Source organism: Lycorma delicatula, chromosome 6 (genome assembly GCF_047948215.1).
Source record: "Lycorma delicatula isolate Av1 chromosome 6, ASM4794821v1, whole genome shotgun sequence".
Classification (NCBI taxonomy): Eukaryota; Metazoa; Arthropoda; class Insecta; order Hemiptera; family Fulgoridae; genus Lycorma; species Lycorma delicatula.
Window position 1 is genome coordinate 81,364,771 of NC_134460.1, and position 576,716 is coordinate 81,941,486.

At 30.8% G+C, this 576,716-nt stretch overlaps 6 protein-coding genes across 10 annotated transcripts; 4 read left to right on the forward strand and 2 right to left on the reverse strand.

The window, feature by feature from the left end:
* Positions 1-37,944: 37,944 nt before the first annotated feature.
* Positions 37,945-46,635, reverse strand: LOC142325969 (uncharacterized). 2 transcript variants are annotated; one of them, XR_012756636.1, is made up of 4 exons: positions 46,475-46,635; positions 45,533-45,649; positions 40,240-40,822; positions 37,945-38,063 (listed from the first exon to the last, which is right to left on the reverse strand). XR_012756636.1 is itself a non-coding variant. In XM_075367962.1 (4 exons), the coding sequence occupies exons 1-3, from the start codon at positions 46,564-46,566 to the stop codon at positions 40,294-40,296; spliced, it is 738 nt and encodes a 245-aa protein (XP_075224077.1). In that variant the 5' UTR covers positions 46,567-46,635; the 3' UTR covers positions 37,945-38,063; positions 40,257-40,293. The 2 variants fall into 2 exon arrangements, 1 of the variants encoding a protein (XP_075224077.1); XM_075367962.1 differs by having other exon boundaries at positions 40,257-40,822.
* Positions 46,636-56,814: 10,179 nt separating this feature from the next.
* On the reverse strand, positions 56,815-73,207 carry LOC142325970 (uncharacterized). 3 transcript variants are annotated; one of them, XR_012756637.1, is made up of 4 exons: positions 73,049-73,207; positions 72,051-72,167; positions 59,841-60,381; positions 56,815-56,929 (listed from the first exon to the last, which is right to left on the reverse strand). XR_012756637.1 is itself a non-coding variant. In XM_075367965.1 (4 exons), exons 1-3 carry the CDS (start codon positions 73,138-73,140, stop codon positions 59,895-59,897), a joined length of 693 nt encoding a protein of 230 aa, XP_075224080.1. In that variant the 5' UTR covers positions 73,141-73,207; the 3' UTR covers positions 56,815-56,929; positions 59,858-59,894. The 3 variants fall into 3 exon arrangements, 2 of the variants coding, with proteins under 2 accessions (XP_075224080.1, XP_075224079.1); XM_075367965.1 differs by having other exon boundaries at positions 59,858-60,378; XM_075367964.1 differs by having other exon boundaries at positions 59,858-60,381.
* A 56,018-nt stretch (positions 73,208-129,225) lies between these two features.
* On the forward strand, positions 129,226-426,488 carry Gyc32E (Guanylyl cyclase at 32E). The gene is made up of 23 exons (XM_075367966.1): positions 129,226-129,331; positions 153,557-153,832; positions 323,007-323,189; positions 331,304-331,421; positions 333,654-333,803; positions 342,546-342,645; positions 355,822-355,906; positions 358,476-358,628; positions 365,226-365,372; positions 373,961-374,136; positions 375,600-375,702; positions 378,087-378,251; positions 381,762-381,938; positions 385,600-385,720; positions 394,074-394,265; positions 398,694-398,862; positions 400,215-400,355; positions 403,660-403,783; positions 413,613-413,856; positions 416,853-417,043; positions 418,348-418,447; positions 419,817-419,956; positions 424,619-426,488. Exons 2-23 carry the CDS (start codon positions 153,662-153,664, stop codon positions 424,721-424,723), a joined length of 3,255 nt encoding a protein of 1,084 aa, XP_075224081.1. The 5' UTR covers positions 129,226-129,331; positions 153,557-153,661; the 3' UTR covers positions 424,724-426,488.
* A 6,242-nt stretch (positions 426,489-432,730) lies between these two features.
* Positions 432,731-473,100, forward strand: GMF (Glia maturation factor). 2 transcript variants are annotated; one of them, XR_012756638.1, is made up of 7 exons: positions 432,731-432,886; positions 438,108-438,204; positions 442,490-442,539; positions 458,612-458,747; positions 461,104-461,239; positions 462,931-463,057; positions 470,748-473,100. XR_012756638.1 is itself a non-coding variant. In XM_075367967.1 (6 exons), exons 1-6 carry the CDS (start codon positions 432,884-432,886, stop codon positions 470,752-470,754), a joined length of 429 nt encoding a protein of 142 aa, XP_075224082.1. In that variant the 5' UTR covers positions 432,731-432,883; the 3' UTR covers positions 470,755-473,100. The 2 variants fall into 2 exon arrangements, 1 of the variants encoding a protein (XP_075224082.1); XM_075367967.1 differs by lacking the exon at positions 462,931-463,057.
* Positions 473,101-489,878: 16,778 nt separating this feature from the next.
* Bulli (regulator of MON1-CCZ1 complex protein bulli) lies at positions 489,879-546,393 on the forward strand. The gene is made up of 13 exons (XM_075367968.1): positions 489,879-490,142; positions 493,425-493,586; positions 498,262-498,405; positions 499,939-500,113; positions 502,125-502,404; positions 507,391-507,496; positions 510,723-510,837; positions 513,770-513,833; positions 518,861-518,966; positions 523,702-523,969; positions 531,889-532,070; positions 542,081-542,220; positions 546,132-546,393. The coding sequence occupies exons 1-13, from the start codon at positions 490,032-490,034 to the stop codon at positions 546,268-546,270; spliced, it is 1,992 nt and encodes a 663-aa protein (XP_075224083.1). The 5' UTR covers positions 489,879-490,031; the 3' UTR covers positions 546,271-546,393.
* Positions 546,394-562,097: 15,704 nt separating this feature from the next.
* On the forward strand, positions 562,098-563,196 carry LOC142325974 (3-oxoacyl-[acyl-carrier-protein] reductase FabG-like). Its single transcript, XM_075367969.1, has one exon. It carries the CDS (start codon positions 562,181-562,183, stop codon positions 562,949-562,951), a length of 771 nt encoding a protein of 256 aa, XP_075224084.1. The 5' UTR covers positions 562,098-562,180; the 3' UTR covers positions 562,952-563,196.
* The last annotated feature ends 13,520 nt before the right edge of the window (positions 563,197-576,716 follow it).

Genomic DNA, 576,716 nt, shown 5'->3' on the forward strand with positions numbered 1-576,716 from the left:
TTAGTAATTCTACTTACCAAATAACAAAATTCTTCTACCTCCGTAATATTTTCTCCTCCAATTTTAACTTTCAGTGGTCCATCTTTGTTATTTTTACTACATTTCATTACTTTCGTTTTGTTCTTGTCTATTTTCTTACGGTAGCTCTTGCGTAGGACTTCATCCATGCCATTTACTCTGACCTAGAATTACTATATCATCAGCAAATCATAGCATCTTTATCTTTTCACCTTGTACTGTTACTCCGCATTTAAATTGTTCTTTAACTTCATTCACTGCTAGTTCTATGTAAAGATTATAAAGTAATGGTGATAGGGAACTCCCTTGTCGGACTCCCTTTCTTATTACAGCTTTTTTCTTATGTTCTTCAATTGTTATTACTGTTGCTTTTTGGTTCCTGTAAATGTTAGCAATTATTCTTCTATCTCTGTGTTTGAACCCTAATTCTTTTAAAAATGCTGAACATTTTGTTCCAGTCTACGTTATCGAATGCCTTTTCTAGGTCTATAAACGCCAAGTATGTTGGTTTGTTTTTCTTTAATCTTCCTTCCATTATTAATCTGAGGCCTAAAATTGCTTCCCTTGTTCCTATACTTTTCCTGAAACCAAATTGGTGTTCTCTTAACTCTTCTTCCACTCTCCTCTCAATTCTTCTGTATAGAATTCTAGTTGAGATTTTTTATGCATGTCTAGTTAAATTAATTGTTCTGTATTCTTCACATTTATCTGCTCCTGCTTTCTTTGGTATCATGACTGTAACACTTTTTTTGAAGTCTGATGGAACTTCCTCTTTTTCATAAATATTACACACCAGTTTGTATAATCCATCAATCGCTTCCTCACCTACACTGTGCAGTAATTCTACAGGTATTCCATCTATTCCAGGAGCCTTTCTGCCATTCAAATCTTTTAATGCTCTCTTGTATTCAGATCTGGTATTATAAATCGGTGTACAATCTTTGTTTAACATGTTATTGGTATTTAATTTATGTACCCCAAAATTTTTCTTAACTTTCCTGTATGCTCCGTCTATTTTACCAATGTTCATTTCTCTTTCCACTTCTGAACACTATTTGTTAAACCACTCGTCTTTTGCTAGTTTTCACTTTCTGTTTATAGTATTTCTTAATTGTCGATAGTTCCTTCTACTTTCTTCATCACTAGCATTTTTATATTTTCTACGTTCACCCATCACCTGCAATATATCGTCTCAAACCCGAGGTTTTCTATCAGTTCTATTTGTTCCGCCTAAGTTTGCTTCTGCTGATTTAAAAATTTCCTTTTTAACATTCTTCCATTCTTCTTCTACATTTTCTTCTTTATCTTTTTTACTCAGACCTCTTGTGATGTCCTCCTCAAAAATCTTTTTTACCTCCTCTTCCTCAAGCTTCTCTAAATTCCACCGATTCATCTAACACCTTTTTTTCAGGTTTTTAAACCCCAGTCTTCATTTCATTATCACTAAATTATGGTCGCTATCTATGTCTGCTCCAGGGTAAGTTTTGCAGTCAACGAGTTGATTTCAAAATCTTTGCTTAACCATGATATAATCTATCTGATACCTTGCAGTATCGCCTGGCTTTTTCCAAGTGTATATTTTTCTATTATGATTTTTAAACTGGGTGTTGACAATTACTAAATTATACTTCATGCAAAACTATAAGTCGGTTCCCTCTTTCATTCCTTTTGCCCAGCCGTATTCACCCACTATATTTCCTTTCTTGGCTTGTCCAATGCTTGCATTCCAATCTCCATTATTATTAAATTTTCATCTCCTTTTATGTGTTAATTGTTTCAGCAATTTCTTCGTATACACACTTTACCTCATCATCATCATGGGCTCTTGTAGGCATATAGACTTTAACAATCATTGTTGGTTTAAGTTTTGATTTTATCCTTATTACAGTGATTCTATTGCTATGCATTTAAATACTCTCCTCTCTTCCCTATCTTCTTGTTCATTACGAAACCTACTCCTGCCTGTCGATTATTTGAAGCTGTTTTAATTATTCTAAAATCACCTGACCAAAATTCACTCTTCCCACCAAAATTCACTAATTCCTACGTCTACATTTATCCTATCCATTTCCCTCTTTAAATTTTCTAATCTACCCACCTTTTATAAACTTCTAACATTCCACGCTTTGACTTGTAGAATGTTATTTTTTAATTTTCTGGTGATCCCTTCCTTAGTAGTTCCCACCTGGAGATCCGAACGGGGAACTAGTTTATTTTCAGAATATTTTACTAAGGAAGGCGCCTCCATCATTCCTATATGAAAATGCAGAGAGCTACATTTTCTTCGAAAAAAAAACCGCTGTAGTTTTCCATTGCTTTCAGCTGCGCAGTACCCGGAGGACTGAGTGATGTTGAGATGGCCGTTTAAGTCGTCCTGACTTACGCCCTTAACAACTACTGAAAGAGCTGCTGCCCTCTTTCAGGAATCATTCCTTAGTCTGACTCTCAACAGATACCTCTCCGGTATGTTTGCACCTTCGGTCCAGCTACTCTGTATCACTGAGCACTCAAGCCCCCTCACCAACGGCACGTAACATAGGTGACATAAAAAAAAAAACGGCAAATTTTGAAAAATGTAAAAAAAAATTTATTGACAGAAACACAACCATTACAAATAAAAAAATAAATCAATACGCATACATATAAAAAATATAAAACATCAAATTATCAAAATACCTAGTATCAATTTTTTTTAAATTAGTTGGTGTCCTCTACATACGATTCTACCAATCTTTTGCTGTGATTCCTTATTGCTCGCTGTTACATCGCAGATGGAGTACCACGAATTTTGTTTTGATTTGCTTGTTTCAGTTCACCGATTCTCTTTTTCTGACTCGTATAGACCACATTCTTATATCCCGACAGAAAAAATCAGAAGTTGACAAATCCTGTGATCTTGAGGGTCAGGGAATGTCACTGAATCTAGAGGTGGGACGTTACCGAAAATTCTCGCACAGCTGTCATTGATGGTTTTCTCATTGGAGAGGTTGGACCATTTGCAAACTCTTTTTTTCTGTTTAGCCTTCGCAACTACCCAAATAAGTCGACCAGGTTAACAAGGAAAACGCAACCTCATTCCGGTCCGCGCAGGTGTCGGGACAAACCCCTCACTACCACCTGGTACCCGAAGAAAACCGGCCAGACTAGTCCTCGCGGATCATCCAGTTAATACGGAGATCCAGAAAGGAATGTATTCTCTCAAGTTCCCTAACAGCTTGTGAACGTTCGACCTCGTATTGGGGACAGACATAGAGGACGTGGTCCACTGCATCATCAGTCCCGCAATCCGGGTATTGACTCGAATCCACCAAACGAAACCTAGTCAAACTCGCCCGAAAGGCACCATGCCCGGAGAGAAACTGTGCGATATACCGATTGGGGGAGACCCATCCAATCGCACATAAATGAGGCACTAAAGGAAATATACCATGCGTGTAGCGACCTGTGGGGGATTCGCTCACCTTACCTGTTAATTCTCAAGGCACCAGTCTTCAATCTCCTGCTTTCGTTCTGACGTCAATAGGTTAGTTACCTTCGAAATGTAGCGTTCCATACGCTCATTAGCCAAGATATCTATTGGTTTGACTCCGGTTGTAACACAGACTGTCTCCCGCGAGACTGTTCTATAATCGCCTATAACAGCCAGAAAGAGGAGTCGCTGGGCCCGCAGCAAAATCCCGCGTAACACCTAAAAGCCATGCGGTGAGCCCAGACAGGTACAGCATGCAGCATAATAGCTTCGCTGACACCCTTGTAAATGATACGCATGGTACGGGGATTCAACTCCCAATCGGGATGAATGACCCTACAGATTCCATAAAAAGTATCAGCGGTATTTTTTGCTACATGCTCTAGGTGTTCCTTGAGCCGAAAATTCTCATAAAGGATAACACCCAGGTATTTTTGAGCCGTAACTTACCGAATAGGGAGACCAGCCATCCGAATCCGGATTCGTTGGGAACCAGACAATCGGCACTTAATCAACATCATTGTGGCTTTCTCTGGTGGGAAAATCATCTTATGTTGGAGACTCCACAATCATGCTTGTCTCAGAAGCGTGAGTAGCTCAGAACTCTCCTCATTAGGCGAATCCCCTTCAATCAGTAGCATAAGCGATAATACGACAACCAAATGGCAATCTTAAACGCAACATGAAATCGAATTCTATGATCCGAAGAAGGGGAATCAGAACACTGCTCTGAGGGCATCCTTTAGTTAATGTCTTGGCCGCCATCATGCAGGGAAACGGTCCGAAGACTGAAATAACTTGAGAGCACTTCTAATTCATTTCGTGTACACTAACGCTTCTGCTTCTGAATCAGGGCAGAGGGCCACCATAAGTTATTAAATGCCCTGGATATGTCCATAAAAGTCCCTAATACATGTTTACATGGATTAGAGGAAGCCATATCCATCACCTTTAGTATAGCATCCTCAGTGCTCTTGCCCGGTCAAGAACTATACTGGTTGCCCATTAGCAAATGAACAGTGGCCAATCTAACACTAATACGCAAGTATAAGACCTTCTCAAAAACCTTGCCAATCACAGGCAAGAGCGTTAGTGGGCAGTAAGAAGAACTAACAGTAAGATCTTTGTCGCCACCTTTGAACAACAACACCAAGCCTCAACGCTTCCAACACGCCGGAAGAGGCCGGCGAAGAGAAACCTATTATATATTCTAGTTAAAGGACCAAGGGCTACTGGAAGCACTCGGACGACAAGCTCCACTGTGATACAATCATATTCGGACGCTTTTTACCATGCCATACTAAAGATCACCTGGCGCACCTCCGTCTCAGTGATCTCAGAAGATTGTAAGTCGTTCTTTAAAATCGGGATTACCCGCCTGACACGCCGGGGTTTGAAACCACCATGGTGTCATCCGGGAGCAAATCATTCAGCAAAATATTAAGTACACGGTCCTTATCGATTACCACACCCTCGCGGGTTGACAAAGCTGACAAGAGGACATCTTTCTTGTACTTATGTCCAAGGGCTCTATACACAACACCCCAAGGTCTCTATTCCCATACTCCTGAACGAAGAAACGCCAGGAATTACGCTTTGAGGACCTAATGCTATGAAAGCACCTAGCCCTCGTTCTGCGGTAATCCGCAGTTAGGGCCTTACTATGCAGGAAGCGTCATCGGTAAACAGGAAAGTGTCCCTCATGGCCATCGCGCAGCTCATCTCCTATTTCAAAAAGTATCAACCGATGATCGCTAGAACCGTCATTGACCATAGACCAGTCAAGGATCCTACCAATGGTAATGTCAATATTTGTCCCTGGAAAGGGAATGGCCTTTTCAGGCCCGTTAACCGTACCGACGTAAGCGGCTAACTGGACTGCAACTTTAATGCCTCAATATTGGGCTGCGCTATGAAACTGTCAATTAAGCTACCGCTATGATCAGTGATTTCATTGTGCCAGAAAAGCGATTCGCGTAAACATCGGCACCAATAAGGATTGGACCATTACCCACAATAAGAAGGATCCTATCTCATTTCGCTTAGGTGTACCTCAGTGGGATCCCTGAATTGGAAATATTAACTAACAACTGTAAGGTTTTGTCCGCGAATGGCGACTCTGACCACAACATGATGTACCTAAGAAACCTGCCGTATAAAGACACTATCAAGCGACTTCCTGCACAGAATAGCAGACATACAGGTATGCCTTATACAAAACTTTTTCCAGCTGTGAAAGCCTGGCAGAGATCACTCCTAATTACATATGGGTGCTGCAGAAGAACAACATCGAGGCTCCGTCTCTCTACAACCTCACCTCACTCAACCTGAGCTACATAAGCACCTTGGGCATTTAGTTGACCGAACCTAACCATCTAAGGAATTACAGTACAGCCCAACGGCCTTTATGTAACAACCACACGCCCTACTAACAACTGGGTGCTCATGATTCTTGTGCAATCTCTTGCAGTTAGCACAGGCCGGAGCCTCGGACTTATGCGAACAATCGTCACGCTTGTGGCCCTCCTCACCACAGTGACCACACATCGAGGCCAACTTACAAAATTTAGCACTGTGACCATATCTGCAGCATTTGAAACATCTTTGGACATCCATGTACTCTTTTAGTCGGCATGGCACTAAATCGACAAATAATCTGCTTGCAGACGTACATTTTTGAAAGAAACCAGAACTTACCTCAAAGACTCCGTGATACTTTTGGGTATCACCCCTACCCGTTTTAAAGACCAATCTGCATTCCCGCCGGATGGCGGCTTCTTCCAAATAAGTGTTCGGCTCCCTAATGAGGGACAAGACATCGTTATCGGTATGGTTACGGTCAATATTATAAACTATAATATGGGGCCTACGCGTCCTCTTCGGGTCTATTTTTACATTCAAACGCTTAACCGCCGTGGAATCTCTAAGTATTCGCCAGTAATCACTAGGAATCTGTAGGTTTACATTTGACCACCGGCTCAAAAATAACACTGAAAAAGACTTTATACAACGCAAATCTCTGCTTGTGTAAAGAGACCAGAGATCCTTCGCAACCACCGTAAGGTATTACTTCAGAGCATTAAGTAATATGTAACATGTATGATTGTAAATGAAGTGTATTCTTGTACAGTCTCAGGTCGAACATGCCGGAGATGCGTGGTTAATTGAAATCCAACCACCAAAGAACACCGGTATCCACGATCTGGTATTCAAATCCGTATAAAAGTTACTGCCTTTACTAGGATTTGAACTTAGAACTCTCGACTTCGAAATCACCTGATTGGTGAAGACGAGTTCATCATTACACTAACCAGGTGGGTTACCGTTGGCAAACTGTGTTGTTCCTTAACGTGTCGGTATGAAAGTTAAAATTATTTTTTACAATCTTTCTACTTCGTATTGAATAGATATGATGTCGTCATAATCCAAAAGTACAATCGAACCGCCATATACCGAATTTCCATATATCGAACTCTTTCAGGAACTTTGAATTTTCATTAGCAAAATGGTCTCTGCATATCGAATAAAATTTCTACATATCGAACAAACTGTTTCACATAGAAAGTTATATACTCCTGTTGAAATAAAAGTCGCTCATTGATTTTGTTCATAAGAAGGATATAAATTAAATAAGAATAAATTGTTTCACCGATTCTTACTGCAATAGAAATTCACGAAAGTCTTGAAGGTTATTAACGAGTAAACACTTGTCGGTGAGGTCCTATTTTATTCTTAGCTTCTGTTCTTCGAATCCCTGTATTAACATGGAGAGAAGCTTTTACTTTAAACTCAGTTTAGCTTTTTAGATTACTTGTTATGAACATGGTTTAGGTAGAATTATAACAATACAAATAGAAATCATTAATATAACGATTCAGGATTATGATTTATTAATTTTTTGTCTGCAAGACATCATCTAACACAAAATTTTCATCTGATTCTTAATTCTTAATTCATAGAAAAAATTGCTGGTATTTTTTCAGGTTTCTTTTGATATTAAATAGTAGATGATTTGTAATACCATCATGAATAACATTTATCAATGGAAATCTAGTTTTCACTTGCCATATGTACATTTGTCATATTTTTCTGGATGAAGCTATGTCGTTGGTAATTGTTTGGAATAATTTTTTATTAACGATAGTAAAATCCTTTCGCTATCTTTACAAAAACACTACTCTTAAATTCATCACCTACCTCCCATAACAGTATTCCGACTATACGTAAAAATAAATAATACTAACAATTCTGTCCGTAAAAGTAAAATAAATTCTATTAATTTTAATGAACATAATATTTGCAGTCAAGCTGATTCTGATCTTAAAATATTACACAAATACCTGAAAAAATTTCCAAAAACATTAATTACATTATTATTATTAGTTATGTTATGTACATAGAGGAGCACATTCATTAATCCATTTTCTTCTGGTTGTATTTATATATAAATGGTTGTATATAAAACTTTCTGTATTAATCGTATGGAAATGTTTTTTAAATAACTGGGAGAGTTCCTTTTTTTAAAATACGGTAGTTATGGATTACCTTATCTATCTATTATCTTATCTTGGATGTTATTTATGTACTATGTACTGATCAGAATAAGACGTTTATTTGTTTAAAACAGTTTTCCATTTCAGCAATCATTTTATCTTTTAATTATAACTGCTTTCTTAATTGTAATATGACTTCACCAGCCACCATACTTAAAGATGTTTGCTACAACTGAGATGTTGAAATTTTGAATAGTTAGTTTTGGAAAGTTAGGTTAGGTTTTATAAATATATATCAGTTATCCAATTCTCATCAATGCGCACGAGTCCAAAATCACAGTTTTCTGCATTGGCAGGAAGAGACGAGGTTGAACGCCAATAATCTTAGGCGACATGTGAAGCGAGTGCGGAATTTCTCTTAGTGCGCTGATGACAGTGAGTGCTATTGTAACTTGTTCCTGGGTCCAGAACTCCCTGACGTGATCCGCCAAATACCTGTACTTTGACAGTTTCTTGGCATGCCTCTGCTGGATATTAGTAGCCAGTGGTATCGTCACTTCGATGATTCAGGTGTTTTCCTGTTTTTTGGCTACAACGATATCTGGACAATTGTGAGCCACTGGCTTATCTGTGAGAACTGTACATTCGTAATAGATTTTGTAGCGGTCATACTCCAACACGTACAGAAGAGCATACCTGTAATAAGGGATGGACACATCAGGAAGTTCCAGGTCGAAGGCAAGCGTTTGGTGGAGGATGCGAGCCACGTTATTGTGTACTCCTTCGCGGATAGGATCTGGCAGCTGCTAATCACGTTTTCCATGGACTCACTCGTACTCCCACATAATCGGCAGTTCTCCATAAGCACGATAGGGACCTTGACTACGTACGTACATTCATTGAGCGTGCTGATTACTGAATCCTGAATTGCAAACGCAAAACCCTCAGTGTCAGCGAACAATTTGGCTTCCTTCAGTCAATTTCTTTTCATCTAGTATGGAGGCAAACCTACCGTGAAGCTCACTCGCCCGCCATGCATATATCTTCTGCCTTTCACTTGGGATATCGTTTAGTGGTGTATAGTCAGTGTCGCTACTGCGGAGTGGAGTTAGATCTTCATCCCCCTCACCATCATTCGATTCACTTCGCTCTTGAAATAACCCTGAGGTTATCATGAACAGTAGTAGTGAGCAGTTGTTTCTCATGAACTTCAAGGAAATCCACGACACCTCTTTCTTCCTTGCCTCAAGACGTGGGGAAGCGAGCCGTGAACCCGCGCGGGTTATAGGCTCAGTGCCTGGTGAGCTCACTCCTAAGAAATTGATTTAGCTCCTCAAGCTCCATCCTTGATCATCTCAGAACCCTCTTTAAGACTTTGGGGGTTGGCGTCCCCACGGGCCTAGCCTCCGCAGCTTTCCTTCCCACTATACAATGAGCTCCGGAACACTTTACATTTTACACATATACTACACCAAGAACACTACATAAATTACAACATACACACATACACAATTACACAACAACAACCTACACTGATATTTCTTACATTTACACTCGGTGGTGTTGCGACATCTTACGAAACGCAACCGTAACCCAAGGTGGGAACAAATCGTGCCGATGGGTGAATGGCTCTACGTAGTGAGTCTCGAACGATGTCCTCTGGGCACCAGGGCGAACCCAGTTGTATTTAGCTCTAGCTCCAGTACGCGTGCGGTCTGTTGGAGTGGTCCATTTTTCGCCGGTACTCGTGGGACCAAAATTTCAGTTCCAAAAACAAATACAATGATGGTTGGTGGTCCATCTGAAAAAACCACCAAATTAAGTCTTGCGAAGAGACCTCGATCAGCTTCTTCTGACGAGGATAAAAGTCCTACTGAAGAGAATTTCTTAGAATCGAAATATAAAAATATTAGATTCGTTGTTCTCAGAAATAGTCAGGAAGGTGGCTCCCTTCAAAAGGTTTCACCTTTCTTAATTAACAAAACCATAACAGGTGCAAGTAGCTCCCAAAAGAATATCAGGAAATTACGCGACGGATCGATTCTGGTTGAAACATTCAACGATGAACAGAGTCGATCTATCTTACGTCTCCGTAATGTGGGTGGTATAAATATAAGTGCAGAATGCCACAAAACGTTAAATACGAGCCGGGGTGTAATTTTTTGTAGAGACCTTCTAGATATAGATATCTCGGAAATAGTTGATGCGCTTTGCCACCAAGATGTTGTCGAAGTGAAACGTATAATGAAACGGCAGAACGGAACAGAAGAACCGACACCGTCTCTTATATTAACATTCGATCTCCCTGTTCCACCAGAGAAGAATAAAGTGGGTTACCTCTCGGTTCGGGTACGACCACTTATACCCAACCCACGGCGATGTTTCAGATGCCAAGGTTTTGGTCATACTACAACATCTTGTACAAAAACTGAGATCTGTGCTCGATGTGCTAAAGAAGGTCACAATGACACTAACTGTGAAGAAAGTGAAAAATGCGCAAACTGCAGTGGTCCACATACAGCCCGCTCCCGAGATTGCCCAACTTTTAAAGAAGAAAAGGCAATTCTCAAAATCTGTACGGAGCAAAAACTATCTTTTCCGGCTGCACGTAGAGAATATAAAAAGATAAACAATTCACGGAACCTGGTTAAAGCAGACGTATCTTTTGCCACCGCTACATCTAAACAAATTCGTACAAATGCTAATAATCAGCAGTGCGGATCCTGCAATGAGCTTAAAAAACTTGTTCAGATGCTATCTGATCAAGTAGCTTCACTTACAGCCACTATCTCAGAGCTGACAAAAATGAATAAAAAGTCCTCCGTCGCAGCTAGTGAATCAAACAGTATGATACATACGAAAGTTCCTATTCCCAAAGTCGTACCGCCACGAATAGCGACTATCACAGCTGGCAGTAAGCCACCTAATAAGCTCCCCATAAAGGGAACCCACATAACTATCTCTTCTGGGATGTCAACTACAGCATCCCATTCAAATAAATCTCCTCCACCATCACCTCATATACTGGAGGATATAGTTGAAGAACCACCCGACCCTAGGGCATCGGAGTTCTTTAAAATAAAAAATACAAAAAAGAAAAACCGAATCACGTACAACTAATTTTTATATAATTTCCGAAATTTATTCTTTTATTTATTTTTTACACTTATGAACATTATTTAGTGGAATGTTAGAGGTATTCGGTCCCGCATTGAAGATATTAGAGTACTAGCGCACACCCATGATCCACTAATCATGTGTTTCCAAGAAACTCACCTTCTACAACATGACCGAATTACACTTAGAGGATACTTCTGCGAGAGATACGACTGCCTAGTAGACAGTAGGGAGAGTGGTGGAGTAGCGATTTTCATGAAGAATGGAGTGTCAGCTACAAGAATTCAACTAACCACTGTCATTCCTGCTATTGCAGTAAAGGTCTCTATTCCCTTCAAATTGCATATCTGCAATCTGTATCTCTCACCGAACACTGAGTTCAGTGCTTTAGATGTCTCAAATCTCCTCACACAAATACCATCTCCATCGTTAATAGTAGGAGACTTCAATGCCCATCATATTTCCTGGGGCTCAACCTTCTGCTCCACTCGAGGAAATATGATAAACAGATTGAGAAAAGATTTTTACATTTGCCTACTGAATAATGGATCACACACATTCATGTCCTTATCAACTGGTACTGTATCTAACCTTGATCTTTCCATATGCTCACCGAATGTACTCCCTCATTTTAATTGGTCGGTTTGTGATGACTTTCACGGCAGTGATCATAGACCAATTATTACTAGTTTCGGTGTAGACTGCGAGATTAAAAGAAGGCCACGGAGATGGATTGTTGAAAAGGCATCTGCCTTTTCTATGGTATCCGTTCCAATCTTGGAACGGATACAATAAAGCATTCTAATCTCAGTATGACGATGGAGCGAACATCCTCGACCAATATTCTTCTTTTACGTCCATGATACTTGAGAATGCCAACAGATATATCCCACAAACATCGGGTAATCCTAGACGTCCTTTCGTTCCATGGTGGAACGATGATTGAAAAAATGCTATTAGGAATCGACGGCAGGCACTACGTAAATTTAATCGTAGGCCTACAACAGAACATCTAAATTTATACCGCAGGGCTAGAGCGGTGTGCCGTCGAGTATTCTTGGACGCTAAGAGGAATTCATGGACGAAATACGTGAGCACTATCTCACACACTACTTCCACGTCTACTGTATGGAAGAAAATTCGTGCAATTTTCGGATCACCGAAACAATCTATTCTTAGTCTTATTGATGAAGGAGAACTCCTTTCATCATCCTCGGAAGTGGCAAATAGTCTAGCAAAATCTTTCCGCTCGGTGTCTCTCACCTCATCATATAATAACGATTTTCAACGGTACAAGATACCAATAGAAGTATTATCGTTAAACATTGGTGATTCGGTTGGTGAATTAAACACTCTCCATTCGTATTTAAAGAATTGTTACATGCACTTAAAAATTCACGGGACACTTCCCCTGGACCGGACAACATTCGCCTTTCCATGCTTTCACACCTTCCTAATTCGGCACTACAACAACTTTTGAATATTTTCAACGGTTTATTCTCCGAACAAGTCTTCCCACCCGGCTGGTCAGAAGCATTTGTTATACCAGTACTAAAACCTGGTAAAGACCAGACGAACCCCTCAAGCTATCGCCCTATTTCATTAACAAGCGTTTTGTGTAAAATAATGGAGAGAATGGTAAACCACAGACTTACATGGTACTTGGAGAAACATGGCTTTCTATCTCCAGAACAGTGTGATTTTCGACAAGGACGATCTTCTATTGACCATTTAGTGTCACTAGAAACAGCCATACAAAACGCTTTCCTAAATCGGCAGCACCTCGTCGCTATCTTCTTCGATATAAAAAAGGCGTATGACACAGCCTGGCGACGTGGTATTCTTAACACTCTCAAAGAATGGGGAATCAAGGGCAATATGCTTGCTTTTATCCGGGGATTCTTAAATCACCGAACGGCTCGTGTTCGTGTGGATGATTCGCTCTCAGATAGTGTCATCTTGGAGAATGGAGTGCCCCAAGGTAGTGTATTAAGTGCCACCTTATTTTCTGTAGCCATAAACGATATTACCAAATGTGTGCAGGCTCCTGTCTCATGCTCTCTATTTGCTGACGACTTTGCTATCTACATTGCAAGCCGTTCAGCACCTACAGCAGAGAGACTACTGCAGAACACTATATCTCACCTTGAAGCTTGGTCCAGGATTACTGGTTTCACATTTTCATCCGAAAAAACAAAATGTGTAGTTTTTTCTCGGCTACGAAACCCTTCTATTCCGCAAATTTTTCTGAACGGAGAGACTATTACTATCTCTACTTACGTCAAGTTTTAGGTTTATTTTTTGATAGCCGTCTTACTTGGGTCAAACATTTAAATGAATTGAAAACAAAATGTTCCAAACTTCTAGATATGATGCGAGTCCTTACTAACACCAACTGGGGAGCCGATAGATCATGTATGATAACGTTTTTACTATTCCTTTGTTCGCTCCCGTTTAGATTATGGTTGTGTCGCCTACTCTTCAGCTCGTCAAACCGTGCTTAAAATGCTGGATAGTGTACATCATGCTTTCCTTCGGCTTGCCACAGGCGCGTTTAGATCAAGTCCTGTCGCAAGCTTACTTGTAGACTGTGGTGAACCATCACTTTGGGATAGACGAGACCAGCTCTTATTATCTTATTTTGCTCGTCTCAGAGGACAGCCAAATCACCCGGTTCTTGAGTCAGTCTTTAGAAATCCTAATCTAGGAAAGTATGAGGATTATCCACGTCGTACTGCACCTGTAGGTGTCCGTACCTGGCGTCTGCTGCAGCAGAAATAAATGTTGACACACCGTCATTCTTTCCTATGTACCCTTGCTCATACCTTCCATGGAGAATAAACCTCATAAATTTTAATTTTGACCTGACTACATACAATAAACAATCAACACCATCTATTGTCTTTCAGCAGATGTTTCAGTGTGTTCTCTCCAAGATGAAACCAGACGCGGTTGTATACACTGATGGATCTAAACAAAACGATACAGTTGGGTGTGCTTTTGTTGTCAATGAGAGAACTTATATGTTTGGTCTCCCCGGTATTACGAGTGTATTTACCGCTGAACTATACGCTATAAATAAGGCTCTAAACATCATTAACCCTAAATATAGAAAAATTCTTATTTGCAGTGACTCGTGTAGTGCTCTCCATGCCTTAAAAAAAATTTATTCTAAACATCCTATCGTCATTGAAATTTATAACGCAATCGCTGAGTTGAATAATCGCAACACAAAATTAAGTTTTTGCTGGGTCCCTAGCCACGTAGGGATTCCAGGTACTGAACATGCAGATTCTGCTGCCAAAGAAGCATGTAATCAGCCTCCTTTCACCAACCGAATTGCTACCTCTGATTTTATTAATTGTGTAAAAAAAATCACTGAGAGCGTGGTGGAAAGGTGATTGGACGGCTACCGTTGATAATAAACTCCGACAGATTAAAGATTCTGTGTTACCATGGGACACCTCATACAGAAAAACTCGGCGTGAGGAAGTAGTCCTTTGTCGATTGCGGATAGGACACACGAGGATCACACACGATTACCTGATGATAAGAGGACAAGCACCCCTATGCGCACGATGCAACTGCCCCATGACTGTGCACCATATACTCGTGGATTGCATATGTTATGCGGCGTTGCGTCGTAAATTTAATCTACCCAGAAACATCCGTGGTGTCTTGTGCAATGATAATGAAATTTTAACCCGGTTGTTTTTATTTCTTCGTAGTGCTGGGTTAATGCAAAAAATTTAATATCTTTGCGATTATTTTTTAATGCTCGAAGAGTTTTTAATAAGTTTCTTTTTTTCTGAGTTTTTGATTTTTTTATCCGATTAGGAGCCTTTTACACTCCTTATCGGAATTTGTTAAATTTTATATAGTTATTTTTTTTATATTTTAAAGATTCTCTGTGATATTAGTTGTAAGATTTTAGTAATGTTAGTTTTATGCTTTATTTCTCCTTTTTAATTTTTATTTTTAACCTAGTTTTAATTATATAATTAGTGTTAGTTTTAAGTTTTACTTAATTTTATTATTTTAGTTTTTAACCTAGTTTTAAGTTTTATATTAGACCCTTTATGGTTTTTAGTTATCCAAGAATGGGCCCTTTACACCCATCTTGGACTTTTCATCATCTTGGAGTAAAATTCTATTTACTCTTGATTTTATATTAGTTTTTACCTGTGATATTAGTTGTAAGTTTTATTCATTTTTTAGAATAGTTTTAAATCCTTTTATTTTTTATATAAAAAAAAAAGATTCCGGGCGATGATAACGCGCAAGCGTTTTTCGCCCCCAAAAAAAAAAAAAAAAAAAAAAAAAATATCTCAGAACCCTTTAACTGTAGGCAACCTGCTGCACGGCGTAGGTGTTGATGTCCTTCACTTTATTATCCCCACTTAACTACGACTTCATGATAGCATGCACATGAGCCTTAAGGCCAGATGTAAGAGTGTTCTTTGCGTGGCTTTGGCTAATGCCCACATTTTGAAGGGGGCCAAGATATTGATAGGTTTCCCAACACTGCATAGCTGTCATAACTGCAGGGGATCCAAGAACAGTTCACTACAGTCATCTATCTGTGACCAAACCCCTTTCTCATGTCATTAACCTTACATTTTTCTAAGCCAAACTTCATGCACATAGGTCAACACTGAATTTCTCAACTAGCTTAACAAGCTGTCAGAGTCCCCTTTCAATGTTAGAAAGAAATCTTATATCGTCCTGTAAATGAGGTGGCTATAAGAGTATTGGCAAATAGCAAAATCCTTATTGGCTGATTGGATTATATGACGCTGGACAGAGAGTTCAGTGCCATATAGACCCAGTGAGCACACAGAGCATCACCCTGAAATATGCCCTGGCGAATCACCACCCCACCAGTGGTCGTTATTTTGTACTCCCATATATTTTATCACCGGTGGTCGGGCTCTTTATTAGGGATGAAATCATAAGACAAATGCATGATTTGTCCAATCTGTATCGCAGGAACTCCATGATTATGGATCAATCTTATATATTTTTTATAGCATTTAGTGAACAATCATTAAATATGTAAAATGTGTAGCAACAAGGAATAAAGCAATTAAAAGAGCAGTATTCAGGTATATAATTTATTTTACGATATTTAAATTATACATTATTTTTCTGTTAATGAATGAATAAGTGCTCACTGACTAAGTTGTATTTATTTGTTTTTACTATTTGTTTGTAGTATGTGGATAGTAATCAACACTTTCATTTAATTTTATGTAAAAGACTTTCTAACAATCAGAAATTAGTATTAAATTTCTGAATTATAGAAATGAGTGTGCGCGCGCCAATGTATTTGTTTTATATATCTATCTGTTTGCCTATAGAAATTGTAGGAGAACTTATTCAAAATCCTATGAATATGGCATGCAAGTATAAATATTTTACAAATATTAAGGAAAAATATCAACCTCAGTTTCATATTTTAATAATTAATTCTCCACTTAAAAATAAAGTAGTATCATGAAATATAGTATAACTTTTTTTAATATATGAAATATACCTAAAGCAGAGCAAGATTTGAAATAATCCTTGTAATCCATTTAATTTATAAAATATTTACTACACTGGCTACAATATTCCCCTCTCTAACTCTTCTATACCACACGTTGCTTCACGTACTCCTTGAAATACGTGAAGCAGTGTGTGGAACAGTAAATGCAATATTATTCTTTTTTAATAGAACATACTTTATTACCAGTAAGGATAGAATATACATAGACATAAGAGTCTTTTTCATTTAACTGTTTGCAACTAGTATTTGTATACACGTAGTTAAAGAAGTAATTTTGTAACATGGTTTTAGGGTCATCTATAGTGTCATGTATAGTGTATATAGGCTTATATGTACTGTTCTGTCTATTTTAGACTATGTTTATTCATGGGTGTGAATGTGTGTTATTTAATATTTAGCAAGGTCCTCATATTTTCTGCTCCTACTTGATGGTAAATATGTTTAAATTTAATTATTTTCATTAAAATTATAGATTTTTATGATCTATAAAATACTATTTCACCCAAACAGCAGTATCATTATAATTTCTGCAGCCTTATTTTTGTCTATATTTACCGCAGCTCTTTGACATTTTGATTGTGTATCTTTATCTGAAATAATTACTTTTGTATAAAAAATTACTGTTGAATTTTTGTCTTAGGAAAGAAAACATTGATTCATTCAGATATACAAGTTCTGATATACAGATTCGTAACCATTTTTTATAGAAATTATGATTTTACTTTTGTACAGGTAGTTTGCATTGAAAATATTACAAACTGTTTGACTTCGGCTTTCATTCATGAATGTAAACCTTTTCTAAGTAATGCCTTATTAAAGGAGATGACCATTTTGGTAAAAATTATTAGTTTTTTCTGGGCGCACAATGAAGTGCTGTTATTAGCACCTGGATGCAATATTAATATAGAAAACAATTTAACTAAACAACAGCAAACCTAAAAATTAACTAAAATTATTATAAAACAAATAAAATCAACAATTATAATGCTTAATATCATAACGAAAAATATTCCTCATACAGTACAGCATAGATGTGAAGTGCCTATGCCATTTACTAAAGGCAAAATAAAACCACAATAAAGTACAATATTTTTAATTTAATTTTAAATGCAAAAGTTACCATCTGGCATTCGCAAAATGCCATAAATAGATGAAAAATATTATAGAATAAAAGAGCACAATATCACAGGAAAATAGTAAAATTCCAAAACACATTTTAAAATACTAAAAATTATTAGAAAATTAAGGGTACAGCAATATAGGATTTCAATTACTTGAACTGTGTATATAGGTGAATTCTAAGATGATATATATAGCTCAGCTCTGTCAAATACATAATGAGGGATTTAACTTCATGAACACTTGTTTAAAAAATATGACTATTAAGGAAGTATCAAATAATGATCATACAGTACATAGATATATAAATAATTAATGATATGCAGATAGGTATGAATTGTTGAAAAATCTAATTTAATTATTGAAGATTTAGTTTTTGTCTTCAAATAAATACTGTATAATATGAGTTAAAGTAAAAAAGTTATAGTATTAGAAGCATGTGTAGATGAAGTGAACATTAAATAAAATTGTTCCCATGTGTATTATTTTGCTTGAAAAATTTGCATAAATATTTTTTCCCCATTAAAGGTCTCCTCATTTGAATTAACTTGTTTTTATGTCTATTTTAATTTTTCTACTTCTGTATTTCTACTTCATAAATAATAAAAAACAAAAATAAATATAGAGAGAGGAGTTATTTGTAATCTGTACAAAAATCGGTCAATTGAACTTTGTTCTGGAAATAAAATTATAAAATATTAATGATCTCAAGAAGACATTGAAACAGGTTAGAATAGGAATAGAAAAGAAATTTACCTCATTATGAAACATATATTTAGGAATAAGAAAGAGATTTTAAATGTTTTTATGGAGTGTAGGGTTGAAGACAGTGAATGTAGAATGAAAACAATAAACATAGATCACAAGAAAACCTGAAAGGAAACAGATTGGTGTTCTGTTTGAAGAAAGTTCAAAATTAAGTATATTTTCAAAGTTTGAATGAATAGATTTTACTAGTAATAGTAGATTGGTAGGTTATATATTAAGACCCCCCGTGGTAATTTAATTAATAATGATCAGAAGAGTGGAAGGTAAAAAGAACATGTAGAGAACAAAGATTAGAATACATGGAGAAAATAATTAAGGAGGAAGGATATATAATATATATGATGGGATGAATAGTGCTGAATATTGTAAAAGTTTTAGAACAGAATTTTGGGTGAGCAGTATTATTTGTAGAAAATATCTGAATAAAAAGGAAGTATTTTTCTTCAATCATTGTATCAAATGTTATTATGAAACTTCATTATCAGTCAAGGATATCTCACATAACTTACGTTTTTTATTATTTGTCAGGAAGTCTGTCTGAGTTGATGAATGAAGAATGATGATATAATATAATTTTAAAAACAGGTTTAACATTTTTGGAAATTAGAAATGGTAAAAATGCAAAGAATCACTGCATGACTGATTTTTTCTGTTCCTAAAAGTGAAATTTCAGATGAAAGAGGCCTGACTGCCACCGTTGAGACATTAAAATATCTGTGATCAATCATTTGAAAGAAATCTCTTCAGAAGACTATTCCAGCACCATGTCCATATATGAAATCCTTTTCTAAGCATGAAGTGAGTCAGGAGGATTAAGTTTTGAAGAATAAAAGGTGAAACAAATTAGTCAAGCGACTCTTTTTTTGTTTTAGTCCTAGAAATTATGAACCATGGTATGTTGTATCTTCCAGATGATTCATGAAGTATTTATTAATACATTGAGAAGATTTTAGCAGACAAATTTAAATTGAACATAATTTTTTCATTTTAGTATTTCACTAACCACATACTCATAAGTTGGTCAATGAAATTTGCTTCAGCAAATAAAATCATTGAAGGTTCTCTTCTGTAGCCATTACTATCATTGTTAGATTATCTAACAAAATTTACTCTATTGCAGAAATTATGGTATTAATGAGCTTAACACTCCATAAATTCATAAGCACACTGAAATCTCTCTCATTTTTTTATCATTGATCATGAATTCATTTTATGTATGGAATTTAGATTTATTAGCTTAAATCATTAGTAATTTATTAGGTTAACTTAGAAGAATCATGAAGTTACTTCAAACAATCTTTTTTTTTTTGAATTTTAAAGATCATTTATTGAAAATAATACTTGTATATTAAGATGTGAAATATTTAATACGTTTTTAAAGTAATATATTTATTAACTTTTTCTTTCACTGAGTTGATATCTATGCTACAAGTATTGTGCTTTATATATAGAATTTATATTTGTTCTTACTAAATTTATCATTCATTTTTATAGTTTACCTTACTGCCGCCATAAATGGATCTGAGGGGGAGGGTTTAGCTTTTAAGGAGTTTAATTGTTGAGAAATAACATGAGTGAATATATAAATGAATATATGATGAATGAAGTTTGAGAATTCAGACCATTAAGTCTAAAAAGCTTAAAAAAAAGTAAATTACATGATATCACCCTTGCTTATGGAGGAATCATACCAGTAGGGGTTCTCCTGACTAGCAGTGCAAATTTTGTCTGTTGATTTCACCTTTCAAGTAAAAATGAGCCTGATTGGAAAATGGTACAGAGGATTGGAAAGCTCCATTTTTCTTAGTCATGTCCAATTTTCTCCTCCAATCAGGATCATATGATTAGTGTTGCAGCAGTTGAAGCTTGAATGGAAACTAACAATTAATTACTAACATTACAAAGTGAATAATCTTCACGGTCACATAACAGGATGATTTCCATATGTTCCTCCTGTAACAGTATCTTTACATGGAACCAGACAAATTGGAAAGAAATGTTAGAATTTTGCCTTTGGTGTGGGACTTTTTAGGACACTCCGTAGTTGTAATCACAAACATTTTGTGTAGTAATCACCCTATGTGTAGTTTAAAATCTCTTCATTTTACACTTAATTTTGAATTCACTATTTTAATTAGTACATAATTTTCAACACTTCTATAAAAATTAATTTTAAAAAACTATTTCTTTCTGACTTTTTTTATTGTCATTGTACATTGTTTCCTATTGCTTATGTATATTTGAATTACTGTCATGTTAAAAAATATATTTTATGCAATCAACCAGATTGTTAGTTATTGTTAATTTTAATATGTTAAAAGTGATGGATGAAAGAAACTATTAGAGAGACAAATAAGAGCTACTAGTTGATAAAAATGTAGTATAAATCTTGGATCACTCATTTATTGGAACACCATCTTATTGCCAAATAAAATTCTCTGGTCTATCTTGTGTGTCAATTTTAATGTTAATTCTCTAGACAATTATAATCTTGTGATGCACAAACTATTAAGTCAATTTGCATTAGCAGGTCTAAATATTTCTATCCCAGCCAACTAACATTACCAGGACTTTGACCATCTGTATACACAATATTTTTACAAATTTATCAAAAATTTTGATCTTTTTGTGTAGATCAATTATCTTTCAGATCATAATTGTTCAATTGCAATAGCATTTATTAATGAAAAAATGCTATGAGAAAATGATTACTAATATTTTTTTTAAGAAATGTTAATGAAAAATTCAGTAATTTATATAATTCACCTTATTATAATACATACATTTTTTTAAATGGAACCTTATTTAAAAGGCAATTTAAAAAAAAAATATGTTTTTAATTTTGTTTCTGTAGATGCTAACTTTTACAGATAAAAAGTTTTATTACAAAAGATAATTTAATGTAAATTTTGGGCGGTTTTTCTCTTCTCATTCTAAATTTTTTAATTTTGAGTATTTTCTATAATATTTTTTTTAAAGAATATTGTAATGTTTAGCAGTCCCTTAAATTTTTACTTTCTTCCCCATCCTATCATTACTTAATTTTTAGCCTAGGATATGCAATTTGCCAGCCTAAAACATTTTAATATTTTGGTTTTAGAATTTTTCAATGGATTTTTTCCCACCCTATGTGGGGTTTAAAATCTCTTCATTTTACACTTAATTTTGAATTCACTATTTTAATTAGTACATAATTTTCAACACTTCTATAAAAATTAATTTTAAAAAACTATGTCTTTCTGACTTTTTTATTGTCATTGTACATTGTTTCCTATTGCTTATGTATATTTGAATTAACTGTCGTGTTAAAAAATATATGTACTTGTAGTTCTGTATTCAGATAATCTTCTGCACTTGAAATTTGGTTGTCTTAAATTAATGTTATAATATCATGTTATTTTTCAACATAATTGAAAACGTATTCATTGTTGTATCCTTTTATTAAAAATATGTGTAAAAACCATTAAACTACTATTTTTATCTTTCAGCACAAACTGTTTAAGGTTGAATTTATTTGTAAACATGTAACATTTTGTTTTGTTAAATTTTAACTGATTCTGTGCTTTGTGTCAATTTTTTCTCCAACATTGTGAAATTTAAGTCTACTAGGATAAAAGCACAAGGAAATATTTTTACAGCTGAAATACCTTTAATCTTATTACATTAGTGTTTATAAAATCTCTGTTTTCTTCTTTCAATAAACTGATTTTTTTATAAAAAATTTGTAACATTATTTTAAATTCATGTCGTCTTAAATTAAATAATTCCAGTCGTATTTAAAAGAGTCACGTATTATGATATTTGGGCCTACCATTCAGAAGTTATAGTCTCTTTATATTATTGGTATATATTCATTTTTCTTTTTTAAAAGCTGTTATTTAACTCGCTTTAGGAATAATCAAATCTTGCAACTGCTATATCTTTTGATCTATCGTATGAATATCAATGAAATTTGGTACACGTATGTAACTTCGATGACAATACAGCACTACGGTGTCGGAATTTGATATGTCCCACCCCCACATCACCTTGCGCGTCCCCTACGCTAAATTCATGCATTTAGTTGAAAATTTTCATTTCTCATGAACTATCGTATGAAAATGATTGAAATTTGGTATACGTATGTAACTTCGATGTGTAAAAATAAATATTTTTACTTTTTTTTAGTCTTAAAAAAATATAAAAAAATACAAAAATATATTTGATTACATATAAAAAATTATTTTTTAAAAAAGCTTTTATTCAACTAATATTAATATTAACATTAATAAAAAAAGTAAACAAATTAGCAAAACCCTCTAAAAGTAAAAAAATAAGAATTAAATCAAATTGAGAATTTTAAACAAAAAAATGTAATATATTAACAAATATAAAAATGCACTGAAAAGTAAAAAATAAATTATATAAATATCTAATAAATAACCAATAAATAAAAAATAAAATAAATGTAATAATTATTAAATTTTAAAATTAAAAGTAATGATAATATTTGGTTAAATAAAAGCGTGGCCCAGTTTTTATAACAATGTTTTCGAATAAGTATTTATAGACATTTGCTGTATTTTAAAATATATTTTTTGTTTAATGAGGTTGTTTAGTATACATATATACTTTATTTATCTGTAATAAAATAACTCAGTTTTCATTCTTTGATGGCTCAAAGTTGCATCAGATGACCTTTAAGAGTTTATAAGATTAAAAATAAAAATTAAATTTAGAAATCTTGCACAAAGTTATTATATTTTGACGGTAATCTAAAAAATTATTAATTATTATAATTGTAATCGTAATTATGAATTCATTAAATAAAATTTTAGCGGAAAGAGTGCGTTCAATTTGGCTTATATTACAAGCAGAATTTGAAGATGAACTTTAACTGTGTGAGAACACGTACAAAGAAAGCAAGTGGGTGCATTTTCCCAGATTGTTACTTGTATGTAGCTAATCAGTCTTAACTGGAGAGGCTCCAGCAGACCTTTCCGCCTCCTCGCGTCGTTATTGAAATTAAGATTAATTGTTGTAAAAATAAATGTTTGTGTTGTTTTAAATAAATTATAAAAACTGCGCCACGCTTTTATTTAACTAAATATTTTCATTACTTTTCATTTTAAAATTTAATAATTATTACATTTATTTATTGGTTATTTATTAGATATTTATATAATTTATTTTTTACTTTTCAGTGCATTTTTATATTTGTTAATATACAGAGTGTGTCCAATATAAAACGCAACCCAACCTTATATTGGTAGGTATTGAAATAATAAAAAGGCATGTGTAAATGTAATTTTTATTATTACCATCCATTACTTTACATTTAGAGTAAATGTTGGAAGTGGCCGCCATCTTCTTGAATACAAGCTTCAATTCTTTTTACAGCGTTTCTTGCAACTTTTTTCAAAGTTTGTGGCTGGATATTTAATACAGCTTGTTCAATATTGACTTTCAATTGTTCAAGTGTTCGTGGTTTGTTGCTGTAGGCTTTTTCTTTGAGGTAACCCCATACAAAAAAATCCGCCGCAGTCAAATCTGGAGATCTTGGTGGCCACAAGCCTCGACCGATAACACGATTACCAAAGAATGCCTCAACGAAATCAGAAGTTGAACCTGCGTAGTGCGATATTGCACCGTCATTTTGTAGTCAGCAGTGTCTGTCTTCCTCTTCCAAGAGTGCAATGAACTGAAATAAAATATCCTGATATCGTTCTGCATTAATGGTGTAATCGAAAAAAATAGGACCGATTATTTTCTTCCGCGATATCGCGCACCACACGCCCAACTTCTGCGGGTGTAATTGTTTTTCGTGATAAACGTTTTCAGCACTCCAAATTCTACTGTTTTGGCTGTTTACGTAGCCATCCAGATGAAACCGTGCTTCATCTGTGAAAAATAACGAATCCATAACATTAATTCCCTCACGCAGAAATCGACGGAACCATTGACAATATTGTAGCCGTTTTTCTTTGTCGGGCTCAAGAAGTTGATGAACCGTTTGAATGCGATAAGGTCGTAATTGTAATTGTTTGGTCGCTCGATGAACAGTTGATTTAGACAAATTAATTTCAGCAGACAAACGTCTGATCGATTTATTTGGCGAGGCGAGTAATCGGTCTTTGATTTCAGTGACTGTATCTGTATTCAGCACTGACGCAGATCTTTTGTGTTCCTTGTTATTAACAGAACCAGTCTCTCTAAATTTTGCAACTAACCTTAATACACTTACCAACAAACAAATGTTTGCTTTTATTTAACCAAATATTATCATTACTTTTAATTTTAAAATTTAATAATTATTACATTTATTTATTTTTTATTTATTGGTTATTTATTAGATATTTATATAATTTATTTTTTACTTTTCAGTGCATTTTTATATTTGTTAATATATTACATTTTTTTGTTTAAAATTCTCAATTTGATTTAATTCTTATTTTTTTTACTTTTAGAGGGTTTTGCTAATTTTTTTTGTTAGGAGCTGGTTTATCTGGGTACTTATGGTGAAACAAATCTTGCACTGCAGCCACTGATTTCGTGGTTGCAATACGACTCAAGATGAGTCAAGATGCAGGACGACTCAAGTACGACTCGACAATGACACGTTCATCTAGCGAAAACAACATCTTATCTCTAGCAATACATTGAACGTTATGATTGCATTGTTGTTACTATCGGTAGTATTCTACTGCGTCGCCGCGATGTTCAGATGTTGGACGAGTCCATTTCAGTAACGAGTAGGGGAGTAAGCTTGAATTTTGAAATTTCATGGATGAGTGATTGATGGGTTGCGTTTTATATAGGACACCCTGTATTTAGAGGGTTTTTCTAATTTGTTCCTTTTTATTAATGTTAATATTAATATTAGTTAAATAAAAGCTTTAAAAAAAAAATAATTTTTTACATGTAAGCAAATATATTTTTGTTTTTTTGTATTTTTTTATTATAAAAATTGCAAAAACCAACATTTTGCGAAAAAAAAGTTGTATTATGACATCTTATTCAGAATTTTATATTATTATATAAGATTTAAAATGAGTTAAAAAACCTAGATGGGTTTATATTCATTTAATGCCTTATGTAAATTTAAATTTCATAGTATTTATTTTTTATTAAATAAAATATCTCCTGCTTAACTGAATTTTAATTTAATACTTTATTTAATAACATTTTTCAACATAGTTGTATGATGCCTTCTCTTCAGCATCAGAATATTTTATTGTAATTTGAAATGTGTAATTGATAATTTATTTTAAAATTAATAACATTTATCCTACAAAAAGTTTAATAATGACCAATATTTTTATTTATTAACGTATTTTACTTTGATCTTAAGACTGTACCACCATGAGTAAAAATAAACTTTATGCTCATTTTTATTATTTTGTGAACAGGTTTAACGTTGGTAAGTGTATGTTTGTTCAATGCGTGTAGTAAAATACATTACATACAATCACCAAATGAATGCAGTGTGTTTGGATATTTATATAAACTGATCTATTCTAAACGCACATTGTTCTACGTAGACCAATCAGGACGCAGCTGTGCCTTTAACACAGATACAATGTAAAGGACTTATTAACACATTTGCGTTAAGCTTAACTGTACGATACATAGATACAATGAAGATCTGAAATCTCTCCAGTGCAAAATAAAATGAATAAAATTATTAAAAATTATTTTTATTATAATATTTCTTTGGTTATTACAAAAGCTTACATTTTAGAATAATTAAATATAAATTATAAATTTCATATTTAAAATTCCTTATTATCCTTAAAATTTTTCTAGTTTCTAGATTAGACCAAATAATACACAGAATAAGAAAAGTTATTTTATATTTTAAAATCAAAATTACAAAAAAGTATTAAAAGGGAGCTACCGCCAACAAATAGCGGCGTATATATTTATTTTTGTTATTAATAATTCGAAAAATTTTGAAATCTAATTTCTTTGATATAAATTAGGTAAAAAAAAAAATAGTAGCAAAATATTGGTATAATAGATAAAAATGTACATATTTAAATGTAAAATAATATTAATATGAGATCCATACTGGGTTCAAAAAGTAACTATACACCTGTCGTGCACTAGTACAACGTAACATCGACTTACTTTAAATTAATTGTTGGAAATCCAGAATATCTAGACGTTTCTTCTTGTTCTCGAAAACTTTCACAAGTTGTTATATGGAATTTTCTTGGTAAAATCACGAACAGTAATTTGACGTTCCTAGAGGCTGTGTGGGTTTCCTCGATAAACATTACTTTTTGCATATCTCCAAAAGTAAACATACAATGGGCTTAAGTTCGGAGAGCGAAGTGGCCACAAACCCTTATAAAAGATTCGATTTCTGAACACCTCTTGTAGTAATTTCATGGGCTGTCTGGCCATATGCGTAGTCGCGCCGTCTTGATGAACTCTGACATTATTAATTTCGCTCTCGGTTAGTTCTGCCATGAACCGATGAATGATTTCACAATAACGAGCTGTATTAATTGATTCTGCAAAGAATGTTGGGTTGATTATTCTTCTTGTTACTGAAATTCAGAACCCAGTCTTCTGGTTATGTAGAAGAATTTCATGTATGGCATGTGGTTATTGGCAGACCAGAAACGTGATTTCCATCTGACAAATGGAACCCATGCCTCAACGGTATCGAAAACACAGTCCAAAATATCATCAGAATTGTCGGCTAGAAACTGCTGAAACCATTCACTGTATTGAATTTACTTTCCACAGTCTGTGGTACATAACTTTTGTACCGCTTTCACTTTATATGGGATGAAACTGAGCTTCTTACAAACTTTCTTGTATGCACTTTCAACATCGATGTTTTTTTGTCGGGCCAACATTCGCATGGACTTGTTGGGACTACGTCGCACAGCAACTGATATGCCTTGCAGATTTTCTTCGAGTACTGGTGGTCGTCTACTATTTTGATCATAGTCATTTACCGATTCCGTCTCCATAAATTTCTCGATTAGCGCTCTTACACTTTGTCGATTAGCAATCGGTGTACCTGGAAATCTAACAGGAAATTGATCTTACTCTGTCTGTGTGTATTCACCACGCTTACGGAAGACGTATTCAACGAGAAGTACTCGCTGTTCTAAAGTTAACGTCATTCTTAGCTCACACGAAAAGACACGGTCTCAGTCGTTCCAAGCTAACGAACAAACAATGATGACACACAATGATTAATACTCAGTATTGTTTACCATTCAATATAATCAAAGACAATTAGGGTGAATGTTGAATACCATCCGATTATCTGTATCTTTCCATACTCTTCCAGAACTGTTATTGAAGCAGTTTACGAACTACATTTTTTACGATATCCCAGTTGAAAAATTAAATCATTGAAAATTATTTTTTTACATGAAATTTAAAACTTTTAAACTTAAAACGCTGTAATTAATTTATCAGACTATTTTCCTGCTGCTTCAAAAAGATTATTCTGTAACGGATACAGTCCACAATTCTAATATAGGCTGAAAATAGAATAATATCATAGTATGTTTACAGGTAGATAGACATGTCATTAGCGTTAATTCATTTAAAAAAAGGAGAGCCTCAAATTTGACTAGCATTTTTTTTTTTTGTAAGGTGTGTTTATGCCTTACTCTTAATTTGGCCTGAATTTGATAATCTTTTTTATTATTTTGTAGAGGAAATTGCATTTATTGCATTGACGAATAAGATAGTAAAGGAAAATGATATCGCCTTTCTTGTTTCTGGCAAACAACTATTTTTTGAAGGGTAGCGCTATTTTTTTTTTTTTAGACCTAATCACACTTTAAATATTAGTGAATTTAAGATGACCAATAAACAGCTATTCTAAATTTTTATTGATAGATTTAGAAGATAAGATTACGCCCCAAAATCCTTTACAAAAAAATTAAAATCTATCTAAACTTAGATGACCTTAATTAAAATCGAAATAATCGAATTTGAACAGTCATCATCATGTAAAGATTACGGAAAATTTATTATAAAATTATAAAAAGGTTTATGATATAAAACAAAGAAATAGTATTGTTAACTGATTGTTAAATTTTTTTGTTTAACATCCGGGACCACCGTTAGGTATTGCTTCAGAGGATGAGATGAATGATTTGTAGCGTGTGTGAAAATGCTATGCCTGACCGGGATTCGAACCCGGGACCTCCGGAGCGTCTCGGCCTTTCATCCGGAGGTCCCGGGTACGAATCCTGGTAAGGCATGGCATTTTCACAAACGCTACAAATCATTCATTTCATCCTCTGAAGCAATATCTAACGGTGGTCCCGGAGGTAAAAAAAAAGAAAAAAACTGTTATAAAACATTGTAAAACAGGTATTTTTAGCCGAGATTTTAAAATAAGACCAGTGAACAAAAATAACAAATTGTAAATTTAGTAAAAATTTACCTAATTTACAACTGGTTTTTGAATTTAAATTTGTAAATTTTTTTTTGTAAAAAGCGTAAATTTAGTAAAAAAAGTAAATATTCTTATATTTACTTTTTTTCAAAATATTTCATTAATTTTGGCTTTCAAATTTGGAAAAATTTGATTTGAACGAGACGTAGTTTCAATAGGGTGGTGTCACCCCACACAGCAGCTGAAACAATTCATTGCGTCGTCAAAAGTTTGTTAAGTCGATAATTTCACGAAATGGTAATGTCATCTGGCGACCAAGATCGTACGATGTGACTCCCTTAGACTTTTTTCTCTGGGGTTATATTAAGTCACAAGTCTATAGCAACAAACGATTGATGCTTTGAAAACAAATATTCGACGTGTTATTAGGAAATTCAAGCTGATTTGTGCGAGAGCCACGTAAAATTAATTTTTGTTGATAAACTTGGCTATGTTAAGTTAAGTCGTGGAGGCAATTTAAATGATTTTATTTTTTGAAAAAAAAGTATAATGTTATTAGTTATAAAAAAATTGTTAAAAAATAAAAAAATTGTTGATATGCATAGTTATTGTTTTATTGCAATTTTAATTTTAATCTGAAAATTAAAAACCCTTTACAAATGTATATCAAAACCGTTTAAAACTTCAATTCATACTGCCTGTCACGACTTAGTTCACGCTTTCCTCTTAGGTTTGGAATAAAAAACTTATCTCAAGAAAGATATATTATGTTTAATATATGGTATAAACTTTATTACAATTTCACCATTTTTTTTTACCGGTAAGGTTTTCAGGAATACAGTATTTACATTTTTTGTAAACGAAAAATTGATTAAATCTTTGCAAGATAATCAAATTGCCGATAGACTAGTAGTGTACGCCTGTTGTACATATTTCGAGATCAATAATTAAGTTTGTTTTGACAATTTCTTATCATTGTGAAGAAAACTTTTGTTCCGTTTAAAATAGTTTAACTTTTTCTGTATCAACCGTTTAAATTTGTTTTGATCAGTTTTCTCGAAACTAATTTCTCTAGTAGTTTAATTATAATAAAATATAATAAACAAAGTTTATAGGTAATCTAACAAAGTTAATTTACTACAAACAAAAAAGGGATTTTTCAGGCCTTGCTACAGTTTTCTCAGACACTACTAGAATTAAAGTTGTTTAGAGATCTGTTTTTTTTTTAGGTGTAGGTGTGTGAGTGTGTGTGTTGTAAATAAATGTATCTATTATATTCTACGCTATGTTAAACCCTAAAAACCAGTTTATTGTATCATTATCAATCTGGTAAACAGGCAACATTTCAGTAAGTCAGTGATATTTATTTACTATTAAAAAATGTATTTCTGCTCTTAAGCATAAGAAAATATAAAATGTTTTATAATTATAATTAGAATATGAATAAAGAAGGAAATTTTTTGGGTAATGTAAGCGATTACAGTACATTACTCCTTAGTGCTCATATAGGGCAGTCAATAACTAATAGTAGAATTTCTTCAACATACAAATTCAATAAACTTGGAAATTTTAATATGCCTTATGTATATAGCCCCTATCCTGTCTTTATAAAATTGTTCTCCCCGCGACAGATGTATAATGAACCTTGGATAGAAAAGAGTGATGACCTCCAGTGCCTTTACTAAAGATTTATTGCATTTGTGACAGCCATTACAAACACAGAAAAAGGTATTGTAAACAAATTAATTTAACCTTTTGTCTAGGAAATATAGATAGTTTGTAGTATATAAACTATCTCTATTCTGTAGAAGAAAATTAAAGCAACTGAACTATATTTTTAGTTTGTGTAATTACTTAAATTAGTATAGTATAGTAATTAGTTAACTAATTAGCCTCTGTTTTAAATTAAAAAGGTTTGAATCCCAATTTTAAACATTTTGTAAACTTCATTTTTATATAAAAAAAGTATGGCAGTTGTAATTGAGTGTCACCATGTAATTGTGAGTAAATATATAAAATAATTATCATATAATTAATATTGTTAATTTTTAACAATAACATTACTATAACTGAAACTTAATTATTATGATTAAAAAAAAAATTAATATTAGTTTCAGTTTATGTTATTAATGAGTAAGTGTTACTATTCATTTAGAAAAGGTGAAATAGGTGTATTTATAAATGTATTGAAATGTTTTACAGGTGTATTTATAAACGTATTGAAATGTTTTACATGCATGTAATATTCTTACTTTGAATTCTGTTTTCTGTTACAGGTATGTGTTTGGTGAATAGATTTCCAGCGAAAGTATCATGATTTTTTTATTTTATACTTACTGAATTATTTGAAACCATGTAATATTTTATAAGAATAAGTAGTTTTCTTCTGTGTGCATGTGTATGTATGCTTTGTTTTATTTATTATCCCCAAGTGTAAGTTGCAAGTGGTACAAATGGTTTGTGATTTGGCAAAAAAACAAACAAAATAAAACAAATGTTTAGTTACCAGTTATTCAGTTCTTATAGTGTGCTGTTGTAATCCATTACATCTTAAGTAACAGTAATAATTTTTTTAAGTAATATTTTTCAGCCACGTTCATTTGTCTGTCTGGAGTTTATAATTTTTTAACCAGATCATTGATTAATTAATTTATTTTATTGAACTGAATTTATTTTTGTATAATTTCAGCTTCTTTTATTTTGTTTAATTACAGCATAACAGTCATTCATATTAGTGTTTTTATTTCACTGTTATGCAAGCATTATCCTGCTTTAATACAAGTGGTATGTATATACTGTTTGGAATTGCTGACTTATTAGTTGTAACATAGAAAAACTCATGAAGTACTACATAAGCTGCTTTACTTTCACAATTTGAGTACGATTTGATGTAAATTGAGGTTACGTTAATGTACAGTGGTATTTAATAAACTGAAACACTACTTTTTTTTTTATTTTGTATTTCTTTAAAATATCTTGGAAAGTTTATAAGAGAAGGAATGTAACATCTTATTACATAATAATCTAATCTAATTGCATAAGCATCTAATTACATAGCTGTTGCAACATAATTATGTGTTTAATTTTCTGATGAAATATTGTGCAGTTTTATATAAATGTTAATTTCTTAGTTTATTGCACATTTGAGTTAGAAGAAATTTGCTAATTTGGGGAATGGATTTCAATGCATTATTGCAGGTTTGTAGAGGGGGATTTTAGCTATCATTTAATGCCATGCCCAAATCGATAGTACCTTTTGTCTCCGTGTAGCACACTGGTGTGCAAAATTTACCAGTCGAGCCTCGTACATGTTACACAGTAGGTGATTAACACAGTAGACTGCCTTTTTAAATGGTGATCATATTTATAAAAATTCTTAAATATTCTTCTGACAAAACATAATTTCCCTCTAGAAATATTTTTAAAATGTTTTTTAAGAACCTAAGAAATCTATGACCATCTTTCTTATAGAAACATTTTTAGTAAATGTATAATATTATGAGTAATGAATGAGCGCTTTATGCATGTATGCTCGTATATAATTTTTAATATATTATTGCAGTACTGCTATGAATATGGGTAGGCTAAACCTGTAATTTATAGCTAAAATAAATGAAGTTAGATTTTGCAGTGTTCATTGTTTACCATAATATCTGTTCATATAGAGTTACCAGTGCATGCTGAGCTCAATCTCTTAGTGAAAGTAATGGAAAAAGTTCATGTAAACAAGGGTCTAGAAATGCTTTGATAGTGAGTTAGGCTAGTGAAAGATTTTGCCATAATTCCTGGGCAGAGTGAAATAAAACCATACTGAAATTCTAGCAACATAATTTAAGAGGTAAACTTGATAGTATCTTATGGTTTTTGACCTGACAGATTGAATAAAACATGTTGTAGAACTATATCTCCATTAGTTTTCATAAAATCTGATGTAAAACAGAAAAATATTTTGTTAAAAATCACATTTTTTTATATTTGTAATGCAGAAACTTTGTGTTAAGTGACTATTAAGTTCGCAAAATTTTGCTAAATAACAAATAATTGCATAAAATCTATTATTAAAAATTGTAAAGAATTTAATTTTAAGAAAATTGATGCAAAATAGCCCATTAAAAAACAATTTGAAGACAAGAAATTTGATTTTATTATTAGCATTTACTGTACGAAAACAAAGGGATTAAATTTACAAAGCATGTTTACTTTTTTACAAAGTGCAATGGTACAGAAAGTAGCAATGGTACAAAAATATAATAAAGAAAATAATAAAATAAAAAAACTAGTACTATGTTATTCTGTTTCATCAAGTTGAATGTTATCTGTTATCAAGCTGAATGCCATGAAACTAATGTTACTAATTTCATCAAGCTGTGTGCTTACCGTAACCAGTAAGAACAAAATCCTTCTCTTCGTTTGCATTATTGCAACTGGTTGAATATGAACGCCAGTTTCATTTTATCTACAGACGAGGCTGAATTTACTGGGATGGCATCAATAACCTTCCACCCAAATACACATGAGCAGAAGTCAATCCATACATGACAGCAGAATGTAATTAACAACACTGATTTAGTGTCAGTGTGTGGTGTGGTCTAGTTTATGATTAGCTAATTTAAACATCCTCTTCCATGATGTTTAAATTCTGACATTTGCATGGAATTCCTTAAGGAACAACTCCTGCTGCTATAAAAAGATTTTCTACTAGCATCAAGAGACTGTATTTACTTTCAGCAGAATGAGGTGCCTCCCCACTTCTCATGTGTTGTGTATTGAGCAATTTACAGAGAGATGGATTGATTGACCGTGGTGGGACATATGCCTGGCCACCAAAATCACCTGATCTAACACTATTAGATTTTTGCAGTAGAGTTGGATGAAAAGTATTATTGCGTACAAGAGAAAAGTTCATACGTGTGAAGAGTTGGTTGCTCGTTAGAGATGCCGCCACACAAATTAAGGAATGTCATGGTGAATTGCGGAGAGCAACACTAGCAGTTGAAAGCCTGTATCTAAATATATTGAATTTGAAGGAGATATATTTGAAATTTTATTTTAACTTTAAAAAACAAGTACAGTTTCAAGAAAGTTGAATTTATTACTAAAACTTACCATATGAAAACTTTTATAAATGCTAACTTTAGAAAATTAAGTTAATATACAACTGTTAAAAAAAATTAAAATGTAACCAATATACTTCTTATTTTTAACAGTTGTATATTAACTTAATTTTCTATAGTTAACATTTAAAAGTTTTCATATGGTAAGTTTTAGTAATAAATTCAAATTTCTTGAACCTGTACTTGTTTTTTAATTGGCTATTTTTCATCAATTTTCTCAGAATGAAATTCTCTACAAGTTTTGATAATAAATTTTTACATTTTTATTAGACATTTAACAAAGTTTTTATATTACAAATTTAAAGAAAATGTGTTTTTACACAACAAATTTTTATATTTTATTCTTCTATTCTCTTTATTTGAGGAAGAGTGTTAGAAATGTTTTATTTTAAATTCTAAATTAATTGTATTAAATCATGACTCAGGAACTTATTTTAATGCCAGAGACTGATCGATGTCCTTTGTCATTTTTAAGTGCATTGATTGCACTGAAGTAGTCTCAGTTTTACAAGACTTTCACAGAAGTGATTCTGTTGCAAATTTCAACTGATGTTCCAAAAAAAGTCGATCCCATCTCTAAAAATTGTTCTTAATAATTTAGTAACTATTATTAGTTAATAAAGTTAAGTACTATACACAGAACAGTATATTTATATACAGAGACTAATATCATTGTACGTTTAAGCACCCATCTTTTGTAATTTTTATAAAAAATATTTTTTTTTAACGAATAGATTTCTTTGTACAGTTTTGAGTTTAATCTAAAATAGATATAAATATTTATACCTCCTTTCACCCTTTGCGAAACGAGGAATTAAACCTATTCAAATTTATTCTATTAAACATAATTTAGTTTAGTATGACAAAATTGATCACTGAAGTTAAAATCATTGTTTTTTTTTTTTTTATTAAAAAATATCAAATATTATGTTTTTTCATTAATATCAACATTTTTGAATCATATAATAGAGCCTTTGATATAGTATATTTAAATTGTTTTAATATTTTTTTCTGAATTTTTATTTTCAATTTATCGTTCTTTTTAATTTATCATTAGAATGTACGCAAAATGATGTAAAACTATTTAAATGTATATTACATATTTAACAATTAATTATTAACAGTTAAATGGATATTAATTGTATAAAAATAAAGTTCGTTTTTTAAAAACAGAAATCGTTGAGTTTGCAACTTAACTGGCGCAGTCGGTAGGACTCGACAAATTGTATCAGCGCATGTGATATCAATTTCGATTTCAATTGTTAGTGAAGGAAATTAAATAAAATAAGTCATCTCGAGAAGTTTATGAATATAATTTCTTCGATCATCATATCGTTAACGAGATGCATCGGACAATGAGAATATTATTCGTCGGAGTCTACATCGAAGGCAGCAATGACAGTAGTCTGGGGAGCTACCTGATCGATTCAATATTTGAACTATATCCCAACCTCTTAGGGAAAGACAGCCGTCTTGTGACGCTTCCGGTCACCACACTACCTGCCCCGTTCCTAGCACTGATGGGTTTTAACAGGAGTAGTCTTTCGCTCTTTAACTTTTAACATCTCACAGTAATAAGGCAGGCCTGGTAGGGATGTCACCGACGTAAATGCCTCGATAAACATTTACAATGGTGATTCTTAAACTCACCTTTTGCCTTCGCTGTAGGCTTTGTCCGGACATCTCGAATGTCCTACATCGTTGCCCACTGAACTAGCTAACCGAGTTCGCGGAAGCACGAACTCCGCGTCTAGTTCTACTGTTAGTGAGCCTCTTTATTGTAAATGTCTCATAGATTCGAGGCAAATTTAAAAATAACATACCACTAAAAATGTTCGCAACAACGAAATTTAGTCCTAGTTCCCTTAGTGAACTACAAACTTAGTTCATACCTCTTTCTTTTTCCTGTTGAGCCGCCGGTAATTACCTTTCAGATAATACTTCAGAGGATGAATGAGGATGATATGTATTATTGCAAATGAAGTGTAGTCTTGTACAGTCTCAGTCCTGAGATGTGTGGTTAATTGAAACCCAACCACCAAAGAACACCGGTATCCAAAATCTAGTATTCAAATCCGTGAAAAATAACTGACTTTACTAGGATTTGAACACTGGAACTCTCGAATTCAAAATCAGCTGATTTGGGAAGACGCGTTCACCATTAGACCAACCCGGTGGGTTAAATCATACCTCAGAGTTAGGTTAATTTACGGACTCCGGTCTGGTCTACAAGGGAGAGGCGAACAGACCTCCTACTCTCACTCAGCTCCATCGCAGAGTCCTGTGTGACATTTACTTGCTTTCTACCATTGTGGAGATGCCGCTACACCTCACGGCTGCATGGGATCAATGACCTCGGCAGTGCAGTCGCCATCCCGCCGTCGGTGATGTTTGCTCAACCCATCTTTGAACTACAGCCTATATATGTGCCTTAAATCGGGTTACAGCCAAACTGACTCGGGTCGATCAAGCCAGGACCAACTAAAACACCCCTTCTCTCATCCCAACCCTGTAGGGGAAGAGACCCGCCTTGCGACGCTTCCGGTCGCCACACCACCCCCGTTCTTAGCCATGATGAGCTTTAATGGGAACCCCTCCCTATCAGCGACATGCTAGATTCCAACCTTTCGGTATCACTCGGAACATGCCACCTGCCGCGTCACCAGACGTGAGGAGAAGGGAAGTCAAGCCGCACAGAATGGAAACCACAATGATCTCCAACCCCGGCGACCAGACAACACAATACAAGACTAAAGATCATAGATGCCTTAGCAGCTAGATTTGAACAACTCTATCTTCCATTAAAAAGGTAGAACTTAAGTAGTCCAAAGTTTCACGTAGCTTAGTATAGGCTTAAAAGCCTGTTTCCTGAAAGAATAACGACCACTTGCACATTTCTCCACTCATACACACTGATCAACTTCATGCTTGTCTTCTGTCCAAGTTCAGTGAAGCTCCGACAGCATCTTCCACAGAGGCAACCCTGTCAAGCGGTTCGACGAATCCTCCTCATACAGAGATATGACCATGCCGGTCTTCTTCAACCATCTTCATTTTTAGAATGTTGTAACACATGCTGGATACAGCATTCCAACCAGACTCTTGAGAGGAGTATCTGCTTCACAATGCATCCCTCTTCAAGTGGCTCGGTGATGGTACAGCAGAGCTGTTTACTCCTCACGTCGGCTGCAGTTAAATATCACATGCGCGGGCGTGTCAGTTGCACGTCATATTGCACTTGCTGTCCAGTATAAAATTTATTACTGTTGCATATTACTTTGTGCTTAGAAAATAATAAGTAAATATATTTATTTATATTTTTTTGGGATCTACTGAATTATAATTTAAAAATTGTGAAATATATTTAATATAAGTGTTATGTTCCCTCAACATTGTTTTATTGACATTAATGGTCTAGAAAATTATGTAGTTTATAAAATATTAAACTTTTTTTCAGGTGATAAAAAACGTTTTTCTCAGTATAAAGAATTATTTTAAACTTTATATTTAATGTCAATGACTATAATGGTCATTAGCCAGTAATAAATGGTAGGGCATCCATTGAGAAAGCACCCATCATTAATTAACAAAGAGTTCTGTGGAAATTGGTATATATTAAATGTTTCTTGTGAAATTTCTATTGCTTTCAAACAGAAGGGCTTTGAGAGTTCAATTTAAAAAAATATAATTAAAGGTGCTTTTTGTATGTGGTTATATTGTGGAAACATTACATTAGAGAAAAAATAAGAACTATCGGGGTGCTATTATTTTGTAAAAGTGGCTATTTGGTTGTATTTTACTTAAATTTTTTTCTGATTACAGGCAGTTTCTCATATATTATTTGTTACTGTTTTATTTATTGAAAATAATTTACAATTTCTGTATTTGAACATTGATTACATATGTAAAATGTAAAGGTATAAGGAAAAAAGTACTCAAAAAAGTGTTATATTCAAGTTTATTGTTTATTTTATGGTATTTGAATTTTTCATTATAATTGAGTTCTCACGGTGACATCACATGTCTAAATCAGTAGACACTATTTTGTGTTCATGATTTTCTAAAAATAAAAAGATAAAATCAAATCAGTGAAACATATTAGTCATTTACTTAAAAAATTTTAAAAGTATTCAGTTGAATTACATATTGTTAAGGTAAAAACAATTATTGTGAATGAGTAAGCGTTAACAGATAAAATTATTTAAACCTTAATTTTTCTTGTGCTCTATTTTTATTTTTGCATATTCATGTGTAAACTGTAATATCTAGTTATTTTTAATACTTCATTCTATATGTCTTTAAAAGCAACTACCGTTTTTATCCTTGTGCTTATTAACTGTTGCATATTTATAATTTTAGGTGAGGGTTTAAATTGTTTTTGAGTTGACAGCTTTGTTTTTTTTTTACTTGAACAGGTCAGTCTTTTTAATGATGACCAAGATGAAACATTGTATACATTTTTAACCTTACAATACTGAAATTCAGTGAAAAACATATCATTAAAAAATTTTCAGAAGAGAAGGCTAGAAATGAAGCACAAAAACCAGATTCATATTGATAGCCACAGTCGGTAGGCAAGGCTGTAAAAAAGGTGATATGGTCATTACCACACAGTCCTGGGAAAAAGTTAGCAGTAAAAAGAAAGCTTTTATGTGATACACATGAAGTCAAAAAAGTTTTTTTTGAGGAGAAAAGTGTTCAACAAAGACAGACTTCCCTGAATGAAAAAACTCAACAAACAGTAATACAGTTTTATTGTTGTAATGATTTGAGCCGCCAGGCTCCTGGCATCAAAGATGTCATATCAATAAAGGATCCTAACACAGGCGAAGGTTCTTCCTTACAGAAGAGACATGATAATAGTCAAAGAAGCATTCTGCTTGTTTCAAATGGAGCTTCCAGATATGAAAATAAAATGATCAAAGTTCCATGAAATTTGTCCAAAATATGTTCTTTTGTGTTCATAGATGACTCACAGTATGCATTTTTCAGCATCATTTTATTCAATCATTATCCCTATTCAACCATTACTTGGAAACAGTGAGGTGAATGTGAGAATCGTCCAAAACTCGTTGAATTTGAAGGTTCTCTAGAGGATTCCATTCATGAATTGAATGTCCAATTGTCAAAATTTGAAGTTCATTCATATGTGAAAAAGATGCAAGCTAAATCATTTTAAGAGCACAAAACAAACACTGATGAGGACTATGTAACTATGCAAATCGACTTTGCTGAAAATTATGATGCGATCTATCAAGACGAGATAGAGAGTGCCCATTTGTCTCATGCACATGTAACATTACTTACATGTTGTGCCTGGATTAAAAATGACACTTGCTCTCTTGTAATTGTCACTGATGATGTGACATATGCCAAATTTTCTGTCTGGGTGTTCCTGAGGGATATTATTACTCTGTTTAAGGAGTTCCAACACTTCTGAAAATTAACTGTGTTTTCCCCCTAATCAAAATAATTACCCCTAATCAGTGGTTTTTATTGATTTAATGAAACATATTAATAAATAACTCAGCAACTCCTGAAAATGACAAATATTGTTGTTAAAAATTGGACAGTGTCACCCAGAAAGAAAAGAACCTCTTTTATTCACAAAAAGGCAACAGTTAGTATTCTTGCCATGGAACATAATCTCTATAGAATGATTTATCACATTTACCAGTTACCAGATTAAAGTCTACCAAATTAAATAAGGACAATTTAAAAGGAATAACTTTAAAAAAATTAAGTGAGTATATACTGCTATATTTATACTATTGACATGTTATTTAATTCTAAAGAGCAAATCCTTGTGAAAATGTCACCCTGTGACATTGGATTCACCCTAATACTATTTTGGTTAAGTTCCCTAATATGTTGTTTTTCTATATTTATGCAAAACTTAGCCTTCTTATAACTATTATTATTTTTTATACCTTTTGATACGTTCTTAAAAATCTTTTCTTTTTTATCTGTTTAACTATTAATTTAATTTAGTAATAGACAACATAATTTTTGTGATTTTTTTTGTTTGTATTTTTGTCCTTTCACTAACCATCTAATTAATGATTTCTACATTATACATGTTTCTAAAGTGTATATTCAGTTTTGTTTTTTAAGTCTTTTTTATTCTATCATTATTTTATCAATCTTTCTTTTTCCATTTTTAACCTATAGGAATAGGTTATCTTCTAAGAATATAATGAATACATAATGTTAATTTTAGTAATAATTTGACTTACATAATTTTATAACTTACTCTGTAGAACAACATGCATTAGCCATCATCTGATCGGTTACCAACCACCGCCGCCACCACCACCACCACCACCGCCGCCACCACCGCCACCACCGCCACCACCGCCACCTCCACTGCCACCACCATTGCCACCACCATGGCCACCACCATGGCCACCACCACTGCCACCACCATTGCCACCATTTCTTCTTGTATTATATCCATTTAAGTAATTCCAAGAATTACTATACCTACCTGGGGCACCAGGAGCACCCTGGCCAGAACTGTTACCAGGAGCACCCTGACCAACACTGTTACCAGGAGCACCCTGGCCAGAAATGTTACCAGGAGCACCCTGGCCAGAAATGTTACCAGGAGCACCCTGGCCAGAACTGTTACCAGGAGCACCCTGACGAAAACTGTTACCAGGAGCACCTCCATTTAAACTTGTTCCTCCTAAACCACCAGTACTGCCTTCTGGACCATCAACAGTACCACCTTTACCGCCATTAATATCATCGCCATCACTTCCATTACCATTATTACTAAATGTGTTAGTTCTGAAAGTGTTTGTATTATACGTGCCTCTGGAAAAAAATTAATTCATTACCATTTATATATTTATTTTATTAAAACATTTTTAAAATTACAAAAGTAATATTGCACATTGTAAAATTATATACATTACACTAAAATACCAAAACATCATTACATGTATAAAATTTTATAAAACAAAAAAGATTACAGTTTCAAGTAGAAACATGTTTTTTAGTATTCTATTTATTTATGCTGTTACATACAAAAGGTTAGTTTTAATTTTAATATAATTAGATAATTTATTATAGTATTTAATCCCTAAATAAATTTTTTTTAATCTATGGTAATAATATAATGAAAATCATGTCCCTGATGTGATATTTTTTCTGTTTGTAAGAATTTTACTGGTAGTTGTTACCAAGTACCGGCAATATATGAATGTGTTTATTACTGTCTGGCTATGGTGTGTTTAATTTGGTAGCAGTAATTTGCTTTAGAAGAAAGTATTGTTTATCATTTCTTTCTTGTTTATCATATAACTCTTTATGATTTATGTACTTGTATGATTACTGTCATTTTTGCTTGGTTTACAATGTGATTAGTATTATTTCATCAAGAATATTTTTTGGTTCAGAAACTTATCATCAATTAATTATGTATTAAGTAGGATTTCCATATAAATTGTTCATTTAGATCTTTAATCATATTAATTGCTGACTGTTACTTAGCTGTACAATATTGCTACCTGATTATTACTATTAAAGTTTAGAGAAATATAAACGGCTTTAAATTACGATAAAATTACTGGAATATTTAAATTGATCAGAAATGGACTGTAAGTTAAGAATAAGTTTGGTTATTAACATGATAAAAAAAAAATCTAACTGACGATATTATTGAATGTCATTTAAATAAGTTGGTCAAAATAACAAATAAGAAAGGATGTAGGAGAAATACATGAAATGATGTGTAATAAGATCCTTGCCATGAAAAAGATCTTAAGTGAATTTGGAGTCATTTAGTGTGACAACATGAACAGAAAGAATGAGTGACATTTCATCAGGATTGATTGAAAGCAAAGGGTAGAAATGTAAAGGAAGTACAAGATGTATTAAGTTTAGTGTGAATACACATTAATGAAGATCAGTCTTTCATGAAATGAGTTACTTATGCTCAAACATCTGTAAAAGAGTAGTTGTTACTGTAATAATAATTTACTTGCAGCAACATTTGGTGTAGCACTAAGCAACATATTGTGTGTAACCCTTTCCTATAAATCTGTACTGTAAAGCTGTTGAGTGTAATTAGGCATGTAAGCAGGATGGGTTGAACCATAAGAAAAATAATTTTTTTCATTTGGAGAAAGATAATAGATTGGGGTGGTAGGCTAGGTTCAAATTACTTTTCATTGTTTATGGATGAGAAACAAAATGTGAAGAGATAAATATTTTAAAAACATGTCTCTCTCCATTTCTTGAGAGTAGTATTTTATCAGGTAAGAAAACAAAGCCAGCCTGACTGAACTAAGATGAGATCTACCAATATTAAATTTCTTGTAACACCTAGAAAAAGTTGTGAGTATAATATCAGTAATTTAATAGAATAGTTTGACAAAAGAAAAAATTAATTTTAAGAGAGTAGAATGCTGTTTTTAGAGAACAGAAATGTGATTGATCATGAGAGTTCTGTTCAATCTTCAGTTAGTATATAGGATAGGTTTAGAAAATCTAGTGGGCTCATCTCAGTTTACATATCTATTTCATGTCATTAAGCAGAAATGTAGCCAAGTTATATCATTTCATGTTTTTAAAAGTCTTAAAATAGTTATAATTGTGCAAACTAGTAGGACTATTATAAGTGATGGGATTTAATTTTCGAATGGTGATTATTGGAAACAACTTACTTTTAATAACAATAAGTAATCTCAGCCCTCTATACACAATCAGAATTTCTAGTCCTTATATATACAGCATTCTCTACAGTATATTATATATTCAATATTGATTATTACATCTAGTATAACAGTCCAATTAGATGAGAATTTATTCCAATGAACATTATGTGTACACATCAGTGTACATTATGAGTAAAAACTGATTATTAAATTTCATATATTAAATTATAGAATATTAAATATTAGATAAGATTATTAAATTTACATAGAATATTAAATTCTTAGTATTCACATAACTCTGTAGTTTAATTTATAATTAATAAGAATAAAGTGAATTACAGCTAGTTTTAACTTGACTATGTAGTTATATTTGAATAATTTATTATTTGAAGAGAAAATATTGCTGTAAAATATTTTATGATAAATGATTCAAATTTATTATTACTCTTAAACATTTATTAAATGAAAATATGTAGATGTGCAGTAGTTCTAACTGGGAGTTTGTGTTGGCAGTGCAGTTAATTCAGTAGAGGAGATAGTATATCATGACAGAACATTATAGGTGGCAAACCAGATGCCGGTCTAGCAATTCAACTTTACCCTGCATACCAATCGAGCTTTCTGAACTTTGATGAGTAGCACTTAGGATTTGAGAAAAAAAATTTTCTTTTATGTTATAATTTATTTCTATCCTATCTATCTTTTATCTATTTATTTCTATAAATGTTACTAATAACAATATCATATTTCAGTATGATATTACTAATATTAAATATTCAATAAAATAACTATTTCAGGCATTTTATGACCATATGAAGGAACATAATTGCTGTATTATCAATCGATCTATGGCTTAAGGCAGTATTTCTCAACCTTTCAGTATTTGCGCCCCATTTTTCAATCATAATTTTCATCGTGCCCCCCTCTCATACAATAACAATACAAATAATAATAATGTATTTTAAGTATTTTGACGCTAACTTTACATTTCAACTTTAATTACAAACCTTACAAATTACCAAGAATTAGTGAATTTATTGATATTTGGCAACATTGATCCACTGCATTGACGAAAGCAGAATCGATGTCTCTATATCTCTCTGTCTTATGTCCACTGTATTGGACATTCTCATGGCTTAATGAGAAGTTCAGTTTGTGTCAAACATTCTGGAATGTCTGTGAAACATTTGTAAATGTTGCACCTCATTCAATTTTAGTTAGTCTCAGTTGAGTCAATCCTTCTATCGCTCTCAAATCTATCGTGAATGTGTATGTTGTAATTTGTGTATTAATTGCAATTCGCATTATTAAATATTCATGGAAGTTGATTTATACAGAATCATGGATCAATTTTTAACTGGGAGTAAGTGATCATTTGACGATAGTGAAGCATCAACAAGTGCACAGATGAGCGTGGTTTTGAAAACAGAATTAAGATAATATTCTCAAGAAGTGTTAGATTTTTGGTTTACCAATACTGAAGTAAATGAAGAAGAAAGACCCCTGTGTGTCATTTACTCAAAACGTTTGCCAGTAGACAGCATGCAACCTCATAAACTAAAACGACATTTGGAAGCACTTTATGAGTACGTTAAAAAACTCGTGAGAATTCTTCAAATTAAATTGAAATCATATAAAAAGCAAATATAATTTTTAAAAAAACTTTTGTGGAAGCTATGTTTAGACATAATTTTGCCCAAAAATTGCAGTCCATACCTCTATCAAATGATACTGTTGCCCGTCAAATTGGCCATATAACTGAAGATGTACAATATCAGCTTTTCAGGAGGTTCATGACAAATTGTTTTCAATTCAGATTGATGAGTACTTCATTCAATTACAACAAAAAGATAGCAATAAAGATACTCATTTCATTGCCTATGTTTGATCTTATGATGGTATATCAGCAGAAGTAGAACTACTTTTCTGCAAATCAATAAAACTCAAACTAACAGCACTCACATTATTTTCTATCTTCAATGAATTGTAAACTGAATGAATTGTGATACAGTGATACATATTGCATGATTCACAGAGAAGCTCTAGCTTCCAGAGAAATGAGTCCAGGTCTGAATATTGTGCTAATGACAGTTGTAACTGTAGTAAATTATATAAAAATTAGACACCTAAAATCAAGAATCTTTTCTGCACTTCGTAAAGGCATGAATGCAGTATATTCAGTGTTACTATTTTATTGCGAGGCAAGATGGTTATCATGTGAGAAATTTTTGCAATGTGTTTATGAATTAAGAGATGAAAATGCTAATTTTCTAGAAGAGAAAAACCGACCAGAAATCAAGAAGTTTAGAAATGGTTTATTTGTGATGGAATTGAGCAACTTGGTCAACATATTCGAGAAATTAAATAGTAGAGTAATAAAGGGCTATTAGAAAATTAATATCAGATCACTGATAAATATAAAAATCTTAAATTTAAATTGCATTCATAATTGAATCACTTTAATTCATGGGACTTAGTAAATAAAATATGGCTTTGGTTATTGGCGGTTCATCCCTAATTTTCATCCCTTATTTTCCAGGAATAATCATGTGAGTGTTATTTTACTTATACTTTGCAATCAAAATATATTTTGTATGGGACTACATTACTGTAAGGACTGAATTACTAAGCTTAAATAACAGAACAAATTAGTTAAGTTATATTGACCTGGTTCTGAAATTGATTCACTGTGTTGGGTATATGAAATTCCATATGATTCTGTGCGCTGGGTATCTTAATGATTCATTGCTAGTCGTATTTGTTAAAATTTTTAATTTCTTAATGATGAAATTTCATTACTGAACAATTATATAGATTCATTCTTTAAATGGTCTATAATATTTTTCATTTAAGATATTTTACTTACTCTGGAGAAGAATTATGTTGATACCTGAAATCTTGAAAATTAGAGGGGCCAGATGTCATGCCATTATTTGTTTTTAATAATGATTCGAGAACTGCTGGAGGTAGGTGTTTAAACAATCTGTAACATGAATTGAAATTACATACGCAATTTAATTTTTTCCATTGAAATTGACAAAAACTGTACTTATCCAATCTCTGTACTGGAATTGAAGATTTAGTGTAAACAATATTTGTGAATTGCCACAACTAATGTTTAATGTACGTTTTAAAGTAATATTTTTATTCATTTTGTTTATCCAATGATAATTTTTATTAATTTTTTACATAAAGCTATAGAATCACGCTTTTTATACAGAGTTTACTCTCTCTCTTTCCAGATGTAAGATTTGTAAAATGACTTTTTTCCACTGCCACAAAAATCTAGTATTAAATGACTAGAAGCTAATGCAATATTTATATGTAAAAACAATTTAAACTTAGATATACATCACTGGTAAACATAGATTACCTCTAGTTCTGTAATACTACTGACTAGCAACTCTACTGAAGATGTTACTAATTACGTCTGAAAATCCTTTCAAAAATTTAGTGTACAGAAAGTGATTTTTTTTTTTTAATATTTAATATCTATAGGTACTATTTCAATGATGTTCTGCTATGAACCAGCTTTTATCAATGTCTATTGTTTTACGTTGTTGCCATTTTTCAATTTCTTTTGAAACACACATATTTAAGTTAATATCATATCAATATTTTTTAATTAGGTATGCAGTACACCAATTAGTATTTCAAATAGATAATCATAATAAGTAGGCTTTTTTATAATTTAATTAAAACTTAATATTGTGAATATCACAATGCTAGGAAGATGTGTTTTGTTTTTGGTGTATATTATTTAGTTATATAAATAAAATAATTACTTGTTATAAAAATAATTACTTACAAATTTATTTCTGAAGGTTGAAATGCATACGATCTCACTATTGTTGCAGCCAGTGTAGAGAGTAGAACTAGCAAGCATTTTGTATGCAGCATATTTCTACAGTAATTAATAACTTAGTAATTGTTATTAACTTACATGAGTTTAAGGTATTACATGTGCAACTGTATTTATATATGCTGGCCAATATCTTATTTTAATAAATTAGCTTTATGTGGCTTTGCGTTTAATGCAGAATAGTTATAAATATTCATGCCTACTTTCAACTTTTATCTTAAATAATTATTAAACTGATTTGCATTTACATTTAATTAAATATATTATTTAATCAGTATGATAAGGTTTAATTATTGAAATTAAAATCCCTTTGTTCATTATTAAAAAATATCAAAGGGAATGCTTTGATTAGGAAACATAATTTACATTTATTTCATTAATATTACATTTTTTAAGCACGTAATATTTTTTTTTTGCTTTCAGTTATTTGACTGGTTTGATGGAGCGCTCCAAGATTCCCTATCTAGTGCTAGTCGTCTCATTTCGCTATACCCTCTACATCCTACACATCCCTAACAATTTGTTTTACATATTCCAAATGTCAATACAATTTTTTCCTTCTACCTGTCCCTCCAATATTAAAGCGACTATTCCAGAATGCCTTAATATGTGGCCTATAAGTCTGTCTCAGCTATATTTTTCCAAATGCTTCTTTCTTAATCTATTTACCACAACACCTCTTCATATGTCACTTTATCCACCCATCTGATTTTGAACATTCTCCTATAGCACTACATTTCAAAAGCTTCTCATCTTTTCTTCTCCGATACTCCGATTGTCCAAGTTTCACTTCCATATAAAGCAACACTCCAAACATATACCTTCAAAAATCTTTTCCTGACATTTAAATTAATTTTTGATGTAAACAAATTATATTTCTGACTAAAGGCTCGTTTTGCCTGTGCTATTCGGCATTTTATATCGCTCCAACATTGCCCATCTTTAGTAATTCTACTTCCCAAATAACAAAATTCTTCTACCTCCGTAATCTTTTCTCCTCCAATTTTCACTTTCAGTGGTCCATCTTTGTTATTTCTACTACATTTCATTACTTTTGTTTTGTTCTTGTCTATTTTCTTGCAGTAGCTCTTGCGTAGGACTTTATACATGCCATTCATTGTTTCTTTTAAATCCTTTTTACTCTCAGCTAGAATTACTATATCATCAGCAAATCATAGCATCTTTATCTTTTCACCTTGTACTGTTACTCCGAATTGAAATTCTTCCTTAACTTCATTAACTGCTTGTTCTACGTAAAGATTAAAAAGTAACTTGGATAGGGAACATCCTTGTTGGACTCCCTTTCTTATTACGGCTTCTTTCTTATGTTCTTCAATTATTACTGTTGCTTTTTGGTTCCTGTAAATGTTAGCAATTGTTCTTCTATCTCTGTGTTTGAACCCTAATTTTTTGTTAAAATGCTGAACATTTTATTCCAGTCTATGTTATCGAATGCCTTTTCTAGGTCTATAAATGCCTAGTATGTTGGTTTGTTTTTCTTTAATCTTCCTTCTATTATTAATCTGAGGTCTATAATTGCTTCCCTTGTTCCTATACTTTTCCTGAAACCAAATTGGTCTTCTCCTAACAATTCTTCCACTCTCCTCTCAATTCTTCTGTTTAGAATTATAGTTAAGATTTTTGATGCATGACTAGTTAAACTAATTGTTCTGTATTCTTCACATTTATCTGCTCCTGCTTTCTTTGTTATCATGACTGTAACACTTTTTCTGAAGTCTGACACAACATCCTCTTTTCATAAATATTACACACCAGTTTGTATAATCTATCAATCGCTTCCTCACCTGCACTGCACAGTAATTCCACAGGTATTCCGTCTATTCCAGGAGCATTTCTGCCATTTAAATCTTTTAATGCTTTCTTAAATTCAGATCTCAATATTGTTTCTCCCATTTCATCCTCTTCAACTTCCTCTTCTTCCTCTATCACACCATTTTCTAATTTATTTCTTCTGTATAAATCTTCAATATATTCCATCCACCTATCGACTTTACCTTTTGTATTATAAATCGATGTACCATCTTTAACACATTATTTAATTTTAATTTATATACCCCTAAATTTTCTTTAACTTTTCTGTACTCTCCGTCTATTTTACCAATGTTCATCTCTCTTTCCACCTCTGAACACTTTTCTTTAATCCACTCTTCTTTCGCTAGTTTGCCCTTTCTGTTTATAGTATTTCTTAATTATTGATAGTTCGTTTTATTTTCTTCATCACTAGCATTCTTATATTTTCTACGTTCATCCATCTGCTGCAATATATCTTCTGAAACACAAGGTTTTATACCAGTTCTCTTTGTTCCACTTAAGTTCACTTCTGCTGATTTAAGAATTTCCTTTTTTACATTCTCCCATTCTTCTTCTACATTTTGTAGATGACAGATGATTTTTCCAGATACAGATGTATAATGAACCTTAGATAGAAAACAGTGATGACCTCCGGTGCCTTTACTAAAGATTTACTACATATGTAACAACCATTACAAATTCTGAAAAATGTATTTTAAACATATTAATTTATCCTTCTGTGTAGGAAATATAGATAGTGAAAATATAGTGTAGGAAACAGAGATGGTTTATATAATACATAAACCATCTCTATTCTGTAGAAGAAAATTAAAGCTACTGAACTTAATTTTTAGTTAATGTAATTACTTAAATTAATATAGTGTAGTGTAGTAATTAATTAATTAGTTAACTAATTAGCCTCTGTTTTTCATTAAAAAGGTTCTGGGTTCAAATCCCAATTAGGGTTGACATTTTAAAAACTTTATAAACTTAATCTTTATAAAAAAAGTACGGCAGTTTTAATTTAGTGTCACCTGTAATTGTGAGCAAATATATAAAATAATTATCGTATAATTAATATTGTTAATTTTTTTTAATCATAATAATTACGTTTCAGTTAAATGAATGTTATTAATGAGTAAGTGTTACTATTCATTTAGGTAAGATGAAATAGGTGTATTTATAAATGTATTTAAATGTTTTACATGCATGTAATGTTACTTTGAATTCTGTTTTCTGTTACATGTATGTGTTTGGTGAAGAGATTTCCAGCAAAAGTATCATGATTTTATTTTTTATTTTATACTTAATGAATTATTTGAAACCATCTAAATATTTTAGATATACTACTTCACATTGCAGATTCATTGCAATATTTTATAAGAATAAATAGTTTTTTTCTGTGTGCATGTGTATTTATGCTTTGTTTTATTTATTGCCCCCAAATGTAAGTTGCAAGTGGTACAAATGGTTTGTGATTTGGCAAAAAAAACTAAAGTAAAACAAATGTTTAATTACCAGTTATTCAGTTTTTATAGTGTGCTGTTATAATCCATTACATGTTAAGTAACAGTAATAATTTTTTAAGTTAATATTTTTCAGCCAAGTTCATTTGTCTGTCTGGAGTTTATAATTTTTTAACCAGGTCATTGATTAATTTATTTATTTTATTGAACTGATTTTATTTTTAATTTCAGCATAACTGTCATTCATATTAATGTTTTTATTTCACTGTTATGCAAGCATTATCTTGCTTTAATACACGTGGTTTATACTGTTTGGAATTTCTGACTTAGTAGTTGTAACATAGAAAAACTCATGAAGTAGTACATAAGCTGCTTTAATTACACAATTTGTGTACGAATTGATGTAAATTGTGGTTTCCACTGAAATCTATAGTAGTAGTTAATAAACTCAACACTATTTTATTTTTATTTTGTACATCCTTAAAATATCTTGGAAGTTTATAAGAGAAGGAATTTATAAAATCTTATTGAATATAAATGAATTGTCATCCCATGATGATAAAAGTCGCCTAATTTATAAAACATGTTGTTTTCAGGGAAAAAACATAATTACATAGCTGCTGCTATGTAATTATGTGTTTTATTTTGTGATGAAATATTGTGCAGCTTCATATAAATATTAATTTCTTAGTTTATTGCACTTTTGAGTTAGAAGAAATTTTCTAGCACTATAGTCATTTTGTGTCTTATGTTATAAATAGTCAAAGTTTAGAAAGTTTAGTTGAAATGCAGGTTGGGGATGAATTTGTGAACTGGTGACTGAAGACTGATTTCACTTTAGTATTAACAGTGCCAGCACTACTTCACAGACCCCAGGTAGAATACTGTCATATCTACATGTTTACACTTTCAGAACTTTCATGAGTAATACCGACTATATACTCCTCTGAAGAATTTCAATATACAAGTTATAAATTATTGTCAAATTTTAATGTAGACAAGTTTCGACGGAGTCCAAAATCTAATTTTTAAAGTATACTGAAATAATTTTAAATAGGTATAACTTTGTATCTTCGTGAAATCGAATAATAATATAATTTTAACTCTGTTCTTTTTTTAATGGTGTATTAATATTTTTTCACCTCAATAATATATAGGAACAAGTTTATTAAATGTGGCACTGGCTATTGGCCTTTTTTCCATAACTATTGCCTTTCTTTTTCCAGGCTGCAACACCTGGGACGGTTATTTTATATGTGCAGCCTAAAAAAATGTTTATGATTGTATTTTGTGTAGAAACATGAAATACAGAAGGAAATTAGAGGCTTTTATTTTGCATTTGTTCTAAACATGAATGATTACGCTGTGTATGTATATTCTTAATGATTAATAGGTAGTCTTATTTGTTAAAACCAACTCTGAATTTACATATATCTAATTTTTTTTTTACTGAGGAGTTATTTACAGTCAATTTTAAGTAGGGGGATCATATTTTTTAAAAGATATTTTACTTGAATTCTATGTTGAGTACTGTTTACCTTTCTTAGTTTCATTCTTTTATTATGAGACCCGGCTGATAAATTTTGCACATATATATGTAGCATGGGAATGAAAAAATATATTGGAATGAAATAAAAAATTAATATAAATGCAATCAATACCTTAGCTACAAAATGCAGTATTTATATTTCAATATTTTCTGTTTACACTGATACACTTTTCCCAATGTGTGACAAGTTTTTGCATTCCATCACTGAAAAACTCTAGTGGTATTTCTTTGATCCAAGTGGCTACAGCTTTCTTCACCTCATCATCGGTGGTGTAATTATTACGTTTGAGATCCCTCTTGCGATGAGGGAAGAAGTGGAAGTCGCACGGAGCCAAATCCCGCAAGTATGGCAGATGCGAAATAGGCTCAAATTTCAGCGTGTGGAGAGCCATCAGAAGGTTTGTGCGGTACCAATCGTATACATATTTTACAGTAACCCAATTGCTCGATAATATGGCCTGCTCATTCTTTAAATTAACTGAATAGCAATGCATTGCTGTGTAATTGATTCACTGGTTACTTTGAAGCAAATTGTCTACCTCCTTTCGATGTTTCTTGTCAGTCACAGAAACTGGTCGTCTGCTGCGAGATGTGTTCTCAATTGTCGCTTTACCAGCTTCGTATTCGTAAAATTTCAACGACTACCTATTCACAGTACGCCTGTCAACAGTTTCACTATCGACAACTACATTTAAATGTTTAAATGTATTCATAAGGATTCACATTTAACGTTGTTAAAAATTTGATCACTGAGCGTTATTTTAACCTTGTTGACATATTGGTCATACTCAACTCCATTTTAACTGCTACTGAAAACAGACCAGTAAATGGATTTCAATGCATTATTGGAGGTTTGTAGGGGGATTTTAGCTATCACATACTGCCATGCCCAAATTGATAGTACCTTTTGTCTCCGTGTACCATACTTGTGTGCCAAATTTACCAGCCGAGCCACGTACATGTTACACAGTAGGTGATTAACACAGTAGACTGTCTTTTTAATTGGTGATCATATTTCTAAACATTCTTAAATATTCTTCTGAAAAAATATAATTTCCTTCTGGAAATACTTTTAAAATGTTTTTTTAAGAACTTAAGACATTTATGACCATCTCTCTTATAGAAACATTTTTAGTAAACATATAATAGTATGAGTAATGAATGAGTGCTTTGTGCATATATGCTCGTATATATTTTTTAATACATTATTGCAGTACTACTATGAATACGGGTAGACTAAACGTGTAATTTATAGCTATACAAAATGAAGTTAGATTTTGCAGTGTTCATTATTTACCATAATATCTGTTCATATAGAGTATGATTCACGTACTGTTACCAGTGCATGCTGAGATCATTCTCTTAGTGAAAGTAATGGAAAAATTTCATATAAACATGGGTCTAGAAATGCTTTGATAGTGAGTTAGGCTAGTGAAAGATTTTGCCCTAATTCCTGGGCAGAGTGAAATAAAAGTATACTAAAATTCTAGCAACACAAACTTGATAGTATTTAGTACTTGAGGTAAACTTGATATTATCTTATGGTTTTAAACCTGACAGATTGAATAAAAGATGTTCCAGAACTATATATCTATTAGTTTTCATAATATCTGATGTAAAACAGAAAAATGTTTTTTTTTTTAAATCACATTTTTTTATATTTTTAATGCAGAAACATTGTGTTAAGTGACAATTAAGTTCGCAAAACTTTGCTAAATGACTAATAATTGCATAAAATCTATTATTCAAAATTGTAAAGAATTTAATTTTTTGGAAAATTGATGTAAAATAGCCCAACAAAAAACAATTTGAAGACAAGAAATTTGATTTTATTATTAACATTTACTGTATGAAAACAAAGGGATTAAATTTACAAAGCATGTTTACTTTTTTACAAAGTGCAATGGTACAGAAAGTAGCAATGGTACAAAATATAATAAAGAAAATAATAAAAAAAAAAACTAGTACTATGTTATTCTGTTTCATCAAGTTGAATGTTATCTGTTATCAAGCTGAATGCCATGAATCTAATGTTACTAATTTCATCAAGCTGTTTGCTTACCGTAACCAGTAAGAACAAGTTCCTTCTCTTCGTTTGCATTATTGCAACTGGTTGAATATGAACGCCAGTTCCACAGTTTAATTTGATCTACAACGAGGCTGAATTTACTGGGATGGTATCAATAACCTTCGCACCAAATACACATGAGCAGAAGTCAATCCATACATGACAGCAGAATGTAATTAACAACACCGATTTAGTGTCAGTGTGTGGTGTGGTCTAGTTTATGATTAGCTAATTTAAACATCCTCTTCCATGATGTTTAAATTCTGGTGGTGGTCGTGAGCACACTTTAACTGTGGCGACTTACTAAGCTTTCCTGGATACTCTGTTTCCAGATGTTTCGGAGTGTGAAGCAGAAGTCGGCATTAGGATGGGTGAGACACCATTCCCTGCCATGCGGGCTATGGAACTCGTAGATATTGACCGAGTGATTTCTCAAGTTGCATTGAGAAAGGCACCGGGTATTGACCAACTTGACCCGGATTGGTTTTCACCAATGACTATCTCCTGGTAGTTCGTAGTAATTCACGACTGCAATTAGAAGAGCGTGCGCAGGGGACTTTCTCAACCGCAGAGGGCTGGATAGATATTCAAAATTTAAGGATTTCTGTGCCGAAGATGAAGTTTATGTTTCTCAAGGGTGCAGACAAATTATCATACAGTCGTAACCTATGTATTAAGTAATCCGCACTCCACACTAGATTCTGGCAGTCCCTGACCGTCAATCAAAGACTCATTTGTGTGTGTTACAATTCTATTATTGTTCAGTCAAAATTTACACTTCATACAGTTAACATGTCCATACAGTAAATTACACATATTCTTCAACAACGTAACAGACATTAAATTAAATCTGAAATATGTTAATATATATTGATCATTATAACTTACGAAAATATACTCCTTAAATATAACTGAACAGTGCATTTTATTTACCATGAAATATGAACCAGTAAGATTAATACACAATAAATACACCTAACCAAGGTATGGCACCAAGGCGGTTTAACAATAATTTGACAATATGTAAGAAAGAGATACTTTACAGCTGTACAGTACAACAAAGATTAAATAATGTACATTAGAATGAAAAAACTATTTACAGTATATAACAAAATATAATATGTTAGAAAGTAATATTAATTTAAGAATTAAAATTAAGATATTACTTCCTTAAATCTCTTTTCTGAATAAGAGTTCTCTGGGGCTAAGCTTACGTATTTTAGATGTATCTTTCATTACCTATTACTTGCAATTTTACGACCAAAATAACATAATTATAACTTTCCTTGTACTTCTATCTATCATAAGTCATTAAATTTATATTATGTTTGTTTATTTTCAATTTAAATTTCTCTCTAAGCAGTGAATCCGTATGTATGATTTACTACTTTCAGTTTATTCACAACTTCAATTAAATTATCTTTGTCTATGAATTAATACATTTTTTATCACTGGAATGTACCAGTTACCAAAATTTTTCAGCAGTTCTTTTATTTTTTCTTCCATTTACAATAAATCAAAATAATTAATGGAAAAGATGAGGATAGATCGTCATCCTATATGTTTGCCAAGTTAATGTCCACCATCCATAATTAAAATTGAAATCTGTAAATATTCATCTTTAGTTGAAAACAGGGTGAGACACATGTAATGTTTCTCTTGAAAATACTTGACATTATTCTGATTAACCATATTCGTGACAGTTACAAGAAGTAAATCATAGTTAGAAGTGTCAAGCACCTTGTCATATATACTAACCCTTATGACATACACATTTGACCCCTCGTTGGTCAAATGTATAAATACTTATTTAATATGTATTAAGTATATAAATGTGGGTTCATCCTTCCTGCATGTTGTTAGTTCGATCTCTGAAAATATTAATCTCTGGGGTTACTCCTAGGTAACCATGTTAGCAGTTAATAGAACTGAATAATAATGTCACATCCAATCATTTATTGAGCTACTTATATGTCTGAACTTTGGTTGATGGTTGAATGTTTTTCATGATATCCAGGAATCGCCAGTATCTGCCTAACTTCTTTCACAACAAAGCCAAAAAATTGAACCTCTAGAAAGAGTTTCTTTGAGAAATTTAAAACAGATCACGGCTCTAAACTAACTAAAATATTAATTTCTACTCTTACCTGTGATCTTATTAGAACATTGCAAGCTTTTCTCTTAAACATTCTAGAAAATAGGTTTCAAACCCCATTTATTTAAATGACGTTTTTCTCCATGAACATTGCCTAACACAAAATTCTCTTCTTTCACCACATTTCATTAAAGTTATGTTATCCTTGTTTATTTTCAATTTACATTTCTGTCTCGGCAATGAATTTTACACATTAATTTCTTATCGCAATTAAAAGTTGGTGATACCTAATAATATCATTACATAATCCTTTACTGTTCCAATAGTAACTTTTGTCTCTGCGTCTAAACGTTTTTTTATTGTAATGGCTACAGATCAAACATCACACTATATTAAAAATGTTTGCTGCAGCTGAATATTGCTTATTTATCAATCAATGTGATCAATAACTCAATCATATAGTTCAAATCCTAGAGATTTAACAATTTTTTTCTTTTTTAGAGTGTTCAATATATGTTATTTAACTTTTCTTTGCAAGTTGATGTTAAGAAACAAAGGAACCATGTTGGAGATCAATAAGAGACATAATTAAAAATTTATTACCTTTTGATAATAAATCATTGTTGCATATTACTTTGTGCTTAGAAAATAATAAGTAAATATATTTATTTATATTTTTTTTGGGTCTACTGAATTATAATTTAAAAATTGTGAAATATATTTAATCTAAGTATTATGTTCCCTCAACATTGTTTTATTGAAATTAATGGTCTAGAAAATTATGTAGTTTATAAAATATTAAACTTTTTTTCAGGTAATAAAAACCGTTTTTCTCAGTATAAAAAAGGTTATTGTATACTTTATATTTAATGTCAATGACTATAACGGTCATTAGCCAGTAATAAATGTTAAGAGCATGCATTGAGAAAGCACCCATCATTAATAAACAAAGAGTTCTGTGGAAATTGGTATCTGTTAAATGTTCCTTATGAAATTTTTATTTTTTTCAAACAGAAGGGCCTTGAGAGTTCAATTTAAAAAAAAAATAATTAAAGGTGCTTTTTGTATGTGGTTATATAGAAACATTAGATTAAAGAAGAAATAAGAACTATCGGTCTACTATTATTTTGTAAAAGTGGCTATTTGGTTGATTTTACTTAAATTTTTTTCTGATTACAGGCAATTTCTCATATATTATTTGTTACTGTTTTATTTATTCAAAGTAATTTACAATTTCTGTATTTGAACATTGATTAAATATGTAAAATGTAAAGGTATAAGGAAAAAGTACTCAAAAAAGTTTTATATTCAAGTTTATTGTTTATTTTATGGTATTTGAATTTTTCATTATAATTGAGTTATCTCAGTGACATGTCTAAATCAGTAGACACTATTATGTGTTGATCGTATTCTAAAAAAAAAAAAAACAAATCAGTGAAACATATTAGTCAACTACTTCAAAAAATAAGTAAACATTTTAAAAGTTTTCAGTTAAATTACAAATTGTTAAGGTAGAAACAGTTATTGTGAATGAATTAGCGTTAACAGATAAAATTATTTAAACCTTAATTTTTATTTCTGCATATTCATGTGTAAACTGTAATAGCTAGTTCTTTTTAATACTTCATTCTACATGTCTTTAAAAGCAACTACAGTTTTTATCCTTGTGCTAATTAACTGTTGCATATTTATAATTTTAGGTGAGGGTTTAAATTGTTTTTTAGTTGACAGGTTTGTTTTTTTTTTTACTTGAACTGGTCAGTCTTTTTAAAGATGACTAAGATGAAATATTGTATACATTTTTAACCTTACAATACTGAAATTCAGTGAAAAACATATTAAAAAACTTTCAGAAAAAAAAGGCTAGAAATGAAGCACCAAAACCAGATTCATATTGATAGCCACAGTAGTAGGCAAGGCTGTAAAAAAGGTGATATGGTCATTACCACAAAAAAAGTTAGCAGTAATAAGAAAGCTTTTATGTGATACACCTGAATTCAAAAAAGATCTTTTTGAGGAGAAAAGTGTTCAACAAAGACAGACTTCCCTGAATGAAGCAACTGAACAAACAGTAATACAGTTTTATTGTTGTAATGATTTGAGCCACCAGGCACCTGGCATCAAAGATGTCATATCAATAAAGGATCCTAACGGCGAAGGTTCTTCCTTACAGAAGAGACATGATAATAGTTAAAGAAGCATTCAGTTTGTTTCAAATGGAGTTTCCAGAAATGAAAATAAAATGATCAAAGTTCCATGAAATTTGTCCAAAATATGTTCTTTTGTGTTCATAGATGACTCACAGTATGCATTTGTCAGCACCATTTTAATTTCAGTTTCATTGTTGAAACCCTAAACAAAGCGGTTGCAACCTTTCCTTCAAGCAGTGGAGAATTACTAAGAGCTGTGTGTTGTGACATTTTGAATGAAAAATGAGTGACTGTTGTGTGATTCTTGTATCTGTGATATTAATGTCTTGCTTCCTTATGCAAATCGACTTTGCTGAAAATTATGATGCGATCTATCAGGACAAGATACAGAGTGTCCCATTTGTCTCATACACATTTAACATTACTTACATGTTGTGCCTGGATTAAAAATGAAACTTGCTCTCTTGTAATTGTCACTGATGATGTGATATATGCCAGATTTTCTGTCTGGGTGTTCCTGAGGGATATTATTACTCTGATTAAGGAGTTCCAACACTTCTGAAAATTAACTGTGTTTTCAGATGGCTGTGCAGCTCAATTTAAAAATAAATTCACATTCTCTAATCTGTCTGTGCTTAATGCATTCCGATTTTGGTGTGGAAGGACAGTGGATATTCTGAAGGCAATAGATGGAATTGGTGGGTGCATAAAGAGATTGGTGTGGAATGAAGTAAGGACAAGAAAATTTATGAATTCTGCTGAAGATTTCTTTGAATGTGCTAAATCAGTTGAAAGAGTTCAAGCTGTTTTTGCGTCATCAGAGAAAGTAACCGAAAGTCGTGAAATGCTGGAAAAGAGGTGGGAAAAAGTAAGGCCAATCCCAACTTTGCAGTCAAAGCATATGTTTAAAGTGAACGACTCTGACAGTTTACTTTCTGTGCGAACTAGTAGCTCAAACTTGGGAGATAATTTTACAAAAACAAGCTGGGCATGTACACAGATCAGATGCTAAATCTGTAAGCAAACTGAATTCTAATGAAAGCTCAGATCACGGATAGTCTAATTCACTTGGCACATACAAATTACAACTCAATGACTTCTTTCTGGTTGAATCTGCAGGTGAGAGGTCAAAGAAATATACTTTGTTGGTCAATTGAGGGTAAAGAAACTAATGATTATCAAATAAATTTCTTACACAAGAAAAGAGATTTTTGGATTTTCTTCTTTCCACTCTTGTGTCTGCAAGGGATATTCTTATGAAGCTACCTGAGTTATCAATAGCAGGTGGCACATTAAGTAAGGGCTGCTTCCACCATAACATTCTGGATGGATTTGTTACAGTATAGTGTGGGTTGATGTTTCTGTAATTTTTATGCTAGATCTATGTTAATTTCACAGAAATAAGTATAATTACCCCTAATCAGTGGTTTTTATTGATTTAATGAAACATATTAATAAATAACTCAGCAACTCCTGAAAATGACAAATATTGTTGTTAAAAATTGGACAGTGTCACCCAGAAAGAAAAGAACCTCTTTTATTCACAAAAAGGCAACAGTTAGTATTCTTGCCATGGAACATAATCTCTATAGAATGATTTATCACATTTACCAGTTACCAGATTAAAGTCTACCAAATTAAATAAGGACAATTTAAAAGGAATAACTTTAAAAAAATTAAGTGAGTATATACTGCTATATTTGTACTATTGACATGTTATTTAATTCTAAAGAGCAAATCCTTGTGAAAATGTCACCCTGTGACATTGGATTCACCCTAATACTATTTTGGTTAAGTTCCCTAATATGTTGTTTTTCTATATTTATGCAAAACTTAGCCTTCTTATAACTATTATTATTTTTTATACCTTTTGATACGTTCTTAAAAATCTTTTCTTTTTTATCTGTTTAACTATTAATTTAATTTAGTAATAGACAACATAATTTTTGTGATTTTTTTGTTTGTATTTTTGTCCTTTCACTAACCATCTAATTAATGATTTCTACATTATACATGTTTCTAAAGTGTATATTCAGTTTTGTTTTTTAAGTCTTTTTTATTCTATCATTATTTTATCAATCTTTCTTTTTCCATTTTTAACCTATAGGAATAGGTTATCTTCTAAGAATATAATGAATACATAATGTTAATTTTAGTAATAATTTGACTTACATAATTTTATAACTTACTCTGTAGAACAACATGCATTAGCCATCATCTGATCGGTTACCAACCACCGCCGCCACCACCACCACCACCACCGCCGCCACCACCGCCACCACCGCCACCTCCACTGCCACCACCATTGCCACCACCATGGCCACCACCATGGCCACCACCACTGCCACCACCATTGCCACCATCTCTTCTTGTATTATATCCATTTAAGAAATACCAAGAATTATTATAACCACTTGGGGCACCAGGAGCACCCTGGCCAGAACTGTTACCAGGAGCACCCTGGCCATAATTGTAACCAGGAGCACCAGTAGCACCCTGGCCATAACTGTAACCAGGAGCACCAGGAGCACCCTGACGAAAACTGTTACCAGGAGCACCTCCATTTAAACTTGTTCCTCCTAAACCACCAGTACCACCTCCTGGACCACCACCACTACCACCTTTACCGCCATGAATATCATCGCCATCATTTCCATCACCACCTCTATTACTAAATGTGTTAATTCTGAAAGGGTTGGTATTATACGTGCTTCTGGAAAAAAATAATTCATTACCATTTATTTTATTAAACATTTTAAAAATTACAAAAGTAATATTGCTCATTGTAAAATAATATACATTACACTAAAATACCAAAACATCATTATAAGTATAAAATTTTATAAAACAAAAAAGATTACTGTTTCAAGTAGAAACATGTTTTTTAGTATTCTATTTATTTATGCTGTTACATACAAAAGAATAGTTTTAATTTTAATACAATTACATAGTTTATTATAGTATTTAAACCCTAAATAAATTTTTTTTAATCTATGGTAATAATATAATGAAAATCATGTCCCTGATGTGATATTTTTTCTGTTTGTAAGAATTTTACTGGTAGTTGTTACTAAGTACCAACAACATATGAATGTGTTTATTACTGTCTGGCTATGGTGTGTTTAATTTGGTAGCAGTAATTTGCTTTAGAAGAAAGTATTGTTTATCATTTCTTTCTTGTTTATCATATAACTCTTTATGATTTATGTACTTGTATGATTACTGTCATTTTTGCTTGGTTTACAATGTGATTAGTATTATTTCATCAAGAATATTTTTTGGTTCAGAAACTTATCATCAATTAATTATGTATTAAGTAGGATTTCCATATAAATTGTTCATTTAGATCTTTAATCATATTAATTGCTGACTGTTACTTAGCTGTACAATATTGCTACCTGATTATTACTATTAAAGTTTAGAGAAATATAAACGGCTTTAAATTACGATAAAATTACTGGAATATTTAAATTGATCAGAAATGGACTGTAAGTTAAGAATAAGTTTGGTTATTAACATGATAAAAAAAAAATCTAACTGACGATATTATTGAATGTCATTTAAATAAGTTGGTCAAAATAACAAATAAGAAAGGATGTAGGAGAAATACATGAAATGATGTGTAATAAGATCCTTGCCATGAAAAAGATCTTAAGTGAATTTGGAGTCATTTAGTGTGACAACATGAACAGAAAGAATGAGTGACATTTCATCAGGATTGATTGAAAACAAAGGGTAGAAATGTAAAGGAAGTACAAGATGTATTAAGTTTAGTATGAATACACATTAATGAAGATCAGTCTTTCATGAAATGAGTTACTTATGCTCAAACATCTGTAAAAGAGTAGTTGTTACTGTAATAATAATTTACTTGCAGCAACTTGGTGTAGCACTAAGCAACATATTGTGTGTAACCCTTTCCTATAAATCTGTACTGTAAAGCTGTTGAGTGTAATTAGGCATGTAAGCAGGATGGGTTGAACCATAAGAAAAATAATTTTTTTCGTTTGGTGAAAGATAATAGATTGGGGTGGTAGGCTAGGTTCAAATTACTTTTCATTGTTTATGGATGAGAAACAAAATGTGAAGAGATAAATATTTTAAAAACATGTCTCTCTCCATTTCTTGAGAGTAGTATTTTATCAGGTAAGAAAACAAAGCCAGCCTGACTGAACTAAGATGAGATCTACCAATATTAAATTTCTTGTAACACATAGAAAAAGTTGTGAGTATAATATCAGTAATTTAATAGAATAGTTTGACAAAAGAAAAAATTAATTTTAAGAGAGTAGAATGCTGTTTTTAGAGAACAGAAATGTGATTGATCATGAGAGTTCTGTTCAATCTTCAGTTAGTATATAGGATAGGTTTAGAAAATCTAGTGGGCTCATCTCAGTTTACATATCTATTTCATGTCATTAAGCAGAAATGTAGCCAAGTTATATCATTTCATGTTTTTAAAAGTCTTAAAATAGAAATAATTGTGCAAACTAGTAGGACTATTATAAGTGATGGGATTTAATTTTCGAATGGTGATTATTGGAAACAACTTACTTTTAATAACAATAAGTAATCTCAGCCCTCTATACACAATCAGAATTTCTAGTCCTTATATATAATACAGCATTCTCTACAGTGTATTATATATTCAATATTGATTATTGCATCTAGTATAACAGTCCAATTAGAAGAGAATTTATTTCAATGAACATTATGTGTACACATCAGTGTACATTATGAGGAAAAACAGATTATTAAATTTTAAATATTAAATTATAGAATCTTAAATATTAGATAAGATTATTAAATTTACATAGAATATTAAATTCTTAGTAATTCACATAACTCTGTAGTTTAATTTATAATTAATAAGAATAAAGTGAATTATAGCTATTTTTAATTTGACTTTGTAGTTATATTTGAATAATTTATTATTTGAAGAGAAAATATTGCTGTAAAATATTTTATGATAAATGATTCAAATTTATTATTACTCTTAAACGTTTATTAAATGAAAATATGTAGATGTGCAGTAGTTCTAACTGGGAATTTGTGTTGGCAGTGCAGTTAATTCAGTAGAGAAGATAGTATATCATGACAGGACATTATAGGTGGCCATTAAACCAGATGCCAGTCTGGCAATTCACCTTTACCCTGCATATCAATCAAGCTTTCTGTACTTTGATGAGTAGCACTTAGATTTGAGAAAAAAAATTTCTTTTATGTGATAATTTATTTCTATCCAATCTATCTTTTGTCTATTTCTATAAATGATAAATTTTGTTATTGTTACAGTAATATCATATTTTAGTATGATATTACTAATATTTAATAGTCAATAAAATAATTATTTCAGGCATTTTATGACAATAAGAAGGAACATAATTGCTGTATTATCAATCGATTTATGGCTTAGGGCAGTATTTCTGAACCTTTCAGTATTTGCACCCCATTTTTCAATCATAATTTTCATCGTGCCCTCATACAATAACAATATTAATAATAATAATGTATTTTCAGTATTTTGACGCTTAAGCTACATTACAATTTTAATTACAAACCTTACAAATTACCAAGAATTAGTAAATTTATTGATATTTGGCAAAAACGATCCACTGCATTGGCAAAAGCAGATTCGATGTCTCTATATCTCTCTGTCTTACGTCCACTGTATTGGACATTCTCATGGCTTCGTGAGAAGTTCAATTTGTCTCAAACAGTCTGGAATGTCTGTGAAACATTTGTAAATGTTGCACCTCATTCAATTCCAGTTAATCTCAGTTGAGTCAATCCTACTTTTGGAGTCGAATGGAAGTTTTTGTTGCTGTCGGACGTATTGTTGTGCGTTCTGTCTTATACTGTTTTTTTTTCAGATCAACGGTTTTGATATCTGATTTTTGGAATTGGGAATCGACGATGGAAAATTTTTGGAAGTGTTTTAATATAATTTGGTGATTTTTGGTTGCGGACCAAAAATTTTTATTGAATTTTTTATCTGAGTGGCGTTATTGCTATTGGCAATAAGGTTCATAGTTGACTGCTGGTCACAGTGGTTAGTGTGAGTTAGTTGTGGTGTACCTTGAGTTGTTTTCAATTCGGGTGTAGCTTATCTCTAGTGGATGGCATAGACTGTTACTCTCTAGTAACTGTCATCGATTGTGGATAATATTGTTTATTATTCCTCAAATTGATAAACTTTTGATACTGGAATTAATTTAATTAATTTCAGTTGTTGTTATCTCTTGATAAGATAGACTGCTGTAGCTTAGTTTATCAAACTATCATTTATATATTTATTTATTTATTCTACTATTTTTTTAAAGTTTTTTTTTGTCCCGTTTGTTTAATCGGCATACAAAGTGCTTGATCATTGATCTTCTGAATCCTTCGATCCATACACAAATCCTTCAGTATATTCTCGAATTTTGATCCCCAGGACCCCCATAACCCCTCCCACCCTCCAAAAATCCGGCCTCGGATTTGGGTGAATATATTTTCGGACCGCCCCTGTCCACTCCCCTTCTGACCATCCATCTCAGAAGTGACGTGTGGGTACTCTATTTATGCGGAATTGAGTTCTAAACACGTTTGTGAAGTCGGAATTTAAAAAATTTTTTTAAATAATTTTTTGTGGAGAGTTGGGACGTTTTTCTGTTTTTTCTAGTGCTGAGAGCGTGGAAGAGGAACAGGGCTTCAGACCGAGAAAGAGCCCGCCTAGGTCGCCTGTTAGAGAGCAAAAGAAGTTTGTACCGCGCGAGGAAGAAGGAGGACCCTTTGTTGTGATGAAGCCCGGGGCAACTAGAGTATTAATTAAGTCGCCTAAGAGAACTGGGTCATTGGATAGGCTGATGAAGAGGCGTAGAGACGAGACTGATGATGGAGAGGTAGCATCTGGTGAGGCATGTTCGTATGAACGGCTGTTAGAAGAGATCGAAATCCAGATTAAGAAGTTGGCAAAATTAGTGGCTGCGAATGCCAACACGAAATTGGAGATTAAGGAGTGTTCTCTCTGGCTTACTGAGCTATTGAAAAGGAGAATTGAGTTGAGGGATTCTGGCTACTCGTGTGGAGGTTCTATAAGTTGTGGTGGAGTGGACGCGGCTACCCAGACTGGGCAGATTGAGAGTAGGTAGCTGCTTCGCCAGGTGGAGGAGTACTAGAAGAGGAGATTCCTGATTTAGTGATTAAGAGATGGCCTGCCACGTTTTTTGAGAAGTGCGAGGAGAAAAAAGAATTGGTTTTTGGTGTGTCGAATGAGGACATTATTGTTGTATTTGATCTTGCCAAAGACTCTAAAACGGAGTATGGGAGGAGGATTTTTTAGAGCATACTATGTCGTTGAGAAGACTTCACAGTCTATGTCGTTGAGAAGTGGTAAATTGAAGCGAGGACATGTAGTGGTGGAAGAGGGCCACACGGAGGTGTTATTGGGTGAGCTTGAGGAAGAAAAGTTGAGGGCCTGCTATACAATTGTCGTAGATACATCTGTGGGTGAAAGATTGGTGGCTGAAGACCTATATCGGGCGATAAAGAAAATCACTGGGCTTAAATTAAATGTTGTTTACGGGGCTGTAAGTAACAATACTGGTTGGCTTTGTAAAAAGATTTTGGAATATGTGGCCAGGAGACGAAATGAGAAGGTGTTTTTTATGGAGGAGGATAAGTCACGAGTGATGGATCTCAAGGGTGAGCAGAAGATCAGAGGTGAGGGTTCTAGTATAATAGTTTTAAAGGAGGAGAGTACCTCTTATTCAGACTTGTTGAAAAAAGTTAAGGAGGTTGAACGTTACGAGAGGAATGAGAGGTAAACTGACGTCTATGGTCATTAAGGATCTTGAGCTAGACGTTACTGAGAGAGATATATTGTCGGCTGTGAAGACCAGAATGGAGAATAAGGACGTGGACCTGAAGATTGTGTTCCTTAGAATGGCTTACGGTGATACGAGGAATGCAACTGTCGTGTTATCGCAGATGGAGGCGGAAAGGCTGGTGCGTAAAGGTAGAATTCAGATTGGATGGGTGTTGTGTCGGTTGACAATGAGTGATTATGAGGTGAGATGTTTTCGTTGCCATGAGGGAGGGCATATAGCTGCCAAATGTGTCAGTCCTGATAGGTCAGGATTATGTTTAATTGTGGGGATGCTGGACATAAGGCCAGGGAGTGTAAGAAGAAGCCTGCGTGTTTGATGTGTGGTGAAGTTGGGCACAGAATCGGAGGAGTTCAATGTGCCAAGAAAAATGGTTAGATTACTACAAGTAAATATGAACAAGAGTTTAGCCTCTCACGATGCCAAAATGGAAATTGTGAGGAGGAGAGGTGTGGATCTAGTGGTTGTGTCAGAGCCTAATGTTAGGAAGATGCAGGATGAGAGTTGGCTGCATGATGCTACTTGCAATACGGCTGTACGTAGTTTCAATAGTAATATTCCAATTGTGTGGCTAGAGACTGCAGAGATTCTAGTTTGCAGTGTATATGTGTCCCCAAATGTTGAGCTTGGCGTCTTTGAAGAAACTCTGGACGAATTGAGTAGGCTGAGAAATGCTGTGGGTAAGGATGTAGTTATATGCGGTGACTTCAATGCCTGACAAGAATTTTGCGTGGGGCGGTGGTGTTACAGATAGACGGGGACTACTTTTAGAAGAGGTGATGGCGGGTTTGGGACTCATTTGTCTCAATATGGCGAGTTACCAACCCTTGTCCGGGTAAATGGAGTGTCCTTTATAGACGTGTCCTTTGTTTCTCCGAGACTTGCGAGGACGGCTAGGTGTTGGTCGGTCCTGAAGGAAGAAGAGACACTTAGTGACCACGAGGCGATATGTTTTGAAGTTGGTGCCTCGTGGTTGCTGGGTGAGGTGAAGTCTGCTAGGAGAGCTATAAGTAAGCGGGGACTGGTGAAAGTAATGGGTCTTATAAATGAAAGAATTGGACAGATGGAAGAGATTACTCCGTAGTTCCTTACGAAAGTAGTGGCCAAGGCCTGTGAGGATAGTTTGCAGACGAAGAGACCCTATAGAAAATGTGTCTATTGGTGGTCTCCCCAGGTAGCTGTAGCCAGGCTGGAGTGCATACGGGCTCATAGGAGATTACAGCGTGCTAACCGAAGGGGAAGGGTTGAGGAGATTGAGGAAGCGCAGAGAGTACTTAAGTTAATGAGAAGGCGGTATAAAGGTGAGATAATGAATAGCAAGAGAGAAAAGTGGAGAGCTCTATGCAATCAGTTAGATAAAGATGTGTGGGGAGATGCCTTTCGCATTGTTAGTGGAAAGTTTGGATGGAAGCTACCGGTGCTATCAAGTGATGTGATACAGAGGTGTTTGATGAAATTGTTTCCAAGGAGGCAACAGGAGGAGGTAGAGGAAATTGCGGCTGTGGAAATTACTCTTTTTACACAAGAGGAGTTGTTTTGTGCTGTAATGAAAACGAGTAAGAGGAAAAGTCTTGGCTTGGATGATATTCCGGATGAGGTTGTGGCGATGACGGCAATGAAGTTCCCGATACAAATATTGTCGGCGTTCAAAAAGATTTTGTTGGATGGTGTTTTTCCGTGACATTGGAAGACTGCAAAAGTTGCATTGTTGAAGAAGGCAGGAAGGAAATTGGATGACCCTAGTGGTTATAGACCACTGTGCCTCCTCAGCTATATGGGGAAACTTGCTGAGCGGATGATTGTCATGAGGCTTTTAGAAGAGATTGAGTGAGGGGAGGGTTTTAGCCCGAACCAATTTGGATTTAGGAAGGGATATACAACTACGGCGGCGATAAATAGAATCATGATGATCATTGATGAAGCTCCGTCTGGGACGTGGAGAACTAGGTCCATCCCGGCGGTGGTGTTGTTGGATGTAAGTAATGCATTTAACTCACTGCCATTCGGGTGGATCCTGAGTGAACTTAAGAGAAGAGAAGTCAGCCCATACTTGCAACGTCATATTCAAGATTATTTAAGAGGACAAGTGGTGGTGGGCTGTGCTGAGGGGGGCCACATCGGGATTGAGATGCAGGCCGGAGTACCCCAGGGTTCAGTTTTGGGGCCAACTATGTGGAATGTAGCCTATGATGGGGTGCTCTGCTTGGATTATCCAGAGGGCGTGTACCCGACCAGTTTTGCCGATGATTTGTCTCTGGTTATATCGGCTAAAACGGAGGATGAATTGGTGAGGAAGGGCAATGAAGCCATGCGGATGGTACATACCTGGTTGGAGGAGAGAGGTCTTCATTTGGCCTTAGAGAAGACTCAAGTTGTGGTTATGGCAGGAAAGAGGCGGTTGGCTCCAATAACTTTAGTAGTAGTAGATGTGGAGATTGTGCCGGTAGCCAAAGCAAAGTACCTTGGAACCTGGCTCGATAATAAGAGATCTTTTCAGCCTCATGTGGTCGAGGCTGTACAGAAAAGCAAACAAACAGTGGCTGCGGTGTGCAGGCTAATGAGCAGGATTGGCGGACCGAGTTTGGCGAAAAGGAGGCTATTGGCATCGATGGCTCGATCTGTCATCATGTATGCGGTTTCGGCATGGAAACGTGCATTGAAGAAGAAGAAGGCCCGGAACCAATTGTTAAGCCTTCAAAGACCCTTGGCTATTGGGGCAGTTAGGGCGTATCGTATAGTCTCGACCATGGCAGCGTTGGTGATGGCTGGGATGCCGCCGTGGCATCTTGTAGCGGATGAAATGGTAGAAAGAGCAGAAGGGCAACTGAAGAGTGAGGCGAAAGGGGAAATTATGGATAAGTGGCAGCAAAGGTAGTCAAGGAGTGAGGTGGGTAACTGGACGAGGAGGCTAATGTCGCAGATAAAGCTTGTCAAGAAACAACTTGTCAAGAAACATGGTGAGGTCAACTATGAATTGACACAATTCTTGACTGGCCATGGCTGTTTTAATAAGTTCCTCTATGATAGGAAGAGGAAGAGGTCGCCAGAGTGTAGGTATTGTGGGCTATACAATACAGTTGAACACAAGGTGTTTAACTGTTTTAGATGGGAGAAGGCTAGGAGGTCAGTGCTGGCTTTTGTTGGTGCCATAACACCAGATAATGTGATAGACGCAATGTTCCATAGCCCCTGAAACTTTAACCTAATTGGTAAGATGGTGGGCAACTTGCTGAAAAGGAAGGTGATGGAGGGAGTTGGAGAGGAAGAGGATGTTACCTAGTGGGGTAGTGTAGGGTGTGGCTGGATAGCCCCATTCATGAGGAATGCGATGCTGAAGTGTCGCACTTCCGATGAGTGAGCGGGGACTCCTGGGGTGAGTAGTGTAAAGACCGACTCCCGATCGGAGGTCCTGTGTGGTGTACCTCTGATTTGAGGCAGGCAATTGAGAAGACCTAGTCCTGCTGACCGGGTGGTACCCCATGCTGGGGACGGCTTAGCCGGCTTCGGCATGGTCGCCCGGAAGGTTAGAGGCAGTGGCACCCCTAGGACGGAATGTGCTTCTGTGGCAGGTACGATCCTAGGGGGATGGGATTAAAAAAAAAAATCTCAAATCTATCGTGAATGTGTATGTTGTAATTTGTGTGTTAATTGCAATTCACGCTTTTAAATATTCATGGCAGTTGATTTATACAGATTCATGGGTCAATTTTTAACTGGGTGTAAGTGATCATTTGACGATAGTGAAGCATCAATAAGGGCACAGACGAGCGTGGTTTTGAAAACAGAATCAAGAAAATATTCTCAAGAAATATTAGATTTTGGGTTTACCAGTACTGAAGTAAATGAAGTAAAAGAAAGGCCCCTGTGTGTCACTTACTCAAACCTTTTGGCAGCAGACAGTATGGAACCTCATAAACTAAAACAACATTTGGAAACAATTTATGAGTACATTAAAAAACCACTGAAAATTCTTCAAATTAAATAAAAATCATATGAAAAGCAAATATCATTTTTAAAAAACTTTGTTTATGAATGAAAACTTTTTACTAGCTTCTTACAAAGATTCACATAGAATATAGTTGTAAAAAGCTAGTTGTAAAAAGCGACAAAACCTTGGTGAAGAGCTTATTTTGCCAGCTACAATTGAAATTGTAGAAGCTATGTTTAGACATAATTTTGCCAAACAATTGCAGTCCATACCTCTAACAAATTATACTGTTGCCCGTCAAATTGGCCATATAACTGAAGATATTACAATATCAGCTTTTCAGGAGGTTGCATGACAAATTGTTTTCAATTCAGCTTGAGTTCCTCATTCAATTACAACAAACATAGCAATAAAGATACTCATTTCATTGCCTATGTTTGATCTTATGATGATACGTCAGCAGTCGAAGAACTACTTCTCTGCAAATCAATAGAACTCAAACTAACAGCACTCACATTATTTGCTATCTTGAATGAATTATAAATGAGGCAAACATAGAGTGGAAAAATTGCATCAGAATATGTTCCGATGGTGCTCATTCAATGTCTGGATGATTGCAAAGTAAACAAGCACTTGTGAAACAAAAATCTCCACAGTGATACATATTGCATGATTCACAGAGAAGCTCTAGCTTCCAGAGAAATGAGTCCAGGTCTGAATATTGTGCTAATGACAGTTGTAACTGTAGTAAATTATATAAAAATTAGACCACTAAAATCAAGAATCTTTACTGCACTTCGTAAAGATATGGATGCAGTATATTTAGTGTTACTATTTTATTGCGTGGCAAGATGGTTACCATGTGAGAAATTTTTGCAACATGTTTATAAATTAAGAGATGAAAATGCTATTTTTCTATAAGAGGAAACCCGACCGGAAATCAAGAAGTTTAGAGATGGTTTATTTGTTATGGAATTGAGCTACTTGGTCAACATATTCAAGAAATTAAATACATTGAATCTTCAACTCCAAGGAGCAAATACACATATGTTGGATACTAGTGATGAAGTTAATGCTTTTTGTAGAAAATTTGAATTGTGGAACAGAAATTTAAAGCCAAAAAACCTAGAAATGTTTGCAATGCGGATGAATGTATTAAAACTTACAAGGCTGAAGAACAACATGTGAAAGTTGTTTTTGTAATTATTGAAAATCATTTAGCCATGATGGCAAAGAACTTTAAAAAGTATTTTCTTGCTGATGACAACTTGGTAGCAAGTTATGAGTGGGTTAGGGATCCATTACAAAATATTTCTGAAGGGATCTCTGCCAGAGAAGAAATCTTCACAGACTTCACGGCTAGTGGCAAAATTAAAAGTCAATTTAGTAATCACTTTTTGAATTTTGGGCAGGGAGGGATTTTCTGCAATGAAAACAAGAGCATTTCATGACTACTGCCAATTTCCATCATTCTATCTTTGCAAAACCGGATTTTCTGCGGTGGCTGCCTTGAAGACAAAATATAGATCTAGGCTAAATATTGAAAAAGAAATAAGTGTCTATTTTTAATATTAATCCTTTCTTTGAAAATTTTGCAAGAGAGGCTCAAGGGAGTCACTAATTACTATTAAACTTGTTTTTAATTTAGTATTGATAAGTAATTATTAAATACATTATGCCGTACTGATGCAACCCTATTTAGAAGTGTATTAAATGAGTAAAAATGTGTATTTTATTATTTATTTTGTCAGATTATATTTTGTTTTGGTTTCCTTTCAGTAAATTAATAAATTTTTAAAATTATATTTTCTTTTTGATATGCTCACACCCTCATTTAGTGTTATTACATCTGTATCACAAGGCTGTACACTAAAATAATTTTAATAGGTTTTATTCCAAATGTTGATGAAGAGAAGAATTTTATGATTTGGAGTTTTTCATAAATTACAATACATAAGAAGATTAAAACATAATAATTTAATTTTAACACGTTTCTTTTTTAAAATCATTTAATACTAAGAATTATGATATGTAACATATTAACGAATGCAAATAATGGTTTTTTGTTATGCATTTTAAGCAACATTAACCTGTAGTAAATGGCTATTACAAAATTTATATCAGATCACTGATAAATATGAACATCTTATATTGAAGTTGCATTCAATATTGATTCATTTTTAATTCATGGGATTTAGTTAATAAAATATGACTTTGGTTGTTGGCGGTTCATCCATAATTTTCATCCCTTATTTTCCTGGAATCATCACGTGAGTGTTATTTTACTTATACTGTGCAATCAAAACATATTTTGTATGGGACTACATTACTGTAAGGACTGAATTACTCAGCTTAAATAACAGAAAAAATTACAGAGTTATATTGACCTGGTTCTAAAAATCATTCACTGTGGTGGGTACATGAAATTCCATATGATTCAGTGTGCTGGGTATCTTAATGATTCATTGCTAGTCGTATTTGTTAAAATTTTAAATTTCTTATTGATGAAATTTCATTACTGAACAACTATATAGATTCATTCTTTAAATGGTGTATAATATTTTTCATTTAAGATATTTTACTTACACTGGAGAAGAATTATGTTGATACCTGAAATCTTGAAAATTAGAGGGGCCAGATGTCATGCCATTATTTATTTTTAATAATGATTCCAGAACTGCCGGAGTTAGTACTTTCAACAATCTGTAACATGAATTAAAATTACATACACAATTTAATTTTTTCCATTGAAATTGACGAAAACTGAACTTATAAACACACTATTTGTACTGGAACTGAAGATTTAATGTAAACAACATTAGTGAACTGCCACAATAAATGTTTAATGTACATTTTAAAGTAATATTTTTATTCATTTTGTTTCTCCCATGATAATACTTATTAATTTTGTACATAAAGCTATAGAATCATGCTTTTTATACAAGGTTTACTCTCTCTCTTTCCAGATGTAAGATTTATAAAATGATTTTTTTCTACTGCCACAAAAATCTAGTATTAAATGACTAGGAGTTAATGCAATATTTATATGTAAATATGATTTAAACTTAAATATACTTTCTGGTAAACATAGATTATACTATAATCTGCAATTCTGTAATACTACTGACTAGCAACTATACTGAAGATGTTACTAATTACGTCTGAAAATCCTTTTGAAGATTTAGTGTTCAGAAAGTGATTTTTTTTAAATATATAATAACTATAGGTACTATTTCAACGATGTTCTGCTATGAACCAGCTTTTATCAATATCTACTGTTTTGCATTGTTGCCATTCTTTCATTTCTTTTGAAACACACATATTTAAGTTAATATTATATCAATTTTTTCTTATTTTATGCATTACACCAGTTAGTATTTCAAATAGGTAATCATATTAATTAGGTTTTTTGATAATTTAATTACAACTTTTAACATTGTGAATATCACAATGCTAGGAAGATGTTTTTTTTTTTTTTTGGTTTATATTATTTACTTATATATTAGTATCATGCTGCAGTAACTATGGGTATCGCAAAAGACTGGCATAGAATCTACAATATAGCAGTAAAAATAATTACTTACAAATTTATTTGTGAAGGTTGAAGTGGATATGATCTCACTATTGTTACAGCCAGTGTAGAGAGTAGAACTAGCAAGCATTTTGTATGCAGCATAATTCTATAGTAATTAATAACTTAACAATTGTTATTAACTCTCATGAGATTAAGGTATTACATGTGCAGCTGTATTTATATATGCTGGCCAACATTCTTTGTTTTGGCATCATGTATCATAATTTTTAATTTATTATTTTATTTTAATAAATTAGCTTTATGTGGCTTTGAGTTTAATGCAGAATAGTTATAAATATTAATGCCTACTTTCAACTTTTAATCTTAAATAATTATTAAACAGACTCGAATTTACTTTTAATTAAATTATCAGTATGATTAAAGAAATAATTTATTCAGTATGACATGATTTAATTATTGAAATTAGAATCCCTTTGTTCATTATTAAAAAAATATCAAAGGTAATGTTTTGATTAGGAATCATCATTTACATTTATTTCATTAATATAACATTTTTTAAGCACGTAATATTTTTATTTTTTGTCTTCAGTCATTTGACTGGTTTGATGCAGCTCTCCAAGATTCCCTATCTAGTCGTTTCATTTCAGTATACCCTCTACATCCTACATCCCTAACAATTTGTTTTACATATTCCAAACGTGGCCTGCCTACGCAATTTTTCCCTTCTACCTGTCCATCCAATATTAAAGCGACTATTCCAGGATACCTTAGTATGTGGCCTATAAGTCTGTCTCTTCTTTTAACTATATTTTTCCAAATGCTTCTTTCTTCATCTATTTGCCGCAATACCTCTTCATTTGTCACTTTATCCACCCATCTGATTTTTAACATTTTCCTATAGCACGACATTTCAAAAGCTTCTCATCTTTTCTTCTCTGATACTCCGATTGTCCAAGTTTCACTTCCATATAAAACAACACTCCAAACATATACTTTCAAAAATCTTTTCCTGACATTTAAATTAATTATTGATTTATACAAATTATATTTCTGACTGAAGGCTCGTTTCACCTGTGCTATTTAGCATTTTATATCGCTCCAATTTTGTTCATCTTTAGTAATTCTACTTCCCAAATAACAAAATTCTTCTACCTCCGTAATCTTTTCTCCTCCAATTTTCACTATCAATGGTCCATCTTTATTATTTCTACATTTCATTACTTTCGTTATGTTCTTGTCTATTTTCTTGCGGTAGCTCTTGTGTAGGACTTCATCCATGTCATTCATTGTTTCTTCTAAATCCTTTTTACTCTCACCTAGAATTACTATATCATCAGCAAATCGTAGCATCTTTATCTTTTCACTTGTACTGTTGCTCCAAATTTAAATTCTTCTTTAACATCATTAACTGCTAGCTCTATGTAAGATTAAAAAGTAACGGGGATAGGGAATATCCTTGTTGGACTCCCTTTTTTATTACAGCTTCTTTCTTATGTTCTTCAATTATTACTGTTGCTGTTTGGTTCCTGTAAATGATAGCAATTGTTCTTCTATCTCTGTATTTGAACTCTAATATTTTTAAAATGCTGAACATTTTATTCCAATCTACATTATCGATTGCCTTTTCTAGGTGTATAAATGACAAGTATGTTGGTATGATTTTCTTTAATCTTCCTTCTACTATTAATCTGAGGTCTAAAATTGCTTCTCTTGTCCCTATACTACCAAATTGGTCTTCGACTAACACTTCTTCCGCTCTCCCTTCAATTCTTCTGTATAGAATTCTAGTTAAGAATTTTGATGTATGACTAGGTAAACTAATTGTTTTGTATTCTTCACATTTATCTGCTACTGTTTTCTTTGGTATCATGACTATAACACTTTTTTTGAAGTCCGACGGAACTTCCCCTTTTTCATAAATATTACACACCAGTTTGTATATTCTATCAATCGTTTCCTCATATGCATGCGCAGTAATTCAACAAGTATTCCGTCTATTCCAGGAGCCTCTTCAACTTCCTCTTCTTCCTCTATAACACCATTTTCTAATTCATTTCCTCCATATAACTCTTATATTCCACCCACCTATCGACTTTACCTTTTGTATTATAAATCGATGTACCATCTTTAACACATTATTTAATTTTAATTTATATACCCCAAAATTTTCATAACTTTCCTGTAAGTATGCTCCGTCTATTTTACCAATGTTCATTTCTCTTTTCACTTCTGAACACTTTTCTTTAATCCACTCTTCTTTCGCTAGTTTGTACTTCCTGTTCATAGTATTTCTTAATTATCGATAGTTCCTTTTACTTTCTTCATCACTAGCATTCTTATATTTTCTACGCTCATCCATCAGCTGCAATATATCATCTGAAACCCAAGATTTTGTACCAGTTCTCTTTGTTCCTCCTAAGTTCGCTTCTGCTGATTTAAGAATTTCCTTTTTAACTTTCTCCCATTCTTCTTCTACATTTTCTACCTTATCTTTTTTACTCAGACTTCTTGCAATGTCCTCAAAAATCTTTTTTACCTCCTCTTCCTCAAGCTTCTCTAAATTCCACTGATTCATCTGATACCTTTTCTTCAGGTTTTTAAACCCCAATCTACATTTCATTATCACTAAATTATGTTCGCTATCTATCAATGATTGCTTTTGCAGTTAATGAGTTGATTTCTAAATTTTTGCTTAACCATGATATAATCTATCTGATATCTTGAAGTATCGCCTGGCCTTTTCCAAGTGTATATTCTTCTATTATGATTTTTAAACTTCGTGATGGCAATTACTAAATTATAGTTCGTGCAAAACTCTATAAGTCGGTCCCCTTTTTGATTCCTTTTGCCCAGCCTATATTCACCTACTTTATTTCCTTCCTTGCCTTTTCCAATGTTTGCATTCCAATCTCCAACTATTATTAAATTCTCATCTCCTTTTATGTGTTTAATCACTTCATAAATTTCTTCGGATACACACTCTACCTCATCATCATAACGGGCGCTTGTAGGCATTTTGATGTTATCAATAATTGTCGGTTTAGGTTTTGATTTTATCCTTATTACAATGATTCTATCACTATGCGTTTTGAAATACTCTCCTCCCTTCTCTATCTTCTTGTTCATTACGAAACCTACTCCTGCCTGCCCATTATTTGAAGCTGAGTTAATTATTCGAAAATCACCTAACCAAAAGTCGTTTTCCTCTTCCCACCGAACCTCACTAATTCCTACTACATCTACATTTATCCTATCCATTTCCCACAAATTTTCTAACCTACCAACCTTTTTTAAACTTCTAACATGCCACGCTGCGACTCGTGGAATGTTATTTTTTAATTTCCTGGTGACCCCCTTCCTTAGTAGTCCCCACCCAGAGATCCAAACGGGGGACTAGTTTACCTCCGGAATATTTTACCAAGGAAGGCTCCTCCATCATTGCTATATGAAAATGCAGAGAGCTACATTTTCTTGGGAAAAAAAGCCGCTGTAGTTTTTCATTGCTTTCAGCTGGGCAGTACTCAGAGGACTGAGTGATGTTGATATGGCTGTTTAAGTCGTTCTGACTTACGCCCTTAACTACTACTGAAAGAGCTGCTGCCCTCTTTCAGGAATCATTCCTTAGTCTGGCTCTCAACAGATACCTCTCCGATATGTTTGCACCTTCAGTCCAGCTACTCTGTATCACTGAGCACTCAAGCCCCCTAACCAACGGCACGTAACATAGGTGACACAAAAAAAAAAACAGGAACTTTTGAGAAATGTAAAAAACAATTTATTGACAGAAACTTAACCATTACAAATAAAAAAATAATTAAATACTCATACATATAAAAATATAAAAGATCAAATTATCAAAATACCTAATATAAATTTTTTGAAAATTAGATGGTGTCCTCTATGTATGACCTTACCCATCTGCTGCTGAGGTTCCCTATTGCTCGCTGCAGCATCGCAGATGGAATACCATGAATTTTGTTTTTAATTGCTTGTTTCAGTTCACCCATTCTCTTTTTCTGACTCATATAGACCACATTCTTAAGGTATCCCCACAGGAAAAATCAAAGGCTGACAAATCCTGTGATTTTGGGGGTCAGGGAATGTCACTGAATCTTGAGATGGGACGGTACCGAAAATTCTCGCACAGCTGCCATTGATGGTTTTCTCATTAGAGAGGTTGGACCATTTGCAAACTCTTTTTTCTGTTTAGCCTTTGCAACTACCCAAATAAGTCGACCAGGTTAACAAGGAAAACGCAACCTCATTCCGGTCCGCGCAGGTGCCGGGGACAAGCCCCTCACTACCACCCGGTACCCGAAATAAACCGGCCAGACCAGTCCTCGCGGATCATCCAGTTAATACGGAGATCCAGAAAGGAATGTATTCTCTCAAGTTCCCTAACAGCTTGTGAACGTTCGACCTCGTATTGGGGACAGACATAGAGAACGTGGTCCACTGCATCATCAGTCCTGCAATCCGGGTATTGACTCGAATCCACCAAACGAAACCTAGTCAAACTCGTCCGAAAGGCACTATGCCCGGAGAGAAACTGTGCGATATACCGATTGGTGGAGACCCATCCAATCGCACCTAAATCAGGCACTAAAGGAAATATACCATGCGTGTAGCGACCTGTGGGGGATTCGCTCACCTTACCTGCTAAGACTCAAGGCACCAGTCTTCAATCTCCTGCTTTCGTTCTGACGTTAATAGGTTAGTTACCTTCGAAATGTAGCGCTCCATACGCTCATTAGTCAAGATAACTGTTGGTTTGACTCCGGTTGTAACACAGACTGTCTCCCGCGAGACTGTTCTATAACCGCCTATAACAGCCAGAAAGAGGAGTCGCTGGGCCCGCAGAAAAATGCCCGCGTAACACCTAAAAGCCATGCGGTGAGCCCAGACAGGTGCAGCATGCAGCATAGTAGCTTCGCTGACACCCTTGTAAATGATACGCATGGTACAGTGATTCAACTCCCAATCGGGATGAATGACCCTACAGATTCCATAAAAAGCATCAGCGGTCTTTTTTGCAACATGCTCTAGGTGTTCCTTGAGCCGAAAATTCTCATAAAGGATAACACCCAGGTATTTTTGAGCCGAAACTTACCGAATAGGGAGACCAGCCATCCGAATCCGGATTCGTCGGGAACCAGACAATCGGCACTTAATCAACATTATTGTGGCTTTCTCTGGTGTGAAAATCATCTTATGTTGGAGACTCCACAATCATGCTTGTCTGAGAAGCGTGAGCAGCTCAGAACTCTCCTCATTAGGCGAATCCCCTTCAATCAGTAGCAGCGCGTGTACAGTAGCATAAGCGATAATACGACAACCACATGGCAATCTTAAACGCAACATTAAATCGAATTCTATGATCCGAAGAAGGGGAATCAGAACACTGTCCTGAGGGCATTCTTCAGTTAATGTCTTGGCCGCCATCACGCAGGGAAACGGTCCGATGGCTGAAATAACTTGAGAGCACTTCTAATTCATTTCGTGTACACTAACGCTTCAGCTTCTGAATCAGGGCAGAGGGCCACCATAAGTTATTAAATGCCCTGGATATGTCCATAAACGTCCCTAATACATATTTACATGGATTAGAGGAAGCCATATCCATCATCTTTAGTAATGCATCCTCGGTGCTCTTGCCCGGTCAAAAACCATACTGGTTGTCCAAGGGCTACTGGAAGCGCTCGGACGACGAGCTCCACTGTGATACAATCATATTCGGATGCTTTTTACCATGCCATACTAAAGATCACCTGGCGCACCTCCGTCTCAGTGATCTCAGAAGATTGTAAGTCGTTCTTTAAAATCGGGACTACCCGCCTGACTCGCCGGTGGTTTGAAACCACCATGGTGTCATCCGGGAGCAAATCATTCAGCAAAATATTAAGTACACGGTCCTTATCGATTACCATACCCTCGCGGGTTGACATAGCTGACAAGAGGACATCTTTCTTGTACTTATGTCCAAGGGCTCTATACACAACACCCCAAGGGTCTCTATTCCCATACTCCTGAACGAAGAAACGCCAGGAATTACGCTTGGAGGACCTAACGCTATGAAAGTACCTAGCCCTCGTTCTGCGGTAATCCGCAGTTAGGACCTTCCTATGCAGGAAGCGTCCTCGGTAAACAGGAAAGTGTCCCTCATGGCCATCGCGCAGCTCATCTCCTATTTCAAAAAGTATCAACCGATGATCGCTAGAATCGTCATTGACCATAGACCAGTCAAGGATCCTACCAATGGTAATGTCAATATTTGTCCCTGGAAAGGGAATGGCCTTTTCAGGTCCGTTAACCGTACCGACGTAAGCGGCTAACTGGACTGCAACTTTAATGCCTCAATATTGGGCTGCACTATGAAACTGTCAATTAAGCTACCGCTATGATCTTTTTTTTTTTGTCTTCAGTCATTTGACTGGTTTGATGCAGCTCTCCAAGATTCCCTATCTAGTCGTTTCATTTCAGTATACCTTCTACATCCTACATCCCTAACAATTTGTTTTACATATTCCAAACGTGGCCTGCCTACACAATTTTTCCCTTCTACCTGTCCTTCCAATATTAAAGTGACTATTCCAGGATGCCTTAGTATGTGGCCTATAAGTCTGTCTCTTCTTTTAACTATATTTTTCCAAATGCTTCTTTCTTCATCTATTTGCCGCAATACCTCTTCATTTGTCACTTTATCCACCCATCTGATTTTTAACATTCTCCTATAGCACCACATTTCAAAAGCTTCTAATTTTTTCTTCTCAGATACTCCGATCGTCCAAGTTTCCCTTCCATATAAAGTGACACTCCGAAAATACACTTTCAAAAATCTTTTCCTGACATTTAAATTAATTTTTGATGTAAACAAATTATATTTCTTACTGAAGGCTCGTTTAGCTTGTGCTATTCGGCATTTTATATCGCTCCTGCTTCGTCCATCTTTAGTAATTCTACTTCCCAAATAACAAAATTCTTCTACTTCCATAATCTTTTCTCCTCCTATTTTCACATTCAGTGGTCCATCTTTGTTATTTCTACTACATTTCATTACTTTTGTTTTGTTCTTGTTTATTTTCATGCGACAGTTCTTGCGTAGGACTTCACCTATGCCGTTCATTGTTTCTTCTAAATCCTTTTTACTTTCGGCTAGAATTACTATACCATCAGCAAATCGTAGCATGAAACTGTCAATTAAGCTACCGTCATGATTAGTGATTTCACTGTGCCAGAAAAGCGACTTCGCGTTAACATCGGCACCAAGGAGGTTTGGACCATTACCCACAATACGGTCGATCCTATCCCATCTCGCTAGGTGTTCCTCAGTGGGGTCCCTGTATTGGAAATATGAACTTACCAACTGTTAGATTCTGTCCGCGAATGGCAACTCTGACCACAGCATGATGTACCTAAGAAACCTACCCTATAAAGACACTATCAAGCGACTTCCTGCACAGAATAGCAGACTTAGAGGTATGCTCTACACAAAACATTTTCCAGCTGTAAAAGCCTGGCAGAGATCACTCATAATTACATATCACATAATTACATATGGGTGCTGCAGCAGAACAACATCGAGGCTCTGTCTCTCTACAATCTCACCTAACTCAACCTGGGCTACATAAGCACCTTGGGCATTTAGTTGACCGAACCTAACCATCTAAGGAATTATAGTACAGCGCAACGGCCCTTATGTAACAACCACACTCCTTACTAACAACTGGATGCTCATGATTCTTGTGCAATATCGTAAAGTTAGCACAGGCCGGAGCCTCGGACTTATGCGAACAATCGTCACGCTTGTGGCCCTCCTCGCCACAGTGAGCACACTTCGAGGCCAACTTACAAAATTTAGCCCTGTGACCATATCTGCAGCACTCAAAACATCTTTGGACATCCATGCATTCTTTTACTTGGTAGGAACCTAAATTGATAAATAGTCTGCTTGCAGACGTAAATTTTTGAAAGAGACCAGAACTTACCTCAAAGATTGCGTGATATTTTTGGTTATCACGCCTACCCGTTTTAAAGACCAACCTGCATTCCCGCCGGAAGGCGGCTTTATCCAAATCAGTGTTCTGCTCCCTAACGAGGGACAAGACTTGCTCATCGGTAAGGTTACGGTCAATATTATAATCTATAATACAGCGCCTACACGTCCTCTTCGGGTCTATTTTTTTTTACATTCAATCGCTTAACCGCCGTGAAATTTCTAAGTACTCGAATCTCTAGGAATCTGTAGGTTTACATTCGACCACCGGCTCAAAACTAACACTGAAAAAGACTTTATACAACGAAAATCTCTGCTTCTGTAAAGAGACCAGAGATCCTTCGCAACCACCGTAAGGTATTACTTCAGAGGATGAAGTAATATGTAACATGTATGATTGTAAATGAAGTGTATTCTTGTACAGTCTCAGGTCGACCATGCCGGAGATGCGTGGTTAATTGAAACTCACCTGGTTAGTGTACCAGGTAAGTTACCGTTTGCAAACTGTGTTGTTTATTAACGTGTTGGTCGGAAAGTTAAAATTATTTTTCATAATCTTTCTAATTCATATTGAATAGATATGGTCTCGTCATAATCCAAAGGTATAATCGAACCCCCATATACCGAACTTCCATATATCAAACTATCTTTCAGGAACTTTGAATTTTCATTAGCAAAATGGTCTCTGTATATCGAATAAAATTTCTACATATCAAAAAAGAAGTATCACATAGAAAGTTATGTATTCCTGTGGAGATAAAAATCGCTCATTGATTTTGTTCATAAGAAGGAATATAAATTAAATAAGAAAAAAGCTGTTTCACCGATTCTTACTGCAATAGAAATTCACGAAAGTCTGTAAGGTTATTTACGATTAAAGAATTGACGGTGAGGTCATATTTTATTCTTAGCTTCTGTTCTTCGAATCCCTGTATTAACATGGACAGAAGCTTTTACTTTAAACTCAATTTAGCTTTTTAGATTGCTTGTTATGAATATGGTTTAGGTAGAATTATAACAATACAAATAGAAGGCATTAATATAAATATTCAGGATTATGATTTATTAATTTTTTCTCTACAAGACATCATCTAACACAAAATTTTCTTCTGCTACTACATTCTGAATTTATAGAAATAGATTTTTGGTATTCGTTTCAGGTTTCATTTTGATATTTAGTAGTAGATGATTTTTAATACCATCATGAATAACATTTATCAATGTAAATGTGTTTTTCACTTGCCATATGTACATTCGTCATATTTTTCTGGATGAAGCTATGTCGTTGGTAATTGTTTGGAATAATTTTTTATAAACGATAGTAAAATCCTTTCGCTATCTTTGCAAGGACACTCCTCTTAAATTCATCACCTACCTCCCATAACGATTATTCCGACTATACGTAAAAATAAATAATACTAACAACTCTGTCCGTAAAAGTTAAATAAATTCTATTAATTTTAATGAACATAATATTTGCTGTCAAGCTGATTCTGATCTTAAAATATTACAGAAATCCCTAAAAAAATTCCCAAAAAACATTAATTACATTATTATTAGTATTGTTATGTACATAAAGGAGCACATTCATTAATCCATCTTCTTCTGGTTCTTTTGAAACCTTTCTGTATTAATCGTTTGGAAATATTTTCAAAATAACTGGGAGAGTTCCTTTTTTTGCATACGGTAGTTATGGATTACCTTATATATCTATTATCTTATCTTGGATGTTATTTATGTACTATGTACTGATCAGAATAAGACGTTTATTTGTTTAAAACAGTTTTCCATTTCAGCAATCATTTTATCTTTTAATTATAACTGCTTTCTTAATTGTAATATGACTTCACCAGCCACCATACTAAGATGTTTGCTACAACTGAGATGTTGAAATTTTGAATAGTTAGTTTTGGATAGTTAGGTTATATATATATATATATATATATATATATATCAGTTATCCAATCTCCATTGTGGAGTGGTAGGGTCTGGGCCTTTCATCCGGAGGTCCTAGGTTTGAATCCCAATCAGGCGTGGCATTTTTATATACGCTATAAAATTTTCATTTCATGTTCCCATGCACATGCTTCGAAGCTTATATGATGAATTAATAAATCATTCATAAAAAAAACAGTTGTAGGAGGTTATCAATTACCTGTAGTTAGAGGAAATAGGATGTAAAGTATGGTTTAACGATATGATTTGGAGATATTTGAAAATATATTAACATATACTAGTCTTTTTTACAATACTTAGAAAGTAATAATTAAATAAATTTATTTTGTACTATTTTACAAATGATTACTATAAATATATCTATATTTTTATGTAAATATAAATATATATTAAGATATTAAGCGCATAAAAAATACAGTTTATGTTAGTTGTGTTATTATTATTAGATCACGGTCTTTTACCCGGTGATTATACCCTTATTCACAGCCGGCCGCAAAGAGGCAAGGCATGGCGTTGAAACTACTGCATAGGTGAGAAAATTTAAGCATCATACAGGTTCAAAATTTCCAGACGCATGCGGCAACCGCGTCATGGCACTCATGGAGCTCCAGGGTCATCATCTCTAAGTTTAAAGGTTGTATACTTTTACATACGCGCACGGCCCCAAAATCACAGTTTTCAGCATTGGCAGGAAGAGACGAGGGTGAACGACAATAGTCTTAGCCGACATGTGAAGTGAGTGCGGAATTTCTCTTGGTGCGCTGATGACAGTGAGTGCTATTATAACTTGTTCCTGGGTTCAGAACTCCCTGACCTGATCCGCCAAATCCCTGTACTTTGACAGTTTCTTGGCATTCTTCTTCCGGATGTTAGTAGCCAGTGGTATCGTCACTTCGATGATTCAGGTGTTTTCCTGTTTTTTGGCCACAACGGTATCTGGACGATTGTAAGCCACTGGCTTATCTGTGAGAACCATACGATCTTAATAGACCTTGTAGCGGTCATTCTCCAACACGGACAGAAGAGCATACCTGTAATAAGGGACGGACATGTCAGGAAGTTCCAGGTCGAAGGCCAGCTTTTGGTGGAGGATGCGAGCCACGTTATTGTGTACTCCTTCTCGGCTAGGATCTGACAGTCGGTAATCACGTTTTCCACGGACTCGCTCGTAGTCCCACACAATCGGCAGTTGTCCACAAGCACGATAGGGACCTTGACTACGTATGTACATTCATTGAGCGTGCTGATTACCAAATCCTGAATTGCGAAATTAAAACCCTCAGTCTCGGCGAAAAATTTGGCTTCCTTCAGTCATGCATAGGAGGCAACATAGTCCCTTCATCCAGTATGAAGGCAAACCTCCGGTGAAGCTCACTCGCCCGCCATGCATCCATCTTCTGCCTTTCACTTGGAATCTTGTTTAGTGGGGTATAGTCAGTGTTGGCTAAGGCGGAGTGGGATTAGACCTTTATCCCCCTCATCGTCACTCGATGAAACATGCTGGATTCATTTCACTCTTGAAATAGACCCTAAGGTTCTCATGAACAGTTGCAGTGTGCAGTTGTTTCTCATGAACTTCAAGGAAATCCGCGACACCTCTTCCTCCCTTGCGTTGGGACGTGTGGAAGCGAGCCGTGAAACTGCGCGGGTTATAGGCTCAGTGCCTGGTGAGCACACTCTTAAGAAGTTGATTTAACTCCTCAAGTTCCATCCTTGTCCATCTCAGAACCCTTTAACTGTAGGCAACCTGCGCACAGTGTAAGTGCGCATGTCCTTGACTTTATTATCCCCACTTAACTACGACTTTCATGATAGCATGCACATGAGCCTTAAGGCCAGATGTAAGGGCATTCTTTGCGTGGCTTTGGCTAATGCTCACATTTTCAAGGGAGCCAAGATATTGATAGGTTTCCCAACACTGCATAGCTGTCATAACTACTGGGGATCCAAGAACAGTTCACTACAGTCATCTATCTGTGACCAAACCCCTTTCTCATGTCATTAACCTTACATTTTTCTAAGCCAAAGTTCATACATAGGTCAACACTGTATTTCTCAACCAGCTTAACAGCTGTCAGAGTCCCCTTTCAATGTTCAGAAAGAAATTTTATATCGTTCTGTACATGAGGTGGCTATAAAAGTATTGGCCAATAGCAAAATCCTTATTGGCTGATTGGATTATATGATGTTGGACAGAGAGTTCAGTGCCATATAAACCCAGTGAGCACACAGAACAAAATCCTGAAATATGCCCTGGCGAATCACCAGCTAACCGGTGGTCGCGGCCTCTTTATTTGGGATGAAAGCAAAAAGGCAGGTGCATGATTTGCCCAATCTGTATCACAGGAACTCCATGAGTATGGATCAATCTTGTATATTTATTGTAGCATTTAGTGACCAATCATTAAATATGTAAAATGTGTAGCAACAAGGAATAAAGCAATTAAAAGAGCAGTATTCAGGTCTATAATTTATTTTAAGATTTTTAAATTACACATTATTTTTCAGTTAATGAATGAATAAGTGCTCACTGACAATAAGTTGGTCATTGACTAAGTTGTATTTATTTGTTTTTACTATTTGTTTGTAATATGTGGACAGTAATCAACGCTTTCATTTAATTTTATGTTAAAGACTTTCTATCAATCAGAAATTGATATTCCATTTCTGGATTATAAAAATGTGTGTGCGCATGAGTTAATTATATATAGCCAGTGTATTTATTATATATATCTCTTTATTTGCCTATAGAAATTTTTTTAGGAGAAGTTATTCAATAAACTATGAAAATGACATGCAAGTATAAATGTTTTACAAATATTAAGGAAAAATATTCAACCTCAGTTTCATATTTTAATAATTAATTTTTCACTTAAAAATAAAGTAGTATCATGAAATATAGTATAATTTGTTTAATATATGAAATATACCTAAATCAGAGCAAGATTTGAAATAATCCTTACAGGATTATTTCAAATCCTAACCAGTAAGGATAGAATATACATAGAAATTTCTATACATGTAGTTAAAGAAGTAATTTTGTAACATGGTTTTAGGGTCATCTATAGTGTATCTTTAGTGTCATGTATAGTGTATTTATATATACACTGTTCTGTCTTTTTTAGACTGTGTTTATTCATGGATGTGAATGTGTTATTTAATATTTAGCAAGGTTCTCATATTTTCTGCTCCTACTTGATGGTAAAAATGTTTAAATTATTATCATTAAAATTATAGATTTATATGATCTATAAAATACTATTTTACCAAAACAGCAGTATTATTATAATTTCTGCAGCCTTATTTTTGTCTATATTTATCACAGCTCTTTGAAATTTTGATTGGGTATCTTTATCTGAAATAATTAGTTTAGTATAAAAAATTACTTACTTTTGTACAGGTAGTTGTACAGGTATCGAAAATATTACGAACTGTTTGACTTCGGTTTTTAGTCATCAACTATGAATTTAAACCTTTTCTAAGTAATGCCTTATTAAAGGGGATGCTCATTTTGGTAAAAATTATTAGTTTTTTTTCTGGGCGCACAATGAAGTGTTGTTATTAGCACTTGGATGCAATATAATCAACAATTAGCAATAAACAACAATTATAATGCTTAATATCATAACAAAAAATATTCCTCATACAGTACAGCATAGATGTGAAGTGCCTATGCCATTTGCTAAAGGCAAAATAAAACCACAATATTTTTAATTTAACTTTAAATAAAAAAAGTTACCAACTGGCATATGCAAAATGCCATAAATAGATGAAAAATATTGTAGAATAAAAGAGTACAATATCACAGGAAAATAGTAAAATTCCAAAACACATTTTAAAATACTAAAATTATTAGAAAATTAAGGATACAGCAATATAGGATTTCAATTACTTGAACTTTGTGTATAGGTGAATTCTAAGATGATATATAGCTCAACTCTGCCAAATACATAATGAGGGATTTAACTTCATGGACACTTGTTTAAAAAATATGACTATTAAGGAAGTATCAAATAATGATCATTTAGTACATAGATGTATAAATAATTAATGATATGCATATAGGTATGAATTGTTGAAAAATCTAACATAATTATTAAAGATTTCGTTTTTGACTTCAAATAAATACTGTACAATATTTGATAAAGTAAAAAAGCTATATTATTAGAAACATGCGTAGATGAAGTGAACATTAAATAAAATTGTTCCAATATGTATTATATTGCTTGAAAAATTGGAATAAAATGTTTTTTCTCCATTAAAGGTCTCCTAATTTAAATTAGCTTGTTTTTATGTCTATTTTAATTTTTCTATCTTATGTATTTTTACCTCATAAATAAAAAAAAATATTTAAAAATATAAAGAGGGGAGTTATTTGTAATCTGTATAAAAATCGGTCTATTGAACTTTGTTCGGGGAATAAAATTATAAAATATTAATGATCTCAAGAAGACATTGAAACAGATTGAAGAGATTTTAAATGTTTTTATGGAGTGTAGGGTTGAAGATAGTGAATGTAGAATGAAAACAATAAACATAGATCACAAGAAAACCAGAAAGGAAACAGATTGGTGTTCTGTTAGAAGAAAGTTCAAAATTAAGTATACTTTCAAAGTTTGAATGAATAGATTTTACTAGTAATAGTAAATTGATAGGTTATATATTAAGACCCCTGTGGTAATTTAATTAATAATGGTCAGAAGAGTGGAAGGTAAAAAGAACATGTACAGAACAAAGATTAGAATACATGGAGAAAATAACTAAGAAGGAAGGATATATAATATATGATGGGATTAAAGATTAATCCACAACAGAAAAATAGAGAGGGGATTAAAAGAATCAAGTGACTGACTGAAGACCAAAAAAAGTGGAGTAATAGGTATTATAATGCTGAAAATGTTTGTGTGTACAATAGGTAATTGATGAGTGGATTTCACATTTGGGATTTTGAGTAGTTAAGGTTTTGTGTTGATTTTTACTAGTGTGAATATTGTAAAAGTTTTAGAACTGAATTTTGGGTGAGCAGTATTATTTGTAGAAAATATCTGAATAAAAAGGAAGTATTTTTCTTCAATCATTGTATCAAATGTTATTATGAGACTTCATTATCAGTCAAGGATATTTCACATAACTTACGTTTTTTATTATCTGTCAGGAAGTCTGTCTGAGTTGATGAATGAAGAATGATGATATAATATAATTTGAAAAACAGGTTTAACATTCCTGGAAATTAGAAATGGTAAAAATGGCAAAGAAAGAGAATCACTGCACGACTGTTTTTTTCTGTTCCTAAAAGTGAAATTTCAGATGAAAGAGGCCTGACTGCCACCATTGAGACATTCAAATAGCTGTGATCAATCATTTGAAAGAAATCTCCTCAGAAGACTATTCCAGCACCATGTATATATAAGAAATTCTTTTCTAAGGATGAAGTGAATCAGGAGGATTAAGTTTTGAAGAATAAAAGGTGAAATAAATTAGTCAAGCGACTCTTTTTTGTTTTAGTCCTAGAAATTATGAACCATGGTATGCTTGTATTTTCCAGATGATTCACGATGTATTTATTAATATATTGAGAAGATTTTAGTAGTCAAATTTAAATTGAACATCATTTTTTCATTTTAGTATTTCACTTACCTTATACTCAATGTAATAATCAATGTAATTTGCTCCAGCAAATAAAATCATTGAAGGTTTTCTTCTGTAGCCATTACTATCATTGTTAGATTATCTAACAAAATTTACTCTATTGCAGAAATTATGGTATTAATGAGCTTAACACTCCATAAATTCATAAGCACACTGAAATCTCTCTCATTTTTTGATCATTGATCATGAATTCAATTTATGTATGGAATTTAGATTTATTAGCTTAAATCATTAGTAATTTATTAGGTTAACTTAGAAGAATCATGAAGTTATTTCAAACAATCTCTTTTTGAATTTTAAAGAAAATTTATAGAAAATAATATCTATATATTATGATGTGAAATATTTAATACATTTTAAGTAATATATTTATTATATTGCCAGATGCCTCACCACACCATTACATGTTATGACCCTTGCTGTATGGAGGAATCATAATCATACCAGTGGGGTTTCTCCTGACTAGCAGTGCAAATCTTGTCTGTTGATTTCACCTTTCAAGTAAAACTTAGCCTGATTGGTAAATGGTACAGAGGATAGGAAATTTCAATTTGTTTCAATCCTGTCCAATTTCATCCTCCAATCAGGATCATATAATAAGAGTTGCAGCAGTTTAAGCTTGAATGGAAACTTTTCCTTCCTCAGGATCTTGTAGACAGTGGCTCAAAGAACTTTCACTGGCTGGTTTACCAGATTGACTTCTTTGGACTGCTGTAAACTTTGGTGATCACAGGTTTTTGTAGTGCATCATCAGTCTGTGGCCTTCCCAATTAGGGCTAATTGGCAAAATTACACTTACCCTTAAACTTATCAAATAATCTTCCCACAGTGCTGTATGATACTGGTTGGCATTCAGTAGGACATTGATTAAACTCATTACTAACATTACAAAGTGAATAATCTTCATGGCCACGTAACAGAATGATTTACATATCTTCCTTCCGTGACAGCATCATTATCACTACATGGAACCAGACAAATTGAAACAGAAATGTTAAAATGTTGCCTTTGGTGTGGGACTTTTTAGGACACTCCATAGTTGTAATCACAAACATTTTGACAACATCCTTAAAACATGTCTGCCTAATTAAAAAACCCACCAGCAGTAATGATAACTGATACATACTAAAAAACAGCAGCACCAGTCACTGAGGGTGATTGTAAAGATTATAGAAAATGTTTTAAAGCTTTTTAAAATTGGTTATCATACAGTTTGATTTGGTGTATTGTTAAACAGTTTAAATTTGCAACTAGCAATGAAGTATATGGTTGAGAAAGCAGATACTTGGTGTAGAAAAATAAGAGCAGTCTTTGGAGAAATGATGCCAAATTTTAATATGTTAAAAGTGATGGATGAAAAAACTACTTGAGAGACAAAAAAGAGCTACTAGTTGATAAAAATATAGTATAAATCTTGGATCACTCATTTATTTGCCTGTTGATACAACAGAGAGCTTTTATCTAGAGAAAAGTGTATTAGTATTAAATATAGATGAAAAAAGACATACAGGTATACAAAAAATATATCAGCTTTTAAAGCTGTTTAATATCTCTTAAGTTTGAGATATAGTAATGAATCTCAATAAAAAAATGAAAGAGTAATTATTGTATAGTAAAATGTTCAACGTGCGCACCTTTCATCATGCAACACACATTCAACAAATAGGCGAGTTTGTCTCATTCTTTATCCAGCATATCAGGAGTAGTGGAAGCGACAACTACTTCCACATAATATGCCTCATATTGGGTAAATCAGAGAATAGTGGAGGCACATTTACTAAATCCTTTATAAAACACCAAAGAAAACATCATATGGGGTTCAGATTAGGTGGCCATGGAGGCCACCACAATGCTCTGCTATTTGGTCTATGCCGAACAATCCAGTTGTAGGGGAAAACAACATTCAACCAATCCTATACAGAGTTATGCCATTGAAAAGGAGCACCGTCTTATTGCCAAATAAAATTCTCTGGTCTATCTTGTGTGGAAATTTTAATGTTAATTCTCTAGACAATTATAATCTTGTGATGAACAAACTATTAAATCATTTTGCATTAGCAGGTCTAAATATTTCTATCCCTAGCCAACCATCATTACCAGGACTTTGGCCATCTATATAGACAATATTTTTACAAATTTATCAAAAAATAATGTTTGATCTTTTTGTGTAGATCAATTGTCTTTCAGATCAGAATTGTTCAATTGCTATAGCATTTATTAATGAAAAAATTATTACAAATTTTTTTTAAAGAAATGTTAATGAAAAATTCTGTAATTTATATAATTCACCTTATATAATACATATATTTTTTAAAGGGAATCTTATTTAAAAGACAATTTAAAAAACAAAAAAATATTTATTTTAATTTTGTTTCTGTAGATGCTAACTTTTACAGATAAAAAGTTTTATTACATTAGATAATTTAATGTAAATTTTGGGCAGCTTTTCTCTTCTCATTCTAAATTTTTTAATTCTATTTTCTATAATTTTTTTTAAAGAATATTGTAATGTTTAGCAGTCCCTTAAATTTTTTTTTCCACCCCATCCTATCATTACTTAATTTTTTAGCCTAGAATATCATAATATGTAATTCGCCAGCCTAAAACATTTAAAATTTTGGTTTTAGAATTTTTCAATGGATTTTTTCACCACTAAAAATGTAGTTTAAAATCTTTTCATTTCACACTTAATTTTGATTTCACTATTTTAATTAGTACATAATTTTCAGCACTTCTATAAAAATTAATTTAAAAAAAACTATTTCTTTCTGACTTTTTTATTGTCATTGTACATTGTTTCCTATTGCTTATGTATATTTGAATTTCTGTCATGTTAAAAAATATATGTACTTGTATTTCTGTATTCAGATAATCTTCTGCACTTGAAATTTGGTTGTCTTAAATTAATGTTATAATATCATGTTATTTTACAACATAATTGAAAACGTATTCATTGTTGTATCCTTTTATTAAAAATATGTGTAAAAACCATTAAAACTACTATTTTCAACTTTCAGTACAAACTGTTTAAGGATGAATTTACTTGTAAACATGTAACTTTTTGTTTTGCTAAATTTTAACTGACTCTGAGCTTTGTATCAATTTTTTCTCCAACATCGTGAAATTTAAGTCAACTAGGATAAAAGCACAAGGAAATATTTTTACAGCTGAAATACCTTTAATCTTATTACATTAGTGTTTATAAAATCGCTGTTTTCTTCTTTCAATAAAATTATTTTTCTATAAAAAATTTGTAACATTATTTTAAATTCATGTCGTCTTAAGTTAGTAAATCCAGACGTATTTGGAAGAGTCACGTATTACGATATTTGGGCCTACCATTCAGAAGTTATAGTCTCTTTATATTATTGGGATAGATTCACTTTTCTTTTTTTATTATAAAAATTGCAAAAACTTACATCTTGCGAAAAAAAAAGTTGTATTATGACATCTTATTCAGAATTTCATCTATATAAGATTTAAAATAAATTAAAAAACCTAGATGGTTTTCTATTCATTTTAAAGCCTTATGTAAATTTAATTTTCATAATATTTATTTTTATTAAATAAAATATCTCCTACTTAACTGAATTTTTAATTTAATGCTTTATTTTTATAACCTTTTTCAACACAGTTGTATGATGCCTTATCTTCAGCATCATAATTTTTTATTGTAATTTGAAATGTGTAATTGATAATTTAATTATTTTAAAATTAATAACATTTATTCTTCAAAACTTTTAATACTGATCAATATTTTTATTTATTAACGTATTTTACTTTGATCTTAAGACTGCACCACCATGAGTAAAAATAATCTTTATGCTCATTTTTATTATTTTGTGAACAGGTTTATTGTTGGTATGTGTATGTTTGTTCTATGCTTGTAGTAAAATACATTACATACAATCACCAAATGAATACAGTATGTTTGGAATATTTATATAAACTGATCTATTCTAACCGCACATTGTACTACGTAGTTCAATCTGCACGCAGCTATGCCTTTAACACAGATACAATGTACAGGACTCATTAACACATTTGCGTTAAGCTTAACTATACGATACATAAATACAATGACGATTTGAAGCCTCTCCAGTGCAACATAAAATGAAGAAAATTATTAAAAATTATTTTTATTATAGTGTTTGTTTGTTTATAACAAAAGCGTACATTTTAGAATAATTAAATATAAATTATAAATTTCATATTTAAAATTCCTTATTACCCTTAAAATGTTTCTAGTTTCTTGATTAGACCAAATAATACACAGAATAAGAAAAGATATTTTATATTTTAAAATCAAAATTACAAAAAAGCATTAAAAGGGAGCTACCGCCAACAAATAGCGACGTATATATTTATTTTTGTTATTAATAATTCGAAAAATTTTGAAATCTAATTTCTTTGATATAAATTAGGTAAAAAAAAAAAATAATAACGAAATATTGATATAATAGATAAAAATGTACATATTTAAATGTAAAATAATATTAATATGAGATCCATACTGGGTTCAAAAAGTAACTATACACCTGTCGTGCACTAGTACAACGTAACATCGACTTACCTTAAATTAATTGTTGGAAATCCAGAATATCTAGATGTTTCTTCTTGTTCTCGAAAACTCTCACAAGCTGTTATATGGTATTTTCTTGGTAAAATCACGAATAACAATTTGACGTTCCTAGAGGCTGTGTGGGTTTCCTCGATAAACATTACTTTTTCATATCTCGAAAAGTAAAAATACAATGGCTTACGTTCGGAGAACGAAGTGGCCACAAACCCTTATAAAAGATTCGATTTCTGAAAACCTCTTTCAGTAACTTCATGGGCCAAATGCGTAGTCGCGCCGTCTTGTTGAACTCTGACATTATTAATTTCGCTCTCTGTTAGCTCTCCCAACAACCGTTGAATGATTTCACAATAACGAGCTGAATTAATTAATTCTGCGAAGAATATTGGGTCGATTATTCTTGTTGTTACTGAAATTCAGACCCCAGTCTTCTAGTTATGTAGAGGAAATTCATATATGGCATGTGGTTATTGGCAGACCAGAAACGTGATTTCCATCTGACAAATGGAACCCATGCCTCAACGGTATCGAAAACACAGTCCAAAATATCATCAGAATTGTCGGCTAGAAACTGTTGAAACCATTCACTGTATTGAATTTACTTTCCACAGTCTGTGGTTCATAACTTTTGTACCGCTTTCACTTTATACGGGATGAAACTGATCTTCTTATAAACTTTCTTGTGTGCTCTTTCAACATCGATGTTTTTTTGTCGGGCCAACATTCGCATGGACTTATTGGGACTACGACGCATAGCAACTGATATGCCTTGCAGATTTTCTTCAACGAGTACTGGGGGTCTACTATTTTAATCATAGTCATTTACCGATTCCGTCTCCATAAATTTCTCGATTAGCGCTCTTACACTTTGTCGATTAGCAATCGGTGTACCTGGAAATCTAACAGGAAATTGATCTTTCTCTGTTTGCGTGTATTCACCACGCTTACGGAAGACGTATTCAACGAGAAGTACTCGCTGTTCTAAAGTTAACGTCATTCTTAGCTCACACGAAAAGACACGGTCTCAGTCGTTCCAAGCTAACGAACAAACAATGATGACACACAATGATTAATACTCAGTATTGTTTACCATTCAATATAATCAAAGGCAATTAGAGTGAATGTTGACACCATCCGATTATCTGCATCTTTCCATACTCATCCAGAACTGTTATTAAAGCAGTTTACGAACTACATTTTTTACGATATCACAGTTGAAAAATTAAATCATTGAAAATTATTTTTTTTCATGAAATTTAAAACTTTTAAACTTAAAACGTTGTAATTAATTTATCAAACATTTTCCTGCTGCTACAAAAATATTATTCTATAACGGATACAGTCCACAATTCTAATATAGGCTGAAAATAGAATAATATCGTAGTATGTTTCCTGATAGATAGACAGGTCATTAGCGTTAATTCATTTAAAAAAAGGAGATTCTCAAATTTACTAGTATATACTGATATTTTTTTTGGAAGGTGTGTTTAAGCCTTACTATTAATCTGGCCTGATTTTGACATTTTTTTATATTATTTTGTAGAGGAAATTGGCATTTATTGCATTGACGAATAAGATAGAAAAGGAAAATGATATCGCCTTTCTAGTTTCTGGTAAACGACTATTTTTTGAAGGGTAGCGCTATTTTTTAATTTTTTTCAAACCACACTTTAAATATTAGTGAATTTAAGATGAATAAAGAGCTATTCTAAATTTTTATTGAATGATTTAGAAGATACGATTACGCCCCAAAATCATTTACAAAAAAATTAAAATCTATCTAAACTTAGATGAACATCATTAAAATCGAATTTGAACAGTCATCATCATGTAAAGATTACGGAAAATTATTATAAAATTATAAAAAGGTTTATGATAAAAAACAAAGAAGTATTGTTAACTGAATGTTAACTTTTTTTTATTATTTTTTTTGTTTAACTTCCGGGACCACCGTTAGGTATTGCTTCAGAGGATGAGATGAATGATTTGTAGCGTGTGTGAAAATGCTATGACTGACCGGGATTCGAACCCGGGACCTCAGGATCGTCTCGGCCTTTCATCCGGAGGTCCCGGGTACGAATCCCGGTAAGGCATGGAATTTTCACACACACTGCAAATCATTCATCTCATCCTCTGAAGCAATACCTAACGGTGGTCTCGGAGGTTAAAAAAAAGAGAAAAACTGTTACAAAACATTGTGAAACAGGTATTTTTAGCCGGGATTTTAAAATAAGACTAGTAAACAAAAATAACAAATTGTAAATTTAATAAAAGTTTACCTAATTTACAACTGGTTTTTGAATTTAAATTTGTAAATTTTTTTGTAAAAAGCGTAAATTTAGTAAAAAAAAGGAAATATTCTTATATTTACGTTTTTCAATATATTTCATTAATTTTGGTTTTCAAATTTGAAAAAAATAGATTTGAATGAGACGTAGTTTCAATAGGGTGGTGTCCCCTTCACAGCAGCTGAAACAATTCATTGCGTCGTCAAAAGTTTGTTAAGTCGATAATTTCACGAAATGGTAATGTCAGCTGGCGACCAAGATCGCACGATGTGACTCCCTTAGACTTTTTTCTCTGGGGTTATATTAAGCCACAAGTCTATAACAACAAACGATTGATGCTTTGAAAACAAATATTTGACGTGTTATTAGGAAATTCAAGCTGATTTGTGCGAGAGTCACGTAAAATTAATTTTTGTTGATAAACTTGGCTATGTTAAGTAAAGTCGTGGAGACAATTTAAATGATTTTATTTTTTGAAAATAATATAATGTTATTAGTTTCAAATAAAAAAAAAATTAACATATACATTTTCTGTTATTGCAATTTTAATTTTATCTGAAAATTAAAAACCCTTTATAAATATATATCAAAAACGTTTAAAACTTTAATTCAGACTGCCTGCCACGACTTAGTTCACGCTTTCCTCAAAGGTTTGGGAGATAAAACTTATCTCAAGAAAGATATATTATGTTTAATATATGGTATAATAAACTTTATTACAATCTCACCATTTTTTTTTTTTTTTACCGCTAAGGCTTTCAGGAATACAGTATTTACATTTTTTTGTAAACGAAAATCTGATTAAACCTTTGCAAGATAATCTAATTGCCGATAGACTAGTAGTGTACGCCTGTTGTACATATTTCGAGATCAGTAATTAAGATTGTTTCGACAATTTCTTATCATTGTGAAAAAACCTTTGTACCGTTTAAAATTGTTTAACTTTTTCTGGATCAACCGTTTAAATTTTTTTGATCAATTTTCTCGAAACTAATTTCTCTAGTAGTTTAATTGTAACAAAATATAATAAACAAAGTTTATAGGTAATCTAACAAAGTTAATTTACTACAAACATAAAAAAGGGATTTTTCGCCTCCAATTTTTCGGGCCTTGCTTCAGTTTTCTCGGACACTACTAGAATTAGAATTGTTTAGAGATCTGTTTTTTTTCAATTTTTTTAAGTCAAAAACTTATATAATCACCAAATTTTATACTAGTTTAAGTCCAAAATTTTCAATATGAAAAGAAGCAGACTGATATGTACGAGGAATATCTCTAAAGTAAAGACCGCTGGGAAATTTCTCTCCTTAAGGTTGGCGAACCTGTCATTCATGACCACGCTAGTAATGTACACACTGCATGTTTGTCTGAACGTTGTCGCGTTGCAGTATCTTTGATTACGTGTGAGTTATTACGTTATAAAATGAATAGGAAAATCGATGTTGCTGCCGACTGTGAAATACGTAGACTCACGTTTTTTAAACCATCAAAACGTTAAGCCGGCTCAAATTCATAGGCAGCTGGTTAGCTGCCTATGAATTTGAGCCGGTGATAATTACATTATCACCGCACAGCAACCGCTGTGTGCGGCGATAATGTAATGAGTGAAAGAAACGTCTGGAAATGGTGTGAAAGGCTTAGAAATAACAGAATTAATGTGCATGATGAAGAATGTTCGGGGAGGCCCTTGTAATCACCGAGAACTTGTTTAAACGCGTCGATGATGAAGTCAGTAAAGATTGTCGCTCAACAGTTTCTGATCTGGCCCTTCTTTTTTCTGATGTTTCAAGAGCTGTTATCGATCACATTGTTGACGACCATTTAGGCTTCAGAAAGGTTTGTGTATGTCGGGTGCTGTATGTCTTAACGGAACGTTACAAAAAAATCCGAATGGGATCTGGTTTGGAATTTTTGATGCGCTACACAGAAAAATGTGATGAGTTCCTTAATTCAATTGCTATCGGCGATGAAACGTGGATTTTGTATTACACGCCAGAGAGAAAACGGCAGCCAAGTGAATTTTGTTATCCTCAATCACCAACCAGACCGACAAAGGTCAAGCTACAGCCATTTGGACGCAAACTGATGTCTTTTGGGATCGGTTTGGTTTACTGCTGATTGATTTCATGCCACATGGAACGAGTATAAATACGGAAGCCTACTACGAAATTCTACAAACGTTAGTTTTGCATGGTGCGCCATTCAAAATCGGCGATGTGGGCGGCTGATCGACGGCGTCGTCTTGCAGCACGATAATGCACGTCCACATATTGCGTGTCCCACACGTGATCTACTGCCTGTATTTGGCGTTAAGTTGTTTTCTTTTTATGTTCGCGTGATATTTCCAGGTCAAACTCCAATCTAGGTGCAGTTCTAGGTAACATACTCTCTGTAGCATCAAGACATTATATAAAAAATAAATGATTAATTTATCTACTGATTGAATTATTAATATAATTTTTGGATTGTAAATTACTTACCCTAGGAATTTAACGTAATAAAATAAAAGTGAACTGAAAAGAAACGCTGACTATTTAATTTTTGCATAAATATGCTGAGAACGTGTTAAAAATTTCGTATATTTGTTGGTCTTTAAGAAATAGAAGACTGTTTATAAATTCCTCCGCTTTTATAATGAATTTAATTTAAACAGATTGAAATATTTAAAAAAATGTTTTTATTCTTCACTGAAGTAAAAAAAAAAAAATATTTATTCAGATTGTAGATAAAATATGTTTTTCTGAAGAGTAAGGGAAGCATAGTTAGTGTTGACGCCTGCGTTCTAATATCTCTCTAGCCACTTTCTGCGTCGGTCTACCTGTTGAAACAGCGTTCCGTTGCTTTCTCAAATCTTTCTCAGTAGCGCCCTGAACTCTAAGGGCTGCAAAACGAATCTTTTTTTACTCTTGTCTTCCCGACTTATGTCGTTAAAAACACGTTTCGCGCCGTGATACCGTGCTCAAAATTATAGATATTCATTGGTTTATTAAAATTTTAAATATCTGAAAATCTAATATTTGGTATTTTATAAATATATATATGTATTTATTTATTCACAGTAATATAATAAATTTTTCAGCGTGATTATTTTTGTTTGTGTGAATGTTTTAATATTTTTTTTTAATAGAAAAAAAATTACTTTCTGAAAATGGAAAATTTAGGAATAATTTAGTATTTTAATAACAAAGTCAATTTAAAATTAAATAGGATTTTAGCGCAGTTTACAGAAATATTTTTCGATATTTCAAGTTTCTCTGTTTTCTTTTAAAATATATTCTGACTGAAGAAAACTAATTGTAAATACTGAAAAAGTTTGTTGCAATAACATCACAATTTTTTTTTCTTAAATTTATAAGTTATTTTTACTTAAATTTAGGCATGAAAATAAAGAAATAAAATATGAATATAATATAATTATGAACTGTCAATTCTTTAGAATAATCTTAAATAAATAAATATAAAAATAACTATAATAATTATTATAAATAATATAAAGCTATTTTGTTCATTTTTTTTTTAAAATTCTACATTTTTTTATCATCTAAGTGTTAGAATTTATTTCGTTTTAGAAAAATAAAATAAAGTAATTGTATTTCAAAAAAATATTTAAACAGATTTTTATAAATAATTGTTATGAACTTAAAATATTTCTAAATCTAGTTAATTAAAAAATAATGAAAGTAAATTAAAAAATAAATATGTATTTGTGTGCCTATGCGTATGTTGAAGGCTCGTAACTCAATCAATCGTAGTTTACTAATCCGTTTCATATTTCGCATAACGAATCAAACATATATCATAGAAATCTATTTCTTAGAAACAAAACCAAATAACCTATCGTGTATATTTTACGGAATAAAATAACAATGAGGTCAAATTCATTTATCAAAATACATTTGGATTATGCACTTTTTAAATTAATTATTTAAAAATACTTCCTCAAATTTAAGAAATATTGTTATGTTTAGAACTTTATTTCTATATACAATTTTAACACTATCTAACAGAACGGCAATTGAACCAACCATTAACTAACTGCAATCATTTACGGAAACCGGTTTATTAAAGATCGTTTAGCCGACGTAATTATGATTTTATCTATACTTCAATTTTTATTTTTTTATTTTTACGACTATTATTTTTGATACTTTTTGGTGACGTAATTCTCAAATTCTAAGGAATGCAATTTATCATCTTACCCAGAACCATTTTTTTCTTTAAAAAAAGGTTTGTACCAGCTGAATAAGGAAGTAAACATTATGTGTGTACGCAGTTCTGGTATTATCATGCACTATTAATATAAATTATTTCTACATCAATCTTTTTTTGAGTTGCTCTATAAATCTATAAACGTAAAAATGTGTAAATGTTAAAAATATATCTGGCTGAAATTTTGTAGAACACCGTAGAATTTTCAGTGTGCAAAAAAGACGTAAAGTCGCATGAAAATATATAAACGTTTTACAGTAACTTAAAGTAAAACTACCTATGTCTCAATTGGTATTCTAATAGAAGTGATTAAATTATTGAATTTAACCGACTCAGTTATGTAAAAAGAAAAAAAGTATAATAGAAATATTAGTTACATGTTGTTAGTTTATTTTCTGTTGAACTCATTTTAATTAATCTTGTTAATTTGGTTATTATTTTTAGAAATAAAATTAAAAATTATAAAGATTTAATTATTTTAATTAAACATTATTGCCAATAATGCAATTTTATAATCAACAAAACTCGTTAATTTTTTTTGTAGCAAATTTAAAAGTAAATTAACTATGAGAATGATTTTGGATAAAAATTATAGCCTACGTATTGTGTAGAAAGATATTTAAGTTAATAGATTTAAATGAATAATAATGGATTTTTTTAATTTAAATTCATATTTATCTATTTTTTCATATGTGTTATAGCGTACAGTATCACATACATTAATTGAAATTTAACTTTGAGTTAAAGCTATAGCAAGTAAAATTAGTCGTAAGAAAAGATATAACTTCTCCCTTTACACAAAATATTTCGTTTTTAGGTGTTATTTCAAACTCAGGTCTGAATGAAACATCGCATAACATTATATTTATTTATGCTAAAAAAAGAAGTAAATCATTACGACTTAATAATATGCTTTAAAATAATAAGTAAAATTTAAGAGTTTTAATCAATAAAATAAATTATTACGATTTCTTTTTTCGTTTTATGTTTTCATTTTTTACTGGAGAATGAATGTGAGGTGTTGATTGTGTATAACTACAATACAATTGTACAAACGAGTAAAGGATCCTTATACGGGTAGTTATTAATAATGTTTGATTTTTAATTTTCTCTTATAGGTTAATAAGACATAAACATTATCTTGTCTTAAAAAAAAATAAAAATTAAAAACAAAATTGCTCATCAGTATATACTCTTTTGTAAAACAAAAGAAGAGATATATTAATAAATTTATATTATAATACTTTTTTTTTACTTGGATAAAACGTTTTATGGAGTAAAATTAAAAAAAAAATATAAATAATATTAAACAATAATGGGAGATAAAATATTTATACCCTTGTTTTTAATACTTTTCGTGATTGCAATACAATGCTATGCTGGAAAGAAAACAACGTGTAACTCGGGTAAGTAATAATACATTTTTTTTATTAGTTTTTACGTAAATTTAATTTTTTGTTGTTTTTTTTTAAACATTTGAATAGTTTATAACATTAAATAATAATTGGAAAATAAAAAAGAAGATTGAATTTATAAATTAAATTTAAACTAAAAACAAAAACAATTTTGTTGTTATTTATAAAATAGATGTTCTACCGCTATTATGTACTTACACGGAAACATAAAACTGATGATCAAACTTTTACAAAATTATTGGGGAAAAAAATCACTGTTTTCTTCTTACAGTATCTTACATTAGCGTTTCTTAACCTGGGAGTCGCGGTGATATGAAAGCGCGTTCGCGAACGTAGTCTACAACTTTACACGTAAAGAATAATGAAATTATTTTAGGAGAAAACAAATTAATTTATAAACATTTCACTTACACTTATGTGAAGAAAATAAATTAAATAGATGATTGAGTTTGGTTTCATTTAAAAGATTCTCCATACGTGGATCTATATTAGAAACATCGAAATGTAAATTATTTTCAAGTGATAAAAGAGACTAGCCCATAGAGCTGGTTTAGTGGTTAACTCGATCATCGCAAATCAGCCGATTTCGAAGTCGGAAGTTGTAAGGTTAAAATTCTAGTAATCCTAGTATTAAAATACTTTTATACGTATTTTAGATCGTGAACACCGACCTGTCTTAAATTGTGGTTGGGTTTCAATTAACCACACATCTCAGGGATGGTCGACCTGAGACTGTACAAGACTACATTTCATTAACATTTATACATATCAACCTCATTCATCCTCTGAAGTAATACCTTACGGTGGTTCCGAAGGCTAAACAGAAAAAATAGGTGATAAAAGACGATTCCTATATTTAGCTTTTAGTACAAATATAAAGGAAACCTTTTTCACAGAGGTAAGACGTGGCGAAAGGGATTAATATTTTCAAAAACTAAATCTTCATTTTCACTTCGACGAGTAAGACAAAACGAGTAAGTCTGAAAATCTTCAGGTGTGGATTGTAGTTGTAACGTTTAACGGCAGACATTTCGATGAGTTGGTCGTGAATCTCAATTGGTAATTTAGCAGCTGCAAGAACGTTTTCACTAAATGGATTCAGTACTCATCTCTATAAGAAATCATTTTTATCTTACAGGAACTACTCAACCAACTGAATTTTTAGCTCACTTGAATGCATCTTCATGCTATCCGAATTGTGGTGAATAATAGCGTCGTTTTCATCCAAAGTTTTCTCAGTGTAATCAGAAGTGAGTGAAAACATCAAAATTTTTGTTTTGAAAGCGAATAATCTAGATATTCTTAATGAAACCGTGAACTGTGTCTGTCATTAATAAAACGTTTTCATCATGTCCTTGTAAATTCACATTCAAATCATTTAAATGCGAAAATACATCAGCTAAGCAAGCCAACAGCAACATATATACATTATCCTATAAAAATATTGATAATGGCGTTTGTTTATCCTGAAAAGTTTTATTAATTCATCTCGCAATTTCAATAATCGGGTTAACATTTTTCGCCGCGATAACCATCTGACGTCTGTATGGAAAAGAAGAGATTTTTTTCTTTTTGCCAATTTCTTCGCATAGTTTAGCAAATAGCCTATTCTGGTCGATTTTTAAAAAAATTAACTATTTTTACGAAAGAATTCTTTTGAGATTTTCTGGCATATTTTTTGTGGCAAGAGTATATCTGTGAAGGAATCAGTGCGTCCATTGACGATCTTTTAATTTTTTCAGACATCCATTGTTCTTTCCTGTTATCGCTTTTGAACCATCACTACATACTGCAATACATTTTGCCCAGTCTATGTTATAGTTTTAAGTAGCTTCATAAAAAACATCAAAAAGACATTGTCATGTTCAATGATCAGGTATTGATTTGCAAAACAACGTATTTTTTTATTGATCTGTTCGTAACGCATTCATATCTCACAAAACATAAGAACTGAGAAATGTTTATCACATCTGATGATTCATGAAATTGAATACTAAAAAATTCACTTGAATTCGCTTGCTGAATTATCTGATTGCGAAAATCGGCAGCCAAGTTATCATTTTGCCTTGACATTGAGTCGTTAGAAAGTGGAATATTTTTCAATTTTTTTAGTTTTTCCTCGCCTATTTTTTTTGGTTACACTGACCATATCAATTACAGCAGGCAGTATGAGATTTTCTGCGATTGCATGAGGTTTGGATGTCTTAGCTACTCTTAATGCTACGAGATAAGACGCTTCAAATGTACTTTTATCGGTATGACTTGATTTAAAAATTGATGCTTGTTGATTTCTAAAAGTATGTAATTTTCCTTCGAAATATCTGCTTCTATGATTCGGATGTTTAATTTCCAGGTGTTGAATTCATATTGATGGCTTCATCCTTTCATCGGATATTACTTAAAAGTAAACAGCTCACTGTAGCTTTCCACCCGAGATAAAAACCACAATTTAAACGACTGTCATTTTACCGTACAATTCACTGGATGTAGATGGCTCACTTCATTTTTTCACAAATTTATCGATTTACATAAGAATTTAATTGAAAAATAAAAACCAACGTTACACCGTTTGACCGCACACTAAAAAAACCAAAACCTAAATTATTATTATTTTCAGTGAACATACACTTTTAAAAATTTAAATCAGTCGCACGCTTTTTATTCGAAACTAAACTGACATTTTGCAATCTCTTACGCCTCTTATGCATCTGTCATATGCATCTTCGAACATGAAACTCTCACAAAGAATATTTTGCAAGCAGACCAAATTACAAGGATCACGTACACATCAAGTTTGAACCTGTAATTTGCCAATGTTTGTACACTTCACACATGTTTATTCATACCCGTAGCTGTCAACGCAGTTAAATAGTTTTAATTAGGTTTCATTGGGTTGTGGTTGGGCGGTCGTGAAATAGTCATTATATATATATATATATATATTTTTTTTTTTTTTTACTTGGTGGTCGTGGAGCTTAAAAGGTTGAGAATCACTTTCTTACATTATCAGCTTCCATTTTAGAAACATTGGTTGAAGATAATTATAAGTATTAATTTTCGAATTATAAGTATTAATATTGATTTTTTTTTACAGTACGCGTATGTACGAGTATTTTAGATACCATAACCTAATGTTTGATTTTAGGCGGCCTGACAAGAGGCCACCTAATTCACAAATGCACAATCCATTCAAAAAAATGCAAATCTATTCTCAAGAATAAACGTACATTTATTAATTTTACCAGGGAAAGTGAGGAATGAAATGGTTTTCCTATTCTCAGGCTAAGAATATATATTGTTTATATAGAATAAAACAATATGTACATTTAAAAGGAATACATTAATCAATTATTGTACACTAACTATACCAGTATTTCTTATGACCGAGAAGAAAGTAAGGCATTTGAGGTGCAAGAGGTATCGATACGGGTTGCTTTCTTTGAGAGTAATGAAGATCACTAGTTATCCAATCCCTTTGGTGAACAGAATGAAGGTATCATTTGTAGGGATGAAAATCACTTATATTTCGATGGATCTCAAATGATGATATGTATATTTCGCTCAGTGAAAAAGAAAAGTGGGGAGTGAAGTCGTTTCTCACTTTTCTTCTTCACTGAACATAATATACATATCGGCATATGAGGACCATCGAAATGTAAATGATATTCAGCCCTACAAATGACATCAGCCCAGAAAGACTGGTATGGATAGTGTAAAGTAACTGATAAATTTACCCCTTTCGTAATAAAACAAAACGTTATTATCATCTCAGTAGGGAAACTACATCCATTACCTGTTAAATCTTACCTTTTTCATTAAAAAACTTTCGTATAATCCACACTTTTGGCTGCCTTTTTACACATTTAATCGATTTTACCTTTAATTTATAAAACGTTTTCAAGAAAGTTGGAAAAACAAAGCAGCTGAAAGAAAAATGTTCCGTGTCAACATATAAATTTGTTTGAAACCTTTTTTCAAGCATTTTTATTTAATTTTTTACTCGCTGAGTTTTAAAAATATTGTTAGGTTAAAATTGCGTATACCGTTCAACAATTGTATTTTTCAAATCTCATGAATCTAGCGCCATTCATTCAATTGAAACAAATCATACATAATGCTTACTTCATGAAGGCGTTCTGGTGTTAAATAAAAAAAACCAAAATTACTATCAATAATATTTCTTAAAGAGTCGGATCAAAATTATTTAAAAAAATAAATCTACTTTTAATTATTAACATTTAAAATATATTTTTCACTATAAATTAATATTATTTCAAAACTACTGAAGATTTTATGTTTAAAAATTAGAAAAAAATTTGGTTTGATTGATCTATTGTTGAGTTTTAATTACAATTTAATAAATTACGGAAATATTTGTTTTTCATCAGTAGGAAGTTATTTTAAGTATTAAGATAAAAATATTGTGGTAAACCTTTTCTTCTAGTATCTTGTTTAACAAAGGATTAGAGTGATACATTGTCACTAGTAATTTTTTATGTAAACTTCACAAAAAATCTAGAATTATTATTTTATTTTTGTAAGGAGTTCGAATAAAGCAGTTGTCAGTTAAAATATTGGTTTAGTTGATTTATAATGCTATTACTAGGTTAACCACGTGGTGTGGTATGGTATTTCGTGCGACGAGAGGATTTCACAGATAGTCGTTGAAACATTTCACTCTCTTTCTCTTTATCCCTTCTTTTGTCGAATCCAGGCTCACTGTTTCTGAACACGGTACGTAGATAGCTCTCCCTCTTAACCAAAATCCTACTGCAGAGAGGTCAATGTACTGTTCTTTATACCTCACTATTTTTCGCACTTTCTTAGTCTTCTATTTTTTCTATATCTAGATGTTACTCATTAATCATTTTTTAACAGATTATTTACTAAAAATGTAATTAAAACACGTGTAAATTCGTACATTTTCTTTAACTTGAATAGTTAAAATTTTTTAATTAAAACATTTTTTCATTTAATTAAAATATTGTGTTTAGAGTAAGTAAAAATTAGGTTTAGTAATATAACTTCAATTCTAGAATTTTATTTACAAAGGGGTATAAAAAATTATTAAGATCAGGAAATAATTTTAAAAAAAAAGTTAAAAAAAAATAAAAACTGACATAAAAACAACAATAAAAACTGATTAAATATACTTATCCAATATTTTAAAATTATCAAATTTTAGATGCCGGTGACAAATTAATACTAACGATCACTCTCAGGAGAGGTTGATCAAAGTCTGTTCAAAAATACACGTTGACCGGTACATTTACACTTGCATTGCACAAAATCTGCAGCTACGTCAGTTCTGGAAAGCCAGTAGCAGTAACTGTATTTGCCTATAATCACACAACACACACACACACACACACACACACACACACACACGCACACGCACACACACACACACACACGCAAACACACACACACAAACACACACACACACACAAACAAACAAACACACACACACACACAGACCCGGCATTAGCTGGAAAACTCGTGGGGAAAAACAAAATATATATAATAATAAAAATTTATTTTATATTGCATTTGTTAGTTTCTATTTATTTCTTCATTTGTACAGGCCTGAAAAAACCGTTTGAAAGAATGAAAACACAAAAAACATGTTGCTTCGAACAAAAAAGTAAAAGGATTGCATAAAAACGATGTAGATTATTACGGAGCGAGATCTAAGGCAATCTAAAATTTAGGAATATAAATATATATATTTTTTCTAAGTTTTTCAAATTTTTCAGTTGTAAATAAAAATATTTTGAATATCAGATTGATTTCATGCTATGTATCATTATGCTGTATCAATCCTACATTATGTTGGGACACGCTGGTCGCATTTGCAGACGACCTTACATTGGTGCTAGTTAGTGACATAGAAGCGGAACTGATGGCCGTGGGAGAAGGAGCGGTCAATCAGGCGAAGAGGTGGCTGTCTGCGAATGGACTGCGTCTGGCTGATGACAAAGTAAAGGTAGTAGTTATGACTGGGCGTCAGAGATTTAGTCCCATTCAATTCCGAGTGGGTGAAATAACTGTTTACCCTACCCACCTGCAAAATATCTGAGGGTGTGGATGGATGGGCACCGGTCCTTTACAATCCATGTAGAAGAAACTGCCAGGAATGGAGGGAGGGTTGTCCAGGCGTTGATGACGTTGATGAGCAACTAAGGCAGCCCCCAACTGCGAAGAGGAAGCTACTAGCTAAAGTATACGCATCGACGGTGATTTACGGGGTGAATGTCTGGGTGTATCCCCTGGACAGAGCCCACAACAGCAAGAGATTGCTGAGTTAGCAGAGAAGACTCAATTTAAGGATTATCGCCGGATACTGGACGATAAGTACAGAAGCGATGGCAGTAACAGCCAGAATGCCCCCAATAGATCTGCTGGAAAAAATGAGATATTCCATTGTAATGGGATGTGGCAGGAAAACGGCTGTTGATGCGATGTTCAGTGCCTGGAGTAACAGATGGGAGGAGGACTACAGAAAGGTGGACACAAAGGCTTATCCGCGATGTGAGGAGCTGCGTGCAAGAAGGCAAGCCGGAAGAAGGTAGTCAATCCGAGGCAGAATAGCTGTCACCGGATGGTTGTGGGCGGCCAGTCGCGTGAGCGGGTGGCGGGGGATCTCCGGAGTGGTTGTCCGTCAATGGTCTCTCGGGGACGCTGCTTGGGCTATCCCAAGGCAACAATAAGAGCGCGCGGGTGATCGCGCAGGGGCTGTCTGCATACCATACGGATTAGGTCCGGCCCGTGCGCGATTAGAGGGGGAGGTTTTTTAGCGGGTGTAAGCCCCGCACTTGCCGACAGAGCGGACCTGGCGGCGGCTAGCAGAACTTTTTCCTCCTCCTGCGAAAAAAAGAAGAGGTGGCTGCCCCCTGTCACCAGCACTGCCTCTGCCGACACCGAGGCATATTTTTATGCCACCTTGAGAGTCATGTGACGCTGTACGACCTCTGGGATCCTCCTGTGGCGCCCCACGGCCATGGATGTTTTGTGATGACGAGTTCACTACTAGACCAACTCGGTGGGTTTCAATCGATCCTCTGCCATCTTTTTGCTTTTCTATACTTCCTTTCTATTCTTTTCTCCATAAATTACAGAGCCTTAATTAGTATACATTTCATCCTTAATCAGTGAGTGCCCTATCCAGTTCTTTTTCTGTCTTTATTGTTTTAATTATGTTTTTCTGTTCTTTAACTCTGATCAGTACTTCATTTCTTACTTTGACTGTCCATTTTATCTTTTCCAGTCTTTATCACTGAGTTTATAGCGCTTCTAGTTTTTTCTCATCTTCTTTCTTCAGAATCTATTTTTCTTTTTTCCATTGAATGACTCGCTCCAGACTAAATATCTTATCCATCTTCCTTAATATGTCGAAATTTTCTTGCACTTTATATTTTGTAACCTAAAGCCGTTTTTATTAAATTATTGTAAAAAAAATTATATATATATATATATATCTTTTTAGAATACAATTTCTATCAAAATTATTTGTATAATAATTACAGTTTTAATGAATATTGATCTGTAAATAAAACCTTCGGGTAATTTTCACAAAAATACTGAAAAAAATATTTTTTTTTGTTTTGTTTAAGAAGTATCATGCTATCGGCTACTATTTTAAAAATATTAGTGGCAGGAATTGTATTTGAATAATGCAATGTTAATTTTTATTATAATTCATAAAATAAATTAAAATCTGTTCAACCCTGTTTTATCAATATTTAATTTCCGTAACACGTGACACGTATTCTATCGTGTTAAGAATTAAGTAACATGGTCATACCTATGACCATGTTTCACCGCAGGCACCCAAGGAAGGTTTCATATTATCTGTTTAAATTTTCATATGGTAAAACTCATGAGTTTGTCGTCAGAGTTTGAGATTTCAGAGATGTAATCAGTTTCTGTGATGGATTTTTTTGTAGTATTTAGGTATGAGGTTGTCATTTAGGGCAAATATTTTTTCGGCCTTGTGGATACAGTTAAATGTCGGGAGAAAAAATTAAGTTTGGCTTTATTTTGATCAAAGTTGTATGAAGGAGACGCGAACGTGTAACTGCTTGTGAGGGAGATTTTGGGCTGAACGGTTGTTTTTGTTTGGGAGTGTTTATGAGGAAGCATTTAAATGAATTCGGGAAAATTTGACCCGATCCGCGAAAACAGCCGAGACGCGCCTTTAGGGTGAGACGATTGCTAGTTAACTGTCTAAAGTTTCATACTTGAAGATCCAAAGATTGCAAGACAATCTTATAGAAAAAAATTAGTTTCTCCAAACATACTAACTAAAACAAAAGTTTTTTTAATATTTAAAATTGTGTTAATTATCAATATAATTTAATTAGTAATAAATTTTTCTGCTCAAAAAATTTGACAAAGTTCAGTTAATATTTTTTTTCAAATCAAAGCAAATGAACTTATGAAGAAGGCTAGATTAAAAAGGTTTCTTTTAATCTTCTGCTCCACTACTGCTTTTTTACGAAATTATAGGCATATTAAATAATTAATGCATTTGATTTTTGCCGTGAAACGTATCTTATTTGTTTTTAGGGCATCTTTGTTCAGGAGGTTGGGAATTGTCATGGTGGTTTTAATTTTGAGTGGTTTTGAACAGGTTACTCTTGTATATCTGAACCATTCTCTTGACGTACGATATATGTGATTAATCATGTTCCAAGTGGTTAATACCAAACCCAACCTCGATATACAACTAATTCTTAAAACTTCCTTTTCTTGGACCTTCCCTTGCATTATTAAATGTAAAATGGCACCCTTTATTTTACGTATTACATGAATAAGTTTTGATCATTTTCAGCTCTTAATTATTTCAAAAAATTCTGCCTATTAACCCGTTCTTCTCAAATCATCAATTTCATAATTCGGCCTACTTATATATATTGTCATGATTCGTCGATAAATCAACATTTTGAATATCTGGATTTTTGTATCTACACAATCTTGTGTGGATATTTAACATAGAGCTTGTGTTGTGCGTACGGAGAAGAAAACTCCGCAAAAAAGCACAGTGAAGATATTGCATTTCTTCCCAGGAAAATATATGCTTACATCTCTTCCATACTGGTCTCGTTTCGTTGTGATTTCATCAAAGTAAAAGAGCGCTTGCTTTCTGAATAGCCTTAATTTGATTACCGGTATATTTGTTAAAGGAATCGATTATGTAGTAAAGGACATGAACTTCTTTTCCTGGTGTATTCCGTTGCCATAGATTACAATAGTTTTGTTACTTCTCGAGATCTTTGAGTTTCTTGTAAATTAATCTTCCAGATATGTAATGTTAAATAATATTACATCACTAGATTTAACCATTATTCATCAACCTTTGAAAAGCTGTAAAGGAACATAAAAATCCGAAAAACTATACTCTCTTTTATATCGTATTTTTTCTACTTTCTTTTATACAGTAACAGTATATCATTTACCATAATTTATTCAGATCATTGCCAAAAATATCAAAGAAGAAACTTTTTAATGATTAAATAAAAAAATAAAAAATACATTCATTATTTCTAATAAATAAATTTTGATAATGAGAATCTATTTTTAAAAGAATTTTACGTGTAAACTAACCGCTAATATGTTTTTTAAATTTTTTAATCAGATTTATTTTTGTAGTTTTGAGTTTTATATATTTATCTAATCTCTTTAACATAATTTTTAAATATTAAAATCCTTTTACAATAAAGCGATTTATTTTTTCTTAGTCCGTTTAAGCGATTAAAATGTGTGAGAAATTTTGTTAAATTCAAGAAAATCTATTTAATTTAAGGAAATGATACATATTTGTTATACGTATTACCTTTACGAAAGTTGTATGTAATAAATATTCTTTATATAATGAATAATTTGAATAATAATGTTAAGAATGGTATGGATTAACTATATTATTCTAATTAACGCACATACTGGTGTAATTATACAAAACATCAGACGATATCATTTCCTACGTTACCCGTTACGAGATTATATACCACTACGAAATTAATACTAAAATTAATTTACTGTGAATTACCAGGGATAATTATTTAACTCATTTTATTTTAAATTGTGTGTTGTGATTGAAAGTAATAATCATGAATTAAAATTAAAAAAAAGGAAAATTATTTTAGACGTCTTTTTTAATTAGGAATTAATCAAAAATCTCTAATTTTTGTTGCAGTAAAAATATATTTAAAGATGAGACAAATATTTAACGTTTAAAAAATAAACGATGCCAGAAATTTGAACGAATCACTACTTTATTTCATCCATTTTATTTTTTATACAAAACAGTTTATAAAAAATTTGTTTTTGACTAGCATAATTATTATTTCATATCTTTTATAGTTATTTTATACTGCAATATACAATATTGCATATACAAAATATTTGTATTTTGATATTACTAAACTGCACAAGGAATTTTATGTATTTCACAACTTTATGTGTTCATGTAAAATTTTGTCAAAACAAAATTTTTACCATAAAAATTTACAAGCTAATAATAAAAAAATAAAAGCATAATAATTTTATAAAAAAAAGTTTCATAAAAACCTTTTTACATTCGTCAATGGGGTTTTTAAAACATAATGTAGAAACAGATAAAAATTTATTTAGATTTAAAGGCTAAAAATACATATTAATTTATTTGAAAAAAGAAAAATATCCTTGCATTAGAAATTTAAAAATATTATTTTTATTTATTAATTAAAAATAAAAAAATCACGAATATCATTGGAATTTTTTGAAATGCCAGAATGTTTCTAAAAATTAATATTTTTTAGAAACCTTGGCCTGATTTTCTTCAAGATGAATTAAGCTCTGAAGCTAGACGTTTCAGAACATTTTACATCCCTACCGGATGTTTTATCCACTTAAAGAAAAAGATTAGTACTAAAGGAAAAAAGGAGCACTATCTAAATAATCACTGAGGAGCAGAATCAATATATATATATTTTGACTTTAAGGAACAGAATATGTAATCCTAATAGAACTTTTCATTATGAATTCATGTATATAAATGAATTTTTCCTTCTCCTACGGTTTTCTTTATGGTACATAGGTAAACTATGAAAAAATTGTGACAATTTACATGCTTTCAAGGAACTATTCAACTTACCTTAAAATTTAGTACTTGTTTTCCTTTCGGGTTTGGCATCTGGAACATCCTTTTTAACGTCCAACAATTATCAGCGAGTAATTTTTGTACTGTACAGTCGATGGTACCTGTTTTCCATGATAGAAATTTGCTGGTGGAAGCGTTCCCCGTACTCGTCACTGATGGAGCCTAGTTTGTCCGGAAAGAAATCCAAGAAATGAATCTTTAGGGATATATTTGTATAATTGTAATAATATACCCACAATGTCACGGTGTGGGAGGGGTTTATGATTTCATAAAACATTTTGCACGACACCTTTAAATGATCTCCACGCTGTCTTTTCGATTTGGCTTAACACTTTTTTTAATTTTTCATCTCTTATCAAGGTTCTTGTTTAGAAATCCACAAAAAGAATCCTTCCTTCATTTTAGCTTCACTAACACGAGGAAAGTTTTCTTTAAAATAATGAAATCCAACACCATTTTTAACAAAGTTTTGTAAAGTTTTTTATGGAGTGGACGTAGAAGAATTATTTCGGATTTAACTAGTGGGTGATGTATTTTTCTGTCCAGGAGTACTGACTGCTTCATGCTTTGGTCATTCATTCCTGATATAATGGTTTTTATCCCTGCTGTCAAATTTGCACAAAAAGCATCAGAATTTAGTGTAACCGAAATGCAAACTCAATAATAACTTTCAAATCAAAATATATAGTCCAATGTACTTGTATTGAATTTTTTCTAACAGGATTTTAATATTGTCACGTGTTTCTTTCATGTTAGTTGCATAAGCTAGCGGTACAGACGGAAATTTATTCCCATTGTGCAAAAGGACAGCCTTTTTAACTAGTTTTCGAAAAATGACTGAACAGTCTTCATTCTGTGAAATCATACTGTAAGTGCATCCATAACTGTATACATATTGTTAAAGTACACTAAACTATTATCTTCAGAATATAAATCTTGAAACTCTTCCTGATAATTACGAAAGAAATACACTTTAGTATCAGTATGGAAAGATTCCAGTCTTTCACTGTAGATCAAAAAATCGGCTTGTTTCTTCGGCAAGTTCAAATCTCAAATACGTTCGTTTAATTCACCTTTAGTTATCAAATGACGTTCACCGGAAGAGGATCCTTGTTCAAAATAAGGACCATCTTGCACCTCATATCGAACTTCCGAGGCTACCTCATACTTCGATTAATCTTTTAAAGTTAGACATGTTGAAGGATGCAGTACAGATAAACCCTCCCTATGAGGCACTCGCTTAATACCGAATGTTTGTAGTTGGATTTACTACTGATTGATTCTTTTTATCTTTGTTATAAAGAAATAACATTGATATTTCTTTATTCATACTGATTACCCCTATCCTAGTCTTTCAGATGTTTTATACAGGTCGAAGTAGACGTAAGGGACCCAGTTCTTATCTAGATCTCCAACTTTACTGTCGAAATACAGTTTATAACATATAATTTTTTCTAAATTGTGGAATCGATCTTCATCGTTGTCCTTTAAATGCTAAATTCCCACGCACGTAACAAAATTTGTCAAGATAATTTACAAAATTCCTTGAAATATTTATTCACTACACAACATACTTGACATAGTAATTGTTAATCACAAATAAAGTGAAACTACAGTATTTGAGTATACAGCCGACGTTAAAAACAATACTGCTGTATGAATTTTATAACTCAGAAAAATGCTCTGTGAACCCGAAAATCATTAGTAATTGAAATTTAAAAAATTAAATTAATTTTAACATAATTAAACAAAAGGTGGGCTTTTATTAACATTATGTGCGGATTTTATATTCTTTTACTAAATTGAAATTAGGAAAAGCACTGAAAACATCCTTTCAAATCCGTTCTTTTTAGATCCAGAAAACTTTAAAAAAGTTGGCAACGCAGTTGTAGGATTTTCCTGTCACGCGGTTAAAGCCGCGTTCTGGGAAAGTCCAACAATTGTGGGTTATTTCTGATGCACACTTTACACACACACACACACACACACACACACACACACACACACACACACACACACACACGCGCGCGCGCGCACACACACACACACACACGCGCGCGCGCGCGCACGCGCGCGCGCGCGCACACACACACACACACACACACACACATAATTTAAAATATTTGTCATTTTATTTAAGTATGTTTTTTCGTTTATTTAATTCAATGATTCTAAGATAAGCGCGCACGTATACCGTATTTAATTCGGGCGAATGTGTCGGTACTAGCAACGACGGTCGGCACTAACTAATGTAATTTCACAACTTACATAGAACAAATTTCGCTTGTACGGTCGACAGACTGGTGTAGCCGTGAAGCTTAACCCACCAGGTACCGAGGCTTAACCGGGCGATCGAGTTCGACACCCAGCCAGCCCGAGTTACTTTTTTTCACTTTAAATATTATTCATTTATTTTGCTCACTTGTGACGTCACAACATATCAGTCGACTACAACAACATTTTTTGGAGTAGTGGTGTAAATTGTTTTAGCAAGCATTGCTATTTTTTAATTGTTAACGAATGTGCCTAAGAAAAATATGACCTTTATTAGGCGAAACGTCGAGATACTGAGGGTGATCTTGCTCTACAGCCTCATTCCCTTGACCTTTTAAATTGAAAATTTAATGGCATCAGTGCCCCATATATAGAAGTAATTTGACCAAGTTTTGTCAAAATCGGCCTAGTAGTTCTGGAGATATAAGTTGATTTAGAGGGCAACATCGAATACACGTACATACGAATATTAGCATCCGGAAATTTTCCATCCGGTTTTTGGGTTCCTTAGGTGTTAAAACGTCAAGATCCGGTGAAAACTGCATATGCTCAAATTGAATCGATTAAAATATTTTCGCTTCTAGAGCTATAACTCTGCTACAGTGCTATCTAGACGGAAAAGTAAAAAGGTTGTATGAAAAATTATTGTTTCTTATATAAAAAATGAAAAATATTTTATTTACTTAAACTTTGCGTATTCTCTTTAACTTTGCTAATTGCCATTATTAATACCAGATTCATTAAGTTAAGTAATCTCTAAAAAGACATTTAAAATGGAAAATTAAAGAAGAAATGACCGTCTGGTCTTTTATTTGTTAATATTAGTGATTAATTCGTGCAGGAATATATAGAGTTTTTATTCCTTTCTTTTTATTTTATCCCAAACATTTTCCTGTCTTTAGCGTTTTTAATTTGATAATTATTTTAATTAATTCTGTTGTTTTGAAATAATAATGTTTCTAATTTCAACATTTTAAATATATGCTTAATATTCTAGTCAATTTTTTCTTAGTTGCGTTCATAAAAGTCAGTTTTTTCACATAGCTTTTGGTTACTAATTGATTGGTTATGTATAAATACATTCGTATTATAATTATTATTACTATTATCTAATTTAAGTTTTATCAATGGGTACTAATTGGCAATTTGCAAAAAATTTCATAGTATGCGATACGTTTGCTACAAATGTTAATTACTGACATTAAACCGTGAATGTTTTATAAGCATGATAATTTTCAAATCCGTTTATACATACGTGCTCATAAATACATTGCGGTTAATTTTAAAGTTTAATTGTTGTTATACATCTCGTCAATTGGATTGTAATTATAAAAGGATGGGAGTAAAAGTTATATTATTAGTGGATGTTGACATACAGGGTCAAGTGACCCCCTCATACCCTTTAATTTTAACATCGTATCGGCTTTGCTAGTACATTGGGTTAATTGACACTGCTATTAATTTCATAGAGATGACAGGAATTTAATGAGATTTCTTATCCATTCTTATTATATAAATAAACGGTGTGAGTTCAGATGGTAGAGTTAATCATACTTTTAGATTAGTTCTTTATACTTTATAAATTAAATATTACGTTGTTATTAAGTAAGAAAACAATTCCACCCACACACCTTCAAAAAATATGATAATAAAATGGGAAAATAAATTTAAACGTGATTTTCTAATTGTTACTCATTTAAAAAAAACTTTGTTGTTTGTTGAAAATTCTATTGGGTTTCTTTTTTATAATTTTTTTATAGTTCCTGAACTGATTAAAATAAATAAAAAAAATTATTGAGTATGTAAGATAAACAGCGGATCTAGAAACCTAACCAATGGACATTAGTTAAATTAAATATATAAGAGTTTGATTATAATAAAACTTTTAAGAAATTGGAACTGAGTGAATATAGGCCGAGTCCTCAGTTGGATAGATTATGCAAACAAAACCTGTAAATAAATAAAGTTTTGCTCAACTTTATTTATTTTTTCAACACTAAATTTTCGTTGTTTAACTTCCAAGCAAAGTAATTTTAAAAGATTTGTAATTAACTTACAATTGATGAAGTGTATAAGACAATGATGAGACATAATGAGTACAAATCTATTGCATATATTGCTTTCTTTCTGATTTTAGTTACAATTACTAAACATTTTTCGTCTAGGAATAGTTAAATTTGTGTAGAAGTTTAAAATCTAAATAATTTTTAAAACATTTATTTCACATAAGAAGGCATTCTTTCCATTAATTTTACTTTAGTTGAAATCATAAAATTTGCCATTTATTTGTTTGGAGTTTGGGATCAAAAAAGTACTCCCATTTTTTTGTTACTAACAAAAAAATGATACATAATATAATGTAAGAATATATAAATATATAGCAAATAATTTTTACCGCTCAACAAAAATAAGAAAATTAATCTATACATGTTAGATGTCATTTCGAAGCAGTCATTAAAAAAAAATACTTATTCTAATTCTAATAATTCGAGAACAGATTAGAATAACCTCGTACAAGTTCTGTTTATAAAGTAACTAATCAATTACTACAGATAATGTGATAAGATCATGCTATTATTACTTTTAAATTATTCTGTATAATTATGAAAGAACGTCTTTGTCTGTAGCTGATTTTTATTTTTGAAAGTTTTTGTATTTTGATAGAAGAACATACCATGTTTTCATTTTCAATATTTTAGATTCACTGTATAGTATAAAGTAATTTGAATGAGGGCGTTCAAAATTATTTAGGCTAATGGCTGTAATCACCGGGTTGGTCTAATGGTGAACGCGTCATCCTAAATCAGCTGATTTGATAATCAAGAGTTCCAGCGTTTAAGTCCTAGTAAAGGCAGTTAGTTACTTTTGTACAGATTTGAATACTAGATCGTGGATACCGGTGTTCTTTGGTGGTTGGGTTTCAATTAACCACACATCTCAGGAATGGTCGAACTGAGACTGTAAAAGACTACACTTCATTTACACTCATACATATCATCCTCATTCATCTTCTGGAGTAATACTTGCACGGTAATTCCCGGAGGCTAAACAGGAAAATAAAGAAGAAGGCAAAAGGCTATGCAAAAGTACATCTAGATTTATATAACAGTCGCTAATATTTATTTTATTGTCCCTATGTTGTAAGAAAGTCCGTTTGTGTGTGTGTGTGAGGGGGGGGATGCGCGCGTGCGCGTTGTATTTTGTAAAAAATAATATGAAGACACGTTCTAAGAGTAAATAATGTACTATTTACCAAGATGATACATGATGTGTTATAAGACACAATAATACACATCATTTTTCGTCTTGAACATTTTCTATATAAATAAATAAATATATATATATATATATATATATATATATATATACATATATATAGGTAATAATTTTGAATATGAACATAAAAAAGTGAAGACAGATAGTACTTGATTAACAAAGGACTATAATTTTATTATAATTTCTTATACCATTAAATAAGACTGTTTACAACAGAACAAAATTTATAATGAATTGAGTGTAAATATATAAAAAAACAGGATAAAACCTGATGAAGAAAGAACCGCTTATATTTTGATGTGTCTTCGTTGGTCCACAGTACATTGAACTTAACCGTCGACAAGTATGTTATACTAACACAAAATTTATAATAATCTTATTTATTTCTTTACCTTTATTTGTAAGCGTTTTATTATTTTGTTGGTTTTCACCCAAACAGAAAATTATCATTATTTTTTTATTTAATAGTTTATAACTAGGAATAATAAATGCATTTTTGCACGCATTCATTAAATTACTTTATGCCATACAGTGAATCTAAAACATGAAAAATGAAAGTATTGAATGTTCTTCTATAAAAATACAAAAACTTTCAGAAATAAAAACTAAAGACAGACAAAAATATTCGTTCATAATTGTACAGAATAATTTAAAACAAGTAATAGCATGATTCTTATTACATGATTTGAAATAATTGATTTGTTATTTTATAAAGACAATGCTTATTGTATTAGCCTATTCTGTTACTGAATTATTACATTTAGTTATATTATTATTAACTTTTTTGAATGATATTAAATTCAAGTTTAACTTTATCAGAGGGTACTGGTAAAATCTGTAAGAAGCCTCGGTTTTGTTGTTTCCCGCTGAAAATTAAATCGAAGTAACTTTCAAAAGAAGTTCTTCGTGATTATATTACGGCATTATCTATATGAATTTACTATACGGGATCGATTTTAGGAGACCGCAGCCAAAATTCATAAAAACGGAGCTTTCTTAACATTTAAAGTTGCCATTCGAATTATTTTGAAATTAAAATAAATAGAATAGTGCATACCAGGTTTTAAGAAAAAATTATTAAAAGTTTATTCACTTGATCAACACTTGTTTTGTTGATGTGAGGATAGTATTTTTGGTGTTTCAATCAAAATTGAATCAAAATTCAATCAAGTAATGATCTGAGAGTGCATAGTCTAATTGAAGATAGATGTAGGAAGAATATTTGTGTGAACCTTTGGTGTTAGAGGAAGGAGCGGGATTCGCGATTCCGCGAATTGGTTAATTTGATAGTTGAGGGTTGTAAGTTATGGTAGATGATCGTGGTTGGGAGAGGCCATACAAGGGCGATAACAAGTTGTGTAAATACACTTATGGACTTGTCTGCCGAAGAATTTGCATCGGTGGCATCCTGAGAGAGGCCAAACTAATGACTATGCCGTGTTATCAAGTTTAGAGGGTCTAAAGACGACCTCCGGTAAAGCCAATCAGGATGGTGTGGCAACCGGGATAATCACAAGGCGTGCGTTTTCCCCTTCCGGGGGTCAGGATATTTAAATTGAAACTGTTGGGGAACGTAAAATTGGGAAATTTTCGAATCAATATAGATAATTCATGATCACAATACCAAGAAATGTTATAATGTTCGTTTTATGAAAAGAAATGCAAAGACTGATTCAGGAATTCTTTAAATTATAAATTTTTCCTATCTTAATAAGCCTTCCTCTTATATAAAAATGTGTTCTGAAAGATCATTTATTTAGAAGTTATCTGGTATAAATTTTAACTGATAAATACTTATGTAACTGCAGGTTGTGATAATAGACAGGTTTTTTCTTTTATAACCTTGTGAATTAATTGTACATTTATTACAACTCGGTGCTTTTATATTAATATAAATTATGTACATATTATTACGTTTGTGTTAATCATTTTTTAAACGTATGCATACGTAATTTTGAACCGTATAAAAAAATAAACATAATGCCAAAGTAAAACCAAGTTAAAACGATACAAATATTACCAAGAGTTTGATGGAAATATTATCAAAATTATAAATATTATTTAAAATTTGTGAATTCTCATGTTTGAAAATATGATACGTTTCTTTTGAAAATTCTGTAGAGGTTTTTTATTTATAATGTTAATATTTATTTAATGACATATTTCTATTTAACATACATATAAATATATGTCTAATAACTAGATATGAAATCTTTAATATACTCTATAACACAAATATTAATTGGAGGGTTTTTGGGGATTCCATTTTTACCTTTTGCCAATAGACTTTCATCAGTTCTGAGAAATTCTTTTTTCACTTATTCCGCTACCGGGCTCTTCCTTGGCGTCCTCTTCTTTCACTTGCAAAGATGTTGGCATTGTGCAAGTTTTTTCTGTACTCTGGTCTGTTGTTGCATAGTTAATTCGTGATTTTGTGTTTGTTTAGTAGCACTTTCTTTGTTTTGGTGAAGGTGTAGCTGATTTTTGAGTTCATTTTGATTTAAATTTTTTTCATCCACCTTTCGTCTTCCATCCTTTTTATGCGTCCGTGTAATTTGAGTTTTCGTCTGATGATAAGTTGAGTAAATATCTTCTATGTGTTCCTATATTTTTTTTATGGGCTTCATTTTGTTTTCAACGGTACATATATTATTCTTAGTATCTTTTCTAGTTTCTGAAAGTATTTTGGTTCTGTATGTAATGAGAATATTTCTAATCCATACAATATTACTGGTCTACTAAACTGAGGACTGTGATATGTTATCTGGTTTAGAGGGTCTAAAAGACGGACTTCCAGTGAAATCAAGGCTAGGCACGGAGGGGGTTGTGTGGCGACGGGATTGCCACAATGCGGGAGTCGTCCCCTACAGGGGTCATGGTGACAGTATTATTGGTCTGAAGACTGTGGCGGCCTCAGTTTGGTTTTTCGTGATAGGTTTTTTCTTGTTGAACAAATTTCTGACTGTGTTCATTAGTTTTCCAATTTAGCCTTTCTATCCTGGAGTGGTGTTTTGTCTACAAAATTGCCTATTATTATTATTGTTTCTCCTAGGTATCAGAACTTTTTTGTGGTCTTGATTTTGCCGTACTTTGTCTTTATTTCTTCTTTAGCTGTGTTTTTAGCTACACTGTTAGACATTATTTCTGTCTATTGGAATGATATTTGTATTCCTGTTTTTTCTGCTGTTTTTTTTAGATATTCCACTTATTTAATTGCTTCCTCTTTTGTTTCGGCTAATAAAGGTACATCGTCCGCCAACGCTGGAAGTACATTTAACTCTTTTTAGACCTAATTTTACGTGTGATGTATTTTCTTTCCAAAAGATGTTCATCACTTTGTCTAGGACGCTGTTAAATAGAAATGGGAAACCTCCGTCTCTTTCTCTCAGGCCTATCTTGATTTGGAAGAGTCTGCTGAGATTTCCTCTGAACATTGTCTGTGTTCTTGTATTTGTTAGGGTTTGTCTGATTAGGTTTATTGCCTTTTGATCGACTCAATATTCTTTTCAGCTAACGAATTTGTTTAAATGTAGCATTAACATAAAACGTATAGATATTTTTCTTGACTCTCTAAGTACAGTGGGATTATCTGAATTGCTACAATTTCTAATAAAGGTACTTGATTTCCATAACAAGTTTGTGGATTATATCATAAACTTTAACAACTGAAGTATGATATCTATTAAAAGATATTTATTTTTATTGTTCTTTTGCTGTTGTGAATTAAAAAAAAAGTAATTTTTTGAATTACTAATCTTGTTGTTAATTAAGTAACGATTTTAATGGAATGTTCTCGTGAAAGATTTAAAAATTCTAATAGGTTGATTTAAATACGGATAAATGTAAAATAAAGTCATCTGTATATTTTTTTTTAAGGTTGAAGCTTGTGCGTGAGATATGGAAATGGACTTTTGTAGCGTATGAAAAATGTCATGTCTAACCGGGATTCGAACCAGGGACCTCCGGATGAAAGGCTGAGACGCTACCACTTGCGCCATGTTTTGAAAACCCTTTTTTCCATAAATAATTGCATTTCACTGGAAAATGAAATAATTTGGCTAACAATTCAACTAAAATTTCGAAATTTTCTCTAGTCTCTTAAAACTTCTAATCTTTCTTGTTATTTTTACTCATAATAATAGGAGTGACGAATTGAATTAGACTAACTGTAGAAATTTATTGCTATGACATGATGTAATTCGTATTTTTAAAGGGATTAGAAGATATGTGCATGAATGAACCTGAATTTGCCAGAATTTACCCAATATGTGCTTCATTTATGATTAAGCACTACATAAAGCCAAAATATGGTTTCCTGCAATTCAAAACCAAGATGGGACGAGAAACAAACCTATATATTTCAGACCAAGAAGTGATCAGAAAGATGGATGGTATGAGAGAGAACTACCTACCTGCAGAAGAAATTCAATCTCCGTGGCGGAGTGGTAGCATCTTGGGCCTTTCATCCGGTGGTCCCGGATTTGAATCTCGGTCAGGCAACACATTTTTCATATGCTAGAAAACTTCCATTTCCATATCCCACGCAGAAGCATCAAGCTTATATGGCGATATCATCAAACAAAAAAAAAAAAAAACAACAAAAAATCGAAAATAATCAAAACAAACTTAATCTTAACCAAATTTTGTTAATAGCGATCTTAATTCGTATTCCAGTTATTCTATTCGGAATATTAATTTACGAAAGCTAATTAAACCACTTCCCTCTCAAATGCACGCTTACCCTTACAAATAAACAAACAAGTTATCTATAAACGGAAAGGATTTAAAATCTGGCTAACGTTTATGAAATATATTTTTCAACCTATTTACCGGTTCAGTCTCCTGATTATAAGATAGAAAACCGAAAACATTAATTTTCTGAAAGTTTCTTTTATTATTTTGAGATATGGGTTTACAATAATATGATGATTTAAAACTACAAATTGAAACACTTAGAAACTTATGGCAAATTTTTAATGAAAATAAGTTATTTTATTTAGGTACATTCATAAAATTCAGGCAAAGTCATAAGGCAAATTTAAGCAGTCATAAAATCATAAAATTGAATAAAAATGAATTCTGAAGGGGTCAATGTAACAGTTATTTCCACTAATGGATAAAATTAGTCTTCATTAAATTATAAATTTTATTTCACTGTTATGAACAAAAAATATATTTATATCGGTGTTCATAAATGGTAATTTAAGATGATATTATTTAAAAAAAAGATTTAATATTACAATGTAGTGACATTTATTCTATGTTACAGTATAGAATGGGCCAAATCACAAAATATAGTTGTAAAATTATTTAGTTGAATTTACGTTTCTGGAATATAATTAAACCTTCTGCTTCATGAAAGCGTCAAAGGAAATGTTACATAATTTAGTCAGCGGATTTCATACGGTTCGTTCATTATTTTAAATTTTACTTCAGCTGACTATTGTTATTAGTGACAACATACTTTCCCTCTTTCAGATGTAATCCCTTCTAAACAAAGAGTAAATTTTTCTGTATTAAAATGTTTATCTCATTTATGCTTATTAATATTTCAGATCATTTAATAAATCAAAAATTTATTTTTAGCTGATTAACTGAAAGTTTTTTAGATAAAATTTTGGAAGTTTTACTTAAAAAAATATCGTGTTATAAATATTAAATTAATTTGAAAATTGATTTTATAACATTTAAAAATTTTGGATATCTATGAATGTGGTAGACTCTTTGTCTATATACCATGCATGACACTGATATATGAATCTTTTTTTAAATATTATGTTAGTGGAGCTCCTAAAGTCATTTTCGAGTTAGAAAACCCCAGGATCGAAAAACATATTGATTTCATTTTATCATATGATTTTTAGTGGTTGAATTTTATGATTATTTATTAAACGATTTTATTATCTTATTCTTTATATTTTGAAATTGAAAGTCTTTTTTTTTCTTTGTTTTCCTGTTTAGCCTCCGGTAACTACCGTTTAGATAATTCTTCAGAGGATGAATGAGGATGATATGTATGAGTGTAAATGAAGTGTAGTCTTGTACATTCTCAGTTCGACCATACCTGAGATGTGTGGTTAACTGAAATCCAACCACCGAAGATCACCGATATCCACGATCTAGTATTCAAGTCCGTGTAAAAATAGCTGGCTTTACTAGGACTTGAATGCTGGAACTCTCGATTTCCAAATCAGCTGATTTGGGAAGACGCGTTCACCACTACACCAACCCGGTGGGTTCAAATTGAAAGTCTGAAAATTAAAATATTTACAAAACTCACAAAAATCAATGATGATAATAAAGTTGAATTAGTAAAACTAATGGTGTTCTAATAAGAAGGAATTTTGTTAACTCGGTTTCTTCTTGTCTTAAAAGCAATGGTTTGATAAAATGTATTATAAGCATTACAGAATGTCAACCTGTCTAACACTTTTTTATAAATAAGCTATGAATTTCCCTGAAAATGGACTGTACGTAATCGGAAAATAATTACAGCAGTTTTAGGGATGTCTATTTATTTTCATTCCGTTTATAGCCGTACAATTTTTTCCCTAGTGAGTGGTTTAGTAAAAAGAAAAGTTGACAACACAGTTGCAGGACGTTTCCGTCACGCGGCTAAAACCGGGTTTCGGGAAAGTTCTACAACTGTGGATTGTTTCTGATGCACAGCTTAGATATATGTTCACACACAACATAATTTAAAATATTTATAATTTTTATTTAAATATAATATTTTTTCATTTATTTAATTTAATGATTCTAATTTAATTGCATCAATGCCCCTATATATAAGTAATATGACCAAGTTTGGTCAAAATCGGTCTAGTATTTCTGGAGATAAAAGGTGATACATACGTACATAAAAACATTAACATCCGGAAAATTTCCATCCGGTTTTTTGGGTTCCTTAGGTGTCAAAACGTAAAGATCGGGTGAAAATCGCGTATGCCCAAATTGGACCGATTACAATGTTTCACCTACTAGAGCTACAGCTCTTCTACAGCGCTATCTAGACGGGAAAGTAAAATTAAATTATGATTTTAAAATGATTGCTTATTAAAATAAATTATTATAATTTTATTATAATAATGGGAGCTAGAGTACCATTACTTCGCTGACTTCAACTGCAGAATAGTATTTATTTTTTAAAAAGTCTGGGTTCAAAATCTTAGCAGGTTTAAAACTTTTTACGAAAATTAGTTCATACTATTCATAAAAATAGAATAGTAATTAAAGCAATTGTAATTGGGCATGAACTTGTAACCATTTATTGGGTCGAAAAAGCTGTTAAACACCAAAGTGAATTGTACGTCATATTTTACCTTATAAGTTATACTCTTCACTCTGCTAATTACTGGTTGTAGATTGAATATCAATACTATCAGGAAGGGCGACTCAAACTGTGACCCTTGTTTACCAGTTAATTTACAAGCAAAACAGAAATAAGAAACATTGGGAAAAATAGTGAAAATTTACGCCCTTTTTATCAAGAAGTAATGTATTTTTAAGTACATTATTCAGTAAGAGAGTAATTATAAATATTTATTTTAATTAATCATTAAAATAATAAATATTTTATATTTGAAAATTACATTATTTTTGTTGTAACAATTTGTCTACTTTGTTTATGAAGGACAAATAATAATCGTTAGAACAGAGATTATAATTAGGATAAAATGGTTAAATCTAGAAACTTATTTCTAGAAACTTTTCTAGTTTTTCTAGAAACTTATTAAGAATAATTTTAGCCTCATATTTGATTAGATTTTTTTTTTATTTGTCATAAAGTGAAAAGATAAATTTATTTATAACGTAAAAGTATTATTATTTCCTTTTTGGAACAAGTGATATTTAAATATTTAGCTTATCTATTTACTCCTGGATACAGATGTCACTTTCCAAAACATTTGTTTTAAAGATGTCTTGTAAATAAAAGAATTTGATAAAGCAGTTATTTTGTCAAAAAATATAAGTACAGGATTTTTGAAATCCTACCGTTTGTGTTATTTATACTCGTATATCTTTCTATAAGTGAACTGTCAACCTTATCTTATTTTTCTTATTTCTTATTTATTTTTCTTAAAAAAGAAACAAAACTTAATGTTGTTTTCGTTTTATTTTTCTCTTTATTTCTTTAGCATCTTGGAGATTTAAACTTTTTTATAAATTTATTTATAAGATATTTATTTGGACAATATTATTTAGTGTTCTGATTATCTAAAAAAAAATGTGTAAAATTTAGATTAATATTCAAATGAATTTACTAATAAATGAAACAAAAGAAGTTAATTATCAAATTAACACTTATTCTTTACTTTTGTTACAGAGACGAATTCATCAATTGTATATAAATCTGTTACTATTGGATTTTTGGGAGCTTATGGAGATACACAAGTAAGGAGTAATTAATTACAAATTAAAAAATATTAATAATAAACTATTTATTTTATAAATGTTTTAGGTCAACTGTTAAATTAATTATATCAATCAAGAAATAAAACAGTATACAATCTGATGTGGATACCACATGACTTCCTTGTACGCTAATTAAATTACATATATACATTTTTTTTAAATTAAAAGAAGTACATAAAATTTTATTTCATTAATAATTTCTGATATTTTGTTATTGTTATTATTGAATTATTATTTATTGTATTTATTTTTTTATAATCAGAGCTTGATAGTTATTAATAAATTAATATATTTAAATTAAAAAAAAAAAAAAAAAGTTAAAAAAAAGGAGATGAAACGGATTCGAACCGATGTGCCTTTCCGTTGTAAGAACTAGATATTTCATTTATTAAACATTTATTAGGCTATAACTCTGGAACCAATGAAAATATGTACCACTTATGGACATATCGTCGAAAAGTTCTTAATGAGGGCTTATAACTGCAGTTAAGAAAATGTAAAAAAAATCCCAATTTTTTTTGGATTTTGGGTTTTTTTGAACACTTTTGATCCAGTCGATTGCAATCAAAAGAGGAGTTGCAGAACTAGATGTTACAAGAGTTCTAAATCCAAAATATCAACATCATCCCGCGAATCGTTTTTGAGTTATGTGAGATACATTATTACGTACGTACGTAAAGATGTCAATCTGAAACTACTCAAAATGGATTCAGGGATGGTCAAAATGGATATTTCCGTTGAAATCTGAAAACCGAAATTTTTCGCGATAACAATACTTCCTTTATTTCGAACAAGGAAGTAAAAATACAATATTCGATTAAAAAAACTTGAATGTTTTAATTAGTCGGTTAAAAATATAGACTTCAAAAAATAAGGAGGTTTTAAATTCCACCCGGATGTTTTTCTTTGATTTTTAGTATATGTTTAACCTTATTCTTTACCGATTAAATATATTTGATGGTTTTCTACTTTCCTGTCTGGTAGTTCCCTAGTAAATTTTTAAAGATAACTTTTCATCAAGTGCTTTTAAACGAAAAATGATACGGTCAGCGTGACAGTTTAAAGTTATTTAAAAAATCTAATCACTATATTGTTTAGTTTTGGATTGTTATACTATTCAGGAAATATGTATAGTATAATACATATAGTATCCCAGGATATGTTATCAAAGCGTAAGGGACTAATTCAGCTTATAAACAGAAAAAGTTCATGATGGACAATAATCGTTTCATTTATATATTTATATATATATCGTTTCATTTTCCCTCTATCCACCATTTTGTGTTTTTTTTTTTTTTAATGCAGATGTTTATTTTAAGAACAGATAGTTTTGTGTATATGTACCCAACTTCATCTTCTGAAAAATAAAAAGTTCGAAATTTTTAACTTTGAAAATTCCAAAATAATTGCTATTTAATTTTTATAATTATTAAAAGCTCTGCAAATATTCCTTATATCGAATAATATATTTGGGATAAAATATTAAGCCTCTTTTTAACAAATTGACACCTATTTGTTCAAATCGATTGATAATCTGCTGAAATTGTTAAAAAGGATAGGAAGAATTATGCGTATTTATGTGTATTTCACGAATAATATTTTGCGTAAAAGTTCACGCATAAAAAATTAATAAATCAAAATTTTCTTAAAAGCCTGCAGTTTTTAAAAGCCGAAGTAATAAAAACAAATAGAAATTTTAGAATGAATTATTTTGGAGAAGGTATAAAAACTAAAAGTTAAGCTAACTAATCAAAAAAAAAGTCATAGCTTAATTTTTGAATTATTTTGGCTGTAAGTGTTACGATCTCGGAACAAAAAGTGTTCTTTTGAATCACAACAATGTTTAGGGCAGAGAATAATTTGATGAAAAAATACAGCCATGCAGAGATCTCTGGTCAGTGTTCATACGTGAATAAAAGTCGAGAATTAGATTATGAATAGTTATTTGATGAAAAGGAATCGAAAGAAACGTATCTCATAAGATATAAAATGTATTTTATTTAATATAAAAACTGTTATGAAATATTTAAAAAAAAAATTATTACAATTCCTAAAACTTTATTAAAAAAAATTCTAAATATTAAAACTACCTGTTTAGTAAAGGTAAATCTGCCTTATTTTACTAATATTCTATGATCGAATAAGGACTGCAGAATATAATGATTTATTTTTACTATAAAAATAATTCTGGCTTTAAAATAATTTCTTAGTTTAAAGAAGTAATACTGCTTTTACTTTTTTTTGCGTAAATCAATTTCACTAACTGTCATTTAATGTAACCATTTTAAAGCAAAATGAGGGTAAAAATAAAGATATTATGGGAAAAATATTCTAATAAATGATGGGATGCGGTCACCACTTTTTTACAGCGGTTGCCAAAAAATGACCGTTTTTTTGTGTTTTTTTTTTGCTTTGTTTTAACCTCCGGGTCCGCAATTCATTTTGCAGTGGATGAGATGAATGTTTTTTAGCGTGTGTGAAAAATGCCATACCTGACCGGGATTCGAACCCAGGACCTCCGGGTGAAAGGCCGAGACGCTACCACTCGCGCCACGGAGGCCGGCCAGTTTTGTTATTGTTTATTAACAGCTAGGAAATTTTTTATACATACTATTTACTTTGAAATTAACAAAAGTGTAGAATTAATTAATTTTATTTATGTAATTAAAAATTAACGTAAATTATGGATGGGATACAATATGGTTTGTTTTTAATTTGTTTTATTACATTTCTAATAAATATTTATTTGATGAATCCAAATGAGCTGTAAAAACGTTTGATAAAAAAAAAACGATAATGCCGTTAAACTATTTCACACAAACACTGGTGTGGTTAAATATTTTCTATTTCAAACGCTTATGGTGTTGCAACAAAGCTGCTACTGGCTAAGCATAATTTCCAAACGACGCATGCTTCCAAAACATGAATGATGACATCTGTATAACACTAGTTAAATGGTATGATCAGTTACGTGACGACGCGAAATGTACCGAGCGTACACGGAAACTGTCGATTACTACCATTACGTCAGCGGACAGACAGGTACACGCCTGTATATTAACTTGTTTGTTTTAAAATGCTAACAAATACATTTTGAATAATACGAAAGGGAACAGCAACGATTTAATTTCATAAAAGGTAATACACATATTTACTAATTAATTGATTTATATAAGTAATTTAGCGGATTAAAATTATATATTTTTTATTTATTATTATCATCAGAAATAATGAATATGTTTTCATAGAATACTAACTACAACAAATAGCCGTTCTATTGATTTTTATGTTATGATTTATTGCTTTAGATATTCTGGTTGTTTTGCAAAATTAAAACAGGTTAATCTTAAAATTAACTTCGTAAACAATGAAAGCGAACGTAATAACGTATTAAAAATCGTAGTAGAATAATCCTGAACCATCATAAAAACACTGTTTGGTTTATGTTTGCTTACTAGGTAACCTCAACAATTATGAAACCGATATGAAAAATTCTTACATTGTTGAAAAGTCCTTGTGTCACATAGATTATATAATTATCACTTAGCCCAGTGTTAAATCGCAAATTTTACCCTCTTTTACGATAATACGATTAATTATAATGTATAAATTTAAAAAAAAAATTAGTGAGGAAATTGATTATCATACATCAATCGATTATGAAATCCGATAATTCTGGTTTAAAAGTGTACCATCATGAACGGTGAACATTATTAACAACTCAATTTTAAATTACTCAAATTTAAATTATTTTCACGTAATTTTATAGCAGCAAGTCGTTAGTAAATATTTATATTTTTAAAAAGTGTGTCCCGCTTCATGTTGATTAATGAATTTTATTCAAGCTAAAATGTAAAAAATAAATGGATTGAGAGTCCTTCTAAGTTTTGTCACTTAATAGTTGTTATTTAACTATTTACGTAAAAGACGTAAATAAAGCTAAGTACATAGAGCTAATTCACTTGTATTTGAAGATGTTAATTATTTATATTTGTTTTACACCAAATCTTTATTCAAATGCGAATTCTTCAATCGTGTATAAAGATATTTTTTAGCGATAAATAAATTTTTTAAAGTACTTATTTTTTGCGCAGTTATAGAAGAATATTTATCATTATGATAACACTGCTATAAATTGAAAACACGTTCCGATGAAATATTCGTTCTCTAATAAAAATATTTCTGTTCCTCTAAATTAGTTTTTTCTGTTCACATTTTACTCTTCAACAAATGAACAGATTTTGATGACGTTTTTTCTTAAATTTTTTAGAGATGGTTTCTTTGGTAGTCCTCTTGTACTTTTTCCCAGTTAACTTTTGTAGAAACTTTTTATGGAAAAATTGTATTAAAAAAATAGCCTTAGAAAATTTAAAGATATTTCAATATTTTTGTCACTTTCAAATGAAATAAGTTTAAATGTTGTGTAACAAAAAATGTGTACATGTAATTTAATATGCATACAAGGAAGTCGTGAGGTGTCCACATCAGTTTTTTTTAAATTTGTATTTCGATAATTTTATAAAATTTTAATAATTTAATAAATAAAGCTTATTTATTAAATTATTGCTAGGATTGTTATAGGGCAATAAAAATCTGTTTTCGTAGTGATATTTGAAGTGTTTATGCGCGAAAACCAAAGAAAATTAGTTTAATAGCTTAAAATAAAAATAATTCATAAACCGAGTTCCAGAGAGCTTTAGCCCTCGCTCTGTAACAGTCTTTAGTCATTTATATGCTTTTCTTTTCTTATCTTTAACATTACGCAAGTTTCTCTCCTAAGTTTTATGTTTTTGAAATACAGCTTGTTTTTATGTCCGTTTTATGACCGTTTTTGTGTCAATTTATATTTTAAAAAGATATAAAGTAAAAAAAAAATAACTATACAAAGCGATTATAAAATGATGCATAAAAAAAATTAAATTTTTTTTTTAGATTATAATTTTCTGAAGTTGATGCCGAAATTGTTGCCTTGTTTTTAATTTGGCTCCGAGTTTTTAAACTCTAAATTTAAAGAATTAAAAAATTAATATTTTTTTATTTTACAGAGGGTTTTTTTTGGAATACTTCGTAAAAAGTTTTTCCCTCCTTTTGTCCTTTTGACACAAAAAGTAAAATATTCTATAGGCATATGTAATATTCAGTTCCACTCAAAAATAAAATATTTTTTAACGTTCAAGCAAATTTTCATCAACTTTGAAGTAGTATATATTTTTGATAATACTGTTGATATACTTAATTTTTTATGATTTACATCTACGAATTAGTCGAAAAAGAGCTCATTTACAAATAAAGGAAATTATTGAATAGAAAATAAATATGCCATTACCTTCCAATGTGGTAGATAGAGAAAATTCTATAGCTACTATATACTCGTACTGCTTGTATAGAAGCTTTTTCAAAGAAGGTTTACATTAGTCTACATTACCTAAGAGTCTTAGAAGATTTCAACAAAACTAAAATAAATAGCGATTCGCATTTTCTAAAATATCTCATCTTTTCAAAACGTTAGTTACGTTTTTACAGAATAAAAACCATTATACTTGCATTAGTGTAAGAAAAATTGTACGGTCTCTGATAGGTGTTTTCGCCTTTTGAAATATAATTCAGGAACTGTTTTATGGGTAAAAAATGTTAGGATCATTCGATAAAATGTTCATTTTTTTGATGAAAAATTAACATTATTTTTAAGAAATTTTCTGTAAAATTAAGATATAAAATAAAAATTATTGAATTATCTTTATTTATTAAATTATTAAAATCTTATAAAATTATCGAAATATAAATTTAAAAAAACTGATGTGAACACCTCACGACTTCCTTGTATGCATATTAAATTACATGTACACATTTTTTGTTGCCCAACATTTAAACTTATTTCATTTGAAAGTGAGATTCAATCTTTCAATTTTTTAATAACGTTATCAATTACACAATTGCATTGTGGTGGATACCACACTGCATCACATTTTTTTGTGGTGTCCGTATCAGCATTTTATATTAGTTTATATATTAATTTTTTTTCAGCCCAGGTAGTTATGTGATGTAAGTGAGAACGTGTCGCATCTGTAACCATGCACACATCGGTTCGAATCCGATTATATATATATATATATTTTTTTTAACTTTCTTTTTTCCCATTTAAATATATTGATTTATTAATAATTATTAATCTCTGTAAACATTTTTGTATTAAAATGAAAAGTATATAAAATTGTATTTCACTAATAACTTTTGATTTTTTATCATATTTTTTTTTTTTTTTTTGTTATTGCTGAATTTACTGAAAAACTTTTTTTATAATCACAGGTTAATAATATTAATAAATCAATATATTTAAATTTAAAAAAAAGTATATGAAGTCTGATTCGAACCGATGTGCCATCCGCTTGCAAGATCTAAATATTTCATTAATTAAAATTTTATTTCGCTATAACTCTGGAACCAATGAAAATAAGGGTTCTTACGTATTAACGCCACCGCAGCGTTATGGAAAATGAACAGTCTCTTTATTAATTTTAATAAGTGGTTATTTATATTTATTTATTTTATAAATATAATTTAACCAAACTTAACATACGCTCGCTTCGCTCGCTAACCTTGCCTAATTAACAATGTAATTTTTTGAATATTTATTTAATAAATTCAGTAATTATTGTTATTTAAATAATAAATAAATGCAAATTATTTAATAGGTTAAGTTTGGTTAAATTATATTTATAAAATAAATAAAGAGTTTTGAATCTATGTTAAACTCTATATCGGCCCATTTTCCACCGAAATCCGATTGACTACTTTGTTTTTAAATAAAGCTGTAGCTGCGGTGGCGTTAATACGCAAGTACCAAAATAAGCACCAATTGTGATATATCGTTGAGAAGCTCAGCTTATTACTGCAGTTAAGAAAAAGTTCAAAATCCAAATTTTTTGGAATTTGGGATTTTTTTGACACGTTTGGTCCAGTCGATTGCAATCAAAAGGGGAGATGCAAAACTAGATGTTAGAACAGTCCGAAATCCAAAAGTTCAACATTCTACGGCTAATCGTTTTTGAGTTATGCGAGATTACATACATACGTACGTAAAAACGTCACGCCGAAACTAGTCAAATGGATTCAGGGATGGTCAAAATGGATATTTCCGTTGAAATCTGAAAACCAAAATTTTTCGCGATAACAATACTTCCTTTACTTCGTACAAGGAATAAAAATGATTTCAATTCCATTTGTGTAACTTTATATACAATAATTTTGTTATTAATGCTATAAAAATCTATACTCATATAACCTGCTTTTTTTATCATTAAACATACTGATTTTATATGATAGCATTGATAGTTAATTTTCTACATTTGACATTAAGAAAAAATACTAACTTATCTTTACAGAAAGGAAATTTGTACTAACTACATTTCAGCTATTATAATTGAATCATATACATTATTATCAATCTATCATGAAATCCCTTAATATTTTAACTTGGTTCTTAAAAGTTTTTATTTTTTGACTTTACGTTATTTATTTATTAAATTTATCTTATAATGAACATCAAAGGAAGCAAGATTTATTTAATAAGATTTTATAAGATTTATTTAATTATACGGTTATTGCCATAACTAGCGTTTTCCGTCGCGGTTTCGCTCACAAATCCGTAATCAGAATTTGAACATGAATACAAAAATTTGATCAATGCCAAGATTATTTTTTTTAAATTACAAAACATGAGTTTTTATTCAAAAAAATAAGTATTTTATATACATGTAAGGGTATTTACGATTTTCAATAAATAATCTGATAGGATTATATACATGTGGTCCAGAAAAGGACCTATTGAGTATTTAGCACTGGTAAGTGCTGTTTGATTGATTTTCATTCTAATTTACCTAAAAAGAAATGAACACAAATCTAGAAAAATGGAAAATGTATAGGTAAATATATACAATGGATGTTAGGTGTATGGTTAGCATAATGCGTCTGCACATGCAAATGAATAAGCGTGTCATGGTATGGGTGCTGTTTCAGTTTAGAGTAGATTTAGAGAAGTTTTTAATATTTTCTTGTAAACTACATAGTAGTCTTTCCTTCTGGAGCCAAAATAAATAAACTACTTGGTGAGCTCACCCTAGAGCAGCTACATAAAGTTACCCTTGAGAGAAACAGTTTCCCTTAGATCAATTCCTGCCACCTTTAAGGATTGTCCTCAAGATTTATTGATTGTCATTGCAAAACAACCCTTAAGAGGCAACTGCAACCGTTTGAACTCGAAAGAATAATCTGATTATATAATCTGAGAGTATGTATTTACATACTCTCTTCGAGCATAGCTATAATCATAATAGCTTCTGCTAAATTCACACTAACGCACACGCGCGCGCACCGCACATACAAGTGTCCATACAGTACAGCAACCCTTAAATAATTACCGTTAATCACAGAAACATTAAATTTTGTAGAAGTTTCTACTTCAAAACGATCCTATTTTTCGGTATGAGATCTCCATAGCCCAAACATCCAGGGGTTCCCATGAGAAGGTAACTCAAACATTTAAATGGAAAGGTAGGATTTTTTGACTCGCATTTTAAAGGACATTGAAAAAGATGTTTTGGCGTAAAACACATTGGAAAATCAAAATGCCGTGAAACTAGCTGTGAAAAACATTAAATGGCCATTATTTTTATTAGATTTATCATAATCCGATATATTTCACATAAGAATGTTTGTTTTTCAATAACATTAATTGGAGTGTCATAATTCTACGCTCACCATTTAACATTTTTGAGTTGTCCTCCATGAGGCCCCCATGAATGCTGGAGGGTTTGATTGTCTCATGACGAAAAATATAAGGTATCATCTGCTGAATTTAATTTTTCTTTGTTTAACAGTTGAAAAAGTTATTTAAAAGTTGTAATATATTATGAACATTCCATTATTCTCTCTCTCTCTCCGCCCCTCTTTATACATATATATATAGAGAGAGCGATATGTCCACTTAATTTGTTAGTAATATTTTGTTCGATTTTTCCTTTAATGAAAGTTACAATTTTTCTTTAAATAAGATAATTTTTAGCTGCTAATATTAATATTAGATTTAGTTATTATTATTTTTAAATTTGAGACTGATGTATAAAAAGATAGATTATTATGAAAAATCCCTATGGTATCTTCATTTATTCTTGTTTTTTTCGTGGTATTTTGTTGCAGTATGATTTATCCTGATGTATCTGCACTAGCATAGTTGATAGTCATAGCAACAAGCTATAACCACAAATATCACGCTATACCAAGAAAGGTGATGATGCAGTTATGTCGAATCATATATATAATGTGTTATTCAGCCGTTTATAGGAAATTTCTGTCTACATATCACGTTTTATTTTGCATATCGAATTTTAATGAGATACGCGACTTTCTGCAATGCGAAAAGTAAAGCTCTCTGACGTATAAGCTTTATGCTATATCTTTGAGAGCGAGAAAGAATGAGAGAAAAAGAGGAAACCGAGAAGCCTGGATAAAGAGGTTCAGTTAAGCCCAACCCCTTTCTTCCTTCCGCCATCTATCTATGAATAATACGGGAATATTTTTAGATCATATAGAGAAACATTTTTTTTAAATTTAATTTTGTTTTTTTTGTATTAACTGTAACTACGTTGGTCGCTCAGTTGGTAACGCATAACAGAAGTAGACGTTATTTGATTATTTTTTTACTTTTACAATGAATGCATTGAATTAAAAATTAGTTTGGAAAAAAGTCTAGTCAAATAAAAATGGAAAATAAAAAGGATCAACGCACTAGAGGGATGAAAATTGGAATAGATTTTTTTTTTACTTATTCTCAGGAATCAAGAGTCCATAGCAACGGTGGTGGTAGTTTTATCGGGGCGCTATAGAGGGGAAATACAAGTTTTTTGTAAATATCTGTAAAAATATTAGTTTTTTTTTTTTTTTAAATGTTTGAGGTAACTTTTTATTATTATTGTTGGGTAAGTGATCGTAAACTAATGAAGTCATTTAGAAATTATATTTAAAAAAAAACTACCGCGACAAAAGTATTGCATGAATTTCCCAGTTAATGATAATAAAGATTAAAAGTGTTACAGTCAAAAAACAAACAATCTTCCCCAATTCTACACAAGAAGATGAATTTTACTTTCCGACACCGTCACTATTTAGTAATCAGAACTCACTGATTTTCAGAGTACAACTCATTAGATACGTTCGATTAACGAGTAGACCCTACGCACAAGCATAAGTTTCAACTTACTCACCACTGTGACTTACTGCATAAGCGCGTAGATTGCATTACCTCAAATTGAGGTTATGTTGTCGACTTTAAATTCATCGCAACTCAAGAACGACTCAACTATTCTACATCAGATTTTCACATACACAACTTCAGTTACACTATCTGGAGCATATCTGAATTTCAATGAAATTGATCTAGTAGTTGGAGATTTTCGAGCCACAAATTTTATACATAGGCCCGTATATATAGGCTTATATATTTATTATTTATGCATTTATATATAAGGAAATTATATTTTAAGTGATACTCCTCATTCCTCAAAAACCAAAGAAAATTCAATTTTACATCCCAATCCCATCTGCGAGTGAAAGTAATATCATACTTTTCTTTGAAAAGTCGGTAAAACAGAATATATATTTTTAGAGGTGGTGGTTAAATTCTAAGAATAATAATTTTTCTAAGTCAACCTTAAATAAATCTATAAATTTATAGAGAATAATTTCTCTAATTAAAGTTTTCTTTACATCCTCTTCAGTAAAGCCTAAAATAAGAAAAAGAGAAATTTCAAAGAAACTTTCCTGCATTTTTGGTCCGGGGACTATAATTTAAAAAAAAATTGTAGACGTTTCTTGATAGCTCTACATATGAAGTATAAAGTTTAAAATATTTAAAAAAAGATATTTAAACCGAAGGGAGATTGAACCAAAGAACAAAAAAACATAATTCCTATTTTAAGAGGTGGGAGTTGATTTTTTTTTGGAAAAATGTGATTTGGGTGATTTATGTAAGCATTGTAGGTAAAAAATTTGCTCTAAGTTTTCTCTAAAACACCTCTGAAGAAAATCGATATTGGTTTCTGAGATATCTTCCCACCTCCTTAAGAATTTTGATAAAACATGAGATCAGTGCCTCATAGGAATAATTGAGCTAAATTTTAAGAAAATCCTGAGAAATCTCAATCCTGAGATATAAGGACAAAAGCAGTGCTACGCACATATATACATGCACATGTTTTTGGGTCTAGATGAACTAGTGGGACTGGACCCTAAATAGTAATGATTTGCAAAAAACCCGATACTCCATTTTTGACATTATCACCATAGTTCCTCTTTAATATACCTGTTATAATTCTATTCGCCGGGGAAGTTAAAAGTACATTGAAAATTAATGAACGTAACAAAATATCGAAAACAGCGAACTGCATCTAGCGTTAAAAATTGGAAATAGTTAATATAGAATAATAATGTATTAATATCAGTATAATTATCTCCTGATTAAATTTAAAAAAAAAAAATGTTTATCTACTTATGTTTTCTCATTCATTTCCAGCAGTTGTTTACGAAAACTTTTATTTTAGTATCATAAAATTGACAAAGCTTTTACTCGCGTTTGTCAGGGGGAATGCAGTGTTTGGGTATTGTTTGTGTTTCCCCATCTAGAACGGCTGTATTGATTTTCAGTAAAAACAGGTTACAGGTTATTTACATCAATTAAAAAAGTTATTCTGAGTAAAATGTAATTAAAACCAAGCATTCTGGCAGATAGTCTGCTTCACATATATCAAACTCAAAAAAATAAATTTTAAGATCAGTTAATCAGTGAATATGAAAATGAATGTAAATCGGTAATTTAGATTAAATTGAATAACTGTAAAATATTTAAATAAATACATGTGGTACGACATTTGTTGTGAAAGAAAGGAGATAGAAAAAAATATATGCTAAAAATAAAATATAAAAATAAATAAATATAAATGTAAATATAAAAATAAAATGAATAAAATGTTAATGAATAAAATTAATAATTTTGTATTTAATAGGGTTGTTGATTCACAATATTTTTAAAAATCTCGTTTTTATTAGATAGGTATCAACTATTCACATATGTACGTAACAAGGTACATATAAAATTGTTATTTGCTAGTTTGAAAAACATAATAACAAATTTTTTTTTTCAGAAAAATAAACTGTTTTTAAAAAAACCTTACAAAGATGCGTATAAAAATATTTTTTTCCATTTTTCATTAAATTTGGAATCTTATGAAACGGCGGTAAATTAAAAAAAAAGAGAAACTACTAACTATTTACTATTCTATACCACTAACCAGTAATTTGTAGTCAGTTTCAGAAAATAAAGATTTATGGAAAAAAGTATTATTTTCTACATATTTAATGTGATGTTTTTTTTATGAAGGTGGCCATCATTTTTTTCCGGATTAGGTTTAATTTTAAAGTTTTACGTTTTTAATTTTTATTAAAATATAGATAGGCCGATTAAAACATATATTCATTGCCCATACGAAAACAAACAAGCCGTTTACAAGAAATTCAAAGGCAAGAAATCTTCATGTTAATGAACTTACGAGGTCTGTAAATAAAGTAACGAGACTGAATCAAAAAAACTTTTTATTTACAATCCAATTATAGATAGACTCTATAACCTTCAAAATAGTTCTCTTGGGAAGCCGCACAACGCTTCAAATGGTTTTCCTACTCTTCGTAGCAGTATTAGAACTCAGAAACCTGAATATCCCTTCAGATGGTCGGTTACATTTAAAAAAAAATGTTTTCTACTGTTCCAAATGGTATCCTTTGAGGTGGTTTTTTTTTAAAGTCGGGAACAGGAAAAGTCACAGGGATTCAAGTCAGGTGAATAAGATAGTTGAGGAACTGCAGGAATGTTTTTTCTTAGCCAAAACTAATTAATTAGAGTACAGTGTGACAAGGTGCTCTGTCATGATACAGCATCCAGTTGTCTTTGATGGATGGTCTCATGCGGGCAACTCTTTTCCGTAGTCTTTCAAGAATTTCTCGGTAAACTTATTGATTTACAGTCTATTCTGTAGGCAAAACCTCCTTATGGACAATGCCATTACTATCGAAGAAACAAATTAGCATGGTTATGATCTGATCCATTTTTGCTATTTTGGGACGTGGTGAGTTTGAAGTGTGCCACTCCTTGCTCTGGCATTTTGTTTCTGGATCAAACTCAAATATCCAAGATTCATCACCAGTAATAACATTTTTTAGAAAATCAGGATCGGTCTCAATTCGCCCTAGAAGATCGCAGCATACTTCCACCCAGTTGTTTTTCTGTTCATCAGTGAGGTTGTTGGGACCAATTTTGCATAAACTTTTTTCATGTCCAGTTCGTTTGTAAAAATTTGATAGACTGTGGTACGGTTCAAATTCAATTGTTTTGCAATCATTATGACAGTAAATGGCCGGTCGATCCGAATCAAGTCTCTGATTCGCTCAAATTGTCGTCACTTTTTGACGTTAACTGTCTTCCAGAGCATAGATCTTCCGCAACTGATTTCCGGCCGTATGAAAATGCTCACCTAAAAAATTGGGCTCGTGACAGAGCGTCAACTCCATACACCCTTTACAATTTTGAAAAGGTTTGAATAACATTCTCGCTGAGTTTAACACAAAAATTGATTGCACAACGTTGCTCATTATTAGTATCACTCAACTTTGTAACGTACAATAAAAACACATTTCACGAAAAGTTTGTTTACATATCACATCGTGGCAGCAATAGACTAAAAATATTAATACCTAACATAAATCAGCTGTTCATATAACAATGTGTTTACTAGTAACTTTACAGTGTTGCCACTTTGGCTGCCAAAAAAAAAAACTAGTCTCATTACTTTATTTACAGACCTCGTAAATAAATGAATTTAAAGAAACGTCGTAAAGAGATTTTTATTATGTATAAGCTTAGGCTTTCAGGATAGCAAAAGTATGTTATTTTTTAGTTCAGTTTTTCTAAATATTTTTTATAAAGTTTTTTGCGAAAATATTTGAATATTAAAGTGGCATTAATATTATTACTCTACAACATATAATACTAAGCAGTAGTGTCGACAAAAAAAAAAGTAAAATATGTTCAAATTGTTTAATGAGGTTATCTAATTATTCATTTAAAAAAAGACAAAAACTTAACAACAGGCCACTTGCGGAGGATTTGATATATTAAAAAAAAAAAAAACTGACAATAAAGTCGTAATATTTTCCTGGCATTGGTTATTTATTCTTATAATGGAAAAATAATGATATATGAAAAAAAATTACCTAAGATCTATTTTTTTGTGGAGGGATAATTTGTGATGAAGTTTTATCGTAAACTTATCAATAATCCAGAAAAAATAATATTTTTTAGTTTTTCTGCTCCCCCACCTTCAAAATCACCAATAAAACCAATAAAATCAATAAAAAAAATACCTAAGATTTCTTTTTTGGTGGTAGGGTGAATTATGATGAAATTTTATTGTAATATTATTATTAAAAGTTTAAATTAACTAAAAACGTTTTGAAAAACTCCAAAAAATCTATATTTTTAAATTTTAATCGGTTCCCCCACCCCTAATATTGTCCCAAAGTATTTTTTTTGGAGTTTTTTGCACTACTACTATGCTTAGGAAGATATGAACAAAATTCGATTAAAAATATGTAATAAATAAAAAAAGATAGCTTTTTCTATTTTTGGTGTAGGGGAAAATTTGGAAGAAACCTTTTTTTTTAAACTGGTAAGATAAACACGTACGCATGTACTGAGCTTAACCTTAAAGTTAAATTAAAAAAACGATTTACCCTACTTCCTGGAGATATTGACCCCAAACTTTTAACATATCCCCATATATACGAATCCGTGTATCAAATTTCCTCAAAATCAGTTTATTCCGTCATAATTTATTAAGTTTTTTTACATGACAACAAATTTACATACGTACGTATCCACATACGAACATTACCCTCAATTTTTTTTTTGTTTCTTCGGTTTTCTCATTTTTGGACTTATTACCATGTTTTAATTCTTGCAGCGTTGTTCTACAGCTATGACGCTAGGAATGTAAATGAATATATATATATATATATATTTATAGTGTATGTGTGTGTATGTTTATGTCAAACTGAAAATTTATTTTTTTGAAGTTGATAAAAAAATATCAGGCTATTTAGTATTCTTAAAGCTCTTTACATATTTCCGAGCAGAAGAATTCTGTCAGCAAAATAATCAATTATCAAAAATAAATAATTTTTATTCTCTATGAATGAAAATTATTACGTTTAACAAAATTTTTTTGTTAAACGTAATTTAACAAAAATCGACTACCCAGCTAGAGTTCTCATATGTAAATTTTTTTGTTTGTTAATTGTTTTTGTTATACATAATTTATTTGTAAATGCAATTTCAAAATGTAAAACAACGGAAAACATGTACTATAAATCGTATATGTACTAAAATAATATATATATATATATATATTATTTTATATATAACAGAGTTTGAATTTTTTTTATACTTCAGAAGATAAAAATAATGTCTCTTTAACGCTTCTATAACACGAATTTATTGCGTTATATATGATTAATGAGGTGATGAGTATATTCACCTTTAGGTTATTACAGGTCGTTGTCGTATATCGTTACTGGTGTAATTTTGCGATTAATCTTGATGACAAGACACGTGAATTTCTATCTGAATGAAACAGGAAGATTTTAGAAAAAGAGATAGAGTTATACGGAAAGCGTAGAAACGGAAATTCATTTAACATTGCAGAAGGTGATAATGACGGTAGAGAGGTATAGTGAATATATATGTGTGTACGAATAGTGAATCAATGTGTACGTGCGTGTGGTGTTGTGTATGCGTATCGCGTGTGATTATATAAAAGTAATAAACATATATATATATATGTATGTGTGTGTGTGTGTGTGCGCGCGCACACACACACACACACGCGCGCGCGCAGGAAAAACATACTTAGTGCATCAATCACAGCAAATTATATATCATTGCTTTAATTAAATTCTTCGAGTATTCCTCTAAAACTATTTAAAAACTGATTCAACTCATCCTTAAATTTCTAACAATATTTCATAGGATATAGTAGCGATAAGGGATTTAAAATATATATACGTATATATTATTGCTAGATTCAAATAAAACAACAAAACCGCTGCTGTTATCAAAAATAAACTTTTTGAATATAAATTTATTTTATTGTATAATGTATTTTAAATTTTAAAATTATTTATACTTATTGTTTTCCGTATTTATTTATTCATACGATTTTCTATGAATTTTTTTATGATGAAGCACTTCATTGATACACACATGATAAAATATATTTCTCAGTGAATTTTATCTAAATTGCTTTTATTGATTTTCACATATATAGTTATTTTGCTAGAACCTACGAGCATAAATTTGAATTTATATAAGTCCATTTGTACATATATGAATACGAGAGCATCTCGTACACAAAGTTACTGCAAAATATAAAATAAAAATCTATTTGACCGATAAATAACTTTTATTTTAAATTCTCCCATATGAGTATCAAAACAAAAACCAGGTATTGCTTTTTTCTTAATTTTCTTGTTATACGAGTAAATTAATTATAGACATTGGTTTTTCCTCCGATGTTTTAACCAAACCCTATTACTGTAGATAGAATAAAATTTTATAAACATTTATTGTATACGCCTTAAATTTATTAATACGCCCTACAAATGTATTCACTTTTAGTGCAGATCAGAATTATTTGCTAAGTACGTAGAAAAGTCGTTTAAGGATATTTTCATGAAAAAACTTGACAATAAAGTTTTAATATTTTTCTGGAATTGGTATTTATTCTTATACAGTGGAAAATAATTATACATAAAAAAAGTTACCTAATATTTTTTTTCTTGGGTGGAGTAATTAATAATGAAGTTGTATTGTAAAATTATCGTTATATTTTAAAATAAATCAAAAGAGTTATAAAAATTAAATTACTTTAAATTCATTGTTTTAAATTTGCTATGTTAAATGGAAGAAACTAAAAAAATTCCACTAAAAAATGTACAATCAATAAAAAGGTACAATTATACTTTATGCAAAGTAATTATTAATTTGCATAATACTTCCAAAGTATTATTAATACTCTGCAAATATTATTACTATTTCTGTTTACAATAGAGCTATAATATAACTATCTTGTGCGCACAAGAAAGAGAGAGATTTTAAAATATTTGTATTTTTGATTTGGTGAATATTTAATAATTTTTTTATTGCTATATATTCATTCGAGCGAATTTTTTTGTGTATATGTACTCAGATTTAAGAAGCTTACCCTTGTTCAGACCAATTGTATGAAATAAAAAAAATCAACTGAATAAATATTACAAACGGTAATAAAATATTTATTTGAGTATACGGCCGTAAAAGATATTGGAAATAATGAGTAAGTAATCTTGGAGATGCAAAATTTACGGTTGTCTTAAACCATATGATCATCATATGATTTATTTAATGCTTTAGATGTTCATTTTTGTTGAATAGTTATGTTAGACCTTATTATTATTAATATTATTATTATTATTATTATTATTATTACTACTACTACTGTTATTTTCAAATCAATTAGCTAATAATTGTAACGCAACTGAAGTACAAACTCATTTTACTGAATATAACGTAAAATTATCGTTATAGTAGATTTTTAAAATTGCATTATTTGAATTGAATTGCATTTTTATTTGAATTGAAGTTTATTCTTTGTTCCACAGCTAGTTTATTTAAATTTGTTCCTAAAGTGCAACAAAAAACAAATTATATAGTAATAATAATCAGATGATACAGGGTTCTTAATGAACTCTCTTAATAATTCATTCAATACCTAAGGATAAACAAAAAAAAAATATCTAAAATTATCAATAAGCAAAGTTCTTAAGAACAAGAATATATTTGAATTTACTTCGTGGTTTTCAATAATAAACAAATAAATAATCGATATAAATTAACAAATAATTAAATAATAATAAATACGTACATACATTCGTACATGAGTAGGTTCCACAATCCCGTTAGCGAGACAATAGACACATAACAAGGTAGATAGTAACAAGAACAATGTAACAAGTAATAATTACCAAAATAGTAAAGAACTAAACACAAATAATAATAATAATAATAATTGCAATCTGTCATCCAGTATTCCCCAAGTGTATCTTCGGAGACGTTTCAACCTTCGGACGTCCTCGCTGTTATCAAGCATATTGATTGCCAGGTGGTCAACTTGATTTTCTAAACGCCGTTGGTATTTAATATTGTACTGTTTCACCATCTCACAACAGAGGGAAGCTCTAGGTATTCGTGAATCTCTTCGTTCTGTGTGAACCATGGCGCATCTGCAGTGGTCCTTGTTTTGGAAAATTCGACGTTATTTTTGCGTGTTCTTCCCCACCACTACACTGAAGTTGAATTTAAATTGGTTCGATTGAATGAGATAATTTTAGTTAAACTTACTTTCTTGTAAAGTGATTACAAAGTATCCCGAATTAATATGTGTTCATATTATAACAATGCTTTTTTTTAAATCATTAGCGCTAGCAGTAATGAGATGAATTCACAAGAACAATAAAAACTACAATAGTAATAACTTTTATTTATTGAATCGATCATTTCAGAAACGGACATGTCTAATCAAGCTATTTTTTAAAAGATGATATAAGAAGTCTTTTATTTATTGAATCGATCATTTCAGAAAGGGACATGTCTAATCAAGCTATTTTTTAAAAGATGATATAAGTTTTCTCATACCAAAAGAAATAGGGTAGATGATCTATGATATTCCTATCATTTGTCACTTCTTTTCAACAAAGAACATCCGGAAAATGCATGATGCAGAATAGAGAATTTAAATCTGATTTTTGGAAACGCGCTCTTATTAAAAACATTTCTTGACATGCATATTTCAAGCATTAAGGAAAAGAGATTTGTTTTACATTACATTTTCCTGAAATTTGACCCGTTTAAAAAAGTAAAATTAAACAATACATTACATTACATTATCTACCACATTATAGATAAAAATCAGATCAATTAAATCTTTTTATAAAATTAATAAGGTTTAAAGTATTCTTTTTTAAATATTTTCCAAGCAAATATATCTAAGAATATTATATTTTCTTCTGGAATAAAAATCCTTAATATTTTTGCATTATACATATTGTTTCTACTAGTTATTACATGAACTAAAATTAAGGAAGCAAATCATATAATATTTAATGGCCTTTTATTTCAATATCATTTACGTTTTTCAAACTGTCAGTTTATTACGACTTTTGGTCGTTGTAAAGAATGCATAATTGTTTTTAGAAATTTGAAAGATGAAAAATATTATTATTCTTAAAATAAGTATGTAGAAAAATAAATTTCCCAATTAGCAAGATAAAAAAGCTGGATTTCTAAATTAAAAAAAATATATATATTATTAATTAAATTTATTTTTATTTATGAAATAAAGTTTATAATGGGATGTCTTGTTTATTTTTTATATCTAAAATTAACAATACTGTTCTATATTCGAAAATAGTGTAATAAATTAAAAATAATAGTATTTAATTTTAAAAAACGAAGTTTTACATTTAAAATATCAAATTAAAAAAAAAGATTTTTTTAAAATATACAGTTCATTGTTTTTCTTTTGTTTTTGTTTATTTTTTATTAAAAAAAATAAATAACCAGCAATCTAAGTAAATGACTGTAGTATATTAATATCAAATTGTTTTCAAATATCGATAAGGCTAAATTGTCGTTCAGTATAGCCTGGTCTTCTCATCCTTTCTAAAATACAAATACGGCATGAATAGCGATTCTGTGGTTATATAATCCAAAGTTAATGTTACGAATAACATAAAACTGTATTAAACGTCTGGAAAATAATAATAAAAAACGTTCTTCAATAACCAGAAAATTGTTCTATCTTAATAAGTTAAGCTATTCAAAAGTTGGATAATGAAGTTATGCAGAAAACATCTAATTCAAAATCAAGTAAAATTTGAATTAGCTGTGTAATTTTTTAGAGAAAATATATATATTTTTTTATATACAAAAAAAAGCTGACGGTACAGTTGTAGGACTTTCTCGTCACGCGGCTTTTTTCTAATGAACGGCTTACACACGCAACTTAATTAAAAATATTTATCATTTTATTTAAATGTAATATTTTTTGTTTATTTAATTCAGTGATTCTAACTAAAGCGCGCGCGCATACCGTATTTAATTCATACTGTATTTCAGGGTGTGGTGGTACTAGCGGCCACTTTAAATACTTTTTTCCACTTCAAATATTATTCATTAATTTAATTCTACGGTTCACTTGTGACGTCACAACACAGCAGGCGACTATAGCAGCTGTACATCAGTGCTACACTAGCGCTCCTTGTTGTAAGAGGGGGTACTATTGACGCAGAATATCCACTTAGCCGCTGGTTTATTTATATCATTTTTTGGGGTGGAGGTGCGATTTTGCAAAATTTATTTTATTTTATTTTGCAAATATTATTTTTTAATTGTTAACAAATGTGCCAAAAAAAATAAGGCCTTAATTAGACGAAATTTCGAGATAGTGTGGGTGAACTTGCTGTACTGCCTCACCCGCTTGACCTTGACCTTTTAAGTTGGAAATTTAATGGTATCAATTAAATATAGAAGTAATCTGACCAAGTTTGGTCAAAATCAGTCCAGCAGTTCGGGAGATATAAGGAACTCAAGACTAAAAATACATTCGGTTTTTGGGTTTTTTGGGGTTCCTTAGGTGTCAAAACGCCAAGATCCAGTGAACACCACATATTCCCAAATTGGACAGATAAAGCTCCCTTCTAAAGCTATAGCGCTAGACGGGAAAGTAAAAATATCGAAACTATAATCAAGTTATGTTATAGGTCTTTAACTATTTACTTATGGAATTTCAAAAAAAAATAATAATAATAATTTTATGTTTCGGTATGAAGATTTGTTTGTTTTATTTTATTATATAAATACCATTATTGTTATATATAATAAAACTAATTCTTTCTATTCAAATTTAACATTATTTTTGAAAGCGATTTAAAATAATAAATTATGTCATTAATAAGCATGGGGTGTGTTCAATCCTCTGTAAATTAATTTCTGAGAACTATTTGATCTTAATAACTATCTAGATTTTTCTTGACGGTTGATAAAAAGTTTTTACTTATTTATTTATTAATTTATATACAGTAATAATTATGCATTTATACTATGCAGTAATATATTATGCATTTTATATACAGTAATAATTATATTAAAAAATGTTAATTCTTTTGTAGGTGTAGTGAAAGCAAAAGTACAAACATTTTCTATATATATTTATATATTACAATAATTTTGTTTATTTACAATAATAAATATGGATATATGAGAAGACTAATGAAGTAAGCCTGATTAGTATAATTAGTGATAATAGTATTAAACCCGAACAAAGAGTCAAATAAAAAAAATTATGTTGAGATTTGTATCACTACCACGTAATAAATAATTTATTTTCTCTTTATTCTAAAAAATAAATATTTTAAGTACAATTCTTGAACAATTTGTACAACGAAAAAGAAATTACTGAAAATATTGTTTAGTTTTACTTTAAGAGTTATTTGAATAATTGAAAGTAATTATTTTATTTTAACTCTTTAATACTTTGTTTTCAATAAAATTTAAATTCTTTTTAAAATATATTAATAATTCATGGAACATTTTCTGAACATTTTACTTGGTATTAACATATCTATGAATTATTCTGGATTTCCTTTGTAAAGAGCTTTTACATTTAATAGTGATTTCTGAAAATTATTTTTACCATGTTTTTACAGTCTTTCAAAATATCATGACACTAAACTTATCTTTTCAATAAACGTGATTAACGAGCATTTTATTTTGGGAAAGAATATTTATCTCTTCATTTTTGTTTTCGCTGTAAATTTATTTTTATATACTTTTCTTTAAACTGCCGAAGCGTTGATTTAACCTTTTTACTATCATCATAATCTAACGTTTAAAAAATCCCTTACTAATTCATTGTATTATAAATGTAAATAATATTAAAGCACTATTACAATTTTGTTGAATTTTAATTCATAAAGACTGTACGGAGTAATTTTTTGTTTGTTTCAATGTAAAACTTTCAATCTGATTACAATATTAAATAAACCATGTGTAAATATGATCATACAATTACATGCAGAGAGGCTTCTATGGAAGTTCCTAAAAAATTACATTCTAATATTCCTTTACAGTACATTGAATGTTAAGTACACACAAAGTTAAGTCAGAGGACATCAGCATTGGTGGCTCAATACAAAACAAACACAATCAAAGGATTAATAAACAAGAAAAAGATTAAGCACTGAGAGAAAATAAAGCTAAAATTAATAACGAAAGAATCACAATTAAAATTGAACAAAATGAAATAATAGGTAATACTCAGTTAATGCAACTCAAACTCAAATCGCATAAAGTCACCATGATTCAATATGTGAAGTCGTTTTAGCCTTCAAATATCTTCACTAAAAGGTTAACAGCTAAATAATTCACGTAGTATTTAGCCGGAATTTTTATTTTGTACCGAGTCTCTGTATTTCTTCTCGAACAAACGGTAAACCCAGATATTCGTGTATCTCAATGTTTCTTCTGTTACGGTTCTCAGGGCGCTTCTGTTGCACCCTCAGTGCTCCATTGCTGTATAACGAAAGCTGAATCTCGTAGATCCAAATCAGTTTCAGAAAAGTCCGGTACACAACAACTGCTCGTTAGGTGTTGAAAGTTGTGCTCTCCTGCTCAGTTACCAGTAAATTTTCTTATACTTAATATTCAGTTTTTTTTAATTTTTCCTTACAAGGACCTTCCACGTCAAACGACGATTAAGATGAAGACAAGGTACTGTACTCTTAAAGCACGCTGTATGAATATGCGATAGAGGTGACAATCTCCTCACTTCATTGCGAATGTTACATGACTCGACTTTGCTTGATTAACTTTATTCTTCCCTCTAGATAGTCATCCATTAATTTGGTCCAATTCAGATTGTAGTTTACTTGAAACTAGAGTTGGGTCAACATCAATAGCCAGGATAGCCATGTCATCGGCAAATGAAGCAACAGTGATATAATCCGGTGTCGGAACGTCCGCGTGATGATTGAATATAAAACAGATCCTAAAACCGACCCTTGAGGAACTCACAACTTAATGTCAAAGAACATTGACAACTTCTTATTATATTTTACCTGCATGCCGTTAAGTGAACTGATCTGACTCCTATCTTGATAGTTTGTGATGCTTTATCGCATTACTGATGAGCACTGCGTACCTACCTGCGCTCTGCCATCAGGGTGATTAGTTGTGTGAATTGAATATGCACGAAGACGAAAATAGCTACGATTAGTGAAGCGTATCTCGGAGAAAAGAACGAAATCTAATGACTCGGCCATTATTAAAGCTTCTAGTTCCTATTTTCGACCAGCGAGACCATTAACATCTCAGGTAGCGACCGTTAGAAATCTACACAACAACAAATTTTGCTGATCATCTTAGTAAGCAAGACCATTAGATTTATCTATTTGCTTCACTAGAAATTCTATGTTATAAGTTAGTTTTTGTAGCTGTAGGACAATCCCTAATTGTCCTTTTAATTAAAGAAGGGAAATTTGTATTGACCAAGTCAAAGGAAGCCCTTCGCTTGTTCCAAGTCTCAAGTGAAGTAGCAGTCTTCATAGTAATTTGTACCTTTTGCTTATGTTTTCTGTCCAGGATTTCCTTATAAATCCTGCATCCTCTGTAATTAGCAAGGTGATCTGATTGGCAGAGCGCACAAGAAGCCGGAGTATTTCTGCCTTTAAGGCAATCTACAATTCTATGGGTTGCTGCACATTTAACACAACGATAAGGCCTCATGCAGTTGTATTTTGTGTGGCTGTACTGCTGGCATTGCATGTACTGCACCAATCCAGAAGGTTTTATGGGTGTCTGAAACGTAACCCCACAGTTCGCGATCTATCTAAGTTTAATCACCTTCTTGTTCGTTATCATTGGGCTGCAGGTTGATGAAAAACGTCGATAACTGTTCCTTTATGAACCTATGACGGGCATTGATTATGTTTTGGAATACTCATCCGTGTTCCTCAATTTCTCCCTTGATGAAACATTTTGGAACTGAGAAGTGTAAGTTCCTCAGAACAACGCTAAGATCCCTCTTGTCTTTCTTCGTAAACGTGTGACCAATCAAATTGTTTTTACGAACCGGATCGATTACTTTCTTGTACATGTTAACATTCTTTGAGATCAAACGCAGTTGCTTAGGGATAATTACTTTTATACTGCAATCACTTTTACGAACCACCCTTTCTAATAACTCATATAGGTGCATAACGTCGGTAATACCGTATAGAATATTGGCGAGGGCCTAATGGTGAATATCGGTCTCGCCTAATATCGACGAGGCCTTTGAGATGTCTCAACGTTGTCATCCTCCATCGGGAGGTCCTAGTAACGATTTGATAAAGATAATTCAGTAGGGATATCATCGCGAGATCGCGAATCTGGGCGTATGCAAGTCTGCCACGGTATAGGAATTGTTTGTGAATCTGTGATGTCAGTATCCAAATCGCTTCAGAGGCGTCAACCAGATTGAATAAAATGTTATTTCTAATTAGTTTACGACGGAGTGTTTACTGGGATATCTGTTCGACGGTGCCAAGGGTCCAAGTTTTCTGGAAGACAGCAAACAAGAGCCATTTGTTTCGTTCTCAATATTTGGAACAGCCGGTAGCTTATCCATAATTAACCTCTCCATTACAGGCCCTAAAATTCGATTAAAAACTGGTGAAAATAGAGAGTAAATAAATATATAAAAAAGAGTTTTGTAATACAATACCCTTATGAATAGGCGTATAATAATCCACAACCTCGATATAATATTTAAATATCATAAAAAACACAAAATAAAGAGAAAAAGATTAACACAACTCCTCGTTATTAGAAACAGCTGTTTTTATGGAATAAGTGAAATTTATTTTTTTTTAATTTTTCGATTGTAATTTTTCTCTTTTACAAACCATACCTGATAAAAAAATTGGTTTTCCGTTAAAGAAGTGAGAAGTCCCTGAAAAAAATTAGGATGAAATACAAACCAGGATTAAGTCCATTTGAAATATGATATCGTACAAGTTTCATATACATCAATTATTTTTGGAAGCCTTACTTCTGGAAGACAAATTATAATAATGTTTGAAATATCGCACATACTAGCGGTATTATACGTTAAAGAACGAAAAACGATAAATAAAAGTAATAAAAAAGTAGAATAAGTAACGGCAAATACCGCTGATGGTATATTATAATAATTGAATTTCTTGTCGATTTTGCTTCCTGTGAATCTGTACGGAGAAAATTTAAGTAACGAAGATTTTGTTGGTAAAAAGTAATTTTGTTTTTATCTCTTGGTCTTTTTTATCAAATCCACATCGTAATTCCACATCAGTCTTCTTTTTTTCTTACTCTTTTTTTTTTCGTAAAAGAATTTATTATATAGCAGAATCAGTTGTAATCCATAGAATTAAATGGAAAGAACTGACGTAATAGAACATTCTTTGCAATGACGTGGAAGTGTATAGATTCCGAATTGAATTAATCCGACATAAAAATGAAAGTGGAATATTTTTACATTACCAGAAACAAATTTTCTATATATTTTCCTTTCTTGGAATTTAATAATATTTTTTCATGCATTTAAAAATAAAAAAAAAGTTGTTGAAACTTTTCCTTAGAATTGAGCTTTTGAAAAAAAAAAATAAAACGTGCTTTTCATTGTAGACAAATTAGTGGCATTGATACGGTATTTTTCGTTGAATTCGATTTTCTATATAACTTATTATCCTTCTGACTATAAACTGATTTTAGATACAATTCTGTATTTGGGTATACAAAAGGATACCCGTACCCAAAGTGTCATCTAAATTTTTAATTATGAACTTTTTTTAAGGTTATACTTTCTCACAGCAAGCGTTAAGTCCACTTGCTGTTTGAAAAATGCTTTTATCCATTTCCAGACCAATCATTACTAAACTAATACCATTATTTGAACCCCAGCGTATGCTTCCCCTAACTCCTTAGAAAAAATAATCCCTAATTTTTATTTATAAATTGTTTTAAATGATTAAATTAACTGTCTAGTTTGAAATTAAATAAATTTGCACGTCATCGTTGAAATTTATAAACTAAAACTAGTTTAAAATTTAAACTTAGAACTAATTTAAAAAATGTCGTATTTTTAAAGAATAGTATATTTATAACTTCTTAATATTATATCTTCTTTTTTTTTGGAAATAGTTTTTTACTTAAAGATGAGAAATAAAAGGATGATCCTGTCAAAGAGAAAAAAACCTATAAATAGGAAAGTAATTTTACTTTCCTATTTATAGGTTCGCATAAAAAGGAAAGAGCTTGACGTAGTATGAGAAATTTTCACCCCTTTCTTTTGGATCATGTACCTGATTATAATAATGGAATTATGTTTGAGAATTTAATATTTTTGAAATATCTGATAGTTCTTTATCATGTAATCGTATAAGGAGATAGAGTAAATGTCATCTTAGTTTTATAAACAGAAGCTGAATTATGCGATATTATTTCGTTTGTCGGTTTCTATTTATTATACAGAAGGAAATTCTGTCAAAATGAATAAAAAACTTGTATGAAGATTGTTCAAATTTTCTTTTTCTTTATGTCTTACCTGAAATCCTGAAATCCTTCATTTTTTATTATTTAAATTTTTTAAACTCCGTACATGGAGATAGAAATCGTTCAGTAATGTTTTTGTGGGAAATAAACCATAGGAACAGTCTTTTTTCTGTTTATCCTCCGGAATCACCATACGGTAATTACTTCAGAGGATGAAGGATAATATGTATGAGTGTAAATGAAGTGTAATCTCGTACAGTCTCAGGTCGACCATTCCTGTGATGTGCGGTTGATTGAAACCCTACCACCAAACAATACCGGTAATCTCGATCTAATATTCAAATCCGAAAATTAGCTAACGTTCACTAGGATTTGAACCTCAGAACCTTCGACTTCAAAAATCAGCTGTTAGACAACTGATTTGAGACGACGAATTAACTACCTATTAGGATTTGAATCTTAGAACTCTCGACTTCGAAATCAGTTTAAGACAGTTTATTTTTTTGTGGTAATATTAGTTAGTTATTATTCTCTTATATTTGGTTCATATTCTAATTGCTAAACATTTATAGTGAGGTAATTTTTATCATCTTTTTTAGGTTGTACTGGGTGCTCTTCCTTTGGCTGTTGATGCAGTTAATAAAGACGACGCTCTTCTACCGGGACGTCGTTTGGAGTATGTTACAGCAGACATCGGTACAACAATGGAAATGAGAAGCGGATTGACCAGAAAACAATCTTGGTTTGCCGCTAATGCTATTCGTGCGATGACTGAAATGAGAGACAACGGTACTTTAGCATTTATTGGTCCGGATGATACGTGTAGTGCAGAAGCTCTTGTTGCTGCCGCTTGGAATCTGCCTATGATATCTTATGTAAGTGTTTTTACGGTTTAAGTGTTTTCTTTTGTCATAACATAATTTCCCATCTATTTACTGTATTTTTTATATTAATGAAAATTGTAGTTTTTCATCTAAAAAATATTTGTTGTTAATTTATATATGCTTATTTAAGAAATATTTTATTTTGTTATTATGAATTAATGGTTTAATATTTATTAGTTACACAGTGACTTTTTTCATAAGCAATGGTGGGTGGATTCTTATCTCACGTTGAAAAGGGTGTCCGTGGGAGCTTAAATGCCAAGTTTCTCCCATTAATTGTGTTAACGTAAGTTGTAAAAGATGTAGATATAAAAGTTTAGTACTATTCTCTTTTTACATCAGTTGATAACGAGGTATGCTGCTAACGGAAACATTGTTTAGTTCCAAAAATGCTGGGTATAGTTTTATATTTAGGGAAAACTCCTGAAAAACTACTAGATGTTTGTTAACATTAATTTTCTTCATAGAAAATTGTTTATTTAAGCTTTTTTATTTTAGTAAGAACTTTTTAATAAGAGAGCACAAAGAGTGATTAGAGGTTTTTTTAAGTTTATGGCTGACAGTAATTATTTTTTTATGTTGAAAATTAAACGGAATAAAAATTATATTAAACATTAAATAAAGTTTTTACTGAATAAGTAAAATATGAATGAATTAAAAATGGGATTAAAATAAAGAAATCTAAAAAGTTTAGTTACTGTTACTGCAGTTTTTCGTATCAGTATATTAAATAGTTTAGCAAATTTTATTTTAAAAACAGACTAGAATTATTTATAAAATTAATTTTTTCACTTACTGCTTTGTTCTTTATTCCAGTCTTACTCGCTTTGTACTTTTGTACAGATTTCTGCTTCATCAGACCGTTTATTATAGAATTTAAAAACTTATTTTAAAATATTAAAAATTTAGAGAGGTATGTTTACCGTCTGAATTGTTGTTATAAAATTACTGTACAGTTAATTCATTTTATATCAGTGACTGAGATTGTGAACACTACTTAAATTCTCGTAATTCTTGGTTTATATAATCTTAATCCTGTTTTTAATTCAATTCTATAATAAAAAGCTCTGATGAAGCACAGAGTACAAAACACGAAAGGAAAAACAGAGCACTATGTGAAAGAAATTATACATCAGATAAATAAACCAACATCAACACACACACACACACACACACACACACACACACACACACACACACACACACACACACATACACACACACCGCGCACACCGTATTTCATTATCGCAGGCATGGCGGTACTAGCGGCCACTTAAAATATTATTTACACTTTAAATATTATTCATATATTTAATTCTACCGCCAACCTGTGACGTCACAACATACCACAGGACCATAACAACTGTACGTCAGCGCTAGTAGAGTGGGATGTAATAAACCCACTTAGCCACTAGTTTATTTAGAGCTTTTTTTGGGATGGGGGTGCGATTTTACAGAAATTTGTTTTTGCAAATATTATTATTTTTTAATTGCCCAAATGTGCCCAAGAAAAATAAGATCTTAATTAGGCGAAATATCGGGATACTGAGGATGACCTTGCTCTACAGCCTCACCCTCTTGAATTTTTAAGTCGAACATTTAATGGCGTCAATGGTCCATATATAGAAGGAATCTGACTATGTTTGGTCAAAGTCGGTCCAGTAATTCTGGAGATATAAGGTGATTTAGAGGGCGACATACACACTTACCGAATATACACACGTACATACAAACATCCGAAAATTTTCCATCTGGTTTTTCGGATTCCTTAGATATTAAAAAGTCAAGATCCGGTGAAAACCGCATATGCTCAAATTGGACCGATTACAATACTTTCTAAAGCTATAGCGTTAGACGGGAACGTAAAAATAAAACCCTTTTAATTTTAAAAGTCCTTGTTTTTTGGTAACTGTGTATTTAACAATTAAAGAAAGGCGATTTTTATTTAATATTTATTCATATACCCTTAATATTCTTTATATTTTTCCAGAATTAGGTTGGAAGTTTTTACAGTTTTTCTCAAATTAGCATTTTTTTTTTTAAGTATTTTAAGAATGTGTACAAAGCTGGTTCTGATATTAAATTCATATATCGGCTTATATTTTAGATTCGTTCATAAATTTTATTGTTCGTTGATTTCAGTGGGTTAAGCCATAATAATAAACCATGCGAGTTTAATAAATTAACAACAGGAATTGTTTATAAATAGATGTAATCTCTTATTTACACGACGTACATTTTAATTGTTTTTAGTTACAAAGTGTTCTTTGCGTAAGAAATACACTCCAATCTTTTACGAAAAAATATAAAAAACAATTGTGGAAAAAAATCTGATGTGATACGATTTTAAAACGTTCAATTTTTAGATGATTTATAACTTTTATATTTTCTACTTAAAAATTAAATAATTTTATGAATGATGCCATACAAATATAGCAAATGAGTACTTTATGTTAAACATCTTCTATTCTTAAAGACCAACTATTTAACTGAAATATAGCACCTTTATTTAATTAATTAAATAACAGATACTATTTTGTTGTTAAATAAATTTTATCTGCAAATATGAATAATAATTCTTGTGGTAACTAGAACTTTATAAAAGTTCTAGCAGTTTTTGTTCTGTTTTATTGATTCTTTCTTACGATGAGATGTACGTTTTTTTAAAAATAAACGTCTCATCTTGTTTTACGTTATTTCTGTTTATTGATTAATACACGTAAAATTCATAAAATCGAATAATTTTCTAAAGTATTTGTAACTTAATATTTAATATATTTTAATATTTATCTCAAAACCATAAAATAAGGGGAAAAATTGTTTGTAACTAACCTTTTTTTCTCTTTGTATTGGAATTTCGAAGAATAAACTGTTGAAAATATTGTTGTAGCTAAGCCTACTTATAGAATTTTAGTATAAGATTTACAAAGAAAAAATCTTAAAAAGTTCGTGAAAAACTTCCTAACGATAAGTGTTCGATTGACTTCCGCAGTTTTGTGGTTAAATAAAGTTTTTCTATACTTTTTCCCTTCTAAACCAAAATTATTTGCTGCCGGCGCCAACCGATTATTGGTAAGTGAGAAAAACTTTGTTATATAAGATCATTTCCGTTTTATTATTTAAGTTGAACAAGTGAATAGATTCCAAACACATTTACACACAGGACTAGCGTTCGGTTACATAGTTTTAGTCATCGAAATTTCTTATTATAACTTATATTCTAGTTGCTGTGTAAATAACTTTAAAATAGTTTGGTTGATTTTATTTCTAAAGTCCTATTCGTACTTCATTCATTTTGTATGTTTTTGTTGAATTGAGATAATCTAAGTTAATCTGTTAAAAACTTCCTATTTAATCATGTACCCAAGGAAGTAAATTAGGATTAAGAAAGTAAATTTACCTTTATTCTAAACTTCAAGAAAGGATAACCCCGTGTTGAAATGCTTACATTACCGGGAGTTTCATAGGCTATGTGTCTGTATACGATTAATAGATTTAAAAGATTTGAAAACAAAAATATATACAAAATTGTCACCCGCACGCTCTTCAATTGTCCTATATTAAAGAGAAATATTTGTCAGCAATGTTTATTTTCGGTAGTCGTGTTTTTTTAATTTTCAGTATTTATCTCTTGTGTCTATAATATTTGTATATAGTATAATTTTTTTACACGACTGACCAAAAAGGAGTGTAATGTATTTAGGGCGTATGTGTGTATATATTTATGGGTTTTCTTCCGTAGCAGCACAGTGGCTGAGCCAATTTAGATGTGTGACCCTGCGTTGTAATCCTTATGTTACGAGGAGTGTTGTAGGCTATATATATATATTATATATATATATTATATATATATATATATATATATATATATATATAATATATATATATATAACAGTTTTATATTACATATCTGAAAGGTATTTGGTCGCAGAAAGAAATGGAGGTTCTACATATTTTAAAAGAACCGGATTGTGGTGAGTTTATAATTTTTGTCCGCTGTCTTGTATTCGCCATATTGAATCAAACTTAGTTTTTTAAATAAGAAAGTTGACTATGACACATGATTCTGATTTAAAATTTTACAAGAAAAACAATGATGAACCCGTTTTTCTGTTAATGCCTTCGTTATCGAGTTTTAAGCATTCAAAATTGCATTGACGGAAAATTAGTGTTAAATAAAAACGAGAAAAAACGCGCTGCATGAACAATTTTATTGCATTTTACATTCATAATGCATACAATAACGAACTTTAAACAGTACTATAATGTAGATAATATACAAGATTCATAAATAACAAGATAGGTAATGTGCAGGTAACATACATAACAAGACAACAACAAGACGACATAACTATATCAACAACTATAGTCAACTGAATATATCAACTGATATATTTTCTAAATAAAAATTAATTTCTAGTTTTAATGTCAGCTACTATTTGTTACTTATTGAAAATGAAACAAATCAGCTGGAAATACTTTAAAAAATCTATTACAAATTTAGTTGAGTAAATCAGCTGTTAATTTACAACAATGCAGTTTGTATTACGTTGAAATGATGTAACTTATTAACTCCTCATTTCATCTTTTTACTTTAGCATACTTGTAATAGTATAGTTTGATAGTGCTAGTAAAAATTAAGTTGTAGCCCTAGAGGTTCAAATTTTTTTGTGAAAGTTTTATTACTAGTTTTCTCGTTCATTTATTTAGTTTTATTAAACATTAAATGTTCAGATAATAGTGCCTTCTTTAAGTGAAACTGAAAGAATAACTCTGTTGATGATGTAAAGGTATGGTGACAGAGTTCGGCCTTTAGAAGAGGTATGTGAAGATAGTACAGCCATTTGAAGAAACCGTAAAGAATCGTTCTCGCAGCGGTAGACCAAAAACTGTAACTGATGTAAAATCATTAGATGTATTGCAGACCTTTGTTGAAGACCCACATTCATCGATTCGAAAAACTGTTGTCCAACTTGACATCAGTTGTGTCTTAGTTCAAAAAATTCTTAAAACAAATAAATTTCAACCCTTGTAAGCTGCATCTGGTGCAAGAAATTTCGGAAGATGATTTTCACCCCGAGTTGAGAGTATTGCGATATTATAATGCAAAAGTTAGACATAGATGCAAAATTTTCTAATTCAATAATATTTACTGATGAAGCGACTTTTATTTTAAATGGCTATGCGAATAAGCAAAACTAACGACGTTGTAGCGAAATTAATCCCAGATGGATGTTGGAAGCTCATACACAGAAAGTGTACAGTACACATATACAATACAATACACATCCTCAGAAAGTGAACGTTTGGGCGAAAATCTTTGGTCATTGTATTGTAGAGCCTTTCATTTTAGATGATAACCTTACAGGAGATGCTTACTACAACTTATAAGTCGATAGAATTTTACCAAATATTCAGGAAAATTTGGACAAGGATTAAATAATAATGCATGGTTTCAGCAAGATGGGGCACTACTTCATTACTATCTAAGGGCACGGAAAATTTTAAATGAACAATTTCCAAATTACTGAATAGGTCGTAGAAATGCCATAGAATGACCTGCCAAATCCCCAGATCTGTCTCCTCTGGATTAATATTTTGAGGGGTACCTGAAACATAATGTTTACAAAACAAAACCTGCAGAGATTGACGAATTGAAAAGAAGAATAATTGATGAATCTGCAGGTGTACCACCAGGCATGGTACAAGTTATAAACGGATATTACGTGAGGCTAGCGCACTTCCAAGTTGTAGAGAGAAAGCATTTTGAATATGTATTGTAGAATGATATGCTTTCAAAATTTATATCATTAGTAATTTACGATCAAAAACAATTATTTAAAATTTTAAAATAAATATTGTAAAATTTAAAGTAAATAAACTCAGTTGATATTGCCGTCTAATTTGTTATGTTCTTAATTAATAGTTATTATTAATATTATAGCACTGTTTAAAGTTCGTTATTGCATGCATTATGAATTTAAAATGCAATAAAATTGTTCTTGCAGTGCGTTTTACCTCGTTTTATTGTTAACACGATTTTTCTGTCGCTGCAACTTTGAATATTGCAATATTCATTTTGAATACTTATTTTGAACAATTTCCAAATCGCTGGATAGGTCGTAGAGAGAAGCCATAGATTGGCCTGCCAAAACGAATGATATTAAGCTATTAATGATATTAATAATGATTATCTCCTCTAGATAAAATAGATAAACAGCCTATAATACATGTTGAATAAAACAAATAAAAAATTTGAATAAAACGTCTCATCCACTTTTACTTTTGTTTATTTTTAAATATCTATACCAAAATATTACACCGATTTAATTTTATGAAATACATGACTTACATAATCTCATGCCACTTTGTATGATTTTTATTTTTTTAGAGTAAAAGAATACCGGATATCTCAGCGGGTGATCTTGACGAGCAATTTCAATTTTTTAAAACAGTTAGTACCGTGTAATATTCTTTTTTCCAAAGATCCGATTAATCAAAAGGAATCTGCATAAATTAAATGGGAAAAATTTTTTCGAATTATATCATATTATTTGTGCATTATTTAATAGCTTATTGAGTTTATATTATATATACATATAAATAATCAATTTATAAAGATTAAGCTGCAATATCTTTATAACAAGTTAGAAAAACTGTACAATAAATACAGACATCTTGAGTTAAGTGAAAGCGTTTCTCAGAAGAAAAAATTGTTCTTACGCATTCATATTAACAGGTCTATTGCTATAGATACATTTGTATTTCCGTGATTTATGTTTAAAAAAAGAAATGAGAAGCTTAAATCAGGTGATACAATTTCGGATGAGATAATGTATTTAAGGGTAAGGTAACATCGTGGAATTAAAAAAAAAATAGTATCAGTAAATTATTTCTTCAACAGAAGTGTAACAAGAAATAAATATAATGAAATCGTGCAAGATTCTATTATTTTTATTTTTGACCCATGAAACAACCCTATTTGAAGCCATCCCTGTATTTCGAGCAAGATAGGGGTCAAATCAGTCATTACCTCCATCAAAACTTTTATGAATGTTTAAGTCACCAAAGAAACAACTGAATAGCTACCATATTTGTGTAATTTGACACCTTGCAATTTTAAATTTTTGTGAAACAAAAACTACATGGTATTTCCTTTAAATACAAATGACCTGAACCACCCAAGCTGTTAAATAATTCGCCTGATTTTATAAATCAGGATGAAACTTTATAAAAAAAAAAACATACTTTATCCGTTAAATGCTGCATGAATGCATATGAATAGAAGGACAACACTTCTTCCGATGTGAATTGGACATTATAAAACATTTTTTTATTGAGTAAATTAACCAGCTTTACTAAAACGTCATTGAATGATGAAAAACCACATATTTTTAAACAATCTTTAGATTCAAAACAAGTGAATTTTCATACACATTTTCGGTTTTTCCTTTTCGATATTAATATTCTTGCATTATTTTACTTTCTCTAACAGTTACGTATACATAATATTTAATGTATTATTGTACAGCAAATAATTTATGATTATGCATTCTTATGTATGATTAGGTTCCATAAGGGCATAACAGTTGTAGATGACCAGACGTGAGTCACAAGTTACTTTTAAAAATGGCAGAGCCATCAACAAAAATAACAAGAATTTCATGCCAGATATACTAAGAAAAGTGAGGACTGAAATGTTTCCTATTGCAATCTTCATTTAGTATCAGCAATATCGCATTGCTTATCAGCATGAAGTACGCTGAAAAAATCAACTAACATTTAGCTGACAATGGACTTTTCACTATGTTCAATACAGACACTGGCTGTAGAGTAAATATCACTCACTAATCTCGTAGAGGCTTCTCTAACTGGTGTCTTTTTTTTCTTTTTTTCTGTTTAGCCTCCGGAACCACCGTAAGGTATTACTTTAAAGGATGAATGAGGATGATATGTATGAATGTGAATGAAGTGTAGTCTTGTACAATGTCAGGTCAACCGTTCCTGAGATGTGTGGTTAATTGAAACCCAACTACCAAAGAATACTGATATCCACGATCATGCATTTCATAGTGGTCAGATTGAAAAAAAAAATGGTCGAATTCCTTTTATTAAAGTCAGTAAAAAATAGTTTTAAGTTTGCAAGTTCTTATTGCCTTATCATAAAATAAATTAAAATCGATTTTTTATTTTAAATTAATGATTTTAAGAATATCATTTTGTTTTAGGAAAAAAAATCATTATTTTATATATATCATATATATAATCATTAATTTTATTTATATATATATAAATGTATAAAGGAGAGAATAAATTAAAGTATAAATCAATAGTCCTAATAAACGTTTTTCATGGTTGTTTTTGCGTAATTTTTTATATATATGTGTGTGTGGAAGCTATAGGAACAATGTAGTGAGCTTATCAGTTGGAAATTTCCTGGAATTTCACCTTTTATCCCTGGCTTTACCGTGTGTTGCTCCAAGGGATTATTTGTTTTTAACACTATGTAACTATGTAATATATATGTTTAAGAAAATTTAAAAAATAGAAAAAAATTCTACGAGTACTATATACAAAATATTGTCACCTGCACACTGTTTAAATATCCTACATTAAAGAGCAATGTTTTTTGCAGTAGTGTTTTTTAATTTTTAATATTTATCTCTTGTTTACATATTTTATTAGATACTTTTAATTCTTTATTTGTAAATTGTTGTATACATTTTATTTAAATCTTTTAGAATGTACATGTTTGGGTTTATTTTTTTAATGAAATAAGATAGTATTTTATAAGTTTGATAAAGATATAAAATAATCGTAATTTATACATTTTAATTTTTACTAGTATTATAATTTGCCATAACTGAATCTAATTTTGTTCTGTTCTAAATGGCTATTGAATAAGTAAACAATAAAAACACGCATAAACATATTGCCATATTATTTAGGGTTTTATTAAAATTAAATTTTAATTATTAGTAGAACTTCTAAAAATAAAGAATAGTAAATATTTATTATAATCACCGTGGCGGTGTGGTAGCGTCTCGGCCTTTCATCCGTAGGTCCTGGGTTCTAATCCTGGACAGGCATACCACTTTTCATACGCTACAAAATTCCACTTACATATCCTACGCCAAAGCATCAAACTTATATAGCGATGTCAGCAAGCCAAAAAAAAAAAAACGACTGAATAATGAGTAGATATAGATAGATTGTAATATAATTGTAAATATAATAAATTTATACAATATTCTATATTTCTGCTAAGATTTTAATAATTGATTTGAATGTTATTTTCTGCACTTCCTAGCATTATCACTCTAACATTCGTAGTTATGCGTTTTGGAGTACTTCTGTCTCAAAGTTATTTTTAGCGCTCAAAGTGCTAAATCTACTTTTAGCACCAGTGCTAGGAAGGACAGAAATAATCAAATCAGTTATAAAATAAACTTTAAAAATCCAAAAAAAACGAGCTTAAAAAGTAGTAACATTAAAAACTGAACTTTTTTTATTTCCAAACTAAAAAATACTAAACTAATTTAACGCTGACGTAAAGAAATTAGAAACCAAAAAATTATGTTTTTACGTTTTAGTTTTTAAAGTTTTTTTGTTAATCTTTTTAACATTATTCTATGACAAATATTTATGGAAAATGTGCGTGGGTTCACAAAAAAAGATTGCCATTGTAAAAAAAGCAGTTGGAAAGAAAAATTCAGAAGGGTGCTTTGATAAAAGAAAAAAGTAGGAATGAAAACAAACAACCAAAAGAGACTACTGTTGATAGAGTGCTAAGACTGAAGTTCAGTTGTAAGATTTATTTAAAAAAAGGGAGGGATTGTACTTTATAATACTACTTATATTATTGTAGGTCTAGTAAATTTTATGTAATTAACTTATTTAGTAATTTATTGCCTTCTTCACTGGAAGAAATTTATTTTACTGTACAATAATAGCTGATTTTATTGATCAGATTGTTGTATTTTTTTAGAGTTTCATTTTAATTTATTAAAGTGTTAAATTTATTTCGATATTTAAGGGGGGTATTTTTATTAATCTGGAAAAATTGTATAAAAATGTTAACCTACAATCTAAAAAAATACCATGAAAATTAGGAAAAATAAAAATGCTACTGTATTCCTGAATGTGACTAGCAAAGTATGGAAAATTAAACTATTCGTGTGACGGAAAGGAATTGAGGGAGGGGGTAATATTAAAATATGAAAGACAGGGGAAGGGGAGCTTAGCCTCAATACATGCTGTTGCCGAGCGTTTGAATAAAAAATCTACTTCCATTCTTAAAATGCGATGTATATATATATATATATATATATATATATATATATATGTTAGATATTTTGGAATCTAAAAAATGATTATTCAATGAAAATAATTTTTTGATATATTATATTCCAAACATACTGTATTAATATATGTTTGGGATATAACACTCTTATAACACTTATACATCTTGTATAAGCACTCTTATAATATCTTGCGGAACCTATTAGCGAACCCGACATTTCGTCCGTAAATATTAGCTCATCGGGATAGTCTAGTGGTTAATTCGTCATCGCAAATCAGCTGATTTCGAAGTCGAGAGTTCTAAGATTGAAATCCTATTAAAGGCAGTTATTTTTAATACAGATTTGAATACTAGATCGTGGATACCGGTGTTCATTGTTGGTCCGGTTTCAATTAACCATACATCTCAGGGGTGGTCGACCTGAGATTGTGTGAAGACTACACTTAATTTACATTCATACATATCATACTCTGAAGTAATACCTTACGGTGGTTCCGGAGGCTAAACAGAAAAAGAATGTAAAACATTTTGTATTAATTTAAAATATTCGTTTCTGTAAAATGAGACATATTTTGTCCATTTATAACGATTAGAATTCATGCTACAACACATTTAAGTATAATTTAAAGCGTAAATACCTTCCAAAAATAGCTTTTTCATACCAGCAAAAAAACGGGGATCAAAATTTAAAAAAAATTATCAAAAATTAGAAAAAAAAGTCATACATATAAATATATATATATATATAATTGTATACATTTATATTTTATATATATATAAAGCAACACGTCGTGACTGATTCATAATCAACGCCCAGCAAAAATTAATGAAGATAAATTTCGGTTAAGTGCACACTAAGAAAGGATTTTTTGAAATTTCGAGTTTAAAAGCTAAAATGGAGTAACAAAGAAATCTACTTTTTTTTAATTTCTCGGAAAATTGTAGATATCATTTTGATTTTTGGTATGTGTAATCTTCATGTGAATATCTAATATCTCGTAACTAATTTCTAGATTTTTCGAAGTTCATCCTTGAAAGGGGTGAAAAAAGTATTAGAACAGTGGTTACAAATTTTACCCATTTCTGATTATATTAAACGAGGTATTCACTAGTTTTGAGCTTGCAAATGTCTTCAGATAAATATCTAAAGACTATTTTCGGTTTTTTACATTTTTTGTGGCGATTAAACCAGCACAGTCACTGCTATTGTATGTACGACGTGACCGGCTGCATATGTCTCTTGTTACTTGATTAAAAAACATAAAATAAAAAAAAATAAAAAAGAGAATGAGAACGAAGTACAGCCACATCCTAATAGAGTTTGTCGGTTAACGCCAAGAACTGGGCAAAATACATTTTTATCCTTACGAAGGACAGGTAACCAGCTATAACCAATATATTTAACAAAGAGGCCAACTATTTTGAAATTCGCATTCGTCAGATCACTCAAAGTTTCAGGTTCTGTATTGACCAACTGTTGCTCTGAAGAAATTACAATACACTGATAATTTTTTATAAATTGATCAGGCTTTAATTTTTATTTTTTTAGGCTTGATGGTTTCGCCACATAAGCTTGAAGCTTATGCACGGGAAATGGAAATGAAATTTTGTTGCGTATGAAAAATCCCAGACCGGGATTCAAACCCGGAACCTCCGGATGAAAGACCGAGACGCTACCACTCCGCCATGAAGATCGGCAAATTTATCATTTTTCATTACTGTTCTCACAAACATGATTTTTGACTAGATGGGAAGAGCTAGCCAGGAGAGTCGAAGTTGGAAGTCAAAGTTAGGGACTCACCTTAACTTACTAAATATCGCCTGACGGCGGGAGGAAAAGCAAGTAAACATATAGAGCGGTCGAAGCCGCGACGGAGATGGTAATATATATATAACCCAAGGTGCTCTAAAGTATAATCTCTAAACTAACTAAATGATCTTATACTTGTATAAAGTTTTTAAAGTTGTCAGTGTTATATAAATTCTAGATAAGCATAATTCTTTTCCACATTTTTACAATTTAATTTTAAAAAACTCACTTTTCTAAAACTAGAGAAAAACTATTAAAGACAGTAATTTTTTCTTTAATGAGCTTCTGTTCCTAAATGAACTCTCCTGGCTATTATAGTAGTCGTCTCTCATCCTGAGAACATCCTTTTCCTCGTAATGCTTTGCCACATTGACTAGTTATAAATAAAATTCTCGGCCAATAATCAAATAAACATCTAAATTTTATTGCCGTAAAAGAGAATGAACCAAGAAGGGACCATTTTATTCAATGTTTGCAGTAGTAGAAACAAAAAGAATCCATTACCTCCCGACAAATGAATAACTGCAGTACTTTATAATTAGATTCTCTGTTTTACTATAGACCTAAAATAATTTGTCAAAACTTAACTTTAAAGGATACACCGGCAAATAATGCTCGCCGCTTCAACCCTTGATATATGAAACCATACCAAATTCTCTATGTTCCTACCATGAACATTGTTTTTATTTACATGCTTCTTTATTAGTACATTTAAACGCGTTCTTTTTTCCATATAGCTTTTACTTAAATATAAAACAAAACAACAAGGCAAAGATTATTGTAAAAGCCAAAATAATCCCCAGGAATCAAAATATTTACTTTGAAAGCATGTAGAGGCTTATCTTGGTAAAAACAGATTTAATTACGTTAAATACGCCGCAATAATAATCCACGTATTCAAATTTAACTAATAAGAATTATTATTTTAGAGAGTTTATATTTGAATCCGGTATTATTTATAATGAAACCACTTACTAATAATTTACAGCTGGTAATATTATACAACTGTAATACAGCTATGTTATTCTGTCATTACTCTACGATTATTCTTAGCTCACATATTCTTTAATCTTTTTTTTTTTGTGAATAATACAAATAAATTATTATAAATACATATTTAAAAAAATAGTTTTGTGTTATTTAATTAATTGTATTCAAAACGCGTGAATAGTATAGTATTCTATTGTATTCAATTAATTACACTTTACAAGCACAATTAAAAAAAAAATTATTCAAATGTTTTTATCTCCAAGCGAAAACTTGAGTTTTAATCCTTAATAATTCTAGTCCTATAAGTTTACAAAAGTAGGGATAGACTGGGTGCAGTATTAAAAAATTTCTAAAATGCTATAGTTTTATCTTACCATTAACAAATTTACCCACTAGTTTTTTTTTTACTATATAATTTTTTTTGTACCTTTTTATAGGAAGTATTCGCCGAGTTCTCTTTATTCAGACTAATTCTATATTCAGTATATTATTTTATTAAGATATTTTATTCGATATTTTTGCCTTTTCTGGTATGGTTTTATCGGTTTAAATGTACAGAGAAGAAGAAATTATTATTTTTTTTTTTGCAGCCGATTGAAAATATTTTATTTTCTAGTTTCCTTCTCTTTCAGCCGATAACATTCGTTCAATTGTCAGTCGTTCCACTGAACCGTAAAGTCGTCTTGTCACATTTATTGTTCCATTTTTTTTCCAAACATTATTGTAATTTTTTTTCTTCCCTCTATTGTCTACGGAAATAATATTTTATCAGTCAAGTTTTGTACCTTTAAGCTCTGAGTAAATCCCATACAATCATATACTTTTACGCTAAAATAATATTCTAATAGTAGTTGACATTTTCTTATGTTTTCATGTCAACATCATCATCGTAATCTCTCAACTCGAGTAACTTATTTTTCCATTTGAAAATATTCTTAGGAATGAAAGATTTACAAAAATTTATTTTTAAGTTCCTTTAAAACAAGCAAAAAAAGAAGATTTATAAGTTTGATTTCACTGTAATTATTTGAAATTAAAATTTATATTTTGACATCCTTAGGTTCTAAAACTCGTTTATTCATATGAACGTAGTTTTGGTCTTATCATTAACAACATAATCGCTTATTAATTTTTTATTAGCGTGTAAATAGTTTGATGTAATCATTACAAGTAATGGCGGTGAAAAGACTGAAGCTACATAAAGGACTCGGGCCAGATGGCATTCCAGCCGAGATAATCAGAATATTAGCAGAGAGGATGCCTGCAGAGCTTCTTAATATCATGAATAAGATCCTGAGAGATGGTTGTATTCCAATGCAATGGAAAGAGTCCAGGTTGGCCCTTATCAAGAAACCGGGGACCGATGACTTACAAGTAGCATATAGACCTATATGCATGATTAATAACATCTGCAAACTCCTAGAGAGATTGTTGGAATTGCGGCTGAAAAATGCGATTGAAGAACATAGTGGCCTTTCTAACGCACAATTTGGTTTCCGTAAGGGGCGTTCTACGGTGGGTGCTGTTAAGACAGTTATGCCTCTGGTGGACGAAGCGGCATCGGGTACTTGGCGCACCAGGAAGATACCAATTGTGATATTGCTTGATGTGAGCAATGCTTTTAATTCGCTGAAATGGGATGCGATCCTACAAGCGTTGAGAGATAAGGATATTCCTGGATACCTAAGAAGAATTATCCAGAATTACCTGCAGGATAGGTTTGTTGTTTGTCACCAGGGTAGATCCTGCTTCCGCTTCAAAGTGACGTGTGGAGTGCCTCAAGGCTCTGTCTTGGGGCCACTCCTTTGGAATCTGGTCTATGACGGAATTCTCGGGCTGAGTTATCCTCTGGGTGTTTTCCCAGTGGCTTTTGCTGACGACCTGGCCTTGGTTGTTACTGGAAAAACTGAAGTAGAGGTATCGGAGAAGGCAAACGTAGCGATACGAATGGCAGAAGTCTGGATGTCCACTAAAGGCTTAAAACTTTCGCATGGTAAAACAAAATACGTAGTCATGACAGGTCGTAGGAGAATATCTGACATCCTAATTCGAGTAGAGGGTAATCTTGTCCAGCAACAGACTTCAGCCAAATATTTAGGGATCTGGCTTGACAAGAGAAGGAGTTTTACGGCACACGTGAATGAAATACGTAAACGAGCTGAATGCACGGTCAAAAATCTTAGCAGATTACTCGGTAATATGACAGGATCCAGAACTGCGAAGCGTAAGATTTACGCTCACGTAGTTAATTCCATCTTACTTTACGGTATACAAGTCTGGGAAAGAGCTCTGCGTGCCGACAAGAACAGAAGAGCCTTTGAAGGAATTCAACGGCGCATGGGCTTAAGAGTGATATGCGCATATTCTTCAGTCTCCACCGAGGCAGTACTCGTAATTGCAGGAGTTCCTCCGCTTAAATAACTGGCGGAGATGCGAGTGAGTATAGCATGTGGACAACCTTCTAAAGAAGCATATGAAGAGATGCTGCGTAATTGGCAACATCGTTGGGATGTAGCCAACACGGGACGATGGACACATCGTTTGATACCTTTGATCAGACCATGGATAGAAAGGAAGTTCGGGGACATAAATTACTGGATAACGCAATTTTTTACAGGGCATGGGTCGTTCAGGTCCTATATATGTGCAAGACTAAGGGTAGATAACAACAACTGTCCTTACTGTGGGGCATATGATTCCCCTGAACATGTAGTATTTGAATGTAACCGTTGGACTGAAAGCAGGCAATCCTGTGTAAGACGTATAGGGCCATTATCTACGGAGAATGTGGTGGATAAAATGCTGCTTAACGAGAATAACTTTAATGTGATCTCGTCGTTTATAACCGCAGTTATAAAGAAGAAAGATGAGGAAGCTCGTCAAGAAGAAACCGCTCGCTGATGACGGCTTGTCGTAGGTGGAATTTCCACCTACGAAATAAAAGAGCTAACCGGTGAACTGACCTGCCGTGCCGGACATACAGCCGGCGGGCGGGGAGGCGAGCTAGAGTAAAGGACACTCCTCTGGCGCGAGTCAAACTTGATTGTAGATCCGTTCCAGAGGAATAGGTGGGAATATAAAAAAAAAAAAAATCATTACAAGTACGAGTAAGTTCTATCACTCGTATAAAGTATGTTGTTAATTAGTTTATTTTGTGAATAAGTTGTAAACTTTATTTTTTGATGAATGATTCAACTTAATCTATTACTTGATTACTTCAATTTTATGTATCATTTTTGTTTTTTTATATGTTGTTTATATAACACAGTAGTGTGTTATTCTGTTTTCTATGACTTGTGAACATTTTGTTCTGCTGTAGATAGAATGATTTTGAATTTAACTTTCATTTATGGGATCAATTTCAGCTGTAGTGAATGTATACAGATATATGATACCTTTGTTGGTAGCAAGTAGCTAATTTCAACCCATCCCCTCCATACGCGTCAACTGATTTTTCTAAATTTTGATAAGTAACAATAAAAAAATCATTATTATTGAGTAGTCTCAAACTAACTGGGCTGTATTATCGTAACGAATTCGTTGATGTCAGGTTTTTAATTTGACGAATTATGAATGACTTTTCTTTAAATTTTTTAAGTTTCTTTTTTTTGCCTATTCTAGTGGTTAATAATTTAAAATTATCTAATTTATTTAAACTCAGTTCTTGAGTGAAATGCAGTTGAGCTTTTTTATGTAATCGATCTTTTTTATTTGTATGTGTGTTTTGAGAAGTTCTGAGGGTCTGGGATTGAGTAGCGTTTACGAAGAAAAAATAAAACAGATCATCATTCAACTGGCGATCCAAAGCTGTATATATTTTATTAACACCACACAGTTTTACGTTCAAACAAACAATAAACAATTCAAAATTACAATCCAATTTAGATTATTGTAAATGCAGTTTAATCGTTAAAAATAATATTAAAGAAACGCCGTTACCAGTCAATAACAAAAAGAGATAGTCCACAAAAAAATAAATATAAAAAAGATTAAGAGATAATAACACCATAAACAATTTAACATGATTATAGCTGAGGTCTGTTTGCGATAAACAATATTAGAGCCACAAGTGCAAGGTAAAAACATGTTCATGAAAAACAATCCATATAATCATGCCAATACAATAAATAAATATTAAAAGTTCCAATTCAGTTTTTATATTTTTCTAAAACAAAAACATCAGCTGATATCAGTCACTAAAAACAAAGATTTAATAGGCCTTGATTTTCAAACCAAAAACTGAACAATGTGTGAAGGGTTTTATTTAATTTTTTTTTCTGGTTGAATTATGTATAATTATAACCAATTCAGCTGGTATGAATGATAGATATTATTTTGTGAAATTTGTTGTTCAGAGTATTTTTGTGTTCTTTAATGAGTAATTGAAATTGAGCTAGTTAAGTTTCTTCGTTTTACTGATCAATAAACTTAAATATATTCATTTTGATGAAACTTTGGTAAATTTAACATTGTTAAGCTAAATTAATAAATCCACCGAGTTGGTCTAGTAAACTCGTTGTCGTAAATCAGCTGATTTCGAAGTCGAGAGTTTCTCCTGTTCAAATCCTAATAAAGATAAAAGCTTTTATTCGGATTTGAATACTAGATCATGGATACTGGTGTTCTTTGGTGATTAGGTTTCAATTAATTAGGTCTCAGGAATGGTCGGCCTGAGTTTGTTCAAGACTACACGTTTACCGGTACAGTTACATTAAACTGTTAAGTCCCTAACTTAATTGTTGATGATTTTAATTATTGATGGGACTATAAATAAAATTAAAAAAAAAAATAAATAAAAACAGTGAATAAATAATAAAAAAAATCTGCATACATTTTTTTTAAATTTAGTCTCATATTTTTCTGTTACGTAACACAATTTTAAGTTGTTTCTGTTATATGTATGCATCTAATATTTAAATAATAGTAAAATAGTAAAAAATTATTCAGTTGTTGTCTTTTAATTAATTTTAAGCAAACAAAACATTTAAATTTGCATCGTTCATCAAACTTAGGGTTATTTTTAAATTAACAGTGCAAAATTATTTTGTAGAATGTTAGTGTAACTTAGATTAAGTAAATATGAAGCATTTATAATTTTACTTAAGTTGGGTTTATTTTTGTTGTTATCAACCTTTATTGAAGTAAAAGAACACATTTGTATCCTCATGAATATTTCCATGCCTTTAGTAATTTTAAAATTGAAATTAAATTATTTATTTATTTAAAAAAAAAAAAATTGAAATAAATGTATTAATCTTTTACTGATTAATACATCAATTTAATTTAATTTTCAATAATTAATGATTTCTATCTGAAAGTTGGATTAATCTTTCCATTATTAAATCATCTGCTTAAAACGTTTAGGCAGCACTAATAATGGCTGTCGTTATCACGTATCAGCTTCTTTCCTCCTTGACATACACATCATTTACTATTTATGCATGGGCACTAAAATGAGTATTAAAAAATTAATATTTACCTAAATATTCTGATTAATATTACTAGTAAATTAGATTCATTAAAAGTACATTTTTTTTATGTAGTAAAAAAGAGCTTTTGTAATTTCACCAACGTATTTTTCGTATCTTTATTCATATTTAATGAAATACATTTTTAATAATTATTTTTTAGACATATTCTAATAAATGGAATAAACCAGTATTGTAAAATTTATTTATTTTAATAAATAGGGTGTATAAAATAATGATTTACTTCATAAATATTTTAAGGGATCGATCCAAAAACTTTTTTTAACTTTTTTATTTAAACATTTTGAAAAGAAGATTTATAAATCTGAATAGTTTTGTTTCCCTGAATCAATAATCTTAATGTAATTTTCAATTTAAACTCAGAGATTGTTTTTTAATTTAAGATTTAGAAAAAAAATTAAAGTAATTTTAAGGTGAATAAAAATAGATTTTTGAATTATAAAATTTAATAATAAAAGTAACATAAAAGATTTAAAAAAAAAAAATTATTAATTCATTCTTGAAATTGGTTTACTCAGTTAGCTTTGAAGTTATATTTCGCACAATTAATATTATATATTATACAGAAAATATACATAGCTACTGAACTTGCGTTCAGTATTGATAAATAGCCTGCCAAATTGCATCCTAGGAGCAGAATATAATTATTTATCAAAACGTTTTTCATTTACTTATTACTTATTATTGTCATTTATTTATTTCCTCTATTTCTTTTCGTTGAGCGCTTTTCCAGAGATCTTTATTTCATCACAACTAAGATTATAGAAATTTCAATTTAAAAATAAAATTGAAAATCGCTAATATAAATCATTGATTTAGTATTAACTAATATAAATAAAAGGTTATTCCAACGGAAAGGAGTTTCATATAAAATCTATTTTTTATTCCAAAATTTTTATAGTCACACAATTTGATGAAGCTTATATCTCTGCAAAGCGTTTAATGTGGAGAAAAATAAGAAAAAAGTAAATTATAATAATAAGTAAATAAATGAGCATTTATTTTTACATATAAGTTCCGTATATTGTAAAATTCCATTTGGTATATTTTTGAGAAAATATTAACATGCTTGAGTTTTTAATATTCATTGAATTATTACTTTTATGAATTCAGTGAAAAATTAATGTTGATTTAATGTCTGGAATCAAAAATAAAAAAGATAACAAAGATATAAGATTTCCCATATAAAAGATACAAATTTTTAATAACAATTGTTAAAATAATCTTTCAAATAAAAATAAATTTGAGTTTCGAATAAAAGTAAAGCAACCTAATAGTACGTAGGTCGCTGAAATATAGAAAAAAACTAAATTTAAGTTTTTTTTTTTTTTTATGCAAACCGTTTATTTTTGACGCAAGTAATTAATTTTCAAAAGATAAAGCATTATATATTGATCTTTATATACCATCCTTCTAAGTAAATATATGTCTTAAAAGAATATAAGATAAATAAATCTGTCTCTTTGTAAAGAGAAGCAGAATTGATAACTAACATTAAAAAAAATTCTAAATAAGAAGAATTTCAGATTTTATTGATCTGATTTTCTTTCTATTTATTTTTTAAAAAAATACAACCTGCTTAAGAAAATTACAATATTTTTTATTTTAAAATAGCCAATCAAAATTAAAAGATTTCGTTTTTTGATATTATGTGTCTAAAAAATACATTTTGACTGTAAAATATAAAATCACCATGATTCATTTACTGAAAGAACATCCCATAATAATTAAATTTTTTTTTTCAATTCGGATATTTTTAATTTTATTCGTCCCCCTGAGCAACAAAAAAAAGTTAAATAAAATTATGAAAAATATTTTAAATGTATAATTTGTACGTAACAAAAAAAAACATTAAATCTAATAAAGATTACAAGAAATGCCTTAAAATCTTGTGATTAATTTTGAAACGTATTGTGTTCAAGCAGATTAAGATTTACATTTGTTTACGTTTAGAGGCGTATAATGAAGGCGTCTTGACAAAGTTGTTATCTTTCAGCGACTGAATGTAACCGTATGTAGAGAAGTTCACCGGAGAATGGAAAGATAACACGGAAGAGGTTGAAATAAATAATGCAGTAGGTTATACAATTTTGGTGTAAACAAAAGATGCAGTATTAAGTCAGCAGAAATTCGCTTTCTCCGATCAAGTAAATGATTCAGAACCTAGAATTGTTCAGAAATGTTTTAATTCAATCTTCTTTATGCTACATATAAATATATATATCGCATTTACTCGGCTTAATTCATGCACCTAAAGTTTTAAACATTTAAAAAAAAATATTCAAATAAAAATATTCATTCAAAAAAATTTTATTTTCTCACTGATTATTACATTTTAGTTCAGATTAGATTAGATTTTATTTATTAGATTAGATTAGTTTAGTGTAGATTATAAATCCATGTAAAATCGTTTTCTTAAATAAATCATTCGTCTACTTTTAAATAAAAAATGTTCGTAAAAGAAAATGTGTGAATTACGCGAGTAAATTCGGTATGTATATATTTTCAATATATATATTTTGAATACATAAAACATTAAAATACCTAAATTTAAAAAAAAATGACCGCGGCGGAGATGCTAGTTATAATATAATTTAATTTTAAAATCAACTTGATTATTGATTCCAATTTTTTTTAAATTCTTACCGGTTAACGACATATTTTAATTAAATATTATATGAAATCCTTTATTTTTTGATTGGTGTCCTCTTATCAAATACCAGAAATTAGAAAATGAGGGTTTTCAGTAATCCCCCCAAAAAAATATATTCGATTTCTTTAATCTCGTTCATAATTGTTTGTCTGCATTTATAGCACCCATACAAATTGAAGTACACCCTTGACATTTTCCATTATTAACAGTACCATTGTTCTTGATTGGAAAAAAATTATAATTACGCAATTAATCAATATTTTAAAGGTGATTGTTTTAAATACATTCTAAATCCAATTAAATAAAAATTGTAATATTCTTAATATTTAAAAAATCTTTTTTATTTTTTCTAATTTATTTTTGTGGCAGCCGCAAAAGTATACATCATCGTATATATATATACACTTTTATAATACTGTAACTATTAGTATTATTATTGTGTTTTTGTTTTTGAATGTTTTCATCTATGTGTTTTTATTATCACTCCATAGCTACCGTTTTTAAAGTTCTAATTATTATTTTTTTGTATTTGACTATAATTGTTATTATTATTATTGTGTTTTGAATATTGCATTTTTAATTTATATATGGGTTGTTGACTTGTGGCTGTTCTTTTGTGATTTTATGTGATATTGTGCAACATACAAAGGTTTTGTGTAACTGTTCTGTTGCACAAACAAAGCAAATAAACAAATAAACAAATTATAGAATAGTATAAACTATTATATATATAACAATGGAAATTGAGCCAAAAATAACCTTTCCATTTATTTAGGTTTTGGAGGTGGTCATGTAACATCAAGAAATGCATATAAGGAAAGATTTAATTCTGTTTGTTTGTTCGTTCGTTGGTTTGCGCGCGCGCAAGCGTGTTTATGTATGTGTGTAAGCTCTATATGGATTAATAATTTGAGATCACCTATACCACACATTTTCAAATTTAAGATGACTTCTATGTGAGGTGATTGATTCTATTAAAGTTTGGAATAGAGGTTTAAGATAGTGGTGATTAGACGGGGGTCAGGGATTATACCTTCGCTGGGGCTTGACTTGATGAAAATTTTGAAAATACTGAGGTCCAATCTCGAAAGTACGTAATAATTGAAATAACATAAAAATATAAATGTAAATAAAGCAATTGTCATAGTTTTTCTACTTTTCATCGTTTATCTTAAAGTAATCACCTTAAATCTCAATTTGAATATACGATCTTAAAATTCAAACTAGGTTTCTTATGTTTAACTTCTTATCACGTGCGATATTTTTGCTAAATGGCCTTGAATACCTGCAAGCCAATTAAAATTTGCTTGGAGCAGTTGATATCCATCCTGTCTGCATGCTTCTTAATGCAATAGTTTATGAGATCAGTGTTTCCGAGACCAGTGTTAATATTCGAGAATGTAGAATATAATTGCAAACTAAACTTTTGCTTTTAACTTATACTGATCGTAGTGAGGTATTACTTTTTCATTTTCAGTTATTCTTTTCAACATTGTCAGAAATATTTTGAAAATTTTACATAAATGTTGATTTTTTATTTATTTATGCTTATTTTTTCCAATTGTATTTATATTTAATCCTCAGATGCTCATTAATTCGCATATGAAAAGAGATAGACAAATGAAATAAATATGACAAAAGTACATTGCTATAAAAACTTATACTTATTTTCCGCGTATAAAAACTTATACTTATTTACAGATACATAGTTCGACCAAGAGGTGAACCAGTTTTTTCATTCCGTCAATGAAGACATCTGGCGGTCTTTCCTTGATCCACGACCTCACTGTGTTCTTTATTTCATCATCCACGGTGAAATTAATACCCTTAATACCCTTCTTTAATTGCAGAAAGAAAAGAAAAACGGGAGGGAACCAAATCTGTTAAGTATGGAGGGTGTGGAATAAGTTCAAATTTCAAGTTCGCAGGAGATTAGGAGGTTTCACGTGAAATATGTGGCCGAGCATTATTGTGTTTCAGAATTACCTGCTCTGTAAACTATACGATACAAACGTCTCTTAAGTGTTTAACGCCTTGTCGCAAAGAATTTATAGCCAAACCAATAAGTAGTCAGCTATGAACATTCAACATTTATTTGGAATTTCAAAACTCCGTCAAGAGAATTTTCTTCTTTTTTTTTGGAAAGGGTTGTGTTTTGAATTTTATAGATTGTAGCGAACTATAGTGCCGGTATTTCATGCTCTGATTTTTTTTTCTTCTGGATCCTAATGATGCATCCGAGTTTCGTCTTCCGTTGCAGTATTGAAAAGGAAATCATCTCCCTTGTTTACTATTACATTTCAGAAGCTTTCACAACATTCCTTTCATTATGGTTTGTTGTTTTCTGCGAGTTTGCGTAACATCCAACGAGAACAGATTTTACGGTAGGCCAGTTGTGTAATAAGTTCTACTCGTTCACTCGATATGCTTATCTGCGTGGCGATGATCATTTTAAAACAATTTATCGACCTCCTTTTGGTGCTTCTCATCAGTCACAGAAACTGATTGATCACTGCGAGATTCATCCTCATTACTCGTTTTACCAGCTTCTGATATACAAGATTTTATTGCGAATCTACAGACAGTACTTTTATCGAACAATTTAATTATTATAAACGGCTTTTAGACGTAAATGAATGCCACCAGCGTTTACTTTTTCCGTGATAAAGCGATTAGAAAAGAAAATCCTCATATAGTAAATGTATTTTTAAACATGATGTTCACTACATTAATGTGAGTCTCTAGACGTCTTCAATCTAACACTCGAACATTCTACTGCTTTTATACTGAAGTTCTATTTAGAAAAAAATAGATTTTTCTGATCAGATAACATTGGTTTTGTTAGCGTTATATAATTAGTAATTTAAATAAAAAACGGTAATATAAATATAAATTGAAATATAATTTATAAAAATAAAAAATAGTGAAGTTAGTGGGAAAAATTAGTAAAATTAGTTGGTAAAATAGGAAATTATTAAGAAAGAATTCGTCATCGTCATTCACTAAAGGCTACATACGCCTTCTCGATTTAGCCACGACACTCTCATCTCAGCCTCTCTCTTCAAGTCAGTATATGAATCAATGTCCATCTCTTCTTTAACATTATTGATGATGGTTGTTCTCGGTCTACCTCTAGGTTTTTTACCTAAAACCTTGCCCTCAAATATATTCGTTAAGAAATGGTCATGTCGAATTACATGTCCTATCAATTTTGCTATTCTTCTTCGAATAACATTTAGCAAGGACCTCCTCTTACTCATTTCTGCTAACACTTGATCATTTTTTTTCCTAACCACCCAGCTTGTTCTTGTTATTCTCCTCCAAATCCACATTTCCATTGCTTCCATTCTTCTTCTTTCTGCTCTCTCAAGCGTCCATGTTTCACACCCATAAGTTAGAACACTCCAGATTTAAGTTTTAGCGAACTGTTTCCTTATTTTCATAACCATATGATTATCAGTCAGTATATTCTTTTTATTCTGGAAATAAAAAAATAAAAAATAGAATATAAAAGAAAAAGAATATAAAAGAATCTCGTTTTGCCAGCGCTATTCTTCTTTTTACTTCTGTGGCATATTTATTATCGTTAGTGAAGGTGCTTCCCAAATAACAAAAACTGTCAACCTTCTCTACAACAGTACCGTCTAATTTAATATCAACCTTTGTACCTTCCTTTGTTTTTCCTACAATCATAATCTTTGTCTTCTCCTTATTAATTTTCAGTTTAAGTTTTGTTAATACTAGTATTTCTAACATAATCTCTATTCCTCTTACTGATTCCGCCAGTAACCCAATGTATGGATTTTCCATTAATTCTGATTCCTTTTGTTTTTTCTTTCATTTCTACAATAGCTTTTCAATAAACAAATTAAACAGAAACGGTTACAGTGGGCAACCTTGTCTGACTCCCCTTTTTATTTTGCCATCTTTCTTTTAGCTGTTGATTTCAATCCCCGTTTTCTCCATAGAGATTTATACAGATTCAAAATTAATCTTCTATCCTTCCAATCGAGCTTTATTTACCTCATTATTTGAAATAGCAATTCCCAATCCACCTTGTCAAAGTCTTTTTCTAAGTGTATAAAAGTCAAAAAGGTCTTCCTATTAATCTCAATTCTTTTCTGTAATAACACTCCCAGCGCTAGTATCGCCTCTCTAGTCCCCTTCCCAGATCTGAAACCGAACTGGTCTCCCAAATTTGCGTCAATTTTCCCTTTTATTCGGTTTTTAAAAATGTTTAGCATTATCTTTTGATTGTGGGATAACAAAGAGATTCTGTAATTGGTGCAATCCATTGCATTTGCAACAATTAGTAATTCATATTTTCTAATCGATTACGTTCATAGTTTATATTTTTATCATGTAAAAGTTATTTTACGAATTTAACACGTATTTAATGAAATTTTTAATATTCTTTTTGTGTCAATATTCTAAAATCTATTTATGATAATTGAGTGGGCAAACATATATAGTAAATGCTTTAAATAAATAATAAATTCTAGACGTTGGAGGTAACATTAAAAATTAAAAGGAATTTCAACTTTTTTAAAACTGTGTTTTAATTTAGCTGGCTTGTTAGGAAATGAATACTTTACAAAAAGTAATATTTTAAAACACTTCATTCATATATTCATTTAATGATTGCCTTTATTATAAAATACTATAAGTATAAGAAAACAATGAAGAGAATCAGATTAGTTCTGGTTCATTCTTTTCTCTTAAACATATTTTGTAATATAATAATATCTAAGCTACATCAGCAAATATTTAAAAAATAAAATAAAATTGAATATAGTGATATATAGACTATTTCCTTAAAGGAATGACTAAAAGGAAAATAAATAAAATCTAAAATAAAATTTTGTCAAAACAGGAAATATCTCGTACAATAGATCAGATAGTTTAAGAAAAAACCAGCAATGAAAATGTGAAAGGCTAACATTAACAACAGCTGCAACACAATTTCAACCATTCTTTCTTTTGTTATAATGATTTATTTTGCCTCTTATTAACAACAGCTTAATTGTCTGTAACTTATGTTATATTGTTGTCACAATATTATTGTGCAATATAGGCCACACATATTTTATAATTTCAATGATAAAACAAAATGTGTTCACTTTTATTTTCAGTTATGAAAATGCCTTGAGATATAAGTGATAAAAATTAAAAAAAGAACTGACCGTAACAAGATTGATAATCATGTTACAGTCACTTCTATCTACACTTACGCAGTCTATGGAAAGTAAAGGGTAATTCAAAGAAACGGGAAATTTTAATAATTAAATAACGTTAATGTAAATTTTTTTTCGAAAATGAATTTTATTTCATGTAAGTGTACAAATGTTGCCATTTTAGGATACATACATTTTAGTTTATTTTTTAAAGATGACATCTTCCATGTGACCTCCTCTTCTATGTAAACACTCACAAAGTCTCTTCGTTAAATTGTTCATGGTTTGACGTAACATCTCAACTGAAATTTCCGCAATTGCTTCTCGGATCTTTGCCTTCAGTTCTTCAGTTGTAGCAGGTCTACTGTGGAACACTTTGCTTTTAAGGTGACTCCACAAAATGTAATCGCAAGCTGAGAGATCAGGCGATCTGGGAGGCCATCTAATGTCACCATTTCGTGAAATGACACGTTGTCCAAACAATCGGCGTATAGCTGCCATCAATAATCGTGCAGTATGTGACGTTGCTCCGTCTTGTTGAAACCAGGCTGTGTTAAGAATCGGTGGAAATCTCTTTTGTTGTTCCACAACAAAGGTTTCAAGCACGGCTACGTAACGAGCCGACGTCACTGTAATCGCAAGACCGTTGTCATCCTCAAAAAAATAAGGGCCTATAACACCGTAAGATGACATAGCACACCACACGGTCACTTTCTAGGTGTGCAACGGACGGTGGTGTAGCTGCGTAGGATTTTCTTGTGCCCAGTATCTGAAATTTTGCTAGTTAACAAATCCACTGAGGTGGAAATGCGCTTTGTCTGACATCCACAGTTCGTGAACAAACTCTTTGTTATCATTTATCTTCTGAAGCATTGCATTACAGAATTGTGCTCGCACAACTGCATCGTTCGGTTTCAGTTCCTGGACGATCTGCAACTTGTATGGATGGAATTGCAAGTCCTTCACTAACATTCTTCGAACACTTGAACTATGCAATTGTAAAGATGCTGAGAGACGACGGATTGACCGATGTGGACTTCGTGTGACAGCATCTTGTAAAGCTTGAACATTCTGTGGTGTACGGACGGTTCGCTCACGGCCTGGAGGTTTCTTTTTCATTGCCGAACCAGTTTCCTCAAAATTAGATATCCATGTTTAATTGCATGTGCTGATGGAACACGGTCGTGCCGTCACAGATTAAAATGAGGCGAAATTTTCTACGCGCTCCCTCCACACTGTCATTGTTTTTGTAAAACGCTTGTGCACCACTCCAAGGATCCATGACAACTAAATGGCAGGTTAGGTTAGAGAGGCTAGCGCCACTTATCAAGTGGTACCAATCGCCCACGGCTACCAACACAACTTTCAAAATTTCCCGTTTCTTTGAATCGCTCTGTATAACACAACTATTCAAATATAAGTTTCGTTGAAGTATTAAAGGTTTGTGCGAGTTTTACTTGAAATAAGTGTTTTTCTACTAATATTCCAAAGAAAAAAAAGAGAATTCTAAGTTGAAAGTTAGTGTTAAGTGATACTGTAAAGTAAAATATATTCATAAAAGTGTAATCTCAGAAACAGATTTTACTCAGTGTATGAAGCGTATTAAATAAACATTAATTCTATAATCTTTATAATAATATTATTATTATAATATTATAAACCTTATAATCTTAATACATAAATCGAAATATCTTATGTTTATTGGTACAAATGTTCCTCTTCAACTCCGGAACCGCTAGGTCGCTTTTTAGTAATTTTGAAAGAAAAAAAATTTAATTAATTTAATCACAAAATACATATTGCGATACCACTTAATATTATATTCAAAGTTCAAATTTAGTAATCATTAAGTTCAATTAAAAGTACCCAATACCAAAATTTAATATATTGTTAAGAAATATTATCTTCTGTTTAAAAATAAGAGTCTATTTAAATTTATATTGCTGTTTTTCAGAATTCAAGTTTGTATTAACATAACAAAGAGTTGGGAATTAGAACATAAACTGTGTTCCGGTCGCAAATAATAACCACAATAAATATCCAGCGCGCGCGCGCATACGTACACACACAACTAAGTTACACTAGAAACATATAAGAATATTGAGTTTTTTTTTGGTCGGGAAAACAAATGATTTAACCTGATTATTATGATCAGCAAAGTATAAAATAATATTCACATACTGTATTACTATAGCTTGAAAATAGAATTCTAGTGGAATTGTTTGTTTTCAAAATTTTTATAGTCAGAGTATGGAATTATTTCAACCATTATCACAATTATCCGATAAGAGTGAATAAAATAATCAATATTTTAGTTAACTACTAATATTTTAATAATTGAAACTTTTTATAATTTGCTCTGCTCACTATGACGAATTTTTAACATAAAAAAGAAATAACTGTACGGATTTAGCACGTTGTATTAGTTAAGTTAATGACATACAGCCATAGGTAGAAATTAACCAATTAGCTTATAATTTACTTGTTCTACATATGAAGCAGTTTTTTTTATATGTACAAAATGAGGCCAAAAATTTTCTCCTTGCAAATTTTTATTGCACTGTCTGTTGTGTTTGCATTTTATATACAAATGTGTAATGTTATTAGTAATCTGATGATGTCGTCTGGTTAGATAGTACAAAACCCTGCTCGTCCGTCCCGCCTAAGGCAGCTGACAGTTCAGTTGACAAAGTCAGGGGCAAACCTTCTGCTCACTTAGTGTAGACCGTGTAGACTTATTGATTGTCATTTCCACTTTTTCTCTATACTATGCGGATAGATTTAAACTAGTACTTGTATAAATATTATTTTAAATCTCATCAACTCTTTAGATTAGTACGATGTATTACTCTGTCATAACATTCTTATCAAAAACCTGTCGGTAAATGGGCTGTTATTAAATAGTTCATTTGTTAAAACGGTTTTGCAATAATTTCGATTACAAAACATTTCGTTTTTTTGAAACGAAAGATCATCGTGTTAGTAAATCAGGAGTAAGATAAATTCAAACTAGTGGATATATTTCTCAACTGATAGTGGTTTTATATTTGCTAATATAATAAATATAGTAGTTCAAATAGATGGAACTTGTAAAGTATTCGGTTAAAATGTTACTGTTATTTAAAAAAAAAAATTCCAAGTTTGGCTGTTCGAAAAAATGAGTTCTTTATACTTTTCATCTGTCATTCTTGCCAATGGTTGTGCGCGCGCGCACACATACACACAGATATATATATATATATATATATATATATGTATATATATGTATATATATGTGGTATGTGTAAATACACAGAATGCCATAAACGGAACAACCTCTCACGTTTATGAAAAAATACTTTTTGGGCGTTTTTGTTATTTTAAAAAATTATATATAATTTCGAAAAATAAATTTAACACTGTTTATGCAAGCAAATAAAGTTTTTTTTTCAAATATTGCTAATATATACTTGAATGTAGTCACTACGGCGAAAAAATGACTGTATAGACTGGTTTACTGTGTAGACCCCAAAATCATTTTGAAAAATAATAGTTTTTTCTTTCATATGAGAGTTTTACATTTTGTGTATTCTAATAAAACTGGAGAGAAAGAGATAGAAAGTGAAAACGCAGACAGCCGAGGCGTGCGTAATCATATTTTTTTTTATCTTCTACTCATTAAGTACAAACCGGAAAATTTCATTAAAGATATAAATTCACGGGCGGACGACTATTTTTTAGAATATAACTTATTTTTTTAAACTTTTAATTGTAAATTAATACGGAATGTCAGTATAAATGTAAATTAAACGTAAGAATCTAATTAAAAATATAAACGAATTTTTATCTAATATTACATTGAATGTATGAATAATTTTCATTTTCATTTTGTATGAGAATAGAAGTGTTTTCTTTCCTAACAAAGAAATAAAAGTAGTGCAAGTTAGGTTATACTTTACACGAAAGTTATTAGTTATTCTTTGTAATAAAATTATTAAAACGGGGAAAATACAAATTTACATTAAATATACCGGCCTGCTGATTTTCATTTGCATGTATAACTATCACACTGGAATTAATTACATTATTTGGTATTTGGGAGGAATAGTGTACGTTTCATACCCATATCGCCCCGGAAATTACACCGTTGAGTAACAGTGTAAAACTGTTGAATAACACTGTTGAATAACAGTGTAATTCTCTCTCAGTGTAAAATCACTCTCGGCTCCCAAAAAAGCAAACTATGTTCCTACGGTACTGAAGTCAAATGACTTTAGAAGTCCGATCTCACAGTTCCTTTATTTTACGGGCCAGTCATATGAACGTTTAAAACTGAAAGTGGCTTATGATCGGACGTGAGCGGTACGCATTTACACAAAAAAAAATTATATTCCAAAATTTTGTCATTAACTATTTTTTTTAAAGTTGATTTGAAATCCTCTCAGAGTCTATTTTAAGGGATATTGCTAAAATATTTTAAGGTTCGGCAAACGGATAAAACAATTTTTTTATGGGAGTTGAACGTCTCATTTAAACATTGGTTGATTTTGTAATAACACAATTCGTTGTGTAATATAAAAGTAAAATTACCATGTTCTCGACTCTAATTAGCAGTTCAATTGTAGTAAGGTATTAGATGATTATAACAGTTGGCTTTTATAATAATATATCTCGTTGATATTATTTTCTGGTATTTTAATAAATGGAAAATCACAGAATATTTCTATTCTTTTAATGACCATCTAAATTTTTCACTGAATTATAATAGAATGGTATGAGAAAATATTTTCCTTGTAATTTTAATTGCATGATAAAGTTTATATAAACAGATGTATTGAATTAATTTAATTATTATCCAACTGGAATGTAAAACATAAAAGAATACACACACACACACACACACACACACACACACACACACACACACACACACACACACACACACACACACACACACACACACACACACACACACACACACACACACACACACACACACACACACACACACACACACACACACACACACACACACTTATATATACATATATAAACTAAAATTTTAAATGTTTAAAAAATGGATTATACAAAATGTAAGAGGTCATGTGAAGTCAGCTGTAATTTACGATGGCAAACTATAAAATTTTCTTGACAGATATTTAACGAGAGGATTGTCTGAACCGTTCTATCCAATCCATAATAACAATTTACATACCAAGTAGCTTATGTGAAAATTCTGTAATAATTTTCAGTTTCTTGATAAATTATTCAATTTATTATAAAAAGAAAACTAGAAGGCAAACAAATACTATAAATCTTTATTTCAAAATTCATTAATATGAACGCAGGGAGGAATATCTTTGTGGCAGATAACATATTACTGCGTTATGATTTCATATTCCGTTTTTTTCTTTTATGATAGAAATAAGATTTTTTTAAATTACTGAAAAATTATAAAAATTAAGTACTGATATTTTTTTATGGATAAAACCGTGAAAAATCCTCAAGAACAGTTTACAAAAAATAAAAATTTAAAAATAGATTCTCATTTTGATTGTAAAATAATAATCATAAATGGATCCAAAGTAATTAGTAATATAAATAACAGTATTTAAAATAAATAGTTACAGTAAAATAATTATTAAAAAATAAGAATAATAAGTAAAAATTAGTAGAAATATGATTTTTTTTATATTATCACCTATTTTAGTAGGCCTATTAATTTTTTGAAAAAAAAAATTTATGTAAGTAATTTAAGTTTTCTTTTAATATATGTTTCCTTCTTTCTTTGGTTGCAAATTATTTTTTAATGTAAATAGTATTTGGCAGGAAATAATATAGCACTCTTTAGAAGCACGAAAAGTGTTGTATTTTAAACGAAATAAAATACACACGTACAATTTATGATTAAATGTCAAATAAAATATTGTTTTATTACAAGAAATATAAGATTTTTAACGAAAAAATCTTTATAGCACTGGATTCTTATCTGTTAATCAATAATGTTATTATGTATGGGGAACGGATACGAGCCAAGTAAAGCAAATATAATTTCAATTAGGACGCGGGATAAAATTATGATTTTAACTGATATCTGAGATAAATAATACTAATTACATAATCCCTGAATCGTTGTACTTCAACAATTTAAAATTAGGTTTAAAACTAAATTAGGTTTAAAAAATAATCTGATTTTAATCAAAGGTCTCAATACATGTATTCAGATAAAATATTATCGGTTGGAAAACAAATAAGAGAATGAATGTACGAGATGAAAGCGAAAATGATTAAAGATAAAACTAATTAAAATTTTAATGAAAGTTGAATAAACAGCGTAATTGTTTTATTTCTCTATGGTGTAATAAATGATAGAGATTATGAAGCTTCTCGTTAATTGTTTAGTAGACTTTTTTAGTTATACGGTAATTATTTGTTACACAAAACATTTTTAAAAAAACCTGCAAATTTTAGAGGTTTAAAATCTAAGTTTTGTTAGATTTTAAATATACTCGAAGAAATTATGTCACTAAATATAATTAATGGTAAATTATACATTAGAATGTATGTAATAATAAATAATTAAATAAAAAAGCAGTCAAAGAGTACATAACTTACCCGACTTCATTGGGAAAGTTACGGAAGGCTACCTACCGATTCGTCTCTTAGTTATTGATCTTGATTTCCGTGTACGAAGTAAACGAAGTATTGTGATCGCGGAAAATTTCGGTTTTCAGATTTCAACGGAAATATCCATTTTGAACATCCCTGAATCCATTTTGACTAGTTTCCGCGTGATGACTGTACGTACGTACATATTTCGCATAACTAAAAAACGATTAACCATAGGATGTTGAAATTTTGGATTTAGGACTGTTGTACCATCTAGTTGTGCACCTCTCCTTTTGATTGCAACCGACTGCCCCAAAAGTATCCAAAAAAGCCCAAAATCAAAAACAATTTTGGTTTTGGGCTTTTTCTTAACTGCAGTAATAAGTCCTCATTGAGAGCTTTTCAATGATATATTATGATATATCGTTGGTACTTGTTTTCAATGGTTGCAAAATCTTAGCCAAATGAAATTTTAGTTATATTTTGATCTATAAGGGGGAAGGCCCATCGGCTCGAATCAGACTTTGTCTCCTTTTTTATTTTTTTAACTTTTTTTAAATTAACTTCAAACTTTTTTTGAAGTTATTTTAACTTGTTTTTAAATTAAATATATTGATTTATGAACAATTATTAACCCGTGATTGAAAAAAAAATTTACAATAAATAAATTATTCAATAACAATAAAAAAATATATAAAAAAAAACATAAGTAATTAATGAAGTAAAATTTTACGTACTTTTAAATATGTGTATATGTAATTTAATAGGCATTATTATTACATATGTTTATATGTTGCAATAGAGTTGGTGAAACATCTGATTATTTAATATTAATTGATAATTTAGAGTCGTATTATTTTTGGATTTTCTTTTTTAATTTTATTTAATTATTCTGGAATTTCTGTTTAATTTTATCTACATTAAATTTAACTACAGGGTGACTGAAAAATTGACCCTCACAAGAAGAACATATACACAGAGGCTTAGATGTCCATTCGGCTACAGCAACTACACAAGAGGCTTAGATGTCCGATCTTTAATAAATTGCAAAAAATTCTTATTTTTATTTCATTACGCCTCTGATATTGTTGGACAATATTCTCTCTAAGTCGGAGTTGATCATCATTTCGTGTATTTGTTTTTTGTTGCCAATCATTTAATCGCTCTTTGGTTTAATATAATTCTGATCTTAATTTGTGTGTGCATTTATAGTTTTCAAATTTTCTCTCTCTTTATATTCACCATCCTCTCTTAAGCCTTTTATTCTTTCCTTGGTCTTCTTCTCTCGTCGAGTAAAGTTTTATTGCAGTACTCGTTCGAAGTACTTCACCGTCCTATTTAATTTATCATTAACATATACGAAAAATGATGTTAAAAGTTAATTATTTTTTGTTAATTTGTACTAATTATAATAATGTTAATTATGTAAATAAAGTTCATGTTTAATTTATTAATAGTATTAACCTCTGATTGTAAAAAGAAAATTACGATAAATTAGAATTCAGTAAGTTATTAATGAAATAAAATTTTATGTACTTTTTCTTTTTAAAAAATGTGTATATGTAATTTAATAGTCGTACAAGGAAGTCATGTGCTGTCCACATCAGATTATTTTTGGGGGTTTTGCGTCCGCGCTATCATCGCCCGGACACGATGTATTTATTGGAATTATCAAAGATATATCACATTATATATCTATATTAACGTAAAAAAATAACCATCTGCTTTACGGCAATTGGCATGAATAACGAAGTCCTCAATTGCTATTGAGGACTTTGTCCTCGAAATACTTGGAAGGGAATATAAGTGGAATATTAAAAAGTATGAAAGTAAAAAATTATGTAAAAAAAAGATATTCTAATATTTGAATGAAATTTTTGATATACGGGTCTTACGGTGACCGTATTTCCCCACCCTCCCTAACTAATTGTAACCACAATTAAATGACTACATGATCGGTATTCACCTGTGATGCACTCCTTTATGCTAACTGTGATGCATTCCTCACTATAAAGTTTATTCTTGAGGAGTCATGAATTATATAGATCTCAGAATGAGGCTAGGTTTAAGAGGCGATGTTTTACTATTTGAGACAGGGCAAGGAAGCTGAAAAGAAAATTTTAATTTTTCTACAGAAGTGATTTTTTAGAATATCTTAGATGTTAATTAGTTTTTTTAGTATTTGGTAATTGCTTTGTAGTGACTATTGCATATTTTGAGGACCATTTATACCCTTATACCTTATACCCATATACCCATATACCCTTATACCCATAACTTGTGTTTTCAATTGATTTTTACGTTACTCACTGTATGAATATATATTGGAATTTTCATTTTAATTTTGATGAGAGGCTTATGCACCCTCTTCATAATGATTCTGTTGATCGATTTTCAAATTTATGAAAGTTTTGCAGTATAAAGTTTTATTTTTGATTATTAAAATATTGATTAATCCAGCCTCTATTAAGGTATGGTTTTTGTTGTAAATTATTTGATGAGGGCTAATGACGTACTATAAGTAGTCGGTGTCAAAAAAGAAAAAAATAGTTAGTAATTATAATGTACCAGTGCAGGAAGGTGTAAAAATTAAAATAATACGTTGAAATTTTCATTTATAATGAAAACTTCTGCAATCTCATTTCATTATTTTACGTTAATTAGTTGATGTGTGTACATATATTCTTATATAAATTCACTTTTTACATTGAACTACAGCATTAAATTAACATTTTAATACGTTAAATTTATTTATAAAATCAAGAAAAAAACTATAAAAGATATCAAAATTTCCTGTGGAGCGCTTTGCCTAACTCGTCCACATCTTCAATGTGAATAATTACTAAATAAATTTATTATCATTCTCCGTAAAAAAAAAATGGTGCGTGAGTTATTTTTTCTCGTATGTGCTTACATTTTTATTAACGCAGAGCGGGCCAGTGATGGTGCGCCGGGTGGCTACGCGCAGCGTACGAGCAATTCATTCGTTCGAACGATTTATACTCGTAGCTGTTTCTTGAGTTGTGATTTTTTAACCCCAATGTTAATTTGGGGAATTAATCCCAATTTTCTCATTTTTTATCCTCAAAACACAAATATAATTTTAGATAAAGAGTCCGTAAAAAAATCTCAAAACACTTAACAAAATCATGTGTAATAAAATATAAACCGTGAAACATTTTCGCCGTAGGGCCGCCTTATTTATAAATAATTTAAATGCTGCTGTATGAAACTTAGTCAAATTTTAAAAACGTTTTTTTTTCTATCATGGTAGGTTAATGAATGGTCAACAATCTATTACGTAGAGTAATTTCGTAAATATTTTGGGTAATTTAAATATTTATGTGTATTTTGATGAGATCGTAATATATTACCAATGTACGATACCTTTAACTTAAAAAAAGTTCCCTTAGCTGCCTTTAAAATAATATTTCAGATTTGAGCCTTTTTTCCGTTAGAATCAGAAAATTAATCATACTGGTCTCACAAAAAAAAATGCGTTAAATTTCACAAAAAATAATTACTTAATCAATTACTCTTAGTGACTAATTATTTCAGTTAATTCTTCCTTTTAATTTCAGTTATTTGTTCTTTCCAAGTTCTTCCAAGATAACGTTCACAAAATTGTAGTGAATTTTTTAGTTAGTTTTTTTTTCAGTATAAACCTTTTCTTTCAGATCTACTACCTGTCCGTATTTTGAAAATCATTACGGCAATTTGACTTTATCGATAGAACAACCAAGAAATTCTTCCTCGATCAAAGATTGTAGTCCATAAATTCTTCCCTTGAATTATTAGTATTAGCAACGAATAATTAATTCTTCTCTTAATATAATCGAAACATTCTAATAATTTTCTTCTTTAAATAGTTTCATTTTTTCATATTCCTCAGTACTCCCGCATTAGTTACCCTTTCTACACATTAGTTATTTCGCATTCTACAATATTATCAGTTTTCTAAGAATCGGCCTTTATCATTTATGTTTATTTAAAGATCTGTGCTTTCATAGCACATTACAACACAGAGAAAACATGACTTCTATACTCCGAGATATAAATTAGTTTCTGGGCAATGCTATTATACGTTTATCAGCGATATTATAATACTTTTTGAGAAACTCTTTATTTATTGCAACACTTTAATCTGTTTGATCAGCAGTTTTAATAGTCCATGTCACGACACGACACTTTAATTTGTCTAGAAAAACTGTTAAGTTAGTGCCAATGTTCTGATTTTCAATATCACCATTTCCCTTTGGGGCTAGAATGATTAATTTGAAAATTTAAGAATATGCTTTAAATTATTTATCAGTAGAAGTATATTCTTAACGTTATTTATTTTATATTGTTAATGTACAAATTGTATATCGTTTTATACTTTTATTGCTCCTCTGATGGTCTTTGTTATGGAAGTTAAGCAACTTTTTAGCTTTTAGTTTTATTTGAAACTATCTATCTTTATTTTTTTATCTTAAGTTTTGTTAAAATCAATGGAATTTGTTTTGTTGTTATCATTGAATTTATTCCTTTTTTTAAGACTGTTATATGTCATAAAATTTAATTGCTAAGTTTCATTGGTTGGTAATTTGTACCTAGAAATGATTTGTTACGTACAAACATAAAAACTTGAGAGCATTAAGTTTTATTAAAGGATATCGGTTATATAAACCAGTACACTTAATTTTAGACCAATAAGAAACAAATCCAATGATTGCGTGTAATTGAACCACTATCGGTCAATAACATGAGTTTTATTGCTCTACATATAGGCGGAAGTGTAAACTGTTTCTATTTCACGCGACAAAAATAAAGCTCTTATATAAAAAAAAATTTTTTTTCTTGATGCTATTTATTACTTTATTATCCGATTATATATTTCTAGTTTAAATTAAAAATAGTTTATTTGTATGTTTTATTATTTCTGTATCCATTGTATTTTTTTTTTAATGGTAAAAATGGAAATATCAAACCTTATTTAATATTGCTAATATTTTATTGCCCCTTTATTCATTGTTAACCATAAAACTTTTCGATGTAAAGAAGTATTTTATTTTATTAAAATAATAATAAAATCTCAAAATTTATTTCATATTGATTAATTGTTTATACATAGAATAATAATTAATCCAACTAACCTAATGCGAAATTAGAATATGTGTGTGTATGTATTTAAATATATAGGGTGATATTAAAGTATGAAAGCGGCTTCATACTTCAAAACTGAGAGATACTAGGAGGTAGAAAGAAGTGCGGATCTACCTAGTTACATAATTGTTACTTTATTGTGTGTTTGAAATTTTTTTCCGCCATCTTGGATCTGCCATATTAAATCAAACTTTTTTTTAAACAGGAAAGTGGAGATGTTGTACATGATTAAATTACATGTTGCCAAATTAAATCTATGCAATGTAAACCCCCTACCCATTTAGTTGCCAAATTTTAACCATCAGACGATAATAAATTGTAACACATTATGACAGCCCCCTTATAACACGCACAATACTTACTATTTAAAGAGTGCTTATGGTCCTTCCGAAGACATCTGCTCTTAACACAAATCGGGCCGACCGACTTCTTAGGATACTCTTCTCGTTTATGTCTCTCATCACCAAAGTGGAAGCACACTACAACCAGATGTTTACACAGTTCGGCTGTGTGTCGAAACTGGCGGCATTTCTAACAACGATGAACATCTACAACTTCTTTGGCCTTACGCGAAGAGAAGTCAGCAAACCACCTGCCCTCAGATTGGACGCCTTAAAATAGTTCAGAACCCATCTGGTAGAAAACAAGCTTGCTGACGGTGGTCTCCTGCTGGTGGAAAAATTAGAAAATGTGATCTCCTTTCTAAATTTCTCTATGAGGACTTATAATATATTTCGTGTTCGAGACAACGATACACCGATTAGACGCCTCACAGCAGAACGGCCTTTGAGGAGTATCGTCGTACTCTTCTCCGAGCTAAACTAAATCTTATGTTGATGACCCTTTAGCTCGAGTATCCTGCATGCTTGAGTGGCTTGGAATTCAACCTCCGTCCACGAGACTCCCTCGAATAGCAGGAGACCATCGTCAGCATCAGCGACGACGCGGCATCCACTGAGCAACCTCAGCCGCGCAGGTGAATCAAACTACACCACTCGCAATAACTGACCAACACACTGCCCTACGGGGAACCCTTATACAGTTTCTTCCCCTATTCATGGCTGCCCTAAATTCGTTCCAACAAAAAAAAAATCCGACGGGCGTAACTACAAATGCTTAGGTGGGTATCTCACCAGCCACATTACATACATGTAGATTATGTTGTCCTAAAAAGCCCTCAAATAATTCACCGCCATCATCGGTGAAGCCGCTATGCCACGAAAGTGACTTAGCGTTTCATTCTCACAAACAGCGAATCGACTGGCACCTGAGAATCGACGGATTTTATACCAGACCTCAAGATGACGATCAGCAGGATATCTATATTTAAAATATGAACATACAGCTGCAAGTTCTGTTCATCCACACGGACAACAACGTGATGATAGTTTGCGAACTGTCGAATGAAGTTGGTTTCTGCACAGTGCAGCAGAGATGTTATCAGAAACTCTTTTCAAACGAGAAAAAATTTGGCAGTTCATCGGATACAACATATGATGCTGCAACAAGACAACATCCATCCTTCTACGCATGGCGATTTCGCCAAATTAAATTTGTGCAATGTAAACCCCCTACCCATTTATTTGACAAATTTTAACCACCAAACGATAATAAATTGTAATACATTATGACAGCCCCCTAAGATTTTTTGAGAAAAAATGATGGCGAAAACCGTTTTTCGAAAATGCGTTTACGATAAATATTTTTAAGTTAAACAACCTAACAGATGTAATGATCGAGGAGCCCATTAGCATAATCTGCAAGGGTCTTCGGATCTCAGTCCACTTGACTTTTTCTTATGTGGCCATTTAAAGACACTTTTATACGACATCCCCGTAGATACTATGGAAGAATTGCGCAAAGTAATTCTAAATGGGGTTGAGAGGTTTTGTTTGGCACCTGGCATCTTTGAAAGAATCCGGCATTCAATAAAAAAACTCCTGGATACATGTATTTTTAATGACGGCCGCCATTTTGAACAGCTACTGTAGTTTCTGTTATTAATATTTTATTATCTGATACGTTAGTTTATCGTTGTTAAATAAATTTTTATTGAAAAAAACAGCTTTTTTAATAACTTGTGTCTATTCATTAAACGAAAATTGTATAATGCAATTTATTTTTCAATATTAATATTATTGAAAATAATAAAATATTTTCATAATTTTAATAATATATTATTTTGTTGTAATATTTCCTTATTAAATTATTATAATTTATTTCATGATAACTTTAATAAAATTATTCCAGTCGAGATCGTGTGGAGTTATTTAATTTTATTCGGGAAGAAATGAAAACTGGTTTTCTAATCTAGAGTCTCACTTCAAGAATTTAGTTTTATTTTAACGTTGTTATTTATGAACGGATTTGAATAAAGTATGTGTCATTTTCTTTGTCATAAAACGCTTAAAATGTTTTATAACAATATAAACATTTAAATAAACCAGCGGTGGCAAAGATATAATAATAAAAAACTAAACTTCACGGCCGCCACTTTGAAATCGATCGAGAGATCAGGTTCATTATTTTTAGACAATAAGTCGCCAGGTACCCTAGCATTATACGAAATTTCAGCTTTGATACGATTAACCATTGCTGAGAAATACATTTTTATGTTAAAAATACGAAATGGCGGATAGTCAAACTAAGCGTTTCCGGACTTATGTTAACGTAAAGTCTTTTCTGTATTTCGATTTATGGGACCATCTGCTGAATTCTTGAAACAGTTCTTACGAACATTCTCTCTCTCTCTCTCTCTCTCTCTCTACATATATATATATATATATATATATATATATATGTAAATAACATGTCCTGATTGACAGATTCATCAACGATCAGCAAAACCTACTGAAGATTGATGAAAATTTGTATACTCGTTCTTCTTACCACATAAGTGCACACTAAGTAAGGGATCTATGAAATTTCGATTTTAAAGACTAAAAAGGAGTAAAAATGAAATTTTCTATCTTTTTTTAATTTTCCGCTAATAATTGATGATATCAACTTGCAAATTTTTCCCATTTCCGACTATAGTAAACGAGACTTACAGTAGATTGGGGATTGGAAATACTCTTCAGATAAATATCTAAAAACCATTTTCGGGTTTTTTAATTAATTTCGATTTTTTTAATAGTGTACAGCGCGGCTGCTCAACCAACACAGTCACTGTTAATGTATGAGTGAACGTGACCGACTGCACCTGCCTCCGGTTACATGAAAGATAAAAAAACTTAAAATAAAAACAAAAAAAAGACAACATAAAATAAAAGAAATTAAAAAACTCTGAAAAACGAAGTGCAGTCACCTCCTAGTGTTTTTTTTGTCTGGCAACTCTAAGAATCGGGAAAAATACATTTTTACTCGTACTTCGTTCGAATAACAGTTGTCACTAATATTTTAAAGATGGAAACCGATTGTTTTGAAACCCGCATTCTTAAATTTCTTAAAGTTTCGGTTCTGTGCTGACCAAACTGTTCTAAGAAATTACAATACACTGATAGTTTTTATAAATTGGACAGGCTTTAATTTTTATTTATCATTACTATTCTCACAAACAAGAGTTTAATGAACACAGGGGTTCAGGGGACAGAGCCCCCTGACTAGAAGGGAAGGGAGCTCTGACCGGCTAAACATCCCTTGTCCGCGACGGGGAACGCAAGTAACCATATAGCACGGTAGAAGCCGCGACGGGTCTTCTAGTATACATATACACACGCGCGCGCGCACGAATGGAATTGATAACCTCCTTATTTTTGAAGTCTGTTAAAAATTATGGAAAATCTGTGTACTACATATCTAATGTATAATACTGCTGCAGTTGACGTATCTCGGAAGCCGGCTTGTACGGAAGAAAATCACCAAATGACGAAATTTCAACTGACTTCAATGATTGCGGTGGATTTTATACGAAGTAAAATTAGCTAAGGGGTCGTGAGTTATGTTGCGCCGCAAGATATCTGTCAGTGATAGTCGGAGCTGGGGTATAGTCAAGAAACTCAAATAGACAACTCTTAGGAGTAATCAGTTAGAAGATGCAGAGTAGCCAGAAACTGTTTTAATTTTATTTGATGACAGAACCATCGGTAATCGTGTGAAAAATGCAGAAGGTTACGATTTCCTGGATAGGGAGTAAGCGACCTTCTTTGTAAAGTATCATAAATACTTCTGCTCGTGTGACACTATTTGTGTATGTGAATGTATAAGGAAAATTAATTTAACTAAATATTTAGGTCTAATTACAGATTCTGAATTATTGGAAGCCTCAAATATCGAAATTAAGGAAAGAATTAATATTATACTCATATAAATTTTACAAATTACGACATTATTGCAATAAAAATGGTTGGTTTGATATAAAATGCATAATATTAAATTTAGACTTGAATACGGACTCGAATGTTGTTTATAAACCTATAAATCTCACTTATCAAGTGTGAAAATAGCACAAAAAATAATAATTATACTTATGAATTTCAAAAGCAGTTTCAATCCTTCTCTTCAGGTTTTCAAAAAACTGAAATTTTACCCATAAATACTACAATACATTAATATTATCTATATTACTACAAAATATTAAGAGTATTTTTCAATAGTTGTAAAGATTATAAAATAAATAATGCATACAATTCAAGAAACGGATGCAGAAAATACACAAATCACGGCTGTTAAAAGAACGATTTCGAAAATCATTTTCCTGTTTAGGACCTAAAATGTAGCAACAAGTTAAATAAAGTATAATGTAGTGTTGAATATCCTTTATTAAAGAGGCGAGGAGATGGGTTGCCAGTATTCAGGACACAAGTGTTTTGTTTTCTAAATTAGAATGAATAAAGTTAACGTAGAACGAGTAAAATTAAAATAGACTGTTCAAAATTTACAATATGACCAAAGGTATTGTATTACTGTTGTGAATCTAACTATTAATGTGCGCTCACCACCTTATACGTAATGATTAATAATATGAACTAGACTCGATGGGAAAAATTTTAAATTAATTTTATTTAGATTAGGTTTTGTTTTAAGGCTCGTTTATTTGTTAATCCATTTGGCACTGGAGCTTTTATGTTGTTCTACGTAATCCAGAGAATGGACCTTGTATAATTATTTATAAAATTATTATATCAATTTGAATTTCCCTTGTTAGTACAACTTTTTTCGCTAATGGTTATAGGGTTCTATTAATTTTAAAAGGATTAATGAAACCTTAATTGCTTTAAGGTGGGTCGTGACGGTACTCAAATTACAAGGCATTACATTCAATAAAGGCAAAAACGTATTTGCGAAAGGCTAAGCATACGTTTCTCTCAGTCGAGTAAAGAGCTTAGAAGGTTTTTGTAATTTAGCTTCATGTGATTTGAAGCGTTACAAAGTACTAAATAAACCACATGATAGTAAATCGTTGGCAGAGATGCAGAGATTACGAGCTGCCTATTGTTGAATTTCTAAAAAAAAACTTTCTGAACCGATTTTGATTTATTTGAAAGGAAAATCTTACCTTTCATCACATATAACGCGCTTTACAATTTTTATAAAATTCCTAGTAATATTCCTTACTATGAGACGGAATGACGTATGTGTAAGGAGTTTTTATAAAATTAAAATTTAAAAGTAGCAACTACTATTTTTCTTTGAGAAGATTGTTAGTGAGGTTGGTAAAGGAGAAGGTACCCACAAAACAAGTGCTTCCTCTACTTTTGAAGCGACTTAATTATGTCGTCCACCATTTCCAGTCTGGCTCTTAATAACTGCGCAGTAGGTACTTCGCTGTTTACGTGTCTATCTTTAAACTAAACGTATGTCTCTCAGTCCATTCTGCGACTACTATGCACCATCGCAACATTTTCAGTAACAGTCGTATTTTTAAATGGCTTATCTTACTTAGGTTTTCGATAAATGGTTATTACCGATTTCCTCTCGAACTCGCTATTTACAAAAAAAAAAAAAAATGTCAAAACTATATTACTACTTTCAAATAAAATTTGAAATAACTAATCAATTATAATTGGGCAATTATAAAAAAGAGTACCAAATTAAAAACCATGTGATGTGTGGGACGTAATTCTCACAAAGCAGTGGAATGCAATGGAAATACCTGTAGAGTTTGTACCTCCTCAGTTCTGTAATTTGTCAGCTCTGTTTTGTATTCTTTTTTTTTATTTTCGCCTAAAATTACGGTTCATTGTATTAATTCGACTTCATTATATATATATATATATATAATTTTTTATTAATTAATTAAAAACAAAATGCGCGAAATATACTAATCACATAACTAATATTAAATATATATTCATTTTTTGATGTATTATTGTATTAGACACTGCGGTTTAAACGTTTAAAACATGTTTAAATACAAAAAAAAATGCGGAAATTAAGCTAACGCCTGAAAATTGTTAATCGTTATTCGTTGCCCTTGGTAGAGTGCTTACGATATTGCTGAGTCCGTAAGATTATTTTTGGCACTGGCTAAATTCTCCACAATTTATTACGTTCGACAAATTCTGTTTTGCACTTTATTTTAATTTTATTGATTAAAATATGTTTGAGAAAGATCCTGCATATATATGAATAAAATTATTTAGCTTCACAGAAGTAGGGGGATGTAAATAATAATAAATAAATATTATATGTATATATATATATGTGTGTGTGTGTGTGTGTGTGTGTGTGTGTGTGTAAGAGAAATAATATCTGTGCCAGATATGCTCTTATTAATGGAAGGGATTCATTCATATACTCGTATGATTCATGAATTGAAACAGCTCATATACTACAGCCCTTTTACTCTTAAATAATTGAAATCAGTCATGAATACATTTTTTAACCACTTTTTGTTATTATAAAGAAGTAATGTTTATTTTTATTATTTGTTATTTTTTAAAAAATATTACAACTATAACCATTTAATCTTATATTAGTATTTTTAAAAAATTGTGTGTGTTAAATTGTTTCAGCAAGTTATTTGGCTTCACTCATTTGATTTAGTGTAAGCTTAGCTTGAAGTTTATAAATTTAAAATACTTTTGTAAGTAAATAATTCGATTTCTTTGTAGCATTAACATTTTTAGATTCAGTTTAAAGTAAAGTTTACTCTTCATAAACTAATAGTATCAAAACATTATTGAAATGAAAGTGATTATTATTAAAAACACATGCCTGTTTACATTAAACAGACAATCAATGTTTGAAATATATAAAACAAATTGTTATGGAAGTTGGGTGTAGGGGGTATACCGAAATTAAATGATTGGCACTAGATAGGGGGTCTTGGGGAGCTGCATCAAACCAGTCAAATGACTGAAGACAAAAAAATTATAAGAATTCTATTAAAATCATCTATAATTATTCTATAAGTTATTGTAAAATATATAGGCAACAACTGTTTAAAAAATGTAATACGAAATTGTGAGGTTGTAACAGACTGAAATTTTCTGCAGAAAGGTGAATCGTCATAGATGCATAGTAGTTTAGTCGTGCGATGAAAGTACAAATAATTTATTCTTACCTTTCGTTTACGCGTAATCTCGTAAATTCATACATGCTATTTGATAAGTAACTTTTTTGCCTTAATAAAAATTTAACATTGAAGAAGATGTATTGATTTATTTTTTTAAGCTATTTATTTGTTGAAGAAGAGAAGAAAGAATAAATATTTATTCTTATATCTATAAAAATATTAATAGGAAATTCATTATTTATGATAGTGGATTGTCAGAAAATAATAAATTTGAAATTTTTCAAAGCAAAAATTAAATTAATGTGTTAGTGAAAAATACTAATCCATTTGTTAAAAGTACTATACAGTAATGTAGTTTCTGGAACAACGTAGTTTCAGAAAGTCAATTATTGTTACAAAAATTTATTTTGTAAAAACTTTAAACATTTTTAAATTCCTTAATGATAAATAATTTCTTTTTATAATGATTTAAAATAACAGAAAAAACAGTTGTAGTAATTTTTTTTAATGGTTTTTGTCTTATTTTAAAGGCCAATTTATATTAAAATACGAGTATAGATTAGTTTATTGAAAGTTGATATTTATTCCACGTTTTTCGTAATATCCTTTATAGAATACTCGACTAACGAATACAAAATGAATAACTTTTTTACTGTCCGAAAAGGTTGAGTTTTACTCATCTATATAACTATAAGAATGAAATAATTTTAAATTATTCACATACCTAATGATGGAACTTTTATTCTGTCAAACACGCGATTGGGCATTCTTGTGAATTAAGATTTACATACAAAGTTAGTCGACTAAATTAAATCGTATTGCCCTAAATGTTGAGTTTATTACGACAATTCGTGAACGTAAAGTCTTATTTTAACATTTAGAGAATTGACAACGATACTCTTTAAAAAACTAATTTCCGTTATTCTATAAAATAACGTTTTCCATAGAAAATATAATATGTAATACACTTTTACACACAAACTCACACCGCCTCATAGAAAAAACTTACAAATACTTAACAGTAAAAATATTTTAGAAATACTTTTTTTTTTAAAACTGACCAAATACTTCATTATTATATACTAGAGATTGAGCACCTGTAAAACCAAACCGCTACAGACTAAATACAGTGGCGACATGTAACATTTTATTAATGAAATTACAAAATGAAAACATAAATTAAATCAAATTCTGCAGTTTAAAGTCTAAAGTTTACATATTTACTATATTTTTACAAAAGATGTTTTCAAGAGAGTACTCTGCGCAGCAGTGCACTTTTTATGCTCGAGTAATATTTACGTAAAAACGTTGTTGCCAATGCCGTCGATTTCTTCTTGAATGTTCGCCTTCAGTTCATGGGTAATCGGGGATTTAAATAATAAATTCTAACCTTCAAATATACCCAAAGGAAAAAATCGCAACTAGATAAATCTGGAGAACACGGAGACCACCACCCTCTGTTGACATTTCGTGCTTCAATAAAAGTCGCATGAACGCGTGGTAGTGAATTGTTTGATGTACGACAAGTTGATTGAAGTACGTCTTGTTTGAAGAACTCGTGCTATTTTACACAATCTGTTGAACGAGTACAAAATTCTTTGAAAGTTGTACGGTACACTTCTGTATTGACATTCCGATCAAAAGATATTGGCCCCACTGATTACCAGAAACAGCACACCGTACACTGATTTTATCATCATGAAGTGGTCGCTCAAATATAGATAACTGAAATCATGTCTCATCTGACATGAAATACAGCATGGGATCACTTTGTTACAATGTTTTTGAGAACTTCGTAATTGTAATTAAAACGTTTCGTTTTTCTGTTCTCTTAAGTTGTTGCACAGTTGATACACGATACGATTTAAAATTTAAATGCTGAAAAATCGTACAGTAAGACGTGAATTTTACACCGCTTTGTTGTCATCACTTAAGTATACATTACGTATAGATTTTTTTGTACTGGTAAAAATCCTTCTTTGAATATTGCCTATGATCTCTGGAATCATAACGGAAGGCTGCTTATTTCGATTTGTGTTTGAAACCGACCTCGTTGTACGCCATTTTTTATTAACCAATTCGTATATGTTAATCTTTGCTGGGATATTTACCCACGGAAATTTTTCCGCGAATATTTGATGCGGTTTTTGATAAGAACCAGAACGCACGTAAGTTTTCACTATAGCCACCCTTTTCTTGATCGAATAAGGTATTTTAAAAGACACAACTGAAAAGAACAAATATATTGTACTGAAGCATGAACAGTTTAACACTGACAATAGTAGGCAAGAGTAGTAACTACATAATATATCTACAACAGTAAATAGAGTAGTAACATATAAAACCACTGTTGTCGCTAGTAGTAGCAGCAGCAACGATAGCAGCGTTAATGTTGACTCTTAAATAACTGTAGTTCTAATAGGCTTGGTTAGGATTTAAGCTATTCACCTGGTGTAATAAAAAATATGCTATTTAATATTAATCAATAATTTAAAAATGTGCTTTTTTATCAAAGTTTTGTATAAATAATTTAAGCTGATAACCAAATGAGACTGTGTCTGAACGCGTGTTAAACAATATTTATGCGTTTATTTTTTTTCTGAAGATTTTTGAATTATAATAAAGACGTCTAAAAAAGGGGGAAGGTAAAAAAAATAAATTAGTGTTGTAGTAATTATTCAATATACGTATAAACACATTTATGTTAGTTTCCAAAACCGAAATAATGGTTTTACAAACTAGGGAAAATGAGGAGAAAGTGGTGTACCATTTTCTTCTTAACTGAGTCAAACATATAATACCGACATAATAAACTGATATTTAATCACAATAAAATTTTTTAGTATAATTTAAATAAATTTTTTCTGAATTCTAAAATATTGCTCACTTACAATTTTTAATGGATTCACAAAATGACAGAAAAGTGGGCAACAATAAGTACAGGTATTTACTAATGAAAGTTGCTTATTCATAGCTTATTCATAGTTCTGTTATATTTATTAATGACTGTTTTAACATCTAGTTGTGCACCTCGCTTTTTTATTTCAATCGACTGAACCAAAAGTGTCTAACAAAAGCCCAAAATCGAAAGCTTTTGGGATTTTGGACTTTTTCTTAACTGCAGTAATAACCACTCATTGAGAGCTTTTCAACGATATATCATAAGTAGTACTTATCTTCATTGGTTCCAGTTATAGCCAAATGAAATTTTAATTAATGAAATATTTGGATCTTAGGGGAAGGCACATCGGTTCAAACAGACTTCATCTCCTTTTTTTATTTTTATTTTTTTATTTATTTAAATATATTATTCGATTTATTAATAATTATTAACTTCTCATTGTAAAAAAAAATTACGATAAATAATAATTCAGTAAAAAAATATATATGAAAAAATATCAGAAGTTATTATTGAAATACAATTTTATGTACTTTTCATTTTAAAAGAAAATTTATATGTAATTTAATATGCGTACAAGGAAGTCATGAGATGCCCAGATCAGATTGTTTATTGCTTTTAGTAACGGTACAAATCATAATGATAAATTATTATTATTTTAATGAAATCGATTTGAAAATGGAGTACGGTAGTTTAGCTACCCTGAAATCTTCTTCTAATTGTTGAATCAATTACGTGATTGTTCAACTAATTAATTGAAGCTTGGTAAATAACTCCAATTAAGTAGCAGGCTGTTGTTACATCTTTATAACAGTAGGAACAATCTATATTAATTTAACATTCGTAATACAAACTTTTTTTTTTTAATAAAAAGTTTTGATATTCTCTCTTCTTGATTAAGGTTATATTAGTTTTGAAATTAGTTCATAAGAATTATATAATATTTCGTGTTTTTTTTTTTTCAGTCGTGAAATATAATTCGTATTTTTTTGTATGTAAAACTGTATATAAGTAACTAATCATCATCATAACTAATTGTATATTAAATGAAAATTTTACGTTTTTGCAAGCTATTTTGGAAGCGTCTAAATTTATTATTACTCGTTTAATATTATAATAACAGTTCTTTGCATAACAAATATTAACATTTTTATAAAACGTTTTTCTTCATCAAAGTCATTACTTTTTCTTCTCAATTTTTAATGTTATATATATATATATATATATATATATATATATATATATATATGTGTGTGTGTGTGTGTGTATCTAATACATTTAAAATGAAACTCTTTAAAAATGAAACCTAATTCAATAAAGCCAGACAAACCACTTATAATATATTTTTCATATTATATCAGTAAAATAAATATTTATTTTTTGAATTTCATTTGTGGTTTCATATACGTGTTTCAATTATTTCTGTTTACCTTTCTTTCTTTTATACTGATTCTTATTATTTGTTATCTTTTGAAAAAATATACATCCATTTATAAATTTAAATATATTGAATGATTTCTTACATTTTTTACTTTTTATATTTTATACTAATTTATTTCCATAATAATAATTACTTCTATACTTTATTTGATGTTTGCAAATCATTAAATAAGGAGGTTGTTTTACAGTTATTTTTACATTTTATAAATTAAAAATTTTATATTGGTTTACTTAACTAAAAAACACTAAGTAGCTATATGCTGATTTATTATAAACTTGAATACTCTGTTTCATTCTTTTATTCTTTTCAGATGCTAAATGGATTATTTTTATTCTATTTAAAAAAATAATATATTACTCTTCTACTCATCTGTCTCGTTGATCTCAAACTACTTGATATATTATTTCTTTATGATTTATATTTGTTGTATTAAAAAAAAGCTTATTTATTATTTTTTTTAATAAATACGTTTCAAAACCACTGCATTAATTTACTTCGAAATTTTAATGTATATATCGAAAGTTTAAAAGATTACAGAAAGCATGTTAGTTTAAATAAACGTTTAGATTTTTTCAGAGAAAATAAATTAATTTTCCACAAAATTACCTCTGTTATATTTATTAGTGTATTACAATCTATAGTTCCACTTCCAGATGATTTTAAATTCTGCTATAAGAATACGGTTCATTGGCTTCATTGATTAAGTGGCAGACTGAAATATAAAAAATATATATATACTTATAAAATAATACTAATATCAAAATGTACCTTCACCACCCCTTACAGTGCTCCTTACCATCCTAGACAGGACAGAAAGCCAGGCAACAGGATAACAATGGGAGAAAATTGGAACAGCAGATCAGTTTCTAAAAACCTTAACGTGTTGTTAGTGCGTAACAGGAAAAAATGGAATAGAATACAAATACGAATGTTATAACGACTTTTTTTTTCATTTTTCAGTAGTTGCATTTTTAAATGGACAAGCAATTGTTTCCTGTGATTCCTAAAAAAAGGAATAAAAAGCAGATAAAGACTCAGTTATAAGGATAAGGAAAGAAAATATCGAACACCAAACCCGGAGATCTGAAGATCGAAGTAAGATGATCGAAGCAGCAACCAAGGGTCTGGAGCAATCTACAAACACTGAAATCATTCAATTCACCGACCAGCTAGTCACCCCAGCTATTCCAGAGGTTATGTCTGCCGAAACATTAACGTAGAATCGCTAATTAAAACCCCATCAACCACCAGTAATTTCCCTAAATCAGTTTTTTCAATTAAGAAATAAACTTGTCAGATGGTTATAAAGTAATTTACCTTATCTTCATAATTAATGGCTGTTATAATTAATTCTATCAGTTGGAGAGATAAAAATAGAAGTACTTCTTAATCTGGCTCGTGGCACTCTGAGATGAAACGATTCCGGAATATAATTCAGACCAGGAAAATTCTTATAAAAAAAAAATTAAGTTGAACATACCTCTTCTGAGAGATATGGGTGATAAATTTAACCGGTGTTATATAACTATAACGATAATCGAGAGGTACTGAAGTTAAATTTAAAACGTAGCCAAGTGAGAAATTACTTTGCACATGTTTGAGATCCTCATTGGTGTTATTATAATTTCTGTTCCTGATGGTACTGTAATACCAATGATTTGTACAGAACAACACCAGTTTTTTTTTTCTCTTCAGTCATTTGACTGGTTTGATGCAGCTCTCCAAGATTCCCTATCTAGTGCTAGTCGTTTCATTTCAGTATACCCTCTACATCCTACACCCCTAACAATTTGTTTTACATATTCCAAACGTGGCCTGCCTACACAATTTTTCCCTTCTACCTCTCCTTCCAATATTAAAGCGACTATTCCAGGATGCCTTAGTATGTGGCCTATAAGTCTGTCTCTTCTTTTAACTATATTTTTCCAAATGCTTCTTTCTTCATCTATTTGCCGCAATACCTCTTAATTTGTCACTTTATCCATCCGTCTGATTTTTAACATTCTCCTATAGCACCGCATTTCAAAAGCTTCTAATCTTTTCTTCTCAGGTACTCCGATCGTCCAAGGTTCACTTCCATATAAAGCGACACTCCAAACATATACTTTCAAAAATCTTTTCCTGACATTTAAATTAATTTTTGATGTAAACAAATTATATTTCTTACTGAAGGCTCGTTTCGCTTGTGCTATTTGGCATTTTATACCGCTCCTGCTTCGTCCATCTTTAGTAATTCTACTTCCCAAATAACAAAATTCTTCTACCTCCATAATCTTTTCTCCTCCTATTTTCACATTCGGTGGTCCATCTTTGTTATTTCTACTACATTTCATTACTTTTGTTTTGTTCTTGTTTATTTTCATGCGATAGTTCTTGCGTAGGACTTCATCTATGCCGTTCATTGTTTCTTCTAAATCCTTTTTACTCTCAGCTAGAATTACTATATCATCAGCAAATCGTAGCATCTTTATCTTTTCACCTTGTACTGTTGCTCCGAATCTAAATTGTTCTTTAACATCATTAACTGCTAGTTCCATGTAAAGATTAAAAAGTAACGGAGATAGGGAACATCCTTGTCGGACTCCCTTTCTTATTACGGCTTCTTTCTTATGTTCTTCAATTTTTACTGTTGATGTTTGGTTCCATTACATGTTAGCAATTGTTCTTCTATCTCTGTATTTGAACCCTGATTTTTTTTAAAATGCTGAACATTTTATTCCAGTCTACATTATCGAATGCCTTTTCTAGGTCTATAAACGCCAAGTATGTTGGTTTGTTTTTCTTTAGTCTTCCTTCTACTATCAATCTGAAGCCTAAAATTGCTTCCCTTGTCCCTATACTTTTCCTGAAACCAAATTGGTCTTCTCCTAACACTTCCTCCACTCTCCTCTCAATTCTTCTGTATAGAATTCTAGTTAAGATTTTTGATGCATGACTAGTTAAACTAATTGTTCTGTATTCTACACATTTATCTGCCCCTGCTTTCTTTGGTATCATTACTATAACACTTTTTTTGAAGTCTGACGGAAATTCCCCTTTTTCATAAATATTACTCACCAGTTTGTGTAATCTATCAATCGCTTCCTCACCTGCACTGCGCAGTAATTCTACAGGTATTCCGTCTATTCCAGGAGCCTTTCTGCCATTTAAATCTTTTAATGCTCTCTTAAATTCAGAACTCAGTATTGTTTCTCCCATTTCATCCGCCTCAACTTCCTCTTCTTCCTCTATAACACGATTTTCTAATTCATTTCCTCCGTATAACTTGTTCTTCAATATATTCCACCCATCTATCGACTTTACCTTTCGTATTATATATTGGTGTACCATCTTTGTTTAACACATTATTAGATTTTAATTTATGTACCCCAAAATATTCCTTAACTTTCCTGTATGCTCCGTCTATTTTACCAATGTTCATTTCTCTTTCCACTTCTGAACACTTTAATCCAATCTTCCTTCGCCAGTTTTCACTTCCTGTTTATAACATTTCTTAATTGCCGATAGTTGCTCTACTTTCTTCATCACTAGCATTCTTATATTTTCTACGTTCATCCATCAGCTGCAATATATCGTCTGAAACCCAAGGTTTTCTACCAGTTCTCTTTATTCCGCCTAAGTTTGCTTCTGCTGATTTAAGAATTTCCTAACATTCTCCCATTCTTCTTCTATATTTTCTACCTTATCTTTTTTACTCATACCTCTTGCGATGTCCTCCTCAAAAATCTTCTTTACCTCCTCTTCCTCAAGCTTCTCTAAATTCCACCATTCATCTGACACCTTTTCTTCAGGTTTTTAAACCCCAATCTACATTTCATTATCACCAAATTATGGTTGCTATCAATGTCTGCTCCAGGGTAAGTTTTGCAGTCAACGAGTTGATTTCTAAATCTTTGCTTAACCATGATATAATCTATCCCTTGCAATATACCTTGCAGTATCGCCTGGCTTTTTCCAAGTGTATATTCTTCTATTATGATTTTTAAATTGGGTGTTGGCAATTACTAAATTATACTTCGTGCAAAACTGTATAAGTCGGTCCCCTCTTTCATTCCTTTTGCCCAGCCCGTATTCACCCACTATATTTCCTTCCTTGCCTTTTCCAATGATTGCATTCCAATCTCCAACTATTATTAAATTTTCATCTCCTTTTACGTCTTTAATTGCTTCATCGTATAATTGCTCATGTTTAATTGCTCTTCGTATACGCATTCTACCTCATCATCATCATGGGCGCTTGTAGGCATATAGACGTTAACAATCGTTGTCGGTTTAGGTTTTGATTTTACAACACCAGTATCAATGCTTTTAAAAGGTCTGAACAGTCATTTAAAAAAATCCAAATTGGGCTTAGCCTTACTTGTTATGACATCAATCTTTGATGTTGGTCATGAATTCTGTCTTTTTGAAAGATATGTTTACCCCAACAATTTCTGCGAAGCCCAACAAAGTTTGCTTGTTTAGCCCAGCAATCTCTTCTTTTAGGTGGTTTACTTGTTCAAGAATATTATTATTACTGTAACTGAAAATTATAGAGAGTATTTAGTTAGTTGTTGGTGCTACTCGACAGCAGTTTTGGTCTACTAACTCATAGAGAAATGCTGTCTTTTTTAAACATTTTGTTAATACATACTCAAACTGTTTTAGTTAGAATACTCTACACAAATAAATTATGGAAAAATTAAAAATAATAGAGTTAAAAAAAAATCTAGTTTTTAGATCGAATCTTAAAATAATCTTTTTAGATCGTTTTATCTTAAATAATTAATTGTTTTATTTTATAAATTGTATGGTCTCATATAAAACGTTCTGAACGCGTAGTAAATACTAATACAGTATCTAGTTAAAACATAAATCAAACTACAGAGAAGGGATTAGCCATTAAAATAAAAAATATGTTTTGTTATCTCAAATCGTTTGTATCTGGATAGTCGCTAAAATTCAGCGTCTTATTTTTTTCACAATAAAATTAATTAAATTAAGGATGATGATAATAAATCAGTAATTTATCTAATAAACTTTTGAGATTCAATATATATATTTTTTAAAGCTATAATAGTTCAAAGAAAACGTTATATTTAGTGGCTTAAATTATAATAAAATAAATCTTATTTTGATGCTAATGAACTAATTATTTTATTTGAGAAATTTTGTTGTATGTGTTTTACTATATTTGTTGTGTGTTTTAACTAGATTGAATTTATACGTATACTTTTTTTTTTCCAACATTTTAGAATATTTAAACGATGATGCCCTTATTAATTTCAGACATTACGTATGATTTTTCAATGAAATAATACAATTTAAAGCAGAATTGAACAAAATTTATGTGCAGCTTTTATTTATTTATTTTTTGGCGGTAAAATTTCTAATTGAAACTATTATTTTATGTTAATTTATAATAATTAGTTTGTTTTCACTTTTTGTGTTGCTATGAAAATGAAGTTTTTATTTTTGCTTCCGATTTCCTCTAAAAAAAATTATACATATTATTGGCTCTTAAAAAAAAACATTTTTATGTTGTTCGTACGTTGTATATAACCAAATTTCGTTTTATATTTACAAAACAGCCACGATCTGGACATTTTGTTTTATGCATATTATTGCTATTAACCTAGTTTTTTTTATTATGTTTATAACATTAACAATGTTAAATTTTCTCATCATTTTGATTTAACAATTTATTTTTGTTGTTGTTACTGAAATTTTTATTATGAAATTATCTTCATTTTTCACTTTTTAAAAAATCCGTTTACCTTACAACTGTTTTATAAATCTATTTGCGTTTTTGTTTATTTTACTTTTCTCTTTATAAAAAAAAGTTGTTTTACAAGTAATTTGTAAATAATTTTTTTAATTTTAAAAAGTTTAAATTATAATCACACTACTAAAATAATTAAGCAGTGTTTCTTAAGTGAGCATAATATCGTTGGTTATATTACTGTTGTGCTGGAAAACACAATTTTTGGTAATGGTGAGCTTGAACGTCGTCAACCTTAATCTTTTTTTCAAATTTAAGTATGTTAAAAAATATGTTATATAATTAATAAAAATACAAGTTTCAAACTCGGAAAAGTGAAGTGACCTTAGTATTCTTCCTCAGAATCTGTAATATATATATTTATAAATATATATGTATATAATTTGAATATTTAACGTTAATTAGACGAAGTTAGGGAGCGAAGCGAGCGTAGGTTATGTTTGGTTAGATTATATTGATATAGTGCGCGATACGTCATTACACGGAATCAATATTATCTAATGACATAACTTATGCTCGCTAATCTCGTCCAATTAACGTTAAAAATAAAAATGATATACAATAAGTCATACGTATAGGTGATTTTATTTCTAAATACGCAAACAATTGGATTTCAGTAGGGGTCCCGTATAACCGAGAGGTACCGATATTCTTTTTTTGTACACACTGTAAATCCAAATTAATGTTCACATCTTTTTTTCCAAATCAATTTTAACAATTTTCACTTTTAACAATATAATTCCTTGTAGAGTTAGCTACACCAGCTATCCCATACGCCACCTTATTGCCTATTATACAAAAGCATGTTTTTCCCGGTACAATAATTGTTAGCGGTTGCTGGAAGACATATTATTGTTTGCAACACGAGGGCTACCAACATTTAGAGATGAACCTTAAATATAATTTTATACATCCGGACACTGGAGCACATACGCACAATCGAACGTGCGTGGCGAGAAGTGCGTAGTTCAAACGTTCCTCGATAGGAAATTATAAGCATCACTTGCACGGGCATCTCGCAGAGTTCTTTTTCAAAAGAAAATTCAGGGACTTCAAGACCCCAGTACATCATTTATGGTCCAATCTTGCTTCATTGTATCCTGACTATATGATGGAGTTGCCTAAAACTGCTGATAACAACGCTACTGCCATTACAGATTCTGAGGAAGAATAATGAGGTAATTTTATTCTTCCTACTTTTGAAACTTGTATTTTTATTAATTATATAACATATTTTACATACTTCAATTTGAAAAATATTAAGGTTGAGGACGTTCAGGCTCACAGTTACCCAATATTCATATGAAAAGGAATATACTCTTTATACTATATTAATTATAAAATTTAATCATGTTAAGAGAGCAAAAGGTTAATTATTTACTTCATATTATCGTTAATTTATAGGATGTAAATGTAGCTTTATTATAAAGTTAAGTTGAGAAAATTAATTTGTTGAAGAAGATAAATTAAACATTCACTAAATTAATTACCTTTCTGAAATTTTGATAAGCAAGACGTTTATATGAAGCTTTAAGGATACTTGACTATGATACGACATGTTAAATAAAGATTATTTCTACTTGTATAACAAACACACAACTAATTTCACTCGTTATATGATTGAAAAGCGAAGTATTGAATAAATTTACGGAAGATTGTAATTTAGAATAATTTAATTACAAAGAAAACATTTTCGATTATAAAAAATTCTAGCGGAATTCTGCGCAAGAAGACCGACTTTTCGTTATTTTGTTTTTTATAATTTTTTATGCAAGAAATGTACAGAAAAATAAGAGAAAATAAGAGGTATAACTTTTTTTTATTTAATATTAAAATAAATTTTTTGTTAATAAGAAAATAAATTATTGTAAGCGTAATTTGATGAAATAATTGAAAATAACAAGTAGACCCTACACTCAAGCATCGATTTTAAACTAACTCACCACTGTGACTAACTAAATAAGCGAACCAAATTCTTCTATAAGCGGGCCAAAATCTTCTTTAATTTATCAGTTTAAAAATCGAATAAATTAATTTATCCGAAAAAAATTAATCGGCGATTTTCTTTCTCAGATACCTTTAATATTTTAACAGATATATCTTTTAAGATTTTTGTACTCGGTTGTTTATTCAAATTAAGTATTTTTTAATAGTCGATTCAAGTTCTCAATTAAACACCCTGAAGAAAAAAATAAAACTGACTTAAAAAAAAGTCAAATAAATAAAAAAAAGATGTTTATTAAATTTGTCCTTAATTAAAATTTTTTTAGAGATTAGCTTAAAAAACTATTGACACCTAGAATTAAAAAACCATTAATTTAACACAGACTTTAAAAATTATAAATTTAATTGAAAATGTTTTTAAAGTTTATTTTATTTATTATTTTTTTTTTTCATGTAAATTATGGATAGGTTTACAAAAAATGATGCCGTATTAAAAACAAGGAGCATACAAAAAACGCAAAGATAAGTAACATACATTTTATTAAAAATAAAACAATAATGTAGAGAAACGATGAAAAAAGACTGTTACCAAGCATGAATTAAGGCTCTGAAATGTTCGAAAATAAACCTATAAACACGTCAAAACAATATATTTTCAAATAATCTCTGAAAACAATGCAGGTTTTAGTTTCAAAAGTGTTTCGGTTAATGTGGAAAAGACTTTGAACGGGACCATTAGAAGAACTCTTGACCAAAAAATAAATTAAAAAGAATTATCAAAATTACTCGCATCATTAGGTTGGAAGACGTATGAAAAAGAAAACACACATGCGTTAAATTGAGAAACTTCAACCTTTTTTTAAGTGGCTTAAATAGCCTTAACTGTACTTAACCTTTGAAATTGTCATTAATATTCCCTTATTTTCTCCGTTTACTAAATATTTTTACATTAACACATGGATTTATGGTAAAAGCTTTGATCAAAGTATAATCGACAATAGAAGTCTTTCTACCTACCGTCCACAGACATCACCACGAGTTTACTGCTGTCTGTGATATAGAAGAAACCTTCACTACCAGCACGCTATCCAAATGGCCGCTATTGTACTCTATCAGTCACAGAGCGAAAGCATATTAAGTGAAGAGTTTGTGTCGTACGCTTAAGAAGTGATTAATAGGTCCAATAATACCCAATAGGCATTTCAGTCTATACACTGTGGACCAATTGAATAGGAATAATTTTTAATACTTTTTTCTAGTCAAGTCCACTCTAGCAGCTGCTCCTTCAACGTTACATTAAGGATGGACCAGCTATGCAGGTATTCACATCTTTAGCAGAGTCCCCAGAAACCTAAATAGAAAGAAAAATAAACGATTAGGAAAGGTTATTACTGCTGGAAAATTACGATATTTCAGTTGCGATCCATGGAGTAACCGGAGGAACAAAACAAATTACTCCAGACAGTGGAAAGCTTCAAGTTACATTTAGGCAACGGATTTTCATTTTCATGTAACATTTTGCTAAATATTCTCTAATTTATGCAAGTATCCATTGTATACGTTACATTTCGAACTTGTTTAATAATGTTTTCATTTTCCCTCTAATCAGAACATGTATAACAGTAAAACCGTACTAATTCTCGATTGGCAACTTTAAATTATGGTCTATTTATTTTTTGAGCAAAATCGATCTCTTTTAATTTTAATAATTTTACATGTTTTACAAAATTTACGTTAAAAATATTAGACAAAACTGTAAAACGAAGATTGAATATTAAATAAAATTAAAATTTAAGAGACCACTGTTGATTTATAAAACCTGATTCTATGAGAACTACAAATTTAAGAAAGTATTTTGAATGCTGGGTGCAATAAAGTACCGAGTTGACCTTGCTTAAGCTACTATTACATCTTTAAAGTAAGCAGAATGAGGTTTTAAATATCAGTATTAGAATAATTAAAACCCTACTTAACAAATCTTTCTGTTTGTTCAAAAACTTTTTTCGAAGTATCGTAGCTTGATTTTAAGGTAACTACATTTTCATGTTTCAAATGGTTACAATTTCTTTTTATAAACAACATATAAATTATATTGCTCCAAATAAAAAATGAATTAAGCTTTCTCATTAAACAGAATGTATGTTTGTTTCTATCAACGTTCATTTAAAACTTAAAAACCACTGGGTCGACTAGAATAAGTCTTTCCAATGGGTTTCTGAAATTTGAGAATGATTTTAGGGTTAAATTTGTCAAAATAACGACAGAAACAAAACATAAATTCAGAATGAACAACAAAAAATTTAAAACAGCAGATCTGGACAGGGATGTGTCGTATTTTACTGTGTTTTTTTTTTATGTTGCATTACTTTCAATGGTTGATTAAATCAAATTTACAAAAGAAATAATTTCGTAAATCTAAAATTAAATTTAGAAAATATTGTTTTTAATTTGCCTATTTTTTCATTTGTCGACCAGATAAATTAATTATTCAGAGATCAGTTTTAATAGAAAGTGTATTTATAATACGATTTTCGTACTCGAATAATTTTTTTTTTTGCAAGCGTTAACGATATAATTATATACGCCAGCTTCTGTGGCCCGAGTGGTAGCGACTCGGCTTTTCATCTGGAGGTCCTGGGTTCGAATCCCGGTGAGGCATGGCATTTTTACATACGCTACAAATCATTCATCTCATTCTCTGAAGATGTCTAACTGTGGATCCGGAGGTTAAAAAAATTAAAAATATATTATAAAAAATATATGTATAAAAAAAATATTATCTAAATTGCAAACATTAAATGTATTTTTGCCATTTTTGTAAAAGGCTTTTGCTTCAATTGCTTTTTTAATTCCAAGTTGTATCCATTATTTCGATTTTTAAGTCAGTTTTAGTATAAGCATGGCATTATGTAGGAGATATTTTTATTTTTTATTTTGTTTACGCTTGCTGATAATAAATTTAAGATCTGGAACACCGGGTAAATTATTTAGTATTTAATAAAATAAACATAAGTAAATGCAATTAGCTTTATTTTTCCAATTGCCAAATTAAAAACTTGTACACAGGAATATGGAAATTAAATTTTTTTAACGTACGAAAAATTCCATGCCTGACCGAGGGATTCGAACGCGGGACCCGTGGATGAAAGGTCAAGACGCTACCAGTCCGCTACAGAGATCAGCTAAATTAGTATTTGTTTTTCACATTATATTAATTTCTATTTTTTAGGTTCATCTTACAAATCCTTTTTTCATATTTAGGTTGCTGGTTATAAGTCTGTTATTGCTCTGTTCAGTAACGGCATCAATGGTGCCTTCACCATTGATGCCGTTAAAAACCAAAACACAATCATTTTTTGGTTTTTAAGCAATTTAAAATGAATAAGACCTATGTTATTTTGTTTTTATTGTTACATAAGTTTTCCTAAGAACATGTTCGTTCTTAATGTAGATTTTTATTAGTTTTTACATTTAGTTGAGCCGGATTACTCGAAATCAATTCACAACGATAACTTTATATTTAGGGTAACTGCGGTTGTACTGTATTTGGTTATCGACATAAAATTACCACGCATGCGGCTGTTAAGGCAGTCCATTATTATTTACCCTACCCACTTCCTCATTTACTCATTTTATAGCTGTTGACATAATTTAGTGGAAAATCGACTAAAATGTGGAGGTTTTTCCCCGTAGTCCGTTTTTTTTTTTTGTTTAATGTTAACATCCCACTCGTTTCTCTTATAAAAATATTTTTAAATAATTATACTATTTTAAATTGAAATTCTTTTTTCTGCCAGCGATTTTAGATAAACTTTGCCAAGAATGTGAAAAATATGTTTTAGTAAATTATTTCTAATTACAAAAAAATAATAATTAATAAATTTTATTAAAAATTAAGAAAATTAAGAAAGAAAAAGAATTTTTTTTAAATTCATTAGCTTAAAATAATTGTTTTAATTAAAAAAAAAATATTTTATTAATTTTACTTTTTCTTGTTATAAATTTTACAAAATTAGTAACATTCTTTAGTTCTACTTAAGTTTAATCTAACGTCCCAAATATTGTATGAAGAAATGTTTTGAAATATTTGTAGAACAGACATTTTGAATATTTAATTACTTTTATGAAATTGTTTTAAGAGATTAATAAAATAATAATGAATTTATCATCTTTACCTCATTTGAAATAATCGGAACAATTAAATTCAAGATGTTTGGTAAAGTTAACGCGTCAATCTAAAATTAATCTGTTCTCTACTAGATTTTATTGTTTTTTACTTTTAGTATTAACATTAAATACCTATTCCAGTATTAACTATTACCTATTCTACTATTTAACTATTACCTATTTATAGTACTTAACTACTATTTATACTACTATTTAACCTATCTTAACTACTATTTAACCTACTATTTATAGTATTTAACTATTACCTATTCTAGTATTAACATTAAATACCTAGTTTTACTCGACGTGTAATACTAAAGAGATTTTATTTCGTTGTTTGTCTTTCAAATGGAAGGGATTACGTGAAAAGAATTGTACAATATTTACGTTTAAAATACATACTCAACCAGATTCGCACTCGTGCAGTTTTATCCTCCCATTATTATAGCTCGTATATTTTAAAACTTTTAAAAAGATGAAAGAATTTCTAAAAGAAAAAAGGATTCCTATTTAACTGAGAAAAAGATTTTTCACATATTATGTATGTAAAATGTGATATGGAGAAATAATTATATGAATTGTTTTGAGATGTACTAGTGAAAAAAAAGGAAAATAAAATATGGGTAGGTAGATATGGAAGTGTTGGAAAAAAAGAAGAGAGAAGGAAAATTCGATGAAAATTATAAGCCTGTATAATTATTTTTTTATGCATTGAACAACGTAATGATTTTTTAGCACGTAAGGTAACTTTATTGTTTTATTTCTTATAATATATACGAATGCTAAAAAAAAATGTAAATGAGAAGCACCATTCGCTAACCACAATTACGGATTTAATTTAATACATGATACGGCAACGTATAACATGATAATTAAAAAATAATAATAGCGCGTATTATAGAAATTATAAATGAAGAAAACTGTCCCAATCAACAAATCATCAAAAATTTGGTCATTAGAATCTAATTCATAAGTAAATGCACCTAACCACTTTCTTTTCCTGTTTAGCCTCCGGTAATTACCTTTCAGATAATACTTCAGAGGATGAATGAGGATGATATGTATGAGTGTAAATGAAGTGTAGTCTTGTACAGTCTCAGTTCGACCATTCCTGAGATGTGTGGTTAATTGAAACCCAACCACTAAGAACACCATTATCCACAATCTAGTATTCAAATCCGTGTAAAAATAACTGACTTTACTAGGACTTGAACGCTGGATTGCTCGACTTCCAAATCAGCTGATTTGGGAAGACGCGTTAACCACTAGACCAAGCCGGTGGTTAAATGCACATAACCAGTCCCACCTTTTCACAACCAGTTCCAATATTCTCTTGTATATTTAATCTTATACTCCGGGTTTCGTCCTTTTGTTACTTCTTCTGTAACGTTTTTACAATAGCGCCTGTACTTTTCCTCTTTCTTCTGTGTGAAAGTACATTGTGGAAAATTATCTTACAAGGGTTTAACTATATATCTTATTTACATTGTCATCCTGACCCCCGTAGGGGAAGACATCTTGTAATGAGCCCGGTCACCACACCATTCTCTCCGTCCCTAGCCCTGATAGGATTTATCGGAGGTTATCTTTTAGACCCTCTAACCTGATAACACATCACACTTTGGCCTCTAGTAGCATGTCACTGATGCAAATGCCTCGGCAGTTATTTCCATCAGTGTATTTACACAACTTATTATCATCGCCTTCGCATGGCTTTTTCCAACCTCGACTACCTAATACAATTTACAACCTTCAATTATCAAATTAACCGAATCGCAGAAGCGCAATCCCGACGCCTTCCTCTAACATCGGAAGTTTCACAAAAAAACTATTCTTCCATTTTCTATCCAATTTATGAAACCAATTCATAAATTTGATAAAATTCTAATAAAAACATTCCCTATCTCTCTGTTCTGGTTCGCTTGCGGGAGCGAGGTCAATGCCTACACCCTCCCACATCGCAGCTCCATCATATTCTTCTCAACATATCCATTCTCATCCCAACAGAGAATGTCTGTCAGCTAACCCCGGAGCTCGATGCCAAAATACCTACCTTGACAAAGTAAGCACCCAGGCAGGCCTCTAACCACCGGGGTTACTTTTTTATACATCATAACATTAAACTCTCTCAGCCATTTTCCGCTGGGATAAGAATATCAGGAAGCCAGAAACTATGTTCCATTCCCTTCAGACAACCTGAACTTGTTCACGGAAAATTCTCCACGGTGAATTGTGATATATGTATTGTTAGCGATATTGTATTTATATGCATACGCAAACTACCTAGTGTTTCATCATCTTCTTAACTCTGTTAAACATAATGTACTAATATTCCTTCTGAGGACATCCACTTCAGATAAAAATTTGGATTGTACTTTTATTCACGTTCCATGGTTTCTGCTCTATAAACCAAGCCTACGTACAACCTTTTTTGTACTTTATTTCTTTATCCATTTAAACTAAATTTAGAATTCAATAATTATTCTTCCCTAGTCATACGACAAATAATCAACATAAATCTTCCTTTCATTGTTAAGTAAACACTGGCTATTTTACTGTAGCCACACTTCTTTTTCTGTTTAATCTCCGGAACCACCGTAAGGTATTACTTCAGAGGAAGAATGAGGATGTATGAATACAAATGAAGTGTAGTCTTGTACAGCGTCAGGTCGAACATTCCTGAGATGTGTGGTTAATTGAAAGCCAACCACTAAATACCCACCGGGTTGGTCTATTGGTGAACGCGTCTTCCTAAATCAGCTGATTTGGAAGTCGAGAGTTCCAGCGTTCAAGTCCTAATAAAGGCAAATTTTTTTATACGGATTTGAACACTAGATCGTGGATACCGGTGTTCTTTGGTGGTTGGGTTTTAACTAACCACAGATCTCAGGAATGATCATCCTCATTCATCCTTTGAATTATCCTGAACGGTAATTTCCGGAGGCTAAACCAGGAAAAAACCACCAAATAACACCGGAATCCACGATCTAGTATTCAAATCCGAATAAAAGTAACTGCCTTTACTAGGATTTGAACCTTAGAACTCTTGACTTCTTAATCAGCTGATTTACGATGACGAGTTCACCATTATACCAATCCTGTGGGTAATTATATCTACACTAGGTAACTCTTATTTCCTAACTGTATATCCTCTAAATTTTCATCCCTTTGCACTGATATTTACATTTGCTGAAGCTTCTTGAATTTTGCGTATCATATTAGTTACGATTTTGTAATCTTCAGCTAGTTCTAAGAAACGGTGTATTTTATAGTGCTTCAGATTAATAAAAAAATAGTTCATATTAATTACAAACTCACTGTTATATTTCGTGTGGTATCTTCACCCTTAATAGTATTTAAAATTTTTTTTTGTAATCTAATTGTTTCCATTAATTTTTTCCTATTAATTATTGAATGGACGTATATATTTAAAAAAAAAAAAAAATTACTAATGCAATATAAGTATTCTTTTCACACGTGTATTCGTTTTTCCTATAGAGGTTTTAATACAATACCATTATCTGTTATGTAACAACAAATCTAAATTTTTCATATTTATCATCGAACCATTAAAAATTCTATAAAATCAAAAAATTATTTCGATTTGTAAATAGATTATTATTATCAGGCGAGTCTAATATTAACTACACGTAAATGGAATGTTTCTGGGTTTTAATCTGTTTTATTTCGGATGTAATCGGAAAAAAAATAATACATTAAAATTGGAATTTATTATATTTTTATTAAAAATAACTAATAGTCCCAGGAAATCATCAGTTACATTATAAATATCGCAACATAGTAAGATTCTTATCTTGTGCATACTTACGTCAAAAATCAAGGAAGAAAATTAATCTTCAACTTTGTAACAATTAAAAAACATATTTAGTAGTTATTTCTTCTAATAAACAATATTTAAAACAATTTTATTATAATTTTACCGATTTGTACCACCAAGAAAATTATTTTATTATTACATCTATTTATTACATTACTTAATAAAATCTTACGTTTAATCATATTACAGAAATTAACGGTTTTTTTCCTGAAACGTGAACTTAAATTAATATTTAATACATTATCCTATGTATTTAAAAAAAATAAAATGCGTAACCTAGGTCAAACTATTTTGTTATGTGACACTTAACCTTCAAATCAGCCTTTAAACTCGTTAAGTATATCCAGTATAGAATACCAATGCAGCAATATGTTTTAAATCTCACCAATAACACCCTGAATTAATGCCTACGTAGTATATATATCAGAGAGGACCAAAAAAATGTATTCACTGTTTTTAATTAAATAATATCTAAACAAAAAGACTTATACTCACTAATCTAATGAGTAGTGTAATGTAAGGAATTAAATTTGTCGTGGTAGGCGGAGCTGGTAATTTATGCGCATGCGCGGGTTTTTGGTGGTGGAACGAGCCAGTCATATTAGCCAGTGCAGCAGAAAACAGTAGAGTAGCAACAATGGCTGAGGTTCGCTTATTGTTTGTTGAACGCAAGACTATATTGAAGTGGTACTGGAAGTACGAGAACATTCACGAAGTACAACAGCAGTGGGAGAGAGAGTTTAAAAATGTGCACAAGGAAAGATCCGGCCGACCAAAATAGCTACAAGTCCAGTGTCCAGTACTGTGGTGTTGCAACATTTCACCAGATCACCGCAAAAATTAGTGAACCGGAGAGCGCGCGAAAGTGGGGTGAACCCGTCAAGTGTAAGTAGCATTCTGAAGAGTGCAAAGTAGAAAGTGTTCATTCCAAGACTGCTACACGCGATGAATGGCTCTGGAAAAGCACTCAATCAAGGCTTATTAATGCAGTTAAGAAAAATTCCAAAATCTAAATATTTTTGATTTTTGACTAGATGTTACAATAGTTAAATCCAAAATTTCAACATACTACGGCTAATCGTTTTTGAGTTATGCGATATTCGTACGTACGTATATACACACATACGTACGTACAGACGTCACACCTAATCTAGTCAAAATGGATATTTCCGTTGAAATCTGAAAACTGAAATTTTTCGCGATCACGATACTTCCTTTACTTCGTACAAGGAAGTAAAAAATAAAATTAAAATTATTTTTTATCCTTCTTTCTTTGCTCCTCCTCCCCGACTACAAAGGATTTTTATATATATATATATATATATATATAAATATAAATATTGTATGAAAGAATTTTCATTGAGACACCCCCCCCCCCCAACACACACACACACACACACACGCGCGCGTTTTGTGTGTGTGTGTAGCTGTGATGAGTGTACGCACAAACACCTAATCACAGCTACATTTACAACTAGAAAGTACATTTTAAAACAAAATTTGTTGTTTCGGATTTAAATTAATATATTAATATATTCATAATTTTATTATATATATATTAATATATTTATTATTTTTTTTACTAACATTTAAACATCTGTAATACATATCATGTTTTTCGTTTATAATAAACATTGAGATACTATCGCTCCTTCATAAAGACACGCTAAATATTTTTTGGTATGTTGATGAGGGACGGATTATAATTCTGAAATTATGAATTCATAAAAAATAAATAAATGGGTTTCAAGTGATATGGTTGACAGCAGCCTTTCAGCTAACTGGAAAATTTGCCAAGAAGCTTCTAAATAACCAGCCACAGCTAAAGCACCATTATAGGACTTAGCTGGTCAATCCCCATGCTACCTTAGAAAAAATCTGTTGTAGCTCGCTGGGATCAATCACTGCAACGTAAAAAAGCTAAGCCTCATGTCAGACTAGAGAACCTACGTCAACGTGGACGACGGAAAACGGGGTGTCCAGGAACGCTTTGTACTTATCTATAGGTGATCTTATTTACCTGTCAACCTGTATTAGACGCTTGGCAAGACTAATATTGTCTTTGACAAATGTAGCATCTAAAACACACATCGTGGAGTTCTCTTCTATATGAAGTTATTAATTACTTATGTAGATGATGTCTATGATTTTCTGTAGATTCTTCTCAGTCAGGGTAGCTTAGAATGTGCTATTTTCTTGAGTCACACGCGCAGAATGCCTAATATTCTGTATTTTTCTGTTTAGCCTCCGTAATCACCGTAAGGTATTACTTCAGAGGATGAATGAAGATGATATGTATGAATGTTAATGAGGTGTAGTCTTGTACAGTCCCAGTTTCACTATTCCTGATATGTGTGATTAATGGAAACCCAGCCACCAAGGAACACCAGTATCCACGATCTAGTATTCAAACCCGCATGAAAGTAACTGCCTTTACTAGAATTTGAATCTTAGAACTCTCGACTTCGAAATCAGCTGATTTGCGATGACAATCAGAAGACCACCAAATTACTTTACACAATTGTTTTGGGTGACGAAGCTGATTGATCATGTAGATTTTAGATGCTATATTTGGAACATTACGTTCTCTTAAATCAGAGTTTTGAATTGGACTTCGGGATGTTCTTCTTTTTCATTTACGGAATAGACACTATGCCTGTTCCAGTTTTTTCCATCTCTTTCTCTGTCTGACCAAACTTCTTCTTCCAACCTGTCTATAATTAATAAGGATCTGCAGAGGTATACTATCTTCCACCACCTTCTCTACATGTTTCTTTCATTTTTGTCTATTCCGCTAAACTTTCTCAACTGCTATTTTTCCTCTACCCAAATTGTTTCTTATCAAGCTACTTCTAAGTTTGTCTCTTAGAGTCCACACCTTTCTCCGATATTAATGACCTCATTTCAGCGGCTTCAACTCATCTTAAACTCTCCCTCCTCAGAAACTACGTCTCAATACCATACAAAAGAACTGTCATAAAACAATTTGAGCTGAGTGTCTCTGGGGACTTCCCGTAGAAAAGTTCTGTTAATAAAACCACATCCTGACTGAAATTTACTAATTTTTCTTGGAACCTCCTTCTAACATCACTGACCAGGTAGATAAATGAGTCACCTTTTCTAGAATTCTATCCTGGAGAACAATTTTGCATCTTACAGGGTCCTTACCGGTAAAAGCCAACACTTTAGTTTTGGTAACTGATATTTATAGTTATATTCCTCAGCCAGCCTCTGAACACAGAATGTACGTTGTGCACCTGATCACTGTTCCATGTTTACTAAATGGCATTAAACGACTGACAATATATCATCAAGCACAGCGCTCTCACATAAAAGTTAAATGAATAACCATTCTCTTAAATTTTCCTGCTTCACTGACGTGCTCTGTACAAGAGTTTAAAAATTTAAATTAATAAATTTATTAATCTTTCAATAAATTTATCCCTAAAATGTGTTTTACGTGTGTGCTTTATAAAAATCAATTTCGACTCAATGAGCAGATTTTGTAAATAAAATAGATTTTAAAATTTAACATTTGATGGGCTTCATTTATTTTTCGATCTATTTTTGTTGATAAAATATTTTTTTAACAAAAAAAAGAAAAAAGTTATGGAATTGTTTAGATTTTTTTATCGGGGTTATAAATTTATCTCCAAGCTTCATTATAAGCCTAGAGCTTCTTTTGAATTAAATTTGGTTTTCGTAATAGTTTTAAAATTTGAGAAACAGGTTAATGCCACAAAAATTTTTGTCTTACCTGGTTTTTAATTTCATTTTACGCTGTTGCTATTTTAATTATACTTGGAACCGCTGAACTATTTATACGGTATTACTTGTACAATCCATCACATTACATTGAGCTATAATATTTTTTTTTTATATCCCAAAAATGGGAGAATCAACGTAAAGGATTCGAATATCACTGATTTATGTTCAGCTTGTAAACAAACAAACGGAAGAGGAACTCTTTTCTTTTAGTACTAAATTGATATATGAAAATAAATTATGATTTTGACTTGTTTCTTGTCATTTATTTACAATTATTTATACAATTTCAAATGATCAATATCTGTTAATTACTTTGAAAACGAAAAACTTCATGGAAAAGCAGAGTTTATTCTTTCTAAATATTTATAAGCAATATTTAACCATGCGTAAATGTTTTATAAAGTAATAAATTACGTTTTGATTGCTTAGAAGAAGTGTTGTAGAGGTACGAAACGTTTTGGGAAATTGCTTTAAGCATGTGTTTATCTTGTTAATATGAAAGAGTTATAGCATTTATAAATATTTATTCCAGCTTAAATTGTACATTAAAGTTGAAATTATGAAAACTCAATTAGATAAATATGTGTAGTGTAAATGTATCATATGTAAATGATATAAATGTAACTTTTAATGTATTATTATTATTTGTTTTTTCATGTATGTTATTATTTATTTAAAATGTTCTCTCTGAATGTTGCATATTTAAATATTAAAGGAATTATTGCTTTTAAATAATCTTTTTTTTATTTACTTTACTTAACGAATAAGAGTACACACGTATAAAAGTATTTTTTCTTTATACGGTAATTTCTTAATTTTACTTATTTAAATTTCTTTAATTATAATCATGAAGTTTTTGTAACAATAATCTTTAAAGCTATAAGGAGCTTGATATGAAAAAAAAAATTTATTCATTACAGCTTTGCTGTACGAAACAAGTACAAGAATTCTATTTGATTCATAATTAAGAAAATAAATAGCCAAACGATTGTCAATTGCCTTCTTCACCAGAACTAATTTGCAGTTCTTTACTAAGATGCCAGAACTCCCCAAATGCAGTTGAAACTTAGTCTTGTAAGTAACATCTCTCTGTTAACCAGCAGAATTTATTTTTAGTAATCGCAATAAAAAATCGAAACTCAGTATTTTCTTTTACTTATTTTTTTTTTTTAATTCTAGGTGGAACCTATTTTAGTAAGAGTTACAGCGATTATTGCAGTGAGAGACAAGATAATTTAATACTTTACGATCTGAATAAAACATTAATTATAAAATCGATAGTAACCAAAATTGTCTGATACTAGTCATTAGAAACCCTAGTCTATTAAAAACCAAGGCTTAAAAAATCTGATAACAAAGTTGTAATACTTTCCTGGCGTCGGTTATTTATTCTTATTCAGTGGAAAAATAATTATACATGAAAAAGGTTATCTATGGTTTCTCTTTTTAGGGTGAAGGTAATCTATAATGGATGAAGTTTATTGTAAAATTATTATTATATTTTAAATCATTGATTCTCAAACTTTTTCGCCCACCGCCCACATTGAGAATCAAAAATTTTCTAGCGCCCCCCGAAATTTTTAAACTTACCATCTGTTAAAAATAATAATAGCAATTACTATTTTTAAGATGCCTTCTTTAAAACAGTAATTGCAATTACTGTTTTTAAACGTGGCATATCCTATTTCTGAGTTGAAACTTACATTTTACTTTACATTTTAGTTTGAAATATTAGGAAAACATATTATTGCCTTTTTTTTTAATCAGCCATCGTCTTCTTAGAACGTCTGAACGCCCCCAATTTTCTGTGGGACTTCTACCGTCCCTCTGAAGGCCTCCAGCGCCCACAACGGGGCGTTATCGTTCATTTTGAGAACGAACGGTTTAAATAAACAAAAAAAGTTTAAAAAATTAAAAATATCTGTATATTTTTATTTGTTTTACTCCTTCATCTTCAAAGATCAGTTTCTAAGAACGTTTTTAATCTTTCTACATTTACTATATTAAATAAAGAAGAAACTAAAAAAATTCAACTAAAAAAATGTACAACCAATAAAAAATTTCTTTTAATATCTTTTCCTAAAATTCATTACCTAAAATTTCTTTTTTGGGGTCGGAGGTGAATTATGATGAAATTTTATTGTAATATTATCACTAAAAAAGTTTATTATTTAGAATTTTAATACAATTAAAAGATTATATAAACCCAAAAACGTTTTCAAGAATTAAAAAAAAAATTCGATATTTTTAAACTTTGAACGGCTTGCCACCCACAATATTGTTCCCAAAGTTTTATTGAGTCGCTTGCACTACTATTATGCCTAGGAAGACATTAAAAAAGATTCGATTAAAAAATATGAAATAAATAAAAAGACAACTTATTTTCGATTTTTTGGGAAGAGGGAATTTTGGAATAAAAGATAATAAGATAGGCATTTACTGAGCTTAATGTAAAGTGGGGTTACTTTTGCAAATTTTTGAGAAAATTGATCCCCAAATCCCTTCTCACCCCCTGGAGACATTGACTCTAAACTTTAACAACATATTGCCTCATATACACGAGTTTCTGTACAAAATTTCATCATAATCGGTTTATCTAATCAAAAGTTATTAATTTCAAACACGCCGACGGGCTTACATACATACGTATGTACGTAATCTAAAAGGGGTAAAGAAGTAAGTTATGGGGTTCGTTACCCCCCAATTTTCTTTGTGTTTTTGGAGTTCCTGAGTCATGAAACGCAAAAAACCCATACCCCATTTTTTTACTTTCCATTTTCCCATTTTTTTTCTACTTTCCTTCTTTCCAGGAAAGTAGAAGTCTGTAAAAAAGAGGAATTTAGTAATTAAGAAAGTTACTTATCAATAACGATGCAAAAACTTTATTATAGAATGACACTAAAGGGATAATGCTTAATAACCTCCTAGGAATTAAAATTAATTCAAACAAATATTTTTGTGAGAATTTTTTATTATAAGAAAACTCACGGATTTCTTATAACTCTATAACATATTAAACGGTTTTCTCCTCTTTTATACTTTGTTTAGAAAAAAAAAATAATTTAGTTGAAATTTAAAATATCTCTTCTGTTTTTTAAGATAAATTTTGATATCTTATCAAATCCAATATAAGGAACCCGTATGAGGTTGCGGTGGCCTATCTGTGTAATAGTTGGAGTGGGGTATAAATTGATATTTAGCTAATTTTTCGCTTTCGATTGACATTGTATAAACAATAATTCACAAATTATTTTCAACGGTTATTTCTATTTTATAAATACTTCTTTTGTAATCTTTCATTCCTTTCTTTCTTTCCTTTTTATAATTTAAATATATTGATTTATTAATAATTAATAACGAGGGCTAGAGCTCTCCAGCAAGCTATGGTCATACAATGTCCTACGTCATAATACCACAAGTAGTGGTCATTATGATATCGCGACTTCTATTCATTCGGCGCCAGAATCTGACCCAGAGCGGTCGTGTTGTACATTCAGTCCGGATGAACACGCATACTAATGTTCGGATGAACGCTTATTTTATTTGTATACTTAGATGTTATTAAGTTTAATTATATGTGTTACGTTATATGTTAGATGTTCAATTATATGTTATCGAAATGTCAAGACGACAAGAAATTAAATAACAATTCAATAAGCAACAAGGCGTTGTTTCAGTTCATCACAAAGGTTTTATGGTCCTTCACATCGCAAAGGATGTGACAATAACAATAAAAAAAATTATGAAAAAATATCAGAAGTTAATGAAAGATGATTTTATGTACTTTTCATTTTAAAAGAATGTGTATATGTAATTTAATAGTCGTACAAGGAAGTCATGTGATGTCCACATCAGATTTTTTTAATAAGCAGCTACCTACGAGAAAAGTAGGTAAATAATTTATTTTTTATTTATCAGCTTGTTAAAGCTGATATTTATGTTTTCATTAGGAATGTAGTATAATCATTTTCCTTCTCTTTAACTAAAGACTTTTTTATCCTGAGTGGAATAAGAGGGAAAGTTTTCCTCATTTTTTTACATCTACCAAGATATGTTCTGAAAGGTTCATGATGTTACATTCTTTATTTTGATAAATTTTTATCATATTAACTCTCTTTAAGGGGTGTACATTAGGATGATGTTTTTATTCTAGTACTATCTTTCTATTGTGATTTTCTAAACGTAATTTTTAGTATTTATTCGATTAATATAATTAGGAATATTTGTTTCTATTATTTTTTAATTGTTGAAGTAGTCATTATTTTTGGAGTTTTTTTCTGAACTGTTAACTGTGTTCTTTTTTCCAATTTATTTCAATAACAGTTTAGCATAACCTTTTATTTATGTTTGAATTTCTATAAAAAAAAACAAAGAAGAGTTTTTACTGGGAGGTAAAAATACAACACCGTGGGTTTATTAGCTACAATAGAAAATAGAACGTCATCGGGAAATAACAAATACGAAAAATTACAAGATGGTAGATATGACTTCTTATTAAATATTTTAGATAATTTTGAAACTGTAAAATGAATTTAAGAGATTTTTGTTCCCTTAAACCACGGTACGCTGATGCCAGGTCTAATAAAATATGAATATTTAACAGAATGAAAGAAGGATTACACTAGTAATTTAGAAAATATGATTTTAGCTCAGTGTGTTATATTATTTCTCTTACGTACTATCATTAATCACCAGAATTCATAAGTAGAGACAATATATATATTATACTACTGATTTAGTTAAAGTTAACTCAGGTTAACTGGGTTAACTCGGGTTGTTTTCAATTGTTTCTTATTAGATGAAAAGTTAAATTTTCATTGTAGTTATGGAGAAAGGTTTTATAATTAAAGCAAGTTTTGTGCTACTACAGGAAGAGAAATTTACTAGGCGTACAAAGGAAGTGAGAGACTTAGGTTCAGAGATAAGCGGTAATAATTTACAGAAGATAAATAGGGTAGTAAAAGAAGTAGTACGGCTAGTATTTAAGTAATCACAAAAATCATCTCTAGCCGCATGTTTTATGCTAATGATCTCCTGGTAATAATGTATATATTTTTTAACTTTAATATAAAGAACAATAATGTTCTAAATTTAATTAAAATAATTAAGCGTGTAATTATCCATTAATTTTAAACACAATGTAACTCATTTTTATAATTCTAAGTAACAAAGCCGGTGGCTGTATTTATTCAAAAATTATACTACATTCTGTTTATTGTGTAAGATAAATGCACAAAAGAAATTTATTTTATGGAAAATTAATTATTCCGGTTTTGCTAGGGTATCTTTTTTCTATTTCTATAACGTTTAGCACAATTACTGTTTAATTTATAAAATGTGTAAGATCAAATTAATCCTAAATATAACTTTTGTTATACGCTTTTTCTTTTGAATTTATTTTAAGTGAAAATTAAAAGAAAATTCAGCAAAAATTTAAAATAGTTTTATTAAAAGCAAAATATCAATTTGCTAAACAACTAAATTATGCTCTATAAAAAACATAGAAGGTGAATTAAAGAGAAACATTTTTTTTTAAGAAGAGAATAGAATCTTCTCTTACTGATTGGTGGAACTATGGAATATCTTAACTTGCAAAACATGACTTAAAAAAAATAATAAAGCAATCCAAACTACTTTCGATGTTTTCAAAAAATTAATATTTTTGCATTAATTCAGTCTCACTACTACTGCATTACCTAATCAACCTTTTTGTTTTTTAAACTGCTTTATTCAAGATATAATTGTTACTTATTGTTTTTATTTTTAGATACCTGAACTTTGTACGCCATAGATCAGAATTTTGATAGCTCATCATTGTCTTATTTCAAACCTTAAGTTTGATTGATTGATTGTTCGATATTTTGGAAGTTTCCAGATATCTAGTGTAGTTTTTTATTGAGCACAAAAAAGTACTAAAACAACCATCCTTGGCTAGATTACTGCTTTAATTCTAGTTACCATTTTTGAAATAAGGTGCAGAATAAATTATATGAACTTTTAATTTAGTTTTAAATAAAAAAAAAATGATTTAGTTTAATAATAATTAATAATTTTAATCAATAATTAATTAAAATTAAATTAATTATATTATTAAATATTAATTAGTATTTAAATAATAATTTTAATTTTATAATTTTTTAATAATAATATATAATAAAGAAAATAATTTATTTTTAAATAAATTATCAATAAAACTTTTCACCAAAAGAGAAGAATAATTCCTTTTAGATTTTTAAAAAAATGTTTGTAAGTTTTGAACATTTTCTTCGTGTACCTTCATTTTAAATGAACTTTGAGCGAGAAAATATTTAAAACAGTCATGTCATGATTCACATTGAGAAAGGCGGAAATTTTAACTTAATACTTTTAATTTAATGTAGAATTTAACATTGATTAATATATCTAAATTCTGCAAGTTTTGTTAAAATTAATTCAGCACCTTTGGAATTAAGTCGGACTAAAAACAGATATATGTAGAAAGAATTGACTACAATCAACTTTAGGTAGTATTAGATCATGTTTATGTCGCTAGAACTGTTTTAAAACAAATTTTCAGCGTGGTGATACACCATAAATGTTTAATGAGCTTAGAATAAATTGATAATGTTTTACTAAACGTTTGATGTGAATATACCAATATATATTATAGGTAGTTTTCACGTTATATTACTGACTGTTTATATTACTGACTGTCTAGTCGACTGGTCGTACAGACAGTATATTCATAAATAAATACAGTCAGTATGTTTGGTGAAGCGTTGTAGTAATTTCTTTTCCAAATTATATCTAAATCCGGATTCTACAAAAAGGATATAAAAGTAAAAAAAAAACATTCTCGTCTTTTAAATAAGGAGTACTAGAGTATCAGAACAAACATAAAACATAGAATATCAGGTCTGATTGGAGTATCAGGACTACTAAACATCCTGATATTTTTCAAATAACAGGCTGAATTATCTCATGTTATTTCGACCAACACCTACTATAAAAAAGACCAGCTTTCGCAAGGTAGATTTCCTTAGTAAAATACGTAAAACTTCTTCTTGTTTTCTAGTTTTAGCCTCCGGTAACTACCGTTCAGATAATACTTCATAGGATGAATGAGGATGATATGTATGAGTGTAAATGAAGTGTAGTCTTGTACAGTCTCAGTTCGACCATTCCCTTAGATGTGTGGTTAATTGAAACCCAACCACCAAAGAACACCGGTATCCACGATCTAGTATTCAAATCCATGTAAAAATAACCGACTTTACTAGGAGTTGAACGCTGGAATTGTCGACTTCCTAATCAGCTGATTTGAGAAGACGCGTTCACCACTAGACCAACCCGGTGGGTTAAAATACGTAAAACTAACCAATTTTTCTTCCATCTTGCAGGTACCAGAATAAAATCACATAAATTTGAAAACAAGATTGCACTCAAAATCAATTTACAAATAGATTTTTATTTAAAATCTAGAAATATATGTATGGTTATTTCGATAGTTAAAAAAGATCATTATTAGTAGAAGAAAGGGAAAAACTACGTATATAAAAAAACTAGTAAATAAATAAAATAATATTATAAAAAGAAGAAATAACAATAAAAAATAATAATTAATAAATAAGTAAATACTTCTAGTCTGCTTGTGAAACACTGTAAAAAAATATTTTTAATTTAACAAGTAAAAAAAAAATCAGTTGTAGTTGTATTCAACCTCAATTGAAGGAGTAGATTTAGTTTAAAAACAATCCATACCAGTTAAGCCTCCAATTAGGAATTTCCACCAAGAATAAATGAGAACCTCTGTCTATTTCTGCAGTTAAACATTTGAAACGTTTAACTGTGAAAAAATAATTTTTTTACATTGCTAAAAATACCAGTTTTGTAGTGCTTCGAGGTACTGTTTATTTGTCAATTAATATTCTTTAATATTTTTTATTTATTTATTTTCTAATATGTACTATTTCCTCAGTATCTGCTGATAAGGATTGTATTACAATCGAAATATACATCTACTTTTAGATAAATATAAGCCAAACAAAATGCTTACTAATATGTAATTAATCTACGTCAATAATGTTTTTACTAGTAAGTTTTATGTCCGGAAAAAAAACAGTAATACTAGCGAAGTGAATGCTTGATTGTATTTGCTTTGCTACAGCTATTCTTAAGGCGGGACATAAGTTGACACCTCCCACTACTTTCACTTCATGGTGCAATAGTTTGCTTCTGAAGAGCTGCCATTATACAAGATAGCAATTCTATTAAAATTATATTAATATTCGTTTAACATTTAATTAATTTATTCGCTTAATTTAAGACGCTGTTTCATTTTAAGGTATGATAATATATCTTTGTCATATCATAAACAATCGTATGATAGTGAACACCGCACCCCTTATCTTTAACTCCTTTATATATAATGTTAATTAAGTTAACAGGTTTTATAGAAATAAAGAGAAGTGTACTACTAATTATTACTAATAAAAACTGAATCCAAACCTGCGGAATTTCGATAAGAAAGTAATTTTTCTAAATTATTGGCAGAAGAAAAAATTGTAAAACAACCGGTTAAAATTATTATAAACATCTTTTAATTGAAAAAAAAATGTTTCATTTATTTTAACATGGAAGAGTTAGTCTTATCTTCATTCATATTTTAGAGGAAATTTATTTATTTAGACATTTGCCAGTAATCGTGCGGTTGATGTCTAAGCGGTATCCGTCTAAAAGTCATTCAATTTCATTCAACATAAGCCTTAACCCGACCTACTCTACTTTTTCTTCTGATGTCGTAGGTCTGGTGAACCATACATCCTTTCTCTTGACACTGTTTCTGCTACTTTGAAATGGTTTAATTGAGTGAAGTTTCTCTTCTGTAAACACGACGTAAATTTAATATTCAAAAACAAATTTAAACTAGGCTAACCACAAAACGCAACTTCCGTTCTCTTTAAATACTGTTAACTGTGGCTCTTTTTAGTTTAATGTGAAACCAAAACAGTTTTCAGTTGGTTTAGCGAATTTCTTCCATTTAAATAGAGGAAGTTCGGTTTTGTAGACGCAAACTATATCCGGGTTCGAATACCGGTCAGACATGGCATTTTTACACACGCTACTTGTCATTCATCCATTCTCTGAAGCAATACCTAACGGTAGTCCCGGAGGTTAAAAAAAAATAAAAAAATATAAATCTGAGAATTTTAATAAAATTCATAGCTCTAAATTAAATCTAAATACTTAATTAAAACACCTTAGAAACTTAATAATGCAGTTCTGACCCATATTTAATAAAATATTGATTTCTTTAGTAAAAATTAATATCGAAACAGTTTTTTACTGCGCTCATGATTAAATATTTTTGTTTCTTGTAAGCTGATAAAAGAATTTTATTATCGGTTGTTAAAGGTAATTTAAGTGTGTAATAATATATCTGTCACCTGCTGATACTGCAAGTACATAAATAACATATTGAAAATCGATTGCCACCTAATGATTAATGTATTGATATTGAAGTAATCTAGTGGGTAGAAAAGTAATGTGCAGCGATTTATAAACTTTTTATGTGAAAATTGATAAAATATCTAATGTGGTAGCAACAACTTTTATTTATATATTTTTATCTTCTGTAAATATTTGTTTAATGATTATTTTACTTAATTTAAAAATAATTTGATATTTCATACATTTCATGTATATGTAAATGATAACTAGGGGTCGTCTCTGTGCCCATATTTCCCAAAAAGTACTGGACAAATTTTAATAAAACTTTACAAATTTACACCTTAAAGGGTTGGTCGTTATCTCCATTTAGAATTATCACGTTATTCCTAATGGGAGTTAAGATATAAATATTCATTGAAGAAAAAAAGTCATTTTACAAACAGAAATCTCTGAGTTCAGATGAGTATATTAATAATCTTATCACAGATTAGGTGAAATATTCCGTGAAATATTTAATATTTTATTAATTATTATTGTATATAGCTTAAATTAGCACATTTAGCGAACTTTTACGGGTTTTGATTGTTTATTTTGGATGTCGGTGTTGGATTGTCAAAAGTTAAAAAAGAGAAGAGAAGTAACCTTTCTTATTATTGAAAGTCTGCTAAAGGGATGAGCGTATCTCGGTCCTCTGAAACAGCTGAAGTGCGTGGTTATCGGTTAGCTGCTGACGCTCAGAGCGCTACGCCCAGATTCGAGCTATAGCTTCGTCTACATCAGGAGCGCAACAGAATTTCTACGTCAGGAACAAAGCAAACGTTAAGGAAAGAAATATTTTCAGGCTTAAATTATTATTTATCAGTATTATTCTCACAACCATGAGGATAACGCACAGCGGAGGTTCAAGGGGCGGAGTCCCCTGACTAGACAGGACCAGCAAAGCATGCCCTAACCAGCTAGTGTGTATATATTAATCTTTTACAGAAAATTAGGAAATATTTCAATTAAACAAACATATAAATATGGACCGTATTTGTTTAAAAGAAAATGAAATAAAGATATTTACTACTTATTAACTAAAGCCCTTAGGTTTTAATCGACACCGATGTATTAACGTTGACTGAAATCTGGTATACATTTAGAAGAAAATGTTTTGTGAAATTTAACAATTTTAGGTTAGAGGAAAACCTATGACCACGATCTAGTTTCAAAAAATAATTTTATTACAATAGTAAATTTGAATTTTTTTAAATTGTTGATGATTACTTTAACGAGCTTTCTCAAACTTAACCTTTCTTTTGTAAGTTTACAAGGTTTGTTAAAATTTCGTAAGTCTCTTTTGTTTGTTTCGAAACAAACAAAAATTTACTTACGTTTGATCGTATCCACAATTCTTCAAAACACACAACTATAATAGGACTTTTTCCAGAGAGTCAGTTTTTCAGTTTTAATTTCATCCTAAAAATGTAGAATCTAGTAATTCCCTTTATTTTCATAAAATATGTAAATAGTTAAGTTTCCTTTGCTTTTACCGTGTCTGTCACCTCTCTATTCTTCTGCCTTCTTTCAAGAATACTTCCGTTCAGCAAGAAAATTGAAGATCAATTCAGGATTTTCTATAAAACCACATCTTGAAAGTTTTTAATCGTCTCATTGACATTTAAGAGACCTTCTAAGCTTATTTCCCGGACAGAAATAAAAAAAAACGTTTCAATACTTTCATTCTTAATCCTAATTTAAGATCACTACTATGAATAACATTTATCTAACTTGTTCTATTCTACACTTAATTTCAAGTGTACGTTCTGTTTCATTTATAAAACAACCAAGATATTACGAGGACCACTCGAAAAGTTCTTAGCCGAACAAAGAAAACATAAGGTTATTCAGAAATTATTTTCAACTTAGTCACATCTAGAATTGCACCCTGCAATTCTATACAATTAGACTAAAAATTTTATAATTTTTTAATACCCTCGGTATTATCTCTCAGTATTTTCCTTAATATGTTATCCAAAAATAAGCGCTTACCTCAGCTTTGACCTCATCACTTGATGTGAATTTTTCGTCCAGCGAGCGATTACTTTAGGTTTGGAACAGGTCGTAATGTCTAGGGGCCAAATCCGGTATATGGAAGCACCGGGAAAGGTTGATCATGCAGTTTTGCTGCAACATAAAACGTGTGTCCAAACCCACATCGTGGTGAAACAGTACTATCCTTTTGGCCAGATGTGGATGTTTAGCCAGAATAGCACCTTTCAATCGGCTTAGTGGTAAAGTATAATATTTTCCCATGAAGATTTTGCCTTTTTTCGTGTATGTAAGCTCCACCAAAAACCGTAACTACATTCTTCCTGCTAGAATAGATAGAACCGTTTTCGTTTTCTTTGGCGTGTTTTACCTTGCACCCACCCGTTGTTTAGTCTCTTGCGTTTAATGGTGAATCCTTGTTTCATCTACTGTTATAAAACGTCGAAAAGACTAAGAAAAATGGTGTTTAAATATGTCTGAACACCCTTGAGAAGTGTTGAATCGAATGTGTTTTTAGTCGTCTGTTAACAAACACGGAACTCATCGAGCGGAAAGCTTTTTCAAATCAACAAAACATCGTATGGGTACACGATTTATCGTAATTTTTGAGATGTCAGCAAGTTCGCGTTCAGTTGGCTATCATTTAATACGGTATTGTGAATTTTTTGTCGATTTCGTAGGTTATACCGGTTTTTGTGCGGCCCGAGCGTTCGTCTTGAATTGGTGTACAACCACGTTTAAATCTAGCTGCCCGCATTTTTACCGTCGAAAACTAACGGAAAAAGTCGATTAAGGTGGAACTAATTCTTTTTATACTTCCGTGAGAGTTAAACTTTTTAAAACAAAATACATTATAGCTGTTAGATTTTCAATTTTAACCATTTTTCAGAATGTGTCAAAACTTATTCACTTTACTCGATTGCCAGAAACAAGCAACTAAACACGCGTCTGAAACTTTTCAGTACAGCCTGTAAAAAATCATGCTTGAATAATATCATAGTCATTTGGTCATATTTGCACCATTTCTGTCTTAGACTGAGAACTTTCTGAACCACTCTGGTTAATTTTTTCGTCCGTTTCCAACTATCTTCATCTAGAACAGTCTAGATGTAATATTATACCTGCTTGCAATCATACGTTTGGTCTTCTCATAGCTAAGATGGTCTTTAGGCATAAATCTCGCATGTGAATGGTATTCTGTCTGATAAGCAGCTGCAAGCGTTCAAAGATGAAAAAAAAGCCACCTGATGCCTAGTGTGTCAGCGTATCCAAGTTACTGATAATTTCTACATTCACTTTAATGTTGAAAATGAATAGCAATTCATTTTCCAATGCTTCCACATATTTTACATCAGAGTAAATATTATACAGAAGTGGTGAAAATAGATACCCCTGTCGAACTCCTTTCTCAATATATTCCCTCCATAAAAAAATTTCACATTCTAATTTAAGTCCTTTGTTCCATGTATACATTCCCAACAATACGGATGTCCCGGTCATCAATTTGAGATTTTTCGAAATTTATAAAACAAGTATGTATGTATACTAGCATCCCCGTCGCGGCTTCGCCTGTGCTATATGGTTCTTGCGTTTCTCGACGAGGTCAATTTTTTCTTATTTTATGTTTTAAGTCAGTAACCGGAGGCAAGTGAGCCAGTCGGGTCGCACATACAGTTAACTGTGGCAGTGGCTGTGCTGGTTGAGCCGCCGCGCCGTACATCATCGACCCCTTAAAAAAATCGAAATTCCATAAAACCCAAAAATGTTTCTTAGATATTTATCTGAAGAATATTTTGAAGTCTAAGTCTAGTGAATATGTCGTTTAGTATAATAGGAAAAGGGGAAAATTTGCAATCATCGTTCAAAATTATTAACGTTCTCTCCCCTTACAAGGTTGAATTTCAAAAAAATCTAAAAATATTTTTTTAAATATTTACGTAAAGATTACTCCCCAAAAATCAAGTTGATATCTTCATTTTTTATCGACAAATTAAAAAATAGCCGGGTTTCAAAAAAAAATTCAAATATCCATTTCAACTCTTTAAACTCGAAATTTCTAAAATCTAGGAATTTGTTTTTAGAAATTCACTTGAAGATTACACAAAGATCAAGTTGATATTTTCATTTGTTATCAAAAGATTGAAAAAATAGTAAATTTCATTGTTACTTCATTTTAACCCTTTAAACTCGGAATTTCAAGAAATCCTTTCTTAGTGTTTACTTACACCTATATCGTAAGAAGAACATGTATACATATATTCATCAATTTACCTTCTGTAGTTTTTGCTGGGCGTTGATTATGAATCACTTACGACATGTTGCTTTATATACTGTATGTAGATCAATGCTATAATACACATAATGTTATATATAGACCAATGTTATAATCTCTTCGTAAACAAACTGGACTGAAAAAAACGTAATTGTAGTCCCACACAATCACGAACGGAAAATCCTAATTACTCTATTTCTATTTGCTCTTTCTTTCGTGGATGGTATGTTTCAACACTTTTTGGATATCAATGTATTCATGGAGGACAAGTAAAAATGCTTCAAAAAATTGGCTCTCGGGAAGTCTGAGAATTATTTCCAGTTTAATACAATACGTTAAACAGTTTTAGTTATAATTCTTAGCAGTTGCTTACATCAATTCTATGTTCATCAAATACCGTAGAAAATCTTAATTCTTTACTTGGAATTACAAAAATAAATTAGTTTTTGTATCTTACATTCGATATAAAAATACTTTATTTACAGTAAAAATATAATTATATCTATATGTTACTATACAGAATCAACAGAAATAGTAGGTGTACTATTCTCAAGATAATTCAAATAACTGTTCCAGTATGTACGATAAATGATCAAAGGAGATTGTGAAAAACCTTTGATCAAAGCAGCATCACAAAGCAAACCAGTTATCAATGAAAAATCTAATAAGACTTTCCCAAACGAACATTGTTATTATTATTACTATTTTTTTTTTTTTTGAGGTTTTCGGAAGCATCGACTACTTTGGTCATTAGCCCCTTCACACATTACAAAAAAATAAAAAAATAATAAAAAAGAAAAAAGAAAAATATATTTTCTTTTTTCTTATCGGGGGTCACGATAAAATTGTGAAATTTCACACGAAACTAAACGCTGTAACTTAAATCCGGGTTGCACAAACAAAATAAAGAAATCTTTTACGAAGCAACTTGATTCTTTAATTAACATACTTATTGATGTTAGTTAGTTCACCTCCTAGGCTTTCCTTTCGGCCATCCTTTTCTGAGTTTTTCTCTATCCTCCTTACAGCTGACAATGTATCTGAAGCATCGGACGTGGCATCTTCCTCTCTTTCAGATACCAATGATGTTTTACGGCTGACATCTAGTGATGAGAATTTAGACGGAGCGGTCAGCATGGATGTTACTGACTCCAAACTCGATTCAATATCTAATGACAAACTTGGCTCGGCTGAAGCACTCGTACTGTCCTTTGATGCCCTCTGGGTTTTTGGAGGTTTTTTAGGTGCCATTTCAATAACTTCTACGTCTGGTACTTTCTCGATTGTTACTTGCATCTCCATCGGACTACTTTCACGCTTTTTCTGTGCCCTTGCCACCCTCTCCCTCGCTCTATGGCTGGTCGAAAGAGTTGGATTTGGCTTTTTCAGATATTACACTTTCCTTATGTACATCAGTTGGTGGACCCATGATTGCAGGTTTTGTTATTTTTTTCGGTGGAGGACGTTCCATCCCAACGACCATCTGCGAATGAGGAGGTGTAATTATTTCCTTCCGCTGCCAAGATTCAATCTTTTATTATTATTATTATTACTGTTATCTCAATTATTAACCATTTTTAATAAAGTTATTAATTCTAACTTCTACTTACGCTAAGTTAATATCATTTATTTATCTCGTGTTTTGGCGGTTTATGGCATTTTTCTTTCAGTTATTAAAAAGTTAAACTAAAAAGAAAAGACTGGGGCACGCTCCTCGCTTTGTTTTTAGTTATGCATAAATAGAAAATTCTTTTTAAAGTAATTTTCTTGAAAACAAAATATATTTTACTTTGTTTTTTAAAGAAAAGCATGTTTTAAAAAAAAATTATTTATTTTTACATCAGAACGGACGGTGGAACGCGCTCAATAGATATACAGAAAAGATTTATCTCTTTACTGAAAGGTTTACAAATTTATTTAATGAAATATAAGATACAACCATTTGTAACTTTGTCTTTTGATTGATGGTGGCTGGACGTACTGTATAGTTAAATATATATCTATATTTTTACGTCAAGAAAAATCCTCGAACTTTTTTTTTGGAGGTGTCTGGGTATATTTTCTTCTGATATTAGGATAATTACTTTTTTTAAAGATAATTACATAGAAATATTATAATGCTTATTATTTTTAAAATTTAATAAATATTTTACGTTATGATTTTATTAGTTTTGAATAGAATTTCCATATTTTTCGTTATGTTTTTCTCGTCAAATTTCATATTAATTCGGTATGTTTTACAGGAGTTAATAAGATATTTTTTATCAAAATCCACAATTTTTTAAATCTGTTTATCAACATCTAGTAACTTATAATAAATTTTATTAAAAACAGAATACTTTATTTCTCACACAATCATATGCATTTATCTCATCATTCAAAATAAGCAGATTATTAAAAAAAAAAGCTTAGTATCAAGAAAAAAATTCATTGAGAGAGATTTTACTGCTCTAGTCGTTTACTAAAGTCACTACATCGTTAGTTCTTGTCAGTTGCACATTTTTCCCTAAAGTAGTACCCGTGAACTCCTGGAGAACAAGATTTTTAAGTTCAACATATTCTTCTCTTTCTCGTTATATAAAGAAAGGAACTTTCGTAAACCATCCATTTCTATGTAAGATTGAAGATTTTTAGCATAAAAAGTATACAAATTACCATTAAAATCAGGGGCCTAATCATTTTCAATGAAAATTTTTTAAAGTATTTATAACAACAAGATGAATTTAAAAAAAAAGTCAAATGTATGATAAATGATATGGTTACAAAATTTAATATTAAGATTTTAAATGAACTTTAAAATAGATTTTAAAAGGATTTTAAGTGGTTTAAATTGCAAATTCTTTTTCTCATTCATCTTTTTTATATAACTCCATAAGCGAGATAAGGCAAATAAAGTTTTTCCTCAGGATGGGAGTTCTGTCCTTCAGCTAAAGCTTTAACATAAGATATAATGTCATAAAATTCGGTTAATGTAATAGCATATGCAAGTTACGTTAAAATTGTTATTAACAGATAGTCGTGTTTGTTAGCTAGCTGTAAGCCAGCTCACTCTTAACGTATGGAATGAAATTAAAGAAAAATAAAGTTGAATTTCACAAGTATAAATGTGAATTTCTTGAGTCCAGTTTACATAACTTGAAAATATGGAATATTTTTCCTAATAAAATAAGTATTCTATTTGAAAGTAAAAATTATTTATTTCATTAAAGTAAGAATTAAGAAAAATAATTACTAATTTGATTAAATTCTGCCCAATTTGATTAAAAATAAAAATTACAGTACATGGTTTAAAAGAAGATCGATATAATAATCAGTAGATTTTTTAATTAAGTTCAAAACTTCGTAGAGTATAAGTAGCTAATTTTATTACGTATACATTAAATTTGTACTGTTAAGCTTAATCAAATTTACCAGTCAAAACCAGCAAAACCAAAATGCTTATTTTGACAAAAATCTACAAAAATGGTGTCAGCACATCATTTATTTACCGCACTTGTATTATAAACATCTGTACTTCAAAAAAAGAAATGTTATCATTTACATTATGTTTTTTTCCCGCTTTCTGAGTAAGTTAAACTTAAGTTGTTTTCTGATAGTTTAAGTTTATCAGTTCATAACTTATTGTCTATAAACGGCATATTGATATTAGTTAAAAAAGGAATTACAATGTATTTGTTATATAAAATCGCGCAGAAATATAGTTTTCATGAGGTAGTCCTATTGGTACTGTATTATGTATGAGCTTTTACAGAAAAAAATAATAATTGAGCTAAGTCCTATAGGTAGAGAAAATAAATTAAAAATTATCTACTAGATAAGTGGTTAAAGACATGGTAGTGATTCAAGGAAAGAAAGAGTATCACTAACCGCTAATTACAAAATTTTCATTTATAAAAATTCCCAATTAGACTCCATTAGTAGATTCTATAAGTAAAAAAAAAAAAAAGTTAACAGTTAATTTTGGCAGTACGGCTTGTAACTATAGCTTCCATCTCAAATTTCATAATTTAATAATTCTCATTATAAATAAATACATAGACAATTTATTCTTTTTTTATTCAAATAATTATCCTAAACGAGTGATGAAATCCCGCTAAGACATAATGAAATCAATATTTATTGCTTAACACTCGTTTTGGAACTTCTCTGTACATGAATACTTTTCTAGGATTTGTATTTTAATTTCTCAAATTTTTAGATATTCAAATGATCACGCAAACGGTTTTAATACTATGAAGTCACCATTCTGTTACATGTTTAATCAAAACAATAAGTACAAAATTCATTGCTAGAAAACTGCTACATATAGAGGTTAAATCTTTAATACGAGTATAATAATCACGTAAATCGAACTAATAAAATTAAGTAGAAAAAATTCGATCTATTGTTTTCCACACACACACAAATATTTATATATATATATATTTTTCAAAACCCCAACATAATGGTCTGTTAAATTGTAATAATTTATAAAGATTTTATTTTAATAAAGTAGTAACCACACGTGTTGTTCATTTACAAACGAGTGCTTTAGGGAAGTTTTCCGTTTGTTTACTTAAATAATTTTATAGTCTAGAAATATATCTATATATAATATTACTATTGTATATTTTATATATTACATAGATAATATAGAAAATAATAATATAATATTCTTTATATTACTTTTGTATTATAATATAACATTTTTGCTACAGAATGATTTTAGAAAAATCATAAATATGTACTTGAAGAATTTTATAAAAAAACAATTGTGTACTTGACTAAATAATGAAGATGCTGAAAACAATGGAGCAGAGGAAATTGATGACAAAACAAAAAACGGAAAATTGTGGAGACAAGACATAAAGGATGATCATTTACGAAAAGTACGACTGAGTAGAAAATATAATAGAGAGAGGGAGAGAGAGAGAGAGAGTGAAAGTGAGAAGAGAAAAATAAATTTTGGACATTACATGACAGGAAGTATTAAAAAAATGATTCTAAGAAAAAAATATAGATTGAAAAAAAAAAGAAAAAGTCATTAACGTTTACCAAAGCTCTTCCTTTATATCATCTCTATGGTATTTCCTGTTTATAATAAAATATCTAATGATAAAAATATATACTCTCATATAATTTGATATTAAAAATAACTGTAAAATATTTTAATTGTAGTATACGTACAATGTAGTGATGTACTTAGCACTGATTTTTTTCTAATTAGAAAATTAACATATTTTTTCCATTTTTATTTTATCTTTTCCATTTTGATTTTTTTGAATCTATAATTTAATTATCACCTCTGTATCGTCCTATTTGTTACTCCGCTTATTTACTCTATCTCTTCCACCCCTCCGCGGAGACCAATGTGTTGATAAAGTTTAATAGAAACAGATAGTCGTGTTGTGCGTACTAAAATATCAGATAGGCATCTATGGAAAGATCAGTCAGAATGGTTCCTGAAAGGGTACATCCATCCGTTAATTGAGGTTCTTATTTAATTATTAATTTGAATTTTTGAAAAAGAGGATATGAAGTCTGTATTTTTATGATGTGCACTGAATAATGCAAAGTAATGAAAATTACGTTGTAGTTACTTTCTTGTACGAAGTAAAGGAAGTATTAGTTTTATGCTACCGCTACTGAATCAATCTTTATGAAATTTATTAACACTGTGATGATAATTTATGTTTGTAATTCTGATTATTACTTGCATTTTGCGAGCGAAGCCGCGACGGGAAATTTAAAAAGATTTAATGGGTCCTGTGCTGAACAAATTATTGTTCTAAAGAGATTATAATACGTTGATAGCTTTTATTTATTTTATTTTTATTTATCTATTTTATTGTTATTATTATTATTATTATTATTATTATTATTATTACATGCATGACTTTAATGATCATGAGGGAAGTCCAGGGAGTAGAGCCCTGATCGGCTCCTGACCGCGATGGAAAACGCAATAACCACACAGCACTGGCAAAGCCGCGACCGGGATGCTAGTGTATATATCTAATCGTTTTAATAAAAAAATATTTCAATTTATAATATGAAGCTTGGCAAGGGTACTTATTATTCTTTTATCTAATTTTCAAGAATGATTAAATGATATCTTACATAAGATCACATGCATGAGTAATGGTTGTAATTCTTTAAAAAAAACAACAAAATAGTGCAAGATATAACAACAATAACAATTACAAAAGAAATACTGTAACAGAGTTAAAATGGTTATTGTGAATGTAATACAATACTTTATACTCTGTATAAAATAAATTATTTTGCCTTGAAGTTCACGCAGTAGTAATTAGTAGAGGAATTATTGAAAATACTTTGGAAGTACAAGTATTTTGCATATTATACTTGTTGAAGGTGAAGGACTTTAAAGTTGAATTTCTATTTAAATTTTAAAATAACTGTAATCAAAACTGAAAAAAGTTTTAGTATATTCAAATCTGTTTTTTCTTTTTTTTGCTGGAATTTAAAATAATTTATCTTATTCAACTCCTTTAACTTTATATTTGAAAACAACTCTTGTTCTTTGTGTACTGCATTTGATTTTTTTTTATCGAAAAAAGCTTACCTATGTAAACCCAGGTAAGCCTAACATCCAAATATTATTTGAATTTGCAGACTTTAATTTTACACGTAGTAATTAATTACTTTATCGTAAGAAAATATTTTTTAGATGATTACTTTATTTACTTAAATGCAAAATTTTATACTGGGTATTTTTTTTTTTTTTTATTCTTTCCGTAGCGGAGGAAAAAGCTCTGCCAGCCGCCGTCAGGCCAGCACTGAAGGCAGTGCGGGGCTCTCACCCTCTAAAAAACCTCTCCTTCCACCATGCATGGGCCGGATCTAAGCCATATGGTATGTACAGCCCCTGCATGATCACCCAGGCACTGGGTATTTACCAGAGCATTACCTACTATCAGGATAAATATTTTCTAACACAAAAAATAATTTAAAAACAATAATATGGTTTAAATAATAAAATTAAGTCCTTTATAAATTTTCGCTACCGTTTTATAGAATATTTTTGTAGTAAAGTAGGCAGAAATGAAAAATGTTGTTTCTTAGAATAGTAAAAAACCTGCAAGCTCGTCTAAATCTAGCATCAGATATTTTTATGAATTTGTGCTACTTACTTTTCTATGAAACGCTTGAAGAGTTCGCATGATCATCAATCTTTTGTAAACCGTTGTATTACACTGTGTGTTTAGAGGAAAGAATTGTTTTAGCTTTAAATCTTTCTTTTCGCTTTGTCAGTGGCAGTGATATACTTCTACTAGAGGTATATCCTAGCCAATCAACTATCCTTAAACTCGCTTTACTTGGTACCGTTAATTTAACTGTAACTTATTTAACTCGCTATTTGATTCAATTTAATCGAGTGCTTAAGCCTTAATACTTATGCCTTTATCTCAATTACTGGCAATGGTTTTCCCAAATTCTTCCTTTGTGTTTTTTTCTTTTTTTCTACTTTTCTAATCTTTCTGAAGAATGGAGATTAAATTAACCTACTTTCAGGCTTGAAAAGACCTAACCTACTTTGAAAAGAAAAGAAAAAAATATAATTTTATGCGTTTCTTGTTAATTAAATTTTGACTACTTACCAAACATTTTTTGAGACAAAAGATTTTTTGTTTTTTTTTAATCTATCTTTAAAAAGCGAATTAATCAGATTGAAACGTTTTTAGTTTTTATGTAATGCCACAATTATTTCCAAATGCATTAATTACGTCAATTTTTTAAAATATTTAATTGAGGAATTTTTTTTGGTAGTCCCATTATAAGTCTCTTCCGAATAACTTAATTGAAAGTATTTCACGTAATTACGAGAAATTTCATTTTCGAAGTAGATTGATCATATATATATATTTACATTATAATATATTATATATATATATTTATTGATGATATTTTTTTTTTATTATTATATATACAGTTTTTTTACGACACGTACCCAGTATTCATGATACGTAAGAAAATATATATCAGATACTGATTTAAAAGCATTATCATTGAAAAATCCCTTCGTTTCTAGCCGCTACTTTGAAAGTTAGTATTCTCCAATAAGTTGTTTTATAATTTTTCAACAGCTATATTCCGTGCAACGGTAAATCGGATTGTACAGTTTTCTGTAGATTCGGTTGATAAGCTCTCATGTAATAAACTGAGGCTGTGAGAACGTTTTTTGTTACTCGAAAATAAATTAATTATATGAATTATATATATCAATTAGTAACGCTGTAAAATTTCCCGGTAATTACTTTTGCTAGACATTTCAGTATCAAGTTAAGACGAATAGTTTTTTCGTGCGTCCCTACCTTCATACGTATTCTCGAATTGGAGAGAGCCTTATTTCTTATTAAATAAAAGTTTTATTACATTTATATTCGGCATTAATTCTTATTTAAATCAAATTCAGGTTTTTCGGCTCATTTGTTTTCTTTCAAATGGCTTCAATCCATTCCCACCGGATTGAAGAACTGAATTAAATCCAGAAAGAGTGTGAATGAGATTTCAAATCAATCTAACAATGCGTTACTTTGCATTAGAAAGGAGGTTTCCTTTCTAATTGCATATTCCGTTTAATCATAGACGAAGAATTTTGTCACTAACAAACATTACTTTAATTATTCATGCTATGTCTGACAGATAACGCTCACCGTTTCAACATTTAATCTAAAAAATGTTTCTATGCTATAAAACTCTTTTACCATATCTTTTCTCGCGTGCGTAGATTCAAGAACATGTAGGCAATGTCTTAACAACTCCGTATAACCTACTACATAAAGTATTATTGGTAATTTTCATCTTTTCTGATCAGTGATTAAATTTCCAATCGCCTTTGAATAGCTGTGTAAATTTTATGGTTACCGATGTTTTAAATAATATGTGAGAAAAGGAGAGTTATTATTATTATTACTAGCCGGTTAGGTATCGCTTCGCTCGCCCGACCGTCTAGCCAGGAGGCTCAGCTCCCTGGACCCTCTACGCGCTCGTATCCTCATTTTTCAGATCAGCTATTGCTCGAGGCGGTGTTTCTGTGACGCTTTGTGATTGCAGTTCGATTCTGCGTATTCCGTTATGTTTTGTTTTTCGTTTCGTTGTTTGGTTGTATTGTTTTTTCGTTGGTTTTAGAGTTTTTATTGGGGTTTTGTTAATTTAGTTTACTTTTTTAGTTTTTATTCAATTCTAATCTAGCAATTATTTTCGTTACTTGTTTAAGTTAGCAACGGCGGCCATATTGTAGGGGTAGCCAAGTGCCCAGTCATCCACTGTTTATCGTTGAGTTTTTGGGTATTACTACTGCTGTTTTCATTGCTCATAACTATGATGTCTCGTCCTGGCGGGTCGCGAGATGTGACCTCGCACTCTCGTGGTGATTCTTCAGTCCCGATTGGGGAAAATGAGAGGAAGGCCTCCAGAGAGAACATGCGGAGTAAACGGCGTGGAGTAGTTCGTGCTGAGTGTGGGTCCGACAGCTCTGGGGAGAGTGGTCACGGACAGGATTAGCAGAAGGAGTTCCTACCCTTGTCCGGGGCTTCACGGGTGGACTTTGAAGTGTGACAACCGCTGGAGGAACCTCCGACGAAGCGGACATTAAGTGTTTTTACTACTAAAGGGGAAGATTTGAAGAAGTTGGGAGCGGCGTGGAAGACACATAATTGACTGATGAAGGAGCCCAGATGGAGGAAGAGTACGGCCGCGAGGAGGAGCGTGAAATGCTCACTCGTAAGATAGAGCTTCATGACGCACTGGTGGATTTGCTAGTTTAGGTTGAGGACTTGCATGATCTAGTCTCCCAGAGGGCGTCTCGAGATGATATGGAGGAGTTTGCCAGAGAGTTGATTGCTGATGCATGACGGATGCACGACGCCTTCAAAAATTTCTGGAACAAGATCCTGCTGCCAGAAGTGGCAGAGAGGTCTACGCAGACGTTGCCTTCCCCAGTCTTGGAGGGGTTCCGGAAAGGAAGGATACTGGACATACTTAAAACGGCTATAACGGATGAAGACCTAATCCTGTTAAAGCCCATCAGGGCAATGAACAGGGAGGGGGGTGGCGACCGGATGAAAAACTGGTGCGACTGGTGGTCAGGAGGTGGCTGGCTGAGGCTGCTAGGGTGGTTACTCAGTTTCCCGATTATTCTGCTGATGCGAGAGAGGTGGTTAACTTTCGCGATTTGACTGGTAGCCGGGGCTCGGCTACCGGACGGGAGATGAAGCCGCGTGGAGTTGCCAAGGCTTCCAAGAATCTGCCGTTCTGGGCAGGGAGGATTTCTCTTTGATGGAGCGAAGGTTCACTGTTTTTTGTGAATCTACGGGAGGCGTGCAGGCTGTGTTGACTGTGGTGAGGAGGTTGACTGCAGAGTTGCCTTCCCCTGTTTTTCTGTTGCCCGGTGGCAAATTGGGGCACCAAATCAGGGATGTGCTAGCTTACGTATATCGCGGGCGGATGGACCGGGTACGAATTTATACTCTTCGTGCGACTGCTACGACCGCCGACGGGAAGGCTATGGTAGTCCCAAGGACCGCTCCGGCTGTTAGTGCAAGCGGGGTTGTGAGGGTGCGGACGCCAGGAAAGTCTTATGCAGATCTTCTGAAGGCGATTCAGAGGACAGTGACGCAGGAGGAAGTAAGCGAGTTGCTATCCCTCTATCGGGGGGCGTCCGATGAACTGTGTATGCGGGTCAAGGGAGCCAATAAGGCTGAGGAGTTGTCGGCTGTACACGAAGCTGTAGCAGCTGTTATTGGAGCGACTGACAGCTTCCGGTGACGTCCATCCGTCCCGATTATGGAGAAACTAAAAGCGTCACGATTATTATGACGTACCGAGCGGCTAAACGTATGATGGAAGGGAGAATCAAAATCGGATGAGTCCATTGTATGGTTTTTCTCATCTGGGAGGATGACAACAGATGTTATCGGTGCTGGAACGTGGGGCACGTTTCGGCGACCTGTACGGGGACCGACAGGTCACAGCTCTGTTACAACTGCTGGAGCCCGGGGCACCGGCGGGCGGGTTGTACAGCACCTGCAGCGTAAGCGATTGTGGCATGGAGGGCCACCGGAATGAGAGATGTGTGTCGTCACGATGAGGATCTCTGACAGTCGTCATGAGGGAGTGGTGGGGCGCGAGGGAGTGATGGACAGCTCCCTGCGGAGCCACTGTTCGTCCGTGCTTGCGCGGGTGGGCGGTTGTGATGAGGCACGGGGATTCCAACACCCCCGCGCTGAAAAAGACAGAGTCCTGACGGGGCTGCCCCTACCGGGGTGTTTCGTAAGAGGCATTGGCGTAATGGCCGACCTGGCTTCTGGGGTGGGGCCCAGGAACGACATAGTCGGGCTTGGTTACCTTACTCTTGGAGTTAGAGGCAGGCACGGAGGAAAGATCCAACCGGTGGGCTGACTTCTCATGCCGGATATAGCCAATAGGCAGGGAGGCCTTTTTGAGTATATGGGCACTCCCCTGGGCTGTGTTATACTTAATTGCAAAGATCCGGCCCAGGTGTGAGAGCGAAAATATACAATTTATTTTATAGTTGTTAGTTCAATTTTTTCCGCTACATGGTAGCGCTCAACAATGGTACGCACAGCCGCCCGGCGTACCACGTGGTCCGCTCTCCGGCAAAACAGCTAAAATAAAAATGTGAGCACATACAACAATCAAACCAACACACCATGTATTTTTATTGGAGAGATTTACCGTTTAGGTGATTATTAAAGCCACTTTTTATTTTATTTTATTAATTCTAAGGTTGTATACATTTTTTCCTCCTCTTTCTTTATTTGATATTTAAATATCTTACTGCTGATAAAATTAATATTTTCTTTGTATCTGTAATTCCAAGTAGCGAACAGATAATTACAATAATTCTTTCAAACTAAAACGTATAATAAAATTGAATTAATATAATATCATTAAAAAGTATGTATTTTATTGCTCCTAATTAAAAAAAAAATTATATTTAGCTACATGATGCCGAGAAGTAATTTTTATTTAAACTGAATGAATGAAATAAGACTTAAAAAGAAGCTGTCACTGTTTTTGTTATAATGTATCTTTTAGATTAACTACCTTGCTACATCTCAATGACAATATTTTTTAAATTATTTTATCATTATATTTAATGTATTCTGGACTATGGAAGTATAAACTTCATTTGATAGCTATATCATATTTTCTTATTTCTTAAAAATATATTTCTGCCCTCCAACAAAAATTGCGCATGACATAGGCATGTCATCCTTAATAAAAAGGAAAATGTACTTATCTAATTTAATGGTTCTGCAGTTCCGGTTTATTTTTATTGAATTTCGAAAAACACTTTAGTAATATTTCTTTCTTATTCGCTATTTTACTCAAAAATATGATGATTTATAGAGAAGGAAAAAAATTTGGCACATAAATATGATGTAGCAGAAACAAAAATAAAATAGGTTTATCGGTTTTATTTAATATAACTTTTAGTTAGTATATATGAAATACTAATCACGGCAGTATTTATTTTTGTATCTTAAGTTATTCAATTTTTATTCTTATATAGAATATATATTATTCTTTAATAGAAAATATATTTTATATTTTTTGTCTTTAACAGACAACATTGTTATAAATATTTATAACTTAAAATGACAGAGTAATAAGAAATAAGCTTTCACTTTGACAAATGTGATGTATTCATTAGAAGAAAAATTTCTTCTAATTTTTTAGTCTCTTCTAATTTGTTTTTTCCACAAGTTTTGTTTTAGGCTTTACAAAAGAAATTATAGTATCATTCCTTAGGTTTCAATATAAGCTTACCATATGATGATGATAAATTTAATATTCAGATAAAAATTAAATAACTTCTACAAAAAAAAATCTTTGAATGACACTGATCGAACGATCAGTGAAAAAATATGAAATATCATGATTCTTCTGTAAGCTTATTTTTGAAAATAAAAGTCCCTATCTATTCAGTTCTATTCTATTAAAATAAACAGGTTTTATTAAATAAAATCTCTTTGATTTAATGTATTTTTTTTAATATCTAATTTTCTGCAGCAAATCAGTTGATTTTTAATAAGATTATAGATAAAAAGATTTTATCTCACAAGTTAGATATTTTATTCTTACATATTTATTTATCCAGATGCTATCGTAATAAATTAATTTCTTTATTTTTCTGAGGTAAAGGTGGTTATAGTGTAATCTGTGATATTCGTTCCATAATTCTTCATATATTAAAAAGTAATTTGTATTTTGTTATAAATTTATTTTTTACAATTGAATTTTATGCCTAAAAGTTTAAGGATTTATAAATTGGTTTATCTGATACTAACTATGGTTGAAAAGCACCACAGCTAGCTGCTGTCAGTGTTTGTTGTAAATATGTTAAAAGACATATCTTATCACGAGAACTAGGATATTTCATGATTTTCTTTTTTGTAAAAAATTATGTCAGTAAATATTACTAATTTTTTTCTGATATCAGTAGACTGTAGACAAGAAATATTGGTGACATAAATAGATGTATTTGAATGATCGATGATGATGAAAATGACTATAAGTTGAGGAATTTGACAGATACCAATTACATGTTATTGTTAGATATACAGAAGAGAGTTTCATTAATTACAGTTTGTTAATTAAATTCATACATATGTTTCTACTGATTAGATGAGAAACAGCAAAAGATATAATCAAGTTGAGAAAGGTTACTATGAAGATAAGTCTGATGTTCTTTCACTACAAATACCTTTCCTGTTCACCAGTAAAATTACCCAATAGTTTGCGAATGAATTAATACTTTATTCCTTTCTCTAATTGTGTATATTAACTCACCAGACAACCTCCTGTAGTCTGGAGGTTGGGAGATTTAGATTCTCTCAATAGTTAGCAACGATGCCTTACATGGTAGGTACTGAATCCCCTGTGTCACCACATCTCATACTCTTTAAGCTGGAACCTAATGTATTACTGATCCTAATGAGTTAAGCTTCTTTATTAGATGCACAGTTCTAGTAAATACTACTCGAACAGAAAAAAATATTTTTATGCTGTCATCATCACTTTGCTAGAGAATCTATGAATTTTTTGTATTACATACATGGATGGAACAAACAGTGCAACTAAAGCAATGAAAATATGAAACCAGGACTAGGAGCAAGACTCATCTGGGGCCTGACTGTGTGTAAGAAGCTAAAGAGTAGAAACTTTAGCAAACTTATATTTACCCAAGTAAAATTAGTCCTTATTATGGAAATCCCTAAGGACAATACAGAAACAGGCGATACAATCAAAGTAATTAATATCCTATGCACTTTGACTGAAACACCAGGTATCATGTGTCTTTCACTTATATTCCCTATCCAGATGAACAAGGATTAAGAAACTTTTTAGCCCATTTGAATTCAAATAACTTTTGGCAAGCTTTGGTACACCTTTTCCAACAGTGGAATTTGGAAAGACCACAAGTTAATTCATCAAACTTTGTTTGGAGGGAATCTTTCTGAATTTAAATTACTTTGTGACGGTCCATATACAATAATACTCTCTCTTTTTCCTGTTTAGCCTCCGGTAACTACCATTTAGATAATACTTCAGAGGATGAATGAGGATGATATGTATGAGTGTAAATGAAGTGTAGTCTTGTACATTCTCAGTTCGACCATTCCTAAGATGTATGGTTAATTGAAACCCAACCACCAAAGAACACCGGTATCCACGATCTAGTATTCAAATCCGTGTAAAAATAACTGGCTTTACTAGGACTTGAACGCTGTAACTCTCGACTTTCCAAGTCAGCTGATTTGGGAAGACGCGTTAACCACTAGACCAACCCGATGGGTTATATACAATAATACTGACTTTCTTCATTAAAGGGGAATGGCTGTTCTAACTAAAGTGAAAGCCTCTCTTAAAAGATTAACCTCCTTTTCTCACATGTGGAGACACTGCTTTAAACTATTCAATCAACAAAAACTTTCCTGCAACAAATGAAACTTAAATACCTGGTTTACGTACATACAGAGATTCTTCTTATTTTTATTATCTTCTTCTGTAAATCATCTTTTTAGCAAGTAAAAACTAGCCAATCTCTAATTGTCTTGATTTTTAGCATCTTCTTTTATTTCTTACCATTATTCCCTGTTTTGATAGTATTCATTGATAGTATTAAACTAAAATTTCCTGACATTTCTCTTAACATTCCCTCTGTTACTGACATTTTTCACAATGTTTGCGTGACTACAACAAAAATTTTTTCCTTATTATCCTCATTAAATTTCTCTTTTTTCTCATACTCCTAAACTGACCACTTTTTATTCCCATTTCACTTTCATATATTTTTTACTACAACATTTTTTTTCTAATTCAGAAAGAATATTAGGGACATAACTGATACCACATAAAACATGTTCCTTTCACATCCATATAACAAAACACTGTACATTTAACATTTCACAAACCTCTTTCTTACTCCTGCTGGAACGTTGGCTATTAAAAATCCTTTCACCTAAAAGCTAATTTTCTTATAGTAATTCTGCTTGTATTTCTTCCTCCATACAGATTTTATTTTGATTATTAAATTTTGTAATCTTCTGAATGACTTAATATCTGTTACCCTAGATTGATGAATTAATAATCTCTTTTTCCTTTTCAAATTTCATCCCTTTTTTCATGCTAATAATTAACCTTTATTTCAGACTGCCTTCTCCTTTTATTAAAACTTTCATTATGATCTGTATTTCTTCAAATTTTGCAAAATATAATTCAGCCTTTGAATTCAATGACGTCTTCAAATTTTTTTCAGCTATTAAACTGTTTTTTTTTTCTTTTATAGAAGTTTCTCCATCAATAGTTTGCCAGATATATTAAAAGGAACTAGGGAATTGATCATTCTTGACTTGCCTATTTATTCCAATGCTCTTTTCTCTTACGTATCAACCTCATTTACTGTTCATCATAATTACCAGTTTCACACAACTACAACTCTCTGCCTCAGATACATCTATTTATGTCACCAATATTTCTTGTCTACAGTCTACTTATATCAGAAAAAAAATTAGTAATATTTACTGACATCGATATTGATTCATATGATTCCAATTAAAATCTTCTAGTACAAGATCCTTAATTAGGGAACTGGCAAATTCATTTTTCGTCTTTGCACACATTGCAGCAAGATCAGTATAATGGATCTGAGTAATGGATTCCTGCCTTCACCTCAAACTATAGTAGAACTCTCCACTTTTTCGGTGATATCTCTGCTCAACTGTTCAGCCACACCGCTATCGGCTCTCACTCGGAGATGAAGATCCTCCCCCTAGACCTTTTATACGGAGAGGACCCCAGTTTCACCCGGCGACACTGTATCTTCACAGAGCGGAGATGATCAACGCAGGACTTCCCCTCCACCTTGACTACCACCGTAGTGGTGGTGGTCCCGCCGGTCGCTTCTTGCTTTGCGGTATTGATGTTGACGAAGGACTCAACAAATGAACAAAATGCCGCTTTCTTACCCGCCTTCATGTATACTCAGATGGTGCACCTTAAAATCTATCCGATTCGCCCAGGCAGCCTGTAGAAACAGACCGGTCGACTCTGTCCGTCATTCAGCACTTGAGGAACTGATCTGCAGATGACAGAGGCGATCCCATGAACTCAACCGTCGAGTCGATTACTAAAACGTAATCCGTTCTTCCAAGATCTATCTTTCACGCATTATCCCCGCCAGATAGATCGCGGGTAGTCAATCGCTCAACAAGGACCTGACCCATCCTCAGTCTACCGGCCGGAGCCAGGTCCCGAATCCACGGAGCCCTCTGGAACATCATAGTGTTTTGAGGGTTGTCGATCCCAACCACTATATCAATTATCCAAACGGATCCAACACTTTCTTCCAATTCTGTAGCATCTTCTGATGCTACAGCCCTGGTAGAAACTAAGGCTGAAGATTGGAAGACGTCTTCAAGCCAGCCCGTCAAAATCAGCCGTTCGAGGTCTGCGTCAGTAGCCCCATCTTCGATCGCTCGTCTAAGCCATGTTCTGCCGCAGGCCTCCGTACAGTATCTGTGAGGCCACATCCGTGATGATGAAGTAAGTCTGTGTGGCCTCATTCACTGTGTCCAGTTGTGCAGGCCGCCTTGAAATCCCACAGTTGTATCGTCAAGGACGTCTTTAAAAATTTCCACCATACGAGCAATACCTTCCATATTGCGGGAGCACTCCTTTATTTCCAGCTTAGTGGTAGCATTTTGGCGGACAAGTAACCTCAGTTTTTTCACAAACCGGAGTAAAACTCCTATGTTAAACTCCAAACACTTCTTCCGTTTCCGAACGTCTGCACTTGCACCACGCTCCGGTTTCGCTTCCTCTGCCGCCACTCTTCCATGCGGGAGACAGAACCACGTTTGAGATCTGAGGCGTCCTCCCAGAAGGAAAGGGAACTCCTACCGACGGCCTTAGATTTTTCTTCTTCTCTGTTGTTGGTGGAGGGGGAAGCCGCACTCTGTGTTTCCTCACTGACGTCGAAAGTCTCGGTCCATCGTTCTCAATGTCGTCACCCAACTTCATTGGTAGGAGCGGAAAATATCTCTCAAGAGCCTTACTACCCGAGGCACCCACAGAACCGGTGAGTCGAGAGTCCTCTGCCGTCGCTGAGCCGACGCTTCTCCCTTTTTCTTCTCTTTCCGCCTGGTCACCAGCCGATCTGCACGTCAAATCTCTTCTATTATCATCTCCGCTAGGCTTTCACAGCCACTACTGTCGGAGAGGACTTCCTGCGCCATGACACGAGAAGCTCCCCTCCTGGGGTACCACCGTCCCACTACTGGAGAAAATCCCTCCTTTTCGGGTCGAAACGCACTCTCTGACCGTTCTGAGTCGGTCACGATTCCAACAACAAAAACAAATTAGAAGAAACCAAAATTCAAAATGAAAATCAATAGTATTAATGGTAAAAAGTAATTAATTCAACACACGTCAATGTAAACGAGTAAACAAATAAAATTCAAGAGTTTAGACTAATTTTTTTAACACTGCATCACAATCTTTCAAAATGTTAATTTACTCGTATTTTCTTTGAAATATTTATTAATATACAAAATGTCTACAGGTAAAAATCTACTGGACCGTAATACAATCAATTTAAAACTTTATCAGTTCATAAAAGACGTTTTAATAAAAAAAATAAGTGCGAGATTAATGCCCACGTTTTACTTCCTTGTACAAAGTATTGTGATCGCGAAAAATTTCGGTTTTCAGATTTCAATGGAAATATCCATTTTGACCATCCCCGAATCCATTTTGACTAGTTTCAGCGTGACGTCTGTACGTACGTATGTATGTATCACGCAAAACCCAAACAGGATTAGGGTGTTGAAATTTTGCATTTAGGGCTGTTGTAACATCTAGTTACACCTCCCCTTTTGATTGCAATCGATTGAATCAAAAGTGTAAAAAAACCAAAAATCCAAATAAATTTGGATTTTGAACTTTTTCTTAACTACAGTAATAAGCCCTCATTGAGAGCTTTACAACGATATATCAATAGTGGTACGTTTTTTCTTTGGTTCCAGAGTTATAGCCAAATGACATTTTAATTAATGAAATATTTGGATCTTACAAAGCGAAGACACATCGGTTCGAATCAGATTTCATCTCACCCTTTTTTATAAATTTAAATGTACTGATTTATTAATAATTATTAACCTGTATTTGTAAAAAAAATCTACAATTACTAATAATTCAGTAATAATTATTTATTACTGTTAAAAAAAAATGTTAAAAGATCAGATGTTATTAGTGAAATTAAATTTTATGTACTTTTAAAAATGTGTTAGTAATTTAATAGGATTAAATATTGTTAATGGAATTTAGGATTAGTAGAATTTTTTCTTTTTTATACATACACTTATACGTATATATATATATTTTTTTTTTAAATAAAAATGAAGATGGAAATTTTGTTATTAATCACGTATATTTTATGTGCAACAGCTAAATATATATACTCGTGTGTATATATATAATCTACTAATGTTTTATTTATTTTCATTTTGTAAACAAACTATTGTAACATTTACTCACCATAAATCAAACTTATTTATTCCTGCAGTAAATGCATATGTGAGTACGTGCGCGCGCATAATATTATGCTGTGTGAAAAAACCAATTGCAAAATATAAGTTTTCTCTGTATTTACTTACAATCACGGATAAAATTCCTCCACTCGAATCATTTTTCAGTTCTTTTATCCCCTACACACCAATTTTATTTTTTCGCTGTGTTTTATTTCATAAAATAGAATACTCTCCTTATTTTATTTTTTATTACTTTTACAGTTACTTTTTTAATCTCGTTTTGTGTTCAAAGCATTGATTCCGAAGTGATGTTGCAAAACTATAATATAAAGCTAGTCAAAGTGACTCATTTAGTCACTTCTGATTATTACAGCAACTGATAAAAGTGTTGCTCTACTTTAAAGAAATAAAGAACCCTTTTTAGTCGTCTATCATAAATAAGAGTAAAATATTAAACTTTTCTTTTATGTTTTGTTTTATAGAGGTCAATAACTCCTGAATGGTTCATTTCTAAAATACTTTTTTATTTTACATTTTTTGTTACTTTTTTGTAGTTTATTTAATATATTCTTTTTGTATTTATAACTCATATTTATGACATCTTACAACAATTTTAAGGAAAAGTTAAAAGCTTTAAAATATACATATATTTTGTCTAAAAATCATCAATTTTTTTTAGAGAGAACCCAGTTACTCTTGTTTTTTTTTTTTATTTCCTTTAAGAATGCATAACATCAAAGATTAAATCTCATAATATTTATAATTGTATTTTGAAACATCGTTTTAAATTTTTATCAAAGTGCATGCCTCGCCTTTTATATCAAATATTTATTTTGTTTAAAATGATTAAATAACGTAACAGATATTTTTTGAACATTAATTTTTTTTTTAAACCTTACACTTCTACGATATTATGAACATAAAAACGTTAAAATTCAAAATTGATATTTAAGAATTTTTTTATAAAAATTACGTACTTGGCAATTTAGCAATGTAATTTATTAAATCTGCAGCACTGATTAATTCAACACTACTGACTAAATTTATGGACTTATCAAATCATTTATATTCCACTATTGTTTAATTTTTCTTTAAGATGATTAATTAATAACATACGCTTGAAGCTTGTTTGTGAGAGGAGATTTTTTTGGCGTATGAAAAACGCCAAACGTGACTAGAGCTGTTCGGAAATAAGGTTGAGACATTGTAATTCCTCTACGGAGTTGTTGGCATTTTAATTTTTGTATCCTTAAATATTCTTTACCCGATATAATTCTTTTCAATATTATTTTAACTGAAACTGAAAGCCTACGTATTGGTAAATCACTTCAACTCCCATTTGAATTGGAGAGATAAGTATAATGCATTGTTTCTTTATAGAAAATGGTAAATTACAGGTTGTTTAATCCAAATTTGCACCGGGTCTACAGTAACCACACACTTAGGTTCAAAATAAAATGTGTTCTATACCCTTCGTAACGCAAACGTAATTTCTTCTTTTGTAAAGATATTACTACGGAGTCGTGTGTAATACTAAACATTATTTAAATGTTTTCGTAGGTTAATAATGTATTCCTCCTCAACATCTCTTAGTTTCTGAAGTTGAGAGTGTTGGTGTTATTAGAAGAGTGCTAAAAATCATTTGTTCTTCGATAGTCTTGACACACTAATTTTTTTTATATATCCTGCTTTATTTAAAATCAGTTTCCTAAATAATGAAACTATAAGTAAATTGTGTAGAGTAATAATGGCGTGAAAGGGACGCATCCAGTCATATCTTCCAAGACAATTAAAGATTTAAACGAAGTACAATTCAGTAAGAAGTATCACTAATAAAAATACAACTAACCGTGACAAAGTACACCCAATTCGACCGTTAATTATAAGAATAACAAAGTTAAATGGTAACATAATATAACAGAATTATAAAGAACAATAAAGTTAAATTGTTTACAAAATAGAGCAAGCAAATGATTACAACAAATTATCACAAGTCGTATATGGAAAATAAAGAAGATATATAACAAATTAACACTGGTCAGATATTAAGTCAAAACCACGAAAAAAAATAATTCAGTAAACTTAAACAGTTCATACACAACGAAGCAAATAAATTCATATTACTAAACTAAAATAATTTATAAATAGTATATGTTACATTCCACTTGTGCCGTCGGATGCTGCTACCTATCGAGGGCTAGGGCTCTCCGGCAAGCTATGGTCATACGATGTTCACACCATGTCCTACGTCATAATACCGCAAGGAGTGGTTATTATGATGTAACAACTTTCTATTCATTCGGCGCCAGAATCTGACCCAGAGCAGTCGTGTTGCACATTCAGTTCGGTTGGACTCTCATACTAATGTTCGGATGAACGCGTATTTTAGTTATCTACTTATGTGTTGTTAAGCTTAATTATATGTGTTACGATATATGTTAAATGTTCAGTTATATTTTATCGAAATGTCAAGAAGACAAGGTATTAAATAACAACTCAATAAGCAACAAGGCGTTGTTTCAATTCATCACCTATGCATCTACAGTTCAGACTCGCTATAAAACCTGCCACAAAGGTTTTATGGTCCTCCACATCGCAAAGGCAATAACAGTATCAGAAAAATTTCAGTAAGAAAAGGATGATGTTCAACGCACAACAGCCTCTAGAGCCAATACATGCAGCCTCATCCGCCGTTTCACATTTTCGCTATTATTAAAAAAAAATAACAGCCAGATGGTTTTCGTGCGCGTTAAGCTTAATTACATACTTTGAACTTAGTCGGTCAATTTCTTTACGAAGAGATGGCATCCCTAGGTAATAGTGGATTTCCTTGTTCTTCACAAAACATGGCGCCTCTGATATGAGTAGGAGAGACAGGCCGGTTCAAGCGCAACTCATACACCCAACGCTCATACATGAGGGCCCAGGACACTGCTCACTGCGCATGCGCGAGAGCCTAGAGGCCGCCTTGGCCTGCCTCAGGTGTTACATCACAGGCAGTGTGCCTCGAGACGGTCTAGTTACAACATACGCTGTGTTTTGGAGTGGTCCATGACAGATGAGCAAATGGTGGAGGTAGTGACCCGAGTCTGGCCAAATGGGGTTATGAGGAGACTCGTTCGCGTGGGTTGACACGTTGGACGTGGCGGCTTCTTCCTGTCGTTTCCTGGATCTATCTGAGCCTCATACTTCTAGTAACATTTTCTGGCGGCCTGGGCTTCGACCGGGGAATATTGTAGAAGATACCTCCCTGTTTTGTGGAGGGATGTGGACCTCTTAGGAAATAGAAGGTTGTATGTGTGCTATGATTCAAAGATGGATGTTCCGGCCACGTTGAGCGTGATCCTGGCGTCTTTGAGGAGGCTATGAGAAGAGACCCCAGACCCGCTGTTCGTTCTTCCAGGGAAGTCGGATTGGTCCATGTCTGCAGAGACTAGTGTTGTACGTTTTTGGAAGATTGGGGTTCCCGGTTAGGGTTGTATTACCCCGGGATCCGGGGGTAATACAACCCTAAAAACAGGGAGCGGCAAAGGCTGCTGCGTTTAAGACTGTCCTTCAGGACAAGGCCAAGGACCTGCAAGTCGACATACGATTGAGGGCCAATCGTAAGGCGGTGATCCATTTGAAGGGTATCGAAGATGAGACCACTGAGGTGGTGCGATAGATGGTCGGGACACTGCCAATTTCCGGTGTCTTCGGTCCGTCCCGTTCATGGTGCGACGCTGAACGCCACTGTTTTGACTTCATATGGCGCAGCGAAGGGACTGTGAAAATCGATTGGGTACATTATCGGGCGTTCATGACGGAACCTGACGATGGGTGTTATCGCTATTGGAATCGGGGCCATGTCTCCTCGGCTTGTCGCGGGACTGATTGTTCAACTCCGTGTTTCAATTGTGAGCAGTTGGGCCATCAGCGTGCCACTTGCACAAACCCGCGGATTTGCGTGATTTGTGGAAAGGCCGATCATCGAACGGCTGAGTGTGCGGGTCCGGAGTGAATTTGCTGTTTCGGCGATGTGAACAAGCCAGTTTGCTCTTGGGAGGGGTTGACGACGGAGTACTGGAGAGTCCTCTCCGGAATCGTCTTTCCTCCACACTTGTGTGGGTGGGCGTCAAAGATGATGCACGGGGACTCTGGTCCCCCGCCGCGGACAAGACCGAGTCCCGGCAGGGGCGGCCTTTGCTTGCTCTTGTTAGAGGCAAGGTTGGTAAGACCGACTCCCGGGGGCTGTGATCTTTAGGTTGTACCTGTTTGAGGCAGGCATTGAAAGACCGAGTCCCGGTTCTCGGAACGGGGTCGCGGGCTGCAGCTTTGTCGTAACTTGGGCTTCTGCTCTGGGGACTAGAGGCAAAGCAAGGGTAACTAAAGATCCGACCAGCAGACCTGCCTGTCATGCCCGACGTACAGCCGGTAGGCAGGCGGGCTCGTTGGAGTAAAATGTACACTCCCTCGGGCTGACGTTAATGCCTAACGGTGGTTCCGGTCTGGGGGAGACGAAATAAAAACAAAATTCAATGATTGGCAGCGCTGTTAAAAAAATAATCGAAATAGTAATAGCGCGAAATATGATTTAGTAAATAAACGACGTCAGGCTTGCTCGATTACAGCTTTACCTAGTTTATGGCGGGCCATGGGGGATACAGAGCATACCTTCATAAGTACGGCCTTGACGATGAACAGAACTGCCCGGTATGCGAGGAGGAGAAGGAAACGCCATACCACGTGTTCTTCCACTGTCCGAGATACGAAGGACCTAGGACAGAGCTACTTGACGTACTAGGCAGGGAAGTGATGTTCCAGCCTGAGGAGCTCTATCATTATGATAGAAAATAAAGAAAACTGGAAGCCGATCACTACGTATGTAAAAATCATGATGAGGGACCTCCAAACATGGGAGGAGTCACGAAACAATGGGCGGCATCGGAGAGTGCGGGGGCGGGCAGGTTCGTGAGTGAGCGACTAGGGGTCCCTCGTACATGTGGGGGTCGCCTTGACGTGAAGAGGCCGCGGACACTCCACTCCCGTATCTGTTGGCATCCACAGATACTGTGTGACTTTCTTCTTTGTGTGTAGTATGTAGTTGCATAGTTACTTGATGTATGGTGATGTTTCTTGTTTGCTGTTGTTTTGTTGTAATTGATGTGTTTCTGTTGATTTTGCATTATGACGTATGAATGTGTGATCGGGCGTGTAACCCCCTTCTAGAAGGAATGCTTCGTTAGCGGTTCCAGGAAGGGTGGTAGCCAGGGTGGCAGTTTAGTCGGTAGTGCGCAGGTTTACATACGCATATTAATAACATGTTGCGGCACCTGTTAGCGAGCCCGACACTGCTTAAGCGTCCGTAAATGGCATTCCCCACCTCTTTAACAAAAAAACAAAAAAAAAAACAAAAAAGGCAGGCTTGTGGACAGACTCTTCTCCTCATCACAAAGTTACATCAGTCGACTTTGCAGTATTAACCCTTCCATTTAACTAGCCATTCATTGCGAAGGTCTAACTCCGATTCCAGTTTCTCCGACGGTACTGTTGGGTTAAAGTCAACCGCTATAATCGTCGTTTCATTAGGAAAGGACGCAAACACCATATTTTCCGTGCTAGGAAGATGATATTTTCCTAGCACGGAATCTAGTCTTATGCAGAGAATACAAAACCGGGCCCAAGACTAAACCCTGCAGATTCCCCGATTTTTTATAAAAAAAAGCCTGATAATTCTTAGACACATTTAACCTGTGAGAACCGTACATCAAAATAACTGCGTAATACCAAGTAATACGGTTGTGGCTCATTTTAAGCTTGTAAAGCAGACTGGGCAACCATACCTTATTGAAAACCTGCTGGATATCGAAAAATACCGTGGAGCAGTATTTCTTCCTTTCCAAACTGCTGATGACCAACAATTCTATGACATACTAATATGCATATTAAAATAATAATAATAGGTATATATTGCAGGTATATTCATACCTGCAAGACAGAGGGAACTATTTCACTCCTCAAAACTATTTGTCTGTAGTAAGTGTTAGATGGGACGGTTGTTAGTCTTGATTGTGACATTCTAGGAAATGAGATGTATTATGATAAATGTCATAAAAGTCCCATTATTGCACCACACAAATTCGACAGAAACAACATAACATAAAATATGTAAACCCACATAACAACATAATTTTCTAAATGATTCGTCTAAATTTTATGAAATTAATATGTTAAATTAGTATTTATGTTCTATGTTTACTTTTGAATTTATTTTAAAATTTATTCTAAGTTCCAAAAACTAAAGTCCTCATTCACTTACGAGATAACGATATGCCAAACTACAGAATTATTCTATAAATGGGTGACGAAAAAATTGTTCAATAAAAAGTGATGGTAAAATAATGTTAAATTAACTTTGATAAAACACTTTTATTACATATATATATTTTTGATTTTAAGTTCATTTTTTATTTTCCTACAAAAACCAACATTTAAAATTCTTCGTACCGTTGCAGCTTTCACTTTTCAAATTCTAATATTTTATTTACTTTTTTAAATCTTTGAAATACTCAAAAATGTGTTTCGATAATATGGAATTATTTATCGTTCGCCTAATGATCTCAGTACTATATTAAATAGTAAACTTTTGAATATTTGTCAAGATTTATTTGTAACTGTCTTGTTCGATCGGTCATTTAATTTAAAACGTAACACATACATAACCTCCGTAGATTGTGAATTTTATTTTTGTTTTCCCTAACCTAATATAGTCGGTATTACCGTATAATACGTATTCGTAGGAATTTCATAAAATAAACTAGGTACTTCTTAGTTAAAAGTTAAATAAAAGAACCCAATATAAATCCCCAAATCGAAATTTGACTAACACTTCTCTAACAATCAGCACTATACTTTTAAACTGATTGTACTGCATAATTCAACATTTTAAAAATGTTCGATTTCATCTTCAAAGCTTTCTGTAATTACTGTTAAACTATGGTGCTATTTCCACTAATGTTTAATATGAGGTGATTCATTAAAAAAGTGATCCCGTTGAAAAAGCTTCCTACATGTTGGAGTTATTTGATTTTTAATTAATAATTGAATTTAATTTCGTATGTTTTTTTCGGCTCAGCCACTAGTGTATTAAACTTTGGTCGAAGTATTTGTTTAAAATTGGTTACAGATCTTTTTTATTACTATTTATTATACCTTTTTTATATTTTTGTTTGTCGGAAGGGTAGAAACCTTTTCGATAAGACATTCACAAGCCTCTATGAATCCTGTAAGTACTTAAGTCTCAACTATAACAATTTATGTATTCTAGTAAATATATGGTTAAAACAATTTCACAAATAACTTCTAGCCCAAACATAACCTTCTATACTAGTACTATCATAATTAGATGATGAAGGAAATAATTGAGTTAGGCTGTTTTTTGTCTGAATCGCTCAGTAGTAATTAAGTATCTGTCATTAGAAATTTAATCTCATGAAATATTTGTAGCCAAATGACACTGGTGAAGGTATTACTCCGCGATCATAAAACGGATAATTAATTTAACTTTAGTCAGCCTAGTTCAACGCATTCAGCCCTGAGGAAAACGTTACCCAGTTTCCACATTATGTTATCTCCAGTTCGATTTTCCCGTAATTTTATGGAAAGTATCTACGAGTAAAACCCGGTGCTTTATGCTCTCAGTGAACTAAATCGTTTGTGTTACAAGTTTAAAAGAGCTTTATTGTTCTGGATGTAACATTATAAAACTATTTAAGACAGTGTGTTTTTAATATCCTCTTTAATTACTAAATTAAGATTAAAAAGAATGGGGCACAAGGAAGAATACAATCTACTTTCTTTTTAAAAAATCCAAGAAAATATACATTAATATTCGTACTTTTAAGTTACCGGTGGCATGAATAATACATTTTATAAAATATTACTGTAAAATCTTCTAAATTAAACCACCTTCTTAACTTAACTTTCTCGTTAACTTAAACTTTTTAAACTTCTACTTAAATAAAATTTCTGCTGATATAATTTTTCTTTCTTTCGATATACTTTAAAACTAAATGAAATAAGATTTTGTTTTAGATAAATTATACGTTGAGAAACAACACATAATAGATAGACGTACATTTTTTATTATGTAATCATTGTCTAATTATGTCTTTTTGTTAAAAATTAAGTGTAATACAAATTTAACTGTTTGGTTCACTCAAAATATTACAGCAATTTAATTATTAAAAAACAGATTTTTGTAAAATATATATAATTTTCAGTTTCGTTGTTCTGTAATGAAAATAAAGTTGCTAAATAGTGTACGGGTGAAGTATAATTTTCTTGTTAGATTCGACTGTTTTAATGCGATTTTCATTCCTTTATTCTGGAGTAGCTTTCCCATTTCAACATATTTAATACAGCGTACATCATCCGTTTTCTGCTTTATGTGTTCTAATCATTATCATCTCTTAGTGCGTTTTCTACCTATTTCAAGTTCCAACTATTGTTTAGATAGATTATTAATTAGGTAGGTCTTAAGCAGTAATTTTCTCTGAGTGTTCCCTTAGTTGGTATTACTTACAGAAAATGTTTCATTTTTTGAATATTCTTTTTTACTAAGAATTTAGAAACTTTTTTTTAGATTAAAACTACTTAAGACTACTATTTTTACAATTATGTTTAACTAAAACATTTTGTAAGTATTTACGGTTTTCTCGTCTTTTCAGTAAAAACGTATCTAAAAAGGATGAATTTTTTTAATTAAAATGAAAAGAATTAAAGCGAGTTCAAAGAAAATTTGTACCAGTTTGTAAAATAAAAATCTCACTTTTGTAATTTCTAGTTCAACGCATCAAAAACATTTTTGTATTTGGATATTATGTCTTATGTGAAAATGAACTAAGTCCTACCCGGGAGTAGGAACCTTTTATGTCGTTAACGTAACAAATATCTACTGTAAAAGCAAACCCAAACTGACAATTCTTTAAAATGTAATTTGAATATATATTTTCGACTTCGCTACATTTTGGTTTTGTTCCCTTCAAAGCTCTTTGATTAACGAAAACACCCCTATAAGTAATTTTTTTTAAGCCTGGAATATGTCACGTTTATACCGACTTTCTACTTTAGTTATACTTACAATCAGATATTTTTGCAGTGAAAGTAAAATGTAAACCAACCTTTTTCTAACACTGAGAAATATCCTATACGCAGCTGTATATAAAGGCATGTGTCAAGACATGGGAGCTAGTGAAAATACTTAATGGTTGACTCAAGGTCACTGATCCCATACTTTTGCAGAGTGTACTTTTGAATAGGGTGGAATAATAATTAAGATTTGGTGAAAATAATCACCCGTAGAATAACGTGTTCTTGACGGCTACATTCGCCTAAGCTACGCAATCATGTTTTAGGAGGTATAATTTTAAAATAATATTTTTTTTATGATTGATTCACCATATAAGCTCTAAGGATGTGCCGTAGGCATATGAAATTGATTATTTTTAACGTATGCAAAATGCCATGCCTTATCGGGATGTGAAGCTCCGGATGAGATGCTACCATTCCGTCACGGAGATCGGCAGAGAGTATGGTGAGTAATTATATAAGTAAATTACTTTACTTATATTTCAATGACGTTTTACTCAAAATTATTCTATTGGTAGTGAATATTGCCATGAATTCAAACTGGAAATTTTTTTAATTCACTTGAAGTGAAATAAAATATATTTAGTAAACATGAAAAACCGTAAAATGTTCAGGGCAAGACGACATGACATCAGTTAAGTTAAAAATAGGGGAAAAAATAAATGAATTAATTGAAACAGTTATTTAATATGATTTAACACAGAAAATAATCCCTTAATATTTGTTTAAAATTATTAGATTTTGCAATTAATTTTTGAAACTAACGTAAGAATATGTAAAAGATTAAGATACGAGCATTCCTTAATTCATTTTAATAATAGTGCAATTTGATAAAAATGTATTATTTATTTATATGGCCCTTAATAACAAGAAAAAAATGAAATATGATCCAAATACGTTTCTAATCCTCCGGAAGAACACCCGATAAAAATAAATCAATGGCAATTGACATTCATTCAAGCATATCGCAAAAAAAAGAAGGAAAACTAGATGTAAAAAATAAACTAACCTCAGTCACACTTATTTTATAAAAATAAAAATATTTATTGAAATAATGCAAAGAAAAAATATATCGTACTTTAAATCAGGACAACCAAAATTATAGAGGTAGGATTTTCGACAGGCTTTTCTTTTAAACTGATCACCTAAAAACTGTCAATCAAATTATTGAAAAAAAAAAGGATGTAACAGATAACTCTATCCAGACTGCAACAAAGCGTTCGATTCCAAAACATGAAAGAATATTTCAGGCTTTAGAAAAAAGTGATAAATGAAACGTACATACAGATATTACAAAATATTTACAAAAATAAAACTGTTTCATCTATTGTTTTATAACGGAATGAAATTAATAAGCAGGGATAGAAATCATTGATTTAAAAGGTTTCAAACGCCGAAAAATTATCCTATACTCAGCTGTATATAAAGGCATATGAAACAAGATGATTCTGTATTTCTCCCCCCACCACGCTGTTTTTCTTGATAACAGTACACAAACTTATATTTAAAGAGTATTATTTTAGAAGCTATAAGGAATCAAACGTTAGTTAGCCGAGTTTTGATAAACTAATTTAAAGAATTTTCAGAACTGGAAATTTATTTAACAAAATCAAAATTAATTTATGACAGGCCTATGAGATGCATAACTATTTCGTTTAGGATATCAAACTGGAATATCTTGAAATATACACATGTCTTCAGCAGAAATTATTATTCTCTTATAGACAAGAAAAAGTGAACCAAATGAAAATAAAAACGCGTAGAAAGGTATCTGAAATTAAGATGTGTGAAAGGAAGGTTATCAGATGAAATAGTTTAATTGTTTTATTATACCAATTTTAATATACAGTTCAACGGTCTTGTCAATAAATAAAATTAAAGATTAAGATTACGATTTTGCTAAAGAAAATGGAAAGAAACGTTCTTGATTTATTAAAGAAGTCGGGTTAGAAGTTAAAATATAAGAATAAAAACTAAGGGAAAGACCTAATGAAGATAGAAGAACAGCTGAAATTCTCATCGGAAGATCAACTGATAAGAAGAAAAAATATGGAGCAAAGTACGTATACGATGGGGTATACATTTAGACCAGGTTTAGCTCGATGGGAGGACCAGAAAAGAAGATGTAGGGAACAAAATTAACGTATGAGACAAGGAGTGTTACTGGAATTTATTGAACTAGATGTCACAAAACAGGCACAAATGGTTATGTTTAGAAAAGACTTACATTCTCCAGTAAAAAATTAATGGCATATAATAATAAATTTTTTTTCTTATATCATACCATTATTTTTTTTTACCCGTAAATTTGAATAGTGTTACTAATAAATTATATTAAATAAAATTAATATCTGAACGTTTCAATGCGTAAATATTTACTAATGATGTATGTTGATTTACAAATATTTTTATAATAATAGCAGCCTTTATCAGACCAAACAATAAAACTATTTGCGTAACATAATTCAATATTTTAACCTAATAGCATTATTTCCTTTGGTTTTCATTTTAATAATTTTCGACCTGTTTAAAAGATCTTCCAACCACTTAATTTAACATTTAATTAAACGATTTTGATTACAAAGAAAATCCTACTTTGGTGATGAATTTATGTATTTTGATAAGAAATCTTGTAAAGCAATTCTATAACAGTAATCCAGTAAGATAGTTCATCCCATAATTTAACCAGCACTGGGTTTGCCAGTGCTGGTTAAATCCAGTTTGCGTCTGGGTTTCCTAACAATGTTTTTAGGACTACGCAGGAAAGACTTCCTGACACAGTCAACATTTTCTTCAGACACCCTCGGTCGTTCCTTACTCTTTCCTTTACATAGAAGTCCAGTTCTTTAAAATTGACTGAGCAAACGATGAATTCTATTGTTACTTGAAGGACGATTACCTTCTCCTTCTACGCAAATCATGGTGAACTGATTCACATTTAGCAAATTGCAAAATACAGAAAGCTTTTTGTTTAGAAGTTACCATATTTGCTAGTGGTTGTCGATCAGAAAGATTCGTATAATCAATCTACGGACATGCGCGCACTAAACTATCATTTTTTCTGTTTGATTCCAGCCATAAATCAACAACTCATCCAGCAGATAATACATTAAAATCCTGATATTCTCTTCTGAACCCTGTAAATTTCATTCAGTTCAGTACATGTTTATTTACTGTACACATAGTACAGTACCAATGTGTATGGTAGTATACCACTACCAAAGAAGCAAGGAAAACGAGCTGAAAACCTTGTATGTTACAGGATACTAAATAATTAAAATCACTTCAACGTGAAATAAATTGACTTTTTCATTCGAGTTCATTCCAAGTGAAAACGGCATTCCTCGATGGCATAATCAATTTGAAACAACCGGATGTCTTCGTAAAGGGAAGAGTAAGGAACGACTGAGGGTGTCTGAAGAAAATATTGAACGTATTTGAAGAAAATATTGCAGAGAGTCTTTCCTGCGTAGTCCTAAAAAATCTGTTAGGAAACCCAGCCGCAAACTAGTAATACTGGTGTGGAAGTTTTTTAAGGCAACGTTTGCCAGTACGAGTAGTATACTCACCAGTATGAGTTACCGGTATGAATACATACCGTTTACAACTTTTACAGGTTTTCATGCCAACCAACTACCCTGTGCGTGCTGAATTCGCAATCGAAATGTTGCAGCATGAAGATGACGACATTCTTGACTGTTATGTTTAGTGATCAGTAAAAATTTAATTTTAATGGAAAAGTTAACGTACATAATTTCGGTATCTGACAATCAGAAAACACTAATGAACTCATGTAATGCGAATGGGACTCTCTAGAATAAAGTGTTTTTTGCTCAATATCCTGACGGAAATTTTACGCGCCATTTTTTTTCGCTGAAGCTAGTATAACAGGATTTTCTTATTTGGATATGCTGCGTTCATGGCTGTCTCCTTAACTGTAAGATGAAATAGATGAGGATTTGGCAACAAGTTGCCAAATTCTCATCTAGTTTACGCTCTTAATGTTCATTTCAATCGACCTAATAGCATTATTTCCTTTGGTTTTCATTTTAATAAATTAGCGACCAGTTTAAAAGATCTTCCAACCACTTAATTTAACATTTAATTAAACGATTTTGATTACAAAGGAAAGACTCTCTGACACATTCAATATTTTCTTCGGATACCCCCGATCGTTCCTTACTCTTTCCTTTACAAAGACATCCGATTATTTCAAATTGATTATGCCATTGAGGAATGCCGTTGTCACTTGGAATGAACTCGGATGAAATATTGAACAAAAACATCGTGAAAATCTGAATAAATGTGATCTAGTTTTCACGATGGTGGCGTCTCGGCCTTTCACCCGGAGGTCCTGGGTTCGAATCCCGGTCAGGCATGGCATTTTTCACACACGCTACAAAACGCCCATCTCATCCTCTGCGAAAAATATTGATTGACTGCGGATCCGGAGGTTAAACAAGCAAAAAAAAAAAGAAAAAAGTTTTCAGTATGAGGATTTGTTGCCAAATCCAAATCCTCATGTGAGTTTTCACGATGAGGATTTGTTGCCAAATCCTCATCGTGAAAACTCACAACGTAACTTTTGTACGGAATCGGTTGAATGACGTTTTCTCAAACTGCTGGATCGATCAACATCGACCCGTAAACAAGCTTCCAAGGTTTCCTCCAAGGGCATCCTATCTGACTCCGTGTAATCTTTTCCTTTGAAATTTTATGAAGGAGCTTGTGTTTTTGCCTCCGTTCCCTACCGATTTACCCGATTTGAAGCCGTTGTTGCTTTCATTACTCTCTATACATCCTCGTTAAAATATGGGATGAACTCTCCTATTAGATTTATGTGTGCCGCATAACGGAAGATGAAGGTGCTTACATTGAACACTTGCAGGGAAAAATTTCTACTCTTACATTTTATTTGAGATTTATTACTCTTAAATAAAGTTCAGAGGTATTAAAGTGCTTTAAAACCCCGATATTATTCTTTTTACACTCTGTAAATTTATTTATTTGAATTTTGTTTGGGAAGATAGCGATAGTATTTAGCACCAATCCATATTTTTTACGTTGACTTTCATTCAAATTATATTTAAATTTTACTACCTGCGTATTAACAGCAGATCTAAGCACTGTTTAGAAAAAAAAAACTTTTTCTAATTTTAGTACTCGTGTACAATAAAATATTTTGAAATATCTAAATCTATTGAAATATTATTTATTCTTAAATAAGTCTTTTCGATCGGTTTTTAATTGGATAAATTTAATTATTCTTTATTTTATAACGTATTAATTAGTTAAAAAAGAGTTTTAATACAAATATAACTCCTTTCATACTTCTATTTAATAAAGGATATATCACCACTTAAAGCATACTTGTATTACCAAAGCAAATATCACCTTTTGTTTCAGTTCAGTTATATACTTGCAAACTCACAAATTTTATTCTAGTAATAAAATGATTAAATTATTGCGTTTAAACTTACTATTAAATTATTTAATTTATAAATAATTAATCTAATTTATCCTGCATGTTTTATTTCATTATTTTTTAAGGTAAGATATCACTTTCAAAGATACCGACAAATAAATAGTCCCTATGATTGAAATTGTAATTAAATATAGAAACAAATTAAATAAAAGTTTGATTTTTACTTATTTAATGAATCTTCATTTTGTTGTGAAGTACATAAATAACAAGATTAACTTATTCCGATCCTACCTACTTTCATTTTAATTCTATTCCACTAATTTATTTGTAGTGCATCAATAACCACAAATTAAATAAATAAATCTTTTCGAACACGATTGCAATTTTAATCGAATTATTTAACTCTTAGAACTTACGTAAAACTTCGACAGTTAATCTTATTTAATAATTCAAACTTTGTTTAATTATATCACGAATGTATGACAATTAATCAATCAGGTCTAATGAGCCACAAAAATAAGATTATCTGCGAGATACAACTTTGCAATAAATGGAGTTGTAAAGATATCCTGGTAGTTCATATCTGTTTTAAGAAAATTTTTGATAATAAAATACATCTGGAATAAAAAAAAAAGCACAATACAGAGTTAAAACTAAGTCACAAAAATTTACTACGTAGAACCCCCACCCCATATTTAAGTTGATATTTAGTAAATTATGTATCTATAAAAAAATAAATCATCATTATTTCAAAAAATATTTACGATTAACAAAATACATTCAGTCTTTGATATAATTGTTGCAATAAAAATGTTTTTGGTTTAATAACTCTTATTTACTTAGTAAGTGTGATTTTCAATAAGGTATCTTACGATTATATATTTTACAAGTTACGTGGTATTTTATAACAACAAATATTTAACATAACTCACTTTTTTTTATCTTCTTTCCTATTTTTTCTTGCGAGAAAATTCTTTCGTCATTCAAAAACGAGCTTAATAAAAAAGTAAATGAGTCATTTAATTATTTTTTTCTTGATAAAGTTAATTATGGGTTTGTAATCGTATTACTATTTGGTCATCTGTTTACATTGAAATTCCCCTACAAAAAAAAATTATACTGATAATTAAAATTTTCATCAATTTCTTCAAAAGATTTGTGTTTATCTTTAAATAAATTGGTGTTTAGGAAAAATTCAGAACGGACTAACTAATTTTAATCTTGTCAGTTATATACTCTGAAAAATTTTTATATGTTGTATAAAAGCGTTAAAAAATATTAATTACATCTTGAAAAATGGTAAAAACAGAATAAAAATAAGAATTGCGTATATTTTAATAGAAATGATAAATAATAATGGAAGAATGTAGTTAAAAAAACAAGAAAATTATTTTTTTATTTTTCATTTTATTTGCCTGGTGCTGTTATACAAAAGAATGTTGACTTAGTAAGGCTTCTATCAAATAGGAATAGAAATAAAAATAAATATGCGTATGAATTGTATTTCCAATTAAAGCTATTTTTTCATAGAATGATAGAATGTATCAGTTTGCGTAACTACGGAGTGCTATATATAAGTAATCATTAATTTTTTTATATTCTAAATGTAGCATATTAGTTGCAAAAGAGTACGGTTTCTATACTTTTTAAATAACATTGCACAGCCTTTATATTGGTTTATATAATGGGGTGCATTACAACTAAAAAGACGATCATTATCGATCTGCTCGTCTTGCTTATTGCATAATATATAAAAATATTATATAAAAAATTAATAATAAAAAAGCTTATTTTAATTTTAAAAAGTAAAGGTTTTTTTTATTTAAAATCATAAATTATTATTGTCCAATTAGGTATAGAATTATTTTAATTAATTTGTTTATTCTATCCTTCAAACTTGTTATACTAATCAGATTATTAAGGTGAAATAAATTGATAATTTTAGTTTTTTTTTTACATCGTTTGTTTATAGTCTCATCAACGATAGCAGTCATTAGCGACTTAAATAAAACTAAACGGTCATAAATAATATGAAAATAAACAAAACCAAACATTGGATAACAACATAGGAACATCAGTAACAAATGGGTAATAAAAGTCGCTCTCACATGTTAATTCTAATCGGAGGTCATTTGTTGTTGCTCTTGTGGCAGTCTCATCAGCCCGCTCGTTCCCGAAGATGTCGCAAGGCCCGGGACCCATACAAATATTACTATCTTGTTTACTATTGTTAATAACTCTTTTAGTTGAAAGGGGGCGATGATTGTATGTATTAATAATATTACTCAGTATACATAAACAGGTAACTAATGAAGGTAACGTATCATTCGCATAAGAAGTTCCTGCATTAAAAGTTCCAACGGCTTCTTCACGGATTGAAGAAGCGATGGTTGGTAAAAGATACTATTTTGTCTCCAAAAACGCAGGAACTTCTCCTGAAGTTGATTAGAATGCAGAAGATGGGTGGCACAATATTAAAGATTCTAGTCATAATTCGCTATTTCATTATGTTATGACGCTGACTTATATTAAATGTTCTCTCTATCAGGTTAAAAAATAGCTTCTCGTTTGGATCTCGGAAAGAAGCAACAAAAGAAGTTAAAGGACTGATTACAGTAATTGTAGTAACTTGGAATTTTAAGAGGTTGTTACAGAATAGAAAGTTGGAAGATCTCAAGAAAGAAATCAAGATAAATAAAACTGGAATATTAGAACTGAGTAAAATAAGGTGAAAAGGATAAGGTAAATAAAGTGTTACCATATCCTATTCTGGAAGAAAGAAAGGAAAAAGAGGAGTGGCAATAAGGAGAAAGGAACCGAGGAAGAAATTACTAGATGAAGTGAGAATTGGATACTACAAGGGAACGAAGAAGGACAGAAATGAATAGAGACAGCAATGGTGTAAGAGACCTACTGCTAGGCAGAAACAGATGCTGGCGATGATTAAGATTGATGATGTCAATGATGAAAAAGAGGAAGACGACAACGAATATGATGATCAGGGAAAAGCTATTGTAGTACTGTTATCATAACTATTTGAATCAATGATAATACATCTACAATTTAAACGTCTAAAAAGCCTAGAAATATTTTTTTTGTTCCTGTTTTAAAACAATGAACAGAACAGAAAAATTTTTGTCTGTATTTTTAAGAATTTTATGATTTACTTTTGTATTATTTATTATCCATCTTGAAAGTAATAATGACGATTTAAACTATTCCTCTATTCGATCTGTATATTTGTGAATACATTATGTCACAAAGCCGTAAAAATTGTAACTTAAGTTATTGCATTTGTTTATCTTGGATGGTGAAGACTGTAATACATCGTACAATTTCACTTTCGATCCTTCCGCTCTTGAATAAAAAGTTTCAGTTTAGATTTAGCTTAAAATGCATGTTACAATAAAAAAAACTGAAAATTTTTTTGTTGTTGAAATCTTTTGTTGGTGAGGAAAGGCTGATCTCTCTTATGATCGCCTCTTATTGTGTGAATCATTTTAATAACTAAACGTTAATACCCATCATAGATAGGCAACAAATGGATTTATGGCTAGCAATAACTATTTTTATTTTTTTTATAATAGCGACACAGCAATTTTACTATCTGTACACAACAAGATTATTGAACAATAAGTAAATAAGATCTATATTTGAACTAACATTAAGTATTCACAGACCCAGTGGCTGGTGACTTTAACGATAACAACGAAATGAAATAATAGAAGAGCACTCCGTACTACCAGACCATAAATTTACCTAATTGAAACGATAAGGCAAACCAAGAATATTGTTCCTTAGCAATCTTGAAAAATCACTGATCGTGTTATCCAATAAATTGACCCCTAAATAATTCGGGTGGCCAGAGAGATTTCCTGTCGAACGGTTCGCAACTTAAGATCATTATATATGAAGCTTTTGCTTATGTACCAGGGTATGTTTAGCATTTTTCGCAATGGTTTTGTCTGATAGCGTTCAAGTATGTCAATACTGGAGTTGCACGCTGAACCCCACAATTCAAGCCCGTAAATTCAAACAGGCTTCAAAACTGATTTCTAAATAAATAATTTACTGTCTACTGAAAGCCAAGATCTATGTCCTATCAGCCAGTACATGCTTTTAAACTTGAGATTCAACTGTTTCCGCTTAGATTTGATATGTTTCGCTCAAGTAATTCGTCGGTCAAGATGAAAACCAAAATATTTACAGTCCTGAGATCTCGGATTCGGAACATTGAAGACAGAGACAGGAGGACAGTGTTTCTTATGAAGGTGAACGTGACGTGCTTTGATTTTGTTTCGTTTATTTTTATTTTTCAGCATGTAAGCCACAATTCGAGGACAGTGATATAATCTTAAATAAAACGAAACGCAGTAGCCGGATCCTCGTGTACAGCAAGAATTGCAGTATCGTCAGCAAACGTTGTAACTATGGTATCTGTCGTAATTGACAAGTCAGCCGTAATCAGAACATCCAAGATGGGTCTGAGAATGCTTCCTTGAGGTACCCCAGACTATATAAGAAACAAATCCGTCAAAATTTCTTCATGTTTAACCTGAAAACACCTGTATTCTAGGTAATATTTTAATACTACATAGAGAACATGCGGTAAAACCTTTTTCAGTTTATAGAGCAACTCTACATGACAAACCTCGTCAAAAGCCTGACTGACATCGAGGAAAACCGTTGAACAGTACTGTTTCTCGTCTAGAGCATGATTTATAACGTTAATAATCCCGTTTGCCTGCTCCACAGTAGCATGTTGCTCCCTAAACCCAAATTGGTGAGCCGGAATTTGATCGTCCACGAACTGCTTCAGTCTTTTCAAAAATATTTAATTTACTAAGCATTTGTACCGTTGGTATTAATACAATTGTATCAATTAAAGTCCAACTTACAAAGAATTTTTAAAATATATATCCGAGTACTTTCGGAGCCGTTACTCCATCATCAGAGATTTCCCACAAGATGTTAATTCAAATTCAAATGTACAATCATATTATACATTTGAATTTGATTTAACATGTTATGGGAAATCCCTGATGATGGAGTAACGGCTCTGAAAGTACTCGGTTATATATTTTTAATATTGTTGGAAAGTGGAACTTTATACAATTTTCAAAAAGAGCTTTTCAAACACCTTTGATGAGAGCAATAACTAGTGACTGAAAAGTAGGATTTATGAAAGGAGTATAAAGTTCACCGGATACATTTCCTATTTATTAAATAAAATTATTTTTATAAGAAAACGAAAATATAATTTTATAATATGTAAAAATAGAATTAGTTGATATGCTGTTAATAAAACAATATGAAATAGTCTAAAGTTGAAGTAAAATAAAATAAGCTATAAAATTTGTTGATTTCATAAGCAAATAATTTGATTTTTAAAAATTATTTGGTTTAATAAATTATATAATGAAACGTTTATAATAATTAAATCATTTACTCTTTCTACAAGAAATATGAGAGAACCAATCTATTTTTCTTTTACAATAAGCCTTTATTTTTATTTAACCCTCAAGGAAATTAAATTTTTTTTAAATCTGACGATTTTAATTTGTTATTTATCTACACAAAATTTAAACAACAGTTAACTTAATAATTAATAAGTATTATTGTTATTCTACCCTATTAAGTAAAATAAAAAAAAAGAAACACAATATGTAGGAAGAAATAACTTAAAAAAAAAAACACGAATGCAGGTTACATTTTAATAATAAAGTACAGAACAAATAAACAACTTTATTCACTGGTTAACTTTTCAACAAAGAATTTCAATTTACAAGAAAAAAGTGAAATTAAATTATTTTAGAAAAATACACTAATGAACAAAAATAAAATGAAATCTGTACTAAAAAAAAAAAATACAAAGGAAATTTAGATCTATAGAAATGTGCTACCAATATGAAATTACATTAAAATTTGTAACAATCGTATACATTTTTCCTTACAATATAAAATTAAGAATGGGAAACCTTTCGGTTGAATATCTTCTTTTTTTTATTATGTATTTTATTTACTGAATCTTCAAACATTTATATAAAATGAAATATAAAAGTAGTAAAAAAAATAAATTTATTATTCCATGTTTTTTGTCTAAAAATATACTACCTTTCTTTTGCAAAATATAAACTTTTAGAACACTAAAAGTTATACACCTAAAAAATAATAAAGTAATATTTTGTTTGCTTCAAACTCGCTAAAGATTTTTTTTTTTTGTAATTTAATGAAAGTTTAGCTACAAGATTTTATGTGTACAATGAATTATCTTACGTACTATCTTGTAAAGATATGTAGAATGTACTTCTACATATCTATTTATTTATTAGTCCGCATACATGAAACAATTTAAAAAACTCCATAACAAAGTTCTGATCAAGGAAATAAATATATATAAGTAAAAAAAATGTTATTTTAAAATATGGTAATACGAGGGATATCTCAAAGTAAAGTCCACTGAGAAATTTCTCTCCTTAAGGGTGGCGAACCTGTGTTGTTCATGGCCACGCTTTTAATATACACACTTCATTGTTGTACGTAACTTGTCGCGTTGTAGTATCTTTGATTATGTGCGAGTTATTACGTTATAAAATGAGCAGGAAAATCGATGTTACTGCTGACTGTGAAATACGTAAAGTCTTACTTTTTTAAACCATTAAAACGTCAAACCCGGCTGAAATTCATAGGCAGTTGGTTGCTGTGTACGGTGATAATGTAATGATTGAAAGAAATGTCGGAAAATATTGTGAAAGGTTAAGAGATAACAGAATTAATGTGCATGATCGAAGAACGTTCGGAGAGGCCCTCGATAATTACAGAGGACTTGTTGAAATGCGTCTATGATGAAATCAGAAAAGATCATCACTCAACGATTTCTGACCTGGCTCTTATTTTTCCTGATGTTTCAAGAGTTGTTATCGGCCGCATTGTTTATGATTATTTAGACTTCAAAAAGGTTTGTGCACGTTGGGTGCCACACGTCTTAATGGAACGTCACAAAAAATCCTAATGAGATCTGCTTTGGAATTTTTGATGCACTACACAGAAAAAGGTGATTTCATGCGACGTGGAATGATTATAAATGCAGAAGCCTACTGGAAACTACGTTACGGCGCGCCATTCAAAATCGGCGACGTGGGCGGCTGACAGACGGCGTTGTCCTGCTGCACGATAATGCACGTCCACATGTTGCGGGTCCGACACGAGATTTACTGAGAACATTTGGATAGGAAATTTACGATCACCCACCATATAGTCCGGACTTAGCTCCTTCTCAATACCATTTATAGTACAGTCAATTTGTATTTTTATTTGAAAATCCTTACCTACCGATTGATGTTTTTTCCATATGTTAGAGGTGATGAGCGAAGCTTAACTCCAGATTTTTAGCATTCCCCCTCCCATAGATTTTTGAAAAACTCAAAAAGTTTTTGAAATGCGTTTTTCTCTGAATCTGTGCATTTTAGACAAAAATTTTTCAACAAAAAATGTAGAGGACATTCTCCTCTAAAATTAATGTCTTTAAAGTTATGCCGTATAATTTGAAATTGAAATACTAGATGGCGCTGAAGTTGTAAAAAACGTGTTTTTCGGGGTTTTCACCGGAAAAAATTGTTTTTCGTCTGTATTGCATTTGGAAAAGTTGTTAATATCAAAAAACTTTTATTCAAAAAATTTTCTTGTACGACTTAGCATTCCAGAGTTATAGTGGTACAATAGCAACGCAGCGATCCTATTGTTACTATAGCCGGGAAGATCGGCATTGTTCAGCGACTAGACCGGTTTCGAACACGTGCCTAATTCACAACATTTTCACACTTTCACAAGCTACAGCTCCAAAACGATAGGTCGTAAAAGAAAATTAAAGGGTACAAATTTTCCTAGATCTACACGCCACTGAGCAAAACAGTAGAGCTCAATAAATTATTAATATTTTATAAAATTGCTTCATATGTTCACAAAAATAACTGTGGCTATTTTTATTCGGTCAGAATAGATTACTAATACTATGATATTACTGGCTCATTTTTATGAGTCGGAATACATTACTAAAAACAGCTCAGTTGTTTAAGAATTAATTTGGACTTCATAGGAATAGTTCTTTTAAATTACTTTTTTAAAATTTCCCAGACCGACATTTTTTATCTAATCTTCCAGGATAATTAATCCCAAAAAACATTGTGTAGATACATAGAAGTAATAAAACTAAATTCCATATAGGTAATATGTATTCTGTAAATTAACCGATAAAGCCCACTACAATTCAAACTCTTGCCTTGATTTAGGTGCTACAAAAAAAAGAAAGACAGCAAAAAATTGTTTTAACATAAAATTTTCTAAGATACGTCGCCAATGACGTATGGATTTAAATCTAAAAAATACCTTTTAAAATTTAACTTACTCCATTACGATGTTAAAGTTACGTAAAATAAATTAATTATAAAAAATTTTAATTTTTTTTCCTTAAGAAGTATTAATTAAAATTAATAAGCCCACGAGAATTAGATTTATAAAAATCAACATAAAATTTATATACAGTTAAAATTAGTTCTAATATTTTCATTTGTAACATTTTTCTTTAAAAAATTTTCTTACGACTAAACCTTTAAAAAAATTTTAAATCGAAAACTAATTACTCGTACTTTTTACGTATTTAAATCATGATCTGGATTGAAATAAATTAATCAAACCTGATAATAGAAACTTATCCATAGAGACGACACATTAAAGAAGGGCTGAAAAACGAAAGTACAATGGTCGGCCTAAGGCGTAATTTCAACTGTTACAACCCAATTCACTAAAAATAAAAGATATATAATGTCTATAAAAACATACATATATGATTGTAAAAACTTGCCAGTCATTAAACGTCGAAGGTTTTCGTTCCAAAAATAGTAGGATTATTTCGTTAAAGTAATAGGCCTTCTTTTTCTGCTTTAGCCTCCAGAACCACGATATGGTATTATTTCAGAGGATTAATGAGGATGATACGTATGAATGTAAATGAAGTATGGTCTTGTACAGTCTCAGATTGACCATTTCTTAGATGTCTGGTTAATTGAAACCCAACCACCAAAGAACACCGGTAACCACGATCTAGTATTCAAATCCGTATGAAAGTAATTGCCTTTACTAGGATTTGAACCTTAGAACTCTGGTCTTCAAAATCAGCTGATTTGCCATGACGAGTTCACCACTAGACAAATCCAATGGAGCAAGGTAATAGGCCTAATAAAAAATAAAATAAAGAATATTAAACTAGGCCTACATCAGAGTAAACCAGTTGAGTAAGTGGTTAGCATTATTGCTGATTAGTTGTTATTACAGTTATTGGTAATTCTGTGGGACTCTGATTCAAATTCGATTAAAGTTAATAATTTTACGTTCCTGTATTACCAATGTAATCTAGACAGCGAGGTTCACATGATGAAAATTTCTTGGGAATAGTAAGTGAGATAGGATTAAACCAATAACGTAATTGGCTTTGAAGCCGTTGTTTTCCTTTTTCCGTTTTTATTACTTGTGTTTGATTTTTAAATTCAATCACATGACATTTTAAAGTAATATTTTAGAATATTTATAATTAAATTTCAACCAATAGCACTCGTATGATTCAGACAATAATAGGCTTTTCTGAATGAAAATCGATCCGAGTTTTTTCCGAGGATTCTCGGAAAAGAAATAGGATGCGGCGCTCCTTGGCTGCGCGCATTTTTAAAGATTGAATATTTACCATCTGGAAGACGTAAACGGGACCCACATTACCGATCTGCTAGGAACCAGTTTAGTGGGATGACTAAGAAGTACAGTGATTACACACATATCTATTCATACGGCTCTGTCTTGGCGACGGGTGAGGTTGTTCAATAATACTTCCTGATAACGAGATAATATATAAGCTTAGTGCCTATTCTTTTATGTTCTTTTGCCAGGCCTACGCTATATTCTCTGCCTTGAGAGTTATTGGACCCGTAGTGACACAGCTTCTTGTTAATAACTGACTCTATGAGTATTCTTGGGAGCTTATTTGAAACCATCGTTCAAATAAGCGTTCTCTCTACTAAGGGAGATAAACATTGGGATTTTCCCTTTTAGAGCGCTCATTTCCATTGAGGTATAAAGGCTATAAAAGGCTCATTCCTGTAAGGAATCTGTAAAGGCTCATTCCTGTAACAGAAAAGTAGATTTGCAATTTGGATCTATGCTCTATCCTTCTTGAAATTTTGTGTAAAGATCTAACATAAACCAAAAATTTAAATTCCCATAAAATAACTTTTAAGCCAAATGGCTTAAATGGTTTATGTAAATTACTATTTATAACGGTATAAAAAATTAATATGGATAAATTTGATTATGCTTTTTGATTGAGGCACAAAATAAGGGTGTCTGACACAACATTTGAAAAAAAAATTCACTGAAATTAATAAATTTTATCTGGGTACATTTACCGGTATATTTAAATAATTTTGTGTGATTATACTTGGATTCCCGTTAAGGTTTTATCTCCTCTGATTGAATAGGGCGCCTAATCCTGAGGGTTATGGAATTTTAGCCAAATATTGTTTCATTTTTTTTAAAGAAAAATGTTTATTTTTAAACGTAAACTGTTTTATACATATTTTCTTTAATCTAGATTGATTAAATAAAATGGTTATCTTTTTCTTTATCTTTCCTTAAAAATTTAAAAAAATATATATATTTTACGTTTATTTGTTCTAGTGTATGATAATTAACTCAGGAAGGGTAAAAATTAATCTTCAGTTCACAAGAAAACAAAGAAAAAATTTATAAAAATTATTTCTAAAATAATTACCAAAGTTATTCCTTCATTGTTTACATATAAGTGTTTAAATATCATAGTATTTATTCATGTTGTGCAGGAAAACTCTATAAGCACTGTAATTCATTTGTTTGCTAAAACTACCAAAAATGTCTTTAAATCTTTATTTAAGATCTTCTTCTACACTTCCTTTTACTTGCACATCGTTAAGTTCATGCTATTGAATTTTACCATTCTTAATGTGTTTACTTTTCTATGCATTTACTCTTGTGGAAAATACATTAATGTAATATAAACCTTTCTATATTTGAGTAATATTAATAACAGATAGAGCAAGCAATTTATTATTAATTAAATTGCTCTAATAAACTGTTGTTGTTTTCATAATAAAGATATTGTCAAATATTGACAGCAGGTTTGTTATTTTATTTTTTGATATAAAATTACTTATATAATTTAATTACGTTCTGATGCTAAAATACTCTGAAAATTGTCTTAAAATCATATAGAAAAATACTGGTGTATTTTTGTTCAACCGGCAATAATAACAAAACAATTTTTATTCCAAAAATTAAAAGAATCATTGACTGATTATAATCCTTTTCATTTTTTCTCATTGCTCTTAAATTGTATTTCTTAATTGTCATCAGTTGAATGAATACACATATATGCGTGTGAGTCGAAGAGTATATATGATAACCTACATCTAATCAGTATTATTACAGTATATTTTTATTTCCTTTGCTACTTTAATTTAACTTGCACAGCTATAAAGTAGTAATTTTAATATTCCTTTTAGGTAGATTTCATAAGAAAGCTACCTATTGCAACAGGTACCATGATTCGACTTCCTGAAAATTTCGACATATCGTTTCACATTCCCCAAACCTCAAAACCACCATCAGCTCAAAAGTTTATATATATATATATATATTTCACTTTCTTGTGGACACGATAACTGCCGTAATTTTGCGCCAATCACTTTCAAATTGATACATCAAATATAACGACCAAAAATCTCGGTCGAGTTCGTTAATGGGCAAAATCGGACCATATAAAAACAACTTTCTTATTAAGTAAAATATCGAATGTTAAACATACCTCTCTTAATAAGCACAGTATCGAATCGGTTTAAAGTGGTCATTAGTCCCCTAAATATTACCTAAAACTTGTCTGAAACAATTGTTGATATGACCAACCCTTACGGCAAAGGATAACGAAAATGTTACTGGAATTGTAAGAAGAAGGAGCTTGTGATATGCTAAAAATATGAAATATTTTTTCATATGCAACCATTGTCGTATTGAGTAAATTTGAAGTTTTTCTTAACTTTAGGATGGAAATTTTTTTATCCCCTACTTAACACCGGTGAAATCCGGTGTAAGGGATTTTTTTGTTTTATGGAGATTTCACTTTAAAATTCAATAACAATTGAACATATTCTTGTACCTTTATCTATGTTATAATCTAGATTGGCAGCTGGGCTGTAAGACGGCTGTTGGTCAGTGTCCCATACTTGATGTAGATTTTTGTATCAGATGGAGCTACTAGACCTAAAATAGTGATGAATGATAATGTCAAAAAATAAATTGTATCAGCCTATTGAGGTTTGACAAATTTAACTTTAATAACCGGTATAATTCAATTTATATATAAAACTTTTTAAACTAGTTTTAATTAATCTCTTAGTCTTACTACTTAAATTTCCGGTAATTATTTCTTTTAAGTTAATTTGTAAATCCGGAAAAAAGAATTAGGTCCTTACATTTTCAAATTAAACCGCATAGATTAGTCCAACTTAGGGGTAGGACATCGAGTAGAGGTAATTTCTCAAATTAAAGTGAGAGTGATGGATGGATAAATAGATAGATAGATATAGAGAGAGAGAGAGAGAGAGAGAGAGAGAGAGAGAGAGAGAGATTGAGTGAGTGTGTGTGTGTGAGAAAGTTCAATGGTTAGCTTAGGCAGCATCGTGTGTTTGTAATCTGTTATAATTTTTTTTTAAATTATGGAATTGCGGGTATCGGGATGCAGAAGATATTCATGGATAGAAACCGTGGTTAGACATATGCAGTAGGAATTGCAAGAGTTCAATTCAAGCGATTCGCTAAGACTACACCCAATCACAGTAATAGAGAAGAGGCTAAGAAGTTTTTCTTTCTCAGTTTACTTGTGAAATGCTAATTCTTCCACCCGAATGAACCAGTGTTATTCTAATGTCTGCGACTCTTTAATATTGACTCCTGCCACCATTCTAATATAGGGTACTAATTAACAATGCGTCCTAGCCAAGCGATATATAAGATCCACTTAGTACGATTGATGTACGAGTACATATATACTTAATAAATGAAAAATCGAGGCAGTTCCCTACGGATTGCTGAGGGGATCTACAGCTCTGCTTGGATTCCTCTTTTATTCTATTTTTGTTAATGTTTTGTTTTATAAATTATGTTTTTGTTCTTCTTGTCCTTGTTTTGTTTTGTTTTAATGTTACTGTATTGTTATTGTTCCATGTAATATTTTTATGTTTCTTGTGCGTTGAACTCACTTTTGCCTTCTACGGGTAGATAGTTCAATTCCTTTGTTAGTTAGGTACTTTTAGTCTCGCTTAAGATTTGATGAGCTGTGTGAGATTATTTTAAGTTCATTAATTAGTAGTATACCGATGGGAATGTCACGAGTGACATTCGCATCGGTGGCATCCTGGCCGAGGCGGACTGGAATATGTCAAAAGCCGAGGTTTGAAGATGACTTCTCGTAAAGTCCATAAGGGCTCGGAACGGAGGGGGTTGGCGGAGGGTGTCTTCCCTACGGGGTCAGGATCCACAATTAATTAAGATGCACCACTATAAATATCGAGAGATTTCCGGAAGTCATACGAATCAGTTACACTATTCACGAAGTGTCCGGGTGTAAAACTAAATACGTGTTGCCAGTTTAGCAAAAGATATAATCATTCACAATTTCCTAGGATAAATTACGATTTTTTTTTATTTTAACATTTATTTCTGAATTATACATAACACAAATTTTAAATTTACATGTGATTATTTATTTTCGTTCAATTTTTTAACTTGTGTACTCAAAATGTAAAAAAAAAAAATACTTTACTAATGTTTGAAGGCTGATTTTTTATATTATTTTTAAAAACCCTTGCGTATTTATTATCTGTTATAGTGGTAAAAGACGTACACAAACAGTTATAGGGTATAGAGAACCTTTTTTATTGGGCGGGTACCTTATTTCCTTTTCACAACTGAACGTGTAAAAGAAAACAAAATTGTTTTTTCATCAAAAAGAAAATTTCCTTACCTAAATTACTTGCTCTAAAAAATTAAGTTACTTTTCTAAACGTTATTTTACAGTTTAAACTGTAAAATAATACTTGAATTACCACAAAATCGAATTATGTCATTTAAGTCTTTATTTCAAGAATAAAATCTTCATTCTTTACCTTGGTTGTTCTAATTAACTTCCTCAATTTTAAAATAAAGTTTGCCATAATAAACTTTTAAAATTACTATTTCTCGAGTACTTATTTTGGTTTGCCTTTACAAAAGTTCTCTTTTAAGTTTCCGCTTGATTTATTAATTGTTGTACGTATTAAATCATATCTGAAGGATCTTCTTTGTTATTGAAAGTTGGATAATAAATTAAATCGTTACTCAATTGAAATTAATTTTAGACTCAATAATTTTGTATATTAATTTATATTCCTATAATGGCTAAGTATTGCTTTTTATCAAAAATTCAGAAAATGAGAACAGTTTTATCCATTATTATACAATATGCATTTGCGTAATAAATATTACTACAAACTTTTTGACTTTTCGTATACAATATATTTACTATATATCCAATCCATATTAATTATTTCATTGAAATATTAATGAAAAACAACTGTTCATTTCTATCGCAGAATTTTAAAAGTAAAATTGCGTTTAAAAAACATTCCAAATTTTGTTTTACAATTTAAAAAATTCTAAAATAAGTTTTTTTAATATTAAAAAAAATTTGATAAATTTTTAAAATAAATGGATTTTTCATTTTCATTTATTATATGAAATAATTTTATATTTTATTTGTTCGATCAATTGGAAACAGCCTTAGAAGAAATGATATTGATTAACTGTAAAACAGTTACAATATTATTTAAAATAATTAAAGTAAGCTGGTCAAACTCGGAAAAAACTGATTGAGACAAGTCGAAATTTCTGATGTGGTTTCATAAAACTTTTCGTTTGACAACTGAATTTTTAAAAGTTAAATTTCCACTGGAAGTGTTCGGTTTAACCTGATCGATTATAAAGCCATTAGTAATCAGTATTTGTATATTATCGTCGGTTAAACCTATCACAAATTTAACATTTCGGTATCTACGCTTGAGCAGAGCCAAGCACTCTCACCTAATGTGGTTAGAGGTCGATCCTGACTCAAGCATCTCATACCATTCACAAAATACGGAACAGTCATATTCTACTCAAACCCTAAGTACGGATGATATACGAGTATTACAAAAAATATAATGTATTCGTAAATTGGGCATTACTAATTTCATGGATTCTATAAAATCTAATTATTCTTAAAACCATGATACAAGTTATAAGTATGTTTATTTATTACTGTGTATTAAATGTATTATAGTATTATTATATTTCTATAATATTTATACTCGTGTGTAAGTACATACTTATTAGTATGTATTAAACGTATTTATAACTTACTATTTTATTAGTATGTTAACTTATATTTTTTCCTCTGAACGTTTTTATTAATTACCTAGTTATAATAATATTGTATACTTTTAAACAATATGTAATGATGAATCCGGGCCAGAAATCGAACGCAGAACTAGCTTAATACTCAGAAAATATATTAAACTTGATGTCAATTAAACTGTTTAGAGATAAAATAATATTGTTATTAAATAAATGAAGATTATTCCACATTATGTTGATCTCCCAAAAGAAGTTTTAAATAACATTTTCAAAGTAATTTTATGTAATAAAGGAGTATACTGTGATTCTTTCTCTTTCTCTTCTTCATAATTTTGAACTAAAAATCATCTTTTATAACAATCATTTTATGAAGATATTAGAATGAAAATAAAAGAATCTCATAAAATATATAATTTGAATACAGTTTTAAGAATTCATATAGAGAATTAAAATTATATATTTTGTTGAAGTATGTATTTAATTTTTTTTATAATAATCTTATTCTAAATATTTCTATAAAATTTTCACTTATTTCCCAGTATCCAGTTGATTTGAGAATTTTATATGTAAGTTTATTTCCGGATACCGTATATGATAATTAGTAATTAACATCATTTAATCCGTAAGTGTAATTAATTATATTTGAAGTAGTCGTACAATGGAAATTTAATGTTATATGCTATACGATACTATGCGCTTATATAATAGTATATATTTGTAAAACTAAAAAGGTAGAAAATAAACATTATTATTAAGTTATATCAATTTTCATTTAAATACAAGGATAATTTAACGGGTAATCGTAAAAAAAAATTCGTATATAATAAAAACATTTTGTACTAAAATTTAAAATGGGGAAGACTAACGTAAGAATATGTAAAAGATTAAGATACGAGCATTCATTAATTTTTAATAATAATGCAATTTGATGAAAAATTATTTAACGTTTGGCTCTTCATAACGGTCACCTAAAGGGCGTAAAAAATTTAAATATGACCCAAATACGTTTCTAATCCTTCCAAAGACAAGCCCAAGCATATTGCAGATTAAGCACTGCCTCCAGAGATAACTTCAGGAACTAACTAATCAAAATATCGTATTTTTTCAACCAATCACGCGTACGAATACGATTGACCAATCAAAAAGGAATACGTTCCACCAAACACAACTATAAAAGTTATTGATTAATTATCATGCAGCAAATTCCAACCAATCATATTCGTTGTTTTTTAACCGATCATAAGGTGAGAGTAATACTTATCAATTGGAATAATACAAATTTTGGCTGATAAATCCATACTGTCCCTTAATGATTTTAATACTCATAAACAACCCCAACACTTTACATTTTGCCACAAACAACTCTAAGAAACATCTACACAATAATTATTTTCACCAAACATGAAACAGAATTACCCTCACCGTTATTTTATCCGATAATCAGAACAAAAATATTTGTTAACCAAGCCATGTCCATTTATAATTCATTATTTATATATGTATACACAGCCCAGTTTACAGATATACTGTAAGGTTTCATTTTAATATGCGAATTGACATATTACTATAGCATTTTTTATAATCAATATCCAACTTTTACAAAGCAAATGTAATGATCCTTAACTTATATTTCTTTTTTTATTCCAATAGCACTTTTGCGGGATCCCGCATCATCTGTTGTATATAAATTATATGAAATTACATATCCAACATAAGATTTTTTTTTTATTAACTATCACATACACAAAACATGAAGTCAATTAAATGAAATAATGACATAAATTTGACGCCAATTCAAATCAAAATTAATTAATAACTGATTAATTATCAAGCAGTAAATTCCAACCAATCATATTCGTTGTTTTATAACCAACGATAAGGTGAGAGTAATACTTATCAATTTGAATAAAACAAATTTTAACTGATAAAATCGGTTAATGTTTTTAACACTCATAAACAATCCCAACACTTTACCTTCTGTTAGAAACAAATCTGAGAAACATCCACGCAACAATTATTTTGACCAAACACAAGACAAAATTATCACACCGTTATTTTATCCGATAAGCATAACAAAATTATTTGTTAACCAATTCATATCTATTATGGTTCGGTATTTTTATACATATATACAACCAGATTTATTCTAAACTTTCGGTTTAATATTTGAATTGGCATATTACTGTAAATCTAGTTCTTTTTCAGATGCAAACAAGCCACTTTTTTAAGGAAAAATATTAATGTATTACCAGTTTTAATTTTAAGTGTCTTTATAAGCGACAGCAATATCTTTGGCACTCCGGAGAATGGGAAATGTATTTCCCGGAATTGTGAATTAAATTTACGAACTAACATTTCAGTTCATATGTTTGATTTACGAGTCGAAAACCTTAACGGCATACAGCGGTGTAGAATTTCGTTCTTTTACTGGAAAGAGAAGTTTGTCGCCACACGAGGCCATGTCAGAAAAAGGTAAATTTTGCAGATTTTACAAAACCATACTACGGAGTAAATAGTTTTAATACAGAATCGCGAGAGTTACGAAATGGATCCTGAAAATTGGCAGTCAGGGATAAATGCATTTTGTTTTAGTGATCACTAGTTTCAGTACTTTTTTTACGCAGTTCCGAAAGGATTCAGTTACATGTACTTAATTGCTAGTCGGTCGGTTACAGCTCAATTACGAACCAAACTAATTATCTTGTTAGTAAACTCACCTTAATACATTCTAAAAATTACATCTGGACTTCCGTTTTTCCAGTAGATTAATTTTTAATAGAATTAGTGTAAATATATGTGTTTGCCAATCGCTATTAAATATTAGTATTAATTTTTTTAGTGACCAATAAGAACGTAAAGAATAATTTGGGTATGTAAATTGTGGCAATTTCAGTATAATAAATGTTTATTTATATTTTATCACAGGGATAAATTTGTGTTAAATATATATTTATATGATTACTGCACTTACTAAATCCTTAAATGCATTTATATAAATGCAATTACATTTATAATAATAAATCAATATATTTAAATTAAAAAAAAAAATTAAAAAAAGGAGATGAAGTCTGATTCGATCCAATGTGCCTTCTCCTAAGATCCAAATATTTCATTAATTAAAATTTTATTTGGCTATAACTCTGGAACCAAAGAAAATAAGGACCTCTTATAATATATCGTTGAAAAGCTCTCAATGAGGACTTATTACTGCAGTTAAGAAAAAGTCCTAAATCCAAATACTTTTGGATTTTGGACACTTTTGTTTCAGTCAATTGTAATCAAAAGGGGAGGTGCACAAATAGATGTTGCAACAATCCAAAATTTCAACGTACTACGATTAATCGTTTTTGAGTTATGCGAGATACATACATATGTACGTACAGACGTCACGCCAAAACTAATCAAAATCGATTCAGGGATGGTCAAAATGGATACTTCCGTTGAAATCTGCAACCCGAAATATTTCGCGATCACAATACTTCCTTTACTTCTTACAAGGAAGTAAAAAATAGAAGTAATATAATTGGCTGATAAATATTGACTTTAAATTTAAGTGTTTGGATATTAAATTTTAACAAATTATTGCAAGAAAATCACCGCCTACATTTCAATACTTCATCCGCTTCCCACAGATTTTACAAGGTTTTGAACTTGAGGCAAAATATACCCTATCGTAATTTCCAGAAACGTATCAAAGTTGTTCTTGTCTTTACTTAATAAATAATAAGCGAATTATATACAAGAATGAGTATCATAACCCTAGGTGTTATATTATAATAAGTTTTTTTTCTATCATGATTGGAAATAGGGATATAGAACGTAAATTTAACCACTAAAGAATTTCAGTCTTCAGAATATCCTTTTATCACTGTAATTTGTAATATGTGGATTTTTAACTAAGTAATTATTAAATAGTTTTTGTGATTTCTTTAATTTTTTTTATCTATACGACTTAACTTACAAAAACTTAAAATACGCTTGGCTTTCTGTTATCACCTTTTAAAGAGTTATCCAATTTCATGGAGGCTGACTGATCGTTTTTTAAGAGGTAACAGACGGATTTGGTTTTTGTCTTTCAAATTTAGGCTGTTAGCTTTTCAAGATGTGTCAGAAAGTGTCGCTCTTTTTTTACAATGGTATTGCACCATTTTCTCATATGAAATTACATTACAAAAATAATTTAATAAAAATAAAACTTAATTTTCATTTGTTTTCAGTCTAAAAGATTTTTTTTTATCTCTACTCTTGTGCTCATTACTCTTGTTCTCACAACATCGAAGTATAATTAATAGCATTCTTTGTTACTGTGAAGGTTAAATGTAGTAAAAGCAGTTAATTTTTTAATTATAAATTCAGTCTAAAGCTTGCAGATTGAAGTATATATTAAGGGATTACTTATCAATTCTTAACTTAGTAAATAAAATTAGCAATCACTTGGTTAAATTTCTAAAGAATGCATTTTTTATTTGACTATTAGTTTGATATAATAAAAGTAATAATAATTTTGAATCGACTGTAAAGTTTTTTTTCTTCAATTTATATTATATTTATTAGGAAATTTATTGAATTTTTCTAAAAAAAAAGTAAAAATCTTGCAAAAAGAACTTGAATATAACAAAAAATACAATGAAACATCGATCCTTTATCAAAATTATGTAGTCAATTCGGATTTAATTGGGCCAATACGTAATTACACAAAAGAAGAGAATATAACAACAAGGTAAAAGAATGAAAATTAATAACAAAGGTAATTTATAATAATTATAATTTGTTTATCTTGTCTGGTCATGATTAAGAAAGTAGTATTTTACAAATCACAATGCTTATAAACAGGTAAGATCAGTGTTTACTCCTCAGTTTAATTAATTTCTCCTTTAAGTGATATAAAATGTCATTATTATGCTGTTAACCAATAATAAAAAACCGATCAGATTAACATAAATTACAAAAATAAGAAAATTTAGCGTAAATTTTTATTACACAAATTAATCAATAATTACTGTCTCGTCATTCTTGCTTTGTTTCTATATCGTGGTTAATCAATTAATTATCAGTCAAAAAAAAATTTATTGATTAAAAGGACTCCTGACGTAAATGCGTCTTTAACACGCTTTTAAGTTTATTTCCTGGATTTATATCTTTTATACAATGAAAAAGTTTATTGAATAACTTTCTACCAGAACATAAATAATTTGTATCAAACTATTTATTTTTAAGATTAAGAAATGGGAGAACGTTTTTAATTTTTTGTATCATTGTGATACAATAATTTAATACCGCATGGAAAACAGAAAAATTATTTTAACAAATATTTATAAGTTTAGAAAATAGATAAAATTAATTGTAAGTATCTTGTTTAATTTTAATTGATTTTTTATATATTATAAAATACTTTCTTTCATTAACCTTTCTCAAAATTATTTTTTCCATATTCTTGTTAGTAAATCACATTTTGTTTCTTTTCTTTTTTAATTTTTCGTCCTACAGTAAAATATTTTATACTCTCAAAACAAATTTGATTTATTCTCAAGAAGTGATTTAATCAAGGAAATGTTCGCTGAAAAGCCGTGCCTGCCACGTGGATTAAAAATTCACAGCGGGAAATTTAGGTTTTCATGTACATTTTTTTTTATTTATTTATTTTTTTTTACGTAATTTTTCTCATTAAGGATAATTTTAATATTTTCATAAATTTGTTCTACTTTGAAAATATTTTTTTTTTCACATTATTCAAACGATAATAGTATTATATGTAGGTTAATAAAATACATAAGTAAATGAGGTTCAATTTTCTCCTATAGAATAACACTTTACTCAGAATTAAATGAACTCATTGATTTTTTTTATATAAAACTAAATAATAAAGAAAATATCTTGGATAAGTTATTCTTCGTTCACAAAAATATCTCTGATAGACTTTTATTTCTGATAAAATAGATAAACAGTTTAAACGGGGGGGGGGGGGGGGGAGAGAATTAAGATTCTTTCAACAAAAAAACCCTACAGTTATCTCTTTTAATCATATTTAAAACAATAACATTACACTACTACCATCGGGAAGCTTATCAAGGATAAATCTTCAGTAATGTATACATATAAATCATTAAGATACCTTACAATTTTTATTAAATTGTTCAAAATTTGCTGAAGAAGCGAACAAAGAAAACATTTCAATTCACAATGATGTTTTAAAACCAATGATTTTCAATGTCCTAAAACTAAATAAAAAAAACCAATTAGATTGATTCAAATAAAACTTTTTATGAATTATCATTCTGTTTTAGTAAAATACTTTATCATTTTATATAAATTAATTAGCATATTCTGTTAACCATTTATATATAAATAGATTTAGTTTAATGACGGATTTTAGATGTGGAATTTTCTCAAGATTTACTTGAAAATATTTTTTTGTTATTGTTAATACTAGTTGACATGTTTGCTTCTCTGATTATAGTACATTCACCCCCATATATAATACTCACAAAACACCTGCATCTCATAACTTACTTTATATTCCTGTCTTAGTAAAATTTTGAATAGATCTCTTCTTAACTTGTAAACGTTGACAAGGAATTACAACGAAAATCACACTTGACAAATGATTACTGATTAGTGGAACTGATGTAGTGTAACTAAAAGCTTATCAGTAAAAGCTTGAATCGTATGTTACAACTATAAATTTAAATACACAACTTAAATTATCAAATTGTAGTAATAATAAATGTTCTATAGTGAGGAATTTAAAAAAAGAAAATTAAATTGAAAATTATATTATATTATTTTGTTTCCTTATTTAAAAAAAGTAAAAATGTTGCAAAATTTTGTGAGAATTTTAATACTAAATAAAATGAGTATATCCCAAAAGCAAACTAATACTAAGAACTTCCTTGCAGAATATTTTTTTTAATTAAATATAAAATATAGAAAATCTTAAATTTTTTTGTAAGAAATAGATTTCTACGGCAGTGTAATGTTGAGAATAGAAGAGTCAGGAGTTAAAATAAATAAGGCATTTTAAGAAATGTATATAAACAATTTTTATAAATTACACAAGAAAATAAGTTTTAAGTGAAGTTGAAAACTAATTAGAAAAAATAAGTTGATAACAGTATCAAATAAATTACAGAATCAATGACAGATCATTTCTTAAAATATCGAGGGGCTGGAAACCAGGATGTTATAAGGAATACAGACTTGATAAACGTGACAAAATTCGATTATATGAACCTACATTAACTGAAGATGTAGACATGTAATAAATAATTTGAGAAAAAAATATTTATCATAGAGCAAAAAGGAAAAGCCAATAACAACAAATCAGTCCATTAAATGAAAAATCCATTTAGTTTAAAAGATAACCCTTCGGCCTATGAATGGTTGCCGTCAATTTCTTTTGTTTTTGTATGTATTGCGACGAATTGTCAGTCAGGGATTTTTTTACTAGGAGACAATGGAATTTATTTCTAGCTAATAGATAGTAGTTCTTTTAGAATACATGGTTAACCTCTAAATAAATTTTTAAAGTTACATACAAACTTGTGCAAACTAAGGTGAACAAAAGGTAATTTTTGGTTAGTTATGTTTTATCATTGATTCTAGATATAGTACAGCTGTTCCCTCCTTTCCAAGTATTGCCTGAAAATATCTTGTTTGTTTTGAGAAGTTATGTGTAATGCTTACTTATTTTATTTTGGTTTCTTCTAGTGTAAGTGATGTTCTTGTAATTTCGTTAATAAATTTTAAAAGCAGCAATATGGAATTAATTCCTAAGGAAAGAAGCAAGATGAACAGAAGAGAAGATGATAAGGAACAACACTCAGTGAACATAATCGTTTGACTCAAATGCAGATAGCAGCAGAGTGTAAGGTTAATCTAGGTTAGTTAATAAGATATTAGGCAAAATCTTGAGATGGATACAATTTCACCCCAAACTAAAAGGTCGCTGTGAAAGAAAACGTAAAGCCACCTTAAAAGATGATGCTATTTTACTTAGAATAAATAAAATTAATTCGCAGAAAAATAGTTTTGACTTACAAAAAGACAGAATCAGCCGGTGTGAAAATTCATGATTTTACTGTACGCAGAAGACTTCTGGAAAATAGTCTATAAGAAAACAACTTTTTACGGACGCCATGAAAAAGAAAAGGCTTCTTTGGGCTAAAAAATACAACTGGAGTGCTGAGACTTGGAGAAAAATTCATTTCTCTCTCGAGAACCATTTTCTAGTTCAGGGCGTAAGCGTGTCACATGCGATGATGAGCGGGTTTCACCAAAGCACATCAAATATGTTGTAAATCATCCTTTAAAGAAGATGTTTTGGGGATGCTTTAGCTATTTTTGAACCTAAAACCTATCTCTGGGATAATGAATAGTGAAAAGTACATCCCATTATTGGAAAATAGGGCTCTACCAGAACTTTAAAAACTTGCATATTTATTTGTGAATTGAAAACGCTGTTTTTCAAGATTTGGCCTCCTCCAATTCATCAAAGAAAGTTAAGCTTTTCATGTTTCAAAAAGGGATTCATTGTTTGGACTGACCTGGAAATTCATCAGACCTGAACCCAATTGAAAATTTGTGGGCAATTGTGAAGAAAAGACTGAAACGATATGTGCTGTGATAAGGTGCGGTTTCACGATCAAGAAATATAAAGGAACATGTAAAAACTTATGGATTCAATTCCTGAAAGAATTGAAATGGTTATTAAAGAGCGAGGAGGACATATTAAATACTGTAATAAACACTGTACATTCTTTACATCTAATAAATTTGATTATTTTTGAAAATATGCTCTTGTTCACATTAATTTGCACAAGACTGTAGATATATCTTTATTTATCTTCTCACAAAGTGTATTATTGTTTTCATTTGTTGCCTATCGTTCTTATTTTTATTGAATTCATCGTAGCGTCTCTTTTTTATTCGTGACTGGCGTATTTAAATTACGAAGTGAAAGAGAAATTTGAATAGAATTATATTTTTATAAATAATTAAAGGGTAATTTTTATATCAGTGTTACTAATTTTTTATTTACGTGACCAATAATGCTACGTAAAATCCATTCTTTTTCTGCAGGTTAAAATAATAAAATTATATTCAGTAAATGAAATAGAATTTAAAAAAATAAACCTAGTGAGTCAGCTGCACAGTGTTTAATCACTGCACATGTTGTTCTATTTTGACATTCTCAAGCAATATTATTATACAGTGTAGTAATTATATTGTTTTGCACCAGACCGACCTTTCAGCAGTTAGCCAATGCTTAAGGCAAAAAGTGTTAGTGCGTCCTCCATCTCCACCAGTTAACGTATTATTTTGTATAATTATATAGTCGATTAAAAAAAAATATTATTTTTATTTTGCTTGAATCTTAGTTCTGATTCACCCTAATTCTTACGTAGCGTCGTCTACTAAAGTTTTGATTTTGACGTTTTATTTTCTTTTCCAGTACTCGGAAATTGGTATACAAATAAAAGACTTGAGATATACCCATGAAACTACTGATTTCAATTGAAAATTAACTCAGAAGAATTAAAATTCCATTTATAAATATGAAAAAGCTGCCAATGTCACATGCCAGGAAAGTCATTGCATGACTTTTCTGGTTATTAATAATGAAAATTAAAAGAGTTACGAGCTAAAAAGTAGAATATAATTTTTTTAGAGGTAGAAAATAAATTTTAAGAAAACGTTTTCTAAAAATAATAATATGTAGGTGAAACTTAATAATTGCTTAAGTAAAGTTTTGTCTAAATCTAACACCCCCTTCAATAAAGGCTAAAATAAGAAAAAGAAAGTTTTCATAAAACTTTTCTGCATTACAGGTATGGAATTTATAATTTTAAAAAATTGAAGACGTTTCTTGATAGCTCTATACATGAACTATAAATTTTCCAAAAAAATACAAAGCTTTCGGAAAGTCGCTATGCAGTACGCTGTAGAATTATATGGTGCATTCTGTTCTTTCGGTATCAGGATAGTTGCCGTTTGGGAACGTTGGGTGTTGCTCAGTAATAAACCAAGACGTTAGTTATTGAGTTGTGATTGAACGTGCTTCGTTTCGTTTCGTGTTGTTTTGTACGTAATGATTTTATCGGTATAGGAAAGCACTTTTCGCTTTAAATACGTCTTTCGTGAATATGATAATATACTGATTTAGTAAAGTATAATTTCTCCGAAAAATTTCCAAATACTCCTGTTTCTCACCGCAATGCAGTTTGAACTCATATTGAAAAATTTCGGGCAACAGGCTCTGTTGAAGACGCTGATCGAAGTGGAAGATACGAACAGAAGCTGCTTGATAATTCGGATACTATGGGCAATAGTCCATCAAAGTCAACGCGTAAATTAGTACAGCGGTCAAGATATCGGACTTCTTACCGCCATAAAGCTTTAAGAAAAGAACTGAAACTTTGCTCCTACAAAGGAATGTGTGTTCAAGAACTGAAACCTACAAATCACGCTAAAATACTAAATTTAGTCAATGGTTTAAACATTTTATTGACCAAAATTCCGTGGATATCCTCGACATTACGTTTTTTACAGATGAAGAGTGTTTTTTTCTAGAATGGTATATTAAGTCACAAAATACACGACTGTAGTCGACAACTAAGCCCCATGAATTACACAAAGCGAATATTGGGGTCTGGGTCGTTGTGAGTGAATGCGCATTTTGGGTTTAATTTTTTTTTGAAAATACAGTTAATAGTGATCGTTACTGTGCTGTAACTTCATTAATCAGTTAACAGAAGTGGAAATCAATCACCGTTCCTACCAACAAGATGGCGTCAAACACACACAGCTAACAGGTCAATGGCTTATTTATCTGTGGAAACGAACCATTTCAAGGAGTTTGTGGCCTGCACGATCGTCCGATCTGATTCCCCCAGATTACTTTCTACGGGGACAGCGAAATACGCAGTGCATCGCAACAGACCACGTACGATTGACGAACTGAAAACTGCAATAACGGCATACATAGGGAGATATTCCAGTACATCAGCTGGTTAAAGTGTCTGAAAACAAAACGTGTGCAGTTTGGAGATGTTGGAAGAGGCCATTTTCAACATATTTTATAAACTACTCCAGTTATCTTAACATCTGTTTGTATAAAATAATGAAATAGAAATTAACGTAATAATTTTTTTTATTACCCACCCCTTTAACTTTTGAAAATTAATTTAAAAAACATATAATCAATGCCCCATGAATGGAAATATTTTAGCCAAATTTGAAGAAAATCGATTTTGTCAATTCTGAGATGTAAGGTCAAAAGTAGTGCGTCACACGTATGTACATACATACATTCATTGATACATGTAATACTTTGGTTTAGATGAATTAGTTGGATCCTAAAATGTAAAGATCTATAAAAAAAACCCGATACCCCATTTTTGACATGATATAGTTATATTCGCCGAAAAAGTAAAACCTATAATAATAATTAAAATTACTAAATAGATTTTTCTAGTAAATTTATTTATGATTTGAAATAGTACAAAAAGCCCTTTGTATGCAATATATCTGAAATTTTATACAGATAAAGATTTGAATTTAAACCAGATTTTTTCAAATTTATATTTTTTAACGTGATTACACGTAGAAAAATTAAAGTATAACTTTGAACATTTTGAGATATATATAATTTTTTATAAATTACAAAGCTTAATTTTCGAAAAAGTGCTAATGAAACATAAAAGGTGGGAATGAAGTATTGTTGAGATGGGGAAATGTGTGAATGCAATTACTTGTGATGGATTCGAGACTGATTAGTTTGTTTTTAATGGGATAACGGCTGAGGAAGTAGTAATGTGAAATAATAGATAAGTTTCAATAATAATCTTTTTTGTCTTTTGTCATTTGACTGGTTTGATGCAGCTCTTCAAGATTCCCTATCTAGTTTAGTCGTTTCATTTCAATATACCCCCTACATCCTACATCGCTAACAATTTGTTTTACATATTTCAAACGTTGCCTGCCTGCACAATTTTTTCCTTCTATCTGTCCCTCCAATATTAAAGCGACTATTCCAGAATGCCTTAATATGTGGCCTATAAGTCTGTGTCTTTTTTTAACTATATTTTTCCAAATACTTCTTTCTTCATCAATTCGCCGCAACACCTCTTCATTTATAACTTTATCTACCCATCTGATTATTAATATTCTCCTATAACACCACATTTCAAAAGCATCTAATCTTTTCTTCTCAGATACTTCGATCGTCCAAGTTTCACTTCCATATAAAGTGACACTCTAAACATATACTTTCAAAAATCTTTTCCTGTTGTTTAAATTAATTTTTGATGTAAATAAATTATATTTCTGACTGATTTCGTTTCACCTGTGCTATTTGGCATTTTATATCGCTCCTGCTTCGTCCATCTTTAGTAATCCTACTTCCCAAATAACAAAATTCTTCTACCTCCGTAATCTTTTCTTTTCCTATTTTTACATTCAGTGGTCTATCTTTGTAATTTCTACTTCATTTCATTACTTTTGTTTTGTTCTTGTCTATTTTCATGTATTAGTTCTTGCGTAGGACTTCATCCATGCCGTTCATTGTTTCTCCTAAATCTTTTTTACTCTCAATTACTATATCATCAGCAAATCGTAGCATCTTTATCTTTTCACCTTGTACTATTACTCCGGATCTAAATCGTTCTTTAGTATCGTTAACTTCTAGTTCTATGTAAAGATTGAAAAGTACTCCATACTTGTCACATTCTATTTTTTATTACGTTTTCTTTCTTATGTTCTTCAATTATTACTGTTGCTGTTTGATTCCTGTAAATGTTAGCAATTGTTCTTCTATCTCTGTATTTGAACCCTAATTTTTTTTAAATGCTACAATAATAATCTACAATAATCTTAATATTGAAAAGTTACAAATAATAACTACATTAAAAACACAATAAATAATAATAATTAAAAGATACAATAATAACAAAAGATACGAGTAGTAATTAGACGTTTTAGAAAATGTTAATTGTTCTTATTTATAGGTAAGAATAAATAAAGCTACTTTAATTTTATTATTTTTATTTTATATTTAATGCACACAAAACTGAAGAAAATGAAAGTGGTAGAATGTAGGTTGACAACCAAGACAATTTGTGTGGGCTTCCTCAAAACCTAACGATGCATTATTACCATGTATCGAAAAATATAAGTTTACATCTAAAAGTCTCAATATATTGAGACATATCGTAAATGTTTTTTTTTTCTTCTAATCTTTAGTAGTGGTACAAAAACATTTGGTTCTAGATAAATAATAAGAGATGAAAATCATTTCACGTCCAAATAGAAAATTACAGCCAGAGTTTATACAACAACAAAATCAGTATCACTTCTTTTGATGCTGATTGTCTGCAATTACTTTACTCATTTTATATGGGTTTGTTTTTTTTTACTTTATATTGATTACAATCCCGATGGGATTCTACCTTGGCAAAAATAACACTTTTACTTCAAAGCTGAAATCTAACCCTTAGTAATAACAAGACAGATATTGTTTCACCCGATATTTTCTTATAAAATAAATGTTCTGTGTACCACAAGTAAGCCTCTTTTATAAACAGAGAACTGTAGTCTTGAGTTCCTTGTATTTTTGTTGTTCTTATTTTTATCATTGTTCTTTATTTCTATTTTCTTAAAATATGACAATAATTTTAATGTAAATGCTGCCCTTTATTTCGTAAATGCAAAGAATTGCAACGAAAAATAATTTTCAAATACCAATTAAATTTCAGCAGTTTTTATTATATTTTAAAAAGCAAAATAAATAATTTTGAGTTCAACTTAAATAATACAATTGATTGTTTTATTTGAGCGTGCGCGCACAATTTTTACGCCTGGCACGACTTTAATTAAATACATGAAGGATTTAATTTACGAATTAATTATTTATTAATGAAGTATGTTCTTCATGCTTGTAACTGTTAAAAAGTATTAAATTCGTAAATTAAATCCTTTCATCTATTTAATTAAAGTCGTGCCAGTCGTAAAAATTGTAATAAGCTTTGATTTAGGGAATTATGAGTGTACTAAGATTTTTACTTTCCCTTTTTTAAAACAGTGGGTTTATAGGGATTAGAATTATTTTGTTTTCATTTCATTCTGTTTACGCACTATTTCGTTGTTAAGATAAACAAAATTTCAGTTTATTTTCAAGCAGATCTGCATAATTTTTCAGACTAATGATTATTGGCATGTTTTTTTACTTCCTGGTAGGAAGTAACAGAAGTATTGTAATCGCGAAAAATTTAGGTTTTCAGATTTCAACGGAAATATACATTTTGACCATCCCTGAATCCATTTTAACAAGTTTCGGCGTGACGTCTGTACGTACGTACGTACGTGCGTACGTAAGAATGTATGTATACGTACGTATGTATCTCGCATAACTCAAAAACAATTAGCCTTAGGATATTGAATTTTGGATTTAGGACTCTTGTAACAACATAACAGCATCTTCCCTTTTGATTGCAATCAACTAAGCAAAATCGACTTGCAAAAGTGTCCAAAAACCCAAAATCCATTTTTTTTTTGGATTTTGGACTTTTTCTTAACTGCAGTAAGCCCTCATTGAGAGCCTTTCAACGATATATCATAAGTTGTACTTATTTTCATTGGTTCCAGAGCTATAGCCAAATAAAATTTTAATTAATGAAATATTTGGATCTTACAAGGGGAAGGCACATCGGTTCAAATCCGATTTCATATCTTTTTTTTTTAATTTTTTTTTAATTTAAATATATTGATTTATTAATAATTATTAACCTCTAATTGAAAAAAATATGTAAAAATCAAAAATTATCAGTGAAAAAAAAATTTATATACTCTTCATTTCAATTCTAAAACTTTTACTGAGGTTAATAATTATTAATAAATCAATATATTTAAATTAAAAAAAAAAAATATGCATATGAAATCGGATTCGAACAGGTATGAGTGTGCATGATTACGAATACGACATGTTCTCATTTACGCCACATAACTACTCGAGCTACGTGAAACAAAATTAATATATAAACTAATATAAAATGCTAATACGGACACACCACAAAATAATTTGATGCAATGTGGTGTCCACCACAATGCAACTATGTAACTGTCCACTTTATTAAAGAACTGAAAGATCTTATCTCACTTTCAAATGAGATAAGTTTAAATGAAGTGCAGCAAAAAATGTGTATATGTAATTTAATAGGCGTACAAGGAAGTCATGTGGTGGCAACATGAGATTTTTTTTAATTCACAGATATTTATTTTGCAGTCCCAAAATAAATTTTCAAGTACCCAAATTATTATAGTTTTGTACGTTTAACTTACGTCTTATATAAATATATATTCTCCAAAAATTAAGTTAGCATACAGTTAAAAGACACCTGCTCGAATATTAGGAGAACATTAATTCCTTGTAATTTAAATAAAAATACAACCGCATTATAAAAAGTAGAAATTTTAAACAGTAAAAATACGCTTGGGATAAGAGAATTCAGTAGAACTGAAATCTATTTGTAATAGAACGTTGTTGTAACATCACCCTTATATTACTTTTCAGTTTATGGTTATCAGAATACGGTAACCGATTTGATAGTGGCAATGTTTTTCCCATAAAAACCAAATATTGGTAATGTGATTTGTTTTCAAAAATAGATTTTAGAATATAGATAGATTAGGTTATTTACGATAGATTTTAGTCTATCATTACGAAGTTGTCCACGTGTTTTAATCTAAAAAAATATTCGTCCGTATCAATAAATAATTAAATCCAATTTGTTTTGTAAATCTCTATATAATGATATTCGTTTAAAATTCAAGAATCGCTGCACCAGTTTATTCTTTAACGAAAGTTTTTATAATTTTCTAAAAGTAATTAGCTGTTAAATTATCCAGATTTTTGTATTCATTAATGTGCAGTAAAGCTTAAACTCAAAGAATATTATTTTCGTAACATTTCTCGTGTAGTAATTTTTTGAGTCGCTAAGTATTCGTAAGTAAGCTCCATGAGAGAGATAACCATGAGAGAGATTGTACTTCTCGCTACTGAACTTTTAGCTTAAAGATTGAATTTACTTAAATGTTTCATTTATTTAAATCTTTTCGTTGTACTTGATCATGTTGTACTTGAGTTAGGCAAGGAACGAAATTTTTCTTAGCAAGTGATACTTATTATATACTCCGTATGTAATTAACAGTGCTTTTGTATGTAAATGCTATAATTGATTTTAGTTGGCTTTTAACCGTTTGTTCCAAATATACTATGAATTTATTTATACTAGACAATAATCTACAAGATTGTAATATCTTAACAATATCTGCTACTTTTTACTTAAATGTTTTCAAGTACTTCGGCCCATCTTGATTAAAAATATTCTTTCGACAATTCTTTAGACGATGGACTTCAAAAAAGTTATATTATATTGCTAAGAAATTCAGCCGTCCATTTGGTTAGCAGTAAAACTTCTAGAATTTATATTACATGCTAGTATAAATAAAATTTAACGACTACAAATGGTTAATCTTCGAAAATATTTTCAAGCATATATAAAAAGTAATTTATTCATATTTCCTGTAACATTTCTATTTCAGTCTTCCGGTTTTTGATTTTTTATTTCCTTGTGCAAAGTAAAGAAAGTATTGTGATCGCGAAAAATTTCGGCTTCCAGGTTTCAACGGAAATATCCATTTTGATCATCTCTGAATCCATTTTGACTAGTTTCAGCGTGACGTCTGTACGTACGTATGTATCTCGCATAACTCAAAAACGATTAGCCGTAGAATGTTGAAATTTTGGATTTTGGACTATTTAACATCTACTTGTGCACCTCGCCTTTTGATTGCAATTGACTGAACCAAACGTTTTTTCTTAACTGCAGTAATAACCCCACATTAAGAGCTTTTCAGCGATATATCGGTATATATATATAGTGGTACTTATTTTCTTTGGTTCCTGAGTTATAGCCAAATAAAATTTTAATTAATGAAATATTTGGATCTTAGGAGAAGGCATATCGGTTCGAATCAGACCTCATCTCCTTTTTATTTATTTATTTTTTTTTTGTAAAAAAAAATTTGCTATAAATAATAATTCAAAAACAAAAAAAAAAAAATGAAAAAATATCAGAAGTTTTTCATGTAATAAAATCTTATGTACTTTTCATTTTTTTAAATGTGCAAATTTATTTTAATAGGCGTACAAGGAAGTCATGTGCTGTCCAGATCTAAATCAAATTTCTAAACATTTAAAAATATTTTCTTTTTTTAAACGTGATGATTTTTTAAACGGAATTGACTAAATATTAAAATTACTTACAAAAAAATGTTCATACCGTTTAAAAAATATTTAATCAGAATATTAAAAAGTAAAATATTACCAATACAAATAGTGTTATATACCAGTACACTACTTGTAAATGTCTTAAATTATATTAGTTACTTCCTATGTCGCTTAATCCCGCCCTTCCGCTATCATTATGGTTCTACCATTTCTGTTCTATTTTGCTTTTACTTATATTAGTTTTCATTTAGTATATAAATACCCTTTTCCTTATATTATAGTACAATAGTGTCGACTGTTTTAAGTTTTCTTTTTTACTTTTTCTCCTTTGTTTTTTTTTTTTTTTTAATTGTTGCCTTTCTTTAATTAAGAAATATTTTAGTTTAAGGTTATTTCTTAGTTATTTTTTTATTTAATCTCTTTTGATTCTTTAAACATTTATTTATTACTTGTAAGTCCATTTTCTTGTTTTTCTTGATTTTAAAACCTTGCTTTGAACAGTTAAGAAGAGTAGTCTTTTACTTAAATGTTGTTAACTAACTGATTAAACCTTTTTTGATTAGTTTTGTTTGTTTCCTGAAAACTAAACTAATATTGTTTATAAGACATAGGTCTTATCCTTATTTATGGCTTTTAATTTTTTTTATTTAATTAATTAGAATAAAAGTTATTTTCTTCTTTCTATGTTATCTTGAAAGCTGAAAATTTTTCTTTTGTTACAGAAGCATCACCTGTTTTAGTTTGGTTTTTGTACTATCTCCCCTTTGGTTTTTAGTCTCTTCTTTAAGTTTTTTTAAACTGTTGTCTTTTATTTGTTTAAATACTTTTTTTTAGTTTAAAAAGTACTTAAAAAAGTTTTTTAGTTCTTTGTTGATAAAGTCTCTTTTGGTTCTTTAAATGTTTATTTTCAACTTGTAAATAAATATGTAAAAATTAAAAATATGATCTTTTTGTGATAGGGGCCCTCCACCCAACCCCCTCCATTAATGTTATGGTTCTACCATTTCTGTTTTACTTTTTTTTACTTATATTATGTTATTTTTCATTAGTTTATAAATATCTTTTTTTCTTAGAGCAGTGTCAACTGTTGAAGTCTTTTTTCTCCTTTGGTGTTTAGTTTTTTCTTTAAGCTTTTTTTTAACTGTTGTTTGTCTTTTATTTATGAAATACTTTAAGGTAGTTTCTTTTTTTATAAAATCTTTTCGTTTTTAAATGTTTAATTTAGTCCAATTTCTTGTTTAATACCTTGTTTTGAATGGTTAAGAAGTGCTTTCTTTTTCTTAACTGTTATTAATTAACTACTTAAACCGTTTTCAATTAGTTTTGTTGTTTATTTCCTAAAGCAGACTTTAATATTTAAATTGTCTATGCAAGACTTTACCTTATATGTGGCTTTTGTTTTCTTTATTTAATTGCAAAAGCTCTTTTCTTCTTTTTATAAAACCTGCAAACTTGTAAGCTTTGTTAGGCTGAACTTGTATAAGTTTTTAGTTCTTAAGTGAAGTTGGATAGATGTACTTATATCAGACATTCAGATAAAAGTGAATTTAAAAATAATATGACATTACTATGTTACATTAAACATTGTTAAAGAAAATTTCTAATACTGTTGCACTGTTGCACTGTTAAATTTTTTATTTATTTCTTATGTAATAAAAAAAATAGCTGACAACACAGTTGTAGACTATCCCAGAATGTGACTTTAATTTTCCCAGGTGTGGCGGTACTAGTGGTGATGGTTGGCACTAATTAAACTAACATAATTTCATAACTTAATAGAATAAATTTTGCTACGGTCGGCAGACTGGTGTAGCCGCGAGGCTTTGTACTCCAGGTACGAACTCAACCAAGCGATGAAGTTCAAGAACCAGCCAGATCGAGTTACTTTTTTACACTTTAATTTCATTTATTTAATTCTACTGCTCACCTGCTCACAACATAGCAGTAGTTTAGAGCTTTTTTTTTGGGCGAAATCTTGAAATACTGAGGGATTAAATCTGGCTCTACAGCCTCACTCCCTTGACCTTTTAAGTTAAAAATTTAATGGCATCAATGCCACATAATTTATATAGAAGTATGACCAAGTTTGGTCATAATCAGCCCAGTAGTTCTAAAGGTATAAGGTGATTTAGAGTAACACCGAACACACTTACATATGACCATTAACATCGGGAAAATTTCTATCTGGTTTTTTGGGTTCCTTGTCAAAATGTCAAGATTTGGTGAAAACCGCATATGTAGAAGTTGGACCTATTACCATACTTTCCCTTCTACAGCTATAGCTCTGCTAGAGGGCTATCCAAATGGGAAAGTAAAATTGCTAATATTTTGCAATATGTGAGCACATGAATATTTCCTACTTAGTTGAAGTGGTATATATATTCCATTGTTTCAAAATAGAATGGAACACATTTACATGCAGCATTACACTATATGTCCCAGTCTCTTTTTACAACTGTAATGCTTGTAAAGATAACAAGGCGCAAGAGACACCAGTTAGAGTAGCCTCTCCGAGAGCAGTGTGTTTACTGTACTGCCAATCCCTGTATTGAAAATAGTGAGAAGTACATTGTCAGCTAAATATTAGTTGACTTTTTTTCAAAGGACTTAGCATACTGATATGTTTGATTTAATGAAGAAAGCAATAGGAAACATTTCAGTCCTCCCTTTTCTTAGTAAATCTGGCATGGAATGGTTGTAATTCTTGATGATAGCTCTGCCATTTTTGAAGTAACTTGTGACATGACAGTCCTCTACAACTGTTAAGCCCTTATGGTATCTAATCGTAGATAAGAATGCATAATCATAAATTATTTGCTGTATAATATTACATCAAATATTGTGTATATGTAACTGTTAGAGAAAATAAAATAATGTAAGAATGTTAATATTGGAAATGTCAATGATTGGGATATCTTATAAAACAAAATGCCAGTTACAACCAATGTTAGTAATATCCATTAAATTAAGGGAAAACTGAAAATCTGTATGTTTTGAAAATTCACTCGTGTTGAGTCTAAAGAATGTTTTCAAAAATGTGGTTTTTGGTCATTCAATGATTTTTTAGTCAAATTTGGTTTATATACTCAGCATTAGGAATGCTGAATATTATATTCAATGTGATATAACATGTTTTATAGTTACAGGCAGTACATGCAAGCAACATAGAAACCAGCATTTAACTGATGAAGTACGTTTTTTTTAATAAAGTTTCATCCTAATTTATAAAATCAGGCCAAATATTTAACAGCTTGGATGGTTCAGGTCATTTGTATTTAAAGGAAATACCATGATTTTTTTTGTTTCACAAGAATGTAAAATTGCAAGGTGTCAAATTACACGAATGCGGTAGCTATTCATTTGTTTCTTTTGTAACTTAGCCATTCATAAAAAGTTTGATGAAGGTTATGGCTAAAATTTGACCCCTACATTGCTCAGAACACAGGGATGGTCTCAAAACATAGGGTTGTTTAACAGCTCAAAAACAAAAAATAACAGTATCTTGCTCGATTTCATAATCTTTATTGCCTGTTACACTTTTGTTGAAGAAATAATTTACTGACACTATTTTTTTTTTAATTCTACGATGTTACCCTTAAATACATTAATACCTCATGATGTATGAGGTAAATGTATGAGGTCTCATCCTAAATTGTATCACCTGTTTTCAGTTTCTCTTTTTTTTTTTCTTAACATAAGTCACGGCAATACAAATTCTTCTATAGCAATAGACCTGTTAATAAGAAGCAACCTGTGTAAGAAGCAAAATTCCTTTTCTTCTTCTGAAAAACGCTTTAATTTAGCTCAAGATTTCTGCATTTTTTGTACATTTTTTGTCATAATGATATTCCAGCTGAAACTTTACAAATTTATTATTTTTATATGTATATATAATATAAGCACAATAAGCTATTATGTAATGCGTAAATTGTATGGATAAAATTTTAAAAAAATTGCTGCCTTTTAATTTAAGCCGATTCTTTGTCACTAACTGGTTCTTTGGAAAAAATTATATTACTTAGTACTAACTGTTTTAAGAAATTAAAATCACTCATCAAGATTTTGAGATATCTTTTGAGATATCCAATATTCTTATACTCTAAAAAATAAAAATTATTTGAACTGGCAAACAGATTGGAAAGTCATGTATTTCATAAAATTAAAAAGTTATAACAACTTAATACACATATTTAAAATAAATAAATGAAAGTAAAAGTAGTTGAAATGTTTTATTAAACAGGAAGAGACTGTTCATTAATTTTGTAAGTCACAATTATTTTCTTGTATCTCTTCTGATTTTATTAATCACTGGTTTAATTTGATCTAGTTATTCATTGTGATTAGTTAAGTGAGAGTATAATATCAGAAAATAAAATAGTTAAGGTGGTTATGATTAAATATGAAATTTTCTTGATTAACTATACTCAATGTTAGTCGCAACAAGTTATTAATTAATAACTTGTTTCATAATAAAGGTAAAACATCAAGCGTGATATTATTTTATTCTAAGGATATAACAAGCCGGCCTCCGTGACGCGGATTTTATGGTAGCGTCTCGGCCATCCAGTGGTCCCGGATTCGAATTCCGGTGTAAGGCATGGCATTTTCGCTCGCTAAAAATCATTCATCTGATCCTCTGAAGCAATACCTAACGGTAGTCCCGGAAATTAAAAAAAGGATATAACATAGATACCAAACTAACAGAACAACAACCTTAACATAAAGTAGTTTCATGTAAATTACAGGGCTAGATTACATTACAAATATTTCTTCAAAAATTATAAAAAAACTAAAGAAAAGAACTTGTCAGTACGTTTTAATTTAAAAAGTAAATGCGGAATTTTTAAAAATAATTTTTTTTTAAGTCGAAATCAAACCAAAAAGGTTTATATTTCGAAAACTATTTCGTTAAATATTTGTAGGAAGTAACAGTTAGTTATTCTGAGTCTGCCATTTATATCCAGGATGTTCTACGTTTTTTCAAACGCTTTTTCAATTTGGCACCGACTTCAAAAAAGTTTATTTAAATTTTCCACATTGCCTTTTAAATAATTATTTTAAGAAAACTTTACATGATAAAATTTTGTACGTTAATGGAGAAGTAATATTGTGTAAAATAAATTATTGTGTAAAGACCATTTTATTTGTTAATATGAAAATCATAACATTATCCGTTTACCTTTGCTGTAACTATATATATCGAATAACTATAGTATCGAGTTGTTTTTTAATCTAAGCTTTACAAAATAAAGGGAATTAATTATTTGTATATATATATATATATATATATATATATATATTTTTTTTTTTTTTTTTATATAGCCTGAGACACTCACAGTAACGAAAGGATTCCAATGTGGGGTTATACATTTAAATCGATTCAGCCGTTGAGCTTCTACGGTTGAACACACATACATACATCCTAAATACATTAAACTCCTTTTTGGGCAGTCGTGTAAAAATCAGGAGATTATGAGTACGAAAATCATACAAATATACAGGATAGTCATAAATTATTCAGTGTCTTTTTCTGTTAATAAAAAAATAATCAAGCAGTGTACTTACATGTTTTATTGTTGAACAGGGCATTTCAAACAGTTTTTCAACATGAACACTTTTTATGGCGCGTAAAAAGTCCAGACGATATTCATTTTCACGCCACACATTACGAAGAATATCTGGAGTTATTCCATTAACTACATCTTCGATTGTTCTTTTTAGTTCATTAATGTTGACAACCTTCGTTGCGTACATCCTGTCTTTGACCCCCTAAGAAAGAAATCCCCCAAAGAAAGAAATCGAGTGGCGTAACGTCAGAGAATCGGGATGGCGAGGGAACTGGTCCAATCCAGCGTTGAGGAAATTGTTCATGTAGGTAATTCCTAACATGTAAACCCCCAGTGTAGTGGTGCGCCATCTTGTTAGAAGTAAACGTTGGGTTGCTGATGTTCAATCTGTGGTACCGCATGCTCCTGTAATATGTCTAGATAACTAGCGCTAGTAATCGTTGGCTCGTTGAAGAATGTTCCGATTATTTCATAAACAGTCAGTGCATACCAAACGTTAATTTTTGGGTTATCACATCACGTTGTGTTTGTCGAACAGTATGAGGTTCCCGCAACCCCAAATCTGACATTACGATGGTTAATATGACTAGAAACATGGAAAGTAGCTTTGTCAGAGATTATTTTTTCTGAAACCGCATTAACTTCGTTCACTTTATCAAGAATGTCCACGGCAAAATTGCAACGGCGTGGTTTATCGTCATCTTCAACTTTATACATCGAATTAAATTTTTGTACAGGAAGTTTTAGATGCTTGTGCAGATTCTTTACAATCATTATAGTTGTCGATTTCTGTATTTCCAGTTCTAAAGTCGCACGACGAGTCAATTTATCTGGGCTTCTTTGAAAAGTTTCTCTTGCTCGATCCGCAGCTTGCTCGGGGACGGGAGGTCAGTCAGCTACCTTTTTGTGTACTACACTCCTGCATCCTGAAAATGCTGATACCAACTATTAGTAAAGTCTTGATTAGGAGGATTCGGCAGTACTCTAAACAAAAACTCCACAAACAGTAATAACAGATCCGCTTTCATGAAACCACAGTACGCACATAGCTTTCTTCTGCACGGCAGCCATCTTTCGACTAATGTCCTCCCTGTCATTACATAGTGCCGACATATACATTGTGTTACATCATGTAATAACTCTAGTACCTAACTAATGTTTGAAAAAATCAATGCGCGCTATAATGCTTGTTCATTTTTTATTAATCTCTTTCTTCATTCTGTATATTTAATATTATCTCCCCTTCTCTGTTATGGTTATTTGCGTTTCCCGTAGCGTCAATCTTTTTATTTTGTTTATTAGTCAAATAACCGGAGGCAGGTGCACCCAGCCACACATTCAGTAACGGTGTGAGTGGTTGTGGTGGTTGATCCATAGCGCCGTATACCTACGCACTCCCTTAAAAACATCGGAATTAAAAAATCAGAAAATGGTTTTTAAATATTTATCTGAAGAGTAAATTCAAATTTACTGAATATCTCGTTTATTATAATGGAGAGTGGGAAAATTTACAATCATTGTTTAAAACCTCTTACCTTTCTTCATCTCCTTTCAAGGTTGAATTTCAAAAATCTAGAAATGGTTTATTGACATGAAGATTACACTCACCAAAAATCATGTTGATTTTTTCATTTGTTACCGAGAAATTAAAAAAATAACAACAGGGTTTCAAAAAAATTCGAAAATCAATTTTCAAAGTCAAACATTTTCGTGTTATCATCGCCTGGGAAACAAAAATGTGAAATATAAAATCTAATAAAACAACAAAATAAAAATATAAAGTAGAAATTAAAAACAAAATTAAAATTCAAACTGAAATAACTAAAAACAAAGATAAAATTAAAAAAAACTTAAACTAAAATGTTAAATACAAAAATATACAACTACTGTACAAAAAATAAAATTTGAAGAACTCTATTAAAAAGTATGTAGAACACTAATACTTCGGAGAAATAAAAATACAAACTCTTTATAATTAAAGGAATATTTCATAACAATTTTTTTTAATTTATTTAGTCTGTACAATACTATATGTATTTTTTTTTTTTTTTTTTTTTTGTCTTCAGTCATTTGACTGGTTTGATGCAGCTCTCCAAGATTCCCTATCTAGTTCTAGTCGTTTCATTTCAGTATACCCTCTACATCCTACATCCCCAACAATTTGTTTTACATACTCCAAACGTGGCCTGCCTACACAATTTTTCCCTTCTACCTGTCCTTCCAATATTAAAGCGACTATTCCAGGATGCCTTAGTATGTGGCCTATAAGTCTGTCTCTTCTTTTAACTATATTCTTCCAAATGCTTCTTTCTTCATCTATTTGCCGCAATACCTCTTCATTTGTCATACTATATGTTATACTATATGTATATAATAACTAAACTTTATTCTTGGTTAGACAAATATAAAAAAACTAAATAAGTTAGAAAATTATCCAAATTAACAGAAAATTTTCATTAGGTCAACAACCAAACAAACAAAATAACAAAAACAAAAGCAGAATACCACGACGTTTCGTCCAAGATGTAGAACTTTATGAAGATAAACCACAAAATCCCTGATAAAGTCCTACATCTCGGACGAAACGTCGTGGTTTTCTGCTTTTGTTTTGTTATTTTGTTTGTTTGGTTGTTGACCTAATGAATTGCATTAGAAAATATTTTGTTAATTTGGATAATTTTCTAACTTGTTTAGTTTTTTTATATTTGTCTAACCAAGAATAAAGTTTAGTTATTATATACATATAGTATTGTACAGACTAAATAAATTTAAAAAAATTGTTATGAAATATTCCTTTAATTATAAAGAGTTTGTATTTTTATTTCTCCGAAGTATTAGTGTTCTACATACTTTTTAATAGAGTATATTAACATAGTCATATACATATATATGACTCAGGCCGACCTTTACTGAGACGTGTAGTTAGTTGAACCCTAACCTCCATTGTACACCTGTATCCACTGTCTAACATTGGATAAAATTCGTATAAAAGTAACTAACTTTCCAGATACTAGTAAAAGTTAATTAATTGCTTTTATACGAATTTGAATATTAGTCAATGGATACCGGTGTACTTTGGTGGTTGGAGTTCAATTAACCACACGTCTCAATAATGATCAGCCTGAGTATACAAAACTACACCTCATTTACGTTATACATGTCATCCTCATCCTGTTGGTGCCAGGGGGGTGGTTATTGTTCACTAGTTAAACAGATTGCAACGTATACGTTAGGAAAATAGAGGTATATGTATATGTACAGTGTTTTTAATTTTAAATCTTTTTACATTTTTATCATTTTTTAATATTTATAATAAATACTAAAAATAAAAATATATTTGCTAATTAAATTTTTTTCACATTATTTGTTTAAAATAATTATTTTTTAAAACAGAAAATTTACATAACATAACTAAACTTTATTACTACAGTAAAATATATATTGTGTGGTGTTCGTATTACTATATCAACGGGCAATGCTTGGATAATGTGGGCTTAAACAAGAGGAATTAGATAAGATTATAGTATATTATAAATTTTCCCTTTTCTCACCATATCTCTTGTTACTTAAAATTTTGTCATTCCAGGTAGAGGCAGACTACGGTTAAAAATTTATTACCTTTTTTTATTACCTTTATAAGGAACTATGTTCCTAATACTTTTTGAGTGATAAGAAAAACATTTTTATTCAGTTAAAGTAAGTTTGGCTTACAGGAACTATTTTCAATGTAATTTGCATAAACTACCGTAACAGAAATGAGAAAAAATGAATTATTATCGTTAATATCATTGTGTTAAAACAAGTTATTTGAGACAGAAATAAATTTAACGTAAAGTTTTGAAATTTTTTTAAATGTAACTTAGTAATAATATCACTGATACACAGTGACGGATTTACCATAAAGCAAAACAAGCAGCTGCTTGAGGCCTTACTTTGACAGGGGCCTCGAAGTAAAAAATTTTGAAAAATAAAAGTAAAATTAACAAAAAATAAAGAATATATTTATAATACTTTATGTATTACTTTTATAACTTATGTATAATTGTAATTGCTATCTTTCTTTTATTAAAAAAAAAGGAGAGAGAAGACAAAAAGTTTATCCAGGGGGAGGGGGGCCTCAAAAATATCGATTTGCTTGTGGCCTCGTCCAAGGTAAATCCGGCACTGCTGATAACAAAGAAAAAAGAAACATTTTTTTAATATTTCTCTAAATGTGATAACATTTCTTGAATTGTTTTTTTGCGTACATTACGGATCTGTAAATACAATTTTTCTATCACCCTTAGTTTTAAATAAATTACGCTTCAAAAAAGATTAAGGGAAAATATAGTTAAAATCTGTAAAATTTAAAATTTTGCATGGCCATACCTGTGTTAGAATGATTTCGCTGACGCTTTTCTTTTATAAATAGCCTCAGGCACATCCCGAATTAATGTCCAACAGTAATCGGCTAGCATGTTAGTAATCTGTTTTCCTTTTTTAGCGGCTTTCCATCACCGAAATCTCTTGGTAGAAACGTTCACAGTGTTCGTCACTTACTTCTCCAAGGATCTCCGGGAAAAAATCCAGATATGAGAGGAGGAAAAGTATTTTCAAAGACATATTACATCCCATAGTTGTATGAAGTAAGAAGTTGATTAACAATATCGTGTTAATTGTCAGATTTTTGCTCGCCGAGAAAAGTTTTGCTAACGTCTTTAAACGAAGCCCAAGCTGCACTTTCTACATTATTTAACATTGGGTTAAGTACATTATCTTTGACCAACTCTCTTATTTGAAGACCAACAAATATTCCTTCTTTAATTTTTCATTCACTTACATTTGGAAATTTCTGCCTGATGTTAAAAAATCCGGGGCTTGATATGGAAAGGAGGTAAAAATATTTTTTTGGGTTCAACTAAGGGCTCATGAATAATTTTTTTTCCATTTAAAGTGAAGTTGTCTCGTTTCTTCCACTCTTTGGTAACATAATGTTTATCCCTAGCTTGGCTGTCCCATACGCAAAGAAAACACATGTACTTAGTATAGCGTAGCTGCATGCCTAACAATATAACTATAACTTTCAAATCACCACAGATGTTCCAGCTATCAATTTAGTGGTGAAAATTCGGGCAACCATGTGGAGATTGCGAAGAGGCTGGGATGCTGGGGTATTTGGGATGCGGTTTCGCGCCGGGCCAGTACCGGAACGGAAAGGTGATCACAATGCACCGGATCTAAATTTCGTTCAATTGCTCATCTCCCGCCTGCGGAAGAGGCTGCAGAGCCTCGAGATGGAAGCATGGCAGCTGGACTGGGATACCACGACTAAGGGAAGATCCCTGTACAAGTTTATACGGGGTCTGGGGGGAATGGTATGCCTAGAGTTCGTTTTTAAGGGCAATGGGTGCCCAGGTGCTCACCTACCATGTTAATTTAAACCAATATCTGTTTCGGTTCCGCCTGGCTGCTGATGAGCTGTGCGTCTGCGGGGAGATCCAATCAAATGAACACCTGATGTTTGACTGCCCTGCTCTTGGGGGGGAGGGGCAGAGACCGGGCCACTTTGGAACTTAAAGGTCACGGGGAAAATTGGCCACTCACAAGCGGCGGGTAAATATAGCGAAAGCCGCATTGTCGGACCGTGAGGGAGTTCCTTGATGCAATTGCTTTGTTCAACCGACATCAGTAGTTTACCTAAGGGAAAAGATTCCTACCGCATTGCTGTGGGAAGCTAACCTAGAGATATATATGGTTATGGTTGACCACCAGCCAATTAAGGCTCACTGCACTTTAATATGGTGGACAGGTACTTGCTGGAATTCAGCGACCTAGGCGTGGCAGCAAATTGCTGTCTAGATGAAATAAATTTTAATTTATGGATGTCATATATATTTTTAGTAGTTGATGGGGTGCGCCTTCTCATTTTAGAAAATATCTGACAAGTGAGCGATTATAACATGTAAACCAGTGGTGTATGGCACTGCGCTTAGTCCACTTACACTGATAAATAAGCTCTAGGAGCTATTTAGGATACTGGTCGCTAAACTGTTCGAGGCTCAGTAGCCGTTTGTGGCACAGACATTTGGTCGTATGCTTTAGGGCGACCGAATGGAATGGTGGCAGAAGAAATGCCAAGCAAACTAATGTGTTCCAGCTATGTTTTTTATAATTTAGTTTTTCAAGAACGTCTTTCATCATATCATATGTCTCTTTCAAATTAATTCCCTAAGCGATTGGTATCGAAGGATATTTGTTACCGTTGTGTAGTAGAACCAGTTTTAAACAATACTTGGATGAATCTATAAAAAGGCGCCAGTCCTCAGATCTATGAACTTGTCCTAATTTCAACATAAGCTCATCAATATTTGTGCAATAAACCAAATTATTTTCATCAATAAAGTACTGAGAAAGTTCTTTTTGTCGGTTTCAAAAGCCTGAAATTTTTGTATTTTTTTAAAGTAAATTCCAACCTTGCAGTCTTGATCCTAACAGTTTAGCTTGATTTTTTGATAAATTTAAATCTCAAACCAAGTAATTTAATTCACCTTGTGATATAAGATGTGGCTTATTGGAAGATAATTCAAAATCAAAATCATTGTTGTCTTCTTCAGTACTGCCTGATTCTTCATCACTGCTTTCAAAACATACATTCAATGGTGGCTCATGAACTAGAATAATTTCACTGGGAGGTATGGCCTGATTGCAGATTGCAATGAAGGCTATTACAGTATGTTTAGATTTTTTAGAAATTCCAGACACACTTTTTAAACAAAAGTAACATGATACTTCGGTTCACGCCAAACCATAGGTACACCAAATGGCAAAGCCTTCCGTGTACCTTTCAGCCATCCTCTTAAATATACAGAACAATTAGTGCATACTATATGAGGAGCTCATGTCTTATCCTGATCACCATTTTTACACTGAAAGTACTAATGATATGGTTTTTTAATTAAAATCAGTATAAATAAACTAAAAAATGCAGGTGTAATGTTTTTTCTATTTGATTTTATGGTAAATTCACCACATACATAACAAAAGGCATCCACATCATCTACACAATTTCAAGGCATTATGACAATGCACTGTTAACAAACTTAAGACAGCAACAAGACTGAACAAAATTAATTCATTCCTAGATCCAGTGCTTAATACAAACAACACAGCTCTGTTTTCAGCTACATGTATTGACCTGCACAGACATGATTAATCTTTTCCATGAAGGCTCACTCTAGATATGATGTCATAATATGATTTAATTCTTTATCTAGTATTGTTTATTTATAGCTTAAAAATTATGTTAACAAAGTTAAACAATAAAAGATGAGCTAACAAAATACAATATAGGAGCTTAAAATGCTAACTGTTGGTTGAAAATTAAAAAATCCTTTAATTAAAATTTAAAAACTTTTCAAAAATGGTGAGCGATAGGAATATCTGAGTTGATATTCGTTTTCAGTACCAAAAAACAGATTAAAATCATTTATCAGATGTTAGGAAAGAAAAATTATGTTTATCAGTGATATTTAATGGACATAAATGTAAGCTAATATGCAAGTCATAAGAAATGTTGAATAAATGTGTTCTAAATCTTTTCTTCTTATTGCCCACTTAATAATTTAATTAAACTACCATTTTTTACAGTGTTTTTTTTAACCTAATTACCATAATCCCTGATCTTTATATCATTAGGATGCTAAACTTAAAAAAACTGAAAGAGCATGGAGATAATGTATTATTTTAATACAAATTTAGTGCTAATATAATAGTGTTCTTAGTTATAATATAATAGTTATAATTAGTTTATTTTATAATTAGTTATTAATATAATAATTAGTTATATAATAGTGATCACCAGAGTTCATTAATCTGCGCCACTTTACATTTGGTTGATCTGACTTTGTATAATTATAACAACTGATAAAGTCTGAAAGCACTGTAATAAAGCTATTAAATCTTGTATTAATGGAAAAGAAAAGATAAGTTTTATTTTCCTGGTTGTTGTATATTACAGGAGAATAGTAATATTTATCTATAAAAAAATAATGACATCCTGAGATGTGATATTTCTCCATGTTTTGAGATTCCTAGGATTGAACCTGAAGCTTAATCCTTGCAGAGGCCAAAATCAAAGAATTTTAGCTGTACCAGCCAAGTCACAGACACAGTTGATCAGGGTGCAAACAATGACCAAAATCTATGTCAGAAACAGCTAACAGTAACTAGTCATAAAAAATTGTGTCAAAACATCTAACAAATTAATGTCTGGACTCTTGAAGCAAAAATTTTATTGTAAAACATAGAGTGATCTGTACTTATCCAACATATATCATGTTTTAATTTTACTGGTAGAAGATGATAATTACTTGTGTCACCAGATGGTGACACAAGTAACAACAACCAGATGGTTGTTGTTATCATCTAGGTAGCAATATATATTTTCAGGGATTCAGACAAGGCCTCCTGCAGCCAATATTTGAAAAAACATGAGGAAAGGTAGGAGAGTTTAGCTGAAAAAATCAAAGATCAGATCTCATGACAGAAATCTGTGATAGTGATTTAATATTCATAATATCAGATCTCTTGTGAACTTGGCACAAAGCGGAGTGAATTTCCAGATGATGACAACCTCCATTGATAAGATACATATTTGTTTCATAAATCAACCTAAAAAATTTTTTTTATTATTTTTCAGTAAATGAATCTAATTGCTGGGAGTGGTGTTAAGTTTGATATTATTTGAAAATAACTGAAAAGGTCAGCAAAATCATTCTCAAAGTATTTCTTTATACACTTTTGACCTGGATAAAAAAATTATGTTGATAGATAAAAAAGTTTTAAAATAAGTAACATTTCCTTCTACTAAATTAAATAAATGACTGCCTTTTAGTACTTTCAAAAAGATTCTCTCTGAAAAAATCAAAGAAATTATCACATTTTTTTTTATTTTCACAGCATTTACAAATATAAATGAGTGAATGATATAAAGGGACCCTTTTGTCTGTTTTTTAGTTTTAAGTATTAAACATTTCATGAACTTTTTTAAACAGCTTTGTCCCTGTCTCTGTTCTTTTTATCTTTATTTAACAACTTCCACTTAAAGTATTTTACCACATAAAAAGAAATAAATGATGTACAAAGTTACGATCACTACAAAAGGCAGTGGGAAAAAGTGGTATCACATTATGAGGAGAAAAAAGTATCTCTTTCCTCTCTTTCTCTGAGTGTATCTATCATTATAACTTTTATTTTTAAGTAATTAAAATCAGTAGTACTTACACAGATAACAAATTCAATCTCAAAATCACCATTTATATTTTTTTTATATTTCACTTTTTTATTCTAAGAAAAAAATCATAAATAAAATTAAAAAATACATTACTAATATACCATATGGTTATCCCTTTGCATTTATTTCCTTCGTTGCCAGTCCTAACAGTATATAAAGAGACTACGGTATAATTTTTAATATGTCCAACTAAAGTAGCTCATCAAGAGAAGTTTTTAATCAGAAAAATATATTTTGTATTTTGTGAATTTATTATCAGTTGTATTTATTTTGTTACTGCTTATTATGAGTATACTAGCAAAATTCTTTAACTTGTGATCTTTCAGAACTTTATGAAATCGTATTAATTGTAAGATAAAACAAGACTGTAATTATTACAATTCTGTTACATGCTTCATGTATTCTGATTTTCTTTGTACTAGATGATAATCTTTGTAATGGTAATTGCAGCCTTGGTAGGGTGAGCTATAAAGAGTAAAATTATGAAAAATAATTGATTGAAAGAGTTGGGAGGGGGTAAAATATTATAGTAAACATAGTTTATGAATGATCCTTAATTTCTTGTGCAGCTAATTCATAAAGAATTGTATTAATTAAAAATTTTGTTAGTTGAAAAAATCATTTAAGATGAGGTAGAAACATTCATGAGATTGGATGAGGAACATGAATATAAAAATAGATACTAGTATAGGTAGTCTATCCAATCTATACGTTTCATTCCTAAGGACATAATTTCACCAGTTTCCATGGCGACAACACGTGGACTGCAGATATTTTTATTTACTGTCCCAACTCCATTTCTAGATGAAATTTGGTGCCTAGCTCATTCCTCTATACTTAATTGGATTCTGCTGCTAAGGGTATAAGAAACTAAAAATTATTTTATTTATTGAACAGGCTATAAACTACATGATTCTAAATCAAAATTAATGTGAATGTCACTTAATAACATGAATATTTTATCACTATAGAAAACATGAATAAACAGCTCACATGTGCACATCGTGAAAACCCATTTAATATTGTTCAGTACAATGGATTTGAGATTTGATTCCAATAAGTCCATGGTATTGAATGCACATACCTGATTTGGAAATTATAAATAATTGCAAGAAAAATTAATTACTTAAAAAACTGCTAATAAAAAATCTACAGAAAGATGGACACCATGATACAGTTATAGAGCAGGAAAAATAGGCGAAATGATTAAAATGGGAAAAGATTTTTGGAAAAAGAATTAAAATTTTTAATTTTTTTTATCAGTCATTTTACTGTTTTGATCTTATTCTCCATTCCTTTTTTTTCTGTGCTAATGTTTTAAGCTCAATATAATTTACTACATCCTATGTCCTCACCTATCTGCTTTATAAATTCTAGTCTTTAATTTCCATCCTCTCCTATCCATCTTATTTCTTTTCATTTCATAATTTATCAACCACTTATTTTTAAAATCCTTTTGTAACATCAATCCCTACTCTTTTACTATTTGCTTTTCCTGGTTTTATGTTTCAATATCATAAATTGCTACACTTATCACATTTTTTTTTTTAATTATATTTCATTTTAAAAATATTTACATTTAATGAAACTTAATGTAAAAACTTAATGAAACTTAATCTCCTATTAAAAAAAAAAAAAAAAACAGCTGTATTTTTTATACTACACAGGAAGTGAGAAGTGAAAGTGATTTTTTTTAAATATTTTGAAAAATGTAGCTTTTCAAGTATCATGTGTAGTACACTTTTTAAAATTTATACATTTTTTTTCTGCTGAATGACAAAAAGTAAATAGGTACCCTTTTTACTGAATGTTTTACAAAAATTATTGTTCAACCTTAGGCCAACTTATCTAGAAGCCAGCATGGTTACCAATAAATCAGTCAATTGGCCAGTTTTATTACATTTATCTGTAATGTATTTCCAAAACAGTACTAAAAATTTCAAATTTCATTCAGAATTTTTTGCTTGTTGTAATCAGTTTTCTCTGTATTACCGATTGTTTTCAGGTAGAATTTAATTCATAAATGATAAATATAATTTATTATAGATAATTAAATTGCATATTTACGTCGATGTAGAACCAAAGGGAAGCTAATGTTTAATTTTTGATGTAATTTGATAGAAAGCCATTTCTTCATTTTTATTCTGTATGTTATGGCTCATACAGGAATAAGTTGCATAATCAGATACCAGATTGACTTGAATGGGGTTATAAAACTGAATTTATTCTAGTTAAAACATTAAGCTAATAATGATGATTTAATTTCCTAAGCATTTGACTCTGTTGTATTAATATAATTTGTTTAAATTAAAGTTTCCACTTACCAACAATTTTCAATATAATGTCCTAATACTTTCGGAGACACCACTCCATCATCAGGGACTTCATATATAATAGTCGTAAACATCTTACAAACATGACGTTACATTCTTATTGGCATATAAATTATTTTTAATTTTTTGACGATTATTATTACGACTATTGTGAACGTAACAATTTAATTAATAATATAATTATACATGGAGAAGTTTGTATATGACTTTTGAATTAAATCTTCTATGAAGTGATGACTCCGAAAGTACTAGGACATATATATTGAAAATTGTTGGTAAGTGGAAACTTTAATTTATACAAATAATAATGATGAATTTATCAAATAAAGAATAACATTAAGATGCAGTTTTTTTTAATTGCAGCTTATGCAAAGTAATTGCACACTGTGTATGCAAAGTAATTTAGTACTCCTCAAAGTTTATAACTTATCTTTCATCTACTAGGAAACTGTTCAAAACTGTCTGTATTAAAATATAAATTGTGATGATAAAGATTAGAAAAAAAAATTCACCATGTGACAGAGAAACAGATGAATTCTAGCATCTAGAAATTTAGAAAACTATCACTGACTGAAATTGGTAGCAGAAGAAACATAAAGATGTTTATTTACAGATTAATATACTAATTTAGAGAGGTAAACATTATTATACTGCATCACTAATGATGTAATTTAAAAGCTCTGATAGTTGTTCAGTTTGGGTGAAAGAACTGTTATAAAGGAAAAATGTCAAGGCAATCTCAAGAGCCATCAGACTCACTAAGGATGATGACATTGCTTGATTAGAAAATAAGTAATTTGTTTATAAATCAGAATGTCAGTATGTTGAATCTGTTATATTTCATTATGTTTTTGTGTATTTCATTATAATTGTGTTGGTGTTAATTTTTTAATGGATAACGGAAGATTTAATATTTTTTGTATTTTACTGATTATTCAGACTATAAGTATTAATTTTAGCCCGACAGTAATCGGGTAATTTTAGAGTTTTCTTATTTTTATTGTGCTGTGTTTGATACAATTCCTCACAAAATTTTAATACATAAACTAAATAACTGCAATATATAAGGATCAGTAAAAGAACTGTTTGAAAACTACCTTAAGGGTAGAACTGAAATTCTGACTTTAAATAATGAGTGATAATGGAAAATCCTCAAACTTTGAACTACCACAAGGTACTGTTCTCTCAACAATACTTTTTCTAATATATATCAACGATCTTTTCAAACTGAACCTTCCTAATGGTTCCATAGTGTCTTTCGCTGATGACACAGCTTTGTTTTTTTCAGGTGAGACATGAGATGAAGTATGTAAGAGCAGTACCTGTGAATTACTTATGGTAAATTCTTGGTTTGAAAGCCATATTCTTATGTTCAACCTAAATAAGACAAAATATATGTCATTCTTGCCTACTGAAACTAGCAAATCCCCTCATGTATTTCAACTAAAACTTCATACATGTTCAGTAAATAATAGTAAACCAATAAACAGTAACTGCCATTGTCAGTCAACAGACTAAGTCACGTAAATAAAATAGAATAACATTGGAAGATCATATGAAGTGGAATGTCCATGTACAGTATTTAACATCAAGACTAAATATCTTATTCATACTTTTACAAAATAAACAAAATTAAAGATCTGAGAAAATAAGAACTTTATATTTTGCATATGCTTATTAACTTCTTCAATATGGAATCGAGACATGAAGAGGAACATATGATACCCATCTTAATAAAATATTTATGCTCCAGAAATATTTAATTAGAGCAGCTCTTGATAGACTAAGGTTATATCCCAGTACACGCTTATTTAAAGAATTTAAAGTACCTACTTTGAGACAAATGTATGTCAAAAAATTAATACTACACGTAAAACAAATATATAAAAGATTTTGAATTTAAAAATACACCATACAATACTCGTTCAGCAGGAACAAATACTTATACCTCATTCTTTTCAAAATTAACTGTTTGCAAACTTCAATTTTCATATTACTTCTGTATATTTTCTAACAAAGTCCCCAGTCATTTTAACATCCAAATAATAAATAGTAGTCTAATCAAAGAAACAGATAAGTGAGTGAAACACAATATATATTTTAAATTACCAAATTGAAATACATACTGTATTATTTAAATACTGCATACAATACATACTGCATAATATAAATACAAATCTAAGCTCTAAAAACATGTTTACATATACATTTATAGAACACAGTGAGAAGATTGAGAAAAACAGAAACAAGACATTTATAAAAAAATGTACTGTTTAAATTCTAATTTTTAACTAAAAACTCAATACACTATTAAGTAGCATATGAAAATTCTATTAATATTTATTTACGTGTTTATAAACATTTGACATTATTTTCTTTTTTTAATTAATTCTCTTTTCTATTTCAAAAGTTAATATCTTTTTTTTTCAGAAATGTGCTGACAAAGTAGTATCGGATAAAAGAGTTTATTTTACTTTTGCAAGAACACTGCCACCATCAACAAAAGTTTCAAAATCTGTTGTTGCATTACTGCAAGCTTTCCAATGGAACAAATTTGTTGTAGTTGCTGGTAAAAATCCTGCTTGGGGTCCACAGATCAAAGAAGCTATAAAGGTAAGATCTGAGGTCTAACGATGCCATGATTATATGATTATTTCAAATTCCATTAAAAATAGAAGTCATGATGGTAATATATTTTTCACTTAATTTGAGTTATAAGGAAATTTTTATTTACAGTTCATGTTACTTTTTTGTTGAGTTAGTAAGAAAGTTTTTGTAATATATACTAATATATATATATGATCAATATACAGATAAATATATTTATTCCAAACACACCAAAGTCCAGGTGATATTCAGCTTTATCAGCGTTACCAACATTCTGTTCACCACATAGATTGGTTGGGAAGTGAACAGCATTGCTTTCAGGGAAAACAGATCAGCTAGCAAATGCTTTGGAAAAACTGAGAAAAATAATGTAACACAATAAATTAATGAACCTTTTCTATCAAGAATCAGTGCAGTGTAAAAACTGCCTCAGCAATGATTCATTATAGGAAAGTGTTGAGTAATATTTAATAATATTGTTATGTCAATCTGCTGTTTACTATTTGTTTTTCAATATGCTGCTTTAAGAATGAAACCAAATTAATAATTCAGACAGCAGTATGAAGATTATAAATAGAATAATATGTAACAGGCAATAATTTAAATCAGGAAGATTTCATTAAACACATTAAAATATTTTGTCATTACAACATTCTAATTAAAGCCTAAAAGAATTTATCAAGGTGACTTTCACTGTCAAAATTTTTTTCACTTATTTCCTCAGTTTACCAAAAAACATACATCTTCATGGTTAACAATCATTCTATGAGATTAAAAATACACTACTCAGGTTAATCTAGATAGAGGTCTATGTAGGTTAATTATATTATTAGTATGGTAGATACCAGTGCGTTGTATTTCATACCACTAATGTTCAGATGGACAATGTAAAACTATATTTACATATTTTAAAATAATAATAATTTGTAATAATCATAATTTTTTTAAATAATCATATTTGGTTTTTTTTTCCAAAAGATTCTATACCAAATAATCTTGTTTAATTATTATTTAATGCAACAAATAGATACACTACGATGAATTACCAATGCAATGACCACAATTTTTTAGCATGTTCTCTAATTTTATGAAAATGAGAAAATGCCACTTTGCTTTCCTTACGTCATTCAGGCAATTTCACATATATGTAATTATTTTGCATAATGATACAGGTTATTTAATTATGTTGTAGACAGAATGAGTAAATGCTAATATTGGTATTTACAACAAAACATCCAAAAAGGAATGATTGATTATCATTTTTTTTTTGTAAGGACTAGAATAATTTTCATAATGATCAAGATAAATAAGAAATAAGTTTTATTTTTAATTTATACTATTAAACAATAATATAATAGGCTGACAAAATATTAACTGACTACAATTTAATTCATTTCAAAAGCAGATAATGAAAGTATAGTAAGGGATATAACAACCTTCTGACAGTTCAAACAACTTGGAGTCAGATAGAAACTCATTTTGAGTAATAAGCGGGGTTCTTAAGGGAACTAGGTCTAAATTTCGCTGTGTGAAACTTTAGTGGGAAAGTTTGTTATTGAGGCTGTTAGTACGGATCTGAGACATTCAGTAATAGGCTCTTTAATAGTTAGGACTAGGCGCGGGGTCTTCATTCCGCGGTTAGGCTTCTAGCTTAGTTCCTGAGGGCGACATGGTAGCTGCAGGTGTCCATTGTCTTCATTCTGAAGGCATAAATACTTAAAACTATCTCGGGGTGAACTTTACCGATGCAGATGTCCCTCGGGGCATCTGCATCGTTGGCATCTCTGCGGGGCCTGGACTGAAAGCTGTGGTGCGCAATCAGTTTGAGGGCGAGAAGATGTCCTCTGTTAAAGCCACTACTGGCTAGGAACGGAGGGGGTAGTGTAGCGACCGGGCACGCTACAAGGTGGGATCTTCTCCCCTCGGGGGGAATAGAGTTCAAACAACTTCCATTTGCTGATACATACGCCATTGGAATCGTGAAAATTGGACAAGCGGCTGCCAAGATATTATGGTGGCACCCCATCACACCCCGAATTTTTGAATGACGCCCCGGGGGGCACTTGAAAATATTATCATCTGATGGGTACCATTGGGATCATAGCACAAGGGCTTATTCTCCAAATGGTCATAAACTTTTTTAGAGTGCTAGGACGACCGTTTTCGAGATATTTGAGATTTTTGTCTGAAAATTCGGATCCGATTAAAAAATACTAAATTTTGTCAAAACTTCGGTCACAAATTTTAGATCCAAACTTACTGAAACAGGCTAGGATATCTTTCCCTAAGAAAATTTCTTTCAATAAGAAAATATGCATGTAAATGGGGTTTTGTAAGTTCAAGGAGCACTTTTTTCACTTAGACTGTATATTATATACTTATATAGAAGTATAAATATAAGACGTGAATTTGTTTATTGATTGGAATAAACAATAATTATATCAAATATATATTGTCTTTAACTGAGTAGTATTATAAACCCGTGCTCATTTTGCAGCAAGATATACAGTTATACTGTTCATCAGATATGTGCCAATTTGGCTTGGACAAGCTATACTTACTACCTAATAACTGTTCTATCAAAAAAAATGTTTTTCAATTATTTGCATTCAGTAAGATGAGTATGTAGTATTTTGTGTAGTATTTGTGCTGATTTCAAATCTGCAAAAAAATTGAATCAAAGGCAGGGTATTTAGTAACACAGATTTAGAGAAAACCTGACTTTTTAAGGAATTATACAGCCTGCAAGATGATATTATCTTACCTAATATCTTCTTTTCTTTAGTTCTCTCCTGTATTCGGCCATTGGAATGTCCCTTTTCAGTCTCCTGCAATAATAAGCAAGCATATTCAAGCTCAGTTTTACCTGATGGTGTGTTTCCATAATTAATATATCCAAAGCATTTTCCATGCTCATCACTTACATCGCTGTAAGATCAGGGGGGAAAAAGCCCATATGTGAATGCAAACAATGGATAGTGCGGTGATGGTGAGAAAATTTTTTTCATTGTGTAATATTACATAAAAACCTCTTCAGATTCACAGGAGCTTGACAAGTAACATTTTTCTACCTGGTTATGAGTGCTACTCTACTTGACCAATATTTTTTAATCTAACTGTTTTTCCAGTCTTTCCTGTCCCACTCGCATAAGAAAAAACAGTACTTAGTATAACCACCCTGTACTTAGTACAGCCAAGTCTTACTTGACATGTTAAGTACTTAGTACAACCAAGTCTTAATAAAATGGCTATCACCTTTAGGTCTCCACATATGTGAAAAGAATACTTTTCATACTGTATTATTGTCAATAAAAATTTCCTCCTGTTATACATCCCTTCATTTGAGCTGCAAAATCAAGAGAAATAATGGTTTTTCATATTCATTGTGAAGGAGGACGGCTTTCAACTCATTTTAAAGGAATTTATGCACAACCTGCATTCAGTAGGATTTTGATGCTGTCCTAGTATATTCAATAAAGAATTTACATCACTGCAGTAAACTATATTATCTGGTAAGGAAAACAGATGCTGAAATTCTTGCTGCCTAAGACAAAAAAACCATATTTTACTGCTACTTTCAAGAAGGTTCAAATTGTTAACCTTGAAACCAATTCACCTGAGTTAAGTTTAGATAAAATAAGATAATGAACCAGATTATTAAGTCTCATTATTTATATAAATGTTGACTCATAATAAATCTTTACAAATGTTTAGTCTTAATAGAGAAACTAAATCATTTTAACATTTCCATTTTTCACAAGAAACAATTACAAAAAATAAAGCCGTTAGGACAAATTTTGAAGTCATATTTGGATTCAACAACAAAAAATACATAACAATAAGCCAAAAATTATGTTTTTAACAAAACTCTTGTAAAGATATATGTAGGTAGTATTAACTATTACTATTCCTTTACTGAAGTGTTAATTTTAGTTGATTGTTCAGCTTAATAGAACATTACATTATTAACTTTCATTATCAAAGTTAACTGATCAAATTTACAGGAATTCCTAGTGTAATCAGATTAAATAGTTTGTAAATGATTTCTGTTCTCTAAATGCAATGTAAGATGTTAAGAGCTACAATATGTAATCATTCTGGAATTTAGAATGTATTTTACTATATAGATACAATACTTAGGTTAATTAACTTAAATTTAATTAATTTAAATTATCAGTTTAAGTTTCTGTTAAATAAATATTAGTTTAAATTAGCTATTCATTTAATTATTATTCTTTCTCTTTAACCTGAATTAACTTAGAATGCCATTCTCTTACTGATTTCAACATTTCCTCATTCTCAAGATAAATATCATTAAAATTAAAAAAACTATCTAAATTTTTTTTAAGTCATAGGACGTACAAATTTGTTAATGGCCTTGACATTTTTGAGACTATCAACAACAGTACAAGCAAAGGGATTTAACAAAAGATCTTAGAATATCTGAAAGTACATTTCCACAAATTTAGGAAAAGTTATTCTAAAGTTTTGTCATATACATCACAAAAAAACTATAGAAAATATGTAATTTAATTTTGAACAAAGTTTAATATAAAACAAATAAAAATGGTATGAACAATGTATACAATAATGGTATGTTGCAGTAGACATAAGTCTATCGCAATATTTTCCTTTTTCCCTGATTTCAGCTTGTATTATTGATACTCATGTATCTCTTTCTAAAGAATGTTCTGCAATTCTTTTTTTACTCATTTTTCTATTAGAGATTTAAATCCAAAGAAAGTGTTTTTTATTGAAAAAACTAGTAAGAATGTAGAAATATTTAAAATCTAAAACTAGATGCTGTTTTCATTGTTAAATAATCATCATCAACAGATTCTAAGTTAATATCTAAATTAATAATAAAAAATTTAAAAAAGCATAATTATAAATGTTATTATTAATAACTAAATAAACAGTTCTTACAATTCTCTAGAAAATGAACATTTTTACCTGTATTAATAAAATTAAAATAACTGTTGACTAAAAATTATTAACTGCTGTTCTTAACCAGCTGAGATTTTTGTTTTTTTTAACTTTATTTTTTAACTTATTTACATCTATAATTAATAAGTTAGTAATTTACTTCCAGATTCATTTAAGTATTAAAAAATTTTACATTAACACAGCAAATTACATTTCCATTAATATTAGTCTTGATTTAACAACATTACATAGATTATTTGCTATTGTACAAACAAAGGATTAGATCTGAAATATCAGTCATAAAATACTAGTTACTGTTACAGAAATAAAGTAAACAATAAATCTTTTAGAAGTATGAAACTACATTTCTGATTTCCCTTAACACTGAAAATACAAAACATACAATTGGAAAAAATTCCTATCAGCACACCGGAAGGCGAAGGTAGATTTCACCGGTGCTAAATAGGGGATAAAAAATATTTCCACCTTTAAGTTAAGAAAAATTTAAAATTTACTCAATACAACAACAATGGTTGCAAGTAAAAAAAGTTTCATGTGTTTAGCATACAACAAGCCCCACCTTCTTACAGTTTTTTCCACCCATTGGTCCTTATCCAAAGAAAAGTAGGAAATTAAACGAATTCGATATTTTACTTAATAAGAAAGTTATAGCAATATTTTGTTTTCTGTTTATTTTTTGTTTTAGTCATCCCTTGCCGTAAGGATTGGTCACATCAAAAGTATTTTGAGAAAAAAGTTTTAGGTAATGTTTAAGGACTAACGACCACTTTAAACCGATTCGATACTGTGCCTATTAAGGGAGGTATGATTTTTTGTTTTCGAAACCCCATTTTTCCACCCCCTGGGCCAATGGTTGGTGATATCAAAAAACTTTACTTAAACAAGTTTTAGACCATTATCCAAAGAATAGTAGAAACTTTAAACCAATTCTATATTTTATTTAATGAGAAAGTTACAGCAATATTATGTGTTTTTGCAAACCCCCCCCCCCCCCCAAACCACCCCCATGGTCCGATTTTGCCCATTAACGAACTCGACCGAAATTTTTGGTCGTTACATTTTATGTATCAATTTGAAAGTGATTGGCTCAAAATTACGGCAGTTATCGTGTTCACAAAAAGTGAAAAAAAAAATATATATATATATAAATGTATACGAATATAGACTTTTGGACTGACGGTGGTTTTGGGGTCTGGGTAATGTGAAACGCGAAGATATGTCGAAATTTTCCGGAAGTCGTATCATAGTATCATTACAATGGGTAGCTTTCTTATGAAATCTACCTAATGTAACAAAACTCCCAATAGCAGATGTCAGAAAGTACAATATACGCGTAATTACGAGTTCGTTCAATAATTATTATTTATTCAATGGCAATGAAACTAACCCTATTTTTCAACATAATCCCCGGAAACATTTAGGCACTAATCCATGTTTATGTCAGTTTTTTTATTACGTGTACAGTAGTAAAGAATTGTTCACCTCGGTGTCTGAACCGTTCTTTTACCGCATTCTTCACACACTCATTTTTGTCGAACTCGGTGTCATGTAATAACTTTTTGAAAGGACAAAAAAAAATCTGATGGTGCGATATTGGGAATGTAAGATAGATGTAGCAACATTTCCTCATTTTTAATAGCTTCCCGTGTCTTTTAAGCAGTCGTTATCATACGGGTTAATTTTATTTTATAATGTATCGTAATAGTACTCGCTGTTGATTGTTTGTTTTTTCCAAATAATAGCAATAAGTTAGTCTTTTATAATGCCAAAATAAGATTAGCATCACTTTACTGGCTGAGGCGCAGAATTTGAATTTTACTTTCCCGGCTATAGCGACATATGCTGTTACAACAACTGTAGCTATAACGGAAAATATAGATCGGTAAAAAATTGTTTTTTTGTGTTTTTTAAGTAGATATTTAAAAAGTTTAATAAAAACACTAATAAGTTTAAATAAATTATAAATAGAATGCAACAAAAATTTTTTATTCCAATGCTCTCTAGTCTAAAAAATCAATTTTTATCAGACGGACGTGTGTGCGTACGTACTAGTACAATACAGAATACATACAGGCCAAAATATGTTGACCTTATTTCTCTGTGATCCTGACACATTATGTGATCTTATTTCTCTTATCTCTGTTGACCGATTTTCTTTAAACTTGGTAAATAGGTACTACCTTTGAGGGGAAAGAATGTATTAACATTTTTACGAAAATTGTCTACTTGCTGGTCATCAAGCGTTCAATTGAGAGTGAAATACAACTGATCTACGAAAAACGATCTGCAATCGTCTATTAAATTTACGGGTGAGTTTGCGACTGGAGTTGAGGAGTCTGCAGTCATGAATATTTCAAGTGTAATATTTTGTATGAGATGTTAGTACTCGATCACCACAAAACTGCACGGAAACCAATAGTACATAAATTTGAAAGAAGACACTGTATTCTGTCTGAGGATAGAATTGTGCGTTACGATCCCTGGGTTTTAAAATCAAATCGATCATACCGAAATTTAACTTTAATTTTATCGTTTAGTTTTTTGTGTCTTTGTTAGTTTCCCTGCAGTTCTGTAGCGAGTTGGGACTTTGACCATTTGTTAGTTGCAGTGAACACCATTACCTAGGGCGTTTAGTTTTTTATACCCTTGTTAGCTGCACCGAACACTATGACACATAATGTGATCGTACAGTATAAAATATTTTAATTTGATATTCTATTTTTTTTTTTTTTGTATTCTTATTAATAGTACTGGTAGGGATCAAAGGTAAAGTTTACAACAGAACCGCCATACCTACACTTCTACTGCATAATTATAATTAATATAATGAAGTAATATTTAAAAAGCACTCTGTTGTATGATTGATCGATCATACCTCTCATTTACTGTTACCTCTGTATCTGATAGATAATAATTAAAATTGACAACATCTAAATATTATCAATATGAAAATACAAACATGAGTATTTTAATTATAAACATGTGTAGAAACACGAGTAGAAAGAAAGTCACTTTCCTAAAAAAATCGGAAAAGAATTAATTTATATTAAATATTAAACAATATGTTAACCAACCAATATGTCGCCATATGTTAACAAATATGTCGCAATATGTTAACCATTGCGTTCCACAGTGTACTTTAAGTTTCTTCTTTTAATACTTTTCTATTTCAGGACCTAGCAGAGCAACACAATTTTATAGTTATTAATGAATATGAATTTAATAATTATATACCCAAAGACATCGCACAAATGGAGAAAATTGTCTCGGCTACTTATGAAATTACTAGAGGTAATGTTTAATTTTTACCAATACTTTATATCAGCTTGTTATTAACAGTTTTTATAGATCATTATAAAATATTTACATATGTATATTATAATACATAAGTACTTATCTATCACCTGCTTTTCCAAGGAGCACAGTTAAAATACCAAATACAAACTAAAGAGAGGTTAATGGACAATTTACTGAATTTTGTATATTTTCTCCGTAAGTACAGGTTGTATAAACATTTACACTTTTGAAACAGTAAAAGAAAACAGAGTTTGGTTTTACATTTAAAAATGTTTATGGGCAGGAACAGAATGTAATGCGAGGCTATTGCCACCTACACCCAAGATGTACAAATCAAAACTATAAAAACTGATAATATGAATTCTGTTTTTCTAGAACACCCAATTATTCAAATTTGTAAATTGAAAAAATAACACAACTATTGCATTCAATGTTAGACAAAAATGATCTAATCTGAAAAATAACTAAAATAAAAAATTGTTTATATAAGAATTCATTTTAACTTCACAGAATTATAAAAAATCTGAAAAATAATTATTTTTTAGTTATTAGTTTTGAAAAATAAGAAAAGGTGTAAATAAGAAAGCACATGAAAATTATAACTGACAAACCTAAAATAAGGTTAAACTTGAAAAAGGTGCAGATAAAGCTATGCTAAAGAATTTATGGCAGTTGTAGAAGATTTCATAATAAACGAAAATTTTACTAACTGATGTACAAAAATGGAAAAATGTCTTTTGCATTTAAAATTACCAGACATATTACTTTTAAAATAAAATAAATACCAGTATGTTTAAAGTTGCATATTTAGAAAGTAAGTAGTAGAGCCTTGTAAGTTACGGTAGGTGGTCGTGGTTGGAAGAAGTAATGTGAAAGACGATAGTAAGTTAAGTAAATACACTGATGGAAATGTCTGTCGAGGTATTTGCATCGAGGCCAAACTGATGACTGTGAAAAAAGGTTTAAAGGGTCCATAAGACAATCTCCAGTAAAGCTCATTGGTGCTAGAAACGGAAGGGATGGTGTGGTGACCGGGATCGTCACTTAGGCGGGTTCTTCCCCATAAGGGGGGTCAGAATGTTGGAGTGAAGTAGAATGATGCATAATATTTGTCTCTATTAAGAAGGTTAAAGCCATGTGGCCGGGTACTAAAAGCACTTTATGAATTGTTTTATTCTATACGATATAAGAATTCGTAGCTTCATTGTCAAAAGGACCATGAGATAAGTAAAGAGACAAATACCTGACGTTAAAAATATCTTTTAAATAAGAAGTACGATGTTTTCTTGTTCAAAGGTTAGCAGCCTTGTAATCCATTTAAAACATTTGATGGACTTCCAATTTATGTACATAATTATCATCAATCATTCAAAAATAGCAAATCCTTCTGAAAAGAACACTTTTAAAGGAAAACATTCAGCGAGTTACTGCTTTCAGAGAGCGTAGAACGTTTGAAATTTACTTCCAAATGATCAAGTAAAACAGTAAAAGTTTAAAGAATTGTGCAAATTTTTACAAGAAAGTTGATCAATTCAAAAGTGTCCCGATATGTGTTAGCGATAACCGACATGAGGATGATGAAATTTTCAATTCCAGAATTGATACAATCTTTCTTTTTCCTGTTCAACCTCCGGTAACTACCGTTTTTAGATAATTCTTCAGAGGATAAATGAGGATGATGATATGTATGAGTGTAAATGAAGTGTAGAGTCTTGTACATTCTCAGTTCGACCATTCCTGAGATGTGTGGTTAATTGAAACCCAACCACCAAAGAACACCGGTATCCAGAATTGATACAATCTGTCATTGATGAACTTATTCAAATAGACAGGATACTTATGGTTGGAAGAAAATTGCCTCAGGTTTTGCTGCTGGAATAAAAAATCAAGTAGAGCGATAGAAAAATATGGCAATATGACTAAGGTTAGAAGTTTCATTTTTTATAAACCGTATAAAATAACAGTCAAATACAACAAATAGAAATAATATTAGTACGCAAAAGCTTACAGCGTCTTTTATTTTCTTTCTAGAACTCCTGTTTTTTGTGTTAAACGGTTTTAGACTTCTTTTTAAGTAATGAACATTAATTTTACAAATTTAATAATATTTCTTTGGTGGATTTTAAACTAGATATAATAATACAAGTAAAAAATAGCTGTTATTACGCATGTTTTCTAATATATTAATTGCAGTTAAAACTGTGTAAATGTTTTATTTATTTTCAGTTTACGTCTTTGTGGGCGAACATATAGCATTAGTAGATTTTGTTCTGTGCTTACAAAGACAAAGACTTCTTGAATTTGGTGAATATATAGTGATATCAGTTGACGACGAAATATACAACCCTGAAGAAAGATTAAATATTATACAAAGAGGTAAATATTTTAAATTATAGAATAATTTAACTACTACTTTTTGCATTGAATTATTTTCATTCGAAAAAAGAACATTAACTACAAATAAAGCTTGATCATGGCTATGTTCTTATTTTTTTGTTGTGTGTGTGTGTTTTTTTGTTTGTTTGTGTTGTCGTTTAAAGGGTCTTATATGTAATATTTGTTGCACAAATGTTTTCTAATTGTATTGAAATAAGTTAGCCATTTTTAGTTAAGTGTACTGTCTTTTAACCTGCATACTTTTTATCACTACTTTTCGCAATGCTAAAGATCTGATCGTTGATTATAAGAAATATATCAACATGAAAAAGTCGACTGTAGCACAATTTGTTTTACTCTTCATTTTATAAAGTGAACCACTTTCAGTTTTTTATGAACGATAATTTAAAAATCCAAATAGCAATAGTTTTTTAGGGATGAAACGAAAATGGACGAAATTTCTTGTTAAGCATAATTGTGTAAAAATATCTTCAGTTTTTTAGATACCAATTGAAAGTTATGCGCGTATTCTAGAATGAAAAAGTGGAAACTTTCAAATTCTTTTGCATTTTTAAAAATCCTGTTTTACTTGTATAGAATACTGGACCCTAAGACCAGATCAGCCCAAACGAATCACGAACCCAAATCTGGGGCTCCTCGGGGCCCTCCCGGGGCCAAAGAGCTTACCCCGTGGCCGGTTACAAAAAAATAGGATTAACATAAAAAGAATTTTCCCTATTTAAAAAATTAGGCAAAGAAAGTCGGACAATGTTAATAAAACAATCGAATAGCTCCGTACCGTAGAGCTCGTTTCGCTCGCCATTGCCAATTTTCCAGAGGGGTGCCTCGGTCGCCATTTCCATCTATACAGTGGGCTCCACCCCCTGCAACACCTGACTGTACATTATCCTAATGGTTATGAAAATAATACTGATAAATAATAATTATAGTATTCAGGTTTTATAGAAACCTGAAAAAGAAAATAAATTTCAGAAGATAGAAATAAAAGTAACTATGGTAACTAAAGTACACACACCTTTGACGACGAGAAATTTGTAATTTATTTCTTTACCATGGTGGCATAAATATAATAATGAAGTAAAAGGATTAATCTATTTTTTTCTTAATGGGGTATCTTTAATTCACAGTGACACCCTCCTTCACGAAATAATAATGGTTTTTAATATCTTAACCTTCAACAGATCTAGGGCCTCGGTCGATGGTTTAAAACCTTTCCCGGTGTAACACGAATGTACCCTGAAAATTTTAAAATAATCGGTCGGTTATTATTAATAAGCCTGTTATTATTAAACAGAATTTTCTAAATTTATTTAATATTTTTTATTTAACGTAAATTCAATTTTGTTATTTTTGTAATATTAATAATTCAATTTATTCGAATCATTCGGTTCAAATCCAGCTCGCATAGTGATAGAGGCTCACAGTCAATTAATTCAATTCATTAAAGTTTGTGCTTCAACCGGTAAATTTCCACTACTACATTTACATTATTTTTTCCGAGATTTTTGAAGATGAAATATATCTAAAAACTTAGTTATGCCAAGAAACATGGGTAAAATTTAGTTGCGATTGATCGAGTAGTTTTTTGTTTATACCAAACAAACAAAAATCCTCTTCGTATTTATATAATAGTATATATAAATAATTTTTTTAAAGATCGCATGTTATATTATACAGACACTAAACAATATTGTGAAGTATCGCGTGTTTGATTACAACTAACGAGAATTTTAATTTAATACAGTTACCTCATTCCAAATTTGAAATTAATACCGTGAAGACACATGATTGGAGTGCGTTTTGAATTGTTGATTTATAAACATAAGTTTCACTAATTACCATATTTATTAGCATTCGATGTACACCTTTTTTTCTTAAAAAACAACATAAAATTTTTGGGTGCCCGTAATACGCGGAGATTTCCAATGGAGACTTAAAACCGTATTGTACACATATCGTAGTTTAGTGTAGTATACTAAACAGTTTTATGTAGTGTGCTACACGCTTTATTTAAACATACGTTTTTGATACTATACTATTTTGATATCAAATTAAACACAAAATTATGAGTCGCATTCTTTATTAATATAGTAATTGCTTGTTCGTTCTGGCGTACTGAGTAAAACTAGACATAGCGTTTGTTGAAGTTTGATCCTTTGTTTCCGGTATTTGAGTTCCAATGAAACACAGTAATTAATCTATAAAAAAACAATCTCGTTTTTGTCATTTAAAGATTGAATGCGTATTCAGTTTATATTTTTAGCCAAATAAAAATTAATACTGTGAAATGTTTCAATTCATTTACTACCAAAGAAAAATTAAAGCGTTTTTATAGGCCACGACATTATAAGATTAATTATAAATATAAAAAAAAACTGTAAGGTAAAAGATAAATGTCATTAAAGTCCATATTAATTATTCAGTAAATAATTAATCTTTTAATTATATTTGAATAATTAGTTTTTTATACCTTCTCCGGACGACGCGGACCATTTTGCAAAACACCGCACGTAAATCGGTCCACTAATTTTTTAGTCTGTAGCGGACACACATACGAACATTCTTTTATATATATATATAGAAGAAGAAATTCTGTTTGTAAATTAGTTATTTGTTTCGTAAAAATCTCGACACCGACGTCAGCTAACGGATATAGTTTTTGCAAAAACGTTTCTTTTCACGTAACTAATATATATTCTGAATATTTATTAATATATATATATATATATATATATATATATATATATATATATATATATAATATTAAATATATTATAATATTTTACATATATATATATATATATGTATGTATATTCTATTTGTTAATAATATATATTCTGAATATGACCCAAATTTGACCATAAATACAATTTTTCGAAATATCTCGACCCCAGCGCCACGTAGCAGGTCCAAACTAAGGTCAGAAACCTTCGCAGGCGTGCGCACAACTCACCAAAGTTTCATCGCAATCGGATGAATGGTATAGGAAAGCATACGGGACAAACAAACAAACATTCATTTTTGTATATATATATATATATACACTAATATATGTATACTAACTAGCCTGTCAGGGCTCCGTCCCCTAGATTCTTGTAGAGCACATTTATTCTTTCTGTTTTTATTGTTGGGTAGGAATTAGTGAGGTTCGGTGGGAAGAGGAAGGCGACTTTTGGTCAGGTGATTTTAGAGTAATTAACTCAGCTTCAAATAATGGGCAGGCAGGAGTAGGTTTCATAATGAACAAGAAGATAGGGAAGAGAGTAGATTATTTCAAAACGCATAGCGATAGAATCATTGTAATAAGGATAAAATCAAAACCTAAACCGACAACGATTGTTAACGTCTATATGCCTACAAGCGCCCATGATGATGATGAGGTAGAGTGTGTATACGAAGAGATTGATGAAGCAATTAAACACGTAAAAGGAGATGAAAATTTAATAATAGTTGGAGATTGGAATGCAAGCATTGGAAAAGGCAAGGAAGGAAATATAGTGGGTGAATACGGGCTGGGCAAAAGGAATGAAAGAGGGGACCGACTTATAGAGTTTTGCACAAAGTATAATTTAGTAATTGCCAACACCCAATTTAAAAATCATAATAGAAGAATATACACTTGGAAAAAGCCAGGCGATACTGCAAGGTATCAGATAGATTATATCATGGTTAAGCAAAGATTTAGAAATCAACTCGTTGACTGCAAAACTTACCCTGGAGCAGACATTGATAGCGACCATAATTTGGTGATAATGAAATGTAGATTGGGGTTTAAAAACCTGAAGAAAAGGTGTCAGATGAATCGGTGGAATTTAGAGAAGCTTGAGGAAGAGGAGGTAAAGAAGATTTTTGAGGAGGACATCGCAAGAGGTCTGAGTAAAAAAGATAAGGTAGAAAATGTAGAAGAAGAATGGGAGAATGTTAAAAAGGAAATTCTTAAATCAGCAGAAGCAAACTTAGGCGGAATAAAGAGAACCGGTAGAAAACCTTGGGTTTCAGACGATATATTGCAGCTGATGGATGAACGTAGAAAATATAAGAATGCTAGTGATGAAGAAAGTAAAAGGAACTATCGGCAATTAAGAAATGCTATAAACAGGAATTGCAAACTGGTGAAAGAAGAGTGGATTAAAGAAAAGTGTTCAGAAGTGGAAAGAGAAATGAACATTGGTAAAATAGACGGAGCATACAGGAAAGTTAAGGAAAATTTTGGGGTACATAAATTAAAATGTAATAATGTGTTAAACAAAGATGGTACACCAATATATAATACGAAAGGTAAAGTCGATAGATGGGTGGAATATATTGAAGAACAAGTTATACGGAGGAAATGAATTAGAAAATCGTGTTATAGAGGAAGAAGAGGAAGTTGAGGCGGATGAAATGGGAGAAACAATACTGAGTTCTGAATTTAAGAGAGCATTAAAAGATTTAAATGGCAGAAAGGCTCCTGGAATAGACGGAATACCTGTAGAATTACTGCGCAGTGCAGGTGAGGAAGCGATTGATAGATTACACAAACTGGTGTGTAATATTTATGAAAAAGGGGAATTTCCGTCAGACTTCAAAAAAAGTGTTATAGTAATGATACGAAAGAAAGCAGGGGCAGATAAATGTGAAGAATACAAAACAATTAGTTTAACTAGTCATGCATCAAAAATCTTAACTAGAATTCTATACAGAAGAATTGAGAGGAGAGTGGAGGAAGTGTTAGGAGAAGACCAATTTGGTTTCAGGAAAAGTATAGGGGCAAGGGAAGTAATTTTAGGCCTCAGATTAATAGAAGAAGGAAGACTAAAGAAATACAAGCCAACATACTTGGCATTTATAGACGTAGAAAAGGCATTCGATAACGTAGACTGGAATAAAATGTTCAGCATTTTAAAAAAATCAGGGTTCAAATACAGAGATAGAAGAACAATTGCTAACATGTACAGGAACCAAATAGCAACAGTAACAATTGAAGAACATAAGAAAGAAGCCGTAATAAGAAAGGGAGTCCGACAAGGATGTTCCCTATCTCCGTTACTTTTTAATCTTTACATGGAACTAGCAGTTAATGATGTTAAAGAACAATTTAGATTCGGAGCAACAGTACAAGGTGAAAAGATAAAGATGCAAAAGATTTTTGAAAGTGTATGTTTGGAGTGTTGCTTTATATGGAAGTGAAACTTGGACAATCGGAGTATCTGAGAAGAAAAGATTAGAAGCTTTTGAAATGTGGTGCTATAGGAGAATGTTAAAAATCAGATGGGTGGATAAAGTGACAAATGAAGAGGTATTGCGGCAAATAGATGAAGAAAGAAGCATTTGGAAAAATATAGTTAAAAGAAGAGACAGACTTATAGGCCACATACTAAGGCATCCTGGAATAGTCGCTTTAATATTGGAAGGACAGGTAGAAGGGAAAAATTGTGTAGGCAGGCCACGTTTGGAATATGTAAAACAAATTGTTAGGGATGGAGGATGTAGAGGGTGTACTGAAATGAAACGACTAGCACTAGATAGGGAATCTTGGAGAGCTGCATCAAACCAGTCAAATGACTGAAGGCAAAAAAAAAAAAATTGTATCATGACTTAATTGATAAACGAAAATCATAAAACATTTCAAAAGTTACACAGGATTATTTAAAAAAAAAAAAAAAAAACTAAATTTTTTTTTTAAACAATATATGAATTAATGTCAGTTCGACCACTTAGTAAGTCGGACTAGATGGTTTCTATCTTAATCCTTTCGGTACCAGGTAGAAACGTGATTAGACTAGTAACCAGTCAGTAGGCTGTTTTTGCGCCTGAAATGAGATTTTTACTCGTTCCAATTTCAATCACATAATATTACTTATAACAAAAAAAAATAGAATCTAATTACTTATAATTCAATTAATTTCCAAAGCTTTCAAGAAATGCTATAGTCTTTTTTCTTTTGTAAAGCAAAATGTCTTTATAAGATTTTCATTTAGAATATATTTTTTTTAAATTGTTCTATCGCATACGTTTTTAGAACTTTTACTTAAAACTATCTTGCTTTTCGAACGCGCGCACGCGGTTGTGTTTGTAAACTATTTCACGAATATAAACATTGAAACATAGTCCAGTTATATCTGAAAGGGAAATTACTTTAGGAGATTTAAATACAATTTAAATAAATTGTACATTACCAAAGCTTTCTTATTACTTTTTATAACCTATCGACTCCGGTTATCATAAAATCATAAATATGCCGATATTCAAAAAAGCAAAATCTGCAAATTTTAAGTTATTTTATCCTTCACCTCCTGTAGCGACGAACTTCTCATTTCTGGTAAACGACAAAAATCCAAAAAGCTTATATGTCGATAGAATTTTTTTTTATTTTTTGGGGTAAAATTTAATCAAATAAACGATAAACTCGCCCTATCCTCTAAATGCTAATCTACATATACTCTCAAGAGCTAACGTGAAAATCTAGAAGTGTAAATACAAAAGCGTCGATTTCATTAAAAAATCTCTTTTTAGTATAACTCTGAACAAAAATAAAAATTACATTAATTTACCTATCACCAAAATAATCATCTTATTTGTAACAAAAAATATACTAAATTCACAGTTACATCCTTTCATCCATTAGATTAAAAACTACTACCAGATATAGGAAATTGTAGTGTGGTTTGAATTGATGAATTATGAGCGTAGGCTACTAAAAATGTAATTTTATCGGAAACTTTAATTTGGTAACGGCCACATTAATTCCAATTTTAATTTTAGAATGAAATATTGCGATTAAAGTAAATAATATCAGTCGACCAAGCCATGCAATTTGTAGTACTGTTGCAAAATAATGTTTTTGTTATTGTGGAGGATATTATTATTAGTGTTTGTGCCATTAATTCCAACATTAACTATTTAAATTTTGTTATTGGATGTAATTCTGAAAGTAATACGAAGTAAAGAAAGTTACTACAGAGTAGTTTACCTCATTTTATCAACTGCGATTTTTCCGTTTTTGCAACTTTGATTGCTTATAACTGAAAAAGAAAAACGGTTTTCTAGTAAAACTTTACATTAAAAATCATGTCCCAAATGTCCAACTTCTTATTTAAAAAAAAGGATTCGATTCGATATAACAGATCTAAGATGAAGAACAAAAACTTGAAACACACCAAGTAGTAATTTTATAACAATGCAGATCTGCACTTGTTTCTACCTCCTAATATTCTTCAGTTTTGAAATTCCATACTTTAATATCACTCTACACAATCGGCTTAACTTTGAAAATGTTTTATAGAAATACTCCCATACATGAGTAACCAGTACTTAGATGGGTTCATGGAAAACAAGTGTTCTGCGAGTGGACCGTTAGTCACATGGCAGAAATCAACACAGTATTCCAATTCATCACAAATTTGTGAACAGCGTTTGTTCTAGCAACAGTGTTTGAGTGAAGTTATTTAAGTCATTTGCATTACCCACCGGGTTGGTCTAGTGGTGAACGCGACTTCGCAAATCAGCTGATTTTGAAGTCGAGAGTTCCAACGTTCAAATCCTAGTAAAGGCAGTTACTTTTATACGAATTTGAATACTAGCTCGTGGATACAGGTGTTCTTTGGTGGTTCGGTTTCAATTAACCACACATCTCAGAAATGGTCGACCTGAGACTATAAGACTACACTTCACTTACACTCATACATATCATCCTCATTCATCCTCTGCAGTAATTCCAGGAGACTAAACAGGAAAAAAGTCATTTGCATTAACAAAAAGGAAAGGACAAAAACTTAGTCTTTTATCGCATCAATGTCATTCTCAAGTTGTCTTGCTCTTTCATCAGTCATTCATTTAGGGGTTTGAATAAAGAATTGTCCGTACACCTTTACGCGGGAAATAGGTAAAAACACTCTTTCGGGTTTACTGTTCCCCCTTATTCTCACGCTGTGTCTATTGCCCTTTCCAAATATCTTCAGTGTGAATATCAAAACGTCGATGTGATTCACCCACAAAAAATTAGGCGATAAAAGGAACATTTTTTGGTATATCCATTCAGAAATCTTTACATAAGATTTTGTCGTTCTTAAACTTTGAACTAACTTAACTTATAAAGCGTCATTTTCAACCGTTTTTTTTATCAAAAAAGTTTCCTCACGGCCGGTTTTAGAATTTGTCGAAGCAATTCTAAACTTTCTATTTACCTGGAATACATCGGTACACGGCGGCAATTAGTTATTCTAGCACGGTAGATCTTCTAGAACATTTTTTTTACAGAGATACCCTGTGTTTACTAATTGCTTTATACCGTCTTTATTTGGAATGCCTTGTTGGTGATCGTTTACCGATGTTCTGGAACATCACTGCACGATAGTAGCAGATTTTGTTTTGGTTAATTCGAGACATAAAAAAGCTTTCTCCACAATAGTCGCGGTGATCTGTTCCAACTGGCTATGCGACACAATAATCACAATTATCAGAAGCATTAGTTAAAAACATTAAACACTGACTTAAAAACATTCCTGTATTTATATACAAAAGTTAATTATTTTATAAACTATCGAAAATGTGTGTGTGTGTGTTGTAATTTATGGATTTTCTTCGTCTGATTTAATTTTTCAATTTTGTCACGTAGTATTTGTAATGTATTTAAATTCATTGAAAATTATTTTATTAATATGATATGAATTCATTAAAATTTTATTAATTAACAAAATACTATTTCATCACTCATCTTTCTAATTTTATATTTTCCCTAAGGTTACCTGGATCCATTTCTTGAAGATACAAATGATAATATCTTAAGTTTTCGCTCAGTACTAAAATTAACTCCATCTCATCCACGTAATCCACATTATAAGTAAGTAAATAAGCTATTTTCTGATACTTTAATTAATTTATGTAAATTCATAATTTTTTATTTAGATCTTATTCCTTCATACATTGCTTCTGTTTTCTTGTAATTGTGATTATTTGATTTCAACATATATTTTCCCTTGTGATGAATAATGATAGAAGCAAAAATGTTCATCCTAGGACTAATCCTAGAAGCTACGGTACAATATGTCAGTTGATCACTTCATCAGCTAGTTATTGGGGATCAACTAGTTAACTATGAATTAAGTTATTAATATGCTGCATTAACTTAATAATATTAATACAGCTTATATTGGTTTCTTGGTATTACAGTGAATTTTATACTATTGAGCTTGATACTCAAGAGAAAATGTAACATTTATAATAGATCACTAAAGTATTATATAGTACAATCTACAATACACATTGTGTATACATGTATACTGTATTATAATATATATATTTTAATATTATGTACTGCTATAAACTATTATGAGTAGTATACTATACAGCGTGGTTGGACCAAGGAGGCCAGAAATACATATTTTTGAAGGTCATCAGGGTGGAATGGCTCACCAGAAATGGAGATGTTTCCTAGTACACCTTGCCACTCTATGTCCGAATCGTTGTCATTCAAAGCATCATATTGGGGTTGGGATAAAAGGACATAGATCCAATCTGTAAAATCTGGCTTTTATTATCTCTGGACATTTCAGTTTATTGAAGATCAGGACGTATGACGCAAATCTATCTATTTATAATTCCTCTTAATTCCAATTACTGCTAATTTATTTAATAATATGTTTTGAGATACAAACTAATAAACTAAAACTATTATTGTTTAATTAAAAATTATAAATTGAAAATTAAAATTAATTCGTTTACATCCCAAATATACATGATTAAATAAATTCAAAATAAAAGTAACTATATTTTTAAACATTTATTACAAAAACCATTAAAAAAGTTTTTGAATGAGGAATTTGATAATTCTATATCAATTTATAATACCTAAGTAGAGGTACCTATGTATTTTTACAAAACACTAGTTTCAGTGACTACCGGATATCTGTGCTCATGTCATCTGCTATTGAATATTGATAAAGATAATTATGGTTAATGTGACATTATATCTAATATTCATCAAACAATATATTTATCTGGTGGTACTAAATTTCAAATTTAAAAATATTAGGTTATATTAAAATTTAAAAAAAAAAAATACCACTATTAATAACTGCCAATATTTATTTGAAAAACACTTCGCTAATCTTTATATAACATTACAAATTTTGACAAATTTCATTATTTGATTTAAAAGTACATTTAGTTTTATTCTACTGCATATTCCTTAATTTTCCTGAAAATAAAAATTAAGGTTAAGGTTATGATAATAGTTAGAGTCGAGTGAGGATACTCCATCTGCTAAGACGTGTCTATTTGAGCTCCGCGTTTTATTGTGTTTTCGATTGGTTTTTTGCTGATTTCATTGATTTGGACTGTTGGGAATTTAAGTGCTTTGGATAACGGATACAACTGTAAATTTTTATGAGATTTGGATGTGGATTTACCTTGTTATTAAGAGTTTTTTTATGAATTTGGTTTAAGTGACTATAAGGCAACTTTTTTGGCTTATTTTGGAGACACTAAGTTATGTTTTTAGTGATACATTGTGTTATTATGTGAATGAAGACATAAGAGAAGATATTTACATACATATATCGTGAGTATTAACCTTTTTTACGAAGTTAATAACCAAAATTGAGGTTATATTATAGACAATTTTATTGAAATTTTTCTTAGTTAAACGAACTGGACAATACATGCATATTTCTAACTGGTAAACAACCACTTAGAAAATTTTCCATTCAAGTTGACTAATTTGTATGAATTTAGTCGTAAGTCCTAGCGAGCGTTATATAGGGGAAATAGTTTTTCCTACATATCTCCCGATCCATAGACAATAGAACCACAATTCCTCGACCCAAATTTGATTCATAAATTTTCCTACCCCCTGACCCCCCAAAATTTTTTTGGACCTCATTTTTCAACTCATACATTTTACCAACCCTCCCAAAATTTTGGGGCCCCCTATTTTGGCGTGTGGGTACTCGTTGGACGCGGAATTGTCCAAGGAGTACAACCATAGACAATGAGACGCCGTGGGTCCCTCCCAACGGAAGAAATGACCGGATAAAGAGCTGGAACTTCCAAATCCGTTAAAAATGTTAAAAAGGTGGCCGATTCAAAAGGCAAAAAACGATTCAGGCAGGGCTCCTCCGAGGAAGAAGAGTCTAACCCAAATAGTCTTGGTAGTATCACATACCAACTGGGACTTGTTATGATGGACCTAAAGCAGCACATGGGCTCAGGACTTTCTAAATACATTGGCGAGCATGAGCTCGAACTTAAGAAAATAAATATGGGACTGAAAGCCCTATCTGAGATGTCACCACCACTAAATGTGGTGACACAGGCAACTCAAACCGAGATGATTTCACTGGAACAGGCCGATATATTAGATACTGACCTTAATGACGAAGAACTGATTGAGAGACTTCCTCAAAGATGGTCCTCACGCGCAATGGGGAAATTTAAGGCTGTCTCACCCGCAGATGGTCATGGGGATACTTGCCAGTTTGTGGACATTCCAAAATCCAGAAGAGCTACGTCTGAACAAATCAAACCTGGTATGATAGCTCATGATGTCACTACTATGATGACAGACCTAGAGGAGAATGAAATACAAAAGAACAAATATACTATATTCTACGACTCGACTCTGGATGAAAAACAGACGGCCAAATGCTTATTAAAGGCACTAAGGCGAGTGCTGGATAAGACAAACATATGTTTTGCCCGGCGGTCCCCATGGAAATATTATTAAAAAAATTTTAATATACATGAACAGAAATAATGCCACTATGGTCTCCCTAGTTGTCCCTGGGAGGGCCGATACAAGCCGGACAAGATCCAAATCGGCCTCCAGACGACGTGCTACTCCTCCTGTTGAGGGTAGCAAAATCGTAGTAGTGAAGGCACAAGGCAAAACCTTTGCTGATTTACTCAAAACTGTTAAAAACACAGTAACTAAGGAAGAGGCAGGGGTAGTATTATCCCTTAGGAAAGGCAGAAATGATGAGCTGGAAGTCAGAATCAATGGCGTAGATAATGCGGCACAGTTTACTACCACCCTGCGAGACAGAGCCGCCGAGCTACAAGTAGACTTGCGGACTAGAGGGGATCGGCGAGCAGTCGTTCATATAAAAGACCTAGATGCTGACACTACGGAAAGGGAAATTAACGATGCAATTGCTACAGTAGCGGACTCCACTGAATCTTTCCATCTCTCAGATATGCTTACGGTGACACGCGCAATGCCACAGTCATTACTAACTACAGAACTGCAACTAAACTAGTCGCCAGCAGATTAAAAATAGGTTGGGTACATTGTCGGGCTTATATTCGCACAGACAATGATAAATGCCACAGATGCTGGGCTTCTGGGCATAGGACTATAGATTGTAAAGGTCCCGATATGTCTGCCCTCTGCTTCAATTGCGGGGACAAAGGGCACGTAATTAGGGACTGCAGAGACGGTATGAAGTGTTTGGACTGTGGCAGCGAATCTCACCGCACCGGAGGCATGAAGTGCGGCTCCAGAGGCGATGCCCAAGTTATTAATGGCAAATACCAATAGGAGTCGTCTCTCCCATGATTTAGTGGGAGCGACGGCTATGGAAATCGATGCCGATTTATTAATTATAACCGAGCCTAATAGAATTGAAGCTGCTCGTCACGTCTGAACCACCGACACTGCCGGGGATGTAGCAGTTAGGAGCTACAGTAACAGATGCCCGTGGCAACTGTACCACCGTGAGGAGGGGATCCTGGCCATCACTTTCGCCGAATTTGTTCTAGTTGCAGGCTACATCAGTCCTAATGTTCTTTTCGAGGACTTTAAGACATATATTGACAGAATTACAATCTTAATAATACAAGCACCCAAAAGGGTCATAATAATGGGTGACTTTAACTGTAAAGCCATTATAGCCGGTAGTCACTACACTAACAACAGAGGTCGGGTATTCGCTGATATTATGATGGCTACTGGCCTCATTTGTCTTAACGACGGCACTTTCACCTTCGAGGCAAGAGGACACAGAGCGGTTCTCGATCTCTCCTTAGTCGATAGTAGATGGAATGCACACACCTTCCACTGGTGTGTGCTTGAATCTGACACAGGCAGCGACCATCGCGCTACCCTCTTGACCATGGACATTTCTCATGCTCCCGCCCATGCTTCTTTTAAACCGCCACGTCTTAACGGATGGCAAATCGATACCGTCGTCAATAGGACTGCAGCTAGATTGACAAATAGTGATGAGCTCTCTCCGTTAGTCCTGCAGAACACAATTATAGAGGAAATGACTAGGATCCACCAATCGGCTAACAGAAAGCATCCAGTTTACTGGTGGTCACCTGAAATTGCTCTGCAGCGTAACAGGCTACAGTACTGGAGAAGGGAGAAGTACAGGTTACGAGCAAGAGGTGGCCCTCCTTTCGAGGCCGCACTTATTGAATTTGCGGCAGCAAGGCGTGTACTAAATTACATGATCAAGCGAGCAAAAAAGGACCGATGGCGAGAATTATGCGCTGAACTGGACTCCGACCCATGGGGGCGGGCTAACCAAATTGTAATGAAGAGGTTCGGACGACGTTTGCCCGTCCTTACGTCGGAGATCGCAACGGTACAACTATCAGATTTGTTCCCGGTCAGAGATGTTTGCCGTTTTGAACGGCCGGACTGCGAAAGATACGGATTCACACAAGATGAGGTAAAGGATGCAATAGGCCGCCTCAGAGATAATAAAAGTCCAGGACCTGACGGCATTCAAGTCGCTATCCTCAAGGGACTAATGAGAAAGATCCCTTGGGAGATGACAGATATTGCTAACTTTGGCGTCTCGCATAAGATCTTCCCCGACTGCTGGAAGGCTTCTAGAACTGTATTCCTTCCAAAAAGAAGTACAGATGCAAACATAACTGCATACAGGCCCCTCAGCTTAATAAATCACATGGGCAAGGTTGTGGAGAGGCTAATAGCCGACAAGCTGTCTCAGGAACTAGTAGAAATGAATGGTTTACACGACAACCAATATGGTTTCAGGAAGGGTAAGTCGGCGGTTCATGCCATTCATAAAATAGTTTCCTGGGCACAGGAAACAAGAGCCGGGTCCTGGCGAATCAGGAAAATTCCGTTGTTTATTACTTTAGATATTAAAAATGCCTTTGGCACCGTCAGGTGGGGATCGGTACTGAAGGCGCTGCACAGGAAAAGGGTTAGCTCTTTCCTCCTGAGACAAGTGGCAGATTATTTAAACGACAGGTGGACCGTGGTCGAAACACTCGACGGCACTATTAGGCACCAGATATTGGGCGGCGTACCCCAGGGGTCAGTCCTTGGCCCATTATTGTGGATTATAGCTTTTGATGACATCTTGAGACTACAAATGCCTGCTGGTGTCGAATTGGTGGCATATGCTGATGATTTGGCCGTTCTCGTCAGGGTCAGTGCTGGGAATGAGTTAGAATTTACTGCAAATATCGCTCTGGGTGCCATTCACGAATGGCTGACTAGTGTCGGTCTGACCCTGTCTTTAGATAAATGTGAATATAACATTCTTGCAGGTAGAAGAAATATACGGAATCTCGACCTCAAAATAGGCGGACATAATATAAGGAGAGTTCAACATACAAAGTACCTTGGAGTAATCATTGACAAGACGCTCACCTTCAGTTCACACATTGCTAATAAATGCGGGGAATCCGAGGGGTTACTGAAGGCTTTACTGGGTCTTATGGCAAGAATAGCTGCGCGAAAGCCTCTAAACGTAAGATCATAGCGTCGGCACTGACCTCCACATTGTTATACGCCGCCCCTTTTTGGCACAGAGCCATGAGCATTAATAAAAACGTTAAATGCATTCAAAGTGTGCACAGGAGGATGCTGATCGGGGTTATTAGTGCATACCGAACCATTTCTTATGAGGCTGCTTGCGTGTTGGCCTCTGTCCCACCTATAGAGCTCTTGGTTATGGAGCGATGGCTTCGCTTTCATGGCATGGATAGGAGAGAGGCCAATGAAGCAATATACGATGTGGCAGGAGAGGTGGAACAGATGTGTTACTGCCTCTTGGACTAAACAAATCGTTCCGGACATCCGTGTATGAACTAAAAGAAGACGTGGAGAATTGAGCTACTATATTACACAGGCCATGACAGGACACGGAAATTTCGAGAAATATCTAAATCGATTCGGACGTCGTGACTCCTCAACGTGTATGTTTTGTGATGAGGAAGATACTGTTGAACATACATTATTCACATGCATCAGATGGATACCCCTAAAATGGCGCTATGGGATACAGGCTTTGACCGCTATTGATATGCTATCTTTCCTGACAGCCGACAAGAATAACTGGAACAACTTCGAATCTTACGTTACTCAAGTTATAAAGACAAAGGACAATGAGGGAAGACGAAGAGGTTTTTAATGATTTAGTGGGGTAATTAAAATCAAGACCGAGTCCCGGCATTGCTGATGCGGTGGGGAACGACATAGTCGGGCCTTGCCTGTGTCCAGTAGGGTTAGAGGCAGGCAATGTTCAAGACCGAGACCCGGTTCCTGGGGCTGGGGCTGGGGACGGCATAGCCGGCCTCGGTCCTGGTCTTGGGAATTAGAGGCAGGCAAAAATAAAATAAAAGATCCGACCGGTGGGGCCGAACTGCCGTGCCGGACGTACAACCGGTGGGCGGTGAGGCCCCTTTAGAGTAAAAGGACACTCCCTCGGGCTGCGTATACTTAATTGGATAACTGGCCCGGGTGAGTAGGGGGAAAAAAATAAAAGAAAAAAAATTAATAAAAAGGTTATTACATAGTTGCCCACCAGGTCGGTCTAGTGGTGAACGCGTCTTCCCAAATGATTTGGAAGTCAAGAGTTCCAGCGTTCAAGTCCTAGTAAAGTCAGTTATCTTTACATGGATTTGAATACTAGAATATATATGCTGGTGTTCTTTGTGATTGGGTTTCAATTAATCACACCATTCAGGAATGGTCGAACTGAGACTGTACAAGACTACACTTCGTTTACATACACATCATCCTCATTCATCCTCTGTATGTAGTCTCCGTTCTGAAGGATCGTTTCTGATGCCCTTAGAATGGATGGTCCTTTTATGTTTGCCGAAAAAAAATTAGATACATCAAAATTATTAGTTTCGAATCGAAGTATAGAAATCCAATACCAATCAATCAAGGAAGAAATTTTGCCCGATCCTATTATTTGAAACTTGTATCACCAAAATAATAATAATAAATCGCTAGCATATCTGTTGGTAAAAATACGAATACTACTCGGTGAATCTAAAGATTGTGGATCTGACTTCACTCCAATTTACACAAACGATTGATCAACTCTGGGGATGGGTTAAATGGAATAATAAAAAATTCATTTCTTGGATTCTTATTTGATCGTTTTTCTAAAAAGACAACAGTTAAACATATTAATGCAACTCTTAGGATTTTATGTTAAATTATAAAATGTCAAGTAACATTGAATAGATAGATAATTGATTGTTATTAAAATTCAGGGAATTGTTATTGTAATTTTTCTTAGTTTTATAAATAATAAAAAATGAAATACAAGTACTTTTTCTTTTGTCAATGCTGCTTATGAAATATTTTTTTTTAAATGAAATTTACTCATATCATCAGAAAAATGTTGGTATTAATGTAGTAGGCGATCTACTCCTGTAGTTACTTATTTCTTAAGATTACGCCACTGAAACGCTGCATCGAAATAAGAAAATAAATATAAAAAAGAATGAATAAATGGACTGATTGAGGACCAAATACCACATAATTTAATCAAACTTAACCTACGCTCGCTTTTTTCGCAAACCTTCGCTCGCTAGTCAAGGTTAGCGAGCGAAGCGGGCTTAAGTTAAGTTTGGTTAGATTATATTTTACTTATTTCAATTCAGCTTTCAGTGGTGCCATCTAAGAACTAATTAAGTAACTACAGAGGTAGCTCGCCTTCTCTATTAATACAAAAATTTAAAATTTTTAATACTAGAATTTTATCAGACTACCAATAAATCCTCTTCCACGAAAAACTGCAACAGGCTGTAGAAAACTGTTATTAACAGTTTCTTTCATTAAAATGCAAATTGTGAAAGCGGTTGAAGAATTATAATACTCACAGGAAAAAAAACACGAATTCCCTTTAGCGTGTTTCTAATTTTTTTTAGTTACATTTTTGTAAGGTTATTATTTCTTTTTAAAACAGTTATACACTTTCTTTATATAATTTCTTTTTTAGCAAAAATAATATTTCTGTAACGAAAATAGGTGATCAAACATATTTACAATGACTTTTCTAGAATGTGAATCCTGTCTAAAATGATCGGGATTAATTGATAGAGAAAGGAGTAAGAAGTATACAATTTATAAAGAAGATTAAGTTTTTTTTTTATTAGCAGGGACAGGAAACTTTAGTCATTACCAATTCAAAATACTTTTTTTAAATTTGCAATAAACTTTACGAATTTTATGTTTTGACACAGTATTTTTCTAATTTTCCAGGTCAGAGAATCGATTAAAAAGTGTCCCAGCTCGATATCTACAACGCTAAAGAAATTAGAAATATTTTTGCAGTTTTCTAGTAGTTTTTTTTTTTTTTTTTTTTAGGAAAACAAATCTTATGAGTTTCTGTCAAAATATGCCCATGGAGGTTTCAAACTGCACAAAAATCGTTAAAATTGGCCCGGTAGAACTCTGGAAATAAGCATGTTTTTTTTTTATTTTTTTATAAAAAAAAAATGTTTCCGTTGTATATAACACAGTTAAATTGTTTATAATTTGTTACAGTGTAGTGCTGCACGATAAAATTCTATAAATTATTTTAAATCTGCACCTAACACTTTTAGTTATACACACAAACATCCAACACGGAATAATCTTTGATTTTTTTTTTTTTTTTTTGTTATCCATTTCTTATTTTTTCTGATGCTGTCATTATTGTTTTTTTTTTCTAATCTGTTAATCTCAAAATATTACCTACATCTTACTTCCCAGTTATCTGATAAAATAAACCTAAATGTCATGGTTCACCTGTCCAACTCGTGTTTCACAAAATATTTTTCACAAATATTTCCATCTTCTTCTTTCTCTGTTTTTTATTTTTTATAAAGCCCATCGTTTTTTCTACTTTCTTCATTAACACCGCCATTTTTTAAATGCATTTATTATTTTTTTCTAATTTTCTCTGACTATCTATTTGGCACTGACATAAAACATTTTACTTTCTGCAATTTTTTTAGTAAAGTTGAATAATTATCTTAGAATATTAATTCTTAGATCTACAAATTAGCAATATTTTTTACTGAATGAAGTACATCATTCATTATGCCAATTTGTGTTAACTTCCTTGTACGAAGTAAAGGAAGTTTGTGATCACGAAAAATGTTGGTTTTCAGATTTCAACGGAAATATCCATTTTGACCACCCCTGAATCCACTTTGACTAGTTTCGGCGTGACATTTGTACGTACGTGCGTATTATGTATGTATGTACGTACGTATGTATCTCGCGTAACTCAAAAAGAATTAGCCGTAGGATGTTGAAATTCTAGATTTAGGACTGTTGTAACATCTAGTTGCGTACTTTCCCTTTCGATTGCAATCGACTGAACCAAAAGTGTCCAAAAAAAACCCAAAATCCAAAAACAACTTGGATTTTGGGTTTGAAATTCTTAACTGCAGTAAAAAGCCCTCATTGAGAGCTTTTCAACAATATATCATAAGTGATACTTATTTTCATTGGTTCCAGAGTTATAGTGAAATGAAATTTTAATTAATGAAATATTGGATCTTACAAGGGCACATCGGTTCGAATCAGACTTCCTCTCCTTTTTTTTTAACTTTTTTTTCAATTTTAATATATTGATTTATTAATAATTATTAACCTCCGATTGTAAAAAAAATTTACGATAAATAATAATAATTGAAAAAAATATATGAAAAATTATCAGAAGTTACAAAATAAAATTTTACGTACTTTTCATTTAAAAAAAATGTTTATATGTAATTTAATAGGCTTACAAGGAAGTCGTGTGGTGTCCATATCAGATTTTGTTTTGTAGAAGTAGGACTGACCGGGTTCAAATCCCGGTCAGGCATGGCATTTTCATACACGTTACAAATCATTAATCTCATCATCTGAAGTAATGCTTCACTGTGGACTCGGAAGTTAAAAAAAAAAAAAAAAAATATGAACTGGAACTGATAAAATAAATTAAATGAAATGACAAATAAAATAAAATATTAAGAAATTTTTATGTAAATTAGATCCAGAAGAGGAAAATAAAGCTCCTAAATTGGAGTATTCTTTTTGAATAGTCATAAATCTTTTAACTGGTTATCAGCTGTAGTGGCTTTCCCATTGGCTTCTATTCTTCCCAGAAATTTTATCTCCAGATACGTTTTTCTTCATCTTCCATAATTATCTTCCTTATGCACACTCAGCAATTTTTCCCTCCTACCTCATCTCTGTTCAAGTGCCACATCAACTGTTTTTTCTTTTAACCAATAACTTTTTTAACCAATTTAGTTTTATTGCATTACTGATTTTTTTTTTAAAAAACCCAAAAATAACTATACAAAAAGGCCTTTTTGTCTATTCTTTAATCTAACTCAACTTTCTACTCATAAACACAATAAAATTTAAAAGACACCAGGTCCTACTAACTAATCTTTTCTCATTGTCATCGAACAGTTTGAGTGGTTTTTGGATGAATGGTTTATCGATTATTGGAAAGTAATAACTATTTCAAACTTTATTTTATGTTTAAAAATAAAAATAAAATATATTTTATTTTGTTTTTATAAAAATAAAATTTTTATATAATATACTATTATAGTATATTGTATATCATTATATGATCTTGAATAGTGCAAAATGTACAGTTTTGTTTCTTTATGACTCAGGGTAGAGAGATTAACAGATTAATCTCTCTACCTTTTAGATAATTGGGTAAGTGGAAGGGATGAGGAAAGAGAGCTGGTGTAGAAGGAACACGAGTGGCTAAAATTTCTAAAAGTGTTTTTCCAAAACTTGAGTATCACTTAAGAGAATTTTATTTTTAAGTCCGTCTTCTAAAAATTATCATTTCTTGAAATAGACATTTTCTTTATTAATAATTTTTTAAAAGAGAGATAAAGAGGCATAATTTTAATTACATCATAAACAGAACTTATTTTATTATACCAATATTTAAAAAAAAAGATGAGAACACTAATTTGTAACTTAATTCTTACTAATTTTAATATTTTAATCCATCCACATAGGTATGTGTAACTTGTAACTTTGTGTTTATACCGTTTTTTAATTTGGAATTTTTTCTTCTTGGCTGAATGGGATTTATTCTGATCTCTAACAAAGTATGTATAGATGTTTTATTTTAATATGAGTGAAATTTTCTTACTGTTCATTAACTTAGCTAATTTGTCATTCATCACCGTTGAATGATTTATATTTTAAATTACAAGTTTTTAATCTCCATTTGCATAATTTAATAAATCCAATGTTGTGGAAGAGAAAAAAAAGTTTTTTTTTCAGTTTTTACCTTCAATGAATTTGCAGCTATTGCAAAGATTGTTTTATTTATAATAACATTGAATTATTTTATTAAATTCTATCTATCATGAAATGAAAAAAATAAAATATTAATATGCTGTATTGCTTTTGCAAATTCTTTCATGTAATTGAGTTAAATTATGCATATTTGTTGTGAGCAGTATATCCAGCATGAACACACACACACAAACAAACAAACAATTAACAGAGAGAGGTGGGAGGGACAGAGAGAAACTTATATATATTATCTGTATACATGATGTTTGTCTAAAAAGAAATGAAAATTTGAAGTAGCATTTCAAAGTAACTATTGCACATTTCTCTGTTACTGATGCTGCATAGTGATTTCTTTTTTAAATTATTGTGACATTTATTGGTTAATCTACAAAGTCAAATAGATATAGATTAGCAATTTCAAAGAAATCTGTGTTTGATTCTCACAACAAATTTTAAGTTTTTAAAGAAGTTTATCATGATATGAAATTCTGTTTTACAAGATAAATAAAGAAAATTTTTACAGAAACATAAATTTTTATATGATAATTACAGATAAAACATCATTGCCAAGTCCCTAAAAAGCTTGTCAAACTTTCTAGTGTAAATCATTTAAATGACATATGATTAAATGTGATTGTATTGACTTGTTCTTATTGCAAAGACATATTGTAATAGAAAGTCAAATGATTAGTAAGAATTTTGAATTTCATAAATGGTAATGAAGCATTTAAATGTGGCAGTGAAACATAAAGTACTTGAAAAGAGTAAGCCATGATAGGCATGCTACACACAAGGAATGAATGAATGGTTAATAAATTAAGTAAGACATATTTTCCTAATCACCTGATTTAGCTCCTACAGATTCTTTTCATTCTTATGTATGATACCTATCCTAAAAGCTCATAATTATGAACTAAAGAAAAAAATAAAAATAGATTCACTGCAGGTACTGTGCTATGCTAAAAAAAATCATTGCAGCCCTTTAACAATGGGGAAAAAACATGATACCATTAACATTTGGTAACAATATTTTAAAGAAATGTAATCAGATTAATTTATGTGCATATAAATAAAGATATTGTTTGAAAAGCTTGGTTTCTTTTTTAAAATGAACACACTGAGTTCTATTAAATTTGTATTTTGTGCAAGATACAGGACCATCACATAAACTATTTCTTGTATAATTCATTAAAGGATCTTCTCATGTAATTTTACGTGAGTTAACATAATTGTAGAATAGTATCTTCTGTAGTGTGTTGATTTAACAAATTTCTTGTTAGAAATCTGAAGATCCTGAACAATAATAATGTATACCCAGGCTATATATAAAGGATTCTATTTTTCCAACAATCATAAAAATATTATGAAATAAAATTATCAAACTGCAAAAGAATTAATCTTATTTTCCTCAGCAACAAATTTCTTACAAATTTTCTTTCTGTATTTATAATACACTAAGCTTATTTTATGTTTTATTATTTGCAGAGAATTGTGTGAAGCAATGAGAAATTTTTCTGCACAACACCCATTTTCAGTTCCTTATCATGAGACAATATTTGATACAATAAGTGTAAGTAACAATACATATTTATCTACATAAATAAAAATGTAAATGTTGTTTGTTGAAAATCTTAAATCTTCTAAAGTTCTTCACTGATTATTTTGAAATTTTGACAACATTGTATTCAAATATGCGCATGTTTTTCTATACTTACTATTTACATACCTAAGATGTCACACCTGTGGCAGGGAAAAATATACTTTTTTTGAAAAACACACCATCTGTTGGACATAAAAGCAACACACCCTATACTAAATATTTTACAATTCTATTTCAATGTTTCCGATATGTGTATCCGCTATAGACTAAAAAGCTACTGGGCCGATTTAGGCACGGGGAAAGAGGGAGAAAGGGAAAAATCAGAAAAGGGAAGAAGGGGAAAATGGGAAAAAGAAAAAGGGGGAAAACAGGGAAAAGAAAGTGGAAAGGGGAAAGCAGAAAAAATAAAAGAGGAAAGGGATAATGGAAGGAAAGGAAATGGACTATGGTGAAAATGAAAATGTGAAAAATGAAAAGGGAAAAAGGGAAGGGGAAAGGCAGAAAGGGTAAAAGAGAAAGGTTAAATTTTGTGAAGTTACGTAATGTTCATTTTGTAATGCTTTGTCAAACTTTCAATTGTGTTCACTTAATCTATATTTATATACTCAAATCCAGCAATAGCGAAGCATTTCCAGGTATATATATATATATATATATATATATGTGTGTGTGTGTGTGTGTGTGTGTGTGTGTGTGTGTGTGCGTGATTAAATTCACGAACAGACAAGATTAACAAGAAAGCAAAAAATTAAAAAAAATAATTTTTATATTTTATCAAATATTAATTTTTTGTACTACCAAGACAGTAAAATAATGTCATTTAAGGAATGTTTTTTTCATTATTACTCACAACATCATAAGTTTACTTTTTAAATATTTTTATGAAAACTTTGTTGAAATAAAACTGTACGTTACTACTGCCAGAGACAGAGACAGACTAGATTGCTAATTAAAATAAATATTTCTAGATTATAGTCTTACTTGTTTATACAAGTCACTATCTATCAAATTATGTTTGTGGGTTTATTAGTTTATATCAATTTTTAAATATAAATATGAAAAACCACCAAGTTTGTGGCCACAATCAACAACAATGTCATTTGCAATACCAGTGAGGATAAAATTAGATCATGGTCTCACAAATCTTGTGGAACCATATATCCACTTCTTCAGAAAGTGAGTCATGTTTTGAGAGGTGATAAAACACTGGTGCAGCATTAATCAGTTGGAAATATAAAGTAAGAAAGTTGTACCAAAGTGAGCAATAGGTAGTGACCCAAATGAGAGTAAGGTTATATCTGCGTAGTGTTAGGAAGTTGGCCAGAAAAAATATAATATTCTGTAGAGGATAATCATAATTAATAGTAGAAGGAAAAAAAATGACAAACATTCTACCTCAACAAAAAGGTAAACAGAAGATAGCAATGAAACCATCTGACATTACAAGAAACTTGCCAATTTGAAAACTTTCTTTTCCAAAACCTATGAATATATGCATTGAACATTGAAAATCAATTATGGTTTTGAAATTACCTTCAAAATTAGTCTGAAGATGATTTCATAGAGCTTGCTGTTAACAATAAGTTTTTAATTTTTCTTTTAACCTAGAATTAATTAACTTTTTTATTAGAGAGGAGAGAAATATATTCCTCATCAAAAGATATTTTTCAATTAAAATCTACTTTAGTCTTTGACTGGCCATTACAATTTTATTTGGATAGCTCCTGGAACAGACTATCAAAATGATTATCTGCAGCGTTTTTCAATCATTATTAATAAACACTATCAAGAAATATTATGAAATCAGATTTTATATTTTTTTGTTTTACTACCAACAGACTCATACAGATAATTAAAGAAGACAGAGAATCATAGAATGAACAGTTCGGAAAATTATGGTCCTTCTGCTTCTACAAGACCAGCTAGCACATTTGGTCCAGAGTAAGTGCCCCTCTATTACATGGCTTCTAGTTTCAAGGTTAATGCAACTCAACAGCTGCTTCTTAAAAGTGGAATTTCTCAAAGTAAATAAAATAGTAAAGACTCAAAGTTTCTCCCAACATACATGTAGCAAAACATTTTAGGTCAGTTTCAAGGATGTTGTAGAAACTCTGATACTTATGAAAAGAGGAGAGTAACATTCATATCACATCTCGAACACCTGATCAAAGATATGAAATTCAACATTCTTTGTTCAAAACTCTGTTGATAAACTCTCTTATTCTGGATAGTTTAGTGGTAATATCCCAAGCAAATACTGGTCATATATTTGTATGCATTCATTAAATAAATTTTATTTTTGACAAATCAATTTAATTTTCTGTAGATCAGTAGAATACTTTTGTGTGACACCATAAGTGCGAAAATTTCATTACTGTTCAAATTACAAAAATTTAAGTCTATAGAAGTAAGCTTCAGGCTTCAAAAACTTTTGCAGATTGTGATTACAAAAAACATATTCTTCTTATGCTAGAATTAATTCATTTAATGCTTGCCTGTTTTGTACAATAATTTCCAGACTTGCTATATTTTGTTTAAGGTTCCTATTCATGCTGCTCATTTATATGATGCTGTTATGATATATGCTAGAGCACTGACTGAAGTATTTAGAGAAGGTGATGATCCTTCAAATGGTTCTGCAATTCTTAAACATATTCTCAATCGATCATATGATTCCATTCAAGGGTATACTGTAAGAAAATTATTTTTAAAGTTATGGTTCTGTGTTTCTTTATTACTTATAACATATTATCATAATTTTAAGTAATCTCAAAATCTTCAAACATAAGAGTTTATCGTTTATAATTTTGTACATTTATTTCCCATGAAGAATAAATAAAGTGTAACATGAAGCAAATCCAAAAAATCGTTATTCACCAGAGCTACCACTTCTTTCAAATGGGTAACAGTTTTTCACTTAATTATGTGATTCAAATTTTGCATATTTAAGATCCTAACCAATAAGAAAAACAACAAAATGGATAGGTCAGAAAGACCTCAAAAGGTAGTTGAACCTTATTGTGAAAATTCAGGCTCTTACTTATTTATAATCCTATCTAATTATGAGCTTTATTAATTCATTGATTTGGGAAGTCTCAATGCCTAAGAAATAGAATGCATTGAATTTAGTTAACTTTAACTAAAAAAAACCATAATATTTGCAAATTTATTTGTGGTTTTTAAATTGAAATATAGGAAATAGTGTTAAAGTATTTACAATGATATCCATGTGTGTTAATTTATAAAACAATAATATTAGGTAGTATTAATTTACAATCAAATCAAATATTTATATTCCTATATTTACGTGCATACTTAGATCTTGCTTTAATTCTGCGGTGTGAAAAATTTTTCAAGAAAATCACTAAAATTTTTTTGTTGCATTTAGCCATTAAATTATTCAAATTTCTTATCTAATTGGGATAAAGTAGAAGATAAAAAAGAATGGATTGTATATTATAGTGTGATATTCTCGGATTGAAAAAAAATTGAAAATGAAAATTAGGAAATTAATAAATTCGATAATTAGAGAAAACGATATTTAACATAAATTATTACCCTGAAAAAATATGAACATTTATTAACTATAATGTCGTATATTGTCTTCCAAAGATACTATATAATTTCCTGTCAACCCCTGGAAAAACTTAAGCTAATATTATATACCGATTGACACACGTATTTCTATTCAAATACATACATTAAAATTTAATACCCATGGAAAACGAAAGACCGAAACTACTTTCAAAATATTAAAAAGCAAGATTTCTTCCATCAAAATTATTAGTTTCGTAAATATAATTGAATTGTTACCGACCGATCACCAAGTAAGACTATATATCTCCATCCTATTTGTCTTGGTTTATAAACGTACCGAGACTAGTAATTACTAATTCGTGCTGTTAGCAACCTGAATGCAAAATTTCCAGGTACTATTTCGTACTCTTCGCGATTCTTTAATAAAAACTAAATACTCCTTGTATAATTGTGTAAAATCTGCAACATTTACTTTTATGTGACATGACCTCATGAATCGATCAACTTTCTTCCCGGTGAACAACACAAATTAAACACCGATATATGCCGTTTGGTTTTTTCGACTCGTAAAACAAGCAGATGAAATTAATTATAAATACGTAAATTTAATTCTCAACTCCGAGAAAATATATATCCTTTTCTTTCGAGTGTTAGAGATGTCGATATTCTTTTAAAATTACATAAATAAAAACTTCTAATACGTAAATTTATGGCCTACAAAGAGTTTCTTGTTTCGATCTTTTAAAAAGTACTTGATCTATAGAAATACATCTTTTACATATAAAATTGAAATCTTGCAGTGTACGTATAGTTGGTAAATATGAAATAAGAATCGGATTTGGATATTTTTTTTATGCTTATCAGATAAAATAATGGTGATAATTCTCGCTTTTGTGTTTGGTCAAAATCAATTGATTTTGCTTTATATATATTGCGTCCCGTTCAACAACCGCAGCCGAGAGGCTACTACAAAACATTATATCTCGCCTTGATGCATGGTCCAAGGTTACCGGCTTTACATTTTCATCTAAGAAAACAAAATGTGTAGTCTTTTCTCGCCTGTGAGACCCCTTTATTCCGCAAGTCTTTTTCAGTGGAAAGCTAATTGCTATCTCTCCTTCTATCAGATTTTTAGGTTTATTTTTTGATAGTCGCCTTACGTGGGTCAAATACATCAAAGAATAGAAAACGAGGTGCTCCAAACTTTTAGATGTGCTACGAATCCTTAACAATACCAACTGGGGTGCCAATCGGACGTGTATGTTGGGTTTTTACTACTCCTTGGTTCGTTCCCGTTTGGATTATGGTTGTGTCGCCTACTCTTTTCAGCGAGTAATACCGTACTTAAAATGGTAGACGCTGTACATAATGCTTTCCTTCGGCTTCCTACAGGTGCCTTTAGATCAACCCATGTCTTAAGCATCCTTGTTGACTGCGGTGAGCCGTCACTTTAGGATAGACGGAACCAGGTGTTAGCATTTTATTTTACCCGCCTTAAGGACAGCCAAATCACCCGGCTTTTGGCACAGTTCTTGGAAATACTTATTTTCGAAGATATGTGGACCGTCCACGTTGTACTGCACGTGAAGGTTGTTCGTACTCGACGTTTACTGTACCTTATGAATGTTGACGCACCTTCTATTTTTCCTGTTTATTCGTGTTCATATCCTCCGTGGACAATCAACCTTATAAATTTTAATTTGACCTCATGAAATACAATAAAGAATTAACGCCAAATGTTTTCTTTCAGCAAATGTGTCACCATATTCTCTTCAAGGCAAACCCGGATGCAGTGGTATACACGGATGGATCGAAACAGAACGATACCATTGGATGCATGTTTGTTGTTAATGACCGAACCTAGATGTTTGGTCTACCCAATCTTACGAGTGTTTACTGCTGAACTATACGCTATACATAAGGCTTTGACTACCATTAATCTTAAGTATTGTCATATCCTTATTTGTAGCGACTCGTGTAGTGCTGTCCAAGCCTTAGAAAGTTTTTATTCCAGACATCTTATCGTCACCGAAATCTACAATGCAATCGCCGAGTTGAACCATCGCAACACACAAGTGAGTTTCTGCTGGATTCTAGTCACGTGGGGATTACGAGTAATGAACGTGCAGATTCCGCTGCTAAAGACGCATGTAGTCAACCATCCTTCACCCGTGTACTACATCCGACTTTATTAACCACGTCAAACTCGCACTTCGCGCGTCGTGGCAAAATGACTGTATTGCCACGGTAGATAACAAACTTCGACACGTCAAAGATACTGTGTTGCCCTAAGATACTGTGGGAGGAATCCCACAGGAAATTTCACCGAGAGGAAGTGGTCCTCTGCCGATTGCAGATAGAACATACGAGAGGTACTCACGGGTACCTGATTCAGCAGAAAATGCACCGATATGCGTACGATGCGAGTGTCGCTTGACTGAGCGCCACATCCTTGTGCACTGCATACTTTATGCGGGTTTGCGTCGTAAATTTAAATTGCCCAGGAATTTTCGTCAAATTCTGGGCATTAGTAAAGAAGTTTTGGACTAGGTATTTTTATTTCTTCCAGCTATTAGCATTTTACAAACTTTTTAATAGTGTTCTTAAATTTGTTTGTACTGTAGTTGTATATTTTGTGTTAAACATTTTAGTTTAAGTTTTTTTTATTTTGTCTTTGTTTTAGTATTTTAGTTTGAGTCTTAATTTTGTTTTTAGATTTCTATTTTACGTTTTTATTTTATTTTAATCTTTTTGTCTTAGGTTTTATATTTTATTTCTATATTTCATATTTTTGTTTTCCGGGCGATGACAACACGAAAATATTTTTCGCACAAAAAAAAGTTGTGATTGGTGGAAACTAGTGATTTTTTGATAAATCAATCGTTTTCGTACTTGTGATTGGTTAGGAAAATACGGTATTCTGATTCTTTAGTTACTGAAGTAATCTTTGGGGCGGTGAAACTAATTGTAATCTGCAATATGCAAAGATGAATGTGTGTTGTCATTGGTTTATTTTTTATCGGCTCTGCTTGGGGTGGATTAGAATCGTGTTTGGGCCATATTTCATTCTTTTTCGCACGTAAGTGACTGTTAAGGGCAAATTTAAATAAATGTTTAACAAATTTCATTACAAACCAGTAAATGCCGCTATACCAGTAAAAGTTCATATAACAATTATTAACCTTTACGTATGTATTTTTGCGTTTACCCGTTAAAATATGTTAAATTTAAAATAAAAATATTTAAATATATGTGCATACAAAATATATATGCCATATATGTAAAACATAAATATATATATATATTTTTTTTTAATGTAAAATTACATAACGTATCGTAAAACGTTACCTGTTTGGACATTTAAAAGGACTGAATATTTACTGTTCAATTTCATTAATTTGTAAACATTTTATCCAATTTATTTCAGATTATGATTTTTCAGAACTTACCGTTCAATTCGGTATCAACTTTATTTTGAAAATAACAAAAGCATTTGCAAAGGTATTTGTGGTTTCTAAATAGAAATATAAGACGTTGTGTTACTGAATTTACAGTGATTTCCATGTGTGTTAATAAAACAATAATATTAGTCTGTATTAATTTATAATGAAAACAAATATTTACATTCCTGTCTTTAAGTACATATTTAGTTAGATCTTGCCTTAATTCTTCTGCGGTGTGACAAATTTTTTCAAGATCACCACTAAAATCTTTCTGTTGCGTTTAGCAATTAAATTATTCAGATTTCTGGTCTTATCGGGACAGCATCAACAGAGAATGAATGTTATCTTATAGCATGATATTCTCGGATTAAAAAAAAAACAAATTGAAAATGAAAATTAGGAGATTAATAAATTCGATAATCATAGAAATTAATATTTAAAATAAATTGTTTTCATGAAAAAATATAGACATTAAACATTTATTTACTATAATGTCTTCAATTTACCTACCCAAGATACATTATAATTTCCTATTAGCCTTAAAATGTAAACTATTATTCTAATACCGATTGACATACACATATCTCCGATCGACTATATATCTTCGTCCTGTTTGTCCTGTTTTATAAACGTACCAAGACTAGTAATCACTGTCGGGCGGTTTTAGTGGTCTGAATGCAAAATTTCCAGGTATACCTACCTCTCGCGATTGTTTAGTAATAACTAAATACTCCGTTGTACTATTGTGTAAAATCTGCAAACTTAGTACTTTAGATCCTACTCAGTATCTTGAAATCAGTTTTTAGTTCTTAATTTAGAAAGATAATATAATTTTTTTTTATTCTGTTGTTCTCCATTCTTTTTAAGCGTCTGTAAATACCTAACTTCTTTTTCTTTAAGAGCCCTTTTTACAAATTTCTTCATTTGAACTTAAAATAGTTGATTATTTTTTTTTTAAGTCTTGAAGTCCTTTCCCCTTTTTAAATAATGTTCTCCATCTCGATTTTGTGACTTTACGTTTTTTCACGAGAAATTTTTAATCCCATTTTTTCTGTAATTTTTTTATTTATTTTATATTTATTAAATTATCTTTCAAATTTTAAGTATAATTTAGAACATGAACATTCTTCCTTGTCATTCATCATATATTTTTTTTCATATCTAAAATGTTTAACAATTTGTAGTAGTTATTAACGGTATAGCCATGTGGTTTCAAACCTTTTAAATACCTTCTACTAAATAACCTTTTAATAACCTTTTAAATACAGTTTAACTTTAGGTATTGTTCTCATGAAGAAAGAAGGGTTAACTTGTATTCTTTTCAAGGTGTTTTATCACTAGTTTTTTCATCAAGCATCAACTGTCATTAGTAATTATTAAATGTTACTAAGGTACAGTGAAACTGCAGCAGTTTATTGAACATGGTTTCAACCATTGTAAAGAACTATTCTTTACATCCTTAAATTTTCAGAATAATACTCACACAGATATTTCACCCAAAAACATCAGGTTTTAATAAATGCAATTTACTATTTTATCCAGACACATCTCATTTGTTTGGTAATAGTTTAAATAGGAAGAGATGTTTGGAAAATATCTCAAATATTTTTACCAACTTACTGTCATTAAATCACATTATTTATTGAATTATTGATAAGTTTGCTTTATAACTAGTAAATCTACCTCTAACTCATTTATTGCAATACATAAAAATGTAATTTAGTACATAAAAAGAATACAAATTAATGTGTCAGTTGGTTGAAACCAATCTCACTAGATTTATTTAAGTTAGTAAGTCAATGTAGACTTAGTAATACAAAGCTGTGATGCATTTAATTGATAGTAAAAATAACTTTTAACTTATTACATCTATTAAGTTTATTTCATTTTTCATTGAAGTGATAAAACAGGAATAAATGTAAAAAATAAAATAAAATGTTACTTTATTTTTAGAAAAAAATTAATTTTCTCTATTTAAAATTTTTTTAAATGCCTGAAGCTTTAAGGGCCTTTCTCCATACTCTAAAACCTTAAAGACCAACCATATTTCTAGATCTGGTTTTAAGACCAGATATTTAATTCTTGTAGGCTTTTTTAAAGCTACCTCAATTATTTTCTCAAAATAAAATACATATTTTCTTTTGAAGTAAAATGTTATATTAATGTAATTATAAAAATAATATTAATTAAAAATATTATTATAACAAACTTGACAGTAATAGTTCTTTATTATAATGGACCCCATTTACTCAATATGTTATAAAGTGTATTGAGCTTTTCACAAACTGAAAAGTTTTCTTTCCTTTCAGGTTTATATAGATGAAAATGGTGATGCAGAAGGAAATTTTAGTGTTGTAACTCTACTTGATGATGAAGAAGTTAATGGAAGTGTCCGTATGAGCATGCAGCCTGTTGGGTATTTTCAGTACAATTCAGATAATTCTAGCGAGTTACCTGTCAGTATATTTTTTTAAACTATTGTGCATAATGTTTTTGTAGCACAATCAGTAAAATATTTTAAAATAACATACAAAATATAATTATATATGGCTCGGTACAATCGTTCATTTCATTCTGGCAAGACACAGCAAACACATTTGTCTACTGTTTGATGTCAAGGCTTCTAATTGTATCATTATTATTCATTCATTCATAATAAATGATCAGTAACATATTCTGAGAGGAATCCAAAATATTTGTTCAAGTCACCTCTCACAAGTACCTAGGTTTTTTTTATAATGTATAGTTGTAATACTGATATGATAATTGAGTTAATTTTTGATCGCTCATACACAAGTACAATAATTATATCACCTGATATGATATTTTCTGTTAAAATTAATGATAATTATGAATATATTTACTGTTATTAAAGCAAATCTAACACATAAAATCTTGATCAGCTGCATATCAGCTCTCTGATCCCTGAACACTGCACTGAATATACTTCTATTCCAATCATTTGTTAATAATCCTTAACCCACCCACTTAACCAGGTGTTCAGTCACTAGACTAAGCAAATGTTTAAATAATACATTCTTTTCTTCTAAACATTAGGACCTTGCAATCTATAAACCAATTTCTATAGATTAGTGATATGTTTGATCAAGCCAACAAGTTTTGTATGCTGCTTAGTGACAATGTAATACATGACAACATCTCTTAGGTAATCTAAAATCCTACACTCTCCTCTAAGTTCTATTTTAACAACACTTCACTATTGCAGATTATTTAGTCTAGCTTTCCATCCTCCTTGTCATTTCCACACTCTTCAAATAAATTTCATCTCATCACACAGACTACTTTTCTTAAAAAGAACATTTTATTAGCTGGTAAACTATTTATATCCTTCAACGTTAGAACCCACATTTCATTCTTATAAAACCCATCAAAGAGGATGGGTTCAAAATTGACTCAACTTAAAAATTTATACTCAGCTAAACCCTTTACAGACAGTTTCTTAATATGTTTTAACATTTGCATTTGTAATTAAATAGTATAAATATCCTCTGTTTTGTAATCTTAAAAAAAATTCTTAAATTTTAAAATTAATCTCATAAATGTTAATACTCTTTCTCGTAATTTCATTCTAGTGTATCATATCAATTCAAGAAAGATAAATATCTATTCAGATTTTGAATAAAATGTATCTTAGTATAGACACTAAATTAAGTGATTTCATTATGATGCATACTAGAATATAATGAACGATTTATTCTGATCTAAGACACTGGTACAAGCAGAACTTGCAGATAATTATATCTTAAAAAAGTATTAAAACTTGTTGTAAAACTATATAAATGCACAAACAATACATAAAAATATTCTTAAGAAATGTAATAAATGATTAATAAAGATAAAATCTACAACATTAAAATTTGTAACAAATTGGGCATGTGATAGTTTATAATTAACTGTAAAAAAATTTTCTTATTTAAAATATACAGAGTGATTTTTTAGTCCTGTTACCCAGTTTTAAATGTAATTTAAGAAAGGGAAATTTAGGTGAAATAAAAAAATGTATTTGTTACTTACAAAAGAGATTTAATAAAAAGCTGTTACTTACATAACTGTTAAAGAATATGCTCAAAATGCCCACCCCTTGCGGTTATACAGGCACGGACTCTTTTCAGCATATTAGCAGAAATCTTTTTAAGAGTTGCATTGGAAATATTCGTGATTAAGTATTAATCAATATTAAGATTTAATATTGACTTTAAGTTCTTTAATAGTGTGAAGATTGTTTTTGAAGGCCTCGGACTTAATATAGCTCCACAAAAAGTAGTCAGGAGATGTGAGGTCTGGGGACCTTGGAGGCCATAAGCCCCTGCTTATTATTCGATCATCAAAGAACTCTTGCAGAAAATCCATGGTTTCTCGAGACGTTTGGCATGTAGCACCGTCTTGGTGAAACCAGCAATACCGTTCTTGAGGTTCCAGGAGGGACACAAATTGGCGCACAATATTCCTGTATACTTCACCATTTACTGTCTGTTCGAAGAATATGGGTCCGACTATACGACGACGAGATACCGCACACCACACACCAATTTTTTCAGGATGCAAAGTTTTGTCTTGTAAAGCGTTAGGATTTTCAACCGCCCAAATTCGACAGTTTTGACTGTTCACATAACCATCGAGATGGATCCAAGCTTCATCACTAAAGAACACTGTGTTTAAAAATTCGATTCCGTTATCATTTACGAGAGACCTAAACCAACGGCAATATTGCAATCGCTTGTTTAAATCTGGAGGCTGAAGCTCTTGTACTAATCGTACGCGATACGGATACAATTTCAATTTTTTAGCAGCTTTCTGAACACTCGAATATGACTAACCAACGTGCGTGGAAAGTTTTCGTAAAATTTCCGTGGAGAATTGAGCAATCTTGTTTTCACATTCTCTAAAACCTCATCTGTCACGCGAGTTGGTTGACCACTACGTTTTCTGTCGCAAACACTACCTGTCTCTCGAAATCGGTTTGCTAGCCTAGAAATTGACATTTTTTCTGGTGGAGGAACACCAACAAATTTAATTTGAAATGATTCTTTTACACTCGCGTACGATTTCGTAGCAAAATATTGTTCAAGAATGAAAACTCGTTGTTCTATGTTAAAAGACATTCTGTTCGTAATACGACCGGAAACGGCACAAAAGTTTACACAGCTCAAGGAGAATCAACTCACACTGCCGTATCTATACCGGTTGAGTAGCGCTACTAACTTCGTGTCACAAAACAAAAATTTCCCTTCTGGGCTAAAATGTAAATACATGCATTACATTAAGAACAAGTAAAAGTAGATTTAAAAATATCTGATGTCACCACATGAATTCCTTGCACACCTATTAAGTTACATATATACATTTTTTTTAAATGAAAAGAACATAAAATTTTATTTTACTAATAACTTTTGATATTTTTTCATATTTTTTTTATTGTTATTATTGAATTATTTTTATGGTAAAAAATTTTTACAGAGGTAATAATTATTAATAAATCAATATATATTAAATTAAAAAAAGTTAAAAAAAAAAAAGAAGATGAAGTCTGATTTGAAAACCGATGTGCCTTCCTTCCCCTTCTAGGATCAAAAATACCATTAATTGAAATTTTATTTGGCTGTAACTCTGGAACGAATGAAAATAACACCACTTATGATATATCGTTGAAAAGCTCTCAATGAGGCCTTATTACTGCAGTTAAGAAAAAGTCTAAAATCCAAATATTTGTGGATTGCAATCAAAAGAGGAGATGCACAATTAGATATTACAACAGTCCTAAATCCATAATTTCAACATCCTACGTAAGAATTATAAATTAAATTTTTTTATTGTTACTTTCCAATTCTGATTTGTCTTGTTTATACTTTTTTTTAAGAAATTGTTTTTACTTCCTTGTACGAAGTAAAGGAAGTATGGTAATCGCGAAAAAATTCGGTTTTCAGATTTCAACGGAAATAACCATTTTGATCATCTCTGAATCCGTTTCGACCTGTTTTGGGCGTGTACTTATGTGCGTACGTATGTATCTCGCATAACTCAAAAACGATTAGCCGTAGGATGTTGAAATTTTGGGTGTAGCACTGTTGTAACATCTAGTTGTGCACCTCCCTTTTTGATAACAATCGACTGAACCAAAAGTGTCCAAAAAAGCTCAAAATAAAAAAAAAATTAGATTTTGGACTTTTTCTTTACCTTGTCGTAAGGCTTGGCATATCAAAAATTATTTCAGACAAAAGTTTTAGGTAATGTTTAGAGAACTAACGACCACTTAAAATCGATTCTATACTGTGCCTGTTAAGAGAGATTTTTTGTCTTTGAAAACCAGTTTTTTCCACCCCCTGGGCCAATGGTTGGTAATATCAAAAAAACTTTACTTATATAAGTTTTAGGCTCTTATCCAAAGAATAATAGGAACTTTAAACGAACTCAACATTTTACTTAGTAAGAAAGTTATAGAGATATTTTGTTTTTTTCGAAAAAGCCCCATGATTTTTTCCACCCCCACGGTCCGATTTTGTCATTTAACGAACTCGACCGAAATTTTTTTCGTTATATTTTATGTTTCAATTTAAATGTGATTAGCACAAAATTACGGCAGTTATCGTGTCCACAAGAAGTGAAATATTCACACACACACAAAATATATATTTAACTTTTGAACTGACGGTGGTTTTGGGATCTGGGATGTGAAACGCGAAGATATGTCGAAATTTTCCGTAAGTTGAATCATGGTACCCATTACAATAGGTAGCTTTCTTACGAAATCTGCCTATATATGTGTATATGTAATTTAATAGGCGTACAAGGAAGTCATGTGTTGTCCACAACAGATTTCTTTTCCATTTCCCTAGATTAATCGATAACTGTTCATTTTAGAGAAAATATCGAGAGAGGAAAAAGTTTTGTTATTAACTTTTACAATACCGGTTTCAAATCGAAAATACGTTATTGATGCAAAAATAGCACCAACTGTCAAAAAAAGAAGAAAAACAAGATTTTTGGGGAGTTTTTTTCGAGTGCTTATACAAAGGACTTCCAAATTTTACCTAAAGAATTTTTTGATATGATAAAGCAACACGCCAAATTTCAACAATATTGGTCGGACAGTTTTTGCACAATAATTTTGCAATCCAGATATTTAAAAAAATGCGATTTTTTCCAAATTATGTAGAGCCTGAAATAAAGTAAGTCTCTTCTTAAATTTTAATCACATATAAAAGAGCACTCAAACTTTCAAATGCATTTTGATAAGTTTAAAACGGTGAATTAGAAGAGCCTAGAGAATTTTTCAAATATACTTGCATTTTTTTTTGCTTTTAAACAAATTGTTTACGCCGTTGCCGTGTAAAGTCGTTTTATTCCAATGAATTCAAGGTTATGGTCAAGTCTTGTAGTTTACAGGCTTGGTTATTTATTTTGCTTTTTTGTAAGGCTTATCTACGTGTATTTTTAAATAGGTTATTTGGATTTATTTTCGATATCAATTTCTCTCAGGCTCCAGCTTGTCTAACTATTGCATCATCGTATTGGTGTTAGCTTATTTATATCAAGCATTATTTCATTGCTGTTTAGTCTTAATGTATATATTAGGCTTAGTGTTTTTTTATTCTAAACCAATTTCAATATTGTCATAATTCCTAGAAGTCTATTTCTCTTTGTCAGCCCTGATGTCATTTCTTCAACTTGCGTATTCAGAAATTATTTTTATCAGTCTTACGTAATTCTTTAGTGGACTGCTCGCTTAAATTATTTTTGTTATGTCTTCGTTCCCGAATTCCACACCGTTTCTCTAATCGTTCTCATACTAACACTAAGACACTACTCTTGTTGTCAACACACACACACTCTTCTGTCCATTGCTTTGTTCGCTTCCCCTACTTCTCACCACGCCAGCCTTTATTCATTCTAGTTCGGACTTTCACCTTCTGCGGATCCTGGTCCTCTTGAAGGGCCAGGCTTCGATGTTTTCTTTCTTTCACTTAATGTTAATACTTTCGTCGTCTTCGCACTTATAAACGTTGCGGTATTTCTCTGTTAAAATATTTTCTAATTCTACTTGTCAGTTTTTCGTGATTTCACAGTTTTCTATGTTCGTTCAGCCTCGTTTCTTCGTTAAGTTATTCTTCACATTCTACATTACTTCTCTGTGGAAAGTGCTTCAATTACTACAAGCTGTCAATTCTGTTGACGTCGAAATTTTCTCCAGCTTCTTATTACAATTTCAGCGAAGCAGAATTTCTTCAAATTCGTTGCCACACATTTCAGACGCCCAGTCTTGCTCAACCTCGAGCCACATTCTCACCACTGTATTCCTGATACACCACGGCGGACTACGCCCAGGAATTTACTGTATGTATTCGTTTTACCTTCATTCATGAGTTCCTCTCTTACAAATATTTGTGTGCTACAGGCAAGTTTAGTTTTTCATTACTTATTACGTTAAACCGTTATGTTATCATTAAAATTTGTGGAACATTCAGTTCATCATACCTATGCCTTTCATGTTTTCAATTTCACTTAAGTACAGTCACGACAGGTTACTTACATAAGGTTGTCATTGTTCAGCTGCAACCTATTTTACGTGCTCAATACCTATTTTACATGCGATTATATTGTAATTAACTCTTTATTTTTATGTTTACTTATCACAATTTGATTATTGTTATTAACTCTTTTTGTACCAGAATATCATTGTGGCCTTTTTTCTACACTAAACTAGAATTACATGTATTAATTATTTAACGTTAAGTTTGTTGATGTTCTTAATTCAGAAAAGGCCAGTGCTAATTAAGATTTATTGTAATTCGTTTATCTAAGTTAATGACATCCGTTCATTGCTATTTGTCACATTATAGTATATGTCAGTAGTACAACTCTTTGCCAGTTACATTTTTCTATTGATATATGTTTTTATAAATTTACAATTAAAATTAAGTTGTTTCATGTTCTTTTGTTTTTCAGGCTTTGTCAAAAGTGTATATTGTCAAAATCTGTATTTAAAAGTGTATATTCATGTATTTTTTATTTTTATTTATTTAACATCATTGTTCAGATGCTGTTTTCAGTTGATATTCTTCTGTATCATCAAATTATGTTATTTTCATAATTTCTTTTTAGTTTTTAAGGTTATGATTTAATTAACATAAGTTCAGTTGTTTTCTTTCTCAATTAAAGTCCAATTTCTTTTGGCAAATACGAGCTGTGTTTTTTGTTAACTTTACCCAACACAAATTGCTTCACGAATTTTTTCTAAATTAATTTTTAAAAGTACAGCTTAAAAGTACTCGGAAAGACGCTTATTTAATAAAAAAAAGTTTCGATTCGTTAATTATCTCCGGAGATATAACCGATCAAAATCGACCGCCGTTTACAACGAAACTAAAAGTGAAGTAGGGCTGTTTTTTTCGACAGATATCTTCATCTTTCCAAGTACTTTCCACCTGTAAATTTTCCACTCCTGCACTCATGTGCAACCTAGATAGAATGTCGATTAAAAATTACTTGCGCTGCTCAAAAAAAGCATGGGCGGGAGCGGTGGGGGTAGAAAAAATTTCAAGTATGTTTGAACAATTCCCTAGGTTTTCCTAATAAACCGACTTATTTTTCAAAATGCCTTTCAAAGTTTGAGTGCTCTTTTATATGTGATTAAATTTTAAACTATCTACAGACTTTATTTCAGGTTGTACAAGATTTGGAAAAATTGCATTTTTTTTTAAAATCTGAATTGCAAAATTATTGTGCAAAAACTCTCAGACCGATTTTGTTGAATTTTGGCGTGTTTCTTTATAAGATCAAAATGTTCTTTGAGGCAAAATCTGAAGGCCCTACGTTAAGTATTCCAAAAAAATTCACAAAAAATCTTGTTTTTTCTTAATTTTTTTAAATTTGTTGCTATTTTTGCCTCAATAATCACGTATTTTCGATTTGAAACCGATGATATTGTGTGAAAAATTTAATAACAAAACTTTATTCTCTCTCGATATTTTCTCTAAAATAAAAAGTACCGAGTTTAGAAAAATAGGAGGAAAAATGGGTATTTTTGCGATTTTTTTACATTTTGTTTAATAAAAATTTAACCACACCTTTTTCAAGTGGCGCATAACGAAACAATCATTTCTGATGATATTCCAGAAACATTAAAGCAAAAATTAGCGATCACATAGAAAATGTCCAACCGAAATCAGATACCGTCTGGACTATAAACATAATTAATCTTAATAATAACATTATTAATCTTATAATTAATTTAATAATAACCTTAATTATTTTACAGTTATTAAAACCAAGAATAAGTTACTTGACTTAGCAGTTGAATAGTCAAAATCCAGACAATCTATTATATACATGGTGTTAGAAACAAAAAAATTGCATCACGTTTCAATTCTGCAGTACTTTTAAAATTTCTAATATTGTAATTATTATTTACACGTTTTGTCGTAAATCTTGATCAAGTGTAGCATTTTTCATATATTATAAATTTCCTTACCACACTTCACGCAAGCATTTGGCACTAAAAATCCTGCCAAATCCCATTCTCCAAAACGCAGAAAAAAACAGTTCTATCATCTTATGAATGATTAACAATCACAAAAACACTCAAGTAAGAAAAAAGAAGTAAAACAGTCAAAAAATTATTTAATTTTTTAAAATAGTAAACTTATTCAAGATAAATTTGAACTAAAATTAAATATTTGAATAAAAGATTAAATATTAAAAACACAAAATCAAAATATTATTTTAAAATAAATTTTTTAAATGACTCCCTTCCAAAATAAATGGAAATTCACAACTAAAAAGATCTTTCCTTAGCTATTACACAGTACCTTTATCAGTGATGTCATAAACCGCCAATAAAGCTAAAAATGAGTAGTTTGTTGATTTTTTTATTTTATAAAATTTTGATCATGAATGTATTTTGTCATACTGATATGTACAATATTTTCAAGAACAGTGAAGTAAAAGTTGATACCAGATTTTATTACATTATTCTTTTTTACACCTGTATACATTTTTAAATTTTAATATTTAATTTTTGTTTTAGGAGTTTAAATACTATGATGATAAACGTATTCAATGGGTTGGAGGGAAACAGCCAGTTGCAGAACCCAAATGTGGCTTTAGAGGAGATTATTGCATTAAAACAAGTAGATGGAAGATGGACATCACTGTATTTTCAATAATATTACTATTTGCTGTTGGTGCATCTGTTCTTATTAAGTACATTTTATTATTTATTATTTATAATTCAAATCTCCCAAGATATTTGATTCTTTTAATAAAAATGTTATTTAAATCTAATTTATGTCAATATTTGTAATAAGAGATTTTATTTAATAGAGAATTATAGTTCATGCTTAAGTTAACTAATCTTAGATAGTGGAGGTTCATGTAATCAAATAAATGTACTCCTTAATGTAAAAAAAATAGCTCAATCACTTGCATCACACTTTCCAATATAACATTTGAAATAAACTCCTGCATTTTTAAAAGTCAACACATCCGTCATAACTGTTTTTATGAGGTTAACTGTTTTTTACAGGTGTTATTAAGTCATTTCAGGTTTCTAAGGTTTATGGTGTAGACCATTAGGTTTTATCATTTCTTTAACTACAAAAAACGGTATTCTTGAAGCCAGAAGAAAAAATTTTTTTTGAGTTAAAAACTATTATACTTTTTTATGTTTATGATTAAATTTGACATTTTAAAACAATGAAATATTTAAACACGTTTGTAAAATAACATTTAAAACTAAGTTCTAAGATAGCTTATGAATAATTTTATATGTTCGATTGTAAATTTGAGAGATATGTTCATTGGCATTGAGCAATTTTATTTAGAATTCTTACAACAGAAATTGTTAACATATTTTGTACATCATGCTTGAAATTTCACTTATTTTTCTTGGCTAAAGTTAGAGAAAAATTTGCTGCACACTGATATAGTGTGCTTAATAAAGTAGTGCTGATAAGGTACTTAATAAAGTAGGTTTTTCTAGTTTTTTTACCTGATCTAGTTGCTCATTTGAAGTATTAATGGTTCACACTTCCCACAATTGTTTTGCCCTTACAAACTGTTCCCCCAAAAACAATCTTAATCTGCCTTTTACCTTGGTTTCTCAGTTACAGATTGCTGCCATTAGATAACAACCATAGCTTGTGATTAAAATATGTGCTTAAATTTCAAAAAAATGTATTGAGATTTAACAATCCTAATTTTAAGTGTAATGTTTTATGAAAAAAATACATTAAAAATATTTTTGCAGTGTTGAATGCGAAACAAGAGGTATACCTTGCAAAAATTTAATTTTAGTGTTGTAAAATGAACATTCTGTTATGAAAACTATGAAATCAGAAATCAAGATTTTTCCTTCTAGTTGACATAATAGAAATAAGCGCTCTTTAAACATGATTTAATATTCAATTTCATAAATTCTCATCTAAGAATTGTCTGAAGGAATTAAATTCACTGAGTCATTATAATCAAAATTTTTTTTGTTAATAGTGAAATTTTTATTATAACATACTTAGTTTTTCCTAATATTATCAATAACAATTGATGTTAAAATTCTAATTTACTATAATTTAATTTTTCATTGTAGAGTTACTTAATGTTGAAATCTAAAAAGACTTAATTACAATTGTGTTTTATTTTTTCATAAAAAAAATTTCTTCCTTTTTTAGATATTATCGTTATGAACAGAAACTAGCTTGTTTATTGTGGAAGATTGATATACGTGATGTAACTATTATACCTACTACTGAAACATCTGCAAAAAATAGCATGGTCAGTTCAATTATTACGATATGACTATTTTCTCCTACTGAGTAAGACAGGTTTATATTACTTTTTTTTCTTTTTTTGAGAAAAAAAGGATACATTATTTTATTGTTTTACACTACCTCTTTCAATCAATGTCACGTAACATAGCTAAGGAACAAGAGGCACAATCAGAGTTGTTTTCTCTGAGATAATGAAGTTCAGTTTACTACCAGTCGTGAATATTATAAAGTTTTGTGGGGCTAAATGTCACCTACACTTTGGTAGTCTCAGCGTATTGAATTGTTCAACTCTGTGAAGAAAGCAACAGTAAATTATTTTACTATCATTTTCTCTAGCAAGCCTGACATGGGACTTGTTGAGAATTTTAGTGTCATGTTTGGGAGGGACATGTGCATCATGTCAGGTCATCTGTAATGGCTTGGTTATGGCAATAAATGGACATGACAATTATATTAAATATTATATCATCATGAAAAGAGAAAATGTATCAAAATTAAATAGAACTGGGAAGCAAAATCTTAAAAAGTATTTATATTTTAATGCTAAATCACTTTAAGTATTTATATAATGCGGTAGTCTAATACTAAGTCAATGAAGACATTGAATTTCAAACACCAACATAACCTCCCTTAACCATTGGTAGGATGTTTTATCATATTGAGCTGTATTTATCCATTCAAACTCACAGTAAACCAGTTAAGAATTAAAAATTTTACTCTTTTATGGAGTTACTGCTTACTTTCATCAAATCAAAAAAAGTTAGCATCTACATAAAACTTCATCATATATATACAAATTGAGTCAAAAGTATAGAAATCCCTTAACAATTTTAAAACCGTTCCAGATAGAATACTTTAACTTTCAGGATAAGGTATTGGTCAACTAATTTACTTTTTGAAGAGAAATAAAATTTCAAACCCTTCTTGCGGGGTGGCCCAGGAGTTGTAACTCAAATATTTTAAATGATAACACTCTTCGTGTGATACATTATTTTAAAGGTCTCTTTAAGGCAAGAAAAATTGTGTAAATAAAAATATGTTAAATGTATGTACCCAAAATGGCAGCAGGATAAAATTTGGTTTTGAAAAAAAATAAAATTGATAATTTAAGGAACTGTTATTGCCAAAAATAAATTTATAAAAATTTGTTTAAATGGATATTATTGAATAAATTTATTTAAAAAAAAATTATTTATTAAGCATAACATTTGCTTATTTACTTACATTTCAATAATAAATGTTCAAAATGTCTTCCTTCTGCTGTTTCAGTATACTAGTCAGTTGTGAAAGGATGATACTGCATTATTCAGTGATTCCCTAGGGATATTTTGTGCTGATTCTCAAGTTCTATTTTGTAAATCATCGATATCTTAGGATTTATTATTATGAGAAACAATACTCTTTAAGTGGTCCTATAGAAAGTAATCCAACAGTGACAAGTCAGATGATCTCTCTATCCATTCTCTTTGACCCCTTTGGCCAATCAATCTTCCAGAAAAAAAGTATCTAAAATTTCACAAATCTGAAGACTGAAATGAGGCAGGCCACCTTCTTGTAAAAACCAAATGTTTTGGAAGTTGGAGACAACTTTTTGAATGTTTAGAATGATATGGTCGAGAAGCAAAGCCTCGTACTTCACTGCATTTAAATTTGCATCAATAAATATAGCCTCTAACAATCTTCTACCAACAATACCTGCTCATACATTTACTTCGACTAGATACTGTGTATGTGTCTCATGATACCATGATCAACAATTATGGTAATTTATATTGACATTTTTTAAAAAATGTGTGCTTATCACTAAAAACTATATTGTTTAATAAATTAGGATCTGTATAAATATCGTTCATCATAATTTTGCTGAACTCGTCTTCGATTGGAGTCACCTTCTGTATACTATATGCAGCAAAATTACATGCACGTTTATAATATTATTTAAAATTTGACAATAAAAAGACATTACAATTTTGGAAAAATCTGTATCATTTATCTCTGTTATATCTGTATCTTTATTTATTTATTTATATTTTAATTTATTGTTTGACTTGTTTCATATTTAGCTCTTCACTTTGCTATTTCTTTTTAAACAGTCATCATAAAAGTTTTATCAAATTCTCTGACTCATAAAAAGGAGAGTTCTGTGTATAGTAGTAGATTGGCATCCCCCTGACAAAACTGAAAAAAAAAAACAAAATTGCAAAATTTCACTAGATGTAGAACATCTTTGAAAGAGGCATTTACAGTAAATGTTGTGAATTTAACTTTTTGGAAAAAAAATTTTTTATCTGCAATCGCCATGTATCAGTGAGAACCTTATACATGAAGATTTCATTAAATAGTTAAAGCTATATACACCACATATTATTTTAAAATTATTTTTTACAGATTCAGGTTTGCAGGCAAAGTGTTATTCAAAGTCTAGTACCTGATTTAAGTCCTAAACAGGCCTTCACACAAATTGGATTATATAAAGGAAGTATTGTTGCCATTAAACCAATATATAAAAGAAGTATCGATATTACAAGAAGTATTCGTAAGGAATTAAAACAGGTAATTAATACTACACATTAACACGTTTAACTATTTTTGAGAGAAGAATTATCTAACAGATGCCACATATATATGTAGTTTCTGAAATCAGTAAAAATAAATAAACAAATATTATTTTATTTTAATCATTAGATTTGCATTTCATGTGTGTGTGTGTGTGTGTGTATACTAATATCAGAATTGGATAGTTAATTACTTCACAGGTTTCAGAAGGAATGTTTTCACCACTTGCCTGGAAGGATTAGGTAATAATATGAGAAAATCTTGATAAAGCATTAAACAATTCATTAATTTGACCAAAAATGGCTATAGTTCATACATATTAATACACAAAGCAGAAAATTATACTAAATGAAATCAAAATGATTTAATTAGAACAGAATAAAACGATCTTAAAAGTACTCATAAAAAAAATTATAGTATATATTTGTGTGCAGATTAAGGGACAGTGCTGAAAACTTCAGTTTGTATAATAAAGTATTATCAATAAAACTCATTAATAGAGAGACAATATTACTTTTATGAAAGGAAAAATCTTTTAATTAACTTTTAAGTAAATTTGTCAAAAATCTCTTAGATGGTTACATAACATATGAAATTTTACAGTTGTTGCATAATAATGTTCATTCTTGTCATTGAAAAATAATGCTGTAAAGTGTAAAATTGGTTTGTCTGATAGACATAATTTTTTGAAAAATAATGTATTATTTTTTCAGTTACATTCATTTAACTGTAAACATTCATTTAAATATAAACTTATGAAACACAAAAATGTTTAATTTTTAAACTATTGGTTTATTTTTGATTCCAGAATCTTCTCAGATTTTCTAAGATATAGTTTATGCAGTGATTATATATATATATATATATATATATATATATGTGTGTGTGTGTGTGTCACTTTATGGTACTTATAATGTATTATGTATACAACAAAGTTATTGTATATCAAACATAAAAAACAGGGGTTTTTTTACCCTAATTCATTGGTTTTCACTCCAGATTTCTCAAAAACGACTGCAGATACGATTCTGGGATCTATTTTATTCGATTTTTCAGATCAAAATTCATTAGAAATCACTAACTATGCACCATAATTAACGACCTAAAAATTTCAGTACAACCTCATTTCACCGCCGTCTTTCACTAGCCGTAACTCGCAAACGAAGCACTTAAGGACATATACAGGGTCATTCACGGGAACCGGATGTTTTTAAAATAATCATAAAAAATTGAATATTTACTTTAAAAAAGTTTTATTGGTAATGAAACACTTGTTAAATCAAAGCATTTGTTACTTACTCATGAACGAAAAATTATGTCCGGCAAGTGATGTCCATTTTGGGCAATACATTGTTGTAGCCTTTCACGGTAACTGGCCTCAATTCTTTGCAGCATGTCTACATCAATCTGGGTGATGTGATGACGAATTACGATCTTTAGGTCCTCCAATGTACGCGGTTTATTGCCGTACACACGCGATTTCAGAAACCCCCACAGAAAAAAAACACAACTACTCAAGTCGGGGGACCGAGGGGGCCAAGGAATGTCGCCGAATCTGGAAACGATCCGTCGCGGAAACAAGTTAGGGAGAACAGCCATCGTTGCCCTCGCTGTAGCTCCATCCTGCTGGAATAACACATGTTGAAAATTGATTCCCCGGTTTCGTAACTCAGGGATGAAAAACGTATTCACATCGCAATGTAACGATCAGCTGTTACAGTTACGGCAACGTCATTTTCTTTAAAAAAATACGGTCCAATAACACCGACCTTTCCTATTGCACACCAGACAGTCATCTTTGGGCTATGAAGTGGTCTCTCGTGAAGCCGATGTGGGTGTCTTTCTGCCCAATACCGGCAATTCTGTTTGTTTACGAAACCATTCAGATGAAAATGGGCTTTGTCACTCATTAACAATAACAAATTTTCATTTTCTTCAAAAATGGTAAGCATTTGTCGACAAAATTGTAATCGCTGCGTGAAATCTTGCTCGTTTAACTGCTGCACGATGGCTATCTTGTAAGGATGGAAATGCAGGTCTGTATGCAGAATTCGTCTTACCGTACTTGTACTCATTTGAAACGCTGCTGAATGCCTCTGAATAGAGCGGCGTGGGCTTCTGACAATGGCTTCCCTTACTCGTTCGATGTTCTCCGGAGTGCTAGCAGTTCGTCGGGGACCCGGTGGTTTTTTCTTCAATATTGAACACTTGTTCGAAGGTTGTTTACCCATCGCAATATTGTGTTACGATAAGGGACACTTGCATTACGATGGATATTAAACTGACGGCGGAAATCTCGCTGAACAGCAGTTACGGATTCGTCATTTCGCACAAAACTGTCATACGCTTACAGGCGTTGGTCTAGCGTCCACGGCTCCATCTCAACGACTAAAATGTAAATGCTATGAACAAAGGAAACGTCAGACACCAGCCACGTGCCCCTCCCACCAAGAACGCCCGAGTACAACTCACTTCAAAAACATCCGGTTCCCGTGAATAACTCTGTATTTATATGAACTTTTCCCATTATTTTCATGAGTAGAATAGGTTATGAAAATCCTGTGAGAATTTTGTGATACAGTATATATATATATATATATATATATATATATATATATATATATATATATAATTTAAATTAGGTGTGAATTTTATTCACACCAAATTTAAAAATTCACTGCACCAGACAGTATTAAAAATATATATTAAAGTTTACATTTTTTATAATGTAAGAACGGGGAAATCAGTGTATGTACATTACACTGAATATTATTCAATAAAGCAAAATAAAAATTGAAACTTTATCATTGTCAATGGATAAATAGCGAAAAATGAAAAAGTGCTAATAGATTTGGAGAATAGAGAAGGATAATTAAACTAATAAATAAAGAAAAAGAAAGTAAGGTACTATGAAGAAGAAAATATTTCTTAATTAGGTTCTAGAAGGAATGTTGGAAGGAAAAAGGAAGGGACAGAGAAGGTTTTAACCAGTTGATATCAAGATGAAAGGAGAGTACAGGCAAACAAAAAGGTTAGCAGAGAATCAATTGGCTTGGAGGCTGACTAGTGCTCCTGCCAGATGTTAGCACACTTGTTACTATAAATTGTAACAACAGAAATAAAATTGTTCGATTTTCTAATAAAAAATTGTTCAACATTTACATTTGATAGACCTATATTTTACTTATGTCAAAGTACTTTCAAACTAAGTAACCTCCTAGAGCAGTTGTACTTACAGCTTACAACATTGTTGACAGTCATAGACTACACCATATTTATGTATCTGTAAAATAGAAATTTATTGTCCATAATAAACATTTTATTGCGTCTAAGTGTGTAACTTATTACTAATATTTTTTATTGCTGATATTATTCTCACACTGTGTTTTAAATGGCAACCTTGTTAAATTTTTATAAAATATTAAATTGTTCATTCAGATATGAATAATGGTTGCTTCAGATATATTAACCTAAGATGTTTTTATTTTATTCTTTCTGTTATTTTAGATGCGAGATGTACGTCATGAAAACATAATACCTTTTATAGGTGTCTGTGTTGATGCTGGTAATTTATGTATATTAACAATATACTGTGCTAGAGGTAGTCTGGAAGATGTATTAGCTAATGAAGATTTGCATCTTGACAACATGTTTGTATCTTCATTGGTTGCTGATATAATTAAGGTAAACAGAATAAGTTATTAACAAAGATAATTACATTTTTATAATATAATGAAAACATAATGTCAAACAAAATGATCAGGTGATGAAAGTTACATAAAATTATTATTTGTCTATAACACAATGGTAACTTTATACAGTAACTAGACATCTATCTGCTTCTCAGAAAGAGATTATTAAAGTTAATTACTATGAGTAATTCTCATTAAGGACTCCAGTTAAATTATTCAATTTGTTAGGTAAGAAATCACTTTGTGAAATTAATTATCTCTAAAGTAAATATTACAATAATTTAAATACAGTCCTCAATTATTGTATATTAATACCATATGTATTGATTTTAAAATTATAAAAATATTTTTTCCATCAAGGCTGGGAGGCCTTCAAGCACATACTTTAATTAACTAAAAGAAAGTTGTGGCCAAAAAATGCCAATCTTAATTAAATAAAAATAATTTTAATCTTACATTTTAATTTTAATTAATTTAGTGTTAAAAAAAGAGAGCTTGTTACAACTCTTGTCCAACATAATACTGTATTTTCATTTATATTACTGTATTTTCAGAGGAATATTTGATATTACTCCATTAAAATATGTTATGCTAAGTATTACAAGAAATTATTTCCCACCATTTTTTTTTCTTCTTTTCACATTACATTAACTACCTTTCTTTCCTTAACCCAAAGACATGCATCCATTTATTCATATCACACACAAAAAAGGATTAAACAAAAATTTACACTAAATTATTATTAATTATTTATACTGTATACTTTTCACAGGCAAAAATGTAATTAGAATTGTGTGAACTTTACCAACAATTAATTATTTTACAATTTTATGAAAACTAACTAGAACATAAAAATTCCAGAACACTTTTTACTACAAAAGAAAACATCAAAGTGAAATAAATGACAGAAAGAAGAAATAATACAATAATGAAATTCTGTAAATAAATTACAATAACAATAATATCAAAATTAATAATCAATAGATTAAGAATTAAGAAAAAATCACACTTATTGTAAAAAAAAATCCAACTGGAATAACAGTAGTGTCTGATAAATGTAAAATTAATAAAAAATAATAATAATTTTTATATTATGGGTTAAAATAAAGGATCATGCACAACAAAAATACAAAGTTACTTTTTACTAAACATAAATTTTATCGTACACGTGGTATTAATGATAAGTATTTACTTTTAATGATATTACAAGATAAAGTTTAAAAAGAAAAACATCATTCCCAATTAGCTGTTATATTGTAGTTAGAAGTGTATAATGTTCATCAAGATTTAGATACATGATATAGTGTGAAGAATGTAAATATAGACTACTAGTTGCACTAGTATCACTACTGTGTTACTGGTGCATTGAAATTAATCTTAATCAACATAATTACTGAATACAAAGAATAATAAAAGTGAGGATATCACATCATACCTTGCTATTGTAAACTTTAACCTTTGAAAATTCCAACAAAAGGTAGATGCCAGAGGCAAGAAACCATATATTTTAAAGTATGTAAACCAAAGTAAGGATTCTATTCTAGAGATTGGTATTGAAGAAAATGAAAAACCAACATGTACCTTGGATGATGATGCTTTTGAATTATTTTAATTAACTGAAAACAGATTAAACTATTAATTTCAAAAGGAAATTTTTATATATGCTTTAAATATATAGTATATGTTTGGGGAATATAAATATATAGATATATTTTATTCATTCTCTTTGTGAGCATCCTCTTATAATTTCAGTACCTCTCAGATCGCATATACTGTTACATAATAATAACTATTAAATTAAGTGCATTAACTTCAGCTAATCTATAGATAGTCAAGTAAGCCATAATAATAATCATGGTAATTTTATTTTCATGATAAATTTTTCTTAAAGTCTAGTATTAAAATAACTTTTCACATTTCATTCAGAAAATTGAAAAAACATTTTATTTATCCAATCAAAATCAGTTGAACTGTATTAATTTGTCAAATTCAGATTTTTATTTTGATTGTGTTAGACTGAATCTTATTTTCAGTGATTGTTATCTTAATTACTCTAACAACACATTAATGTTTTCTTTAGTAATAAACATAAAACATTTTCCTCATTACTATAAAATTTTAGGCCTTGTTTATTATTTTCTTTTTTTCTTACTTTCAATATTATAATGTTATATATTATTTACAGATTATATTGATTATATAGTAGGCTGTTTGCTGTATGTCTGATTAGTTTGGCAATTGGTCGTGTTCAATATTCAATCTCAGGATTTACCATCCCTGAAGCTGTATAATTGATTAAAGTACACAAAAAATATTAGCATTTAAATTCCTTCTAACCAAAAATGAACTGGGATCTGTAGTACCATATAATAATTGACCATCATTGATGATAGCATTCAATTTAATGTGTAATTCTGTGTATAAATTTTGTGTGAAATAGAACAGATGAAAATTCTGCTATTACATGTTAAAGAAGGAGTGAAAATATGAATGGTTGTGTGTGTAATTGTAAAAAAGAGATTAGAAATAGATTAACAAAAATACTTTACTAATTTATTATTTGAAAAATAAATATAAAGAAACTACAGTATAATTACAAATTCAGTACTAAGTTCATTCTTTGCATATTATTAATGTACAGTAGAATATAGACTAACAGTATATTTTTTTATTGTATGATTTAATAACGCTCTCTTTTAAAATTGTCGTAAAAATGCATGTTTTATTTTTTATGCTAATTTATTTGAAATAGAGATTCCTTATCTAAATATAAGATGTTGCACCACAAGTAAAAACAGTATCATGATTTCTAGAAAAACACATTTTAAGTTTTAATATTATGGAAAAACCCACAACTTATCTCCATTAATTATCTGCTTAATATTTAGCTTTAATAATTATCTTATCTTTATCAATTAAATGTGAGCTATAAAAATTTTAATTTTTAACTATTTGAATAAAACTTCACAGATGACATTATCTTAATAGAAAGGATTAAATATTGTTTATGATTTATAGTAAAGTATCACTACTGTTTACAATAAATTTTTTTATTTGTTTTTATAATCAACCATTTTGTGTTAATCTAAACCTTTAAAAAATGTTATTTAGTAAGAAATATTATTTTGTAGTAAATAAAAGTCAACAGAAAATATAGTTGTTTTTTTTTTTTAATAAAAAGTTGTTTTTATTTTTATTTTATGTGCAAATTATGTAATTTTCTTTACAAAAAAATTCAAAAATATTTGTTAAATCTAACAAAAATAATTACTTTAGGCAAAAATTTGAATTACTATGCTATTTCACTGAATATGTAATTGTCTAATCTCAATTTGCTTTAATTTGTTTGCTAAGAATCTTTCCCTAATCTGACAGTTTAATTAAGTTAATCATAAGTTGACAAAACAAAACCTCTTCATATACACTTACCAAATAGAATAGAAAACCAAACTGCAGATTATAATAACAAAATAAAGTGTTCAATTAAAAAATTATTCCACTTTTTTAGTAATGATATTTTGTAAAAAGAAAATTTTTATAAATTAATCTAATCAGACTACTATTATTTTAATTAGAAATCTCTTAACTGTTGATGAAAAAAATATCAGTATCACCATATTTTTATGCTATTTATATGACTTATTATTGTGTAGGGTATGATATACCTACATGACAGTGAAATAATCTCACATGGAAATTTAAGATCAAGTAACTGCCTTGTTGATAGTAGATGGGTATTGCAAATCACTGATTTTGGACTTCATGAACTTAAAGGTAATTGCACATGTATAACAATTTTTAAAAAGCATGTTATATATTTGTATGAAATAAACATCCAGATTGTTGAATTTTTTAATTAGATTTTTTTACTCATTTCAACCATACATGTACTTACACTTTTATGGGTTTCTAAGTTGATGCTTCTAGGTGATTACCAAATCAGTACAAAAATTATAGTTAGTAATAATAATTGTATAATAATTGTTTTACGCATGCTACAATTATAATCAGGTAGTGCATATTTCTAGAGGATGGGAAAGAATTTATTCTTCCATTCCGTAACTCCTAATTTAGTGCTACAACACCTATTGAGTATAATGGTGTATTCTTCACACAAGTCTTCCACCTATCTGATCAGAAGCCATTGTTGTAACAGTACTTAAATCTGGCAAAGTCAGAGCATGCCCGTCAAGCTACCACCCTATCTCCTTGACAAGTGTTTTATGCAAAGTAATGGAGAGAATCATGAACCGTAGGCTTACATGGTACTTACAAAGACAGAGCCTTTTATCTCCAGAACAGTGTGGTATCCAACAAGGTCAATGTTCCATTAACCATTTAGTGTCATTGGAAGCAGCTATTCAAAACGCTTTCCTACTCCGCCAGCGCCTTGTCGCTATCTTCTTTGATACCAGAAAGGCATACGACATAGCCTGGCAACATGATACTCTAAACACCCTTAAAGAATGGTGAGTCAAGGGCCAAGGGCAATATGCTTGCTTTTATTAGGGGTCTCTTAAACTACCAAACTTTCTGTTGGAAATCATTAAATAATAAATCTATTTAATATAATAAATATAAATTTCCAACTGTTCGTGTTGGAAATTCTTTATCAGGTAGCATCATCTTGGAAAATGAAGTACCTCAAAAAAGTGTATTAAGTGCCACCTTACTTTCTACAGCCATCAACAGTATTACTGAATGAGTACAGTCACCTGTTATGTGTTCTTTATCTGTTGATGATTTTACTATATACAGTACATTACATCCCGTTCAACAGCCGCAGCAGAGAGACTACTACAGAACATTATATCTCGCCTTGAAGCTTGGTTTAAGGTTACCGGCTTCACCTTTTCACCTGAGAAAAAAAATGTGTTGTCTTTTCTCGCCTGTAGGACCCTTTTATTCTGTAAGTCTTTTTAATAGAGAGCTAATTGCTATCTCTCCTGATGTCAAGTTTTTAGGTTTATTTTTTGATAGCCATCTTACGTGGTCAAACACATGAAACAATTAAAAACAAAATATTCCAAACTTTAGATATAGTGTGAGTTTTTAGCAACACCAACTGGGGAGCCAATCAGTGATGTATGTTGTGCTTTTATTATTCCTTAGTTTGTTTCTGTTTAGATTATGGCTCTGTCACCTACTCTTCAGTGCATTATACCATGCTAAAATGCTGGATGTTGTACTTCATTCTTTCCTTCGGCTTGCTACAGGTGCCTTTAGATCAAGTCCTGTTGTAAGCATACTTGTTGACTGTGGTGAGCCATCACTTTGGGATAGACGAGACCAGCTTTTAGCATCTTACTTTGCCTGTCTTAAAGGTAACCAAATCACCCAGCTTTAGATGCAGTCCTTGGGAATCCTAATTTATGAAGGTGTGAGGACCATCCATGTTATACTGCACATGTAGGTGTTCATACCCGACGTTTACTGCACCTTATAAATGTTGACACGCCTTCAATTTTTCCATTGTATCCGTGTTCATAACCTCCATGGAGAATCAATCTTATACATTTTTATGTTTGACCTTACGATATACAATAAAGAATCAACACCTTCTTTCCAAGATAAACCCAGATGCAGTAGTATACACACAGGATCGAAACAGAATGATACCGTTGGATGCGCTTTTGTTGTTAATGACAAAGTCTACATGTTTGGTCTACCTAGTATTACAAGTGTCTTTACTGCTTAACTATACACTATAAATAAGGCTTTGAATATTATTAACCCTAAGTACCATCATATTATTCTTATTTGTAACAATTCGTGTAGTGCTCTCCAAGCTTAGAAGAGCTTTAGAAAATTTGTATTCTAGACGTCATATCGTCATCAAAATCTATACTGCATTCACTTAGTTAAACCACTGCAACATACAAGTGAGTTTCTGCTGATCTCTAGCTATGTGGGAATTCCAGGTAATGAACATGCAGATTCCACTGCTAAAGACTCATGTAGTCAATTGTCCTTCACCACCCATGTTACTACATCTGACTATTAATTTTATAGAACTATTCAAGCAAAGTGACAAGGTGACTGGATTGCTACAGTAAATAATAAACTCTGGTACATTGAAGATACTGTATTGCCATGGGACTCGTGCAGAAAAATTCATCAAGAGGAAGTGGTCCTCTGCTGATTGCAGATAGGACATACAAGAGTTACTGAAGAGTTTTTTAATGTAGTTGTTTTATCTTTTAATTGTTACAATTTTCATGATAGTTTTTTATTCTGTTATCCAAGAAGGGGCCCTTTACACCCCTCCCGGACGTTGTTAAATTTTATTTATGCTTATTTATAAGATTATATTTTTTTGTTCTCTTTTTAAATAAATTTATCTTATTGTTATTATTTGACTATGATTTTTGTTGTATTTTTTGTGATATTTTATCTTTGTTTGTTAATTGTAGTTTTAGTTTTTGTTGTTAAAGTATGATATTTTAGCTGTGATATTAGCTGTAAATTTTTTTAGTTTTTAGTGCATTTTTAGTTATGTTTTTTCTCATATATTTTTATTCCGGGCAATGATAACACACAAGTGTGTTTCACCCTCAAAAAAAAATATTATTGCAAATGTTCCTAACTTTATGTAACATCTGATGATGGGATTATTGAAATTCAAACCAGATTGCAGTGATTTATATATTGAAAAATTCCAGAAGGATGTTTATACAAACATTCATACATGCATATGAACAAATAATCTGCTGATCTCAGTGGTGGAGTGGTAGCATATCAGCCTTTCATCCAGAAGTCCCGGGTTCAAATTTTGGTCAGACATAGCATCTTTCATACATTATAAAATTTCAATATCATATTCCCATACACAAGCTTTGAACATTTAAAGTGAATTAATCATTACAAAAAGATTAATAATTATTCCCTTAGATACGTAAAATAATTCCTTTTGGTGTTTGGTCTTATTCATATCTTATTAAAGAGGGAGGGGAACTATCATGTTATGTTTACTTTAACTTTGTATAAATGAATGAGTGTAAATGAAAAAAAATAACTGAAAACTAACATAAGGATCATTTGGTATGCATTTGCATGTTATATAATAATTAAAAGTCTTTGTTATGTTTTCAAGTACATTATATTTTTCTGAATCTAAGCAAGGTGCCTATTTTTCAGTAATAAAAAGTTGTGCATTGGAAAGATTCTTTCATGTGGAATTCAATTTTTGTTTAACAATTATTGTTGTACGTATTAAACTTGTCAAAAATTGAGTTTTATTCTTTCAATAATCTCATTAAAGAATCATGTTTGTATTGAAAATTTGAAGTGCATGTTGTAGGATAATCTTTTACAAGTTTATATGATCACATTATCCAAGCACATTACTTTATCCAAACTTAACTTCTTATTAAAACTGTTGCAGTAAAAAAACTACGTAAATTTGGGCCAGTATATTTAATGTGATAAAAGGGTTAAAAATAATGTGGGCTTTCTTAATTGAACTAATTTTGAAAATAGAATATTTTTCTTCCATTTCTAATACAGCGGACTACCTCTTTTATGTTTTGCAACACACCATATACTCATTTTTCAAGGTATTTCTTATCCACTAAGTTTTTTACTTTAATTTTGTCATCTGATTTATTAACAATTCTTGAAAAGTTGTTTTTTGGAAAATCACTTGTAGCTTGATTTTTTTTAGCATAAAAAATGACTCTGTTGCTAGTGCATGCTCGATGTTCATATTTTCATGTTCTTATTAAGAACAAGAAAGGAAAGAGAAATGAGCATTGGTAAAATAGACGGAAAGTTAAGGAAACTTTTGGGGTACATAAATTAAAATCTAATAATGTGTTAAACAAAGATGGTACACCAATATATAATACGAAAGGTAAAGTCGATAGATGGGTGGAATATATTGAAGAGTTATACAGAGGAAATGAATTAGAAAATGGTGTTCTAGAGGAAGAAGAGGAAGTTGAGGAGGATGAAATGGGAGAAACAATACTGAGATCTGAATTTAAGAGAGCATTAAAAGATTTAAATGGCAGAAAGGCTCCTGGAATAGACGGAATACCTGTAGAATTACTGCGCAGTGCAGGTGAGGAAGCGATTGATAGATTATACAAACTGGTGTGTAATATTTATGAAAATGGGGAATTTCCATCAGACTTCAAAAAAAGTGTTATAGTTATGATACCAAAGAAAGCAGGGGCAGATAAATGTGAAGAATACAGAACAATTAGTTTAACTAGTCATGCATCAAAAATCTTAACTAAAATTTTATACAGAAGAATTGAGAGGAGAGTGGAAGAAGTGTTAGGAGAAGACCAATTTGGTTTCAGGAAAAGTATAGGGACAAGGGAAGCAATTTTAGGCCTCAGATTAATAGTAGAAGGAAGATTAAAGAAAAACAAACCAACATACTTGGCGTTTATAGACCTAGAAAAGGCTTTCGATAACGTAGATTGGAATAAAATGTTCAGCATATTAAAAAAATTAGGGTTCAAATACAGAGATAGAAGAACAATTGCTAACATGTACAGGAACCAAACAGCAACAATAACAATTGAAGAACATAAGAAAGAAGCCCTAATAAGAAAGGGAGTCCGACAAGGATGTTCCCTATCTCCGTTACTTTTTAATCTTTACATGGAACTAGCAGTTAATGATGTGAAAGAACAATTTAGATTCGGAGTAACAGTACAAGGTGAAAAGATAAAGATGCTACAATTTGCTGATGATATAGTAATTCTAGCCGAGAGTAAAAAGGATTTAGAAGAAAAAATGGACGGCATAGATGAAGTCCTACGCAAGAACTATCGCATGAAAATAAACAAGAACAAAACAAAAGTAATGAAATGTAGTAGAAATAACAAAGATGGACCGCTGAATGTGAAAATAGGAGGAGAAAAGATTATGGAGGTAGAAGAATTTTGTTATTTGGGAAGTAAAATTACTAAAGATGGACGAAGCAGGAGCGATATAAAATGCCGAATAGCACAAGCTAAACGAGCCTTCAGTAAGAAATATAATTTCTTTACATCAAAAATTAATTTAAATGTCAGGAAAATATTTTTGAAAGTGTATGTTTGGAGTGTCGCTTTATATGGAAGTGAAACTTGAACAATCGGAGTATCTGAGAAGAAAAGATTAGAAGCTTTTGAAATGTGGTGCTATAGGAGAATGTTAAAAATCAGATGGGTGGATAAAGTGACAAATGAAGAGGTATTGCGGCAAATAGATGAAGAAAGAAGCATTTGGAAAAATATAGTTAAAAGAAGAGACAGACTTATAGGCCACATACTAAGGCATCCTGGAATAGTCGCTTTAATATTGGAAGGACAGGTAGAAGGGAAATATTGTGTAGGCAGGCCACGTTTGGAGTATGTAAAACAAATTGTGGGGGATGTAGGATGTAGAGGGTATACTGAAATGAAACGACTAGATAGGGAATCTTGGAGAGCTGCATCAAACCAGTCAAATGACTGAAGACAAAAAAAAAAAAAAAAATTAAGAACAAGAAAATAAATTCTCATTTATTGCCTTCCCTTAATCAGTCATATTTATTTCTTCAACTTTCAATTCCAATATCTTGTTAAAAAATGTATTCAATCTACGTTATTGTGTATGTTGTCACAACAAAATTAATTGTTTCATTATAGTTTTTTTCATAACCATTAAAAACATTTAAATTAATTCAATATTATATTCCTTATAGAGGAGAGTTCATTAAAATATTTTTAAACTGACAAGACAGCAGGACATAGAATTTAAAATTTGTAGTAACTCTTATGAAAAATATTTCTTTAAGCTGAATAGTTGATCTTTTGTGTTCAAAGAAAAATGTGTTTAAAGTAAAATTTAACTTATTTCAACAAGAAATTTAACAGCTCAGCTTTCATTCTTGATTATGCAAGTTCTCAATTGACTAGTTTTGGTTTCGTCATTGACTGGTTTTGGTTCTTTGGTTTGAATCACTCTTCCAAATTATGAAAAAAATTTTAAACATTTCTGACTTTTCGATATTTTTTACCACATCGGGAAACTATTTAGCCACTTCTTTTAGTTTTATTGCTTTATAACAAGAATTGCACTTATGATTTGATTGATAACTCATAATTTTTTATTCTAATTTTGTAATCTTTTTCATAACTTTAATTTGAAATGTCAAAAAATTTAACTGAGTATTAAGAAATTAACCTTCACAACAAGAAAAGAATGTGTTATCATTTCTGATATTTGTTAAAATTCAAAATTATTTATATTAATAATACACCTCTGGAGGACACCATATCATTTTTCAACACTTTCAAAATTTGAAACATACAGTGAATTGGATCAATGATTAGGAATTTAGTATTTTAGATTGGCAGCTAAAGCCTGATCCTAAACAAAAAAATTTGTGGTCCCATTAAAATAAAGCTAACAGTTATGTAGAGCTACTAACTTTGATCCACATTTTTGTAAGAAAATCAGCAAGTAATGGCCTTCCATAAGTAACAATACATACAAAAATTAGTTGAAAGCAAATCTACAGTTAATTAAGTTAGATGCTTAATCATTTTCATTCTACATAATACTCTGCCAAGAGCAAAGTCCACAGTAGTCAAGAGTTCAACTCTCTGCCAAATTTTTATGTAGAGTAATCAAGTGATATTACTGAAAACAGTCATTACCACCACCAAGTCTTAATATAGAATCAGCTGCCTTACTGGCCAGTGAAAGGTGACAGCATGATGCTGCAGATGGAAACAGGGCAAATAGCTGTTGTAACTCCCATCATGGTACTTATCTGAGAAAGGGTAAGGAAAAGAAGAGTAAAGAAAGCAGCATAAACCACAGAGGAGTCCCTCTAATCACAGTAGTTTACTGTCTTAGCCAGGACCATGAGTTACACGCTACTTTTATATATTTAACTCTTTATTATAAAAACACATTTCTTTGAAATATATATATATATATATATTTATTTATTTACTTACTTATCAAACATGTTTTCCACTTTGTTGAATTATTATAATCTAAACAATAATAAAATTATAAAATAAAAACCACCAAATACAGTACATTAAAAAGTAAGAGAAAATTACCAACTGCAGCACTTTTAAGTCAATACTTCATCAGCAGTTAAAATTATAAATTACAGATAAAAGATATTTACATATAGTGCTCCGTAATTTATTATTAAAATCTCTATCTCATACCATAGCATGACATTAACATCAATGTCATACCATTTTGTCATCATCAATGTCATCCTTTTTATGAAAGCACTACAGTTAGTGTCTCTTACTCTTTAATTTACTTATTTGTTGGTTTTGATTTTGTAATTTTATCATTGCTAAAAATTATATATATATATATATATATATACTTGTATGCATATGTGTGTGTGTGTGTGTGTGTGTGTGTGGAGGGGGGTTGCAAATCAATAGTATTACACATAGTTTAAAGAAATAATATTAATATCAGCTAAGTTATATATATATATATATATATATATTCAACTTTTTGTGTATCATATATAATGAGTAATTCAGTACTAATATATACACATGCATCATATTGCAAATACTTCGCATGTATATGCAGTGACTAAATTCTAATGGAACAAACTGAAACAATATTCTAGCACCTTTATTTCAATGCACCTTCCCTCAGTACCTCATTCGGAATAATTTACATAATTCTGAAAATAACAGCTTCATTTAAAATAACCTGATACAAAATTGAAACTTGCCATAACTAATATTGAAGAATATTTAGTTTATAAGTTTATAAGAATAATGGTTGTGCAGAATTATGGAACACACTTCATAGAATCTGTACTGAAACTCCAACAAAATCAATTATGAAGTTGTTCTTTCATTTAACCCTTAACTGGTTCAATTTTGTTAATTGTCGTTAAATCATTTATAGGTTCTCTTATGTCCATTTTGTTAGTAAACTAATAGCATATAATAATGAAGTTTTGTGTAATTAAACTATAGAATGTGATGACTCAATGATAAGATTTTTTGTCTTTGGCACAGCAACAGACACAACTTTTTCCAAATATGGATCTTAACATGATACATGATAATATTGGTGATTGAAGTCATTTCATTTTAAATAATGAAATAAAACAAATTTTTACATATTTTCATTTTTCTTTATTTTTTAGCTGGACAAGATGAACCTAATGCTGAAGAACAAGAATTGTATCGTAAACTGTGTCGTGCACCAGAACTGTTAAGAAATCCTCATGCATTACCACGAGGTACACCAAAAGGAGATGTTTATTCATTTGGCATTTTATTATATGAAATTGTAGGAAGACAGGGACCATGGGGAAAAATTGCATTATCAAACAAAGGTAACTTTATTACATATTACTTTTTTTAGTTACAAATGATTTAATTGTTAAAATTAAGACTAATACCAGGTAAAAATTTAAATTCCTGTATTTACTAGTAGTTTAATTTATTTTATTCCTCGATTTGTGCTTTTTTATGTTGAAGTATTTAAATTATAATATATTAAATTTCCAACTATATACTCTTTTGCCATTGACAAATAATTGCAGTTGCTTGCCATCTAAGAAGTTTTGTCCAAAAAATCAATGCAGATGAGAGATAACTACCTTATTCTCTGGTAAAGATCTTATACTGTCATCTAAATCTTCCTGTCATCTTGATTTTTTATTTAGTAAGAACAAGATATTTAAATGAAAAAATTCAGAAATTACTGTCCATGCAGAACATCTACATAAAATTAGATCTCCATCTCTGCACTGTTTAATATTTAAAAAAGAAGATACTATTACTAATTTTGACCATGTAAAAACTGTACAGTTAACAGTTATAAGAACATCTGAACTAGGAAACATAATGCTATGTCAAATGTTTAAGCATGATTAAATAAATATTTTAGTCCATAATCATACAATGACCAGTGGTTTGCCAATTTACTGATTTAAAAAATTTTGTTTTTATCATGGATATCTGTTAAAAAAAAATTGTAGAAACTTTTCATAAATAAAATTTTGACATTTTCCTACAATGACTTATTATGTAATTGATACATCTTTCTGTATTTATTTACACAAAATTTGCTTGTTTCTTTGCTAAACTAAATAATAGAAGTGAGTGTAATAGTTTGCATTGTACTCATCTTGTGCACTTTCATATCTGTTGTCTGTGAATTTGTGTTTAAAATGTAGCACTTCAAACACATTGATATACTCTACATCAAAGAAACCTGATAAACCAGGATTTGGTAGGAGCAGCATTTAGGCAAGACCAGTTGTTAGCCTAGATCAGCGGAACTCAAACATGCTTGTTTTTAACAACTAATTTGGAAGTATAACTCTTCAACTAAGCTGTTTTATTAGAAATTTCATGCAACAGCCTCTATATATAGGTGTATTACTATTAATGGCATAGTTTTCATGCCAAAACTGATAATTATTTATGCAGAACTGATAATCCAGACTTTGATAGACTAGATTTTCAATTAATCAACCATCCATCAACAGGTAAGTAAGCTGGTCAGGCTTTTGATTGAGATTTCTAACACAACAATAGTTCAGTCATGTACATTTGTAGAGGTTGATTAAAAACGAGCTGTATAAAAAAAAACGTTGATATGCATATATATGTATATATACATATAATATATATTTATACTATTATATAAAGAGAGAAAGAGAGTTTTTGTTTGTTTGGGATAAACAAAAAAACTTCTCAATCAATCACACCATGTTTCTTGGCATAACTGAGAAGGTTTTTAGGTACATTTCATCTTGAAAAATCTCTAAAAGAATATATACATATATACATGTGTGTATGTAGTAGTTGAGATATGCCGGTTGAAGCACAAACATTAATGAATTTAATTAATAAACTGTGAACTATGAGTCTCTATACTGTATGAACTGGGTTTGAACTGATTGATTTGAATCAATCAAATGAATAATATTACAAAAATAATAGAATTAAATTTAAGGGGTGTTCAAAAAGTAATGAAATTGGTGACCCTGAAGGAAAATGCATTGCGACGGGTGATAATACTGCATACCATCATGTAGCCCATTCTTTTAGCCATCTATAACGATCAGTTTCAAGTCAATCGATGCAGTGAGTGGACGTATGTGATGATTCGCATAATGTGTGTTAGATATTTGTCTACCATGTCCAGCATGGATAAAAAGTTATTGCAACGTTGTAACATGAAATTTTTAGTGAAACTTGGGAAGAACTGAAAAGACGCATATGAATTATTAACTACAGTGTATGGTGAATATGTTATGAATCAGGTGACCTTCTACAACCCACTGGATTAATCTACTGGTGAACTCATCTTCGCAAATATTAATATTTTGAAGTAAAGAGTTCCAACATTCAAATCCTAGAAAAGGCAGTTACTTTTATACGGTTTTGAATACTAGATCGTGGATACCAGTGTTCTTTGGTGGTTAGGTTTCAATTAACAACACATCTCAGAAATGGTCGACCCGAGACTGTACAAGACTACACTTCACTTACACTCATACATATGATCCTCTGAAGTAATACCTGACAATGATTCCCGGAGGCTAAACAGGAAAAAAAGCTCATCTTCTACAACTGGTGTAAAGCGTTCAAGGAGGGTAGAGAGAGCATCGCCGACAAGCCATGTGAGGAACGCCCTTTAATGTCTTGCACCAAGGTTGTAAAGAATACAAGTAATCTTTTAAAATTTAAAAGTCCTTTTTTAAATAAAATTTAAAGTTCCTCATTATAACAATATGTAAAATTCCTCCTTTTAATAAAATTTAAAGATCATGAAGTGAAACCTGATAACACAGTTATCTCAATTACAAAAAAAGTTAAGAGGATATTGTAAATTACAGCTACCCAGTATATATACATATATACGAGGTGCGACAATAAAGTAATGAGACTGATTTTTCTTTTCAAGATGTGGCAACCCTGCAGCTTGCTTAGGCACACCATCTTTGACCTTGGTCTATAAGCTACTTCTAGTCCAAGCGGCACATTGATGCAACTGCTCAGTCGTAAGTTGTGCTGTAATAAGTGAACACGTGTTTGTGTCTATCGTCACAGAAATGAAAGCTCAAAATATTGCGCAACGGTATGCCATTTCTTTTTGCGTTAAATTGGGTGAAAACGTGACAACAACTTATGGTAAGCTTCAGAAGGCTTTTGGAAAGGAGGTTAGGCAGAAGGAATGTTGAAGATGAAGACCGCAGTGGACGACCATCAACCTCACGGACAGATGTCAACTTGATCAGGGTGCGTGAAATCGTACGATCTGATCGAAGATTATCAATCGAGAAACGGTTTGTCTAATATTAACTGAAGATCTTGGTATGAGAAAGATTTGTGCAAAAATGGTCCCCAAAATTCTCACACAACAACAGCTAGAAACACGGAAAAATCTTGCAGCCGATCTGTTAGAGCAAACGGAAATCAATCCAGATTTGTTGAGCTGTGTTATCACTGGTGATGAAGGTTGGTTTTTTCAATACGATCCAGAGACAAAACGCCAAAGTTCGCAATGGTGCTCAAAGGGATCACCCAGACCAAAAGAAGCTCGCATGTCAAAGTCAAAAGTGAAATGCATGCTTGTGTGCTTCTTCGATTCCAAGGGAATTGTTCATAAAGAGTGGGTGCCTCCTGGACAAACAGTTAACCAATATTTCTACAAAGAAATTTTAGAAAGACTTCGTAAACGAGTTCTTCGTGTCTGTGCCAACATTGCTGATTATTGGATTCTGCATCACGATAATGCGCCATCCCGTACTGCTCTGTCAGTACAGCAATTTTTAACCTCAAAACAAATTTCAGTATTACCACAGCCACCTTATTCACCAGATATCGCTCCATGTGACTTTTTTCTATTTCCAAGAGTCAAAATGGCGGTCAAGGGACACAATTTTCAAACAACACAAGATGTCCAAAAAGCTGTGACGAGGGTCTTGGAGGATATTACAGAAGATGAGTTCCAGAAATGTTACCATCGATGGCAGAAGCGCTGGAATAATTGTGTGCAATCAGAGGGGAACTACTTTGAAGGAGACAACACTAAACATGACTAAAACGGTAAGCAACATTTTTTTTCATGTCAGTCTCATTACTTTATTGTCGCATTGTCGCACCTCGTATATATATATATATATATATATTTTTTTTTTTTTTTTCAACCAGTTTTTCAGCTACTGCCGAGTCCAGGTATGAGTGTATAGGCAAATTAAATTACTGCTACCGGCTTCCCAGGCCTGATGTAGCTGTAGATGTAGTACAATGTAAGTGTAATTGTACCAATAAATAGATAGTCTGGAATAGACTCAAGTTGACCACTCCTGTGATGTGATTAATTGAAACTCAGCTATAAAAGAACACCAGTATTCACAGTCGAGCATTCAAATCTATATAAAAGCAGTTGCCTTTTCAAGGACTCAAACCTTAGAACTCATGACTTTTGAAAATCTGCTGATTTTGTAATGACAAGTTTAACAACCTCATACTAACTCAGTGGGGGTTAGTCTAGTGGGATATAGTCTATTGGAGTTTGTTATATACAAATAAGAAATTACCCAATAATATTATTATTGAAATTATCATTATTTTTCTTTAGATAATCAACTAAAAATATCACACAAATATAATATATAATTATGTATTTATTATATTATATTATATTATTGTATTATTAATATAATAAGTGCACTACATTCAAAATGTATTTTCATATACATATAATATAATAAAATAAAATAATAATGATATCCAATTTACAGAAATAATTTCAAAAGTAATGAGAGGTGTTGATTTCCGACCAAATACTGTTAGACTGGAAGTTGCAGAATCTGTTCTTAACTGTATGAAAAGTTGCTGGCATGAAGATCCAGAAGCTAGACCAGATTTTCGCTTTGTACGAGTAAAATTAAAGGAGATGCAAGCTGGCTTGTGAGTATTATGTCCACATATTTGATCTTTAACTCAACCAATATCTTTGGTAAGGAAAGATGTTTAGAACTTGTTCACTATCTATGATTGCGAGTTCTAAGCAAAACAGTACCTCTAAAATATCCTTATTTAATAAGAACATATTAATTAAAAAATTCTTATTGCATTTTAATTAGTAGTTCTCTGTTAAAAAAATCCCACATTACTTCATTTTGAGATACATTACTGTTTTGATGATATTGTATTATTTAATATTGAAAATGAAATTGATAAATCAATTTTACTTTTCTGCAAAGAGGGCATTATATTACAGATATTTTTATCGTGCGCGCGCGCGTGCGTGTGTATGTGTGATCAAATGACAATATTTTAACTCATAAAAACATATTTCTGTGTTCTGTATTTATATTAAATTAAATTTAGATTGACATTTTTAAAATGAATTTGAAATTGATGTTTTAATTACGATACTGTTCTTTCTAAAATAATAAAATGATATATTCCTGTAATTGCCATATATTTTTATTAGATTAAAAATTACTGAAATGTAAAAATAAGATTTAAAACATGAGCTGAAAGTTATTTTGATTTTAGCTGAAAAAATAATACACATTCCTGCATTCCAAGAAGTTCATGCTTAGTAGTCTTTTATGACATTTCGTGACTCCTTTTCTTTTCATTTTTTTTTTCAAAGTGAAGGTTTATTGCCTATTGCGTTTCTAGCAAAGTGCAGTTATGTTTTTTTTGTCATATAGGCAGTCTTTTTTTGTATGTTTATCCATATTTTAAGTCAATAAACAAATTAAAATTGTGTAAATAAAATAAAAATAAATTTTAAAAAACAGAATACGAATTTCAAAAATGTTTTTCCATTTTTTTTTTAAATGTTGGTTATATGAAGTAAGTAGCAAATTAAGGTTCAAAAGTTGTTGGTAGTAATATGTTTTTGACCAACTGCAAAAAGTTGAAATTTTAAAAATATCATCTTTGCTTACTTTTTAGAATTTTTAAGTACTTTTTTGTTAAATTAAGTAAAAATTATAACTCCTAATTGAAATAGCATTGTTACATTATGAGAAATAATTTTCTCTAAGTAACAAGTTTACCTGTTAAAGAAAACTTTTCTTTTACCATTTATTTCTTAGTGAAATTTTGCATTATATATATATATATATATATATATATATATATATATATTTATTAATTTTTTATGAATTTAACACTTTTTTAAAAGAATGTACTGACATTTAAGTATGAAAACAGATAATTCTATGAAAGATTAATCTTCTTTTATCACTAGTAAATTCATGATAAATAAATTTAAGTGATTTAATGTTGTCAGTTATTTACAGGAAACCAAATATATTTGATAACATGTTGGCCATGATGGAAAAATATGCATATAATCTGGAAGGTCAAGTTCAGCAACGTACTAATGAATTAACAGAAGAAAAGAAAAAGACAGATGCATTATTAAATAGAATGCTTCCAAAGTATGTTTTTAAAAACCTAATCATTCAATCTTCTTTATTGTAATGAAATTTTATTTATTTTGTATCAACTCTCTACAAGAAAGTTATTTTTTAGAAAAAAACCTACTTAAATAATTCAATATACAATATAAAAATAATTTGTTTCAAGAATTAATAAACATGTATATTAATGTTTATATAAAATAATAGTAAGTTTATATAAAATAATAGTAATGTTAATAAAATAATAGTATCAAAGAAATATTTTAAGTACAAAATTAAGTTATTATTTTTGCGTTATGTGAGCATCACAACAAATTTATTAAGTATTATTGAAAATAAGCTAAATAAAAAATGCTTTTTTACTTTCAAAATATTTTTCTTTTGCAAGTTTAAATATTTTTCCACCAAAATATATTGATTAGATGGAATTTGTGGTCAAATTTACTTCAGGTAGGCAAATTTCTACCAGTATTTGATGGAAATTTCCACCAGTAGTTGGTGGAAAGTTTGCCTGTTTTCAGTTGTTTTTGCATAAACTGTATGAAGATGACTTCATGTTATGTCTAGCAATATTACTGCATTTTCCATTTCATTATAAATAAATCTCAAATTCTACATTATTTCATACTTTCTTTTTACTTTCCTGGTTATTATAGTGTAGAATATTAGATGAGGGAGGAGTGTTATTATAATGAGTCACAATTTTTGATAGCCAATTATTTTCTATTTCCTAATATTTTGGATTCTCTTAAGTTCAAAAATGACTGTGTGGATTGCATCCATTCTGTTTAATAATTCTAGAAATGGTGAACATATGATCATGAAATTTCAAGCAATGACTCATGCATCAGTATATGCATGAGTCATTGCTTAAAATTAAATTGCTTATATAGTGATGCTTTTAAAATTTTATGAAAATCAAAACTAATTTTTTATGAAAAAAATATTAATAAAGATAAAAACCCATAAAATGCTTTATAAATTTTGAAATAATCTTTTTTTAATTTCGAAGAGGATCTCTGAGTCCATTGTTTAGGCAGATATATTTTATTTTTCTTGTGTAAATAGCCAGCCAAATGTTTTTCTGTAAATAATACAAGAGAAAATGCAGGATAATAACAAATGAAATAGGCTGCATCCGTTCAATAGTTTATAGTTTTGAAGCATTGAAAATTTTTACAGTAAATTTCATAAAATTTTTTCTATAAGTACTCCATGTATGCACCATTAGCCACAAGGCAGATGTTAACATGGTAATCCAATTCATTCCAAATACATGAAAGTAAATTAAACACTAGCTACACCTTTTGCAATACATTGTCTTAAGTCAATTTACACCATCAACAAGGAGAGGGGCAAAAACATTTTTTTTTTATAAAACCCCAGAAAATGTAGCTACAAAGCATTAAATCCATGAAATCCAGCATTTTCTTGGTGGTCAACAAATGAACTTCATATTTTTGTCAGTTGTACAGCCAATCCAATTTTTTTGAAGGTATTCAGATAATATCAAACCTCTGAGTACCAGAGAGGCAGAGTCCATCTTGTATATGAATGAAGTTAACAGTTTCTTCCTTAAGTTGAGGCATCAGCCATTCACTTAAAATGTCAAAGTAAATTCCTCCAGTTGCTGTATGTTTGTAAAAAAACAACAGTCCGTACACCTCCTTGCAGGAAATAACACAAAACACATCCAGTTAGTCAAATTGGTATATGTTGCATAATTTTCCTAGAGTTCTGTATTCCTTACATTAATATGTTATTGATCTTATTCTCACTAATGCAAAACATATTCATCACAAAAAAATTAGGTGACAAAATAAATTGTTTTCTTCATCATTGCATTTCTGCATGTCATCACAGAAATCATAATTGTCACTTTACCATATGAAATTTTTAAATGCATCATTCTCAACCATTTTTACATTTCTACAAGATTTTCCACACTGTGGGTTGCAGAAATTTTAATTTTACCTGGACTACCATGGTACATGGCCCAAACACATCAACTTGATCTTCTGACACGAAGCCCTTCCAGAAAATGCTTTTTACAAAGAGCTTTCACACAAAAAGCTTTCTTTGCAAGAGGTAGCGGCTATCCATCCAGATTGGTTATGTGATTCAGTAATCGATATCGATGTCTACAACAGCAACTGTGTCAACTTAAAAATATTCCCTGCAAAACCATATTAGTTACTGTCTTTACTTATAAAAGTTATATTCTTTATAAAGCACCAAAAGTGTCTATTTGTTTGTGATTACTTTGTATTTAATAGGACAAAATTTTGGGTACAAAGGTGTTTTCATTTTTTAGCATTGTGTGTTGTGGTATAAATTTTACTTAATGTCTCTGAAATGGGTAATCATAATAAAATCATAAAATTTGTTACTGTAATTTTTGTACATGGCTATTAATACAATTAAATTTGTATAAAAATTGAGTTAGTGGATGAAATAGATCTTTTTTAATTCTTGGAGGTATTAAATACATACAGCATGGACAATTTAACAACAATGTTTGCAGGTTTTTTAATTACAGATAATTACAACTTAACAAAAAACCCTAGTATAACCATGTTTGCTCATGTCCAGAACAATTGTAAGAGTAGATATCATGGTTTGAGAATGAAGGGTTAAAAGATTATTTATACCAATAAAGAACTAATTATTGCTTTCTATTCTGTAGTTACTGATACTGATACTGATTTTTGTCTTCAAATTGATCAATCTGTATTTTATTAATATAGTTGTTTTATTACTATAAATGGTAAAAAATTTAGTTGACGAACACAATTTTTTTTTCTAATGTGCACATTGCAATTTGTTCAATTAGTGATTAACAAGCAAGCAACCCCCAACACCCAATGAGATGAGGATGATGTAAATGAGTCTTGTAAATATCAGGCCAACCATTTCTAAGACATGTCGTTAACTGAACCCCAACCACCAAAGTACTCTGGCATCCATGTCTAGTAATCAAATCAGTACAAAAGCAACTAACTTTTACTTGGATTTAAACCTCAGAGTTCATCTTAAAAAATCAGCTGTTAAACAACTGATTTGCCACAATGACTCAACCACTTGACTAGCTCAGTAGGCTAAATATAAATTCTTATAAACAAAGTAGTAAATAGCCTAATGTAATATCTTTCCATTCTTTAGTAAAAGATTGATTATTTTATTTAATTCTCTAGCCTTACAGGAAAACCAACAAAATGGTTTTTCCTTTTTTGTTATTGATACAAAAGCATCAACATAATATTAAATTTGGAAAAAGCAGTTATAAAATCCAGCACATCTTATCACTAATAACTTGTTACAGAACAGTTGCAGATGCTTTAAAAAGAGGAGATCCAGTAGAAGCTGAAAGTTTTTCTTGTGTTACTATATATTTCAGTGACATTGTTGGTTTTACCGAATTATCAGCTGTTTCAACTCCATTACAGGTGAAATATAATCTACTTTTTTCATCTGTTTTGCTTTTGTATTTAGGTATAAAGTGGAATTTATAATACTTAAAAAACATTACAGTTTCTTTATAAATTTAATTATCATTTAATAACTTTCCCTTCTCTGCAATAAAATTATTTCATTCTACATTACAGTTCTAAATGTGTGTGTGTGTGTTACTGAGATAAATAATATAAATAATTACCTAATCATAAACAGTTCCTTTTCTTATTTTAATTCAATTGGGATTTAAGGAAACTAACAGCGACAATATGAGTGAAAAGGGAAGTGTTCATTCCAAATGAAAATTTATTTTTGTAAAAAGGTTTGATCTGAGTTTCTAATAATGAAAGTCGGGTGTTTAATTCTATGCATTCTACAGGGATCATGGGTGTACAAAGCTGTTGAACTATGGCACAGATTCAATTCTAAAAGATGTAATTTGATGACAGAGGGGTAATTTTTATTTTTGTGACTTTTCTGAAGATCTTTGCCCAAGACAACTGTGGCTGTCCCTGTAAATCGAAGTGTTGAAGTATATTGTTACTATTCCTTAATTCTTCATCTTTTGGTAGATTATGTTATATGTATCACTCACATTATAACAGAAATATTACATATACTCATAGTGTCTCTTGTATACTTCCCAAAGCTATTCCTGCAGGTATTTGATTATTTTCATTCTACTGTTGGCTTTCTTTCCCACTGATTCAGTAAGCTTTGTCCTATTAGTTTATTGCCAACAGTGATTCTTAACTATTTTATATTTCCACTTTTTATTTGTAAAATTTAAATAAAAATTATGATATTTACTACAAATTCTTTTTTATGTGTCCATTGAGTCCATTAGCAAGATTTCTGCTTCTTTAGAATGGATTTTTTTACTATAACAAATTCATAAAAAACACAATTTAATTTTAAAATTGTAGAGATGGATTAATGGATTTTAGACAATTTAATAGATTTTAAAATTAATTGATGGAAATCTCCGTCAATCAAATAAAATGGATGATTTATTTTACAAATTTCTTCAAACATCTGTCTACATTTTTTAAAAACTTAATTATGATTTCATTTATTTTGTTATGTTAAAAAAAAATTCACTGAAAAATAAAAATATCTGGTAAATTATTCAATATAAGCACAAAAAAGAAAAACTGGTAAATGGTAGACTCTTTAAATAGAATAATGTGTTCTGCTTCAAGGATGCAATTTCTTAAATTATTTATTGTGATTTTTAATAGTTTTTGTTTTTGATTACTTAAAACAAGTTTTTGAACAAGAAGATAGGGAAGAGAGTAGAGAATTTCAAAACACGTAGCGATAGAATCATTGTAATAAGGATAAAATCAAAACCTAAACCGACAACGATTGTTAACGTCTATATGCCTACAAGCGCCCATGATGATGATGAGGTAGAGTGTGTATACGAAGAGATTGATGAAGCAATTAAACACGTAAAAGGAGATGAAAATTTAATAATAGTTGGAGATTGGAATGCAAGCATTGGAAAAGGCAAGGAAGGAAATATAGTGGGTGAATACGGGCTGGGCAAAAGGAATGAAAGAGGGGACCGACTTTATAGAGTTTTGCACGAAGTATAATTTAATTATTGACAACACCCAATTTAAAAATAATAATAGAAGAATATACACTTGGAAAAAGCCAGGCGATACTGCAAGGTATCAGATAGATTATATCATGGTTAAGCAAAGATTTAGAAATCAACTCGTTGACTGCAAAACTTACCCTTGAGCAGACATTGATAGCGACCATAATTTGGTGATAATGAAATGTAGATTGGGGTTTAAAAACCTGAAGAAAAGGTGTCAGATGAATCGGTGGAATTTATAGAAGCTTGAGGAAGAGGAGGTAAAGAAGATTTTTGAGGAGGACATCGCAAGAGGTATGAGTAAAAAAGATAAGGTAGAAAATGTAGAAGAAGAATGGGAGAATGTTAAAAAGGAAATTCTTAAATCAGCAGAAGCAAACTTAGGCGGAATAAAGAGAACTGGTAGAAAACCTTGGGTTTCAGACGATATATTGCAGCTGATGGATGAACGTAGAAAATATAAGAATGCTAGTGATGAAGAAACTAAAAGGAACTATCGGCAATTAAGAAATGCTATAAACAGGAAGTGCAAACTGGCGAAAGAAGAGTGGATTAAAGAAAAGTGTTCAGAAGTGGAAAGAGAAATGAACATTGGTAAAATAGACTGAGCTTACAGGAAAGTTAAGGAAAATTTTGGGGTACATAAATTAAAATCTAATAATGTGTTAAACAAATATGGTACACCAATATATAATACAAAAGGTAAAGTTAATAGATGGGTGGAATATATTGAAGAGTTATACGGAGGAAATGAATTAGTAAATGGTGTTATAGAGGAAGAAGAAGAAGTTGGTGAGGATGAAATAGGAGAAACAATACTGAGATCTGAATTTAAGAGAGCATTAAAAGATTTAAATGGCAGAAAGGCTCCTGGAATAGACGGAATACCTGTAGAATTACTGCGGAGTGCAGGTAAGGAAGCGATTGATAGATTATACAAACTGGTGTGTAATATTTATGAAACAGGGAATTTCCGTCAGACTTCAAAAAAAGTGTTATAGTCATGATACCAAAGAATGCAGGGCAGATAAATGTGAAGAATACAGAACAATTAGTTTAACTAGTCATGCATCAAAAATCTTAACTAGAATTCTATACAGAAGAATTGAGAGGAGAGTGGAAGAAGTGTTAGGAGAAGACCAATTTGGTTTCAGGAAAAGTATAGGGACAAGGGAAGCAATTTTAGGCCTCAGATTAATAGTAGAAGAAAGATTAAAGAAAAACAAACCAACATACTTGGCGTTTATAGACCTAGAAAAGGCATTCGATAACGTAGACTGGAATAAAATGTTCAGCATTTTAAAAAAATTAAAGTTCAAATACAGAGATAGAAGAACAATTGCTAACATGTACAGGAACCAAACAGCAACAGTAATAATTGAAGAACATAAGAAAGAAACCGTAATAAGAACGGGAGTCCGACGAGGATGTTCCCTATGTCCGTTACTTTTTAATCTTTACATGGAAGTAGCAGTTAATGATGTTAAAGAACAATTTCGATTCGGAGTAACAGTACAAGGTGAAAAGGTAAAGATGCTACGATTTGCTGATGATATAGTAATTCTAGCCAAGAGTAAAAAGGATTTAGAAGAAACAATGAACAGCATAGATGAAGTCCTACGCAAGAACTATCGCATGAAAATAAACAAGAACAAAACAAAAGTAATGAAATGTAGTAGAAATAACAAAGATGGGCCACTGATTGTGAAAATAGGAGGAGAAAAGATTATGGAGGTAGATGAATTTTGTTATTTGGGAAGTAGAATTACTAAAGATGGACGAAGCAGGAGCGATATAAAATGCCGAATAGCACAAGCGAAACGAGCCTTCAGTAAGAAATATAATTTGTTTACATCAAAAGTTAATTTAAATGTCAGGAAAAGATTTTTGAAAGTATATGTTTTGAGTGTCGCTTTATATGGAAGTGAAACTTGGACAATCGGAGTATCTGAGAAGAAAAGATTAGAAGCTTTTGAAATGTGGTGCTATAGGAGAATGTTAAAAATCAGATGGGTGGATAAAGTGACAAATGAAGAGGTATTGCGGCAAATAGATGAAGAAAGAAGCATTTGGAAAAATATAGTTAAAAGAAGAGACAGACTTATAGGCCACATACTAAGGCATCCTGGAATAGTCGCTTTGATATTGGAAGGACAGGTAGAAGGAAAAAATTGTGTAGGCAGGCCACGTTTGGAGTATGTAAAACAAATTGTTAGGGATGTAGGATGTAGAGGGTATACTGAAATGAAACGACTAGCACTAGATAGGGAATCTTGGAGAGCTGCATCAAACCAGTCAAATGACTGAAGACAAAAAAAAAAAAAACAAGTTTGAAAGAGAAGATTTAATGTTTCAGATAAAAGAATTTACAGAGCAGATCACAAATATGGTAATATTTTTAATGTTTCAGATAAAAGAATTGACAGAGCAGATCACAAATATGGTAATATTAATGATAATTTTGATATACAGCAGATAGACCCCTCCCAATTTTTGACTCTTAGTCTTCAATCTCTCAAAATAATTTCTTATGACCTTCATGATTTACTAAAAATAAGAGGTTAACTAATAATACAAAAAAGTGTATATGCACTTTGCTATATGTTTCTGTCTAACAGTATAACTTTCCCCCTTTCTTCTCACTGAATCTCTTTTTATTTCATTTACTCCATTTAGTTCTCCATTTTCACCTCTATATCACAACACAGTATTTTTTAATAAGAAAATTCAGTAATACAGTGGATATTTAAGTGTAATCATCTTTTTTTTCTTTTGGCAATTTTAAATTTAAATTATTCATCTAAAATTTATTATTATGTATTCGAAGGCAAAGGGATTCCTTCTAGAAAAGGACTTACGGAAAAGTGTAGAAGCTGCAAACAATAGAAATTATTATGTTTGAACAATCAAAAGGACAGGTCAGTTACTAGTACTGTAGGTCAGGAGGTATAAACACTGCCAAGGATCAGTGGAGTAACAGTACAAGTTCAACTTTGATACAGTGAGTGATAAAAAGCAATCACAGATTACTCCCCGTAGGGGAAGACACCCGCCTAGTGACATTCTGGTCGCCATCCCCCCACCCACCATTCCTAGCCCTGTTGGGCTTTAATGGGAGTCGTCTATCACCCTCTGACTTTTTACATCTTATAGTAATTAGACTGGCCTCGTTGGGATGCCATTGATGTAAATGCCTCGGTAGACAATCACAGATTACAGAAGCATTCGGAGTAAATGTTTCATAACAAAAAAGTGAAGTATCTCATGAGTGTTTTATTTTGTACAGCTGTTGAAAACAAGAAGCTGTTCGACGAGTTATTTGTGAACAGGAGTGAAAGTGATATTATTATATTCATTGATAAATTATAGGGTAGTTCTTTTTTAAACAGTAAAAGTGAATAATATTGCCAAAAAGTGAATTGTATTAATTGTAGATTTTTTATTATTATCTAATTGTTAATTCAATATTAGTTATTATAATCTAATTATAGTAAATCATTATTGTATTTTATTATTAATAATTTAATTATTGTTACATTAATTTTGTATTTAATTTGAATTATTATTTTGTATAAATTAACAATCTCATTGCTCTGGTTCCAGTTTCTAATAAATATAAAAAATTTCAATAATTTTTACATCTGAAAATGGTGTTCCAAGGCTTTTAAAATGTGTTTTCTTTCAGTTCCTTGAACTGCTTCATGGTTCCTTTTTTTAATTTATATCAAAACTTTAGTCTATGATTTATGATGAATTTTAATTATATTGTGTTGCATTCATTTTATATCTTTATATTAGTTAAAATTCTATTTTAGTTATTAATTATCATTGAATAACTGATTGCCATAAATAGATAACTTAGTATATCTTTGTAAGTATATAACTTTTTAGTGATTCAATGGCAAAAAAGGAATAAAAAAGCAATTCAAAAATCGAACAAAGGAGGTTAATTTAGAAAAAACAATCTTGAAACTAACAGAATCACAAAAAGAAATGAAGTTGCTGGAAAAATGCAAGTAATTATAAAAATAAGGCACTTAAAAAAAAAATGAACATGAACACAATCAAAACAACACTTGTCATCTTAGAAAATTACCAATTGTAATAACTGAACAAATTTTAACCCAAGGAAAAATGCATTTTATATATATATATATATATTTTTTTTATCATAAAAACAATTACTAAAGTGGTCGCCATGAAAGGTAGCGCTTGTGTTTAAACTATTGTATCTCAGTTACAAATATTGCACAATTAAAAAAGAAGGTCGTCGGAAACTGCAATTATTTTTTCGCTAACTGGATTCGGCCGATTTTAGTTTAAAAATTAGAGGCTTGAAAGGTGGAAAACTCAAGACTTTTTGCTTTTTTTTTGAGAACGTCAACTTTGAATTACTAAAAAATCAAAACTGATCGAGGTAAAAATTTTCTAATTTTAGAGGTAGATTAAACGATTGTTTCTCAATAATTATAATTAGGATTTACCCCAAAACTATTATTATTTAAGCGTGCAAAGCGTTTTTTACGAGAAAACCTTCTTTAGTTTCACTGAATATTTTATGGGAAAAATCGTTGTAATCCTTGAAACAGTTTGAATTAGATGACGGTATTTTGAAAATAAAATATTTAATATTAAGCTTTTAATTGAGGTTGGAAAGGTATGAAACGATCATTCAAAAACTACAGTCGCAACTAGTAGTTAAGCATGCTTCCTGTTCGTTACTATGCAGACCAGCGACACGCGGGCATAGGTTAATATACCTTTCACACAGTTTTATCAGATTACTTTATACTTCGTTAGTATTATAAATTGTAATTTTTGTAAATACTATTACAAAGATACTATTATTATTACTACTGTTGGTATTATTTTCATATATTTTTATTTTTACAACTATTCACAATATTTCTATCAAGACAACCGTATAAAAAGAATAACAGATTGCAAAAATTCATTAAAATCATATCAATAAACATTTTACAATTTAAAATAACACTGAAATTTAAAAAATGTGTAACTGGTTACACATCATTTATTTTTAATATTTTATTCCAGCAGTGAAAATTCTAGCGAAAAGTCCGAATAGAGTTAAGACCCTCAGTTTAAAATCATACAAAAATTCGTAAAAATTGTTTTTAATGATTACTTACAGTACTTAATATGGAAGTCGTTCCACCAATGCTTCATCCACTTCTTCATTGTTGTATGAAATATCAAAATTATTTTCATCAGTCTGATTCCCGAAGATTTATGATGAATTTCACTATTATATATCTCGCATGATTTCATTGCGGAAATCCTCTTCGATATTTTTTTCTGTATGCAAAACTCATTTTTCCCAGTCCTCTGCTGTAACGTTTTCTAATCTGTCGCTGATTAATTTCTCAACGTCTGCCAACTTCAATGTTCGATTTCGATCAGCAACTTTCCTTTTCACTTGCGCCTATATAAGCCCTTAAGCATTATACTGGCAGTGATATGGCGGTAGGCGAATAACAGAATGTCCTTTCACGTTGACTACAACATCAATTTCATACAGTTTACGTTCATTCTTATACGGAAGAATTTTTTGCAACAGCTCTTGTTCAGTTTCAATTATATCTGTAAGCAATCGCTTTTTCTTGAAGCCACTGTTGGATTTCACCTTTCTCCAGCTGTTAGTGGAAACGTTATTCATCGCAAAAGAGTGATAACTTGCGTTATCCATTATTATTAAGTATTTCATTCAAAAAGTCATTTGTAGACCAGTTTTTAAAACTAAACGTTCTTCATTTCTGAATGATAATTTGAATGGGCATGCAGCTGAATCTGCATGACACACTATTAAACGACCGCCTTTTCCGATAGGTATTTTAATCCCTCCATTTTTCTTCGATTCTTGACCATATATATTTATAAGAATGATTTTCATTAACCTACGTCTGATTTATGTAAAATAAAGAGTCGATCATCACCTTACGCGTTTAATTTCTGAAATGTCTTTAAAAATTCAATTCGTTTTATTGCAATATAAGGTTTTTCCATCAAGAAATGTCGACCATCTTTCATTTTTTTTAAAGCAAAAACAATTTTCTTTTAAAAAAACGACAAACAGTACTAGATGGCAGATTTACATCTAGGTTTTCCCGTATTTCTTCTCTGAGCTTCTCAACGGTAGGGATTTCATTACGATCGTAGTACTGATATATGATTCTGCGCAATACATGACGGTTGAAAACGTTCAGTAACAGATTTGTATTTCTTGGCCTATTTTTCACAGGTGTTTCAAATTGAACGCAACTGTCGTTACTGTCGCACTCCTTTGCTGTCCTACATATCCTTGGTACTGACCTCCGATTAATGCCGCATACTCGGCAATGAGGTCTTGAACTTAATCAAAGTTAACAGCGCTACGGAATTCAAAGTCAGATAGCTTTTGAAAAAAAATGTATTCGTTGTAGATTACATATCTCGAACCATTCTTAATTGTACAACCATGTTGACCGGAAAACGAAGGTTTTCCATCTCGTTCATATTACACTTAAGATAGTCGCAGAAAAATTATGAAAAACAAAAAAATCTTTAACTTATAACCGGTTAAAAAACCGCAAATTAACATACTATTTAAACTGTTTTTGACATAACACGGTACCGTTAAATAAACTCGCAAAGAAACAGGCATGAACTGAATATATTTTAATCAAAAATCCAACTTATTTATTATATCACAGCTGAGAGCTTAATGAACCCACCAGACTGAAGATTGGCATTGCAATTAATTTAAACTTAACATGCAGTCGCCGCTTGACAGTCGTCGAGAGCTTGAAGTGGCGACATTTTACTACCCAACGTAAATTGCATCATGTTTATACTACTAAGAGAACAATAATATAGCAGTAACGTGCGGACTGAACATCCAAGTTCGCCATTATATCGCGGCTTCTGTATAATGATATCATAATTTGAGATAACATTTAGTAACACTAACTTAAATTATGATTCGTCCTATTATAACATTATCTGCTATTGCACAACTCTTATTCATGACAACTCTTATTCATGAACAGGGGAATAAATTTAATTCTGTTATTAGGCCTTTCTTTCTTTTTCCTGTTTAGCCTCCGGTAACTACCGTTTAGATAATACTTCAGAGGATGAATGAGGATGATATGTATGAGTGTGAATGAAGTCTTGTACATTCTCAGTTCGACCATACCTGAGATGTGTGGTTAATTGAAACCCAACCACGAAAGAACACCGGTATCCACGATCTAGTATTCAAGTCCGTGTAAAAATAACTGTTTTTACTAGGACTTGAACGCTGGATCTCTCGACTTCCAAATCAGCTGATTTGGGAAGACGCGTTCACCTCTAGACCAACTCGGTGGGTGTCTGTTGTTAGGCCTACATCAGTATTCAAATAATAATTAAAGAAAACAACGATTAAAAACAACCTTGTTTCTTAACAATTTCATTATTTTTATTAGTTATTTATCACTTAATTTTTTGTTTTATAAATCTTAAGTAAGGCCCCTTTTTTATTTCATGCATGCCTTGAAACGTACGAAACGTTTGAAAACTCGTTGAGACGGCTTCTTAATCCATCATATATTGGTACATTTTTAATCAATTTTTATGATCCTGTAAATGAATCTCACCAAAAAATGCAAATTCTAAAACGAAACTAATGCGAATTCTCACAAAAACGAATTATAAAAAAATTAATGCCTGTTATTAGCGGAAATTTCTATTTTCTACTCCTAATGTTAATCGAAATGCGATGTTTTTACTTGAAACGACCTGCACGCTTGAATAATAGTAGTTTTAGGGTAAATCTTAATTACAGTTTGAGAAACAATCGTTTAAGCTAACTTAAAAAAGTAGAAAATTTTTATTTCGATTGATTTTGATTTTGTAGTAATTCAAAGTTGACGGTCTTAAAAATCGTGAGTTTCCCGCTTTTCACTGCCCTAATTTTCAAACGAATGACGTTATTTAAAATCGGCCAATTCAGTTTGCACAAAAATTATTGTAGTTTCCCGACGATACCTTCATTTTTATCGTGCGATTTTTTTTTTTTAACCGAGATACAATAGTTTAAACACATGCACCATCTTTCATGGTGACCACTATAGAATTTTATATGATGTATGTATGCTACCTTGCTCATTCCAAGAAAGCAATATTCTACTGTTTATGATTATTAAGTTTTTTTTTTTTTTTTTTTATTTCAGGTAGTTGAATTATTAAATGAATTATATACTTGTTGTGATTCAATTATATCTCATTATGATGTGTATAAAGTGGAAACAATAGGTGATGCTTACATGGTTGTTTCTGGGTTACCACTTAGAAATGGTGATAGACATGCTGGTGAAATTGCTTCAATGGCATTACACTTATTATCAAAAATACATAGATTTGGAATAAAACATAGGCCTGGTGAATTATTGAAGTTACGTATTGGTATTCATTCTGGTAATTATGTATACAGTACAAGTTATATGCATGAATTTTTGTGGAGTTTTTTACCATGATTTTATATATAAAAAATATATATAAAAATTTTTATATATAAAAAATTATATATGTGAAAATAGGTTATATCTGTGGTTAGTGGTTAGAATATTAGCTTTCAAAATGTGTGTTAATATTTATTCAGAATTTATGTATTGTGAAAATAAATTTTAATTCAGTACAAATTTTTCATTATGATTCACTAAGTGAATTTTATTTCTAATGAAGAAGCGACATCATTTGACATAAGAGGAGAAAGTACCAATATTTTGTGATTAAGAGTCAGGAAAAAACATCCAGTATAGTTTAGATCTAGCTGGCCTCCATGGAGCAAGTAGTAGCATCTTTACCTTTCTTTCAGAAGTCCCAGGTTCGAATCCCGGTCAGGCATGGCATTTTCACATATTACAAATCATTCATCCTCTGAAGCAATACCTAACGGTGGTCCCGGAGGTTAAAAAAAAAGTATAGTTTAGATCTGACCTGGTAGAAGAATTTATATAAAATAAAAATTTAACGTTCTCCCATTAATCTAATAGATGTTTGCTAATCTTTTTAATTTACTTTGTTAACTAACTATAATAAATAAACTTATCAAATCATGCTTTTTTGCAAAATTTTCTGATTCTTATACCCCTGCAAAGCATTGGGGTTTTCTTTATTTCTAGCATATCTAAAAATTAGTTTAAAGAATTGATAGAGTTAGTAAAAACATTTTTGTAATAAGATTACTTAAAGAAACCCATGAGTTTCAAAAACATTTTCTTTTATCTCAATTACAGTAATACATGTGCATAATATAGTGATACATTTGTGATTTTCATATTAATAAACTGCTTCACAAATAATTTTAATTAACAAAGAGTAATACTCAAGTCATAATTTTCCTACCTCTACCAACAAGAAATTAATTTTATATATATATAATTTTGCTAATAATTTGTTGATTTCTCATTAATATATTTATTTTTGAAATATTATGCCAAAATCTAACTATATTTGGATGTAAGTAAAGGTGGATATTTTTTTAAAAATAAGTAACTATTCTTATTTAGTAAAGAGTGCACATTCATAAATATAAATACAAAGATAAGTTAACATATTTAAATTTTCTAAATATTGATCTACAAGATTCATATCCATATTTATATCTTAAAACTTGTTCTGACTTTTTGATGGAGTCCGAGATGATATAATTTATACGCCTATATTTGCAGGCATAATAAATATTTAATTATAATGAAAGCTTAGCATTTTATTAAGGCACTTTAGAGCAAAACAATACGGTTTGATTTCAGTTGTAATGAAATCAATTTGATCATCCCATGAGAATGTCATTTAATAAAACGCCCAGAAATTTCATTTTGTGGTCAACAGAAATGCCATTGTTATCATTAACAGGAATTTTAACCACACAATTAGCAAAGTTACCTCTACCTGAAAAACATAATGCAATGGTTTTATCCACATTTAAAGTTAGGTGGCTACAATCCATCCAGAGAATAATTTTTTGAGCTGCTGTCCTAGAATCTTCAATTCATTTTAAGTAATTACCTTCAGATATAGATAAAGTGGTGTCAAAAAGGGTTAATTGAATGGCTCATCATTTTGAGGCAAGTCATTAATAACCAATAAATAAAGCAAAAGGCCAAGAGAGAATATTTCCTTGAAGCTCTCAGTGTTCTACAACTTCAAATGAGGATCTAAATTTGACTTATATGTACTTATCAAAAGATGAATTTCCCAGAATTAACGGTTAATTTTTTCTGCAAATTTACGATAACTTTCAATTTTATTAAAAAAAAACATATTTTGACAAAGATTGATGTCCCCTAATATAAAATGTAATATGTGCTGTCTACAGAAAACTTAAGCAATCTAGAAATTAGCAATCTTAGAAATGGCTTCCTTTTTTGAAAAAAAATACATCTGCTAACTCAATGAAATAAGTACTTCAATTAATTTTGGTTTCATGAAAAGTTCCGCCACCCTTCCAAATTGGATTTTACAGTTGTTTAAAAACAATTCAATTTGTTTTTAAAGAAAAGTCGAAATACAGATTTCCATGACTGTAACTACTTTGGTTCCTGAGATTCAAAATTTTCATTAAAAAATTTGTCTTCCATTTTACCCCCTCATAGGATAAGGTTTCCAAAATCCTTCCACAGTGGGTGCCTATGTTATGAAATCAATGTAACATCAAAAATTCACTTATCTAGATTAAGTGAATTTAACGAACAGCTAAGTGGCTTTAGCTATGCATTAATAAGTAATACTTTGTCAGGATACTTTGTTTTAAATACGTAGATTAATTTTACAATTTTAATTTATCAGTTTATCCATTTTTAATTTTCATATATTAAGACTAATATTTAATGTGTATAGTAAATTTAAAACTAATTTTATATATATATCACTGAATTATTTATTTTATTGAACACTTTAATTTCTTTCTTTGATATTTATCCAAAAAAATTTTCTAACAATCTACTACTTAACACCACTTGCAACCTATCACATTCATACTGTATGCAAAAACCTTACACACTCTTCAACTTTAATTATATGTTTAAATAATATTAAAAGGCACTTATTACGTACATATAATTAACTAATAAATGACATTACATACCTTTTTAAGATTAAGATGGTTTGGAATTCTAGCTGCCAGCTGTTAAAATCCTTGTCAATTTTACCTGATTCTCAAGAAGAGTCACTGTAAATGATTCAAAAATCAAATTACTTCAATATTACAGCAGGCTGAATGGGGAGGAACAAAGAGAAAGTAAAAAAAGAAATAAAGCTCTTGTTTAAAAAAGTTATTGTGCATAAATCAGTTAAAATAGTAAAATAAATTTTTCTGTTTTTTTTTTTTTTTTTTCAAGAACCTTTTTTTTAATTTTTAAAACACTTTATAGTATGCCAATTTATGTATTTTTCCTTTTTTTGTTTTTTAGGTCAATGTGTTGCTGGTGTTGTAGGATTAAAAATGCCTAGATATTGTTTGTTTGGTGACACAGTTAATACAGCTTCACGCATGGAATCTACTGGTGAAGCCTTTCGCATACATATCTCACATACCACACATGAACTATTACAGAGACTTGGAGGTTTTATATGTGAACAACGAGGTTGGACTGAAATTAAGGTTACTAAAAGTTTAATTATATTATTTATGTTATACAATAACTCATCTTATCATTAAGTTACACTGTGCAGCTTATTAAATATTGTGAGGTCAGGTTTAATAAGATGCCCACTGGGTTGGTCTAGTGGTTAATTCATTATCACAAATCAGCTGACTTGAAGTTGAGAGTTCTAAGGTTCAAGTCCTAGTAAAGGCAGTTACTTTTACACAGATTTGAATTCTAAATTGTGGGTACTGGTGTTCTTTGGTGGTTGGATTTCAATTAATAACACATTTTAGGATTGGTCAACCTTAGACTGTACAAGACTGCACTTCATTTACATTCATACATATCATCCTAATTCATTCTCTAAAGTAATACCTTATGGTGGTTCCAGAGGCCAAACAGAAAAAGAAGGTTGAAGAGTAATGAATCATTGGAGCAAGTACTACCCAACCACTTGACCCATTTTTGTTCTTTATTTGTCATTCATTTTAATTTGATCTTCTGTATAATAAAATAATTTATTTGTGTTATTAATGTAAAATTATTTCTTGTAAATCTTCTGAGTTTTCTATGTATAGAAATTACTTCTGTCTTAATTAAACCTAAATTAAATTAGTTAAAAGTATTCACTAGATCCCACGGGTATGTTAGATAAAGCACACACAAGTTTTTCAGATGTAAATATAAAAATCAGAACAAAAATACTTACAATTACAATGCAAATATTATGTTCTTGAATTTTGTATAAGCAGATCTTTACTTATAGTTAATTATGACTTATAGCTGACAAAATTTTACTAATGTTCAAACTATCCATTTAATTTCACTATTTCATCATAATTATTCATAATAGCATAGAGGTATTATATCTGTATCGGTAATATCATATTTATGTGAAACACGATAAAACTGTAGGCATAATGAAGTAGATCCCACATGCAGACGATGTACATAAGCCATAGAAAATAATAGTCCAGGAATGGGAGAATATACATCACCCACTCCCTATGGTTGAGGGGAAAAGGAATTTTTTGCTCCCAGTTTCAATATATATGGCATCTTCAGTGGTTTCAAAAAACAACATTAAAAAAAATTGTTAAAATTTTGTATTAATTTTCATTAGATAAGAAAATAATTAGTCACAAGAGTACAAATTGTATTCAACTTGATCACTGGAGGAGGAATAAAAGTTTAATCTATATATGTAAATTGTTTAAAAGGTTCAACAGCATTTTATTCTTTTTAATTAATTTATTACTTTTATGAAGATCTATCTTTTAGTTTTAAATTTTATCTGTTGTTATATTGATTGTTGCAGGGTAAAGGTAAAATGTTAACTTACTGGCTTTTGGGTGAAAATCATGATAGAAGGTTAAAACGTTTACAAGAAGCTGTAACTTCATATCAGAGTTGCGAACGTTAGTATTATAGATAAATAATTATTTTTTTTAACTATTTTTATTTTATTAATCTAAATTAATCCTGAACTTAAAATCTACATATACTGTGTGAGTATGACTGACCACAAAATAATTTTTCCAATGATTCATTCACATTAATTTAACCTGTTCCTCCTGTTTATTCTAATATATGATTCTTAAAAAAACACTTTTATTTGTGCTGTGTCATTATAAAAGGTCTAAATTGATACACAGTTTCACATACTAAATGTGTTCTACAACTTTATAATGTTGTTTTGGCAGTTTAATTGTCCATGAGAGTAGCCGGCCTTTGTGGCACGAGTGGTAGCATCTTGGCCTTTCATCCAGAGGTCCTGGGTTCGAATTCCGGTCAGGCATGCCTTTTTACACATGCTACAAATCATTCATCTCATCGTCTGAAGCAATACCTAACGGTGGACCCGGAGATTAAAAAAAATAAATTAAAAAAAATAAAAATTGTTTGTGAGAATTCATAAAAATTATACAAAAAGATTCAACTAACTAAATTTAAAATGTAACACAGCAATAGCATTGTGTAGAATTTATGCATAAAAATAACAGTCTTAGTATCACTATTGATAATTTCCAGCAAAAAATTGAAAACCTTTGATACAAGTAAGGTATTTTAACTTATAGTTAAAATTTGGTTCAGGTTGTCAGTAAGATTAATCATGTTCTATAATTAATCATTTTGTACACCTATGTATTTAAGGTTGAAGGTAAATTTTGAAATCTTATAATCAGTGTACTGTATCTTCAACGCCTTGATCACCTTTTAACACCTTGAACAAAATAGAAATTCAAGTTAATGTTTATTATTGCTTTTAAAACATCTGCACAATTATTTAACATTACCAACCTCTACACCAGAGTTATAATATTCCTATCTTTTTTTAAAGAAGGTTCTGAGTTTATATCCCTGACAACCTTGGAATTTTTCACATACTATAAAATAATGATAATTTTATTTCACACTTTATTGATAATTTCATACTTTTTAATGATATTATTTATTATCTTTAAAAACCAATAATAAGTTTGGATAGATATAAAATTATATGTAGGCCAGTAGTTACAGAAAGAGAAAAATCAAAGAAATAAATAAAAATAAATTTTCCAATTTATTAATAAATAAGGATAAGGATGGGGCAAAAGTTTTTTGTAGTGAACACAAAAATTAATTTAGTAAATGGAAAATTTTTTACAAGATACAAGTATTAAAAAATATTTTCTTACAAGGAACAGTTCTTAACATTTTTCCTTTAAATTCAATTTACCAATTGAAAACTATGAATATTTTATTAATCAAGATTTATACATTTTTTTTTTTTTTTATTGCTTATAGGTTTAAGTGAAACACCAGATTTATTAAGAAGACCAGCTGGTAGTGAATTGCTACCAGATGCAGGTGGTGTTGCATTTAACCAGTTGCTTCATGAATTACGTTTAAGAGCTGTACGATCATGCACCAACCATCATAGCCAAGTAATTATTCTTAGAAGTAATATAAAATTCATAGTATATTACTATTTTAAAATCCATAATGCCAAAAGATTAAAGAGTAAGTTATAGTAATGTATCTTTTAGCTAATTATGCAAATGTTTTTTTATCCTTAACTGTTTCAATTATTTCATTCTTATAAATTACACACTAGGTACATCTGGATTTTAAAAAACTTGAAAAACATATTTAATATTTATAAAACTCATAGAGCAGCCATTATTAGTTTTAAGAATTCTGCCATCAGAAATCACATATTTTTTTACTTCCTCTTACTTTCATAACTACTTTTTTTCTATTGATACACTCATTTAATTAAGTTGGCAGCTAGTTTATAGGTAACTACTATGTTATATCATCTACATAGACAGAGTAACTCGGCCATGAACAGAATAACAACCAGAAAAATATTTAACTTTTGTAATTTTTTTTTATAAAAGTATTTAAAATTTTATGAAAATTAAATTATATTCTTATTAATTTGTACTAAAATGGCATTCAACCTTACTCTTGGGTAAAATTAGTTTTGAAATGCTACAAAACCCAAACAAATAAACTTCAAAGTTAATTGGTCTCCATCAAATTGTTGTCACTCACAGAACATAGTGGTTCATTTGTGTAAATTACCATACAATGCTTCTCAAAATATAAGGCTTAACTTCCCTATTTCTTAAATATTTGAAAATATTTTTGTAATTTTAAAGACATTTAGACTGAAAACAGTTAGTTAATCATAGCTGTTTTCAATCTAAATGCCTTACTCTGCAGTTTACTGTACTTTACAGTTTTACTTACTTTACTGCAGTAGAAATGATTAGAATAGACTGACAACATACTGTATATTACATGTATCTTCTTTCTCAGATTGGAAAACACTAATATTGTTAAATAAAAGCAAATGTAAAATAATAAACATGTACTTATAATAAGTCTATACTTGTAATAGTTGTAGAAACCCGACGTTTATAGAAGATTTGTGAATCAGTCATTGCTTTCAAAGAAAACTGATTAGTGCCTCTTTTCCTATAGCTCAATTATAAAAAAAGGGCTAGTCAGATAATAAAAGACATCATATTAACGTATATTTCTGTAGTGAAACAATGCATACATTGCTTCAATATAGTAGATTGCATCTAAATGCTGTTTAAAAAAAGGTCCTGCTGTTCATTTATATCAATGACAATACAAACTCCATTTTTTGAAATAAACAAAAGTTCATTATAAATTCATTTTATTTATTTAAAATTTATAATTTTATCATATTTTTCCTGCAGATTAATTGTCACTTATTTTAAAATTAAGTTTCTCCTCGCAGCACTGAACAATACTATTTTGCTGCAATAGAACATATTCAGTTGTAACAGAATTAGAATATAAAATAATTGTAATAAAATCAACAAGATTTCTTTAAAAGAAGTAAAAATGTTCATATAATTTTATGTTTGAATTACAAATAACAATATACTTTTATTTTTATTTTTCCTGTTTAGCCTCTGGTAATTACTGTTCAGATAACACTTCAGAGGATAAATGAGGATGATATGTATGAGTGTAAATGAAGTGTAGTCTTACACAGTCTCAGTTCGACCATTCTTGAGACATGTGGTTAATTGAAACCCAACCACCAAAGAACACCAGTATCCACGATCTAGTATTCAAACCCATGTAAAAATAACTGACTTTACTAGGACTTGAACGCTGGAACTCTCGACTTCCAAATCAGCTGATTTGAGAAGACGCTTTCACCACTAGACCAACCCGGTAGGTTAACAATAATGCCCTTCTTTCTTTTTTCCTATTTAGCCTCTGGTAACTACCGTTTAGATAATACTTCAGAGGATGACTGAGGATGATATGTATGAGTGTAAATGAAGTGTAGTCTTGTACATTCTCAGTTCGACCATACCTGAGATGTGTGGTTAATTGAAACCCAACCACCAAAGAACACCGGTATCCACGATCTAGTATTCAAGTCCGTGTAAAAATAGCTGGCTTAATGCCCTGGACAAAACCAACCCCACATCCATGCAATAACATATACGCACACTTCCTGGGTGGGCAACGACATGGACTAGGGCACCTTGACTTATGTCGACCAACAGGGCAATGGTCTTGCTCAGGAGCTCCCTTGTGGAGTACGGGATTGGCAGCCCTGTGGTTGTACCCATCGGGTTGGTCTAGTGGTACACGCATCTTCCCAAATCAGCTGATTTGGAAAGTCGAGAGTTACAGCGTTCAAGTCCTAGTAAAGCCAGTTATTTTTATACGGATTTGAATACTAGATCGTGGATATTGGTGTTCTTTGGTGGTTGGGTTTCAATTAACCACAAATCTCAGGAATGGTCAAACTGAGAATGTACAAGACTACACTCATACATATCATCCTCGTTCATCCTCTGAAGAATTATCTAAACGGTAGTTACCGGAGGCTAAACAGGAAAAGAGAGAGAACCCTGTGGTTGTGTTTATTATGCTTTTCAGTTTCACTGTTTGCAACAGCAGCAGTAAGCATGACCATAATCTGTTTTTGCCGACACTGGGCGGAATATGGACATGGAGTGCCCATCCCTTTTCTCGGTTGTGGAGCCAGGTTTAGGGTGAGCTGCTGTGAATTTAGCTCAAAGTCTTGCACCGATCAGCATGTCAGTCACTTCTGCCCTTGGCAGGGATTATCCTATAGGTAAGGATATCGGAGCCCTTACTGCTACATGCTAGTGTTGGGATGTAGGTATCGTCATTCAGCAGTACCTGTCTCTCCGGCCCAGGTTAGATTTGTGGGAGGCAGCGACTGGGGGAACCAGGCAGATCTACGATCCAAGGCATGCCCAACCGTCTTTCCACCCACACCTCATGACATATTGACTGATGGCACTATAAGGTATGGATAGGTTTACTTCCACAACTTCTGTGGCAAAGGATCCAAGTAAAAACCCTCATCTTGGAGAGCCTCTGTCTTCATAAGTGAAGAGCAGGAAGAGTGTAGAATACACGAACATTAAGTCAGATCAAACCAAGTTTCGACCAAAAGGCAATATAGAGATACCAAAATATTTGGTTATCAAAAGAAGTGAAGGAGATTTTAGCAAGATAAGTCCTTTCATGATAGCCCAAGGCATCATGGAAGACTGGTGCAGAAGGACTGGTAAAGGATACAAGGAAGACTGAAGTAGGATTGTGTTGAAACCATCAATAATTTATAACCATCACGGATGATGAAAGCGAAGAAGATTGGACTGTTAGACATTGAGGTTTCACCACACAGGGCTCTAAAAACCTCGAAGGTGGTAGTTGTGTGCAGAAACTTTCTGAACTGCATCAAAGAGGGACTGAGAAGATAGAGGTAAAAATATTAGAAAAAGAAGACTTAGGAACAATAAGAATGGAGCCTCCAAAAGCACAGGCCTTTAAGTGAGAGGGGAAGGAGTTCTCCCACCCCACAAACATTAGCGATTGCGAGTCACTTATTTTTTAAGATAAATGTTTTATTAATTTTTTAACTGTGTTTTTGTAATACTTTTTTGAAGTGAATTTAATTGTTTTGACAACTTTTTGTTAGAAATGGTTTATTTTTTTTAGTGGCAAGGGCCCTTACACCCTTGTCATTTTGCGTTTTTATTCTGGGGTTTTAATAACCATTTGGCAAGTCTAAAAACTAGTCTGTTGACTGTGTTGCCAGTGAATTAATAAGGAAAGGAAAAGAAATATTTTCTCATTTTTCTTTCTTTTTTTGTGGAGGGGGTCTAATGACCACAGCAGTCAGTGCGCCTTAAACCTAAAAAAAATTTTAAATTTACTGAACATGCAATATAGCAATATGTAGAGATCTATTTTTTCATTACTTGTAGAGATCAAGTATTTCATTACTTGAAATTGCTGCACCATAGGCATTGTTGCTTGTATGACAGATTACTTGTAGTTGATGTTGTTCACATGGTGTGCATTCTTAAAAAGCAAATTATTCTAATGAAAATAATGCAAAAATGACCTCTAGAATACTAAGGATCTTAGTTATTCAGATAGTGTTCAATATGTTGATTTTAAATCAAACTTTTCTGTCTCTTGCTAACCACAATATGCACTTAACGAAACATAATACCAGGATAAAACTTTAATGAAAGTGTAGTAAGAATAATGAACTTCAAAGAATTAAAAAATTATAACTCTCCCTTTTTTTGTTTTGTAGATATTTGAAGTAAACAGTTGCAAAAAAACATGATTTTTTTTCTTTTCAAAACACAAGTCTGGCTGAAGTGTAAACCATTAATCCTGTTTTTAATTTTCTTCTTGGTGAACAGAATTCTGTTGATTAAAAAAATGTTAAGTAAATATTTTAACTTGAGACTGGACACCCTCAAATTCAGCTCATTAAACCACTTTTTAGATACTTGACCTTGTCCTCCTGATCTGTCCTAAGGATGACCTAATTAATAACCAAAATACATTTATTATTTCAAATGGATTTGATCATGGATCATCACTTCATTTTTGAATTGATCAGTGAAAATGACAAACTAATATTACTAAGGAGTTAGATGTATATGTTGAATAAATAGATAAAAAAGCATCTCTATTTTCAGAGTAGAAATGCTTATTCTGAATAAATAAAAATTTACACGAATAAATGTAATTTACATGATTTTTTCCAGGAAGTATTATTTGATAGAGACAGCAGAGGAAAGCAACCTGCAGTTAGAAGTACTGGCTACCACTCAGCACCTGTAATCACATTCAAGGATACAAGCCTGGCTTAAGAAATAAGATTATTAAGGCAGGAGAGTAGTTGGGCTATTGTTTTTGCTAGTAAATTGCATACTACCTATTAATTATGTGACAAGAGTTATCACATAAATTAGCCCTTTTGGTAGTAATTTTAGTATAGTAAACAGCCTGCAAAGTGACCAGTATTTTCCACTCTCAACTTTACATATAATTCTGATAAATTCTATTTGATGATTTCCCTTTAAATATGCTCACATAGTAATAAATGATTATTATTTTAGTATTAAAATACAAGTATACAAAAAAGGATATCAGAGTTTTAAAGCTGTTTAATATATCTTAACTTTGACTTACAGGAATAAATCGCAAATAAAATGAAAGAGTAACTCTTAGCAGTTTTTCCTTGTAGGTGTTCAATGTGAGCACCTTTCGTCAAACAGCACACACCAAATTGATAGGAGAATTTACCCTATACTTCAAACAGTATGTAACTGAAGCAACAATTGCTTCAGTCCTGAGCCTCAAATCAGGTAGATCACTAGGTTGCAAACGCACATACACAAAATCCTTCATAAAACCCCTGAGGAAAAAGTCATATGAGGACAAACAGGTTACCTTGGAGGCCACAGTATTAGTAGTACTGACAAATTAGATGAATAAACATGTAACTCTCATATCCTACCAAAATCAAATAAGAACTTTAAAATTGATTAACAGATTTCAACAGTTGCCTAGATAATTATTATGGAAAAGTATCTGTTAGCGCAGATTAAATTAATTAAGTATGAACATTATGTAATTCTTTTATTAAAATTGCTATGTTTTTAATTACACTTTTTTATTATCTTTCAGATTTTGTTCATTACTATTTAGCTAGTTCTGTTTGAGCCCCTGATCATGCAAATGATTTAGTTAAGAATTTTTTTCTACTATTTTTTGTAGTAAATTAGTATTTGATTAAGAATAGGTAGCTCCATTCTGTGGTAATGTTTTAGAACAAATATTCCTAAAGTAAATGATACTTGATACTACATTAATAGATTGCCATAATTATTTATCAAGTTTTAAGATTTAAATGATGAGGCTTTAAGTATGTTTATTTATGATAAATGAAACTTCTAGAGAATTGTAGTTTTAGTTTTTTTCTTAATAGATTTATGGAAATTCTATGAAGATTTTTCTCGCCATCATTTTCTGATGTTCAATGCAGTATTTGTTTTTTTAGCATTAACACTGATTGAAGATCTGATTAAGTAAAAGAGGCTTGAGATATTCAATAATCACTCTTTTAAAATATTAATTAAATTATAAACCTTCAGCTGAGTTTGAAAATTAATGATATCATGTAAAATAACATTTGATAATACCCATAATAACATCACACAATCATCAATAGTCAGAAAGTGCAATGAGAAATTTCAATTTCCTTGATTTAAACATTTCATTGACTGTCAGTTTTTTGTGTTTTTTTCTAGGTAAATCATTCAGAAATTATTTTTGAGAATTGAAATGGAAAATTTAGCTCATTTTCATACATTTAATATGAATATGTATGTAAATATACTACTGCAGTGGAGGGAAAATGCATTTTTTTTCACTGGCGGCTGGTGAAATGTTAGTTTTAAATCCACAAAGCTGGTATATTTATTAGCTCAACTACTCTCCCAATGTAATACTTTATACTGTACAATAAGATACAACATTACCGTGTTCATTGTTATTTGTGATATTTATTATTATTATAAGTAGCATAATTTCTTTTACTATTATTCTATATTAATAAATTATTTATTTATATTTTATTTGGTAATTACCTTAATTTCCCTATTTATTGAATTCTTTTCACCATACAAATTATTTTAAGATAAACCACAAAACAATATATAAGGCTTCAGGCTACCAATAGAGGTCCCCTTAAGTGCATCCATAAAAGTAGCTAAAACTGAAACTTAAAATATATCTTTGATAGAAAGATATATATCAAATATATCTTTGAAACTTTAAAATATATCTTAAAATATATCAGCAGTAGATCTCCCAATAAGCCAAGTAGTTCCCAAAATTCTATTTGTTATGACCACCAGTCAAAGTAAGCTATTTCTGGTACCTCACTAAATTCAGAGTGTACAATTTAAAACCAAACCCTACAGAATAAACATAGTTGCGATAACACTTTATGAATGAAATAGAATATAGATTAAAATTAAATTCTGCCTTTACATTACCAAAAGTTTATACCTATTTTACTATATATTTACAAAAGATGTTCAGTGCTTGGTGTAGCAATGCACTTTTGTGCTCTGTATTAACAGATGTAGATTAGGAATATCAATAATTAATGAATTTATTATGAATATGTCAGATAAAGCTTGAAGAGCACTTCTGAATCATAGCACACCAGAATATGACACAATATCATAGCACACCAGAATATGACACAATACATTTGTGATATGATGAAGAGTCATGATTATTTCATAAAATTTGACAGTATATATAGTGCATTAATGTGGTAGACTGTGTGATCACACCAACAAATGAAAACCAACAGAATCTTCATCTAAATCATCTGCATAAATTAATATAATAGGCAAAGAAGTTTACAAAATTGTTGTTGTAGACTGGTGATTAGTGTTCAGGTTTCTTAATGCTGATTAGCTGAAAGTAAAAATAAAGTGGTGAAAGTTTCCATGATGAAAAAGTGTGCTAAGGACAACAAATAAAGCAGGTACAAGTAAATCAAGACCCAGCTTAAAAGTTTTAGCAAGGGGTCATGTACATCCTACATCTGTATTAAATACCATGTAAAGAATAGTAAGGTTGTGCCTTTATGCGAGTTATAATTTATAAAAGTTATAATAGGAGACATCATTATCATAAAGAAGCTTCACCACTCTTTTCTAAAGCTTGAGAGCTGTTTGAGTTTGCTTAGAGTTGGGCTGGAATGAAATGTCAGCAGCTAGTCAAAGAAAGTTGTTTTGAAGGGTATCCAATATACCCGATATAGCTGTTTATCTAATGCAGTAGTTTATCAAACAGTAATCCAGTCAATATCTTACCAAGCCTCTGTAAAATTTAAGCATATATGTTCAGTCTGCATTCCAATAGCTTTTACAAGCCATGTGCATTATTTATCAAATTTAGATCCCTTAATGTTTAATCTACACGTTTATTTAAACAAAAAAATAAGCTTCAATAAAGAATTTAACATGGTATAATATTGCGATTGTGTGTCAATTTAAAAACAATTTAGAAGTATTAATGGTGATCTTAGATAAGAAGAATGGATATAAACAGTTCTATGATTGAAAATTTTAACTCTATAGTGTTCAAACTTCTACAGAAGAAAATAGATAATATAGAAACATAAATTGTGAAACCATTAACATACAATGGGCCCATTGCAGTTTTATTAAAACATTTTCAATTTTATGTATTGCCATGGCAAATAATATGATTTTTAATAAATAAATATTTTATTCTGGTTGGTAAGCCGAAATCTATTACACTGATTGATTGCATGTGGTTACATCATATGCATGGATGGGTGTGCTAATTTATACAAAAAATAAATAAATTTCCTCAGTAATTGAGTGGACAGATCAATGGAAAACATTATAAAACCTTGATTGGAGCAACATGAAAGAATATACCATTAATTATTAAATAAAAAAGTAGATGTTAAAATTCATGAAATAATAGTAAATTAGATGCATGAGAAGATAACAAGTAAATGAAATAAGTATAGAATAAATAACAAATTCATAAGTTATACATGAAAGTTATATATTTATTTGCCTATGTTAAACGAAAATACAAAAAATTCAGGGTTTTTAATTATAGTGTTATTTAAAACTCATTGACAGAATAATATTAATCGTAAAAAGAAAAACTTAAAATGTTATATGAATTCTTAATTAAAGCTCAATTTATGCCCATCTACTTCATTCCTTCAAGTTGTTTAATATACTAACCAAGCCTATCTGTAATCTTTGATGTCTGTATATCTATGCAACATTTTTATACATAATAAAAGTAACATATTTGAAAAATGACATTTAAATCAGATTGTTTTTTTTTTTCAAAGCGATGCTCTCTTAAAATGAAAGAACGATGGACTGTCTGAATGATTCTTTTAAGAATTTATTCATTGAATTTTGAGGAAGTTTTAACATAATTTATCCAGGTAGCATTCATTTCATTACAAATTACAGGTCTCAAACTGAATTATGAAATCTCATCAGAGATTTAATGAATAATATTATTGTTTGACATTTTAGATTGGTGAGTGACCAACCTAGTTTTTCATAGTGAATGCTATCTACCTACTCCATAATAATTAAAGTTTTATTTACAAGTTACTAAGAATGCATTTTAATCATCTTATGGAGGCATTTCAAAAAATATTATAGCACCAGAGATTATTTAAAAGCTTACAAAATATTTTCCTTTAAGTCTGTTTTTACAGAGTTCTGGATGAAAAATTTATTTTAATGAAACTTATTGAATAATCTTATTTTAATAAACATAATAATTTACACGAATGAACTCCCTTGTCTCCTGACTTTACTTGAAATTTTCATCTATTAGCAATTCTTCAAGATGAAAATGGATTTTTAATATTTACTCATTTAGATTACCCCCCCCCCCCCCGCTACAGGTACTTAGGAAAAAGATTATGTGGCATATTTAAGTTTTAAGTAAAAAATTATTCTACTCTGAATAAAATGTTGAAATACATGACCCATGGTGATAATATGTCCCTGCCAATCATAACCAACTTTAAAAAAAATTATCTTCCTTAGTACTTCTGTATTACACAATGGCATGATCAGATAAAACATACATGAATATCTAAATAATTTATTGTTGCTATGAGTTGTGATTTTTCTAACACAACTGGAATCTACAAGTAAACCTAGGTATATTATTTCACCTACCATTTCTATATTGGGGCATAAATATTGTATACTGAAAAGAACATATTTGGTTTTAGGGCTCATCGCCATGTAATTGTTTGTAAATCATAATTTAAGTAAATTAATATCATTCTCCATGTGGACTTATAATTTTGAGATAGTTTTTGCTATAGAACAATGCTATATCATCTACAAAGGCAGATCCTTTAAAAAGTTCATTACATAAGTCTATAAACTAAAAACAAGGGCCCAGACAGCACCAAGCTCTGGGATATATTTTTTCCTTATCACTGGTTTCCCTTCCTATTTTAGTACACTGTGTCCAGTTTGATAAGTACAGAACTACTGATAAGGTATACCCCTAATACCTGCATCATATAGAGGATAGAATAAAATATGGTGGTTAAATTTGATGGTATTAAAAGCCTTCATTACAAAAATACCAGCAAAAAAATTGACATTTATACCACCATATAATTGTGGCATAAAATATATCAGAGCATCCGGGTATTCAGTTTGTTTTGGAAACCAAAGTGTTTTTTGCTAAAAAAGGACTCTGTTCAAAAAACTTACTTTCTGATTTTTATTATTTTTTTCCAAAATTTTGGATAACATAGGAGGACTATAGGTCGATAATTACTCGGGTTGGTCCTGTCAGACCCCTTATGTACAGGTATAACCACAACTTTCTTCAACACATCTGGAAATGTAACAGAAGTTATACTAGATAAAATAAACAAGGTAAACCATTACATCTATTATGTATTCAGTAATAGTTTTTACAATTAACAGGAGTTATTTCATTAAATCCTGGAGATTTTTGATCATGTAAGGAATTTATAACAGATTTTAGTTCTTCTTTTGTAGTCGAGAGTAAGAAAACTGAGTTTTTACGTTGATTGCCCTGAAGCTGATATTCTAATTTGTTATTGTCATATCATGTTACTTTTTATCCCTGTTAATGTTTTCCCTTATATCATCATTAGCTACAAATGTAAAACATATATTTAGCATGTTAATTTAACACTATTGCAAATTAGTGGAATAATAATAATTATGAGAGTTGAAATAGAAGTGCCTTTTGTTTATGTACAGAAAACGCCAAACACAGGTTGTGCCTGTGCTACAGCTATTCTTGTACTTGGTAGGATGCAGGGTTTAATGTGGGAATGAAGCGTAAGTTTAGAGGGAGATTTATGTACCTTCCTTCTTATTACAGAGCCTAGACAAAATTCCATGCTGCTGTGTCATTTTTATTATTAGGCCGGTATTTGTTTATTTGGCAGAGTAACACATTAGTTTGTTTATTTACTGATGAAGTTGTGGATTGCGTTCCGATCCTGAAAATCTTTACTCGATTGATCTTGGGAGACTAGTTGTATATGTGCTTTGTTCTCTCGGCACGAATCCCCTTCAATCTGCTGAAGGCCTGTCGATGCTAGCGCCTTCCAACCTAGCAGGAATGCACCTCTTAGTGGCTCTAGGAATCCTAGTTGTTAGAGGATGCAATGCACTTCCCTCAACAGAGGGAGTCACATGTGCTGAGAGTAATCTAATTGTAAGAGTTAGGAAAGGAGTATGGTTGGTGAAACAAAGATTAGGAGAAACTCTTCTTCACTCTCACTGTCTTCATCATCACGCCTCGACCGGATTCAGCCTGGGCCATGTTACTTCCATAGCAGTGGGAATTTCTTCTTTAGCCTGCCTTTCCGTATTTGTGAATATTTTACTGACCATAAACCTGAAATTTCCCATGGCCCTGAAAAGGAAACAGGGGAAAGTATAGGCCTCTTCTCTCCTCTGTCACGCGACTCCTTCTTCTTTTATATTGGTCCCTGTCTTCTGGGGGTTATGATTCTTCTGGAGGTCACGATTCACGTTAAGGTTAATGATTTTAATCAACAGAAAAATCGCATCACGAGATAAATTCAAAAAAATATCGTCGATTCCCGACTTTATTTTCGTTCCTTTACTTTTTAAAAAGGCAAAGTTACATGAAATTTTTTTTTTTTAAATTTCAAACATTAAAGTTTTCCAGGGCCACGAAGACATATAGGTTCATCATATAAAGACTTACTTCGGGGTAATCTCGAACACCGTCCAAGCAACCTGCCTCAAATAACGAAGTTTTCCTCACCGTCTACATCATAAATTTTTCGAGGCCACGACGAGTTACGACGTTAACCTTCTAAAAAAAACACCCCCTTAGGATGTGAAACGCCGTAACTACCACCGATTCCTGGCAATAATGACTTTTCCTTTTCTGTTAGCCAACGAAAGGTACTAAAACTTAAGAGGATGGTATATGAATGTAAATCAATTGTAGTCTTGTACAGTCTCTAGTCTACCATTCCTGCGATGTGCGGTTAATTGAAATCCAACTACTAAATAATATCGGTATCCACGATCTAATATTCAAATCCGTATAAACGTAATTGCCTTTACTAGAATTTGAACCTTAGAGCTCTCGACTTCGAGAGTTCTACGCAATAATGAGAGATCTGGCAGTGTACCTAATTAATAAGGCAAAATATATTTAAAGTAATTTATAAAAATTGTCAAATATTATATTTTGAGAAATTTTTCTGGGCCACTGCGAACGCTGAGATTTAACCTTCGTAAAAACGCATAACTATGGGGGGACATAATGCATGGCGTACGATAACAAAAATGTTCGCACAATGCGCACCTAACGTTATCTTCAAGTACTCGTTACAGCACGCAAAAAACATCGCAAATTCTCAATTCAGGATGAAAAAATCTATAGTAATTTATGCTAATACTCAAAAATCGGCACCAGTTATATTTAGTCTTTTATAAATATTGATGTATTATAACTCTTATATATATTATATTGACTCTTATATATTATATTATATTAACTCTTATATATTATATTGATGTATGTATAACTCTTATACTAGTCAATAAATAAAAATCAAAGGCTAACAATGAACGTAATTTAAAAACACACGAGGGGTTATTAAATTCATACTACCCCCGCCAGACTGCGTGCTTGTTAGCTTACAAGAGGTGAATCCGAACGAAGGAACGATGCATGGATTCGGAAAACCTCGTTGATATTCGTGGTTTTCCGTCAACTCTGTCAATCCGCTAGGTTTATTTACTAGAATCAAGGGCTGGACTGTGTTCGTTGAATTGATAACCTAAACGCAAACCTCAACAGGAAGAGTGGTTACAAGTCGATTGAGTGTTTAAAACTGTGAATTAAGTTAATTTTTCATATTCATCCTTATTATTTTAGTTTTAAAGATGGTAAATATGGTTCTTTTTCATTTCATAGTATTATAAATGTTACATCATGTTTTGGTTTATATAAACATATTAAAGAATTGTATTTATAAATAAATTAGTTAATGTAACAAATCACGATTGATATTTATAATTACGTTTTACTTGTACTTTAATGATTAACTTTGATTTTTAGTTTTTGATGTACCACATTAATTATGAAGGTTATGTCTATCAAAATATTTCTCAGATTTATTTGGTGTAAACTGGACTTCATGTTTAATTTAAGATGTTATTCACCCGAATTTTTCTCAGATGAGAATTGGAGGATATTTGGGATTAGGTGTAGTGTAAGTTTTGTTACTATATATATATATTTATATATACTTTATTGCATCCACACACATATTGCCTATGTAGAAATTGTTTTAATAAATGTTCAAAAATAGGCCCAATAAAAAACTACAGAAGCTAGTACAGTACCCTGTTACATTAGAAAGGTATGTAAAGTATAAGCTTTTGAACAGACATCATAGCCAGCAATGGTGGCTAGTGGCCAAAATTAGTGGGGGTGCTTCTCCAGAAAATTTTTTCGTGGACCTTTCCAAGACCATGGTTAAGGTTTTCTGTAAAATAGAAGAACCTCCAAAAAAATGAATCAAATAGAATAGCTGGAAGCAGGATAATAATCTAATTCTACACTTTATCACATTCAAGAATATTGTACATGGTTTTTAAGCACATTGTGCTTAATCCATAAACAAATACGTAATGAGTTTTTACTAATTACCTTCTCTTTCACCCTTTCAGTGTGTTTTTGGACAGATTTGGCAATCAAAGAGCCCTTGCTTTCTGCCATCTTTTCATCACTACTGAAAACAACTAAACCACTTTCATATTCCTTCCAGTGACTAAACTAGAAAAGGAACAAGGAAACAAAAACAAGGAACGTTCCATACCCATGCAAACTAAATAAAAAACTACCTTCCACCAGCACACTAGGGTCAGCACTGAGGGAGAGACAGCAACAGTGCTGTCTCTCCCTCCCAGCTTCCTATGTGTGCATGCACACAGCAGCCAAACACCACACAGTTCCATATAAAGATTTTTGTATCTTTTTCATAAACTGGGAGATGACTACTGACATTAAACTTAAGGATTATATATTATACATGTATAAAGAAAAAAGGACTAATTATATTAAATGTTATCGATAATATCAAGTGGAAATAGGGGGATAGTTAAAAACTGCAAGCATAATACATTAAATGAAATTAACATACACACTATTTTTGAAAAGAAAAAACAACATACAAACACAAATCAAATATATAATTTGACCACATAAAAGCAGTTTTTTTTCATCATTTACAGGGTGTCCAACTTTTATAGCACCACCTATCAAGGAGCTTAATAGATCTGAAAAGATCTTCTGGAAGCACATTTCATCCGTATAAAATTACAATTTGAATTTGTTAATTTTTTTTTTCAAAATTTAATTTTATATTTTCATATTGATTATGGAATAATGTTATAATAACAAAATTAACATTATTATTAACCAACATTTTACAAAATTAAAGTTTCATTCACTGGACAGTAATTTTTTCATGGTTAACATGAAAAATAGCATTACTATTAGCATTCATATTAGCATACTATCTTCTAGTAGGCCTATATGAAAATCCAGTCAGCAAAGCTTTGTTTATGAACTAGTTTGACTTCAGGGATCTATTTTCTACATATCTGTAGTTAAACAAAACGCAGTTCCTGTGCATGCTGTTGGCATTTGTTTTTTGCCAATTATTTAGCAGTCAGTCCTTCTTAATATTTATGTATATAAACTTATTTACAAAATTATAAATACACTGTTAGATGTAACAATGTCTGTCTTAGGCAGCTGATTTAAAACTTAGCTCAACCGTGATTCATCCATTTAATAGTTTTAATAAATTTTATTTTCAACAAGAGACTTTTTGTTTACAAAATTACCAACTACATTATATTTTTTTCTGGTTACATTAATTTTGAAGAATGTCATAATCAGTATAAGACTTATATGTTGTGATGATGTTCATATTGTTTATGGTTATTTACTTAATAATCATAATTTTATAGCTTAAGACTAAATAACATTCTACAATTATATTAAGTTATTTCATAGCTGATTAGGATGCAAATGTGTATTCTATTGTGCTGTAGAATTTAAGATGTTAGTATTTGCTTAAATTATTAATTCTTCTTTTTTTAGTATTTATTGTTACATTTTTTAACTTTGGTATAATGCATCAAAAATAAGATTAATTCTCATCAGATATACAGGCAGCATCCTTATAATCTACAATATACTTGTCAGATGGTGCTATAACCAAAATGGTTATAGATGCTCTGATATGATGTACAATTTCTGAAATTCATAATAATTCTCAAGATATAAAGTCCCCATCAATTCTCTCCAAGATATCCCATACCAGGTATACTAAGGAAATTGAGGATGAAATTAGTTTCCAATTGTTTTCTTCTCTGAACCAAAAATTCTGTCATGCATCAGCATGCCAAGCCCACCAAAATGCAAATGTTCAGTTCTTTTAGTGGCACCTTTACTCTATACAAAGCAGGGACTGGCTGAATGGTGAACAATATTACTCAGAGAAAGCAACTTTGACCAGTGCTTCTCATGCATTAGGTGCTTTTTCATGCATCACAGCCATAAGTTAGATTAGGATACTACTGTAAAGTAACAAAGTGATATTTCCCGTATGACAAGAAACAAACCATTGTCTGTTTGATAGGCAATAATTTACAATAAACAGATTAATCAGAGTATAAAATAATATGTAAACCAGAAGAGCTTTCACATCACCGACTCATTGAAAGTATAAAACAATAAGAGAATGAATTTTTTGGGTAATATCACAAAAAAATAAAATAAAATAAAATGACATTCAGTTTACAGAAAATAAATAGTTCCAATTAACAAATCAGAACTTTGTTACCAAAAATAGCAACTTTACAGTCAATAGAGCTCTAAATTATATATGCATGTAAAGTATGTAACTTGCAATATGTGAAATGCAGATTTCAGATTGTTTTATGTTTGTTTAATGGTTTTAATTTAAAGTTCAGATGAAGTAAATATAAATTTTAACATGAAAACAAAATAAACACAAAAAATAAATGAATAATATCTAGCTATTATCCGCAACAAAGACATTTCCAAAAATAAAATTCTAACTACAAAGATCTTTTTTTTTAAATCAGCAAAACTTTTAAAAAATAGTAATTATCAATTTTAGAAATTAATAGAAAATTTATATCATTGAATATGATTGAAAAATTGCATACAGTAAAATATATTGATTATAATAATTGTAATGAATAGTTAAAATGTGGAAATAACAATACCCAAAGGAAATTATGCAGTTAATTTAATGTTCAACTTTCATCAAGACTTATTGTACAATCATAAATTATACTTATGAGAAGGTAGTCACATAGCTAAATAATTAGTTTTTTAATGTTTTTAAGTTTTTTTTATGTAAATTTTAAAAGATTAGAGAGCAAGCATAATTTTGCATCGCATTTTATAAACTTAAATATTTTTCAAAAAGTGTATGGAAACACTTAGTTTATATTGAAACAACTTAGTTAATGTCGTAAAGTATGCAATTTAAAATTTTTATTAACTTATTCTGTTTGTAGGATACATTTTGAGAAAATATTTATTATGATTTTTTTTTTAGTGTTTTGTAGATGAAGTTTGTTCTTTCTTTTAGATATTACATTATGTACCCATGAAGGATGTTAAGAAAATTGAATACTAGTAGAGAGAGTTTTTATCATGTTTTTTTTTGTTATTTGTTAATATTTCCTTGTTAACTTCCTGTAAAAAAAATAGTAGTAAAAACATATTTGATAATGGTACTAAAATGATATGTACACAGTACAGCCACAACAAAATATTAGATAGTATTGGTTAGGTGTTTGTTTTTATAATATATTAATATTGTTATAAATCAGCATTAGTGATTTGTCATACTTAATTTAATTAAGCTCATCTATTTTCTGACGTAGAATTTAAATTTTTCCCTCCTTAAGTGTTATGTAATCTGTTTAAAAATGTTATAACAAATGTATTATTTTAAAAAAAAATAATAATTTTTTTACAATCAAAATTTTTTAGAAAATTAAAAAATTACTCTTCTTGATTATAAAAACGTATCTATGGTATGTACAAATCTATAAACAATATGGTAGCAGTAATAACCATATAATTTTAATGGGTAGCATATATAATAATCATGCATAGTATACATATAAACTTGACTATTTGGATCAAGAATTCATTTACATTCCATTACAAATCTGTAAGTCCATATTTTGTATTATTTTTCATTAAGACCTGTAAAAATTCACATAAATGAAAAATCATCTCTGCTGTTGCCTTGCACAAATTTTTATATAGGTTAAGTCATAAACTTAAGTACCTAAGCTTTTAGTGAATAGAAGAATATGCAGATTTTATAAAATCATCCAAATTTATTTGTTTACTGTTTTTGGTACAATCTCATGTAAGTTTATTATTCTGGGAAGTTTATGCTACTAGATATATATAACCACCAACTATTCTCCCTCTATGAAGTACACTACACAGGCTGTGTCTCTGGTAAAAACAGAATGACATCTTTTGAAAGGCTGATTATCAATCAGATATTGCTGGCTTGGCATTCTGTTGTGCAAAAGCAAATTTGACTGTGAAAAAGGCTTCAGGAAACTATTTACCTCACTCAGTTTTTACTCATAAGCTTGCCATAGTAAGTTTTTTTATTTTTTTAAGAAAGTAAGGAGTGTTATATATTTACGTGTGTTTTCATATTTACTAATATTCAGTTGTAGCATGCGACTACTAAACTTCATTTTGGACATAACTTCCAGATGTGCTGTACACAACCATAGTCTCAGTTGAACAAAAAATCAGTATTGAAAAATGCTTTTTCTCATTGTTTGATTGAAGAGTTCATTTTTTAATTTTTTTCACGTAAAATTTTCAAAAAGAATTTCTTGTATGGCAGTAAACATTTATAATCTTCAGATTAGTTTGATATGTTCATTAACAAACGTCCTATTTAGCTTGATATTATTGACAATAGTTTATAATGAATTTTCTAATAGTATATTGTAAAAATGTAGGTAATTTTAATCTTTGATTGGAATCTCATTTTTTATGTAATCATTTTTTTTTCAGTCTCACAATGTTAAAGTTTGTGACATAGAGGATGATGTAAAAGATGCATTAAAGAAGTTCAGATTTAGAAAGAGTGAAACAAATGCTGCTCTTATATGTAAGAAATTTAAGAATGTTTTACAATTTTAATAGTATTTTAGTTACTCTCTCATAATTGATGCTTTAATCAGCTTTACATTAACCTTTCAGTTGTGTGAATCAGTATGCTCCTAGTAAAACTATCTGATCATATTTCCCATTGGTTAATTGTATTTATTTCAAAAAATAACAATTTTAAGACACTGGTAATGGTTTCCTTATTCTTTTAAGCATAATTTGCATGTCTTAAGCATAATTTGCATTCACTTGACCCAAAACACTAATTATATCTTCACCATCTCCACATATATTTTCCATAAATTTGATCTACCATTGAGGGTTTTTCACATTCTACTTAGTTACCTTGTTTGTTTAAACATTTATCATAGCATTTTATTAAATTATTTATGTCCACATCATAGAAATAAGCCACTTTGAAGACAATAGTCTTTAATCGTTTTTTTTTATTATTTCTTCATTGGTGTCAAACTGCTGACCACTGAAAAGTTCCTTCAGGTAGCAGAATAGGTGGTAATCATATACCTCAAGGTCCAGGCTGTACAGTGGATGATCCATTTGCTCCCATCCAAAAAATCTGATTAACTCTAGAGTTTGGGCAGCAGAATGAGGTTATGCATTAACACGCAGCAACAAAACTTCAGATGGCCGTAGGCCATATTGCTTATTCTGTATTTGTTAAGATCTTGCAGTACGCATTTGAGTTTATTGTTGTCCCTTTGGCAATAAAATTGAGTAACAGGGACACTGTGTCTATCCCAAAACACAGTTGCCATAATCTTGCTTTACATTAGTTAACATTGTTTGGCTTTCACTTTGACTGGAGATATTGTGTGTCGCCTATGCATTGACTGCCACTTTGATGCTGGAGTGATGTGGGAAACCCATGTCTTGTTCCCTATGACGTTGTGGTCAAATGTTCATCTCCTTCCTCACTATTGGGTCAAAAATGTTAAAGCACTAGCCATTTTCCTTTTTGACGTTCTTCAGAAAGCAACCTGGGAACCTCACAAGCACAGTTTTTGAACTGTATGATTTCAGAAATGATTTTCTATAGCACTGACTGTAAAACTTATATCAGTGGCAAAGTGGAAATCAAGAATCGCCGATCATCATGAATTTTTGCGTCAACAGTTACACTGTATAACCACACACTAAAAACCAAAATCCCAATTATTATTATTTTCAATGAAACTATACTTTTAAAAAGATAAATAAAGGCACCAGACACATGCTTAGCCCTCAAAACTAAATTGATGTTCTGCAATCCCTTACGCCTCTTTTATACTGCTGAGAGCACAACTTGTTCAAACATATCATATGTATGTTTAAACGTGTTGCTCTCATAATGAATATTATGCAAGTAGACCAAATTACTAGGGGCATGTACACATCAAGCTAGAATTGTTAAATTACTCATGTTTGTACAATTCATATATGCATGTTCTTACCCATTGCTATCAATGCAGCAAAATAGTTTTAACTAGGTCTATTGGGTTGGGTTTAGGGAGTCTCAAAATATTCATTATATATTCTTTACTTTTTGGGGGTCATGAAGCTAATCCAGTTGAGAATCACTGATATAGACCAAAAATATATATGTATGCGTTCATACATAAGTATTTATATCACACTGTCTTATATCTCAGGATTGACCAGTCTGATTTTCTTCAAATTTTGCCAAATATTTCTACATTTGGGGCATTGGTAATAATTTTTTTTCAAATTTCATTAAGGGTGAAGGGATATCATGAAAAACCAATTCTGATTTTCTTTAGAAACATTGAAGAGAAACTGATAAAGCGAATTTGTTACCTGCAATGCATATATAAACAAAAAAAGTTTTTGAAAAATCAACCCCCCCCCCCCACATCCTAAAAGTGAAATATATGTTTTTTGTTCTTTTGCTCTATTAATCCTTCGGTGTAAATAGTTTTCAAAAATGTTTTTCAAAGCTTATACTTTGTGTGTAGAGAGCTATCAAGAAATGTTTACAATTTTTTAGAATTATATTTTATTTTATATTTAAAAAATTTCTTAGGTTTTATAATTACATGATTTTTGTTATATTTTGTATTGTAATAGAAAATGTAATCATTTAAAAAAATTTTTTTATTTATTTGTCACAGTTTTAAATAAGAAAAAAAGTCTCAACTTGTAGACTACGTGATACTTATAAATTTAAAGTTAGCAATAAGTATATAAAGTATTAATGCATTCTACTTTTAGGCCTTACTTTCATACTACAACAGAACAAAAACAAATTTTAAGTAAAATATGAAAATAATAAAAAAATTACTTTTGTATTTTATTTTTGTTAGTAGTGTAAATTTTTAATTTTATATTAAACATTATAATGTCTTATTAAGAACATTAAAAAATTTGTTAACCAAAAAAGCTTTCTGATTGTGTTAGTATATTTTTTTTATTGTTTTATAAAAAGATTTATTAAAAAGTTATTTTGTTGCATAAAAGATATTTATTATTTTATTATAAAAATGTAAGCCAGAATTTTTTTTGTATGACTGTACAAAAAAAATTCTGTGCAAGATATTTGTGATTTGCCTGATGTAGCCAGGAAAGCCATGCCATTTTTTTGCTTTGCCAATTGTTTTTCATATTTTTAAATGTAAAGGAAATTGTAAAATGATAATTTGAGATTGTACTGAAATGTGCTAAATATTGCTGAAATTTCTACCATGAAGTTAATCTGTTGAGTCCATATTCCATTTTAAGGTTAAAGAAGGCCAAATGATGTCGATCTAAATTAATTGGTATTGAAGATACTTGAAATATTAAAAACAATTGGTTACAGAAATATAATGATGTATCAAAAATCTATTAAAATGAGTGTGCTGTATGTATTGGATTTATTTAATTCTCAAGAACTTAAAGACATTAGTTATACAAATTTTTTAACGTAAATTGATACAGATTTTCTTTAAGAGAAATTTTTTAATTCCTATCATGAATAGTAGTAGTACTTTTTGTCTCAAAAACTAGTACTTTCTGACCTATACTGTCTTTCTTTTGTAATTGCACCATACTGTTAAAACCTTTGTGAACTTCCAATAAGGTCTGTTTGCCATTATCGCTAAAATACTTTTTTCTGAGCCTTCAATTTCCATGATGTACTGTTTGAAATATTTCAGGTATTGTGAAACCTTCTGATATAAGGAATGTAATTAAAAAACTTATCTGAGACCATGATCTTTTATTTTGAATACATAATTTTTTTTTTTAATTTAACATAGCAGATGAGTTTCTAAACAGTTTTCTTCTAAGATGTTCATTTTACTATCATAATACCTTTTCTATCTTTCAAACCATCCAGCGCTGTGAGTAATTCAGAAACTTTATTTCTGTATTCTGTGCTTTTTTTATCACTCTGTTGAAGATAAACATGAGGTGCTTATTTAACATTTTCAAGATTTACTTCTTTCCTCATAATATTCTTTTCTTGTAAACATAAATCAGAAATATTCTGATAATTGTATTTCTGTAACTTTATTTGTTTTCATCTTCTATCATTTACATGAATGGACATTTCAGTTATTTCATACTAAGTAGTAGTTTTTCACAAAGTTAAAGTTAAATGACATGTTTTTCAGCAATTTTTTAACTTGATAATTATAGAAACCGGTTTTTATTATTGCTGACAAGCTTCACTTGTCAGCATCCTTTATTTTACCTTCCAATTTCCAGGATGATATATCCCTTATGTTACATTTGTGGAATTATTTGGTTATGGTTTACGTAGAACTAAGGAAATCTTAAATTTAGCTGAAAGTGATAAGTATGGAAACATTAGTAAAAAATTATGTATTATAAAACAATGTAGAAGTGATAGACTGAAATTAAAAGGGTAGATTTAAATTTAAAAAGAAATTGTAACCAAAATTATCAATTTAATAAAAAATTAGTTTAAAAAAATTACTTTTTCATGTTTGTCATATCTATCTCTCGTATTTGTACTGTAACCATCAATAAACTATCTATTGGGTTGAAATTAAGAACATATAACAAGATATTAACTGCCATACCATTGTTAATTCCTATAATTATGAATCTTGCGTAATAATTCATGTAAAGTTATTACCTAAGATAACCAGCATCCTATGATTAACATGATCAGTAATGAAGATCTTATACTTTTTTTACCTAATTTATAATAAAGGTTTTTTTTTAATAAACTAATTATAAAAAAAAAAATCATCATTTTATGTATTATATTTAAATATTAAAATTCAATATTATCAGAATATTTTTCGTTTTTATGTTAATAGTAAAAGTGGACAGAGAAAAGCAAAAAATATGCATAGATGAGTTTATCGAGGTAAGTAAAGGTTTCAGAATATTTTTAACAATTTTTTTTTTAAGTGTGCGATTGTTATAATTTAAAAATCATTTGTTTTCTATAATAATAAGACAGCTGTTTGATTAGTTGTATTAAAAAAAATAAAAGTAGTTTATAGTATTAATTGTTTTTGCTTTAAGTTTTTAAGCATATGGAGGTTCTGGGTTCGCTTCGAATCCTAGTCAGACATGACATTTTCACACACGACAAAATTGCCACTTCATCTCATACTCTGAAACAATAGCTAACAGTTGTCCTACAGACTAAAAAAATTAATGGCAGCTTTTGCTGAATGATTGCCATGTTTGATAAATCAGTTTTTTAATGGAAAAGTAGTATGAAAAAATAACCAATAATTCATTACAGTCAGAAACAAACAATAAATTTGATGAAACTCTTCACACAAATTGAAGAATATTTCATGTGATGAAATTGAATCCCTTGTAAAAATTTGGCACTCTTTCCATGTTAGATGGTGGCGAATGGGCCAAAGTAATTTTCTATTGTAAGTATCTATTCTCAAAAGAAATGTATCTTGTACATTTTTTAACCTTATGATATTATGTTTTTTGTTTTTTTCTATATAATAAATAGATTATGTAGAATAAAAATTTTATATGTACATAGTTTATCCCTTTCCAAACAGATTTTTTTCTCTCAGTCTTTTTTGAAACTGTAGTTTCAGATATGTGTCAGATAAATATATCAACGTATGTTTAAGTATGTTAAATGTTGAAAGAAAATTATTGTGAAAAGTAAACAATTAATGCTGATGGATTTTAGTTGACATTTATATATTTTTTTCATGATCTGATTATTTTATAATAAAAATTTGACACTCAGAAGTTCGTACTCTATGTTGACTTTGCAGAAAATTATTTTTATAAATATTGAGATTCTTGCATGATTTTGAAGCCTACAGATATGAATTTGATGTTGATAATGGAATTTGATAATTGTCACTATATTGTCAGTTTTTAAATTACAGATATCAGTTATGATTTTTATAATTTTTGAATTCTGAATTTTTTAGCCTGTACTCTGTTAAAAAAATATTGTAAAAAATATTAAAAAAACATAAGTTTTACAATATTGAAAACAAAAAAAATTTTTTTTTTGTTTTCAAAATTTTGTAAATGTGTAATAATAAATGATCCTAGTTAGACCTTATTTTATGTACATATCCATAATCATTTTATTAAAATTAAATATTTTTAATTCATATCATTCCTCTATACTGTTAAATTATATTTTAAGTTCTATTAATAATAACCACCTATTACAGAATATTGAGATATGACATAACTTATTATAATTTTGCAATGAGAGTACATTTATGGGATCCCAAAAGTTTAATTAAATTCTTCAATCATGACTGAGGGTGTAGGATCCTGTGAAAGTACTTTCATGGTAAAATTAAGGTATATGTCTTATCTCAATATTCTGTACTAGGTTGTTTATATTAATAGAATTTAAAATGTTTCATAATCGTATTACTATACTAATAAGGTAAAAAAAAAAAAAAAAAAAACATTCTAATCTATACTTAATACATATGTAGATCATGTTAGGAACTGGTAGATTTGCTACTCCACAGATAAAAAGGGAACTGCCCCAGTATTTGCCGGCTTGGGTCAAGGGAAACCATACTTAAACCTTAATCAGAGCAAAATGCACTATTAATAATAAAATTAAAAAAATAAATCTGATTTAAGTTCATATTAATTATTTAAAATTTAAAGACGTGAAATAACATTAAAGTAAATACATGAAGATAACAAATGTGTAAATTAACTATAACATAAATCACAATTCCAAAGATGTTAATGAAAATTATTTGCACATATTTCTGAACACATTGAGAGGAGATGCAAAAAGTTGAGTTTTTTGTATATTTAATTAGTGTTATTTAAAATGTCATTGACAATGTTTTTGTTTATGTAAAGGAAAATTTGTTAATTTTAAATCAATTGGTGGAAATGCTTTTTAAATGGTTTGGTAATTTACTAAAGATAGGAACCAAAGCATAATAAGGCCTTTTCTTGTAATCTGAAGAGCTTATAAAAAAGGTCCTTATTGTGTTGAGTTATACAAACACAGTTCTGTTTTCTGGTTTGATAGAGGTGGATATTATAATTTTCAAGAATAAGTAAGTATTCTTTTTTTAACTAAGATTCCACATTCATAAGTATAAACACATGATAAGTTAACATTTTTAATTTACTAAATATCACATACGTGACTCATAGTTTTAGGCGCCAAACAATGATAACAGTTCACTTTTGTATCTTGAACTTGACTTCTTGAGTGAAAGACTTTTTGATGGAGTGTAAGGGCAGGAGGGTTATTCAGACGATTACATAATCTATATTACCTTACATTTTAAAGTATTCTGTGGTTTTTGGAGAGGAATAACGTTTTAAACATCATTGAATGATTTTGTTTAGTTTTCAGAAGTTCTTGAGATTACCCAAAACAAACTTTGTGCCTTTATAAAATAGTGTTGGCAATACAGTAGATTATATGAAGACAGAATACAAAGGCACTATTTTGTCATTTTAATGCTTGTATTTGAAATGGGGTGATATTTTAAGAAATTAATTTGACAGTTTTCAACATAGAATAACACATAAAAAGACCTAAATATTTACTAACGTATTCTCTACTTTGAATATTTTCCAAATAGAAAATTTTTGTAGTGTTAACAAATTAGTATTATTCTGTATGATTAAAAAAATGTGGCACCAGATGACTTCCTTGTACCCCTATTAAATTACATATACACATTATTTTTTAATTGAGAAGTACATAAAATTTAATTTCATTAATAACTTCTGATTTTTTTTATTTATTTACTGTTAAAAGTTTTACTATCGGAGGTAAGTAAATCAATAAATTTAAATTGAAAAAAGGAGATGAAGTCTGATTCAAACCAATGTGCCTTTCCCTTCTAAGATCCAAATATTTCATTAATTAAAGTTTCATTTGACTATAATTCTGGAACTAATGAAAATAAGTACTACTTATGATATATTGTTGGAAAGCTCTCAATGAGGGCTTCTTTCTGCAGTTAAGAAAATGTCCAAAATCCAAATTTTTTTAGATTTTTGTAGTTTTTGGACACTTTTGGTTCAGTTGATTGCAATCAAAAAAGCAGATGTACAACTAGATGTTACCGCAATCCTAAATCCAAAATTTCAACTTCCTACGGCTAATCGTTTTTGAGTTATGGAAGATACATATGTACAGATGTCATGCTAAAACTAGTCAAAATGGATATTTCCATTGAAATCTGAAAACCGACATTTTTTGCTACCACAATACTTCCTTTACAAGGAAATAAAAATGTAAAAATAAACTTTAAAAAATCTGATGTGGACACCACATGAAGTCATGTGGTGTACAGGCATACAAGGAATTCCTTGTACGCCTCTTAATAGGCGTGCAATACATATTCACATTTTTTGCTGCACTTCATTTAAACTTATTTCATTTGAAAGTGAGATACGTTCCTCCAGTTCTTTAATAAGGTTGACAGTTACACAATTGATGATATATTAGTTTTTATTAACATCAAATATTTATACAATTATTAATTCATCAATCTTACATGAAATATTAGGATAGAGTAAAAGTCCCTTTAACATTAAGATAAGATGATAAATATAAAGAGGAAGAAAATGTTAAAACCAAAGAAAGAATAAAAAAATTAAGAGAGGATGATGAGTATAAAGAAAGAAAATTGAAAACTAGAGAACGTGTACACAAATTAAGATCAGAAGAATTATATCAAATCAAAGAGCGATTAAATGATTGACAACAAAAAAACAAATAATTGAAATGATGATTAACTCCAACTTAGGGAGAATATTGTCCAACAATATCAGAGGAGTAATGAACTAAAAGATTAGAATTTTTTGCAATTTATTAAAGATCAGGCATGTATGCCTCAGTGTTTGTGTTGTTCTTGTGAGAATCTGTTTTTCAGTCACTCTGTAGTAAACTTTAATGTAGATAAAATTAAACAAATTCCAGAATAATTAAGTAAAATTAAACTAGAAAATCCAAAAATAATGCAATTCTAAATTATAATTTTCAATTAATATTAAATAATCAAATGTTTCACCAAATCTATTACATACACACTTCTGTAATAATGCTTATTAAATTACAATACACATTTTTAAATGAACATAAAATTTTATGTTAACTCTTATGAAATAAGAATAATTTATGGTTACTCTTATGAAATATAATCCAGATTTATTTCTACCCTTATAAAAAAAATTTATGTATATCATCAATTCATATATAAATGTGAAGTATCACTATGCTTTGTTTTCAAAAAACAAAGCAGTTAACAGTTCTATAGTTAAATCAAAAGTCAGCAGGACTGGACACATGAATGTTATATAGGTACAATGAACATAGTGGAACTTATGAATCTTAAGAGCCCTGCTTTCTTTTAGATCAAGTCACATACTACATCTTAGTCTCCTGTTTATTTTAATATTTGATAGAAATTATTTTGTTAGTTATTTGTTGGATATATATTTTTATCTACATACATATTTTGTAAAATATTTGTTAATATAAATTTGATGCCTTAAAACTCAAATTACCACTTGGGCATTTTGTGCTACTTCCAGGTAGGAAACTGGCACTTATCTAGACCCCGTGGACCATAATATTCCTCCATAAGGTCCTTCATTGTACAATATATGGATGGTGACTAAACATGGTTTTCTATACAATTCAAATTATACGGATACAATTCTCATTGCCAAAGAATGGATGAAAAATAATATAAGAGTGGAGGGGTTGTTCATCTGACTGTCTTGTCCAGTACCAAATTTTTGTGTAACTTGATTAATATTTTCTTTTATTTATTTATTCATTATAACCTTGGACATTCATTCACACACACGTATATATATATATATATATTATATTTTAAAAACAAATATTTAAATCCACCAGATATAGTTCAAATTAAAGATAAGAACGCTCGCGTATCTGTAGCACTTTGGGAGTATTACTCCATCATCAACAGGTAAATTTTATAAATAATATAATTTTAAATTAAAGTATATAGTATGAATAAAGAAATTGAATATATAAAACATATTGCAAATATAATTGGATATAATAATAGATTCATTGATAAATTTCGTACATATTTAAATAATAAAAATATATCAGAAAAAACCATATTAATAACAGTAATAATGATAATGATGAACGTAAACATATTTCACATAATAAATATATTACTTTTAAATATCATAACAAATTGCATATATACCTGGTAAATCAATGAAATATATTGCATAGTTATTGAAAAACATGAACTTTGTGGAATCTATAAAATCAAATATAATGATATATATATATATATATATATATATATATACAAAGAACCACCAGGTCATTTATAAAAAGATTTTCAGAGCATATTAGTAATTACAAAAAAGGAAAAAATACAAAAATATGTTTGATTACATATAAAAAATTATTTTTTAAAAAAGCTTTTATTTAACTAATATTAATATTAACATTAATAAAAAAAAGGAAACAATTAGAAAAACCCTCTAAAAAGTAAAAAATAAGAATTAAATCAAATTGAGAATTTTAAACAAAAAAATATAATATATTAACAAATATAAAAATGCACTGAAAAGTAAAAAATAAATTATAGAAATATCTAATAAATAAATAACCAATAAATAAATGTAATAATTATTAAATTTTAAAATTAAAAGTAATGAAAATATTTATTTAAATAAAAGCATGGTGCAGTTTTTATAATTTATTTAAAACAACACAACATTTATTTTTACAACAGTTAATTTTCATTTTCAATAATGATGCAAGGAGGCGGAAAGATCTGCTGGAACCTCTCCAGTTGAGATTGACTAGTTACAAGTAACAATCTGGGAAAATGCACCCACTCGGTTTCTTTGTACGTGTTCTCACATAGTTGAAGTTCATCTTCGAAATCTGCTTGTAATCTAAGCCAAATTGAACGCACTCTTTCCGCTAAAAGTTTCATTTTAATTAATTATGAATTTTAATTTAATGAATTCATAATTACGATTTCAATTATAATAATTAATAATTTTTCAGATTACCGTCAAAATGTAATAACTTTGTGCAGGATTTCTAAATTTTATTTTTATTTTTAATCTTATTAATCCTTAAAGGTCATCTCGGTGCAAATTTGAACCATCAAAGAATTAAAACTTGAGTTACTTTATTACAGATAAATGAAGTATATACATATACTAAACAACCTCATTAAACAAAAAATATATTTTAAAATACAGCAAATGTCTACAAATACTTATTCAAAAGGATAATTATAAAAACTGCGCCATGCTTTTATTTAACTAAATATTTTCATTACTTTTAATTTTAAAATGTAATAATTATTACATTGATTTATTTTTTATTTATTGGTTATTTATTAGATATTTATATAATTTATCTTTTACTTTTCAGTGCATTTTTATATTTGTTAATATTATACTTTTTTGTTTAAAATTCTCAATTTGATTTAATTCTTATTTTTTACTTTTTAGAGGGTTTTTCTAATTTGTTTCCTTTTTTATTAATGTTAATATTAATATTAGTTAAATAAAAGCTTTTTAAAGAAATAATTTTTTAAATGTAATCAAATATATTTTTGTATTTTTTTTGTATTTTTTACATTTTAGTCTTAATGAACAATAAACTTTTTACATCCAAAAAAAATATTCTTAATAATATTTATATCTGAATATTATTGTTTGTTCAAGTTTGTTTGTTTATTAAGACTATCCAAATTCGTTTGTATTACTTATCCAAATTCTAACACCGTAGTATTGTATTGTCATCAACATTACATACGTGTACCAAATTTCATTGATTTTCATACTATAGATCAATAGATATAGCAGTTGCAAGATTTGATTATAACTAAAGCAAGTTAAATAAAAGCGTATAAAAAATAAATATTAAAATTTCAAATGTTACTGAACATATATTGAAGAATAAACATGAAATTGCTGACATTAATAATAACTTAGAAATATGAGATATAAATAATATTAAAGAAGTTGATATATTAGAGAAATATTATATTAGTAAATAATATAAAAATAAATACAGACTATTAATAAACAAACTGAATATGATAATACAATGTTTAAATCGGTAGACCTTTCATAACAATTGAATACTATGATAAATACTATATACTAATGATTTTTTATATTTTAATTTGTAATTGTGTAATTTATAAAACTTGTCTGCTGATTGAGTAATACTCTAAAAGCACTACAGATAAGTGAGTGTCCTTACCTTTTATTCAAACTGTTTATGGTGGATTTAAATATTTGTAATTATTTGTTTTAAATATAGCAGTATATAATCTTCCAAAAAAATAAGTATTTGCATACATATATATATATATATATTTGCCCATGTTATATGGTTACTTGAATTTCCCATCACAGTCAGGGCTCACTAAACTCTGCCCCCTGGACTCCCCTGTGTTCATTAAACTCATATTTGTGAGAAAAATAATGATAAATAAAAATTAAAGCTGGTTCAATTTACAAAAATATCATTATATATTGTAATTTCTTCAGAGCAACAGTTTGGACAGTACAGTTTGTTCAGTAACTCTTGAATGATCTGAAGAAGGCGTGTTTCAAAATAGTCAGCCTACATTAAAAATATTAGTTATAGCTGGATTACCTGTCCTTTGTACAGGTAAAAATGTATTTTGCCTGGTTGTTAGGATTACTCTACAAACATCACTAGGAGGTGACCATACTTTGTTTCTCATTTTTTTAGTCAAACCAGAAGTAGATGCAGCCAGTCGCATTTCACATACAGTAACAGTGGCAGTGGCTATGTTGGTTGAGCTACTGTGCTGTACACCATTGCACCCCTTAAAAAAATTAAATTCAGAAACCTTGAAAATGGTTTTTAGGTATTTACCTGAAGAGTATTTGCAAGCTCAAATCTAGTAAATATCATGTTAGTATAGTCAGAAATAAGGAAAATTTGCTATCATTCTTCAAAAATTTTTTTTACCTTTCTTCACCTCTTTCAAGGTTGAATTTGGAAAAATCTGGAAATCGGTTGTGAGGTATTAACATGAAAATTATGCACATCAAAAAATCAAGCTACTATCTTCATTTGTTACAGAGAAATTAAAAAAATAGTTGGATTTCAAAAAAAATTCATTTTAACCTTTTAAACTAGGAATTTCAAAAAAAATTTAGAAATTTGTTTTTAGATATTCACAATTAGATTTCACACTCCAAAAATCAAGCTGATATACTCCTTTGTTACAAAGAAATTAAAAATTTAGTGAATTTCATTGTTACGCCATTTTAACCCTTTAAATTCAGAATTTAAAAAATCCTTTCTAAGTGTGGACTTATGCCGTAAGAATGTGTATGCAGATTTTCATCAATTATCTTCTGTAGATTTGCTGGGCATTTATGAATCAGTTTTGACATGTTTTATTTATATATAAAGAAAACAACATATATTTATAAAAGTATAACATTTATATAACATATTTTATTATTGTAACACATATATATTATTTATATATAAGAAGGAGAATATAAATTTGATTGCAATTTCAATTGCCACCAAATTTTTACCCATGTTTCTTGGCATAACTGAGAAGGTTTTTAGACAAATTTCATCTCGAAAAAAGAATATGTATATATATCTTCTTTTTTTTTTCTTGCACATATATATATGTAGCAGTGGAAATTTGCTGGTTGAAGCACAAACTTTAATGGATTGAATTAATGAAGTATGAAGTGGGTTTGAACCGAAAGATTCAAATCAATTGAATGAATAATATTACAAAAATAATAGAATTAAATTTATGTTCAATTTATTGTTTGTTCACGATAAAAAAAAGTACCTGATCAATTACAATCAAATTTCTACCCATGTTGTCATAACTGAGATGCTTTTTATATATATTTCATCTCTAATATATATATACATATATATATATACACATGTAGTATGGGGATTTGACATTTGTAGTACATTGTTAACTGTGAGTTGAGTTTGAACTGAATAATTATGAATATCTAAAAATTAATTTGTAGATTTTTTATTTAATTTCTCCATAAAAAATGAAGAAATCAGCCCTGATATTTAGTGAATGTAATCTTTATGTCAATAAACCAATATCTAGGTTTTTGAAACCTCTTTACCAATTTCAACTAATGAAATATTATATCTCTAATGAGATATTCAGTAGATTTGGGCTGCAAATACTCTTCAAATAAAAATTTAAAAACCATTTTTGGTATTTTTTTAATTCCAATTTTTTTTAAGGGTGCAAAGGTATACGGCACTGTGGATCAACCAACACAGCCACACCGCCATTACTGTATGTGTTACTGGCTGCAGCTGCTGGTTACTTGACTGAAAAACATAAAATAAAAAAATGATCGATGTGGGAAACGCAAGAAAATCATATAGCACAGGCAAAAATGTAATGTGGAGCTAGTATTTATATATATATATGTTACATAAATACTATATGTAACATATAGTATTTATATACTATAAAGTATTTAAATACTAGTTCTAGTATTTACTAGTTCTATCTAGTAGTTCTAGTTCTATCTAGTATCACTAGTTCTATAGTATTTAAATACTATATGTAACATATAGTATTTATATATATATATATATATATATATATATATCTGTTTGTATTTTAGGAAGAAAGATAAAATGAAGTTCATGTCATTGAAAATAAATTTTTTTTTATTAATTTTCAGTAATTTAATATAAGTAATATTTTATTTAAAAATAGTGTTTTCACTTTGACTCACAGGATCATCAAATCTTCATATGAATGTTAGACCATAAAACCATATTAGTTTTATACTTATATAAAATAACTTATAAATATTTAAATGCAGATAATACATCTCATAAAAACCAGTTTAGAAATACATCTTTATAAAAAGAAAAAAAGGAATCCAAAGTCACAAAATTTTCAAACATTACTGTACAGTTCAGTCTACTTTTGCCTTCAGTTCTACTTGTGTATACCTTTCAATAATTGTATCAGTTTTTTAAATAAAGAATCTATTATCTATTTTCAAAAGAAACTATTGCCAGAGACTGATATTCCTAATAGTAAAAGTTTTTCTAAATGTTAATAAATGTGAAGACAGAATCAGTTGTGTAATTTTTGTAATGAAATCATTCAAGACAGAGAAACTCCAAGTAATATGAAACTAGGACAAAAAGTTATTATGGCAAAAGTTATTTTGATCCTAGTTAATAGGAACTTTAAATAAACATAGTTAAATACATTCACTATTTTTTTAACTATCTGCTAAAGATTGTTAGGCCTGATAGGAAATGCTAATGAGGAAATAAAAAGGCCAGATCTGAAATATTACAAAGTAATCTTGGTTCTCAACTTAAACTTTGACTGGACAACTAAAAACAAAATGCTGTGATATAAAGTCACATTGCTACTGCAGATGTAAAAGAAGACTATGGAGAAGGTGCTTAATTATAAGAGAAGAAATATATATTTATAAATTAAAACTAAATTTCTGTTATTTATTTTGTAATTTAAGGTCAATTTAAGCATTTATTTTTAAATATTTATCAAAAAAGTTTTCTAATAACCCTTTATGTGCTGAGTGTTTTAAATGTATTGTATTAGTACTGTGTAATAAATTATATATACAAATTACATCGTACTGTTTATGTAATCCAGTGTATTACTTTAGGTTAGATTTTGTAGATGATAGAGTTAACTGCTCTATATGCACTTTAGTTAATGCTCTTTATGCACTATAATTACTACATTAATGATTAATGAATCTCATTCAAATTTATAGTAGCGATGTTCAATTCCTTAAGCCTGTTAATTTCATTTACCACTGCAGTTTGACATTAATATGTGCATCCTGATAATCTGAACACTCATAATCCAAAATAAGCAAACCTTTCTTTTTTTAATAAAGATATAAATGTTTAAATAGAGAAACACACGTGCATATATATATATATCCTCCTCTATGAATCATGAGACCTTGCTGTTGGTGAGGGGGCTTGAGTGCTCAGGGATACAGAGTAGCTGGACCGAAGGTGCAACCATATCAGAGAGGTATCTGTTGAGAGCCAGACTAAGAAATGATTCCTGAAAGAGGGCAGCAGCTCTTTCAGTAGTTGTTAAGGGCGTGAGTCACAATCACTTAAACGGCCATATCAACATCACTCAGTCCTCTGAGTACTGCGCAGCTGAAAGCAATGGAAAACTACAGGTGCTTTTTTTCCAAGAAAATGTGGCTCTGCAATTTCATATAGCAATGATGGAGGCGCCTTCCTTGGTAAAATATTCCAGAGGTAATCTAGTCCCCCGTTCGGATCTCCAGGTGGGGACTACTAGGGAAGTGGTCACCAGAAAATTAAAAAAAAACATTCTACGAGTTGGAGCGTGGAATGTTAGAAGTTTAAAAAAGGTTGGTAAGCTAGATAATTTAAAAAGGGAAATGGATAGGATAAATGTGGATGTAGTAGGAATTAGTGAGGTTCGGTGGGAAGAGGAAGACGACTTTTGGTCAGGTGATTTTAGTATAATTAACTCAGCTTCAAATAATGGGCAGGCAGGAGTAGGTTTCATAATGAACAAAAAGATAGGAAAGAGAGTAGAGTATTTCAAAATGCATAGCGATAGAATCATTGTAATAAGGATAAAATCAAAACCTAAACCGACAACGATTGTTAACGTCTATATGCCTACAAGCGCCCATGATGATGATGAGGTAGAGTGTGTATACGAAGAGATTGATGAAGCAATTAAACACGTAAAAGGAGATGAAAATTTAATAATAGTTGGAGATTGGAATGCAAGCATTGGAAAAGGCAAGGAAGGAAATATAGTGGGTGAATACGGGCTGGGCAAAAGGAATGAAAGAGGGGACCGACTTATAGAGTTTTGCACGAAGTATAATTTAGTAATTGCTAACAGCCAATTTAAAAATCATAATAGAAGAATATACACTTGGAAAAAGCCAGGCGATACTGCAAGGTATCAGATAGATTATATCATGGTTAAGCAAAGATTTAGAAATCAACTCGTTGATTGCAAAACTTACCCTGGAGCAGACATTAATAGCGACCATAATTTGGTGATAATGAAATGTAGATTGGGGTTTAAAAACCTGAAGAAAAGCTGTCAGATGAATCGGTGGAATTTGGAGAAGCTTGAAGAAGAGAAGGTAAAGAAAATTTTTGAGGAGGACATCGCAAGAGGTATGAGTAAAAAAGATAAGGTAGAAAATGTAGAAGAAGAATGGGAGAATGTTAAAAAGGAAATTCTTAAATCAGCAGAAGCAAACGGAATAAAGAGAACTGGCAGAAAACCTTGGGTTTCAGACGATATATTGCAGCTGATGGATGAACGTAGAAAATATAAGAATGCTAGTGATGAAGAAAGTAAAAGGATCTATCGGCAATTAAGAAATGCTATAAACAGGAATTGCAAACTGGCAAAATAAGAGTGGATCAAAGAAAAGTGTTCAGAAGTGGAAAGAGAAATGAACATTGGTAAAATAGACGGAGCATACAGGAAAGTTAAGGAAAATTTTGGGGTACATAAATTAAAATCTAATAATGTGTTAAACAAAGATGGTACACCGATATATAATACGAAAGGTAAAGTTGATAGATGGGTGGAATATATTGAAGAGTTATATGGAGGAAATGAATTAGAAAATGGTGTTAGAGAGGAAGAAGAAGAAGTTGGTTAGGATGAAATGGGAGAAACAATACTGAGATCTAAATTTAAGAGAGCATTAAAAGATTTAAATGGCAGAAAGGCTCCTGGAATAGACGGAATACCTGTAGAATTACTGCGCAGTGCAGGTGAGGAAGCGATTGATAGATTATACAAACTGGTATGTAATATTTATGAAAAAGGGGAATTTCCATCAGACTTCAAAAAAAGTGTTATAGTCATGATACCAAAGAAAGCAGGGGCAGATAAATGTGAAGAATACAGAACAATTAGTTTAACTTGTCGTGCATCAAAAATCTTAACTAGAATTCTATACAGAAGAATTGAGAGGAGAGTGGAAGAAGTGTTAGGAGAAGACCAATTTGGTTTCAGGAAAAGTATAGGGACAAGGGAAGCAATTTTAGGCCTCAGATTAATAGTAGAAGGAAGATTAAAGAAAAACAAACCAACATACTTGGCGTTTATAGACCTAGAAAAGGCATTCGATAACGTAGACTGGAATAAAATGTTCAGCATTTAAAAAAAATTAGGGTTCAAATACAGAGATAGAAGAACAATTGCTAACATGTACAGGAACCAAACAGCAACAGTAATAATTGAAGAACATAAGAAAGGGAGTCCGACAAGGATGTTCCCTATCTCCGTTACTTTTTAATCTTTACATGGACCTAGCAGTTAATGATGTTAAAGAACAATTTAGATTCGGAGTAACAGTACAAGGTTAAAAGATAAAGATGCTACGATTTGCTGATGATATAGTAATTCTAGCCGAGAGTAAAAAGGATTTAGAAGAAACAATAAACGGCATAGATGAAGTCCTACGCAAGAACTATCGCATGAAAATAAACAAGAACAAAACAAAAGTAATGAAATGTAGTAGAAATAACAAAGATGGACCACTGAATGTGAAAATAGGAGGAGAAAAGATTATGGATGTAGAAGAATTTTGTTATTTGTGAAGTAGAATTACTAAAGATGGACGAAGCAGGAACGATATAAAATGCCGAATAGCACAAGCGAAACGAGCCTTCAGTAAGAAATATAATTTGTTTACATCAAAAATTAATTTAAATGTCAGGAAAAGATTTTTGAAAGTGTATGTTTGGAGTGTCGCTTTATATGGAAGTGAAACTTGGACAATCGGAGTATCTGAGAAGAAAAGATTAGAAGCTTTTGAAATGTGGTGCTATAGGAGTATGTTAAAAATCAGATGGGTGGATAAAGTGACAAATGAAGAGGTATTGCGGCAAATAGATGAAGAAAGAAGCATTTGGGAAAATATAGTTAAAAGAAGAGACAGACTTATAGGCCACATACTAAGGCATCCTGGAATAGTCACTTTAATATTGGAAGGACAGGTAGAAGGAAAAAATTGTGTAGGCAGGCCACGTTTGTAATATGTAAAACAAATTGTTAGGGATGTAGGATGTAGATGGTATACTGAAATGAAACGACTAGCACCAGATAGGGAATCTTGGAGAGCTGCATCAAACCAGTCAAATGACTGAAGTCAAAAAAATATATATATATATAATATTGTCAAGTGTTTGTGGTTGGACCAGGATATTGAGAGATTAACAAACAAAGATTTCTTATAAATACAATCTGTTACTCTAATAATGATAATAATTTGAAATAATAATATGACTCCAAAATAGTAATTCTAATAAAAGGTCAAAATTGATTAAATAACAATTAAATTATAAATGTTACACTATGGAGTCCAATTTACTAAACAGTTTACAAATAACTGATATAAAATAATATTGCATTAACAACAAGATAACAGTAGAAAAGTCTAAAGTTCATACAATTCACTTTTTGCAAATATTATTACTTTTACTGTTTATAAATGAACAATCCTACACATTATGAATGAATGGAATACTGTCACTTTCACTACTGTTTACCAATAACTCACCGAACAACCTCTTGCATTCAACCACTGCCCACAAAGGAATGCTCATGATGTATTCTTCACTTGTTATCAAATGCTTACTGTTATCACTGTCACTGCAACTGCATCAAACTTGGGTTTGCGAAACTACTTGCTGTTATTGCTTGTTATCACTACTGCGCTGAACACAGTCTTATATAATTAATACCTTGTCTGCTGGTCCCTGGCAGTATATATCCCCTGGTCTGCAGAACCAGACCCTGACTCACCCTTTTAATTTTTGAAGCGTAATAACTTCCTTTTTTTGTCCACACCCTTACACTTTTCCATAAATCTTTTTCTCAGTCATGTAACCCTTCTGGTTGACAAAAAACTTTTGGAGGTACCAATATCCATATTTCAAAAAACAGATTGTTAAATGGACCCATTATTCTAAGATAAGGATCCCTTTTAGTTCCTTCAAGATTCTTCTTTTCATTATTTTCTCTTTCTTTCTTTTTAATTGGAAGAAATCTGTTACCATGGTCCACATTATTGGTCATGTTACAATGTATGTGTAAACTAACTCAATTAATTTCATCATTTTATAAATGGTTTTTAGTAAAATGAAAACAACTCTAGTCAAAAGGGGCAGTTTCTCACCAGAGATTACCCTTCTGAAATAATAGAGGATTCATTCTCTTCTGTCAGTAGCAGCTTTCTTGAATTACATCAACCATTGCCATTACTCTATCTCTGATGTGCCTGGCATTTTCCTGTATTGTTTATTGATTGAGCCTCATTGGATGTAATTCGGCTTATGGACTGTCAAAAAGCTAAATTAGCGATGAAGATGCCTATATATGGTAGAGCCAGCCTCTGGATTCTAATAAAATAATAAATATGAAAGTTTATAAAAGTTTTAATAGAAGCTCAAATTTGTGGTTAATCTGGATTTTTTTTTAATTTGCTTAACTTAAGTGCATTTTTAACATAGCATTTTCAATAGATTAATGGTTAAAATTTTTAATGTTTTGTTTTAGAACTTTTGTGGTTTTTATTGTTATAATATAATTATAGTAAGTCGGTTTTCATTTTGTTTTAGTAAAATTTGCAAATTTCATTAATTTAGAATTTTTTATTATGATGATGATATGTAATGAAAAATTCAGTACCTATACCAGAATAATTTTGTTTAGGAGCAGTATTTATTTTAAATTTAAGCAAGTTTAAAACAGGAATATTGATTTACTTAGTCTTATAAAATCTTTAGCACGGTAATTTACTTAATTATAACTTCTATAAGATATTTGTAATATTTTAATTAACTTAGTTATATAAATAATGATGACATATATATAAAGGTTTTGCTGTAACAGGATGTCAGCTTAGATGAATTAAGGGAAAGTTATCTTCCTAGTCATCAACCCCGTTATGTTGTTTACTGTTATCGTATGGAACATAGTGATGGTCGTGTCTCATTTCCAATGTGTTTTATATACATTACACCTAGAGGTAAGATCTATTTAATTTTTTTAATCTAATATTATTTCTTAAATCTAAATCTTTGAATATATTATAGTATGATGTTTTATTGTAGCTCATGTTCATTTTAAAAGAGAGGGTAAACATGATATCTCTGTTGCTATATTTATTTTTCTAATTTAAAATCTCTACAGCAGACTGTAGTGTTATAGATTAAAGTTTTGGTTACTAGGATTATAAAGCAATGAGATGGTATCTCATAGAAATTTAATATACTTTGTTACAAAAAATGCACATCAATGCCCTTGAATCAGTTTCTTCTACAGCTCTCCACCATCCAAGACTCTGCCACAGTTTAGCTATATCAGATTTGTACTTGCAAGCCACTTTCCTTGGTGGCTTTCTTTAGATAAGCCTTATATCATCATAAGCTTTAACTTCATGGATAGAAAAGTTGGGATTTTATGGAATTTAGTCCATAAGTAAAAAGCCTTCTATATCCCTTCTTTATATACTCATATTTATAGACAATAAAAAGGAAAATATTTAATAATTTAAAATAAATTATATTTTTTTTAATCTACACATTTACATCATCTAAAATTATAAGAAAGAAAATAGAACAATAATCTTTCTGGAATAAATTAATTACAAAAATTATTAATGGTATAAATGTATATTGTTAATATAATACATTAACTAATGTAAATTAATCTAACACAATTTCCAAAGCGAAATTTAGAGGCAAGCTTTCCGAATCATTCAAAAAACAGGGGGACAGACTCTTCCTGTTACTATTTAATTGCCCCCCAGAAAAAGTCATAAGAGTGGACTAAAAAGTGCAGGTCAACTATTAAGATTGGTACCAATATCAATCTTAATTGCCTTACATTGACCTTGCTTTACTTGTGAATAATGTGGATGAAGCTCAAACACAAATCAAAGAACTGGAAAAGATAACAGCTAAGATTGAATTGCTGATTTCATTAGAGAAAACAGAAGTTATGCCCACTTTTAAAACAGAATCTCCAGTGCTCCAACTAAATAATAACAAGAAATTAAAACCAGTCACCAAATTTAAATACCTTGGTGAAATACAGTCGAACCTCTATGTAATGAAATCAAGAATACCAGGAGAAAATTTGTGAAATAGAGTTTTTTGTTGTTATATAGAGCTAACAAGAATTCCCAGTCTAATTTTTTTTATGAACATTTTATCCCATTTTATGATGAATTAAAATTAAATACAGCTATTTTTCTTAATTGTGCTACAGAAAAGAAACGAGAATGTATTTTTTTATGTCATGAGTTTAATTTAATACATTAAATGTACTGTATAAAAAGTATGTGTCTCAGAAAAGGACTTAACCTTGTACTAAGGATGGATGTAGGCTATACTTAAAAGCTTGCTGTATCAGCAAGCTTTTTAATTGGTAGGAATCTGTTAATCAAGTCCACTATACCGGTCTTGTTACATTACTAATAATATAAATTTAAAGCTGGGGTATTTAGTAAATCAGTTAATAAAGATTCCCATTCCCTTATTTTTAAGGATTCCTAATCCATTCTGTTCATTTTGTTTATGATCACTTACTTAATTTGGTGAAGAATGAAAAATATTGAAACTGTAGCTAAATTAACAATGAAGTGAATTATCATGATGTACATTATTTCATTACAAGAAGAAGTACGTTACTTTGTTCCTTTACAATGTCTATTCTTTCTTATGGCTGTGGTGCATATTAAAGCATGTGGGGTTCAATTTACAATAGTCAGATTTCTGTCTTTCAGAGTAATGATGTTAATTTTACTGGTGAAGAGTGCAAGATGTCACTTTTAGGGTTGCATTTATTGCATCACAATATTTCAATGGACTTGGAGGTCGATTTGGAACAGTAAATTCTGCTCAGTCTAAAAGCCCACTTTACAGATTTCCTTTGTAAGCCTGGCTTGGGAACTGGTTTTTTTTTTGGGAATGGCTATACAATTTTTAGGGGTGATTGATCTCATGTCAGATTGCCTTCAACCATTTTATTTGGTTATATACCTAACAAACTTATTATTGTAATTTATGAAAAACCTATCTTTCATATAAAAAACTAAAGGTAATAGAAAATGAAAAATCTGTTTAGTGGAATTCATATTTGATTAGTAGGTTATTCTGTTTTAAAAAAATTAAAGTAAAAGTTGATTCATGGTCAGTTTTAAAACGTAATTCGCACTTAATATATCTTATTATAATTTAACTTTGATTGTGAGCAGTTGGTATTTAAAATTAATTAAAATGAATAAATTACTTATGGAGTAAATGGTTATCAGTACACAATGTGTACACAAAACGCTTGTATCTTAATAAAATTTTAATACTTTCTGTTATGAATTTTAGATAGTCAAATGGAATTACAAATAATGTATGCTGGTACAAAACTTGCATTACAAAAAGAAGCTGATTTAACGAGGATTTATGAAGTCAGAGAACTAGATGAACTTACTGAAGAATGGCTTCAAGAAAAATTAAATAAGTAACACTGTTAATTAAAAATGTTTGATTAAAAATTTAAAGTGTAAAATTAGTTTGTACATGTAAATTTTATTTAATGAGGCGAATGTCTATTTCCTAAAATATATATATATATATATATATATATATATATATATATTATAGATTTTTGTTTATGCATGTATGTACTGTTAAACTGAATGACCAATTGTTTGTAAAACCGAGTTAACGGTACTTTTATACTGTAGTTATCTATTACCTGTAGAAAATATGTAAAAAAAATTTAATTTGATTATTTCGTTATACAGAGTGTTTCACATAAAATAGGCCTCAGCCATTAGCAAAACAAAGTCACTGTGATGTGGAAAGTTCTGTAAAAAGATAAAGCTCAAAAAACTTGGTTAAAACTTGCTTTATCTTTAAGTAAAATACTTAAATAGTTAGATAAAGGAGTCACCGTAGGGTAAGTTTATCCTTTCTAAAGGATATATTTATTTTTGTTGAATGTTTACTTGCTCCTTTGGAGTTCTAACAACATGTATGTGGCTTTGTGTTACATATGCAGTTGTATCTGTTATCTGAAATGTTTTCATTTAACCTGAATATAATCACTGTCTTCTGACATTATAACTATTTGATTTATGATCATCAACAATTGGCTGAATATTATCTAGCACAAATATAGATTTTTTGGCTCTCGGTTAGCACAAATAAGCAAAAGTTGTTAGCTAAAAGATATTAATTCATGTTATGCAGAGGTAGGCCAGTTTTATATCAAACAATCTGTATACTATAGTTTAGTTATATATATATATATCTATTTACCTAAATGGGACCACCGTCAACTGTATAGTACCTTATATAATTTTGTATTCAAAACAACTGTTAATACCTGTTGTCTGTTACTGTAATGCAAATCTTGTTTTTTCATAATGTTAAACTTTTGTCTGTGACTAGCCCTACAATGCTAGTCATTGACAAAGGTGTCTGTGCATAGCTTAAACGCTGAAAACACTATGATGCAATGTTACAACATATGTGAAATTTGGCTAGACCCATCTGTAAAACAACAATTTCATATTATTTCACTGCTGATCATCATACACAATAAAATCTTCGAACATCTTTTAATAGTTCATGCAAGTTTTTATCAGGTAAAAGTACAATTGTAAAACAAGTTCATTTAATAAAGGACCATTACACTTATTCATAGTACAATAATAATGTATTATTTTTTGCGATATATGTTTCAATTTTAATTGATTTAACTAATTTTTTATGAAGATTTGTGTACAGTAAAACTCATTGAATTTTATTTATGTTGGCTGTTGTCTTGATATTTTGTCATAAGGCTGAGATGTTACTTTAAGTTATTTTTTACAATTACAAGAATATTAATTCATTATGTGTTTTAATATTCTTGTTGTAATTTTATCTCATAGTCGTCTTGTTAGTTGATTGTACCTTGTTTCAGTTTGACTATTCCTAAAAAAGTGCCATTAATTCAATCGCAATAAATGTATTTAGCTTGTAATAAACTTTAAAAACTTCCCCAGATGAAGTGTGAGACAGTAACACAAGATGAATATCTGTCACAAAGTATTAGGAAGTTATTCTTTAAGATAGTCGTACAATATTAATTATTTAGAATTTACCATTTGTATTGAATTTATTTACTACTTATGTTGCTATCAAAATTCTTTTTTGTTAAAGGTTGTGAAGTATGATTTTAGAGGTTATGACATTGTATGAAAGTATATTAGATACATATCTGTCATATTGAAAATTGCCACTTTCTGAGTTTAGTCCAGTCTGCTAAGGTATCCACTATGTGAAAAAGGTATGGTTGTGGTTTGATGCTAACTGTAGAGATGTGATTTTCTTGACCATTATTGTTCATGATACTGGTCTCAGGGATTGGATCTGAGTTGATTTAGGTTTTCATGTTAATTTTAATTGCATTTATGTTTCTTTTCATGTATTTTAGTTGTATAATAGATTATATCAATGAAATAATTTTTCTATATTGAATGAATAAAATGTTATGAAAGCTGAATTTTTGTAAGGATACTGCATTCCAATTAACTATGTATTTGATTTTTTTTTCTTTTGGTTAACAGTTGTTAATTATTTGTACTATCCTTTCAAGAGAATTTAAACTACGTTAGTCGGTAGGTTCTGCAGGCAAGGCGAGTTTAAAAATGTACCTAATAATTAATTTCATCTTCATTAAAATACCTGTACAGATGAAAGATGTAAGAGAAAAATATTAATAACTTTATCATTTAGTTCATTTAATTTTTTTTTCAATTTTTGGTTTACTTAGTTTACTTATTTAAACGGGAACTCAATAATGGCAAATAAATGTTTTCTTATAAATAATAAGCTTTACAAAATTTTGGTTCATTTTTATATATGCAACTGTGTTAGGTTTAAATTATGTCATGCATAGGTCTATTTATGAAGTGCAATAACCCTGGATTTCTCTTTATGTAGTTGTATTCTTTTTTATTACTTATAAATGAATAATTTGTGTTAATGGGATTGTTGTAAAATATTTCATTTAATGTCATTGGATTGATTATTAGTTTCATTACCGAGTTATTCCATCTAGCTTGCCACCTAGTTATCAGCAATTCCTGCAACCTCTTCTTTTCTATCACCTCATATCTTTCTTCCCATTGACGTGCAAGAAAATCAATTGTAGGTATGGCTTCTGCCATCAACACAGCCTCTTTGGATATTGTATGATATCCAAAGCAAACCCTCAATGTGAGGAGTCTCCAAATTCTCTCTAGCATAGAGATGCACTCTTTACTCCCAATCCTCTTGTCCAAACAGGGACCGCATAGAGAATGATGACATGAACAACATTTTCATACAAGCTCTGTTTTGCATAACTAGGATCAAAAGCATTAACTAAAATATTGTAGAGGGCTTTAATCACCCTCTGTGCCTTCTGAGCCGTCTGCTGGATGTGTACTATATAGGATCTCCTAGTATCCAACCACATGTCCAAATATTTAGCCACACTAGAAGGGAAGATCTCTTGCCCATCTCTTGCTTCCTTGTGAAGGAAGTGCCTCTAACCCCTCCTTCTTCCTGCCATCAATACTGCAATACTTAGCCTGTTGCCAACTTTCCAGCCCCTGACAAGGCCTAGTGAATAGTTGCCAACATCCATGACTTTTCCTCCTCTGTATTCTTGCAGATCACCAATAACAGATCATCTGCAAAGACTACAGAATATACCCCATCATAACCAATATTCCACAACAAGGGCCCAAGAACCAATTCCTGGGGCACTTCTCTGGTGATTTTGACTTTGTATTCACTGTCATCTCCAACTATGATCACTGATCTATCCACCAGGTAGTCATGGACAATCCTTCTTAAGTAAGGACTGATTCCTCTCTTCCTCAACTCTTCAATAATGCTTGACCAGCACAGGCTATTAAAAGCATTTTTAACATCTTTTAAGATCACTTCTGGAATCAGCCTTCTGTGTCGGCTCTCGCTTGCAACCTTGTTCACTATTGACGTAAGTGTTAATGGCATCTATAGTGGAGAACTCTGCGCTGAATCCAAACTGCTTGTCACTTAGACTGCCTTTCTCTTCTACTTTGTCCAAAAGTCCCCTGATCACCATCCTCTCGAATAGCTTTGCTATGCTGTTCAAGAGATATACTGGTTACCATATCATCCGGTCAGTAATATCCTCCTTTCTCAGTAATATCATTCTCGCTTCTTTCCATTTGCATGGAATGACTCCACAAAGGAGGATAGTATTAAAAGCTTCTAGGATCACCCTTTAATAGCCCACTTCAATTCCAGTCTTGCTTCTAACTCATACAAGACAATTCTTCTTACAACATCCCTGGTCACATCTCTGAAAGACCCTTCTGGCTTTCCAACATATCCTCCTCAATCTGGCTATATCTGGCATCCACCAATAAATATGCTTCTTCTATTGGCCTTGTTTAATAACCTCCAACTCCCCTTGGTGTGACTCAGTCACCACCATCGACAAGAGCTCTGATGTCATGTGCGCTTCCTCAGCAAACCGGCTTGATATTTTTTGCTCAAATTTCCTACTAGGTTTTATTGCAAGGAAACAATATTAAAATTTAGAGAAATTAGTTGAATTTTATTGAGTATTAATTATCCTTCTATTCTCATTAATATATATAAAAAGCTATCACTGCATTAAGTAATACATAATCATTTACCTTATTTAAACCTTGATCATGTTATTATAAATCATTGAAACCTGATTTAATTTGTGAAGCAGATATATAGTGACTAGTACATTTTATTCTGTCTCTTATTTATTAAAAAATATTTCCACCTACATTGATTCGGTTTATTTATCAAAAGATTATTTTTGTATAAAATTTTGAAAAATCTCATAGATTGTTCAAAATTTGCAGTGCAAGGATGATTAGTATGTCTTTGACATATAATTTATATGTATTTATTCTCTCTTCATCTCTGGGCCACACCATCATTTTACCTTTACAGTGTAAAATTTAAAAGTGTTCAAATGTGAAATCTTAAATTAAATCTTAAATTAATTAATGCCTGTTTTGTATAATGTTAAATCAGTTTTTCTTTTTATTATTATTTGTTTTACAGCTTTTCATGTCATGGGATCAGTAACATATAATGTAAATATAACACTATAAGATTTTAAAATTTATAAGAGTTAAATTAGTAACAGATTAAGCAAATAATTGTTTACATTTTTTTAAATTTAAAGTCTAGAGTTTCATAATAATGTTGATTTTGTAAATTATTTAAAAAGAGTAAAATCATCATACTTATAATATTTAAGTTTACAATAAAAATTAAGCTTTTTAAATATTTTTTTAAAATTATTTCTGTTTTATAGACTTTTCTGGCAGTATTATTTAAATTATTATAAAAGTATATACTTACATACACGTTTATGTCTTATGTATAAGACATAAACGTATATGTCTTACATATGTAAGACATGTATTATGTTTATGATTTACATATATTTCTTGACAGTAATTATTTTAACAATAATTATTGCTGTTATGTGTAAACAATTGTTTTGAAAAATCCATTACTTCTGGATTGAAAATTAAACCTCTCAGTTGTGTGAATTAAACTCATTTTCATATTCTGTTTACTAATTGATCAATATATTATCTCTTTGAAACATATTCTTTTTCATTAATTTGAGTTTATATTTACATCTATTAGTTATGGCTATGATTCATATAATTATTGTTTAATTGAAATTATATTTGAAATAATTGTTCATTTTCATAAAAATGAAAAAATTATAAAAATGAAAATTATCCTCATGTAGACCAGTAGATCTATTGCTTTAATTATTTAGGTGAATTTTCTTTTATTCTGTTTTTTAATAAACGGGTATTCTTTTTTAATTATAAAACATTGTAACATTTTTATAAAACAGTTACTATAAAAATGTAATATACGTTGTTAATTACATTGATTATGTTAATATGAAGACATTAGTAATAATAATGTAATTGATTACTTAAATTATATAAAACAAATTTAACCAAAGAAAATAAGTTAAAAGCAGAATAAGAAAATCCTTTCCAAAAATAATATTCACTAGGCCAGAACATTTAATATGGTTAGAGATTTTTCTAAAAATCACATTTACCTTTTAAAGTAATTTTATATCTATGAGTTAGAGTTTACATTTATATTGGTGATGATTTGACATGGATGAAATGAAATCATGACAGTAAAAATAAAATCATTCATAATTTTATAATCTTTATATTTATTAATACATAGTTTATAGTAAAATTTATATAAATCTCTGTCATAATATTGTTACCATCAAACTGAATGACAGTAGTGTAATTTTGATTTGGAGATTATTGATTTCCCCATTACTCTATATCATATCAAGTAATTTTAATGACAAAGTTGTTGTAATTTAGGTATTATACTTTGTTGCATTATAAAATAGGTAAATAATACCAGCCTATTAACAGGTTACAAAATTATTAAACCATAATATATTATTAAATAATTAACCTACATATTTTATTCTTGAGATGGGTGTTTTTAAAGTATTTGTAAAGTACAATAATCAGAGACTTTCCTTTTCCATTTAAATTTGGAGCATTTTTTTAATACTCCAGATAGAACTTTTTATAGTATTTTATTATAGAATCCTTTTTTGTATTTATAAAAAGCCCAATTAGTACCATTGGAAGTAGATATATATTATATTTAATTTTGTTGCCATTTAAAGATTTGATTTATGAGGTCAATCATAAACAGCTAACAAAGAGAGTGGTATTTAAAGAGGGTGGATTTGTAACACTTTATCCTCTCAAGAATTATCTAAACGGTAGTTACCGGAGGCTAAACAGGAAAAAGAAAAAGGATTGTAACACTTTAAATTTTGTTGAAATTGTTTTACAGCGAAGTAATACACATACATATTAAACAAAACTTTTGTTTAATAAAATTACTGTAAAATTATTCAGTATTTCTTATTAAAACTATTATTTACAAATTTGGTGACTACTAAAATAAAAAAAATGAGAGATACAGTATAGACAGCAGAAATAATGTTTAATATTAATAATATTAAGGATTGGGCAAGAGAACTGGCCAAGGACACTTGTAGGGCTGCCTTACACTTTGTATGTAATTGATAGTAGTACTAAATAGGTCCAATAATCCTACATGTTCATTACTATATTTACACAAATTAAGAATTTCAACTAGAATGCCTGGTTTACTAGTATACATATCATAGTATACGATGTATTTACTTACTACATCATCCGAGGTAAAAATTAAAAATAACCTTTAAATGTGTTACAGTATTTATGAAGAACCCAATAAATCATTTTCATTAACAACTCATTGTAAATTTATTGAGTTGCTTTAAGTGCTGTAAATTTCAAATATTCATTTAATGCTTATTTTGTATGCGTTGGTGTCTGTAAAATAGAATTATGACATTAGTGAGTTAATAACTTCATTTTTATATGTACAATGTTTAGATGAGAATATATTTGATTTTAAAATAATTATGTACTGCCATGTAAAGATTATTATCTTATAGAAGTTAGAGAATATTTTATCTTGATGTAAATATAATAAATAGTTAATTACATTCCATCTAAGCCTTATATTGGGTCTTAATTAAGTATTTTTTTCCTGTATTTCAACTGTTTGTTACACAGGGTGATTTAATTATATTAGTTTTAAATTTTGAATGTTATAGATTTTCTACAAAAAATAATTTAATAAAATTAATTTTTTTGAAAAGTTTGGATTTTCAGATAATCCTTAATTATTAAAATTGTTCTGAATTTGAAATTATTCTTTCTTTAAGTTCAGTATCTGCAAGAATTCAGAGGCAAGTTCTGTTGTTTTAATAATAAATGTTTCATCATTGTTTAAGTGCGGTGGATTTCAGTTTTTGATAATTTTAAAATATTGTATTTTACTTGATTCTTTTTAATTTTATTTAAAGTGCATTATTATATAAGATGATTTGCCTTAGATGGACCTCTTAAAACAATAGAGTTGCAATAATTGTTGAAATTTGTATTAATTATATTCATTTTCTTTCAAAACTTCATTAATTTTTATTTTTTTTTTATTCTAATTTTCTTGTACCATATTCTAATCCTTCCGCCATTGTTAAAATTTCAACTCAGCTTAAGTTTCTCCTCAACTTACTCATCTGAATTTAAAAATACTTAATTTATAACTTTATGAATTCATTTAATACATTCCAGTATGCTGTGAATTTACTTTTCTAATGTGTGTGACCATCATTTTTCTTCTTTTATTTATTTTTTTTTTGTAATGGATCCTAAAACACTATTGATTTCTCTCTTTAAATACTTTTAAAGCAGTAAAATGAATTTTTAGTGAAAAAAATCTATGAAAAAAAGAAATAGATGTAAAATTTATTTAAATATTCCTTTTTACTTTGTAATATAATTATTTAACCATATTACATATTAAAATTTTTTATGCTCTCATTATCCCATTTTAAGAATCTCATTAAATTATCACTGGACACACTGAAAGACATCAAATATATTTATGCAAACTTGATTCTAACATCCTAAATTCTTTTAAGAGAAATTAGAAAGTAAGAGCAAAAATAAGTCTAAAAATGGTTTGAACCATGTGTCCCAGAGAGACTATTGTTTATTCCTTATGGAAGAAGTATCATTGTTGCAATGAAAATCGTTTGTTTTGATTTCTTTTTAGCTCACTATTAGCCATTGGTTCTGATATAATATTTAGCTGATGTACTGCAAAGTTTGATGATATCATTCACAATGTTTATCATATCTTAAAAAGTCATTACTAAACCTTTTTTAATTTCAGGTATCACTTCTGATTGACATTACAAATTTTTTTAACTATTTTATTAAAGAAATCAGTCATAAGTTTAAAATTTGTTTATAGCATATAAAATGCTGTCATTAGTTTTATCTACCAGAAATTAGTTATTGATAATTGATAAAAAATTAGTCAGACTGACCCATATTTTTATCTATCCTCATATTCTAGTTTAGTATTAGAACAATGTTTATTCTGCATTTAATATATAGGCTGATGTAATGTTCCATTATGTGTTTCTTTTGCTAGTAATGTATGTTTAAATTACTCAAAATCATGATTTATTTCTCCAATTTCTTCTCTGATTTTAGGTTTTATTGTTTATACTTAAAAATTCTGGATTTTCAATTTGTATTATTCTGTTATATTGATTCATAAATTAAAACACTGATGATCTGTAATTTCTGTTGTTATATTGATATTGTATACTATGCAGGGGTTTTTATTAATATTAATTCAAGACTGATATTTTGTTATGAAGGTAATTTTGTTTGAGCTTCTTTTTTGTATTTGTTGTGATTTTATTATTTTTGTTACATATTTGTTAACTAACTTTCAAAATACAGTGTTTATAACAGAACTCCTTGGTTTCAATTATTATTTAAACAGCATTATGTTTAAAGTATTACTTATACAAAAGGGTAAATTTAACAGAATAAGTAAATTACTTATTCTGAAAGGATAAATTCTGAAGTTTTTTTGGTGTTTATTACACTTTAAAAATATCTCCATTAATTGTGCTTTCTACAAAAATACAACCATATTTGGTTCACAATATGGTCATTCATCAGTCTGCACCAAACATTGACTTGGGGAGAGTCACATTGATGTTTGATGATTTCATGCAGTGATTCTGATCCCCAAATCCTGCAATTGTGTCGATCTACTGACCCACTAATGTGGTATGTCACCTCATCTGTAAACATGACATTTTTCAGGTAGTTCTCATTTTCATCATTGTTATTAAGCATTAAAGCTGGAAACTCCAATCTTTTCAGTTTGTCATTGGATTTGATTTCATGGTAAAATCGTTTCTTATACGCACATAGTCTAAGCCTCTTATGCACCACTTTGTACACTGTAGATTTAGATATTCCTAACTCTAAATTGTGTCTTGCTCATGATTTTTTCAGGCTGTGAGTACAAGATGCTCAGATCTGTTCGACATCCTGTTAAGCTACAAACAACCTGCCTTGTGACACTGCCTGACAACTCCCTTTAAGACACTGCCTGTTTCCTTAAACTGATTAGACTACTGGAGGATTGTTTTATTTATAGATGTGGCGCTGCCTTATTCACATCAATAATTACACTGAAATGTGATAACCGATCTTGTTTCAAAAACCAAAATAACGCACTAACCTTTGTGCCATGGTGTCATCATGACTGAGAATGAGACTGGCAACGGAATAAGCAGTGAAGGTCATACAGCAATGCCAACCATGGCAAATATTTGCGATGAAAAACTTAATAATATAACTATCATAAATATGAAAACCGGCTGCTTTTAACTTATTCCAATATTTCAGTACAATTTTTTGGAACCAAGGAGTTCTTTTTTAAACACCCCATATAATGCTCTCTTTTTTGTGATCATTTTTTTTAATTTTGAAAATAATTTTCTTGACATTTTATGGTTTTTTTTTTATTAGATTAGATCAATAATGGTTCTTTAGTTGTCTTAAAATATCAATGCTAAATACTAATCTTCATATTAATTTTAAAAATAGTTAAATTAACTATAATTTTGCTGTAATTTATTTTTATTGCATATTGTTTGTGTTTTAATAAATTTTGCTTTCATATTTATTTGTTTGTTTTGTGGTGTATGAATTTTCAAATTCTTTTTACAGTTCATTAGAAGTTGAAACTGGAGAATAAATTTCAACATAATTTGAAATTTTTGTAAAAAAAAAAAAACAAGAAGAAAGTTGGCAAATTAAAAAGAAGTTATTTGTTCCATTTGATCTTGAATGAGTTGTCATTCCTTGTGCTAATAAAAAAATGCATTTTTCAAACATTATCTAAATTATTTAACAAAAATAAATATTACATTCCACTTATATTTCGAACAGATATAAACAATTACATCTAGGTGCTTGGTTTTTGGTAGACTGTGTTCTTGAGCACACTGAAAATGTTAAATATATCTTCCCAAAATTTTAAAACAATAATTAATTCATTACTTCTCTTTCAGTACTTAATGAAGTATATAAATGTTGATCATTTGTTAATGTGCAATAAGACTTGATTTATAGTCAATCAATCATGACTGAACAATGTGTCTCTAAAGAATAGAAAAAAATTTAAGGAGTTAAAAAAGAAACATAAATTTTGGTCATTGGACTTTAATCCTATCATTTCTTTACTGAAACTCAAAAATCTGTGAGACAGGGTTTCATGGTTAAATCTGAAAGTGTTATAAAATGTTTTACATTTTAGAGAAGATTGTGAGCCAAAGACTTTTTATTAGTCTCTAAACAGTAATATTATTTTGATCTGTTTTTCATTTTATAAAAATATTCAGCATCAGATCATTAATACTTGCATTCTTGATATATGACATAATATAAACTAGACCTAACAGTTTTGTTTTAATCATTGAATTTCCTTTTCAATTCTGATTTTATTATTGAATTGAGGTAGTAAGATTTAATAAAATCGATAAGTTTTAAACACATAACAAGATTAGTCTTAACAAAAAATTAATATTTTTTTGGTGTTTTTTTTTTTAAATTTATGTAGTATTTTCCAGATTTGTTTTTCATTTGAACTGTATATAAACATTCAAATTTAGAGAATTTATTATAAATATTTAACTTATTGTGATAATTTGTTGTTGGAAAACATATTTATGTTAATTAAATGTTTTCTAATTGTTAAGAAAAAAATTTTGCAATAGCTTTTTTGTTTTATTAAAAAAAGTTGTTTATCGCTGTTACTTTTTTTAAATTAAAATACAATATATATTTTTAGTCTTATGAAATTAATATACAATTACATTTTACTATTCAATTTTGTAACCATAAGAGTTATAAGTGTAAAATAAACTTATGGTTTAATTACTGCGTATGTTGTTATTAATTTACATGTACTTTTCACTTGTAATTTTTATATATTTTGTTTCAGAGGACTATATTTATATTGTAATTGAAATTACAGTTCTCTTTAATTAATTTCTTCTTGTTGCTATGTATGCTTTTTATATTGTATCTTATTTATAAATAAAAGTGATAAAAATAAAATGATATAAATATGTCTAAATCTTATTTGATATAAATTAGAAATTTTATACACAATGTTAGTTTTAGAGTAAGAGTGCTGTATTACCATAATGATAGAATAATATAAATGGTCATATTTATGCTTAATGAAATTTTTATATTATATTCTTTTACATGAAGTCAGTTATTTATCATTTATTATTGTTTATTTATAAATTGTATTTGAATTATTGAAAAATATATATTAGTTTATGAGAAGATATATTGTTTGTTTTATATTGTTATAAATTTATTGTACCTACTTTTTGCAATTGAACCTGTACTTAAAAAAGTGAAATTCCTTCTTGAATTCTTTGTTTTGAAAAATACTGCGTTTCTTCACTCATACAGATTATGCTGATGTGATTTTTGTGTTTGGCTTTAGCAATCAAAATGTTCTTCCAGTGGAAGAATGCCGACATAGGTATCCTGGATGAGTAATTTCAAACCATAAAGTATTTTGTAAAATTTTTAATGATCTTCATGAGGATAGTACACTTCCCAGAACTCGTGTTTCATCTGCACGTTAACCAGTGTGTGGTGATGAAAGGGAAAACATTCTTCAGGTGGTACAGCTTAGTTCTACGACAAGCATGCCAAGAATTTCTACACAACTCAACATTCCACAAAGTATGGAGGACATTATGTGCTCATGGATTGCATTCATGTTCAGAAAGTTCAGCACCTCCAGCTTTGTGACCATGCCAGGTGACTACAATTTTGTCAATGGGTTAACAATAATTACCATCTAACTCCATTTGAATTTTCAAGCAAAGCTACTTTTACCTGTAATGGCATAAAAAACACACGGAATTCCCATCAGTGATCTAAAGAAAACCCACATGCTGTAGATGAATCAATTTTCCAACAACAATTTTCAGTTAACATCTGGTGTGGCCTGATCAATAACCAGTTACTTTCGTACTAAAACAACATGTCAAGGAGAGAAATTATCTGAAATTTTTAAATAATGAATTTATAGTGCTTGAAAATTTCTCATTGTGAAATGAACTGAAATGTACTATCAATTTGATGAAGCACCAAGATATTTCATGAATGAAGCAAGTAATTCTTAAATTAAAAATTACTGGTAAATGGGTTGGATGTAGAGGGGCCATAGATTGGCCACCTACATCAACGAACCTTATTCCTTTAGATTACTGTTATGGGGATGGTTGAAATGCAAGGTATACAAGCAAAAAGTAGATTCATGCAATGAACTGATCACTTACATTATCAGTGCTGCTGCTCTCAACAAGGAACACAAAGATATAGGTTGGCAAAAGAAAATTTAAGGAAATGAGTTGAAAGTGCATCGTTGTCAACAGTGGAATTTTCAAACATTTATTGTAAATTAATACAGTATAAACCACAGCGAGTATTACCTTTTTTTTATTTTCAAGTAAATTAAAAGTATTTTAATATTTCAAAGTCTAAATTTATGGTACTAAAATTACATGTTTTTAATTTTTACAAATTCATAACATTTTTAACTATTAGCTAATTTTTTATTTATAAATTTTTAATAATAGTTTTGGCAATTAAAGAGAAGATAGTAAGCAGTTTTTATCAATACTCTATAGGTAAAACTATGCAAAATGATAACATTCACCTAGAGATCCTGTTTTCAGGAATCAGACATCATTTAACTCCAAAATTCACTAAAAAAAATGCCTTTTCATTTGAATAATATATAAAATGAATAAAAAGTCATGCTTTCTAGCTAATTAGGAAATAGAAGAAAAATTAATGTTGTTTAATCATTTAGTAACTATTTTTTTTTCTTTAAGGAATTAATTTTTTAAAAAACAAGTGTCTATGACCTAAATGACTGAAAAATCTGCAAATGCAATTACATACAATTGCAGACTCAGGAAGTAATGAATAAATGAAGAAGAGGATAGCTTTTATGTATATAGATTTACTTAGAAATAATTTATTTCTTGATTGATAGTTTTTATTTTTTGGGAGAATTAGATTCTCAGAATTTTAAAGAACTCATGTGAATTTCAGTTTGTATATTTTGGAAGAAAGATAATAGATGAAAGGAACCCAAATAAGATAATATATATTTCTTCTATCCTAAAAGTTACCCAGTTATAAAAATATATTAATTTTTATCTACGGGTGGAGATCCTCAAAATTAAAAAAAAAATCTTGTGTTAGAATCTATTTTCAGCTAATAGTGTTAGAGTGAAGGAGATAAATGAAAGGAACCTGAATAAAACTGTACAAATCTCTTGCACCTGAAAAATCTCAAGAATTGGAATGTTTCAGGGAGTAGCACCTTGGAATGTAAAGATGAAACACCATTGAACTCATGTTTAGTTTACTCATTTCCACACAACATTGAAGTTCCTGGTACACTTTCCTTTGAAATTACTATTAATAGCATCTTCCACAGATTATCTGTAGTAGTTACACCAAATTTTAATATAATCATTACAGGGTTATTTAAGAACCGGCTTTTTTCCCTCTGCTCTGTTTGGGACGGATTTGCATTTAAGCTTGGCTGAGGCCAAGCAAAGTGTCTCTAGACACTCCCCGCCAACTGGCTGTATGTCCGGTACGGCAGGTCGGCTCGCCGATTCGGATTTTTTGAGAATATTAGTCTTGTGCCTTGCGTCTAGCAAACCAGAGAGAAGCAGTACGGACTAAACGATGTCATTCCCGGGCCCCTCTGTAGCGGCCAGGACTCGGTCTTTTGTCGATTTGATTTTATTTTTACTTTTTTAATTCTTGTATTTCGCTTTGTTTAGCTCTTCCATTTAATTCTTCGATACTGTTACGTTCCACACTTTTCCATCGGGTGCTGCTACCTAGCGAGGGCTAGAGCTCCCCTATAAGCTATGGTCATACGATGTTCGACGTCATAATAAAGCAAAGAGTGGTCATTATGATGTAGCGTCTTCTATTTTTTCGGCGCCAGAATCTGACCCAGACCGGTCGTGTTGTGCGCTCAGTCCGGTTGGACATGCATACTAATGTTCGGATGAACGCTTATTTTATTTGTATACTTATATATTATTAAGTTCAATTACATATGTTACATGTTATCAAAATGTCAAGACGACTAGAAATTAAATAATAATTCAATAAGCAATTAGGCGTTGCTTCGTTTCATCATCTATTATCTCATCAAAAATACAGTTAACTCTAGCTCTAAATTCTACAACATCTCTATGGTCCTCCGTCGCCGAATCAAGTGGATCGAGGTGTCGCTGGATGAGGGATCTAACATTCCAGATTTCGCCGCTGCAGCATCTACCCATGATCAAGTCACGGGACAGTCAAGTAGTCGGATCGAAGAACAAGATTCAACGCAAGTTTCGTAAGGTCAAATCAAGCCACCGGATTAAGCGATATTTATAATTTATTTATAAGCAGTGTATTTAAAACATTAAAGTGTACATTAAAAGAGCATTAGTGAAATATTCAGATTAAATATTTCAATATTTGCAGTACTGTTAATTTTGTGGCTATAAAGATAGCAGGTATACGAAGTAAACTTCCACATCGGTTTGGGTAAGATTCCCTTTGTTTTGTACTGAGCACGCTCGCTCAGGCTCACAGTTAAAATTTCACATTGTTCGTTGACCTGGACAGGCCAATATAATCGTATATAATATATCGCATATAATCGTATTAAATACAGGCCAAAGAAGAAAGAAGAGGTCTTCGGGAGAATAAGAGGGAGAAGATGAAGAAGAAGGAAGACCAGCCACTCGTCTCAACATCACGGACTGGAGTCCGGAACAGAGCCCAGCAGAGATGCGTCCTGAAGGGCAGCCATACCAGAAGCGGATGAAGAGCTTCTTAACAACCTCTCCTAATTCAAACTTACAATCAGACCAAATAACCCAGCAATTGCGACTCCTCCGGAAAATGGGACGCATTGCTCCCTCCTTACAGATAGTGCCCCGTTGTGGCGTATTCCTGCTAGCCTATTAAAGAGTTAGCACCGAAAGGACTTCAGTGGACGGTCTGAAGGGGAATTACGTCGGGAGGACAGGCTTTATAAGCTTAGCCTTCCGCGGTCGGCCCATAAAATGGGTTCGATAACGCTGGTATAACAACGGAATTGGAATGCAATTAAATCCGTCTTAAATTCACTATAATAATAATATACAAAAATTGAAAAATTAGATCCGAGACTAAAAATAACCCTTTTAGAAACAAGCCCGATTAGAAAGATCCAGCAGCAAGGGACTCTGTCCAGGCTCTGCGATAAAGTAGGGAGTAATAGACTCCTGCCAACTTTGCATTCCATTCCATTCCGTATTAAATACACGTACAAGTTATTTTGTTCGTTTAACTTTAGACATAGACAATAATTTTGCGGTATTGTTTTGTATACAACTTTATCTTTTCTAACATTACTTTGTGATAATTTTATTTCATACAGATTCAATATTATCTTTGTTAATGTTATTCTAGCTAAATGGAATTTAAATAATTAATTACGAAAAGAAGGATTATAAAAAATAGTAAAAACATTCATTGACAACTTCAACCCCGAATCAGACGATTACGATCTGTTTACTATTAAATTAAACAAACTATTAGAATACGTTTTCCGTTCCATGTTGAGGCGGTTGTTGTTGGACTCTAGCATCTACTAGTGCTAGCTGTCGAGTTAATCTAATATGACCATTCTACGTAAGAATCCCGCACACTGCGGTCGTGTTTTCATTTCAGTCATACGTGACTCATAGTTTCTTGATAATGGTCAAGTTCAATTATTATTCTTAATTTTAATGTAACAATTGTAATTCAATTAAAATGTCAAGGGTGACATGAAATTAAATATCACGATTTAAGAACATAGCGTTGCTTCATTTCATCTACCTCCTCATCAAAAATAGAGTCCTCACTAACTCTAAATTCTACCAGTACGAAAAAGCATTTTTTGAAGCTCAATTTGAAATAGAATTACACAAAGATGTAACAGATAAAGACCTACAGGATAGGCACACATTTGATAATATTTTCGACAAACTTAAATTAAAACATAAAAAATTAGAAAATCGTTTCAAAATGTCAGAGGTAACTGAGTTAAATAAAATTATTAATAAATCTAATCCAATTACGTAAAAACCTATAAGTAGAGGAAAAATGCCGGTTCTGGGACAAGCGTCATCGATGACGGCACACACACCCTCTGACGTCATACCCCCGCCCATCGTAATCAATGACGTCACACACCCCGACCAACACCACCACCACCCCCTCTGACGTCACGATCACGTGATCCAAAAAAAATCAAGTGGCTATCACGTGATCCAAAAAATGGCGGGTAAAAAGCTCGCTTGCTGACATCATGATCATCATCATCATTTTTTTTGTTTGCGAAGTTATCTCTATCGATCTCTCTCTCTCTCTCTTAATGATAAGGCTAACGGTTTTATGTAAAAGCCCGCCAAATCCTACCGGTTTTTATTGCGTTCTTACTGTTTTCTCTCTACTACTACTACTACTACTTGGGGGTTCTGGCACAAAATCAAGGTCACCAGACAGCGTGGCGCCATGACGTCATCACCGCCATCCCCCTCTGAAGTCATCACCCCTCCACCATCATCGCCACCACCACTGTCATCTACCCGCTGTCGTCATCGCCCTCTCCCCTCTGGCGTCACAAAAACCTAACCTATTATAACCTAACCTAATCTAACCAAAACAAATTGGCGGGTAAAATGGCGGGAAAAAAGCACGCTCGGTACACGTGCTCGCTTGCTGGGGCGGGAAAACCTGCGTACGGTATACGTGCTCGCTTACTGACATGAAAAACGGAGATTAGCCAAAAAATCATGAAAAAAGCCTGAGAAAAACTTGAAAAAGCCTGAAAAATTCCTGCGTTGTAGGTTGCATCTCTGCTCCTTGTACTAACATTGACAAATGTTTGTTTGTGCATATGACCGAAACATATTTCATTTTGACACTCATTGAAAAACCAGAGATTAGTCGAAAAAAGTCTGAGAAAAACTTAAAAAAAGCCTGAAAAACTCATGTGTAGTAGGTTGCATACCTGCTCCGGTATGAAATTACAATGTAAATATTGAAAGCAGTTTGTGTTAAAACGATTTGTGTTATTTTCTTTTCTCAAAATTTAACATCGAATGAGGATTATCAGTTGTTTGTATAAAAAAGTTGAAGGTAAATAAATAAAAAACACATAGGTAATTGAGTAATATTTATTTTCAAGATAATATAAATACATAATAATAGAAACTTAATAATTTTTTATTTTTAGGATATACGCGGTATTTGCTAATTAATTCGATGAACTGTTTTAAAATAATATTATTGTAACACAATAGTCCGAAAAGTTCGTGGTCTTTCTTTCCCAATTTAATCGTTTTTTAAAGAATTCATTATATTCGCAGAAGTTTCCATTCTTGAAAAAATAAAGTAAACCGTTGTTGAAACGTACTACTCCATCTATGTCTGCTGGTATTCCGGGGAACAGATTAGAAAGAGATCCGTTCTAACTGTATTAAAAGAACATTCGTTTATCTCTAACACGTAGTCTTCATTGTAGATGAGATACGTTTTTACTGTATACGTATTCACGATCCCGTTGATCTTACAGGGTTGAGCGATGTTAAAGTAAGAACACACATTCTTCGGATATCACCCGTTCAGTTGCTGTGTATGGAGGTTGAACATGTACAACTGATGGTCTGCAATAACCACCATATCTCCATTCGGTCGCTGGTACATTGCGTCCACCCTTTCGAATGTGCTCGAAAGAAATTTCAATCGTTCGTTGATGATCAGCGGTCTGTAATAACTTTTAGTTTCATGTTTACCGTCTTCAGAGATATCTATTACCCACAATTGTTTTTTGTAGGTGACGTAGAGTTTGCCGTTGACCAGCAGATACTGAATATTATCATCATCCGCTTCTTTAATTGCGCAAACGTCAGTGACAGAAGGGTTAGGTAAAGGAGTAAATGGCGTTCCTTGAGCAGGTCTGACGGTCGACGTTGTTGTTTCACTGCTGCCGTAAAGGGATTGCACGGCTAATATGTCGTCTTCGCTTAAGTTCGCCACGTCCGTTCAGGTATGGGTACATAAGCGCATTCTTATTATAAGAGTGCCGAATACCCAAGGCGTGTCCGATCTCATGCATCAACGTATTAAGTAGACTTGCTTTACCTTTGAGGTCATAACTTCAGTCCTCCTCATCGTCTATGTGGATCTCTATGGGCGTGTTAGCAGCGTTGGGAAAAAATGGATGAGCCAAGATACCTCCCGATCCGTCGAGTCTACTTGAACATCGAATTCTTTCGTTTTTGGCGCAGGTGTGGATGCCGTACTTGTCCGAAATAAGGATATCGTACTCATAGTACGCTTGGGTAAACTTCAACGGAGTGTATTTCGACCATTCTGCAAACGCCATTTTCGCCACTTTCATCTTTTTAGCCGTCGCCAACTGATAATGCCATTTTAGATCTTGTTTTTTCCATACAATTCTGGAGGTAGCATATTCCGACAGGTGCTGCACCGCACCTGGGCGCACGCATAAAGGCTTCTGTCTCGTTGTTTAACTTCCCATCAACACGATGTTGAAAATATTCTTGAAATAACTTAACAGCATCTTCTATCGCTTTTGCATCGTGCAGGCTCATATTATCTCCCTTCAGAAATCCATACTCTAATAAAAATTTATTGGAATCGAATTCGTCTGCTGCGGTGACAGCTGTCGCCGCGTAGAAGCTTACTAACAGTAAGATCATCATTTTAACGTTTACGTTTGTAGACTGATCATTTCAACACAAACGGACAATTTATATATAAATATATTTGCTCAGGACTATATTTCTTAATGATAAGGAAGAGGAATTAAATCTAGAAATGAAAAACGACTTTGTTCTTTTTTCGAAACGATTTATTAACTTTAATATTGAATACAGAAGGAATGAGGTTACGGTTTACATATATACATACATACATAAATTTTTTCATACAAAAAACAATTTCATATTACAAATAGATCGGCGTTAAGTTTAATATACATTTGGTAAAGAAAAGCTAAATGTTTAATTTTCGCTCCAGTCCTTGCAGTCTTCTGAAAACGGTTCTTGAATCTTGATTTCTGGATCTTGTTGAAAGTAGACTGGTAGATCTGCGTGCAGATCTACCAGAAATATAAAGACCGTAATGATTGATGATGAATTGATTGGGGAGGTAGCGGAGAACCTCCCGTCCGGGACTGTTTAAGTAGCACTCCTGTGCTTTTTTCATAGCATTTCCTACCTCTCCCAGCGTATTGTAGAATTTTACGTGCTCGTTATACCACAAATAAAGCCATATAGCTCTTTTCATAGCGCAGTCGTGATTTTCACCAAAGGGGCAAATTTTATCCGTTTTACAGTTGAAGGTGTTGATCGGTGGACAATCATATCCGTCAAGATCTTCTACCTTGTACCGATTATCATTTAGAATTGCGGATAGCAATGTCTTTTTGTCTTTGCCTTTAACATATATTGTAAAATAAGGTGCTAAACTTTTAAGGATGAATGGTAATCTCGAATACAAAACGAATCCCGAATTCGAACTATGGCCTATTTCTTTTTGCAGATTCTGTACTTTATATTTAACAGTTTGCGACAATAATTCATAGTAATCGAAAGGTGGTTTAAACAAATGATGCTCGATTTTTTGCTCGTCCAGAGAAATGATAGCCAATTCATTAACGTACGCGACCGTATCAGATATGTGAAAACAACTGAAGTCTGCTACGAAGGAACATATTAACGCTTATAGACACCAAACTGGACTGGTTAAAAAAACGCCTCTGACTGTACCTGTTAAAAGCAAATATTGCATCATACAATCATTAAGCAGTAAGCTGTCGTATTGGCTGTGATAGGGCTATTAGTTTGAATCTCGATTTTTATATCTACAGCGCCATTTTTCAAAGAATCGATCTGTTTTGAACAGTCTATAAATAATAACGGGATTGATACGTATTTAGAGGGAACAATTAGCACCCCTTCGGATTTCTTGTTATAGTAAATTCGATAAAAACTTTTAAACATTTCATACATTAAGAGCGAATTTCCTTGAATGTTTTCGTATGGATAGTATATCAAGTTCAAATATAAACGGATATTGTTAATTGAAACCGAATCGAAATTAGAGGCACTTTTAGTCGTATCTCCTCTTCGCAAAGTTTGAAATCCTACGATTACATAAATAGGTTGATCCGCTTGCGTGGTTGTTTTCACCGTCCAAATGACATCTTTACTGGTAGGTAAAGAGGGGTATTCGTACAGATTCCACTTTCGAAAAGCCATGGAAATAGGTTCGTCTCTATCGACGAGTTTAAGAAGTGACAACCGCCTTTCATCCGATACGTTAACATACGGTATTTTCCATACTATTTTCGTGATACTAAAAGTGAATGGTTTTCCTGGCGGAATAACAACCGCATTATTGTCAGTGGACGCCCTAAGCAGGATAAGTTCTTGTTTCACGTTCATCAGTATTCTGTTATAATCCTCGAAAAACCCTAAAAGCATTCTCAACGGAAGCAATACGCTAAACGTACCAGATTCGCCGTTGATATACCCGCCACCGGCTTGTTGTATGTCATCCGTGCCAGATGATGACCAACCTGCAGGAAAAATATCGTCTTTTTCCATCATCCTCAGAGAGAGGGCATTTTTCATCGTCGTAGTCACGCCTACATTTCTTACTCTATCAACTTCTTGTCCTGCTATCTCGTACCGTATTTCATCAAAAAGAAAAGCGCCGAAATTATTACACAATTTTAGGGTCGGGACAGCTGCACCATTAGCATCACCATACTTACCTGTGATATTCAGGTAACTATCGCATTGCAATGTATATATGTCCTGTTGTTGAACAGGAATTCTAATTTCATCACTATTATTAAAAGTGGTAGCAGCATACAGATAATGTGTATGTTATTCTTTGCCCGTAATGCTTTCATCGAACACCGCGTTCGCAGAGTCTACATTTATTATCTGCTCATTCATCATTATTGTAAGACCTTGAAACCTAAAGATTCCAGAAAACGCACGTTCTCTCGTGTTAACCGTTTAAGTTTCTTAGGTTGACTGTCTGATAATGTCACCGTACCGGAGGATTTATATTCTATATCATCGATGAAAATCAGACCCATCGTTTCTTCGTCTCAAATGCAATCTTACGGTCACTTCTTCTTCGCCGAAATTTATCAGTTCAGAATTTTGGTCACAGACGCGTACAGTTATATTCTGTATAGACTTGGTGTTGACAACCAGATAAATTACACTAGTCGGCACTTCGATTATCTTATATCCTCGTCCGACTTTCGGAAAGAATTCGTGAATTATATGACCTTCTTCACCGCCTACGTACGAACCCCGAACGATGTTGCAGGTTATGCGTATAGCGTTTAAAGGCGAAATACTTACCGGTCTTTGAGAAAAATGCCACGTATTTGCCGGAAGGACCGCCTCATCAAATCCTAAAAGAGTACGGATAGAATAGGGTTTCGTAAAATCTACCGTTTCAGAACACAGGACGTAGGTTCGACCGTAATCTTTAATGTACATTTTGGCTTAATATTTTTACTTCGATTTCGCAGCTTTCGATTATCATCAACCGTTGCGTTCGAATCGATTTCTTCGCAATCGCTCATCGCATGTTTCAGTTTCAACTTCAGATCTTCGATTTCATACATTCCCGGAGTTAACGTTATAATTTTACCATCGCCATAATAAAATCTGTTATTTTTCCCTCTTTCACGTTAGGAATGTTGTTGTAAGACATAAAATCGACGAGACCTATTTCCCAAGCGGCGTCGCCGAGTTCTATCGGTGGAAAAAAATCTGCAGACAGCACGGATGATTTTCCATTTAGGCAGAACATATTAAAAACCTCAAACACAGATTTCCGCAAACAACTGAATCAAAATCTCGTCTGCGGTCTAAATTATACTTAATATCGACTTTCTCTCCGCCAGATTTGAAATAATTGACTAACTCTTTAGGCGGACGTAAATTTCCATAACTGTCGAAATAATCCACGTTCACGCCTCGTTTTTTGTAAGAAACCCAATGCGTGCCCGGATTTAGGACGCTGTCTAGATTTACTATTCCTGATTCGGATTTTTTTATTTTAGCCGGTAGGGTATCGCGCATGAAAACCCTTCTGAATTGCGGTATTTTCACTTTGCGCGCAAATCGTATCAGCTCCATAGGCGTTAAAGGTTGAATGGAAAGCTTGCGTAACATTTCTATTGTTTTCTTTTTCCACGTTGCTGACGACTGCGCTTGCGGCGTGCGGGTTGTCGTTTTCTTAAGCCGCATCCTTTCTTGGAACTGTAAGGTTCGAGGTAAACACCTTTCCCTTTTTTCTTATGGGTTTTCTCCGCGTACCTCTGCCTGAAGTAGGTTTCCTCAGTTTACCGCCGAATTTGTTTTTTAGTTTCATAGCGTTTGTCACTGCCCATGCGGCGGCTTTCTCAGCGATGCTAGAATCTGGAGCCGACACCCTTTGCCAGGCTCTTTCTGCTAATTCTTTATCTGCCTGCGCTCTCCGGCGAGAATCGCTGTATGTACTATATGCGATATCGTGTGCTTTGCAAGCTTTATCGAGCGCCTTAATCCCCGGATCTCCTCTTTTCAATCGTTTTTCTAGTTTAGTTCCAGGACCGCAATACTGGTATCCTGGTATGTGAGCTTCGAAAGGAAGCAGGTCTACTGCACGATTCAGTACAGTTCCTGCAACACCACTTGCGATGTCGAGTGTTTTACCTGGTAGACTTGTAATAGAACTTAGCAAGCCGCGTCCTGTTTTCTTACTAGCTATTTGCTTATTCGCGTTGCTCATTTTATACACGACTAAAATTCCTCGGTTGAATCATCTGTTTTTATATCAAACAATCATCCATGTTAGCAGCATCATCTGGATTTTCAGCACATAATAAATTACAAATTCGTTTTTCGCGGGCGTCAATATCACCTTCGTCGGTAATCCCAAACGGAATCCTAGCGCTGAATTCAGACTGACCTAACCTGTTGATTGGCATGTTTTCGAATAAATCGGCTACGGCGTGACCTCTCCTTTTAATAGTCCACGTTCTTTCAATTCCTCAATTATCGATACTATTTCATTATCGTGAGTAGTATTTCTGGCATTTTTAGATGCTACCAGCAGTTTTAACCTCTCACATATTTCGTTGGGGTCATGGAAATAAACGTAATCGATCTTTCGGTCTTCGTATAAAGTCATTTTGTTAGGAATTAACAGTCCTTCCCCTCGTTTTTTATTTACTCCTGGTGGAAATAGGTTGCTTATTATCTCGACATATTTGAAACCGGGATTGGTCTTTAAATGTTCCAAAGCGGAGTTGTTTCTTCTATGTGCGTTTGTCGCGACTAAAATGTTCTTGTACTCTTCCAAGTCCTCTTCTGTGTACAACTGCGGTTTTCTCTTAAAAATCAACTCAAACAATCCTCGAGTCGCAGGATATGCATCCTCTCTAATAAGAATATTACTATCCTTGTCAAAGTCTAATTTTGCATCACCAATTTTCAGATCGTTTCCATCGAAGTGTACGCCGTACACGTTATCCATGTTATTTTCTACATCTCTTATAGCATCCAACATATACTCCTGCGCTAACCCTTCTCGAATGCTGGTCCTTACGGTCATACTCGCCTTCATCTTCCCGTCAGGCGTATGCAACAGCTGTTCAATCGTGGGATAGGTTTCAAAAGACTCCTCCAGTTCATGTTGTAATTGCAGCTCGGTTTGTTTTTCAGCCTCTTTTTTCAGCACGTCGTCGAACCATGTAAGGGATTAATCTTTTTGCAACGTGTCGTTTTCTTACTCCTTTCATCTCGTCATCAGTCATATCAGACGGTTGAGCCATCTCGAAAGGCAACACGCTAAACGTATCGATTTTCTGGTGTAACTCGCTAACCGGCCGTTTACTTCTTCCGGTTAGACCTTTGTCTATTGCGGAACGCTTAGCAAGCTTCATTCTATCTTCTTCGGTCAATATATCATACATCGCCAAAAAACTAATCAAAAGTACTGAAAAACAGCAGAGCAAACACTACATGTATCTTACCACTAATGCAATCCCAATCAACTAAGTACAACATTTACCTGTAATTTTTATTTATAAAACTTAATTAAAGTGTTAAAGACTAGATAAAAAACCAAGAGCTTGGTAGATTAACATTAAGAAAAGGGCCAGTGATATAAAAATAAACTTTTAATGTTAGATTATTGAATGATTCTTTACAATAAAATAAAAGTGGCTGATATATGTTCTGATTTTCTTTTTAAAACTAGCTTTTAGAAGTTGTTAAATACTTAATAATCACGTTTCTGCCAATCTCAGAGGCAGAATGGTAGTATTTTGGCCTTTCATATGAACTGGGTTCAAATCCCAATTAGGCATGTATGTTTTATCAGAATTTCCATTTTATATTCCCATGCACAAGCTTCAAGCTTATATGGTGAATTAATCATTCAAAAAAATTAATATTGATTGTGAAATACATTATCTTTCTGGTTTTCACAAATGGAACTACTGGAATAATTATTTACTAATACTGAATTCTAACAATATGTCTAGAAAGCTGAGGAAAAAATGAAAAACTAATAAATAAACTTCACTGAATTTTATTTTTTAATTAAAAATAACATCAAAGTGTTTTTTTGCTAAATAGAAACTGAAATACAGTAATGTAGTTGCTACTAGAAGTCTCAAATATCTTCAGGATGACCAATTTTTGGTTTTGATACTCTTCAATATTTCATTTACTGATGCAGAAAATTTGAATGATTATTGATATTTTATTTACATAAAGCTAATGATTTTTAAACCAAACCAATAAGATCTTATTATAACATTTTTAAGCTTCCATTATAATGATATCTGTTATTTTTGCCACCATATTTAATAATAGTTTTGCTGTTTTTAACTCAAGTATCAATTACTGTTATAGCTGGAGGTTTCTTGAGTAAGGAAGATAGTATATTTAGAATGTGGCCAAAAATTGTGTTAAATTTTAATTGTGATTCTTCATTTAGTATACTGTTGTATGTTTGTATGTGTCATAATGTTCAAGTGTTTTAAGATACAGTCATCTTTTGTATACTTGAATTTCAATGTTGTTAACAAGATAATGATTTGCTTCTGTAAGGCTGGCTGTTCAAATCTTGTTTCGCAGTACTTTTATTCATTTATTATTCTTTATTTGAAGCTGCATCCTAATATTTATTTCTTTTCATTTTTATTTGCTACTGGTAGGAATATCCATCAGTGATTGTTATTACACCCATTTCTTTGTGCAAGTATTTTTTTGTGTTGAATTCTATGTGGTCTTTAGATGACAGGGGTTGGTTTAGAAGTCTTTTTTGTATCATGTTCTAATAGCTGAGAGTTTATACAGGATAGGATGACTTGAGTTGTTGTGATTAAGTAATTGTGTTTTTGTCTGTTACGAGAGATTATCTCTAAAGTAAAGATCATTTCAATGTAAAAAAATTTATTCTGAAAATGTTATAAATATTTATTATTTCTCTTAAACTACATACCCAATACTACTTCTCTATATAATCGCCACATGAATTAAGACATTTATCGGAGCCATACACCAGCTTCAATATACCCTTGTCATATTCTTCTGCCAGCAGTCCATTTAGTCACTGATCAACAGCATTTTTAAGTTCATCGTCACCTGCGAATTGCTTACCACGCAAGAATTTTTTTCAATTTCCCAATCAAATGGTAATCAGAAGGAGCTAAATCCGGACTATATGGTAGGCGATCGTAAATTTCCCATCCGAATGTTCTCAGTAAATCACGTGACGGACCCGCAACATGTGAACGTACATTATCGTGCAGTAGGACGACGCCGTCGGGTCAGCCTCCCATGTCTCCGATTTTGAATGGCGCGCCGTAACTTACTTTAGAGTTTCGCAGTAGGCTTCTACATTTATAGTCGTTCTACGTGGCATGAAATCAATCAGCAGTAGGCCAAACCGATCCCAAAAAACTATGGCCATGGTTGTAGCTTGACCTTTGTTGATCTGTATGGTGATTGAGGATAACGCTATTCACTTGACTGCCGCTTTCTTTAGGCGTTGAATACGAAATCCATGTTTCATAACCGGTAACAATTGAATTAAAGAACCTTTTTCTGTGTAGCGCATCAAAAATTCCAAAGCAGATCCCATTAAGACTTTTTGTGACGTTCCGTTAAAACATACGGCACCCAACGTGCTCAAATGTTTCTGCAGCCTAAATGGTCATCAACAATGCGATCAATAACAGCTCTTGAAACATAAGGGCCAGGTCGAAGATTGTTGAGCGACGATCTTTTCTGATTTCATCACCGACGCGTTTCAACAAATCCTCGGTGATTATCGACGGCCTCTACGAACGTTCTTCATCATGCACATCAATTCTGTTATTTCTAAACCTTTCAAATCATTATCGGACGTTTCATTTATTACATTATCACCGTACACAGCAACCAACTGCCTATGAATTTCAGTAGACTTAACGTTTTGATAGTTTAAAAAACGTATGACTCCACGTATATCGATAGTCGGCGGCAACATCGATTTTCCTGTTCATTTTATAACGTAATAACAAACATGTAAACAAAGATGCTACAACGCGACAACTTACAGACAACAATGCAGTGTGTTCAATACTAGCGTGGTCATGATCGACAGGTTCGCTAACCTTAGGGAGTGAAATTTCCCAGTGGTCTTACTTTAGAGATATCCTTCGTAGTTTTCAGAACATTTAGAAATGTTGATTCTGTTAAATGTTTTTTTTTTTTTTGTTGGCAAGGTAAAGCAAATTAAACAGCAGTTTTAAACAATATCGAATCTAATATTCAATTATAAAGTTAGATGATTTAAGAGATTTGTTGATTATATAGTGATATATTATTCCTTTGTGACACGGGAGTAATATTGCACATATTCTATGTTTGGTTAGGTTTTAATGATTTACAACAAAAAGAATTAAAAATATATCATTATGATAAAGGAAATATCTCGATAACATACATGGTACTTAAAAACGTTTCTTAGAACTTTAAAAGTAGATTTTCATAAGAAGAGAATCTTAAATTGATATTTTATAAATTGGAATTGGAATTAAATTGCACAACTATAACTATCAAAATTTATTATTAAATAATAAAACTATTAGCACTCACTGCATGTACTTTACTTTTATTCACAGTCTTGAATAGTTTTTCTTTTCTTTTGTAAAAAGCAATATTACTCATGTGATAAATTCTTTTTTATAATAATTATAAAGAATACCATTTCCCACAAATAAATAAAACGGAGCAAGTTGTAAACATATTATGTCCAATTTTTACAATTAAATTTTTAAATTAGATAGTTGTTGATTGCAAAAAAAATACTTTTTATTTAATATTTTAGCATAACAATAGAGTGAATATAATGAATTTCTTAGTAGGTTACATAATCCTGTGAGCATTTAACAAATTTTTTTCCAAAAATCCTGTTAAGATTATCAGGTTTTTCACTTGATTATTTGGCAGTATAAACTGTAAAACATTATGTAAGGTGTCAGATTTAGAAATGCTGCCCTAGTGTTTATATCATAAATTTAAAAAAAGCTTAAGTAATTTTAATTATGACTGACCTCATACTGAATGACAACATTTTAACCAACTTCACCCAGTAATGAGTTGTGGTGGTTTTTTCTGGTCATTTAACTAATATGGAAAAATTGAATTTTAATGATTTTTGTTTACTCTTTTGTTAGAGATAACTTGACATAATTGTATAAAATTAACTGAATGTAGCAGTTTGTCCTGAACAATTTTTTTCGTGTAAAATTGGACAAATGTACTCTCATGTACATAAGAATTTTTAAAATCTCTCTTGAATCTGGCGCCTAGTGTACATGAAATATGGATGACGATATTCGATCTCGTCGATTGAATTTTTTTACACACAACGCACTCCGCTAACTTCAGTGTTGCGGAGTGTATAAAGTTGTATTAATGGACGTTAGATGTTTTAACCTCATTCATGCTTATTTGTTCAACATTTACAATGTATACTTGTATTAAAGTGTTTCTTATTTTAAGAATTGTTTTGATTCGTTCTATAATTCAGTAAAACATGTCTAATTCAAAACATTGTTATGTAGAACTGTCACCAAATCCTTTGCGATTTGAAGCTGTTAGTAAAGCTAGACTGAATAACGTATTTTACGATGATTCAAACAATCAGGTAATTAATTTTTATTTTATGTTTATTTGGGTACACGTCTCAGTTTTGGGTATCTGAATTATATATTTATTTATAGTTGTTCCTTTTAACAAGAATAGTTGTAAGTTATGCTTATTTTATGTCATTATTTATACCTACTAAATCTTCTCTTGTTAGGATTTGTCTTATTTGAAGGTGAACACACTTTTACTTCTTACTAGTTTGAGGCCAAGTTATTGGATTTTGTAAATTTTTGTTGCGATATTGGTTATCTGGAACTGAGGAATGTGTTATAACACAGATGTTGGTTATCAGTTGCTTCTGATTTAACGAGTGTTGGTCGCCAGTTGATGAATAATCTGCATTTTTTAAATTAATTTATTGGAGAGATCATTGCATGCTTTTTTCTGTTACTTGAAAATTTAGTATCTAAACTTAGTGATCATAGATTCTTGTTAGTTTAAAATAAATGTGGAAATATATATATATATATTTTTTTTTAAAGAGCATGTTTACTATTATATTTATTTTTTAATTTATTTCTCTTAAAGTCCTTGAAATCTTTTCATTTATTTGTAAATAGTTAGATAATTAAACTATATTTTTTACTTAGAAAATAAAGAATAGTTATAAAATAAAAATAAAAAATAGTTACAGATGTGTGTTTTTACCTTTACAAGGTTTCATTAAGAAAAACATAACTGTTAATTTTAACTCCAAGCCAGTTTTCAAGTTAACTATAGCAATCAAGGTAGTAAATGTTTAATATTTTCTACAGCTTCTAATCTTATTTCCAGTCTCCTACTGATGTTGGAGCTTAGCACGTTTCTTGCTCCATGTTCAAACACCCATTAGTTTATATTAAATATCACAAAACTTAGTTGTGTTCAAAAATGAAGCATATAAGTAGGCATGTTGTATTAAAGGAATATCAACATATATGTCATTATATTAGAACTGTAGACAAAAGTAATTTGTAAAGCAAGAATATTTATAATTTAGCATGCATAGTGACACCAGAATACTATATAGTGTCACCCACCACAACCTAACAATTGATTATATCCTGTTAATAGCTTTCTTCATTACTTTATGTTTTTCATAACATTTTTTAATTTAAAATTAGCATTTTTTTTGAGAAATTATTAAAATTTTTTCCGTTCTTGCAAATCTTAAACTCATAAAATTTTCAGGGTTATGTTCGTTGGTATAATTTTTTTAAATTTTCCAATTTCTGTTTATAAGTGTTTCTGTTACTAACATGTTATTTTTTAATGATGTATTATATTCTTGATTTGGATATGTTTTTAAATACAAACAATGTATTTTTATCAGATTCTGTAACTACATATTTATGAATGAAATTTGTGAATTTGTTTCTGGTTGTTGTTGTTTTTTGGTGTGTTTTTGTTTCTAGTATGCTGCTGTAGTCTGTAGAATAATTATTAATATGGGTATACTAGGTGTGATCATAAAATAACACAAATTCTATTTTTATCAAAAAGAATTTACTTATACTTCTCCATACAAAGTAGTCCCTCATACATTTAACACACTTCCAGCATTTCTTCCAATCCTTGAAACATTTGTGGAAAACATCTTTTGGTGTAGCCTTAAGTTTTCAGAACTGTTCAGTATGAACAATTCATGGCCTTGAAACTGTTGGACCATTCATAAACACTTAATTTCAACATATCATCCTCACAAAAGACTTCTCAAACATCTTCACCATTTTCACTGCACTTTATCCATTTTAAAGCAGATTCTCTGTTAAATAATTTTGAGACAGATAGTAAGTCCTGATCACTCTATTGCCAAATTTCAACTACGCATTTAATATAGCTGAATATATTGAAGTACATTATAAACAGTGCTTTCATTGTGGGGAAAACAAAGTAATATTCTCTTTTACAGTTTTAATTAAATGTTTTCTGGTTTTGTTTCATATTGCAGTTGTAAAGTTTTTAGCTATCTGATTAGCATACCTTTCCAATATAAAAAATGATGATATGAGAAAGTTTCCAGACTACATAGAAAGTATTATATGAGCTGCTTACTTCATATAAAATTGAATGCCATCCTCGTCAAAATGGAGACTTATGAAATAAGCCCAACACCTAAAAAGTACTAGCAAATTCCTATACCTGAACACTGATCAGTGCTTCCTATGTTTTTGCTTGGACGCTTCCTTTGTATTAAAAGGATGGTTTTCAGCTTCAATGTAATTTTGAGAAAAAGGAAGTTTATGATAGGCTATGTCAAGAGAGTACAGGATGACTGTCATGTTACTTTCTTTTAAATATTACCTTATTTTTTAAGAAAGTTTGAGCAGATGAATTAACATAATTCCAACCAATTTCAGTTTTTTTGACAATTTTAACCTTTTTCATTACTAATATTTCCTTAAGCTCCTCAAAACATTTCAATAAAAGTCAGAATTCATCAGAATAAACAAATTCTCAGTGAACAACTTCTTGATCTCAAAAAACATAAACATGCATTTTGTTGCACTTTGGACCTGCCACTCTTGATGACTGACTGGTGCTTTTTAGAAGATTCATATTCTTTGAACAGAAGCACACAGGCCAATGCTGATTTATCACAGTACAGTGCAAGACACAAACTTTGTAATACACAATATATGTTACATACACAATATATTAATTATATTTTGTATTAAATAGTTTGTTTGTAATATAATATAAATTTGTTTGAACAAATATTGTTCAATATTATCTGAAAAGCATAAGTCCAGATTTTTGGCTAAGATGTTAAGACATCTTAATTAGATGTGACATCTTAAATTAGTCCTGTGACTAATTTCAACCATGTCACAGTTCATGAATTATTTGATGTTGGTTTATGTGGAATTTTTTCCTTATTTTCCAGCCTTTGTAGGTGGTTGGCTGTTTGGTTATTTGTACGTCCTATTGTTATTGTGATCGAAGAGTAAAAATTACCTTCCTTGATATTTTAGCTGGCTGTTATTTATCTGTACTATTCATTGTACTCACTCAGACCTCAAACTACTCTACTTTGGTGAACACCAGCTCCACAGTTATCATTCATAGATTATCCTTGTTAGAATTTTGGATGCATAAAAAGTCAAATTAATTATTATCAACTTGGAATTGAAACACTCAACTTTTATTGAAATCTGAGGACACTTTTGCAATTGTTATATTTCTTTTCCAATAACGTGCATGACCTTTTTAATCTTTAAAAGAAATAAAAGAGAGTAATTACATTTTTTGTAATGTATAATTACATTATATAATGTAATAGGATGTTTGTTTTTTCCAGCTTTTTACTGTTCAAGCAGGAGAGGTAACAGAAGTTGTTGTTAAGTCAGTTATAGATCATAGTAGTAGAACATTTCGTGTTGAAGAAAAAGGCCCTGTGATATCTATTAAGTTTTCTCCTAACCAAAGGATTCTTGCTGTGCAAAGAACACGAACATCTGTAGTAAGTATAGTAATATGTATGGTGTAATTTTAGTCCATATCACAGCACTTGATCATTATTATTTGTTATTTTATATTGTTGACATTTCAAAAAAAGTAGTTGCTAGTAGTAGTTGCTAGTTCAAAAAAAGTAGGTTTGAAGATATAAATTAAATAAGATTATTTTTTAGTCATCATTTTATACTTTTTTTGAAAAACATTTTTTTCTTTTGTTTCATTCTATGTAATTTTGACATCTATAAACTAATTTACTAATAGATAAAATTAGCACATTATTAAAAACATTCTGAAATACTTTCTTTCTTTTTTTATTAGTTTTAAAGTGCTTCCTTTACTAGCTTATCTATTAATGAGTTTCCTAGTGTTCTGTTTTAAAATTGACAGTTTATCTTTATTATTTAAGTTTTGAATGATATAACAGGCTTATCTTTATATAATGTGAGAGTTTCATCTGCCTTATTGTATTTGTTTATTCTGTAAGTAGTTTTATAATGCAACTACTTTTGTATAATGTTTGTTGATGGTTTGATGTATTAGTGTTCAAATAAAAAGCAAACAATCACTGTTGTGTTATATAAATTATCATAATATAATAGTTTAAAAAATTGAACTGTTTGTCTAATAGTTAAGTAAGCATATTATTACTCTTCATGTAAATTAACATATACAATGTGTGTATTGTTTTCTTCAATTTTAGAATATAATTATTATATTTAAACTTACTGAATACTGCAGACAATATTTACATTCTTGAACTAGGCATGCAAAAAGCCAGATTTGGTATATGATTCTACCATGACCTGATTCTTCATGCATCAATTCTTTTGCAGTCGTTGTGATAGGTGATCTCTATGGTAATTGTTTTCCAATCTTTGTGATAGATGATCTCTATTGAAGATTCTTGGTAGGTAAATTATCGATATTTATCAATGTTGCTTTTTAAGTTGTAGACTTAAATTAATATTTGATCTGAATTTAATAGAGCATTAAAAGATTTAAATGGCAGAAAGGCCCCTGCGATAGTGGTACTTGCAGGTACTGCGATAGTGGTGCAATGGGTACTTGCAGAAGTACTGGGTACTGCACAGTGCAGGTGAGGAAGCGATAGATAGATTATACAAACTGGTGTGTAATATTTACAAAAAAATGGAAGTTCTGTAAGACTTCAAAAATAGTGTTATTGTCATGATACCAAAGAAAGCAGGAGCAGATAAATGTGAAGAATATAGAACAATTAGCTTTACTCATGCATCAAAAATCTTAACTAGAATTCTGTATAGAAGAATTGAGAGGAGATTAAAAGTATTAGACCAATTTGGTTTCAGGAAAAGTATAGGGACAAGGGTAGCAATTTTAGTACTCAGCTTAATAGTAGAAGGAAGATTAAAGAAAAGCAAACCAACATGTATGGCATTTATAGACTAAGAAAGGCATTTGATAACATAAGCTAGAAAAAAATGTTCAGCATTTAAAAAAAATTAGGGTTCAAGTATGGAGATAGAAGAACAATTGCTAACATTTACAGGAACCAAACTGCAACAGTAATAATCAAAGAACATAAGAAAGAAGCGTAATAAAAAAAGGGAGTCTGACAAGAATGTTCCCTATCCCTGTTACTTTGTTATCTTTACATAGAACTAGCAGTTAATGATGGTAAAAAACAACTTAAGTCCAGCTTAACAGTGCGTGGTGAAATAAAAGATGAAGATGCTACGATTTGTTGATTTAGTAATTCTAGCTGAGAGTAAAAAAGACTTAGAACAAACAATGAATGAATGGATGAAGTCTTATGCAAGAACTACCGCATGAAAATAAATAATAACAAAACAAAGGTAATGAAATGTAGTAGAAATAATAGATGGACCACTGAATATAAAAATAGAAAAGAAAAAAGATTATGCAGATAGACAAATTTTGTTACTTGAGAAGTAGAATTATTAAAGATGGATGAAGCAGGAGTGATATAAAATGCTGAATAGGACAGGCAAAACCAGCTTTCAGTCAGGAATATAATTTCCTTCCATCATCATCAATTTAAACATCAGGAAAACATTTTTGAAATTATATGTATGGAGCGTAACTTTATATGGAAGTGAAACTTGGGTGATCGGAGTACCTGAGAAGAAAAGATTAAAAACTTTTGAAATGTGGTGCTATAGGAGAATGTTAAAAATCAGATGGGTGGATAAAGTTAGAAATGAAGAGGTGTTGCAGCAAATTGATGAAGAAAGAAGCTTTTGGAAAAATATAATAAAAAGAAGAGACAGTTTTATAGGCCATATATTAAGGCATCCTGGAATAGTTGCTTTGATATTTGTGGGACAGGTAGATGAGAAAAGTTGTGCAGGCAGGCAATGTGTGGAATATGTTAAATAAATTGTTAGAGGGGTAGGGGGTATACTGAAATGAAACGACTGGCAGTAGATAGGGAATTATGGAGAGTTGCATCAAACTAGTCAAATGACTGAAGACAAAAAAAATTAATATTTAATTTTTCTTACTACCTGTGGAGAATTATATGTTTAACTTTGCTGCAGTAACTTAAAATCCAAAGAGAGGAAGGTGGTAGCTATGAATCAGATAGAGTTCTTCTAGGTTTCCCTGAATATCTGTCAAATTGTGACCTTTTTTAAGCTACATTTATTTAATCAGTAACTATAAGTGATAAAATGACTGACCATCTTGAAGCTTTCTTCTCAGTTACATATAATTAGTAACAATGGGAACATCTCAGAGTGTAAGAATCGTACAAATTGAAGGGTGTGAAGTAACAATAAGATGCCGTTAGTCAAAGTAGTTTGTAATAAATTGATTACTGTAGATTACCAAAGTTAAACAATGAGGATATAGTTTAAAGTAATCTCAACAATTGGCACCTCCTAATTAAAGAAATTATTTGGTTATAATTATTTTTTCACCATAAAACATGAATTTTTTGTGAATTTGTGACGTCACATAAAAAAAGGGATTTTATGAAGACTAATGCGAGAGGCAGTTGTTAAAAGAATTACACTGATAAAATCTATAATTGTATAAGAAAATTTAAGTTAACATAAATAATGATGAAACTATTTAGACTATCAGAAAAGTTTTACAGGCTTCAAAAAATGATAAAAAAAATTATTGCAAAGTATTGCATGTTTGAGGCTTGTTGTCAGGATCTTGAGAGAATAACAATTAAAATTGTTAATATAATTACGATTTGGTAGTTTAAGAACATATAAAAATTAGATATTAATAATAAACCATAATAAAACAACTAACAGTAATAATCGTAATAATAGTAAAAACAACAGCAAAAATAATAATAGTGACTAACAACCACAATAGTAATAATAATTAATAAATTACATACAAAATAGAATTTCAAGTAAGGACGGATTTATTTACAGTTAGTTATAAAATAAAAACCAGAATTCAGTTCAATTAACAAAAGACATTATAATAACCACCAACATTAACATCTTTAACAAGTAGTATTAAATTAACTACTACTACATAAGATAGACCAGTCTAAGGTTCATACAATTCCATCCACTGCAAATACCTTTCCTGTTTAAAATAAAATCAAACAATCTATTAATGAATTTAATATTCATCCCTTTCACTAATTGTCAATCACTAACTTACCGAACAACTTCCTGCATTCATCCACTGTCCACATCAGAATGCTTGTGACGTCACTTCAATCACGTCAAACACTACGCTTACACTCACTACTTCCTCCTCACTTAATACTGAATTCTTAGTCCAAGTAATCTTATCTACCCTGACCTGCCACATTCCTTAATTGTTGAAGTGTGAGAATTATCATTCACGCCCATACATTTTCCCATAAACTCCTATCCTGGTCCAGTGACCCGTGTTGTCAAACAACAGCTATTGAAGGTGTGCCATTGACATACCTTCAGAAGAACAATTTCTAAAATGGACCTGTTGGCCTGAGTAAAAGGATCCTTTCTGGATTTTCATTGTTATTTTCTACTACTTTCTTCTTAATTGGCATCTGTTACTCAGGTCCATTATATTGGTCTTGTTGTTAGTATAATAAACATACAGTAGTATATTCAGAATAAAATTTTAAATACGAAATTTAGGTAATATGCTCAATTTATAAAATATTTTGTAAAGTTAACAGATCTATTATCCATTTTATTTAACTAGTTTATAAAAATCAGTGTATAAAAACCCTACTACCTTAAATAAACGTTCTTAAATGATCAAAAACCGAACACTTCAAAACAATGTTCTTAATTTCATTGTTTAAATATCACAATAAGAATATTGCATTCCTTTCCTTTATTATGGACATTGATGAAAAAATTTAATTTTTTGTTGCGTAAAAGAAAATAATTACACTTTTTTTTTGCTTTTTTAACCTTTATGAATGCCCTTAAGAATATTTAATAAATTCTAAAGCCATGTTTATCTGGTAGTTCCTTTCATACTACAAGACTTAGTTTTGTTATTATTGGTATCAAAGTTTTTTTTCTAGTTTGTGGACCTTTTTATAATTATTAATATTTTTTATTCACAACACATTATTTTTCTTGATAAAGACTTTATCAAAATATAATTTATAAAAATATGATACCTCTCCTGGCCTGTATTTTTTTTTAATTGTAAATGTTTTATATCAATTGTGGATTTATTTACTTTTAAAAGTTCTATTCCAGGAATTTATAAATTTCATTGATGGCAACCAATCAGCAGAATATTCACAAAGTTGTAAATTAAAAAAGGCTCAACTAATTGGATTTATTTGGGTACACAACAATGAAATTTTATTTATAACTGATGTAGGTGTAGAATTATATCGGGTGAGTATTGAATTTTAAATGTATTATATTGATATATTTGTAGTATCAGTTCTAAAGAATCATTAAATATTTCTGCCATTTTTACAGAATAACCTAATAAAGATGAAAAAACTTTGCTACAATTTCATTATTAACTTGTGCTATTATATGTGCTTCGATGGTGATTGTACATATTAGTTCACTAACAAATGTAAAGATACTATTAAATCATTAATTATTAGTTTTTGAACTGTATGTTAAGTGCATGGCACACTTTATTTGATTTCATCATAATCCAGTGAAATTTGTATAATCTCATCATAATCAGTAAATCTTTTCACAACCATAAACCTGTTAGTTATGAGCTACTTTGTAGTTTATCTCTTTTTTAAATCACTAGTAGTTGAAATAAAGTTGTTTTTGCATCGAAAACAATGTAAATAAATCAAACAATAAACAATGTAAGTAGAAATCTTAATTGATACATTCATGCCAGAAATTTTTTTTAGGAAATAGTTGAACTGAATCAAAACAAATTTTGAGTCTTTTTCATTGGTAGATTCTCATCTCATTTATCATTATCTTTAAAATCTTCAGTTTTATGATTATACCTGTACAAATTTTTTACAACATTTAAAACAAACTATTTTTTGATTAATTTCTCCAATATTAATTTTATGAACTATTTAATCTGTATTAAAATAAATACTGTTAACAATGGAAATTGTGAATGATCACATATATGTAGTATGTACACCTGTCAAATGTAACCAGCTACACTTCATTGGGCCACACCATTCAACAATTATATTATTAAAAATAATATAAGATCTGTTTGACTATACTTTATAACATAAATTTCACAAGAACATTGCTAATTCAAGAAATAAAACACCACTTTAATGATCATCAGAAACAATTAAATCACATTTTCTGTTTAGTTGCATACAGTTTTCTTCATCATTCTAGATTTAGAGTCAACAACAGTTCTCCCAACAGAAAGGAAGCAATTCTCTAAAATGACCTACTAAAAGAGTTACAGTATAAAGGTGTTGATAGGGATTTGTAATAATTGAACTGATTTCAAAATTTGTTAGACTATAAATAGAGCAGAAAAAACTGGTTCTAGCATTTTTCTGTAAATTTTAACATATCTGTTTTAAATTTGAGTTATCTTGAAGATAATTAAAAACTGATACAGAATACTTATTTATAATATTACAAATATTAATTTTGTTGATCCATATATAAGAAAAAGCAATGAAATTAATCTTATATTTTAAATATTGTTTAAATTTTTTTTTTTAACAATGAAAATTTTTAACCAGTTACAATAAAGAATTTTCACACTATCAGTTATAAAAGTGCAATAATTAACAAATATGTTTAGATTAATGTCTCTTTTTGCATACTTTATCTTTGTGGTGGATCTATTTATTGTTAGACTTATTTTGTTATTCAGATATTATTAATATATCTTATATATTTTTAAATGTATGTGATTTGTTATTTAAATTGAATAATTTATTTACTTTAAGTATAAATTTTTGTTAGGTAGAAGAAGAAAAATGTAGTATTTTACTATTAAAAACCATTCAGTTAAGTGTAAATTGGAGCATATATTGTCCACACACCTCTATCCTTCTGTTATCTAGTGGAACTTTAGGAAATTCAGTTCAAGTCTTACAGCTTGAACCAGGAAATATGATAAAATTGAAGAGGATTGAAAGTAAGTAGGTTTGTATTTTTATATTGTTTGTTATATTACTTTTTGTATTATTCATGTTAAGATATGAGAATTATATTTGCTGTTTAAGTTTCATGCTGTGAATAATGATATTAATTTGTAAATAGGATTGAAATTTTGTTGATTTTTTTTTTTTTCATTTATTGTGATATATTTTCCTTTTAAGCACTATAATTCTTGAAAGTTATGATTACTGAAATGAAAATTCTGTTGTTCGAATCTTTCTTAGTTATAGTAAGTTATAACACTATAGTATAATAAACTATTGATAGAATATAAATTTTATTGATTGTTTAATACAAGATTTTAACATTTTTTGATATGTTATGAACTGTGCACAAGCTAAACGAGCCTTCAGTAAGAAATATAATTTGTTTACATCAAAAATTAATTTAAATGTCAGGAAAAGATTTTTGAAAGTGTATGTTTGAAGTGTCGCTTTATATGGAAGTGAAACTTGGACAATCGGAGTATCTGAGAAGAAAAGATTAGAAGCTTTTGAAATGTGGTGCTATAGGAGAATGTTAAAAATCAGATGGGTGGATAAAGTGACAAATGAAGAGGTATTGCGGCAAATAGATGAAGAAAGAAGCATTTGGAAAAATATAGTTAAAAGAAGAGACAGACTTATAGGCCACATACTAAGGCATCCTGGAATAGTCGCTTTAATATTGGAAGGACAGGTAGAAGGGAAAAATTGTGTAGGCAGGCCACGTTTGGAGTATGTAAAACAAATTGTTGGGGATGTAGGATGTAGAGGGTATACTGAAATGAAACGACTAGCACTAGATAGGGAATCTTGGCGAGCTGCATCAAACCAGTCAAATGACTGAAGACAAAAAAAAAAATGAACTGTGCATATTGGATTATTATACAGTTTTGAAATTAAACATAACACATGCCGAAATGCTGAACGTAATTAATACACTTCATATGTAGAAGGTGTATCCATATTTTTTAATTACTATGTATTTAATTGGCAGTTGTGTAGAAGCCTTTTTTATTGATCTTTTGAAAAAATTAAAGGTTTTTTATGTTTTTGTTTTTTTTAGTGTTGCATAAATCATAAACTTTCAAAAATCAAAGCAGCTTTGCTTTTGCTTCTCTTATACAGTTGAAAAATTTATCTATTACTGTTTTGTCATTATTGGAAAAATAAGATTGTCAAATAAAATTACTTATTCAGTTTCTTATAAAATAACTTATTAGATTTTAATTTAGCGAAATCTAATCTTGTTTAGTTTCTTGTATTAAACCATTGAATTAAATCACTACTTTTTAGCATGGTGTAACACATCAAAAAACTTTATATCATGCATATCTGAAAAGGTTGTAGTTTTTATCTGTAAAACATATATTTTTTATAATTGTTATACAAAAAATATAACCATTATTAAGGGATTAAGGAATATAAACGTTTGGACATGTCATAAATTATTTGAAACATTTTTTCTATATTTGTTTTTCATTTTAGTTTAATTGCTTAATTTGTTTTTAATTTTAGAACAAATGATAAAGGAAATTCAAAGGGATTAACATTTGTTTCCCAGAAAATATATATAGACAACCCTACGTGTGTAAATTATACCTTAATAACTAGTTCGAGCTTACTCTGAAAGAGCTGAGTGAATGGATAAAAACTACAACTAACATGAGTTTTTAAATGTGATTAAAGTAAATAAATCCTTATTTAAACTGGTTCTGCAGCATTACAGATAGTAATTAACATTGATGGAATACCAAACTTTCATTAAGCTGTAGTTGTCAAATCAGCAGCATAGAACACTTTAGCAGTAAAAAAGCTTATATGTCAATTTATTTTACCTGGAGCCACAATTCTGCTGATCATGTGTAATCTGTAGCATTAAATATGTCATTTTAAATTAAAGATCTCTTTATTAACATTTTTTAGTTGTTTTATTAGTAGAAAAGTGAATAGATTTATGAAAATTTGAATAAATGCAGTATTATTTTATTTTCTGTTTATTTTCAGTCGAGCTTAATTCAATACCGAAACCAGCAAAATTATGCTTACAAGAACGTGATATAACAGTATGTCAAGTGTATGATAAACCAAGGGTACTAGTTTTAAGGCATCCTTTACCTGCCAGTACTACAAATTCTACAACTAGTAGTGGGAGTAGCACTAGTAGCAGTATTAACTCTTCTGGAAGTACAGTTGTTAACACTGCCACTACTAGTGGAAATAGTGCTAATTTAGTTAATGTAGCTGGAACTACACAAACGACGTTATTTATTTATACCATTTTTAGGTTGGTGGTTCTTGTTTTATTTATTACGATTTTTGTGTTCTTTTATTTCATGTTGTATTTGTGTTATGTTATAAATTTGTGATTTCCAAACTGTGCACATGGCATCCAAGAGTACCTCTCTTTTTTCTGTTTAGCCTCCAGTAACTACCGTTTAGGTAAATTCTTCAGAATGAATGAGGATGATATGTATGAGTGTAAATGAAGTGTAGTCTTTGTACATTCTCAGTTCGACCATTCCTGAGATGTGTGGTTAATTGAAACCCAACCACCAAAGAACACCGGTATCCACGATCTAGTATTCAAATCCATGTAAAAATATCTGGCTTTACCAGGACTTGAACGCTGTAACTTTCGACTTCCAAATCAGCTGATTTGGGAAGACGCGTTAACCACTAGACCAACCCGGCGGCTTGGCACCCAAGAGTACCATAACCACTTTGGTTAACTCTTGATTTACTAGAGATGTGTAATAGCATCTGCCGTAGCTTTTTATGTTTTGAAACCAGTATTTCTTTCTTTTTAGTATAATATTATGATCATAGTTATATCACAGATACCAGTATCAGTTGCCATGAGCAGTAGTAGATTCAGAATATTCAATATTTTGGGGTTCATTTACTAGCTTATACAGCTTACCAGAAGTAACCTGCCTATTTCAAAGATATGCCTATAATTGTTTCCCATATAAATATAGCCAATTATCATATAATAACAAGATATTATTGTATGTCTTGAATGTTTTAAAACATATTACATATTCCAAAAGTTTCAGAACATTCTGCTATTATTATATATACATTGCCTACATCATCTCCACTTTCATACTCATATTCTCTGTCTGTTCGTATTTTTTTTATGACAGGCAAATGCAATGTGTTTATCTTTCACAATTTGAATAAGTGGCAAATGTGTACTTTCAAGTTTTATGTCTGGTCTTGGCAGTTCAAATACTCTGACTTGTGGTTGAACAATGTAAGACAATTTACATGTATCCAATTTATTTTGTTTCATCAATGTAGATGTTTCAGTTTGAGAACAAAGGAAAGTTCATTATCTTTTTCAACTTCACATTCATTATTGACAGAATTATTTACTGTAACCAAGTTTTCAGGCACAGAAAACCTTTGCCCCAATCTTATAATCAATTCAAAAAGCAGATAGAACTTATTATTATTTTCTTGAGTAATACAAGTCTGTACAGTTTTACATTCTGCAGCTGTAATTCTGACTTCTTGTGTAACAATTTCATCTTTTGTTTCCAAAGTTTGTGGCGTTTAGCTTTATCTCAAAATATCAGCAGCAGCATCATTTCAATCAAGCAAGGGCCAAAATTTATCATAAGATTTAGCTAAAACATTTCATTGACCAAGAGCACTCTGCTTCTTTTTAGTGCCACTGTTCTTCATTATTATAATAAAAATTATCAAATTAATATCAATAATCATATCAAATCAATATCATATCAGTTAGAACCATACCATTATTAATAATGAAGAACAGTACAATAAAAAGAAGCACAGTACTCTTGGTCAATGAAACGTTTTAGTTACACCTTATGATAAATTTCAGCCTTTGCTTGATTCAAATAATGCTGCTGCTCTGACATCTAGAAAGACTGCTATACTTAAAGGATTTCTTACTCAAAAGAAATTAAAGCTGATATTTTGAGGAAAGGACAAAGCTAAACACCAAGAACTTTGGAAACAAAAGAGGAAATTGTTACATGAGAAGTCAGAATTATAGTTGCAGAATGCAAAACTGTACAAACCTGTATTACTCAAGAAAAAGACAACAAGTTTTCTCCCCTTTTTGAATTGATTTTAAGGTTAGGGTAAAAGTTTTCTGTGTCTGAAAACTTGGTTACAATAAATAATTCTGTCGATAATGAACGTGAAGTTGAAGAAGATAACGATATCCTTTGTTCTCAAACTGAAACATCTACATTGAAAATTGAAAATGCAGAAAACAAATTGGATACATGTAAATTCTTACTTACATTTTTCAACCACTAGTCAAAGAGTATTTGAACCGTCAAGACCATGTAAAACTTAAAAGTACACATTTGTCTTTATTCAGATTGAGAAAGATAAATACATTGCATTTGACTGTCATAAAAGAATACGAACATATATATATATATATATGTACACCCTTACCAATAGACTACCTTCATTCATAGTAACAGACTAGTTCATTAGTAACATTCAGTATGGTTTAATTTTTTATGTAATTTTAACATAAAAAATATGCAAAACAAGTGAACATATGTGTGCACATGTAAAGATACAGTAGCCACAACTTAAGTATTTGTAAGGTACTGTGTTAAACATTGGTAATTATCAAAAAGGTTAATACATAACATATAATATGTAAGTAAGTTAATATGGCAAGTTTTAGTGCATGATTAATGAAATCAATCAAATCAATATTTTCATTATTTAGGAAGATCTTTTTTTACAAATAAATCATAGTTAAATTTTGTAGTTTTACTTTTGAACAGTTTGCCAACAGGAAATGTCAACAATATTGATTATGCCAGTATCTACTTCGACCAGTAATACAGAGTGTACACACACACACACACACACACACACACACACACACACACATATATATATATATATATATTTATTTATTTATTTATTATTATTATTAATTAATTAATTAATTTAGCAAAATCATTTCTTTTTTTGTTATTGTATTTGTCCATATTCTCCTCTGTACTAATTATGTCAAAGACAAAAGTACAACCAGTAATTCACAAACGGTAAAGAATTCAGTAATATCTCTTACCTTAAGCTTATTGTTATTTCATCTTAATAATGCTTTCGAGAGTTTCCCATCATCAGTTAATAATTTTTTTTTTTTTCAAAATCACATTATACTCAAAACATTAAATCTAACATAAAAAATATATAGCCATAAAATTAAAAAATTTTTCCTTGTGGCTGGCCACACATACAGTACTGTATTCTACAAAGTCCACTAGAGTAGGAAGGAATAATTTACGCAGTAATGTAAATATTTTATTACTTAGGGTAAATAATACTAAAGTTTAATTTTATGTTAACCTAAAAAAATAAATACTAATACACCAAAAATAAACATGTGCTCTAGTTAATTTTAAAAATTTATATATTTACTAGATGATGGGTAAGAAATGGTAACACTAAATATGTGTTAAAAGCAGCCTTTCAAACAGGATATTTTTGATTGGCCTAACATTTGAATGCCTTGCAAATTCAGAGTTGCCATCAAAAAATTTTCCAGTCTGAAAGTAATTATTAATGGTAATTTTTCAATAAATGTGTAATAAAAAAAAAATTGTTTATACATTACGTTCAAAAAGTTACTGTGCAGTATGCTTCAGAATTAGTTGGTGCATTCTGTTCTTTTGGCATTACGTTGGTTGCCCTGTAGGTTTGTTGGACATTGCTCAGTAAAAACCTAAGATGTCAGTTCAGTTGTGATTGATTTCATTTATTGGAATCAATATTAATGAATCAAGAAATGTAATGGTTCTTTCAGTAGAGGAACGCATTTTTCATGTTGAATGTATCTTTCATGAAAGTGACAAGAATACTCATTTAGTGATGCAAAAGTTTTCTGAAAGGTTTGCAAATGTGTATGCATTCCTCACCGCAATGCAGTTTGATCTGTTATTGAAAAATTTCAGGCAACAAGCTCTGTTGAAGACGCTGATCGTAGTGGAAAACCACCTAAATTAAACAAACAGAAACTGTTTGATATTTCGGATGCTATAGCTGAAAGTTCATCAAAATCATTATGTAAGTTAGCACAGCAGCAAGATATCAGACTTGCTACCACACATAAAGTTGTAAGAAAAGAACAAACTTTTCCGTGCCAAGTAATGTGTGTTCAAGAACTGAAACTTACAGATCGTACCAAAATATTAAGTTATTGTAACTGATTTAAATGTTTTATTGACCAAAAGTTCTGTAGGTATCCTCAACTATGTTTTTTACAAACAAAGCATGATTTTATTTGGGAGGTTTTATTAATTCACGAAATACATGACTGTGGTTGACAACTAACCCCCATGAATTACAAAAACAATCTTTACACGAAGTGAAAATTGGAGTTAGGGTCAGTGTGAGTGGAATGCACAATGTGGGTCCAAACATTTTTGAAGATATGTTTAATAGTGATCATTATTGTGCTCTTTTAACAAACTTCATTAATCAGTGGAAATTCCACTTCAACAGAAGTGAAAATCAATCACGATTGGTTCCAACAAAATGGCAATATGCAACTAACAGGTCAATGATTTTTTTTTTGCGAAATGTCTTTTGCGAATGAATCATTTTGAGGGGTTTGTGGCCTGCACAATCACACGATCTGACTCACCCAGATTACTTTCTATGGGGGAAACAAGCAGTTTATCACAACAGACCATACACCATTTATGAACCCGTTTAACCATTTTGTTTTTAACCATTTAAAAACCACAATAACAGCATATGTATGAGATATTCCAGGATACCAGCTGGTTAAAGTGTTTAAAAACAAATTGAAATTTGTCCATGTTGTATTGATGTAGAGTGTTCAACCTTTTATAAACAATTCCAGTTATTGTAATATCCATTTTATAAAATTTCATTATTTACTTTAAAAATACAATTTTTCATCATTACACATTACATTTTGATTTAAATGTGATTTATACAAATGAAAAGTATTTTTTATTTTTTTTGAAAATGTTGGATTAGTTATAAAAATAGCTTCATGTCATTACTGACAAATGCAAAATTGATTTCTCTAGTTTTTAAGAAAAATATCTTCTCATATATTTGTTTTACATTTATTGAAAATTACGCCACATGAAAAATAACACAATAAATGATAATTTGTATACTATGCAGTTGTGAATTTATTTGTATAAATAAAAATTCATTTAACATAAAAAAGAAAAATTGAATAATTTTTTTTATAGAAAATATATTCAGTTTTTTTATGATGTTTCAGTGCAGTATCAATTAAGAAAACTCATGTATTGAAGTTGGATCAGAGTGGAAGATTTGCTGTAAATATTTATGATAACCTTATTCTAGTCCATCACCAAACATCTAAGGTATGTTTTATTTTACAAATTTTTTTTTCAGTTGTTTTATTCTGACTATCTTGTATCTGGTTTTGATTCTTTTGTTGTTGATATGCAATATGTTATTCTTTATTTGGAATCAGAATACATTATTCTGATTCCAGAATATGAAATAATCAGTCTGAAGGGATAATTTTAATTGATTTTACAGCTTTTAACATCCCATCTTAATTTTGTCACATAATTAATTAATATTTTGATCTTGGTTTATATTCCTTTTTCTTACTAGTGACTTTTTACTATTAGAAGAATAAATTTTATCTCTGAATTATGCCTGTCAATTGTATATTTAATGTTTTTATAAAGTACTGTCTAAACAAATTTCAATCCGTTAATACATCATTTTTATTCACCTAAAAAAATTTTTTTTTTTTAGAAAAGTTTTAAGAGGAAACGAGAAATAATTTATACTACCCCAAAAATAAAAAAATGAAGACATAGTTATATTGAAAGAAGTATTCAATTTTGCTGAAACTTTCATAACAAAGATAACTGATCAACTAAAAAAAAAAATTGTAACATTAGTTCCTAAGTTTAAAAAGAACCCTTACTAAGGGATTGTAAAGAAACCCTTCCACAAAATGAAAATAAGTGCAAACATGTGTAATTCTGAAAACGTTATACTTTAAGAAACTAAGATATTACATTATCTACCCAAATCCAAAAATTCTGATATGGACACCACATCAATTCCTTGTACGCCTATTAAATTACATATACATGTTTTTTTGCTGCACTTCATTTAAAGTTATTTCATTTGAAAGTGAGATACAATCCTTCAATTCTTTATTAAAGTAGACAATTACACAATTGCTAAAATATTAGTTTATATTACCATCAAATATTTATACAGTTATTAATCCAACGATCTTACATGAAATATTAGATAAAAGTCCCTTTATTACTCATGTTACTAGATCAGTATTATTCATATCTTGGTGAGGTGCTGATTAACAAATGTTTTGGATTTCTGGTGTGTCATATAAATAAAAGTTAATCTATTCTGTTTAGTGTACATTCTGGTTACAGTTATTAATTTTGATCTTACGGTGTAAAATATTCAGTTTTTATTATTGAATTATTTGGTGAATAATCAAAAATGGAAAACAATCGTACAGGAAAAAGAAAGATAACATGAAGAAATTTATCTCAAAAAAAAAAAATAAGATGAATATGAAGAGGAAAAAACTTTTAAAGAACAAGGGAAGAGTAAAAAAAATTAAGAGATGATAAATATAAAGAGGAAGAAATTGTTTTAAAATCAAATCAAAGAAAGAATAAAAATGAAGAAAATGTTGCAAACCAAAAAAAAAAAAAAAAAACAAAGGAAGAATAAAAATATTAAGAGGCGATGATAAATATAAACAGGAAGAAAGTGTTAAAACCAAAGAAAGAATAAAAAGATTAAGAGAAGGTGATAAATATAAAGAGGAAGAAAGGATTAAGATCAAGGAAAGAATAAAAGGATTAAGAGAGGATCATGAATATAAAGAGAGAGAAAATTTGAAAATTGGAGAACGTATACACAAATTAAGATCAGAAGAATTATATCAAACCAAACAGCAATTAAATGATTGGCAGCAAAAGACAAATTAATGAAATAATGATCAACTCCAACTTAGGGAGAACATTGTCCGACAATATCAAAGGAGTAATGAACAAAAAGATAAGAATTTTTTGCAGTTTATAAAAGATTGGGCATGTATGCCTCAATATATATGTTGTTCTTGTGAGGGTCTATTTTTCAGTCACTCTGTAGTTAACTTTAATGAAGATAAAATTAAACAGAAATTAAACTAGAAAATCCAAAAATAATACGATTCTAAATTATAATTTTCAATTAATATTAAATGATCAGATGTTTCACCAAATCTATTACATATACAGATAGGTATTAATGCCTATTAAATTGCATATATGCATTTTTAAAAGTACATAAAATTTTATTTCATAACAACTTATGATTTTTTTTCATATTTTTTTTTTTATTGTTATTATTGAATAATTATTTATAGTAAATTTTTTTTACAATCGCTGATTAATAATTATTAATAAATCAATATATTTAAATTTAAAAAAAGGAGATGAAGACTTATTCGAACCAATGTGCCTTCTCTTATAAGATCAAAATATTTCATTAATTAAAGTTTTATTGGATTATAACTCTGGAACCAATGAAAATAATGTAAATAGTATATTTGTAATAATAAGAGTTCCTCTTATAGTATAAGAGGAACTTATATCATAAGTACCTGTTATGATATATTGCTGAAAAGTTTTCAATAAGGGCTTACTACTGCAGTTAAGAAAAAGTCAAAAAACAAACTGTTTTTAGACACTTTAGGTTAGTTGATTGTAATCAAAATATAGATGTTACAGCAGTCTTAAATCCAAAATTTCAACATCCAACGGCTAATTGTTTTTGAGTTGTAAGAGATGCAAAGGTACATACATGCTTGCATATGTACATACAGATGTCACGCTGAAACTTACCAAAGCAGATTGAGAGATGGTCAAAATGGGTATTTCCATTGAAATCTGAAAACCAAACGTTTTTGCAATCATAATACTTCCCCTAATTCACACAAGGAAGTAAAAATGAGAATGGGGTAAAAAAATCCATTGTAATCACTAAAAACAATAAAATGAAATTTTATATGAAATTAATTTGTGTAACAATGAATTTTATATAAAATTATATGAAAGACTTCTTTCAATATGAAAAAATGTTAGTATAAAATGCAATTATAAAAACACTAAAATGTAATGTAGCAGCTTTTAGAAATTGTAAATTTTTGTCTGTTTTGGTGAGGTACTCATCTTTAGCCCTGCAAATATTTGTCTACCACGACACATAATGTACAATACCTTGAAGAATCTGATGAATCATTTCTCAACAGTTTTATAGAAAACATTACTTTTTTGTAATATCTTTTTAAAATTATTTTATGTATTTTTAAAAAGTAACAGACCAAATACTACATTCTGCCCTTTTTGTTTAGTTTTTTTATCATTTAGAAATTTTTTTCTGTTGAACTTATACTCGGTATATTTTACTTTTTGTTACCTTTAATTTAATCCATGTATACTCGAAAATGGAATATATCAGAATTGATGACAACTGTTCTAATATTACTTACATTGTCCAATATTTATTAATATGTTTATTGGTACATGTTTTTTTATATAATTTTAGAGTACGGTAGCATTTGATATTGGTCTTGAGGCAGAGTATGATGGATCGGTTTGGCATCACAAGCCAGTTGCTAAACCTGCAACTATCACATCAACCATGACTGACTGTGAATTATGTATCCTTTTATACAAACGCTTATAACTGCACACTAAATCATTCACTAATTTTGTTAAATAAATTAAAATGCTTGTTGAACATTACTGAAGTAAAACCTCTCCAAAACAGTACCTTACAATACCAAGTAAGAAATCTATTGCCTGTTTTACAGGAAATAGACAACCTGTTTTACATGTTTTTTTAAGAGAGTACTGATGATGATATCAGTGTCATCATCAATCACTATTATAAATGGTGAAGTGCTGTTATTATGTGAGTATCATCCCACTATTTCATTATATTACTGAAGAAAAGATGTAATTTGTATCTGCATTTGTATGTATGTGAGGTATGTTTTTTTTTATGTAAGTACTGTTTTACATATGTTTGCTGCAGCATGACTGTTGCCATTTCACATATATTCACTGAGCCTAACTACATCTCTTAGGTTGCTACAGATGCTGTATTACATCATTGTTAGTGTATGTTTGCTGTTTCCTGTGAATGTTTAAATTGCCTATGACTGTAGAGAGTATCACTGATTGTATAATACATGCTGTAATTTGTTTCTTAAATACAAGAGGTATGAAAGTAGCCAAAATTTACATTCATAAGTATCATCCTCTGAAGTAATACCTTGCAGTGATTCCAGAGGCTAAACAGAAAAAAGAAAGAAAAAGAGAGAAAGATTTCTGTGAAGCTGATCACATGATATGACAAGTACCTTAATATAGGCAGAAATTATCTAGAATTGTAGATTAATATCTAGGCTTTCAAGTGAATATAAATTAAAACAAATTGCTTTTTATTTTTTATATCAAAATTATACTTAAAATACATACCTTGAGTATATATATGTTTAACAATAATCACCACCAAAACATAAGCATACCAATTTTGTGAATCCATGAATTATAAGTACGAGGGTGAATCAAATTTAAACAGTAATTTTGTTATTCTATGCAGCAAGCAGTTCTGAGCAGGATGGTGGAGTGGGGGGTTAATTTTGAGTGTGTTAGAGTTGGGAAACCAGCTTGGTTAGCTCCTCTACTCTGTTCTGTCGCCAGTACAGCCATGAGTGAGCAAGAGGTTCTGTTATCTGTTGCACAATATATAATCAAAGTTTTTAACTAATGAAGGCATTAAACTTAGAGAAATTTTAACTTGTTTAAAGATACAGTTTGGTGACACTACATTGTCCCAGAACTGAATATATATGTGGGCCAGACAATTTAAGGGTAGGCATGAAAGTGTAGGAAATGAAAGTCATGATGCCCTAGGTCAAATCCAACAGCTGACAACATACATGCCATTCGATAGCTTATCAAAGGTGATCGCCAGTTCACTGTTGAAGAAATCTCATCAGAAGTGGGTATCAGCTATGGGAGTGCTCAATCCATTATCACTGATCATCATGGATTTAGAAAAATTAGTGCTCAATGGGTTCTGATGTTGTTGACCAAAAATCAAAAACGGGTCAGGTTGGAGATCTGTGACAGACTTCTGAATCAATTTTGGCAAGAAGGGGATGATTTTTTGTGGTAAATCGTCACATATGATGAGACATGGGTTCATCATTACACTCTGGAGTCAAAAATGGCGATTAAGCAATGGCAAAGGATGGATGAGGGCTGCCCAGTGAAGGCCAATCCATCTGTCAGCTGGGAAAGTTCTTGTAATATTTCTTGACTCAAGGAGAGTTTTACTCATTGATTTTCTCCACAATCAATGAATGGTGAATGTGGCTTACTAATGCCAGCTGCTGCAGTCAACAAAAGTCGTAACAAAATACAGGGTATGCCCATCAGAGATGTCATCCTTCTCCATGTTAGCACCAGGCTGCACACCACAATTTTTACAAGGAATAAATTGGAAAAATGCACTAGGAAGCCCTCGACCTTCCTTTTTATAGTCCAGATTTGCCCTCCTGTGACTATTTTTTGTTTACGCCCTTGAAAGAATCACTTGGAGGGGAATGATTTGAAAATAGTGAAGATGTTAAGGAGTGCATGCTTGCGCAATTGGTTGACTCTCATCCTCAAATTTTTATGAACAAGGAATATTCAAGCTTCCAAATCATCGGCAAAAGTGTGTAGATCGTGCAGGAGACTGTGTAGAGAAATGATGAAGGTATGAATTGCATATATTATTAATTAAAAAATTTATTAAAAATGATTACCATTTATATTTTATTCACCCTCATATGTAAAATATATAATGGCAGTACATTTCAATGTCTTTAAATGTAAGATATGTTAGTGGTCATAATCAGCCAAAGTAAATAATAGGTACAATAAGTTAAGGTAGGTATTAAAACAAGTGTACCAATCTAAAAGAGTTCATGAAATTTGACTTGTTCGTAATTGTTAATATTTGTAAATATAATTTTTTCTAGATGTTCAAGTTCTTTTTTTATTATTATTATTTTTATTGTTATTGTTGTCGTCATCGTCATTGTTATTATTATTAATTTGTAACAATAGAACTGCTGTTTACTTGTCCAAAAGAAAACTGTCTGTGTAAAGTTTTTCTTTTTTGTAAGAAAGACATACATAACAGTCGGTGGCAAAGTATTAGAATTAGTCTTTTACTTGTAATGTTTCTTTAATTTAGTTACAGAACCTCACCTGAATATGTTAACTACATGAAAGACTTAATTTTTGTATTATAAATAAAATACAAATAAATTTTAAAATAAATATTTATACATTAATTGAAATACCTTAGGTATGTTTTCTAGGTACAACTAGATTTTAAAGGGTTTAAATATCAAAGAAAGATACAACTGTATGTGACATGTATCAAAGTATAATAATGGACATGTTTCTAAGTTATCTTTTATGAAAAATTAATTATCAATTTTCAGTATTTACACATAGCTTAGTGTTGTATTATAGTTAATGTAATATTTATTATCTTTTAAAATTATTTTATTTAACATTAAATTTAAGATTCTCCAAACTGGGTTATGTTCCAACCAAATATTATAATTGATGCCAAGGTAGGAAGCTTATGGTAAGTGTGGTGTTTATTTTGCTCTTATTCAAATTGGTTACTTATACTTAAAATCAAGTATTTCTCTGCTAAAACATATTGTTGATGTCATATTTTCATATCAGTTTCATGCAAAACGTTAATTTATTAACAAAAAATAATATGTTTTCTGTAAAAATTTTAGTTTTCATCTCATTAAACAAGTATTAATATGTTGCCCATCTGAACTAGTATTTTTCATTCACTGAAGAGCCTGTTTTGGAGGTCTTCAATTTTAATTAGATAAAGCTGTTATGTTTGGTAAGGTGAAAAGTTTGCCCAGACTGAAATCACAAAAATAAGCAGTTCCAATCCTTTACATTAGTTAAATTATTTTAAACTTAAGAGGGGAATTTATAAAAGTTATAACTTTATTTGTGGTTAGTACCAATCAGTAAAACATGTTACATCAACATCCTTGGGTTCAGAAATGCAGTTGTTGATCTGCAGAATGGTAATCAGTTAATTGAAGACCATAAAATACTCATTTTTAAAGATTATTAGTTTATTTTTATAACTGCATTCACTAGATGGTCCAGTTAAGTCATGAAAAAAATCAGGTCATATGTTAGCAGTAATTTAACATCAAGCTAAGGAGTGTTTATTTTTATAAGAATTGTTAAGTGATTTTCAATGGTTAGTTGAAGTCATTTGCAGATTACATTCAGTGTTTTTTTTTTTAATTTCTCCCTACAGGAATTTTTAGTTCACTTCAGCTATAGGTTTTATATTCTTACCTTCAATTTTTAGGATAGGTACTAAAACTATGCAGAACAATCATGTTCTAAGGGATGCAGTTTACTGAAATTAGGATTAGATCTTGATAATGAACAATACTCTGCTGTAAATACTAAAGCTTTTTACTGTCCTTTGGTGCGGTAACACTTTTCTCTGTGATTGATAAATGTTTTTAAAGTACTTAATGGATCGCTGTTACATTTTCTGTTTATATTATGTGAATTTTTGAACTTACGTCTTATCAGACAAAAGTTGAGTTTACTTTAAATTTAAAAGAAAATAAGATTGTAAAATAAAATGTAAGTAATTCTTTTACCTTTGTAATTAACATTAAATAAATTAGCCTGAAACATATGTTACTTGAAATTTTAAAGGCTGTTTAAAATTTATTACAAAAAAATTACCTTTCATTTGATTGCAGTGGTATTTATTTTAATAGGCTATTATTCGTTATGTCAGATATCATTGTTGTTTACTATTTCACTACCTAGATTTGCAATACAATAATTATCTGTGTACATTTTAGAATATTAGTAGTTACATAACGGAAAGGAAATGGATAGGATAAATGTGGATGTAGTAGGAATTAGTGAGGTTCGGTGGGAAGAGGAAGGCGACTTTTGGTCAGGTGATTTTAGAATAATTAACTCTGCTTCAAATAATGGGCATGCAAGAGTAGGTTTCATAATGAACAAGAAGATAGGGAAGAGACTAGAGTATTTCAAAACGCATAGTGATAGAATTATTGTAATAAGGATAAAATCAAAACCTAAACCGACAACGATTGTTAACATCTATATGCCTACAAGCGCCCATGATGATGATGAGGTAGAGTGTGTATACGAAGAGATTGATGAAGCAATTAAACACGTAAAAGGTGATGAAAATTTAATAATAGTTGTAGATTGGAATGCAAGCATTGGAAAAGGCAAGGAAGGAAATATAGTGGGTGAATACGGGCTGGGCAAAAGGAATGAAAGAAGGGACCGACTTATAGAGTTTTGCACGAAGTATAATTTAGTAATTGCCAACACCCAATTTAAAAATCATAATAGAAGAATATATACTTGGAAAAGCCAGGCGATACTGCAAGGTATCAGATAGATTATATCATGGTTAAGCAAAGATTTAGAAATCAACTCGTTGACTGCAAAACTTACCCTGGAGCAGACATTGATAGCGACCATAATTTGGTGATAATGAAATGTAGATTGGGGTTTAAAAACCTGAAGAAAAGGTGTCAGATGAATCGGTGGAATTTGGAGAAGCTTGAGGAAGAGGAGGTAAAGAAGATTTTTGAGGAGGACATCGCAAGAGGTATGAGTAAAAAAGATAAGGTAGAAAATGTAGAAGAAGATTGGGAGAATGTTAAAAAGGAAATTCTTAAATCAGCAGAAGCAAACTTAGGCGGAATAAAGAGAACTGGCAGAAAACCTTGGGTTTCAGACGATATATTGCAGCTGATGGATGAACGTAGAAAATATAAGAATGCTAGTGATGAAGAAAGTAAAAGGAACTATCGGCAATTAAGAAATGCTATAAACAGGAATTGCAAACTGGCGAAAGAAGAGTGGATTAAAGAAAAGTGTTCAGAAGTGGAAAGAGAAATGAACATTGGTAAAATAGGCGGAGCATACAGGAAAGTTAAGGAAAATTTTGGGGTACATAAATTAAAATCTAATAATGTGTTAAACAAAGATAGTACACCAATATATAATACAAAAGGTAAAGTTGATAGATGGGTGGAATATATTGAAGAGTTATACGGAGGAAATGAATTAGAAAATAGTGTTATAGAGGAAGTTGAGGAGGATGAAATGGGAGAAACAATACTGAGATCTGAATTTAAGAGAGCATTAAAAGATTTAAATGGCAGAAAGGCTCCTGGAATAGACGGAATACCTGTAGAATTACTGTGCAGTGCAGGTGAGGAAGCGATTGATAGATTATTCAAACTGGTGTGTAATATTTATGAAAAAGGGGAATTTCCGTCAGACTTCAAAAAAAGTGTTATAGTCATGATACCAAAGAAAGCAGGGGCAGATAAATATGAAGAATACAGAACAATTAGTTTAACTAGTCATGCATCAAAAATCTTAACTAGAATTCTATACAGAAGAATTGAGAGGAGAGTGGAAGAAGTGTTAGAAGAAGACCAATTTGGTTTCAGGAAAAGTATAGGGACAAGGGAAGCAATTTTAGGCCTCAGATTAATAGTAGAAGGAAGGCTAAAGAAAAACCAACCAACATACTTGGCGTTTATAGACCTAGAAAAGGCATTCGATAACGTAGACTGGAATAAAATGTTCAGCATTTAAAAAAATTAGGGTTCAAATACAGAGATAGAAGAACAATTGCTAACATGTACAGGAACCAAACAGCAACAGTAACAATTGAAGAACATAAGAAAGAAGCCGTAATAAGAAAGGGAGTCCGACAAGGATGTTCCCTATCTTCGTTACTTTTTAATCTTTACATGGAACTAGCAGTTAATGATGTTAAAGAACAATTTAGATTCGGAGTAACAGTACAAGGTGAAAAGATAAAGATGCTACGATTTGCTGATGATATAGTAATTCTAGCCGAGAGTAAAAAGGATTTAGAAGAAACAATGAACGGCATAGATGAAGTCCTACGCAAGAACTATCGCATGAAAATAAACAAGAACAAAACAAAAGTAATGAAATGTAGTAGAAATAACAAAGATGGACCACTGAATGTGAAAATAAGAGGAGAAAAGATTATGGAGGTAGAAGAATTTTGTTATTTGGGAAGTAGAATTACTAAAGATGGACGAAGCAGGAGCGATATAAAATGCCGAATAGCACAAGCGAAACAAGCCTTCAGTAAGAAATATAATGTGTTTACATCAAAAATTAATTTAAATGTCAGGAAAAGATTTTTGAAAGTATATGTTTGGAGTGTCGCTTTATATGGAAGTGAAACTTGGACAATCTGAGTATCTGAGAAGAAAAGATTAGAAGCTTTTGAAATGTGGTGCTATAGGAGAATGTTAAAAATCAAATGGGTGGATAAAGTGACAAATGAAGAGGTATTGCGGCAAATAGATGACGAAAGAATCATTTGGAAAAATATGGTTAAAAGAAAAGACAGACTTATAGGCCACATACTAAGGCATCCTGGAATAGTCGCTTTAATATTAGAAGGACAGGTAGAAGGAAAAAATTGTGTAGGCAGGCCACGTTCGGAATATGTAAAACAAATTGTTAGAGATGTAGGATGTAGAGGGTATACTGAAATGAAACGACTAGCACTAGATAGGGAATCTTGGAGAGCTGCATCAAACCAGTCAAATGACTGAAGACAAAAAAAGTAGTTACATGTACAATGCAATTTAGGGTAAAAGAATAATATATTTTGTTTTAGGCATTTGAAGATCATCTGGAACCCTTCATTGAATTGATTTCTGATAAATTTTGGCTTATTAATTTTCTCATTTTTGGGGTTGTTTTAGTTTGGTTATTCTTTAAATCTTTATTGTTTTTACATTTTTAACATATCGCTCATTTTAAACTATGAAAACGTATAACAAAAAAAAGTGACTTATAACTTAGTAACAAAAACAGAATGAAGTAATTAAAAAATGGACTGTACAAAAAGAGGTACACTCACTACAAGGTGCAATATACAGAACCGACAAACATTGAAATATAAAACCGTACAACAAAATTACCAGTACAAGGGGCCACAGGACGACAACACTACACTAACAAGCACTGAAGGTCATAACTAACAGTGGCAATTGAAAGAAGAGAACATGTGCAAAAGGTACTTGGTTGGTGAGGACATTGAAACAGTTTTTGCATGAGGGACACCATTTCAAAATATTTGAGTGGTATGACATACCAGACCTCATGAGTTAAGGGCTAACAGCATGAAATCTTCTAACACTAAATTATCAAAAACATGTTAAATGAATTAATACAATACTGGTAAAATATCTGTTTTAGAATATTAAAAGGTTCTCTAATCATCTCAGAATAGCCATCAGTAAAATAACCCACTCTCAAAATGTAAATGAAGAAACTCCTTATCGACAAAAAAAAAGTGAGGTCAGTTTTGTGAAAACTTATCAATAATCTTTAAAAACTGAAAGGAAGCTAATAAAAAGTTAAAAAGCTATTCATTATATCAGATATCACTGTTATTCACTATTTTGTTCCCTATATTTGCAAAACAAAAATTTTAGTATATTATTAGTTAACAATGTAAATTTTGGATAATCAAAAACGTAATATATTATGTTTTAGGCATTTGAAGATCAATCTGGAACCCTTCATTGAATTGATTTCAGATAAATGTTGGCTTATTAATTTTCTCATGCTTCGATCTGATTCCAAATACACCATAATAAAGGTAATAATGTTAACTTATATACTTGTTATTGGCTTACATTATTCGTACTCCTTAATTTTTCTGTTGTCATTTGATGGTAATCTTATCCATAAAATTATCATACAAGATACATTATTTTGTCTTCTGACTGCATAAATAAAGTGGTAGAAACATCTAGTGCTTGTTTTTGCAGCTTATTTACCATTAATGGAGAAATAATGTTTCTGCATAAGAAAATCATAGGATTTTTTTTTGAATTGGTAGGAAATTTTTTAAGTGGGTCACTAATATTTATAAAAAAGGCAGTTGAAACACAATAAGCCATTTCTCATGAGCTGAAGTATTATGCTCGCAAGTAACACTAAGTACAAAATTTTTTTTTTCTATCATTTTGATAGAGATGTATACTACACCTCTATACATCTATACATCTCTATTTTACATAGATGAGTATATAAAATATAGCACATTGATGAATATAAAAACATGAAAAGTTGGAATTTTTTTAATTTACAAAATATCAGTGGACATGATTTCTTTCAATAGGTCCAAAAAGTAATTTGACAGCCATTTTTTAACCTTGAACTCATTCAAACTTTCTAAAGGAGTTCCAAGAGTTGATGTACGAGGGTAGATCCAGAAGTAAGGTTCTCATCAATTTACAAATAGACAATATTGTTTATTTTCATAGAAATTTACATCGTTGGAAAGAAGAGATTTTGCTTTATTTTTCTACATAATTGTCATCTTTTTCTACGCATTTTTGTAGACAGTGCTTCAATTTCTGTATCCCAATGTCGTAGAACTTTGCCACCAACCCATTGAGGAGCGTCTCACCTATTTGATTTCATCATCGCTCCGGAAGCGTTGGCCACTCAAGTGTTCTTTAACTTGGGGAACAAGTGATAATCACTAGGCGCGAGGTCCGGACTGTAAGGTGGGTGGGGCATGACAGTCCACCCAAAGTGTGTCAAAAGTTCCTGGGTTTGACGGGAGATGTGAGGTCGGGCGTTGTCGTGAGCAGTGTTACACTGGCTGTCAGTCATCCTCGCTGGCAGTTCTGGATAGCTCGCCTGAATTTTCTTAGTGTTGCACAATAACTGTCTGAGTTGATTGTTGTCCCTGGTTCCATGAAATCGATCAGCAGTATCCCCTTACGATCCCAAAAAAACTGCGACTGGTGACCATGAGTGATGCCACTGTTTGGATTTTTGTTTCATTTCGGGAGTGAAATGAAACGCCCACGTTTCGTCTCCCGTAACAATGGAGTCCAACAATCTTTCCTTATCTTCTTGACACTTTTGAAGAAACTGGCGAGCACAGTCAAGGCGTTTCTCCTTGTGTTCTGATGTCAGTAGCCACGGTACCTATTGAGCACAACACTTGTGATACCCCAATTTTTCAGTCAAAGCTCTTTCCACTGTACCATAAGAACTCCCATGAATCCGAGCAATAAGTTCACGGATGGTGATCCTCCTGCTTTGAAGCACTTCGCATTGGACCATCTCGATTACCGCCTCCAAAACTGACAGTCTTCCACTCCGTTCTTCATCGTGGACTTCCTTCTGACCAGCACTAAACTCCCTGCACCACTTTAGGACATGTTGAACGGACTTACACTTGTCGCCATACACCTCTGTCAACTGATGATGAATAAGCAGGTGGAGTCCCTTTGGCATGCAAAAAGCGAATTACAGAATGAATCTCCCACTTGGCGGGATCAACAAGTGAAACCTCCATCTTGGATGGCTTCTGAACCAAGACTGAGCGGCACAGTGAAGCGTGGCCAGGCGGAATCAAAAGTGGAGGAACAGCTGCACACAGCGGTGTTGCCAAATTTCACCTCGCACCTTCCCGTGCGGCTGGAGCTCTTTGGGAGCCTTATTTCTGGATTGATCCTCGTATAAATCACGTGATAATATACATTGGTGTATGATATGAACTTGAACACCAGATATGAAAACTGGAATTGTTTTATTATAAAAAAAAAATGTATAAATTATTTTCAAATTTAAAAATAAAATTTCACAAAAACTACACTTGATAAAGAAAAAACTGTTACATAATATTCCTTGCCGCTGCCAACTATCACTGTTCCATTTAGTTATTTCTAATACTATGGCAATAATTTCATAATAATTACTAATTTTCAATAATTATCTATAAAAATGCAGTAGATTCCAGTTAATAGGACCACTGTTATTTGGGCAGCTATTATATTGGGGCATTTTTGTTAAAACAAAAATATGTTGGTATAATTCATGTAAAATTATACCAGTTTAACAGTCCAAAATGCCGCTTATAAGGCCCACTAGTTTGTTCGTTTCTTTCTTTTACTTTTAAAATATCACGATTTTATTAGTCATTTAGATCATTTTACTATTGTTGAATGTTGTAATTAGGGAGGTAACTTCTTTCTACCATTGGTCTGCACAATATATAGTGCATGGCGACACAGATGATATCATGCAGTTATGATAAAGCAAATTTTTTTATTCATTGCGAGTCTGTTGTTCATTATGCATGGTGCTGTTGTTATTGTTTTTCCATAATTATTTTTAAACACTTTTATCTTTTTCAATTTGAGCTGTTAGTTTAGTTAAAAGTCAGTGTTAATAATTTATCCAACTCATCGCCATGCCATGTAAAGAGATGACATTGGCAGAAAGAATTGTTTTGCTAGGCAAAATAAAAAGTTATCCACCAAATGCTCATCAGCCTAGGAGCATCAAAAACTACAATAGCTCAGATTTTACAGCAAGAAGAAATTCTTTGCAGTGAATGGTCTAACAAATGTGAAGGAGAAGGAACTTCTCAAAAAAGAAAACATGAAGGAAAGGACCTACTCGTTGAGAAAACTTTAAATGAATGGTTTTCTACTGTTACTAGTCAAGGATTAGTGTTAGTGGTCCTATGCTAAAACAACAAGCAGAAGAGCTTGCAAAAAAATTGGGATATTGTGATTTCAAACGGTTGTGTGTCGCATTGGAAATGGAGACGTGAAATAAAATTTAAAAAAGCTCACGATGAAAAGGCAAGTGCCAATACTGACAGTGCCAAATCATGGAAGAATTCTAAATTTCCTGAAATATGAAGAAATATTCACCCAATGACATCTATAATGCAGGCGAAACATCTGTTTCTCTGTGGGGCCTGTTTTATCATGCTATGCCGGATGGGTCTCTTTGTTACAAACATTGTGTTATCTGGTTCAAAAAACTAACGGATCGAATTACTGTGATTTGTTGCACAAATAATGTCTGGCAATGATAAATTAAAACTTCTTGTTATAGTAAAGCAGTTAAACCATGATGTTTTAAGTGAGTTAGAGTGGAAAGTTTACATGTGCACACTATTTTAATAAGAAAGTCTGGATGACAAGCTAAATTTCCGTGTGTGGCTGAGTGCTTGGGTCAATGAGTTACAGAAAAAAATCAAGAAAAATTTGCCTGTTTATTGATAACTGTGCTGCCCATCCTAATGTAGATTTACAAAACATTCAAATTGAATTTCTACTAATACAAGTTCCTACCGTATACAAGTTTAATTCAACCGCTTGACATGGGAATAATAAAAAATTTTAATTTATTTTTCGAAATAAATGAATAAGTTACATTTTACAAGAAATTGAAGGAAATACGTTCTAAACGTATGTAAATTTGTTGTAGGCAATTCAGTTCGTAGCCGATAGTTGGGATGAAGTGAAAAGTAGCACTATCAGAAATTGCTTTTCTAAAAGTGGTTTAAAAGTCAATACCAATAATGATACTTAAATAATCGATGCTGATGACAATGATTACTGTTTTTTGCAGCCCCAAGTTCAAAATTTTGAAAATTTTTCAAATATAGATGAAAAAATATAATGCTATGATGAGAATGAAACCGGTGATAAAGAAATAATTAAAAACATTACTGGTACTCAACAACTGGACAAGATTGAAGAAGATGAAGATGAACCCGATGTCAAACGCATATCTACACAAAAGGCATAAAAATTCATTGATGGACTTCAGCAGTATTTTATACAAGAAGATAGTGAAGGAAGCCTGCTAGAAGAACTACTACGAGTCTGTGTGAAATTTTTAGAATGTTAAGTATTAAAAGGCCGATGAGAAAGCAAAATAAAAGATTTTTTTCAGAAAGTTTAAAAAAGTAAAAGACATTAAAGTATTTTTTTATTTTACTGATCATAAATAGCAATCATTACTGTATTTTGTACCTCTGTTTTGTGTATCAATCGTTTTATTTTATTTATTTTTTTTTTTTTTAATTTTGTAAGATTACAAAAATTATTCATTTATGCATTGTACCAGAACAGTAGTTCTTTTTAAATGTTTTAAATTTAAAACGAGGTTGTCTTTTAAATTTAAATAGGTCTGTTTTTATATGTAGCTATGTAATGTAAAATGATAGTAAATAATGTAAGCATTGTATTTTATTAAACATGTGTTGTACAGTAAATTATTACATTTTTATTATGTTGTAATGTTTAATATCGCTCATGAAATCTTAATATTAGAAATAAAATTCAGAACAGTAAATCGCTAATTCAGGTTTAATAATTAGAATACACCCGTATATCGTATTTGTGCAAAGCTCCTCATTTTTCATTAATGTCGCTTAATAGGCGTTGCCATTTAGCCGCAATCCCAAAGTGATTGGATTATCTGGAATCTACTGTATTTGGTTTCACCATATTATACTATAATTCTCTGCTTCTTTGAACTTCAGCAGTTATTTTTTTATTTTTTTTTAGGTTATTCACAGTACATTGGATGATATAAACATGAAAGGTAATTCAGTTGAACTAATAGGTCAGATGTTTGATAAAGTCAATGCAGTATATCGTAGAGCATTAGAAATAAGGATGATTAGTCAGATGGGTTCGCCAGTTTATAATCAAGATAATACACCACAAACTTTAATTGCAACATTTACTGAAACAACCCCAGATAATTATGTTGATCAGTTTGATATGTATATTCATATATTCTCAAAAATGGTGGTTCTAACAGAAAATCAGAGTAAGTTAATTGGATTTAATGTAATTCTAATTTGATTTATTATTATATATACAGTCAGGTAGTAAAATAAGAGTAGTTACAGAAAATTCTAATATTAATAAACACTTTTTTTTTTGTTAGTGATTAACACTTTCAAACCATGCACAAATGTTAACTGACAAATAACTTTATTGAGCCAAAGCCCAAGTACAGATTGCGTATTTATGAAAACAGGCATATATTTGTTCGTAGGCTAGTTAGACTTGGTCAGTGGTACATTTAGAAGAACTCAGTATTGTTTATCTAGTGGATATTTTTGAATTTAATGAAAATTTTGCTGAACTGCTTATATGGTATTTGAAATTATAGGTTGCCATTATAATATGCCTGTTCAGTTTTTTCTCAATTCATATTTTTTGAGTTTTTCTTTGTGCTTATTTTCATCATAAAGTTTATTTTGTGTGTTTTGAGTGGTTATTAACATAAATATTTTTGACAATAATAATGGTAAAAGAAAAACATTTTGTCAACGTTACAAATTTTCATTTAAGTGAAATTTGTACTGCTGGAACTATTTTAGGAGTAAATCATTGAAGATTTCTTTTTTTTATTAATAAAAATGAAAAGTTTTCTTCCTTTTAGATGATGTAATATTTACTGGGTTACCTTAACTGTATATTTTTTACATAGCATAAAATTCCCCATGCCAAAAATGTATACTGGTTGATGTCTGAAAGTATTATGGAAATATGTTTTAAAGAATTAAATATATTTTTGAATTGCAAAAATAATTTGAAAGATTACTCCTACTTAACTTACTTAACTCCTACTTTTAAATTATATGATACTGATCCACCTTTCATCTGGAGGTTCCATGTATGATTTCCATTCAGGCATCCTGTTTTTCGCACGGTTCACATTTCAGAATTCCCTTTTGTTAGTAATTGTCAGTTAAGCCAACAAACAATTAAAAACACAAAACTATGAAAACATTCCAACAAAACTAAGAAAAATGGATGTTAAAGAAGTAATTTAGAAAACCTTTATTCTAATTTTAAAAACCTAGAATTTTTTTAATTAACTAGGATAGTAACAGAAATTGGAAATAAGTTGAAAAATATATTTTATGTTCTATGTATCAATATTGATTAGTTTGATTTGAAGAACAAGTAATATATAAAAAATATTTAAAAAATTTTATTAATATTTTCCTTTATAAAGAAGTCCACTTGTAGCCTAGTGTCACAGACAAACATATAGCCAATCTGAAACTGATTGTAATGATTGTGTTTTCCCAATAATGGAAAACAGTATTGCCTACTATATTATAAATAAAAGATAATGGGAGTGTACTTTTAATTAAAAAAAAAAAAAGATTAAAATAGATTTTAAATCTATATTTTTTGCTTAATTTCTCAATTTATGTTTATATTTTATGATTAATAATAAGATCAAAAACCTTAGAAATAATGCAGTAGGAATGAGGTAGCATGAAAGTTATATTTTCATTGTCTCTGTAATCTATATTAATTTGTTGTTTAAAAATCAAACTTTACTGATATATATCTGTTAAACTCATTATTAAACTAAATTTCAATAAAAATTACTACATTAATATTAATTATATGTGGGATTGAACTTTGGACAGTATATGACATAATTCTTTTATATTTAAATTCTATAATTAAAATTCTTAATAACAAAATAGCATACTTATTAGTAATAAGTATGGTCTGTTTGTAATAATACAGTTTTGAATCTATAACCTATTTAAACATAATAGCATAAATAATCTCAGTTTAGTATTAATTCAATACTAAATATGCATTTGTTAAATGGATATTATATCCATATGCTGCTGTTACATAACCCACCCTGCAGATATTCCCATTAACCAACTCTTGCTAAGGATTAATTATAGAGCACTTCTAAAATTGTGTATTACTTGTGTGCATAACAAGTAAAGAAGAAGAGTAATTATGAAAAATACACTCCCATTAAAATTATTTTTCAAAAGAATGTTTTTTTTTGGACATTATAATGTACTTTGTTTGACAATCTACACTTCATTATTCCTTAAAAGTCTTTTCTTATTCTTCTTTAGTAGAAGTGTGTATTGACAGATCAAGAAACAAAACCCACTGTGTTGCTCTGGTAGTTAATTCGTCATCGCAAATCAACTGATTTAGAAGGTGAGAGTTCCAAGGTTCAAATCCTATTAAAGGCAGTTACTTTTGTATGGATTTGGTACTAGATACTGGTACTTTTGATACTAGATCATGGATACCAGTGTTCTTTGGTGGTTGGGTGTCAATTTACTACACATCTCAGCAATCGACCATTCCTGAGACTGTACAAGACTACACTTCATTTACATTCATACATATCGTCATTCATCCTTTGAAGAAATACTTTATGGTGGTTCCAGAGGCTAAACAGAACAAGAAAGAGATATCAAGAAAGAGCATTCTCCATGATGGTCTGTCCTGAGCTTTTTCTTTTAAATTATAGTACCCTTGTCTCCCTTTCAAATCATCCAAAATTTTTATCCTCCTTGTTCCTCATCCTCTTACACCTGCCATCTTTCCTTCAAATATTACTTTTTTAATACAATCTTGTCTTAGGATATGGCCTGTCCAATTAGCTTTTTTTTGTATTGTCTTAATCATATTCCTGCTCTCATTTTCATTTGTCAGGACTTGATCATTAGTTACTCTCTCTTGCCAGTTGATACCTAGTATTTTCCTCCATAGCTACATTTCAAAACTCTCTAGATATAAAGTTGTCTTTATAGTTCATGTTTTTTCATCATATAATACCACATTCCAAGCAAAACATCTTGCAAATTTCTTTCTCAGTTAAATAGGTATACATACTTTTTGTTGTAAGCAAATTTCTAACCTTGCTGAACACCATTTTACAATTTGAAATTCTTCTTCTAATTTCCTCATTGCAACTGCCATCAAACTTTATTACGCTTCCAAGGTGTTTAAAACTACCAGCCTCTTTTAATTGTTTCAATAGTAATCTTTATTGCACCATATTCCCTAGATATTTCCATTACTTTGGATTTATCAGTGTTTATTTTCACTTCATATTTTTCTTTTACCCTGCGTATTCTATCCATCATTTGTTTTAGCTTCTTCAGTTGTAGCCATTACTACTTGGTCATCTGTTTACTTAATTATCTTTATTTTTTTTCCACCTACTGTCACATAATTACCACTCTAAGTCTTCCAAAGCTTCCTCAATTAGTTGGTCTCCGTAAATGTTAAAAAGGATTGGTACATGCAGCATCCCTGTCTAATTCCTTATCTTTATACTTCTGTTTCATCTTCTTATATTCGAACTTGTACCCTTTGTCTTGTTTATTGTTTCTTATTAAATTTTCTATCCTTCCAATCCAGTCCTATTTCCCTCAAAATTTTCATTAGTTTATTCCATTTAACCCTATCGAAGGCTTTCTCCCAGTCAATGAAACTTATGTACAAAGCTTTGTTTAAATCCACCATTCAGAATCCATTCTCACCATCAGAATCCTCAAACAACTTATTGCATCCCTAGTACCTCTTCCTTTTGTAATACCAAACTATCATCCTACATTCTCTCTCTCTCTCTCCCTTTATCCTGTTCAGTATTATTCTTGTTATTACTTTTGCAGCATGGGATATTACACTTTAGTCCTATAATCATTACAATATTTGGCATTGTTCTTCTTTGGTATGGGTATCAAAAGTATTTTAAGGAAATCTTCTCACCATTGACCATATGATGACTTTATTTCCAAGTTTTTTTTTAATCTAGCTATTGCACCGTCCCCTAAGGTCTTTTAACATCTCTGTCAGTAACTCTTCACCACCTGTTAGCTTTCTTACATCTTAACTTGTTGAATGAATCTTTTACTTCTGCCTTTAAAATGTTTGAGCCCTTCATTTCTTCATCATTGATGTGTAGGTTTTCATAATTATTTAACAAATCATACAACTCTTCTATGTACTCTTTCCAAATAATTTCTCTGTCTTTTAAGTCTGATACTATTTCTCCTTGCTTAATCATTATTCCTTTCTTATTTAAAATTTTCTTTGTACTTTACTCAGTTCTCTTGCCGTATTATAGATTTCTTCAGCCTTTCCTTGTTTTTCTAGTGATTCTATCTCTTCACATAGTCCATTTATTCATTCTTCCTATGTCTTTTTTGATTCTCTTCTTATTCCATTGTTTAATCTTTGTACATTTTTTCCTTCAGTGTTATTAGCACTTTTAAATTTCTTTCTTTCTCTATTTTGTCTAGAATTTCATTTTTTATTCTTTCCTTTTCAGTTTACTTTTACATTTTCCTATTTCTACTTCATCAGGGCGTTCTTTTATGGACTGTTTTACAGGAGTCCACTCTTTGTTGACATCCTTTTTAGCTTGAGTTCAGAGATCTTTTTTCTACTTTAGTTCTGAAGCCACATTTTTCATCTTTTAATTTATCAGTATTCCACTTTGTGTTTATGTTCTGTTTCTGTTTTATATGTTTTATTATTGTTTGTATGTCTGCAATCAGTAGATTGTGATCTATATAAGCATCTATTGCAGGTAAAGTTTTACAATTCTTCACTCTATTTGCGAATCTCTGTTTTTTTAAAATAAAGTCAATCTGGTGTCTTTTCCTTGGCTTTTCCATGTGTATAACCTTCTTTTATGATTTTTAAATTGTGTATTAGCTTTTCTCACCCTATTCTCCTCACAAAATTTAATCAGTCTCTCTCTCCTTCATTCCTTGCTCACAGTCCACATTTGCCATCCACAATTCCCCTACTTCCTTCTCCCACTACTCAATTCCAGTCTTCCATCATAATTTTTATAACTTGTCTTTTACACCTAATTTGTCATGCACTTGATGTATTTGACCATATACTCTAGCAACTTCTTTGTTGCCTTCTAATGTTGACAAGTAGATCATAATAATAAGATATAATAGATCTGAATGATAACTGTATCCACTATCTTTCTTTTAAGTCTTATAGTCATTACAATATCACTGATTGTTATGAAACTTGAGATATATTGTTCTATGTTCTTCATAATGATTCCCACACTGTTTCTCCTTTTCTCTCCTATATACAAGGTCTGTTCAGAAAATAACTGAACAATTTTAATTATGCGCCAACTGAGATATATTGTTCAATGTTCTTCATAATGATTCCCACACTGTTTCTCCTTTTCTCTCCTATATACAAGGTCTGTTCAGAAAATAACTGAACAATTTTAATTATGCGCCAACTGAGATATTTAGTGACATATGGTTAGCAGCATTGTGTTCTGCATAACCTGTATGTAACCACATGTTCTTGAATTATTGATATCTCTTTTAGTTTTCGTGTTATTGTTATTTGACTACAATGTGTTTAAGTGTTAGTAGTGATTTTTGTAATATGTAATTTTCAGGAGCAACGATACAATGTACAATTTTTTGTGAATCTGGGAAAAACTTTTACAGAAACTTTACAATTTTTTAAACAAGCTTACGGAGATGATGCTCTGGGTGGTATGAAATGTCACAAATGGTTTTCATGATTTAAAAGTGATTGTCAGTGAATCGAAGATGACCTCAACCAGGAAGGTCTTCAACTTCCACTGGTGACACCTATGTTCAAAAAATAAGTGATCTGTTGGGTGCAAATCTCCAGTTGACTGTCAGAGAACTTGCAGAAGAGGTTAGCATCTCAGTTGGATCTTGCTATGACATTTTGACTGGAAATTGTACATGCATTAAGTTGCAGCAAAGTTTGTTCCTTGTTTGATGACCAAACAGCAGAAAGAACACTGAGAGGATGTTTGTCTCCAAATTCTTGAACAAGCCATTGATAAAACATTCTTGCAAAGGATCTTAACAGGAGATGAAAGCTGGGTTTACAGCTACAACGTTGAGAAAAAAAATTCAATGATCACAATGGGTTGGCAAAGGATCTCCACGACCCAAGAAAACATGTCAATTTGAATGTGGAAGTGATAAGTCACTGTTGTTTTTTTTTCTATTTTAATGGAATTGTGCATTTTTAATTCTTGCCTGAAGGTAGACAGTGAACTGTGCCTATTAACAAGAGTGCATTTTACAACAGTTATATGAAAAAAATCCACAAAAAGAGACTAGAGTTCTGAAGAGACAACTCATGGTTCCTTCACCATGACAATGTGCTCACACACTCTGCTTTGTCAATTCATCACTCTTGTACCAAAAATCAGATGACTGTCCTCCCTCAGCCTCCCTACTCGCCAGACCTCGCTCTTTGTGATTTTTTCTTATTTCCAAAATTAAAATCTGTGATGAAGGGATGCCATTTTGAAACTATTGATGACATTAAAGCAAATTCATCACAGACCTTAAAGGTCATTTCAAATGAATCTATCCAGGACTGCTTCACGAAATAGAAAAACAACTGTGAAAAGGGTGGGAATAGGGGAGGGGAATACTTTAAAGGGGACAAGAACCAATAATTTGTAAAATTAATAATAAAGATTAAAAAAATAAAGTTCGGCTATTTTCTGAACAGACCTCTTATATAATTTTATATTCATCTGAAGTGAAATCACCTTCTCCTTCCCATCCAACTTCATATAAACCAAGTATATCAATATTGTCTCATTCCTCATTCCATTTCTTGTTTTATGTTTTCCAGTTTACCAATAACATTCATTGTTCTTAATTTCCATATGTTTTATTGATTGATCTTTTTTTTTTACCTCTGGAAACACCATTAGCTATTGCTTCTGAGGATGAGATGAATGACAATTTTTGTAGCATGTCAAAATACCATGCGTGACTGGGGTTTGAACCCAGGACTTCTGGATGAAAGGCCGAGATGCTACCACTCGAATCATGAAGGCCGGCTGTATAAACCAAGTATATCAATATTGTCTCATTCCTCATTCCATTTCTTGTTTTATGTTTTCCAGTTTACCAATAACATTCATTGTTCTTAATTTCCATATGTTTTATTGATTGATCTTTTTTTTTTACCTCTGGAAACACCATTAGCTATTGCTTCTGAGGATGAGATGAATGACAATTTTTGTAGCATGTCAAAATACCATGCGTGACTGGGGTTTGAACCCAGGACTTCTGGATGAAAGGCCGAGATGCTACCACTCGAATCATGAAGGCCGGCTGTTGATTGATCTTAATCTTGTTTTTATGAACTTCTGAAACAGTCTTTATCCAAAGATCCAATTGTGGAGTTATTTTAACTCAAAACCCATATTTATTTTCAGGACCACCCTTCTTGGTTTTGCAGTATCTTTAACTTGGGCTATTCAGTTGGGATCTTTAATGGAGTGGTTTCCCATTTCCTTCACCATTCTAGGCCATTGACCTTATGGTTTGTCCGCCTTTTGGGGTGATTTCTTACACCAAGGACAAAAGAGTGCTGTACTGCACTCTACCTGCTCTTCTGCACTCCTAACAGGCCCTTGGCACTTAAGGGGGGGCTGCTTATACCAGTGATCAGTTGGTCTTCTTATTGCCTATATTTAATATATGAAGAGCAGAGATTTTTTATTCAACCACAAAACATTTGTACTGTACAATGATTATAGAAATAAGCACAGTACAAAAATAACAAATCTTTATGTTTGGATTATCAACTGAAAGATAATATTTTTAGTAAAATTAAGTGGTAAAACTGATTATATGTCATTTGTGTTATAGAAAAAAAAATTTATTTTAGTTTGTTTTTTTCATTTCAAACCAGCCAAATCTGTTGCCTCCTGTATATTAGACAAAAGAAAGTTTCTTATACTGAAAAAGATTTAGCCTGTATACCAAAATTATTTTTTACTTAGAAATTGTAATAATTAGGAAAATAATATTTAACAAATATTTTTATTCACTGTGATAAGAATATAGAATAAATTCCTTATTTTAAAATGTAAAATGATATTATTTTTCTTCATAGATAATACACAAAGAGAAATGGTGTGGGTTCTGATGGAGTATTTCAGATCATTAAGTGATTTCCAAATACCAATTGATAATTCTCTGCAGGTTTTGATCATTAATTCATTAGTTCAACATAAAGCATATTACCAGTTACATCAGTTATTACAATATCATGTAGTTTCTGATTCAAAACATTTGGTGAGTTTATAGTAATTATTGTACTAATAATAACATTTTGAACATTATTTTATACTTCTTTTTTTTAACATAACTAAAAGTAATAATTTATGATAACAAATCATTACACTTTTATAATGATAAGTTTTGCATTATTATAATCTATAAAGCAATCAAGAATTTCAATTATCTTTTATTTTACTTACCCCATCAACTAACCGTATATTGTTCAACTTTTATTAAATAAAATTGCATTTGTAGAAATTGTCAAACAATGATTTTTATTTAAAGAGAAAATTTTTTTTCTTCAATCCAGATGAGAGTCCCTTTATACTCCCTTGTGGATTATTTTCAGTATGTTTACTATTATTCAAGTATGTAATACTCATATATGTACATAAATTAGCATATGTGTACAATTACCTTTGATAATATATATATATATATAAATTAAAAATATATTTTTCATTTCTAATATTGTATGTGCTTTGTTGTTTTTTCTTAACTGATTTTTTTTAATGATTGTTTTTTTCTCTCTTTACATGGTGCAGTTTGTTGCATTCACATAATGAATATTCTGAATTGTTATAAATTTTATTTATTTGATTTATGTTTCCGTTTGTATTGTTGCCTCAGAAAACGGAAACAAGTTTTTTCAGATGTCTCCTGAATTTCGGCATAAGAACAGAAACAGCAATAATTAATATTTTAAATCAACTTTTTGTATAGCATAAATGTCATATAATATTTGCTCTATATCTTCTTTTATTTATTTATTACAAAACAGAAATTAATTATATATAAGTAAGATGCATGGTTATTTACATTATTTAGTCTGTTTGTAAAAAACAGTGGGTGCATCCACTCACATGAGACAACAACTCCTTACCAGTTAGAATAGACAGAAAGAATAAGATTTCAAATACTAGATATGTACTTCATTTTAAAATCCAGTAAAATGCATTATTATATGTAGTTCTATTCACAGGAGGCCGTCGTACTCCACATTACTATATGTATAAACTCTTAACTTTACCCTAGTCCCTAGTAAGTAATGTATTTCATTGGGGTTTAACATGAGCTATGTAGACTTGGAAATACACACACACACACACACACACACACATCCATGATGTCCCATAAAGAATGGAAGAAACTTTCAGGACATGTTCTATTGGTAAAAGTAATGAAAAAAGTTCATATAAACATAGGTCTGGAAATGCTCTATTTTTGAGTTACAAGATTTTGTCCGGATTTCAGATCTTCTAATAAAAAGAAGCCCTATTGTAATTTTTGGGACCGAAGCTAAGGAGTAAAGTTAGTGGTTTGTTATGTAATTTGAGCTGGGAAATAGGATAAAAGATGTCCCAGATCAATTACTCCTCCAATAATTTTTAACATATCCAACGTAAAACACAAAATTCAGTATCAAAAAACAAAGTTTTTTTAGGTTTGTGGTAAGATAGCTTTGTTAAATAACTAATAAGTGCAGAAGATTTAGTAGCGAAACTGTAGAAAATTTCATTTTGAGAAAATTAATGTAAATACAGCCAATAAAAACTTATAAAAATCAGTTTTTTATTGAAACAAAACAGATGAAAAATAGACAGAAAATCATATTCTTACTGTACCTAATACACAATATTCTTAATACAGCAAAATAAATAAATAAAATACTTAAAATGGTAAATGGTAACAGAACAATAAACCTCAGTTATAGTAATATTCCTTCCTTCACAATGTACATAGCACTCTGCCTGAGGTAAAATATTTCTGCTGGCTTTCCATATGATCTCAGGATAGTTTTGTATAAATTCAATAGCATTTCATATTTTAATGAATAACTCTTCTTTGGCATTAACTTTTTGGTGTATACTACCATTTTCATATGGCCCCAAATGAAGTACAGGTAATCCAGTAGCATTAAGTCAGGTGACTGTGGTGGCCAATTGATGATTAGTCCACCATGTACGATCCAGTTTAAGAAATTAGCATTCAAATGATTTCTAACTACTAAAGAAAAATGTAGTATTGCATCATCGTGCTGGAAAATTATTTGCAATCTAGTTTCTAAAGGTACATTTCCAAAATGGTCAGCAAATTATTTTTCAAGAAATGAACATATGCATCTCTCTTAAGGTTTTCATTGAAAATAAATTATTCCGGAATTTTTTCATAAGTAATACCACACCAAATATTAATATAAAATCTATGTTTGAAACTAGTTTCCACAGTACCATGTGGATTGTCTTTCACTTCATAAATTACTATTTTTAGAATTGAAGACACCATTTTTCATAAAAATGACTTCAACAGTAAATGAAATTGGATTTACCTTATCAGTATTGTGATAAAATGAATCAGCCAATCGGTTGGTTGATTAAACCAACCATTGGATATTTACCTTATCAGCATTATGACATAATAAATCAGCCAACCTATTAAACTTCTGTCATTGACAGACAAAGGTTAAAGATTTTTTTTTCTGTAGGACTCGCCACACTTTGTTGTTTGACAAACCAGTGTAACATGAAATTCACTTTGTAGTATAGTGCCTGGGCTCTGCTGAATCACACTATGTTCATTATTAATATGATGATTTATGTTGCATTCAACACAAAACTAACACGTTGGAAGTGACCCCTTTATTTATAAATGCTGATACACTGAAGAAAACTTTTCATATTTTGAATCCGCCTTCCAGAAAATCTCTCTCAATATTCACGTCAGAATTTCCATTACAAAATCCATAAACAAAAATAATATCGGCATATTCCTAGTTAGAAAATTGAATTGTCATTTTTACACTACAATATGATAATGCTACATTTCCATTATCTGTCTGATAACATATTTATGACAACAGATTCAAACGAAGTATACACTTTTCATTGTTGACCTGCTGTTAGTATTGCCAACCTCTACAATAAAATTTGTTTAAATATTTTTAAAGTAACATACATTTCAATTTAGTTTTTTATGTAATTATTTAATTTTACCTGTGTAAATCATTGAATATACACCGCTAAAATATAGTTTTATAAATTTTATATTTGTTTTAAAATTATTTTCAGTAATTAGCATTTTTGTTTTTACAAAAAATCTTTATTAGGTACAGAAAGAATAATACGATTTTCTTCTGTTTTGCTTCAATAAAAAATCGATAATAAAACTTTTTATTGGCTATATTTACATTAATTTTCTCAGAACTAAATTCTCTACAGTTTTGTTACTAAATCTTCCACATTTATTAGTCATTTAACAAATCTATTGTACTACAAGCCTAAATAACTTGTTTTTCGACAGCAAATTTTGTGTCATATGTCAGAGATCTTAAAAAACTACTGGAGTTACAGTTCTGAGACCTGTTTTATCAAAACAAAAGCTCAAATTACATAGGAAATCACCAACTTAACTGCTTAATTTGGGTCCCAAACATTACAGTAGGGCTTCTTTTTATTAGAAGAGCTGAAATCCAGATGTAATCTTTCACTAGACATAACTCAAAAACAATTGATTCCAGTCCTATGTTTATATGAACTTTTTTCATTATTTCCACCAGTAGAAAGTGTTATGAAAGTTACTCTGTTTCTTCGTGAGACCTGTATATGATAGATGTTTTAATATGATTATAGAATTTAATAACTGAAGATGCGAGATACCGTGAAAATCAATTCTTGGAATTAATATGGTAACCTGAATTTATATATTTTCTGTTTTGGTGGTTTATAATTTCATTTAATATTAAATTTTATTGGCATGGTAGTCAATATGTTAATGAATAAATGTATTATGTGATGTTTATTTTAAACTATGTGGAATCATTTTTCCATATGCCATATTTTCTCAAATTCGCTATTGCTCTACCATATTTAAGCTTAAAATCTTTAATTAAAATAAACATGGTAAAAATGTTTTAAATAAACGATATATCATACAAGTAATTATTCTGAATATACAAGAAACATATTACAAAATTACTGTCAAAATTCAGTCATTAACAATATTATAAAAATAGCCCTGATCTTTTTGTCAGTCCATATTGTGTTTTCTTTCTTTTCATTTAGTGCATCGAAATGAGCCTTTTTAAATGAATTTGTGTGTTCACTTGTTCTCTGATACTTTTCCAACTATGGAAGTTCAGTGAGATACTACTACACATATAGCATTCTTGATTTTCTATATCAACATTAGTTCATGGTTTGAATTAAACACCATTTGTTACATTGTTCCTGGATTAGAATCCAAGAATAATAAATCCTTTAAGGCTAGAGTCAATAAATAAAAAAGGTGTATGTAAGGGTTGAAAAAAATTGAGAACAAATTTTTAGTTCAGTTAACATATTTTTCTTTTAACTTTTTTAATACCCTAGTAATGATTCTGAAAAAATAAATTTGAATGCGGTATTGAACTATTACAAAAAAAAAAAAACACCATTTTTCCTTTACTGTAGATCTGAGATCTGTTCAAAAAATAACCGAACATTTTAAATTATGCACCAACGGTAGCATTTTTTGGTAGCATTGTATTCCATATAACTTCTTCTGTAACCAGATGTTTTTGGATTGTTGTTATCTTGTTTAGTTTTAATGTTATTGTTGTTTGAATGCAATATGTTTGAGTATTAGTAGTAATATTTTTAATGTGCAATTTTCAAGAGCAATGATACAAGGTAAAATTTTGTGTGAAACTGGGGAAAACTTTCACAGAAACATATCATTTTTTGAAAGAAGCTTACAGAAATGATGCTGTGGGTTGTATGCAATTTTATGAATGGTTTTCACAATTTAAAAGTAGTCATCAGTCAATTGAAGTGGACCCTCAACCAGGAAGGTCTTCGACTTACAGCTGATGGCACCCATGTTAGAAAAATCAATGATCTGGTGCATACAAATCACCAATTGACTGTTAGAGAACTTGCAGAAGTGGTTAGCATTTCAACTGTTCATGCTATGACTGAAAAATTGAACATGTATAGAATTGCACCAAAGTTTTTTCCATGTTTCATGAGCAAACATCGAGTGGACATTTGTGTCCAACTTCTTGAACAAACCAAAGACGATGAAGCATTCATGCAAAGGATCATAACGGGAGATGAAAGTTGGATTTACAAAAAAAAAACGGTTCAACCATCACAATGGATTGCCAAAGGATCTTCACATCCAAAGAGAGCACATTAATCTTGATCCACTGTCAAAGTGATGCACTTTGTTTTTTTTCCCATTTTAATGGAATTGTGCATTTTTAATTCTTACCTCAAAGTGAACCCTGCATATTATTAAAGTATTTTACAATGATTATGTGAAAAAATCCACAAAAAGAAACCAGAGTTGTGGCGAGACAACTCATGGTTCCTTCACCACAACAATGCGCCCTAATACTCACCATTGTCAATTCCTCAGTTTTGTGCCAAAAATCTGATGATTTCCTCCCTCAGCCTCCCTACTCACCAGACCTAGCTCCTTGTTTTTCTTATTTCCGAAATTAAAATCAGTGATGAAAGGACGCCATTTTATTTGAAGGGGACAAGGACCAATAATCTGTAAAATTAATAATAAAGATTAAAAAAATAAAGTTTGGTTATTTTCTGAACAGGACTCGTATATTTTGGTTTTGCAGGATTTCAATTTATCATTATGGTTCGAGAGCTGTTAAACATTTTAGGGTAGGTATTTGAGGTACTGTGAAAATTTGTGTAATACTTCTTTTGTAATGTCTGAACACAATATCAAAGACCTGACTGAAGGGTAGTTGGGCCTAGTCAACCCTTGAATTTTTGACTTGACAAAAATTTCATTTGCATAAAAAATCTTTGAAACATTTTGAAATTTTAATACGAAATAAAAAATAATAAGCCAGATTATTTAGTTGGGTTTAAAATTATGCCAGTCCATTTCAAAATTGTATTTCATAAATATCAAAAAAATATATTCAAGGCATGCTGAGGTTTAGACGGAATAATATTTATACCCAGAAAAAAAACATCTTTATTTACACTCATACATATCATCCTCATTCATCCTCTGAAATAATACCTGGGTGATTCCCAGAGGCTAACCAGGGAAAAAATGTTGAAGTGTGAGAGAGAGAGCATAAATCAGCAGCCAGCTGAGTTGAAGCGTGCTATGGTGTGATTGACTCTCGCAAGACCACGTGACTTTAGCAAGTTTGCAGTAGTTAGAAAAAATTTTGAAATAGTTAAAAGATTCTCATTCATAGTGAAACACATACAAGTGCTATTTTGTTTATATATACAAATAATGGAAAGTGGAAAATTAGTTTGTGTTATTTGCACAAAAAGCGAGGGAAAAATAATTGTTTTTAGTGAAAAAACTAATTAAAGTCGTGAAGTGTTGTTGGAAATTCAGTAAAAACATGGGTTAAAATATAAAGGCATTATTTTACCATCCAAAGTTAACTTAAAAGAGGGTTATCACACATATTGCTATAAAAATTTCCTCACTTTAATGAAGAAATATTTTGACAACAACGCTTCAAGAAAATCCATACCTTCTTCATTAGGTATCGTTTAATTTTACTTTTTATTATGTATAATAAAATAATATAAGTAACCAAAAATACTTACAACAAAAAAATCGCTCTTGATTAACACTAAAATTAGACATTACATAACTGTGGTTAAACCAGTAATTACTAATGCGAGCGAGACTTTATTTAGATTAAATCAGAAAAATAGGACTGAACCTTTGCTTAAAGTTGAACGCAGAATTCTTAGAACCTGCATAAACAAAAAATATAAACATGCAAAATCAGTACAGATTATTGCCTAATAAATTTCTGTACGAAAACTTGGAATCCTTAATTGATACTATGAAAAAGAAGCGAATTTCTTTCTGTGCACACTTGTTAAAATTACCGCAGGATAGGATTACTAAAAAAATTATCAATCAATTTTGGTGTTTAAAAAATTCGCCATTATGGATCAAAGAAATTAAAGAAGACATGCAAGAATTAAATTTGACTTACGAAGATTTACTTAATAAATCCAAAAAATAAAAATTTGTTATTAAAGATCCAAATTCCAACTTTAAAGTAAGAACGTTTAATTATACAAAAAGGGTTTATTCAGAAGAGGATCATAAAGCAAGATCTTTAAGAATGACTAAATATTGGGAGAAAGTAAAAGCTAAGAACTTAAAGGCCAAAAGATCGGCAAAAAAGACTTGAATTATTCAAGTCTAAATTAGCAAGGGACTAAAGTAGTCCCTTGCGGACTTATAATCACAAATAGCTAAAGACATTCATAGTCCTTAACTAAGATAAATCTTGTCTATTGGATAGACTAAAACACTCGCTTTACTGACTGTAGGGTATATTTATGTATACTATTGTTATTAGGTATATCTTCTACTTGTATAAGCTCAATACAATAGCTGTAGCATCTGCTCGTCTACGACTTTATTACCTGCTTGAATTTCCACAGTTGCCTCAGTGAATGGAATGAAAAATTTTACAACAAAAACACTTTTAAAATTACATCATTTTTGAAAATACAAAATTAATAAAAATTCATGTTTTGTATTTCATTAAAAATTAGTTAACAATTCTTGGTATAACTAATATTTTATTTAAATTTTTCAAATTTTAATATTATTAGTTATTAACATAAGGCTTCAGTGACTAACTTAAAGTTGAATATTTCCTTCTGTAATATAAATTTTATATTACAGATATTTCATCATCCAACGAATGTGCTTCGTACAATAACAAAGTATGTGTGAAGAATCAACATCTTGAGACATAGAATGTGTTGCTGAGACATCGAGCACACATTTAGAAAAAAATGTGTTAGAAACTTCAAAAGAATCAGGAATCAAGAAGTTTTTTGTATTTTTTGTGACAAAAGCTCTAAAAAATACAAAGGACTATGTCAATCTCTTAATGCTCTCGATAAGGAAGTTTTGAAAGATCTTTAATACCATACAAAGAATTTATCAACGATACTGACTGAAGTATAAAAACGTTCAAAGTTCAGACTGTAAATAATCATCGAATCTGCCAAAAAGATTATTTCAATAAATTACTAGAGTATCAAGAAAAACCGGAAACAAGTTACCACAAAAATGTATTACATCAAGAAGCTTTTTGAAGAAATTTGCTTTTATTAACTACAGTATTTTTCAAAATATAACATTTTACTCTTTCAGTTAATTATGCAGCAGTTAGTTGGATATAATTACAAACATTGCTACAAAAAAGGGTGACAAACACAACATATTCAGTAAAGCTCATTTTGAAACAAAATTAAAAAAACATAGACAAGCTACCAATTTGTTTTATTATACATAGGTGCATAATAAAAACATTTTTGGGTCAAAAGGTTATTTATGTTAATTTATTTACACTAATAGAAGAGAATGACATTCTCCAAAATGCTGCTCACTTTCTCAGAACCAGAAGAAGAAAAGTATTCAAGCTCTGATGAAGAACAAATGCTGATTATGAATAAAAAAATCAAAAAGGGAAATTCATGTTTTTTTACCTACATAATTAGATCATCCAAATAAATTTTATCATGTAATTTTATTTTTGTATTCATTCATTTTTTCAATCTGTTATATTTTATTTTTTTGAGCTATATTCTGTATCAATTGATATGCATCATATTTTTTTCATATGAACGGTATAATTTTTCATATGTAAGGTATTACTTCAGAGGATAATATGTATGAATGTAGAAGTGTAGTCTTCATCTCAGGTCGACCATTCCTGAGATGTGTGGTTAATTGAAACCCATCCATCAAATAACACCGGTATTGATGATCTAGTATTCAAATCCATACCTTCCCTTTACTAGGATTTGAACCTTAGAACTCTTGACTTCGAAATCTGCTGATTTGCGATGAGTTCACCACTAGACCAACCCAGTTCATGGGTGATATACCACTCACACTTCAACCTACCCTTAGCATTACTTTTACTTGCACTTGCATATAACATTCCTTATTACCTGGCAGGTAAAAAGTCCCACCAAAATGGCCTGTCCTTTTAGAAATACTTTTTCTGGGTATAAATATTCTGTCTAAACCTCAGCATGCCTCAAATATATTTTTTTCAATATTAATGATATACAATTTTGAAACGGCCTGGCAAAATTTTAAACCTGACTAAATAATCTGCCTTTTTTATTTTTTATTTCATTAAATACTAAATCTGAAGGTATTCAGATTTCAAAATGCTTCAAAGATTTTTTTGCAAAATTAAAAATTCAAGGGTTGGCTAGGCCCCACTACCCTTCAGCCAGATCTTCGATTTTGTATTCAGACAAAAGAAGTATTACACAAATTTTCATGGTGCCTCAAATACCTACCCTAAACAGCTCTCCTACTGTTAGGTTCTTATCTGTCCTACACTAGAGGAAATAATTATTTTTAATTGAACTCTATTTTGTAAATTAAGAAGATAATTTTTGTCTTTTAATTCTCTATTACATCTCTAAAACTTATAAAAAGGAGAACTCTTACAATAAAAATATGGAAGATATATAGTGTTTTCCAACATTATTTTTTTAAAAACCAACGGTATATGGTTTTTAACTTTTGAAAGTAAAAAGCTCAGGTTTTATATACTGCACAGCTTTATTTCATAATATCTTATATAAGATATCTTTTGTGTCATAAGATATGCTTGCACTGGAATGTATATAATTTATTTATCATTTTTGTATTATTTCAACCGCAAAGAGAAAATGTTAATAGTATACTGACACCTAAAAGTGAAATTGCTCAGAGAACTTTGTGATGAGAGAGAATGATTACGATTTTGGTTGTTGATACTCATGCTATATTTGCTTTATTTCTTTTCATATTTCATCTTATTACTTCATGAATTGCTTTCAGTAAATCAACTAATATCTAGGTTTCCCATTTAACATTTTAATTCAGATCATAATTAATTTATAAATGAAATGAGTTTATTTACAAAGATCTGTTTTGCATGATGAAATATCTAATACTATAAAGGTATTAGAAATTAATTGTTAATACAGGTAATTAATTACTTTTTTCAGGCATGTTTGCTACTGTCATTGGAGAATCTATATCCAGCTGCTCACCAGCTAGCAATTGATATGTTACAAAGGTTACCAGATGCTAGTGAAGAAATAATTGAAGTTTTATTGTCTAAGCAGCAGATATTACCAGCATTAAGGTAAATTATAGTTTTATACATTTTAATGTATTTTAAACTCAACATCAGAAATAGTTTTCTTTTAAAGACTTTTAAGACTTCTTTTATTAAGGCTTAAACTTTTTTTTGTCTTCAGTCATTTGACTGGTTTGATGCAGCTCTCCAAGATTCCCTATCTAGTGCTAGTAGTTTCATTTCAGTATACCCTCTACATCCTACATTCCTAAGGCTTAAACAAGGATTATAAAAAAAAATTTCAATTTACATTATAATCTATGTACAAGTAGATACCCAAAAATGCAATATCCTTCATAAGGTAGTACTAAATCACATTCTATATACAAACTATAGGTTGTTTAAGGTTACATTTTTTGTTAAATGAATTATTTATTTTATCATGTTTAACAAAAAACTATTCCCAAAACCTTATCAAAGGGTCTTCATACTATTTAAAAGATGCTGAGATTGTTAGAAACCAAAACTGTAGTGATGTGCAAAATCAAAATTTTATTAGACAAGTTATTGCATAAAGAAGAAAAAGTAATGGACCCAAAATTTATCAGAGAAACTTTATGAGGGATGCCTGATTTCACTTTTTGCCATGAAAACAATATTGAGTTACTGCTTTTTTATTACCAGTCTTGTCTGCATCCTATTGTATACTGCAAGTCAACCCTAGATACACTGTTCCAATTAAGGTTTTCAGTAAGAATTTTGTTGACACAATCAAAGGGCCTTGGCTAAATAACAAAAAATACCAAAAATATTCCCCAATTTATCCAAGGGGCCCCCAATTTGTTGAATTTTAAATAACTGACTTAGGTTTGCAATCCTTTCGAAAACCATTTCAAGATGAATGAATTTTCTGAGGAAAATTAAATTCTAAATAATTACGAATCTGAATGTTAACAATTAACCATTGTGCAAATAAAATAATATACTTTATTCAATTGCAAAGAACCTGTTTCCTCTTTGCGGAATAATAATAATAATAATATTTTATTCACATTCTTTACATTTCATATTCAAAAAGAAATAACCAACTTTGTACGATAACACTCTACAACATAACAATCTGCTAGCTCAGTCCCATCATTTCCTCCTAAAATCCTGTTCCACACAGTTAGTCAAGTAAATCAATTGCTGTTTTCCTTGCATTATGCAATCTACTCTCTATGCTGTCCCACTTCTATTTTCTATCATTTTTTTATAGTAAAATGATAGAAGTGACTCTAAGACAGTAATCATTGTTGAAGGTTTGAGAAATATATCTCAAATATTTATAATTCAATTTAAAAATATAAAAAATGAAAGCTCCTTGCCAGTTTCCAAGTACAAAACATAATTTTACTTTCACCAGTAAATTACTGTTAATGCATAAGATTTCAAATAAAATTTAAATTATCATTATTAGTATCATCTTTTAATTTCCTTTCTGCTAATTTAATACATATGCATCTCTGCTGGTATTAAAAAGGAGTTATTTTTAAATAAGTCTCCACCATTTATCATAATCGCTGAAAATTGGCTTTTTCATCTGAAAATTACTTACAGTTATTACTATTAAAAATACAGTTAACATCACCTCTGTGAATATTTTGGAAATTGTAGGCCTATTGCACCATCTTCTACTAACTTTATATTTAACAGAAAGATGGTCTAATCAAATTAGATTGCACTGAATTTTCCTAAAAACAAGATGTCTTTAATTAATAGTCTTATCACACCAAACTCCTGATCAGTAGACATGTTACATTTCCTCAGAGAAAGAGAGAGACACTGTTGTGAAATTTCTCAACTAATCCTTATTTTTCCATTATGATTAAAATGTTCCTTGTAAATAAAAATGTTGGAGAAAAACTTAATGATTTGAATTCAGACCATCATCATTCTTATCAAAACTTTGTTAATTTTCAAAATATCTTACACAGCTGGTATTTCCTGAATCATAACTGATTAGCAACATACATAAAAAAAAATTAGTAATTTGCATTTGTTAATAATAAACCCCTTTAAATGACTATCATTCAACCCAGCTATCAGGAACAATATTATCATTTTTTAATAGTAAGACGGACTACCAATACTCAAACTAAATCAGACCAGCTCCTGGCCTTACAAAACTACTTATTGATTTTTGTTAGTTGTATTACAGTTTTGGGGCCATATTTTTACCCTGACTTTCAGAGTTAGTAAAAATTCTTAAATGCTTATAGAAAAAACAGTATTATGAGCCCTTAATTGATCTTAACACATTATCTTCGTTTACTACCAAGTTTATATGAAAGTAAAGTTTAATTCCTTTCTAATAATCAGCTGCTGCTGGCCTTTTATTTTACTTATAACTTCTTTTTCAAATTCCTTATCAGGCAAAGGATATGGCATTAAAGATTTCATAAGAATTAAATGTTGTGAATAAATTCTGTAACTGTTTTATTTGTTCTTATAAAATTTACAGCCAGTATAGAAATCTGAAGAATCAAAATCGTTTAAAATTAATTACAGTTTAGTACACATATCTTACATGGCTAGTTAATCTTAACTATGAAGTATTACTAACCAGTGTTAACTAATTGTTTGCTTTCAGTGACTCATTTATGTTCAAGTTCTGTGATTATTTCAAAAATAAATTATATATGACGGCATTTTCTATTTTTCAGTTGTTATTACACATTTTTAAATGACCCACTTTAGAATTTATTTTATTAAGGGTTAAATTATTAGGTATTACAGCTTATAAGTAAAAATAAAGAAGAAATTCAATTAATTTTGAAATTTTAATACAGAAAAGAAAGAATGCAACTCCTGTTAAACAAATTTTGTGATGTTTATGGATATGATGTAATAACAGTATGTTTGGCAGAAAGTTGGTTCAAGAGTCTTCAATCTGGAAATTTTGATGTGAATGATGCACCTCACTCTGGTCGGGCAGTGACTGATAAGTCGATGAAATTATGGAAAGCAATTGAGAGAGACCGGCACACATTGGTTTTGATATCAGCAACAAACTAAACATCGACCTCAAACAGTTTAAAACCATTTCAAGAAGGCAGGTTACAAAAACAGCTCATTAAGGGCATTGAAAAATGGATCACATTTGACAGTAATGTATGGAAAATATTATGGTTAAAGCAGGGTAAAGCTCTGGAAATGTTGGAAAAGTCAGGCTCAATACTAAAAAAATTGATTCTCTCTCTCTCTCTTATATATATATATATATATATATATATATATGTGTGTGTGTGTGTGTGTGTGTGTGTGTGTGTGTGTGTGTGTGTGTGTGTGTGTGTGTGTGTGTGTGTGTGTGTGAGTGATTAAAAAGGAATTTTCCACTGTGAGCTGCTACTAACCATTCAAACAATTGATTAAAGTTTGTTGACCTCTTTTGCAACAATTGGAAAGGTCAACAATACCAAACAATCAAGATAAAGCGACCAGAATGGATCATTAGGGAAAGAGTTGAGTTTTATCACAATGCCAGACTCGACATATTTTTGATGACCTATTGAAAATTGAAACAGTTTGGCTAACATGTTTTAATGCAGCTGCCGTATAGTCTTGACCTTGCACTGTCAGACTATCTTTAGTTTCTTAGAAATTCTATAGGATTATGATTTTACATCAAAAATGACAAAAGGTAGTCCATCAAAACAGCACATATTTGGTTTAATAAACTTTATTCAAAATATTAAAAAACTTTGCTTTACTTTTGTATTAAAATATAGAGAAACATTTTGTTTAATCCTTTATTTTAATAATAAAACTTTAAAATGGTTTTGCCAAAAACAATTTATCAAAATTATTTTCAATTGTACATTAGACATAATGGACAAACTCATTTTACCTTTTATAAATTATTTTATTTTTATATTATTTATTTTCTGACTGACTGCATATTATAATTTTTTTTTATTCTTATTTTATTATTTCAGGTTTCTTTCACACATGGGGCTGGAGAAAAATTCCAGGGATTTGTCTGCTCGCAAATTCCTAGAATTGGCACACACAGCAAAAAACGATAGTCTGTTTTATTCTGTATTAAATTATTTTGAATCAAAAAAAATTGAATGATATTAATTTATTTCTATTAAAAATATCAGTAAAGTAACTTAAAATGGATATATATAAAATAATTAAAAATATTATTTATTTATTATGTAATAAAAATATAAAATGTCTTAGTTTTGTTTTCACTTAAAATTTAAAGTTACTTATTAAGCTATATCTAGTAAAAATTTGATTAATACTATCTTACCCTAAATACTTACAAAAAATTTTGTGTGTTAAGAAAAGAATTTAAATTTTATGAAAAATATATCACATGATGTAAAATTTCCCTACCAATTCATCAAAAAAAAAAAATTGTAAAACCCTGATTACTTTCAAACATTGCCATATTCATATGGTATTGGTATTGGTGAGTAGCCAGTGTAGCTAATATTTTATCTACCAATTCCCAGTTTATAGAATCCATCTAAAGATAAATTTGAGCATATAAGAATGCACCCCCTTTTTCGAAACTTTCAAATTTTTCAGCAAACTATTTATTGTATATACCTTTTCCAAGTCGAATAAGGTAAATAGCAATATGCAGAAGAAAAATATATGGCAATTTTTGAAAAATTGTGTAATTGGTGGAAGATTGCCTTGTCTGAAGCTGCATTAAATAGATAATTTTTGCAGTTAAGAGTTACTTTTATAAATTTGTTTAATTTCAATTAAAAACTTTTTGACATATAAAGTTCATTCCATGATACCAGTCTACATGATTTGTGGTTATATTATTTATAAACTCTGTTGTAAATATTTGTGAAATTTTATCATACCTTTATATTTTACTGAAGTAATTAGCAAATTAAAAATGATTCATTAATTTTCATTTTAATAATAAAAATTATTTATATATATATACATAATATATATATATATATATATATATATCTCAAAGTCATATTCAGGACATCTTTAATATACAGAAGATGTGATTTATTGAGAATTGAATCACAGCTTCATTATGAATACTTTTTATGAATTAACCAAAAAAAAATATATATATACTAATTTAAAACAAAAACCAAAAAGGCTTGATTAAAGAAAAGGAGACTTTTTATATGCAAAATGGTATTAAGGAGGTGGTAAGGTTAATGATGCAGTTAGTTTATTAATAATTGATTTTCAGGATCTTTTGTTAAACTTTGATGTTATGTACGTCTTCATAAATGTTTTATTTTAAAAATCTAAAGCAAATGTCAATTATTTGAAATTTAACAAGTAAAAGTTATTTTTGAGATGCAGAATTCCATCCTGATTTCCCAAATTGTAAGATGAGCATGATTTTAAAAAAAAAAAAGATGAACACTAAGAACTGGTGATAAGCTTGTTTATTTCTCCCATATTGCTTCTCTATTCATGTATTGCCAACCTTTTCCTGTTTTCTATAATCTCCCCATTTATTCATGCAATCACTTTCCAGGATGCCTTAAAGCCCTTTTACAACTGTATATTCTAACGCTGGACTAATTTCTTACACTTAAGACATGTTCCAGCCATTGTAATCATATTTCTTTTAGTGAATATTAATATTTTTATCAATCATTATAAGTAAAAACCATTTCCTTTCAACGCTGTTTAAGAAATATCATCCATTATTTAGGAAACACTAATAGTGAAGAAAATAAATAGAATTTGGAAAAACTAAAAATTGGAGAAGAGATAACAGGTGAGAAATTAACTCAGCAATTAAGTAAAAAAAGTTACAGTGTTTATGAATTTTGGATGAAAATGATGGCATAAAAAACAGTAGCAGAACAAAGAATAGTTTGCATTAAGGGAAGAGAAATTAAGAAGCTGCAAGTTACTGAAAGAAATAAAAAACCAGGATGAATGAAAAGAAGTAAGAAACTCTACAGAGAATTAAATAATGAATTAATATGAAAAATACCAAAAGTGAAGAAATGGCTTGTAATGAATGTTTATTTGGCTAGCAAATCATCTTTATATATTTATAAAGATGACTGAGAAAAAAAGGACAGTTCAAATTAATGTATAAAAAAGTAAATTTGAGATAAGGGGTGAAAGATTATGTAAGCTCTAATGAAATTACTAATAAAGATGGCATAATGTTGTTTGAAAAAGAACAATCATAAAGTGGGTGGAGTTATCTAGGACCTATACTAAGCCAAGTTGAATGATATTCCAATAGAAGATCAGAGTAATAGCTGTATTATTACTGGAAATTATACAAGCAATGATATGAAGAAGAATGGAAAATCTGATGGATCCTACCCATTTGAAGTCTAAACAAAGATGAATTACAAGAAATGTTAAAATTGTGTAACAAAAAAGTGTGGCCTGAAGATTGTCTTATGCATTTCAATCCCCAAAAAGCATGGTGTAGTATAGTGTCAAGGTCACAGGAACTTTTGATAATTTCATATTTGGTAAAGATACTTTTTAAAATTCTGAAGAGAAGACTAAGTAAATAATTATAAATGATTAAAGAAGAAAAAAATTAAATCAGGAAAAGAGCTCAAAGATGTGATGAGGCTAATGGATAATATTCCTTTACTTTCCTATAGGAAGATGTAAAGGAATATTTAAATGTTTATTGTAAGTATAGAAAAAGTATTTGACGGTTTTGTTTTTGTTTGTTATTTCATTGGTTGTGGTATAGCTTAGAATTTAAATACAGGGTGTCCCATATAAAACGCAACCCAACCATATATTGGTAGGTATTGAAATAATAAAAGGGCATGTGTAAATGTAAATGTACATTTAGAGTAAATGTAACTTTACATTTAGAGTAAATGTTGGAAGTAGCCGCCATCTTTTCTAATACAAGCTTCATTTCTTTTTACAGTGTTTCTTGTAACTTTTTTCAAAGTTTGTGGCTGGATATTTAATACAGCTTGTTCAATATTGACTTTCAAGTGTTCGTGGTTTGTTGCTGTAGGCTTTTTCTTTGAGGTAACCCCATAGAAAAAAATCCGCCGCAGTCAAATCTGGAGATCTTGGTGGCCACAAGCCTTGACCGATAACACAATTACCAAAGAATTCCTCAACGAAATCAGAAGTTGATCCTGCGTAGTGCGATGTTGCACTGTCATGTTGTAGGCAGCAGTGTCTGTCTTCCTCTTCCAAGAGGGCAATGAACTGAAATTAAATATCCCGATATCGTTCTGCATTAATGGTGTACTCGAAAAAAATAGGACCGATTATTTTCTTCCGCGATATCGCGCACCACACGCCCAACTTCTGCAGGTGTAATTGTTTTTTGTGATAAACGTGTGGATTTTCAGCACTGCAAATTTTACTGTTTTGGCTGTTTAAGTAGCCATCCAAATGAAATCGTGCTTCATCTGTGAAAAATAACGAATCCATAACATTAATTCCCTCACGCAGAAATCGATGGAACCATTTACAATATTGTAGCAGTTTTTCTTTGTCTGGCTCAAGAAGTCGATGAACCGTTTGAATGCGATAAGGTCGTAATTGTAATTGTTTGGTCGCCCGATGAACAGTTGATTTAGACAAATTAATTTCAGCTGACAAACGTCTGATCGATTTATTTGGCAAGGCGAGTAATCGGTCTTTGATTTCAGTGACTGTATCTGTATTCAACACTGACGCAGATCTTTTGTGTTCCTTGTTATTAACAGAACCAGTCTCTCTTAAATTTTGCAACTAACCTTAATACTGATGTTTTGTTAGGAGCTGGTTTATCTGGGTACTTATGGCGAAACAAATCTTGCACTGCAACCACTGATTTCGTACTGAAGTACGACTAAACAATGAAAACACGTTCATCTAGCGAAAACACCATCTTCTCTCTAGCAATACACTGAACGTTATGATTGCATTGTTGTTACTATCGGTAGTGTTCTTCTGCGTCGCCGCGATGTTCAGATGTTGGACGAGTCCATTTCAGTATCGAGTAGGGGAGTAAGCTTGACTTTTGAAATTTCATAGATGAGTGATTGATGGGTTGCGTTTTATATGAAACACTCTGTATTTTATTTCTACTCAGTTTTGTTCATTTGAGTAGGTTTTGTTTTGTTTTGTGTTTGTTAATAGTAAATTCTTACTCCGATGGAAATGTGTCATTTGTGGCATTTACATCGGTGGCATCCTGACAGAGGCCAAACTGTTAACTGAATGATGTTATTCAGTCTGTGTTTTCAGAAGATGACTTCCGGTGAAGCCCATCAGGGCTAGATATGAAGGGGGTGGCATGGCAACTGGAATCATCACATGGCAGGATCTTCCCCTTTGGGTCAAGATGTGTCAAATAAGGTAAATTAATTAAATTATTAGAAACCCAAGGAGTAAATTGAAAAAAAGTTATAAAGATAAAGAATGTAAAGTGAAGGTGAATGTTAGAAGTCTACAAAAGGTTGATGGGTTAGAAAATTTAAAGAGGGAAATTGGTAGTTTAAATGTAAATGTAGTAGGAATTAGTGAGGTTTGGTGGGAAGAGGAAAACGATTTCTGGTCAGGTAATTTCAGAATAATTAACCCAGTGTCAAATAAAGGGCAGGCAGTAGTACCCTCCTGCCCCTTCTTGTACATAATGAATAAGAAGATAGGAAAGAGAGTGGAGTATTTCAAAAAACTTGGCGATAGAATCATTGTAATCAGGATAAAATCAAAACCTAAGCAAACAACAATTAATGTCTATGTCTACAATTGCCCATGCTGATGATGAGGTAGAGTGTGCATACGAAGAAATTGACAAAGCAATTAAATGAATAAAAGAGGATGAAAATTTAATAATAGTTGGAGATAGGAATGCAAGCATTGGAAAAGGAAAGGAAGGAAATATTGTGGGTGAATACAGGCTGGGCAAAAGAAATGAAAGAGGGGGCCTACTTATTGAGTTTTGCACAGAGTATAATTTAGTAACTGCCAACATCCAGTTTAAAAAATCATAATAGAAGAAGATACACATGGAAAACGTCAGGAGGTAATGCAAGGTATCAGATAGATTATATCATGGTTAAGCAAAGATTTAGAAGTCAACTTCAAAGCATATCCAGGAGCAAACATTGATAACAACCATAATTTAGTAATAATAAAATGTAGATTGGGATTTAAAAACCTGAAAAAAAGGTGTCAGATGATTCGGTGGAATTTAGAGAAGCTGAGCAAGACGAGGTAAAAAAGATTTTTGAGGAGGATATCGCAAGAGGTCTGATTAAAAAAGATAAGGTAGAAAATATAGAAGAAGAATGGGGAGAATGTTATAAATGAAATTCTTAAATCAGCAGAAGCAAACTTAGGCAGAACAAAGAGAACTGATAGAAAACCTTTGATATAAGAGGATATATTGCAGCTGATGGATGCGCATAAAAAGTTATGCGCATCGACAATTAAGAAATACTATAAAGAGGAAATGCAAATTAGCAAAACAAGAGTGGATTAAAGAAAAGTGTTCAGAGTTGGAAAGAGAAATGATCAATGGTAAAATAGACGGAGCATACAGGAAAGTTAAGAACAATTTTGTGATACATAAGTTAAACTCTAATAATCTGTTAAATAAACATATTATGATGGAATATATTGAAAAGTTATACTGAGGAAATGAATTAGAAACTGGTGTTATAGAGGAAGTCGAAGAGGATGAAAAGAGAAATACAATACTGAGATCTGAATTTGATAGAGCATTAAATGATTTGAATGGCAGAAAGGCTTCTGGAATATATGGGATTACTGCACAATGCAGGTGAGGAAGCAATAGATTATACAAACTGGCGTCTAATATTTACAAAAAAGGGGAAATTCCGTCAGACTTCAAAAAGAGTGTTATTGTCATGATACCAAAGAAAGCAGGAGCAGACAAATATGACGAATTCAGAACAATTAACTTAACTACTCGTGCATCAAAAATTTTAACTAGAATTCTGTAGAGAAGAATTGAGAGGATGGTGGAAGAAGTGTTAAAAGACCAATTTGGTTTCAAGAAAAGTACAGGAACAAGGGAAGCAATTTTAATAGTAGAAGGAAGATTAAAGAAAATAAGCCAACATACATGGCATTTATAGACTTAGAAAAGGCATTTGATAACATAGACAAATAAAATGTTCAGCATTTTAACAAATTTAGGGTTCAATTATAGAGATAGAACAATTTGTAACATTTACATGTTCAAAGAGCATGCGAAAGAAGCAGTAATAAAAAAGAGAGTTGGACAAGGATGTTCCCTATCCCCGTTACTTTTTAATCTTTACATAGAACTAGCAGGTAATGATATTAAAGAACAGTTTAGATTCGGAGTAAGAGTGCAAGGTGAAAAAATAAAGATGCTACGATTTGCTGATGATATAGTTATTCTAGTGGAGAGTAAAAATGATTTAGAAGAAACAATGAATGGTACAGATGAAGTCCTACACAAGAACTACCACATGAAAATAAACAAGAACAAAATGAAAGTACTGAAATGTAGAAATAAAGTTGATGAACCACTGAATATAAAAATAGTACAAGAAAAGACTGTGGAGATAGAAGAATTTTGTTATTTTGGAAGTAGAATTACTAACAATGGATGAAGCTGAATGATATTAAATGCCAAATAGCACAGGTGAAACAAGCTTTCTGTCAGAAGTATAATTTGCTTACATCACAAATTTAATTTAAACATCAGGAAAACATTTTTGAAAGTATGTGTTTGGAGCATAGGAATATATGGAAGTAAAACTTGGACAATTGAAGTTCCTGAGAAGAAAAGATGAGAAGCTTTTGAAATTTGGTACTATAGGAGAATGTTACAAATCAGACAGGTGGATAAAGTGACAAATGAAGAGATGTTGCGGCAGATTGATAAAGAAAGAAGCATGTGGAAAAATCTAGCTAAAAGAATTGATAGACTTTTAGTCCACACCTTAAAGCATCCTGGAATAGTTGCTTTGATATTGGAGGGACAGGTAGATGGGAAAAATGGTGCAGGCACGCAACTTTTGGAATATGTAAAAAAAATTGTTAGGTGTGTAGGAAGTATACCGAAATGAAATGACTGGCACTAGATAGGAACTCTTGGAGAGTTTCATCAAACCAGTCAAATGATTGAAGACAAAAAACATTTACTTTCTGTAAAATCTATACCAATAGAAAGCCAAACAATATGCTCATAGATGATCAGATTGTAACAGCAATGCACTCTTGGTAGAGAATGAAAGTGGACCTAATGCAAGAAAAATGTCTATGGCTGGTAAACAAGCAATGAAGATGTATAGCAGAGCTGTTCTACCAAAGCACTTTTTCCTTTACTTACAGCCGTACATCTCGTACATTCTCCTCCACAAGGGCCTTGCAAATAACTGCTTGGCTATACTATGAGATAAGTTTGGAAGAATACAACATGCCTGTTGTATGTTTGTTTTAAATGATTTTGTTTCTCCTTATCAGTCTTCATCCAACTTTTACAGTTTGCATATGCTTGTTTTACTTTATTTTCATTAATTCTGTTGGTATAATTAAAATTTTCAATTTATAATAATAGTTCTTTTTAGACACAAATGTTACTTAAAATACCAACAGTTTGTCTAAAAATTGTCTGTTTATTTTGTGAAATCATTTGTTTCTCAGATAACATTTATCCAGAGAATTGTTGAACAGCTGTTTTAAGATAGTTGTGTGGAAAATGAAAACAAAGCCTGCATGGCTCTCACCGTAAACAGGAATGAAATTAAAAAATACATATTAATAATGGCAAGACAGTTGACTGACATCAGTATTGACCCCACTTACATTCAAGCTTTTGCTGTGTTAGACAATATGACAATATAGTTCAATACTAGATTGAAATGATCAAACTTACTTCTGCAAAAAAAAAAATTAAAGATCTTGAAGCAAGTAAAAAGTAAAGTTGTGATCTTGAAGCAAGTTGTATCAAGTAAAAATATAATTTTTTGGTTGTCTACTGTAGTGTATGTCTGAATTGTTTAGTAGAAATTTGTTGGGATTTTTTTTCTAAAAAATATACTTATGACCCATACTTATTGAGTTACCATAATTAATCTTAATAATTTATATTAAAAAAATTTAATTAAAGTCCCAATACTTTGAATTTATAGATTCCTTGTGAATCTATATTTCCTTTACTTACAGCCGTACATCTCGTACATTCTCCTCCACAAGGGCCTTGCAAATAACTGCTTGGCTATACTATGAGATAAGTTTGGAAGAATACAACATGCCTGTTGTATGTTTGTTTTAAATGATTTTGTTTCTCCTTATCAGTCTTCATCCAACTTTTACAGTTTGCATATGCTTGTTTTACTTTATTTTCATTAATTCTGTTGGTATAATTTTTTCTTTGAGGTAACCCCATAGAAAAAAATCCGCCGCAGTCAAATCTGGAGATCTTGGTGGCCACAAGCCTTGACCGATAACACAATTACCAAAGAATTCCTCAACGAAATCAGAAGTTGATCCTGCGTATCCTTTTTTTTTTTTTTTTTTTTTTTTTTTTTTTTTTGTTTAATTCAAGAATTAAATCTACCTGTACTAATAAAATATATTAGTAATTTTAAATGAATACACTGATCAACATAAGACTTGGAACTGAAAAGGGAGTAGGTGTTTTATATATTATTTTATATGCTGAATCTGAATATATATTGCTAAATAACCCTCCATATAATGTTTTTAAGTTACAACCCCTTAAAAATATTTATTTGTTCCATCATTCGTGGAACAAACATTCAATTAAGTTAATGCATCTGTATGTTTGCTTATTCACATCTGATTTATATTGTGATGCATGCTGTAGACCTATATTTGATACATAACAGTCAAATGATGTCAAGCTAGACAATGCCGGTGAGTCAAGTAAGAGTAATTCAACATTATGAAATTTTCTTCAGTCTGAGTTCAGCTCTTGGTATGACTAGCTGTGTTCTTTAGTTGCAGTAGTGGTTTTATCTTACACATATTTTAAAGATTGTCTCGTAAGTGATGCCCTAAATTTAGTGAAAGATTTTTATGACTGAACAACTTTTGGTATTATTTTATTGAACGTTAAGATTTGTTAAATTGTGTGTGTGTGCACGCGCTTCATGCTGTTTTATTGCACTCCATGGTAAAAGAATTTTATGAAGTATTTTAAGTAATTAAGTGTTTATAAATTAAAACTTAATTATTTTTATAATTAAGTATTTCAGTGTACTTTTATTCATTAAAACATTTTGAATTTTAAAATGAATAAAAATTGGTTGTGTAAAAATTCTCCAAATATTTTTTGTTACATTTGTGGAGAATTTACCACAAAAACCAGTATTGAATTTGCTGAAAACTACTTACAAACATTATTTTGACTGTCCCTTGGAGATCAAGATAAATCCTGGACTCCACATGTAGCATGTACCAAGTGCTATGTTAAACTAACCCAGTGGTTAAAACGAAAAAAGAGCATTTGTTTTTTGGCGTACTTATGATTTGGCGAGGTCTACTATTATGATGACTGCTATTTTTTCTTAATGAATGTTAGTGGTTTCAATTCAAACAGTATCGCATACCAAAATGTTCATTCAGCTATGAGACCAATACTTCATGGTGTTGATTTACAGATTCCAATTGCTCCAACTTCTTGGAAAGAAATTTCTGATTCCCAGAAGGCTCAACTGATGAATCCTCTACTTCAATAGTTATTAATTACATTCTAGAAGAATCAAATGCTGAACCTCACCTCATCACATAAGCAGAACTGAGCGACATAATTCATGACTTGTATTTGTCAAAACAACATGCAGAACTCCTAGTTTCACGTCCTAAAGAAAGGAATTTATTAAACAAGGATACTAAAATTTCAGTATTTAGAATTCTAAACGAAAATTTACTGAAATACTTTAGAAGAGATGGTTTAATTTGTTTTTTATTCCTGCTATGATGTCAGGAAGCTAATGTCTGGACTGAACATTGAATATGTTATTCATTATTGGCATTTTATTTATACTTATCAAAAAGAAGCTTAGGCAGTGTTGTTGCATAACTCGAATAACTTTTCTTCTACACTGGTAGCACATGCTGTAGGGATGAAAGAAAAAAAAAGTATGTCAAAAATTTTAAAAGCTATTTAGTATGATGAACACTCATGGCAAATCATTGCTATCTGAAAATGTTAGGGCTTCTTCTCGGACTTTTTTCTTTCTTTTTCTGTTTAGCCTCCGAAACCTCCATAAGGTATTATTTCAGAGGATGATATGTATGGAATGTAAATGAAATGTAGTCTTGAACAGTTCCGGGTCAACCATTCCTGAGATGTGAGTATTTGAAATCCAACCACTAAAGAACACCGGTGTCTAGTATTCAAATCCATATAAAAATAACTGCCTTTACTAGGATTTGAACCTTAGACATTCAACTTCAAAATCAGCTTTCTTCTTGTCTCCAGAGTGGCTGTACAAAATATGTGTTTCTTGTGTTTGTGGAATAGTCAGGCTGCAAATAAACACTATGCAGTTAATGAGTGGCCAGAAAGAAATCAGTTTACCCCAGAAAAGAAAGTGTTGTCAATATTTTTACCCTTGTTGAAGCAGATCGTATTATTTTACCATTTCTGCACATAAAACTACGCCTGATGAAGAATTCTGTAAAAGCTTCAGGTAAAGATGAAGATGGCTTTAAATATTTAGCTGAGGTTTTTCACAATTAAGTGAACCCAAATTAAAAGAGGGAACATTCATTGGACTATAAATAAGAAAATTAATTTGTGAAAATATATTTGACAGCAAACTGAATCCTATAAAACTAGCACCATGGAAGTCATTCAAAGATGTCATTAACGGTTTTCCTGGAAAAAAAAACTGCAAACCATGATTAGCTTATAAACGAACTCTTATTGAACTACAAACATTTAGTCTACAGAATGTCATTGAAAATTCATTTTTTACATTCTCATTTGGGCTTTTTTCCCTTAAACTTGGGTGACATCAGCAGCAAACAAGGAGAAAGGTTCCACCAAGATATATTGCAGATGGAACAACAAATCTATATAATGAGTGACTACTGCTGGTTGATAAAAAGAGAAGACTTCACTGAACACAAAAGGAAAATAAGAAAAAATAAATTACAGTAAACGTAAATGTCTACAAAATAAAGGTAGGAATTTTAATTGTGATTATTATTTTTGTATTCTAATATTTAAGAAGTTTCTCAATATTTTAAAGGGTCATAACTAGAAAAATCTGATTTCATTTTAAGATTCAGCGTAAAAAATATATTCTAGTTCACACATTTTTATCTCGGTTCCAAATTAGGTTTCTTTTTTTTGTTGACCTGTGATAGTCTTTTTAGGCCACTGGCTTGGATTAGTTGTAAGGTCTGAGTTGTTATGATTCCATTTCATTTTAATCAAAACTATCGTAATATTAGGTTTTTTTACAGACCTGTTATCAAGAAACAAACAATCAATCTATAATACAAATAAAAAAAGTTTAAAATAAGGTAAGTTAGATGAAATAGAGAATTCTATGCAACATTACAAATCAATATGCTGATTTGTTTTGATTTGAACAAAGTGCTGTAATAGTATTCTAATTAAGATTAAAATTGGTCCCAATAGAAGCAAAAACCCACTAACATAACTAAATTTTACCAAATGTTTCACCTCGTAGTATCTCCCAACTATAACAACACCAATCTGCTAAAAAATCTTTATTAAACCATACCTGTAAAACTGTTTTTTTGTTAAATGTAACAGATTTTTGTTTCTAATTTATTTAGATATTTCTCTTATAAGTAAATTTATGAAAATATTAGCCTAAATTTTCACCTGTACGAAAAGAAAAATAAAAAAAAAATTATTTAAAATATATATTATTATTTAGGTGAGTTTTAGCAAATTATTCCGAGCGGACTGCACCTTTACCTACTCCTACAAGTGATAGATGGTGGGTCATTATTGATATGGTTTTTACTTTTGAGCTATCTCAAATTAATAAGATACGTAATGTTACCCCTGATTTGGTATTCTGCTCAAGCTCCTCTCTTTGTCTGTTACCAGCCTGGATCCTGTTCTATTTGAGGAACCTGTTCACCCTGCGATCTACTGTAATGTGCTCCATAAACCACAGCCTAGTGTTTGGCATGCTGTGTCTGATTTTCTTTGTTGTGATATCGATAAGATTTTTAGCACACTGCATTATCAGCTTGGCCCTGTTGTGATCCATATACACAATGTTTTGGAATATTTTGATCACTTAATTGACATTTTTTGCTGCACTGTACTTAAATATACTCCTATGAAGAAAACCCAAAAAACCATAAACCTTGATTTCCTTGCTAGTTCTCTGCTGAACTTAGATATTTCTAAGTTCTGAAAAAATTCATTACCTGAAAAAAGTATTTAAATCTTTGTAGTGTGTTGCTGTGCCCTGTTTTCATTGTGAATTTGATTATTTACATTAATTTATTGTTGTCACTGATTGCATCTCATCCATGTTTTGTTGTGTATTATCTTATTATTATTACTGTTGCTTCATTCGAGTCATCAATTATCAAATGTCTTCCTTTTATTGTTTTGAAATATGGAAATCTATTGCTAATTTGTTACTGATAATAATATTAAGATTAAATTACTATTATTACCTTATAACATTATAGTCATTATAGATTTTTATAGGTCTATTGTCGTTACTAATTTCTGTTGGCATTTTATTAATAATGTGTTCTAAATAAGAAATTATTTCCGATTAACTTCCTTTACTTCGTACAATGTATAGGTCAAATAATTACCGTAAGGTAATAGGACAAATAAACCGAAATTTTTCGTTTTCAAATTTCAATGGAAATATCCATTTTGACTAGTTTCGGCGTGACGTCTGTACGTACGTACATATATATCTTGCATAACTGAAAAACGATTAGCCGTAGAATGTTGAAATTTTGGATTTAAAATTGTTGTAACAAACAGTTGTGCACCTCCCCTTTTGATTGCAATCAGTTGAACCAAAAGTGTCCAAAAAAGCCCAAAATCAAAAAAAATTTGAATTTTGGACTTTTTCTTAACTGCAGTAATAAGCCCTCATTGAGAGCTTTTCGATGATATACCATAATTTGTACTTATTTTCATTGATTCGAAAGTTACCGCCAAATAAAATTTTAATTAATGAAATATTTTTTCTTACAAGAGGAAGGCACATTGGTTCTAATCAGACTTCATCTCCTTTTTTTTATTTAAATACGTTGATGTATTAACCTCTGATTGTAAAAAAGCTTTTACGATAAATAATAATTCAATAATAACAATAAAAAAGAAAAAATATCAGAAGTTATTAATGAAATAAAATTTTATGTACTTCTGATTTAAAAAAAATCTGATGTGGACATCACATGACTTCCTTGTACACCTATTAAATTACATATACACATACTCAAATGAGCATGCTCTCTTTCTCTTCTTCAGCCATGTTTAGCGGTTCATGTCTCTTCATACTCCTGTTCGACTCAATTGATGCATACCTACTAAATATCTTCCATATGTTATCCATACGGAAAACATTGCCATTGAATTGCAAGGTAAATTCAGTGAATGGGCTATTACTAACAAAATAGGAGCAGTTTGTGACAATGCACTAGATTTAAAAGCTATTATTCGCAATTATCACCAACGCCATATTCCTTGCTTAGCGCAGACAATTAATTTAATTGCCCAAGCAGCCAAGCAGTATCAAAAATGAAAACAACTGTGTTAAAATTGAAGGCAATTGTTGAATTTTTTAAACAAAGTTCTCATGCTGCCTCCAAACTGCAAAACATGCAGCGACAAATGAATTTTAAAGAATTAAAATTAAAACAGTAAGTGCCGACACGATATAAATCACTCCTGCACATGTTTAATAGACTATTAGAAACAAAAGAACCACTAATTTCAACAATCGCTTTGGTGAATCCAATACTTAATAATATTGTTTTTTTTTATGAGTGGACAGTTATAGCTGAAATGTGCAAATTATTGAAAATGTTTGATGAGATAACTATTTTAATAAGTTCTCAAAAAACTGTCACTATTTCAAAAATTTGTTACTGGGGAGCGATAACAAGACATGTACTTATGATTAAATTTTCTACTCAAAATTCTGAAATCTTTAAGGTATGTAACAAGATAAACCAACCGCAACATAGATTTAAAGATGTTGAAAATAATAATATTTGGCTTGAAAGCATGCTATTAGAACCTCGTTTTAAAGATGAAGCATCTTACCCAAATGCTTACACAAAACTTTCACAGAAAGTTTGAGATATTCAGATCCAACAAGGCGATAGGTTTGAAACCGAACAAGAAATTATTGATCCCTGCATTTCAACTGCATGGGAAAATTTTGATAAAAAAGTAACACCAATTTTAACTGATTCAAACCCAACAGTAGCAGAAATTTTATAGCTAGATAAATATATAAATGAACTGCTCATCTCAAGAACACAAAATCCTCTTGGTGAAAAGAAAGGCGTTAATTTATCCAAGATTATTCAAAATAATGCCAACTACACTTTGCATTCCTGCAACCTCTGTTCCCTGAGAACTAATTTTTTCAAAAGCGGGACAGTTAATAACTAAAAGGCGAAATAGACTTACATTAAAGAATTTCAAGAAAAAAATTATATTTCTACATGTAAATGTATAAAATACTGTAAAGTTTATTTGAAAAGTATTAATTTTTTTTGTAATAATAGAATCAAAAATTTTTAAAAACAAAATGTTTTTGTGTGTCTGTAACTGTGTGCGTATTAGCAAAAACATCAAAGTAAATATAAATCATAACTATCTATGTGATAAAAAAAACAGACGGCATGAATGGCTCGCTCAATAATATGGTATGCTACAATCTATATTATTTTTAATTATTTATCTTGTCCTGTACAATTTGACATTGATGTCAGCTTAATTAATTTTGTCTTATATAATAATTATTCATTTTTTTCATTTATAACTTTAGAGAAATTAGTTTAAGATAAATTTTTTAGTTTCAAGTTATAAATACTTTTACCCACCACCAGGTTGGTCTAGTGGTGAACTCGTTTTCGCCAGCTGATTTCGAAGTCGAGAGTTCCAATGTTAAAGTCCCAGTAAAGACAATTACTTTTATACGGATTTAAATACTAGATCGTGGATACCGGTGTTCTTTGATGGTTGGGTTTCAATTAACCACACATCTCAGAAATGGTCGACTTGAGACGTAGAAGACTACACTCATATATATCACCCTCTGAAGTAATAACTGACGGTGCTTCCTGAGGTTAAACAAAGAAAAATATATATATATATAAATACTTTTAACGTGAAATTTAAAAAAAATTTATTTGGCACTCATTTCGCTGTAATTGGTGATAAAAAATGTGTTTTGGAGTTTACAGATCAAATTTAATTGTTTAAAATTAACTCAGTTAAACATCACAGTTTAAGAAATTATCTTATAATCAGCAGCAATAAATTTGCCGAATGTTCAATAATCAGTAGTGGTAATGTAAAAATGTATACATCACGTAATAATAACAAAAGCAAAGTAGAATTTGGTATAGTAGGGGGAACCCCACCACAAGCATAAGAAAAATTTCTATGAATCAAATCGAATCGTAACTGAGAAAGACTGGTTTCATGTCGCCTAACCAATTCATTGTTGATAATCGGTTTCTCCTGCAAACCGATTTTCGATTCTTTCGTTCAGTGTAAAGAATCTAATCGAAGGAACCATTCGTTCACAATTGTTCCTATTACTAATCCAGTTGAGGATTAGTGGGTGTCCATATAAGATTTTTTTTATTCAATTTTGGACTTATGTATATAAATATATACTGTATTTTTATGAAATGGCGTATTCCGTTAATAAATAATTTAAAATTGTATTATTAAAATAATAATATATATACTATTTTTAAAATTTATTCCTCTTTGCATTTACTTTGGGAATATACAGCGTGGCACGGTTAGTAAGTGATAAGGTTATGGTCTGGAAATTGTTTATGGTACTAGTCACATGATAAAAAAAAGATGAATTTTACTGGTAAGGTTGTTCTCATTACTGGTGCAAGTTCAGGAATAGGTGCTGCAACAGCAGTTTATTTTGCTTCATTAGGGGCAAAGTTATCGCTATGTGGTAGGAATGTAGAAAATTTAAATAAAGTGGCTGATAAGTGCGAATCGATTGGAAAAATGAAGCCGCTTACCGTAATTGCGGATATCACAAAAGAAGAGGATACAAAACGCATAATGGAATCAACTATTGCACACTATTCAACTTTAAATGTATTAATAAATAATGCAGGAATATTGGAAACTGGATCAATTGAAAATACATCTTTAGAACAATTTGATAGAATTTTTAATACTAATGTTCGATCTTTGTATCACTTAACGATGTTAGCCGTACCATTCCTCATAAAGACTGAAGGCGCAATTGTTAATGTATCTAGTGTGAATGGGTTGCGATCATTTCCTGGTTTACTAGCTTACAATATGTCAAAATCAGCTGTTGATCAGTTTACTAACTGCTTAGCTTTGGAATTAGCTTCAAAAAAAATTCGTGTTAATAGTGTTAACCCAGGAGTTATAATTACAGAGTTGCAAAAAAGAGGTGGGTTAGATGAAGACGCATATAATAAATTTTTGGATCGTTCCAATGAAACACATCCATTAGGTCGACCTGGAAATCCAGAAGAGGTTGCCCGCACAATTGCATTTTTAGCTAGTGATGATGCTAGTTTTATCACTGGTGTTAATTTACCAGTAGATGGTGGTCGTCATGCTACTTGTTTGCGTTAAGATTACTGTACTTAATTTCTACCATACTACAGATAGGCAATAAATAATTAATATTGGATAGTATTTAAATAAAGTGATACCTTAAATCATAAAATTTGATATAACCTATAATTATTAAACTTAATTGTGCAACCGTTTAAAATGTAAGCTGTGATTACTTGTTCAAGAACTAATTTTTATAAAAGTAACACTGAAGGTATTGTATTTTGTGGTAATTTAATATTAAATTTATATTTGTTTTTATATGTTGCTTTTACTGTTCATGCTACCTTTTAAATTCATCGGTAATGTACAGAAAAATTGTACTTTATTCTATGGTAAATTTTGTTTATTTTGGGCTGTATCCCCAATCTTTGAAATATTTCATTTTTACACATCTTATATAGTTTTTAAGTTAATTAGACAGTATTTCAGTGTAGTTGCCACTTAGAATTCTTATTATTCAGATGTTATTTGTTTAAATTTGTGCAAGTTTAAAAGCCATTATTAAATGCATTTTAATTATTAAAATAAGTAGTCAGAGAAATTCGTAAATAAAATATTAAATTTATGATAGTGTGAGTTATGTAGCCAGTTCTAGTTAATATTTGTAGCAGCAGTTTAATATAATAATCTAGTTGGTTTTACTTTAAAACAGTAAAGAATTACTATCCTCAGAAGCTTCCTGTAGTAATGAATTAAATTTTATAGTATACAAAACATTTTATTTGTCGTAGATACATCACAGACACTAAACTGCTAAAAATAACGTTTAAGTTAAAGTTATAAAGTTTAAGTTGTTGACATTATTTATCAGATTGCATAGCATGAGTCATTCTTTGATAATGGCTGTCAAAGACTAATATAATTTGAATCATCTGTGAATATAAAAAAACCTGCAGTTAATTGCATAAAAGTTCACAGTCCTTCCAGAGATAAATGGCAAGTAATAATGGATCTTTCATCAGGTTGGTCTAGTGGTGACCTCGTCATAAATCAGCTGATTTTAAAGTAGAGAGTTCGAAGAGTTCAAATCCTATTAAACACAATTACTTTTATACAGATTGGAATATTAGATCATGGACACCAGTGTTCTGTGGTGGGTGGGTTTCAATTAACCGCACATCTCATTAATGGTCGGCCTGAGACTGTACAAAATTACACTTTATTTACAAATATACATCTTTCTCTGAAATAATACCTTTCAGTTCCAGAGACTAAATTAAAAAAAAGTAATAATGAATGAAATTAGTAAAAAACCAAAATCTTTTACATCTTGGCAAAAGATATACAATCCATTATTACAAATTAGATGAAATTAATGAAAAAGCTTGGAAAGCTTAACAAAATTTCTTAGATTTTTGACTATGAAACATATGGAAGCCATGTTTCAGAAAAAAATGTTTCCTTGTGATGAGTCAAAACAATTATGCTAACATTGGAATGGCATTCAAACTGAAACATTTACAATGAAGGAAAAACTGTCATGAAATTTCTAATTATACAAACAAATCGAAAAATTATTTTATAATACCTTTATTTATTTTTTATAGAAGCTCTAGGGACTCAAAAAAATCACAGAAAAAATCATCATGCTCCAATACTAGTATTAAATGTAATGTAATATGATGCTATTAACAACCAGCAATGTATGATACCTTTAACAGTCTACTATAATTAGTCTAGTATTACAAGAAAACGAATTCATCATGTACTTAGAACATTATCAATTAAAAATATGTTTAATGATATTTAGAATGATTTTGTAATCTCCCTAAACTTTACTTTATTTGAAGGTTTTTTTTTTATTAATTTAATTCCTATTTATTATTAGCCCTATTGAAATAATTTATATAATAAAATTTGAATATTGCTCTTATACCTTGTATGGTACCTTGTATTTGTATTCATTCTTTTTTAAATAATAAGATTTTATACATTTATAACAGTTTCATATGAACTTAATCTGACAGCAGTGTTTTTGAATTTTAAAAAGTTAGTTTATTAATTTAACATGATAAATCATTTCACAAAATAATCCCTTGTCTGATATAAGACAAAATGAAATGTTTAGACTTGTTTTATCATCATGGCAGTTTTAAAGCAATGAATGTAAAAAAGATTAAAATCTTATCTGTCACCCCAACAAAATTTATTAAATAAAAATAATATAATATTGATATAATAAATTTTATTATATCAAATAAATTGTTAAAAATACTTAAAAAATCTGTAGGGTCTTAATCATCCGTCTTCAACAACTATTAAGCATTTTAATTCAAACAGAAAGAAATAAAGTAAAGTATATTCTCGTATGTTCAGAAAATAATTGAATAATTTTAATTATGTTCCAAAGAAGTTATTTAGTGATGTGAAGTTGGCAGCATTGTGTTATGCATAACCCTCTCTGTAACCACATGTTCCGGGGTTGTTGATATTTCGTAGTTAGCAAGTTTTGGGGGAAAAATTGCAAGAAACTGACTCCTTGTGATTTTTTTCTTATTTCCAAATTAAAATCTGTGATGAAAGGACACTGTTCTGAGACTATTGATGACATTAAAGCAAATTCATCACAGACCTTAAAGGCCATTTCAAATGAAGTTATCCAGGACTGCTTCACGAATGGAAACACCACTGGGAAAAAGGGACAAGGATCAATAATTTTTAAAATTAATAATAAAGATTAAAAAATAAAGTTTGGCTACTTTCTGAACAGACCTTGTATATCATTTTATATTTATCTGAAGTGAACTTACCTTCTCCTTCCCATCTAACTTCACATAAACCGAGTATATTAATATTGTGTTTCATTCTGTTTTTTTTTGTTTTCCAATTTGCTAGTAAAATTCATCGTTCTTACCTTCTATGTACCTTTTATTGATTGATCTTAATCTTTTTTATGAACTTCTGAAACAGTCTTTATTCGAAGATCTGATTGTAGAGATTTTTAACTCTGAACACAAATTTGTTTTCAGGACCACTCATTTTGGTTTTGCGTATCTAGAACTAGGGATATCCAGACTGGATCTTTAATGTAGTGGTTTCTGGTTTCCTTCTCCATTCTATGCCATTGAACTTATGTTTTGCCCACTTTTTCGAGTGATTTTTCACCCCAAGGACAAAAGCGTGCCCTAGAACTCTACCTGCTCTTCTACACTCCTAAGAGGTCGTTGGCACTTGAGGCGGACTGCTTACACCAGTGATCAGTTGGTCCTCTTATTGCCTATATTTAATATATGAAGAGTCAGAGATTTTTTATTCAACCACAAAACATTTGTACTTTACAATGATTATAGAAATAAGCACAGTACAGAAGTAACAAATCTATGTTTGGATTATCAACTGAAATACAATAAAAAATTATATTATTAGTGAAATTAAGTAGTAAAACTGATTATATTTCATTTGTGTTATAGAAAAAAAATTTATTTTATTTTGATTTTTCATGTCAAAACAGCCAAATTTCTATGTTAGACAAAAAAGGTTTTTTGTAAGGACAAGGGTTTAGCCTGTGTACCAAAATTATTTTTTACTTAGAAATTGTAATAATTACGAAAATAATATTTAACAAATTTTTTATTCATTGTGATAAAAATGTGGAATAAATTCGTTGTTCAAAAATGTAAAATTATAATCTTTTTCTTCATTAGATAATAAACAAAGAGAAATGGTGTGGGTTCTGATGGAGTATTTCAGTTCATCAAGAAATTTCCAAATACCAATTGATGATTCGTTGCAGGTTTTGATCATAAATTCATTAGTTCAACATAAAGCATATTACCAGTTACATCGTTACAATATCATGTAGTTTCTGATTCAGAACATTCGATGAGTTTATAGTAACTGTACTAATAGTAAGAACATTTTTTTTTTGTACCAGGCTTTTTAACATAGCTAAAGGTAGTAATTTATGATAAATCATTACACTTTTATAATGATATAAGATTTGCATCTTTATAATCTATGAAGCAATCAAGAGTTTATATTATCTTGTATTTTACTTACCCCATCACCTGTATATTTTTCAAATTTTATTGCGTTTATAGAAATTGTCAATAAATTATTTTTATTTAGAGAAAAAAGAGTTTTTTCCTTCAATTCACATGAGTCCCTTTACACCCCCTTGTGGATTATTTTCAGTATGTTTGCTATTATTTAAGTATATAATACTCGTATATTTACATAAATTAGCATATACATACAATTACCAGTGTGCATAGGTAATGTATGTATAAATTAAAAATATATTTTTAATTTCTAATATTGTATGTTTTACCTGATTCTTTTAATGATGGTTTTTTACTCTCATTACGTGCAGTTTATTGCATTCACATAATTTTTTTTTTTTATTCGGCTTTTTTTCTAGGTAAAAACGCTCTGGTATTATCATTGCCTGTACACAATGTATGTGTGTTTCACATAATAGCTATCCAGAATTGTTATAAACTTTTATTTGATTTGTGTTTGTACTGTCTGCCTCAGAAAAAGGAAACAGTTTTTTTCAGAACTGTCTCCTGACTTTCAGCAATAGTTAATCAGCCTTTTGAATAGCATAAATGTCATGTAATATTTACTAAAGGCTGTCTTTTATTTATCTTATAAAAAAGAAATTCATTATATAAAGAATATGCATGGTTAATTACAGTATTTGGTCTGTAAAAAACAGTGGGTACACCCACCCACATGAAATAACTCCTTGCTAATTAGAATAGACAAAAAAGATAAGATTTCAAAGACTAGATATGTATTTCATGTTAAAATACATTACTATATGTATAAAAACTTAACCTTACCCTAGTCCCTGGTAGATAATGTGCTTTAGTGAGGTTTAACATGAACTATCTAGTCTTGGAAATACATATATGTACATTATAATACTTAATATATACTAAACAGTATATGCCATAATATAACACATACTTTGTGCCCCATGAAGAAATGAGAAACTTTCAGAACACGATATTAAATGTAAAACCGAATTCAGTGTCGAAAAACAAGTTTGTTTTTTTAGGTTTGCAGTACAATAGGTTTGCTAAACGACCACGAAGTGCGGAAGATTTAATAGCGAAACTGTAGAGAATTTAATTCTGAGAAAATCAATGTAAATACAGGCAAGAAAAACGTTTAAAAATCTGTTTTTTATTGAGACAAAATAAACACTTTACTCCTTAGTTTGGGTCCCAAAATTACAGTAAGTATTTTTTTTTTATTAGAAGAGCTGAAATCAGGATGTAATCTTTTACTAGAACTAGAAAACAATTTGTTTCCAGACCTATGTTCTTATGAACTTTTTTCATTAATTTCACTAGTAGAACCTGTTCTGAAAGATTGTTCGTGAGACACCTGTATATGATGCGATACACGGTGAAAATTGATTCTTGTAATTAATATGGTAAATCATCGCTGACTATTTCAATGAAAAGTGCCCGGTTACGTAATAATTTGGCCTCAGATTTAAATTGATGTTATTTAGTTACCTGAAAATATTTCGCTGCTGTGTACTTGTATACTACTTCTGATAGCCACGGCTTCAGATAGAAGCGTTTTGCAGTGCCTTAGAAATATAAATTTTCGATGCAAACCATGTGTTGCTGGTTTATGTTGACAGTTTTAAGTTTTTAACGTGCTTATTATTTTGTTTGTTTTCCCCCCTAATTTATTGCTTTGAATTGCTTAGTTTATAGATAATATCAGTTAGTTTTGTAGTATATATTTTCATTAGAATTTCTAGTACATCCGTAATATATCTACTAACAGACGCTGGACGATTTATATAGTGATATTTTGGATATTGTTCTGATTGATAAAGTTATTTCAGAAGAAGTCCCCCAAATATAGACTCGCAGTAGGTCAAAAAAGTTAGAAATACAAAAGAAAACAAAAAAATCCTTTGACAAAACATAAGACACCGAGTGGTTAAATTATGGTCATTCTGAAAACAATTTTCTGGTACTCCAGGTATAAAAGTGATACTTGATGATCCTAATGATGTTTTTTGTTTGTTAAAATTATATTTCACTGATGAACAAATAAGTTTAATTGTTAGACAGACTAACCTCAATGCTGCAAACATTTTGCAAAATAAGAGGGCAAAAAAATTTCAGTTTTACCTCTGGAAACCAAGGAATAGTAATGAGATATTATTATTCTTAGTTGTATATATGATGAATAGTGTGATTAAGAAGCCACAAATAAACGATTATTTTACAAACCAACCAACTTTTCTACACTGGGATTTTAAAAAATTTTGTCTGAGAAGTGTGAAACCTCTCTCATTTCTTGCATTATACTTACAATAATAACCCCCTGTGCCATCTTGCAAAAATCTGAAAAAGTCAAACCCGTTTTTGATTACTTGTTGCGAGATTTAGTTTAGTTTAAAATCAAGAAAAAGAAATAGCAATTGGTGAGAGCTTACATCTGTGGAAAGGACGACTTAGTTTTATTCACTTTATTTGAATTAAATAAGCCTGGTTTGGTATAAAACATATATTCTGTCTGAATCAAAATCTGGTTACATTTATAAAATAATTTTTATGCGGGTGCTCAAACAGATATATTGAAAAACCTCAATCTTGATCATAGCTCTAATGTAGTCATAACTCTTTTGGAAAAGGTTAACCTATCCCAACAAGTTTTATTGTATCTACACAAACAGTGTTTACTGTACTCCAGAACTTGCCCTCATTCTTCATCAGCGTACTACAGATTTAGTTCGTACTGGTCAAAGAAACCATCTCAGTCTTCCCTCTGGTTTAGGTGATCAAAAATTACATATAGATGAAATGATTTATGTGAAAAAGATGGTAAAATTATGGTTTTAAAATGGCAAGACAAATGGGAGATGTAATGTTTATCAATGGTCCATGAATTAAATAGCATTGAAATTCTGTGTAAAGGAAAAATTGTGTTCCAACTTTAATCAATAACTGTAACATTTATATGGGAGCAGGTGATCGGGTGGATCAAATGTTTGCTGCTTAGCCACTTGAGCATAAAGACAAAAAGTTTGGTATGAGAAACAATTTAGACATATTTTAAACAGTCATTTTTACTGCCTGTGTATTCATGTGAAAAGTGGAAGTAAATTATCTTCACTTAAGTGTAGAGAATCTCTTGATTGAAAGTATAAGTTGAAAGGCATCATGAACAGATTTCAAAAAAAGTCTTCCTTAGAAAGTGGTTCCCTCATTCTTCAAGAACAACATTTACCAGAGTGCATTCCTAGAACAGAAAAACAACTGCTATGACTGGAAGTTGTGGAGTTTGTTCAGCAAATAAAATTAGGAAAGAGTCTCTGTACCACTGCTCTGAATGTTATATAGGACTGTGCGCAGCACCTTGTTTTAAAAATGTTCATACTAAAAAGAACTTCTAGTGATTGGAAAAAACTATTCAGTCAAATTTTTTTTTATCTTTTATTATTTTGCTTGTCTAGAGTATTATTTAGTGAAACAATTATTTTCAATAAGTACTGTTATACATTATAAATATCCAAATCAGAGATTATCAAAAACATTTTTACTTAATTAACCACACTATTTACTGTCAAAGAACTGTTTATATTGTGTTACTAGTGATCATAGCCATAGAAAATTTATTATTATTAGATCTTGATTTGGATTAAAGCAAATCAAGATTACCATCGGGCTCGGTAAGTAAAAAGCTCATATTTATTTTTTTTATGACTATAAATAAGGGTATGATGCACATATAAGAACATATTTTATGATTGTTATAAGTACTGAATCAAGAAAGTAAAAAAAAAATGAGCAAAATAACAATGGATTGACCAAAATTAAATGTGCACAATAGCTTAGCGTTAAATGAAAAAAGAAACCAGTAAGTGGTTAACAATATTACAAATATAAAAATAGTCCTAATTTTCAGATTTAGACAAAATAGACACTATAATATCAAAATCATTGGTATATTCTTTTTGATTGATCTTTTTGCGAATCCATATTGTGTTTTCTTTCTTTTGATTTAGTGCACTGAAATGGAGCCTTTTTAAATGAATTTCTGTTCACTTGTTCTGGGATACTTTTCCAAGCTATGGAAGTCCATTCAGAGACTACTACATGTATAGCATTCATGATTTTCCGTATCAGCATTAGTTCATAATATGGGCTAAACACCATTTGTTCTTGGAGTAGAATTCAAGAACAATAAATCTTATAAGGCTGGAGTCAATAAAAAATGTAGGATTATAAAACAAAAGTTATGTTCCCCGGAATAACAACAAGTTAAAATATTCATTATACATTTCAATTTACACATTTTTCTTTTAACTTTATTTAATGCCCTAGTAATGTTTCTGAAAAAATAATTTTGAATGCAGTGTTGAACCATTAAAAAAAAGAAAACTTGTTTTCCTTTACTGTATGAAATCTGTTCAGAAAATAACCAAACATTTTTAATTATGCCAACTGAGATATTTAGTGACATATGGTTGGCATTGTAACATAACCTACTCTGTAACCACATGTTCTTCGATTGTTATTATCTCGTTTAGTTTGATGTTATTGTTATTTGAGTGCAACATTTTTAAGCGTTAGTAGCGATTTTTGTAATGTACAATTTTCAGGAGCAACAATACAATGTGAAAGTGGGTAAAACTTTCATAGAAACATTTGAACTTTTGAAACAAGCCTATGGAGATGATGATACGCAATGTTACTAATGGTTTTCACGATCATGAAAAGTGGTCGTCAATCAGTTGAAGCGGATCCTTGACCAGAAAGGTTTTTGACTTCAACTGATTACACCCACATTCAGAAATTCAACATCTGGTGCATGCAAATCGTCGATTGACTATCAGAGAAATTGAGAACTGTCAACTTAGCATCTCAATTGGATCATGCCATGACATTTTAACTGAAAAATTGAACATGCATTGAATTGCAGCAAAGAAAGAAGTTTGATGATCGAATAACAGAAAGAACATAAGAAAGTTGGCAATTTCTTGAACAAACCAAAGACTATGAAGCATTCATGCAAAGGATCATAATGGGAGAAGAAAACTGGATTTACAAAAAAAAAGAAGATTCAATCATCACAATGGATTGGCAAAGGATCTTCACGCCCCAAGAAAGCATGTCAGTCTCGATCCAATGTCAAAGTGATTCTCTGTTTTTTGTTTTTAATGGAATTTTGAATGCTTGCCTCAAGGTGAAACAGCAAACTGTGTGTTTTATCAAGACGTTTTACAACAGTTTCATGAAATAATTCACAAAAAGAGTTGTGATAAGACAGCTCATGCCTCCTTCACCACGACAATGTGCTTTCAACGTGCATACTCAACTTTGTCAATTCGTTAGTTTTGGGCCAAAAATCAAGTGACTGTCCTCCCTCAGGCTTCCTACTCAACATACCTGGCCTTGTGATTTTTTCTTATTTCCAAAATTAAAATCGGTGATAAAAGGACGCTGTTTTTAGACTATTGATGACCATTAAAGTAAATTCGTCGTGAACTTTAAATGCTATTTCAAATGAAGCTATCCAGGAATGCTTTGTGAAGTGGAAACACCTCTGGGGAAAAGTGTGTGAATAGAGGAGGGAGTAATGTGAAGGGGACAAGGACCAATAATTTGTAAAATTAATAATAAAGATTAAAAAAAATAGTTTGGTTATTTTTTTAACATACCTCGTATATTTTAGTTTTAATTGTATAATAATTTCCACTTACCTGCTATTTTTATTATTATGTATGAGCACTTTAGAAGATTAATCCATCATCAGGAACATTTGTGTCAACATTATTTTTACCTTTTGATGATCAGTTGTATTTATAATTTTTGTTTGTAAAAAATTCATTTAATATATATAAATTTGTGAAGGAAATAATTATAATCCATAACACTTAAATGTTCCTGATGATAGATTAATATCCAAAAGCACTTGGGACATAATAATAAAAATAGTTGGTAAGTGGAAATTATTATATAATTAATTTATATGCATACCAACAGGACATGATTAATAATAAAATTATTTAGTTTTGTAGAATTTACATTTCAATTTATCATTAGGTTCTTAACTGTGGTGCTGCACCAGAGGAAATAGAAATTTTTAATTGTAATTTTATTACATTTCTAAAACTTATAAAAAGGAGATCTCATATAGAAGGTAGAAAGGGTTTTACAACATTATTTAAAAACAACAGCAGTATATGATTTTTAAAGGTAAAAAGCTCTGGTTTTATAAACTTTATAGCTTTATATCATAATATCTTATAAAAGATATCTTATTAAAAAATATTATTTCGTAAGGTACACTATCACTGGAATTGGTATTGGTTGAACTGCAAAGAGAACATGTTATAACAGTATACTGACACATAAAATTGAAATTGCTCAGAGAATTTTGTGATTATCCAAGAGAACAATTATGATTTTGATTGTTGACATTCACCCTCATGTTTGCTTCATTTTTATTTATATTTCATTTTATTATTTTATGAATTGCTTTCAGTATATTAACTTTTTTCTAGGATTCCCATCTAACATTTTAATTCTGATTGTAATTAATTTATAAGTGAAATAAGTTTATTTGCCAATATGTGTTGTTGTATGATGAAATATCTAATACTGTAATGGTATTAAAAATTAATTGTTACTACAGGTAATTAATTAGTTTTTTAGGCATGTTTGCTACTATCATTGGAGAATCTATATCCAGCTGCTCACCACTAAAAGTTGATATGTTGCAAAGGTTACCGATGCTAGTGAAGAAGTAAGTTTTATTTTCTAAGCAGCAGATATTACCAACATTAAGGTGAACTATAGTTTTATACATTTTAATGTCTTTGTTTCAAACTCAACAACATCAGAAATAGGTTTCATTTAAAAACAAGTTTTATTAGCCTTAAAGAAGGATTTTAAAAGAAAATTCCAATTTAGGTTATAATCTATATACAAGTAGATACCCAAAAATCCAATATCCTTCACAAGATTGTTTTAAATCACTATTCTGTGTTCAAATATAGGTTGATTTAGGTTACATATGTTAAATGAACAATTTTTTTTTATCATATTTAACCAAGACTATTCTCTCAAAACCACATCCTAGGTTCTTCATACTATTTAAAAGATGCTGAGATCATTAGAAACCAAAACTGTAATGATGTGCAAAATCAAAATTAAATTACCTTCTATATTATTAGACAAATTATTGCATAAAGAAGAAAAAGTAATGGACCCAAAATTTGCCAGAAAAAATTTATGAAGAATGTCTGATTTCACTTTTTGCCATTGAAAATATTGAGTTGCTGCTTTCTTATTACCACTCTTGTTTGCATTCTATTGGACACTACAATTCAATCCTTGGTACATAGTACCGTTTAAGGTTTTTAATAAGAATATCATTGACACAATCGAAGGTCTTGGCTGAATCACAAAAAAAATGCCAAAAATATTTTGCAATTATTGAAGACCCGATTTGTTAAATTTTAAATAGCTGACAGGTTTGCAATCCATTCAAAAGCCATTTCAAGATGAATGAATTTTTTGAGGAAAATTAGTAAATTCTTCTAAATAATTACGAATGTAAGTGTTAACAGTTTTGTCACACTAGATTCAACAATCAAATCTAAAGTGTAATTACATAGAGCATTAACCCTTATGCAAATAAAAATCGATACTTTATATTCTTTTACAAAGAACCTCCTACCTTTGTGGGAAATAATAATAACATTTTATTCACATTCTTTGCATTCCATATTCAATAAGAAATAACCAGCTTTGTTAGGCAATAACTAATAATAGGCTGTCTGTCAATTTGGCTAATGCCCCTTAATTAAATTTAAGTAAAGAAATAACAATAATTAAAAATTAATACCTGATATTGAGGTAATAATAATAATTCCTTTAAATAAAGGCTACAAATAACCTCTATTCTGGAACATAAATCAAATAATATCTGCTGCGTTATCTAAATACATTTTAAACTGTACTAGATCAATCTACTGTTACATTATTATTAATATAGCAAGTTGCATCAAATCTACACAAAATTTATGCAAATTTACAGCCAACACATCAGTTTTTAACTACTTTACACCCCAACACAGTACACTCCCTTACCCAGAAATAATCCCTCACATAATTTGCAATATCTAAATCAAAATAAAACAACAATAATAAATGCTAGTGGGAAAAAATATTAAATTGAATTACTCTATAAGACTACTTCTGTTTCCCTGCACCCCAACAAAACCAATCAAACCCTCCCAGTTTTTACCATTCCAATACCTCTATCATGTGCTCTTGGATAAATTTCTGCCATTATGTTTTAAAAAATTGTATTTTTCTAAGTAAATTATCTTTATTGAACACCTCACAATAAAATTAATTATATCTTTCCTTCCTGCTCTACCATTTAAGCCCAGGCACCTCTACTAAAATTCCCATTAAATTAATCATTATCCTTCCCTAACATTGACTTCAAAGTAGTTACTAATAACAATTTACAAGCTCAGTCCCATCATTTCCTTCTAAAATCCATTCCACACACTCAGTCAAGTAAATCAATTGCTCTTTTCCTTGCATTGCACAATCTACTCCCTATACTATCCCACTTCTATTTTCTATCATCTTATTAGATAATAAAATAATAGAAGTAACTATAAGACAGTAATCTTTGTTGAAGGTTTAGACTCTCAAATATATTTATAATTCAGTTTAAAATTGTAAAAAATAAAATCTCCTTGCCAGTTTCCAACCACAAAACATAATTTGGTGCTTTTAGCAGTAAAACACTATTAATGCATAAGATTTCACAAATAAAATTTAAATTATCATTATTAGAATCATCTTTTAATTTCTTTTCTGCTAATTTAATAGACATGCATCTCTACTGATTTTAAAAAGGAGTTATTTTTAAATAAGTCTCCACCATTTATCACAGTTAAAAAATACAATTAACATCACCTCAATTGAATATTTTGGAAATTGTAGGTCTATCACCCATCCTCCTCTATTAACTTTATATGTAACAGCAAGATGGTTTATTCAAATAAGATTCGCACTGAATTTTACGGAAAACAAGATGTCTTTAATTAATAGGCTATTCACAGCAAATTCATGATCAGACATTTAAATTTACGACACAAGACCGCATAACATTTCCATTCCACAAGAATGTGGCGCACAGTCAAGCAGCAGTTAGTTGCATCGCATGCATACTGGTGCGTTTATTGCTGACTGATTTTTACATACTTTTTAATAGTGTTTTTAAATTTTTTTACAGTAGCCTTTTTTTACAATGCCCAGAGGACATTGTTTGAGAGTCACTACATAGAGCCATTCACCCATCGGCACGATATTTCCCACCCTGGGTTATGGTTGTGTTTCATAAGATGTCGCAACACCACCAAGTGTAAATGTAAGAGAAAATTGTGTTGGATGTTGTTGTGTAAGAGTATATGTTTTAATTTGTGTAGTGTTCTTGGTGTAGTATATGTGTATAGTGTAAAGTATTCTGCAGCTCAGTGTATAGTGGTAAGAAAAGCTGCAGAGGCTAGGCCCGTGGGGATGCCAACTCCCAAAGTCTTAAAGAATAAGACTTCTCTTCGGGGTATTTGAATGTATTGAAATAGTATAAATTGGTTTATCTTTTTTTTATTTTTTTAGATGAACTTAATTAATAAGTATGCATGTTTTTTATACAATAAAAAAAAAATTGTAATATGGCATGAATTTGAAAAATAAATAAAATGTTTTTATTGGAATTGGGGAAACAGTTTATTGATATTTTCCTGGTGATGGCTTTAGGATTGCATAATTCT

Coding starts and splice junctions, on each gene's coding strand:
- GMF (XM_075367967.1), top strand. Junction 438,205..442,489: donor AACAAATGCTGCTCTTATAT/GTAAGAAATTTA, acceptor TTATGTTAATAG/TAAAAGTGGACAGAGAAAAG. Junction 458,748..461,103: donor TATATACATTACACCTAGAG/GTAAGATCTATT, acceptor TATGAATTTTAG/ATAGTCAAATGGAATTACAA.
- LOC142325970 (XM_075367964.1), bottom strand. CDS start 73,140: ATGCTGCATACAAAATGCTTGCTAGTTCTACTCTCTACACTGGCTGTA. Junction 72,168..73,048: donor CAACCTTCACAAATAAATTT/GTAAGTAATTAT, acceptor TTCATGTTACAG/ATTGTTGAAAGTACTAACTC. Junction 60,382..72,050: donor CAACATAATTCTTCTCCAGT/GTAAGTAAAATA, acceptor ATTTTTTTCCAG/AAGCACGTATAATACCAACC.
- Bulli (XM_075367968.1), top strand. CDS start 490,032: ATGTCTAATTCAAAACATTGTTATGTAGAACTGTCACCAAATCCTTTG. Junction 518,967..523,701: donor CCAAATACACCATAATAAAG/GTAATAATGTTA, acceptor ATTTTTTTTTAG/GTTATTCACAGTACATTGGA. Junction 542,221..546,131: donor CAGATATTACCAGCATTAAG/GTAAATTATAGT, acceptor TTATTATTTCAG/GTTTCTTTCACACATGGGGC.
- LOC142325969 (XM_075367962.1), bottom strand. CDS start 46,566: ATGCTGCATACAAAATGCTTGCTAGTTCTACTCTCTACACTGGCTGCA. Junction 45,650..46,474: donor CAACCTTCAGAAATAAATTT/GTAAGTAATTAT, acceptor TTCATGTTACAG/ATTGTTTAAACACCTACCTC. Junction 40,823..45,532: donor CAACATAATTCTTCTCCAGA/GTAAGTAAAATA, acceptor ATTTTTTTCCAG/AGGCACGTATAATACAAACA.
- LOC142325974 (XM_075367969.1), top strand. CDS start 562,181: ATGAATTTTACTGGTAAGGTTGTTCTCATTACTGGTGCAAGTTCAGGA.
- Gyc32E (XM_075367966.1), top strand. CDS start 153,662: ATGGAAATGAGAAGCGGATTGACCAGAAAACAATCTTGGTTTGCCGCT. Junction 374,137..375,599: donor GGTGCATCTGTTCTTATTAA/GTACATTTTATT, acceptor TTCCTTTTTTAG/ATATTATCGTTATGAACAGA. Junction 418,448..419,816: donor TTCATATCAGAGTTGCGAAC/GTTAGTATTATA, acceptor TATTGCTTATAG/GTTTAAGTGAAACACCAGAT.